At 44.2% G+C, this 576,716-nt stretch overlaps 1 protein-coding gene across 1 annotated transcript; it reads left to right on the top strand.

Annotated features, from left to right (window-relative positions):
- The first annotated feature begins 135,421 nt into the window (after positions 1–135,421).
- On the top strand, positions 135,422–529,848 carry MDGA2 (MAM domain containing glycosylphosphatidylinositol anchor 2). Its single transcript, XM_055717155.1, has 17 exons — positions 135,422–136,122; positions 277,010–277,149; positions 306,105–306,279; positions 342,958–343,154; positions 346,840–346,972; positions 364,074–364,343; positions 384,951–385,280; positions 398,627–398,920; positions 443,402–443,671; positions 473,816–473,964; positions 496,810–496,987; positions 505,476–505,496; positions 510,480–510,635; positions 511,748–511,906; positions 518,435–518,565; positions 523,929–524,034; positions 524,779–529,848. The coding sequence occupies exons 1-17, from the start codon at positions 136,050–136,052 to the stop codon at positions 524,865–524,867; spliced, it is 2,871 nt and encodes a 956-aa protein (XP_055573130.1). The 5' UTR covers positions 135,422–136,049; the 3' UTR covers positions 524,868–529,848.
- Positions 529,849–576,716: the final 46,868 nt, after the last annotated feature.

Raw genomic sequence — 576,716 nt, 5'->3', positions numbered from 1 at the left:
GCTCCAGTGGCAGCACAGCTCGCTCATGCACTGCAGACTTCTTACTGCTGGTGTTGCAATCAGCAATTACTGAACCATTTTTTGCAGAGTCACCAGGGAGGTTGTTCATCTGCATGTATTAACTGAAGGGCAATCCAATATACTGGGGAGTCAGACTTTCCCCAGGAAAGCTGTGTAAATATAACTCCAAAGGATTCACAGCCATGCTGGGAAGTTTCCTTTGGGCCAAACAATATTTTTAATTCGTTGATAGCATTTTAATTTTCTCATGATGAAGAACCTCTAAAGGCAACCACACTGGAGAGTGAGAAAGGGTCAAGAGGCAATTAAGAAAGGAAGATCTTGCCTTTCACTGCTAGGAAAAGCAGTTAATTAGATGAAACAAGTGAAAAAGACAGAGAAAAGAGCTGAAGTGTAATTTGGAAAATTTAAAAAGCTTTCTATCAAATAAATTGATTAGCAGACTAATCATAATCAGGACTCTTGGATTAGCAGTTAATTTGTGGAATCAATTGATAGTGGTATTTTTCAAATCACAGTTTCCTTCAGAGCACAGGGAATTCATTGCAGCATGTTTTTAGAGATAACAGATGCTGGATTAGGGCTGTGGAATGATTCCCTGTCAATATAACAGCTCTGTTGTACTGCTTTCAGGATTTTTATTTTTAGGGGGTTTTGTGTGTGAATGGGTGTTGGCTAAGTTGTTTTAATTCCTTTCTTGTTGCTTCTGCACTTACTCAATTTTTTACATTAAAGTACAAATTATTCTTCCAATAACTTTTTAGTGCTCTCTGCTCGGTTTGAGGGTGCGTGTAATAGCCTCCTCTCTCGAGGTTGAACAGCAATTTCCTGTGCTATGAAATAACCGAAAACGTAAAGAAAACTTAGTGGGACTTTGCTGTCCTCGTGCTTTAAGGCAGCTGGGGCTGTGGGTGCTACAGGAGCTGAACACTGGGAATCTGGGACTTTCCACTGACTTATAGAATCATGGAATGGTTTGGGTGGGAAGGGACCTTAAAGACTATCTCGTTCCACCGCCCTGTCACAGGCAGGGCCCCCTCCCCCCAGCCCAGGCTGCTCCCAGCCCCATCCAGCCTGGCCTTGGGCACTGCCAGGGATGGGGCACCCACAGCTTCACTTCAACTGTCCCTGGGGCTACCCCTGTCCTAGTCACTGTGCTGGATTTAATGGGAAGATAAAAAATGGTGGTCAGATCCAGGGGCCATAGGTAGTCCACTCCATGCAGAATAACTGCATGCTGCTGCCTATTAATTAACAGCATGCATCATACCACATAATTACATGAAGTTAAACTAAAGCTAAAATGTAATTTGGCAGTAATTCTGTGACAGTTTGACAATTGCTGCCACAGCTAAAAAATCCTGAAATTCTCAAAGGCTATGATAGGTCCAGATGGTTCTTGAGACCACAGTTGATCAATGCAGTATCTGTGGTGCCTCCTGCAGTGTCAGCGGCTTGTTTTGAGCTACAAGTCCATGGGAGAGTTCACAAACTGCTTATGTGAGGACTGTGAGTCTTAGACCCCACTCAGCCCTTTTATTTACTGTGTCTTCTGACTCCTGTTGTTGAAAACAGTGATTTAGCAGAAAACTTTGCAGAAAAACGAGAGGAAGATGGATGAGTTCAGCAGTCCCTGTGCTCCCTGGGGTACCTGTGCCTGCAGCTGCAGGGGTCAGCAGTGGGCTTAGCAGGGAAACCAGCCAAATTTCCAAATTTTTGGTGCCTGATCAGTCAGTGGGCTGCCCTAACAGATATGCCAGCCTGGGCAGCAGGTCCTCCAGCTCACGGGTTTCCATCTCTTGTTCTCGACGAGGGAGGCAGTGACTGATCAGCAGTGAGAGCTGAGGGCAAACCCATCTCGCCTTTCTCTGTGGGGGTCACTTCCTCAATGATGATGTTTCTTTAATACAGACATCAACAAATTGTTAAATCAACTTATTTCAGCTAAGAGGAAGATCTCCTCCCTGGCTGTCCTGCAGAACATTGGACTGCAGGCAACTCCATGAACGTCCACCTCAAGCAACTGAGAAGATGCAAAGATTTGGAAGGCCACAATGACTTCAACAACTAACTTAAAACCAACCATTATCTTTATCATCATTTCAATAGAGATAAGTGTCTGGCGCTCAGTTCTTAACAGGACCTGAGGTGTGGGCGGTCATGGGCTCTTTAGGGAGTCCCAACACAAAGGTTTTTCTGGTTAGGGTGATCAGAAGCCTTTTGCTCTACTTCTATTATCCCTCTGTTACTAGGAGTTATGATCTCTGAGTCTGTTGTTCAGTGGTAGAAGTCCAAACTGTTATAAAAATTAACTAAATCCAAAGTATTTTAAGTCATATGTAAAACTCAAAATTGCATCGTTTAGTCAGAGAATAGAAAGGCGGTAGACACAGACAGATCCAAGTTGAATCCCACTTTGAAACTATTGCTTAATGAGTTCCCCAGCATGGCATTTCTTGCAATGCTTCAATCCTGACAAAGAGAAAAGGCAGCAACAAGATATTTTAGGAAGTTCCAGACTAAACCAAAACTAAATATGGCTGTTTCTCAAAATACTGTCTCACAACTCTCATTTTATAGTTGTCTAGTTCAAATTGCTTTTTCCATCCATGGTGCAGAAGGAGTTTTACTGTGCAAGCTGTTCATTCTCATATGCCTTCTTTTTTTTCTAGTGATAAACCACCCCTACTGGAGTATCCAGTGTATAGAAACCCACTGCAAAATATTTGTTAAAGTAAAGATGATAGTTTATCTAGCATCTGTATAATTATTTAGAGAAAATGTATGTCTGTCATTACACATCTGCCAGCTCCTGTTACTAACAGTTTCTTATCTCATGAGTGCACTAGAAATGCTTTGAAAATGTTCATTAAAATTGATTTTTCTGTCCAATTTTATAAACAATGAAAATACATGAATTATCTATCTCCTTTGAGTAGCCTTTTGTTTCCCCCACAGCAGAATGCCTGCATAGTGTGACCTGTAATAAAAGCAGCACACTGAAATGAGAAGCAATAGCAAACTTCTTGTGTGACACTGAAAATAATGGAATGGAAGGCATTGTATGAAGGAAGTTCAGGAGAGTTATGACATTTTTATATCCGCTTCAAAAATTGTGGTTTAGGATTTTACATGGCGAAATCATAGGTGATATAGCAGATGTGATAGAAGAGGTGATATGGTACATTTTGGTCTATAACTTTTTTTTCACTGTTGTGAGAGGAAGTGTGTGTACTAAGGAAGAGGCAGAATCATTTATAATTAAGCCTGCCTGTATAATTCTACCCACATACACTTTGTATCGTCACTGATATCTATAGAAATCCCAGCTTTTGAGACAATCTTCCTAAACTTGGTGTTCTGCACATCTTGGGATGGACAGAAATATTTACTTCAAAATGTTTTGTTGAAAATATGACCCCATTCCCTCTCCTCAAAAAAATTGTGAGTGGCTGCAGTATTGATGTGCTGGGTGGGAAAGACTATGTGGAGCACTAACTGTTTTGTCCTTCCCAAAGGATGCTGTGCCCACTTTACCACTAAAAAGAGTAAGTACAGGTGGCTTGAGAGCATCTGAGCAAAGACTCCTGTTGATGTGATTTTAGCTCACTCCTTAACTCAGTTTAACGGTTTAATTGACACAGACTCCTGCATTAACACTCACTTTAGGCCAGATTATGAATAATTAATTATGCCAATATAGTCATTTAAACTATTCTTAAATTAATGATGCATTTGACTAGAGAACTTCACAGATCAGGGCTGCAGAAGGATTATGAATCTCATTTCGCTGGGAGAAAAGGCTGCACCTGAGTCAGGAGGGTCAGCAATCGGTTACTGATTGCCCACACCAAAAAGCCGGGTTGTTTACTCATTCTGTGTACAATGTGAGGCTCTTATCCTAATTAAGTAGCCACTGTTTCTCTTTAATTTGCCTTAATGGCTCGTTTAAACCAAAGGCAAACAACATGCTGTTTCACTGTGATGTATTGGTCTTGATAAATGTTATCATGTTATTTATTCAGAAGACGAATGCCAACTTCTAGCAGTTTTCTTCTGATTTCATGGATTTATGGCTGCAGAGCCTGCCTCGTCAGGCAGCCCAGTTTCCTGCATGAGAGGGGATCAGGATCCCTCTGGCAGCTTCTCCCTGAACCCTCATAATTTTGAGGTGAACTCAGAATTTTTATAAATCAGAAATTCTTTCTGGATTAAAAGCTATTGAACACCACAGCCCACCACATTTGTTCTAAAAAGTAATTATTTACATAATCAAAAGTGTGTCTATTATATGTCATTTAAGTATGTCTAGTGTTAGTTTACAAAATAATAAAAAAAAGATTTTGTATTTTACTCATTTTACTCTTGTTGAATGAGCCCACTATGGTGTTAGATATCCATGCTCTTAAAACATTACAAATGGGATAAAAATATGACACTTGCAGTAATAAACAAGGTGAAACTATATCGCCCACTCAATGCCTACCCCTACAGTCTGGGGTAAAAAAAAGGGCGTAAAGTACTGAGTATTTGGAAACAGAGTCACCTGGAAGGAAAAAGCAGTTGTGCAGAGTAGGCATGAAGTCTCCTCGTTGTAAAAACCTGTCTGTGTTTCCAGGGATTCAGGCTGGTGGGGCTGGTTGAGGTGGTCAAGGTGATGGTCGTGGTCGCTCCTGCACCCTTGGTGGGTCTCAGGAGCTGCCATGGTTTAGCAGAGCTGCCAGGCTCCTGGTGCCCCAGCGCAGTCCAGCTGATGGCTGTGTAAGCTTATCGCAACCGAGCCCAGGTGAACGTCCTTCACACCAAACACCTCTTGTCTTCGCATCTCCAGGCTCACCCGTATCATACTCTAAACCTGTTTGGTGTTTGCAGGCGAGCTGGACCAGGGCTTTGTATTCATTATTCATCCAGTCCGGCAGGTTTTTGGTCCATTTGTACCCATCCTGTGCTCAATGTGACTTTTTTTCTACTGCTACTAGTGTATGAAATGAAATAATAATAATAATAATAATATATAGTATGAATGCGATTGCTATTATTATATATTACATTACTGACGTGCGGAATTAGACTCTATAACTCGAAAGTTATAAAGTAGGCATGTTTATTGCGCGCAGATGCACGGGGGATCGCTCCTCCACAAGCGTGCATACCCGAAGCGACGAACCATCTCACATTTATACAATAAAACAAATGAATATTCAATTAACGCCTATACATATTCGTTACCTAAACCCCGCTTCGTATGTTAATTAGCTGATCAGTCCTTTGCCTGGAATGTGGTGGTCTTGCAGGTTTGTAGGTGATTCATGTTCTTGTGACCGTCCGATCTTCTTCAGCAAGGAAAGGTGATTCATGTCCTTGTGACCATCCGATCTTCTCCAGCAAGGAGACTTAGCACTCCCTACCTCTAGATAGCATTTGAATGTCTCTCATCTTTTTCTCATTCTCTTTTAAATAGCCCCTTTGTTAGAGAAAGAAGGGCAGGCGTCTCCCCGTCTCCCCTTTGTTAGAGGAGGAGGGGCAGGCGGAGGAGGGGCAGGCGTCTCCTCAAAACTGTAGTTGTCTCCTCAGAGCTGTGTGCCTATGTGACCAGACACCGCACCCATGACCAGTCACCATACCCACATTCCTGAGCAGACATATACAATCACAATCGATGTCCATTGTCCCCATTTCACACTATTTCTCCATATCATTACATTAATGATAATAACAGTGTTAACAGTAACATTAACAACAAATTCTCAGAAGATACTGAAATGTGTCAAACTGACACCCTTAAGTTTTATGGATCCTTTCGCCTGGGAGGCTAATTTCCAGCACTGTATTTTCTGTAAATCACATGGTGGCTGCCTCTCCGGCCCTCCCAAAGGGCTCTCTGTGTGGGACATACATAACAATCCCCTAACAATTAATGTTCCTCCTCCATTATACCGCCTGGACCTGGTCATTTCTTTTAATTTTCACTGTAGCTGTTGACTCAGTAAGCTTCTCAGGACTGTTTTGTAACACTATCCATGTGAACTAACTGCACAGAAATACACTTTTGTACTGGGAACAAGTAGTGGAGGAAACCTGGGCTTTTGTTTCAGACCTGTGTGGGAACACGTAATGTATTCAGCTCTCCCTATTTAATCATTATTTCTGAATTTTGCCCCAAGCCAAATTAATTCCCAAATAGAATATTCTTCAAAGTTTCCCGTGTCGTGTCAGCAGCTCTTTAAATGCACATATTTTTTATATATGCATGTTTCCTCATTATGAAAAAATGATATTAAATATGTAATGAAGTATTTATGCAGTATGACTTTAAAACTAAGAATATTAGATGACGAGATCTCTCTCATTGAAATAGTCTTTGTGTGTAGCTGGAGTCTAATTTAAACTCTGCCTAGCCTAGTTAAAACAACATACAGATGACATCTTATCTGCATTGCTTTTCAAATACAAGTGATTGTAATATTATTAATTCTTTATTACACAGAAAATCAAATAAACCATTTCCATTAAATTAATATTGCCATCCAGGTGACTCGATTATTTGTAGATTTTTATAATGTGATAAATAAAATGCACGTGTATGCACACACGTACAGTCATATACAGTATATACATACTAGTATCAAGGCCAACATTTAATGAGATGCTTCAACAGATGCTTAGAATTAAGCCTTTGAATTAGTGCCTGGTTTTAGCTGTGTTCCCAGTCCCATTATGGTCCATTTGGCTCTTTTGGAGCCAGCTTGACGCCACTCACTTATCTAGGTACTTTGGCCAGTCTCTAGTCCTTAAGCTGCTGATGTAATAGTTACAGAACAAATACACCAGATTGTTCCAAAAACTTCTCGAGTCTGGAAACCGTTATTTTATCTCTCTGAGATTAAAGCATTAAAAATTATAGCACTTGATTTCCTCATAAGATTATTATAAAACATAGTTCTTCTTTCATCCACTACAAAAACATTAACTGTTTAAGCTTTGTAATACCCTCTTGACAGATGTCCTATACACATCTATTTGCCTATATAACAAAGAAACCAAAACAAAGAAACCAAAATGCAGACTTTCTGAAATAGACTGAGATTTTATCACAGTAATCCCCGAACTTGTGTTCCTGTATTCTTTGACTATGCATAAATTATGTTCTAGGACAATGTAAAAGCAAGACTAAAGAAATGGATGCACCTATTCTGTCTAGGAATTTTTGTTTTCTTAACATGACATGGATTCCAGTGTCTTTACCTGTCAGAGAAGGCAGATAAAGAAAAAGGGGCAGTGATTAACAGCAGGAAGGAAAACCAACAACATTGGAAAGAGTAAAAGTAGCTGCTAGCAAACAGTCCTAAGATGCTCATTTGTGATTATGTAACATGGGGGTTTTATTAAAAAAATTCTCAGTGTCCACATACCTTACAGCCCCTACAGGTGTGAGCCACCTGTCTATATATTAAAACGAAGGCAAAATGAAAAAGCCTATCTGCCTGGGAAGTTCCTCCACAGAATTATAATTTTTAAAAAATCATGACCTTGCAGTAGAGGCATCCTCTGGGGCTTGCAGCATCTAGGCTGGTCTCAGGGTGGGATTCAAAGCCCAGAACTGCTGGAAAACAGCCGCTGAGACAGCCGGTGCCACCCGTTTGTCCAGGAGAACAAATCAATAAAATCTTCCAGAAGATTTGATGGATGACGTTTCTCACCCTGTTTCTTTACGCATATAGGACCGGTTCTTCCATAAACATAAATCAGAGCAGATCCATTATCTGCAAAGAAGTGACAATGATTTACACTAAGACTAAAGCTGCCCAAAATGCCTTGGGCACATCAACCAAAGGAAAACCATCGGTAGGATTAAAAGCAACCCACTGACTGCAGCCCCTTCCTCTGCCTCCCCATCACCGGCTACTTTACATCCCGTGTGCGCTGGCACGGTGCCATTTAACTGCTCAGACAAGTAAGAGGTGTGCTTAGGGTGGGATTCACTTGTAAATGTGGATGCTGGCTGGCATCCTGAGCTAATTATCAAGGCTCCTTTCATCATCTACAGAGAGAAACAGGCATTTTTGGTGGAGTCCCTTCATCCAAAAGCATGATGGATTGCTCCCAGGGCACCTATTTCACTCTGCTGAAGAAGAGGAGAGCTGAGAGAGAGTGCCACGGAGATGTGCGGTGGGGGGTGAAGGGTCCTGTTACAGCTGCCTGGGAACCCTCCGCTGAAACCCACGTTGTAGCAGGCCTATTTCACCTCCTGAGTAATGCATTCTGATAGTAGAGCACGATCGTCGGATGTTTGGGAATGAATACCTGCTCCAGCTGGCATCAAAAACTGTGAGGCAATGTAGCCTTTGAGAAAAAAAAACCACTAAATAAAGCAATGTTTTCGGGGGGGAAAAAAATTAAAAGGATGAGCACTCCACAAAGATGAGTTATGGTCTCCGGTGACACCCGCAGCGGATGAGCAGAGTGATAGCATTGTTCAAACAGGAGCACACAACACACAAAATCACCGGATCTGAAATACAGTTCTGTATTTCCACGGCTGAGCACAATGAAGGAAGCCCAGTGACAACGTTTCTGTTAATAACAGAGGAGTTGTAAGCAGCAATCAGGGAGTTTTATCAGCTCCTTGTCAAAGCAAAAAGCAATTGGAATACGTGCCCCAGGGGCTCGAGCAGCAGGGTCGGTGTCAGTGCATGCAAGGGCTCCCCTGGAATCGCTACAGGCACTGAGAGGTGTTTTGAAAATGTGCCTTCTAAGGTCTCCAGGCTTTCCAGCTCATTCTGGGAACAATATGGGGTGGCAGGTTTGGCTTAAGAAATGTGAACGATGAAATTTTTCTGTTTTGATCAAAGGGAGGCAATTTCGTTTTCAGCTCAGACAGAAACTGCTTTCAAAAGTCTTAAAGGTCCCAAATCATGCTTAAAGGCTGAAGATTTAAGGAAAATCTCCAGATGAATCAGCAAAGATGAACGCAGAGTCCCATGATCTTCTGGTTTTGTCCTGTATCACAACACTGAATGGAAACCTTGTAATCCGTGCCTGTAGTTCAAGAAAGGACCATAGATAACACTTTTCTGACAGATACACATCTAACTTGCGCTCCAAGACTTCCAGTACAGAGATGTGACTGCCTCCACTTCTCTCTTCTACCACTCTGTTACCCTTCACACCAGGAAGTTTTTTCCCAATGCCTAGCCCAAATCTTCCTTTCAGCAAGTGAAAACTATTTATTCTTGTTAAAGCCTTCTTGGGAATGAAGAAATGGTTATTTCCTGTTGTTTTTTTCTTAAATCTATTTGAAAATTTCCTCTGAACTCAACAACCACCAGCCACCATCCATCCGCTTTTGTAAACTACTAGGCATGAGTTTCTTAACGATTGGGGTTTTTTAAGGGTTCATTGTTGTACCTCCATGTTGTGAGTCATCCCTTCATTACTTTGAGGAATCATAGCTGAGAGCTGAAACCTTCCCTGGCACCAGAACAGACTGCTGGAAATAAAGTTTGCTACTCCAGACTTGATTGCTTCTTGTTAAATATTCCCAAGATATATAGGCTTCTGGAGCTTAATCAGAACACCTATGAACTAAAAATAGCAACAACTGGAGCATTTCACAGCTCTCCTTTAACAAAACCAAACCTTTTTTTACTGACTCAGTGCTTAAAGCCTTTTAGAAGGTGATCCTCATGGGCTTTGCTCCATTGCTGAACATTCCTTAACAAAACTGTCCTCAACAGCAACTGAGCCAGCATGGAGTTCTGCATTTCTGACCTGGGTGAAACATCATTGAACCAAATCTCCTAATTACAGTACCACAAAAACAGAGGCATGGGTGGTTTAACCAGAAGACCAGGGAGCAGGGGCTCAGTTGGCTGTCATGGAGACACCCTGGTGTTTAATCAGCTTGAACCCTGGCCTGTGGATCTCTGGTAATGGTGTGTGTTGGAGTTATATGTGCCCACGGGTGGTCACCACCATGCCCTCCTCTGCAGATTATTGCCTGGCACATCAGTAAATTGACTTCCATTAGAATAGCAAGGCATGGTGCAACAACTCACAGAGAGAAGAACTTGGCAATTATGAGCTCTGCCTGCTCCCAAGCAAGTCCCTCGTCACTTCTGATGGCATTTCACTTATTGAGACACATTTGCACTCAATTGTGTAATTCAGGAAATGAAAGCTAGCAATGACTGAATTATCTTTGGCTAAATAAGGACATTGGCCAGAAGAAAATAATCCAACTTCAAAAGGAAGAAAAAAAAAAATATATCCCACTAAATTTTAAAAAAATACAACCACTCACCAGAAACAAGTAGATTGGGAATCTGAAAGATCTTTTGATCTTTTCTTGTTCAAATAGCCCATATTAGGAGCAGCAGTATTTTCTTATAAATGGCACTTATTCACATCTTTATTGTGACCTTATTCTTAAGAAAATTTCTGAGATGAAATGTGTTCTACGTGTGTCCTGGTTTCAGCTGGGATGAAGTTAATTTTCTTCTTAGTAGCTAGTAAGGTGCTGTGTTTTGGCTTTGATGTGAGAACAATGTTGATAACCACACTGATGTTTTTAGTTGTTGCTGGGTGATGTTTATACCAAGTCAGGGACTTTTCGGTTCCTTGGGCCCTGCCAGGGAGGGGGGCACGGGACACTGGGAGGGGACACAGCCAGGGCAGGTGACCCAAACTAGCCAGAGAGGTATTCCATACCATGGGACGTCATGCTAAGTGTAAAAACTGGGGGAAGAAGAAGGAAGGTGGGGACATTTGGCATTATGGTGTCTGTCTTCCTGAGTATCCGTCACACATGATGGAGCTCCGCTGTCCTGGGGATGGCTGAGCACCTGCCTGCCCTGGGGAGCGGTGTGTGAATTCCTGGGTTTGCTTTGCTTGCGTGCATGGCTTTTTCTTTACCAATTAAATTGTTCTTATCTCAACTCTGGAGTTTTACATTCCTTTCTGATCCTCTTTCCCATCCCTCTGGCTGGGTGGGAGTGAGCAAGTGGCTGCTTGGTACTCGGTTACCAGCTGGTGTTAAACCACGACAACATGGTTCAGTTACCAAACCTCATGATCAACTCAGAGCTCAGAATAGAAAAGTAAAAGCACTTAGTATTGTCTACAACCATCTGTTTCTTTAAGTAAGTGGTTTGGGCTTATCTTCCAAAGCTGGACTTGCTGTCTCTGACAGATTCAAGGAACCAGTGTGGTAGATGGGAACTGTAAACACACAGGTGTTTCCAAAGGTGTTCTCATCACTAAGTAAGGGTGTTGGAAGGAAAATGTAAAATTTGCACTTCTCAGAAACCTCATTTAACATTTATTTCCTTTGCAAGCTTTTGCCAATATGCTTCATGAAATATGCAACTTTCACATTGATTAGGATGAAACACGTATCCTTAAAAGCAGCACCTGTTTAAAGCAGAGCTAAGATTTTCCTGGGATAAGGTTCCACAGTGATGTGTCAGATTTGCCCCTGACTGCCGATGTGATTGAGATGACGAGATGTTGAGCCTTCTGAGACTGCCCTCCTGGGCTTCTTGCAGTGCTGTGAGAGGGCACAAGGTCTTCCCTGGGCTGAGTGCCCTGCTCCAGGGGGAAGCTCAGCTGTGAGCTGCTGGTCCTGTCCACACTGTGTTGCACCAGCTGCTGCCTCCTCTTCCAGCAAGCAGCTGCAACAGAAACCACTCACCTTTGAGGAGCAAAGTGGAGGCAAACACCCAGCTCATTGCACTATAATTTTGCTTTCACAGAAATAAGCAGACTTTGATTTGTTATAGCTCTTTGATTTGTTGTAGCTACAAAGGCACTCCTACTTTTCCTGGCTGTGCAAGTGAGCAGGTATTTAACAAAATGCATTGACTCAAAGGACACTGTGTGTTACTGGGAGTCAGCCAAGCAATCCTGAGGCTTCCCCTCCTGTGACGAATTAGCTCCTCTCCAAAGGGAGAACACAGTGCTCAGGTGTGTCATTGCCTATGCCCCATCACTCCGTGCCAGTGCATGAACGGGCTCTGTAGCCTGTGTGCTCCCACCAAACCCAGCCACAGCACCAGTGCTAAGGGTAGAGAATCTGCAGCTTCAGAAGTTGGCAGAACTGTTGCCTTCCAAGTCTTGGTATGGCCTTCTTATCAGGGAAACAGCCTTGCCATATAGACCAAGCAGGGTCTTGTTACTGCTTGTTTGTGGGTTGTTTTTTTTTTTTTTGTAGTTCAGTGGCAGGTACAGGGTTGAACACAGAGCTGTTCCCACCAGTGCTACCAACTGTATGAATAACCCAGCAGTGCCGTCCTAATCGACAACTCAGACCCATGGAAGAGATGTAGGGATTAATGTCACCTCCATTTGCTAACAGGTGTTGAAGACAGAGAGAAAACAACTTCTCAGAGGTCACGCAGGTGGAAAACCTATTGCACTTGCTGGACTCCTTGGGTGTCTGTTCAGTGCTGTAGCACAAGCCTGTTCTTTGAGTAAAAACTTGGTTTTCCTTCTTAGCTGGTGTAAGTGCAGGATTCAATGCAGCATAAGAAGTCTCCCTTCTACTTAGGCTCTGTCTGACCATGTAATAAATCACAGTGACTTGGAAGACACTGAGAAAAAAGGTGTTAAAAGGGCTATCAGATGTACAGGCTTCCTCTGGTGCCACCAAGGGTGTCACAGACCCTGCAGGCAAGACCGTGTATCAGCTACCCTCAGTTATTTTCCAGGCGCTTGAAAACATACAGAACAGACTTCTTTTAACTCTTTTGGAAAGCACAGAAAAGAGGAATTTTTGGCCTTTGCTTGAAGATAAATACCAGTTTCTAAACATAGCCCCTACAAAGATTTTCATTCAGCATTCAGTAGTTACATCAGGTTTTGTGAAGCTCTCTCTTAAATTGGTAAATGAAAGAATTCATAGCTATTTTTACAGGCTTAAAGAGTATGGATCAGAGATATGGGATATGTGCATAACATATTAGTGTGCTTTGGTATTCTTATCTTCCTGCTTTTTAAATATTTAGGCATTGTTTGCTCCTACACTTGCTGTAGGATATTGAATCATCTATTCCACATTAACTTTTATGTAGCGATACTCCTGAAGCACAGAAGGCTTTAATCTACTGAAAAAAAATTTATATCGATAACTAAGCTTCTTTTCGTAAGTTATATTAAATCAAGGCATTTGGTGATAGCATTAATGATTGTGCATAGCCCAGATTAGGTGAGCATTATAGCAAATCCAGCTATTCATATTGTCAGATGTGAAAATTTACTTGCCCTCCTTAGAGGCTCCTTCTTAAAAACAAAGGAAAACAATGATCCCCAAGCCTGTAAATTCCACCTCCGGAAAAAAGTTAAAAAGTACTTTGCAACAGGTCCATCATAGACCAAAGTATCATCTGAAGAGAGCTGCTGGGGAGCTCCAAAGCTTCAAATAGTGACACATTGTTTTGATACCTGTAAAGAGGAGGGTGTACAGCCTTCTATCAATTCTGCTTATTTTTAGACTAGGGTATCTCAACTACCTGTGTACATGCCAGTTGGTTTAGGGCTAGTTTTCACATGTTTGATTCAAATAGCACCATATTTTTTTGTCAAGGGGATTATTTACAAAGTAGCATATTTTCCAGTCCAGGAAAATCCTTTTCCCGGTAAAAACCCCCAGGTTTCTGACTTGGCATTTTGGTTTGGGTTTGTTTCTTGCTTTTGGGGGGTTATTTGGGGGAGAACTACTCATCCAGGTTAATAAATAACAATAATAATAATAATAATAACAATAAAGATCTGCATTTTTAAAAGTAGTGTCCTTGTGGGGTCTGTGATTGCATTAATGCATGATGCTAGTGGCCTCAAAGGCAGCCTTCCATGATGTGCAGCTGCTCATCTCGGAGAGGAGCACACTGCAGCAGGGCTTTCCGCTTAAATGTTGCGTATGAGCTGCACATGCCTCATGTAAATGTATCTGAATCAAAGTATTTCATTCAAGTGTGTGCTGCACCCAGGGCACATGGCCCTCTCCAGCTGCTGCACTCAGACCCCCGTGCACACACATGTGCACAGACTAGAGGGTCCCTCACCCGGGATGAGAGTTTGGAGTTCCATGGTTTGTGATAAGAAGGCAGGACAGGCTATGCTGGCCAGATGTAGGGCATGGCCGGACCAGCACACTGACCAGCCAACATGCAACTGGCCTTTTCTATCCCCTTATGCCTCTATTTTCTCATGCTTCTTCCTCACCAAATCACCTAAATCCATCCCTTCCCCTACCCTTTGATCCTCCCCTGAACATCCCATAATCAGCCCTGTGCGATCCCCAAATGCACTTCCCCTGCACTCCCTAACATGTCCCACACCCCTGGGCAGTGACCTCTCAGTTCCAAAGATGCTCCAGCATTGACTGCTCCTCAGGGATGTCACCTCTGGCCCCGTGGGGCTGAGGATGCCCTGGGTCTGCCCAGGGAGGGTCTGGACATGGTAGATCATCTCCAGCACTCAGCCTTAATTCCTCACCTGCCTTTGCTCTCTGGTGGTCCTCTCAGCTTGTGGAGATGGGCCTGGACGGTTGACAGCTCCTGGCATGGACCTGGGGGCAGCTAGCTTACCTGCCCCCCCCGCCCCCCACCATTGCTCCCCCTGCTTCTATGAGGGTGCACAGAGGAGCTTTTTATCGTATGACCTAACAAAATAGATCATCCTTCCTAATTTTTATGACTAGTTGATTTCTTTTTTTTTTTATTGTTAATACTGCCTGTGTGTTTGGCACCTAATTTATGGAAATCAATCTAGTGCAGAATAAATTACAAGGAAAGACTTATTCTGCCCCAAAGTGTTTATAGTGTAGGAAGTCTATATTCTTTTGCTAGAAGAGGGTCATGATGGAGGTATAAAGCTCAGTGTGCCGATTTGACGAAGGAAGGGTAAGCTGCACTGGCGAAGGGTTGCTAATGTGAAGGGAGTGAACATTTTTCTTGGATGAAACATCTTTGTTGGAGACTTTTCTATGCTGCAGTATGGATTGAGCAGCTCTGATCACGGTAGTACAGAACCGTCTAAGCTCAGCCTAGGGCGCTGCTACACAAGCCAGTCAAGCTTGTCTACTTAGTCCCCGATACTACATTTCCATCCAGCAAAGAATCTCCCACTGCTGCAGTGCCAATATTCAAAGCCATTGCTCTTCCACATGAGTGGTCACTGTCCCTGCGGAGGTGATGTTCTGGACTTCCCTCTCTAGCAAGAGCACAAGGAGAGGCACACAAGGCTGCTCACCTCTCTGTTGGCCATAACAGGGAGGAGGACATCTTTTCAATGGTGCTAGTGGGTGATACAAGAGTGGAACAGACACACTTTGTCCTGGGCACCTGAAGTCTTCATTTTCATCTACCTGGGACATATTCTGTCGCTGGTGCTGCTGAAACCCACAAAAGACATTTAGCTCCTTGACCTTCTTGTGCTGGGTGCTAGCTGCGGGTCCTCAGCAGATGGGTCTCTCGCTGTGGTGGCTTGTGTTGGTGCAGGCTCATGAGCCTAGTACAGAGGACTGGGAAGAGCCGAGTGGGTGCAAGGACCCTTTTGAGGACTGCATAAGGTCCCTTGAAGTCCCAGGTGGTGAGCCATTGAGATCATAAATTGACCACACTGCATTTCAAAGGTGCTTTGATTTTGGTCTCACTGGTGGTGTCACTGGGAAGCTCTTCAAGGGTCTTGCTGCTCCTGGTGTTACAAAACTCTTTGTGGTCTGCAGCCTGAGTTTATTCATAGCCTGTTTAAGCCATGAGGAAGTCGTGTATCTTGCTGTGACATTGCAGTTTCCTAACCACTGTCAACCTGAGACTTTTAAAGGGAAAACAGAGTGCTCTGCAAATGATATCTCACCAGCTATCTCTTCTGGGACATATCTCTGCAGATGCAGCTGTTTGCATCTTTCCATGATTGATCTCATTTGAGTATGGATGACTCCCTGTGCTTCTCAGTGTCACTTATGCATGGCAGAAACTTCCTGCGTCTTTCAGATCTTCCTGCAGAAGTCCTCTCTGCTCTGACAACCACAGTCCTCCCCACCAGGAACCAGCAGGAGTCCAGGGCTGCTGTCACAGACTCCAGTGAGTCACCTGGGGAATTATGTGGTCATGACTATCACAGCTGCCATCCAGCTGGTGTTTTGAAGACTTTACACATAGTGTGAAAAAGCCTTGGCATCAGAGGCTCTGATTAGTCCTGGCTTCACAGCAGGAGTGTCAACACACCGATGAAAGCAGTAGCCTGTATGATGTGGTCATGATATGGGATCATGAAATACTACCAGCATAGGATGGAGATCACAGTCCTTGCTGGGCCACCCAGCTTCATTCACACTACAGAAAAGCACTCCCTCTACAAAAGGCCAAATCTACAGAGAATGCACAAGTCATCAAACAGAAGAGGAGCACGTGATTTTTTTTTTATTTTTTTTTTTAATGTAAGAAACCTCAATGTGCTTGGATAAGCTATCAAGCCACCTGGAGTAGCTGCTGTTAAACATTAGTAATTTTCCTCTGATATCTCCAGTATTCAGGAAACAGTTCCCTGCCAGTTTCCTTCTTCTCCTTTAGCTCCATGGCAATACTGGTGTTGCAAAAGAGCATACATACCTCTTGGTCATCAGGGCAGCTGTGAAAGGGAAAGCCACTGTCAGTCCTTACAGCAGCAGGTTTGGGTACCTGGAGTAGGGCTCACCCCTCCAGTAGGCATAATTACTTGACATTTTGCAGGGACTGGAGCCTAAGACCAATGCCATCTGACTCGTGATTATTGCTCATTTACCAATCCAATGGCAATGACCAATGGCAATTACACGGCGATGACCGTGAGGAGCCCACTAAGGCTCCTACAATGTGTTTCAGTGTAGGTAGTACTGAGCACCTATCACTCGCTTTCAAATTCATCACTTCTTGGAACACTTCCAGTTCTCTTTCAGCATGAAGGTGCTTTCTGTGGCAGCAACAACTTCTTTGCCTTCTTTTTCCTAGCTCCCCATCCCCAGCGTTTGGAAAAGCAGCTTTAAAACGTTTAACTTCCTATCCTGACTATACACTTGAACTCATTTAAGAAAGTTGATCAGAAAGGAGACTTGCCCCATTGTGGAAAAGTTCCTGATCAGAAATTCAAATGAAGATATATTTATTCATTCAGATACTCAGGCATGGAAATCTCTGCACTTTGAGTACAAACACAAAGATGTTTTTATTTTAATCTCAGTTTTGCAAATTAACATAGTCATATAGTTTTCAAAATTAAAAACTCAAAGGATTAAACCCAACTGGCAAACATGGCTTGGAAATCATTTTGTGTCCCAAATATTAAGATTACTAAATGTAGATGAAAGAGGCAATTCCAGAAGAAATTTCTGTTCCTTCATGACTAAAGAAGATAAGCCTTAACTATATGTGCATGCAAAAATGTAACATGATTTATTTTCCAACAGGCGAAACTACTGTATATTGCTGTAGGTCACAGAGCAGCGTGAGTGGAGTATAAATAAAACTCCAGGGGCTCACATGCTGACGATGGCTGTAATTATTGATTAATTCTGCTTTAGAAAGCTTGAAAACAAGTCTGTCTTGAAATGGACCACAACATAATGCCTCTTACATTGCATGAAACCAAAATGCACCCCTCATTAGAACTGCCTGAGGTTTTCCGACTTGCCAAGGGATAAATGTCATATCTGGCAGGGGGGAAATGAAATTAATACCTCCAACTTTTTGGAGAGAATTTTAATAAGGATTAAACTAGGCTGTTGGGGGTGGGGTGGGGAATAACCCAACCAAAAAAAACAAAACCCAAACCGTAAGCAGGTTTTCAAACCTGAACAGATAGGAGGTTGTTGTGTTTTTTAGAGAAAAACAGGCTCCTTTCCCACACATCTCACTGAAGTGATTACCATTTCATCCTTGTATATTAATAGCACCTGGAGGCAAGTACCCAGCTGTGTTTAGCACAATGCAGACATGCAGGCAGGGCTGGTCCCCTTCCCATACACTCTTCAATCCCCAATTAAGATAAGAGGCATCTGACTTTTTCAGGTCCTTTTCACTCCAATTCTAACCACTTCACCCTGGTAAAAACTCTGTCATGTTGTGGATCACATCACCTCCTTTGACTGAATGGATCTATTTCAATGAGGAATCCTGTCCTTTTGCTTTTAGAAAGCATCAGTCAATGTATCCATGCTGGGAATATGGCATACCCATGTGAACTATGCTACAATGGCTTGAGAAAGGCAGCCTTTTAACTGTTATTATAGGCAGAAGATACATCCTAGAAGGAAAACACCCCTGGATGCATGTATTGCCAAGAATGGAGTCTTTGTGTTGGTCAGTTTGCAAACAGGAGGGGGAGGACTGCAGGAAAAAACCTAAGGCTGGTCAGCTGGGGGGGGGGATTCCTCGTGCCTGCTTCACCTTAGCAAAGGGCTGGACACATGTGGGGCCAGGCATGGCAGCTGGGCCAGGTGGCTGAATACGGGGGGGCTTCCCCTGTGAAGGGGGCTGGGAAATGCCTGCACCTTCACACGTCTCCGTGGTGCAAACACAGACTGCTTGCTGCCATGCAGGGGATGCTTAATATCTCAGAAGAAGGACTGTGGCGTGCATGGGCATGACACTTGCCTTCATCTATAACAGAGGACACAATAAGCCTGCCAAGACATCTCCTGGGAGAAGGTTGCCCCACCAGTGTTTAAATCTCCATTTGACTGGCATTTGAGCTCTGGGTTCATCATGGTTAGGGGCTTTTGGGCCATGCTTTGGCATCAGTTAAGTTTCACCTCTCTTATTCTCTCATGAAGTCTGGAGAGGTGTGCATGGGTATCTTTCAAATCTTTGACCTGTGGGGTCACACGGTTGAAGAAAAAGAGTGCTCCACATAGAGACAGCATGCACACACTGAGTTCTTGTTTGCACCCAGAATCACCACAATTAGCTGGTGGATGTGAGTTTGGTATGTGGGATATCGCTGAAATGTAAGGTCTGAGTATAACATCCTGACATTCATTGCCTTGAGAATTATAAACGTTTCAGAAATTCGTGTTGTTCTTTATTCCCGATGAGTGAGTGAGCTGACTTGACAAGGATGTTAGCCGGATGAACAGATGGGTAGGATCATAGTTTGGGATATCAACCTTAAACTGACTGCGTATGAATGGTCTGCTGTTGTGACCTTGCACACTTTGCTCATCCACCACCATCTTCAATCCTGTCACCTCCTAACCTGCAGGCAGTAGCAGTGGTAGGTGATTTTTCATTAATGGGAAAAAAATCCCGCCACCCAACCAATAACTAGCTAATCTTATACTTTATCAGGTAATGACTAAATATTTTCCCTTCCAACTACATTTCAGCAGTAGCTAGTCTATTAAAAACTGAGAGGATAGTGATCTGAACGTGGAGCCAGCCCGCTTGGTAAACTTTATAGCTATCCTGGTTTCAGCTGGGATGGAGTTAATTTTGCTCTGAGCAGCTGGAGCAGCGCTGTGGTGTGGATGTGGTGTGAGAGCAATGCTGACAGCACACGGAGGGTTTGGTTGTTGCTGGGTGATGTTTGTACTAAATCAAGGGGGTTTTGGTTTCTCAGGCCCTGCCAGCGAGAGGGTGGGAGAGGCACAAGAATCTGGGAGGGGACAGAGCCAGGACAGCTGACCCGAACTAGCCAGGGGCATGTCCCAGACCATGGGACAGCATGCTGAGGATATCAATGGGGAGTTGGCCAGGGCCAGCTAGTCCCTGCTCAGGGGCTGGCTGGGCATCGGTCAGCAGGTAGTCAGCAGCTGTATTGTGCATCACTTGGGTTTTTTCTTCCTTCTCTTTGGATTTTATTCCTCTCCCCTTCCTTTTCATTAGAATTGTTGTTACTGTCATCATTATTATTATATTGGGTTCCCCCCCCCCCCATTTTGTTTTAATTATTAAATAATATATTGTTCTGATATGGAGAAATAGTGTGAAATGGGGACAATGGACACCGACTGTGATTGTATATGTCTGCTCAGGAATGTGGGTATGGTGACTAGTCATGGGTGCGGTGTCTGGTCACATAGGCACACAGCTCTGAGGAGACAACTACAGTTTTGAGGAGACGCCTGCCCCTCCTCCGCCTGCCCCTCCTCCTCTAACAAAGGGGAGACGGGGAGACGCCTGCCCTTCTTCCTCTAACAAAGGGGCTATTTAAAAGAGAATGAGAAAAGGATGAGAGACGTTCAAATGCTATCTAGAGGGAGGGAGTGCTAAGTCTCCTTGCTGGAGAAGATCGGATGGTCACAAGGACATGAATCACCTTTCCTTGCTGAAGAAGATCGGACGGTCACAAGAACATGAATCACCTACAAACCTGCAAGACCACCACATTCCAGGCAAAGGACTGATCAGCTAATTAACATACGAAGCGGGGTTTAGGTAACGAATATGTATAGGCGTTAATTGGATATTCATTTGTTTTATTGTATAAATGTGAGATGGTTCGTCGCTTCGGGTACGCACGCTTGTGGAGGAGCGATCCCCTACTTTATAACTTTCGAGTTATAGAGTCTAATTCCGCACGTCAGTTCTTGTATCAGCCCTTGAGTTTTACATGCCTTCCTGATTCTCGTTTCCATGCCTGGGGGGTGGGGGGTGCGGTTGTGTGGGGACAGTGAATAAGCAGCTGGGTGGTACTTAGTTACTGACTGGGGTTAAACCATGACAATAGCTTCTCTTGTTACCTTGCTAGAAATATCTGAGCTAGCTGATGTTCATACAACTGCTTATATTGATGTATCCTTAGATTTTCATGAAGCATTTTGTACCACCTGACCTTCAGAGCAGTGGCTAGGATGCTGCGTGGCAGTTACCATGTGGATTAAAGCCCTTCTAGCTATCAGGGAGTTATTATCTAGCTGATATCTTTAATATTACATCTTAAATAAGTTGCTATTTGAAACAATAACAAGAAGTTATCACTAATTAAGATTGCAGATGACATTAATTAGGAGAGTAGTAAATTACAAAGAGAACAGGGTGCTAATGAGTAGCTTTTGCAATGATGGTTAAAAAACAGGTAAAAACAAACACTGAATGACTTAACACACCCTAATAAAGTCTCAGACACTGAGGAACAAAGAATGTATGCCAGCCCTTCATGTGGGATATTTCTTGAATTTCTGCAGGAGAGTTGGTCTGTTTATTCCAATAGCTAGAATATGAAAAAGGCAGTTTTAGAAATACGGAAGAACTTTTAAGCAGTGATGCAATTAATCCTGCAACAATTTCATTAGAGTTTTGTCAGATTCCCCATCACTGCAAATTTCTAAAATGAGACTACAGTCTTTACTGAATAATCCACTGTATTCCCATAGGAAATAAAGAGAGGAAGACCAAATGTGTGTGTTATTCATGAAGTCAGACAATTACAACATATTGTACTTTGTGGGGTTTTTCTTTTTTTCAGTTGTAGACTGGTGTCAATACCACGGGGATGTGTCTTGGGCTATTCCTGTGAGGTAAGAATCCATCCACATTGGTGAAGTCCTAACACAGAGGAAGCTATTTAAGGGCCTGGATAGGTTTGGAGATAATGCCCTAACTGTGACGTGACTTGTATTCCTTGAAACTCCTGATGAATGCCAGAGCAGAAACTGATATAAGATCTCCTGTGAATATCGGTATCCTTGCTGAGCATGTTCAAAGTATCATGCATGTACCATGCAAAGTATCAAAGGTTTGGAAAAGAGATTTGTGGAAACCAGAAAATTGACATGTTCTTTTCTTCTTAAGTACTTCTACTTCTTAAGTACTATCTGCAAGAAATAAGAACCTGATGGGATGCAAGTAGTACACTAGAATATGTCCATCGTCTTGACATTGTTAGTCCTTCTCTTTGCACACAAGAATGTATGGAAAGCAAAGAAAAACCCCTTTGAGCAAAGGTCCAAAAAGACCCCTCTTGCCTCTTGACCATACAAATGCAAACAGAGTTTTGCATTTCTCTGCCATTTCTGTAATTATCCCAGTTTTCCATCACCACACGGACTTCTCACAGGGGTCTTTTCTTGAACATGGATCGCTCTGATTTCTTTTTGTTGCATGTTGGAATTAATTATTCAAGGAGACTTTTCTTGTTAAGCTTCATATTTTCATCATCTCAGCTACTGACTGCTCCGAAGGTTTTGCCTTGATGTACTATTTTAGGTATGAGAGGTTTGCATCGTCACTTAGATCACTGCTAGGCAAGACACTAAGATTTTAAAAGTAACTGCAGAAGGAAACATGAATAAATATTTAAAAATATTTATAACATTTTGCTTTGTATACAAGGGATCCAGACACAGAAAGTGTGAAATAAATTTGGAAAGACAGTGAGGAGCTAAAAGCACAATTGAAAGGAACAGAGTGATCTTAGTCTATCACTTTTCCCACAGAACATGGCAAAACCAATCATTTCCCCTTGGAATGTGTTTTAGAGGAGGAAGCTGCTACAACCAACTGTATCATCTCTACCTTGTACATGATGGATAAGCCATGACCTTCAATGTGTCACTCAAGAAAACAATTTCCTGTAAGACAAACAACGCTGTAGCTCGCACATTTGTGCTCAGCCTTAGAATATGAATGGTAAATAATTGACCTGTTGTGCCCATGGGCAGGAGCAACGCATTCCTGCATTCCTCCCGCTAAACTGCTTCATTTCTTAGTCTCCCAGACACTCTGCTCTGCGCTTCAGTGTGGCTGGCAAGGCCATCAGACAGGGAGAGGATGAAGCACCCCATCCAGCCATCTGCCAGGATTCATTTCTGCCTGGCCTCATCTTTGCAAGCAGATGCCCGGGCCCGTCTGGTCCCCGTGCGGCAGCAGTGCCTGCATGCTCATATGCCGTTGGCTGACATTTCCTCTCCCGCTCTCTTCACGGGACAGTGGGAGCATTATTTCTGTCCTTCTCCAAAGACATCCAATGCAACAGATTGACTCATCAGCATGTAGCACAGCTATCTGAAGGCTAAGTTCCTGGGATCTGTATAAAATCATGGGCTTGGAGGAAATGTCAGGCTTTTATCTGTATTTTGGAATGAGATGTGAGCACTTATAGGCGGCAGATCCCTGCTTTGCATAGTCCTGGTTGTCAGTCTTATGGAAGGTGTAATAACTATCTTTTTCTTGAGACTGGGTACATGATGGCACGCCTGTCCGACAGTCGCTTGGTTGACGCTGTTGAATGATGACTGGTGGGGACCGCCAAGAACATCACTGCCCAACAGCCCCCTCCTCTCCTGCTAAACGAACATCAGCACAGCTGCAGCCACGTGAAATGATTCTTATTGGAGAAGGCTGGTTAAGGCTCCAGAAATGCCTGTTTCTAAGCTCTGAGTCCTGCCATGGCAATCGCTTCCCTTCAGTAACCTGGAGAGCAAATGCTAATGCAGGTCTTAGCAAGACCAAAGCATGAGTGAGTCCAGGACTCCTTCAGCATGCTGGAGGTGGCACTGCTGCTGCTCTCTGTAGTCTTAGAGCAGAGCCAATTTCCAGGTGCTACTTTGTGTGGTGTTATATGAGGCTCCAGCACACTATAAGCATTTGGTATTACGCTTATCCCTTCCACATTCAGATTTGTTTCATCTCTTCTGTAGTTGAAGATCTTTTCTTGCATTATCAATGGCATATTCCAATAATACCTGATGAGGAGTGAACACAATGAACTACTTTTCCCCTTTTTCAGAGCTTTTCAATCTGGCTATTATTAGCTATTATTATTCAGAGTGCTCTGAAGTGTGCCTGGATCCACCCAGGGATACAAAGCTCTGGAGAAAATACCATTGAAGTCAAAAGGAATCATTGTAGTACATTAGCACAAGCTTTGGAGGACACTTACATCTATTCTCAATTTATTAATATTGTTAATGACCTGTCTTTTCCTTTTCCCACCCTTTCTTGGTATATCCTCTTGCTCTCTTGTGTTTTACATTAAGATCATAAGAAATACAGGACAAGAGCTGTATTTTTCTACTGCTTTTAGAGGAATAATAATAAAATAGGACCATAATCACTAATAACAATAATAGGCATCATGGTCATCATCATCATTTATGAGCAGGAAGATTTCTAATGGCTGATTAACTGTACAACTATTCCAATGAAATAGTGATCCAATATCTCGTATTCCCTGTAAGACCAGTGAGAAAAAACAGCCTGATGATTAGCCTGAAGCAGGTTGACACTGATCAGCCAGTTCCTATGTGTCTCCTTCCCCAGGTGGTTGTTCCCAGGTAAATTCCCAGGGGAGAAATCACACAATTTCTAAAAATATGTAATGATTCTGCCTCTGTTTTCCAGGTGTGTTTATTGACATAAGTCTTTCTACCTGATCTCTAAATTTCAAGCAAATATAAAGACACAGATCACCCTTGAGATGCCTCCTTCTAAAAAGTGTCTGCATTTGGCCAACGGATCCAAAAGCACCACATCAAGTGTTACCATGCAAATCACAGTGTTGGTGGCATGATGATGCTTGTCAATCAAGTCTGAAATTCGGGGGGCTCTGCATACCTTACTGCCAGAGGTGTCTCTGAAAATCTTCCTCTCGGGGACATATTTTTCAGTGTGAATTGTTTTAGAAGGAAGAAGCTAGCCCTTCATTAGGAGGGAAGTAGGTTGACTACAGTGAGGATTGGCATGGTTATTTCCGGTTATGCATAGAAGAAATAGGGATTTTAACAGAGATGGCCAAACCTTCTTGTTTCCCATCCTACGCACAATACTTGGAGCTACCCAGGTCTGTTGTCCAGGCAGGACTGGTGAGTCGGAAGGGACGTGTAAGAGAAAACCCATATTAAGCAGCAGCAACAAAAGTCCAGAGCTCGAGGCCCTCATTCCAGCATTGCTTTTAATTTGTGTTTCAGAGCATGCCATTATCTTTGTCCTGTGAAAAGTTCAGGACACTGATCTTCCTCGGTATCAAGTTGGTGGAGAGTGAAGCAGAGGTTCCCCTGCGGGGTCCTGCGTCCCAAGGGCGCCTGCACCTCAGCCTTTTGGGGCAAAGAAGGTGCAGTTTCCTATGCACGGGGGTTTGGTAATTTTGTTTTAAATAAGCCCTGAAAATCACAGCAGGAACCTGGTTCGATATTGTTTAAGGCATTTTTTTCCATGACTCAAGCAAAAGGCTTTAGGAAGTTGCTCCTATTAACAATCGCTCTGCTCTCTGCTCCCTGCAAGGACTAAATTATAGAAATTATAATACATGAAAAACCATGGTAATAAAAACAAGGGGCTGAAATGTGCAGTCCTGATATCCATCAGCCACCGGAGCCTGACTGCCAGCAGCAGTTTGCATGCCTGCTGCGGCAAGGCTGACCATCCCGCAGAGCAGCTCTGTGTTCAGCTCCAGAGCACAAACCTCATCTCCTTAGTGCAGCTGGATGTTTTTTTATTTCCTCATTTATCATTTAATCTCAGAGAAGAATGCAATCATGGAGTGGCCAAAGCTATTTGCCAATTCAGGCTGAATTCAGCAGATCGCGTCTGCTGGTCTCTTCTCCCAAGTCACAAGTGACAGGACAAGAGGAAACGGCCTCAAGTTGAACCAGGGGATGTTTAGGTTGGATACAAGGAAAAATTTCTTCACAGAAAGGGTGGCCAGGCATTGGAACAGGCTGCCCAGAGAAGTGGTGGAGTCACCATCCCAGGAGGTATTTGAAGGACACATAAACATGGTGCTTAGGGACATGGTTCAGTGGTGGGCTTGGCAGTGCTGGGACTCAATGACCTTAAAGGCCTTTTCCAACCCAAATGATTCTATGATTGTATGATTCTGTGCAAAACACGAACATGAATCCTGGGCATGAGAATGTAATGCAGTTTGTAATTTCTAGCATAACTATTTCAATTATTTGTACAACTTTTGAACAATCATTTTGGCATAATTCATCACATGGTAGGAGAGTTCTTCACCCTTCGTAGTCCAAGGAGATGAGCAATGAGAAACAAATTGAATTTCTCTCTTCAGACTGTTCTGATTTGCCTGTTGCAAGGGAGCATTTGAAGGGCTTCACCAGCTAGGTGTATGGTGAGCATCACTCCTTGGGCACTCACCGGGGAGCTGGGAAGAGGAACACTTGAGCGCAGCTGGGCAGGGATTAAGGTCCTTTCCCAAAAGAGAAAAAATTTGTCTTCAGAAGTCCTGCCCTGAAGATTGGGCTGCGGGTGCCCCTGTTGTTGGGCCAGCTTGGTCTTACCCTGAGTAAGTTGTATGGCCTTTACCCATTGCATTTGAAGTCTCACGCAAACACACACCCATGCAGAAAAATTGCAGAGAAGCTGGAGCAAGGGAAATTGTTGCCTGTATTCACGTATTTCAGTGCCTAAGGGCTGATCTGATCTCCTTGAAGGCTTCTCCCACCTGAGATGCTACAGAGCTGTGCCAGAGGCTGAAAATACCTTTCTTTCATTAAGCCTGTGTGCAGGGGGACTTTTCCTTAATGCCTGGAGGTGACTCTGGGCTTGGGAGCAGAAGCTGTGCCATGGGCATCGCTGGTGCTTCCCTCTGGCAGAGGTGGGTTGCAGCAGATTCCCGGTGTTGATGGCTGTGGTGGCTATGAGAGGGTTGGGCATACTTCTCAGAGGCTTGTTCTCTGGCTGGTTAACCTATCCTTCCTCCATGCTGCGGGTAAAATGTCTTTACATGAGCGACTTGTTTTACAGACAAGCCTTGTATGAACAGTAAAAGACCCTGGAGACTTACGCTATACACACAGGCTGCTGGTTTAATTTTCACCTGCCAAGCAGGAGGACAGACAGGTAAATATTTACACACAGCAAAATTCTCTTGCACTGAACTATTCCAGGAATTCAAAGCCCAGGAGAGCACCGCTGCCAGCAGAGTCAATGCTCTTTACCTCTTAACCAGGGCATTAAGCTGCAGTTAGCAATCCTCAGCGATCAATGCAAGAGAAAGACGGAGAGGAGAGGCACGGAGAGCAGGCTTTGCCAATAGCCTTATGTTGGGCTTGCCTTGTGCTCAAGCACATCCATCCTCCTTTATGGCCCTCTACATATCTTTATGCCATCAGGGTAGAAGGAAATCTCTTACAGAAGCATGGAAGAGAATGTTTCTTTCCCTTTGCACCAGAGCAAATGACGTCAGTAATATTACTCAGATTTGTACCTGGATGAAACTTTGGAGGCATTTAGCTTTAGAGTCAAAGCTCTTCCTTGTGCAAAGGACCCAGGCTGGGATCGTTCACCAGCTCTGTCTGGTGTAAATCCTTAAATCCAATTTGAATTTGTGCCAGGTGAATCTTACAGCTCTCAGCCTGATACATCCCCAAATGTTATTAACCTTCCTGTGAATAGCACGCTGGCACTAAGCCCTTCTGCCTAGCTTGCGTTCACAAGTTACCAGGAGTCTCCTGGGAAGTAAAAGGATGTCTTTCTTCCTCAGAGCTCTCTTTTGGAGTCACATTATTGCCTGAGCCTCTGCTTTTGGATAGAGAAAAGTTTGCAAATGGAAACTGTATTTGTCACAAGTAGAATGAGACAGATAAAAGGGAATAAATTTTGTGGGGTTTTTTTGTTAAATCTCTTTAGCTTTACACCAGTTTACAGGTTTTAGGGGGAGGGAATGCATGCTCCCCAAGTATGTAGTGTTTTCTGCAAGAAATGTTTCCTCTGATATTTGGCTGCTCAAAACCAGACACTTGACTGCTGAAAGGAGAGCATTAACCATCATCCCTGGGTGGTGTGAACATTGGGGAGTACCAGCATCACTGTGGGACACCGGTCTGGAGGAGAGGAGCAAAAAACCCCAGCCATGGCCTCAGTTGTAGCTCCACTCCAGAAAGGAACAGGGGCCTCAGTTTTACAGCATAATCTCCTTATCTCAATGGGTTAAACCCTCGGGAGGCAGCCAGGAATCAGAGACACAGGCACACTGAGAGGTGATGGATGTTCATGCTCCTAGCATGACTGCCTGCAAAGCACTGAGGCTGCCCCACACGGCTGAAGACCTTGCAGATCGGAGCTTTTCTCCATTCAGTTCAGCAGAAAGATTTAAGTAAAACAAGAGACCATTGCCTCAAATACCTTAAGATAACAATTCTCTATGACAAAGTGTTAAATATATTCCGTTTGTGCTTTACATTGCCATTAATAGACATGCGAGACTAAGGAAATGTGCTTGCTAGTGAGGAGCAGCCTGGTCAGTGTATGCTTAAGCAGCATCCACACATGGAAGTGCTACATCAAAGCACAGTTACTTTATCTTCACGTGCAAGTGGGAATTTTATGTGCACAGATAAAAGTGAAATAAAATTTGGGAAACTATTCACACCCCTTGTGGAAGAATTTAACTGTGAAAAAGCTACGTGCAATGAATCCCTTTCACCCTCTGAGCAGAGCACCAAACCACATGGACCTTCACTGGAGAGCAGAAGGTCAGGGAAGGCTGCAATCGCAGCTCCGTGTGGGCAGGGTTGTGCAGTCATAGGCTCAGAAAACTACTTGTTCCCCTGAAATACTCTCACTTTAGCAGGTATTTGAGCCCAAGAAGGAGCCTATGTGAAACTGATGAAGGAAAAACGAAAACACTTGAAAACGCTATTTTGAGGCTTACGGAACTTGAGTAAATGAGCATATTAACTATTCAATTATCTGTGGCATTTTGAATTATTTTATCAGTCAGCTAACTTCTTCCTCTTTGCTATGACAGCATCCCTTTGCAGGAGCTGAGTGATCTTTTGGAAATATGCTGAAGTCCTTGTCTCCAGGCTGCACTTCCCAGGCACTTCGATGAACTCCCAGATGCAATGCCCAGGCAGCAGCTAAATGAAGGTGGTCATACTTTTCTTTGAGTTGCCTTCAGAATTTTATATCCTATGATTGCTTTAATGTCTATTTTTCTAGTTTCCAGTATCTATTGCCTTTTCTTTTTTTGTGATCTGTGGGCTGGAAAGAACTGTGCACTTTAGTTTGTTTTAGTGGTAGGTACAGGTGGCTGAGTTCTGCCAAAAAGTTATCATGGGTTATAGAAAGTTACAGGTTTCTTCAGTTCAGTTTTAAGACAGATCCTCATCTTTAAAGATCTCCTGCTCCTATATTAAAGTGTGTTCCTATCAAGGAAAATTTTCAGAAGATTTACGGTATCAAAGCACCACTATTAAGCACAAGGTTTGGGATTCATCTGATCAAAAGGAGATGCCTGCATATATGCATATATCATATCAAATATATATATATATACACGCACACCATACCTTGGTGCCCAGATTTCCATTAGAATCAGTAGAATGAGTAATCCCATCACAAAATACTTCTCATCCCAATGCAGGCACAGGAAGCAGAAAAACCACCTTAAACATGATTTCTTTCCACTGACTGAAGAGAGAATGGATGCTACCAGGATGACTCTTCTGAGGACAACGTTACACTAGATTTATTTGTAGCATCTTCAGCCACAAGAGGAAATAAAAAAAAGCTGCCTTCAGAAAGAGTTAATTAGCACCTGTATTAAAGCCATCCCCTCATCAGCTGTTGGCCAAAGCCCACAGGAGGTGGGGTGAAGCAGCTATAATGCCTTGTTATGTGGCTTTGGGGGAGCCTGTTTTGCAGGTTGGTGGAGATGGGTGCTGTTTCTTCTCAATGGGAGCAGCTATTCCTAGCAAGCAGAACTGCTAAGCTACAGGGTTGCCCTGGGAGATGTTGTAGTCACTTTGGAAGTTTATTTTAGCTGTCTCTAAATCCACTTTGAAGATGTAAAAGCAGCTGGTGACATGACATCTATAGGGATTTCTGACGGTGGAAATAAGTTGGGTGTCCATTTCTATCTGGGCTTTTCTGAGGAGTCCCCAGCTGTGCTTGCAGCCTGTGCCAGCCCAGGTGCTGGGCTGGTGGTGGTACTGGGCATGGGGATGGTGACTTGTTACCCTCCTTCATCCATGTTTGTCCTTAGCAAGTAGAGCAAAAGCTGGGGAGTATTTATGCTGAAACAACAGCTGTCGTGATTTTCCTCCCTTTGCTCTGATTACCTCCAGAAATTTGTAGACCAAACCTAGAGAAGCTGCTGTCCTCCTGTGTTTTCAATCTCCTTCTCTTTCAGTCATCCCTGGAGCTATCTAGAAAGATGTATAGATGTGATGCTTAGGGGCACGGTTTAGCGGTGGGCTTGGCAGTGCTGGGTTAGCACTTGGACTCTGATCTTAAAGGTCTTTTCCAACCTAAATGGCTCTATGATTACTTGAGGTTTTTCTAGTGCTGCTAGTGCTATCTTTAGTTTGGACTGTGAGAGCAACTGTAAAATAATCTGTAATTGTCTTTGGGATCAAACATCTCTTCTTTTAAGTTAGGCAGCCTGAGAATGCTTAGGATGGCTCTCTGTTATTCAGCAGAGCTCTTTAGCTATTGCAAGTGCTGCTGGTGTTCTCCTGATGCCACATTCTCTGTGCGGTGAAGATACCTTAGGAAGAGGTGCTGTAGATTGTCACCGAGCAGGCATCTTCCCCAGCCATGCTTAAAACATAGAGCTTTAATGAGCTGCACGTTCTCCCTTGCTCAAAGTGAGCCCCAATGTCCTTGTTCCCCTAACATCTACTTTGAGTTCATTCATTTTCCAAGCATTTGCATAAGGGATGATTGAAGAATTAGAGTAAGTTTATGAATATAGCTATGAATAGTAAATGCTGTTCCTATTAGAATGGATAGTTAGTAAACCAGTTCTATTATTTTATGCTTGTATCCTATTTTCAAATAAAGCAATGAAAAGCAATTAGACAAACAAATACTTTTCAAATAGGAAAATACTGTTCAACCCCTAATGAAAAGAGATGTGATGAAGTGGCTATTATATCGGTGATAGTGGAAGCGTTCAAGTCAAAGTGAAAACAAGATCAAAATTGGGAAATAATATCCCAATTCATTTTTGGTAGAATGCTTTAATTACCAAAAGCAGGAGCAAAAGCTTTGAGAAGTATATGTAAGTGAATTTGTTAGTTAAATTACCATACATCCAGTAAAAGGTGAGGACAAAATGGAACAAGAGGTAATTAAAGGTGCAACATGCATTTTCTAAGCAAAAGCAACACTGGAGGTGGCACAGAAGTCATGTGTATGGGAGATAACCACAGCTCTCAGCTATCCTGAGAAAAATTCAATTCTCACTTATTGTTTGTTTGCAAGTAATTTCATCCCACAGACCTCAGATAGACACTTTAAATTATCTTCACCTGTAAGGAAATCTGTGTTTAAAAACAAGAATTACAGTTGTCATGAGCTCATGAGGCAAAAAAAAATTAATAAAAAAAATCTGTAAGTTTATTTAAATAGCGAGGGGTGAGCAAGTCACTAAAACTGCAAAGCTTTTGTTTCTGAAAGCCACAGACAAAAAGAATGTATTTAAATTGGTATTTTTATCTCCCAAGAGCCAGTTCCAAAGATCATTAGCATGAAAGTAAAGGATAATTCAGGATATTGCTAGACTACAATGATGAACACTAAATACTGACCTTCAAGCAGACATCATAAGGCAGAGCAGCATGAAAGAAGATGTTAGATCAGGGGAGCTGATAATGTGGGAGAGTTTTATCTAGTAGTGTCTGGATCTCTAGCTGCAATGCACGTGGTCTGAGCAGTAGATGGAGGTACTAATGGGTGTTGCATAAACTCTGTGAACCCTATTTGTCGTTGTAAGCTAGTTCCTACTGAACAAGGGTTGGCCTTGACTGTAACTGGCAAATGTTAGTTAATGGGTGTTTGATGCTGAAAGGCACTCTGCCCTCGGGGTATGAGGCTGTTGGTGCGCATCAGTGGACATGGATCAAATCCAGGCAAAACCACCCAAGCATGGGTGCAAGGAAGCCCACTGCTGCAAACACACTGAGCAGCAGCCTTCTTGATGAAGAGGTGTAAGAAGCTTTCACCTTGGTTGTGGCATTGTTCTTTGATCCCACGATATGATGGATACTATAATAAAGATAAATACTCTCTATATACTATATAATACTATAAAAGACAGTCTGGCGCAGTGATGTCTTCTCTGGGATTTGCAAGCATTTCCCTCTTACCTTTGGGATGCCTTGCAGATGCAAAAAATCCTGTCCTTTGGGAGCAGCTCCCTGAAATACTCAGCACCTAGAAAAGATCACAGCTGCTTGGAGCGGGCTGGGGGCTAAGGCTCCATCCCACCTGCTAATGAGCTCTGCGATTTCAACCAAAGGGCAAAAGTGATCAGCTGGGGAGGAATGTTTGCTCCTCCCCACAGTGAGCCATGGTACATGAGTGCTGTGACTTTGGGGAGCAATGAGGGAACAAAAAGTTTTGTTCCACAGCGCTAGAGCTGTGGAGAAGATGACTGCAGACAGCTTCCAGAAGCTCATAGGAAAATGAGCCATGAAAAGGCAATGCTGAGTCGGTGACTGCACTTGGGCACTGCAGCACCCAGGGGGGCAATGCAGGCAGCTCTTCTGCTGGTGCTGTTGAGCAAACCTCACGCGGAGTTGCACAAAGCACCGCACTTCAACAGCAGGCTGTGGGAGGATGTTCCTTGGTAGGATGAGTCCTGACTGAAGTAAGCAGTGGAAAAACCGTAAATGTTGACGTTAAGGTCACTGTTGTGTCTCAAACTAGTGTGATTTCTAGTGACTTAAATGATGCAGGAACTCTGCTGACTGTCAAGAACTGCAAAGAAGAATGAAAAAAAACCCAACAAACAAACAACCCACCCCCTGGTGATATATGTCAAACCTCAGCTTCAAGGCAGGAGTAAGCTGTTACGTCCTGTAACACTGTTAATTCTTTTGTATACCTTAATCTTTTTCAAATGTTCTTGGATTCCAGCCAGCCCAGAGTACATGTTGTAAATCACTGGAATTTATGGTATACAACTCTCAGTATATTTCACTTGTCAGATTTAAAGTCTGTTTTGGGAAACAGTCTGAGAATTACCTTCTCTAGAAAGTCTTCTTTACAGAGTACACTGAAAAAAATGGAAATGGGTCTGTGTGAAATACTTGGTATAGATGCACGAGCAGCCTTGGAACGTAGCGAAGGTCCTGTATCTTGGAGTCGTTGCTTGACACCGCAGGATCTGGGGTGAGACGGGGTTGAGCAGCAGGTCAGAAAAAGGCAGGTGTGATGCCAAAGGGGATCTCCTGGAGATTTCTGCAGGATTTGGAAGCTTCCAGGCAATCTCCAGTGGCTGGCTCTGCTTGGCTGGCACTGGCAAACAGCTGTTTTTCAGAGGCTCGCATACCTTTTCTTTACCCTATTGTTGCCCTTTTTGGCCCCAACGCTGAAACTCTCATTTACAGAAAATCAAGGGACAGTTCAGCAGAGCTGCCTTTGCAGAGTTCAAAGGCTTGTGGTCCAGCTTGACCTCACCTGCTCATTGCCCTGGGAAGCTCCAACACAGAAAGGTGCTGTAGCCAGCTTTGCATTCATCTGCTTTTTCACCTACTCCTTAAACTTTTGAAGACTACTGTTCCTGAATCAGACTTCTTTTTAATCAAGGTCACCAGTTCCAGTTTTCTTGCTGGACTCAATGCTGCTGTGGCAGCCACTTTGGCCAATGAGTTCCCTTTGGGTCTGAAATCCCTCATGGGGCATAATTGCTTCTGAGCTTAGGACTGCAGCTGCTTGGTCTCCAAACCCCAAAACAGAGCCCAGTGCATGCAGAAATACTTGCAGGACTAGATCTTCAGGTGATAGCTGCTATTCTTTCCAATGCATTTACTTGAACAGATCCTGGCATAATCTTAGTGAAAGTTTCGGGAAATAAGTACAATATTAATTCCAAACTGCCTTCAGCACAAAGTTTTGGATGGGTAGCAGTGAACAAGAAAAAGAAACATAGTCCTAACACTGTCAGAGTAACAAAGGAATCCTAAAAATATTCTCAGATGCTATTATCATCCTAGATAATATTAAAAACTGAGAGGCCAAAGGAAATTACAACACACACGGGAGATTAAGCAAGCTGTCTCCCAGCTGACTGTGCTGTCTTCTTCACCACACTCAGCTATCATTCATTACACTGTGAGGTAAATATTTGTTGCATAGCAAAGGCAGCAGTATTCATGGAAGACTCGCAGAGTGTGCAAACTGTCACTTCATACGTAACCTTGTTAGTAATGACGTCTATTTAGGTTACCTGCTTGGCTGGCCCAAATCGGGCTGTAAGAGCAGGAGATGAAGTTTACCACCCTGAAATCTGCAAGCCCTGCAAGTCCCGCACAGGGACAGAGTGACAGCCTGCCTGGAAACAGCATCTGGGTCTTACTGCAATGCTGCTCTCGGAAGAGTCAGAGCGGTTACAATAGCCACATGTAAAACCCTTCCTTGTGGCAACTGACTCTGTGCATACTGATGCCCTTGTTTGCTGTATCTGGAGCCTTGGTACATATGAATCAGTAATCCTGTCTTTGAGGGCATCTGAAGGGAGAGCAGCACAGACAGGAGACCAGGAATCACACAGTCAAAATGTCATTTCTGTGCAATGTGTCTTCCACTCTGACAGGCCACCTGTTTTAGGTTTAAGCAGTGGCCCATCAACTGCCTGGCTGTGCAAAGGTGATGGTGGCGGCGGGGGATGGCTCTTAGATCCCTCTTGAAAATTCACCAGCCTATACCCAATTCTGCAGAGCCCGTTAGTGTGAAGCAAGGAATCGCTGTGTGCTATGGGCTGCTGCTCAGATTAAGTGAGCAGCTGGTCCTAAAAGACCAAAGACTAACACAGCCGAAGGATTTACTCCCCAGGCATGGAAAATACTGGGTTGGGAATGAACAGCTGTTCAAACTCCAGCAGGTTTATTATGAAATAGTCGTCTTGGCCAGAGAAGTGAAGATCAACTTCCAGGAAAATGTGAGGGTCCTCATTTTAATTTCAAATTCTGTTTAACTACAGTGCTAATTACCATTTAAAGCCAAAGGCTTCTGTTCACATTTGAGAATTTTGCAAGCAGGGTTTTTAAAGCCTTTATGATTCACCTTTAAGTAGCTGGCAGTCATCATCGTCACATCAAAGTTTAATTTGCTCTGCTCCAGTACAAAGTCCTCGCTATTTGGTTGGCAAGGCTGCTTGGGTTAATTACTGTCTACCAGGAAAAGGACAAATTAAATGTAAATAGCCAACAGGTCCAACTAAATAATGAAAGAATTGCCTGTTGCAACGAACACTGGGCTTTGCATTTATTTAAGCTTAGTGTATCCATGTATAATGACATCATTTATGGTTTTTCTTCTTTAAATGTATTTGCAATGTCTGCAGAAGAAACAAGACGGAGGTTCTACTAACAAAGCCCAAATGTACATTTGCTTCAATGTAATCCAAAGTAGCAATCGTTTTAGCTGTGGCATCCCTGAAGTTGACCTGGGAAAGGAGTGGTCACCTCTCCCTGATACATCTGATGTACCGAAGCCGCTGCTGTATGGGGTGGATGCTCCTTACCTAAGGACAAGTGAAGCTTGCAGAGTTGGGATGGTGACCAGTGGGTCAAGAGGGAAATCATTTTGGTTGGTAGATTTGGTCCTTTGTGTGTCTCCCATTTGTCAAGCATGCAGATAAAACAGTGACATTCTAAATTTTCTACACCCATGCAAGCAAATACCATCGTGCTGTCTTCTTCAAAATACTGTGCTATTCCTGCCTTCCACTTTTTCCTTTTAAACAGTCTTTTCCAATTTTTTGTGCCTTACTCTGCTTCTGGCACTGAGTTAAGTCTCTCCTGCTCCATGCAAGAAGCTCCGAGAACTGCTGCAGCTCTAGGGATGGAGGTCTCTTTACTTAAATTTCCAGTTTCATTGTGGCCTCCTAAGTTCAAGAAAGACAAATCTGAACACCAGTGGGAAAAAAAAAAAAAAAATTAACAGAATTAGTGTCTGGGACAGACTTGCCTGAAAAATGTGGAAACAGAACTTTGCAAAATAAACAGTTTACTAATGTGGAAGAAAAACCTAGAGAAAGCTGCTCCTCACAGCATTTTTGTAAGACATCAGAAGGAATTTTCAAAGTACTTCATAATGTGAAAGAAAAAAGAATATGTAACAGCTGTTATGTTTGAATGTGTTTTATTTATGCCCAAACACTAGTCTCCCCCCTCCACATTCACTAGAACTTCTATATGCTGAAAGGACACATTGAGCACCTACAAAATATGCTGTAACTACATAGGCATTTCATTTGGAAAACGACTACAATTCCTTCTTTTGACACAATTCATATAAGAATCAGGGAAATCATATTCCACTCATTTGGAAAGCACTTAAAAATTACCATATATCTCTGTATTACTTGAGAAGTTAAAAAAATAAGCATAAACTGCACAGAGATACAGTGGAAAGGTCGCCTTGATACTTGTTCATGGTGCACAAAGCAGAGGTTGAAATGTGTCATGGAGAAGGGTGAACCAGGCAAAGTATCAAAAACTTTTGGGCTTAATATTGGTGAGACTCATCTGGAATGCACCTGGCATGGCTCATGGCAGATGGAAAATGCAAAATCAGCAGGAATTTAAGGAAAGCAGGTAAAAAAAGATTCTAGCTTGGCAAGAACAGATTTGGTGAGCAAAGGCTGAAAAAATGAGGGCTGATTACCTGGAAAAAGAGACGAGTGACATGGGAATATCGGCATTTAGCAGGTAACAAAATGCCTGGAGAAGGTAGCTTGGAAAACTCTGCCTCCCCCCTCTCAACATGAAGACATCAAAAGAAATCAAAAAGAAAAACATTTTTATATGCAAAACAGTGATTTCCCCATGGAAATCACCACTTCAGTGAGTCAACGAAATGAAGAACATGGCAAGACCTAGAATTAGTGGCAAGGATGAATATTTGGAATATCCAGAGTGGCTGCAATTAGTCATAACAAAAATACTCTGGAAGAGATGAAAATTCACGTTTTACCACTCAAAGCAATCCCTAGCTATAAAGTTAAAACCTCATTTGTGGAGTGGATTATTCCTCATCTGTTTATTTCAGGCTCTAGCCTCCCTTTGAGGCATCTATTATAAGTACTTGTCATCAGAAACAGTACTTCTTCATGTGAACACTGAGACTAGTTCTGTGAGTTTGAGGTTTTTAAGCTTAAAAAGTGCATCTTAACATGAAAAATACCTGCAAAGTAACTCTCAGAATGTGTGAGTTACAGGGAACATTTACTTTTTTCTTTTCATGACTGAAATGAATCTGCACCTTATTTGTATAAGTAATTTTTTTTTTTTTGGTAGCCAAGCCGTATGAAATAAGTTTGCAATTTTGCACTATATGCTAAGGTTGCAGTCCACAAATTCAAACCATAACTATCGTCAGAGCTACATGGGTAGGCTGGAAGTTTATTTTATTGTAAGCCCCGCACACATTACGTCCAGTTTCAGTTGTGCACGAGGACTCATTTCTAAGCCAAGTGGAAGCCATGGTAAGATGGATTTCTCTCCCACGACAGCCAATTTAACTGATTTAATATTTTGCCTTTCTCATCAGCTGAGAACCAGAAACTTCAGTTCAGTTGTGTGTTGATTTTTCCCACGCTATGTGAAATGAGTTTTCTGTAGGCTGGAAAATTAAAATTATAACAATTTTCAGTATTCTTGTGAAAGATTTCCACTCAGAAAAGACTGTTTGCTTGGGCAGCTTTGCAAAGGCAATTATAGTATTTTCTTTTTCTTTTTTTTATTTCCCCAGAAAGGTAGTTTCAAACTTCAAATCTTCCGTTCCTTGCACTTTCCCTCCTCTTTCTGTCATTTGTGTTTTAACAAAAAGAGAAGGGAAACAAAGTTAAGGAAGAAACTGAGCTACTTCGTATACCCAAGCTGCACCCCCCCCCCCCCGCCAGCTGCAGTCGCCTTTGCAGCTTTTCAGGCGCATTGATTCTGGCCTGATTCCAGCGCAGATGATTCAGGCTCCCAGTAGGAATGAGCAGCCGAGAGCAGACGTGGGACATCCCCACCCCAGTAAAGCTGTTCAGCAGCGCGGGGGTCCCATGGGAGCTGAGGGGCATCATCACGGTGGGGTTTGCAGAGGGAGGACGAGGCACCGTCAGTGCCCAGTGCAGTGCTCCTCACTGGCTGGGTGCTTTGCCACCTTCTGCTCACCATAAATAGAATTTTTTCCCTATAATGTCTTTCCTCCACAGTCCATGTGGAGCGGGATGGCAGTATGTAATTTCCTTATCTTTCCTAGGTGTGCGGTTCCTAGCTTTATCTTGTAATATTCCCAGCACTGTTTTGAACATTTCCAGATTCTTGCTAATAGTTTTCCTTCAGTTCTTGCTCCCAATTAACCTTTCATACTTCCTTTAATCCAGTAAACTGCACTTTCCACCATTTACATTTTTTATCTTACTAATTGAGTTTTTTCATCTCCATCTTTTGATTTCAAATCTAATTATATTGTTATTGCTGGTGTAAAACCAGTTGGTTATTGATAACTTCTGTTCATTACTAAATTAAACTCTGACTTATCATTGTTCATTTCTTGGCACTCTGATGTGGAAATGAACCTTCGCTCAGCTCTCCAATCCTTTCCGCTGCTTCCCAAGGCTTGATTTACTAAATATCTCGTGTTAAATCATTCTGCCCAGCCTTCTTCAATAACAAAATTCAGCTGTGGCTTTGTTCAGACTTTATTAAAAATACATGACAAGCAGCAAGAGATTAGCCTATCACTGTGAAAGGTTCAAGTGTTCCTAAGCAAAACTGCAGGTATATTATGAGGAAATAGAAGAAACGTTTCTCCAAGAACTTTCACAATCTTAGAATAAATACAAAATTTCTTTAGTGCTTGTGGCCCAAACATCCTTCAAACACATTCACGTGTACATTACCTTTTGTGTCACAGAGTAAGAAATTTTTAGCATATTATATATTCTTGTGCCTACAAAATCCGAAAGCTGTTGCATATTCCTTCCCCAATTTGTGCTTTAGATGAATAAACTGAATGCTAATTTGCATGTTGGCAGAGACGACTCTGTGAAAACAAATAATTGGGTGGGTTTTTTTACTATAAGCCTGAGTCAACCACAAGATTTTTTCATAAAATTGTAAAATATATATTCTGACTAGCATGGACTAGTAAATGCTATATATAAGAAAGGGTTCTTTCCAGGGGAGAAAAGAAAAACAGAACCATCAGCAGAAACCTGAGACTGGACACAACTCGCTGAAGGTGCACGCCAGTGTTTGACTCTATTTAGGTGATCAGAAGACTATTGAATACAGGAAATCCCAGCCGTGTGTACTGGCTGTCAGTGAATTTTCCCATGCAGACAGATTGGTGTAAGGTGATTTCTGTCATCATCTTTTCTCTTTCCACTCAGATTTCAGTAAAGGCATTTGAGGGGTGAATTTCCTTCAAAGCTTACAGGATAGGTAACTATTTCACTGCACCATAGAGTAAAGTTTTTTCTCTAGAACTGAAATGTTGCCTTTTCCGTATTCTCCTTGTAGTCTACCAAGCTTCCAAGCCAACAAATCACCATCATCCAATGACCATAAATACCATATTTCTAGACACCCTTAGTCACCAAGTAATAAACTGAATTGAATTAAATTAAAAACTTTCTTGGAAATCCAGCTCAGGCAATTTCTAATCAGAGCGATATTGCAAAGGCTACACCAGCTGACCTGACAAATCTTTCTTCTCCAGTGATTAACTCATCCCAGATTGCATATAGTTAGCTTTTGCTGCAAGAGACAAAGTCCCTTGTTCAGAACGAGTGCAAATCATGTGTGGAAAGCACTCCAGTGGAGAAGTGAGGGTCATCTCACTTCTACAGCACAAAAGAGAAGAATTTTAAAAAATTTAGAGATATTCAATTACTAATGGTAGGGGGCCATAGAAGTTCATAGAGAGCTCTGAAGGGCAACATGGTACGGAATGAGAAATAATGTTAGATATCAGCTGCATAGGAATGAAATTGAACTGGACATTCACGTTATAGAAGAAGAAAATGACTAATGGCATGATCAGACGAAGAGATCAAAAGCAAGGAGGGCAACTGCCAGAGAATTATTTCCAGCAATTACTGGACAAGATGGGACTGAAGCTTTCTCATGACAGTAGGATAAAGCCAGGGTCTTGCTAATCTTTCAGAGAAGAATATTTAGAAGATAAGATGGGCCAATGTCAAATTTAGTGTAATTTTGCTGAAATCACTTGAGAAACTGAAGAGATTGATGTAGTCCTAGGAATTCAAAGTTATACAAAGGCTGAAATCCTTTGCAAGGTGACAATGATCTGGAAACAAAGTATGGAGCTTTACCAGCTGCAACAGCCATTTCACCTTGGTCACTAATTAATGATACTGAGTTTTACGGACAATTCATATAGTATCTTGGCTTAATGTTGTGACACTACAAAATGTTGCCCCTTCTATAAGATTGCAGAAAAAGTTTACAACTCCTTCCCCTGCCTAGCATAGACATCAAGTCTTTATCCTTCCTGAATGTTTAACCAAGCCCAAACAGTTAAAAAACCTGCTTTGCTTGTTCCCAGACAGAACAAGATTTTATATCGTGCCTTTCCCTTTCTCCTTTATTCCTTGCAACAAAAGGAAAGTTCGGGTTTGTTTGTTTTGTTGTTTTTTTAATTATATTTTTACACTTCCTTCGTGCTTCCCTGAGGACTGATAGATGCTTTGCAAGTGAGATACACAAATGAAACAGGAGAGTCCCTTGTGCTTTCCCATGTAAGCTGCAGTGCAAAGACACAGGCTGAGCCTCTTCTCCATCTTTAGAAAACAGAGAGGAAGAGCTGCTGCCCAGATGGACCTGAGTGATTCTGTCCTGGGTCTAACAGTTACATGATTTTTTATTTTTATTTTTATTTTTTTTTAAGAGCAGTGGATATTAAGGAGCGGAATATACAGCACAAGTAAAGCTAATGAATAGTCCCTGGTCTTTAGTAAAATACAATCTAGATCCTCTGCTGGAATGAACTCAGGGACATCTCAGACTTCAGGGGAGTTTTTCCCATTCACACCTGCTTAGCTTCTGTGGCTTAAAAACTGCTAAGTCCTTTGCTACCATGAGGCTTCTTTTGGGAACAGTCAAGGTGTGTTGCTATTTAAAGGAGCGCCATCACGCATAATTTTCACCTTCTTTAAATTCCGTGATGCTCTGCTATAATAGAAATGAATGTCTGAATACACTTGTGGAGTATTCTGTTTTCTTAAGATAATTCAGAGCTCATGTACCTAAATGTAATGCATTTGTATGTGATTTGTTATTCCTTGTACTATGCATACACTGCAGGATATGCAACAGTATGGTAAAACCTTTAAATCCTATTCTTGATTGACTGAAATCAATATTCATCCCGCTAATTTAATGTGAATTCTGATATTTACTGCTTAGCAGCTCAAGTCTTCCATTTGATAACGCCCTGTTTGACAGCAAAGACCAAGGACTGTTTCTCTGTCCCTGAAACCTGGGTAGAATCCTTCAACTTCATTAATCAGCATCTCTCTCTTACCTCGGATGTCCTTTGCCTGTCCTGGGAGCCCTAAACTCTCCCAGAGCCGGAGGGTGTAGGTCGATTAAGCATGGTTCGCTGAGCCTGAAATGAGTGCAGTAATTCAAGCCCCAAGAGCTTCAGGAGCATGTGGTTTTGCACAGGGATGGAAATGGCTCCCTAACTCTTCTGAAGATGCTCCAGGGAACAACTCCTCCCCGCTCATCCAGGTCTGATCTTCAACATCCCTCTCTACCTTTCATCCCTGATGATGAGAACAGGTAGAGACCAACATCTGGGAAACACACGTCAGACCAGGCTGACAGATTATATTTAACATCTTTTCCTTTTATACAGATGCATCAGCACCTGTGAAATGAGGGGAAGAAAATCTGAACAAAGGATAGACGTCTGGGAGGCACAAGAAGGACTTACATGATATTTTCTGATAATATTTTCTGGTTTATGCACAGGTGTCCATGTACCTCCTGCAGTTTTTTATTATATGACTTACAGATCACTCCACTGCCTTTGGTGCATGCATGGAATTCAATAGTATTGGCTTATGGGGCTCGTGAACACTCCCTGCTTGCACCTCCTTCTTGGCCAGGTGGGACACTTCCAAAAATCAACAGACTTCAGCCATGTTAGAGGTCCTGCAACATGCATCACCCAGCACTGGACCTGCTCAGAGAAGACCTGGCTCCCAGCCGGCCTTGGGACCCAATTTTCCTTTACGTTTAAACAGGGACATTTGGGAAAGGAGGATGCCCGGATGTGCTATTGCTCCACCATGGAGGCAGGACACAGTGGGTGCACTGCACTTGCAATTGAGCTTAAAACCACTCCTGAGTCCTCCTTTATTTCTAACTGGGGACAGGTCCCATGTGGGCAGGGGTGTCCCCTAGGACTGCACCTGGAGACCTGAAGGCAGAGCAAGGCTGTCCCGTGACAAGCCCTGGAGGAGTAATGAATGGTGGCCTCTGCAGAGCAAGCAGCTGAGTGGGAGGAAGGAAATATCACCTGGTTTATCCTGGGGTGTGCAAGCTCGAAGATGATGTCCATGAGTCAACAGAAAACTAACATAGACTGCTTTCCCCAGTGAAACCTCAGGAGCAAAGCGTGGTGGAAAGGACTGAAAAAATGGGATATAAGCCCTTTTTTGGTACCTATTTTGGTACCTTCCTCTGTTCCAGCTTCCCTAACAGACTCAACTCTGCATTTCCAGAAATATAGAGTTTACTGGTCTTATTCTGTCCTTTGTCATAAGGCAATGGAGTTTGTTTCTGTTCTTCTCTTGAGGTAGGATTTTTCAAAATTTTTTTTTTTTTTGGACACCTGTGAAAAAAAGCCTACATGTTACCACGGCTACAAGAGGAGGGAAGAAAAGCATTTGCTTTTCACGCATGCCGTATAGCGCAGAAAATTTACGATGCTATTGCAAATGAAAGTCAGACTTTGTGACAAATGAGTCATTATTAGCCTGCGAAAACTATCACTCAGTTTAGTTAGCTAGGGCATTATTAAGCCGAGAAGGACGTGATGGGACATTTACAGGAACAGACAAATGGTTATCCATCGCGCCCACCTGTATTGTTTATGACATGCACTTTGCTCGGTTTGGCAGAGTGCCACGTGGGCTGTGTTAATTTTAGCAGCAAGGGCACTAAAGAATGCAGCCATGGTTAATAATGTATGCTGTTGGGGTCCTCTATTGTCTCTGCTTTTCTTGTCGCAGTCCTCTGTGTGTTCACTGTGAGACAAGGGAGGGAGGAAGCCAGTCAATAAAGAAGAGAAAAAAGAAAAGACCCCCAAATACCCAGTACTTGTCCTCATAGAAGGGTACAGGGCCATATTCCCCAACTGTGTAAACAGGCAAGACCCTGATGAAATCAATGATTTTTTTAAGGACAAGCCTGTTGAGAAACTGGCCCCAGTTCTGAGCCTACCCATTGCCTGCAGGCATCCCTGTCTTATTTTAGAGATGCTGAGTACCTCCAGTTTCCACGGAGGTCAGGGGGTTGACAGACGTTTCTGTGATGTGTAACTGGAAAATGGAGCAAGAGTTTCCAGCTGTAGTTGTCTGTGGTGCCTGTTAACACCACTTAGCAGTGTCTCTGCACCTTCCTGCTTCAAATTCACCATTTCTAGTGAGAAGCAACTCCACACCGCTGCTGCTGCTGCTGCCCCTGGCCTCACCTGCGCACCTGCCTCCCTCCCAAAGAGCCACAGCCTGAGCTCCCCCTTCCACTCCAAATGGAAGCAAGCACAGTGTTTCCCTGCAGGTTAAGGATAATTCCCCTGTGGTTTCTTTCCCCCTGTTCCCACATTCTGGGTGCTCTTGGCTGCAAACTCTGATAGAGAGGACTTATCTCTCTTCATGTATCTGAAATGAGTTTGTCTGCTATCGCAAACAAGCCACAATGGAGAAAGCACCAAGGCTAATGTAGATATTAGTAAGAGGGATTTAGTTTTTAACGTACTTATTATGACTGATTAATTAAATGTCTCATAAATACAGGGAAGACAGCTGCAATTCCAGTTTCTGAGCAAAATAAGTCCACCTACTGTAATAAATCTGTTTTTAAAGCTTTATGGATCCTCTAACCTTTGAATTAGCATTGCCTTTTTTGTTACTGTCTCCAGCAATGAATCAATTGTCATGCCATTTTCCAGCAAATGTCATAACCCAGTCATTCACAAACTCCTGTTGCAAATCCGCCTTCCTGCAAACTCTTATTTGTTAATGCAACAACCTTCAGAATCATCCATTTTAAGAACAGCAGAGTGGGATCAAATTTTTGAGCATAATGACAATGTCAGTGTAGTTTATGAAACCATAACAATGTAAGAAATGACATCTGGTAAGCCCATCATGCATGTAATGTATGGTTAGCTTCAATGATTCCTCAGAGTTTTGCTCTCTCTGTAATGTATGGGTGGCAGTGTGCCACTCAAAGAAAGGAGAATCACTCAGCTGCCTTGAATATAAAGTGGAGAATATACTATGCTTCAGCAGGCAGGCTGGTGGCACAGGAATGTTGATGCAGACGCCCTGCGGAAATGCCGCACTGATAAACAATGTTAGAGGAACAACCTTGCAGGTCCGTAAAGGAAGAACTAGTCTGGGGAGATGCATTTACAATTATACTGAAGGATCCTGGCTACCCAGAGGCTGGCCAGTGAGGTCCACTCAGTCGAGCGAGATCTCTCGGTTTTAGGTACAAATGAACCCCACACGGTCTGTGCAACCATCTCATTCTCGTTTATTTAAGGCTTCTTTTGCACGTGGGCAGAAAGCCCCCGATTAAGTTCTTGAGGTCAATGATGGAGCAAACGGAGCAGAGCATGGGGTGAAGGTCGCTGAGCTGTTGCTGCCACCAGCACATGTTCATGAGGATGGTTCCAAAAGAAGTGGTGTTTCCCACAGCGACGGGGGTTTTCTAGAAGAAATAGGAATGGAAAAAAATGCTGGCTTTGACATGACCCACCCTTTAACCCAACCTACCTTTCAGTGGTAGTTACAGATACCGATTAATATAAAATATGGAGACATCCCAGTCTTTAATGTATTTATCATCACGCCCCTTTGAGACAGGGCGGCGCAGCGGACGGAAAAAGGTGAGTGATTTTGAATCACCTCAGCATCCAAGGGATTTAACAGCCAGGGATTTAGGCTCAATGATCAACCACGGCTTCACCCATAGATATAAAGTAGAACAAAAGGCCCTTTCAGAGGGTAATTCATCCTTCCTGTCCTAGACCCCCTTCCTCAGAGGTCTTTGAGGTCGTGGCCCTCAAGCATGCCTACTGACACACTGAAAATCCCCGAGTCTGAGACAACGGCACAAAATCCCACTGAAAGCAGCACAGGAATTGAACCCCAAGTCCTGCATCTCCATTAATACCCCAACCAGCTCCTGCATCACTCACGTCTGGAGTCATCACAGAGAATCCCTTTCCGAAGTCAGGCTCTTCAGTTTCCATACTGTTGCGACGGAGGGAAGAAACAGTCACTCAATATGAGTGATCAGCAGACTTCGTTTATTGTCCCTTACAGTCACCTTTTATGCCTTGTTATAATTAGCTCATACATATTACAAAAGTTAAGCTCATTATTGGTTAGTTGCCTAAATACCAAGCCCGCCCCTAGTTTCTTTTCTGTAGTTATCTGTTCCCACCTGCAACATTCTTTTCCCACCAAAATCTTCCTGTTATTGTGTAACAAGGACAGCCAAAGACAGTGTATTTTTGCTTTACTTCAGATAAGCTGAGAGCGATGTGCATTTTTGTCCAGCCAGCTGGACTATGTCTATGTGACCCTTTTCAGCTAGCCAGTTATCCACACCGTACAACAGCACATAAAGTTGGTACCTTTATTTGCACAGATTTTCGTCGGCTTGGCATCATGACCCTGCTCCAGCATCGAAGTGACATTTAAAGCATCAGCAGAAGGATGATGAGAAAGAGCTGCAGGTACATGTAGCCCTGGAAACACCTCTTCATGGCATGGGGAAATGCACAGATCACTGTGGAGGGGCTTAAAAGGTGGTGATTCCCAGATGTATTTTTAAGGGAATGGTGTAAAATGAGAGGCAAATGTGAGGGGAACTCTTCTGAGACATTTCTGCTAAGCATCTACGGTGAATGTGAATGTGATTTAGGTCTTCAGGCAACAATTATGCAATATTTTAGAAATACCAAGTATTGTAAACGAAACATCTCTTCCTTCTTTCTGTGTATGCCCTTTTTTTGAAACTAGCCAAATGTCATTGTTTGTGCCTTCCAGGATTACAATATTAAATTTGCTATAACTGTAGAATACTTCCAACAGCAAAGTGGGTTTTGTTAGCAATTGTAACTTTCAAATACATCAAGATCACTTCCAAGTCTCCAGTATTTTACTAAAATTATTTTTTGTTAATGGTGTCACAGGCTCATAACTGAGGAATGCAAGTAACTAACAAAATTAATTCCTTTCAGGCATTCCCATGGCTTATTTTTATTTATTTATTTAATTCTAATATATGATGGTGGGAAACCATCTTATATTAAATTATGGGTAGCAAAACACAGCCTAGCTCTCAAAGCAAGGTCTCACTGGTAGAGGGAACTCATTAATGTCATTCAAATAAATTGGTGTGAAATATGATCATCCCAAGCAGTACATTTATTTACACTTGCAAATCAGAAATAATACAGTTAAGATATATGAGGCAACAATTAGGGAATATGTCTGCAGGTATTCAAGGAAATACCATTCAGCTTCTGCTGCAAAAAAATGAATATTTTATTGCCAGCGTATCTGTCTAATTGAATAATGAGGATACTAACACTCTTTTACAGGTACAGCAGCAATGAAAATTGTAACTACATATAGAACTAATTCCCCCGCACTAGACCTGGTATAAGAAGAGGCTTTGTGCCCACTCCACACAGAAACTTTCTTTCACTTTATTTGCAAAGCCCTAGTGATGCCCAGTGGGCTGCCCCATTGGATGCCCTAACCCATACGGGGTGCACCCCAATATGCCGTACCTTCCAAAATGTGGTGTTTGAAATGTCTGGAGTGGAACAGGAGGCAGTGATGGCAGAGAGTGGGCAGGACAGAAGGTCTGGCAGTGAGTCTTGCAGGGGCCCTTTTGGAACCACCAAGGTTATTCCTTCCAATCTGAAGAAGGTATTATTAACAAGGGGAGACTGGAAAGAAATTTGTTGTGGAGAGGAGTGGTCTAATGTAAATGTTTTCATGCATGCACTACCCTGACTCCTCCTTTTACCCTCTCCCCAGGGTGAAGAAGATGGCACAGCCCAGGGTAGGGCAGATGCTTCCATGCTCCTAGGAAGCGCCACCTCTGAAGCCATCACCCACTGATGTCCAGAGGAGCATTCTGGCTGACTTCGTTCTTGAGCTGGGGTCATTCAGAGCAACAGGAGCAAGAGGGTGGCAGCTCTGTGCCACCCAAAGAGGCTGAGCACAGTGACTGCTCTTGCTCCTGTCGCACCTTTGGGCTTTGCTCTGACTTTATGACAGTTCTTCAGCACACACAGAGAGTTTGGAGAGAGCAACTGCGACATCTCAGGTTTGCTGAGGCCCCCAGGCCATGTAAGAGTATACTTCAGCAATGTGCTCAGCTCACTTCGAAAGTAAATGCCTTTGCCCTGCATTTACCTACCAGTGGTAAAGGCTGCTACTGCTGCTCTTGCAGGGTCTTATTCTATTAACATTATTGCTTAATTTTACTGTAAAGCCCCATGGTGATACTTTGAACATCAATACCCACTAGTGTAGTTTCATAGCACAGTGTAGTGTGAGTCTACTGTGTTTAAAAAAAACCCACAAACCAACAAGCTTTTAGCAAGTTTATAATCAGTACAATACAGTAAATTATTTTTAGGTTCCTGGAATCAGCTGAAGCATCATGATGAGGGCTACATCTGGGGGATAAAAAAGTACAACTGTGTTAGGAGGTTATGATTACTACACATGTCATTGTCGTATCAGTCATTTAGCCATCATATCCCAATAAACTGCTGTGAAATTTGTCATTTCAAAGTCAGATTAATGCAGATTCATATAATAAAGTCATCACATCACACAGCTAAGTAATTATGTTCAAGCTTTGTCACTGCAATGAATGTCTATCTGCCTAAGTACTGAGGGTGACTTTTTTTTGGCTGCTGTTTTCTTATTGATGAATTAGCGAAACAGGCTCTTTAATAACTTTCCTCTGGAAAGGTATTTTAATGAGAACCCAGAAAGACAGAGAGGGAGGAAAAAATCACCTTATTTTAATAATATAATAACTACTGGATTCTCCGTGCTGTTCTTTGGGAACCTGTGGATTCATGGCACTCATTACAGATCAAAGAACCTAATTCATCTGTATATCCTTGTTTGTGCACTGAAATACAGAATAAGTTAGAGAGTCAGCATATGTTAGAGTGAGCAGCAATCTGTTATGGTAGTAATTTCACTGCTTGCTGTACTACAGGGGGTTGTGCTATAACATGGTTCATTATAATGGATGTACTTTATTTTGTTCAACCAGTCATGGTAAAAATATTTGGCTAATGTTTTCATTGCCTGCCATCTGTGTGGTCAGCAAGGTTGTCCAACAACATCCGAAATGTCACTGCTAAGGGCTTAATTGAAATTTAATCAGACAGATCTTTTCTATTAATTAAATACCAGCTGATTAATGCAATGTATTTTGATATGAAATAACTGTGGCCCAGATTCGGCTGTGCTTGTGCACAGTGCGCGTTGCTCCCTCTCCCCGAGGGCAGCCGTTCACTGCGGCACAGCTCCGCTGGTGCAAGCGGCAGTATGAGGGCTGACTCTGTCCCAAAAAAGCCGTTTAAATGCTGCCAAGCCAAATATCAGAAAATGCCATAACTAAAGTTGCAAGCACAGGCTGGATCCAGCCCTTCCATTGTGGATGTTGGGATCACATGTGCATTTGTTTTCCCTCTGGCCCGGCTCAGCGTTTGGAGAAAGAGTCGCAGTATTTCCTGGCACTGCCATGGTGCACCTCGTGTGCCACTTGTCCTCTCTCCAGAACCATGTGGCTTCACAGATTTATCTTTACCCTTTGAAGCTTTTGTAGAACAACTCCCAGTGTTGTCTTAGTCTTTTCATGTATGTTAAGGGATTTGCAACCCTGCTCCAAGATGAGGGATAGTATGCTTTCCCTATTATAAATCACAAGGTGAGGCACATTTGCAACAGGCCGTGCAGAAGAGTGTCCACTGGTATTTTTTTTAATCCCAAATCACTCAAGTGAATTACTCAAATATGAATTAATATGACCAGTAGCTTTCTACCATAGCTACTACCAAACCTTTAGTCTGTGACAGCACCACTCTGAGCGTTGCAGTGCTGTTTTTAAGACAATAAATCATCGGTCCATGGCTGGTGGAAGTCCTGTCCTTGCCCTGACTCAGAAATTGTGTTGAACACATTTGCTTCCCTGTGTGAAGTGGGAAAGGCAGGGTGGACACCCAAACCTTCTGCCACATGGAGTCAGGATGAGACTGGGAAGTACATTCAGACATGGGAACCTGGGAAGGACATGTGGCTTCTACAGGTTCAGACCAAAGTATTGCCCCCAGTCACAAGTCCTGACACAGGAGATGACCGTTTAAAAAGGGTCTGAAGTCCCACTGCAGACACATTTTATTTTACGAACCTTGTCAGGAGACAAAAAAAAAAAAAAGTATTCACAAAATGGAAAGACAAAGAATTTTAATAAATAGCATCATTAGGGCAAAAGCAATCATGCTGCACGTTTCTTGGCCACCTCTTGAAATATGAAAGAGAACCTGATGGAAAAAAGCTGCAGTTCTGATTAGTGTCATTCTTAAAACATCTGAACATAGGGAAATGCACCAGTAACTAGCAGCAATGTTCCCAGGGCTGCCCTAAGGGTGACATTGAGGAACAAGGTGCCAGGATGGTGTCATCAATCTAAAGAGTAATTTACATTTATCATGAGAAATAAACCCTGGAAACAAATGGCAGCTTGCTACAGTAATTCACTCAACTGATATAAAACTAAGGAGTACACGTAGCAATTAACTTATACCAATCAAGGTGCTATATTCTCTATGAAAAAGAGACATAAAAGGAGCATCAGGCTGTAGCCGTCCTATGGCTTTCTTTGAAATATTCATTGCATGTTTTCATTCAAAACTGCCAAAGAAAAAAAAATCAAGCTGTTAATAAAAAATGATAGTCTGCTAGCAATTCTTTATTAAATTTATTTAAATGCAGATCCTAGTACTACTGAAGAACCGTGATATTGTTGTGCATGTGAGGATGAAAGGTCTAATTGGTATCTGGGTTCATTTCTTCCAGAGTTCACTAAAAGAGCCTCAAGCAAGAAATGGATTTCAGTACCGTTCCCCAAGCCCTACACACAGCCGGGAGCAGGCAGCACCCCGCCAGAACAGGTAGATGTTCAAGAGCACTAGAAAACCTGCAACACAGGACTAAAGTAATGAACCCCTCTCTGATGTGAATCTCTCTTCACCCATATTTGCTCACTGACCACCCGCATATTGCTGACAGTTTAACAGCAATACTGCTAAAATCTGCCTTCCTACTTGGCCTTGGATCTAATTTAGGACAGTAATTTCAATCTGCAGCTGGAGCCGTTATAAATATTCAGTTAATTCTTTTTTTCCTTAAAGAATCTTTTTTTTCTGAGAACATTGAAACTTTCAGAATTTTATTTCCTGCACGGAGGTTTCCTTCTTAAAAAGTTCCTGTAAGAGACATAGGCTGTAAGTTATGCTTCATCATCCTCTGAAGTCATAGAAACAGGCATCCAGAAGTAATTGCAATTTCCCCCTCCAGCTTAGAGGACACAGTTTTCATTGCCCTTATTCTTCTGACAAGGCTTGTGCTCAGAGGTTGTGTTGGTCGGTAATCCAACTAGCAGCCCAACACATCAGCTAAGAAGAACACAACATTGCTCCTTGGGGCACTGGTGCTGGTCCTGTCTCTCCCTGGGTGCTAAGGGATTTACGGACCCTTTGGTGACCCTTGGCCAGGGGCTCTCCATATGGTCTTCTGTCTTTGCATGCATCTTTGAGACCACCCCCACCAAGCAAGCAAAAAATAGGCACATTCTTACAGCCATCCAATCTTGCTTTAGGGTAACAGGCAATCTAGGGTCATGTGGGTTTGGACCAGAGCCAGCTCTACCCCAGTGTCTTGTTCTTGACCTGGCCAGTAGTAATTTTTTTGGGTAAGGTCAGGACAGTGTGAGCTTTCCAGCTCCCTAGACCTAGCAGGTTGATGGCTGTCTGTGCTGGAGGCTCTGTCCTGACTGGTGCTAGTAAATGCAACATCCACACATCTGCAAACCCCTTCTCCACTCGCTAATGCTTTTTGGCCTCCACCACATCCTTCAGCTACTAAAAATCTCTGTGTATTATCTCCGTAAAGTCAGTGGTGGGAGCCCTGTGGACAACATCTGATGTCAGGGACCTGCTGAATTATATGATCTGTGCAAAGGAAGGAAAGCAAATGTCCTGACATGTAACATGCTGGCTGAGGAGAGGCGTTGTGGAGGAGTGACTGGGTCATTACCTGTCTTACAGCACAAGGAACACAGACTTTATGTCTTGACCTGGGTCACAGGGAGCTATGGCAGAGCCAGGAACACAAATGCATCTCCTAAATGTTAGTATTGTTCCATTCCAGAAAATCTTTTTGGTTTACAACATTTAATAAAATAGGTTATTTTATCACAATGTTTTTGGAGGTCAGCTGCCTCTTCTGATCTCATTTCTCCATGTTTGTAATTAAGTTACTGTGAATTCCATCAGATTCCAAAGGCAGGGCTCAAGAAAATTTGCTTTCATGATCTAGTTAATGCCTGTAAATATCGGCTGTCACCCAATTCCCGCTATGAAGGGATATGTGGAAGGAGGAAGACACCATAAAATATGTTTACTTAAAGGCAAGAAACATTAAATGATCTCTATGTCCTTTGAAACCTGAGTGGCTTTTCCTAAGGCTGTAAATTTCTTTTTAAGACCCAGCAGATGTACCAATGTACCCATTTCACCGGTTCATCATTATTTTTTTTTTTTTTTAATGCTAGGTGTTTGGTGGATTTTTGTTTGGTCCTTGGACATCTTCATGCTTGCAGAGCAGGTTTGCCCGCTGAGCAAGAGAACTCTGAGTGGTCAAAAAGTTCTGAAAGTCTTTCCCGTGCCACCTCCAGGCAAGGATGTCCAAAGGACACTACATGGGACACAACGCTGGCTCTGGGCACACCAGAGCGTGTCCAGCTCTGCAAAATGCCCTTACTGGCCTCAGCACTGCCGAGCAGCACTGCCTTGAACAGTTTTATCAGCAAATCGATATAAAGTTTTTTATATAAGGGAGGGCATTCAACAGAAACTAACTTTTTTGAGACAGAAGGAGAAGACCTTTAATGACTGAGATTATTTTATGAAGAACTAAGGAAATACCCGAAAATGTGTATCTATGCTGACACTTGCAGGTTATTAGTTTCCCTGGAAAGACCCAGTGGGTAAAATTCAAAAGTTGGGTAACTCACATCAGATGTGATTATTTACACCAACAAGTTCGTAACTATTTACACTATCAAAATTAGACCTACTAATTTTTTTTAGATTAATTAGTCATATAAATTATCTCTGTTACATATCACCCTAATTAATTTCCCCTTATGGTTTACTCATAATTTGTGAGCTATTTATGAAAAGAACCTGAACTTTTGCACCTTTTCTCTCAAGTTATTGCATAGTTCAATCTGACAGGAAAAAAACCCACATGGGATCTGGTCTGTTCAGTGCAGGGATGTATGGAAGTGGATGGATAGACAGAAATGGGAAACTGCTGCTGCAGTGCACACAAATTTTCGCTCCAAGGGCATCAGGATCAGATTTAGAGAATGGGACTAGAACTTAAGGAATTCAGAGGAACTTAGTTGTTTTCCTGTGTTTTTTTAAACTTTGTTAGTGTATGAAAATGTGGACTCAACACCGTTGGAGGTGTTCCACTCCCAGCAAAACACAGCAAATACACTAAGTGCTGTGTGTAAACTGGCCTCAGCCTGGCTGCTGCCTGACTGTACATGAGCTGCACTTTCAGAGCACCCTGAGGAGTTCCTTGTCACCAAATAATCTGCTGCTTTCACCCTCTGCTCCTGTGTTATCGCACCAGTATCACAGCTCTGGGAGATTCTGACCCAGCTACAATGTCCCCATTTTCTCTTTTTTGGGAAAAAGTAAAACTGCTCAGAAGCTAAATTAATATCTTAAAACATAATTGGCAAGGTTTTGTATTAAGATAATTTTCAGAGTTTTACCTTGATTTTTTGTAAAAAATCTTTGCTCCACATTGCTTTGTGAATCAGAAGTGGTAGATACTTCTGAAAGAAGGTAACGCAGATCCATTATTGTTTCCAATACTGAGCACCAAAATACTACTTTGTAATACTTTTGATCAGTTTGATACTCATAACTACCATAAATATACCTAAGTGAGGGGACGGACCTCATCCTTTTCATCATTAGTAGAGTAGTTATGAAGTACTCCCACTATCTTGATAAATGTTCTTAGTCCATAAATGAATGAAGCCTGGACCAGCTGAGGATCATCTTAACAGCAGAAGAGATACAAATGAATAGGATATCTTAAGTCAGCAGCATCAGAATTCCTTTGTCTTCCTTCCAGGGAGTCTGAGAGGTGTTGGCTAAATCAAAAAATATTTACAATATGAAAGAGAAAGCATCCCGTATTTTAGCTGTAGGGATACCAGCTGGAAATGGAGGACAAGCCCATAGAATACAAGTAATCCATTTATCATTGTGAGATGCATGTTGTGTTCTGATTTACATGGTATGCAATGTAACACAAGTTGCAAAAATGTGTAGGAATAAGTTAATGTAGGATATTTACTCTATTTTTCCCCCAGCTTTAAATAACTTACAAATGCAGTCTAACAGTCACAGAGCTCTTCTTAAAAACAGTCCAGCTTTTTGAATAAATAACAAATACTATAAACATGTCTGCAAAAGGGATTTACAAAATGGAAAAGTCCAGGGCACAACATATCTCCTCATTTTCTGGTAGAATATTCTGCTGGTTTTATAACATTGACCAGGAAACACAGTAATACCCTAAATATATGTAAACTTAGTAATACATTGGAGTTGATAGCCATCCCAGCATGGCAGATGAATAATATACGTTTCACCAGTCTATGTCATGCATCAATCTCAAGACACTGGATAGTAGTAAAATCGTAGTACTCTTAATGCAAAACTAAAGAAAACAAAACAGGGACAAAATGCAGGCTAAAATGCATTTTGGAAATCAGGTTAAATGAAGATCATTTTGAGCTCTTGATGAGAAGAAATGGTTATATGGGCAGTAAATGGTAAATAGCATCAGATATTCCTTCTTCCCTCACCTGGACACACTGACAGCTGTCTGCCCTAGACTGGTCTTGCTTGTCTGACGCAAACTGCAGCAAACCAACTAGTTATGGGAATTAGGTATGGGATGTAGGACTACAAAAAGCTTAAGCATACACTTATTTAGTCCCGTGCATAAGGAAGACTCTCTGAATTGATCTTATGTGGTACTTTGTCTTCCTTTGACACAAAACCTTTTATTTATCCCTGTTTATTAACTCGAGGAACTTTGCAGAGGCCGTTGAGAAGTGTTGGGGATAAACCTGGAAAGGAGCATTTCTGTAGGAGTCTTGCAGCCAAGTGACCTGGGGGCTGGACAGACGCTGCCTGAAGGCTGTACCTGTATTCAAAATGTGCAGCTGGGACAAATGCCTTCTATCTATATTGACTGAAATAAAAATAAAAAGCCAGAGACAAAAGCATGTGGAAAAATGTTAGTTGATAAGGTCTAATCAGCTTGCTTTATGCAATACCTCAAAACTGTTAGAAGCATTAAGAGATGACCAGATGAAGGAGCACCAGCCTGACTATGACAGCTGTGGTCCACCTCCACACAGAGGCTGTTAGCGGATCTGCAGAGCCAGGTGAGGAGGGGAGTGTTGCTATGGGTCAAAAATCCAGTTTCACACTGAAGCTTCCTCCAGGTTGACTCTGGTTTGGCTAGAGATGTGAGAAGGGCTGTGAGCAACTCAGGCAGCAATGCTGGAGGAGCTAGTGTTCTTACTTCTGGACCTCATTAACAGCATCATGTTCTTGACATGCTGAAAATGAAACACATACTAAATGAGAACAGAAGGCTGTCCAGGGAAGTGGTTGAGTCACCATCCCTGGAGGTAATTAAAAGACATGTAGATGTGGCACTTAGGGACATGGTTTGGTGGTGGACTTGGCAGTGCTGGGTTAGTGCTTGGACTCGATGATCTTAAAGGTCTTTTCTAATCTAAACAATTCTATGATTCTATGAATCCAGAGCACCCAACACCATCACTATAAGAACAAGGGACTATAATACACAAGCGAAAGGAGACACTTTCTGAAGCAGCCAGAGCTATGTGGCTATACATCCAGGCACCCCTTGGCAGGCAGATAACCCAGAGCTGACAGTCCTGCTCTCCATATTGACTGCTGCCATAAAGCAGGTAGCAGAATAAGTTAATAGTTTGGTTTAACATGGTGATTCTTCTGCACACTCTCCTTAAATGCAAGTTTTCAGTGTGGTGCAGCAGCAAAACCATTGCAATCACTCCAGAGTACCTTGGAGCAGGACAGGAACCCTCTCCCTCAAGGCAGCTTTGGTTTCATGGCACAAAGAGTCTGGTTTCCATTGCTGCACAATGTGTTACTTGAGAGACGTTAACCAAATGTAAGAGCAACAGAGAACAAGAATCAACAGAAAAGCAACAGAAATCAAGATCATGTTGCTGGATGAAAAGAAAAAGATTGGTATAGCTTAAGCTTTCCTTTAGGAGAATTTGGGAGAGCTTTAGCTCTCCTGCTGTCTCCAGGGAGGGGATAACAGACTGTGGGTGTCACTTAAGTGTTACCATGAGTGTAATTTCATTGATGCCTTAAGGTAGAACCAGGAACAATGAGATTAAATGAAAGAAACATGTTATAAAATACTGGAAAGAAAATCTTCATAGCAACAGGAATTAACATATTTGTCCTCTAATTTCTGTTCTGTTAAACAATTGGAATGCCTTTTGAGTTTGGATCCATGTAACATGACTCAGCTGTGAGTGTTTTGTTTGATTTGTGTTCCAGGTGTATTACTCTAGGGCAGTAGGCATTGCTTTGTACAGGGTAGAGCTGCATACTCTGGAACTGTAAACAGGAGAGATTCACCTCCTGGAGCTTTATCAAGAGTCAAATCAAATTAGTTTGTGAGCCACTGATGTGATACAAGATTAGCCAAAAGAAGCCATTGCCTTTGCAAACTCCCATTGTTTTTCCTGACAGCTCTTCAGTTTTTCTTTGTAATCTACATGAAGGAGCAGGAAAAGCAAAGATCTCACTTGGAAATGCTAGTGGAAATGAAAGTGCATGCATTTGCTTAAGCTATATTATCTTTTATTTTAATCTGGTAACTTGCTATGAATAGCCTCATTCACTATGAAATCAGCTCTTTCATTCATTAAATAAAATTAAAACCCTTTGAGAACTGCTTTTACCTTCTAAATCTAATAGCATGGGCAGACACAAAAATTATTGGAAACCAAAGGTCTTTGGGAAATGACCTGCTAATCATGTCACCGCTCCCTGCAGGTCAGAGTTGTCAGTCTGGGGACAAAAGCAATCTTTCAGTCTCATTAGGATGACTCAGGGACAGGATGGCATTGCTGGGAAGGTGCCTCTGCAGAGAGCAGCACAGGGGAAGCGAAGGCTCTGCAAAGCGAGGTTTTGGAAAGCAATGTGCTTTGCTTGGTGGTTGGACTCTCAAGTCAGGTTACAGCTGGATGTTCAAAGTCAAGTGTAACATAACAGAGTGAAAGTAAGAGTTCAACAGCTGCCAAGCATCACAGGTGAACAAATACATCCACAAAACTGATTTAAGCACCAAAGCGTTAAAAGATGGTAGAGCTAAAGATGTCAGCTGACTTTAGAAGAATATTTGAGTTAGGCTTCAAAATGACAAATTCAGGAGAATAAGTTTACATTAGTCTATAAAACTGATTCTATCTCCCTGTGTGTGCCTATACCGAGGTGCTTTTACAGTTCTAACTCTAGTTAAAGCAAGCAGTGTATTAAAGCTGTGCTATAACTTTTGATAAACCAGTTATATGTGCACAGTATTTGCTGTGGGAGCTCTGAAGCCTTCCCAATGTTAACAGTGATGAGATTTTCTTTCCAAGTAGTGAAAGGGCTGTTTAATCCTCTTTTAAAAATTATTAATGACATTTGGGAAAAAAAAAAAAATCAGACCTTTTACCACCTCTACTCACAATGCTCATTCTGCCTTATCTTCTATTCTGACATAATTATTTGGAGTGATATTTCAAAAACTTGAATAGATATTTCTCAAAGGACATTCTGCCCCTCTCATCACCCAGGCTTTTCCTGCCCTGCCTTTCCCTGTACCTTTTGCTGACTTTCTGCTACAGGCTTAGCAAAGCAGAACTGAAGTTCTCACCATTCCCTTAGTGATGGTGTTATCAGAAATGGCAGATGAGGGGTTGCTTTACACAAGAAATTAGTGGTTAGAACTGATTATTGCTTACGCAGCAGATACTCGTCTGATTCAGATTTCAGACCAATTTTACAGTGATGTTACTCTAGTGAGATTGATGGAGCTGCTTCTGATTTATCCTGAGGTCCATCCCTTTAATAGAAATGAATTGACTAGCAGAAATATGGTCAGATTAAAAAACAGACAATGTGATTTATCAGCTACTTTTTTCATAGACCCTGTTTTTGAAATTTCTCCTTTGATGTTCCATCTTGTCTAGAATTTCATTTGTGGCCCTCTTCTTGAGTGGTCTCTGTATTGACCTAACGATTTTCCTCGTTGGGACATTAATCAGACATTTCCCACAGCCTACTTTAGCAGCATTCCTTCCATCTGAACAACTTCTCTTGCTTTGCAAAAAAGGCCTCATTCCACAAAGTTCTCAGCAAAAACATTAATAGATGTTGCGACTTTCAGCACTTATTCTTTACGTCTAATCTAGTTATACAAGTCTTTTCATTACAACCTAATGAATGACCTAGTGATAACAGAAGAATCCCCAAGGAAATTTAGAAACAGCTTGACAGATATTTTGGGAAGCTTACGTGATACTGAGAGCATCATCTTCATAACTAGTTTAATGCCAGTGTATGGACACAACGCAGTGCCTGCTAGCTGAATTTCCATTATTTTTTGCAGTGGGATAGTGATGGAAAATGAGGTTTTTGTTCCCAGTGCCTATGAGATGATTGACAGGAACTTAAGGAAATGAGGTGGAAAGGGTGCAGAAGATGCTGTATTGGCTTATTGCCAGGATGACAGAGAATATGACACCAGAATGTGTTATGATGGAAAAGAAGCTCCTAGCTTAAATGTAAAGAATTATAATTGAAATTATTACTGAAAAGAGGATTGGTGCTTGGCTCTAAAATTAAAAGCAGAGATGATCAAATGACCAGCAACATTCTGAAAATTTTAACTGAAAAAGTAGGATCAATTATTCAAAGAGGAATTTCTCCCTTTTCTTCTGTCACTAAGTAACACTGCAAAGTGCCCAAAAGAGCACAGTTTTGCAGAGAAAAGTGTTATTGTCAATCATGCTGACCTTCTGGTCTTTGTCTGTAATTTAATGCAACATTTCCTATAGCCAATTCTCATTTTGTGTTGGAGCTAAGGTATCTCTTTAGAGAAATAATTCACTTCTATTAAATAAGGATGTTAAAAATGGAGTGTTCTTGACCAAACTATAGGATTTAGGTACTTTAAACACACTTGTAGTCCTCTTCTGAAAAAATTCTCACACTTCCTAGAAACATTTCTTTATAAACTTCTGATTTCAATGCAACTATACACTTCAGTAGATTAAACACATGAACACAGTTTTGCACGGAGTATGAGCCTTTGTCCCTGTCTCACAAAGAGGTTTGGGACTTGATGCTTCTTCTTTACTACAGTATAAACCAGAGACAAACTTCCTGAAAGCAGGGGACTTAAATCGGTATAAAAATGATACAAGCTAAAGTGCATACCCCGTCCTAAGAGGACAGACAACCTGAAGAAGTGACCTTACAGGGTTACATGTTCATTTATTTCTATATGTAGATAAACCTCGATCTCATAACAATCAAGGAATGCCCAGCCAGTGCTATGATTTTTCCGTTTTCCTCTTGCTGTATGAAAGTTTCAGATGTAAAGTAAAAAGCCCTGCTTGGTCTGACAACCCCAAATAATGTTCTAGCACAGACTTTGCCAGGCACCTTCAGTCCCTGCTGTGATTGAGAAGGACATTTCTTTGCTGCTGGCTTTGCTGTGTAGCAAGCTCTGTCAAGCGCTGCACATATTCTTCCTGCAAGAGAGCACAAGCCTTTCACCCTAATACTCTTCCTTGTTTCTCAGTGACCTGTTAATTTGACTTCTAGATTTCCTTTAGTTTTTTTCCTCATATATTTCCAACATGAGAACTACTCCTCTAAAGCTGGGGCTTTTTTCTTAATCATATTGTTAACATGTGGCTCTTTCTACTGAGGTTTATTTCCTTCCTTTACCTGAGATTCAGGGAGATACTCTTTATTTCTTCCAGCTTCTGCCTTCCCGAGCAGATCAAGAGCATTTAAGCATGCAAATCATGAAGAGGAAGAGATGTGGGAGTTACGAGCTACAAGCTGGAGCCCAAGGACCAGGTGGGGCAGCTGGGGCAATGGAGCTCTCTGTGGAGCTTGGAGTCCGCAGCAGGGAGCGTGCTGGAAAGGTTTGGCCAGGTGACAATGAAGATGCAGAGACAGAAATAATATATCAGTGTGCTTTATTTCACTGATGAAATGAAGCTCCTGAGAGTCATCACACACCTGATGCTCATGCTGCTGCTAAGGAGGGAGAACTGCAAGGACACTATTGATCCCTTTCTGGACTGACGCATCCTATGGGACTTCAGGGACCAGAGATGTGGACTGGAGTGCACTGGAGGTGTCAGTGTCTGTACTGTAGAATCCCAACAGCTTCAGACTCCTTTTATCATCCACTGTCTGATAATAGAGAGGACTAAAATACTCCAGAAGAGTCACGCTCCAGAAATTCCTACTTTTCTCCCCTGAGTGAGGATTGTTTCTGCAGCTGGTTCAAATGCAGATGTCTGTAACAGAGACAGCTACTGGTGAGTAGAATGACTCTTATCTTGATTATAGAAACTATAACAGCTTTCCTGAGTACAAGTGGTTTCTGATTTTCTTGGTGTGAGTGCTGGCGATCCATAGATCCATAGATGAGCTAGGTGCTGTACAGTTCTGTGTAACAGAGGAAAAATAGACTCTTTTTGGTTTATCTTATTCTCCACTGACTTACTACCTGCAAGTACTCTTAATTCACAGCAGTTATTTTAGGGATGTTTGTGTTTCTAAACCCTGAAATCATAGAATCATAGAATCACAGGACGGCTTGGGATTTCAAGACCACCTCATTCCCACCCCCCTGCCATGGGACACCCCCTCCCCCCAGCCCAAGCTGCCCCCAGCCCCATCCAGCCTGGCCTTGGGCACTGTCAGGGATGGGGCACCCACAGCTGCTCTGGGCAACCTGTGCCAGCATCTCACAATCTTCACTGTAAAAAAAATTCTTCCTTATATCCTATCTAAATCCACTTTCTTTCACTTTAGAATTGTTGTCCCCTGTCCTGTCACTACAGGCCTTTGTAAAAGGTCTCCCTTTACATATTAAAAGGCTGCTATAAGGTCTCCCTGGAGCCTTTTCTTCTCCTGGCTGAACAATGTCAGCTCTCTGAGCCTTTCTTCAGAGGAAAGGTGTTCCACCCCTCTGACCATTTTCACAGCCCTCCTCTGGACCTGCTCTAACAGGTCAGTGTCCTTCTTGTACTGTAAAAACAGTAGTTTTTTTTAAAAAAAAGATTGATCACGCATTTTACTATATTTGATTCTCTTTTTCATGAGCCAAAACATTCCCCAGTAGCTGAAAACAGCTAATTTGTAACTAGAAATAAGATTTGGGGAAAAAAATATATCTAATTTTGAAGAGTACTTCCGAAGCCCTACTACACCACTCTAAAAATACAAAGGGTTTTAAAATTCAGGGACAGAGGAAGACCCAGAGGAATTAATGACCTCAGGGTAAACGCAAATAAAGCCCTCTGTGTTGTTAATGTTGTGGGTTTGAGGGTTCTCTTTACTTGAGAACTTTAAAAGACTTCTTGAAAGCTGCCACTGGTAACCTGTTGGCCGCCTTCTCCTCCTAACAATGTTCACAACATTAATCGAGCCATTTCAATTCTCACTTTGTGTGAGGCAGGTCGGCTCACACTGCTCTGGGTCTACAGGTCTTTCAAGACTCAGGTGCGAAGAACATTTTCCAAAAATAAAGCAAAACCCAGCACCAATCAACACTCCAAAGTGTGTCTTGGCAGAATTACAACAGGGAGAAGCAGGAAACTGTCTCCCAGATAGACCATGGTCAAAAAAGTCCTACAACTGCAGAGATGATTCCCCCAAACTAGAGTAGCCTTTGGGAATTTAAGCCATTCCCTTCTTTATTTATTTTTTTTTTTAGCTGTTTCAAGGCAGTGGATTTGAGCCCAGTTCCCAAAAGATCATTAGAAACAACCCCCACCCCATGCTCCAAGTGACGGGTCAATAGTTGACCCTTGCCCGGTCCAAAGCAGGAAGATGCTGGTGGCAGGGGGCTGACATTGATCATGGTCTCATGACTCTCTTTGGGCAGCGTTTGCTTCTCTGCGCTGTCTGTTTCATGTCTTCATTGTGATTTTGTCAACCCCACATTCATGTCTGGTCTTGAGGCTTTCAAAGTGCATCATGTTTGTCTGAAGAAGCTCGCTGTGAATGAAGTGGGTTGTTTCACTTCTGTATGTCTCTTGTATCCCAGCCAACAAGTCAGTTTATAAAATATTCATAGCATAAATGATGAGCCAGAAAATCAGCTCACATTGGCATTTCCACATCCTAGCCTACAAGTGCCAGGAGGATTCTTAGGTTCATAAATGTTGTGTCCAGGAGGGATCACCAGGATGGGCAGCTCTGATCAGCAGCTAGCGGAGAAATTGCTGCTGTGACCTCTATGGACTGCTCTGCTGTGCATTCGGGGCTGAGCTCTGCTCTGGAAGGTTTTCTGTGCTTGGTTTATGAGGCTGTGGTTACATCCCTTCCTGAGCTGTCCCAAAATCATCATTAAAAAAAAAAAAAAAAAAAGAATGGAATAACTAGTACCTTTTCTACCAGTGCAGCTATGCTGGCTTTTATTTATAGTCATTGGATTCAGTGTCCTGAATAAAAGAGCTGCTCAGGAAGAGGAATGTTTTTGCTCTTTCATGGATCCTTTATACACTGTGCTCAAGCTAACTCTTAACTTTCTTTTTTTTCAGCAACTGAATGCATTTAGTGTCTCTCTGTAAAGAACCCTCTGATAGCAGCTCTGTGCAGACATTTCAATTTATCAATCTCCTTTCAGAGCGCAGATGCCAAAACTGGACCCACTATTACAGTGATGGTCTCAGTAATGCTATATACAGAGTGAATATTGTTTCCTGCATTCCTATTGCCCTAGTCATGCACATGAAGACCATGCTGCTCCTTCTTCTTTCTCCTGTCCTTGCACAGCATATTTGGTTTTATACAAGCAGTGTTTCCTATGGCCACTGAAGACCGCACTTGGAGTGGTCTAGCACGTGCAGCTATAGACTTTCCCTTTAGCTATCTGGTCTCTGCTTTTCACTGCTTTAAAACATTGTTTAATATTAGATAGCTTTTCCAGGAAATCCAGCTGACTTTGATTTAGTGGTCTCTTCTCATCACTGTCTCATGTCGAGAAGGCAGTCGTAGTTCTCGGAAATGGGACAGCTTCCTCTATCCAACCTGACCTCCTTCAGAGGAAGGGGAAAAGCCAACGTCGTTACCTCGAAGCTTTCATCTTGAAATATGGTCATTAGGATTTGCAGTGCTACTAGAAACATATTTGAGTAGTCATGTTTCTTTCTTAAAATAATGATTATTCCTGCATCTTTTACAGGTGCCTCCTGCATAGCTTTCAGGGAAAGCACAGGTCTGGCTTCCACATCTTTCAAAATATTCATTATTTTTGCCCTTTTCAGCATCACCTCATAAAAATAAATTATAGGAATTAAAATTGGGAAGGTGATGGTTTAATTTCTCAAAAGTGAAATAATCACTCTGGCTTATATTGGAAATTGGGTTGTCCAAAAGGAAATGGGCAATACAAAATGCAAATGTCACGTGGTCGGTAGGAGGTCATGGTGCCAGGAGGTTCAGGGGCTTTCCCCCCCAGCACAGAACCTACCAACCCTAAACCCAACACTGATGATGAGTGTCACATTTCCATCATGATGTGCTGCTGAACCACTTACCTCAAAAATAGGACTTCAAAAGTCGTGGCAAAGAAAAACCATCTCATCTCCAGGAGGACCCTCAGAGTGCCCCCCTAGGAAATCAGGTGGCTTTTGCACTGCAGGGGCAGATCCTCCGAGGGTGAAAATCAGTGTGGCTCCAGTGTGGCCAGGGCAGCTCCACAGGTTTGCACCTGCAGAGTATGTGGCTGTTGGCAAAGGACGTTCAAATCCTTATCTTGTTCTGCCTGTTCCTGAATGGAATTGACTTGATTATTCATGAAACAAAAGCCATCGGTAATGGATGAGATTTATGCACCACACATTTTGCTGCCTAATAATAATAATGGCTTAAAAAATTAAAATTGACTTAGCCTGTGAAGGACGTGTTGTCACTGGGATGCTTTTCCTTGCAAAATTCCCCCTTTGATGCTGAATGTGAAATCTCATATTAGATGGAAACATATGAGATGCTCACGGCAGACTCTTTGTCATCCTTGTCAGGAGCGGAGAGCTGAACTCTGGGTTCTCAGAGGTGGTTTGAAATGTGCAGCTCCTTTTCTTCAGCAAGTCGTTCAATATGCAAAACTAAGTTTGACAAAAATGTGCCAAGAAATATTATGTTGAGATGTTTTCAAGGGAAAAAGGAAGGAGGTTGGGGGGGAAATCCATATTGTAAAATAGCTAGTTACCAGAATATAAAATACTGCATCATTAAAAGAAGAACACAGCCCATCTCCCCTGCTTTCTTTTAGGTCCCAATTCATCAGACAATTCCTCTTGAGTAAAGCACGTGCCAAACTTTATGCATGTGCTTATGTGCCTGGCTGAATACAGATGGACTTAATCATGTGTTTGTACGCTTTGCTCAGCAGGTTTCTTAATTAGAGAAGTTGTTTAAAAAAAAGTCCTGTGGTGATGGCTTTTCCATTCTTTCTTTAGGAGCCAATGTCTTTAAAGCTAGTGATATGCAATTGCATCTCAGCGTGTTACAAAATATTAATTAAAGCCACACTCATGCAAACAATCCCTCTTTACCAATGAGCCCAAGGGGAAAGAAATCCAGGCACCATCAGACCACTTGTTTACCTGAGCACAGGTTCTTTTATAAAACATCTGAAAACCAGTGGCATGATCATGAGATAAATGCCACGATAAATTAACTGGCCTATTGCCTTTTTCCTGTGGCACTTATCAACACTAGCTCCAAAAAGTATGCCTGACTTTCCTAGCTGAAACAGCAGGAAAAAAAATTGCTGCAACCGGCCAATCTCCATTTACTGGGGGAAAAACCATGATGAAAATGCCACCCTGCATCCACTGCAGCCCAGTCAGAAAATATCAAGAGAAATAACCTGATCCTGCAATGTCTTTGCACCTGGTTTTTCTACCGTTTTTAGAGGCTGGAAGCATGCACCAAATTTTAGGCCTTGTGATGTTGCACGCTCAGAAACTGCCAATGCGGTAGCAGCAAAGGCAGGAGATTCAACGGGATCAGTGTGCGCAGGGCTGCTTGGGTGAATATTTTGGTTTTATGAATGATTAAAGATGCTATTCAGTCAAGTGCCTAATGCTAAGCAAAGACATGAATTCATCATCACACATAAGCATATAATATACTTATTATAGCATTTTTTAAGATTCAGGTTTACATTTAAGTGCTTCACTGCTTGTTTTCCTTTTATTAATAGGGCTTTCTGTGCATATGCATGCACATGCATATATTTTGGTAGTACCCAAACTCAAGCTATGGATGTATTGAAACTAGTGGTTTTACTGACTTAAGCCTATGCTTAAATTAAGGGTATTTCTTCAAAATTTCTCTCTAAATTAAACCTAAAGACTATAATCTTTCTTTGCCCTTGTTACCACTGACAACCCTTCAGCTCCTTCTCCAAAGAGAAAAGAAAGCCTAGGTACCACTGAGGGACCACTGAAGCTCAAAATCAGACCACTTTCCCAGAAAGATGGCAAACAGCAGGGCATTTGCTGCAAAACAGTGGATGAAATTTACTTCTGAAATCTAAATACAGGGGAAAAAATAATAGCATTTTGTTGAACATTTATTTTTAGAACACCAGCAGCTTAGATTTGATTCAGTTACTGAAAAAATTCCTACTGTCTTTGCCTAGTCTATATAGATACATAGGCAGGGCTCTTGTTATAGCAGCCAGGAGGTAAAGAAAGGAATCCATTTTAATAATCTGTTGAGCTTTTTTCAGATGAAATTTTAGAGGCAAGAAAGGGCTGACCCCATGCACATATGTTGGATTTTGTTTGCTGTGCAGGCAGGGAGAGAAGCATAAATAGGGTCTGGGCTGCCTCGTGGACAGGGTTGAAGTAGGCACCATTGCTGCAGCCAAACAGGTGTGCAGACCGAGTTTCCATTCACATTGAAGCAGTTATTGTGGCCACGGCAGCCCTGGGTGAGCCTTTCCTCCGTGCAGATGGTGAGGCTGCAGCCCTGCCCTCAGCAAGGAGATGGAGCGTTTTGAGAGCCCCCCTGCACAAGGAGCAAGGACAGCTGGAGCAAGAAGTCTTATCAAGATCTCAACCTAGATGCTAGGAATTCTTTTTCCAATTAAATACAGGGGCAGCACTGTTTCATTTTCTGGCAGTCATCATGAATTTACACTGCTAACCCATGTACACCTGATGTTTGGTCTCCAAAAAGTCCAGATTTCTTGACTGCTCCATACCCTTGGCTCCTGCTCTCTACATGGTCTGAACTCTGGGATGCTGGAGGATTCAGTCAGCAAAAGGGAGCACACAGTAAACTACCGAAAACCACATTCTTTTTAAAGAGAATTTTTATATACATTTGGGTTTCTCAAATGATCTGTGGAATGCTCTGATGTGAGGACAAGAAAAAGAGGAACATGTTAGAGGTTGGTAAAAAAAAATAGGCAAAAGGCACGCAATAATAAATCTGCATTTATCCTTGTTAGGAGAATCAAAATATTTTTCAGCTTTATCCAAAGGAATGTTTTGGAGATTATCAAAACATTTCACTATTATTAACACACTTTAGCTTTATCAAAATGAGGGAGCTGAAATGATTCATTTCAATGCCTTTCTTTAGAAAACGGTGTCAGAACTGACATGTTCCCACAAAACATTTTGATCTTTAGTGAACAATACAGTTTAGTACAAAAAACTCTCAGGGGAAAACAGTTTATCCAGCTTTCCCTGAAATATAAACTCCTGGGTTTTCCACCCCCTGGGCTGTTTCTGCCAAACACACTGCAAGGGTTAAGGATCTGGAAACAGAGGCTGGTTGGTACCTACTGCAGAGCACTGTCCAGGTGTACTCCATCTCCTTCTGTCTCCGAAACTGCATGAAAGCAGTAGGTTGCTTGTGTTAATACCATGGTTGCCTTCCCATCCAGGCTAACCACTGTGGTGATAACACACCAGTGTGGCTGGTATGTTTCCACTGCTGCCCAGTGATGATCTGGACAAGCCCAAAGGATGCTTGTTTCCCAGAGATCCATGGCCAACCTGATGGTTATTTTAGATCTGGCAACTGATTCAACACCCTTGATCACCACATTTTTCTCACACCATGAGGGTTTCTTGCACTAATAGACAGACTTGCAATGGTGTTTTTCTAAAGGATCCCTCAGCTAAGCAGGGTGAGGGGCCATGGGACAGTACAGGATCCCTGTGCAGCACCCACATCCATGTTTGACTGCCCATGGGGATGCCCACGGGGATGCTCAGGTGTTCACCACTCTGGCTGTGCAATCCCACCCCAGACAGACCTGAGGTGCAACAGCTGCTGTTCTCCTCATTGCAGAAGCTCCCAGGTTTCTCCTCAAATGAAGCTCTTCAACAGGTGAGCAACATTTTGAGGAGCAGGGTGAATTTCCTACTCAAGGGGGAACCGTTAAGCTGTTTCAGAGAGCAAACCCCAAGGTGAGATCAGTTTATGCTCATCTCTGTCCTGGAGGCTGTTGGGGGCATGCTTGCCTGAAAGAAGAAGTGTTAGGAGATGCTGGAAGTTAAAAAAAATACACCCCCCCAAAACAGGCTGCAACACGTCCTGCTCCTATGAGGGATATTCATTGCTTTTCTCCATGCTCCCTCTGCTACCACAGCTTAGAGAAGGATCCTCTCCTGGATTTGAGTAGCACCCACTTAATTCTTGTGCCACAGTGAAAGAAGTATGAAAGATGAACAAAAGATGAGTGGGGTCTTGAAACACGACCTGTTTATCACATTCCCATTCCTACCCCTTAATTTTGCTGATTTCCTTGGCATCTGGTGGCAGCAAGATGTAACTATTTCCGTTCTATATGACTGGTACCAATGGGGACAAGGGAAGGTATATGTAGCAGAAAGTAATAAGGCTTCTCTTTTGTTCCCCAAAATAGCAAAGGTCTATCATGAACCAGTCAAAAACCCTCTGCAATTTCTCTGTTGTCAGACAGAGAAACCCATCATCTGATGAATCGCTTTGCATGCCTGACCTGAATTCCTTGTGAAAGTGCTGGATGTTCTTTCTTTTTAAGCTGTTCCCTGTAAAACAAGGAAAGAAACATATTCATTCACCAATCTGCCTTCTCTTTCATGGCATGAATTAAAAAGGTGCTTCTAGACATTGAGAACATCAGTTCCATGGGAGTGAGACACAACTGCATGTCCCTCAGGACCAAAAGAAACACCCCCAGCCCCCGACCCCCCCTTTTTGTGTCACTTAGGCTATCCTAAGTGACACATCAGCATTATCAGGCTTATGCAGCTCTTTAAAAACTTCTGCACAACTGGGGTGGAAGTTAAGAATAGTTTGCTACTATTTTTTGGCCAGCTGTTTTCCAGCCTCCATCTGACCCTGAATTCATAAGAAGATTATCTTTGGAGCCTGGGACGAGTTAGGGAAAAAGATCCTATTGATAATTATGTTCAATTTTATAACCTTGAAATGAGGTTGAAACTAAAACTATCCTAGATGCTTTCTTGTGAAATAGTATGTGTGTCGTCAAGTCAGACAATGTTCTTGGTGAGAGGTGCAGGGAAATTGTCACCATCAATGTCCTGGGCGGGGGGGGGAAGGAGTTGGAGGAAACGGGGTTTTACAGCTGTGAGGAGTCCAGTGTTGCCAACCCTTTCCTGCTTTTCAGCGAGACAACCAGTGGAGATGCTAAAGCCTTACAGGGTGCAGGGCTCCCACGAGAGCCGGCAGCAGCTTGGTCTCCCTGTGACAAGAGCAAGTCAAGTCCAAGTTTTCAGGATGAATCAGGTCAAGCAGAAACTTGAAAATGTGTTTCCTGTATATCGACGAATGCGTCAGCTGCCAGGCTAACGCCTGCCCTCGCCTCACACCTGGAACTTGTCAAAACTCATATGTTCCTGGAAAAGGCTCTGGTTTTGGCAGATACTATCCGCTGAAAGAGATGCTTTTGAAAACTCCCGTTGAGCCCTATTTATAATCCAAACCTGCTTGCGTGAAGGTTGAGCTCCACTGATAATGCATGGATTCAAATGAAAAATCACCAGGTTAGCATTTAGGGCTGTAATTTTTTTATCTCTCAAAAAGTGCTTCTTCTTCAGTTCTGCAGCTCATTTTTGTCAGGTTCAAAGAGGAAGAGAGCTTTATCATTTAGAAAAGGCCAGAAAAATCTAGGCATCTTTTTTTCTTTGAATGTTAGTAACCACATACTTTCTTCTCTACCAATTGCAACACAACAGATGTCAATTAGTGCATGTCCATTGACTAAAATCTGTGCCATTATTCGCTGTTTTCAACAAAAATTACTTTTTTAAAAAATTTTGTTTTGGATGTTCAAAAGGCTCAGCAGCCACCTGGCTCTTGAAGCAATGTGTGTTGCAGAGTGAGTTAGCTCCCAGCACCCCAGGAGACAAGGCTTGTGTCAGGAATGACGAATTACCTTTTCCCTCTTTGAAAGAGCAAGGAGAGGGCATGGCCAGTGCATCATTACTGGCACTATGTGTCTAGAAAATGAGCCAGCTTCAGAGATCCAAAGCGCAGGACCTGGGGAGACCCAGGTCTGCCCCACACCCAAGGGTCTGCCTTGGCCAAGGAGCCAAGCAACGAGGGGGGGAGCAGCAGGACCTGAGAGTGACTGATCAAAGCTGTCCTCATCCACCTGAAATGGTGCTCTGGAGAGGGAGATGAGCATGATGGAGTAGGAGAAGGGGGAGAATAGCTCTGCATGTCCTTCAGGTTGGAATATTTTAATTTGAGGTCATTATTTCACCAGTGAAACTCCTGTTAAAGTGAGAAGTTGACTCTGCTAAAGGGTTTGAGACTGAAACCAAGAACTCAGGGACTCCATATTGTGAACAATCAAACCCTAACACAAATATTTTTTCATTATAAATTTTTAACAAGAAACATCATTAGTATAGTTGTACAGCTAATGCCAAGAGATTTTGGGGAGTTTTTTGCAGTGGCTTCAAATTAACAGTGCCTGAGCTGAAGAAGATGACATTCACCATCACAGTCTGCCTGCTGTTTCACTGGTTGTCTTGATTCCTTTTTTATTTTTCCCCCCAAAAATGCCCTGCAGAGATCAGTGTGTAATTTTATGGCCAGGTATAAGCAATCTATCAGGGAAAATCACCAGGTTCAGAATTAGAAAGTTTTCTGTGGCTACCTATTTCCACACGGCTGTGAAAGGGCATGCTGAGATTGTGCTTCAATAGCAAAGAAGCCAATACTGCCAGGCCAAGCTCAATCTTCCATAAAAAAGAAGTCTAATAAAGTCCAACAATGACCTTCTTCTACTTGCTTCTACAGTAATAGCTAATCCCTCTCCTACAGTAAACTCAGTCCCCTGTTCTGAAATTAAAGATTACTTGCAGCTGCTGGGACAACACGGTCAGAGCTAGATGTTTATTTGGCTCCTCAAATGGAAGTGGATTCCTTTGGAAGGCTCACCTGGCCCATGAGTTGCTGGACAGCCTTGAAGGTCCAGGTCTAAACCTCTTCATGGCAAATGCGTGGACAGCATTGTGCAGAAAAGCTCATTTCACGGAGGTCCTTGGGGTTTGTGCTCCTGGGAGGTTAATAAGCTGCATGAACACGGCAATGAAGGAATATGGCGAGATGATGTTTAACCATTTTTCCCATCCACGGCCCAGATCCCCCAGATCTGGGACATGCATTTTCGTTTGTACCACTACAGGAAATGTACATATTTTGAAGTGCATTTTTGGGCAGGCAATATTTGCAGGACCCATGGTATTTTGCAAAACAGGGCCCCAGTCACCACCAGCAGCACTCTCTACCTGTTTTCAGGAGAACACTACTCCAGTGCTTGGTGAGATAGTATCATCCTTCCTCTTTTCAAACTGATTCCACAAGGAGAATTATGGAAGTCTTCTACTGCTGGGGGGACTGAGACGTAGAGAGATTCACTGACCGTACAGTCCAGGGGAATTATGAATTTACATCTCATGTGCGACCTTTATAATGCACATCTTGGAAAGGCTTCACCTATTCTTGCACTAACCAGGAGCTGTGGGATTCCCTTTCTGTTGTAGGCTAAGCCAGAAGGTCTAAAGAGTAAGTGATGCTCAGCTCCCCTGGTCCTAATGCATGAGCAGGTACCCTGTGGGTACTCCTGCAATGCTTTGACATTCGTCTTCATGAAGGCATGTACCTTGCAACCTGCTCTCCAATTATGTTTATTTGTCCAAACACCTTGTAGATGCTTCAGGCCACAACAGTGAGTCCTTTAGTGAAAACTGTAGACAGGAAAGAAAGAGGAAGAAACACCAATTTGGTTTTCAGGTGGCATTTTAACCAGACCCTCTTTACCTGCGAGCCCTTCGTGTGGCGCCTCATGCTCCACAAACACATCTGTCTCCATAGTTTTTCAGTAGGTTTTCAGAAACATGAGTGTTACTTTCAATCACAGGCTTGAGGTATCCTGAGCGTGGCAGATGAGAATCAGATTTGCTGCTTGGTTTATGTGCTCTTTGAGAGCTGATGGTTTTGGACAGAGAGGGCAGGTTTGGAAATGGTTATGTCCTCTCCTTGAAGCTTCCCCAAAGCACATTGTGAAGCAGATGGGACTGTGAGGTGCATCTTCTACAAAGATATAAACAACAGACAAAAAGCTCCTTATACTCAGGACAGCAGAAACACAGCGAATACCCTTTTGCTTGCACACCAGAGCAAATTTGTTGCTGCCCCATGCCTACTGCATTCACATATTGCTTTCCTCCTTGGCTTTGCCATGCTAGTGGCAGGTCCCCTCCCCCAGGAGCAAGGTCTCCCACATGCCACCTCCAACGCTTTCAAACAGAAGTGGCAGAGAGCCTGAAAGCCAAGAGATTAGCGCATGTGGGAGGTAAAAACCCTCCTGAAGAGCATGCTTGTTATGTTAAACACTATCCACTCCCTGTTTTGAATAACAATTTGATTACTTAGCTGCATTCGGAAAAGAAGAATGCTTCTAATCCTGTTTAACCCTCTTTGGTTTTTGAATTAGTTTCCCAAGCTTTTAGGATAATGAGAAGGCATTACTGTCATCTGGCACCATTTCCTTCCTACTACCTTGCAGCCCCCCAGCCCAGGTGGCCTGTGATGCTGCGGAGCATCCCCTGTAACGCTGGAGACCCCGGGAATCTGCACGGTGGTAGGTGCTGCTTGCCCAGGACAAAGGCAATCCCTTCCCTCCACTTTGAGCTGTTATTGCCATGAACTTTGTGACCCTGTGTGGCTTTCAGCTAAATTCAATGAAATAAAACCCACCGACTCAACACCAAACCAACCAAAACCATACAAAAACCCAGCACTGGTATTTGGAAGATTTTCCCGCTCCCAGTTTTTTCTAGGATTTGGTGTTCACAGTTCCTCGGTCCTTGTGAGCTGCTTTCCTATGTCTGTTTTGCTTAAGCAGGGTGGGAAAATATGTGTGTACAAATGTATATATGTGTGTGCATAACTGGCCAGGCTTCTCTGGGATATTTCAATGCTGAAAGAACCCGGTCTTCCTCTCCTGGCTGGGGACAGCGTTTGTGCTTGGCTTGACAGCAGAGCTTCCCAGCCTGCCTGGGTGTCCTGGGAATGCTTTGCCAAGACACTGAATTTCAAGCTAAGCTCTTGTGTTTTTCTTTTTTTGTAAGTGGTTCATCACTGGAATCCGCTGTTGTGCTGTTTCCTTCTCCTTGAGGCTGCCCGGTAGCGTTGTGCTTTCCCTCTTCCCCAAGGAAACTTAAAAACCAGTTGAAATCAAAGACTGTGTGAGTTTCCTTCTAGCCACCGTGGCCGAGTAAATAATTTACTTTGTCAGCAGGAGACACCATTGTGCCCCCAATCAATATAGATGACAAAGACGAGCATCCCTTCTTATTAAATGCTCCTCATCTGCTGAATTTGAGTCACAACTCTGTTTTACAAACACACATCATATATATGGATACATTAACAGTCAATACCTTTCCCCTGTTGTTTGTTAGGTAGATTGGGAGACACTGGGGAGTTTTCAATTTTATTCCCAGCCAGGGAGGGATTTTAATGTCATTACTCACACTGAGATCTTCTCCACTCTACAAATAGGCCATTGATTTTAATGGGGCAACTTGTAGCGTGAAGCATTATTTAGTGTGATTAAGAGTATTATAATTTGATGACTTCTGTTCGTTACCATAATGGGATGTGCAGATAGTGACAGGATAACTGGTCGCTGGTTTCCTGCTGAAACAAAGTAAGTGTATGTGATATGGGAAGTGCAATCTGTACTCCAGCTCTGGGAGGTGTAATGGAAATGAAAGAAAAGATGGTGAAGATGGCATTTGCCTCTATTGCTGTTTCTGATTGTGAGTCAATGTTTGCCATTTCCAGAGTTTTGGAAATTGCTGAACTTTCCCCATAATTCTCTCTCCTGCAGGATGTTTCAAACAAAATGGACCAATTTTGCTCATTCCCTGTTCAGCCATAGTCCCCAGGGCTTTTGGGCTCTTGGGGTATAATAAACCTCTCCCAGCTTTAAATGACTAAAATGCACATGTCCCCAGGGTTTTCTCAGTAGGGACCTCTCATACAGCCATGCTGTTTGGCCAGAGGCTGCGAGGAGACCTGTCATCCTGAAAGCCCCTTCATACCCCAAGCACCACGGAGCAGAGGGGAATTGATGTTCCCTGTCCTGGATGGAGAGCAACCTCTTGCCCAGGGATATCATGTTTGGGCTCTACTTCAAGTCGCCCAAGCACAGGGGACCAGCAGAGGCACTCGAACCTCCTCTTTCACCCCCACGATGCCTCCAGAACATCTGGGGACATTAGGAAATACATATTTTATTTTGGTAGGTTAAAAGTAATGTTTTGGATCAGGTTTGTTTCATCCACAGCATCATCATTCCCTGCACCGAGGAAAGCCAGCAGCATGGGTGAGCTGGGAAAGACACAAATAACTTTTTCATTGGCAGTTTTTGATGCAATTGCCCTGTGCCTACAGGTCAAAATCCATGGAAAGGATTAGCATTGCAGCAGCAAGTGGGCTACTCCATTAGAAGAAGCTTTTCTTCTAATAGGGAGAATGGGCAAATCTGTCTTTCTACATAAATCTGAGAGATTTACACAGTTGCTTGACAAGTTCAATTCATTTATCTGTGTCTTAATCAACTGTTAAACATACAGGTGTTGAGGGTAATATCTATGGGCAACTTCATTTGTTTTCTCAAAGTGAGTTTTATTTTGAAGTGTTTTGCCTAATCCTCTTGCCTTTTATTGCCTTTGTACTGGCTAAGGTTTCTGATTTTGGGGAGAGCACTCATAGTGAATATTTTTACAGAAAAAGCTAAAATGAGTCATTAACTCCATCCACACAAATGATGGAGAAAAAAATGGAACTTTCAGGGACTAATTACATAGAGGTTTTTAAATCAAGGCTTCCAAATAGTATGTAATAACTCATGTGGCTGCTAATATGACAAAAAAAATCTGCTAGATAAAGAACAAAATGGAAGGACTGGGAATATTTAGGATCGTTTAATGATGAATTAAGGAATTATCATTGTTCTTCCTGGGGATTTTAATTTGAAGCGAAGAACATTAAATGCCCCTGTTTCTTGCTTCATTTAACACTACCAGGGGTAGTCTGCTCACTTGTTTTCTGGACGTATTCCCTGCAGTACAACCTATCATGTTAATTGTATTCTCACATTATTATTACATTCCTTCCCCCTTCCCCAGGACAAAAAAAAATGTCTTCTTTGGACACACCAGATGCTCTCCCCTGAGACATGTTCTTCCCAGCAAAGCTCTCATTGCAGAATGGCCATCACCTGGCTGCTGGGCTCCCCCAGGGTAACCTCCCCAAAGAAGACACAAAGGGAAGAAATAATCCCCAGTGAAAACTGTTTCCCCGAAACCAAAGTGTCAGCAGCCAGTGCTGCCTATCTGTCTGTGTTTAGAGTCATACATGTTGTAACTTGCTGTATGGTCCATAGTTAAAGCCAGGGAGGGCCAGCCTAGCAAGTGCACCCATCCTCTCCAGGCAGTAGGATTTGCAGCAGCTGCTGGGTTGGGCATTATTTTTTTTTTTTTTTAATCTTTTATCTCATCCCTGTTACCAGCCCAGTGTGTCTACCCTGGCGTCGCACGGATGCGATGACGTTTTGGCACCTGCAGGACTGGCTCCTTGCATGCTGGCACACATCCTCCACCCAGTGCCCACACAGCATCTGAAGGACTGGAGACAATGGGGCCATTTCCATGCAGTTGCTAATAAGCAGTAAAAGCCGGCAGTGCCCTTCATGCCTCCCCAGGTTTGCTATCAGATTTGGAAGGTGTTACTAATTTTACTGCTAGCCTATACATCAGCCTGTGTTCTCTCAAACACTTCTTGATGGGCTTGGCTTGAATTTCTAATCCATAATGAAGTCTGGAGCTGAGCTAATTAAACATGAGCTGTGGTTTCATTTCAAATCTGTGCACAGGTTGTCCTCAGATGAACTACTGTGAAGGCCCAGATTCAACACAACACTCAAACACATGTCTTGAAGGACCAAACTCGGTGTTCACGAACATACCCACAGAGGCACCAGCTCTGCAGGGCAGAAGGAGCCATCACTGTGAGCATCAGCTTTTTATGCAACAGCATTTTTGATGGACTGACAGATTTGGTCTGATCCTGCACAATTTGCTGGGGTTTTCAAGGTTCTTCCTTGAATAAAGGGCAGCAAGATCAAAACAGCTCCTCAAAGCCTTCTTGCATCCTGGCTGCTTCTTGCCACTGAAGAGCAGGATTTCACTCACTAATTAAGGAGATAAGAGCATGCCCTTTTTCTCCTCTGAGGAATCAGGCTCTGTGCGGGCTGCAAGGGGGTCAGCAGTGTGCTGGAGGACACACGGTGGGTGTGGAGCTTTACATTCCTGCACAGCAAACCCTTGCTCGCTGCCCTCCTCTCTGGGTGGAGGAGACCTTTGCTGTTGAGTGTTTCACCCCTCGGTACCACCAACAGAGGGATGTACAGGGCAGCTGTGGACCTTCTCCCCAGAGCCGCTATTTGCACAGCTGGGGCTACTGCAAAGCTCTTGCAACGAACCCAACCCAAGCAGGCAATTGCATCTCAATGCAATTATAAAGAAATACAGTGCTTTCAGGTGTAGAGAAAGTGAAAAATGTTGTTCTGTTACTTGGTCTTCTCATTTCTGAAGCTCCAGTCTGACTTGATTTACTCTGGCTACCTTGTGGCTTTTCTGTGTTTACAGAAACTAACTCCTTTTTAAAGTACTGTTTTAAAAGATGTTTTCATCTTTCTTGTCTAGATTGAATTGATATCACAGCTTGCTTGTCCCTGACACTGGTAAACAAACAAATGCATTCTTCTGTTGTTAAATATTAAAAGAGTACCAAGTACAAAACAGATGATTAATGACTTGGGTGCTTCCACCTGGCAAACCAAATCACTGAGAATATTGGACAGCACCAACTTCATAATAAATTGATTATTCCATCCCTGCTTAACTGTAGGGTAGAAGGAAAGCAAAACCAGATGACTGGTGAATGAACCACTCATGCATGGACTCAGAACCTGAAACTTCCCTTAGATCATTTTATCGACCTACTTGTAAAGCTCTGAATATTTCACTAGTGCCAAGTGTTGGAGGCAGGAATGGTTGGTGCGTAGTTGAGCCCTGGTGCAGGCAGGTCCTGCAACAGATTGGATGAGCCTCATTCCTACATAAAGCTGGGAATTAAATTCCCCTTTATTTCAGCAAGACTAGTACTAGATTTTGACACTTCCTATGCAAGCACCTAATCGGATGCCTTGTCATGCACTAGCCCCTGTTGTGCACAGATAAATCCCTTATTTTAACTGCTAACAAAACTCTCTCCTTGTTAAAGATGGGGGATAGTCTTTTTGCAAACTCTTTTTCTGAAGTGCTGATGAAACACCGCCAGCAGACTTTGCAAACCTAGCTCACATTTAGCTTTATTTTGGCATTTTGGAATAGAGCTGAGACCTTTCTGAAGCAGTCAAGGTGAACCACTCCAGCCTCTGAGCAGGCACACGTTCAGCCTGATGTACATGTAGTTTTGTGTGAGCTTTTGCTATTTCTAAATGTTGAACATTGAGATAACACCTACTAAGGGAATACCAGGTTTTCCCCACACGTCTGGTTTGCAAAAACTTCCAGAAACGTTTTCTTTTTTTAATTTCAAAATGAGTCAGAAAGAAATTTCAGAATGACTTTTTAATTTGCTGCTCAGCCTCCTGCCCACACAGATGGACTCTTTTCGTGACAAAAAAAAAAAAAAAAAAAAAAAAGTTTCTCATTGCTGTTTGTCTTCTATTTACCAGCTACAAAAAGGGCTGGAGAGGACAGGTTTCATCCCTGTCCACATCTGATGGTGGGACTGTGGGAGTGGGGCAGCTCTGGGCACCACACACAGAAATGCAGGAGTGATGGAAAACTGGCTGTGTTGCTTTTCCAACATTGCTCTTCCACTGTTGCTCCTGAGAGTCCCTTCCCCCAGTACCTGGCACCCTCATATCTGCTATGAGCTCTATATGACCAAAGGTTTGGGTTTTTTTTTCCAGAAACACAGCACCTCCTGCTGTTTTCTTCCTCCAAGAGGCAGGTTTCAAATAGACACGCAGAGAGGTGGTGAATCCCAGTTTACAGGTCTTTATTTTTCAAGCAGATGAGTTATTTCTGTATTTTGGCAATTAATTCATCCGCATTAACAGCAGGCTTAGCTGCCTGTAACCAACCTACCCGTAGCATGGGAGATCTAATGGGGTTACAAGGCACTTACAGATGAAGATCTAAACGACAGAAAGAGAAAACCAAACTTTTTGTTCTGCTTAAAGGAAAGATTATTCAGAAAAAAAAAAGAAAGGCTTTAAAAAATACTATTTCTCTTTTTCCTTCCCTCAAAAATGAAGTTTTTATTGCTTTTTGTGGTTAAGCCTAAGGCAGGTTTTGCTATTTGAAAACAAACTGCCATCAGCCTCCAGCAAAGACAACTTGCAATCTCTGGTTTCTTAAAGCCAGCTCTGATTTTCTTGCCTTCGTAAATATTTATTTCCCCTAACCAAGCAAGAAATCCAGTAGGATTCATTTGATTAACCATACATTTTTGTGCAATCCACTGCAGAAAGTCAAGGAGAATTTGTAACCAGACACATGACGGAAGAAGGACTCAGATCACTCAGAGAAGTGAGGCTGGTGGGATTTTATCCCGTCTCACCTTGGGTTGTCATGTGTGGGTACCTTTAAAAATCCTTAGGGTAGTGAAGCTTCTGTCCCTTTGGGACTGTAAATGACATTTCATATTTATCATACATGCAGGAGGCTGCTCTGTGTCTTTCCCAAAAGCTTTCTCTAGGTAGTGAGGTTTGACTCCACTGTCAAAGTGAATGTTTGAAAGCTCCCTAGTGCTGAGAAGCAGAGCCAGGTATCTTGGAAAGCATTAAGTACCAGGCAAGAGCAAGGGGAAGATGCAGGCAGGATGGCAGGAAAAGGATATGCTTTTAAATGTGGCTCGTTAAATCCATTGCTCCACAGAAATTATAAATGTGGAATTTCAGTGGGGTGGATGAGGTTTATTCCATTAAACGTTCCATGGTTAGGGTTAATTTGTCCTCGTAGACCCCAGGACAGCACCCAGCCATGTCAGGTCTTGCAAGCACACATCTGTGCATCAGGGCTCTCCCCAGGCACAGGTCTGGACCTTCTTCTCCCTGTGCAACTCTGCAGGCTGCGCACACAGCCCATGTTCAGAGACACTCTGACTTCCGCCAGCACTGGATCAGGCCCCAGTGCAATGCCAGGGGAACCTGTGAGCAGTGGCCAGTCCCTCCTGTGGGCACTCACATGAATGCAGAGGAGGGGCAGGTGCACCCAGCATCCCAAGAGCCAGCAGTGCAGAGTCATCTCCAACAGTTAGAGGTCAGGTTGTGCCAAGAAAAGGTGTTATCTCTCCTCTTCTTTGCGGATTCATAAGAGTTCCTGCCCATAGCAGCTGATTTCTGTGAGAAGCCAGTTAAGTGGTGTGTCAGCTACAACCACACAAGCCTGCCAGACATGCTGGCTTGACCAGTGACCCTGGCTCCATCTGAGCCTGGCAGTGTGCTGCTCATTTTGGCTGATGTCCAGGCACCGTGCTGGAGTTTCACAAAGAACTACCACCGCTATCCTGCCGTACCCATCCAGATGGCAGATGGATAGGAAGGTGGAGAGAGTTCCTATCTCCTACTGCTGCTGTAGACCAAAATGCCTTCTCCTTAGCATGTGGACATTGACATACCAAGGAGCAACTCTGGATAGAGGCAAAAGGCACAACACACTTCCCCAAACACATGAGCCAGTTTGGAAATGGTTTGCAAATATTCAAAAAGGAGCGAGTGTAACCCACTGGTGAGCTTCTGCCTTACACCCTCTTGTCCCTGATTCCTGGGAACACACTGAGTGCTAGAGAGGTACCCAAGCCAGTGGGGACCTCGGGCAGTAGGCGTGCGTGCCTCCAGACACTTGGACCCACGTTGACTCCATCCATCAGCTAGCATCTCACATCACGCTCTCCTAGTTTGACTTCTGACATTATCCTGGTCAGGTTATGTCACAGGCAGATCAGCTCAAGCTTACCAAAACAATTTTTGGTTCAACAGTTCAGGGTAACTACTTTGCCACTTGGGCAAAATAATGCCCCGGTTTTGCGATGCATTGAAACAGCCCCTTAGGCACACTCTGTTGAATGGTTCTGGCCAGCTGTTCTAAGACAAAAATGCAACCTTTAAAGAAGATAGGCCCAACATAAGGTCTCAGAAATGTGTTCTTTTAAGATCTTCAGACTCTTCTGAAAGCTATGCTGAATGTAAACAAACAAGGAAATATTAAGAACAAGAAATGTGCAGCATGCTTTGTAAGTCAACAAGATTGCTGCAAGTTAGCACTTCTGAACCACAGGCCTTGCGCATCTGCTCTGCTTTCCCCGAAGACACACTTTGTGCATCCTCCATCAGCTGAGCAAGCACAATCTTTTTTATAGCACCTCTGACACCCTCCGTTCTGCTCCAGCTACTCCTGGTGCTACGTTTGTTCCACCACTTGCTTCATTAATGATTTTACCCCAATTACTATGGCACACTGTACTCCTGGCAACTTTTCCCATAGCTTTCTGTTCACAGTGGCTGTGGACTTGCGAAACACAGTGTCTGTGGACCTGCTGGAGGTGAGGCACAGCAAAGGGAGAGCAGGGGACTGAAGCAAACTCTTTCATTCTGTAAATCGAAATCTAATAAAAATGAACAAAATCGTTAACCGCGTTTTGCACAGGCTTTTTTTTTTCTGTGACCATAGTCAATAGTATGACAATAAAGCTGATCCCAAAATAAACCTGGATTATCACATATGTTTGATTTCTTTGATAAATGAATCATCAACCCCATGATAATCCCAGCAGTATACTTAGATTTGTGCAGTACTGCAAACAAAATGGGAAGTTCAATACTTATTTGGATAAATGCCCATTATTTTTTTTTTCCTTTTCTCCCCCTTCAAAGACTTCTCAAGCCAGCTCTTAGCAAATCAAAGCACCTTCTTCTTTTTTTTTCCTTCATACACAGTTCAACGCATTCGCTAATATATGGCTGCTAGAGCCGAGTTAATTTTAAACTGAAAGCACTGTAACGATGTAGGTCAATCGGTCACCCACAAAGATCATCTCCACTGGCTCAGCTACACATTGTACATGCTGATGAGAGCTCCAGATCACGTACTGGCTGAGATCCTCTGGCACCACACAGCTCTGAGACAGCAAAGGGGCCCCACTCTTTGGCTTCATTAGTAATTAAAGGGAGTGTATGTGTTTGAGGCCAGGAGAAAGGCACTCCAGCCTGCACCAAGCAGTCGTTATGGCTTGGTGCAACATGACCCAAAATGCTGGGTGCAAGGGCTTTGAGGTTGGGGACAGAGGTGGAGGGAGGCTTGGGCAGGGTGCCCAGGGCAGGAAGCAGGAGGGAATTGCAATTGCCAGTGCTGCAGGCATCAGTGAGATGCACAAAGCCTTGCTCGGTCTCTGCAAGGGAAACCAGGACAGCTACAGCCACGTCTGAGACACCTCATTTCTGATGCAGAGAGGCCAAGCCATTGCCCTGTCTACATTGTCTGTCAAATGTAGCTAATTCTCCTGAAGCAGCAAAACTCAGAGAAGAAAAGACCCCAGTGGGCTCATTTGCAGTTGCAACCAATTGCAAAGGCTGAGGGAGAATTTGGGGGCCTTAGATGCTCTTTTCCCCCTCGCTGCACACCAGGCTGTAGCCTTGCAACAAACACTATCTGCCCAAAACAGAAGCACAGATGACTGCTGTGAGATTCTTTGAAGGGAAGAAGAGTTAAGATAATTATATTTTTTTTCGCAGCCTTTCAACAGTACCTCTGTAATCATGGGAATTGCTTAACCACACACTGACTAGCTTTGTGAATGTATCGCTGCTATCTGACACCCCTGAAGGCTGTTACAGCAGTGTTCAAGGGGGCAGGCAAAACATTTCAAGCTGGTGGCTGAGCACAGCTCCCTGATGTGGGGACGCTGAGCCACCACAACACCGGAGCCAGTGGGAGGGAGACAGGGAGAGAGCCTGGGTCCAGCCATGCTCTTGCAGAGGTCCTCCCTGCAGACCCTGGGGCAGCGCTGTGCACCCACTGTGATAGGAGGACATGTGGACCAAAGATGTGTCATCTGTCATCCCATGGGTCAAAAGGCAGAAGTCCCTTCTGCCTTCCATGGCCACCACCCTGCGATGGCACCAGCAAAGCCTGGGAAAGCTCCCTTGAGGAAAAGAAAGGACTAAAGAGCCTCAGGAAAATAAAGGATGAATGTACCCGCTGTACCGAAGGCTTTTATCTTTACCAAGGAACACAAGTGTTTCTCAGTAGCTTCTGCAGTAGTTGCAACGGTTTCTGAAATACTTTCTGCAGTAGTCCCACTAGTTTGTGCAGTAGTGGCAGCAGTGAAGCAGGGCAGGGGAGCAGCTGAAAGAAGCATCTACTTTGCGCTCACATCCCGACAGGAGAAGCACAGGCAGGTTTGCTGTGTAGCTTCCCCACTCAAAATCCCTTTATATGATGCCTCAGAGGCTCATCAGTCCTGTAATGACCCCAGAGCACCAGCTTCAGCTTGGCTGGGCTCTGCCATCCTGCCTCAAAAGGGCCAGCTGATCTCAGTGCCCTCGTACAGCTTTACCTTGGCCCCTGCCTCACTCTGCAGATGGTCCCCTGGAAGTGGACAACCCAGATCTCCAGGGGAAGCTGAAGGGTTGTCTCCTGTCCCGTGTTGCACAACATACAGGTACGTGGCTGGAGGAATGTAAAGGTGCCTGGAGGATGACTGGCCATCCCATCATGACAGAGGGATGCCCTGCCCTCAGATGACTCCCATGAGGGAGGAACCGTTTCCACCTTTTTACTTCGTTCCTTAAGCAATTGCCCATTTGGAAGCGAATATTTCAGTCTGCGTCTTCTTGTAATGGAATTGAATTTGCAGTTTGATGGCAGCTATAGATCAATACATACTTTCCCTTAAAGCAGCAAGAGATTGCTTGTGAAAGGTAACGAGTTTAGTTAAGAAGTTAAATACCATTACATCTGGAATTGCGGCAAATCGTTTGTGCCATGGTCTCTTGATTAGCCTTATTACTCAAACTGCCACAATCCATAGCTGAGTACTCATTGCATCATCTATTATGGCAGGTCTTCCTCCGACAGCACAGCGGGACTGTCCTCCCTCTTGGCTCTGCCCTGAGAGAGTCTACCAAGAGGCTGTTGTGTCTACTCCACTTTGTGAGCTGAGGAAATGTGCTCTCCATGGCTTTACTCCTGCCCTGATGGTACACAATGCTCTTCTAGATGGGTTCAGGCCAGTTTGTGGTCCATGTGGAGTTTCTTCCACCAGTGATAGTGACTATGCCAAAGCGTTCTTTTACTAGCACTGTCGCCAGGTTTTGTTTGAACTGAGCTTGTTCTTTCAACCATTCCTCCTACCGTTAAGAAATAAAGCAGATAAAAAGGGTAAAGGGAATGCCATGCTGACCCCATGGCTCCTGAAGTCAATACAAGTAATCCCATCAGCTTCCCTGGGCTCTCCAGCTTTCCCAAAAGTTACGCTGAAATATCTTTTAGGTGATTTAGGAACCTAAATCCTTCTGTTCAAGTAGCAGACAGTGAGAAACCTGCATCTCACTGGGTTTGGTGGTACTTTAGTGGTGTCTGTAGTCTTTTTGGAACGTGTGATATGGACTGTTTAAACACATTCCCATATGGGGCAACTTTTCCCTGGCTCTTCCCTTGTTGTCTCCCTCCGTTTTCTCTGCTGTTTCCCAACAGCAGTTGGGTTTGTATTTTTCAGCCAAAAAAACTGTGTGCTGCCCAGCAGACAGCTGGCAGGGGGGCCGGTCACCTTGCTGCAGCTGCCCAGCAGCCAGCTCGTCTTAGCCGCGATCATCAGCGGTTCTGACCCAGGGATCTGTCCCCCCACAGAAAGGCAGAGGCACTTCTGGCTTACAGCCCACGATGAGCAGCTTTGTCCATTATAAACCACTCGAGGGGCCTGTGAGCGGGCTGGCAGGGCAACGAGACAGCATGATGGATAACCGAGCGGCAGCGAGATCACACCATTAGTGATCTCAGGCTCTTTTGACACGGTGAGCTGACATCCCCATAAATATTGCTGGGCTGGTGCCCAGGGCTTGGTGTTCCTCCGAGCTGGCTAGCTGTTCAAGTATTCATCTGCTTCTCTTCCCACACACAGGAACCAGACCTGCAAGTGCTTTTAGGCTAAAGTCATTGCATGCATGTGGGTTTGCTGGAGCCCTTGAGTTCTGCCTAAAATTTCACTGGTCAATAAATGGAAGCTCTGAGAGAAGTCAAGTTAAAAAAGAAAAAAACCCCACACCCAAACCCCAAACAAAATCAATGCCAGTTACTCAAGAGCTGCTTCTGTTGCATAGCTGTGATGTGCAACTGGTACATGGGATGCTGAGAAATACAAATCCCCACCTTGTAGAGGATAAAAAAAAAAAAAAAAGGAGGTGGCTTTGGGGATTGATGTTGCCAGGTGGCTCTGGAGTCTGGGATGAGATTCGGCTTCTTAGGATGGCTGGCAATCCCCTGTTCCAGGTACTCAAGCTAATTTTCTGAGGTCTCTGGTTCACTGTTTATATTAGCAGGTTTAGGATACTGCACAGAACCAGCAATCTGGCCCAGGAGGCAGTTTTTATTTCATTCTGTTCTGAAAAATCAAATCTATGTTTTTTGCCCAAAACTGACTATTTGAGGCTGTGCTGCTCTGATGTTATATAAAATAATTGTAAACCTGTTTCCTGTTACACCAATAGCACTGAAGTGAAATGCTTCTCTGCTGCCGAACCAAACGCTTCCTTGCTCACAGAAAAGCTCGGCAGTTGATGCAATCCCACGTTCAGTTTAGCTTTTGAGAGCTCACAAGAGGAGGGCCAACGTTCAGGGAGAGACGTGGGACCACGACTGCCTGAGCTGAGCCAGGCGATGCAATAATGGGCAAATTGCATCCATCAGAGCAAGGACAGCTCCTGGTGACACTTCACAAGCTTCCCAAAAGTTACAGACATGAAACTCATGCTAAAGCTCATGACATCTTAAGTTTTTGAAAATAACCTGAAAAAAAAATATCCAAATACACACCAGAAAAACTCCCAGCCACTTTTTACACCTGTTTTGGGCCATCTGTGTAACAACCTACTTTTGACATGCGCCATCAGTGACATTCCCCACCAACTTCAGAGTGAGCTGGAGCTGATTGGTGGCTTCAGTATTCAGATATTTAATGAGATGCCCAATTAAGCTGAACCATAGCCATTTGTGCTGCCTTTTATTACAGAAACCCAAAGGAGTTAAGTGACTGACTCATTAGCATTTCAACATATAGATCTTTAGTGGTTTTAAAAAATAAAGAGAAAACTGATTTTCTTTGCACAGTTCTGATGGAGCACACAGGATTAAAAAGGGTAGAACAGGAAGGCAGAGTGTACTGTAGCATGTCATGCAGAGCAAAGGAGGTGAGGTAGGGACTGTTCCACAGACGGGGACAGACAAGACGTGTGAAAATTTTGGCCTCTGCAATTTGCATCTCCCCAGACAGAGCCAGATGCCTTTTCAAATTTGAAAGAAAAGTTAACAGGATCAAAACTCGCTTCGCTAAACCTCAGCTGGTTCAGAAATGTGCCTACGAATTTGAAAGCAAGCTGGTGTCACAGGGACTCATGCTGTGCAGTGAGAGTTTTGCATAGCTACAGCAAATGCAGTGCTGGGTCGGAAACACGGTGGCTTTGCCCTGTTTTGGGGGGGCAGCAATAAATGCTGAACGCGGTTGGACTGCACGGTCCTTTCTGCCCACTGCAATTTCACATAGGTTAGCAAACAAAGTAGAAGTTAGCTGAGGGACAATACGTATTATGTATCAATATCTGTATCTTGGCTGCTGTTTCATGCCCTGGGCAGTGGGAGGGGAGGACAGCCCCCAGCTTTGCTCGCTGGCACTGTCCCCCTGCTGCCACTGCATTAGGGATGTTTAGGGCATGACATGCTGTGCAGATGAAGGTTTCAGCTCTCACCTCATAAATCAAAGCTGCTTCTTGGCACTTGCACCAAAATAACTCCACTGATGGGAGAGTGTGATCTAACAACATTGAGAAAGACCACTAGCTGGATTGTCTTGCAAGGTTGCTTTTGGGTGTGCAAGGTACCAGACCAGGCTATGCAAGTTGCATCTCTTTTGTGATTGTCTAGTTATTCATGTTTTTATTTCACATCTTGATTTTTTCCTATTTTTCCTTTTTTCTCTGTTCTGGAGCAAAGCCGAGACCTTTTAGTGGGTTTGCCTTTTTTTTTTTTTTTTTTTTTTAGGTGAAGTGATAAACATTTTCTGTAAAATTACATATCTGGGTTAAGAGAACAGTTGTTTCGAATGCAGCAGCAGCTAAGGAAGTAAAATGATGTTCCAAGACATTTCTGATGAACAGGGACTGTACTGATGTGCCATATGTACCCTGCCAGGTTCACTGCTGAGTCTATGAGAACAAATGCTCATAGGGGCACTGAGGAAGGAAGATCAAGAAGAAAGGTTGATATGACTTTAGCCCTCCAACCAAAGCTTCAAACCCTGCAGACTGTGAAATTTAACTGCAAATTCTGCTGTGCAGGTCTATATCACAGTGTACGTTTTACCATGCTTTCATGGGTGTCATGTGAGCACCACCAATTTCATGTGTGATTGGTTTTTGGAAATGTGTTGAACAGAATCCACTTTCAGAGCTCATTTATTCATGATGAGGTTCATGTCACAAAATGCCAATAATCTGTTTTGAATTATAAAAGCTAAATCTCCCAGTACACTTGTTACTCCAGGTGGAAAAGACCTCCGTGAGAGCATCTCGCTGAGCTTTTTTCCTCCCAGACATTGTTCTCCTCCCTCCTAACCCAGTAAATCATCTGTTGTGATCTTAAACCACTTCCTGGACTTAGAGTTATAATCTTTTATTGACTGGGGCACTACTAATAGTTCTTAGGACAGTAATAAATATGTGCTTTCTGGATTGGCTCTAATTTATTGCAGAAATTATAAACCTCAGGTCACCAACAAAATCTCAGATCTGTGTGCAGTTATTGGGTTTTTTTTATGTTAATACTTGAAAATATTAATGTGAGAAGGCTATGGTTGTGGGAACAGAAATTACTTCTGTTCAATTACAAGTAAAAACACATTTTAAAATGTTCAATGTTATAATACAATTAAATTATTAGTATTTAAATATAATTCAAAGTCCAGCTGTGTGCGTTCAGGCTATCATGGTGCCAGTGCTCGTAGCTGGCTCCTTTGCAGGTGGCTGCTCAGAACGATGCAGTCCACCTCACTTCCCCACAGTTGTATTGACACTGTATCTTAAATAGTCTAAATGGTTAAATACTCTAAGTCTAAATTAAGTAATCAGTTTAAAATAATCTAAAATTAACTATTTATACCTATTGTACTTAGACTAATAAGAGTTAAAAAAATATTTAAAAACCCAGAAACTTAACTATGGAAAAAGTGAGAGGTCCATTTCAGCACATACATGCAATGTTTCCTGCCCTCCTGCCCGCTATGGCTAAGCAAAGCAGCGGCAGTAAAATTAATCATTATATATATTTCAAGAAGTTTGATTAGGAGAGTGAGAAAAGCTCAGGAATTTATTTACAGCTACGCATGTTACACACATGGTAATGCTGGTTCAAGCTTTTTGATTTCTTTCTCAGCATCAGCTCCAAACATCAGTTCACTCAAAGCCATTTCTATCTGCAAAGACCAAAGTGAGAAGTTCCCCCTCTTCATGTACACACACACACTATGTTGTGTGTGTGTGTACATGCAGGCACACCTTCAAAACTGCATCATTGCCCCAGGATCTCTACAGTCTCTGCAGATGATGCAGAACATATTCCAGAGGTCCCTAAGCACGGTCAGATCTCCCCAAGCAGCAGCGTGGGGGCAGTTTTATCAGACCAATGGGTCAGATGCCTCTGGGGAAGGAAGGAAGAAACCCCTTGAGGAATACTGATGGAATAAGTGCCCCACAGCTGGGGTTTTTTCCTTTGTTGTTCTTGTTGTTCTCATTCTTTTCAGGCTGTCTCATAACGACATCATGCAGCCCCACCTGGAAATTGTTCCTGACATGGACAATGTGGCTGCTGGAGAAGGTCTCCTGCTGTTGTGCTCTCCTGCTGCTGGCAGGAGTGAGTGATGTGGCATTATTTCCCCATCTTCTGAAAAATACATTCATCTCTGGGCAGAAGCACAGATATGAGTCCTGTCTTCTCAGGGCATTTCAGAAGGCATCAAACAACATTAAACCTCAAGGCTATTTAAGCAAATAACAGAGAAATAATTGCTGGCAATTCCCTGACAGCTTGCAGCAAGCTTCCCATGAAGTTCTGCAGTAAAACAAACATCTGATGCACAAAAAACATGACAAAAAACCTGTATTTATGATGCCAACTTTTTTCTCTTCATTGCTCTTACTTATATTTAAATGATGTGAATAAATGGATTTAAATAAGATTTCCACTGTAACACATGCCTGTCTCAGCTTATTTCCTTTTTTTATTTTACCATGAACCTTCTGTAAAGGTAAGGTTGCCTGCTCCTGCCAGGAACGGGGAAAAAATATGTCTCAGCTCTTTCCAAACCTTATCAACAAATAGTCTGAGATGTTTCCAGCTGGGGACACGTCTGTGGGTTGGAAAAGTCTGCTGTTCATGAGACTAAAATCCAGCACAGAATGAGGGCTGGGACTGCAATCAACCAGAGTGCATTTGTTGCATAGGAAAACATGGTAATAAATCTAATAATAAAATATTTTCAAGAGCAGCCAGTAGGCAGCCTTGTCCCCCAAAATCCTCCCACTCCACGGCCTGGAGAACAGCTGGGCTCTGGCCACACCACTTTCTTGTTCCAGCTGTAGCAGCACTAAAATGAGCTTTGCAATAAACTCTGCTCCATCCGGGAATTCAAGTGTTATTCACGCAGTGCTCTGATCCTCATGCACGCCTGAGCTCTCTGTCTAGCAGGGATTCAGTTATTTAGATAAAACTGGCGGTATCCACCTGTGTGGCAATATTTACTTACAAATGTCACTAGCAACTTGTTAAGAGTTTTTAGGGTTTTTACGTGGGAAACAGCAGTGGCTTTGTCAAGTCTCTATGGCACAGCTCAAGAATAAAATCCACGTTCAACTGAAACATGGAATATGAAAACCTAGAAGAAAGCAGCATCATTTTCTCTGAAGCCCACAAAAGAGTTTGCATTATCCTCCTTACCAGGAGGACCCCAAATGGGTCCTGTAGATGAACTTCAGTCCAGAAGCTTGCACATTCACACCCTGGCACTCAAACAGAAGCAGCCTGAAGCGAAGGGCAGCTCTGGCAGGACAGGGAGCTCCCTGACTGCCGTGTTACACACAATACATGGAAACATCACTTTTCTGCATAAAGAGATGCCTATGGGGATACAAAAAGTAATTATGATATTATTCTCTGATTAGTAAGAAAGCTACTAACACTGCTGTCAGAAGGAACATCAGAAGCACAGAAGCAGATGTAAAGGTGTATGCTCAGCACTACTGGGGAAGATGACTGCTTTTTTTAAAAAAAGAATCTGAAACTGAGAATCAAAAGGAGGAAAACCACATCCATTTGAGAGATGAGAGCTTGGTGTCTCAGAGAAGGGACACAATTATAGGCACAGTTATGACTTTAGTGGATGCAAAACTGTATCCCATAGCTGTAATTTAAAAGGAGCCCCAAAAAGGCACACCAGGGCTGGAGGCCTCTCCAGAGCAGCTCTGCTTCTCTTTGCTGCAAGACTGGGATTTTCCCTCCCATGAGAGAAAACTTTTTGAACCCTGGATCATGCCCCACATCATCCCCAGACTGCCCCTGGCAGTGTTCCTTGGATGTGCTCCCCACCAGCACAGGGATGCAGCCCCATGCTCTGGACTGCCACGGACCCACCTCCGTCTGGCTTTGCATTTCCAACACCCTCCCTCCCTTTTTCAGTGCAAATTGAGTGTTGGGGCTTTGCATGGAGCAGCAACATCTACTATTCAACTGTCATCTGGGGTTTTCCTTCCCATCGCACCTCACATGCAGCAGGGAGGCCGGCTGTACCAGCTGCCAGCTCTAGGGTTAGATTGCTGTGCAGGAAAAGGGAAGAGTACTGATGGGACAGTAAATTGCCTTTTTATGTTAAAAATGATGGTGCTATCTTCCCTTCTGTCTTATAATTTATAGTGTGCTTACATTTTAAATTTTTCTTTTCCGGTCTGGCCACGCTTGTTGTGTTTTGTATCATCACAACCACCCGCTGGACTACAGACTTGTGGTTTGTGAGACATCACTGTGCTCCTGCAGAGACATCCTGTTGTGCTTAACCGGTGCAGGTGGACAGAGCCATCAGGTGCTTAGACCAAAGACACATCCACCCTTCTTCTTCTTCACCAGTTTTAGGTTTTACTGCATTACATGCTAATTTGGAAATCACGTTGGAGGCACCTCCAAGACTGCACAGGCAGTTATAATGTGAAACCTCTGGTGAAACCCCTCCATAGATGGTTTCCTGTGCAAAGGACAATGTCAGTCAAAGGGCAGTGGAGCCTGTGCATCTTCCAGCACACAGTACGTGGAAGAAGTAGATGCTAGTGAAGCCCCAGTGCTGTAACCCATGGTTCAAGTGAAATGCATTTTTGGTTAATTAGGGTATGTCTGGAAGGAAGCATTGCTCATTGATTTCTCCAGGAGGGAGCTGGCAATTTTAAACCTCTTCTTTCTTCTTTTTGAAGTGTCAGGCAACATTTTTGGCTGGTCCCAATGTGTAACCAGGGTAGGAAAAGTTTTATCAGCTGTTCCCTTTATTTCTCATAGTGTGGCTCCAAAATCCCCAGCTAGCAACTGATATCTAAAGCACAACAATGATCTGCTGCTTTCAAGCCGCGCTGGGGAGATGAAAGTGCAAAAGTATCTAGGCTCTATCAACTGCCTAAGGAAAGACAAAGGGGCCGTCTCAGGGCTTAAGCAATACATATATTTCCTTTCATTATGAATTGCATCAGAGTGCACCAGGAGCCTTTATGATGCAGAAAGTCACTTCTGTACTTCTTTCATTCTGAGAAGAAAAGCTCCAGCTTCACAGCTGCCTTGTCAGGAGGGTGTGAACGAGCATGGGGGATGTGTCCCACCAAGCCCTCCACACCAGGAAAAATGGAGGGATGCTTTTGTTACTACTTCTCAGTCACCATGATAGCAATTTAACTGAGCTCACCCAGCTCACCCAGGAGTGGTTAAGTATGTGCCTAGTGTTTGACCTGGCAAGCTTGGACAGAGGCAGGCACTACTGCTGTTGTGTTGCCTTCCCGCCATCCCCCCCCTCCTTAATTATTTGTTTTTGTTCTGTCTTCCAGACCTGAAAAAAAATCCACAAAATGATATTTCAATATGCACTTCCAAAACTCCCCAGCAGCCAGAGCTGGCAAGAAGCTCATCACGCCGTGTGAAGTGAGGGAGAGGTGCTGTCACAGCACCCAGAGCAAAAACCGCTCAGCGATGGAAAATAATTCCATCAGTGCAGAGCTGGTGACCACTTTACCACTTTCAATTGCAGCTTGCGACATACGGGATCCTAATGTCTCTCAGATGCAGCACAACAAAAATGTCTATTATAATCTCTTTCTAGGAATAAAAATATCTGCTCATCCTCACTTGTCATCCCTAGATTTAGGAAAGCAAAATAAAGCAAACATGTTTTAAACAAATAAACAAATTTATACACCCACTAACCTGAGTTTGATCTGGAAAATTGCTGTTCTGGGATCTGAAGCAGAATTAAGGCAAAACACAGGAACCTTTAGATGAGAGGACTTTAAAAGGTCATCTCTCAGAAGCAGGACTGCAGATTTGGATCCAGCTGCCAGGAGGACAGAGAAATAGTCCCATTGGTATGTACAGGCTTATTATAATCACATTCTGAAGAGCAGGTAAAGCAAAAACAGAAGCAAAGATTATTAAAAAAAAAAACAAAACAGGAAAGCAGGCGCACAAAATAAATGGTCAGCTGGGATAGCTGGTTTGGGATAACCATCCCCAGCAGTGGAAACTTGCACCATCTTCCGACATCTGCTCTATTGCGTGCTTGGTTCCAGGCTAAGAGCTGAAGCTACCCTCCTCAATATTTAAGAGCTGCTTATTGATATTTTAAAAGCTCCTAAAAGAACAGGTAATGAAATTTAATCCTGACCTTTCCTTATTTTTTGGTGATCCTAACATCTTAGAGAAGAAAAGAAAGAAACAAGCCAGGCATGCACATTTGCATGTGCAATTATGCCCCCTAATTTGCTGCTGTAATTATGATGAGAGCACATTAAAATCATGTAATTGCATGTGTAATGGATAATTAGGCATGTGTGTGGATACAATCTGATAGCTTGCACATTTAACTGTGGCAGTAGTGTCAATATTTTGCACAAAAGTTTTCAGAGGTTTAACTAGTTTTGCTAGTGCAAGTGTCCTTGGTGTCCTACATGACACCAATGTACAGATGGCAGCTATTGCACATATATTCCTTCACAAGGAAGCAAAGTGCTGCATTTTCCCCATGCCAAAGCCTGACTCTGTGGAAGGAAGGCCAATAATTTTGTCTCTTCCTGGAAACAGTGTGGCTAAAGTGAATTATGGTGGATCTGTTCACTCAGCTGTGGGCAGTACAGGGCAATCTCTGGCCGTTGCCATTGCATCGAGGTAAGTGCTAGCTAATAACAGTATTAAAAGGTCATTTACCCGCATGAAAAATTTTCTGTAGAGCCTGATTCTCCTGTTTATTTATTCTGGAGGATTATCAAGTCCACATTATCTGTTGTTTATCTGTAATTAGGCCAAAGCAAAGTTTCCTTCATTCATGTTCTTGTTCCACCCATTTTTCAAAGTGTCACCTTAATCTTCTGTAATTATTGAGTACTTCACAGAACAAGTCAGTTTTGAAACCCATTAAAAATCCAATTAAGACAAAACTTGAGAATTCCTCTCTTGCTGTGGGACTGCCTCAAGCCGTAGCTTTGCCTGCATGTGAAGTGTTTTTGCCTTTGACTTCATGTACTGCAAGGATCACTTGTTTATTGAACAGCTCGTCAGCTCCTGCTGCATAACTGTGATACTAATTGGTTGCTTGAATTTCATGAGCTTCCTAAGCAAAGATGTGGGATGTTCTAGTTCAGCCAAGTTTGATAAACTTAGTTCACATCTGTCTGCTTCTGTCTCTGGCACCACGCTGCCAAGCGAGGTCTCCAGTGGCCGTACGCTCTGGCCTGGATCAATTGCTTTGCTCACAGAGAGCCGTGGTCCCAGTGAAACTCATCTTCCCACTTCAGCCTGGTCATGGCTGTTGGCTGCTACCTACCCGAAGGCCCCAGGTACTCTTTCTCACAGTGCTAAGCAAAGCGAATGTGGTGCTTACTGACCAGCTGGTGCTCATGGTCTGGGAGCTGGCTCCTCTCTGACCTCTTCAGGAGCAGCAAACTCACGTGATCCCCTCTCGCCAGCTATGTCCAACCTTCACTCCTTTCTTGGCCACCACCTCGAAACACAATAATTCCATTGTCCCTACCTCTCCAGAAAGTTTAGCCCTTGAGTCTGGTCAAAACTCTGAGGCTTGCAGCCAACTTATTTCCAGGAGGCCACAAGCAGCAGGGTTCAAAATAAAGAGCTGGTCCCTCCTAACCCTTGGTACCATCCCCTCCCACTCTTGCTCCCCAGATGAAGGGGAATTTTGAAGGGAAATGTGGTTTCTCACCTGTTCGGTCTGACCCTGCTCAGAGAAGCGTGTGGATGGGTTTTCTCTGCAGTAAAGAGAAACACCACCTTTGATGCACTTGGTAGACATTATAGGGAACATCTTCATAGCCAGGCTGAGCAGGCATTGTACCCTTAGCTGCAACTGAGCTGTCTTTACTCATCAGAGTAAGGCAACAAATAGCTTGGGGAAGTATTAGTCTCTTCTTGCAGCCAGGCTGAGGGCAAAGCCAAGTAGCCCTTAGAGGAATGACTTAATCTGAACATGCTCATTAGCATTGTCATTGTCACGGACAGAGCAGGTCACAGCACTGTTAGGGTGGGCTGATCCCCCCCTCACTGCCCCATGAGCTCCCAGGGACCAGATGAGTAGGTTACTGCACCCTGAGGTGTGGCACAATAGCTTGTCTCAATTTTCTAACCAAACTTCGCTGAGTGCAAAGATTTGGAGGGAAATAAAATGTCTTCAAACAGAAGACACAATGAAAAGACAGAATTATGAAGGCTGTAGAAAGAGCTGCTTAATCACTTGGTATTGCTGTGATTTTTGTAATGCCATCTATAGCAAGTAATTTTGTCATTACACTTATCATCATCACTTTAGTCTACTTGATAGAACAATGAGATTAATTAATCCCATTAGTTCAGATTTGCTAGAAGAATCTAATGAATTTTCATCTAGGATTTATGTCTTCCTTGTCCTAAAAGCCAGTGAAAGGATTGGGAATACAGGAAATTTCCTTGGTGGGCACTTGGTTCCCTTCTTTCCTGGCAGTAAGTGGTTTTTCTGTGAAAAAGGACAGGTCTGTTATTCCCAAGGGGGGTCTCAGTCCCTGCGCTCATGTCCAAGAGTTGTGATAATTTTTGTGCCACTTTGAAGGTGAATGGGACCAATTTGTATCAGAGGTTCAGAAGTAGTGAGAAACCATGAGAAGCCTCTGAGAGAAGACCATCTGGTCCATGAGGCAGGAGAAGAAATGACAGAAGTGAGCAGAGAGGAGCATAGAGGACCATCAGGGGTTCCTCCAACCTCTACATGTACGTGGCACCACCTTCCTGCTGGAAGCACAACTGCAACAACCTGTGATGACACCATCTCTGAGGTGAGGTTACCAAAACAGGTCTGCATCTCCAACGCCTGCCAGCAGCCTTCCCTCATGGGATCCTGACCCTGCCTGCGGCACTGCACAGCCTTCTGCTGTGGGAGGTTGCATCCCAGCCACTGCATCCCGTTGGACTTCCCTGCGCCTGCCAGCACCGTGCCAGCCAGCTACAGGGTGTGCTGCTTCACAGCACCTGGATCCAGAGTGAAGGGCTTGCAAAACTGCAGCAAAAATGAGTGAAGTCCCTTTGGGATGGAACAGGCAGATGGGAAAAAGCGGCAGAAAAAACTCTGAGCATCTGGCTGTGGCTTTGCTTCTCTCATGGGAGGTTTGTTACCTTTCAGAGACACACATCTTGAACAGTTTTCCATAGGACTCATCAGGTCCCTTTCAGTTAATGCAGCAATTGGTGCCCAGGTCTTGGCACCTCACATTTATTTTGTGACGTTTCCTTGTATTCGAGCAGCGCTGGAACAAGCAGCATCACAGAGGTTCCACGTATCGGGGCACCGTCTAAAGGGCAGCCATTATTGCACATAAATATTCCAAAGGATTCTATATTTACAGAACAAAGGAAGAAGAAAGCACAGTCTCCTTGCAGAATTTGCTGGAGTTAGCACATCTGTTTAAGCAAAGCTTCGTTTACTGGTATTGAATTAAAGCATCTCTTTAGAAGCCTCAGCAAAGGAGTTTCTTTCCTTGTGCTCTGTGACTGGCATCACAGTCTATTTAATGTTTGCATTTTCTTATTTAGCTTTGTACCTCTGAACGACCCCAGCCCATAGAGGTGAACATTGCAGTCAACCTTGGGTGAAGGCGAGCAAATTAGAGTGGAGGGAGAAGTGAGAAGCTTTGAGGGGAAATAGTTAGACCTCCCAGGTCTGATTATCACTTTACCTGGGATCAGACATTGTCAATTTGTCAAGAACTAGGAAGTTAACAATAGTGAATTGATCCCTCAGAGGATTAGTTTAATCCCACTGTGATAATCAATATAATAAGCACTTATTACCTTTTTTCCCAAGCTGATGCTTCTCTCCAGAAAAGCACACAGATCTTAAATACCAAAGGACCATGCTGATCTCCACCACCAGCAGCAGGTGCTGGTAGAGGAGGAGGACAGCAGGACGCATGAGGAAGGGAGCTCACCAGCAGCACACAGAAGGACTCATTCTGTTCTGCAACCCTGACCTGCCCCCAGAAAAGGTTTTATTTCAGGAGGAGGGAGGAAGTCACACATAGGCACACATGCCCCACCACACACACACCTCCACCCCCAAAAACAAGTATAAAGAACGTATTTCTAGAAGAAACATGGTTTTTTAAAATTGCTTAGACTATGTTGTCTTGGGTCAGGTCCATGTGTTTTTTGTCACAGCAAAGTTACTGAACTGGCTTGTGCTCACAGCCTCTCTGCTGAGGTCCTGATCGATAAAAATCCTTTACTCATTTCATCCTATTTCCTCCTGTTCAGCTTTTCCCAGGGCTTTAGTCCTACAGCTGTAAATAAACTTTCCACCGATGTCTCTACGCAAAGAGACACTGAAAGGCTGGCGAGGAAGATTTTGTCCTGGTTTCAGCTGGGATGGAGTTAATTTTGCTCTGAGCAGCTGGAGCAGCGCTGTGGTGTGGATGTGGTGTGAGAGCAATGCTGACAGCACACGGTGGGTTTGGTTGTTGCTGGTGATGTCTGTACTAAGTCAAGGGGGTTTCAGTTTCTCAGGCCCTGGCAGCAAGAGGGCTGGGGGGGACAAGGAACTGGGAGGGGACCCAGCCAGGACAGCTGACCCGAAGTACCCAAAGGATGTCCCACACTATAGTATGTCATATTGAGGGTATCAGCTGGGGAAGCAGAAGGAAGGGGGGGTGCTGGCAGGGATGGCGTTTGTCTGCCCAAGCCCCCGTCACCGTGATGGAGCCCGGCTGCCCTGGGGATGGCTGAGCACCTGCCTGCCCTGGGCAGCGGTGGGGGAACTCCTGGGTTTGCTTTGCTGCTGTGCGCGGCTTCTGCTTTGCCTCTTCAAGTGTCTTTGTCTCAGCCCGGGAGTTTTCTCACTTTGACCCTCTGGTTGTCTCCCCATGCCGCTGTGGGGGGAGTGAGCGAGGGGCTGCCTGGGGCTTAGTCACCAGCTGGGGTTAAACCACTATGAATTTCTTTCCTTATTCTCGGCACTCAGCAGTATCAGCCCAAATTCACTCTTGGACCACAGCCTGGGGTTGGGTTGCAGTGGATTTGTGATGAGGTTTGTATACGTGGGCTCAGAAAACGTATCTTCCTTCTTTCCCTGTCAGCTACACCTGAACAGCTTTAAAAACTACGCTATTTCAAAGGAAAGCCATGCATGTTATTTTTTGTGATGCAAAAGGATAAAGTCCTGGAGTATAAAATTGGAAATACAGTTTCACTGAGAAAGTATAAAAATGAGTGAATGCAAACTTAAACTATTCCTGACACAAGCCTAGCTTTTAAAAGTCACTTAATGTCCTCCTGGGGCAGTCTCTTAATCACAGTAGGCTAATGGGCAGCACAGAAATAGGTCCCATCACAGATGTTGCTTTTCAGAAGAGTCCTAGTTTTCAGGTCCTCCCCGCCCATAGTTTATACCAGAAGGATGCACACAGGTTTTCAGAGCAGCACTCAAGACCCAGCACTCAATGCAGTGAACTAATTAATTTAATCAGAGCTCTCACCTTCTTTTCACCTTACTTAGTAATTTCAGTGAAACATATTGCTTCTTTTAGAGGTTTGTGAGAATATAAATAAAACATTGCTTTAGACTGTTTACGCCTGTCTTGCCTTTTGAAATGCGCCAGTCCAGTGATATGTTGATTTTTCTCACTAGACTCATTCCTCATCTGGAGAGTTAATTGAATTGCCATTTTATCTGATTTCATCCTTCCCAGAAAGCATGCCTTGCACTGTTACAATTTTCATGGCTTCATTACAACTTACGCGTTTATGAGCGTGGAAAGTATTAGCAACTCCTTTTTTTATACCCATACTATTCAGGCTATGAAGAGGAGTTTACATTCTCTGCTGCAGAGCAATGATATTGGTGACTGCCAGCACCTAAAGCATCTCCCCCTCCTTTTTGTCCCAGTTGCTTGTTGTATCTTGAATAAGCTGGGAAACTCTACAGACAGCTCGGGTCTAACATTATCTCCTTGTAGAGTACCAAGCCCAGAATCATCTCAGGGTACCAATGTAAAATAAATAATAAATGCCAATAAAATCCAGCCTGCTCACAGATCGGGACCCCCATGGCTCTGTTGTGGCAGGACTGTCCTTTCCCTCTACATTATTCAAGGCAACAGTCACGCTTAGCACAGCTGTGTCTATGGACCAAAAAGTACCACTCTTTGCAGGGCCAAGCCATTGCAGATGGGTGCCAAGAAGTGGGGTTTGTAGAGCCCCCAGGGTTCTCCTGACTGTACACATGAAACGTCCATTGCAACAGAGGGAAGTGCTGTGAGGAAGGTTTTGGTTCAGGAAAGCTGAAGGATGATGAAAAAGTTCTTAACTTAGGAACTAGGAGATGAAAAATGGAAACGGAAGATTCAGGTTTAATTAACAGAAAAGATTTTCAAAGGCTCTCAAATAGACCACCTTTCAAAAGAAAGGCAGTGGAGATCACATTATTTGGGATGCTCTCAGTCGTGGTGACCTTATAAACATCTACTGTGCAAACGATTTAATGCACCTGAACTGTCTATTGGGAAACTAATATCACTCCCATGTGCATAAGTGGTTGTGGAAAACCAGACCTTAGTACTGTTGACATGATCCATGAAATGAGGATGAGCTTGCTGGATTGACCTTGGCTGGACACCAGCTGTCCACCAAGCCTGTCTATCACTCCCCTCCCCATCAGGATGGGGGAGTGGCAGCAGGAAGAAAATAAATCAGAAAAAAACTCGTGGGTCAAGGTAAAGCCAGTTTAATAAAGCGAAAGCAAAGGCTGAACATGGAAGCAAAGGCAAACAAAAGACGTTATTCTCCCCTTCCCACCGGCAGGCAATGTTCAGCCACCTCCCGCGAAGCAGGGCTGCAGTGTGTAGTGGTGGCTCTGGAAGACAAATGTCATAATAATGAATGCCCGCCCATTCCTCCTCCTTTCTCTTAGCTTTTATATCCGAGAACTGTCATGTGCTATGGGATATGCCTTCGGTCAGCTTGGGTCAGCTGTCCTGCCTGTGTCCCCTCGCAAGATCTTCTGCTGCGGGGCGATGTTGGACAGACACCCCGATGCTGTGCAGTGCTGCTCAGCAGCAGCCAAAGCACTGGTGTGTTATCAGCGCCTTTCCAGCCCCTGCTACAAGCCCAGCATTTTGAAGGCTGCTAGAGGAAAATCAGCTCCATCTCAGCCAGACCCAACACACACACGGAGACAGGGCATACTCTAAAAAGATGGAGAGAGATTAGAGGGAGGGTGATGCTCTCTGCCCAGCCTGATTAGGACATGTCGCTGAATCTAAGTACTGCTGGGCTCTGAAAGGGACTGAATGATGCTGACAGAGCAACCTGAAAATCCTTCTAGCTTTATTTTCCTCTGATGAGACTAAGTATCACAGAGTATAAGTACAAGTGTGTTGGAAAAAAGACCATTTCAGCTGATTTCCAGGATGGAGAGTTGCGTAACTACCATGTTGTTGTATCCCAAAGGTGTACAGTGAATTAAACAGATTGCAATCGGTCCAAAATACTTCACCTGGAAATGGCATATAAGTTGGCATTATCAGCAACAGTGCTATATTCTTTAGTGTGGGGCTCGAGATCTTTTTCAGGTGTTCTGGCAAGTAAAAAAGAGCTTTAGAACACAATTGTATTGGAGCCCTGCTCACACAAAAAATGTTTTTGAGGAATTAGACTGGAAAGATACATCTGTACCTAAGCAGGGCTTTTAACTGAGCATCAAGTGGTCAGGCTGTGGCCAGCAGGGTTGTGGCCTAAGACAGATGGAAAGGCTGAAATACACATTGCAGGGGGGGCCAGGCAGAGCCTTAGCCCTAATCTGTGTAGTTGTTCCAGGTCCTTCCCAGTCTATGATGCTCATATAAGCTGAAGGCAGTGTAAGCATGCAGGGCAGCTCAAAGATAAAGAGACTCTCTCTACCCATAGCTACATATAGGATCGCTTATGAGTGCCTGAAGCAGCTGTGAACATTACCACGAGAGATATCACTCATGCTGGTAATGTATGAGTCTGGCTGCTCTAAGGATATGCTGTCCTATCATTCAGAACAGATCCCTCAACCTTCTTCATCATGCTGTTTGAGCATTTGGTTGTTACTAAGTGCAGTTCACCACGCCAAGCAGGGCACATCCTTCCCCGTGCTGCCCACATCCCCCAGCCTGCATGGCAAGCAGTGTCCCAGGCGCTGCCTGCACACAGGACTGGAGGCGAGTAGGGTGAAGCATCCTTGTGGCCTTGTGCCAGCTTCAGGGATGGTGTTTTATCAAACCTCACAGAGTTACATGCCTGCCCTTCATAATAAACCATGAAGGCCAAATCCTGATCCCCGTGCACTATACAGACCTTGAAATGCTCACTGCTTTCCTGCAGTCACTGCAAACCCTTAATCCTATGGTTGCCCAGGGACTCGTTTGGCCCCAGTGCAAGCTGTGACAGCCTCCGTACTGCTCCAGGTAGAAGCAGCTGGAAGGGTCCTGCGGGAGCGCAGCGTGCCTGTGAGCGACTCTTTACAGCTCCTGGCAAGACTTTCTCATGCTTCCCACCCAAAACCAGCTTGGAACAGCATGCAAGGAGAACAAGTGCCCCACCTGGGATTGGTGCATAAATGCAATTTTCAACTGCCTCTAAGCAGGCTGTTGATCCCTTTTGCCAACATTTAAGGCTTCATGTCAGTCCCAGGCAGCTGCTGGGCTCCTCTATCTGCATCACAAGTAGAAAGCAATTTTGAAGCAGACTAACGAAAAAAGCTTCCAGGGAGCTTGAATTGGACATAGCCTCAGCCTCCGTCACCACATGTGTGTGGGATTTCCCAGGAGCTGAGAAGTGTGCTTTGTGTTCTATATGGGCAGCTATAGGCGACCCACTCCTGGGAAGCTGAGATTTTACCAGGCTTGTACCACTTCTCATGCAGGAGGTCCCAGTGCACCCCAGGCATGTGCCACACACACACTTGGGAGTGCAACTGCAGGGTGAAGATGTTCACTCACTGACACAGCTGAAGCTACAGGATAATCAGAAAATGAGGACAAACACCTAGATGTTGGGGCTCTTGCTGTATTGAATGATTATACTGAACTCTGAAGCAAGTGGAAAAATACTGAAGAAATAAGACGAGGTTACGGCCAGAACAGTGGGATGAAGAAAAAGGAGCAAATTGCAGATGTTTGCTCAAAAGCAAGGCCAACGGGACGTGATAAGAGGAGCTGGGAAACCGCAGAAAGGAGCCTACGTGCCAGAGAAAGCAGAAACAGAAATCTTCCCAGTAAACAATTGTTAACCAATCATATTATTATACGCTTGCAAAATAGCCAACCACATTATTGCACGCTTATAGAATGCCTTATAAAAGTCTACCTGGTTTGTACAATAAACGGATCAGATCTTGAACTCTGTGAGTATTTGAATCTGACTCCCGCTCGCCCGAAATGCCCGCAGCACCTAGAGCTCTCCATGGCACCTGGGCAAGACTTCTGGTAGGAAAAAGAGATCAAACCTTGGAAAACCTGCTCACACGGATGTCAGCTGCAGCTATTTTGCTGTAGCTGCAGGGGTCAACAGCATGATGCAGAGGGAATTACATGGCCCCTAACATTGTCTCGCTGTGTGTGGCTGAATAATTCATTGCTGTTCATTACTGGTCCTCTCCTCCTCTTCTCTCTTCCCCCAGCCCTCAGTTTCTTAACGAGGTTACCCTTATTCAGCCCTTTACTCTGTGCCCATCACAGAGGGCACTCCAAGTACTCAGGAGCTGTGAACCAAAGCTTCATCTTTCACAAGATAAATTTTCATCTGATGCTCACAGTGACCCAATCCAGAGCCAGGCTCTAGTCCTCATGCATTATTCTGTATTTTCGGTTGTTCCTCAGAGGGAAGTGGTGTGTTACAGGATCAGCACCATCCTTGAGTGTGTATGGCTGCGAGACGTGCGGAGCTGTGGGTTAGCCAAGCACCATCACTCAGCAGAAGCAGCTGCTCTGTCCATCTCAATCTGAAGGAAGAGCTGAGACTAAGTTGTGTAGCCCTGTGCTGATCCACCACATCATCTTGTAGCTTTCTTCCCATCTTAAATGTCCACAGGTCTTCTAAGGTTGAGATTTCTCCTGGTCCTCAACAGAAGAGGGATGCACGTGCCTCAAGGGAATGTGTATGTTTTGCCTTTGCAACAACACAGTTTTTTCTGCTAATGGAAACAGAGACTTTCTGCAATAGGACCATGGGGATGGTATCCAAAAGACACTCTCAATTAACACCTGCACCCAGTGCACAGCCAACCAAGATCTGCAACCATGGTATGTTCTCATAGGATGGACACTGATTTGTTATGTTCAGTAAGCAACACAAAAATAATATAAGCTGTTTGAACCCCGCCTGCACACATCCTTTCAAACTGGAGTGAGCCCTGGCACAGCAGCCTCCAAACCCAGTCTCTCGTGGCTCTTGGACATCACATCCTGGACAACAGCATTGCATTGAGGCAGTGCTCAGCACCTTCCCGAGCTGACACAAGAGGTGCTTGGGGTGAGAAGGATGTGTGCCCCAAGTACAAGGGCTTCTCAGAAAACCCACTGCAGAACGACCTGGTATCAGAATGACTTACTGATTTTTAAGGTCAGTAGAAACTGCTCTGATCACATAGTCTTGCCTGTTACCTCTATCAAACATATCCTTTACTACGTGTTTGCACAGCTAAAATCCTAACCTGTGGCTCAGCCGTATGATGTCTTTCAGAGGTGGTACCTAAACACCAAGTAAACATTTGAAAACCTTATGATTTACCATGATTCTAGGAGAACTGCTCCAGTGGCTGATTCCCTCTTTAAAATCTGTGCCCTGTTTTTAGCCTGAGTTTCTTTGTCAAGCTTCAGCTTCCAGCCATAGATGGGTGCTTTTTCCTCTGCCTTTTTTTCTTTTTTTTTGGCAGAATTTAAGGCGACACAATAATCTTTCAGTGCAGGAATCTCTGGACTGTGTTCAAGTCAACTCTTAACCTTTCTTTTGTTGAGCTGAACAGACTGAGCTGCTGTGGACTCTCACTGCAAGGCTAGCTGCAGCGAAGCATTAGGACATGATTATTTTGAGGTTTCTGTAAATAAGTGTCTTTTGGGATTAAGGAGTGGGCATGAGGCATACAGAGGGTCTGAAGCGACACCTTTCTGGCTCAACCTTAATTTCTGCAGCGAGTGATTAGGCATACTGCCAGCATTTAAAGCACCGTCTGTTTAAGGAAAATAACATTAATGGAGGAGGTGTTCGCCACAGGAATGACATGATTACTTGACTGCTGTTAATGAGGGCTGAGGAGCAAACTGCAGCCAGAGACTGGATGGAAATGTTGCTGCTCCCTGAGGCTGAGGCAGGGAGCTCTCAGATCAAGCTCAGACAGCTCACAGAGGCTCTCCTCTCTGTGGCATGAAAACACCAGAGCTGGAAAACTTTAGGATGCTTTCAGAAGGCCATGGGCTTGAACCCTAAATAAAACCCATCAAAGACCATCAACGTCTTTAGTTGACTTCAGACACTCAGTGACAGGAGACACAAGATACCTGTCTGGAGAACAGACTGTGCTCCAGGTCTGCTTTTCCCATGTCGGGATGAGAATAAAGCCATGGAGCATGTAGAGGGACCATCCTTCAGCCCACTGCTCAGAGCAAGGAGGAATGGAACTGCTGTCTGAGGTGAAACTCTAGGTTTTGCCCCAGAGTTTTAAAGATGCAGTACTTTGGCTAAAGCAAACATATTCCTGGATAAATAAGAAGGCACGTGAAAGACAAAGAATTTAACACTTTGCAATTCCAGAGTTATCCTTATACAACATCTTAGTATGAGGTTGTATGTGGAAGACAAACAATTTTAAAGAAACATTTTCAGTTCCTATTATTTAATCTGAAACCCATACATTGCTTCCATGAAAAAGAAATGTGATGTTGAAAGGTGTCCCCTGATGCCACCTGTGGCCCCAGACAGTGAAGACAGGGAAGGTGGCAGAACCCCAAGGGCAAAGTCAGCACCATCCACCTGGAGCCACCAGCCATGGACCTGGTGTGCTGAGGCTGGAGCATGCAGCTGCGTTATGAGATGTCCCTTCACTCCCTGCTGTGGAGAACTTACAGCCTCCAGCAGAAAGTAACGTAAATACATCGGATCGATTTCCTTGAACTAGCATAAATCTATGAAGTCAGCAAAGCCACACTGATTTACTTCCTGTGAGGAAATGGCCAATAAAGATGATGTTTAATCACTGTCTCTCTCCTTCTGCGTGACACACGAATCATTCTCTGTTGCCCTCATACTGCAACCAACAGCTTGGTCTTGTCCGCAGACCCTTGCAGGAGCCCAGACATGAGAAATGTCAGCGTCGCCCACACCGCTGCTGAGCTGCTTCGTAGGGCAGCTTCCCTTGGGGTGGGTCTCATTCTGCACTGTAACTTGGCTTTAACCTCCCACCCATTCCCACTGCACTTTCTGCTGCGTCAAACACTTTTCTAACCCAAAGCCAGGAACCCAGGGCCGTTCGCAGCATGGCTGAAACAGGGGCCGCGGGTGAAAGATCCACTTCATATAAAGGGAAAAGCAGAGTGAGATGCTGAACCCTCGGGGCAGTCCAGTTGCTGGAGCCCCATGGCTGTCCCCATCTTCTCCCACATCTCCATCCATGCAGGGAGGCTCTCGGCACAGCCCAGTCACTGGGCTACAGGGGCCCTCCGAGGGCTTTTCCTCCCCCTCATCATTGAGCCTCTGTCATCACCTGCACTGGGGCTGGGGCAGGTGAGCTCCTACTTCAGTGGCTGGGACACCCCCACCCGTCCTCGTCCTCCTGGGGTTTTGTGCGCAGAACCAGGTCCTTCCCAAGGCTCCCAGTGTTTGCCTAAGAGGGAGCAGAGCCTGTCCTGGAGAGGAGAGGAGAGGAGAGGAGAGGAGAGGAGAGGAGAGGAGAGGAGAGGGGAGGGGAGGAAAAGGAATCAGCACAAGTTCCTGAAATCCCACAGAAACCTTATTCCATGACTGTTTCTCTCTCTCTCTCTCTCTCTCTCTCTCTCTCAAACACAAACCCCTCTGTTTTCTGGTCTTTTTAGGAGTTTGGTGTCATCCTCTGACTCTGGAGTTTCCATGTGCATATCCTTAATTTCACCTGGTTTAACATGCATTATTAAAGAGAGCTAATTAACCTACAAAAAAAAAATCTTAGTGAAAACAAAGCTCTACCTAGTTTTCAGAGGAAGCTACCAAGGAGCAGATTACACCTGTGTTAAACCAGTGGGCAAGTTTAGAATAATTTCCTTTTTATGAAGTGACATCTTAAACCATACAGTGGAAAGTTGCACTCCTGAACACCACAGAGTTTTGACAACATAACCTTTTCTAAATGAGAGATAAAATGCATTGGTTTAGCACTCCTCCAGGGCCCGTACCTTCTTAGGGCACCAAACACAGTCATGTTCGATCAAGAGTCCGTAGTCTCAGCCCACTTTTTTTAATATCTTCATGAAGTAGGGTATTTCCATTAATAGACACTATTCCCCTAGCTATAGCCTTGACCAGCTACATGGCAGTAATACATACGGACCCGTGTCTTACCTGTATTTCATGATAGGATAGATAATGCCTGATGAAGGCTTGTCTCTTTTGGACTGTGTGAAAATGCCTTGTCTTCACTGGAGTGTTAACTGGGGTAAAGTCAAGAGCACATCTGTTATATTCATAGTAAAGACAAGTCCTTCATCATCTGCTTGTAGCATGGTACTTACAACATCAAGAGGTAACAGCATTGGAAATTGGTGCAATCAGTTCCCAGAACGCAATCCTTAACACAGTAAAGGGAAATAACATAACACAAAAATAAATTGCTACCGTTACAACTGTTTTATTTCTTTCATATTGGTAGAAATTTAATATCCCACTAGAGCTATTTAGTTGTTTGTTTTAAAGTTAACTTTGTCCTTTAGGAAAGAAATTGGGAAGAAACTGTGTAGATCTGTCCAATATCAGAGAAACACAAATCTTCCCTATTTAAACAGACAGTCAACGGTCCCTGCTTCTCCTGCAGCCAGCATGGGATCTGTCCTGAAGAGAATTACTGGTGCCACCTCATGTCCTATACTTAAAGCAAAAAAACCCCAACCCTTTTATGGGAAAACTGTCCCATGTGCAATGCTGTTCTCCAATGTACAAAACAAGAACCAGACGTTGGGATGCTGGTAGTCCTGCCTGCAGGATGAGGAGCACTGAGGTGTGGTGGAACAGAGCTGTACAGTTTGGGCACCCCAGGTACCCCACCAGAGACTCTGCAGGACACACATCATGCTGGGAACAGCAGCTATTCTCAGACCAAAGGTCCAGCTAATCCAGTGTCCCGGCCCTCATGGTGGCCAAAAATGGATGTCCAGGGAAGAGTATAAACACAAGGAAAATGCACGCTATTCTTGCCTGGCTACTCCATCCTCCAGCCATTTGCAACTCAAGAACTGAACAAGGGGTACTATTTGTGTAGCTAGTGACTCTCACTGAATTTCTGCTCCATTAATTAGTCCAGTTTCCCCCTGAAGCTGTGTAGTCTCCTTCTGGAGTTGCAAACACTGGCAGAAACCCATTTCTTTTGTTGGCTTTTCCAGAAAACCTGTCTCTCCTTGGTAGGCCTCCAGCATGACCCAAAGAAGGTTGGACTCTGTGCTTCAGACAAGCGCATTTAAGGGAAGAAAAGAATGTAAATTCTATCATACGGAGAAAATCAGCATTATGGAAAAAATACCCGGTGGAAGACAGTCTGACTGGCTCCCACGTGCAGGTGCCCTTTATTTTCACATGAGCTTGGGGTACTGATCCTTACAGCGAATTCTTCCTGCCATTTGGTACTGCATTAGGCGGAACCTGACCAAATTGCACCTGCTGCCTGAAACAGATCAAGGTCTTCAGAGGCTGGCAGGCCTGATGGGAAAGCTTTGGACAAAGACTCGGGCTCTGTTGCTGGCTGTGCTTGTTGGCAAGTGACTTCACTTCTGTGCCTTTCTGTCCCTTGCTTGCCTTGGTTCATCTTGTGTGTCCTGAAAGTGAGCACTCATGGCAGGGTAGCCTCTCACTGAGGACTTGCCCTTGGATCATCTCTGTCCCATATTTGTGGGTTTAGAGGAGTCTGTAAACCTCAAGGTCCCCTGTTCCCACCTCCCCTCCACTTTGCTCATTCCCAAACACTGTGAGAAGAAAATGATGCTGTGCTGCAGTACAGCATCAGATCCCAACGAGGATTCGGGTCTGTCTTTAGCTTTGTAGAAATACTTTCAAGAACAAGTAGGCAGAACTTCTACAGCTACAATTCACTGCTGTAAGCAACATTTGTAAAATGAGAGACCATGTTCTGCAAAGCACTAACCTGAAAAGATGCCACTGAGCACCTGCCGCAGCGCCAAGCAGCCTGGAGGGGACCACAACCACCGAGCAGCCAAGGAGGAGATTAGCGCTAATAGGGACACGATGTCACATTTGCACCAGCATTAACAACATCATTGTCACTGAGTAGATACAATTTTGGTGTCTAGCCTGAAAATATCATGGGCGTCAGGAGCACACGAGTCCTGGAAAAGCTACTTGTAATGAGACTCGAGATGAGTCTGTTTAGAGAAAGCATAGAGGTGACTTGCTCATCATTTACAAGTACCTACATGTGACACATTTTCTGATGAGAGAGGGCTCTTTCATCCAGCAGGAAAAGGAATAATTAAGGATAATATTTAGCACCTGGACCTGGGAAAACTCAGTCTTGAGATGAGGTGAACAAGAAGGTAGGTTAACAAGAAGAGTAGTTAGCCATTCAAACAATTTATTTAGTGGCTCTGACACCACTTGAAGGCCTTAAATCAAGTTTGAATGTGGCTGTGAGAGCTCTGGCGCTGGCAAAAGCTGCAGGATTGATGCAGGTATTTTGGGCAAGGGTATCTGACAAGGGAGGGAGATAACCCACATCATAAGCCAGCTCAGTTTAAGCTGAAAGTTTTCAAGTAGTGACTTCTCTGATCCCTCAAATAGCAAATTAACAACTTTAAACAAGAGGAAGTTTTACACAATACTATAAATATTTTAAAACAAAGACCTGCAATGCATCCAAGGAGCTTGGGTTTTGAAGGAAAAAAAATTGAATATTTTTCTAGGGTTTCAGCTCTTTAACAATACCCAAGACTAGAGCAATGTATTTGCTGGAAAGTTCAGCTTCTGGTTAAATGTCACTATATTGGCAAATTTTCTAAAGGTCTTGGCCAGCTGGCTGCACTCAAAGTTTGTGATCCTTCCACCTTCAACCCTTTGGGTTATTCCCACAATTTCTTTGTTAAAAATAACTATCATAGATTTGCAGGAGTTAAACACCTGACTCCTGTTTTTGCCTTGTTTCTCTATGCAGTTGCACATACTGTAATGTTACTTAAAATCAAAATTTTACACTCACTGATGTGTAGCAGGCACGTACCATTAAAGGATTTTTACCAGGAAAGATTATCCATCATTTTAAATAGGTCATGCATACACTTAGCATATGTTACATTAATTCTTTTACATGCAGCCAATCACACTGGCTAATTGAAAATTTCTGTAGTCACAACCAAAGGAAGTCATTTCTCTGATGATTAATAAGCAGGGAGTCTGGGAAAAGAGGAGAAAAAAGAAGCAAGGGCATAAAAGAGGAATTAGCCTTGGTGGGAAGTTCAAGAAGAGTTGCATCCTACAATGTACCCTCCAGTTGCAGGTGTAACTTATATTTAAAAATAAAGGTGGCATCTCCATCTCCACCCTGTACTTGGCAGCCCTGAGCAGGGAGGGACCCCTCAGCATCTTCTCCCAAGTGCTGCCGTTTCCTTGGGAACACGAGTGCCGAGGATCAGACCCGTTCCAAAGTTTAACACCTCCCAGGGCCCATGCGAGGAGTGGAGGGCAGCACTGCGATGCCATTGTTGCGGACGTGGTTAATGCACTGCTTAGCATGAATTCAGCTAAGAGATTTAGTTTTTCTTATCATGCCAATGGGTTTCTTTCTTCAGCTGAGTTAAACTCCTTTTTAATGCCAGGTATTTTTAACCACTGCCCTTTGCAAACGCTGCACCAATGATGTTGTTTATCGTATTTCAGGTCAGAACAAGTTTTGCTGAATTCTTAAAAATGACAGAGCAAATGGCTTTAGCCTTGCCTGCTGACATACCACCACATCACATGTCTGCTTCCTTTCTGAAATATAGGAAGCGTCCCCCAGTCGCAATGGCAGAAATGGGAGACGAATCCATTCCTCTGCATTTGTTCCCAGGCACCTGTAGTCGACTGTCAGGATTCGGCTCAGTCCTTCAAGAATTGATTAAGTCCCTTCCTGGCAATTACACTCATGCACACACTTCCAACCCCACCATCCCAGACTGTAGGCAATGCCTAGTTCGGTGCCAGCAGCTCTGCACTGACTCTGAGCACTCCTCCACCGTTACCTTCCCTTCAGACTCTGAACTGAAATGCTGCAATGATTTGCAGGGCAGCTCAGTGTGGCAATATTTTTTTAAGACACACTGTAATACCAGTTAAGGACAGATGGTCTTTCAGGGAAGGGCTGAGCTTGTTGTTGATGTTTGCAAACATCCTGGGCATTCTGTTGCTTGTGGCTTGCTATGCAGTGGGTTTAAAAGCTGGAAACCCCTGTGCCTGGCTGTGTGCACCGCTCTGGGAGCCTGCGGGGAGGTGGTGGACCCGTGCCAGGGGGTGGCCTTAGGGACCTGCCTTCCTCTGCATCTGAGCAAGGTCCTGTGCTCTGGGGCTGGCTTGACCCTGGTGGGAACACCAGCACCCCTGCAGTCTCTGCAGGAGATGCTCAGGCAGGGCAAAGGTGACCAAAAAGCAGTAAATGGGAGCCATCAAGGGAAACTGCTTTAGGTGTCCTTGCAGGAGCACGGGCTAGCGGTGCCGGTGACCCAGCAATCAAATCACAGCTCCAAACTGTGAGTTTCCCTTTAATAACCACAAACTCAAATGAAATGAAGCTCATAAACACATTCACTTCCTACCAGAGCATCTCCCAGAAAGGTAAAACCCAGTTTGCATTTAAATCATGCTCATTTCATGGAAATTCCCCCAAGAAGCCCCCGGCAGTGAGTAACTGTTTCCACCCACTAGATTCGCAAGCATCGCGTTGCTCCGGCATCTCCCAGCACACGGCACTTTTAGTAGGCTGTGCTGGTTTCCCCTGTAATGAGTACCAGGTCTAAATGAATCAAGTTTATTTTGAGATGCTTTCACGAGCTGCTGCTTTGCATTTCCATTGCCCGCCGCTCCCTGCGAAGCTTGCCTTGCTTCAGCAATAATGTCATTTGGATATTAATTCATCCAGTGCCTACCTAGTGTCTCTCTTCATTAGCCGAGTACATCATTCATGGCAAGACTTTAATTAATGAATCCAGAATTGCCCTTTGCTATGTTTTTTTCATTTCCTTGGGCCAAGCGAGGTAGTGCCCAGCTTGCTTTGTGCTTGGAGACATCTCTGTTAACTTCACGGAGAGCTTTGGCTGTGTTGGTACAAGGAACTATCTGAGAGGACTGAATCCAGGATGGGATGTCTCAGCTGGAGTAGCTGTAAGAGGGGGATGGGGGTGCAGAGAGAGGTTCTGGGCTGAGGGCAATGCTCATTGATGGCAGCTGTTACATACCTCCTTAACCAGGTCCACAGATCTGAACGGCTCTGTGACAGCCACTATAATAGACCATCAAAGGACAGCTTCATCGTGACACTCATTCCTCTCCACTGTTAGTGATCTCCTATGCTCTTCTTTGGCAGGCACAGCTCCCAGAGTGCCCCAAACAAAAGCGGTATTTGCATTTTCGCAGACACGAAGATCAGCCCCTGAGAAGCATGCTGCAGCCCACTCCCCAGCTGTGCTCCGAACACCTGCGTCTGCCTGCCAGGAGCACGCTGCCGGAGGAGGGCACTGCCTCCTTTGCAAGAGCTCAGTGTTGTTCACAGCAAAGCAGAAGACCTTGAATCGTCATCTCAAGCAAAATTCATGCCAGAGCCTCTTTTCATCTGTGCGGCATTTTCTCCTCCCACCAGCTCTAGCACAGCTCCAGCTCTTGCCTCTCTGCTGGGAACACAGCACTCCCAACACCGCTGAAGTCATGCAGCTGTCAGTGCAAAGTGTCACACACCACCACCTCACAGCTTCCCCTGTTCAGTGGAGCCCATCAACAGGCTGCCTGGAGCGGAGCCGGGCCACCCCCGCCCTGCTCTAGAGCCTTTCCTGGGTGCAGATGCTTGGACACCCACACCCCAGCCCACCTCCCTTCTCCACCAGCCTCACGCTGATACCTCTTCATGCTCCATCCAAAGCCCTGGAGCTTGCTTACATCCTGCTTATGGAGCTCAGTGGCTTCTGCACATGGGCTGGGGTGCTGGAGCGATGCTGAGACAGGCTGTAAGATATTCCCACGCACAGGGCTTGCGACCCATCGTCATTATTTGGGTTATAAAGAGGCATGGAGGCCAAGCCAAAGCTGGAGTAACGTGGTGATGGATGGCCTTGAACAAGCCTGAGGACGGGCCACAGAGCAGAGCCTGGTGGGAATGGAGTTGGCCAGTGCTGCTGCCGTGCCAGCCAGGAACATTGCTGGTCCAGGAGAATTAACAGGGAGTCCCCTGTGTCGTGCCACACAGTTTCATTTTATATGATTGCTCTATCTGACTGAGCCATTCTGCGCTGAACGAGGCTCTTGCTTTCTGCTGCTTTCAAGTGGTGCAGATTTAAAGCTATAAAATAATAACTGCATTATGGTAGGTCCAGGGTGGTAAGTATTAAAGCTCTTTAGCCTTTCCCCTTTTAGGGGATTGTTTAACAAGAGCAGTCCCACTCACCACTTCACTCCATCTTTTTACTAAAGGGTACCAGTAGACCAGAAAATTGTTTCAGATTTCAAAGGAGCTTCATTTTTGGAAGGTACCTCTGAGTTTTCTCATCCATAACCACAGAGAAGGAAGGTTTCTGAATGGCAATAACAATCTGTTGCTGCATTCACTTCCAGAGAGATATAATACAGTGAAAGACATCCTTCTGACAAGACTTGCTGAGGAATAGCATGCTGAAAGCATTCAAGGCAACTGGGGAAGAAATGTGAGCCAGTATTTCAACCAGGTTCCTAAATCATGGCATTTTGGCAGGAGCATCAGCGACACAAAATGAAGAGAAAACACAGAAACCTGAAATCTGTGGCAGCTTTAGGTCACTGCTAATGCTTTAAATGCCGCCTTTCTTCCACAGTTCCAGCTATTTATGCAAGTTGGTATTGCTTAACTTCACAGTTCATCACAGCTTGCTATTCGTGGTTGCATTTTCCTTACCCCTTCCCAAAGGAGGGGAGCACAGCTGAGGCAGGGGCTGGAGCGTTTCCCTGACCCCAGCTCCTGGGCGAGCAGCACGGCCAGCTAGGAAGCATTCACCTAAGTAAGCTTGATTTTGCAAGCCATGGGAGCAAGCTAGTTTTTTGGCAGAATCATGGTTGGTTTCAACTGCTAATTGCTCAAGAATTTGGTGGCTTTGATGCCTATTTAATTTCAGTATAATGAACATCACTTTTACCATTTAACCTTCTTGTATTCTGCAGTAGATTTAATGTTGCAAAGCACAATTCATCAGTCCTGGAGGAGCGTAATATGCCTGAATGCTGTTATAAATGGTAGTAGAAGGGCCATGTTCTGGCACAGCCCCTCTAATTTATTTAGGTACTTACATGGCCTTCATCACCATAGTTACCTGAGTGCTATCATTAATGAATTCATTAACGTTAATGTGCTTTGTGTGATTTTACCTTGGGAGGGGAAGAAGTATTGTGTCTGGTTTGCTGAGAGAACTGAGGCAGAAGGCAGAGGAACATGTTCGGTGTCACACAGAAAGTCTTTATCAGGAGCCAGAAGCAAAGTGAGCTCATACGAGCCCCAGTGCAGGGCCACAACGGCACAAACACGTTTCTCTTCCACTTCAGAGAATTGATGATCAGCATAAGTAAAACATAATTAACGGTAGTTCTCTTCCCTGGGATGATGATTGCACCAAAAACCTACACATGCATTACAACTCTTACGAAGCAACTTTCATATTCACATTTCCAATGCAGAAAAAATGTTGTATTTTCATGTGTATTGGGTTTGTGTGGCAAGCTTTTGGTGATTTGGGGGCTGCAGGGGTGGCTCCTGTGAGAAGCTGCTGGGTTTGGTTTTATGTATCATTACCCTACTATGATCTGATTGGCCATAATTAAGTTAATTTCCCCAAGTCATATCTGTTTTGCCTATGATGGTTACTGTGAGTGATCTCTCTGTCCTTATTTTGACCCATGAGCCTTTTGTTATATTTTTCTCTCCCCTGCCCAGCTGAGGAGGGGACCGATAGAGCAGCTTGGTGGGCACCTGCATCTAGCCAAGGCCAACCCACTACATCGTGTTATGTCTGTACCTTCACAACTGGCTTTTAACTATTGTAATTTGCACTTCTGCAGAAATCTCTGGCTGACCACTGCAGCATGGTTTGTCTAACCCCGCCTGGCAAGATGCTCTGGTCCCCTCAGCTCTGTGTGCCCTGTCCCAGCTGGAGGGATTCCATGAGCTTTCGCAGTATTTCACGTCACCTTCAACTGTGGGCACGGGATGTTCTAGTCAGTTTTCTGGGTGTGAAACTTCACTTCCTAGAGAATGAATTCTGACTCTGGCCGAAAGAAAACAATTATGACGGATGAACAATAACTATTTTGATTGCCATTTTTACCTCTCAAAACTCTTGGTGGAGAAGCAGTCACCATCTCCACACCCTGTTGAAGCCAGCTCTGACTTTATGTTTCCAGTGGTTTTGGGGCTTTTTGTTTGAAGATCAAGAGAGCTTAGTGAGTGTGAATGATGTCCTGGCTCCTTGGGAAAACTGTGCAAACAGATGAATCAAGCAAAAGTTTCTAGAAGTACAAATATGTGAATTTGACCTGAGTGTAAGAAGAAGGGAACCCTGTCCTTGGAGATACTCAGAAGTAAACTGGCCCAAGCTCTGAGCTACCTCATTTAATTTTGCATCTAGCCTGCTTTGAGGATGTTGGGCCAAGTGACCTCCAGAAGTCCTTTCCAACCTAAATTACCCCCAGATTCCATTAATTTAATATCTGGTTAAATAGCACTGACTGTAAAATCATAATAAAGCTACTTCATTATGGTTTTAAGAAATATTAAGTTAATCTGATAAGGAAGTAATTAATCATTTCCAAGTCCCGTCTAGCAGAGTGAGGAGTACTTGCACCAAGCTGAATAAGCCAGGTGGGTGAGCAACATGGGCTGTTTCAGTTCAGTGCTAACAAGTGCAAAATCATTAGGACCCCTGCAAAAAACCTGCCTCACCTTAGGCTGGTCAAACCTACCCTCTCAGACTGACCTCTGCTAAACATCTTGCTTTTCAAATCATCTCACTCCTTTACAAGAAACTGATCCTTTTTGGTGCTAGGAATACCTCTCACCATGGAATCACAGAATCCCAGACTGGTGGGGGCTGGAAAGGACCTCTGGAGACCACCCAAGCCCACCCCCCTGCTCAAGCAGGGTCTCCCAGAGCGGGCTGCACAGAGATGTGTCCAGGCGGGTTTGGATGTCTCCAGAGCAGGAGACCCCACCGCCTCTCTGGGCAGCCCGTCCCAGCGCTCCGGCACCCTCACGGTAAAGACGTTTCTCCTCACGTTCAGGTGGAACTCCCCGTGTTGCAGCGTGTGCCCGTTGCCCCTTGTCCTGTTGCTGGGCACCGCTGAAAAGAGCCTGGCCCTGTCCTCTTGGCACCTGCCCTTAAGGTATTTGTAGGCATTGATAAGATCCCTCTCAGCCTTCTCCAGGCTGTACTGCCCCAGGCTCTCAGCCTGCCCTCAGGAGGGAGATGCTCCAGGAAACTTCCTTGTGGTTCATCAGCAGGCATCTCGGGGAGGTACCTGTGCCATTTATCCAAGCCTTCTCCTAGTCCACAGGTCTGCAGCAGGTTGGCCTCTCTCCAGGGCACTCCACTTATTCCTACGGCTGCTTCTTCCCATAGGCCCCATATGGAGCCAAACTCCTTAGCACAAGTGCCTAAGTTAGATACCCCATATTTCTGCATCTACTACTGATCTGTAGTTCTTTCTCTGATGTCATTACTTCCCATATTAAATAGGACCTGTCAAATTACTTGCAGTAATCTCTAGCAGTCACCTCTCTCTGTCTGAGGACACCCCTGCTCAACACACAGAGGCACCTTCCCTTTGGCCAGCTCCCTTACCAGCTGGCAATAGAGGAATTAATCACCAGCGTCTCTACCTTCAGTAATAATTTCCTGTGGGGAACAAAGTCAAATGCTTCACTTAAATTAGACAGCCTGGATCTGCTGCATTTCCCTTATCTAAGAAACTGTTTTCATATATATACATAGAAAAAAGATATGCAATGTCTCTGTTATAATTATACATTGATAAAACCATGATGTAACTTATCCTGTCTACCCTTTGCGTTCACATCCTTAATTACTCTTTCCTTCGGAATGTGTTTGGAGACTGAGCAGAATATTGAGTTCAAATCATCAAGGCTGGAGCTCCCCAGGTCCCTTCACAGATACAGGGGTTTTGGTATAGTACATGCTAAAACCACAAAGACTCTCAAGCTCTCAGTTCTTTGGCTAGCCCTGCTATTGATAGTGACAGTTTGTGGCTGTTTTGTTTGGGTTTTTTTCCACTACTAAAGGGAGAGGGTAGGCCCTTGGCTTGTTCACATGCAGCATTCAGAGGTTTTCTTGCCTTTTGTATTTTGTAATTTCTGCTGCATCATTTCCATTTCTCTAAATTAGACGGTGGGTTCAGACTCCTGAACACCTTCTCCTTAGAGAAAATAAAGGCAAATTCATTCAACATTTAGCCTTTTCTCAATTATCTCTAATCTTCATGCCATTTAGCCCTTTTTACATGTACAATCACAGAACTTGTTGTAAGAGGCTGTTGGCCATTATTATTTTCTTTGCATATTTTCTGACCTCTGAGGCAAAATTTACTGTTCCAGAATCCCCTGTTCTGCTTGCTGGGAAGTCTCTGCTCATTCTCAGTATCTTCCCTGAGATTCCTCTATGACCAGGAAAGTCTGTGGCTTTACCCAGCTGGTGTCGGTGCATTTTATTTCTTGGTGGGAATATGGAGCTGGCAGTACCTCTTGCCTCTTCCACATTTGCATAACTGAGCTCTCTTGATGCCCCCCAGTTTCTCTGTTAACTGTGCCAGTTGTGGAAACGATAACAGGGTTCACACAGGGTATAACACTGTTTAACGTGAGAGTAACAGCAAGTAAAACCACTGGACTACACATAGGAAATAATAAAGACAAAATTTGCAAGCCAGCGTGTGACTTGTCTATTTACAGTATCTATTATTTTACACAAAGGAGGAATCATTGCAGAAAAATTTCACCAAGAAAGAATGAAAACTTTGTAAACTTCCCCTGTTCGCAGTTAAGTTGCTTTTCCTGACGCTGGAGACAAACAGCAGTGAGCATAATAAGTCTATGCAAACTAATGAGCAATCTACAGAGGGCAGTGCTGGGAGCCCTCCTCTCCCTGTGCTGCGCTGCGGGATGAGGGTCAGCTCATGGACACGAAAAGGTAGAGGATTCTACATTGATACAAGCGCTTAGCACAGAATTAGACTGTCTAATTAACTGTTGATAAATGTTATGGAAACGGGAAAGAATTAACAGGATTCAAGAAAGGATTGGGAGCCGATATAAACATTACGGGAGCAGAGCACAATTAAATCATGTGCTCGTGAATGTCTGTATGTTTTTATGTGTATTCAGTGGATATGCATGTCGATGTGTGTTTATATACATACACAGATTGGCTCACCTCTGCTTTGTAGACATAAATATATACGCATATAAATACATAAATGGTGTATCAAGACTATAAATCAATATTAAGGAACAACCAGGGCTAACACAGAACTGCCTTCTGGCTGGCATTTAGATATTCTTCACCATATGTTCTTGGACACAAAAAGGGCTCCAAACGGAGCTGCAAATGGGGCTTCTTGTGCCCGTTGGCTGCTGTTACCACTGAGGACCTTCCAACTTCCAAAGCATAAATGGCCTTAAAAAGCTATTGATTTTCTATCCAAAGCCCATCAAAGGGAGTGGAAGGACACCCACCAGCCAGGCATTGGATTCCACCCACAGGATGTTTCTGCTTCTCAGTGCGAGGTAGCTAGCTGCAGCTAGCTGCAAGGGAGAAGTGGCTGAAAACATCAAACACGTGAGACATCTGTTTTGCTCTCACCAAATATCACCGTGCTGCAGATGTCCCCTCATGTACACAAAGGGTTATTTTCTCTCTTTTTCTGTTCCATAAAGAAAAAAGGAAGAAAACTGTAGAGCTGCAATCCTTGAATAGGCACAGAGTTTGCTTTTCATGAGGAAATGCACAAGTTCAGTCATTCTGGCATCTCCAAATGTCGCTGGTGCTGGAGAGGCTCAGCAAGACCTGCTGGTTTCCGAGCTGTCCACCATCAGTGTAGGGACACCTCCACATCAGTCAGCTGCATCAGTGGATTCCCAACATCCAACACCAGCCCTACAACAAGCTTCTCTCTTTTAAAAATGCTGGGTAAGCTCATTCCAGGGCCATTTAGTGGATATAAGACATCTTGGGCAGCGTGGTGACACTCCCACCGTTCCCATTGAAGGGGCTGACTGTATATATAGTGCTGAAAAGACCCAAGAAAAATGATTATGCTTAGATAAGGACTAAGCAAATGGGTCTGAGAAGGAGAGGAAAGCAAGTGCTCAACTGCTGTTCCAGGACCAGGGGTCTCATCTGCTCTTTTGAAGGCTCAGCAGTGCTGTGAAGCTTTCTCCAAACACACCACCTGACTATGGGTTTAATTCTAATAATTAAATATAAACTCTGATTAAACCAAAGAAATTCCACAGAGATGATTTCATATTTCAAGATAAATATCATCTCAGCTTATGAGCATACTGTCCATGGTAATTAGGAAAGCTACTTGTTTCTGTAATTTGAAATTATATTCAGTATGACCACCTAAGCTGATGCCATTATATTCATGACAATTTATCACAATGAATTTCACTTTGCCTAGTTAAAGTGTTTTGTTGTTTGGTTTTTTTAAAGAGGAAAATTTTAAATGAAAAAATTAACTAAGTCTAAAAGTATGATCCTGAACCTCTGTTTGCCTGATTCCCTGCTCTGGAATCTTTTAGCTCCTTCATTCCTGGTAGTCCTAAAGGTCTTCCATGCATAAAGATCTTCTCCTGACCACGTACAGAGGTATCTCCATTCTGAACAAGGCAGAGCAGATGCTCATGCCTAAGATATGTCCTTGTTGAGACAAGTCCTATAAACACTGGCCACCTCCCAGTGGGATTTCTCTCACGGCGCACAGTAAGGACACTTATGCACATGCAGTTGGTTTCTGCTTGCCCATCTCTGTGCACCACGGCATGTCCCCAGCCACAATGACCTGCCTGCCTGCTCCCTGCCATTGCCAGCTGTGTCCCACTGTGCCTATCTCAGGTTTGCACCCACTGTCCAAGCCAGCCTCATGAGGTCTGTGGTTCCACACTGATATATATGGTTAAATGCTTCAGATTGCTTTAAAACAGCAATTGAAAAGCAAACTCTGGCTTGGGTTTATTAAACATATAGCCTGTTTTCTAAGGCTTGAGGATATTCTCGTTTTGGATATAGTCATGTAGCTGCCTGAGGCCAATCAAAGGTGTAACTTCTGGTAAACTGTTTAATGTTCTGAGCTTCTTCCTTCTCCCTGTTGGGAAAAAGGAGAACAAACGCCTCTTATCATATTTGTATAATTAAAGCAAAAGAAAATCACAGCCTCCACCCTCAGTCACAACAGGGAATTCACAAGTGCGGAATGCAGTCAAATACAATTATTTATCAGTCTTAGCCTGAGAATAGCTTTTATGAAAATCCTTTATTATCCTTTCAATCAAAGACAGACATGGCAAAACTATCCTATGGCTAAGTCATTCTGTCCTTCAATACCTCTCTTACTATTTTATCCTTATATGTATTTTCACGAATGTATTTTGCCCGGTTTTCAGGACATGAGTGGCTGAGGTTATTTTTTGTTTTGCTTCCAAGCATTTTGACTTAGGTGTGAATGAGGGCACTCAGCCTTGGCTCTGCTCACACAGCTGAAACTGTGGGACCTGTTTTTCCATCTTGTGGATGGTAAGATGGTGCTGTCAAATTAGATGTGGACTACAAGGTCCAATTCTTCATTGCATAAAGCAAACCATTCCCATTGCATTTTTTCTTCATCAAGAAAGACCCAACCAGCAGTAACACAAGAGAACTTGTATACTCTATACGTTGTCTCTGCATGACACGTTCATTTGATATTTTGGTTTTAGTAGAAGATGCTGTGATACAGCGCTGCTATTATCACCCACTGGAGACCTGCATATTACCCAGAAGAGAGAAATGTAGAGATTTATATTAATTTCTGTGAGAGTCAAACCGCAACCTTTTTAAGTGCCTCTCATTGTGAGCCTTCCCACATGGTGTAGCACTAAAAGCGGTACCTGAACTAATCCCACACTTTGCTGTTGATTTGCTTTTCAAAATACGGATGTGCTAGTCTAAAGGAACAAGAAAGACATTTGTTGGAAGAGGTGATACTCCAGCTTTGAAAATGTGTTTGTACTGAAGACTTCACTATGTTTCCTGCCTGTACCCATCAAACAATTAAAAGTGCTACCTCTCTGTGCAGGCTTGACCTCACTAGTGTATATAAAGTCTGAGAAGGAATATTCTGAAATAACAGCAAAAGTTGAATAATGAAATAAGGAATAGCAAGCTATGAGCCATTTTTCTCTGAAAGATGGCTGAAAGCCTATATTAAGACTTTTCACCCCAGAAACTGGTTTAAAACTCCTAGTTCAAACTGAAAATAGTCAAAACCATCTTCTGAGGAATGGAGAGTTGACCCCTCTAAAATCTGATCTACAGTGCGTATCTTTAAAAGTTTCAGTAATCCTCATATAACTATTGCATAGTAGACGTTTTCTTCTTTCTACTCCCACATGTGCACTTCAGTAAAAAAACACTCTTTATTTTTCTGTCTTATGAATAATACAGAAATACATAAATAATAGATATGTTATTAATAAAACGGGCAAATATGTATTCCCCTCAAAATGCATGAGTTTGAATGGAATGTCAAACAGATTGCTGGATGAATATTTGATATTTTAATTTATTGGGCAATTTCTTACAAGAATAGCTGGTCCTCGATGAGACTTCATACCCCTGGTCCTCCATCACATCTGCCACCAAGTCATGCCATGTTCCTTCCACTGCTATGAACCTGCTCTCAAGAAAGACTGAGGGTTGCAAGAGCAGTCAAAAACTACCTTCATGCTGACACTGAGACTGTCAGTTATGGGCTGTCCTTCAGCGCAGATCAAAACAGTCTTTGGGATGCTCTGACTTGCCCCAGGACCTGCTGGCAGCAGGGCCATAGCTCAGCCATCTGGGATGGTGGGAACCTGCTGGAGCCTTGGTCCTGCCTCCTTGCTTAGCTGAAATAACGGGGCTCCTCCTCTGAGGGAAGGCGATGCAAACGGTACTGCAGTGCTGCTGTATGAACAAAAGGCTCGTGTTCACCTCGGGTCCCCTCTTTGTTGCTGCTCCTGCATACCCAAGGACCAGTCAAAAAGCAGAACAAGTCCTGGAAACCTCACAGCAATTATTAAAGACACAGGGGAAACATGCATGTGGAAAGAAATTGAATACAGTAATGCTCCTGAGCTGCCTAAAATTTTATTTCATTGATTTCTCAATCATATGGAGAATGGTGCACATTTTTTTCACAGCCATGACATTCTGACTTTTCAAAAAAATGAAAAATAAATTTGACTTGAGCAGAAGATAAACAGCAGCCACCAGGGTTTCTGCAGGGGATATATCCCCACTCCTGTCACCAGCTTTCTGCTCTTCCCACTGGGGATGCAGTAAAATAAGGCAAAAGGATGCTGCAAATGGAGCAACGTCATGGCACTTCCAAGCTGAACTGAAATAGGTTTGTGGTTCAGCTCAGATCACTTCCATTTTTCAGTGCACCTTGCTAAGCAGTTTGCAAAGATGAAAAAGAGACATTAGAAAATAAAAGAAGGGGAAGAAAAGTCTGACTCACCTGAAACAGGAATACAAAAGCATCTTTGTTGAAAAGAGATGGAAAAGGAGTAATTCTTGTTGTGAATTCACCTGCAAAACTCATTGCTGTAAGCTATTATTGAGGTGAACAGCCTCTTACTGTTAAAATTATTATACAGCTGTGTGAAGTACCTAATAAACTAGATATAAATTAAAAGATGGATTTTTCAGAAGAAGTTAGTGCACATTAGACAATTACAACCCTTTTTAAAAGCTAGGAGACATCCCCATTGACTTCACCTAGACTGCACCTCTAAAAGCATCTGGTCCCAAATTTCACTCTATTTTAGTCTCAAATTACTTTTGTTAGCCTGTATCAGGGAAAATAATAAGATTCACAATGCACGAGAGTTTTGCAATGTCTGACACCGGTTCCTGTTGAACAAGAGCCTGTCCAGGAGCTGTCCATCACCCCCACTCACTGCAGCATTTCCTGTGCATACAGGAAAAAGCTTGTAGGTGCAGGGATGTTATGTTTTCAAAAGCACTTTGGCCACCAAGTGCAGCAGTTGCATTTATTGCACATTAGGAGGTGTAACACAACCCAGGCAGACATTTGCAAGGAGCTCCACCTCAAGGCCTGGGCTGGGGCAGATGGATAAGTTGCTCCCATCTACTCCAGGCTGGCACAGACCATTGCCTGTTCATAACTTTTCAACAAACCCCGCTACTCCAGACACAGCACATTAACCCTACCATTTACAGCAAGGGGTTTAAAGGTCTTGAAAATCAGCCAGTGTCCTCCGTCACTTGTGTCCAGGAACGCCTGGCTTCTCTCAGCACTCTGGATTCAGCTGAATGGGCTAACAAGGGAAAGGGTTTTCATCACTACATTTTGGAAAGAACTGAAACGCTGCCTAAAATTGCTTTCCGAAGCAGAGCGAATTTCAGACTGTGCGGTCCTCCACATGGCCCTCCTTGGGCCAGCGGCAACAGCTTTCGGCTGCTCAGAGGCACAGCACAGCACTGCATGCCGAGCATCGCTGCCCTTGTCTGCCAAGGTGAGGGCCATGTGTGGTGTCAAGAGCGGTGCCATGGTAGCCAGTTCTGTGTAATGTCTGTCAGTGATCTGGACGAGGGGGTGGGGTGCACCCCCAGTCAGTTTGCAGATGACACCAGGCTGGGCAGTGCTGCCCTGCTGGGGGGCAGGGGGCTCTGCAGGGGGGCTGGGCAGGCTGGGCTGATGGGCTGAGGCCAGGTGTGTGAGGTTCAACACGGCTCAGTGCCGGGTCCTGCCCGTGGGTCACACCAGCCCCAGGCAGCGCTGCGGGCTGGGGCAGGGGGCTGGGAACTGCCCGGCGGGGAAGGGCCCGGGGGGCTGCTCAATGGCCGGCTGAACACTAGCCAGCAGGGTGCCCAGGTGGCCAAGGAGGCCAACACACCCTGGCTGGTGCCAGGAACAGTGTGGCCAGCAGGGCCAGGGCAGTGCCCGTCCCCTGTGCTGGGCACTGGTGCGGCCGCCCCTCGAACCCTGTGTGCAGCTCTGGGCCCCTCACGCCAAGAGGGACGCTGAGGGGCTGGAGCGTGTCCAGAGCCGGGCAGGGGCTGGGGAAGGGGCTGGGGCACAAGGCTGATGGGGGGCGGCTGGGGCAGCTGGGGGGTCAGCCTGGAGAGGAGGAGGCTCGTGGGGGGGATCTTATCTCTCACTACATGCAAGGAGGCTGCAGTCAGTTGGGGTTGGTCGCTTCCCCCCAGTAACAAGCACAGGACAAGAGGAAACAGCCTCAATTTGCACCAGGGGAGGTTAGATTGGATACTAGGACAAATTTCTTCACTGAAAGTGTTGTCAAACACTGGCACAAACTGTCCAGGAAAGCAGTGGAGTCACCATCCCTGGAGGTGTTTGAAAGACATGTAGATGTGGCGCTTAGGACAGGGTTTAGTAGTAGACCTGGCAGTTCTAGGTTAATGCTTGGACTCAGTGTCCTTAAAGATCTTTTCCAGCCTAAATGACTGTGATTCCAAGAGTGATGGTGAGACCTCTGGCAGGCTGTTGACAAAGCTGCCCCATGGAGTAGTCACCCAGAAAGCACACATTTATCCACTGCCACTACCATGCAGTGGATTCAGACCGTGAAACAAAGGGGTTTCTTCCACTGTGTAGGTGTCTGTAAAGGGGTTTTCTAGTCTGTGGAGTACCCACCACTGTGAAGAAGTCACCCTTTGGGCTAACAAAAGGGAATTGCTCCAACCTGTCCCCACTGTTATGCTCTTCTAAGCGTAACAATGATCAGAAGGTCACAGTCAGTAAAGCTGTCACCCTGTGGGACAATACCCAGTCTAAATTTTCCCTGGCTCCTATGCTACTCCCAACAAGCCTTTGGGATCATACCCTTATCCCTCTGTTGGTGCCATGAGTCCACGGACACCATGGACTTAAAGGTGACTTGATAGAAAACCAGCAAGACCCAACTGGAAGTCTTTCTCTGCAGCTCTGGTGAAGGTGCTCCTTGGACTTGTCCCATGGCAGGAGGGGGTCTGGCAGGTCCTGGAGCCAGTTTTGGGCTCCTCAAAGCTAACAGCCTTGGCATCACTTGCAGCCACCCTGATCTGACCTCTCCTACAGAGAAACAACCTTTAGAGCACCTGATGATGAAGACAGCTGCGGTGAGTGTTTGGGCACTGGCTCAGTGATGGCCGGCATGAAAATGGAGTAGACTTCACACAGGTGCCTCTGTCAGGTTTTTTTAATGTACTATGTGCAAGGTCTAGGCTGGATGAATAATTAAGATGAAGAAGTTGAACCCTGAATGTATCGCTTGAAGCCCCATGAAAGTCTTTGTGGCAGTTTCTGGCAACAGCTAGGGGCTGGCCGTGGCAAGATATGAACGGTGATGACAAAAGAGCATTTGTCAGTTCACTAGTGAGAGCTTTTGGTGACCGTCACTCTCCAGAAGGGAACTATCTCCATTTATCAACATTTAGAAGAGGTTAATAGCTCCTCTTACTGGGTGGGGATGCAAGCAAGCTCATTTCAGGGATCAGAGAATGAGAAGGCATCCAGTTTCTCCCAAGATGTGCTCTAAGGTGAGAAACCACCTTTCCCCTGCAGTTGTGCAGCCCCTAGCAAACGGGAGCAGTGGTCCAGGACAAGCTCCTGCTTCACAGTAAACATGGCCTCTTGCTCTCCAGCTCTCCTGGCCATCCTCAGTTGGCATCCACATATGGCTGGGAAAGAAAGTCATTTAAAGTCATTGCATCTCCTAGGCTTTTTTCTCCTTTCAATCTTGTCATGCTAATTTCTAGCCTCATGTGCCATCCACGAATCTTAGCTTAAAATCAAAGCATTTCCAAGCAGACTTTCTCAGGAGAGCCTCTGACAGAGGTGTAGCCATGTTTGCAACCAGAAGGAGATTTCTCAGGCAACTAAGTGCATCGCACAATTGTTGAAAGCCTGTTTCTCTGGGGTTTCTTCACATTAATCAAGGCAGGCATGGGTGTTCGTTTGAGAGTCAAAAAAAAAAAAAAAAAAAGACATGAAAATCCACAAGATGACAGAGTTCAAGGAGGGGCAGGTAATCAGGGACACACAAAGCAAAGTCCAGAGCAGCAATACTTAAAAAAAAAAATTAAAATCAATATAAAGCTTGAAGAGGAGGTCTCAGTTTGATTGCTGTTCTTTTACATGAATAGCAATTACTGGGCCTGAGATCTGCAAAGTATCTCCTGTTATTACATTGCTACACTGCTGCCTGATGGGAGCTATCAAAAGTTGGGCATCCACACTTCTGAAAACATTTTTTTCCCCTTTAAGAACACTCTATTTGTCCTAAGCAATTTCAACACACTTGTTCATGTCCAGCTGACAGTGGAGAGCAGCTGCAAATCTCTTGTTATTTGGAAGAGATGGCAAAGCATCACAGCCCCCACCTGGGGAGGGTGCAGGAGCTCGTGGGTCAGCGGTGTAATGGAGAGGCTGCCAGAGGTGGTGGTCAGACTGGGTGTTTGTCCTTACGTGCAGGGTTTTCTGGCCTAAATTTCTTTTGCTTTGGTCAGTAACAGCACCAAGGGAGAACCACAACAAAAAAAGAATTATTAAAAAAAAAAAAGTTTCTCATGGAGGGCGTCGCACAAGAGAAAACAGGAGACACAACGCAATGACCACTACAAACACATTATCCTTGGGGCCATACAGTGTTGTGCTCACAGCTTGCATGGTGGTTGTCCACATGCTGCATCAGAAGGAGACAAGCTGGAGCAGTCCAGCTGCAGGAGCACCGTGAGGTGTAGCACAGCTCCACGGCTGGAGCTTCACCCCCAGAAACAAATGCTGTGCACAGTACATATGTCCTCTGGGTACCTCCAATACACAGCTGGTACAAAACATAAAGCCGTTGTAACCTCTGCAACTCACCTCTCCAACACAATCTACTCAACACCCTCTGGAAGAAAAGCAGAAAGGAACAAAGGCCACACAGCAGCCCCAACCATGCACACCTAACCTCGCTCCTGCCAGCAGTATAACCCTGCGGGGGTAGCTGCTTTTCAGGTGTAAATGATAACACACTGATTTGCACCAGCTGGCTGGCTGGTTCCTTCAGCTGAAAATCTTCCAAACTCTAATGCAGTTACACCGTGTTCATGCTGCTGAAATTTTATTAACACTTTCTCCAGACACCTCTAAGCTCCCTGTCCATGGCCGTGAATCATCAGCGACGCTTGCAGTGTAATAGCCCAGCAAAAAATTAATTTGTTCATCTCCAGGTTTCTGGGAAGTGTGAGACTCGCAGAGCTGATCCCTTAGCACTTTCCCAGCAGGTTTCATCCCACACGGTCCAGGAGCACGGCATACCAAGGAAAACTGCCTGCACCCTGGAAGCAATGCCCAGCATCCCATCAGCTCCCCTCCAAGCCTCTAAATGGAATTAAAATAAGTATATTCTTCTTCATCCTTATCCACAGTGGGTTAAAAACCGCAGCAGGTTTCTCCAGAAGGCAAACTGCCTTCCTGCAAGGGCTTGGGGTGAGAAGGCAAAGCAGGAGCTGATGGTGCTTCATCCCCTGGCCCATGGCCAGCGCAGTGCACTCAAAAAACATCCTCTGCTCATGTGAACCTCTCCTGCTAATAAAATCCATCCTGTGTTTAATATGTAGTGGGTGGAGTGAGGAGCTACTGAAACTTAATTGTTTCCCCCTGCATTATGAAGAAGAATAGAGACACTCCAATGGGATCTCATTTTATTCATGGAAATAAACTCAGTCTGATTGTGTTATTTTAAATAATTCCCAGGATTCATTTCCATAGTGCAACAGGGGCAACTTCACCAGCAGGAGTGTTGTGTATTAATATTTCCCTTTAACTTAACAAGAATTCACTTTTTTTTTCCTGCTGATAATGCACAAGATGCTCATTATTTTTTGAATGTCAGCCTTATTGGAGTTATCTTTGTGCACTACTTGTTTGTAAAATAGCCAGCCTATGGTAAGGACTGCATTTTTAGTATTTTGTTTATTTTTGCCAGGTTCTCCAACTTCTCCTGTTGCCCATAATTTGAAGCTTGTGGCTACAATGTAGCCTATGCATTGAGCAGCCCCATTTGTCACTGGTTAATTAAATGTGACCCACTTCTTTCACACTGTCCTTCCTTTCCACTCCGGGGAATCACTGTTCACATGCCAGTCAGTGTTAGCACAGCAGGGCAGAATATTATTTTGATTATTTGACACAACAGTGCTGCATTTTGCAGCCAAAACCATGTGTGTGCATACGCACAAACAACATAACACACATCTTGCCGGTGCAACAATATCGCCATTGTAGGAAGCCAAAACCAGACAGTGGATGTGTCTGAATGCAGCAGGGTTAAGCTAACTCAGCTGGCCCGTCCCTCCAGACGTGATGCGTTGGTGTGGTGGATGGGACTGCAGAGTTTCTGAGGATCTGAGAGGACCTTTTCCCTTCCTCCAGGTCCAAGGAGATGGGGACTTAGAGGTGACTCACAGGTTAACTATGTGCAAGCAATGAAAGCTGCCTTTGAGCAGTGGCACTGTGGCAGTGAGCTGCGTGTGTCCACCTGTCTCCTCTGAAATGTCCCTTTTGGGCACCCCATGGGCACTGTTGGACCTGCTGCAAGGTTTGCAGCTCTGGGGACAGCGAGCATCTTCTTGGCTGGCAGGTGGACCCAGAGACAGGCAGGCGTAGTGTCTCACAGTCAAGCTTATATTTTTCTGCCAGTTTAACACAGGCCCTTCAGGAGGATGAAGGAAAACTAGTGGACCAAAGCAGGGCATGATTCAGCCACTCACAGGGAAAGGACCTGGAGGGTATTTTTTTTCCACGTTACAGCTGGCATGCCTGGTGCTCGCTGCAGGGCACAGCCCTGCTCCTCTGCAAGCCCTAGCTCTCCTGTCCTGCCTATGACCACAAGCCACAGCTCCTCATAGAAACACTATGGGGAGATGAAGCTTGTCAGCAAAGCAAGCATTTTGTTAAGGGCTCATGATACAAGATACAGGTGGGGGTGGAATATGGGTGAGAGCAGCAAATGAAGGCAGGGGCTGCTTAAAGGGTGCCCCTTTGGTGTGAGCAGAAACACCAATAGATGTGAGCATGCGAGCTTCCTACAAAGCCCAGTGAGTCCTAGCAAGCATCCTAGCAAGGTTTTGTAAGAATGGGGCAAAAAGGTTGTAGCTCTGGCCACCAGCCTGTTACTCACTCATAGCAGATGGCATGTATGTAGGCACTCAATAATTCGCTCCACCTCTACGCACCTCCAGAGACACAGAGATGGCTCTAACTGGAGCACCCACATCACCAACATGCAGCCATATCTGAATGAAATGGCTGCTGGCCCTAGAGCCCCAAACAGAGACCTGCCTCTTCACAAAGACAATGAAGAGCTTATGGACATACAGCAAACTGAGTTATCCAGGAAACAAATGCACAAAAAGCACCATATTTTAGTTGCATAGAATTGCTGTTGCAGGTGTTTCCTGCTGCCCTCTGACTCAGAGCCCAGGAAGGCTTGTGCATGGTGTAGATGTTACTATTGTGTTTCTATACTCTTACAGCTTGATGCACATGAAAGCTTTAACTGTGCATCAAAGTGGGAGAACCCTGTTCTCATGGCAGGTATTAACCGTTTCATTTGCAGTCTCTATTACTTTATTTCTGAAACAGAGCAAGTGATACATTACAGAAAGAATGAAAGACCAGAGGGTTGTTACACGGATTTGAACTCTTTGTCCCAGGAGGGTAAACCTGAATCTGCTCTGACAAGACATCCCCCCTCAGGGTGGTGTAAAACAAGCTGCACGCTTGTGTACAGAGATGTCTCCAGTCAATGAGACAGACAAACACATACCTACAGATCACTGCTTCTCTTTTCCTGAATCACAGAATGGATGTTTGGAAATTTTCCCTCTAATCCAAACTATAAGTATATTCATTGTAAAATGACAGCTTGTTTGAAGAAAAAAAGCCACCAAACCCACCTCACCCCCTGAGAGTGCTGTGGCTTCTTACTGTTGCCTCCCTCAGGGTACCAGGAGGAGGAGAGGGGTCCCTTCTGCCTGCCTGACTCAATCAGTTTGCTTCTTTCCACTTCTTTATGGGATGAAGCCTTTTACTGAAAACCAGTGGGAAGCAATATTTTGCCTGGTTGCTTGTGCTGGACTATGGTCCTGGAGAAGATGGATCTTATTCTAGATTCTACTGGGCAGTGCCCAGTGGTTGGGCTCCCTCTGTGTAAGACTGAGGGTTAGGAGGGCTGCAGCCGCTGCCATGGCACTTACCACAGAGTTACTTTTTCCAGAGGACCCAGAGCAATAACCCAGACAAAAAACGTCAGCCATGAAGCATCACACAGGCCATCAACTGTCATTATTCTGGGGTGCATGGATACCAAAAACGACAGCATTTTGATCTGAACAAATGAGAAACCCACCAGAGAGATTCAGCCCAGTTCACACAATAACATTAGACAAGTGTCTCTCCCACCAGTGACCCAAATTGTTTCATCCATGTAAATTCTTAGATGCCAGGAGGATTCTTCTCAATTCACACCATTCCTGGAGAGCAGACCTAGCCTGAAATTAGGTAGTTTGATGTAATTTATAATAGTTCTGAGACTTAAACTGCACCACTGAAGATAACAGGTGTGTCTAAAGGGTCCGTCACACTTAGTTATTTATCTAATAATTCCATCCCTTGGAGGTTCGGTCCTAAACATTGTTAAATGAGCCTGTTTCAATTTTCAGAACAAACTACATCTTATCAAGAGAGTGTGAAAAGGCACAAGGCAGATGCTGCCGAAACCTTTGGAGGATCTGGGCCATCACTTCAAACAGGTCTTTGGTGGGTATTTGCATTTCCAGCGCCGACACAAAGAAGGGAAAACCTCGCTGGCACGGCAGCTGAAACCCAAGGGCCAAGAGCAAAGCTGGGAAGAGCCTGTGCTGTCCAAAAGGAGAGTATTTGGTGTTTGTGCTCTTAACTTGCCCCTCTGCGGGTACAAGAGGTAGACGTTGTGTATGTGTTTGTGTGTGCCTGAGAGAAAATTAAAAATTACATAAAAAACGGAGGAACTCTCATTATGCTGCAACCACAGAAACTGGAGTTTTAACAAAAATACTGTACGCTGCAACACACAAGCAGAGCTGATGGTTGGCTCTTACCTGGCTATGGAGAAGAGCAACATTTTCACAGCAAGAAATGCTCCAATTTTTGTGCCGTTTCTAACGGTTAAGACTGGCATTCCACCCCTGCTTGCACCTCCACCAGAGCACAGCTGGTCATGGTCAGCTGATGTAAACACTTTCTCAGGCACAGCTCGCACCGGTGCAGCCCATCCCATGCGATACACGCAGGGACCAGACTGGCCTTACGCCTTGGGCAGGAAGGTGGGTAAGGGCGATGCTCCCACTGACTCTGCAAATGCTTCTTGTTGGGCCATCCTGTGCTGGACCTGATGATCTCCAGAGGTCTCTTCCAACCCTGGCTATTCTGTGGTTCTGTGATTCTGTAGGCTTGCCCACAATACCTCCATGTGCAAAGGTTGTCCCTCTGGGAATCAGTCTGCTCCCTGGCTCACAGAGAGCACTGTTAATGCAGATAGAAAGGCTGGGAAATGCAGTATCTGGCTTTGATGGAGTTATGCAATTCCTGTCTGGGTCACCTTAGAAGGATGAGCACTGTCCCATCATGGGGATTCCTGCTACACCTTTATAAGAATTCAAGTGGTAAATGATCCTGGCTTGAATCCAGCACCTAACAAATACCTGCCACTTTTTTAGATACTCATTCTAGGATGGTTTGCCAATTATTTATAAGCTGTTCACACACTAAACACGCCTCACATGATGCGTGCAGTCCCCAAATTCAGCAAAATTATGAGACCAAGTTAAATTATTTGGTTTTGCTGTAGTTTTGTTGGATGCTGGAAAAATCAGGCCAGTGTGGCTGATAAAGAGGGACTAGAGTAACTTGCAGAACTCACCGACACCACCAAATTACTCAGAATCTTAACGCTACTTAATGGTCTCCTTTAGTCAAAACTCAATTATTTGTAGACTTGCTCCCAACAACAAGAGAGAAAATAATTTGCTTCTGTCTGGTGCTGGATGAAATGAAAAAGCTGCCAAGAAAAGAGCTTCTGAAATAAATGGCTGCTGGAGTGTGGGAAGCATTAGAGGCCCAGAACTTTTGTTATTCAAGCAGTTAGCCTAATTCAGTTTGATAGATTTTATTTTATTTACCTCACTCCCTCCTGCAAGAGAGGGGTCTATAGCACACACTTGGTGCTACATACCACTGTACAATCCTCTTGATACTGAGATTAACCAGCCCACCGTGATGTGCTTCACCACTGGCCCCTTATTTCTGCGGGCAGAAGAGTACGGTCAGCTTTACTTAAATGGGAATATTTTGTATAAAGCGGTTCAGCTGTATTGCTAGCAAGACAGCATTGCTCACACAGCGTTGCTCACACGGGGTGGTTAATGCCAAGGCCAGAATGATGCCCTGTGTCCAGCTGCAGACCTGTGTTGGGCGCTGAGGGACCAACACTGCCGTTACCTCCCACAGGAAAGTGCTGCAGTTCATTTGCTTGGGTTCTGATGCCTTTTTACGATCGATATTCTGATAGACTAAATCATTGCAGCCCCAGCTGTGATAACCTACTGCACAGTTCCTTGAAGTGTGAGGGCTGGCTAAAATTAACCTAACGAGCAGTGAAAAACCTACCCCAGTGTCTGCTACAAGGCTATTTGCATTTTTCCCGTTAATAAAAGAGCAACCTGATGCTTGCAGATGCCTTACAGGGTGGACAACACAATGTAAACTTTTACTGGGAGCTGGGACTGTGCTCTGCCCATGACCTGCTGAGTTCAGCAAAGCCCTGGCTGTGTGCAGACGTGCTCTGCAATGTGTGGGTCCCAAAGCTCCCTGTTTCCTCCAAGGGACCCCAAGCACAGGTCCAGGAGGTTGTGCTGGGCACTGCACGCACAGCCAGGGACTGCTGGCTGCTGGTTCGACCTTCATGTCCTCCTGATGTCCTTCTGCTCTCCCAGCTCTTAACTCCATGGCTGCATCACTCGTCTGACACATGGTCTCCTCGGGCAGCCTCTGGATACAATTTGCCAGCGCTGGTGGGTCACTCTGCATCGTCTGAGCAAGAGGAGGGCCTTCATGCTTTTGGGAGAAGGGGATGGTACTGAAATAGGAACTTGTTTTGGGGTTAAAAGCAACAGATGAGCCTTGTGAGCCTTCCCAATGATAAATGAAAGCTATAAAATGAACCTGAGGGGATCTGCAGGCTGAAGGGGCGTATGCAATAGTCTGTGGGGACCTTCTTCATGACATGTTTTCCCTCCCAGAGCAAACCGCAAGTGCTGGAGCTGATGGAGCCCAGCCACAAATCCCAGTCCTATCCCTGGGAACATCCGGACGAGAACAGCTGAATTTCACAAGCCCCACATCAATTCCCAACTAACTTCAGTGGGGAGCAAATCCATTGCTATTTAGTGTCATAATGGAGAGTGATTTGGGAAACTCAGCAAACTCGGGTAGCTGTCAGCTTTGACTTGGTGAGTTATTTTAATTCTTCCCCTCTCCTTTGGTAAACTACTATCTAGTGAGATGGTTGGGTTTATGTTCACAACTTAATGTCGTCAAGCAGATCTTAGCAGTAGCTGTAATGTTTAAATATTTAACAACAAGGTACTCTAAAAAAAGGCATGTCAGATGATACTATTCAGTGGAAAACATTCCAGCACTTATCCCACAGAGATTTATGCACCTGCTTAATTTCAGACCCTGAGTTATTTTCACAAATTTAAAGTGCAGTGCTTTTATGGTAAGGTTTACTAGGTGCCTTCGCCTCTGCAGCGCCAAAGCCTGAACTTGCAGGAGAGTGTGCCAATGGTGTGCTAACAAAATGCTGCATCCCTTCTAATGGCTGTTCCACAGGGTAGAGCAGCAGCCAGTTAATGATTTCAGCCTTCAGGATCAAAAAAAGGTCTATCTGTGCTGTGAGGATCTTGGGTTTACCTGTGTGAAGTCTGGAAACAGGGTGAGAAAGGATCAGCCCTTTAGGGGTTATTGGCATGCAACCTACAAAGCAGACAATGAGGTAACGCCCCTCCTCCTTCCACCTCTGCTTGAAGTATCTCCAGCAAGGGGCAGGGATGGGACCTGGGCTTCTGCTGCCACGGCCTGCCATGGATGGGGCTTTACAGGTGAAGAAAAAGACACACTGTCCTCATAAGGTTAAAAAAGCTTTTGGAATATGTCCACATTCCATGGTGTAGGGTTGTTGGCCGTAAGACTAAGAGACTAGGGTGAAGAATAGTTGCGGGGGGACCAGAGCCCTGGGTACAAGTCTGGGATGGGCTGACCATAGCCCAGAAGATGTGGCACAGCTGTTGCTTTGAGGGCCAGTTTGTCACATGTGTGGCAGGACGGAGAGGCTGAAGGGAGAGAAAAGACTAAAGTCAACTGGAGCCTGAATGTAACCTATTGAAGACCATGCGGCAAGTGCAACCTCGGACAATCTGCTGAGGCAGATTACTCCAAATTCTCCTTGCAACTGAAAGATGGGTAAAAAGGAGCATCAGATGGACCCAGACATGCAATCTAGGACTCTCTTCAAATAGGCAGGCCAACCCAGTGAAGGTGATGAGATGCATTCGGTTGGTTTCATGGAAGAGCATAGCTTTGGTAGGCTCTCAGCAGTGCAATGGCAGCTGAGGACCTCCCCTTCCATCTTCCAGCAGTGCCCATAGCTTCCAGATGGTTCGGTCTACTGAGCTGAACCTCCCTGGGACTTGCTGTGCGGGAGGGAGCTACAGGCCTCCATCCCCCCTCACCCCTAGATGTTCCATCACCAAATGAGACATGTCCACAACTTGGGAGTCCTTCACCTCCTCTGGATAAGCAGCTCCATGACAACTGGAAGGCTTTTTGCACATGAAGCGGAAGGAAACCTGCATTAAATGTCCACCGTGCTGCCACACCCTACGCTCAAATATGAAGCTGCTTGGCAAGAGTCTGTCATTTGCTCCCGCACACTGCTGTGAGCGAGGAAGCGACCCTGCTGCCCCACACAGCAACCTGTGCTGACACCCACCCAGGGGCCACACATGATCTGTCCCGAGAAGCTGGAGCAGCTGGAGGAACTACCCCAGCTTTGCTAGTGTCACTGTCTGCTTTAACAAGGAAGCAACAACCGTGTGGATTTTGGCGTGCATCTATGTACCAGCATGAAACTCTGCAAGGCTTCCCAGCCTTCAACCTGCAGAGAAAACCTTCCTGAATTCCCCACTGACCTGGTTTCTTATGGGAAGAGGAAACGGTTGCACACAGGGTCAGCTCTGTGAACACGTCAAACCCTCACTGCAGCCAGAGGCAGCGAGAGTATCTGGAACGGCAAAGAACAGCGTGTCTCTTGAGGGGGACACAATATTTTGGAGCGCAGTCACAGTGCAATTTCAGTGCCATCCTCACAGGCTCCAGCTGGCAGCGGGTCGGCGACGGGCTCCAGCCCGTGCCGAGAGCCAGCCTACGATCTGTGGGCACAGGGCTCACGCAGAGAATGGCTGCACCTGTCCCTCCTTCCACCTCCCGCTTTCTTACCGGGTTGGGAAGAGGGAGCAGCCCCAGCAAAAAATGAATCCGGCCCCTTGCATCCACCAGTGTATTTCCAAATGATGGATTGGATGTCTTTGAGCCCCTTGGGGATGGAAGCTCAACAGAGCAATGCATTGGATCATCTCAGAAGGCAGCACTGAGGAACTCAGCCCCTGTCACCAGTGGCCAGGAGAGCACTCAACAGCGCTAGGAAAGTCCAAGCCTTGTTAACAGCATCCTGGCTCCTGCCAGTGGGGTCACAAGAAACCCTGACAGCGCAATTGCTTCTCTTCTGGAGCACATCACTTTGCCCTGGCCTCGAGTACTAATCCTTAATTGATGGAGGCAGTGGAGGAAGCTGAATGTAACTGCGTCCAAGGTGCCCATGGTTTTGGTGGAACCCTTGCAGGAGCCAAGCAAAAAGGGGAGAGGACAGGGGGCAGTCACTTCCTAACAAGTGCTTGGTTGGCTCTGCTAAAATGGAGGCAAAAGACGTTCAGCAGCACAAGTCCCATGGGACCCCAACATGTACGGCCATCAGGCGGCCTGAGTGCAGCCTGGGAAGGTGCTGGGACCCAGCGAGGTATCTCGGGTATCTGATGGAGACCAAACACCACTGAAGTGGGGAATGATCAGGTGGAACTCCAGCAGTGGGGAGCGCTGGGGTGTGCTCAGCTGCACCGCTGTCTGCCAGCGGAGCAGCTGGTCCCCTTTGTGCCCCCTCCGTGTGCCACCTCTCCTCAGGACAGGGAGTGGGCGCACCCCGGCTGCTGGCTGTCCTTAGCCCCGTGCCCTGGGGCACTCAGCCTTCAGCCAGCCCAGGGTGTTTAGCCGGTGGAGGCTGGGGACAGCGGCGCGGCCGCCCCTCGGCACCCCACGCACGCGTGTCACTAGCGGTGCTGAGCAGGGCCGGGAGCAGGTGTGAGCCCTGGGGTGCCCCTCGGCACCGGGGGAGCGGGGTGGAACGCGGGGGCAGCGAGGGGAGTGCAGGCTCAGGGCGCAGCCCGGGCCGGGCTTTGCCGGGACCGGCGGGAAATGCGCGGACGCCCGCGGCCGGGCCAGCCCCCCCCCAGCCCCGCAGCGGGGAGCGGAGCGCGCAGCCAGCGCGGGCGCAGGGCGCCCCTCACCGTTCGCACAGCACGGGAGCACCGGGCCGCACCGCGCATCCCGGGGCAGAGCTGAACGAGCCGCACCGCGCATCGGGGGGCGGAGAGAGTCACCCCGCACCGCGCATCCCGGGGGAGAGCGGGTCGCCCCGCACCGCGCATCCCGGGGGAGAGCGAGTCACTGCGCTCCGCGCGTCCCGGGGCGGAGAGAGTCACCCCGCGTCCCGGGGAAGCGCGGGTCACCCCGCACCGCGCATCCCGGGGCGGAGCGGGTGGCACCGCGCATCCAGCGGAGCGCGGCGTCCCGGCTCGGCACCGCCCGCGGCCCTGCGCGCCCGGCGGCGGCGGCGGCGCCGCGGGGACACGGGGAGGCGGCGGCGCGGCGGCGGCGGAGGAGGCGGAGGAAGGCGCGCAGCAGCGAGCCACGCAGCTTTGACGTCGCCGGGCTGCGGCTCCCCGGCCGCGGCTGCCAGCACGTATAGCACAACGTGACGGCACCCGCCACTCGCACTGACACGCGCCCTCGCACACGCAGCGCACCCGCACCCGCCGCACGGCAGAGGGACCCCCCCGCTATGGGCCCGGCCGCCGCTCCGCACGCGCGGTGAGGGCTGCTCCGGCGCGCGACAGCAGGACACGCCCCCGCGGCCCCGCGCCCCCCGACGCCCCCCTCCGCGCGCGCGGCGGGCCCCGCGCACCATGCGTGGGCCGCGGCGCTGCGATGGCATCTGATGGCCGCGGGGCGCAGGCGGCTGCGGCGGCCCCGCGCGGCGCTCGGCGGCCCCGGGAGGCGGCGGCGGCGGCGGCCGGCGCCCTGAGGGGGCTGCCGCTCTGAGGGGGGGCTCGCCCCGCGCCGCGCCGCTCCGCTCCGCGCCGCTCCGCGCCGCCCGCTGCGCAGGAGGAGGAGGCGGAGGCGGAGGAGGAGGAGGAGGAGGAGGGAGGACCGGAGCGGTGCCCGCCGCCTGCCCCCCGCCGCCCTGCCTGCGCGGGCGTGCGCGGCTCGGCCGCAGCGGAGCGCGGGGCTCCGGCGGGCGCTGCGCTGCCTCCCCCCGCCCCCCCCCTCCCGCCGGGCTGGATATGTGGATGCTCACGTGAAGATGGATGTAGCGATCGGGCTGCTGGGGCTGCTGACGGTTCTGCTGGAGGGCAGCTCCGGGCAAGGGGTGTACGGTGAGTGCGGGGCGCGGCGTGACCTTGTCGCGACTGTCGCTGGGGGTGGTGGTGGTGGGGGTGTCCCCCACCCTGCGGCCGCGGGGGCGGCGGGGCCCCCGCTGCGCGCCGCGGGAGCCGGCGGAGGCAGAGCGGAGGCAGTGCCGTTGCCATGAGACGCTGACATTTCACGGAGAAAAACGGGTCGGGGGGGTGGGGTGTCTGGCCGGTCCCGGAACGGGGCGGGTGGGCACCGCCGCCGTGGGGCTTTCTCCGCGCCCGCGGAGCGTGGCGGGGCCGCCCGGGGCCGCTGCACTTGTTAGCAGCGGCGCTGCCGTCCGCCCGCGGCCGCAGAGCGAGGGGCGGGGGCGAACCGCAAACTTCCCGCTGCTCCGCCGGGGGCGCGCAGTCCCCGCGGCCGAGCGCGCAAGGGAGCGCCCCGCGGCCCCGCTCCCCCCGGCCTCCCCCTGGCAGTGACTTGCAAATCGCCGCCGCGAAGCGGGACGCGGGGGGCTCCGCCGGGGGGGCGGGGGGGGCCGAGCCGGCGGCAGCCCCGAGCCCGCTTTCAGCACCCGGGGCTCGGGCGGCTGCGTGGGGTCAGGCGCTGGGGCCGCGGGGCTTGTTGCTCCACCCCCTCCCCCCCCGCCCGCCCCCCAAGTTGGCGCCGTTTCGGCGAAGCCCGGCGCCGAGCAGCGCGGAGAGCCCCGGGCCCGCCGGATCGCGGGGCTGCGCGGCGGGGACGCCGCCCGGTGCGCTGGCTCCGGCCCCGGCACGATGATGCCCCGGTCCTGGTGATGCCCCACCGCTGCCCCGTCCCGGTGGTGCCCCATCCCCGGTGATGCCCCGTCCTGGCGATGCGCCAGCCTCGGGGCTGCCCCATCCCGGTGATGCCCCGTCCTGCTGCTGCTCTGGCCCCGGTGATGCCCTGGCCCCGGCGCTGCCCCAGCCTGGTGATGCCTTGGTCCGGGTGATGCCATGGCCCTGTGATGCCCCTGTCCCAGTGATGCCCATCCCAGTGATGCCATGGTCCTGGTGATGGCCCATCCCAGTGATGCCCCTGTCCCGGTGATGCCCCTGTCCCGGTGATGCCGGTCCCGGTGGCGGCCGGCCCGGCGGTGGGGGTTATGTAAGCGGCGCGGCGGGGCTCGGCAGCGGTGCGGTGCCGCTGGGAGCCTCCGCTCTGGCACTCGGTGTTGAGGAGACTTCATGAATTTGCTAGTAAATGCTTCATTTGACATCCGCTTCTTTGAGCCCGCGTGCTTGTTTTGGCACTAAAATGTTCGCTTCCCATCAGCAAAGAAGCCCCAGCTAGAGATTCACTCCTCCCCCCCCCCCCTTTTTTTTTTCTTTAATTTTACAAAATTTCAGTGTAATTGAAAATATCTGAGGGGTTCTGCTCACAGCGGCTGGATTACTAACATGCAGATCTCGGCACCGGCACCTCCGGGTCTCCCTGCCTTCCCCGACACACAGGCACATATTGTTGGATGCGCTGGAATAGCAACTGCTGTTGTGAATAGGAGAGGGCTTGTTCGGGCAGAGCGTGTTTTGGGGGGGGGCTACAGGAAAGGGAGCCCTTGCCCTAGACTGAATGCCAGCATCGATGCACGGGCGATATCACATGCAGATTTGTAGTAAGACTTTTGTTTGGCAATGATGCATTCCCATCCTGTAAAATGTAACGCCTTATTTTGCTTAAGGACGATGGGTAAAGGGCTGGTGAGAGTGTCGGGGGGGAGTAGTGTGAAGTCAGTCATATGTGGCTGCACTGTATTTGGAACCTGTTTCATGTGAATTTGTGTTTCTCCATTGACTCCCGAAGGTTGGTTTGAGAAAGTGGACAGGGCTCTGCCAAAAAAAGCCAAGCCCCCCATATGCCTCCCGGCAGCCTGGAGCGCCTTGGGGAGCCTGCTCTGCGCTAGGGCCATTTTGAGACAGGAGGGTTTGAAGGTAGTGCCCTGAGTTACATTAGGAACAGTGAGCCCCAAACTGGGCGAGTTATTCCTTGTTGCTTTGGAAGAATAGGCTTGTGGGATCTGGACAACTTTTTTGTCCCTTATTGAAGACTTCAAGATCCCCCCAGCTCTGCTTCCAAGTGTGGTGCGGTTAGGAAGATGTCTTGCTGAATTAACCCACTGGTTCCCTGCTTTTGTGCCAATAACGTGGAACGCCGGCGTCCCTTCTGTGAATGGGCAGAGCCCCAGCAGCGTCCCCTGTAAGGAAGGCTTGGGGTGTTGCTCTGCTTTGCGAGGCAAAGGAGCGTGCTGCGGTGCCTGGCCATCCTCCCCAAGCCCTGCTGCTCTCTGCAGTCCTGCCCAGAGAGCTTGCTGCTCTGCAGGTCACTCAGACCCATCATTCAGGTGCTCTCTTCCACTCCAGCTTCTCTCCCGTTCCTCCTGTTTGAGGTTGTGTCTCATCTGTAGGAGGACCTGTGTCCCTGGGATGGGGTCTCACTCGTGATGTGCACTGCCCAAGCTCCACCTGGCTGCTTTCTGTTTTGGTGCCTCTAAATGCCAAATAAATGAACCCCACTTGCTTATTCCTTGTTCATAGAAAAAAAGCAAATTAATGTCGCATGATATCTGGCTGTACATCTCACCGTTAACTTTACTCTGTTGCTTCCGAATAGTAAGGCTGTGATTAAAAAGCTGGTTGCTCGTACAGCTGAACCTAAGGGGGAGCTGAGGCACTGACACTGGGAACAGTTTCCCAAGGTTGAAGAGTGGGTCAGTGATGGACCACCGTCCCCTGCTCTGTGCCACACGCTGCTTCTTCAGGGGATGGGGAGAGAGCAGAGCTGCTAAAATCCCCGGCAAGACGTACGATGCCTCTGCTCTGTTTTGCCCAGCTTGTTTTCTTGGCAAAATAATCTAGAAAAACTCAAGTGCTGTGTGCACTTTTCCTCCCCTTTAAATTATGCATGGCTTGCACTGTTCATAAAGCAGAAAACGTAGGTATTCAGAACATGATGGTTATCCTTTCACCGAACTTCAAGTTACAAGAGAAGAAATGGCTAAATGAGAAGGCCGACGTGGGCATGGAGCGTTTTTAAGCAGATAAGCGGCAGCTCATCAAAATGTGGGAGTTTCATGAGAGTGGAGAGCAGATTTCTTTGTCTGTTTCCCTGGTGCTGAACTGCCCTGGCTGGGGGGGGTTTGCTGGGGACAGGGGGTTCAGGTGCTGAGATGCGCGGTGTCCCCAGGGTCCCACCTTGTTCCCTGTGGAGCGAGAGCAGCGTAGTGAATGCCTGGAAATGAGCCTGAAGAGTCTGAGCGCTGCTGCTGCCTCCTGGGTGGGGGCCGGAGGGATGCCCAGGGAGCAGGAGGGACCCTGCCAGCACCGCCGGAATGACGGCTCGGCAGTGGGAGGACTGTGGGGAGCTATTGCTCCGGTGTCAGAGCCGACACTGACTCTGGGAAGCTGTTTCCAAAACACACAGGTGGCCACAGTGACTGGGAGCAGCCGTGGTACATGCTGGGCGAGGTGATGCTGCACCCACAGGAGTGTTGCATGTGGGGGGGTGCAGTCCCCTCAGCACACGGAGCAGTTCCTGGCCTCTCCGGGGCTACTGAGGCATGTTTTACCCACTCCTTGCATAGCTTTTAGTTATTTTCCCGTGCCTTCAGCTGGAAATAAGCAGGGCAGCTACTGAGGGCAAGTTTTTTCTGTATGTAAACACTAGTTATGTCATAGGGAAAAGTGCATGTGTGCAACAGTCACCCTTCTGTGCACCCCCACACTGTGTTTTATATCAACTCCTATAATGAAAAGTGCTGAACGTCCCACCTGTGGATGCTGATAACGTTAGGATGGGTATAAATGCCTCCTGAAAGCAAGGGATCACAGATGTAACAGGTATCCACTGTGCTCAGCCACGTCAGCCTCTGCACCAAATCAGGGTGTGGGACTTGGCATGCAAAGTGTTGGGAGAAGTAACCATGGCCAAGGGAACCACCAGGCTTTTTGTTGCTAGTGCAAAGTAACGTGGCAGCATGGGTATTTATTGCATTGAATGTCAGAGAAATTGTCCTTGTTCCTCATGCCAAGCATGAAGTGTTTTCCAACGGACTTAATTTTTATTGCAGGTGTATGTTTTAGAACAAAGCAGGTTTGGAAACGGGTAACGCAAAACCCAGAGCTGCACCTTCCAGCCCAGATGGCAGCTTGATTGGGGTCTGATGAAGTGCTTTGTGTCCCAGGGAAGGTGGAGCAGGGTCACACAGTGTCGGGAAAGATCTTCTGTTACTTCCACCTGCCTCTTTATAATGATGATGATTATTTTGTGGTACGTGCAGCTCCCCGGGGGGGTTAATGACTGCTGGCTTGGGAGCTGGGAGTGTCTGCGGTGCCACTGCTGACCCTGGCCTTTCTCTAACACTTACCCTGTTCGAACAAGTGGATTGGAAGGATGAAAGAAGAGAGGGAGGGGAGAATAAAGGCTCGCTGAGCAAGACCCTTTTCCCCATTGGAAAGGCCGGTTGCCCATTTCTGCCGGTGAGGGCAGCCTCTGGATCACTGGCCCCAGATGTCACCACGGCGGTGCAGGGATGGAGGGTATTTCCGTGGCACTGCTGGCCTCGGCGGTGTGTGAATGTGGGTGTTGTGTGGGTCGATGTAACCCTGCACAATTTGGGACATTGTGCGAGGGAAGCACGGCAGCCCCAGGAACAGGGGAGGAATTATGCAGTGCCGCAGGGGCCGACATTTCTGAGCAGCTGTGTGCTTCTCTGCCGCCTGCTCCAGGAGGTTTTGCAGGAGCCAACTGATCACTGAGAGCTTTAACTCTTAACTGAGCCCTGGAGAGGGATCTCCTTCTCCCTCGCATGCCGCAGATGTTTACACTGGGATTTCAGCAGCGGTTTGAGATGAACTTCAGCTTCAGCAGCTAAACCTGGGAGCACGCAGAGGTGTGGAAGCGGCCATCGTGCCTCTTATGGACAGCCAAGAGATTGGGATCGACTCTACTCCCATGGTTCTTAGTTGTGCCATAGGTAAGGGGATGTGTGGCACCTGGCATCACGGGAGCAAGGGGGTCTGATGTCCGGGCGTGCTGGTCGGTGCATTCAGGGGGATGTTTTGGCCCTGGGGTGCAGTGGTTTGGGGTTGAGGGGTGCAAATGCATAGAGTTAAATTGTAACAGTGCTTGACAGTAAACGTGTGGGAGAAGACCAGAAATGGAGATTAAACCTGATTCCAGATCTGCTGAATCAATGCCGAAACTTCCATCAGCTTCTGCGTGTCCCAGGATGTGTGCAACAGCTCAAAGCTGGTGTGCGGTGAGTTGCCTCTGTGCTGGGCTGGATGGTGTCGCAGCACATCTCATCCTCCCAGGAGCAGCTGATGCTCTTTGCATCTCTGGTCAAAATGTTGCTTTTGACTCCGCGTGAGGGAGATTTGGAGGAAATCTGGTGGCAAGGAAACGGTCTTTAAACAAATAAGACAAAAGATCTCCTGGCTCAGAAGAGCAAAATCCAGTTTAATTACAATTGGTCAGATGTAGTGCTGGAGAGGAAGGAAACAGATGAATGATTAAAGCTCAGTTCTGTCTTCTACCCTCCCCAGATTTTTTCTGGGACCTCCTTCGGTGAAGTGATGATCTGCTTCTTGCACGCCTTGCAGTGCGAGCCTATATATGCATGTATATATAGGTATACTTTTGTAGGGCACTGGGTCTTCTGCAGTATGTCCCCTTCTGCCAGCAGAAAAAACCCTTTCAGATGGGCAGCACCCAACCACGGGCCATGCGGGAAGCAAATGCAAGTGGGGAGGATGCTCCCTGCCTCCCCCTGCCAGTGCCAGGATGCTGTCACTGTCCCTGACTTGGATGGGCTCAGCGCCATAAGCTGTTTCTTAAACGATGTTTCTTAAACCTGGAAAAGACTTTTTTTTTCTTTTTGAGAAACGGGTTTTTGAGAGCGGCTGTCTGAGGGAAGGCAGCTCCATTGGTCCCCACAACCTGGGTCTGACCCAGTGCATGCGTTCAGCGTTTGCAACGCTGCTGCTCCTCACTGCTGGAAGAGCCCTCCCTCGTAGCCATGCTGAGCCCCCATGCTGGCTCCCCATTAGGTCCTTTGTTTTATCTTTTTATAGACCCTCTTTCAATTTCGAGTTATGTCTGGATCTGGCTGAATTATTCCTTGCCATCTCCATAAATAATGGCCTTGCTAAATATAGATGAAAATGGAGGGAAGTCAGTTTGCTATTCTTAGACAGATTTTGAAGCGTGGCTCTTCTGGAAGGAGGACTCTCTTTCAAGACATGGTGGCTGCCCAGGGCCAGGCTGGTGGCCCAGCCTGGGAGATACCTCTTTCTGTGGGTGTTTCTTGCATCCATGAAAGTTTGAAGGACCAAGCAGTTGCCTTGAACATCCTTACAGGCCCACATTGCTCTTGGCAGCATTTAGCTTGATTTTGATGTCTGTGTGTGCCCCGATTGCTTGTTGGCAGCATATTTGGTAGCAGGGGAGGTTGTGATCTGGAAAACGGGCTTTGTGAGGAGGCACTAGAGGAGCTCCATGCGTAAGGTGGTTAACACTGATGGAGGTAGTTAAAGAAAGAGATAAACATATGTTATAATTACCTCAGGAAGGAAGAGGCAGGCAGTGGTGAAGAGCTAGCTCCAGCCAACCACCTAAGGTGTTAGAAGAGCCAACAGCAATCATTTCAAGTTATCAAGGCCCACAGTGGAAATAAAGATGAGTTTTTTTAACAGCTGAGGTAACTAGCTGTTGGAGCGGCTCATCAAGAGACGTGCTGGACTCCCTGTTGTTGAACATTTTTGATCTACAATTGCTTGTTGCTTCTTAAATTGGCGAGCTTGATACAGGTAGGGATTGCTAAGAGAAATCTCTGGCTCGTGGGTATGTGGGAGGTCAACTCAGATGAGACTCACTGTCTCTCCTGACCTCAAACTCTATGAAGCAGTTAATCTATTTTTAATATATCAAAGCAGTGATCAGAGTAATATATGTTACTTACGGAATGCTCTGGACTTTATGTTATTAATACATGACATGATTAAAACACTGTGTATCCTTCAGAGTGCAGCATATGGAATGTATCAGTAGGTAGCTCTCGGCGTGGGAAGGGAGGAGATGGTGGGATCAAGGGCCCGAAAGGTCCCTTCCACTCCTGTGCATGTGCAGCACCTGCAGTGTCGCTTTCCATGGGCTTTCTGGTATTCCAGCCGTGGTAGGCATCGCTTGGGACCTCGCAGCCAGGTTTTTGACAGGTGGCTTATGAGTGCACAGGTGCCATTGGCTTCAAAGTGACAGCGGTGCCCAGGTACCCGGGGAACGGGGCTCTGTGGGGGGCTCTGGGGGCACTGGGGCTGAGGGCTGCCATGCTCAGAAATCTGGTGGCTGGGCCGAGGCTCACCAAGCGCTGCCTGCTGTGCCAGAGCCATGTCATCGGGCTTCATGGCAGCAGCCTGAGCATCATTTTGTAACTTGGAAATGTGTTTTTGTGACTGGATGAAGTAGCTGGTTGTCCCTCACATGCAGTAAGACTGCCCTGGAAGATGCTGTCTCTGCAGAGCAGACAAATGTTGGTGTCTTGAAGCTGGGGAGCTGAAAGATGAGCAGGGCTCAGAGCATGATGAGGTGGCTGGAGGGGGTGCAGGACTCCCCGTGCCAGGAGCGTACAGGCACTGCAGGGTGATGCAGCCCTTGGTGAGCAGGCACCTTCTTGCCTTCCTGCAGAATGCTTGCTCTGACCCTCATCATCACCAGCCTGATTTTTGCTGAAGATATGGGAGTGGTGCTGGATGGAAGCCACCTGGAAGGTGGGGTGGAAGAGGAAGACCAACACCGGAGCAAGCCTGGGACCATGCTGGGGGCTGTCCATGGCTGGACTCGGGGGGGGGGAAGCAGGCACTGGGAGCTGGGGAGGCCGTGTCCTCTCTTAATCGCATTGCCCGGGGGCAGCAGCGGGGTGGGAGAAGCTTCCTCTGGTGCCACTAAAGCTCTTCAGAGGCATGTCACGTGGCATGGCCATGGCTTTGGCTTAGGGAAGAGCCACATCCCTTCCTTAGCCTCTTTTATTCTCTGGACCTTTTCACATTTCATCCAAGGTTGATTTCAAGTATGAAAAAAAAATTATTCAAAAAACCCAAACCAACAACCACCCAAGGCTGGAATTGCTAGGCAAGTGAGAACAAGCTGTGTTTCAACATGCGCTTCTCTCCTTAGCCTGTTAGCAGTACAGATCCACGCTAGCAGTAATGTTTTCTCATGTTTAACAGGAGCAGTAAATGCCAGTGGGGGAGCAAAGGGAAACGGGGGTGGGAATGGTGGAGCGAGGGGGGCAATGCGGGGGTGGGAAGGATGCAATGTGATGTGATCCTCCAGCCCCTGCGCTGCTCCCCTGGCTTTTGCCAGGGTGCTGGGTGGCACCCAGCAATTTTTCATGACGGAGTAATTGAGGAAGAGAGTTATAATTTTAGGGTGAAGACAACACCCTGTTGCTGCCTTTATTGGGCTCTTTTGATCACCTCTAGTCCTTGCAGTGCTCGCCAAGGAGCCAGTGATGAAGAGCCTCCTTCCCACCACCCGCCCCATGGGAGGCTTCCCCAAAAGTTCCCCAGGACTGCCTGGCACCCAGCACCGGTACCTTGGGGTGTTCCTGGGCTGGAGACAGAGTGTCTAGCTGTGGGCTCATAAAATGCTAGTATTTTGAGTTGAAATAAAAACACCCCTCACATACAGGTATGAGCCTCCTCGGCTCCTGCCAAAGCCTCGCCTGTGTCCTGCTTGCTGTGGGATGCTGCTGGAACTCGTACATCCCACCCTGTGGATTGGCACAGGCACCCCAAACATCCAAGCATCCTGTATCAGGACACGGTAATGGGCTCTTGAGGGCCGTTTGAATGACAAGGGACACCTTGGTGCGCCTCACTGATGGCACAGTTTGGATTTTGTCACATGTTGGGCTGGTAGTTGTTCGCAGGACTGTAGGGCATTTGCAATGATTTTCAGCTCATCACGTACTTCCTCATTAACAAATGGATGTGGCTGCACAATACTTCAGCATTTGAATGTTTAGGGAAGAAGAGCAGGTCTTTAAATGGTGTTGAGATGCCTCTGTTGAGCACCTTGTTCTTCTCACAGGACCTGTACCTGACATGTACCCCAACATGCTACAGCATCACGTATCCATACAAGCAGTTGGTCTCTTAAGTCATCCTGCTTTTCCCCAGTCAAGGATGGTTGCTGGAGCTTGTAAGGTGGTAAGGATGCTGCAATAAGCACCCAGAAAGTTGAACGGCAGTTGCTATGAGCTCACCCATGGCCGTGGGTGTAGGTGTGAGCTGCCTGTGGCTGTGGCGTGGCCGTACACAGGCTGTGTAGCAAATGTAGGAGCCTGGAGCGGCTGTATCCTGACTGTCAGTGTGTGGTTGCACAAAGCTTGGTGTCACTGTTGCTGTCCCACTGAAACGTGGACTTTTTACAAGGGGATTTTTTACATCTCACTGGGACTTTTCACAAGGGCATGGAGTGATAGGATGAGGGGGAATGGTTTTTAAGCTGAAAGAGGGTAGATTTAGATTTGGATATTGGGAATAAATTCTTCCCCATGAGGGCGGCGAGGCGCTGGCCCAGGCTGCCCAGAGCAGCTGTGGGTGCCCCATCCCTGGCAGTGCCCAAGGCCAGGCTGGATGGGGCTGGGGGCAGCCTGGGCTGGGGGGCCTAGGGGGGGGTGTCCCTGCCCATGGCAGGGGGGTGGGACTAGATGATCTTTAAGGTCCCTTCCCACCCAAACCATTCTGTGATTCTGTGATAAATGGGGCCCATTAGAAATTGGCCTGGGGCTTTGGTGAGGTGTCGGTGAGCTCCTGGCTGCAGGCTGGAGTTGGTTCACACATGGCTGCTGCAGCTAGTTGATGCCTTGCTTTGCATGTCTGTACTGCATAGAAATAACTTCGGCAATGTAGTTAAATTATTGAGTCTCTAGTTTCCTAGAAAAGTGCAGTTTCCATTAAAAATTATTAAAATGACCAGTTTTCTTTATGAGTGATGATTTTTTAAATGATTTGTTTTCACCAAATTTGAGAAAAATGGTTTTGTGGATTATACCCACCAGGTGGGAATCAGAGAGTGACTGGGACCACCAGAAAGACTGGAGGAGAGGGCAGTATTTTGCATGCTGATTGTCAGGGCTGTAATTGTATGCTAAATGGTACTTGTGGCCAGTGAGACTTTTGCTTTCCATAGTGGTTGGGAGGACTTTGGAAAGGCGAGAGGAGCTTTGGTGGTGTGCTGGTTAGCAGAACTGGGAGCCTGCCCACTGCCACCAACCAACGTTGGTGCTTTGTCACCGGCAGAGGTGCCTTGCAAGGACAGGTGGATATGTGCCGTCTGTGTGCTGCTTACTGAGAGCCTCTTACGGCTTTTAGCATCTCTGTCATCTTCCCTGGGCACTGGGAGAGATGGGAGAGGTGGGAGAGTCTGGGTCCAGCAACCTCACGCCGAGGGACCTGTTATGCAGCACTGGTGTCTGTTTTAAAGCGACCCTTTCTCGTTTGGTGATGGTGAAAGCTAGCTGTCCTTGGTGTACTAATCCAGGAGCCTACAGTCCTCGGGAGACAGGCAGAAAAGCTGCTCCATCGTTTTGAATGTGAAACTGCTAGGACTTCTATTCCTTGCATCATTTCACTGACTAATTCTGGCTGGTGGTCTACGGATTTGCAAGATAGGGATCAAAGCAGCAGGGAGATAAAAGCCTTACACCGAGCCGACTGAGGAGCCACCATCCTCCCATTTCAGCGGGGTGTGCTGTGATGCTTCGCTCCAGTTGAGGAGTCAGTAGGAGCTGTGCCTGCTCCATCTGCCTGTGGGGCAAGGTGTGTTCGTACCACAGCACGGCTCTCCACGGCTTCCTCACAGGTACGCACAGCCGCTGTTGCTGTTAATACTGGGCTTGATATTCTGGGTTCCTGTCTCATTTCTCAAACTGGAGTTAAACCCTGTCGGGGCAGTTCTTGTTTTATAGTATCTTGAGCCCTGGGGAAGTTTCTAACGCTGAACTTGAGAGTATTTTCTATACTAGAGAGGTGATGTGCCATGAGATGTTACTAGAGCTACTGTGCTTTGCAGTGCTTCTCAAGCAGTTTGGGAGGAAGCTTATAAAATGACATTGATTTCAGGTACCTCTTATTTGTGTAGTGCTTTGAGAAGTTACTTCTACTGCCTCCGTGTCACTAGGGTCTGCACCTCCACAGGCGTTAAATAGCTTCCTTCCATCCACCAGAAAAGCTTGACCCCACTGGGATGGGGACCTGGATTTCCACGTTGGGTAGCTTCTTCCACTAGTCTGTGCCTGCTTTCTGGAAATCTTTTTGGTCTAATGGGAGCCTGACAGGCTTCCAGGTAAATCCTGCTGACCGTCTCACTATTTTGAGCTGCTGTGATTAGATCATCACAGATTTGTACTCTTGTTAGTTTTCTTCCTTTCCCAAAGTCATCCCTTGCTGTTTTGCTGGTGATGGTTTGTGGAGCTACCTTGACACAGTTGTACAATAACCTACTTCTGGGGAATAAAAATTCAGCTCCAGTGTTCCTTCTGCAGCGTCGTGTGGTCACTGCCTTTATTACAGGGATTAAGATTATATGTTCACTGAGCACAGTTGCAGTCATTTGGCAGTCAAAGTCATTCTTTTCAGTTGCTTAATGATTTACACATTAATTTGCTCCTGCTCAAACTCTTTGGAAACACTGGCCTTCACATTTCATTGGCATCGTGTTATACAGTAGCTGGTGTGCACAGGGGGCGTGTACTTTAAAGTATTGCACCATGAGAGCATCATTTAGGGTGGAAAGGGGCTTGTGAGCTCTCTGGTCCAGCCCCTCCTCAAACCAGGGCCAACTCCACCATTGGGATGGGTTGCTTAGGGCCTTGCCTACTCCAGTCTTGAACATGTCTGCAGGTGTTCACCCACACCACTCTTGAGTCTGAGTCCCGACTTTTGACTAAACCCCTTGTGAAAATGTTGTGCCTTGTACCCAATCACAAGTTCCCTTCCTGTCTCTTGTGCCTGTTGCTTCTTGTCATTTTGCTGCGCAGACACCTCCACGCAGACACTGGCTCCATCTTCTCTATGACCATCCACTTGGTGTGTGATGATAGCAATTAGTGTCTTCACCTTCTCTTCTCCAGGCTGGATGTCACTCGACTTGCTGCCTGTGCTTTTGCTGATACAGCCCAGGATACAGCTGGCTCTCATCCCTGCAGGAGTGCACCAAAACCTTTTCTGTAGAGACACCTTCTCAGCCTGTCCTGCCACTTGGAGTTGTTGCCTCGCAGCTGCAGGACTTTCTATTTGTCCATACTGAAATTCAGAATTTTTTTGTCAGCCCATTTCTCCAGCCTGTCCTGCTCTTTGGCTTTCCCCACCCATTCTCTGTGCTTCTGGGCCACGTCTCTACATGGTCCCTTTCCTCAGAGTGGCACAGTGCGCCAAGCATCTCCCATAAGAAAAGGAGACCCTCCTCTGGGCACGGGGGAACATGAGCAGCTAGGGCAGACTGATGCCTTGATTCTTGCCCCATGCTTGGAGAGAAGACGTCTGTTTTGTGTCCCCTGCTCACCATGCTGGGGCTGATTGAGCTGGGATGATAACTGCTCATGGATCTGATGGAGATGGCACATCTCAGAGCAGCTCAGAGGGGTCCTGCAGGGAGGAGGTCCTTGCCTTGTGTGAATGAGGGGTGTGCACTGGTATTTTGAGTGCAGGTTTTGCCTTTGAATATCTGGCGTCTTAGTGTACCGCTGTGAAGCTGAAAATCCTTGTGAATATGCTTGCTACATGATGGGTGCTGGAACAAGTGCTGGCTGTTGAAATGTGCTTGGTGGGAGTAACGTGGTGGAGAGAACTGGGGTGATTTGCATTCTGTAATTAGACTAACCCAACCGTTTGGAGAAGGATGAGCCTATCTGAAGAACTGATTAAATAAAAAGTCATCGAGATAATGTTTGTGACTACAATGCACACACTTCATCCAGCCTCTCCTGCCTTATTAGCCCTTTATCTTATAAATGTGACTCCTTTTCTAAGAAAATTATTTGCACTTTTAACAATAGGATTTGATAAAAATGTCGCTGGGTACCTGAGAAACTCAAGGATTTCCCCAAGAGTCACAAAAAAAGAGGATCCTTACCATCCCAGCTGTGCAATCTGCCTGCTCTTGGTGGCTCTTTGTGCTGGAAAGGGGAGAAACGTGTGACTGAGGGGCAGGAGAAAGGCAAGAGGAGAGGAAAGATTGTGGTCGTTCCCACCTGTGCCCCCACCGCATCCCTGTGCCGCACCCTGTCCTCCATCAAACCATCTGCTTCATGTTGCTGCCCATCCTGGCCATGCCACCAGAGGCTTCCAGCTTCACCCTGAGCTGAAAAATTGGACGTCATTACAGTTTAGGGCCCAGGGGCATGGATTATGAATTAGCAAATAAATGAATATTTCCTGGTGGAAAGAGCTGAAGGAATTGGACGCTGCATTAGGCTGCCCACCTGATTAATAGCTGTTTTTCCTGAAGGCGGAGTTATCTGCTCTTCTGGGTGTTGGATTGCTTGCTTTTTTTTTTTTTTTTCTCTCCTTTTTGCTTAGCATTGTATTGATGGACTATAAAGCAATAAAGCCGGCTTGGCAGCATTATGCTGCAAGGGTCAAAGCAATGAGGGAGCATTGCCACAGTAGCTGTTTTAGCCCAAGTTTTACCCTAGCATTCCATCTCCTCACACTGTGGGGCGAAGTCCTCCTTTCCTTGCAAGCCTCGTGCTGTACCTCTTCTGGCAGAGGGGTAAGATGCAGATATGAGAGAAACATCACGATTTTGTGCAGCTGACAGCATCCCATACACGCAGCTGCCTTTTAGACAGCTTGCTACTTCAGTTGCCAGCCAGGGCTGCTCCCCACTACCCAGCCCCCCCCCCCCCCCCCTTTTTTTTTTTTCCGATTCCCTTTTGCCCACATCACTGCCAAACACTGCAAAAGAGAACTTTGTAAACCAGCCACTTTCCTGCAACCTTCCCCAAAACTGTAGCTCAGCGTCACTTTTTTTCTCTGCACGTAAGCAAGGCTGCTAATACAAAGCCAATTGCAGAGCTGTTTACAAGCAGCACATCTGCAGCCCCACAGCTGGAATTAATTCTGATCCTTACTTAAAGCAAGGACAGGCTAGCAGCTTGCTTGTTTTCTCGTAGGGGCTGTGAGCAGCCTTGGAGTGAGTTGGCAGAGCTGGGGTGCTCTAGTTACTCTGCTTTTCCAAATGTGAGTGTTTTTTCTCTTCTTTCATTAAATGACTCATTCGGGGGGTGAAAGGTGTGTGGGGGAAGCCGGTGCTTTCTTATATGTGCTTTATAAATAAATTAAAATGTGGTCAGTTAGGGAGGTGGCTGCTTTGTTGTGGTGCTCAGTTTTCCTGGGGGCTCTTGTGTAAGAGTCACAGCAGGGCTCTGTGGTAGGTCTGTGGGCAGCCCTAGTCCTAGCACCACGTTTTTGCCTCTGGGGCTGCCCTGCCAGGGGGCTCTCCAGGTTATTGTGTGCAGTGTTGGACTGAATCCCAGTGAGGAACAGAGAAAAATGATGCTTTAAAGTGAGGTTGGTCTCTGGGATGTGCCTGGTTGAAGTTCCCTGAGGTCGGACCCGGGGCAAGGGGGAGTATATGTTTTTTTGGATTAATAGTAACTTCCAAGACTTGCAGGAGTTATCCCAGGTGATCAGAGTGCTTCAACAAAGTGATGATTTGCTGGAAGTTATTCTGTTTTGGGCAGTGTTGGGTTTTTTTTGGTTGGGTTTTTTGTTTGTTTGGTTTTACCTGTGCGAGTGCTTTAATATAAAACAGAAGAGAAATTTCAAACAGGTATTGCAAAATTAAAAATTGACCTGTTTCACTTAGAAAATTCTAAAGCATTTAAATGTTTTCCAGTTATTCAAGAATGCAGTCAGGAGTTCATGGAATGTGTCAGGCTTTTTTTTTATTTAAGAAAAATTTACCATTTTTCTTGCTGTTGGAATCAAGTTTTGTGGGAGGAGAGGGCTGAAATGTCTCACACGAGCTTGCATAGCAGTAAGCCACATCTGGTGTGCTGTGTCCCAAGTTCTTAGGTCAGTGAGAAATGAGCTGATCTCCAATCATGGACAAGAAGACTTGTCCTCTTTCAGTAAATTCTGCTTTTATAATATGATTGTACATGCGCTATCAGCTTCCTTTGTGCTGACATTTGGAGTGATCTGTTTTAAATGAGCAAGGCTGTTGTCACTACTTGGCTTTCTTTGTGGCTGGAGGTCAGATGAGCTCGTGATGCCAGCTGGGTTTTGTCTAGCTTATTGTGTCCTGTTGTATTGTGACACCAATTAATTGGTCATGAGTTAATCCATTGTACATGACTGTAAATGCTAATGGAGATGGGGGTGAGCAATTGTTTGAGGTGTCCCTTCCCATGCAGAAGCTGGGGTGCCTCTGTCGGCAGAAAATAGGACTGAAATGATTGATGTGTACAAATGAGCCTTTTCCATGGGGTGTGACTTAATTGGTGTTGGTATCAATGCCTTCCTGGGCTGCTGTGGATGTTCAGACAGTGCCTGCTCTTAGCTAAGTGCCTGTTTCCATACAAACAGAAGACATCTGTAATCTGTGGTCAACCAGGCTGAAGAGCTTTTCACTAATAAGCTATGAGAGTGCTCATCTGAGGCAAAGTTCTCACATTTGCTAGTTAGTTTAATTAATGTATATAACTTGCTCTATAGGAAAGATTAACTTCACCTCAGGCACAAAAAAAAAAAAATTACTGTTGCTGCTAAATATAAAGAGAACACTTCATTGCCCACAGCTACTCTATATTCAAACCAGGGGCTTTTAGAAGTGTAATACCAATACCCTGCAACTAAACACCCATCCAGCAAAATCTGATGGGATTTCACTAATGGGCTTTCCCACCCTCCCAGTGCTCACGTAGGAGCTCACTGGGAGCCCTCTCCTTGGGCGGTGTGATGAGTCAGAGAAGGGAGTGGAATTCCTGGGTGGTATGTGTTTTTTTTATTAAGGATTATGGTAAGTTGTAGGAGTGATGCATAGATTTAGGGCAAGCATTGGAAATTGTGTTTAAGTAAAAAATAGGTGTGAGTCCTTTCGTTCAGTGTTTACCAGCAAAGCTCTGAACTCCTTCACTCTTTAGTTCTTGGTTTCCTTTTGCAGCTGATCTGGAGAAACTGGTGCCACGTGCTCTGCCTGAGCTGTTCAGGTAATAGTAGATATGGATGGGGAAACCAGAAAACTGGGTACTCTGCTACCTACGGGCTGTGTCGTCTCAGCAGTGTGAGATAAGCTGTCTGGTGAACCCTGGAACAGATCTGGTGGACACCAAGAGTGGAAACACAACAGGGCAATATTTAGATGTGGGTATTGCTGTTTCTGAAGACCTTCCTCCTCTTGATTGATTGATGTTGATGAGAAATACTTGAAGCTCAGTTGGCCAGTTCCTTCATTACTCATTCGCTATGGGCTGGTAGCCAGATTGGTTGCACTGGAGATGGGCATGGCAGATTGATCCATGAGGGCAACTGTGGTCTTGTTCACCAACCCAGGTGAACCAACCAAAGGCAGGGCAGACCCAGTGTTCACGTGGCAAACAGGATTTGAGTTTAAGGTGCTTTTCGCTGTGACCTCTCGAGCTTTTGTGTGGTCATATTACTGCAAAAATGTTCATGTCCCCTGTCTGCAGGAAAACTCCTCGTAGCTGGGAATAAGGAAGATGCATAGTGGCCTTCTCTTCCCAGAACTGTTTCCCACTGCTGCCTGTGATACTCTTCTAGATGGGACCGAAGCTCATCTGCTCCCTGATGCAGTGGCACGTCTGCATGGTGTTCAGCTGGTCCAGCTGGGGCGGGTTTTACTGGAAAACATTGCCATGAAATGGCTGAATTGGTGTTCAGAGACTCTTAAGCTACTCTGGAGGCAGTAAGCCCTGGTTGCTTGCATCCCATGGGGGGCCTGGGTTTTGTCGCTGCAGAAGAGAGTACAGAGAGGAAACCTTGAAGCTACCCAAGTCAGTGCAGCGAGTCAGCCAGGAGGAGGGTGGGAGAGGGCTGAGACCTCTGGGCACTGCAGTTGTGCATCAGGTGGATGATACTTTTGAGTGGCTGCAGATCTGCTGTAAGCAAAATCATGGTCTTGCCTTTGTATAATTCTCTTTATTAAGTCTTGAGTTGAAGCAGCTGGATGGAGCGTGTGTGGGCAGTGCAGAGCTGCCATGCTGAGTGCCATGACCAGCACTCCTGGCATCTTCCATGGCTGATGGATGTTCAGAGCTCTGGGCTTGGCTGGTTTCTCTTCTCGTTTCTCTAACTGCTGGCTGAAAATGTATGCATAGTGCATGGGAGGACACGTTGCTCTGACCCCAAAGGCTCTGCAGTACCAATGTGATGGAGGAGTTCTCACCTCTGTTTTTATTGGCGTGGAAGCACCCTCTTGATCGGAGGTGACAGTGGATGTGGAGGAGCTCAGCCTGGGCTGCGAACCCACTGTGGGAGCTGGCAACGCTGGCAGTTGTATTTTTAGACAACATCTCTCCTCCGAGGCAGGAGCCCAGGCTTCCTTTTCCACTCTGGGTGTGAAGCACAACTGTGCTGGCACGGTGGATGGTGGCTTTGGTGAAGGTGTTGGGGAGCAGCTGTGCTGGAAACACAACTGGTGTGCATGGAAGTGGGAAGTACCTTCGCAGTGGGGCTGTGATTCAGCCCTTGCACTGATTTATGTAACCTTTACTAAGCTACTGATACTGCCCCGCAGGCTTGAGTGGTCTTAATGTGCCTGTATCTTGATGTCTTGGTGGTCTGTAGTCTTTGAATGGTCCAAGTGCATCAAACCTGCTGTTGGCCATCCCCAGCTTGTGTCAGCGTGCTTGGCTGCAGGGTACTGGCTCGGAGCAGTGCTGACATTTGGTCGGTTTCTTGGTTTCTGCTGCTGGGGGTGAATAAACAGGCAGAAATAAAACAGATGGGAGTGTGCAGTAATGAGGACAGCTGAAGATTAATCTGTGGGTCAGTAGTGCTTCACCAGTGAGAGTTGCACAGCTGTAGCTAATACAGGAATAAATTAAATTGCAACAGTAGTTAGGATTGGTGTTGAAAACTTAAACCTGCTCCACAAATTGATTGCACAGAGAAATATGTCCAGAGAGGAACTTGTCTACCATTGTCCCTATTTAAAGCCTGGTTTGTTTTTAGGGTCTTGTGTTTAAGACAGGAGTTAAAACCACTTTAACTACGCCAGTGCCAGCAAGGGGGGAGAATTCAGCACAGAAAAGCCCTTTTACAGGTTGCTTGGAGAGGTTGGGTTACCTCCATCCTTGGAGATGCTCAGAAGCTGTCTGGACATGGTCCGGGGCAACTGGCTTTGGGTGGCCCTGCTTGGGCAGGTGGGTCACACCAGATGACCTCCAGTTTCCTTCCAACCTCAGCTGCTCTGTGATTCTCCATGAGTGTTGACCCAAAAGGAACTGCAGACCTTACAAGGACGGTCCTGCTTTTCCTTTTTCTTCACTCTTGTTTCCCCTAAGGCTAGCACATATAGGTAATGTCCACATTGCTGTTGGAAGATCAAGAAAAAGAAATGGAAGAACAGGTACTGGCATGTTTTCTACTGTGGTACAGGATGACAAGAACTGGAAAATGCTCCTTTTTCTTACACTGTCAAAACATGATGGCTAAAATTGCCCTGGCAAACTAATTTTAACCACGTGCTGTTATGTATTTTTGAGTAAGAACTGTAAAGCGAGCCTTGAAGCGAGCATGCTTTGTGGCTGTGCCCTGCCTCAAGAAAACGCTGCTGTGGGGCCATGGGGGATGTGGTGGTTGAGGGACATTGTCACTGCCCAGCCCACCCAGGTGGGTGGGTGCTGGTGGGGGGCCTGTGGCTCCTGCTGCTGCCAGGCTGCCGATTGTATTGGCAGTCCTGTGTGATGGGTGGCCATAGGCTGGGGAAGAAAAAAAGGTTAGAAAGATAGGTCATGCCCGTGGTGGGGAAGGTGAGCCAGCCTGGTGGAGAAATCCATAAAAGCAGAGTAAATCGTACTGGTGTGATGAGTGGGAAAGTGCTCTGCTTTACACTGGTGCTCAGCAAATTGGCATTCTGCTGTTCAAGTCACACATTTCTAGATTTATTTCATTATTTCTCCATTATAGCAGAATTATTTTATGCTTTTTCCTTAATGTGTGAAATCCATGACTGCTTGGCTTTGCTATCGCAAGGCTTTGTAATGCAGCTCTGTAATACAGATGGCTCTGTCAAACCAAAAATCGGCACATTGCGTGTGCCCAGATGTGCTGATAGTGTTAATCCCACGGAGTCTGTCATGCAGGAGGTCAGGCTGATAGCCCCCTCCTTGTGCAGGGCTCTGCCTCTGCCATTCCTGTGAAGGGTAATAGGAGCCAAGGGTGCACATTAAGGAATCAATTCTACAATCATAATTTGAGCAAAACCCACCGGGTGTTTTGCTTGCACATTTGGCTTCTTAGCCAAGATGGTCTCTATTTCATAAGCCTGTAATGACTCACCAGTGGTTTTGCTCTTGCAAGGAATGAGTATGTGCTCCTTCCTTCCTCGCATCCTTCAGATAGTGAATGTACAGCACTTGGCTGCTTGTTCTGCAGTTATTATCTTATAAAGCACCATATGGAAGAATATTAAATAAAGCACTGGCTCTTTGAGTTCTGAGTGATGTTAGCTGATAGCACTAGTCCTTCTGAGGATGGCAGTTGTGCATTTCTGGCTGTCTCCCTACTGTCTGCTGCAGACTGTGTGCTGTGTCCCTCTCAGAAGGGCTGATGCAGGTAAGAGCCAGTCAGCACAAGAAGGACCTGGGGTCGATAAAACAGAATCAGATGTAGAACATGTTCCCAAATTGAGGAGCTCTCTGCAAGGCTCGTGCTGGCTGACTGCACTGTGTGTGCCTTGGTGGTGAGGGCTGTTCCCCCTCGGTGTGGCACTGTACTCCTCGGTGTAGCAGAGCTTTTGGGTCACTGCCTTCCAGAAATGCATCTCTGGCTTTGGATGTACCCTTTCCTTGCCCAAAGTCTCTAGTTACATATGTAGCAGTAATGGTCACAAAAATCAGGTGTGCATGAGAATATGTGCCTGGTTCAGTCATGTTAAAAGTATGTAACTTTGCTGGTGGAGCAAATCAGATGTGTAATAGGTGGATGGTGGAGAGGATCTTGTGGAGCTTTTAGAAGCAATTTATTACAGCTTTTGAACTTTCAGTGCTGGCTCCCTGATGTTGTTAAATATAAGATGTTGACTAGAAAAGCTGTTGTACTTACTGCGTTGTGCACTGGAACATAAGGTTTACCCTGGCTAATCCTTATATGTGTGTCTCACCCATTTTTGATTAGGTTATTGAGGAGGCAGCTGTGCATCGCAGAGGAAGTGTGCAGTGTCTGTCAGCTGTGCAGCAGTGGTGCTCAGCTCTGGGTTTCATGCTGAGCCCAGGCAGAACTCAGTGCTGATGTGATAAGGATAAGGTGAGCCTGGAGACATCTGCAGTCGTGGTCCCCAATGCTATTTTAGCAAGACCTTACTCCTGTGACTGTGGCATCTTTGCCTTCTCTCTCTCAAATCCCATCTTTGACCAACTACTCAGGATCTTTCCCATGTGCTTTGTGCCAGTGGTTTAACCTCTGTAGCCTGTAGTGTTTGCTGCTTGCCTGACCACACATGCATGCAGGGAGCCTGAATGCTACTCCCAAACTGTGCAAGGTGCATAAAATATCCCCAGAGGATCAAATCTCTTGCATTGCTGAGAGATGCTGTTGGGTGTCTGTTGTGCTAGAAAAGTTTCTAGTTTTAACTAGTTTGAGATCACTGTGAAGTAAGAACAAGCTCATGTGTGGAATTAAGATCCCCTTAGGGTTGATTTTTTTTCTCAATTAAAATTTCAAGTTTACAGCTGCTCACTTAAAGCAGGAAATGCATTTTACCACTTAAGAGTATGGCTGCGTCATTAACTTCATAATTGTAAGACTGTGTTATTGCACATTAAAACATCAGTAAAACTTACCTAAAGCATGGGGGTTTAAAGCAAAACTGACAAGCTGTACAAACCTGGTGTTTTAACTAGCTAAACTATTTTGTCTGTGTATGGTCCTTAATTCAGGACTTTCTGTGGATGCTCCCTCAGAGGTGCCTACTTCCAGGTATCCCTGTGCCAGGGAAACACAAGGTTCCTGAATTATTAAAGCTCTGAAGGTCTGGAAAGAGGAGGCTGGTTTCCCAATTTAAAACCCATTTGGAGGGTGTGATGCAAAGGTCACTGGGGGACTATGTATGCTGGGAAGTTAGGGAGAGAGAGGGAAATGAAGGGAGAGAAGTGTGCCAAGGAAACAAAGAACTGTAGCAGGGGGCAGAAAAATAGAGCTGTGGTTTTGTTTTCCTTTTTTTTTTTTTTGAGACAAATTTACTTGGCCTGAAAAGCCTTTAGGGTGGGACTGTGCTGTGTTTGTGCATCACCTGTCACAGTGGGATCATAGCTTCTGGCAGAATTTCCAAGGATGTATTGCAATGTAAGTAATAATAATTAGCCTGTCCTTAGGAAGCAGTCACGGTAGTATTTAGTTGGGGGGGGGGGAATAGAAAACAAAAGGGGAAGCATTATTAATTCCTTTAATACTACTTACAGTATCATTTGCCTTTCACAAAGGCATGGTGAGTGTAGGAGATGTGATACCAGGAGCCCATTTTAGTATGAATCCCATCAGCTCTTCTGCGCTGGCCCCATCCCTGCAGCTGCTGAGAAGGACAGGGATGGAGCAGGGCGAGCCCCAGATGTGGGTGAGATGTAAGATGTTGCCCAACTTCAGGATAATTTCTACAAGGTCCTGTGGAACACTTCCTATTTTTATGCATTTCAAAGAAGTTGAAAAGTAAAGAAAAATATAGCAGGCTCTGCAAGACTTGACAGCTTGTTACCTTTTTAAACAGGAAGGTGAAAATGAGGTTTATGGAGAAATGAAGTGGGAATCAAAGGAAGGGTGGTGATGGCTTCCTAAATTGTCTCAGAGTACCTCCTAGGTGCATCAAAGAAATACGGAGCAAATCCTCCCAAAGTTGAGCAGAGCGAGAAGTGGGAAATGAGGAAGCAGCCTGGGCATCTGATTCGGGTCACGGGGGGGTTAGTGCTAAGTACATGCTCTAATTAGCTGACTGAAAGACTTTCTCATGCCCTTCTAGGGAAAAAGCTGCTATTGATGTGCTGATACTGTAATTCAACAGAGTCTATTCTTTGCCTGGGGAAAAAAACCCAAACCTTTTTCAACTTTGCATCATCTGAGCACCCCTGTTGTAATGCTGTATATGTGACTAGAAGAGTCTCGTGCCTCAGTGACACAATGTCATAAATTGGTACAGTCTGGTCAGAGCATTGTGTAGGATAAGGAAAGCAGCCCAGAAACAGCAACACTTAAGCTTTTAGGCATTTGAAGAGTTACAAAATGATGAAACAGAAATAATCCCAACAGTAAAGCTATCTTATTGCACACTGAGCTATTGTGATGTCTGTTCTCCAGGGGTAAGTACATGGTATCTCTTTTCTTATCCCTGCAATAGTGAGAGCTAAAATAAGTCTAGGAGATCTGTTCAGAAAATAACCATCTTCAGGGTGTGCTTGCATGTTTTCATTTTAAGATGAATCTTGAAGTTTGTGTCCCTTCCTTAGTCCCTGAGCTTGCTCTGCCGTCTTGACGCAGGCTTAAACCTCTGTGCCATGCGTGACAAAACCGTCCCATGGACCTCTCGCCTCTGCAGAAAGGAGCTCTGTCCCAGCAAAACCAGTGACATGTGACAGGGAAGCAACCCTTGAATTCTTACTACTTTTGGACTATGTGTTTCTTTTGATGGATTTTTGGGAGAAAATGATGTGGAGCCTGCAAAAGGTGGAGTATGTAATGGCAGAGCAGCTGTATTTGGACAAAATGGCTCTGAAAAATGGGAGATGTTTTGAAGCAGCTTGCTTTGAGGGCATCTCGGATGCAATAGGAAGCTTTTGCCTTAGACTTCCTGGAAAAAAAGGGATTTAATGTTTCTTCTAAGATACTACAAGATACCTTTTATTATCACATGTGGATGGTGAGGATGCTAACCCACAGCCTGGACAGGTTGTATTTTAAAGGTAAGGGAGGGATAAAATGTCCAAGGGACACCTCAAATTAGCTGAGGTGCAGACTGCTCGCCAGAAGTGCATGGAGCTGCTTTATACTGAAAATGTGGAGAATGGAATATAGTCCCCAGTGAAGCATCCAGACTTGAAACAGGCATGCTGTTGCCATGCCATAAACAGGGTTTCTTCCTGAATGGGTGCCTGTGGCCATATCATCCAGGTTGTTGGACTGAAGACATCCAGTAGCCTTCTAATTTTGAAAAGGGTGTTTGGGCAAAGCAATGTGCTGGAGGGTGGGTGGCATATCTGTGTCTAGGTCTGTCTGCATGGGTTTGAGTCCTCTTGAGGTGGTGGCCGTGGCTCTTGGGTCAGAGGTGGTCACTTGTATGTGTGCATACATGGAGCAGGACAGCTCCATGGGAATGGTATTTCACGAAAGAGGTGACAGGACAGCCCCAAGGGTGGGCTTGAACCCCGCCATGAGTCAGGGGCGCAATGCAGAAAGCACTGTGGGGAACAGCACCATGCTGCTGGCTGCTGGAGGTTTTTGAAAGGCCCTTCTAGAGCAGGGAGAGGGTGTGGGAGCAACAGCAGGACCTGGGTGGCATTTAATGGAACCTGGAAACTTCTGGTTCAGCCCTCTGACTTCTAAGGGAAGACACAGGGGTTTTTGTTTCCCTTCTTGGTGTAGAGTTGCCAAAGAAAGAGTTTTCAAGGCTGAAATCTTTCTCTTAACAACCCATCTGGTTGTAGCAATCTTGTGGACCTTGAGAGCATCATTCTCCTTGGGAATGTGAAAGGAGGCACAAACCAAGGCAATGCTTACGTATGGGTAAAAAGCAATACTCTGCGTTTATAACGTGGCTGTGGCCAAGTGATTTATTGGCTCACTGTCCTGGGAAAATGAGGCTTACTCAGCCATGCTGTCTGAGTGTCTGTTCCTCACCGCTGGCTCTCAGAGCTGGAGAGCACTCCTACTCATCTGAGGGTGTGTTCCAAGGGCACAAAACCCAAAATGCTTGGTGCCCTCCTGCCCTGTGCCCTTATTCCTGTACATGTGGCTGGTTCAACCCTTACTGGATAGATTTTTTTAAAAACAAAACCCAAACAGTTTAAACTCAGTCATTGTGCTGAGGAATGGGGTTCATGGGAGCTCTGGGAGAAGTCACAGGATGCTTCTGTTTGAAGCGATGTTACGGTAGTTCCAGTTACAGCTGATTTCACTAAAAGTTGCGTTCTTTGTGCTGAATTACAGTATGCTCTTAAACTAATATCCCCACCTGTATAAAGGGATACATTATTGTATCTGCATTATTTCTAGAAGATGGATTATACTTCTAGCAAGAGTTGCTACATTTTGTGCAAAACTCTTAAAATCCCAAACAACTTTTAACCAAACGCAGCTAATTACAGATACTGCATTAAAAAGTTGCCAGCAGTTTCTGTGTTTCAGTATTGCTGGTGAGGGTCCTATTCTGTTAAAAGTAAAGAGTTTCTCATGGCTCAGCTGTGTTTTCTGCCCTCTCAGCTGTCCTGAAATCCCTTGGGTTTTGCCTTTTCCCTGGGTGTGTTCAGCGACCTTGTTTATAGTGGATCTGCACAAACAGCTGTCCTGGCTGAACCCAGGAGAGCCAAACTGCAGAGCAGGAGTGAGAATGTAGGTGGAAGCACCCTAAATTGGGTCCCCACCATAATCCTTTCCAAAATTATGTAGCTACACCCCAAGTTACTACATTATTTCCCTGAGAGTAAGGAGATGTGTTGATATGGCACTTGACCTTCTCATACCGCTCCTGAGGTGGGTATAACTAAGCAGTTCACGTGCTGAGGACTGCACTCAGCATCACAAGCAGGTTTTGCTCGCTGTGCTGATCCCCATGCCAGTGTGTGGGTGTTACTGATATTTCTGGCTTTGGTAGCTTGCTCAGTATGTTTATGCTCTTGCTGTACCTGTGGAGCTGGGGGGTCGTGGTTAACGTGTGATGCTGATTTTTGGCAGCGTCCTCTCCTTGCAGAGCCTGCTGCAGCCCCCCAGGAAGGGGGATCACCACTGACCTGTGCAAAGACCCTATGCAATGCAATAACGTGGCAAATGGTGCTGGGGAAGCTGGAGCTGTTAATTTTGCTGCGTAGGCACAGTTGGTAGTCCCTTCTCATGAAGGGGGAGAAAGTATTTTATGGCCTGTTTGAAGAGAGATTTAAGTGTAGGCCTGATTTGAAGGCTGAGGCTAAGTACCCTTGTGAAAACAGAAAGAAGGGTGTTAACTTCTTTTGGAAAGCACTTGGAGATTTGCAGATGTGAAGTACTGAGAGCTCTGCATCTCTGAGGATTGTTATTAATTAGGGCGGTTGCAGTGAAGAGCTTCAGGCTATGGAGGAAGCTGTGCCATGGGCTCACCCCAGGCGTACACACGAGATTTGGATGTGGTCATGGCCCATGTGTAGGCATTGGGGTCAGTCCAGAACCACGTCCTGCAAGGAGCTGGTAGAGCAGGTCTCCCAGGAACAAGTATTTTGCCTGAGGAGTGGTGCTTCAAGCTTCCTTCCTTCCTATAGAATTGTTTAGGTTGGAAAAGACCTTTAAGATCATAAAGTCTGTTAACCCAACACTGCCAAATTAACCACCAAACCATGTCCCCAAGTGCCACGTCTAAACATCTTTAACCTAAGATGAAGGCATTTTCTATGCTGTTGCCACAAGTGCTGCATGACTGCAGAAATAAGTTTATTTCATAGCCTTCAGATGATTCCTCTGCAGGTATGATTTTTGTAGGCCAGGGTTGTAGTTTGTTTAAGAACTAATAAGGTTAGTCTAAACATGAGGTTTTACTTTGGCTCGGCATGCCTCATGCTCATGTCCTGCTCGGGTTATTTATCTGGGTGACTTGTAAAGTCACACTGACTAACTCAGTGGAGGTCTGTACTGTGTGCCTTTGGGCAGGTCTCCCCTTGCAGTTAAACCTGGTGTTGCCTAGAGGCAGCCATCGACACAGGCAGTGCAGGCATCCAGCCAGGCTGCTCATCCCTGCCACCCCTGTGTCCCCTGTCCCCTGCAGCGGTGCTCTGCAGTTTCAGGGCTGTGCTTGGGAAAAGCCTGTACCTGCCTCAAGGGAACATGGGGTTTTGAAGCACTTGAGCTCTGCTTCCTTGGAGAGCAGGTTGGTGCTGGCTATGGGTGTGCTGTGCTTTAGCCCCAGCCAGAAACTAAGTACCAGGCAGCCACTCTCTCACTCCCCCCCATCCCCCATGGTGGGATGGGGAGAATTGGGTGGGGGGGAGAGTAAGCCCTGTGAGATAATAATAATTGTAATGAAGAGGAAAGGGAGAGAGAAAGAAAACCCAAGGGGTAAAAAACAAACCTCCAAGTGATGCACAATATCACTGCTGACCCCCGGCTGACCAACACCCAGACAGTCCCCAAGCAGCAATCACCTGGCTCTGGCCAACCCCCTCCCCCAGCTTATATATTGAGCGTGACATTCTATGGTATAGAATATCCCTTTTGCTAGTTTGGGTCAGCTGTCCTGGCTCTGTCCCCTCCCAGCTTCTTGTGCACATCCTCGCTGGTGGAGCATGGGAAACTGAAAAGTCTTTGATTTAGAGTAAGCATGACTGAGCAACGACTAAACCATCAGTGTGTTACCAACACTGTTCTCATCAAAAATTCAAAACACAGCACTGCACCACCTAATAAGAAGAAAATTAATTCTAGCCCAGCCGAAACCTGGACAGGGTGTCTTGGTTTTTGTATTTTTTAAAAAATGTTAATTTTTTAACAAAACTTTTACAATATTGCATTGTAAAAAGCAATATTAGAGATGCAGAGAAGTCAAGTGGCCAAATGTGCAGAGGCCACTGGTTACAGATGTACATAGTGTCTGTTGTGCAACTTGTTCCTTTGGAGATCTTAATTTTATGTGGGCTGCGCTTTGAGCCCTGTGCAGTCCCAGATGCACAGTTACCAGTTCATCTTTTTCTATACAGTGCAGACAGCTAGGAATTCATATAGGGATGCAGTTGCTGCAAGAATAGAAATCCCTGTCTCTGGGTTACTGCAGGGCTGAGCCTGCTTTCCCATTGTTGGGCCCATGGCAGCGAGTGACTGCAAGTGTCCCATCATTTAGCATGTTAGCGTTACACACGTGCGTGCTTTCCTGGCTGTGTACGCCACCAGGGATTACCAAAGCAGACCAGCGTGATGGATGATGGTCTTTGTGCAAGGCCAGGCTGGATGGGGCTTGAAGCAATCTGGGCTGGTGGAAGGTGTCTCTGCCCATGGCAGGGGGTTGGAATGAGGTGGTCTTTAAAGTCCCTTCCACCCCAAACCATTCTGTGATTCTATGAAAATGAAGGTATCTTTGAATTTCCTTTTCCTCCTCTCCTTGCTGCCTTATAAGTGGAAAAGAAAGTTACAGCGGGGGGAAAAAAAAAGTATGTTTTTTTACTTCTGTGAAGTTCGCAGCAGAATCAAAACCTAAGCTTTCTCAGACTGACTTGCCAGCAGCAGCACAGGGTGCGCAGAGCAGAGCTCTATGCTGTGGCACGGAGGTGGTGGATGTGCACCTGGAGATGGGCTGTGAAATCACATTAAACACGTAGAGACTGTTGGCAAAGGAGCTGAATGAGTTCTCCCTGCTTGTCTGAGCTGTGGTCCAAGGCTTGGCACCTCTGCCTCTCCATCTGCTGAATCTGAGGCAGTCTGAATGAGTTCGGGAGGATGAGGGATGGGCTCTGGGTCCTGCACAGAGCCCTGCAGCTGTGGACCTTCATTACCATTAGCAACACTCCATGTTCAGAGTCGGGGGAATGCCTGCTCCCATTTGTCATTCAAATGATTATTTTTTTTTGTGCGAGTCTATGCCCATAGGTACAACTGATTGCAGTGTTAGAAATGTCTTGGCATGAGATGCTGTAGTCCTTTTTTGTAGTGTATCCTTGAAGACCTAGAGCAGGGAGAGCTACCCAGCCTGTTGCCACGTGGGGCCCTTTTGTATGTAGATCCTCTTATTTGCTAATGGGATTTAGACTTCCATCTAACTAACCTGAATGCTTGCCCGAAGGTAAAGCAGTCTTTTATACCTTGCAAAAGCAGTACGTTAAATGAAGTGGCAAGCAGGTGGAGGCTTTACATACCACGTTAAATGAAGTGGCAAGCAGGTGGAGGCTTTACATACCACGTTGTCTGTACTGTCAATGCAGAGTACTACAAAAAATTGCATGTAGCCCTGTGGCGGGTGCCAGGTTCCCCTTGAAAGGCTTCACTTAATCCAGTGGCACTGAAAAATGTGCTCTGCTCTCCTGCAGCTGCTTTTGTCAAAGCAGGAAACAGAGTAAAGTGAGGAGTGTGTGGGATGGTGCAGGGGCAACACTTGCTGAGCAGCTGGGATGTGCTGTGACATGCACTAACAGTGTCATGGAAGATGTCCTGCCTTCAAACTTGAGGTCAGATGGTCCGCTCCAGTTCTTACTTCAAGAACTGAGGTGCAGGAGAGAAGCTATATAGTTTCTAAAGAGTAGCAATACTGCTAGGAAGGGTGCTGGCTTTTCTTTATGGTTTGCTTAGCTGTGTGTGTGTCTAGGAGGCTTGATTATTTCCAAAATGTTGGCAGGTGAACAAGTGGTGCTTCAAAGTCCATCGACTTATGGATATTGAGTTAAAAGTTGTCATGCAATAGGAGAGAACTGTGGGATAAGGTTAACATATATGAATGTCTACATATATAACAACTCATATATAAAACTGTCCTGTATTTACAGGATTGTGGTATCAAATGTTGGCTTGGAGAAGATGCATCAGGAAGTCAATCACGTCCCCACTTGGGCACCAGATGAAGCTCACGTAGACTGAGCCTGGGGGAGCAGCTTCTTTCAGGGCTTCCCATGTATCCACCAAGATGTGATTCCTTCATGGGCTGGTTCAGAGCTGCCGTGCTGCCCCATGGAGGAACTGGCCCCTTTCTGAGCAAAGGAGATGTCAGTGTGGCTTTTCCAGGGATGTTATGTTTGCTTTCAGCTGTGCACATCTGGCAGAATTGCCTCACCTAAGCTCCTGACTCCAAGCTTTGCATGGAGACCTCTGAAAAAACCTTCTTCTACCCTCTGTGGGACCCAAACTTCCCTTCGTTCCTTTGAACCCATCCTTACGCACTTCCTGGCCATGCTGATCTCCTGCTCCCTCCCACGCTGTGGTGTCCCCTGAAGATTCTGGGGCGGTCTGGAGAGAGACCCACTCCAGTCTGCTGCTTTGAGGAATCTGCGGTGGAAGTACAGGAGTATTTGGGGGCTCTTTGTAGGTCCAAGGCTTTAAGGTAGCGTCAGGATGGCAGGATTGAGCTCCTGCTGAGTTTATTCCTTTGCTCACAGCAGCGGCAGACGGAGCCACAGCTCAGTGAGGTATGTGGTGTGAGCAGTTATGGGCTGGTCTTGCCTCCTGCCCTTCTACTGCTAAAAATACCCCTATTGGCCTTGGCTGCACTGAAGTTTCTTGTGAGGACTTCTACTTTCTCAAATAAGCAGTGAAGGGGTAGAAATTTATTTTGCAGTGGAATTTCCCTTCCCCTACAGCCAAAGTTGTGGAGGGGGGGCAGTACCCAGGGGCGCAGAGTACAGCTGAACCTGCTGACTGCAAAAAACATACTTGATATTTCATTTTTTAAAAATCTTTTTATAGCAACCCCTTGGCTACAAGGGCTGTGCAGTGATGTGCCAGCCCGCATCTGCTGCGTGTGTGTGATGGTGACGGCAAGGAAGAGTGAGTGACGCTTATGTGTGAGGACTCTTCACAAGTGTAGCAGAGCTCCTTGCATTATAGAAATTACATAGGTCTATTGCCATAATGATCTGAGCTGGACAGGTTAGGAGGTTTTCCAGTTGGGATGGAGTTCTGTGTAGAGCTATAGATAGGGGAAGGAGGGCTGGAAACCTTTTGGCTTGTTTTCTATTTTCTGTGCAGGGTGTGAAAGACTTATGAGCGATCCAGCATTGTAAATGTCTTTATGCAATGTCTCTTTTTCCACTTGCTCAGGGTCTGAGGCGTTGGAGGAGCTTTGCAGCTCTGTGCTTTTCATGTGTCAAGTCAGTACCGTGAGAGAGAATCTCGTTTAGGGTGCATCATTTAGTGCTTCATCACAATGTAGCATGGTAGAAGTGTTAGAGCTACATAAACACGTTGTTTTTCTCTGTATTCCTGGCCATGGTAGGTAGGTCTTGTGGAATTATGTTTGTGTGACATGTTCCTTTATCACAGGGAAATAGCTTTCATTTTGTGTGAATTGAATAAAAATGTGCAGAATGACATCATGCTGCTTAAGCAAATGGCAACAGCAAAAGTTGAACTAGTTCAGCATGTTGGCTTTTTATAGCACATGAATGAAATTGCTCACTAGAGCAGCTGTGAGTTGAAGAGTTCTTAACCATACATATTTCAGGTAAATCAGTTCTGAAAAGTCCTTTTTAAAGTCTCCAGGGGGAGAGAGAGCAAGGAAAAAGAAGTCAAATTGAAGATTATTTTAAGGCACATTGTTTCTTGCTATGGAGAACAGTGCAGGGCTATGAAGCTCGGGAGACTGAACATCAAAATTACCATCCTGTTACATAAGTGCTAAATAAAGAATATAATCAAGACTTTGCAAGAAAATAGTTCAGATCATCAGATGGAATGCAAGAGTTACTTTGAATTTCCACAGACACTTGACTGTCTACAAACACAGCACGGTTATCCTCCATGCATGTGCCTTGGGCACCCATGATCCTTGCAGGAGAGCCACCTCTTCCTCTTGCCAGGCTCCTTCAGGAGCTGTTCCAGCTTTTTCCAGCCAACAGCTTGCCTCTGGATGTGAAGCAGTTATGCATGTGGTGGTTGTGCAGCAAGCTTTAATTCCCTTGGCCACGCTTGTGTTGGCAGGGTGTTTTTTTGGCCATGGGAGGTGTGAATCCATGGAAAAGCTTGGGTAGGATTGCAAGTTTTTATGGATCAGCACTCTCAACCCTTCAAGGTCATCCTGAATTCCAGGCTCTCGGGCCTGGATCTGTTGCGGTACCCAGATGAGCTCACCTCTCGTGGTGACATCTTGACTTGTTAACACTGCTTTGCCCCCCTGGCTTGTGGCCCGGGCAGGCTGGGAGGAGGGTTGGATGGCTAGTGTGGCTGAGGAGTGAGCATCACCTCCTGGTGCTGGGGTTGAACAGCTTTAAACTGTTTTTTTAATGGTTGTTGCTCGTATGTATTTACAGGAAACATCACACCTGTACAAGGGGGTCTCTTCCACGCTAATGTGCAACAGGGAGAGCAGAAGTTGTGACTTAGCCCTAAACAAGGGCATGAGCATGACCTCCCTAGGTCAGACTGTCCAGTGTCTTCCCTTCACAGCAACCTGTGGCAGATGATTCCAGAGTATAAGGACCCTTCTGGAAACTGTGCTTCGCCCATGTGCCCTCCTGACTTCTGCCACCTCTGCAGGATTTCCTGAAGTGGAGGTTGCACACCTATCTGTGCATTTAAGCATCTCGAATGAGCCTTTCCTTCTTCACTTCTCTGCACTGCTTTTGAAACACTTCCTATTTTGGTCTTCAAAATATTCTCTGAGTGAGCTACACAATTTCCTTGCATGGTGTGAAGCAGCAGACCCACAATTTCATTGCTGCCTCCCAGTTCTTGTGTTACGAAAAACAATGCAGGTTCACTCTGCCACCTTCTCGTGATATTAATGATTTTGAGAGACTGCAGCACCAGATGAGGCTGGATGGAAGAAGGATGGCTGCTGCCATTTCCCTTTGCAGGGCACAAATGACAGACTGATGCTGGCTCTTCCAGCAGATGACAGAAGTGCTCATGCACCACACTGGATAGCGTGGAACTGAGGGCATTTGAATGGGACTGCATTTTTTGGCAAATGTCCATATTCTGGCAAAAAAAAATAGATTCCTGGACCTTAAAGTTTGAAGCAACCTGTGAAATCATCTGATTTATTTCTGACGTAACATGAAGGCCTTTAAAGATTCATATGTGTTTCTAAGGGGTGATCCTATAGTCAGAGATGGAATACCCATACGGAGCAGAGTGATGCTTTCAGAGTTTTGCTTGGTTGGTTTGTTTTTTTAGTACTTTGCACACTTCTGTTCTGGTTTTGAATGATCCAAAAGGTTCTTTTTCAATTAGTTGTGTTGCAGTTTTATTAAATGACAGAGGGATAGAGGAAGACTCCTAACTGCACACAGGCTTCATGTCTATGTGCATGTCCCACCTCCTGAACACAAGTTCTGAAGTTGCTGATATTCTTTGCAAAGTGCTTTGGAGCCTGGGCAGGAAAGATGAGTGTGAGTAGTTATTGCTGGTGATAACTTCGAGGAATTTATTGAAGGACTAACAGAATTTTTTCCTCTTCTCCTCAAGACCCTGTCAGCTCCATTTGAAAGGCTTAGGATGGTGGCACAGATAGCATCTGAACTTTCAGTTGCTTTTAAAGGAAATTTATGGTTCTCATGATAGTATGGAAGAGTTTGACAATGTGACTCTTATGGGTTTGAAAAGCAGTAACTTTGAATTTACTTCTAAGAACTCTTGATGTACTGGCCGTTCCCGTGGGTTGAGTATTGTCCAGGAACTGCAGTATATCACATGCCCCAAAACACATCAAATCAGATTTAATGGAGCTGGTGAGTGCTTGAGGTCAAAGGAAATAGCTGGGAAAAAGCTGAAAATCAACATGACGGGAGGAGCGAGGAACAGAATCCAAAGACTGCAGCAGAGACCCTGCTCTGGCAGAGTGGGGTTGCTTGAATCCTCCTTGGGGGTAAATGGGTTTCAGAAAGGACAGTGCAAGTGAGGAAACGAATTGAAGCTTCCGAAATGTCAACAGCAGCAGAGTGAGCCAGAGAGCTGCTGGCTATGGTGAACAAAATGGAGGTTCCCAACACAAGTGAGGTGTAAAAAGCCATCTGTAGTGGACGGACTAGAAGTTAAAGCATCCCAGCACTGTGGTGTACCTGGAGGAGATGAGCACAGTGGGGAGCAGGTGGGCAAAGCTCAAAGCAAATGCATGACCCCAGCTCAGGTGCTTGGATCCTTCATGAGAGCATCTGGACCCCATAAAATCCTGTCTCCAGTTTGGCTGGTCTCTTGGTTTCCAGTCTGTGTCATCTTCAGTTAAACTCGGTGTGCTCAGGAGTGCCCACCTGGCATGGAGCAGTGTGGTTAAACACACAAACCTCTGCTCAACCTCCACAGGAGGGGTGGGCATGTGTGGCACTGCCTGTTGGCTCAGGCCCCCAGCTCCTGGGGATGCCGGAGCTGTGCCCAGGTAGCTAGGAGAGCACTGCTCAGCCTGGGCCAAATCACTTTGTGGATCATTCAAACAGCTCATCTGTAGAGGTGACCTACCAGGGATGTCCCCTGGTGCTGCTTCACTCCCTGGGGTTGGGCGCATCTGTTGAGCCTTGTGCCCAAATCCTCAAGCACCACCATGCTTGAACTCAGCATGGTCTGTAACCTGCAGGCCAGCTGTCCTGCTTTAGAGAGCTGGGCAGAGGAGAATGCTGTTTTAGGGTATTGCATGCTTTTTCTTTTTTTTTTTTTTTTTTTTGTTTGGCATGGAAATAATCGTGCAATAAGAGAGCAAGAACGCTCTGGCAGCTTTGTGTGGTTCCTCTCTAACTCTAGTATTGAAGACCAATTAATCAACGTAAAAAGTAATTATGACATTAAACGACCAATGACAGAACTTATGTTTTCCCACCCACAAGCTTCCGTGATTTTCCAAAGCTGCTCTTCTCCTGAATATTGCAGTGTGGTGGGAGATCTGATGCTGTTTTCCAGCATCCTGTCTTCACTTTTTGAATCATTTCTGTAACTTTCAGCAGGGCAGTCACTTGCCTCCTGGCATATGGAATAACTGGAGACATTTTGGTAATCATGAGGGGGGGAATTATTTTCTTGAAATAGAAGTGTTGACATCTGCTTCAGAAAATAACAAATGTTCAACCAAATAAACTCATTAAATACCCCTTGAGTGCCATGGCAAAACTATAATTGTGCATCCTGAGCTTGCATGCAAGGATCGCTAATTATTCTGCAGTTTTCACTCTTAGATGAGTGTCACAATAATGAATATTTATCAAAAGGTTCCCAGTGGTTTGTTTCTGAGGGGTTTGATCATGACAGTCTCACACTGCTGGTATGTGAAACAAATACCCAGTATATTTATGGAAATGCTGGTAATCGCCCTAGCAGTAAAATGGAATAGTTATGCTGTCTGTTGTACGATGGCCATCCTTAAAGGTACTAGTTGAGACTGGGGCTCCAGCAATTCTAACAATACTTAAATAAGGACCTCCTTTACATAGGTATATGTTTTATATATATATATATTTTGTATATCTCATGTAGTCTATGTATTAAAAATACAGAGTTGATATACCTAAAATCATTACAGCAAATTAGACAGAAGGTTCAGAAAACTTCCCTGCCTTTGGAGCTGGCCATCAGGGCAGAGTTCAGCTCTCATTTTTTTTTTTTTTTTCATGAATAATTTATTCACATGAAAATAGCTCTTGGATATAGCTGCATGTGAGAAATGGGGAAAGAACCTGGAGAACTGCAAGGGTTCCCTTTAGCTGATGTCTTATTAAAACGTTTTTGTTGTGTCCCAATATTTTTATTTGGAGTTTTTTATATTTAATGAAGAGATTAAAGCAGAGCACAACAACATAAATATTTTGGGTTTGAGTAAGAGGATCAAAAGTGGTGATGTGTCAAGAAAATCAAAACCCCAGTGGTGGTAACAAATTCCATTTCTGTTCAGCTTAGCCTAAATATATATATTATTCCCCCCCCCCCCCCCCAGTTTGGTGAGTAAACAAAAACAATCAATATTTTCCCAGCTCCAGAACTGGGTCAAAAGGAGATTAAATTATTTCTCTGACATACAGTTAGTGGCAGCATTAGGAGCTGAACATACGTGCTGAGTGCACCCACCTCCTCCTGAATAACTAAACACTTGTTTATATTACGTATCTAGAATTGAGGGCTGCGGTAGTGGAAGGGGAGATTCATATTTACTTTTCGCTTTACAGATACGTTAAAAAAGTAAGGCTGGCCAAGGCGTGTGGCTGTGGGTCAGAACAAGCTGCCCCGACCCAGCGCTGTCGGTACCTGGCACCAATGGCTGGTTTGTCTTTGCTAGTTGTCTCCGTAATCTCATTTGGTCACTTCCATAGCTGTAACGCTTCAAATGCAAGGCAATCTATGTGAATAACTTTCAGATTAAACATCTGAATATTGCCTATTCCAAATAACAGGTTTTGCAGCCTGGAAATGTGCAAACCTGTCTTTGCTTTGGTATGGGAAGCAGCACTGAGGCATCGGGCGGTTAAATGCCTCCTCTCTGTTTAAGGCAGAGATGAGCATGGGGGGGTGGTGGGGGGTGCTGCTGTGTGTCCAGGGGCTGCGCTTTGTAGGGAGCAGGAGGTGGCAGTTAAAAACAAAGTTTTTATATGTAGTGAGTGCACAGGATGAAGGTTTGCCTGCATTTTGGGGCTGACACAGTCATTGATTTGCTCAAAGCTTTCACTGTTTCTTTCAGATAAGACGTAACACAAATGGGGCTATCTGAAGAAATAGGAAGGCTTTACTGGGATGACATCTTCCGTGTCTAGGATTTATAAATGGGCAGTTTTTTTCTTCAGGAAAAATAATTGTATCTTTTCTGTGTATTTTATGTATTTATTTTGCATTGAGTGGTTATGGCTGACTTGTGACAACAAAAGGAAAAAACCCAAACTGTCATTCAGCTTTCTGGATACCATAGATATACATGTCCACTTGGCAGATTGCATCCTCATCCTTGATTTCTCCGTGACAGGGCCCTTGCACTTCAGAACTGAACCCAGTTATCTTTGCTGGGATCCCAGAAATGTTTGAACAGTCACAGATGCAGACTGGAGTGCTGCAAATGACGATGAATCCAGCAGTAACCCTTCAAGTGGGACTGGTGGAGCCTTATCCTTGCTTAGAAAGGTGCCTTTGTATCCATGCTGGGAGAAGAACAGATCTACTGTTTCATCGTGGGTGTTGCTGGCCTTGGCAACCTCTGTTTGACAGGGAAGGGTCCACAAGTATGTGGTTGTACTTAAAATCATCAGTGTAGCTTCAGCCTCATCTGCGGTGATTGTGGGACTGGGCAGCACTCTGGAATCATGGATTTTAAAAGTGGGGAAAGAAATTTCTTCCTTGTATGTGCTTGTGTGTATGGCTTTCTCTTTTGCAGTGGAGGACTTCCATGCCTGGAAGAAAATACAACTAAAACAATTGCTACCCTTTAAGCTGAGCTGGTGACTTGGTTATATGCTGCGGGTAAGGCAAATATTGGGGAACAGCCATACTCTGCTCCAGTGCTGCCAGATCTCAAAGTAGGCAGTGCTTTATTTATTCATGAGTAATTAAGGCCGCAGCTGCTGAGGTCCCTTCACCATGTGAACAGACCCACTTTTTTGATTGCTGCTAGAGGAACGTGTTAGGCTGGGCTGGGAGTGTGGCGGAGGTGGCACTGGTCTTCCATGGTGTAGAAGGTTTTTTAGGTTTTTTTACCTAATTGCATCTCTGCAATGTGAGATAGCATGTGTGACCTTACCCACTCCCAGCGTGTGAAGCTTCCTGCAGTCCCGGCCAGCTGTATAGCTGGAGATGAAAGTTGGGGCAGGAGGGTTGTTTAAGCAGCCTTGGATCAGGCCCTCTGGCTTCATGTTACTGTAGTCTTTAATTAGATAAGTGTGAATTGCTTTCTCAAGATCACCAGTCATCAGCACAGAACAGGAACCTTGTTTGAGATATTCTTCTCTCCTCATTCCGTGGTGTTTTCTTTCTTATTATTTTAAACCTGAACAGAAAATGAAAACGGTGCTTGATCTGGGTTGTGTCCTCAGTCGCATTGTTAGTAGCACAATAAATAAATTGGGATGGCATAGGAGTCGTTGTTGGGCAGGAACCCAGCCAGCCTCATAGCTGCAGGTGCCCCTCACTATCCAGAGACACCACAGGACCATGCTGCTGCTCAGAATATATGGCTGCGAATTTCTGCATCTTATCACTGTAGGATCCAGCTGCTCATTAATGACTTGTGGAGGAGGAAAAAACCCAGCAACCTCTCAAGAGCTGCATCTGCACTTCTGGTTCTGCTTAACTTCCCCATGTAACACCTTGTGCCTCTCTTCTGGTGTTTTGGAGGCACTAGGTTGTCACCACTGCTGGTGACAGCCATGAACCAGTCCATCAGCAGACAGCACTGCAGGGTGGTAATGTTATTCCCCAGAACAACAAATAAATAAAAACTAATACCAGGCGAGCAACTGCTAATTTAGGATGTGTGAACGTTCATCAGAAGCAGCTGGCATCACTATTTTTTTTTAATGCTTGTATTAATGGTATCAGAATGGCTGTGAGGTCCTCCTGGGGAGACAGTGGGGAGGTTGCATGCCTGTTAGCAGGTCCAGGCAGTACAGGATCACCAGGGCTGAGCATGGTGATGGGGTGCTGGTGTGTATTTCTGCATGTCCCTGTGTACTGGGAACGTGAGGGGCTCAGCCAGGTCCTACTGACTTCTGTGTGTTGGGTTGGATGTTCTGCAGGTGGTTCTGAAGCCTACTAAGAAGTTGCAGGCTACTATGGCTGTTTGCTTCTTGGGTTGACTTGGCAGACTCCAGCAATGGCAATGCTTGTTTAGTGTTCAGTGCCCAATTAGAGGTCAGAGTCCTTGCATTTAAAGATGCTGGGGTTTTAAGATTCCTATTTTATTTTTCATGGTGATAACAAGTTGCTAAATATTACTCCTGCAACTTACATGTCTGTGAGACATAAATTCTCAGTATACATAGCAAGCCACAAATACACATGCAGCAAAAGACTTTTTTTACACTTTTGGAGGTCACATACCTTGTATCTAAGCTAACAGCAGTCCGTACGGAAACACAGGCTTTGACTACAGTCTAAGCAAGTGATATTGGTTTAATGTTTGAATGGGTAAACGCTCCCAAGTCCCCTTAGGTTATCTCTGTGCATCTGCAGCCGCTCCTTGTAATCTCATCTAATCTCTGTGTATGCGGAATGGTATAAATTGAAATGATTGTCCTGCCTGTCAAGCATTTTCTGTTTCCTCTAGAAACAAGAAATAATTTTTATGGATTTTATGGTTTGTGGCTAAAACTGGCTCCAGCCCCTCATGAAAGTGCCAGAAATAAGTTTTAAATCTCTGAAATCAGCTTTTCCATAGACTCTTTTCTGCTTCTAGGTAAGGTTGAGGTGTTAAACGCCGCTAGAGGTAGCTTCAGTAGATAATGTGTCCCCAGCCTGTGCTCTGGCAGGGTGACACTGATGGTTCCCTGAGAAACTTGGTTTTTTTCCGAGGCAGGATTTTGGTAGTTCTTTTTTTGTTTCACGTGGTGGAAAGAAGATGCCATCTCACTTGCCATTCTCGTGAATGCAGTGGCCTTTCTGGCCATGTACTTTGCCAGTGCTGACAGCTCTGTGAGCAGGTTTGCTGATCTCCCAGAACATCTCCCTAGGGACGGGGGAGCTGCAAAATCTCCACTTCAAAAGCATTAAGCCCAATCCAAAGGAACAAGAAAACCAATGTGCACATGTTGGCAAATGGCTCCCAGCCTCATCAGGATAACTAAACCACTTGCATTTCCACCACAATATATTGTGGGATTAATGAGTGGGGTTTACAATTCTAAATGCAGGCATAATGCTATTTTTTGCGGTGTACAATTTTTTCAGGTAGTGGTTAGGTGGGCAGAGTGGTCTTCTGGTCCATAAATTGTTTATGGCTGGGATAATGATGGGAGGTTCAGAGTAATCACTGGTACTTGTTATGACACCACCTCTTTCTGCTTTTTCTGAGCCCTGATGTGGTTTGGTAGCTGCTGTTTGGGTGTCTGAGGTGGGGAGCAGGGCTGTCCCATGAAGTTGTGTCCATGAAGTGTTGCATCCTTGGTACTGCTGAGCTTGTCCCAGCCACGAAGGTCTCAGGGTGTGTCAGTGTTGGTAAGGCTGTGGAAATGAGTTTCATAATTACAAATTGGATTTTAATTGGAAGCCTGAATGGTGTAATGGAAATGGGAAGTGGGTAAGGGATGCTGCGAAATTCCTGGACTTGTAACGGCCAGAAGTGGTTGGCGTGAAAACTGTTACTGGATGGGGTTGTTGATAGGATGAGGGCTGGGGGCTCGCTGGGTCTGGTGTGCCAGAGTCTTGGCCGGGTTCTTTCTGACACAGAATCACAAAATCTGTAATTAATCATGAGCCCAAGCACACAGTGAAATAAATAATCATGATTTTTAAAAAAGCAGAAAAAGCAATGCATGGTTTAGAATAAAAGTCCGAACTGTAACTTGGACACAAGTGAGAGCAGCTACTTCATGATCTTCCTTGAGCGAGCTCTAGAATGGCAACATAACTGCAGCCAGTAAGTGAGGAAAAATCCCAAAAGAACCTGCTAGTGCAATCTGCCCTTCTGCCCTCCTTTTCCCCAAGGCACAGAGTAATTTTACTCCAAACAATGGCTTTCACCCGAAGCTTACGTTGGCTACTACTTATGTCTGCAGTAAGGACAACTTTAAAAGACAATACTAAAAACCAAACAGGGCTGAAAGTGGGAGGAGGTGAGGAGTGTCTTGGGGGGACAGAGGTCCATCCATCCCTGCTAAATGCAGAGGAGGATGCTGGAGTGCTGACAAATATTCCCAAGCAACTGTGTGTAGCGTACTAAGCGCTGACAGAGGGTTAGCGGTGCTGCAGGGGCTGTTCATTGCACGTGAGCACTTTGATTCAATGTACAGCTGCGTCTTTCCAGGTGGTGACTGTGTGTGTCTGAAGGTTGGGGATTGTTCATCTCTGCTAGATTTCTGTGGTCCAGCAGGAATGTGATAGTGATGAAAAAAATATGGAAAAAAGTTACTAGTTTTTTTTTAATAAAGTTTTTTCCCCACTACTGTCATTCTTGAAAAGAGCAGACTGTTTTTATTCAAATTTCTTGAAAATGAAATTAAACTGGAGCTAGGAGAGAGACTGAATAAAAATGACTCATGTGGATGCATGCCATTGAAATCATGTATATTTGTAAGTGATAATTCTAAATTAAAAACCCCTTTATTGGTTATAAGCTATGTTTTGCATGTATCTGTACACCCAGCCCTTTACGCAACCTTTATGGAGCACCTAATCAGTGAAACGGGGAGAAAATGGAGGTACAAACAAGACCTTACGTACCTCTATATGCGAACTCACCACATCATTTATTCCTGTATTTGTGTACACATAAAAATATACTATCAAAGTTTCAGGATGCTCTATGAGAGCCTCTGTAACACTTGTTTATCTCTTGCCTCTTTTAAATGCAATTTGCATAGCTCAGCCTCATGATTTAAATTGCAAATGGCAGATACAGAAGCAAAACCTGAGCTCTGTAATAGTGTGAGGGGTACGTTTCAAAGGCATCGGTTGAATCGTATACCCTCCCTGTTGCGTTGAACTCGAGTTGCCTGCGTGTCCCCTGCCTGCCATCCTTGATAGCCTTCTGCACGTTGTCCTCTGCACGGCCGCTTTCCAGCTGAACGCTGTGCTTCTGTCCATTGCTTTTGCACAGGCAATATGTTGAAAAGTGAAGGTTACCCTCCTGAGACTCCCTCTCCTGAAATTTATGGAGTAGCGAAGCTGGATTCGACATGAGCCATAACTCTCTGGCACGGGACGGATGGATCGGCTCCAGTGTAAACTAAGGCTGGTTTAGTCAAATCAGCCATCTGCCTATGATGAATTTATGTACTCATGTGGCACGTTGCCGTGCAGTGGCTGAGCACTTGCCTGGCTCAGAGATGTCCGTGAGGAGGACACCTTCCTCCAAATCAAGTTTTCCTCTGTATTTTGGTAATTTTTTCTGTTGTTGACTTTATTCTCTAATTCGCTCTGGTGATGGTGCTTTGGGCGCAGTCTCTGCCCCAAGAAGCTCACAGTCTGCTGCATGAGGGCAGCCAGGACAATCCCCTTTTCCTTCATGGTGGGGTGGCTTTAGGGATGCTTGCGGAGCACCAGAGCTCGCTCTGCAGCATGTGCAGGGGAAGGCATGTTTCCTCGGGGATGCTGAGCTCCCCAGCGGGGTGTGTAGTGCCCGTGGGTGGCTGCCTGTGTCTCATCTGCTGGTGCTGAGCTGCCTCCTCCACTGCTGGCAGCAGGAAGGCTGCAGCACTGAACCCAACCACGTCTTCGTTCTTCCCTGAGCACATGTTCGCAGCTCCCAGGCTGGCTGGTGGCATCTATTCATCTGTGGCATCACTGCAGCCCTCTGCGCAGATGGCTTTGGATTAATGAGCACTGGTGGGGATGGAAGGGGGAGAGGATCCTTCTTGCTGAGGTGGTTCAAGGCTCCCTTGTCCTTGGCTTGTCTGCATAGCTTGAATGAGAAAGCCTGGAGATGTGTAAGAGGAAAAAGCATCCCTGAAAGGAGTGTTTCCATACTTCTATGGTAGGAAGAGGATCAGAGGAACCTCATGCTGTCTTGAGCTACAGCAGCAGGTCTGCTGTAGTTGTTGCACCCTCAGCCTGTGAGCAGCCCTCTTCCCGCTGTGGGCTGTCAGCTGCAAATTGCATTGAAAGCTCATTTGCATTGCACCTCTGGCAAAGGAAAGGCTAGAGAAAATAACCCTGTTACCTCGAGCAGGAGGGGTGACTTTATGCAGAGTTTTATTGGGTCATCGTAAATTATTTCTAGCCTTATGTTCATTTTTTCCAGGTAAGATGTGTTCTGCTGTCACTTCAGCCTTGCGAGCATCATTGGTGGTACCCCTTGGGCATTGGTTTTGGAGACCAGAACTGGCAGAGTCACTATCTGTGGTCACCCTCCTGCCTTGGGCATTGAGCCCACAGGCTGATGATGCGATGGGTGTTATAACCCTGGAAAGGTCTGTGGGGAGAACCGTGAGACACACTGTGCCACTCAGCTTGCAAGGGATGATTGTGGCTTCCTGTGCTAGAGCTGCTGGTCTGCCAAAGGGTGAGGGGTGGGGTATCTTTGATTTACGAGTTTGAGGACTTTTTCATGGATGGATCAGGCTGAGGGTGTGTTTCATGTCCAGCCATGTGAACAACACCAGAAAGCTGGCACACACGTATGATTGAGGTGAAGCAGGTGCTGTTGTGTGACAAGCTCTGAGATGGTGCTGGATGTCAATGTGTCTCCTTAGGAGACCTGCACAGTCCTCCACTGAGGTGTCCTGAGGTAGTACCCAGAGCCAGTTGGTCATCATGGTATTTGAGAAATAGTAGAGGAAAAGACAGATAAACTATATGGACCTGGTGTTTGCAAGAAGGAAAGAGATGGCTGCCAGAAAATGTATTAGCACGGGGGCTGCTGAAGCTGGTAATCACGGTGCATGTCACGGGCTTGGCCAGGGAACTGGTGTGAGAGCTCTCGAATGAGTGACTGTGGGTGCAGAGGCTCAACACCAGCCTGAGTGTCCTAGGACCTTCTGTTTCATCTCCCTCAGAGAGGACAAGAGGGTACAATGGTGTCTTTCACGCAGTAAGTGGGGAAAAATATTTGCTTTGGAGAGATCATTTCAGTACCTTCCTGATCAATGGCAGATGTGCTGCTGGCAAACTGAACCTGTCTCCTCTGAGCTTCTCGCCTAAATCCAATGGCTAATTTCCTCTGGCTTTGTCAGCATGCTGACAACTGCTGATACAGGGCGCAAATACCTTTTACTAGTCTCCAAATACAGAATTTCTGTTGGGAGAAGCTGTGGCAGGTTCATCCCCTTAGTTGGCAGTACCATGCAACCCAGGTAATAGGTGCTTTTCCAGGAGCATAACTTAAGTGGAGGGTCCCAATGACTCATTCTTGCTGTTTGGTTCCCATGTATATTCAGGATATTAACTATTCTATACTGTCACCATTCCTCTCAACTTGTGTTATATAATTATTTTAGCTATAAAAATGCTTTCTGTATGTTGCAGTGTTTGTAAACCTTCAATCACATCTTCTAATAAACCAGGCTTAAAGCTTTGCACGTACTTTGGTTTGAAATGATAATAACATGTTTCTTCCCAAATATGCTTTGTATAACAAAGTTAGTGAAGTAGATATTTTTCATTTGCAAGTACTATTTTCTGCTGGAGAGAGGGGGAAAAAAACACTGGACTGCTGCATTTTTTTCTTAATCTGTCCTCGACTTGTGCTGGTGCTGGCCGGGCTGGAGTGACTGCTGGTCCCGGCGCCCGCGTGGGGCTGGCTGGGGTCTGTGCTGGGAACAGCGCTGAGCACACAGGGCTGTTCCAGTCGCTGCTGAGCGGGGCTTGCCCAGAGCCAAGGGCTTTGCTGCGCCTCAGCCCACCCCACCAGCGAGCAGGCTGGGGGGCACCAGGAGCTGGCAGGGGACACGGCCGGGACAGCTGACCCCAGCTGGCCCCAGGGACGGCCCCGACCATACGGCGTCACGCTCAGCATGTAAAGCTGGGGAAGCAGAAGGAAGGGGGGGCGCTGGCAGGGATGGCGTTTGTCTGCCCAAGCCCCCGTCACCCTGATGGAGCCCGGCTGCCCTGGGGATGGCTGAGCACCTGCCTGCCCTGGGCAGCGGTGGGGGAACTCCTGGGTTTGCTTTGCTGCTGTGCGCGGCTTCTGCTTTGCCTCTTCAAGTGTCTTTGTCTCAGCCCGGGAGTTTTCTCACTTTGACCCTCTGGTTCTCTCCCCATGCCGCTGTGGGGGGAGTGAGTGAGGGGCTGAGCTGCTGGTGGGGTTAAACGCCAACAGTCCTTTTTGGTGCCCAACTTGGGGCTCAAAGGGTTTGAGGTAACGACAAAAGTTTGATTGGAATGTGCTAGATTGAATTTATAACTGTTTTTGCTGTTCATCTGTTAATTGGCAGTCTCCTGCACTTACCGTGGCACTTGCTTGCCTCGCTGTATATTAGAGTCTAGTGCTCTTTAGTGGCTGCTTTTTGCTTTTGCTGCTTGCTGCACTGCTTATCCTCTGACTCTGCTGTGCCTGGGAACATTTTGATAAGAGCAATGGCCACGTGCCTGGGCTGGCAGAGGCCAGGGCATCGCTGCTGTGTCTGTGCTGCTGGCCTGGACAGGCTGGAGCTCCGGTGTGAACTCGAGTGGAAGGGACTGTGACTTGTGGATGAGTCCCTGTGGGAGCAGGACACCCCAGAGCATCTGTGGCCGTGGATAAGTCCACACCAGGGCAGGTATATCTCATAGTGTTTGTGGCTGTGATTGTGGCCGTGCCACAGCAGGTGTACTTCCAAAGAGGTTGTGGCCCGGGGATAAGCCCATGCTGGAGAAGGTACACCTCGAAGCATCTGTGGCTGTGGATAAGTCCGTGCTGCAGCAGCAGGTACACCTAGAAGCCTCAGTGGCTGTGCAGGAGGTCACGCCGGAGCACCTCAAAGCATGCAGCCATGGATAAGCCCATGACAGAGCAGGTACTGCCCTGGAGGGACTGCAGCCAGGGATAAGGCCATGCAGGAGCACGTTTACTTCTGAAGGGACTGTGCTTGTGGGTAAAGCCATGCTGGAGCAGGTATGTCTCTGGAGCGTTGTGGCCCATGGATAAGGCCGTGCTGGAACCAGTGCACCTCAAAGCAACCTTGGCTGTGGATGAGTGAGTGCTGCAGCAGGTAATAGCCCTGGAGAGACTGTGGCTCATAGGTAAGGCTCCACTTGGAGCAGGTACACCTCTAAGGGACTGCAGTCTGTGGGTACGTCCAAACTGGAGTAGGGGCAAGGGGAGGAGTTCATTGCACTGTTAAACCAAATTGTCTGTTCCAAAGGGGCCGGGGTGGGAATTGTGGTGGAAATACTTTTAGATTGTTGTAACCCATGATTGGGGTTGCACTTTATGGGAATTACTATAGCAGGAACCGCTGAACCCACGGAGGACAAGCCTTACAAGAAGCAGTGCAAGTGGTGCGGTGACCCGACCTGAGCTGGCTTTAATGCCCGATAACCTCATACAATACACCGCCTCTCCTCTCCTGAGTGACCACCGTAACAGGTGGAGTCCAAAGTCATGGACTAAATGAATTCAGTGGACGTTTATGGACACTTTATAGACATTTTACAGGGGTGGTCCATAGACTAAGGGCGTGATATCTGTGTATTATATCAAGGATGGGAAGTGGGGGGTGGGGGTGGGGGGTGGGTAATGAGGATGTATCGGGTAGTCTGGTACCTGAACATGACTTAAATGGTATGGAATAAAGAGTGGAGAATGTGCTGGTTGTGGCTGATATACAGTTTATTTTCGTCAGTGTAGCTGGTATGGGGCTATGTTTTGGATTTGTGCTGAAAACAGTGTTGATCACACAGGGATGTTTCATTATTGCTGAAAAATTGAAAAAATATACTGGAAAACATTGTCAGTTCCACCATAGGTGGATTGTTTCCAGGGAAGTAAATGTTTCAGTGATGGCATTGTGGTCCCATTTGATACACCTCTCTGTTTGTAAGTTGCTGAAGGAAGAAATGGTGGCACCTGTTTCATTTCCAAAGCAAAGCCTGTTTCTAATGTGACGGGCTGTATTATGAGGCTGGGGATGTGTCTCTGTTCTGATCAGGTACTAAAACCTTGATGTGACCGGGCTGTTGGCTGTGATGTCAGTACAAGCAAAAGCAAGATGGGTGGTTCATTAGGTGGTTCCCTCAAACCTGCACATCAGCACCTCCCAAGTGGGGGATACAGACCTAGAGGGCTTTTCTCACTTTCTGCCTCGGTTAACCTGCAACTTCATTGACATTGCTGCCAAAAAAAAAAAAAAAGGAGTATTTAGCGTGCTGATCTTGGAAAAAGCCAAAATTTTTTCTTCATCTGAATCAGCACTTTCTTTGTGCTCAGTTTAGACCCAGTGGCGTTGCTGATGCAACGAGGTTTTCACTGCGCCTCTGTGCTGCTTACCAAAGCTGGTGGTGGCTTTCCTAGCAGCTTGGGCTGTTTGGGAAGCCTCTTTTGGAGCTGTCCTACTTCTGGGGTGGCTGCTGAGCTCTGTAGGAGGGGCAGAAATCTCTGCTCCAGGCTAGGTAGGTTCTACAGGGTTGCAGGAAAGAGAAAACACATCCTTGTGGGTAGGCTGCGTACCTTTGCTGTGATTGTTAGAGCACATTTATTATAAATACGAAGGTACTCTGTGGAGCAGGCCTTCATGAGATTGATGCCCATCCAGAGTTTACTGCAGTAATCCTCCAGGATTTCTGTGTGCTTGAATATTTCAGCTTAATCTGTCCCATCTAACTTGAGATATCTACATTGGAGCTGTCATGGTCAGCTGAGAAAACAGAAGGGCCGACCCCAACTGACCAGCTAAGCTCTTCACCTTCAGCTGGTGTAGTCACCATCCCTGTGAGGGGATGCCTCTGAAAGCCACCGCTCTCTAATGAGGTTTTTCACCTGGAGACCCTTTTAAGAGGCACTTCTCCCTCTCTTCATTGCCAAGCCAAGGAACCTGGGTGCTTATGTTTGCAATAATGCTTCATTAGCCACTGAAAATTTAATTGCAAGTTAAGTGCAGGTTGAACACCATCCATTTTACTCTGGCCTGGAAGATCAGTTTGCTGTTCTCACTTGTGGGACCAGATGGCAATTTAGAAATGCGCTGGGGTCACTTCTAGTAATTTGGCCAAAATCCAGCTTGGACCATTATATTCTGCCTACCTAAAATCTTCCTGCTGCTTTGTTTAACTTTAGTTGGCAGCCAAACTGTTCATCCTTGGCAGATAAAAAGGATGCCTCAGTGTTTAAAAGAGAAATGCTGAAGTTTTAATCGTTTAATGTTCTGTTGAATAAAGTCAGTAGAAGATGATTAATGAATGTTGGAGATTCAAACTGGGACTTGCTGCTTTTTTAGCAAAAGGATAAAAGAAGCGCCAGTGGGCTAGTGGGATGTGTGTGCATCCTCTCTGTGCGTGTGTGTCTGTCTTTAGAAATCCCTGTTCTTCTTTACTAAAGCAACAGTATAATGTAGCACAGTTTGATTTACTCTAACAGAGAATTAGTTAATGATCCAAGTTTTTATTTTGTTTCTTTTTAATTTGGTGGAGTGCTAATCAATCATAATTCATGAGGGCATGTGCCCTTTCAAATGCCCTAGTCCTGGTCTGCTTCAAGCAAATAATCCTGGGTGTGCTGATGAAGTCAGCTTTGGCCCAGAGTGGGTACAGAATGTGCTACAGCGCCTTGATATTATTGCAAAAAGTAATAAATTTCATAATCTAAAGAGTATTTTTAATTGCCTCCCCGCTATCCCTTTCAAGTGATGGCTACTGTCCGTTTGATTTGAAATGGGTAGTGCTTTGCTGAGGCAGGAGCAAACGCCTTTGTGTGTCCTGGCAGCTGACAAGGGACACAAAGTGCTTGGAAGCACGGTTCCTATTAGCCAGTTGCCACCTGAGATTACTTATAGGTAACTTTTAATGTGTAAAGATGCCTTTTTTTGAACTACACATGAAGGTGGAAGATAGAGTGAGAGCAATTACTGTGCATAAGGAGCAAAACCAGCTATCCCAAACCATGCCACTTGGCTGCATCCATCATCCCCAGAACACGCCTGACCTTTGGCTAGCTACATACGGGTTTTATCCTTGGGATGCTGCTGTGAGGTTGGATTTATTCATTTTGCTGAGGCATGGGGCAGCAGGAAGGGAAGGAGAGCCAGATTTGGGGCAGTTTCAGCCACGACTGGGTTCACTGTGGTTTCCCTGCTCATGGGAGGAATCTACTTCTTGTCTGTGTGTTGCTGAACTGTCCTTGCAAGGGATGATTTGCACCTGATTACATCATAAACATACCTCTGAAGAGCAAACATTTTGTCACTGAAATAGTTCATGCAGCTCGCGGATGGAAGGCGTTCTGTGAATCCTCCTGGGAGGGGGTGGGGGGGAGGGCAGGGTGTAGCCTTTGCCTGTGCTGCACCTCCTGGATGTGGCTCTGCAAGTGCAACGGGGTGGTGGCACCGTTGGCTGGAGGAGCAACATGTGCCATGAGGATGGCAGTTTGGGGCTCTTAGAGCTGCGAAGGAAACTTCAGCAATGTCTTTCTGGCTGCTGCAAATATTTTGGGTATGGAAGGGGCAGCCAAAGGCAATGCGAAGGGGATGCATGTGCTGTGTGCAGAGCAAGCAGGCAAAGTGTTTCTCCTGAGGCTGGCCATACCTCTGCGATATTTCTGTCCTTTAAAGTGCAGCAGGTGAAGCTCTGACCCCAGCCAGGCGCATAGGAACGATGCCACCACCACCAGCAGAGCCAGGATCATGCCAAAGAGCTTGTGCGTCTATCCCCTGCTGGGTCTGCTGTGCCACAGTGTTCGTTCCTCCACAGCATGTTGGGGTGGCTTTCTGGGCTCTTTTTATTTCTTTTTCAGTAACTTTTCCTTGGCTCAGAATGGGGTTGTGAGTCAGGCGTGACCCCCCGGGCAGGGATGTCGCCTGCACACCATGCTGCTTTGGCTGCCTTTCAGTCCTGCCCCACCTCTCCGACTCGGCTGAGGTCTTAATTTAAACTCTGCTATTGATTGGGGATTGTTTGCTTGGATGCACTCCTGCTTATTTTAATGGAGCTGTTAATAAAATGTCAACTATCGTGTGTGCTCTGCTCTGCTGTTGGCTGCTCAGCCGTAGCCTGACTGGGGAGGGTAAAGGGAAACCTGTGCCGATGCTACACTGCTGGGAGGCTGTTTGTGTGCTATTGTTTTTAATTACCCATATAAATACAAATACACTTTAAAAGCACATGGGTTTATGTATACCTGTAATAGAATCATAGAATTATTGAGGTTGGAGAAGACATTAAAGATCATCAAGTCTAACTGTAAACCTAGCAATGCCAAGTCCATCACTAAACTATGTCCCTAAGTGTTGTAATTAAACTCTTTTGTTGCAGAAGCAGAGAGATTAAATGGGGTTTTATAAGGTGTTTCAGCAGAACAGTGAAGGATCTTTTTTAGGCCTAGGAGTCAGGAGGGAGTTTTTGGTGGCGTTTTTTGTGTGGGTTTTTTAATTATTTTTTTTAGCCCTTTGTTCCCTGGTCCAGTGTGTCTTAATAATGAAATTTTCTGCAGGTATTTTTTTGATAAAGTTTGGTAGAGTAGCTGTTCCCAGGTTTCTGTTTGCAGTGAGTTTGAGCCTTGAGCTAACACTGGAGACAGCCAAAGTGGGGAGTGATCCATCGCAGGATGCAGTGTGGAGGTTGCCTCTTCACAGAAGCGTTTGGTATTTGAGGTGAGCAAGGCTGAACATGCTTGTTCTAGAGACCAGTCCATACTTACGGCTGTGGGAACCAAGGCTCAGGTCTGTCTGACACCTGAAATGCCATCTCATCCTAAAAAATGAGAAGCGTTTCAGGAATGGCATCCTTTCAGTGCGTGATAAATACAGCGGTATTGTGGTACTGTAGTATGATTAGTCTGCATACATCAAAATGTTTTATGGAGGAAATTCAGAGTAATTTCCACTGCTTGACGGAGTGGAGGCACATGTCTGGGGCTGTGACAGCAGGTCAGGGCTGAGGCTGGTACTGAGGTTGCGTTGCTGCCAGCCAAGGCTGTCTCTAAAGCATGTAAAAATTGGTTATATCTCAGCCTGGCATAGGCATCTTACCAAATTAGGAGCTACAGCTCATTGAGTGGCTGCTTTATTTTTTTAGGTAATTTTTATTTTTGCTGAATTTTTTTCTAGAAATCTATCTTTTTACATTTTTGGACTTTCCTAGCCTCATCAAGGGGGCAGATTGCTTGAACTTATTCAGCGTTTTCCAGCTCATGAAACATGGCAAACTTCATTTATGCCTGGCAGAACTTTAATGACTTGGTCATGAGGAAGGCTCGTGCCCACCAAACGCCTAGAAGTTTGAGGTCAAAGGATGGTTGTATACTGTTCTTTTGGTTTTTACTCTAAAATATTAAAAAAAGGATATTTAGTGAAGCTGCTATGATAATTGTTCTGGGAAAAATGCATTTTTGGAGAGTGTTTGAGTAAGTGTGAAGATATTTCAACAGAGAATATTTTTTGCTGGTGGTCTCAAATGCATTGTGTGGTGAAGGCATGAAACAAGCCTCAGCTGAAGAGCCCTTTGGTTAGGTCTCAGATTTAAGAAATCTGTTTACTCTTTTGCACACTCCCACAGCAAGACCAATGCTGAAAAATTGCATTTTCAACTTCATAACGCGATTTGATTACGTTGTATTAATTTAGTGGTTTGATGATTTAGAGCTACTTAAACTTAGTACTTCAAGTCTCAGTTATGAACCACAATTTGATCATCGTTCTGTTCTATCTTGAATTAGCTTGTAAATGTGCTTGCTTAGTGCATATTTGCTTGCTCATCCTTTCTTAAATAAAATCTATTAAAAGGAAATAGAGCAGGCTATTCTGTTAAATTGCAGTTTGGGTTGCAACCTCTAAAGGCACAGGTGACCTCAGCTGATGGGCAAGGAAGACATTCAGCTCTGCTTCCCAACTAATGCCACTGGGATTATGTCTGTTGTCATATTTTTGATGACCCCAGACTCTCTTCTTCAAGTAACCCAGGTGGTAACTAGCTCTGACTTAGAGGCAATTTAATGGGGGTGATGGTGGTGTGGGTGTAGGTCCTTGCTGAAGAAGTGCCAACAGTGCCTGTGGAACTCCCAGTTGGTGCCCAGCTTGTGCTGGTGAACCATGGGTATGGGAGATGTTCCTAGAGTGCCTCACGGAAGATCCCACTAAATCTTCTCTCCCGAAGTTTTAAATAAAGCATTCAGCACTTGGGGAAGATCACAAAATATAAAGTAGTGGCTCTCCATTTCCTGAAGGCAGATTTGCAGCATTCCTGGTGAAACCATAGCTCAGCTGAATTCAACAACAAAACTTCCCAACGGAAAGACTCACCAGGGCTGGGTTTTCACGGCAGACTTTTGGTCAACAGAGAAAGCATATGAGGCGGCTGAGAGCAGATGCAAAAGATGGGAGGACCATCCTCTGCCCATAGAATGGAAGGGGTGGGCATTGTTTCAGTTGGTGGTTTCTGTAGCATCATAATACAGCATCCTCTGCAGCTGGCCCTAGGTACCACAAGGGGAACACTTGCTACAAACGTTAGTTTGGATACAGCGATGAAAAACTCCTGTAATGTCAACAGATTAAGATTTTAATTTTCATGCAAAGGCCATGCATAGCAATGGATATTTTGGGCTGTGAGTTATCTGGAGAGAAGGCTGTGTGCTAGGTACATAAAGGTAGTTGGATGATTTTATGGTTATTATTCGGTGTAATGTTCTACTCTGTTATTAGCATGAGTGAAGCACGCTTGTGCTGCTTGCTGATCTTCTTATTACATCTCCACAAATGCACCCTCTAAAATTAGCAAGTAGTCCAGCCCAGCTATTTTTAGTTAAAAGGTTTTATTTCTGACACAATTGGTCAAGGAAAATGAATAGGGTTTTCCAAGAAACTCTTGAGGAAAGCAAGGGAGCAACTCCTCTAGAAACCTGAAAACTGTTTGTGTCCCCAGCAGTTCCTGGGAGCTGAGACTATTTGAGCCTTGCCCACCATGGCATGTAAGCACCTAACTCCCACTAAATTAATCAAATCAATAGGTTTTAGACCCTTTCACTTCAAAATTGTAGGTCTTGGATATGTTGTGCAGGCAGCAGCTAGCACATTGCTAATGGGACTGGGAAGAAAGCAATACTGTGATAATTGCTGATGGTGATTGTGTGTGGTGGTGTTGGATTTTTTTTTTTTTTTTATAATTGAGTGTGTACTCAGACATCCCCATAGAGCATATGCTTTGGAGAAAAAATTGTTTGAATGAAATATAAAAAAGTGGTTTAATTGCAGTGATAATGTGTGTCTCGTTTGTGGAGTTGATTGGAAAAAATGTCATAAAGATATCAGTAGCCCATAATAGCACTTTTCCCCTGAGCTCCTCAGTTATATTTTCTTTGTCGCTTTGGATTGCTTTTCTTCTTCTCTCGTGTTTGGGGATTATATATGGGGCTAAAAATGCACACGATGACTGTCTGCATTTTTACCTGCAACAATTTCACCCATAGTCATCATCTGAGGGATGTGTTTCCATGTTGTAATTTCCCTACACATCTGCCAGGTGTTTTTTTTACTTGACTCCTCTTGATTTTAATGGCTGTTTGACTTCCACATTTCAGTCAGTTTCTGTTATCTGTAAAATGCAGCTGCAGGCACGTTTTCAGCAGGCACACTTTTTAAAATATAGATATTATATATATATATATATACAGGCGCATGCAAACACACACACACACATATACACCCTTTCTAGACTTTTTCAATATGTACTCTAAGTCCTGTTCCAAATGAATTGCAACTGAGCTTTGATGTTTTCTCAGTCTGACAAGTAGTCACCAGACTCACACTAGGAAAATATTTGTTGATGCTTGAAGATTATTCGCTGATATCTGAGCTGTGCTGATGGATTGTGAGTGCCCTGGTTGTGAATTTACTCTGCTCAGGGTCCTCGTGTTGATTTTCCCCTTATGGTAAATGACATCAGGATCTTTTTTTTTTTTCCTGAGGAGAGTGGGAATGAGGATGTATTGTTGGATTGGCAGAGTGTGAGAAACCTTTTAGAGCACTTTGTGGTTTATTTCAGCTGGAATATACCAGAATGGCAAGAGAGGTTGAAAGATGGAGACTCGTGTCTCATGGAGTTCTGCATTGTCCTAGATATGTACTAGGTGTTAAGTATTAATATGATGTAAATATCAAAGGTTTTAGATTTCCACTGGTAACCTTCAGATGTAAAAGTCCAGCATGCTGTAATGTAACTCCAGGAGAAGCAAATCTACCCAATGGTGGTAGTCATTGATATATTTTTGGTCAGTGTTTGCGGGAGGAATGGCATATGGGCAATCAATGTCCTTCCCTTAGCCCTGCAGCGTAATAGAAAGAGGCACTGGGAAGAGTAGAAGACACACATGCTCACATGGATCAAATCAGGTTGCTTGTGCCTTACTCTACTCAGAGGTGCAGGTCAGGCTGAGGTGGCCCCAGTGTCATGTGGGATGGCTGGGGAGGGGAAAGGAGTGGGTTCTTCTTGTCTGTAGTATTTTCTGCAGGTGCAACTCCTAAAGGAGTCCACGTCCTCTCTACAAATACAGCAATACCTGGGAGGGTTGTAATCATAAGCTGTTATTGAAGCTATTATAGAGGTGCAGTGTTGCTAAATGAATAATTGGCTTTACTTGAAGTCCCCAGAAAGAAAGAGGGAACAGTGTGTCCCCTTTTCAAAGGGCAGACAGAAGGAGAAACAGCAATAAGCCAAACCTGTGTGGCTCCTGACTCTTACGTGGCAAAACACAAAGGTCTGGATCAGAGGCAGGGAAAGCAAGCTGAACATCTTTAATCTCGTATTTCATCTATGGACACGGAGCTGAGTTTGCATGTTGGATTAGACTCATTTCTGTAGTTAACACATTTGGTTTAGATGCAGCAATATCATTTCCTTACCTGAAACTGATGTAATAGGAATTGGATAGGCCATTCTTCCCCTTTCTTATAACATCACAGGACAGTGGGAGCTGGGAAGTCTCAAGTTTGTGGCCATCACCTCTCCCAGGCAGAGCTTTGTGTTAATGGCATCTGTTAGTGCTCCCAGCAGCTATTCTGCTCTGAGCTGGGTAGTGCTGCGTGTGGCGTGTGTACACTGGTGAGCAAGATGCTTGGGACGTAAATGAAAGAAAACATATTTTGTTGCAGCTCTGGTAAGGGCTGTTTTCTTTGCTAAATGCCTTCTACTTAAGACAGCCTGGGACCCATTCATTCCTGATTATGTTCCTCAGTTACCCTTGAAATAGCTCTGCTTTAGTCATCGGAAATGTAAGTTACTGTTAGATTTTTTTCATTGGCTTTGCTGTAAAAAAGATTGCCCTTTCAAGTCTTGACTTAATATGCAAATGTGTGCAGCTTGGGGGTAAAGAAATTGGAACGTGTTAAAAAAAGTGTGGTGAAACATATTCTACTTTCTTTCTTTGGCCAGCTCAAAGATGGCCACTCCTTCATGTTTGGCAAGATAGAATCATAGAATCGTTTAGGAAAATGGGAAAGACTTTTAAGACTGAGTCCAACTGTTAACCCAGCACTGCCAAGCCCTGGCCCCAAGCGCCATATCTACAGGTCTTTTAAACACCTCCAGGGATGTTGTCACAGCCACCTCCCTGGGCAGCCTGTGCCAGGGCTTGGCCACCCTTTCAGTGAAGACATTTGTCCTAATCCCCAATCTAAACCTGCCCTGGTGCAAATTGAGGCCGTTTCCTCTTGTCCTGTCACGTGTTACTGGGGAGAAGAGACCGACCCCCCCTCTGCCTACAGCCCCCTGTCAGGCAGCTGTAGGGAGCAATAAGGTCCCCCCCGAGCCTCCTCCTCTCCAGGCTGACCCCCCAGCTGCCCCAGCCACCCCCCATCAGCCTTGTGCCCCAGCCCCTTCCCCAGCCCCTGCCCGGCTCTGGACACGCTCCAGCCCCTCAGCGTCCCTCTTGGCGTGAGGGGCCCAGAGCTGCACACAGGGTTCGAGGGGCGGCCGCACCAGTGCCCAGCACAGGGGACGGGCTCTGCCCTGGCCCTGCTGGCCACACTGTTCCTGGCACCAGCCAGGGTGTGTTGGCCTCCTTGGCCACCTGGGCACCCTGCTGGCTAGTGTTCAGCCGGCCATTGAGCAGCCCCCCGGGCCCTTCCCCGCCGGGCAGTTCCCAGCCCCCTGCCCCAGCCCGCAGCGCTGCCTGGGGCTGGTGTGACCCACGGGCAGGACCCGGCACTGAGCCGTGTTGAACCTCACACACCTGGCCTCAGCCCATCAGCCCAGCCTGCCCAGCCCCCCTGCAGAGCCCCCTGCCCCCCAGCAGGGCAGCACTGCCCAGCCTGGTGTCATCTGCAAACTGACTGGGGGTGCACCCCATCCCCTCGTCCAGATCACTGATAAAGATATTAAACAGGTCTGGCCTCAGCACTGAGCCGTGGGGAACACCGTTTGTGACTGGCCACCAGCTGGACTGAACTCCATCCACCACCACTCTTTGAGCTTGGCCACCTAGACAGCTTTTTACGCAGTGAGAAGTACAGCCATCCAAGCTGTGAGCAGCCAGTTTCTCCAGGAGAATGAGGTGGGAAATGGTGTCAAAGGCGCTACTGAAGGCTAGATAGTAGCGTCCACAGTCTTTCCCTCATCTACTAAGCAGGTCACCTCATCACAGGGGATCAGGTTAGTCAAGCAGGACCTGCCTTTCACACACCCACGCTGGCCAGGCCTGATCCTCGGGCTACTCCATACGTGCTGTGTGATGGCACTTGGGATGATCTGCTCCATAACCTTCCCTGGCACCAGGGTCAGGCTGACGGGCCTCTAGTGCCCTGGATCCTCCTTCAAGCCCTTCTTGTAGACAGGCATGACATGACATGTACGTTATGCTGCTGATGGGGAATCTCCTGTACCAGAAACAGATACCAATAATTTCAACATTACTTGGTCATCTCTTGAGGGAACCACTGAACTATAGATTTGAATCAGCATTTTCAGTTGAAGCAAACATAGGCCACTGTATGGATGGACATGGGTTTGCTGTGTCCGAGAGGGATGCAACTCTTCATAAGTCTCTTGTATCAAAGGCAGAGATCATTTCAGTAAGTAAAACAGTTGGTTTAATTCATCTTCTAGTTCCTTTCATGCCTCAGTATTAGACTGCACATGGCCACGTGGGCAGGGTTTGTCTCTAACAATTAGCAAGGTTTGTGCTTACTGTGCTGCAGCCCCCAAACCCCACTGTGCCCTTCCCAAGACTCTTCGTGCTGGCAGAAGCCCCCAGCTTCCCCAGCGGGTGGGCAGCTGTTGAAGTTAGCCATGAAAACACCTCCCTGTCCTCTAGGCAAAAGTATTGAGCCTTTTGTTTGAAGCCAAGCAGTGAGCAGGTCATGGGTGCACCATGTGCAGGCACCAAAGCAGTGGCTTGGCCAACGGGGCAAGTGGCTTTCCTCAGCAATGCTTTACTCTTCGTAGCTCTGAGTGTGAACAATGTCTCCTTGGGGCTGTAGTGTGGCAGCTGTGGAGGAGGGTGTTAGTTTCCAGATGAGGACGGTGAGTGTCCTTTGCTGTCGGTGCTTGGTTGTGTTCTATCACGCGGGTACATGACCCTTCTTAGGTACCCCTCACCATGGTATAAGCTTTAACTGGAAAGACTTGGTTTATTTTTTTGTGGACATGGCTTTGTTATAATTTCTTATTTCCCACAATGGCAAGATATTTTTTTTCTTCCTCATCCTCACAATCATCAGTACTAAGGTGCTGTTTTGATGTGCTCCTCATGCTCTGAAGGAAGAACCAGCTGAAGAAGCTCCCTGGTGCTGCCCCTGTGTCTGGGGCTGGCCCTGCCTTTCCCCAGCCTGGGCTCAAGGTTCTCCTTCACCTTTTGGATGATATTTTAATGAAATCAGATAAGAATCCGGTTGCAGCATGCTATTTATGTGTGTAGCTTTAAGCAAGTCAAGAGTAGGGTGAAGTGCAATATTTCAATCAATGTCCTTTGAATTATTTAAGAATTCATCCTGAACTCCTCAGCTGATTTAAAAAAATAACCCTGAAAAAGGAAACCTATTTTATGGATTATTCCATTCTGACATTTCCTAATGGAAACTTTTTGACTTTGCCACTTTGAAATGAGGTTTTACTTCTGCTTCTGCCTCTGTTTAGTATCTAAAAATGCAGAAAACCCAACACATTTGCAAACAAAGCCTCTTTTTGTCCAATTTATCTTCCTTTTTTTCTTTCTCCTCTGGAAACTCTGAAGCTTCTCCATTTTTTCATTGGCAGAATGTGTTTGTTCAGCTGGTGAGCCAAAACCCCAGGTCCTGACTCACGATCCATCTTCCAGCACTGGTCCCTGCTGCTGTTTGCTGGCCATGTAGCTCTGTATAACCAGCACTGTCATTATTTCAGGGGGGGAATAAGTTTCATTTTGAATCTTTGCAAGTGCAAAAAATTTGTGTGGGTCTCTCATTTGTTGTCTGTTGGTATGAGAGTGGAAGGGTTCCTCTCCACCCCCTCCACGTGCCAAGTCCCACTTTGGTGGAGGAGCCAGTGACAACTGCAGTTGGGGTCTGGGTTGTTACGTTGACAGCAAGTGCTCCTGAATGCTAGAGAGAAGAGAAAATGCCATACGTACCTTGCCCTTCTCTCTGTTTTTCTGACAGCTGCCCAAAGAAAAATCCTTACTCTTTATTTATTTATTTTTATTTTGCCAAGCTTTTTCTCATGGGTGGAAGGCAAATAAGTCTCCTGAAGGCGTAAGTCGAGAAAAAGGGTTGGAAGGAAGGTGACTCTGTAAACTGACTGAACAAGGCCACTTCATATGTATTAGTGTTAGAAAAGACCTTTTGGTAAGAGTGCTGCTGAAGGTGTTGATGGCGTGGACCTTACAGGGCTGTGCTATAATGTAGCCTTATTATTAGAAAAAATGGGGAACCTGGATGGTTTTTGGCGAGCCTTTCTCCCTGGGGGTGCAGGCTCCAGCGTGCTTGCTCTTGCTAGCCACATCCAAATGCAGACATAGCAAGCTCTGCAAGCTGTAGGGATGTTATTGTGGGAGTTTGTCACGGATGGAATGATGCTCTTCACTCGTAAGAGAGAAGCATGTGGTGAGTTTAACAGGGTTCGATGGCAAGGTGCACTTGATTATTTACTAATGCACAGAGGACAGGCTCAGGCAAAGCTGGCCAGGTGACCCTCCTGCTGAGTTATGAGGTTCAGAAAGGACCCCCTTGTGTTCTGAACTCCTCAGAGGGGGGTTTAGGTGCAGCTGGATCCAGATTTAGTCTCAAACTTGGTTAATGGCTTATATCTAAAGGATTACATGTGCACATTCAATCCTTTTAAGATGTCAGTTTAGCATGCTATTAATCGCTTACCGAGAATCTGTTGTGGCAAGGAACCCCTCAGCCCCCAGGAGCCCCCCAGGAGGTGTCCCTGCTCCAGGGGAGGTCCTGGCGTGCAGCCGCTGCCCTGCAGGAGAGCTCAGCGGGCCCTGGGCTGCCCACTGCTTATGGAGGAAGGTGATTGACTCAGCCACGTTTGCATATTGGCTACGGAAGTTGGTTTCTTTCAAACTTGGCTTGAGTTGGACCTTGACCAGCACCAGGGGGAGGTGGGCACATTGTTCAAATTAGCCCCTGGCTGTCGTGTGTACCTGTCTCCCCTGAGTCCGCTCTGAGACAGATACAGCCATCACGACCAGAGGCATCCCTTAGGACCCTCACTGGTGGTTGCTGCCTGAGCATTACTACAGAAATAAAGGTCAGGATGGGGATGGGGGGAGCACACTGCCACAGAACTTGTGTACCAAAAAGGGGAAAATAAACAGTTTGTGACACTCAGGAGCAGAAGAGTGCAGAACTATGAAATCAACATCAAAATGATGTTGTGGGGCTAACTAAACTGGGCAAAAGCAAAGAAACCCAGAGGGAACTGTGCTGTACTTTGTTCAGCTTCTGCCTCCAGCATTTGGATGCTGCTGAGCAGGTGATTTAGGGGCAGAAGAGCAACCTTGAACCTGAGATGCCCTGCTTTTGTCAATGCAGCTAAAACCCTAACAAGACTGTAATAGGTTTTTGTATTTAACTTCCTTTCTTTGCTGGTGAAAACTATCAGTCTGTGTGACAGCAGTCATTCTGAGGCCTGACTGGACACGGAGAAGCTGCAACTCACCAAAAAACTCAGATGTCAAAGGTATTTGTTTTGTACTGTTTTGTATGTGTGGTATTAACAAACAGTGACACTCCCTGATATCCAAGAAAACTGCTGTTCTCTTGCATCCTAATCTGTTTTTTTCCAGTATGTGCACTTTACCGTAGACACTGATGCTACGAAATGTCAATTGACACAGCAGACAGGGCTACAGCTAATGAAATAGTCGCCAGTGCCTTGTCTGTCCAGCTCCTGACGGTCCTGCATGTCAGTAGATTTGATTTTTGTTGCTTGAGCGTAGGGAAAGAGTTTTCAAAACTCTTCCAACTCTTCTTTGATCTACTTCAGCTCTGAGCATCTGTGGAGACCTGGCTTCATCATGGGATGCCTGCAGGGGAATAGAGTGCTTTCCAAAAACTGGATCCTCTACCCATGAAGCTACATAGAAATTTGTTATCGTTGATGTTGAGGACCCCTACATGGCCAGTTTGTGTTTGAGCTGGGAAGGAGAAAAGCTGTGTTTAATCTTGGACAGAAATCCTCATGCCTTTGGAGGCCATCTGATGGAGGAGCAATGAAAGCAAAGCTTTAATTTGCAGGTCACAAGTTTGCAACTCCATGCCTTGTCCTGCCCTGACTGTGTTTTAACTGGGATGCTCAGCTGAGCACCCCAGGGGGCAGCTGTAGGCATGTTTTACACCACACAGAGTTGCCATATCACTAGCAAAGCGTGGAGAAGTACCAAGAGGAGCCACTTGGCTCTTGGTCAGCACCAGGATGGTGATAGGAGCTGGAGGTGGGTGTCTGGGGTGTGCAGAAGCTGCTTGGGAGCATTGTGCACTGGCAGCATCCATCTGGTGATGGCAGCTGCTGGTCAATAGTGCAGAAGTTCAATGGGTGCTTGGTTGCCAGCCGGGGTTAAACCATGACAAAGTGTGATGAAACTGAAGCCATGGTCTTTGCACAAAATCACTCGGATACCTGTGTCTTGCACATCTCTGCTGGGTGAGGAAGCAACAGCAGAGTTGTGCAAAGCCTGTGACCTCTGGTGTTGCACCTCTAAACCTGACAAGAGGAGAAGGTAAAATCTGATGCGGCAAGCTGAAGTGGTAGTGAGAAACTTCTTGTGCACTGAGGGGGCAGTTTGTTTATGAGCTGAGTAACTAATCTTTCCATTTAGTGTGATTTGATTAATGTCAAGCAAGTCTTCAGGATTGCAAATAGGCCTAATCAGGGAGATGGGCAAATCTGAAGTGCAATCTTTACATAATAAGGGCCCAGTAAATGTTTGTTTTTCTCCTTTTTTTTCCTTTTCTCATGATTGTCCAATATTGGCCTCTCTGTGTGTTTCTGTACTTCAGTTCTTTTATAAGATGCTCATAAGAGAGAAGGTTGTAGGTGCTTTTTCCCAATGACCGTCAGCAAAACTTGCTTTTTCTTTTATTTTGGCCATTAAGACCTTGTCAATGATTTCTCATAAACCTCTTTGATATAAAGATTCATCTAAAATTTGTGCAAATCATGTGTATTTTGAGTGGATTAGTCCAGTCCTGACTGCAGGACAAAAATCTGTGTGTATTCTAGCATCCAGAGCAGCAGTTCTGTGGATTCACCCTGTTCTGGCCAGGTGAAGCCTGATGTGATGAGCAGAAAAGTTTGTGAAACCATAAAACTCAGCTCAGTGCTTCATTTTTATTCATATGTTCACCATGTTTTTATGGCTTTTTCTGGTTTTTTTTTTTTCTTTTTTTCCCCTGGTTTTGTTTTTCTTGCTGTTTTTCCTTTTTTTTTCTTTTTTCCCCTCCCTGTTTTTGTTTCTTAGTGGTAGAACAGCATCTGATGATTTTGGTTGTTTTTTTTTTTATGGATTGACTTTGTTTATATTGCTTTACAACTATTGCTACCATTCCCTGCCCTGGTATCTCTCTAAATCCTCACTGTCCACCTGATGGTTTGCAGAGGCAATTCTGCTGTGGCTGAGGACGTGTGGTACGGCTGTGCCTGTGTGTTGGCAGGATCAGGCTGCAGATAGATCCTGTCCTGCTGGAGGAGAAAAAGATTTTAGCTAGCAACTGTTTAGACTTCTGTTCTGGAAGTTTTAACTGTTAGATTAAGAAAATTTACGTGTGTTTTTTGGAGAGTGAGGTTCTTCCTGGATGGTTGCTTGTGCTTTTAGGGAGGAGAGGTGAAGCTCTGGGTCTCCAGCTACACAGCATGGGAAACAGGGTAGGGAGTCCTGGTCTGTCCCATGGGCAGAGCCTGGAGAATGCAGTTTTCCTTGGAAAGTGGTTTGGAGAGGAAGGGGAAGGTGCAGTCCTTGGAGGAGCCTTCTGGAATGGAGCAGCTGAGCAGGTTTTAGCTCTTGATGTTTCAAAATCTGAATTGGAGAGAGGGTGGCTATAGGCAGATTCAGTTCTGCCAAACATGGATGGGGAAGAATTACTCCAAAATACACAGCAAACCCAACTGGAAGGATTTTGCATGATGTCATTCCATGAGCCATCTTTCTTTTTGTTGGGTCTTGGTTGAACAGAGATGGAGTTCAGTCTTGTCTTTTCTTTCTCCCCTTACAGCAAAGCGATTACATACAGCAACATTTAAAGGGTTCTTCAGGTTCCCTGATGAACCACAACTGCACCAGTTGGTGTACGGCTGGCAAAAGAATAAAAACTGTAATTGTCAGCAATTTGACCTCAAATTCCAAACAATTATTTAATTCTAACAGAACTTTCCAAGGCGCAAGCAAATTCTGCTTTGCTCTGTTCTGGTACAAATCATGTATGTTTTAGTGGTAGCTGAGCTATTCTTTGAAATGAACTATTTCCTGTAAGGAGCTTTCACAATGAGAAGCAAATAGAATTACTCGCACATTCAGATTACTTTCAGCAAACAGCCAGCCAAAGCTAATAACATAGCAATTAAAAGTGAATTTTGTTTCTGTTTCAGAAGGGAACACATTAATTTTTCATGTCAAAATGAGCTTTTATTTTTAAAGCAGTCCCAGGAATGAAAACAAAACAGAGATTCAGTCTGGGGCTGCTGAGAACTTCATTTTGCCCGAAACTGTTTTTACCACAGTTTTCTGTTTTGCTAGAGAAAACCAAATCAGCTTTTGATTGCTTCTCCAGTTCCTGTGCGCGACAGTAAACTGAAGCCAGCCCCAGCTATTCTGGTAGCTCGTTAAGGCAACAGATGAGGAATCTTGCTATCAAATGTCATCTCTTCTGCTGTTACAGGGTCTTCCTATTGTTTTCTCCTTTGCTTTCACAGCCTATTTGTGTTTTCCTTTTAATTTTCTTTCCTGTTTCCACACACTTGAAGACGACTCTTGCATTGAGTTGGAAGAGGGCTTGCACTTTTCCCTTGCTGTGTTTAACTTCTGTGTGTTTGCACCAGGGTTGGGGGATCATAGTGCCTTTTCTAAATCCAAAAGGTGCTTTTATATCTTTGGGAGATTGGTAATGAAGCCAGAATCTCCTTGGAAGTGGGAGAGGCCTTCTTGCATTTGTTTTGGTAGGGTTTTTTGTTTGCAAAGTCATTGCAGAGGCAGTTTTCCGTGCCAGGCTGTGGCTAGTTTGAGACTGAGCCAAGAAGGGCATCCAAGAATCAGGCTTGCTCCAAAATACTCGAGGAGATGTAAAAACATCCAATTATTTTATTCCAGCGATTAGTAACCTGGTGCTGTGCCAGTCTGCCACTGGGTCAGCTTGCACCCAACTGAACAGTTCAATACATGTTCTCAGTTACTTGTAATAAATGGCATTGTTTTTCCTTTTAATTTCAGATTAAATTTTGCTTCATGACAGTGGACTTTTCGTTGTGCTAAATCATGTTCTAGGAAACATCTGTTAAACTTTAAAGATATCTTTATTGGTTTATTGGTTTTTGGTTTTTTTTCTGATCTGTGGGCTGATGATATTTCTTGAGAATATGGCCTGCCAGAAATTGGTTTGTCTTGTAAACACAAAGGAGTGTGTTTTTAGGCATTGGTTTAAAAAATAAAATAATAATTAAAAAAACCCAGAAATTCCTCAAAGATCTTGCTTTAAGATATATAGGAACACAAGATGCAGTGTGTTAATTCTTGATGTTTAAAAACACAGACCTAAGTAAACCCTTAGGTACCTAACCATATAATGAAATTCTCCAAGGTTACAACAAGCATTTTGGGCTGGGATATTTCACTTTTGGTCCCTTTCTGTGCTACAGGTTTATGGTAAGATCTGGGTGCTTGGGATAAACTACTCCAACCCTGTGCTCCAGGGTGGGAATGGTAACGTTCACCAGGCAGGGAGTGGAGCTGCACCGTGAGGACAAGTCCATTAATCCCTCAGAGCGATGCAGTAGAGATGAGTGAGGAAGAATGAAATAAGAATTAAACTGAACAGTCACAACACATTTGTAATAGTGTCTTTTATAAGTATTATCTGGGTTTTCACTGTAAGCTGTTAAAAAAAAATAATAATAATAAAAAAAAAACCAAAAGGAAAAGACTTGCAAATAAGCCAATGTGGAAGAAGTGTCGTGTGTGATAGCCTGACGGTACCGATAGTCAACAGGTCACTTTGCTGTAGCTGCAGGAACACCCTGCGAGCCGGGATGTGACACCAAGCACGATGTGCAAGAATGACAGGCAGGAATTCTTCCTTTTTTATAAAGTTAATATTTTACATTGACTACAATCGTATGTATTTCACAAATTATGGAACAGTAAGAAGGAGGAGAATTAGACAGTTGGTTTTCTTTCTCCCAAGACTTTGTAAGAGTTTGATTTCTGAAGCGTGCTCTTTGGGGATGGGGTCTTTGTTTTCTTTTAAAGCTTTTCCCTGCAATTGCGAGTGTCGGGGTTAGCTCTGTACAAGCTGGCTGGAATTTATTTGTGGATTTATGTCGCATTCTCTCTTCCTTGGTGACTTACAAGGGAACTCACCAAAACCGCGAGCGTAGCTGAGACCCAGGCATGGCCAGGCTAATGAGGGAATCGCCCCACGGTCCTGCGGGGGCTTGTGTCAGTACTGAAAGTATGAACCCTGCAATGTGTTGTGGAGCTGCACAGAGCAGGGAGGGCTTGCTCGGCTGTGTGCATCTACCCTTGGGTTGGCCTCAGCAAGCTCCTAGTGTGCAGCACAAAGAAATCCTTTATTGAGCAAAGAAAACCGCAAATGCCTATTCACTTCAAATTTGCAAGTGTATTAGTAATACTCGAATGCTTAAAACTGTGCATCCAAAAAAAGACTATTTCAGTTCAGCATACAGAGCTTGTACGTTAATTTTATTCCTTAGTATGATGCCAAAAACTTGTTTTTCTGTGCCTGACTTTTTTACAGATTAACATGTCATTAGTTCTTCACACAAAACCATCGGCTTGCTAAATTACCTTAAAGTGATGACATGTGGATGACACCAGCGTGATTGCATACATTAGTTGTGAGAGGCTTTTGCCAACCCAGCACTTAATTTCACCCAGGTAAATGTTTTGGAAACAAACACAGGAGAAAGATGAGTTTTAAACAGCAGAGTTTGGCCAAGATTTCTGAAATGGGGGATGCTCCTATGGAGAGGGCCCCTGACATGACCTCCCTTATGTGTTAAAACATTTTCTACACTGATGCAAAATGTTGGGCTTTATAAAAGGCTTTATAGATCTTGGGTATCACAGTAAGAGTCACAGCAGGGTGTTTGAGCCCTTGTAACTTAGGGGTTGTGGGAACCTCTCCTGATACACATGAAGTAACCTGTTAGTTCTAATGTAGGCTTTTAAGAAGAAGTGGACTCCAAAGTCTGAAGATGTCTCCCTGCACCTCTGGGAGTGGAGGAGTGGGAACAGGCACCTCCAGGGTGGCTGTGGGTGGGAAGCAGTAGGAGATGCTGCAGTGGCAGGGTGACTGGGGAGGCCTCATACTGGCAGTATGGCACTGGGGAGAGGTGGTGCACCCCAAGGACATCTTCAGCCTGGAGCAGAGTATCAGCTTTGCTCCAGTGACCACAGAGGGGTGCAGCTATTTCTCCCTCAGCATAGTGGAGACTTCTCTCTGCGCCTGTGGAGAGATCTTGACCCACCATCTGCATAAAGAGCATGTTGTCGGTGTAAGTGCTAATGCTATATGGGGAGTATGGTCATGTATATATAGTAATGAGCTTGTTTGTGGTGCTTTCCTACCTGTTTTTTCTTTCCAGAGCCGTGGCCCAGCAGATGGAGCCTATATTAAGCCACTGCTTCTCTATTGCCTGGCTCAGAGGCAGTGAGGCAGTTGGCCCATTCTCCATGCATCTGCCTGTCTTCTTGCCATCCTGCTTGAGCAAAAATTTTTGAACCCAGAGACTGGTGTTAACCACCAGAAGAAATCATCTCAGGGATAATGAATGCTTCTGGGATGATGAACTGCTGTATAGAGGGGTGGGTGGGTGGTGGGGGAAAGTGCCGTTTGTGTCTCTGGGAAAAGCATTATATGTGTTTTGGAAGCAACCAGATGATGTGCATATCTCAGGGCCATTGTGGCATAAATAGAGCAGCAAGATAGGAGACACCGTGCTGGGGAGGAGGGTTAAAAAAGGCAGCTATGGTAGGTTTGGAGCCTTTTGGTCAAATTGTCTCAGGTATTCATCCATCCTGTGGCTAAGAGAGATGTAACAGGTCCCTGTCAGTGAGTGTGCTCCAACAGAATTTTTTTTTGGGGGGTGGGGAGGGGGGAAGGAAGAAAAGGAAACTTTAGTGCTGTACTAAGTAGTAAAAACTGAGCATGGGCTTCTGCAGAGCCGTGCTGGTATCCCTGCAGCATGCTGATGGCTTATCTTCCCCAGCCGTGTGCTGCGGTGATTTGGAGGCTGTTGTCTGCCTTGCAGGTGAGGGCAGAATAATCTCAAGGGAAACCTCTGTTAACCTGAAAGACCGTTTCAACTGACATCATATGGGACAGATTGTGATCACTTCTGATATGCTCCATATCTGAAAACAAACAGCAAATTGCATTGGCCTTCCAGGGTGGTTTGGAGTCCTTGAGACACAGTGTGAAATACTAAAAGAAACTGCTCTGCTTTTAATCCAGTGTGAACAGCATTGGGAGTTCTTGACTTGGCCCTGCTCTCTTGCCTGCCTGGTTTTTCCTTACAGGTTTCTAAGCTGGTCTTTAAATGCAAAAAAAAAAAAAAAAAAAAAAAAAAAAAAAAAAAAAAAAAAAAAAAAAAAAGCATAATCTTGCCACAATCCTACTTTGTGTGTTGAAAGCATGGTGGCATAATTTTGCCGTGCAGGTAGAGCAAGCTGTTCCTGGGATAGCAGGACTTGGAAACATTGGGGCAGAACCCAAATGAAGACGTGGTTATTTACAGGAGAGTATGTTGTCTTCTGCACAGAGTTGTGGGGCAGAGAAAGGATGCGTGATGTACTTCATTAGTCCCAGCTGGAGTCACCCTGATGTTCTCGGTCAGCTGTGTCAGGGCCAGGAGCTTGGGTCACAAGCATGCTCTGCTTGCTGGGAAGCATGGTATGAGGCATGGAGACCCCATGCTGTACAGCGTATAAAAACACAATGCCTGTTCATAAGCCTCGGTGCTGGGGCTGGTCCTGTCCTCTGGCCTGGTATGTGCTGCATGTGTGCTCATGGGTGGAGAGTTAGGTAAGAAAAATAATTTATTGGGATCTTGGTATAGGGTAACGCTGGAGTGGGGAATCAGTCTCTTGACCAGGATGGGCAGTTGCTGTTAGGGGAGTGGTAGGAGGCTCTTTACAGTGGCTGGAGCATTGTGAGGCTTCCTGAATCGTTGTTCTGCTCAGTTCTTGCACCCACCCATGGTCCTGTTCCAGCATCTGTGATCCACTGCTGTCGTTATCATAACTGTGCACAAAACACCTCACAGCTGTCTTGACTGTGTACAGACCCACTGTCCTATATAGCCACTTCTGCATCTGCAGGAACAACTTCTATTGACTATTAACAAGTGTCTTACCTCTGTACAGTTGGATCAATTTTCCTGCAAACTGCCTGGGAGTCTCTGGAGCAACCAGATTATCCTGCCAGGCTGTTTACGAAGACATTCGTAGAATGGCTACTCATCATTAAGTATTTTTAAGGTCTCAGAGAAGCAACTTTGTCCATAAGCAGGGTACAGAACACCTTAAATATTATTTGTTGAACCTGTTTTACAACATGTCTCCAAATAGGCCTTGCATTAGTACAAGATGTGCAAGGTGAGCAGATTTTAACAACAGAAACAATTTTCTGAAACACCAGAAAAGTATTTCTCTATGAGCTGTTCTTCCAGCTTCATTTTAATTCGTATGTTGGTTGTAAAACACATCTGTCAGAAGGGCAACTGGTCTGGGGTTAGAAAGAGATCCCGAACTGGAGGCTGAACAAGCTGCCCTGCTCTGGCTATGAAGGCATGCAAAACCAAGCAGGTTCCCCATGGCACAGCAACGGCTAGCAGGTGCTTCAATGAGGGAAAGCAGAGGTTCAGGTATCTGAGGGCTTTGCCTCCCCCTGCTTCCAAGAGAGTGATTAATTTGGTTAAATAATTACAAATTACCACTGATGGCCGTGATAAAATGGAAAATGGAGGCAGATGAGTAAGGGGAATATTTTTGAAGGGCTTGCCAGAGTGCTTTACTGAATCACTATGAAGGAAGCAGAAGCTCTTCTAACAAAAACAAACAAACAAAAAACCCCCAAAACCCACCCCCAACTCCCCCCCCCCCCCCCCCCCAACCACCAACTCCCCCCCCCCTCAACCCCAAACCCTATAAAAAGATCAAAGAACCATCCTCTGAGCTGTCTTCATAGGATTTACTCAGGTGTGAAAATGGCATTACCAAAGTGGGGGAAAAAACATACTCCAACCAAGCCCAGTGAAGATGTAAAGGGAATTGTGTGCAAAAATTTCCCCCAAAATAAAGAAGAGTTTTCTATCAGAGAAGGCAGAATAAAATCTAGACCACAGCAAGAGTTGCATTAAGCGAGATCTGTGTGGTAGTAGGCAAGGCAATGAATTGCACCACCAGCCTGAATGAAGACTGGGGTCATGGTTTGCACAGCAAAACATGCATTGGGGAGGTGACACCACTTGCCTTTGTGGTGTGTGTCTGTGGACTGGGATGAAATCAGCAGTTAATCCCTGCCTGTTGCAAAGGTGCTTGCAGAGTGTCTGTCATGCCAGGCAGGAGTCAAGTGCTGAAGGAAGGAGGGCTGGGGGGGTCAGGTGTGAGATGAGGGGCAGGCATCATGAGCTGGGATCCAGGGCCAGGCAGTACAGATGCTCACAGTCTTCCTCTCCATCCCGTCCTTGCTCTACGTCATGGCAGTTGCAGCACAGTGCAGCAATTGTGGAAATGAACAAGCAAGCCATGAGGCAGTCCTGTCAGCCCTCTCAAAATACGATACACCATTTGTGGTTTATACTCTATAAATTTAGTTGTGGGTCTGTCTTTGCTTTTTTCCTCTGAATCTTGCAGCAATTGAGCGTTGCACAGTGGCTGCTGCTGGGTCCGAGGCTTCAAGGCTCTACCTGATGGCACAGCTGCTGTATCACCGACTTTTCGCCTCTCATTGCCCAGCTGGTTTTGGCTTTTGTAAGGGATGCGCCTGTGCAAGGCTTCTGTTATGGTAAGGCTGAGTGACACTAGGTAGAGACAGGTTTTCCTCTCTTTTAGCTGGTGGCACAGATACGGCATTGTAGGGGACTGCTGCCATAGAGTCACAGAATGGGAAGGGACCAAAAAGACCATCTAGTTTCACTCCTCTCCCCGGGCAGGGACCACCCCCCCACCCCCCGCCCAGGCTGCTCCCAGCCCCGTCCAGCCTGGCCTTGGGCACTGCCAGGGATGGGGCACCCGCAGCTGCTCTGGGCAGCCTGGGCCGGGGTCTAAACCACCCTCCCAGTAAGGAATTTCTTTCTCATTTCTAATTGAAGTCTGCCTGCTTTTGGTTCAAACCCATTCCTTCTTGTTTTGTCACTACAGGCCCTCCTAAAAAGTGCAGTTAAGTGCTCCTGATCCTGAGCAAGCAATAGGAAAAGTTTGTCTGATGCTGTGTTTCGAACAGACTTGAGCCTGGATTGAGCAGGTTTCAGGAAGCCATCAGAGTGGCCTTGAGATGGTTTAACTTGCTTCTTAGTGAAGATCTAAAGGTTTAAAAGTTTTAGAATAGTTTGCTGGGGGGGTTGTGTTGTTTTTTGTGTTTGTTTTTTTTAAAATATATATTTAATTATCTAAAAAGCCAGCAGGTTGTGCGTTTTGCTTTGTGGACAGCCTTGTGCATGTTTCAGTAGAAATTAGAAAGCTCTTGATTCCAACCACCAGTGATTTTGAAGAGGACCAATTATTTCCTTTCCTCTCAACATCTTTGCTCTGCACCCTTGTTTCAGCAGCTCAGAGATGTTCCCAAAGGAAATCCCTCTTAGTACCCTGGAGAAGGTTCCTAACTGCTGTGGCACCAGGCGATGCAGAAGCAGACCCTGCAAGCTGCGTCCACCCCAGCTCTCCCCCCACAGCATTCTGTGCAAGAAGGGTTTAGTAAACGTTGGCCAGATTTTCCTGGGGATGGGAAAAGCCAAAGAAGTGAGATGTGACATTAGTTGGCTGAAGCTGCAGCAATGTATCCTGCAGGTCTGGATGCTGGACAGGCACCAGAGCTCATGTCCTTTATTTTTATCTACCTGATTCAGCAGAGATTATCATGGGCTGGCTGGTCTGTCTCTCCATCCCACAGACTGTCTGACCAGTGACCGCTTGGCAGCAAGACCCTGTGTATGCAGTTGTGCACATGCACGCAGAGCATGTCTTTTCTAAGACTTTTAAGATCATCCTACCTATGTTATCACTCTGGAAATGGCTTGGGTCAACCTTTGATTTCAGGCTTTGACAGACCATGCCTGGGTGGAGCACCTAGCTCCTGCCAGTGGCAGCGGGGTGATTTGTCACCTCCAGCCTGAGTCTTTGGGGCTGTTGACAGCAAAGGAAGGAGGATTTTCTTTTGTGACATCTTTATTTATTTTTATTTTCTGCACTGTGTGGCTCCCTGTAATGCCAGGGAAACAAACGGCCTGGAAAATAAGCCATCTGGTTTAGCACCAGAGTGGTTCCCAGAAAGAATAATCAATACCATTGCCCCTACCACCTGTCATCTGTCCTGCTACAATAATGGAATAAATAGCGCTACATCAGGAATATGTTTCACCTAGTTGATAACAAGAGTTTAATTAAGTGCAGCCCAGGATAAGCAATAGATACTTGCTTTGTACCTTTGAGCTGGAGAAGGTGTGAGGGTGAAGAGCAGCTCTGGAGGTGGCAAGCAAGCGAGGGGGTTGCTGGAGTGGGTATTTTTATTCCTGACACCTCAGCCTAGGTGTCTGGGAAAAATATGTTTTGGGTTAAATTTGTCAAGCCTCAGCAAATAACTCATTTCACTCAACCCTGAAACAGGGCAAGTGTTTGAGGTGAGATGATTGTCTGAGAGTGCCCTTTCAGGTGAAGCTTTTCAGTGCTGCCTGGTTGAAGATTGGCACCCCACTGCTTCCCTATTGAAATTCAATCGGGAAAGCCACAGGATGCCAGCACTTCTGTTCTCGAAGGTGTCACCAGGCTGCCTTCTTTGCTTTGGATTTGTTGCGATGTTAGTGGTCTCCTCTTGGAAGCTATGGCAGAAAACTACTCTTAGGACTTTGCCTCCTTTGCAAGTGGCTCAGAAATTCTGGGGGCTGTGCAAGAGCATGCAGGTGTGTGTGGCTGCAAGAGGAGCAGAGTATGTTCCAGCTCCCTGGAAGCCACCAAGGGCTCTGCTGAAGAGAACCCAGCGGGAGCTGATCCTAGATCACAGCTGGGAATAAGGTCCGATGTTGTGTTTACTCTTGAAGTTAGGAACTAAAACAGGAGCTAAGTAAGCAGTGTTGTGTCTCCACACGTGTGCCTTTATGCCACTGCTATCAATGCTGCGCACCCAAAGGTTTGCGTCCTATGTGTTTAAGCATGATCTAAAGTCCTGCAAGTCCAAGAAGGTATGGGGCAGTGCCTTGAGGGATCTCAGCTGCTTTTCTAACTGATCCCTCCACTGGAGGGGCTACCTGTATGATTCCTTCTCCTTAGGCGCGTTATAGTTAAGGGGACTTCTTAAATGAGAGCGGGTCATAGTGTAGAAGCCATGGATGTGTGTTCAGTCCCAGCTCTTCAGCCTGCAGCATCCCTGTAGTCCCAGAATGCATGTGAAATAGTTTGCCTTTTTTCGTGAGAAGTGATTACAGCAGTTCAGGTATGTGCTCTGCTGTAGGAGTTGCAGAGGAAAGGAGGGTTCAGGTGAGGGCTGACGAGCAGTTTTGTGCTTTAAAGTACTCCAGCACATGCGATGTCTGTAAGTGCATGGCAGAGCTGCTGCTGCTGCCTACTTGAGTATTGGCCAGGTGTTGCATGTTGGGAGGCAAATGGGTGAATCTCCGTAGACCCTGCTCCGTTGCAGTCGTCGGCTCTGCACACAAGTGCTGCCTTATGGGAAGCACCAAAGCTCTCAGCAGCTTCGTCCGCTGCTCCCTGTCCTGAGGAGGGGATGCCTCATGCATGGGGCAGCTTATCTCCTGCACTCAGGACTTAATTTTGGGTGAGAAATAAATGTTGGTCTTCTGGATTTTTGCCCCTTTTCAGGACAGTTTGTTACAGACATTTATAGTGATACCATCATTTGAGTACCTAAATGGATAATTGCTTATCTGGCTGTTGCTGACTTCTACTTTTATTAGTAGAAAGGAGCCTTTTGCTAGCTCAACAATGTAGGTTACTGGCCTTCTATCAGACTAACTACGCTGTAGTGAGTCTTTGTAGTAGTGTAGCTGTGTTCCCAGTGGTGGCAATGAGAAGCAGGGCAGATGGCTTGAATTGATGCGATATTCTCGTGCACCGTCAACCTGCCATGTGCGCCTTCTGCGTGACCTTCCTCAGCTTGGTCTTCTGAGCTTGGGTCCTCTGTAAATGCAGGTAGTTGTTCAAGAGCTTCTCTGTGCAAGGAAACTTGGAAATAAAAGATGCCAGTCAATGCAGAGGACCCCGCATGTCCCTGCCTGCTGGTTTTTAGCTGGTATTCTTGTGGCAAGACTCATTGCAAGATAATTGGAATTACCTGACTGGTCTTAAGGGTGTAAATCACTTGATCGTTCTGCAAGTTGCAGGAGTTTCTTTGGTAAATGTCCTTCCAGCTTCAGCCTTTTGAAAGCCACATTAGTAGCTGTGGACTCTGTGAACTTCAGCCTTGCCTGTCACATCACCTCCCTGCTGGATGGGGTTTGCAGAAACTATAGCCCTCAGGCACTGCTCTGGTAGATCCAGTTTGGATGTTTTAGTCCTGTCAACTGCAGGGCTTGGATTAAGTGCAAATTCATCGTGTTTAAAGTTAGAAATTGAGGATTGAACTTTTTTACCCACCCCCATCACCCCCCCCCATCCTGAGAAAGGATTAGTAATCATCTGAAATCTGTTCTTTCGGTAAATGTAGATTAGTTCATTATTTTTAGCCCATGGAGGCTTTTAAAGTTAATCTGTAGTTGACACAGTTTCTGTTTTAATGCAATTATTAAATGAAAGAAGCTGCTAGTTATGTGTTAAAGAAGCTGTATGCCAAGGTTAATAGTTAATAACAAACTTCAATAACTAAACAGCCAGTTATGGCTATATCAAAACAAATATTAATTATGCATGGACATACTGCTGCTTGACCTTTATGATCCACTTTTGAAAATGTGATTGATTATAAAAGCAGTATGTTATGTGTTCAATAATTTGCACCACAAAGCCTGGGACCTGGCATCTCCATTGGAAAATTGCTTCTTTCCTGGACCAATTAATAACTTACCACCCCTGAATTTATCATAGTGGCCCGGGATGTATTTGCAAAACATGAATTACCTTAGCAACTGCAATGTCTCAGTAATTTGAGCCATGATGCTTCTGTACAGAAGAATGTAACATAGATGGTCATATACAACTAAGTTTACTTTAAAATCATTTTGAGGTTGAGATGATGCTATATTAACAAACAAATATTCTGCTGCTTACATTATATTCGTGTAGTCCAGACCTTTCAATTTGCTTTTCATTGCCATTCTTTCAGTGTTTATCTGGTATCCGGTCTGGTGCTTTCCTAGACCTGGGTGGCCCATGGCAGGATAGTCTCTAACGTTTTCTTTGGCCCCCAGAAAGTCAGATGTGAGTTGGGTGCTTCCAGAGAGTGAGTTACTGTTGGTGTGGTGTGGCAGAAAGTGCTTGAACAGGTTCAAGGGACCTATGAAACGCCCTGCACTGAGACCTGGTGAGCTGCTGGTCCATGAGCTGGAACTGCTTTCACCGTGGGCTTGAGGGACTTAGGACACCTGGGGTGTTTTTGCCAGACCTTGAAAATGAATGTAGGCTTCAGCCATCTTTCCCGGTGCTGCAGAACAGGGCTGGGGGAAGCAAGGTGGATCTGGGAGGTGGCTGTGGGATGGGATTGTAGGCTTCCTTGGGAGAGCTGGTCCCCATAGCTTGCCTCCTCTCTGCATGGGAAAACACCCTGTTAACTTGTCTCCCTGACCATACCAGGCATTTTAGGTTTTTCTTGAGCACTGTGGAGCAGGGGGTGAAGCTCCTGCATGCCTGTGGCAGGGTTGGGTAGTGGGACCTTGCAGCCCTCGACCCCCTTTTTAGGTGCATTGTTTTGTAATACCACATCGGAGAGCACTTGTTTCTGTATGGTAGCAAGAATTATTGTCATTTAGACTCATTAGCACCAAGAATATGGCTCCTGAAGTCACTGTGTGCCCAGGGGAGCGATGGTTGGTACCCCGATGCTGAAGCATCCTTGATTGCACTGTGCCATGGGTCAGCCCAGCCAGGACCAGCGCCTGCCTGGCACCCACAGGTGGAGGAGAGGGGTGGGATCCTGTGTGAAGGTGGCAGTGAGGCTTATGCTGATGGAGCAGAGTCAACAGCACCCTTTGAAAGGTAAGTGCTTAATTTTATGTCCTTGAGGAGGAGTGGGGGAAGATAAAGCCTACTTGTAGTGGTGACTAGCCTGAGGTGCAGCACGAAACCCAGCAACAGCGGAGCAGACACAAGCTAGACGGGAATATGGCTGTTGTGTCACCACTGAAACCAGCCTTGAGCACCTTCCTGGGGAGGAGGAGGGTTGGGGGGAGGGCAGCGGCAATTAGGGAGGCCAGAACAGAAGAGGTTCGTTAGTGAAGTCAGGGCAGAGACACCCTTTTACCCATGTGGGTGTTGAGGAAGTTAGAAATGGGATGTGGATGCAGAATGGTCATTGCAGACTGCTCAACTTGCAGCTTTGGCTGAGCACTTGTAAGTAGTGTAAGCTAATAATTAAATAGAAGGAACTTTATGAGAAACAGTTTCTGGGTAGGACAAACAGAATACTCAGCTTGGTTCTCATCAGTATTGCTGTTGGTACCTGAGTGGAGAAGGGGCGTTTAAAGGCGAGTAATAACTTCTTAATGCCTTTTTTTAAAAAAAAAAAAAAAAAGAGAACTTGGGGACAATGGAGAACAGAGCTGAACATGGAAGCACCACCAGGTCATAAGGGAAATGCTGAGTAGGTGGGACTGTGTGCAGGAGATCTGCTTTCACTGGGATGCAGTGGCCCTGCCAAATTGTCTTCCGTTTTGCAGAGAAGTTGCTGTTTTGCCTGGTAGATAAATCCACTAAATCTGTGTGTGTTCCTATATAACCTCCTCTGAAAACAATTAACAAGGTCTTGATCTGATGTACATGCTCTTAAGTTGAACACAATATGTGAGCATCTGGAGGCCCTGAGGTGTGTGGTTCTGGTTGTGTAAGGCTTAGACACTAAAGCCTCGAAATCTTCTAGGTATGGAGACTGTGGTGATGAATCTATGTTGCTTTTAACTCTGAAAAGCCAAATCATGTTTTTCTGGAGTAGGCACTGTTAAAGGGCAGGTTGCCAGGCTGAGCTGAATGATGCAGGCGCTTGCAGAGACATTTCCTCTAGCAGGGTAAAATGGTTCAAAAGCAGCATCCTGCAGGATGGCAATGCTGCTGGGGAGGTTTTCCACCATTGCATTAATCTTTTCACCACCCCAGACCATGGGGGTCTTGTTATCAGTGCTGTCTGTGTGGTCGGCTCAGGCTGCCAGTGCCTTGGCCAGTGCAGTGTGCTGCGGAAGCATCTTCTTCCACACATGAGGACCAAGAGACATCTGCTCTCCATGTCTAAGGATGTGAGGCTGCATTTTTAACTGATTTATTAAGTATCATTTGGGATCAGATTAATTTTGGCCTAAGCTGCCATGCTTCATCAAGATCAGAGTGGCAAGGGTGTTCGTAAATCTTTTCCTGAAGAGGCCTCAGAAAGAAAAAACTACTTACTCCTCTCAGCTCTGATTGAGAGCTTTCTGGCACATAAGGACAAATAACTGCTGTCACCCAGGCTTGGGTGACAGGGTGAAGGGCACGGGAAAAATTCTGCCTGCCCCAAACCTCCCAGTTGTGTTCGCTCTTCCCATCAAGGCGTGAATTGTTTCCTCTCTTCTGTTCCTTCTTGTTGCATCCTCTCTTGGCAGTCTGCACTGAAAAAAAGTTTAAGTTGTTAAAACCCATTTCCTGTGGGGAAAAAAAAAAAAGCACAAAGTTTTGGGTTTCATTGAGTGGTGTTGCAAGGGCCAAGTTCTCTACATTAAGTGGGTGTCGTTATATACCACCAGAAATTTGAAGTTGCCATCAAACCCAATGCAATATTTTGGCAGTGGTCTGCACATGCAGACGGCAAGGGGATGGGAAGAAAGAACAATAAGCTTTTTGTGCTCTGCATGTCTGTCTGCGTGAAACCATTCCTGTGAATGCAGGGATGCCGTCTGAGGTACCCAAGGCAACACCTTTATGCACACTATAACCAGCAAATACATCATCCAGAGCATCTGTGGGTGGGTGCCCCATCCCTGACAGTGTTCAAGGCCAGGCTGGACAGGGCTGGAAGCAACCTGGGCTGGTGGCAGATGTCCCTGCCCCGGTGGAACTGGGTCATCTTTCCTACCCAAACCGTTCTATGAGCCGATGATACGTGTTTTTTTGTTGTTGTGTGCTGAAAACCCCAAACAGCTGCACCTGCAACAACAAGCATTCGGATAAGAACAGTTGGCATGAAGAGTGGTTGGTGCTGGGCGGTGTTCAGGCAGGATCATGGTGTAACCATGTCCAACAACACCATGTGCAGGTGTTGGTGGGGGATGAATGTAGCAACAGCCTGTGGGAGCCATGTGCTCCCCATCAACCTGCCAGCGGAGCTGTGCACCCTCATCCCCATCTTCCTGGTGGACACAAAGTTAGAAATATTTCAACAGAGGATAAAGGGGTATGTTTTTCATCCCCTTAAAGGTTCCCATTTTACTTTGCTCTGCAGATATAGTGAATAACTGTATCAATATTTGATGCTTTGCCCCTTGTCTGTGTTATTTGCTCTCTGTACTTTGGGGTGTCAGCAAGAGCTGAGCTGCCAGCCTGGGCCGTCCCTGGGAACCTCCTCACCTCACTGCACATCGTGTGGAGCTGAACTTACAACTTCCTGATGGCTGAAACTCCACTTGGAGAAAACATGGAGCAAAAGAACATTTTCTGATTAATCTTTCAGGTTCTCCTTCCTCCGGGTCACTCTAAGTAAGGATGGTCTTTGCTGGAGTTAGTTATGTTCACAAGAGACTGTTTTCAGGACAGCAGTGTTGAAAGTGCTGCTATTTTTAGATCACTTAAAGCTGTAAAATCCAGCTTTCTTCAACTATTGATATTTTAGTGATTTTTTTTTTTCTTTTTATTGGTATGAGACTGTATTCTCTGCTTCTGTAGCAATTGCTTGCAAAATACGATCTGACAAAATCGCTGGCTTTGAAAGGCAATGATGCCATTTTGACCGCACGAGGAGTGTGCTGCTGTTACTGAACAGTGCTGAGACCTTTATTTTGAACGCTTCTGCTGTCACCCTGGTTTTATGACTTACTATGGTAAAATCTACACTTGGCAGGCTGTGCAGAGGGACCTGAATGCTTTTGCAGCCTGGAGTCTGCTGGGGAGGGAGCAAGAGCAGCAGGAGGCCCTTTACCTCAGATACCACATGCAATTGAAATTGCTGCAGTTCTTCCTAATGCTGATTACAAGGCTTATTTCAGCTTTTGGATCTATTTCCGGATTCCAGTCTTCTATTTTAAAGGAACTTGTAAGCTTCTTGCTGTTTTGTTTTTTTGTTGTTCTGTTTTGTTTCAGCGTTGACCTGGCAGCCAGAGTGACTGTACTGATTTATCTGCTTCTCTGCTCTCCCACTTCTTGCCATTCAAGATGCAGTTGTTAAAGATGTCCTCCGCTATCTGAGCAGACTAATAACTTTCCTCCGCTGCCGTGGGGCTGAGCAGCAGCTTCCTGCTCTGCTCTGGTCCTGGTGCAGCAGACGTGCATCTGGGGCAGGAGTGAGTCTGCTTGCTCCAAAAGCGCCCGTGTCTACATCTCCTTTTAGCTGCAGCTGTTCCTTCCCTGCAAAATGTGTAATCGGAACGCTGCCCCCCACCCCCCTCATAATATTCAAATGAGTGTAAGGAGCATTCAGATGTCCATGAGTAATCCCAATCCCAGCTCTCTGGTCGGAATAAAACACCGCTTTCTTGTGCTGTTTGCGTCGCAGTTTGCTTGAGCTACTGTGCTGCTTTTGTGAGCCTGGAGCAGAGCCTGGGCGCCGGGAGCAGATCGGAGCCACTTCTGCTGCCTTTCAGGCCCTGCACAATTGGCACATTCACTGCTGATGGCCCTGGCGTGAAGGTCGGTCCTACGGCGTGGAGGTCCAGGTCTGCTGTGGGGAGAGCTGGGGCTGCCTCAGGGAAAGGTGTCGGAGGGAGCACAGCCATTATCGTGGGGTACCGTGCTCTCCTGTCACTGTTAAAACACTCTTTCTTCTCCTTGTTCCACATATACTGTAGCAGAATAACACCTAAACAGGGGTTTCTCCTCCTCAGTGTCCTCCTTTCTGTCGTTCGCAGAATATTCTTAAATCCTGAAATAATTAGCTACAAGAAACACACAGCCATATTTGCTCCCTAATGTCAATTATTCCAACAGCAGCATCCCCGTGGCTTTGCTATTATTTATGACATACACAGACTTCTGGTTGTGCCAGGCATGTTACTTTTAATATGTCTGTGTGATTTGCTTGTATAGGCAGAAAAGAAATCTTGGTTCCTAATGCTAAGAGTGGAAAACAGAACAAAACAAAAAATTGCAATTTAAACTTAGGATCAACTAGAAAAGGACAAGGGAGCTCACTCACAAGATAAGGAAAAAAAAAAGTAAATGATGATGTGAAGAAGAAACATAAAATACAAATATACTAAATAACATTGCAGAAACATCATAAATACTTTGGATGGCAAAGTAAATTGTTTTCTGCACTAAGAGAACAATTCCTGTTCTTGGTTCTATCACAGTAAATCCCACAAAGATCAGTAAAATCGATAACGTGGCACTCGTAGGAAGCAACAACGTTTCTGTGATAAATAGTGCTGCATCTGGGTAAGGAAGATGTAAAACAGGTCAGGAGTCTGGTTTTTCCAAAGCCACCATGGTGCAAGCTTGTTTGGAAAGGTGTGAGGCTTTTTGTAGCCATCCCCGCAGGTCATTTACCCCAGTTTGCAGATGGGAGTACAGGAAGGCTGAACCAAAGTTGATTGAGGGTTTTTTTTTTTTTGGTAGAAAGCTTTGGTGGTGCATTAGGCAAAGAGAAACATCCAATCACCCAGTGAAATCATGCAAAGTCTATGTAAAGTGAGACCTGACCATGTTTCTCTGCAGGTATGGTACAGAGGATATTATCTAGAGGTCCTTAATTAGTCCTCACAACCAAGAATTCTCCTTGAGTCTCCAGGATTAAGAGTATCTTGCATTAAGTGTGCCTCTGAAAGGAAGGGAAGGGGAGCGTTACTTACCGTGTATGAGGAAACTCCTAGATTCACAGCTAATCCCATCAGTATCAGATTAGGTGATTTCTGATGGGAAACAGGTTTTAGATGCCGGGGGCTTCGTTGGCTGCGGCATCCCTGCCTGTCAGGCATGCCTGCCTGCCTGCCTGCCTGCCTGCTAGGGGGTGGGAAGCGCTGGGAGAAATGCCATCCTAACCCGGCACTGTTGCAGAAGTCAGGGCTGTGTGTTAGCTTGCCTTGTCTTCCATTTGTTTGTGTCACAAAGCACTGTTCAAAGAGCGTGATCTTTCATTTTGTGCACAATCCCCAGATGAAGACCTTTGTTGGTTGTGTCTGGTATGAATACATGCTGCAGGACGATAATGTTGCTGGTTGAGTACAAAGGAAAGTCTGTCTGAACACAGAATTTAACCCTTTGCTCAGTGAGATACAAGGCAGGCAGGAGCAGAAAAGGCTGCTTGGATGAGGAACAAGGAGGTGTGGCATAGGATGGGTCCTTTTGCCTGTGTACTCCAAATCAGATTTTAAGGCCTTGTACATCCCATCCTCCTCCCTGGCATCCACGGTCCTACTCACACATCCAGGGCTCTAGGTTGTTTCAGGTTTTGCTAGTCTGCAATGGGATAGTCTGCTCGGCAGCCTGGCTCACGAGCCTGGGTTTGCTGGTGATTGCAGGTGAAGTGATGAGGACTGTCCATATATCATGAACCAGGTGGGAGTTGTTCATATTCCACCAGGATCTCAGACCTCCTTCTGTTCACTTAGTCACTTGGTGGATGATTGATGGATCAATGTGCTAATGATTAGTGAAACTGAGTTTCTCATCCCCTTGAAGGAAGATATTTTTGACCAAAGGGACATGTTTTTTTTCCTGGGTGACTTGTTGGCAATGAGTGTGGTGCAACAACTCGGTAGGGGCTGGTAGTACCTGGGTAGAAGCTGTTGGTGGGAGAAAAGCTGCAGTATTGAGAAATGGGACAAGCAGCACTCTAGAGGAAATTAGAAGAGCTCATGAAAGTGATGAGGGGGTGAAGCTCCTACTTTGGAGGTGTTCTTAGAGGCAGGGTGTGCTACTAAAGTAGAAACATAACTGTTAAAAATGGAGAACAGACTTGTTTGCAGTCACGCTGAGATTTCAATGTGCCATCCCAGTCCCCCTGCGTCTGGCACTTTAGCAGAAGCTGGATCAGGTCGTTGCTGGCCTCGCAGGACTGCCAGAAGAAGCTGTGCATCTCGAGGTCTCAGTGCTTCTTGATTAGCATCCCACATGTTTCCACTTAAACACGGCAGCATATGCAAAGAATGTTTTCCCATAGAAATGGGTCAAATCTATCTTGTAGTCTGCTTGGGTATCTAATGAATGTGCGACGCTTGATCAAAATGGACAGTTTTGTAGACTCCTATAAGAACCTGGAGTCTGGACCTGTCTAACTAGAAGGTCACTCCGAGCACAACTGATAAGGCACTGGCTCCAGCTTTACTACCTGGATTAGCCAGGAGGACTGCAGTGGTCTTGGCACACTGTTGGTGTTGTATCTTCAGACACTCAAGCTGGTAAGCCAGAAGAAAGGGAATCTTCAGTGGAAGATAAATGAGATTGCATTGAGATCTAAATGAAAACAGTTTTGGCAAAAGACATCCCTGAATCCCTCAATTTAATGTGCAGCTCTCAGACATGGAAGTCAATTTATTCTGAAAATATGGGAGTATAAAAAGTACATTCAAGCTGAAAAATAAATAAATAAAGGTTATCATAAAGCATCAAATATTTGCTAGGAGAAAAATGAAAAAAAATGGAAAGAAAACATTTGTTAGAAGCTTCATTGCAGGTAATGCTACGTAAACAGATAACAGCTTTCAGTAAGTGATACTAAGATCTTTAAGAAATGAGCTCTTTGCACTTCTGGGCAACAAATTTTAATGGATCCAAGGAAACCCAGCAGCATAAGAGCATATTACTGAACTCCACCCATGGGTTCTTCTTCTGTCCCTGAAAACCATATACAAATAAGATATAGATACATAGATATGAAACATTCCTGTGCAGGCACTCCAAACTTTACTTCAGAACACTTAACGTTATCTGATATACCTTTGTACCAAAGGAAAGAGGCAAGTTATCCATGGGGACATAAAAACAGCTATAAGAAGCAGCCATGGACGAAAAAAAAAAAGTTCTATAGAGAAATTACTTCCTTTTTTTGCAGAGAATAATTGAGTGCTGCTTTGCTGGAGACAGAGGAGGTTTGTCTACTTAAAAGAAGATGAAAAGCTGGGGTTGGGGGTTGGTGCTAATGCTTCTGTTTCATGCTTGGTAACCTAACACATGGTTGTGGCTGACATTCAGATCTGTTGGGATTGCATAATTTAAAGAAGCAAAACAGGGAACATCTCCCTGACCTGTGGGAGGAGGTTGTGGAACGGATCGTTTTCTTCCTGGATCAGTAAGTTCACTAGATAGTTGTTCTTCCATTAGAAAAGAGTTTATAAATGCCTGAGAAGGAAAAATGCAAGCTGCTTCTCAATGACAAGCAAAAAAAGGTGTTTAAAAGGATTCAGAACTGGCAGGACGTGGGGGATGGAGATCAGGTCTAAAGAAGGAATAGCTGGGATCTCAATGCAGAGATTTGTATCAGCCACTCTGTACCATACTTACAGTGACAAAAACGTGTAGATATTTGACTCTGGAGAAACCTGGTTAGCACAGGGTGACCGAGTTGGCACCTTTGTCCCCTCTGTCATGTCATGGGTGCAGCCTGGGCTGAAAAGACGGGGCCAGCTGTGGTTCTTCTGCAGATCATGTCTTATTTTTCCTTTATTTTGTTCTTGTTGCAGCAACTAAGTCATTTAATTCTCTTTAGCTGGGCTCATACCTCTCTTGAGCATCATCCTGTATTTAATTTGCCAGTAAGATTTCCATTGTCTCCAACTAAGTTTGGTGCGTGCCCAGGACTGAACGGTAATGCCTTTACTGTAATTTTCAGTTGCAGAGAACATACTGGTTTGACTACACTGACAGAGGAAACTGGGCACGTATTTGGATATATTTGGGAACTTGGGAAGTGTGTGATCAGCTGGTGCTTCCCTTACTCATTGGTTACTCTTTGTCTTGTTAACTGGAGAAGGCAAGCTTCAAGTACAAGTACTGGGCCAAAGTTACTCTTCGTTCGAGATGAAGCATTGTGGAGGGATTGGGTCCTTAATATGAAGGAAACAAAGTCAAGTTAGCAGAAGGTTTGCTCATAAATGAGGGAAGAGCCAATTTGCCATGTTTGTGCTGAACAAAACGTAAGGGAAGGTTTTTGGAGAGAGCTGCCGGGCTGGGCTCATTCTGCCTAATGTTCCCCTGGCATGTGCTGCCATTTCATCTGTCTTTGGAATCCAACCTTAACAGTGGAGTGACACTTTAAAACAGGTGGGATGAACCATCCCCCGGCATTGCTGATCTTTCTGTGCTGGTTATAGGAGTAGGTACCTAGCTGGGTTAGATGGCACATTTTGGATGGGTAAAATTAAGTGGGATGAGTCCCACACAGATTCTTTTTAGCATCCCTTGCCATCTTTGATAACATCTGCTGCAAACTGAGTTTTCCCACCAGCTGACATCAAGAGTCCAAAGATGACTGAGAATCTCTCAGAAACAACATCTATGCTTTTTGCTCAAACACATCGTATGTAACTTGCCTGGACAGCTGTGTCCAAGGGGGACAGGGCTAATCCATGCTGGGAACAGGGTGTGCAGCACTTAACACTAAGACACTTACTGCAATAATACCCTGTGGCAAAAGTCTTGCAGAGACCAACAACAGGAATTGCAACAAGCGCCAAACAGCCTGATGTGGTCGAGAAAACATCTGTAGGAAACTCTTGTGAGAACAAGATGGGAGGTTGAAATTGGAGGATGTGAAGTGGTACTTGCTGCTGGAAAGCCAATGAAAAATGGCATAGGCAGCTTTGGCCAGCAGTTTCGTAAGCTAATGGGTCACTGTCTTACTGGTTGTTTTCACCTGAGTTATTTTTACCTGGTGATTTACCTGTTGATCTATGAATAAGTTGTGGAATAATCAGACATGCACATCATCCCAGGACAAGGGTGAAGTGCAACAGGTGTGCGTAGAAATGCCATATTCTTTACAAAATGTTGTGTGCTGTTTTCTGGAAACCGTCCATAAATACAGTCAGTGAGATAATGTGATGGATGTTTTCTTGTTCTCCACTTGACCATCAGTCAAAGTCTGAATTCCATTTGTGGTTTCAAAATATTCTCAAAAGATGTTCCTGATTGTGTGAAGAGTGAAGACTATTCCTTACTCAAGGTGCCAAAGTCTGAGTGAGGTAGGATTTGTCAGAAGTCACAGAGTCCATGTTTGTCTTTATGAGGGGACACCTCAGGACAGGCAAGTTACTGTACTGACATAGTAGCTGGGTGCATTGTGTGAGACTGGGAACTTTCCAGCAACTCTCTGCAGGATGATACTTTTGATGATTTTGTGGTACTGGTGGATTACTATCACCCCCCCCCCCCCCCCCCCTTAAATTCTTCTCTGTGTCAGAGTGGTACTGTAAGTAAAAACAATCTTTGTCTGCTTGAAGAGGATGGCAAATGGGAACCTGAAAACTGGAGCTGCCAAAATTACGTAGGTGGAAAAACATGCAGCTTCGGGTCAAATCCTTAAAGCATTCTTGAAGTAAATAAGGAATAGCTTCACTGAAAACAGTGGGCTGACAGGTACATTGGAATAATTCCAGATAATATGCACCAAAAATACACGGTCTCTTGAGACACTGCAGCCTAAGCATGTTCCCTTAGAATCATAAATTCATAGAATCGTTTAGGTTGTAAAAGACCAGTATCACTTCAGCTGAGCATTGCTTTTGGTTCAGTTTATTCAGTCTTCATGGCTGACCTAACTGATGCTGTATAGGTTGATGGACTATATTTTCATTTGACTCTCCAAGCTAAGAACCATTTTCATGACCAGACCTTTCCTGCTCTGTAGTGGCAGAGCTCCAGTGTAGTGGATCTTCATTGTGTTAAACCAAACGGGGAATTACCTTTGTTGCAGATAAAACATAGTAAATGGAGAGACCTTATAGCGACGTTTCAATACTTAAAGGGGGCTTGTAAGAAAGCTGGAGGGAGACTTTTTACAAGGGTATGTAGCAATAAGACTAGGGGAAATGGCTTTAACCTAAATGAGGGGAGATGTAGATGAGATATTGGGAAGAAATTGTTCCCCGTGAGGGCGGCGAGGCGCTGGCCCAGGCTGCCCAGAGCAGCTGTGGGTGCCCCATCCCTGGCAGTGCCCAAGGCCAGGCTGGATGGGGCTGGGAGCAGCCTGGGCTGGGGGGGGGGGCCCTGGCCATGGCAGGGGGTGGGACTGGGTGGTCTTTAAGGTCCCTTCCAACCCAAACCATTCTGTGATTCTATGTGCACAAACACGCAGGACTCTCCTATCATGCCTACTTCTTCCTGTGGTGTGCTTCCAGGCAGCTTGGATGTGCTGTTGGCGACAATTCTGTCTGGTCTGGCCAGTCTGGGATTTATAATGAATTACTGCGATAGTTGGTGAGAGGGATGTTTTTACCAGTGTTTGGAGTAAAGTATCTAAATGTGCTTAATAATTTTTGATCTGGGTCGGAACAGGTTTATAAAAGCTAGGTATTATCACTGGGGAGCTGTGCTGAAGCTGGACCCAGAAATCCAGTCACTTCATTAAGTGCCTGAAGGTTTTAGGACTTCGGTATTGGAAGGTCCCAAGCTGCCTGTCTGTAATCACATCCTCAGGGCAGAGCTATATCCTGTTTGTCTTCTCTTCTCCCTTCTATTTGTCATGTACCTTCCTACTGCAGGACTAAGAAATTGAATTCCTTTTTCTGACTCATTACTTCGCTGTTCCTATTTTGTTTGTCACTGTTATAGCCACCTACAAGAAACCGCTCTGGCTCTGAAAGCCTTTCCTCTACACTTTCCTGCCTTACCTCCCCCTCTCTCAGGTATTATCCTGGTGAAGCATCAGGCTTATATCTTAATAGAAACTAAAAAGTAATTATAGTTATGTAGTTTGCAATGCCATTAAGTCAAATGACAGAGGCGAAGGATTTCATAGCAAAAATGTCAAGGGAGAAAAACCTGTCAGCTGCATTTCTTAAACTGCCTTATTTGATGTCACACTGTTGTTATTTATTATTTATGTAGCACCAGAGCTGTGCCTGGCACTTTAAACATGAATGAAAAGACACAAGTTAGATTTGACATAAAATAGGCTGGCAGGACATGGCTAGGCAGCAGGCTATAGAGGAAAAAAATAAATGATGTTTTTCCTGAGGTGGGAGAAGGGAAATATGGACACATTTTGGGACTTTTTTTTGTTTGTTTTAAGACAGACTCATCAGCAGACTATTATGAAGGCTTTGGTTCTGTTTGTGGACCTTTAGACTAGGGCTTGCAAAGTGGGAGAGGAGAATTTTCTGAATTAGAGGCTGTGATGATCAGGCTGTGTGTGATGTCTGTGCTGTGGGAATATGTGGCAGGAAAAAGAGCAATTTAGGCAAAAGGTTAGAACTGTAAATGTGCAAATGGACAAAACTGGCCATAGATAAGGTTATGTTGAGACCTTTAGAGGTGATGCCCAACCGTCTCAACCACAGGCTCTGGAAAAATGCACTGGTGGGTTTTACAAGGCCCAAACCACCAAGTAATGTTTAGGTGTCATGTGGAACCTACATGTGACATGGCTGAAGGTCTCCAGTCCTTCCCAGCGTGGCTGGTATTGCTGCTGCATGCAATAGGCTGATCCACTACAGCTCAGAAGTGGAATCTGTTGTGAGGAGCAGTGTCCCTAGCAACATCTCATGAGCAGGTTATTAATAAACAGGAGCAAATGCTGCAAAACAAATCCTGAGAGAAGAGGCCTGCAGTGCTGAGATACCCTTGGTGCCTTTTTTTTGTGTTTCTCTTTGCACTTTTGTCCCTTGTCCATTACTTCTACTGCACGTTTGACACAGGAGAAGAAACTCCACCCTTTTCTCTTGGGGTAGGGCCTCCCTTACTCAGGATGGATTTGGTCTCTTTTGAGTCTGGTTTTGGGCCTCGTGCAGGAGCTCTCCAGGGAAGATAGTTTAGCTTTGCCTGCATGTCATGGGTTTGCATGCGTGTCGTTGTTCTCCAGCACATCAGCATGGAGGGAGATATGGATGCCTGGGGAGATAACTGCTGCACAATACGGTCATGTTCTGTAGTTTGTTTTAAGATTGAGGTTCAAAATCCCTTTCTTTCTCAAAGAAAAGTCCCACACGTAACCCTTGTCCAATCGGTATCAGATCAATGGAGGAAACGCTAAAAGGAAAGCAAGACAAAGAAGCTATTGACATAGCTAATGGAGTTCCTTCAATACAGAGAGCCCTCAAGATCAATGCTATCGTCATCTTGCGGGAACTAGCCATTTTGTACAATCACTAAAATATGCTCTTACTTTGTAACAGTCTCCACTGTGGAAATAAGTGCTATAAGGTGAGCGGCATTACGGTGTGGGTTTGCATTCAGATATGAAAGCTGTGGAGTATTGCAAAGCAGAAATGTAGTAAAACATATGAAGGTGTGTCCTTGGGAGCTAGTAACGCCAAGGTCACCAGACCTGGGTCACTGGTGCAACACCAATAAACGATTTTCAGTCACTTCACAAAATGACAAGCTTCACCGTGATATATCCTGTGGTAGGAACAGGCAGGCTCAGGGGCAAGGGGAGGCACAAGCCATTTATCAGAAGCCACCAGGGATCCTGTGCCAGAGCTCCCATAATAGGAATCTCAAGCATTAGGGTGAGTGGAGAGCAAATAGCAGAGGTGTCCCACCCCACTCTGTCCTGCACCTGTAGCACAGATCAGGCAAAGGCCAAAGCCTGTGGCATCCTCTGCTACTCTTAATGATGGAATACTCCATCTTTCTAAAGTTATCCCCCCCAAAAAGCGGGGGGGGGGGGGGGGGGAGGGGGAGGAGGAGAAAATTCCAATCTGCCCTTGTCTTTGAAATAACTTTTCTCCCTTCTTCATTAATCAGGAAAGCTGTTACAGCTCTTGACAGCACTCTGGAGCAAAACAAAAGGGCCTAATTCACTAATAGGACCTAATGCATAGTTAAATTCTGCAGTGAGTCAGTCTATTTATCAAGACAGTTCAACTTGAAAATTAGTCATGTAGAAAGATTTTGTTGGTGTGTGTGGAGTGGGCATATTTTCCTGAAAAAGGGGCATACGTACTGTGAAGGCTTTGAGAACAGAAGCTTCATGCTTCTTGGATGTGATTAATTTATTTGAAAGTCAGACCACATTTCTCTGCCCAAATAGTTGAGACAATCAAGGTGCAAAGTGTCTGCTGATACAATGGTGCAAATACATTCTTCTCTGGCCCAAGGGAAGAAAAAGGCTTTCACGGTGCCTAGGCAGTCTGTGGCATCACTCTAGCTCTCCCTGCAGTGTCCTTTCCCTTCTTAGCTCAGGATCTGGGAGGCTTTGCTATCATTGCTGTATAAAAAAAATTAAAAAATACAGAAAGTGTGCTTTAGATATACCATCTTTGTGTGTCCAAGCCTGGACTTCATGCTTTCTATATAGTTGATGGAGAGAAGAAAAAAATGTAAACCCTTAAGTTACATGTGCATTGAGTGCTGTAGGTCCATACGAGGTGTGTACCTGCTAGCAGTGATGTGGAGAGCCTGGAAGCACTGGGCTTCATGTGCAGGCACCTAAACCAGGTGATGGGCTCCATGTGTGTGGGTCTCCCCTGCACTCTTGCAAGAAGAATGAAACACCCAAGAATGGAAAAATGCGAGCTCTGCCTTGCCCTGCAGGGAGCTTTCCTGACATGGATTCCTATTCCCGTGTGCCTCCAGAAGGCAGGTCCTACACACATTTGTATAAAAATGGCTGGGTTTGTATCTGCCCTGTGAATGGACCCTGTGTCAGCTGGTGACAGTTGAACACAGAAACCCAAATGCTTGTGCCAGTGTGATGTACAAGGCTGTATTGAGGTCTGCGTGAGTGTGCTTGGGAGCCAGCTAAGTGGGCTTCATAAAGAGGATGGTGTGCATCATCTGGACTTAGCAGGGCAGCTAGGAGTCTGATATATAGTCACCATCCTGGAGCGTACTGTTTGTTAAGACCCAGATATAGGCTTTCAGGAAGGCATTACCTGTAGATCAAGGACACTTCTGGGAAAAAAGCCGATGGCTGCTATTTTAAAGTATAATGTATTGTGACTGCTCGTGTGGCAGATGGATACAAAAACCACGCAGATGACCTTATGTTTTATCTTTATGTGTATGTGGAAAAATGACAGTTCAGATTTAATGAAGATATCTGCCAGGTGAATGAAATGCTGTTATACACAGTGATCCAGCTGAGATTTCTGTTTTTTGGCTCCCAGACTGCTCAGCAGGATAAACCAGAGTGGTTCCACTGAAACTGCACCATAATGGACTGGAGGAGTCATCTCCAGGCTGATTGCTTGACTTGTTTATAATGACTTAGGTGGCTGAGTTTGCCTGATACATCCCGTTGTAACATCTGAGTTTTGGTAGTGTGTAACTGAGCGACATTTTCAACTCTTCAGGCTTCAATTTTCCCTTTAGAGAGCCCTTCTAGGTCTCAGGTTTTCAGGAATATTGCGGCTAATACGTTTCTGCCATTTGACAAAGTGAGAGTAAGGAAAATGACGTCGTTTTGCTCATCTTAAAAAGCTTAGAGCCATTTCCCTGAGACAGCTCTGGTACCTTCATACCATAGGGTAATGTCTTGGTAGTTAATGGAGGCGTATGCTTTTCTTGTAAAAGATGCTCATATTTGACCAGGTTACAAGCACTTGAAAATCTAAATGTGTGATCAATGGAGACTTATGGGAGCTTTTTCTAATTTAAAACCGGAGAGAGTAAGTGTTGTAAAAGTCACGTTCAATGCATAGAGGAGGGAAGAGTAGGGTGGGGTGACCTGAGAAGAAGCCAGGAGGGGTTAGAGGATGAGGACTAGCTGATAAGGCACAGAGCATTGTCTTGAGCAGCTACTCGCCAAGGGTGCTGGTTTTTGTAGCCCCACATAGACACCCTCGCACTCCTCTCTGTATTTTTCCAGAGTGAAGGCATTTGGAGGAAGGTTCCAGATTTCTATGGATCAGGTACTGCAAAAAGCATGAATTTCTGGATTTGGGCCCAAAGCAGATGCACAGAAGAGATTTTCAGAAGTGTTTAGTTGTCCAGTCTTGTATCGATTTCAGTGTACAAATAGTTACTTGGACACAACTAGATAAACGTTTGCACCTTTATATACCTCTAAAATTTCAGCTTTAATCAACTGCAGTGAGACCATCTTAGGGAAAAAATGCCCAAAAGGTTATGAGCATCTCTGTGTAGTGTGGAATGTGGGCATGGAGTGGGAAAAGCAGCTCAGGTGCACGAAGAGGACATGGACAGATCCTGAGTAAGTTCACATTTGCTGAATGAGAGCGAGTGCTCGTGGAAGAGCAGCACACGGGCATGTCATTGAAGATTGTGGCAGTCACCCACATCAACCAGGAAAACTTAGCTCTTGCATAATGCACAGCATGGAACACTTATAATGTGCTTGTTTTGGAATAAGAAGTTATTTCTTAAAATGAATAAGGGTGTTATTTTTGCTCACTTCTGTGGGATGAATCTGAGAAAATACTGACCAACACTCAGATGTGAATTCAGTCTGTGAGTAAGCAAGCCTTGGGACAGCATTGTAAATAAGCCTTGTTGGCTGTGTTACTGTGGCTTAACAAGTCCCTGCCAAGCCTAGAAGAAGAGGTTTTGATGTGATGGATCGGCTCGCATGTGGCAGCTCCTTATGAATGATAACTGGTTGTGTTGGAGCTTGAGATGTCTCTGAGCTGCTCCAGCCCAGCTCTGGGTGTGCTGACCCCCCACTTCAGATGGATAAATGATCAACTGAATGCTGAAAGGGATGGATCAGGGACCTGACACACCAGGCTGCTTCTTGGAAGCTTTTGGGATTACTGTGGTCTACTCAGAGGTTGCCTCTTCAATAGGCTTTGTTTGTGTCAGCTCCAGCGCTTTCTATTATAAATTTCTGTTCTGGTTGTGTTTCTCATCAGGGGTTAGGGCTGCTGGAGACATGGCAAAGAAGATGGTCTGTAGGTCTAAGAGGCCCTACATGACGTGCCACGCACAGCCAAGCAACGCAGTGCAGAAGCGGTGGGCTTCCTGCGTGGGCTAGCACACACCAGAGGCTGGTGGGACCAGTGGAGGTCTCTGCACACAGTTTTCCTGCCCAGTGCCTGCGCTCTGCCCATCTCAAATTTGTCTAATTACATATTCCAGGTACTTTTCTACTTTGCTTTTAATTACTGTTTCTACCAAGACTTCAAGTACTTGGACCTAAAGAATAATTACATAGCAGCTCACTAACTAACACTCCTGCACTTGAAACACTATGAAAACTGCAATGTATCTGCTTCTTACCTGCAAGAGCATTCATTCTTTAATTAATGTCTCTGGAAGACCATTACAAATCTATTTGTTCCTCCTCTCCCTTTTTTCTTTCATCGCTGCTCTTGTTCCTCATTTTTCATTAGTGTGGTTTTCTCTCTCAAAATGAATTTGTAATTGATGATCTAAGTAATGTTTTGATAAACTTTACAGGAGGATGGTGTGCGGCGCTGCCTTGGGGCGCAGAGCCAGCTGTCTCCTCCTGCAGATGCAAAGTGTGCTCCTGCACCTTGTTGCCTTAGGCTGACCGTTACCCACAGCTAATAATGAGAAAATAAATCTGAAAAAAAACCCGGTCCCCACTGCTTATCATTCCTTCCTCTACTCCTGTAGAATTTATGTGTTTTTACCTGTATCTGTGTGCTGCTGTGGTTTTATAATGGATAAGAATATAAGAATATCCCATCACTGCATTATTTGAGTGCCTGGTCAAGCTGTGATTTTTCTCTCCCAGAACATGGAAGAGTCCTTCAGCTGCCTGCCCTGCCCTGCCCAGCCGTACAAAGCCTGCTGGCTCTGACAAGCCTGGCTATTGCATTTACAAGTGAGCAGTTAAATGCAGGCATACGTATTCAGACATCCTCAGCAGGGCAACCTGTGATTTAATTTGTTTGGAGGAGGTATAAAACTTCTTAGAAAAGCTTTGTTAATAGAAACGTGCAATTATATCTCTAAAGGAAACACTTCTCCAAATATCAATGCAATTGATCTCCCTTTCAGTTTTAATTAAGCCATATCTTCCTTCATGATAGCACACCAAATTGCTTTGCTGCTTGTGGCAGGCATGAGGGTTTAGCCAAAACCCTTCTATTGCTGCTGGAAAATGGGAAGACTTCCATTCAGTGTGCGCTGGAGGAGTAAGAGGCAGGAAGGTGTTTCCACAGGTTGTTTGGTTTTTGTTATTTTTAAATGAGTGCAGTTGCTTACGGAAACAATATGCTGACACTCCAAAGCATAATGGCTTCGGCCAAAGCTGGGAAACTGGACTGAACTGTTTTCCTCTTGCAAAGCAATCGATTGACTAGAACAACCTCTCCTTGAGTGCTGGCTACTCACATGGAGCCGTCGTTGTGAGGGCACTGGCACGTGGTTTGCCTCCAGTGCAGAAGCCAAGAGAGTGCACTTTCAGGGAAAATCTAGCAAGACTAGCAATTATAATATGAATCATACATTATTACGAATTTTTTAAAGATGCATTTCCAAGAGTCTTTGGCAAGTTTGATAGCAAATTCTAGAGTACTGCTTGATGAGCAGGTACAGTCTACCTGTCCTCCGAGGCTCACTGAAGGCTATAGAGAGGCTGACTGCTACCACATTTTGTTTAGCAGTAAAGCAAGTGCTATGTTGGACAGAGGTCTTCTGCTCTGTGGCGGAAAGACTTCTGGGCTGTAAACCGTGGTGGTGGCACAAGTTTAAACAAATGCTTGCAATCTGAGTGCTTGCATAGGAAGGAGATACTCAAATTCAGCATGCGCTACAGCGAGTGTAAGTTTCTGGGAGAAATATTTGCAACAATTGTTCCAGTTTCTTTGGCTTATTGCAAAATACACGTAGGCCATTTCAATAGAAGTTAGTTTTCAATTTAAGGAAGCTATTTGCAGTAAATAGCCGTAATACCTGTTTTCCTGTAGGCACAATTGCTGCTGTCAGTAGCTTGGTTCATCCTTAGCCAGTGCCATTAATAGAGGGGGGATAACCAGTACTTCCCATCACACTCCAGTTAGTGGTGTGATCCTGGTAGTTGCAGTGAACCAGTAGTGCTGAGGAAATGGTACTAACTTCTGTTCAGTGGGTTACCTGGTACTCTGACAGATGAAGCAATATTTCTCTTGAGAATTTATGCATTTGAGTAGCTTGTGATTGCCAGGTTGTTGTAAGTGCTCAGGAATATCTCATCTCTTAAACTGTGCATAGGAGTGCTGCCTGTCAAAAGGTATGTGGTTATTTAATATGTAAATCCTTGTGTGTGAAACAAGAGGCATGACAGTGGAAACCATTTGTGTATATCTTTCTTGTACTTTTCTGGTCTATATTTCACAAAAAAATTTGAAAGCTTGCACTTAACCTGGCAGGAAAACCACCACAATTGGAGCAGCATGTCTGTTTTATATATTTACGTTTATTTCAAAGTACAAAAATGCTTTTCAGATGAAAAAGTAGAATAGCTGGTGTTCTGAAGGAAAAAATCCAATATGAAACAGCCACTAAAGTAGGTCAGTTTTTAAATCTAACAACTTGTCAGTGCGTTTTAAAAATAGGAACAGTCAGGTATCCAGGATTTCTGTCTGCCTCCAGGATTTCTGTCTGAGTTCTGGCAAATTCAGGACCCAGATAGTACGATTACTGAATTGACATCCAAGTGGTGTTTAGCGTGCTTCAGCTTCATGTTGCCACATTCAGGACCCAGATACCTGCTTTTGCTGAGCAAGCCTGAGTATGCCCAAAGCCAGGAGGGGTTTCTGGGGAGCCCAGAGATCCAGACCTTGAGCCCAGGTCTGAGCCAACTGGACAGTAGCCTCCACCTGTGTCCCATCTTATGAGCAAGTTGCAGCCATGTTGTCACTTCCAGAGTCACGGCAGGTGGTCAGAGTACAAGAGACTGGTGGAAAGACCTCAGCCCAGGAGCATCTGGGTTTCCAAAGCACCAGTTGGGACCTCTGGGCAGCCTCATCCTCATGGATGGTGTTGATGCAGGTCTTGATATGAGGGGAATGGGGGTGAAGGGAAGATTGAGTGATGAATAAGTAAGGTAAATTAAGGACAAAATTCTTAAAGTAATGTGGGTGGGTAACACGGTGGGGTTTTTTAGGAGCAAAAGTATGAGAGTGCAGCTGAATGTGAATTTCTGCCCAAGACCTGAGGGATAGGCAAGGCTATACAGCATCTCTGCGGGAAGCTGTGTGGATGGCTTGTATATCTGCAGCTATCCCTACAACAATGCCATCACTGTCAGACGCCATGTTATATATAATTCATTGCAGTGACATAGCTATGGGAAAGAAAAATAATTAAAACTTGGCCTAAAACACTATTAGGTTGGGTTAGCAGAGGCATTACCCGCTGGGGGAATCTAACGAACAGTTAAAGTTAAGAGCTAAGACTCTTGGTGAGCTGCTGTCTCTCTGCATCCCCCTCCATGGTCTCTGTTCTTTGAACTGGGGAAGGCAGACAGGCCACACAGACCTGAGGGCAGGACTGTCACTTCAGGGGGGTTCGGCTGAGGACAGCAGCAGGTTGCTCTGCTTGGCTCTATGGCTGGAGAAGAGTGTGTCTGGCTGGGTGCTGAGTGATGGGGGGGCAGGTGCTGTCACAGACGATGGGCCTGGAGGTGCGATAAGCGTGATGAGGGTGGGATTGCCCCAGAAATGCAGCGCTGGTGGGGGGTGCAGAGGGGGACCTGACAGAGCCAGCCTGCTAACACTGCCTATGTGTGAGGAGCACAGGTAGGAGCCACCACCGTCATTCGTCAAGCAGTGACTTCGTGGTGATGGACCCCCGGAGCAGGTGCTGAGTGACGTGGTGTGAACCCCTCCTGCTGTCTGTCAGCATTTGGCTGCAAAGCTGCAGATGGGAAGGCCTGGAATTACCTAGTAACGCTGTCTCTGTAATCAGTTTTTCAATGAAAGCTTCTGTGCTGCAGCCCCAATTGCATCCCAACAGCCCAGATGTCTGAAAAATCTCTGAATCTATTTTTTCCTCAGTAAAAACGCCGGTGCCCTTTCTTTGCTCCTCTCTAAATTAGATACTGCTCTGGAGGAAACAACAGAGCAATGTAGCGTATCGGTAATATACAGTGTGAATCCCATTCTGCGCTGCTTCCTTACAGGCACAAAAGGGTATTTATTAGAGACAGAAATCTCAGCCTTGGAGTGTTGTTTCTTCGTAAAATGTGCTTTTGTCTTCTGAAAAATAGGTGTTTGGTGACACGAAGATGAAGGACTGCAACCTAGATGTGGCTGCTGTGACACCTGGGAAGTTAAAGCTGTAGAAAAATTTGGCATTCAAGGCTGAGGTCTGTGGAGGATTGGAGGTGACACTGTCATTTACATCCTTGTCCCCTGAAAAGTGAACAAAGCTATAGTCTTGCATTGCAAACATACTGGGGGGGAAAATGAAACCATCTATTTGTTATTCATAGCAGGGTTAGAGCTTTCTGTGCTTGTTTAAGTCTCCTGTTTTACTGTGGAGCGAGCTAATGCATGTGCTAATGTAGGAATCTGCTGAAGCTCCTAACAGCATGAAAAAGGACACACTCAATGAAAAGCTTATCAGTCATTATTAAAGTTTGCCAATGTGGGGAACAGTGTGATCATCACAGATACCTCTCTTTATCATATACCTGCTGGCAATCTTCCGGAAAGGAGATTGCCATCCTGGCGTTTGCTGGGATGGGTGAAATGCAGATAGCTGGCTCTGAGCCCCTTTGCTGCCTGCAGAGGCAGCTCATGCAGTGGTGGGCACACAAGGATGACTGGGATGCCTCGTGGCTGCCCAGTGTTACCTGATGACTTGTAGACTGGTGGAAGATTGGGCCCAGTCTTCCCTGTTTTCTCTCCAAGTGTTTTTGGGTTTTTTGGTGGTTTTTTGTTCTTGTTTATTTTTTCTTCTTCTTTTAAGTTGCTTATGAAAAAAATGCTTGGGCTGATCAAGCAGCATCATGATGTCATCCAAGCCCACGTGGCTCTGAAGGTTCACCACTCAGCAGTCAGTGCCACAGGCATGTGAGAAGAAGACACACTACCTTGTTTTTGTATCTGTGCCCAACTGACCTGCATATATTTACATCAGATTTGACTAAGGATAGTCTCTGGTATGAACTCAGCCACCAGATTTCTGCCTCTAGGTCCAAGGTGGAACCCCTCACCCTTTTTGACCCTGGTCTCAGGTGTGCTGCCTGAGGAGGTGGTGGTCAGTGTTTGCTGCCTGAGCCCCATGCAGCTACCAATGTGTGGAGATGCTCAGCTGTTTGAGCTGGATGTGCCCCACTGTGTCTCTGCAGATCAGCTTATCTCACAGCAAGGGTACAACCATTCCCACAGGACTTCTTGTAGAAGGCCGTGCATCTCTCTGTGCATGCACAGCCTTTCTTTTTATATGTTTCTGTGCTAATGCATCACAAAACACTTGAATATCCATAACTTGCCAGTCACACTTACCTGCACTAATACTGTCTGGTCATATTTCTGCATCTTAGGTAACTGCATAAAGTCCTAGATCCTGCAGATCACTTTCTACTAACTTACTTCTACTGACCTACAGTATTCCTAATGAGTCTTCCATTTCGTTCTCCAGCCTGAATGCACCAAACCTACTTGTACTGGGAAACCTTTGAGTGCATTGAACGTGTTTTAGCCAATGGTAGGGCCACCGACAGTGAGATGTATCTAGTCTTCCACCTACACATTTGAACTAACATCTTCCCTTGCCCAGTGCTGAAAGGGAATTGTGCTTCTGCTGAGAAAGAAGGGTGACTGGGAAGAGCCAGGAGCTGGAAAGCCTTTCTGTCCTGTGGGTTTGGCTTCTACAGCTTGGCGAATTGCAAGCTGCGAGGGGATCCAGTGCTCTTAGCACAAAAGGCAAAAGTGGTTGTTTAGCTATTTAAACCAAAGAAGAGCAATTGCGCAAGAGCAAATCAATATAGAACAAAGCAAGAAGACATTTGGGACTCCAATTAAGAAGGATATTTACAATCGTGGGGATAGCGAGGCTCTACGACAACTTTAAAGTAGCAGCAGTGAGGTGATAACCAGCTCTGGACTGTCGAGGTAGATAGTTCATAGAAGGGGCTATGTGTTGGAGGTACCTGTAATGTTAAGAGTCAGAGCCCAGGACGGTGAGGCTCCAGCACCTTTTATTCCTATTGCCTTTATATTTGGATACTTGCTCTTGAATTTATCTTGTATACATGGTGTGGCTCAGGGTGAATGTAGGCATCTGCTCCCTCCAGCTCCAAGGTTTCCATCCAGAAGGCCCTAAATTGTCCTACATGAAGCCACCCAGCCTGAAAAGTTGTGTGTCAGGATTTCTTTCCCCAGGAAGGGGATGCTGTGCTACTCTTTGTACGTTTGAATGTAAATAATAATTCTGTCCCTATTATATACCCTTAGTTTCTGTTTAGCTGGAAAGCTTGTCTGGATTCCCATTTATCAATATGTGACTGTAGTTTTTATACCCAAGTCTTTCTTGGGAAAACTTAATGTTCCACAGGCATGAAATGAAACAAATACAACAGTGAAAGAGGATGCATATAATATTTTTTAATGAGAACCGGCTTATTCCTGTGAGGAAAGGGTTTACTTGACTGGAGAAAATGAGACTGCATTTCCAGAGCCTCCCATGCAAGTCAGTTAATGAAAACCTGACCTCCAAGAGGTACATCTATACCTCCCAGTTACCCACTGCTAATACACAGCTCAGAGTCCATTACGTTTGAAAAAGCATCTTCTGGCATTAGCTTTAATCTCTGCTGTAGGGTAGGTTTACTTCTGTTTGTACCTTTTACGCAGCCTGCTCCAGCCCTGCCTGCTCCTCTGCTTGAATTAGCCCCTAAATCAGTCTCGTTCTCCTGTCCCTGGGAATAGGATATTGAAGTGAGGAGGAGATGGGCATTTTGCCTCCTGTGTTATTAGCTGGCCATAGCAACAGGCTTGTGATCACCTGCTCGCTTCTACACCAGAAAGTAGCTGTGACGCTGCTGCTTCACAAACTGTGGCATCTGCTGGCATCTGTGAAGAAGCCGCATACAGCAAATGATGGGTGGTGGTGCCAGGTGCCTGACCAGCATCCTTGCCTCTCCCCAGCTGAGCTGGCCCCTGGAAGCATCACGAGCGTGCAGCAGGTTGGTGTGGTGGCTGTCAGCCCACCGGCACTAGCTCAAGGTGCGGTTAGCTAACTAGAAAGCATTGCAGATATTTTTCCTAGAACACCAATTGCTCCCTGCTGTGCTGTTCCTTTGCTTGCGGCAATTTCCAGGCTGCTGCTGCTTTTTGACAACACCATTCCAAACGCTCTCAGGACTCCTGCTTTATTTGCAGTAGAGGTCATTTCAGCTTAAGTTGCCTGGAGGTTTTGGGGCAACGCTAATAAAGCCTCATGGGAGGTGGTCTCATTTTTACATAGTGCATTGGTTATTGGAGCTCTGTGGAAAAAAACACAAGATATCTGGTGTGCCCATGGAGATAAAAATGAATTGAAAGGTCAACACGAGCCTTTGGGTTCCCACTTTTGCCTGTAGAGATTTTTCTCAGAGAGGAAAGGCTGTGGTCTATAATTTATTGGTTTGAGAAAGTGCTGAGAGGGCTGTACTAGAAACATCATAGAGAAAATATGATTATACATGCACACATGCATGCTGGCAACTCAGAAAAGGAAGGACAGGAGACAGTTCACCATGCCAGATCAGGTCTTGGCTATTTGTGCGCATCACTTAAGGTGACCGGAGGGTTTGTGGCTTTTGTAGAGGTTTGTATATCTTCTTGTGTTCAAAGTAAGATGAAGTGGAGCTTGTAGCTGCTTTGCTCAAGACCTTTGGAGAAGCTGAGGGGTATGGTGAGGGAGTGTGGAATGGTAATTGCAGCAGCTAGGAACTCTATGGAGCTAATGACGAGTCCCGAGTTCTCCTGTATAGCTGAATGTGGGGGTTTTTTGCACAGTATGACTCTGTCTTCTATGTAGAATGTGTGCAATCCTTGCATCTCCCCCACTATGCTTGTCTTTTCCTCCTGAGGAGGGTGAAAATGTAAAAAATCAGTTTTCAGAGAAGCCCTGATTGAAGTCAGTGGGACTGACTTCCATGTACTTTGCACCTCTGGTCATCTGACTTCTCATTTTCCCACTGTCTTATGCTTTTGCAGATTTACAAATTCCTTGATGAGCTTAGGGTTGTTCGTAGGATTGCAATAAACTGCTTGGACTGAGCACTGTAGTTTCCTCTGGAGACTCTTACGTGGGCTTAAACCTGTAGCCAACAGCAGTTTCCCTAGATTACTCATGCTAGAGCAGACAGGTCAGCAACCTGTTCTCCACAGCTGACAAGCGTGTCAGCCATGCTGTGGGTCCTCTTCTTTTGCCTCAGTCTGTTTTCATGCTGATGTGTACTATTCCCTTGGGAACATGGACCTGCAGTACTCTGAGAGATGGACCTCACCATATTCCTACTGCATCTTGTGTGGGACCACTAAGATGGTACGGACCTGAGCTGGAAATGCTGAACAAGAACGTGGCCACTAACTTTTCGTATTTAAACTGACTGAAAATACACAGCTGATGCAGCAGCCTCTGAGTGATGATCCTAGTGATGAGTTCCTCACCTTTTTCCACCTGACCAGAAACCTCTTATACCGAGAGGACTCACTGCCCCTTCTACGTGCCCCTTTATTATGACTTATTTATGTATGAGGGCATCATAAAGCACCAAATGACCGCAAATTGAAGGGACATTGTAATTCTGTGGCTTTGAGGCTACTTTACTAGTCACATGGAATAAAATACAGACCAAATACCTCAGCTACATATGGCTGGCATTTCAGCACGAGTGTAAATTGAATCTGAGCTAGGCTGCATAAGGCAGGATGCATGTTTGTGACAGAAATGAGCTAAGTGAATCTTAAAAATAAAAATGAAAAAAAAATATCATAGGCATACTGTATTTGGATGACCGGCTAAAGCAAAAAGAGGGTCACCAGGAAAATAGAGATGATTGCGTTATTCTGTCACCGAAAAAGACCTTCCTGAGAAAGCATTTCCACTCAGGAAAATATCAGCTGGTAGAGTTTGCTTATTAGTTTTCCCTGTGGCTTTACAGACCTTTTAGTGGAAACAGAAGTAGCTGAGTGATGTTGAAGTGTGGCTCCAGAAGGTCAGTGGTGTAGGTGGTTGTGTTCTTGTGGTATATTGTAGACACAGGTAGTTCAGATTGTTTTTGTGAGCCGTGAGCCTGTAGGTTGAGAGAACATGTGGACTTCGGGGTGGGAAGACCATTATTAGCTGGGATGCCAGAAACCTTCTGTGTTCCTGTCAAAACAGGTTGCCCAGAGAGAGAATTCATCCCTGGGGACAGTCAAAACCTGACTGTTCCCTGGAGTGACCTGCTCTAGCTGGCCTGCTTGGAACAGTGGTGTTGGACCAGATGGTCTTAGAGGTGCCTCCAATCTCGACCGTTCTGTGAGCCAAAGGTTTATCCACACTTCAGTAGAAAGGAAATGATTGGAGTTATGTAGTCCCCTTTATTTCCGTCTACCTTCTTGGCTTTCTTCCATCCTAGTACATATACTGCCACCCAAGCTGGGAAGCACTTTCATTATATTTTGGAACACGTCCCACTGAGAGACTCTACTGGAATAACTGTCACAAAGAAGATATCAGCATATAGAAACAAAAGCATGTATTCATGCCAAATGAGTTGCCAAAGCTGCATGCACACGAAAAATGAGTAGTTTAAAAAACAAAAACAGAAATCTTGGATAGTGGTAGAAATTAAATTAGGAGATGGAAATAAGCAATTAAAAGTGGATGAAAACATGTATACTACATGCCAGCAAGTAAAATAATTTGTAAAAAAAAAAAAAAAAAAAAGTTGTGTGATTTCAAGCCCCTTGGAAAGTGTGAAACTGTTAAATCTTGGGTAGTTGATCATTTGATTTGCCTTGTAAGAAAACAGAAGGAAGAGTAATTACGCTGCAGCTCTGACGTTTTCCCCACCATTTAAAAGGCACTGTCAGTGCTGGGATGACAGAGCAGTACTACGGCTGCAGTACTGCTACGGCAGGGTGGGGGTCTGCACTAGGACCATTTTTTTTCCCCAAGAGCAGAAGAACAAAGTCTTCCTTTGGCTTAGGGCTTGGTGGTGGTAAAACGCTCATCACTGCAGCTCCTTGCATCTCAGCACAGAATTACAGCGTGCCCTGAAGTCCCCAATGTTTTATGATCTCTGTCTGGTTCTTAATAAGTCTTTCAAGTAATTGCAGGTGTAATACCAGTCTGCTTTAGTGTGCAGTGTAAACCAGTTAAAGGTAGCTGGTAGTCTGTGCCAGATACAAGTCTTCAGATCTAGGAGAAGAAAGTGAGAATGTTGTCCTCAATTTTGTTTCAGCTCAGTCTCCTCTCAGCGCCGTTTCCTCCCCTCTTTCCCCAGCAAAGCGCCGCTAAAATACCTCTTGGTTTGCAGGGAGCTCTGCTCAGTGGTGGTTTCTGGTTTGAGACAGGTTATGAGCTCAACATTTTCTGGTTTTCTGTTTGGCAAAGCTGATTATTCTGGAGATATTTGAATTTGAAAGCAAAGCTAACAATTGGCTTCAGTGTGCCCAGTGAGAAAGAAATTACCTGGCATTGTGGATGAAGCCAAGCTGTAAGGAGAAAGGAGGAGTGTAACACAATAGAGGAACACATCAGCGTTACACCGTCAAAATAGTTCATGTCCATGTTGTGTAAAGTGCTCTAGCTCATATAAAAATAGCTCAAAATGTGGGATCTCCTTTAATTTTTTTTTTGTGAAAGAATTTGAAAGGAATGTCTAAGTAGAGCAGTTCCTGTAGAAACTATGTGGTTAAAAATTTGTGATCAGTCTTGTGACAGGTGATGGAGCCAGGGTGCCACGTCTTAGACCACTTAATGCAACCCTGAATAAACAGGAAGGCAGAATCCCAGATTTCGCCCTGCAGTGGAGTGGAGCGATCTCATGTTCAGCACTTTGGCATCTCCCCTGGGCTTGGGCACTGTTCCTGGTAGGATTAGTTGGGAGATTAAGCTGCTTCCTGAGTTTTGGCGTGCAAGTAAGAATACCCTGGATGCATTGCTCTCTGGAGATCAGAAGATTACCTTAATGCAGTACACAGATAGCAGACATTGGTCTGTATCCAGCAAGAAATAGGTATTACAAGTCAACCCCAGAGCCACACTGGCATTTTACTAAGCAATGGCCTGCAACTACTCATATATTTGTGTAAGTATGCATGGCACTTGTATCAATATATGTACTATATCATGACACAGAATAAATAAAGCCTACCTGAATAGTTTATTTTTTATATATAGTCGTACAGCTGCATCATCTGCTGCTTTCCCTTCACCTTTTTCCATTTTTTTCTTTCTTTCAATCAATTGCTGCTCTTGTATTACTAATTTTTTCAAGCTTTCCATTTCTGTTCTCAAGCTTTTTCTTGCTCCCTAGTATTCCCATTTATATTCCCTCCCAAGCTTAGTCCCTATTCCCTATGTTTTCTACGTCCTGCATATTCTCTTTGAGAAACTCTAGCATGCTCCGAGACCAGAAGAAGTACAGATATTTGCTCAAAGTTTGCACAAAACCTACTATGCAGGCTTAACTCAGCACACATGGAGTCTCATCCAGGGGTTTTGATGTCCTCTTTCTTCTCTAGCTTGCCCTTCTGAATGCTCCAAGGCAGGCTTGGTAGCAAGGGGCAGCATCAGAAGGGTGTTAGCAGTGACTGCAGCTAAAATGACTCTCTGAGCTTTCTGCAGCTCTAAGCACACGGGAAGAGAAGCAGAGATTGAGACACAGACTTGAAATAAACCTCTCTGTGGCAGCCGTTCGGAGATGTGAGAAGTGACAGGTGGAGCAGTGAAGCAGAGGCTTCTTCACGTGTCAGGAGATTGCTCGCAGTTCCTCGCAGGTTGTATTTGGGCACCGTTGGGGAAGGACTTTATTGCGTTCAAGGCTTATTTGTTCATAAGGTGGGGTTTTTCTTAGGATCAATATAGTTTGACTTATCGCAGGATAATCCTGTACTCCAGTGCTCAGGTAAATTTGTTCTCTGTATCCAGTATCCTGTAATGCCAAATAATGTCAACTCTTCTCCTTGAAGATGTGCTATAAATTTTGGGGGCTTAGGTCAGAAATTTCAGCTTTCCATGTTAACACAGCCCCCCACCCCTCACCCCCTGACCCTGCAATCAGGCACATGTCTTTATGGCCTTCTACAGGCACATGATCTTTGGAATCTGCAGGACTACTTGTTTGTCTCAAAAACCTTGAGTTGTCAACCCCAAAGTTACTTTTTATTGAAAACTGGGGGTGACTGTTCTCCCAGAGTACACTTGGGGAGCTTTCTCAGGGTGCTGTGCAGCCAGGTGCTGGGTCCCCTGCCCACAGTCTCAGCTGGGGTGGGACGTGTCACCCCTGAGCAGGACAAGGTGCAGCTGGGGGGTCACCCTGAGACTGTAGCGCAGCCGCCAGCCAGCCTGGGGAATGGGCAGGGTAAGCCCATATGTTCCGGAAAAAGCCATTTATTTTAAATTGATGTGAATAATTGTGGCATCTTCAAGATACACAGTGTGTAAGCTGACTTTCAGCAAAATCCATGTGGAAAATTTCACTACAAGGAGGGCTGGCATACATTTCACTGTGTGAAAACCACAGAAAGGTTTAGCTTGGAAGGGACCTTAAAGACCACCTAGCTCCAACCCCTGCCCTGGGCAGGGACCCCCCCCCTCCCAGCCCAGGCTGCTCCCAGCCCCATCCAGCCTGGCCTTGGGCACTGCCAGGGATGGGGCACCCACAGCTGCTCTGGGCAGCCTGGGCCAGCGCCTCGCCGCCCTCATGGGGAACAATTTCTTCCCAATATCTCATCTACATCTCCCCTCTTTCAGTTTAAAGCCATTCCTCCTTGTTCTATCACTCCATGCCCCTGTAAGAAGCCGCCCCCAGCTTCCCTGTCGGCCCCTTTGGGCACTGGCAGGTGCTGTCAGGTTCCCCCGCAGCCTTCTCTTCTCCAGGCTGAACAGCCCCAGCTCTCCCAGCCTGTCTCCACAGCAGAGGGGCTCCTGCCCAGTGTCAGAGCAAGCAGCACTGTCCCACAGCAGCAATGACTTTTTGTCAGTTTATGTGCATTGAAATTTAACGGTATTTTGAGAACAAGGTCCATAAATAAAGTGTTATGTAAGCTCTTAATGATGTTATCTTTTCCGCTTATCTTTTGGCTTTACTCAGCATCTGGTTTATTGCATCTGTGATGCTGCTGGGTTTTTAATATGTCCATGTTAATTTAAGTCAGAGCTGAACTTAATAAAAATATAATAATGGCCAAATGTTTAAAGGCACATGTGTGAAGCGCACAATTAACCATGGCTTAAGTGAAGTAATTAAAAATCATTTCTGAAATGTAGGAGAGCTCCACATGGTATTGTGATTCTCCCAAACCGCTGTTGTCTAGTGTCCATTTTATTCCTTAATTATTTTCTCACTTAATTCTTTCCTATCAATGCAGAACCTTGTGTTTTTACAGGAAAATAGTAACTTGTGTGGGTTTTCAGTGTTTAGTGCTGCTTGTCAAAGGAGGTCTGACTTTGAGGGTACATGATCAGGACTGCCTAAAATCAGGCCACAAAACGAGCCACCCTAATTAAATACCTAAAGTTGTAGATAGGTCTGATGGACTGGCAGCCAGTCCTGAAGGTCTCTAGATATGGTATTGCAGCTTGGTCCTGAAAGGTTGCTAACAAAGCCTTCTGAGACCCAGCTCAGCCAGAGCTGTCCTCTGAAGACCCTGCAGTGTCCATCTTCTTGAGTGGTCTTTTCAGCTTCTTGCTGAAGACTTTAATTTCCATGGAGCTCCTATTCTCTTGCTTTTGGGGTTTTGTGACGTCCACTGAGAATTTTGGAGATGGTAAATAATCTCACAATTCGTGAACGTTTATGCTTGTACTTGAATGATTAGAAAGTTTCACCCCAAATTTGTTAGTCAAGAGACTAACTTGTCCCCAGCAGAGGCTGATGGGCTTTCTGCTTCTGAAGTCAAATAGGTGTTTTCCTTTTTATTCCAGGAAAGCAAAGCCAAAGTTGAGCCAGAGTTGCAGTGCTGATCTCAAAGCACTGGTGTAGAGAGTTGCTGTAAAAATATCTTTTCGAAGCTAAGAGCTGGATTTGTAAACTGTTTTCAGGATATGTGCACTGCCAACAAATGCAGTGGCATGAAATGGCGCAAGAGTTACAGTATCATTAAAACTTTCCTACCAGCAAATGAAATTGCTGAAATGCTATAAGGAGATAATGCTTCATTATGTTTGAAATTAATTAGGGTCTTTAAGGAGACCTATATTTTAGTCGTCTGAATCTGAAAGGGTGACTTGAACAGTAAAGTCTCTCTGCTTTTTTTTTTTGTTTGTGACCTCAGCTGTGCTGTCTGTCTGCTTAAATGCTGCCTTAGAGGGAAAAAAGGACCTGCTTTTCATATGTACTTCTCCTCATCAGAGGCATTTGAAGTGAAATAATAAGTTCTGAGATAAGTGCCCTGCAGGCCCTTTGGGGTGTCACGGTGCATAAGTCTTCCTGGAAACCATACCTGCAGAGCAGAGCTAAAAATAGGGAAAGTCGTGTGCTGCTTTTCATTACTTTTTCGATGAGATGAGGGTAGAAAACAGGCATTGACTTTTCGTCATTGTTGTGTGTTATTCACACAGGTCTGAGCAGCTTTAGTTCTGTTTATTGAAAAAGGAAAAGGTATATATAAAAAAAATCTTAACGGGAAATTTTTGTGTTTGGAGAATTACATAGTGAAGGAGAAGTAGGGGATGTGGAAGGAAATTCAGGAGCATTGCTGAAGCAGTAAGAAAAGAAAAAGTCTTGGTGCATTATTCAGGGTTAGGACAAGGTGCAGGAACAAATCATGAGCAGATGTTTCAGCCTGATGCAGTAGCCTGGTTTTCTCTCTGATAGTTAGATGACCTTTTGGGAGACGCTAGACATAGATGTCACGCCTAACAGCCAAACCTTGCTTAGAAGAGTGAATGCAGTTGAGGTGTCATCCAGGTCCGTAGCTCCAAGAGGATGATCCATAATGGTGACGTGCGGAATTAGACTCTATAACTCGAAAGTTATAAAGTAGGCATGTTTATTGCGCGCAGATGCACGGGGGATCGCTCCTCCACAAGCGTGCATACCCGAAGCGACGAACCATCTCACATTTATACAATAAAACAAATGAATATTCAATTAACGCCTATACATATTCGTTACCTAAACCCCGCTTCGTATGTTAATTAGCTGATCAGTCCTTTGCCTGGAATGTGGTGGTCTTGCAGGTTTGTAGGTGATTCATGTTCTTGTGACCGTCCGATCCTCTTCAGCAAGGAAAGGTGATTCATGTCCTTGTGACCATCCGATCTTCTCCAGCAAGGAGACTTAGCACTCCCTACCTCTAGATAGCATTTGAATGTCTCTCATCCTTTTCTCATTCTCTTTTAAATAGCCCCTTTGTTAGAGAAAGAGGGGCAGGCGTCTCCCCGTCTCCCCTTTGTTAGAGGAGGAGGGGCAGGCGGAGGAGGGGCAGGCGTCTCCTCAAAACTGTAGTTGTCTCCTCAGAGCTGTGTGCCTATGTGACCAGACACCGCACCCATGACTAGTCACCATACCCACATTCCTGAGCAGACATATACAATCACAGTCGGTGTCCATTGTCCCCATTTCACACTATTTCTCCATATCAATGGCCTCATCTAGGTACCGAGCGGCCAGGAGCTGGAGGGTGGCTCTTTTCCCATCAGTCCATCTCTACTGCCTTTCTGGGCATCCCTGGGCTATCAGTCCTGCATCTCCCTGGGATTCCCACACCCCACCCCTGCCTCCTCCAGTACCTCCCTGCAAATGCATAGTTGCCTTGCTGCCCTCCTCCAGCTCCTTTCCCAAAAATATCTTGTGCAGGTGTCCACCAAAAGTTTTGATTCCCAGAGGATTTCCCCGATCACTGCAAACAAGACTAAGTATGCTACTGTCTGCAATGGATCGGCGTGAGGACCTTAAGTTCAGTGGGGTGGCTTGCTGGGAGGTCTTACAGCTGCTTCAACTTCCAAAGTAAAAAATATTACCTATGTCTAAAATCTTTTCCTAAGTCTGAGAGTCTTAAACCATCCTTCCTACTGTGATGCTACTACAGAAGAAAAACACACAAAAGGAGAATAAAATCAGATTTGGCTGTGATGCAGTAGCTGATGGCAGGCTGAGAATCAGGGTGATATGCTGACTGTTACGGCATCATGGTTTGCTTTTGTGGTGCATTCTCTCTCCCTGCATCTGTTTACTTAAAAGCTCCCACTTCTCTGGAAGTGATAAGCGCTTTGAGCAGAATTGTCCCCAGGGGTGTTTGCGGAGTGCTCATCATAGGGCATGGTAATGGTGGTCCTGAGCTGCATCCTGGACTCCCAATGGAAACAAACCATCTTGTTGATGAGTTTATGCCAAAGGCTTCCTGTAGCTGTTGGCTCAGTGAGTGATAACCAGGAGATAAGGTTGCTGTGGGACACCTTTTTTTTCTTCTTTGTTAATACGATTTGCATATTTAAGTAACTTTTCCATAGGTGTACGGACCAGGAGGTTTCTCAGCAGTGACAGGTGTGTGTAGTCTGTGTTCCTCCTCAGCGGTTCCCACTCGATGAATTCCCAGACTGTAAGCGATACAGCGATGGGGACAGCAGGACCCTTAGCTTTGTTTCCCTGGTTTTCCTCTTGCGAGGAGCAGATTTATGCAGTGCCAGCGGAGGAGAGTGTTGCTCTGGGGATGCCTCTTTGTGTATTAGAAGGAGGAAAGAGTTCCTTGCCTTCACAGAAGGGAGAAAAAGAAAACTAAATATTTTTTCAGCCAGTGAATTTTCAAATAGCGTTTACTGATGCTGTTCAAGGCTTCTGAGTATTAAGATGAATCTTTATTTATCACCCGGGGCAGGGTGGTGCAGGGAAACCGTGGCATGTGGTGGGCTGCCAAGGCTGGGTCAGGAGCTGGCCTCGGAGCATCGCTCAACGGGCAGGGATGTCGGTCAGGGAGATGAGGGTCAGGAAATGATGGGGCAAGCCAAGACGCCATGGGGATGTAGAGCAGAGGACACTGCTGAAGGCGAAGGGCTGAGAGCAGCCACTGAGCCCTCACGGAGTGGCCACAGTGGTCTTCCCTGAAAGCAGCCCCTGGTGAGGGATGCTCCAGGGCCAACTCACTCCAAGGAGTAGTGATTGATTACAAGAAGCCTCTGGCAATTAACTCTTGAGGCACGTAGGATGTTTAATTGGCACAGAATTCAGCAATTTATTGTGTCAGTGTGTACTTAATCGTGCACATCTGGGGTGATCTGCTCCATAGCTCCGTGGTGGGCTCATAGGATTTAAGGAATAGAGAGATCCCAGATTTGACTAGAAAAGGTTATGAAATCCAGCGCAATTGCATGTTTTTCTCTTCTGTACAGTCTCTGCCTCTTTCCTGTGTAGGAGTGCTAACCCCAATGCTGTAGAAGCTGGAGACAAGCTGTGAAATAAATTATTTTTCCTCTCCAAGCCAAGTCTCTAGGATCATCTGAAATACCAGGCTGATAATTTTCTACGATTATTAATCTACTGAGAAAGAGCATTAATAGTTGAAATCTCTAAATGTTTTGTTTACCCTTCAGTTTCTTATGAATGATGATTAGAAAAGATGGTTTTTATGGATGTTTTAGAGAAAATAATTTTCCAGTGCTGCTAATTTAATCCACAGATTAAATTTGACCCACTTCTCTGTGTCATTATTTCACCTCAGGTATTTATAATCTAAAGTCCTTCCTCTATTGTACTGTGCTTCAAATCCTAGGAGGATTATGTGTAATTATGCGACAGACGCATGGGATGGGAAAAGATAAAAATGTATGCATTTTTTTTACCTGCTGAGAGTTTTGCCTTTTCTCATTAAGAGACACGATGAGGAAGGGAGGTTCTCTCTGCCATCAGCACACCAGATGGGAATGTTTATTGTTGTGCAGCTATCTTATGTTCTCATGCAACACTTGGCATGTGTGATAACGCTGTCAGGCTCTGGGGTTGATGTTAAAACTGATGAGCGAACCTTTGCCGGGCTCCAAGCATCACGAAATTTTGAGGCAGGCAGCCTACTAGACTTCCGTGGGCAGCATGCTCTTTACAGGATATGTGTAGTCTGCAAATAGTATGTGCATTATGGAAAATGCATAGGAAACAGTTAATGGATCTCAATGGGAGAATTAAAAGAAACAGCGTCTCAGTTCGTTTTTAGGTAGCAAGTACTTGAAAAAGCAGCAGCAAGGAGAATATGAGCAATATCTTCCTGGTATGCTATTTTTGCCATAGTATCAAGAGTTTTATAAAGAACATGGCTTAGCAAAAAATAAAATAAATTTAAATTAATTTTACAAAAAATTTTGCTCACTGTGAAATTACAAGTTTGGAATCCAAGCATCCTATATCGGTTAGACATGATCTTTTCAAAAAGTACCATGAGCTTCCATTTAATGTCTTCAGCCATCAAGTAGCTGTCAGTAGTAACGTGCTAAGAACAACATACTTAAGTTTAATCCTATAAATCTTGCTAAAAGCCTCACACACCACACCCCCACCCCCCCCACCCCCCATATTTTTTGCTGTAAACTACAGGGTGTGTATAGAGCGTGGCTTCAAGAGTATTAGCAAGATATTTGATATTACGGCCATTTGAATGATGACATGAAGGTGCATGCATGGTTTTTTCCCATGGGATTTTTGCAATATTTATTTTTTTAATTTTAAGGAAATGAGCAATTTCAGAAAGCATCATATTTAAGGTATCAATCCATGTCACTCCCTGTGGAGAGAGTGGACAGTACTTTTGGCTTTGTCCTGAACATCATTAGGTTTAAACTGGCTCACAGTTTTTGTTGGAAATGGCATGGTTTTGAAAAATGTTTTCTAATGGTGTGTAACCATTAAAATAGTCAAGTTTCCTGGCTGTGAGCATATCTATAAATACACAGGTATTTATTATTTATATATAAAATAGAGCATGAGCTCATATCTGTGCACAAATACAAAAATACTTTTTGAGCTGCTGTTTCGAGAACTGGTGGTTTTTGGGTATTTTTTTGTTTTTCATTCTTTGAAGTGGGACAGGTAAGATTTTTGAGGAGTTTTTGAATCTGAATGCTATGCCTCCAAGCTAAGAAAAGTAATACCTACTGCTCAAAGCGCTGGCGGAAAATACAGGTAAGGTTTTTGCTCCTTCCACAGAGACAGAGCAGCTCTCTCGTGTGCACCTGCCTGGCAGGCTGCCTCTGATGCGGCCACTGCTGGAAGAGCGCTTGCAATGACCGGGAGGTCGCCCGGTTTCATTCGCCGCTGTTCCCCCCGTGTAGCTTTTCAGCCGTGCTGTATTATTTTAGGCTTCTGTCCCTTTATTTGTGTGTGATGTGGAATGCGCTGCTTTTTCCTCCAGCACGCTAGCCGTTTTAGCGTTGCGCAGTTGTTTGTCATGCTGTGCCACTTGTGTGTTTGGTGTTAATCTCAGCCATGCTCTTGTTTTTATGGACTTTATTCAATTAACTGTTTGGGTTTTTTTTCTGACAACTTAGCAGCCTGTTTTTCCAAAGCTGTGCTCAGGCTTCTCTGTAGATTTGTTTGAACCTACACAAACACAAATACTCTCCATCCCAACTTGCCCTCTGGCTTATTGTGAAGTCTGTCACAGCCTCTGTGGCACGTTCATCAGAAGAATGACAGCTGATGGCCACCACTCGAGCAGAGCTGAGTCCTCTGCTACAGCAGCAGGGATCGCTGCTCTGGCCACTGCTAACAGCTTGGGGTAGAACTAGGGTATGTGGCTTTAGCAATGAAAATATTTAAAACAGAAAAAGAATAATATGTATTTAAATGAATCTTCTAATAATGAAACTTTTCATGTAAAAATCCTAACAATTCCTGCTGCAGAGCCATAAGCAGGCCTGTGCAAAAGTGAACATCTTTGCATTATTTAGCTTGACATTTAGCACAGAACAAAAGTATTTCCATAAATCCATAGTTTGGAACAGCACTATAATTACTCTGTTTTCTCTAAATGGACCTGTTTTTTGCTTTGCTCTTATTGTACAGATATTTCTTACTAAACATTGCTAGCAACTTCTGCATAAAATTTGGTGTTTTCTGGAAAATGCTAATTTTTGAAGATGAAATCAAATTTTGTCTGCATACGCCGGTTTAGCATGACACTCCGTCAGTGAAGATGAACAGGTTAGAAGCATTATCCATGGCATTTACCTGGCCGTGGAAAAGTGGTCTTGTCACACAGACCTAATTTCCTTCTCTCACCAGGTTACAAGTTTAAATGGCAAAGCTAAATTCACTGAGACGCTGAACTTATTGGAAGCCATTTGACCTAGAACTAAATATCACTCTAATTAAAAAGTGATCCCTGCAGCCTGTCAAAACCTGACATACAGAAGGGCTTACGGACTGGCGGCTCTCGTGAGCAGGAGCAGTTCATGGGGAATCCTTGCTGGTGGGAATTAGTGCTAATGAGGTGACAGAGGCTGCAGGTGACTGAATTCACCCATTACCATGGCCATATGACGACCTGGAAACAAATTTCAGTATGTGCTGATGAAGTGAGGCTACTTGCATACGGTGGTCTGGAAAGTTTGGGGAAATGGGTTTTTTAAAAATGGAAAATTGGCATAGAGATGATGAGTGCAGGCCCTGCAAAGGGGAGGTGGGTCCTGGGGTCATGTTATAGTCCTGGGGGAGGTCTGGGAGAGAGACACCTCTTGCAGAGATGGGGGTTTCATAGCAAGGGGCTGGCTGAAGGTGAGCTGCCAGTGCTACACTGCAGCACTGTGGGGAGGCTTGGGGTGCTGGTGGCACGTGCCGGTGCTTCAGTGGTGAGGATACACCAGTCAGGTCATCTCCACATGGTTCTGGCTGTTTGCATTTTGAAAAATGGGTTTTGATGCAGTAGAGAGCTAAATGGGTGGTTGAATGTAGGAAATGCTCCGTGTATGTACCTTTTAGAGTTTCAAAGCAGTGATTGTCTCCTCAGCATGGCCGTGCTGGGTTGGGGAGAAGAGAACCAAGTCACCCCAGCCGTGGGGGCTTGCCGAAGGGAGCTGACTCTTTAGCTGTGGTTAGTAGGTGCTGTTGTTGCTCTGCCCATGCTTGATGGTTAAAACTGGCTGGTAAGCTGCAGTGTGAGACCAAAAGTGGCGGGCATGCAAAATACTTTTAAGGGAAGCAATTCAAAATCTTGGTGTTCATTGATCTGGAAACGGATGTCCTGATTAGGCTTTGTTTTAAGTAATTATTTTGTGTCACAAACTGGGCTTTAGAGAATAAGCTGATTTTTTTTCCTGAAGATCTCAAGAAAAGTAAATGAGAAGCAGTGCATTTCCCCTAATGTTTCCATTTTCAGCTGTATCTGTACTCTCTTCCTTCAAAATAATGATGGTACCCGTCGGTTTGAATACAGGCTTATTACATACTAGTATTTTGACCTGAATATGGACTTCACAAACAGGCATCCCATTACCTACAGAGCTGTTGTTTCTTCACCATTTCTTAGACCAGCATATTTAAAAGGCTTTCTGTATTCTTCTAGCAGAAGGCAAACACATTACCGACAAGGTAGCTGGTATTTGTTTAGCGTACAGTAAACAAGGCCAGCTCTGGATGAGGGGATTTTTTTCAAACCCAGCAGAAGAAATGGAAGAAGCCACCATTGAAGGTGCTTTTTTCCTCAAGGCTTCCCCTTCCTTCACCTGGCCATGGGGTTTGTGGATGTAACCAGGGTCACCTTCGTACCCCTGAGGAACAGATGTGTCTCCTGGACCCCCTTTCACCCTGCTGTCATCAATCTCTCCTTGCAGCTTCCTGAAGTGATGGAGAGACTCCTCAGAGGAACAGGGACCTCCTTATTAAGCTGTTTCTGGTGGATCATCGGAAACAGTCTTCTCTTTATTTCCTTTTGCTCAGATTTTCCCACTGTCACATGTTTTCGTGGCGCCAGCCCAAGACCTTTCCTGCATTGCAAAGATGGGTGAGCAGCTGCCTCTCCAGCCAACATCAATGGCTTGCCTGAGGAGGTTGCACAGATAATTTGTTCATTGTGGCTGCACAAAAGCAAAGCCATTCCTTCCTTCCTCCATCACTTCCCTGCCCTGTGAAGCCCTCGCCGAGCCCTCGAGTGACTCGGCATGTGAGTAATGGCAGGAGTAGTAAGGGAGTGTTACACCACCGTGGTGGATCTTCTCCACTGTTCACTGCCTACCCTTGATGCTTAATGGGGAAATCTGTAGCATGAACGTGAACAAGCACAGCCCTGACTTTGGGATGAAAGGATGAGCTAGCATCACTACCATTAGAAGAAGGGATCAGACCAGCATGTTGTGTGCCAGCTTTGCGTCCTCCTGCTCTCTGCAGAAACTGGGTGACAGCTTTGGCTCTCCAGACACTGCAATTGCTGAAGGAGCAAGTGATGTGTTCTAACTGGACCCATGAAATGAGATAATATGCATACAGATTTTTGACTTGGGGCAAAAAAGCACAGAGGATTACTTTATCACAGATTTGCCTTGCCCAGTGGTTAGTCATTAGAGTGTTAACATTTTTATTTATCTTAATATATTTAAACGCTTATATTTTAATGTTTTTTTGTATATATATATATATATAAATGCCAACCCTGAAGTTCAGTTCACATAACATTTTCTTCACTGCAGACTATGCTGGTTTTAAGTAGTTTTATAGGTTACATATTAGATAGGATTCTCACATTTGTCAGCTGTTACAAGAATTCAGGATGGAGAATTGGGTTAGTCCTTTTTATCCCATCTGCTATGTGCTGTGGTGTCTGTAAAATAACTGGGTGATTATTGCATTTAAGTACGTGGTAGTGAGGTGAGGATCTTGGCCTTTTTGTTGATGGCACCCAGAGCACAACAGGCAGGCATGCAGAGCACCTGGGGGGTTAGGCAGGAGGGCAGGGGTCAGCATCCAAGGCTGTTTTAAGAATAAATTATTTTGGCAAAAATGAACGTGATGAGCAGGACTGGATGGAGCTCTGTAGAAGAGGATAGCACTTTGGGGAGCAAACGAGGGGAAAACCCTCGAAGTGAGCATCAGAAGTGGGCATCAAGCAAACATCATCATAAAAAATATATATTAATTGGTGCTTTAGTTCATGGGAGATGGAAAAAGTCCATTTGTCTGGAGTTGCCTGTGCGTACCCACAATAACACTAAGTTCTTCTGACACATTATTATTAGCTGCTGTTTTGGGGCCAGGAATCTTGCCATCCTGCAGGGACATGTCACAATGGGCAACACGGGGATGCCAGCGTGAGCACCAGGTATCCGGGATGGAGTGGGATGGTCTTGGCAAGGGAGGGAGCAGCAGCAGTGACTTTGGCAGGAGCTCGTTTCCTGGATGGCCATGGGGACCAGTGGGAGCCCTCTGTCCTGGTGCCTGCATGCTCTCCTGGCCCTGCAGGCAATGTGATTGCTCTGGCACTGCACATGTTCAGCTTTAAACATGAGGAAACAAGCATCCTACTATATTGGAGAGCAAAAAGTGTTTTCACTGGCTGTTGAGGGAAAGGGTGGGGAATGCTTACAAATACTGCTTGAAAGGATCAGTCACCCACGGGGCTGGAACAGCATGGAATAGCCTTTTTCATGTTGCATCCTGCAGGAAGGCTTCCAGTAGCTGGAAGTGCTTTCAAACAAAACAAGCAAAACAAAACAAATCAGATCCATAGTTTAATTAGATCAAACAACCTCCCATTGACTTCAGCCCCCGAATGTTTAACATGCATGTGCTTCAGCCAAGTAATCTTATGTGGAAACAGCAAAAGCAGGCCATCTCTGATAAACCTCAGCTATTTAAACACCTTGGGCAGATGTTGGGGGAGCTCTTTAAAAATAAGCAAAATATTCATTTTCAGTCATGTTTGCTTTAAACCGTTCAGCGTGAGAAATGTCTTAGGTTAAGCTGATCCTTTGGAAGTTGCTCCGTTGTCAATAGTATTTTATAATTATTCCTTGTTCTTTGAAATGGGCTGAGCTGGATAATCCCATTAGAAGTGGGACCTTTTCAGTGCAGTGCTATTTAAATGGGAGCAGTGCCCCCTTTCGAGGCTGGAGGTGGTGGCAGAGCAATGCAGCAAGTCCACAGAGTAGGAATTTGCAGCTTTTTCTAAATTTATGCTGGCAGTTTTCCCTAGCAGGCTGCAGAGTAAATGGAGGTTGCATCCCAGTGGGCTGGGAGCTCAGCGGTGTCTGGATATGCTACCAGCAGAGCATTTCTGTGTGCCACTGGGCAGGAGCTGGCACTCGGGAGTATTGCTAGCTAATGCTGAGGGTTGTCTCAGGCAGAAGTCTGATCTTTGGGATTGCATTATTGCATGTGTAGAGATATATATATATATATTATCTGTTGAAAGTAATCATTTTTACTCTCTAAGTCATCCTCCAGATGCTACAAACAAATCTAATTCCAGGCGTTTATCAAATTTCCCTCCATGACGTGATCCCAGACCCTGCTGTGGTGGTGGGCCACCAATGCGGCAAGTAGCCAACAGCCCATGGTAAAGCTGCTGTCATCAGAGCACAGCAAGGTCTCCTGCTGCAGTCTGGAGATGCGGAGCCCTTGCTGGGTTCCTTGGTGAGATTACTGGTCCAGGAACCTTGGAGGCACTGACATGACCAGGGACTGTTGCTGTTTTGAAGAGACACAGAAAAGGAGGCAAAAAAAAGACAAAGCGGGGCAGGCAGGCAGGGATGCTTGCTGGGTGTCATCTGCCAGCTCCTACAAACCTTCAGTGCAGAGCCTCCCCACGTCAGGGTGACACCTTTGTGTTTTAATAGGATGCCCTCAATGGCGTTTTCTTCCATTGATTTGATGCTACATGAGAAGACATTCATTAAAAAATAATAATTCATCTATTAAATCACAAAACCACCATGAGAAACAGTAGTGCTCGAATGACTAATTGTTCCAGTTCCTACCCTGTGATGGTAAAGTGCTACGTTAAAAATGGGTAACTGCAACCTCAAATCTTGATTGTGTACCTCTATAGTAAAAGAAAGATTGTGTCTAATACCAATGTGTAAGTAAAAGTAGCCTCACATTACGCAGAGAGTAGACTATAAGTCAATGTAATTGCTCTTGATTTATAATGAGAGAGCCTGGCTCAGTAATTCTTAAAAATAAATTAATTGTATATGACATGCTTAAGCATACAAACAAACATCTCTGTGATTAATTTGTGTTTATGCTTCAGTAATATATTGGGAACATTCTCATCTTTTTTCATGAAGGATCACCAGGATAAATTATTTCCCAGGTTTCTGGATGCACGTTGACATATTTTGTTTGGATTATGTCGAGAAGTGGGATTAAACTCTGTTAAGTAATTGCCCAGTGGGGTACAGATCTGGTATTGGAGTGAAAGTTGCACTTTGAAAATGAAGGTTTATGTAGGGGGGGGAGGGGAATAGGAAATGACAGTTTATAAAAGTCAAAACAGTGTTTCTCTTCTATCCTGCCAACTGAATGTAATCAGCCATCTTAGGTGGTTTTTCCTTTTATTCCTTTACTTCTTTAAAGAGATGTAAATTTTGCTGTTGAAAAAGAATTGCCTTTGGAAGGGCGACAAAATACATTTCAGCTTGCCATGATGGATAATAAGACCATTAGAGCAACAACAGAAAATCTGATTTAGGGTAACCTGGAGGCGCGCTGGGAGAGACTCCAAAGCAGCGTGAGCCAAGCTGCCCAAGTCAGTGCCAGGCAGGAGAATGAATCCTTCAGGAAACCCGTCAGTCCCTGGCAGGTCTTTGTGTGCACGCTGGGGAGGAATGAGCAGCCTGGAAAGCCGCTTTGCAGGACACACTGTGGTCAATAATTTATAACCTGGGGAGAAACGGGACCACAGTGGTTCTTCTGAATTACCACGTTCTGTGAGTTGTTACCACAGGCAGCTATCACATATAATTAACTTCATAAACTGATCAAACTTCAACCTGAACGCTATGCTTCTCTCCTGTGCCCATTCCCATCATTGCCACGATATTCCAGGACCTTCTGTGGTGAGTAGAAGTAATTAGAGTGTTATTCTCAAAAAAAGTAAACGTTGCCATTTACATCCTAAGGTTATTTCCAACCAATTGGTTATAGTTTGTTCTTACGCAGTAGAGGGAATTCCTTTCAGTATACATCTCCTGCATGGATTTGTAGCCAGAAATAATATCCCTGCCTGACTGTTGCTTTGGTCGCTTACCAAACTAAAGGAGTCAGACCTTTAAGATTGGCTGTCCCTTTTTCTGAGCATCCAACTGAAGACATCACATTTGGACCAAGGTTGCAACTGCTTGTCAGCAGCAGGGAAGTCTGCTGGTCACACCGTACTGTCTCAATTTGCTTTATCACCATATATGTATTTAGAACCTGTTTTATAGCCTTATAGGTCATTCTGGATTCCAAGGTGTTTATCCTGAAGGGGAAGGGTAAGCACATGTCCTTGTTGACTTCTGATAGGCACTGTGGGTTTTCTATGGCTATATTTTCTGCACACAATGGAAACTCCTAAATGGGTCATTACATTGTTAAAGGGACCAAAAAATTCACAGCAATTGGGTTAAAATCCCTCTCTCTATCAATATCTTACGACACTTGTGTTAGCTTTAGGATTATTGAAACCAGGCAACCAGACCTGAAATAAATTGAGCCAAAGTGGAACATGTTTCAGAAAATGTATTGCAGAAACAAACAGGATAGGGTATTACTGACTGGGGGTGGTGGTCTGAGTATTGCACGAGTGAATCTACCTCCCCTGCGAGGAGGGTAAGCAAATAATGGTGTATATGGTAATGCTTCAAAGCATACAGCACCTTGTGCTGTCTTTGAGCAATTACGTTGCCATAAAGAAAATACTGAGATATGTCAGTAATTCTGCATGGTTTGGCAGAATTTTCTCCACCCCATGCCAGTTTCTCCAGCACGTATACCAATGTAGAGCTGTATGGCAAATAAATAATATTATTTGACTTTGAAATTTTGATGAGGTGACTTTGCCCTTTCCAAATTGATTCTGTTTGTTCTTTTGGGAAAAAGTATTTTTGAGTCAAGATATTCCTATTTGCTTCAAAAGAAATTTCCTAATGTCAAGAAACGTTATCATTTGTAACCTTTGATTACACGTCAACTTTTTGTTGTGGAAGAACCCCAACATTTAACTTTCTTTTGGAGTAATGTGTTTCTCTGAAAAAATGATTTTGCATATTGTTTTGTTGGTGGGGTTCCCTCATTGCTGGTGTGATGTAAGGATGATGTCTCCTGGGTGAGCAAAACAGCATTTCTGCGCACAGGTCCCCATGGATAGGTGAATGAAGGGGCTCGTGCTGGTGCCTTCAGGAGAGCAAGGCTGGCTGAGGGCTCTGCACCTCCATTTTCTCATTTTGCTTAAACTCTGACAAATGAAATTAAGAGGAAGAAAGCTCAGTTAGATCTGTATTCCTCAGCCTCATTTTAGCTGTTATTGGCTAATAAACTCCAACTGAGCTGTCATTCAGAGATGTCACTTTCTGCCTCCGATGGCAGGTGGTTTGTCTATGGAGCACGCTTTGCGACATTTTTAACAGGAAAGACTAAAGGCTCCATTCATTTTTGCTTACACTCTTCAATACAAAGTGGATTCCTTTTTTTTTTTTTTAAAAAAAAATTACCCTAACTCTCTGGATGCAAATCACAGCAGGTATAGTACAATTCTTGGTTTGACTGGAGTACCTGAAGCCAAGCCTGGCAGGGCCTCCCTAGTGGGGCTGGGTATAACGGAGTGTGGTTTGAGTGCTGCCTCGTGGATGGAAAATGCTTGAAGGGATCAAGGCAGCTTATGGCAGCGATCAGCCATCTGCTTTGTGGTGCTGCAAGAAGAAGGGCTGATGAAGCTGTTGGAGGCACTGGGAGGTCCTGTTGTAACTCCCACCCTTCTAATGATCGCTAAGAGAGGGTTGTCAGTGTGTTGTCTAAAAGCGTAAATTCGGTTGGGTGAATAACTCTTTCAGTTAACTTTGTAATAACCAGCTCATTCACAGGACCTGATCTAGAGCCTATTGAAGTTAATGAGAGCTGTTCTGCTTGCTCTTCTTTTTTCTGATTGCTAATTGTGTGTAAACAGCTTTCGGTCATCACAAGTTTGTTTATTTGAAATTATTTGCAGATTAATTTTGGTAATTCATTTCTCCTTGAGCTTGCAGGGTGTTCAGCGTTTGAAGTAGATGATTTCAGTCATTCACATTTGCAGCTCCCGCCTGCGCTCTGTTCCTGTATCCTGACTGAATGGAGTTGCGAGCATCCTCAATCACTTATTCAAAACTTGCTTTTCCATGCATTTATGGTCAAGTTCACAGGAATTTCTGACCTGCTGTGCTGAGTCTGGTCAAATCTCAGTCCTGCCCAGTGTGTATCTTGATAATGGTTGTGTTATGGATGCTTAAATAATGAGCACACAGAGCGATTGTTGGGTTTATATTCCTAATGAACTGTAACATTACCAATGACTAATAATTATCTTCCTTGCAACTTTATGCAATGAGCATTGCAGCGTAGAGTGTGAGGCTCCCAAGCCATGTAATATGAGTGTGGAGCAGGCAATCTAGTTCAAGGTTTGTCTTTTAACTTTCTAAAGAATTCAAATATATATCGATACGCATGTCTGCATTATTTTAACATTATTCTGATCCCAAACTGTTTTTTGCTTTCCTTTTTCATGCTCAGAGTGACACAGAATAAGCAAGTGACACTGGGGCTTCTGGTTTCTTCTATTTTAGTAAATATTCCGTGGGCCTCAGTCACTTGAAGATGAGCAAGCGCTCAAGTATTGATGCTGCATTAAAAGGAGGAAGGGAAGTGTGAGCCACTGGGTCAAAATCCCTGTAGCACAGAGCAGAGCATGGCACGCTTCTCATGCTGTGTGAGGTGGAGCCCAGCTGGCTGGCCCACACGGTCTCATGGGGGATCTGGAGGACCCCTGAAGACCCACACGTGGAATTACCCCTTGCACAATCATGCTCTTCAGCTAAAGCACATGCCTTGTGGCTCTGGGCTGTGTGAGTGCTTTGGCTTGAAGAACTGTGAGGACTGGTGATACGGAAAGGGAAATTCTGCCGTTGACTTTGTAGTCAAAGCTGGTGGAGATTGTAGCTGACAGCCAGATGGCAGTTTGCCTGTGGATGCAGGAAGTTCTCTCTTGAAAGTTTGCTTAACTCATCCTCAAAGACAGTAATGGTCTAAAGTTATGCAGCTCAAAGGAATTTTGTGCCATTTGGCTTCAGCCCATACCAAAGTATCTGGGCAGAAAGCCTTCTAGGCTGATCTTGCCTATATAAAGATGTATATCTTAATGCGTCATCTTATAAAATATGTATTTGCTGGCACTTTCACTGTTCAGATTTTTGGAGCTCTGTTTCTAAGGAGGTTAAGTTCAGTAGCTTTCAACAGTGACTATAAACATTTAGGTGTCTGAGCTGGCAGGGAAGATGGGGCACAAGCAGGTTCCAGATATGCAGAATTGGTTCATAAATAGCTCTTGTTTTACTAAGGTTGTCAGAAGAAAGAGCTTCAGCACCTGACATTCAGTAGCAGTTACGGGGGCTGAAATACTACAGGGAAGCACAAAAGTGTATGCCTGGATGAACTGTGTAAGGTGAAGAGCGGAGGCACTGGAAAACAGGGTCAGCCAGAGAGCAGGCTCTGCACGGTGGCATCGCAGGGTGAGGGATGAGAGGACATAAAACATCAGTGAAGTGCTCTGGGAAAGAGAATGGACTCAAACGAATACATGCTTGGTTATTTTAACAAAAAAAGAGAAAGTGCAGAGTTCTGCTGTCAAGATGTATAAACAGAAATGCTGGGTTTGAGGATCTCAAGCGTTTTCTGTATTAACACCTAATATTTATGATTCCAGTCCTTAAGGGCTCTATGCTTGTATTTTATGTCATGTATTGTAAATTGTTCTTTGGCCTCAATGCACCCAGAGAAATAGAAAGAAGAAAGGCAGGAGTGGGAGAGCATCACAACATAAGAACAGGCTGTAGGTTGACACCCTGTTTGCACATTTGTGCAGCATGGGAACTAAACTGTGCTGTGAAAAACTGTGTCTTGCTCTGGCTGAAGTCATGAGCCACTTCTGCATAAGAGCAGGATCCAGCTCTGAACACACTGTGATGCTTGAGGGAAAATAACCCACAAAACCCCCAAGTAAACCATGTAGATGTAGCTTCTCGCTTCTGCAAAGCTTTGGTCCTGTGGCTGCTGGAAGGACGGAAAGACTGTTATGTCTCTGCTAGCGTTTTCTCAAGTCCTCCATCTTCTGGGTTCATGGGCAGGTATGTGGGTGGGCAGAGGGAAGAGCACCCTTTGGAGAGGGCCTGTCCGTGTCCTCTTGGTGCTGAGGTGCTCCTTGGGATGGGTCTTATCTTGTATTTGTGCAGTTGTGTGCAGTGAGGTTTAGGTGTACCATCCATGCGGCAGCTGGGGACCCTGTCCTTGCCTTCCTCAGCAGGGCCAGGCTGAGAGCCGGCACCTTGGGAGTTTGGATGGGCAGTTTGGAGTGGTCAAGAAGCCCAAACGTGCTCATGAAATCATGTCACGGTAAGGCTGGAGCCACCATGTCCTCATCCAGCTTTGCATAGTTTCTTGTGACGTGTGGGGGACAGCCATAGGTGAATGGAGAAGACCCTGTTGGGTGGTGGGTGAGCATGCACCACCACAGCCAGCATCTGGTGGGCTGTGCAGTGGCCCAGGGCCCAGAAGGCCTTGTTTTGCTGGTGATAGGGGTGGGATGGGATGAGAGTTTCTGTGTCAGAAGTGTGTCTTTCTGAATTTGAGTTGCTTTCTTCAACAGCAAATGTTGACTTCCCACCCCCCCACCCCCCTCCAGTTTAAGAATAACTCTATTTGGTTTAGCTTAATTGATTCAGAACTGATTTCAGATACACTGTTTCAGTGTGGTTGTAACTGCAGAGATGCTTGATGCAGCTTAAGAGTCACCATCTCTTCCCTCACCACCTCCTTCCTTCCACCTGCTTCCTGGTCTTAGAATGCGGAATGTTTTCCCAAGCTTTTACAGAAGTTTCAGAAAAGCTGTGAGCCATAAGTCACAGAGTGGAAGTGAAGCCCTTTTCCATTTCAGTTTGGGCAGGGTTTTAGATATGTTTGCACCCTCCCTCATCTCCTCCTGTCTCAACACATCACAAGTGAGCGGTTCCTGGGTGACCCCAGGCTGTGATGCAGAGTAGGACCATGCTGTGGCATCAACCATCATCCTGTTCTACCCTCAACGCCTTGGGTTTCAAGTTGCTGCTGTCTTCTAGTCACTGGAGAACTTTGCTGCCACCTCTTGCGAGGACCCCTGGGCTGCTCTACGGTGGTGTGTGTGGAAATGGGGGTACCTGTGTCCTCCGAATGCCCAGTGGGATCGGGGGGGGGGGGGGGGGGGCAGGGATTTCTGCAGGAGTAGGTGTGGAAAGGAAGGCTTGGGAGGGAGAGATCAGGATCTTTGTGCATCTCTCAGGTGGCATGTCCCAGTCAGGACTCTGGAACGTGCTTTAGCGAAAGCCAAGAGCAAGGATCTGGTCTATTAAGTCTCAACGGAATACAAGCAAGAAGTATCACTTTGCTGTGCAATTTCTAATCTTAAGTCAACCTGTGAGGGCCCAAAGAGGGGTGGCAGGAGGTGGAGAAAGCCAAGAGTCCTCATCCTGTGGCTGTAAGCTGAGACCTTACAGAAATCTGATGGAAACACACGTGTGAAGGTAAAGGGAGAATTTATCCTGACAGTTATACTACATATACAAGGCTGTATTTTCTTCCTGTTTATGCCAGTTTTACTCCATTGGCATTTATTCCTATTGTAAATCACAAAAGAGCAAGTCCTTTTATTACCAGGTATTTTAAAATAGCTTATATTATATTGTCTGATCCTTACAGTAATTCTAAACTATTCCTTTGTGCCCTGCCATCTGTGTGAAAATAAAATGGTCAAAAGAACGTTTTCCTTAAGAAAAAAAAAATGTAGGTGGCTTGATTTTTTGCTATTAATGTTGGAAAATTTTTCTAAATCAAATACTTTCGGTGCAAATTTCATTTAAATCAAACCAAAAAGGCACTTTTTTTCTTTTTTTTTCTGAGGGGGAAGTGTCTCAGCCTCTTTGTCAGAAGAGCATTTTCATCTTCTGTGTTTACATCAGCGAGTTCAGAATCAGTTTGATGTTGGAAAGGAGCAAAAGTTGCTCATGTCAGTCTGCTGCCCTTAGCCCAGACCGGCACTGTTGCGCCTCCATCAGCATGTGACACGGGGTGGGGTGAAGTCCATCGAGGTGGACAAACGGTGCGTGTGGGCAGTGCACTTGAGTCAAGCAGACAGGGCAACCTGCTACTTTTTCCTTCCCTGCTGGTTCATTTCCATTTTGGGTTGAGTTAATGAAGAACCATCTGCTGAATATTTAGGATTTAGAGCCGTGCAGTGAGTACAGAAGTCTGGTTTTGCCAAGCTCTGGCAGAAGAATGGAGAAAAATATCTTGTTTTCCTGGGTTTCCTTGGGTGTTGAGTGGAGGCACCCAGACTGGCTGTGCAAGAACGTCTTGGCTCCTAAAGAAGAGTTGGGATGTGGAGTCCTTGTTTTTATTGAATACCATTCCTGTAGTCTGCACCCACAAGCTACCTCAGCCCTTCCGTCCTCAGAGAGATGCTTGGCGTTGCTCCAGAGGGGAAAAATCTCAGCAGAATAAACCCTCTCATGGTGCTTTTCTCCTCTGTGTGGCTCTTTCATGCAAGGAGCAACCCAGCCCAGGGGTGCTGCAAGCCTGCAGCCTCGGGGCAGGTGTCCATGTGCGGGTGGCCACCTTGGCCTGACTAAGGTAGCCCTGGTGCTGCAGCACAAGCACAGGGGTCCCAGGATGTCCCCCACAGTGCCACCAGTTTAGCAGCTCACACAGAGGCGAATTACTGCTGCCTTTGATGTATTATTTTTCACTGCAGTTTAGTATCGTTTGATCAAAGCCTTCGATGTTCCTTGAGCAATAGCTTGAGCCTTTTTTTTGTGCCTACATCCTCCTCTGTGTAGATTGGGTGCTCATTTGTAGATGTGGTGAGATGTTAAGTCTTTTGGATCTTGTTTTTAATATTAAACAGACCCTTAGGAAATCAGCTATAATTTAAAACTATCAAACACTTGGGTGACTTACGAGTACCTAGATAATAAGGAAGATATTAGGTAGCCGTATTCTGATTTTTAGAGGTAGAATGTACAAGAACAATGTATTCAATCATTATTTTTACTACAAATGTTTTAAAGCATATGTGGGTATTTTCATTATTGAGTGCTATCTTTAGCTCTTCCAATTAATTTCAAATTCCAGGAGTCCAAATAATCTGACAGAGTTTGCTGTGCCGAGAAATGTATTAAGGACAGTTTATGATACACTAATTAGAAGTGCATTTAAAGAGCCAATAATGTAATAGTTTTGAAGAAATCTGCTTACGCTTTTTTTCCATTCTCATCTGTTACTTCTTAAGCATTTTGTTTTCTGTGATCACAGCAGCAGTATAAGGGCAGGGTTGTGATCTGCTGGAAATCAGAGTTCTGCTAGTGAAGTTGCTTAGATGCTGCCGAAGGACTCCAGCTGAGGATACGGTCCCCAAAGCTCAGCCCTCAAGAATTCATCTGCTGTGGCTTCGTATTTCTTGTGTGAAGTTCTTCCGTCGCCTGAGCACTGAAGGCAGTTCTGCAACCAGAAGTTTATTGCATTGCCTGGGGAAATATGCAAAAAGAATTACTAAACTTTTCAGGTCAAGGCCTTGTTCGCATGAAAGTACACTTCGTGATATATGTAAGGAGAGGAATGTGCTTGGAAGTACCTTGACTGTCACCAGAATCTGTTTCACATGGAAATGACTGGAGATTATTTTGTGGTAGTAATACCTGTGTTGATATGGAAATACAGAGGGATATCTTCTGTATTTTGATGGGAAGACTGGTGGCCAGGACTGAGATCTGAAAAGACCCTCTGAATCTTATTTCCCCTGTGGCTATTGCAGTGCTGGGACCTGCTCTGTCAGTGCATCTCTGTGCCTCAGTGTCTGCACAGGAATCCAGGCAGGCAGATGCTACTTACTCATTATTTATCCATTACAAATGTTTTAAGTTCCAATTAAGAAATGAAAAACATTTTTATGGAATTCCTGAAGGGAAAGAAAAAAATAAATCAGTAATTGACAAAGTGTAGTGTTAATCAGCATGTTTTGGATTTAAAAGTCAATTCAAAATTTCTTTTTTGATGAAGAAAGAAAATTTTAGAAAGTTGTTTTGGGTTCTTCTCCCCCTCTGCTGTTCCTTTTGTTTCTCGGTGCTCTTGAATGGGCTTGCTCCCAGGAGGGGAGTTGTGATCTTAGATGACCAAGCCCCAGTGGTTGAGTCAAGGAAGCAGTGGGGAAAAGCTGAGCTGCTAGGGGTGGTGGTCCACAGGCGGCCAGACAAGATTACAGGAGAATCCCCCTTCTCGTCTTCATCCTCTGCCTTAGCAACTTCTTAGGAATTGAGCCACGTGGAGTAGCTTCTGGCTGTGATTTCTTGAGTGGTAAATTCTGTCTCTGGGTTAGCCTGTCCTCAGAAACCCTTTGGTGACCAAAGTCCTGCATCTCTCTCTGTTCTTGGGCATTCTGCACCTAAACTTGTCGTCAGAGCAACTGCAAAGATTTGAAAACAGCATGAACAGGACTAGGACTGCACACTGACTGGCTGGACATACATAGCACATACATAGCAGCTTTTTTTTTTTTTTTTTTTTTTTTTTTTAAACAAAACACCAACAAATCCACACCTGGAAGATGTGGATAGGTGACTGCGTCACTCTGCTTGGGCTGCAGCTATCGGACATCCAATACTATGAGCAGACAACCTCATGACAGGAGTTGAGAATTATTGTCTTTTTGCATCTGAATTGAAATGATAATAGGGAGCAGACTGCTTGCAGGATTTGCAAATTAATCCTGCAGCGATGGCTGATGGTGGCTTCCCTCTCTCTGTTCATAAATAATGTGCTTTTGCCTTGTGCTGCTGAGCAGAGCTCAGCTGTAAGAGGAGCTTTTAAACTTTTTGGCTTTGTTCATTAAGCGTGGGAATGGGCAAAGCCAAATATCAAGAGTTGACAATGGGGGAAGTGTTTGACTTTGCCATGGTGTTTTATTAAATAACAAAAAGTTTAAAAAAGTAACTCTTTCTAGTAATTTTTGTAAGATTTTTTCCCCTTTTTTTTTTTCTCTCTCAAATGCCTTTTGCAAGCGATTCAAATAATTTTTGGGCCAAGGCCTTCAGTGACATCAACTCCTGCATCAGCACCAGGGCGGCAGGTTTTGTGTGCCGAATACAGCGCGAAGGGCTGTCGCAGAGACAGCCATGCCAACAGGGGTCAGATCAGCAGGTCAGCGTGTCTGACTGGCACGTGCTCCCAGCATTTTGCCTTTGCACTGCTGAGATCTCTAGGATCGTTTTACAGTAGAATAGAAGGTGGAAGAAATTGAGACACAGATTGTGTTGAAGTGTGTTACGCACAGGAAAGCCACATATCCAGCATGCTGGAGGGTATTACTGACAATAGAGAAGCTGCAAGGGATATACTCATCTTTTCCCTTATCTCCCTGTTTTTATTCTTAAAGCCTGAGCCCGATGCTGTGCTTTATCATTGCACTGAGCCCGGTGACTAAAGCAGAGCAGAGCTCTTCTGCTTGATAACGTTTTGCTTGCATTCATCTGCAAATAGCCAAACAGCGTATCAATGGCTGGGGGCTCCTATCTGCCGGTCCCAACCCCTGGGAAGCTGCTGCTGATTGACTGTAACTGGGATCAGATGTGGCCCCGCTCCAGTGCGTCCTGCTGCTGAACTTGAGGGTTGCATGGTGTACTGGAAAGCTTAGCACCAGTGATTAATTTTGGCTAGGAGAAATGAGATATGTTTCCCACTCTAAACACTTTTTTTAACAGGCTCACGCAGATTTTGCACGTAAGGAGCAATTCTGTAATGAAACTTAATGGCTAATTGCACCCTTAATAAAATTTGAGATGTCATCAGCCACTGAAAAGGGACTGGTAAATCATATAACAAAAACAATACACGACCTATTGTTGCCTGAGTATCAAGGTGGGAGTTTAATGATTTTCATTGTTAGTTTTTACTGATTTGTTGATCATTCATTGACGCTTATTCAAATAAGTCGTGGAAATGCTGGTAGCTAACTTACCTCTAAAGGCAAATTATGTATTCAACAGCACATCGATGGTGTGGCTTCCCAAGGAAATGAAATCTATGAGGGCTCGATTTCTCTTTCTGCTGGTTTGTCTCTCAATCCAACTCCCAATCAATATTGAAAGGATTGGGCCAGTCTGAAGCACACTTGATGGTGGAGCCTCAAAGTCTGCTCACCTGCTGGGTCTCATGGAACTATTTCCATTCGCAATGGTTGAACACAAAGGAGTGTCCTAAACAGTACTTATTCCAGGAGAAAAATTGCGGTGTGAGCTCATCTCCTAGTAGACATCAGTGAATCGCAAAGGTGAGAGGGCAGGGACTGACTGACAGAGAGATTTGAACTTGGCCCATACAGAACATCTCCCTGGAGGATGAGCCACTGGAAATTGGGCTCTTTTAAACATATCCTCCTTAACTCCCGGTAGCTGTTCCAAGCAGGCTGGGTGGTGGGTCTTGACAGTCCTGTGCTGCTGGCAGCTGGCACAGAAAATCATGGAAGCATCAAACGGCATTTGAAGATCTGTCCCCTCCATTTTCAGTGCTCCTCTGCAGCTCCCTTCTGTACCAGCACAGCCTGTGATTTACTGGAGGGGAGGAAAAAACCCAGGCATTCTCTTGCTTCTGCTTATCTGGCCTCATGGCATGCTCTGGCCAAAATTTGGAAATTGATTGGTTTATGCTATGAGCAGGCAGGATTTTCCCTGGGCTGCCTGTGAAGGCTCCCAAGCAGTCACAGCTCTGTGCTGCAGAGTGCCTTTCACCGGAGGAAAAGGCTCAGGGCTGGCAGAGCCCCGCTTCTGCTCCCCAGCCCAGCGCCTGGAGGAAACTGGTGTGTTCAGGGCAAATCAGTTTGTCCCTTGCCAAGGGATTGGAATGGGTGTTACCAGCTTTCTCAATGCTCGATGTGGTTGTCACTGCATAGCTGAACTGATAAAGCACATTTGGAGCTGAGGTGGTTGGGGGTGGGGTGCTGTGCTTGGTGGGTCCTGGTAAGCTGCTGCACTATCCCTTGACCCAAGTGGAGGCACCTGGCCAGCTGATCTGCTCTCCCCAGAGTGATGCTGGCTCTCTGTAGAACCACCATAGGTTAAACCTGCTTTTCCCCTGGCTCAGACCTTGCGGGGTATCTCACTTTGAGCCTGTTTTCCAAGAAAGATCAGAAGATGAAGGCTGTATGAGCTCTTACTGGAGAAACTGTGCTAATGGCTGATACAAGGCAGGCATGAAAAGCGCAAGGTGATGCACATCTACAATTCCTTTTTCATTTCTGTCCCCAGTTTTAGATAGCGTTTGGAGATTATTCTGCCTATGAGGACTGCAGCACCTGGCTCACCTGCTGAATTCCTCCTCTCCCTCACGCATGTTCTCATACTTTCTCCCACCTGCTCCCATTCTGTATCCCCTGTAAGCACTTTAATCCTGCTCCTGCTGTCAGGTTTTGTTATTCTGCCCTGGGGAAACTCAGTCCCTGTATTCACCCTCTCCCAGGAAAGCTGGAAGTATAGGTTGGTCAAGAATAAGATTATGCTTTTGTTCTCTCCAGGTAAAATCAGTGCTGGTGCTTATAGTCTCTTGAGATCAGCCTGCTCCTGGATAGACCCAGCTCCTGCGGTTCGGTAGCACAATGGGCATGAATCAGTTCAGAGCAAACAAAGCACGCAGGCGGTCTGTGAAGTGGAGCAGGGGCTGGTAAGGTTCATGTGTGCAGCTCCTCCAGAAATTACGATGATTATAAAAACAAGTGGTTTTGCTTGGTATAATCATATATCAGCAAGAGAGAGAACAAACAGCGATACTTTGTTTATGTTCACTTTGGAGAGTGAAAATGGAAATAACCTGATCGTTGTTAGTGGTACAGTTGAGGGTCTGGGGCAGAATCACAGTCATGGGTGTGTTGGGTGGAACTGGCGATTTGATTTGGTCAGGCCAGCCATAGCATCATCTGCCAAGGCTTCAACCTCCAAGGACGGAATTTCTGTAACTGGTCTGGATCCTCTTCCTAGGGGACATGCTACTTCTGTGTATGTGAAAAGAGCTTGTACGCCATCATCACTATCGCTGCCTTTTTGCTAGTGTTAAGGGACCTTTTAAAAACAAATCAGGGGTGAGCACTTTCTGTCTGACGATAAGTTCTTAACAAGAAACTCAGCTTTAAAAGGCTCAGTAATAGAAAATACTGTTGGGGATATCCCCTCCCAGACCATTTTTCAGAGCTGGTGGGCTTGGCGGGGATTGGTGATGGTCAGGTTGCATTGGGAGCTGCTGGACCTGCACTCTTGGGCAATGGAGAGCTCCTTCTTGGTGACCACTGGTACTGGTGGGTTGTGTGCGATGCTTCTCCTCTCCTTGGGCAATGCTTCTGTCCTGAAAGCCTGGTTCCTCTCTCCTCATGGAGTATCAAGAGAGCTCCACTCCTCCAGGGAGTGAGAGCATTGGGCTTGGTCACAAGAACCTGACAACCTCTTGTCCCAGTAAACTGAAAGTTTGTTATTTAATTCAGGCAGTTGCTTCAAAAAACTCCTTTCCCATAAATAAGTTTTGGTGGTGGTTTTTTTTTTCCCCCCCCTTTCAGTTTTTAGGGCTGAGCTAAGAGAGGTCACAAGCTGTAAGAACGTGCTTGGTGAATCCTGCTTAGCCTGGGCAGCCCTGGGCAGGCTGATTCTCAGCCACAGCTGCTGGGCACCACTGCAGCCTGGGAGGTGGTCTCCCTCCCACCCCAGTGTGCCCATGGCTGGGGTGTGCACGCTGGCTGAGCCTGCAAAACTATCAAAATCCTCGAGTACGGGAGCTAAAAGAAAAATGAGACCTTGTCTTCGTTCTTCTGCTCTCTGAGTTTTTTCATGGTTTTTTTGTTTGTTTGATTTTTAACTGTGTTACTCTTTCCCTACTGAAGCTAAAGGGAATTACACAAGTTTTGATAGAGCCTGGAATATATAAAATCTGGTGTAATAGGTTTCTAGGTTTATATAATGGAACACATTCCAGTCATTCAGCAATTACTCCTACACCCAGTGTTTCAAAACAAAGATGCGAAAACTAGGTGTGAGACACTGAAGTACAGGAAACACAATTTCAATTGGCGAAATAATTTTTCTTCCTGAAAGGAGGTTTGTTTTCTTGATAGTCCCTGCTCACTGGGACAGATTTGTGCTATCTCACACGAAATGCAAATTGTTGTTTAAAAAGCTGTTTATTCTTGCTTAACACTATAAAGCAGCATTTTTTTCCATTTGCATTTGTGTAAGGGTATGTATTTTAAAATTCCTCTTTAATATTAAACTGTTTTTTCAATTAGAAAACTAAAAAAGAAACCCTTTCTCAGGCCTGTACAGCATTAGTGAAACTTTCATTGCTGAGTCAAATAAGAACAGGCTCTTTTCAGGACAGCGTGATCCCTGTTGCTGGCAGTCGCGTGGGTTTTGTAGCACTTAGAGCACTTCCTCCTGCTTCAGAACACCCTCATAAACTGTATTTTTATTACTTTTGCCTAAGCTGATGAGGAGTTAAATATTGCACCTGGCTTTCAGAGGAGGCAGGGGGCTGTGCATGTGTTTGAAGTCTGATTGTGGCGGTGCTCTGAGGTGAGGCTGACTTTTTCTGCATCTGCAAGCCATGTTGGGCCACAAGTCCCATCCACTCCATGTGCCTGCATTGGCAAGGGAAGGAGGGCCTCTGGGAGTAGTCCTCAAGCTCTCTGTAGGCAGCGTTGGGCTCAGCACTGGAACAGGCTGCCCCGGGAAGTGGTTGAGTCACCAGCCCTGGAGGTGTTTAAAAGGTGTATAAGCATGGCATTTAGGGATGTGGTTTTGTGGTGGACTTAGTAATGTTAGGTTAATGGTTGGACTTGATAATCTTAAGGGGTTTTTCCAACCTAAATGATCTATGATTCCTTTTAGACAACCCTTCTGGGCTGTCTTTTCTCCTACAGCTGGTGGTTCAGGCACCTGGCAGCTCCCGTGCAAGCATGGTCCAATTTCTTTGAGTTTAAGCGGTGCTCTGCACCATTAAAATATTTCCATCCTTACCCTAATAAGATGTTCATGGCCCATCTGCAGGTGGTGGAACACAAATATGGTCCTCCTGGTGAGGTGCCCGGGCTGGGCATACATTGTTGGATATCACTCTTCCATGTGTGGACACTGCCAAGATGTGCTTCCAAGCCGTGGTGGGCTGGGCTCCAATGGCTTAGGTAGCTCCAGGGAAGCTGGAGTGGAGCTTTTTCACCTAAACCAGCTGACCCTACTGTGGATCCAGGAGGTACCCACAGGATCTGTGGAGCAGACAATGGGTTTTGGTTCGCTATGTCCCAGCATTACAACATAAAGCATGAGTCTGGGGAAAGGCATTTTAATATTCTTATTTCATGCTAGCTCCAACCTTGTTCTGCTTGGTTGCACTCCGTTGGTTCATCAGTAAGTGCCCCATTATGGATGTGCTGTGCTGTGGACCTCAGCACGGCTTTGAGCAAGGTGTAGTGAAATTGTGGCGTTATCAAATTAATAGGTCCAGGTGTCTCCGCACCTCGGGGTGACTCTCAATGGATCTTGTTTCATTTGCTGCTGTGCTTGGCTGCAGGGGGCACAGGAGGTGCAGGCAAGCTAATTCACTACCAGCTTCTACTAGCAGCAAATGTAGCTTCAATTGTTACGGTGGGACAGGGGAAACTGCATGGACCGTAAGAAGAAGGTCCAGAGTTGGCCTACTCTGAACATTCTTGGTCCTGGGTGAGGTCTGGGGCTCACCTAGAGCTCCTGCTGTGTATCTGGATTCCCTCCTGCCTGCATCTGTGATTCATCATAGTCTCAACTTAATGAAACTTCAGGTTTCTGAAGAGGGACACGAACTTTGCCATGTTCTTTCCCGTGTTGTTTTGCGACCTGTGGCTAATTTCTGTAGCATTATATATACGTGTGTGTGTGCGCAGTTTAGGGGCTGAATCTATCTCCTTGGTGCTGCTTCTCATTAAGTGGGTTACCAGAGTTAAAAATACATTTCTGAAAGATGTTTAGTCAAAATGGGCAAATGGGAGAAATGGTTAAGAATTCAGGATTTGTTTTGAAGAGGTGGTTTTTAATGTGTTTGATTTTCATGTGCCTCTGCCATTTTAGGTGGGGGAAAGTCAATATATTACTGTACGCTCAGAACAGCCAAATAAGTAAGATGTGTTTACTGTTAGACTATAATACTGTTGAAACAGGTCTGGCAACATCATCTGTTTTGTGATGCCAGGAACAACAAAGTGTTGCTTCAATTAAGCCCGTCACTTGTAGATGATTTCTTTTCTTATTTTAGAAGATTCATCGAACCCACTGCCTGCAATCTGTAGGTTGCAAACTCCTCAAAGAGCAGTTCAGGGAGGAAGGTGTAGTGTGGGAAGGTTTCCCTCTACACTTGTCTTTACAATTCCCCCCAGATCAGGGCCGTCCTGGAAAGATGCCATATTTATTGTGTGCAGAGGATATATCAACCTGGCATGTTGTGAACTAACCAAGAAATCATGACAGTGTCATTCTCTGAGCATGCTGGAATAAGAGGCTGGGAAATTTAGAAGTACCAATTGCAGGGGCCACTATTTTAGTGCAGAAAGTATGGAATACACACTTGGAATACTTGCTCTAGGTGAACCTGCTTTAGCAGGCGATTGGTCTAGATGATCTCCAGAGGTTTCTTCCAACCCTGACTGATTCTGTGGCGTAAGAAAACATGACTACTGTGCTAAGCTTTAATTGCCAATTTAAGGGTGTCAAGCGGAAGCAAGACTTGCAAGACAATGTGTCTATGACTTTTTACTTGCAGCCAGGACTCAGTTTAAAAACAAAACGAAACAAAAAAAAAAAACCCAAAACCTCCTTCTCAGTAACCCTGTCAGGAAATCCCATACCAGAGGGATGTTTTCTCAGTGCTGAGACTCAAGCAGTTCAATTTTTATGTCCAAGGTCAAGAGAGAGACTGTTGCTCTGAGTATGTCCCATGTGTGGTGCTAGTTGAAGTGGAGGTACCCGTGTTGTCCTCAGGTTCCTTTTGGAGAGTAACTTGGCAGCCCAAACCTGTGAATCTTACCAAGACATGTGCACGCTGGCAGTCCTACACCATGGAGAAGAGCAGTCTGTCCCCTTGAATTCAATTAGCTGACCTTTTGGTGGGTGAAAAAAAGAGCAAGATGTAAGCCTGGAGATAAATTCTTGCAAGAGCGTAGAGGAAATGTTTCTTAATTCTTTGCCTTGGCAGGGACACATGATTGTGACCCAGCAATGGCAGCTGCAGTGGTAGCCCTTTGCTCCTGTGGAAACAGCAGCAGGGATGGTGTTGCAGTGAGGTCTCTGTGATAGCTCAGCTGAGGTAGAAAGAGGCAGACTCAGTGTAAGAAATGTTTATGCATTAGGAAAAGGGTTTTCTCTGCTGTGTGATGGTATCTCTGATATTCCAGGACAATCCACAAAAGTCCTTAAAAGAAATAAAAATGCACTAACATCAGTTAATTCCACATACAGAAGAGGGAGCTTGTCTTACAGCCATACGTACAGGAATATGTGGTGGTTGGGATCTTACAGAAGTCTTTCAAAGCTGGGCTCTCCCACCAGGGTGGGCATGGTGGTTGTCCTGGTAGACTGAGCAGAGAACAGACTGAGATGTCGACAGGGTTGCTCTGGGTCTTCCCTGGCTGGTTTGGGTCTTTTCAGTCCCTCAATGAAGAGTGCTCTTTGCTTGCCAACTGCTATGTGCTGCTAAACAAAAATAAAAGTTTTAGGACAGAAAAACACTGATGTAAAATAATTACTGAGTTGTTGAATGGTTAGGGCTAACTAGAAACCAAATTCCTGTGCTTTTAGGAGCTATTTCTTTGAGTTCATAGAAAACTGACCTGAAAAGAGCTTTTTGCAAAGGATGCTCTGTATTTGTGCATCCATAATTAACTGGAGGCTGAAGTCATCTGCTTTGGGGGTGCTGCCAGGCATGGAGAACCTCAGTGTTACAGTCCCTCCCAAATGCCATTAGATGGAGAGGGACTTTTTTAAAAGGGCATGTAGAAATAGGACAAGGGGGAATGGCTAATTTAGATGAGATATGAAGAAGTCATATGAAGAAGCCAGAGGTGCTGGCCCAGGCTGCCCAGAGCAGCTGTGGGTGCCCCATCCCTGGCAGTGCCCAAGGCCAGGCTGGATGGGGCTGGGGGCAGCCTGGGCTGGCAGGGGGGTGTCCCTGCCCGGGGAAGGAGGGTGGGACTGGGTGGTCTTTATGGTGCATTCCAACCCAAAGCGTTCCATGATTCTATGATACAATTCTGTCATCTCTGGCCGCAGTTATTTGCTGGTGAAAAGTTCCACTTACACACACAGAGGTTTGGTGAAGACCTTGTTGGAAAACAATGGTGAGAGGATTAAACTCAACAATGTCAGAACTTGGGTTCTGTAATTATTTCCTTTAATCTGAGCAATGATAAGATCTTTGTGATTTCTGGAACTTGTAGGATTACTGAAAATGTAATTAAAAATGAGGTACATAGGTGAAATAGATGACCCATAATGATTCTGCTGGAAGATGTAGAATGTATTTGTCATTAATAAAATGCTTCTCCTTTTCTGATTGCCTTCCATGGCTGCAGCCCTGGGCTTCCCGCTGTGGGGAGCAGTGTTGGGGCTGGAGTGGGGTACGTCTGCATGCTCAGCCTCTGCCTCTCCACGACAGGGCATCAGCTGGGGATGTACGTGGGCACCTTTGCTTGTTGTTTCTGTTGTGATACTCTGCTGCTTGGCATCAGGAGCCTTTCCATGTAAAACAAATCAGCAAGAGTGAAGCCCCCAGTGAATTTCATGCAGTTCTGCAGCATAACAAGGAGGGAATAACATACATATATATGTATATATATATTTTAGAAAGGGAAGATTTAAAGTTATTGCAAATGTGTTTGCAACTCTCAGAATTAAGTTTTTCCATACTCATATCAGCTCTTAATTCAGCTAATTGAAATGAAGTAATCAGGAATCTCAGTGGTATTGCCATGAGAAGTGCACTGCCCTATGGCAATAATTCTCATCAATGCATTGTTTAGAGTATTTATGCTGCAGGCAACGTGGGATTTGTGATGTCTTTTTCCAACTGGAGGTTAGGCTCCGTCCGTTAATAAATTTATTATTGGCCCGACTTTTTTTTTTTTTTTTTTTTCTTCTTTCCAACTGTAATGTTCTTTGGGGGAAGGCGGGGAATGGGAAATGTTAAACAATTAGGTTTTATTAAATAAATATTTAGGGTATTGATTATATTCTTCATTTTGGATCCCAGCGAGACAAATGCCACGTAGCTAATACAGGAAACCTTCAGCCAGAGGCTGTGTGATGCTGAGCTGCGCAAGGGGCTTGCCCTAGTAAGGGCCACTTGAAATCAGTTGTGACATTCCTGGTTCAATCCATAATGTGCAAAGTGCTGCTGAGCAAGCACAGGTCTTCTTGTGGAAATTTTTGAAATTACTACAGTTGGTTAAAACTCTTAAATAGATTATTTCTCTCTTTTTTCTTCCTTTCTTTGTTCTCTCTCTTTTTTTTTTTTTAATAGCATTATTGCTATATGTTACTTTTCAGTAGCCTTAGTGATAAGTGATAGCAGGAGAACGTCCACAGTTTAAAAGGCTCCTATGTATCAGTACTAAATATTTCCTACCTACTTTCTTTCACTTTATGCACACGATAACATCTGTGGTGTACTCTCTTCTCCTGAGCTGGTCTTACTCACCAAACCAGCAAGAGAAGGATGAAGTCAGCTTCTTTTCCTCTTTGACTGGGCTGATTTTTGCCACATTGCTTAATATTCACCCATCTTCTGTGACTGAAACTGCGTTTCTGGAGCTCAGGAAGCCTGCTTGATTGATAGCACTAACATAAGAAGGCACCGAGCTAATTAAATCACGCTGCCGCTTCCCAACACCACTGTCACAGGCTGACCTAATTTTGACATTGCAAAGCTTATCGGCAGAGTATCTATTGAGTTAGGGGAACAATAATGCTGTTTCTAGGAGCAGATAGATTTATATCCCCCCTCCTTACATCTCATTACACTGCTGTTTATTGTTCCTCCTGCTGAGCAAGTATTAAAAACTTACGATCTATGGCTTATGATCTCTGTCTGTCGGTATCTGGTTCTGGAATGGTAGGTACGCTCCGGTTCAGAGAGGGGTGGGGGAAAGGCCATGATAACTCTTCAGGGATGAATGTGACCTGAGGTCCTCGTCTTTTTTGAGGACTTCTTTCTTATTTAAAATTTGGGATAGTGAAGTGGTCGCTGTTACATCTGATGAGCATGGCTGCTCTGCCCTCCTGCTAATTGCAGTGAGCTGCTGGGGGCTGGATGAAGCTGGCAGGGACCTCGTTTTGTGGTGGTGAAGCATGAGACCAAACTCCTGCGAAGGTTTTGTTTGTTTTCTTTGTTGTTCTTTGTCTGATGCATGCAAGTCCAGGCATATAAATCCAGGATGGGTTAATACGTAGCTGAAGAGGTGGCTGGGGACATGTGGAAAAGGGGGAGGAGAAAGGCTTCAACTTCCAGCTGTCACTGGAGGTATTTAAAAGATGTGTAGATGTGGCACTGGGGGACATGGTTTAGGTATGGATTTGCAGTGCTGGATTAATGGTTGGACTCGATGATCTTAAAGTTCTTTTCCAACCTAAACGATTTTATGATTCTATGAAGACTGAGAAGCTGAGGATGCTTTCTGTGGAAGTTACACCCTCTTATAAAAAATCCGTTTAAGCTTTGGTCTGTTTTTAATTTGACAGTGTCATAAAGTGACACAAACAAATATCTCATGCCCTAGACACTTTTGAGATTAACTTAGAAATTGTGAATAAATACTTTTGAGATTCTGAATGTCTTCCATTTTGAGCAGTTAGGAAACAGTGCAATTGCAATCACATAGACTAAAACTTATTTTGCAATAGGAGCTGAAATGGTCATTTATTAATAAGATTACAGCAGTTGAGCTTTCCTTAGAAAAATACCAATTATTGTAAACATTGTGATTGAGGTCAAGACAATTACCTGCACTTCGAATAGGCAGACTGGAGCACTTCAGTTGTCCAAGGTCTCTTATTTGCAACAGCTCCACAAATGTATTGTAAGTCATGAAGCATCTCCTTTCTGAGCACTGTACTAACTCTCACTTGTTTGTTTGCTTTTTCTGTTTGACCAGCCTGGTTTGATAAAAACTCTTTTCTACTTAATCCTGCACTGCTTTCGAAAATTTTTATTCTGCACATTTCCCTTTGAAGTTAGCTAGCATTCTTCACAGCATCTGCTTTGTCCTTTGTCTTTTTTTTATTAAGTGTGCATACCTTCATAATAGGTACCTGCATACATATTCAGCTTTGGAAATTTCTTATTTTACAATTTCACAGAAGTTGTTGCGACTTCCCCCCCCCGCCAGGTCTGTACTGTCTGGGGAACTTGTTGCAAGTTGAAACCAAATCACTTGTGTAGGCGTGCATGTGCGTGCAAGAGACATATAAGGGAAATAAATTGAAATTGCTGGAAAAGAGCAGCCAATGAAGGGGAACTATGTAACGTCAATATATAAAGAGACATGGTGAAAGGTCAGGCTGGCACCATTTTTCATCCGAGAGAAGAAATCTCATGGCGCCACACAACTTCTTTGCAGCAGAAGCTAGGCAGGGTTGTGCTTGGTTTTGTTGTTATGGCTTTCCCTCCTGACCTGACACTTAGCTTCCCTTGCATTGTGTGTGCATGTTGCCAGGAACAGCACCATGATGGATTCTTTCATGCAATATTTACTGTGTATAATCACAAGACAAATTCTTCTAAAATGCCACAAACAAAATAAATGCCAAGTATATATTACTTTAATGTCTTATCTGGTATTAAGTCCTTGGAGGCATATTTCAAAAGTAGCTGTAATGAATATTCCTCCAGTGGACAGGGAGGTGACATTTCATAATTATGCAACGTCTTCTGAACCATAAGACTTTAAAACTTAAAGAAGTAAGATTATTTTTTATTTTCCTTTATTCGTTTGATCTCCTCTTAAAGCAGATATTTTTCTGCCATAATAATACACAGGGGGTTATTTTTTCTTTTCTGTATTGCCTTCCCAAGTCTAATGGAAATGGAGCAGTGGCATTAGAGACTGAAATAAAGGACACTTCAAATGTAATTTGAAGTTATATGAATATAATATGAATGAAAATGTAATATTAATGCAATACGGATTCAAAAGGCAGCAGGATGTTGGCGTAATGTTGCTGACTCTTCTAATTTTATAAGAAGTCTTATGATCTATGCTGAACCTTGTTTTACCTTTCTGCTCCGTGGTTCTTGCTTTAGCATTTCAGTATTTTGTACTTGTTTTGTGGGACACTGTAAAAGCCCCAGGCGTGGTCCAGAGCCATGCTGTACAGCGGCTGTGCGTGGCAGGACAAGGAGGATACTCCGTGGCCCAGGACATTGAACTCTTCAGGTGTGTGGAGGTGGAGCAGCACTCCTAGCACAGGGAAAGCCACAGTACAAGCATTAGTGCTGCTATTCTATTTAAGAAATAATAACAATAATAAAGAATTAACAGATTCTTTTAAGGTCAGAGTTTGACACATGGGGCTGACTCCTAAGCAAGGACATCTCTGTCCATGCAGGACAAACAGTGAGCTCCATGGGAAGAGCAGCCTGGATCTGTGGTACAAAGAGATGGATAGGTTTGATTTGTTTCTTCTAAGCAGTAAATAGCATCTTTAGCCTTGCAAAGCGACAGCTGTGTAATCACACAGGGAGTGTGCTGAGGCTGCAGAACAGTTCTACTGAGCAGTGGGAAAGCAGAGCTGAGGCAGCTCCTGTGTAGGGATATACTTGTCTGACTAAATGTGACTATGGGCTGAGCATTGTGTCAGTCATTGTGTTGTACCTGGAAATAACTGATGCTAGGGAGCAATTTTTTCTGGCCTCATGCTGGGGTTTAACCCCGGCCGGCAGCTCAGCCCCACGCAGCCCCTCGCTCACTCCCCCCACAGCGGGATGGGGAGAGAACCCGAGGGTCAAAGTGAGAAAACTCCCGGGCTGAGGCAAAGACACTTGAAGAGGCAAAGCAGAAGCCGCGCACAGCAGCAAAGCAAACCCAGGAGTTCCCCCACCGCTGCCCAGGGCAGGCAGGTGCTCAGCCATCCCCAGGGCAGCCGGGCTCCATCAGGGTGACGGGGGCTTGGGCAGACAAACGCCATCCCTGCCAGCGCCCCCCCTTCCTTCTGCTTCCCCAGCTTTACATGCTGAGCGTGACGCCGTATGGTCGGGGCCGTCCCTGGGGCCAGCTGGGGTCAGCTGTCCCGGCCGTGTCCCCTGCCAGCTCCTGGTGCCCCCCAGCCTGCTCGCTGGTGGGGTGGGCTGAGGCGCAGCAAAGCCCTTGGCTCTGGGCAAGCCCCGCTCAGCAGCGACTGGAACAGCCCTGTGTGCTCAGCGCTGTTCCCAGCACAGACCCCAGCCAGCCCCACGCGGGCGCCGGGACCAGCAGTCACTCCAGCGCACTCAGTTACCGGATTCTCGAGGAACCAGAATGCTTTATTTCAGACTATTGCCATGAGCAGGGATGCGTTGGTCTTTAACCTGTACTCCCCTTTGCTGGCCGGGGGCTGCCTGCAGAAGGGTGGAGAGGGTGAGCTGAGGGGTCTTTGAAACTCGGTGCCTGGTGGCTCAAGGGGCAGAACTTGCTGGAAGCTTTGCTGGAGCGCTCTGCTGCTGTTGGACCTTTAGCTGCTGGGCCACACCTGCACGATGGGAGGCTGTCAGCGTGGGGTGGCAAGGCTTTTTGCTTTTGTGCTCGCTTGTTAGTCTTGAGTGGCTCCACCGAGCTGTTGTCTCTGCTGATCTAGTGGTCTTCCAGACCTGTGCCATCTCGTACCGTTAGACTTGTGAGCACACCAGTAACACAGGAAACATTCTTTCCCTGCACGAGCTCTTCTGCCTGTGCTGTTGCTCTGCAGAGAGGCTTTGCTGAGGACACATTTCTTAAACACTTGTTGAAGAGGTTAACCTAGACAGGCAGATTGAAAAATGATCTAAATATAGTAGGCTGAGATGGATGGGGGCAGTGCAAGGTAGCTGGGAATATCAGGCTTAGTCATTACAGCCTGAAATAATTACTCTCTTCCTGTTCATTTAGTTGACCTAACACTGTCATGTTCAGGGTCCTTTGCTTGAGTCTCATTTTCTTCAGCCTCTGGAGATCAAAGGTTAGAAATCTGAATTATTACCAGGCTGGTATGACTTGTAGGTGTTGTGCAGCAGTTGATAACAGAATGAGCAGTGTCAACTGGGGGCCATGCGCAGGTTGGACCAGTAAGGGCATAGTGATGGTGCGGGGGGCAGAGCGATGCACCTCAGGAATCCCATGTGCGCTTGATGTGGATGTTAGCTGAGCAATTGCAAGTTGGTCGAAGAACCAGTAGACTGGTGCCAGAAGAGGTGATGTGCAGCCCAGAGCCCTGAAAACAGAGCTGCATTTTTGGGGAGGGGGAGTACAGCTGTTGCAAGGGTCTTGGGGAGAACACATGGATGTTATCGCAGCAGCACAGGCCTCTTGCCCATGGGAAACAGGTCCAGGAGGCTTCAGGTCTTGTTGGTCTCAGCAGCAATTGCCCTCCTTGCTCGTTGTGATTGAAGACTTCAGTTAGGACTTCACGGTGTAGCCACTTCTACCGAACGGGAGCAGCCCAGTGACAAGCAGAGGGCAAAATACTGGGTCTTTAAAACTCACTAGAATTAAATTTTGTCTCTTCTGCTGTTTAGTTTATGTTACTTTATTTGGTAGTAGGAATGTAACTCAACTTTCTTATCCTATCGATCCGTGCTCTGGAAGTTTTAGTACTCGTGAATTTCATGGTTCAGAAATAAAGAAAATCCTAGCACCAGGAATGTGCTCTGGAAACCTGCCAAAACAGGGTTGTAATTTTTACCTGCTGTATTAGCAACGACATTGCCGTTTTCCTACAGGTACTACATGTAAAACAGGGTAACTTCCCGAGTTCAGGTTGCATATACAAGAAAATTAAAGTAAAGGTTCTGCTTGAACTTAACCTCCACCCCAAAGCCTGATCCCTCTGACAGCAATGGGATTTTTGGTATCGACTTTGAAAGGAAGCAGCATCAGTCCCTCTCTTTCTTCTGCTTAATTTTAGTGGTTTAATTAAGGCTTCTCATTAACATTATGAGTGCGATAATACATTTAGAGAGATATATAATAAAAAAGAGCAATAATGCAGAGTTCATTTGGAATTTGAAACAAAAATAACTGGAATGTAAATGAGTCTGTGAAGGTTTCATTCAGGGGATTGCTAGGTATTCATAAATACCGTGGGAACCTCTTCTGCTGCCGAATACGTGTGTGCTGAGTAAGCAAAAGAGTTTTTTCCACAGTGAAAATGCTCAGCTCCAGCCTCGGTCCTCCCAGTTAGGGGGAGGCAGGGGTCCCATGCTGCTGCAGTGGAAATGGCTCTGAGCAAGTCCCGGGGTGCAGGCGATGATGCTCACCTGGTTTCTCTCTCTGGGTCTTGCAGCCCCCCCCACCGTGCGGATCGTGCACTCGGGCTTGGCGTGCAACATCGAGGAGGAGCGCTACTCGGAGAGGGTCTACACCATCCGTGAGGGTGAGACGCTGGAGCTGACCTGCCTGGTCACCGGCCATCCTCGGCCACAGGTGAGCCCCCCGCTGTGCCCGGTGGCAGCCTGCCTCTGGTCACTGCACCTTTCCTCAGCTCTGTCTCTGAGCCTGTGCAAGCTGTTTTCATCTTCCACTAAGGTCTAGAATGGTGCAGGGTGGTAGGAAGTAGAAATCAATGCGACAGGACCTGGAGATGGGGGATTTGCCCAGGCTGATGGTTTGTATTACCAAGTTGCAGAAGAAACAACAGCAGGAAAGTTTTTAACTTCTTTTGAATGACTGGCTAGAACTTGGTATTAAAATCACCAAGTCTATAACCAACTTTAACACGTGGTCCTGATGTGAGTGTTTGAGATCCGTGAAAGCTGGTAGAAGGAAAGGAAAAACAAATATGAGGACAGGGATGACTGAAGGTAGACAGTAAGCACGAGAGTGAACAGCTGGAGAGGGGGCACAGGAAAGCTCGGGGGAGTCTTGCTGTGTGCCTGAGTCTTGGACATCATTGGAACCTCAGCACCGCAGCCCCATAGAAGACAAAAGTTAAACAGAAATAAATTACCTTTTTCAAGACCTTAACTCTATTTTATAGCATCCCATTCAAAGCCAAAGAGTCTTGTCAGTTTGTGCTACAGCTGCCCTGGTGTGTGTGTGTCCCACTCCCCCTTTGCCCAGGGTACCCCATTAATAGGTTATTTTAGATCAGGGCCTCTTAAGACCCGTGCAGGTGTAATGCTTTATTCCCTATCTGTTCTGTTTTTCCATTTCCACCTTTTCGTTTGCTCTTTGAACCAAACCCGCTCTCTGTTCCCTTAATGTGGACATTGCCACTTTCACTTCTGCTGTGTCCCCTCACCTTGCTCTGCTGGTAAACAAGCTGAGTACGAGAGCTGAGAATGCACCTGCAATTAGCTGAGATTACCACGTTTCACAGTGCATGCGTTTGTATGTGATTTTGAACGCTACAATACCTAGTAAGGATTTTCTTTGCAAGGTGGTGAATGAGTCACCTCTCTCCTGCAATCATGTGGGACAGGTGGGACCTGTGAAGTGCAGCTGGGGAAGGGAGGTTCACTGGGAGACCTCAAGTCTGCAGATGAGTGATGTTCCTCCAGGAAAGAGAGATGTGCCATTTATTCCATAGCGGTTTCCAATTTAATGAGAAGATTTTAAAATAAAGGAGTTGAAGTTTATCCTGTGCTGGTGCCAGGGAAGGTGTAGGTCAGGCCATCTCTTAGAAAACTCTACTGTAACTGCACGTAGTTGCACTCTTCCAGCTGCAGTCACAGTTTAAAGCCATGTTGTAGAACAAGCCATTTTTCTTAGATTAAATGGTTGCTAGATTAAGTGATCTCTATCTAACCTTTGCCAGGTGAAGGGTAACAATAAAGAGGGTCTAAAAAACCCCAGACTGGGTGAAGTATCCGGATTTGATTTGTTTTGATAACACCCCATAAGAACAGTGATGTTTTAAAATCAGGTTGGTACTCTGAAGTTTAATATTCAGTGCCTCACAAGGTATGAAAAGTATTTATTGCCCTGCTATTGTATCCTCCCCCATTGCTGATTGTCCTCTATGCTCCGATGGTGCTCATGCGATGGGGGATCGGTGGCTTGTCGAATGTTGTCAGGGGAGATGCTGGGAAAATGCTGGCGGCTGCTGGTTGGAAGAGCCGAAAGAGAGACCTGCATGGATAACACACCTCGTTCGCAGAAAGCTGATAATAACATTTTAATGAAAGCAGAAAGGGAGCACGTCCCACCTTGAGGACATGCTGCTGCTTGCTAGGGGGTTTGTTATGGCAGAAGGTGCTCTTCAGCGGGGGGCGATGGGATCTGCCCCAGGCTGGCTGCCTCTCTGAAACAAGTCCATGTCTCTTGGTGTCTGTTAGTGACGTTGGATTCATTCTGCCTTCCCAAACTTTTCTTCTCCAGGCTTATTTAACCTCTTTTTAAGATCCAAAGCAACTGGCTCTGGATGTGCAGCCTTTTTGGCATGCTGTCTGTTTGGGTGGAGGCAAATAGCACGTTCATGCGCAGGCAGAAAAGAGCAGGATAAAGGTAGACTGACACTTCCAGTGAGCTTCCTTGAAGATGTTTCTTTCTTGGACCATCTCCATCTGCTCCAGCAAAGCTGACCAGCAGCCTGCGAGGTTTGTGCAGCTGAAATCGAAGGTCCCTCTCAAACCTGCCTGAGAGGCAGCTTCAGAGCAAGTGGGGCTGTTACCTGTCAGGCAATGCTTTGGACCAGTTAGGAAAGGCGCCGTCTCAAGCAGTAACAAAGCTTATGATGCTGCTGAATCAAAAAAAACCCCAAAGCTGTTCAACAAAAATGTCTTACAAGAAAGCAACCATGCTGCTGCTTTTTTCATAAAAATCTCGATTTTCTCATCTGGGATTCAGGATGGAAAATTGATTTATCTTCGTTTTACCTGTTTATAGATTTTCTTTGTCAGGCAGCACCTGGGTCTGCTCTCTCTCTCTCACGTTACAGCTCTCTGAGACTCGCAATATTTTTTGCAGATTAATTGCCTGAGAGCAGGGGGATAGTTTTGGTAGTCTCAGATGGGTGATTCTGCAGTGAAATACAGGAGGCTTGGCAGGGCTGCATTTGAACATTAGCCTTTTTATGACCTTCTTATTAAATTTCCATTCAATTTTAGTGCTCCAGAAAGGAAAAAAAAAATAAAAAAAAAATGGCCGCGGGGGGGTGGGGGCGGGGGCTTAAGACGCCGTAGCTTTTTGCATTGCCGTACTTAAACTTCAGCATGCAGCGCTGTGGGAGCTGCAGCCCCTTGGACTGGTTCCCGTGAAATTTGGTTTCTCTCTAACAGGACTGCCATGAATCTCACCAGTGTTTGTGTTGCTTTTGTCAGCGGGGCTGCTGGGGAAAAGCAGCGATTGAGGTCAGGCAGGAGATCAGGGTGGATGTAAAATCCACAAGCGGGTGCTCACCCTTTCCAGCTGTCAGAGAACTACTCTTGCCTGCCAATAATTGCTCTTGGGTATTTTAAATACAGATAGCCCAAGATTTTTATTTATTTTGCTTGTGGAATACATTCTGCTTTAAGGTCTTGGTTCTTTAGGGGGAGGTCTGCAGTATGTTTCTGTTGTGACGAGGAGGCAATGGCTGGCATAAGGGGAGATAAGGCATTTATTTTTAAGCCTTCCTTTTTTATATGTGCAGAATTTATATATGAAACTGGACAATATATTACTGTTGGATTCTCATGTTCAGACAGCCTTCATATGAGATGGGTTTGAGAGGAAGTATCTGGCAAGATGCTTCCTATTCTTGCAGATGAAAGTGTTGAAAATATATTTTTATTTTATCTTTTTCTGCACGAGACTTCCATCCACATTTTGTTGTAATTGCCAGTATTTTCAGTACTTCAATTTTTCACTGATTTTTGCACAGAAGGTTATCATATTCAGTTTGCAAATTGTATTGAAATTATTTTCAAAATGTTATTTTATCAGACCCTGGGAAGTGAGTTTAGAAAATACGTAATTATGTATCTATTTTACAAATACTTTTCAACTTACATGTGTTTCTCAAACTTTTTCCATTATATTGATATACATAGAAACCCCTTTTGTTTTAAACACTGTAAGAAGTAAGCAACCCTGGACTAGGCATTTATAAAATCCCCCGTCTATGTTCATCCCCCTTACAAAGGGATAACCCTTTGGCTAGTTCGGGTCAGCTGTCCTGGCTCTGTCCCTTCCCAGTTCCTTGTGCCTCCCCAGCCCTCTCACCGGCAGGGCCTGAGAAACCAAAACCCCCTTGATTTAGTACAGACATCACCCAGCAACAACCAAACCCACCGTGTGCTGTCAGCCTTGCTCTCACACCACATCCACACCACAGCGCTGCTCCAGCTGCTCGGAGCTAAATTAACTCCATCCCAGCTGAAACCAGGACACAGGGTTTTACCAGGTGATTTGGATTAATGAATTGCCATAGCCTGTTTTATTATTCTTCTTTAAAGTGTGAGCCTGGGATATACGTGCATCCCCTGTTTCTTGCAGTAAACTCAGGTCTTGGCCAGCCACTGTCCTGTGCCACTCCTTACACTTCAGCAAGCAACTGGACAAGGGACTATTAGGAATTAAGTTCCTAAATAAATAAAGGCTGCTGGAAGTATTTTGGAGCAGAAGTGCCACACTAGGGTGGCAGTGGCTGATGCAGGGGGTGAGGATGTTAGCAGGGAAGTGGTGCACCTCTGCAGGGATACCAACAGCAAGTTGCTCTTTGCATGTGCTGTTCTCTTGCCTGGTTTCTCTGCTAATTGCCTTTGCTTTGGCCATCGCAGGTGATGGCATTACAGTGAAGCAGAGGTTGCCAGGTTCCACCCATAAACATGTGTGGTCCCCCTGCATGGAGGCAAGAGGTAAGCATGGGCTTCAGTCTTCTCAAATGTGCTGCTTCAGTAACGGAGCATTTGCTTCTGTTCGTGCTCAGTGAAGTAGGGAAGCTGGGCAGCAGTGCTCAAGTAAAAAGATCATTCAATATGTAAGGCTAGCGTGAGTAACGAGTTTTATTTCGTGTCCTTAAAGCGAAACTGTGGAAGTACCTTCTGCAAGCCTTCAGTTTTGGGAACAGCATTTAAGAGCATTGAATGTTAAAGCAGAAAGTTCGTCTCGTCATTTGCAAGCTGAGTTTGGTAATTGAGTGCCTGAATAGCTGGGGTTTGGAGCTACAGGTAATTACATCTACAAAATTAAAATCTCTTTAAAATCATGCACTCAAGAAAGAATTTTTTTCTTGGTTTTGGGGCTAATTAGCTGCATTTACCTGCTCTCCTAAGCTCACAGTAGGTCTCCACAGCTATTGAGAGGCAGTTTGGAAGCCAAGTATCTAATGGTTAGTCCAAGAAAATCTCCTGACGTTTCCTCCTCTGAGTCCTCTGAAGGCTTCAGCCAGGTGGCAGATAGGCATGTGTCAGACCTGGCGATGGGCTGGAGGAGATGCCAGCACTACAGGATGGGTCAGTTTAAGAAGCTGAGCCTAGAGGAGGACCCAGCTGAGCCCTCTGGCTGGCTGTAGAAGACATCAGGTCTTCTTGTCTGATGTTTGTCCAGTCGTTGCCTTCCTGTCAGCCTTAAAAATGCCCAGTGACTCTGGCTGAGAGGTGCCTGTGAGTCCGCCTCAAACCGCTGCTCAGAGAGTAGAGATGGTCCTCGGGGAGTCTCCAAAGGCTCTTCTGTGTGCTCTGCCACGCCAAGCACCTTTCTCCTCAACCTTCTGCATCCCATGGGCCATCGCCAAGGAGAGGAGACCTTGCTGATGCTCTGTCGCAGCCTCCTGTGCTGTAGGACTGTTGTTACCAGCACAGTGTCTGTCTGGTTTTCCTTTCTACCACATTAAAAGTTCCCCTGGGATATAAAGAGAGGAAAAACAGTCTCTGCAGATCTATCTTTCTCCTCTGGTTTGCAAGGTGTCTCCTGAATATCCAGGTTTTGTAGCTAGGACACATTTACATGTAAGTGTGCCTAGACATTAATGCCTGCCAGGGCGTGCTTCTAGCTCTGAAAACTCCGTGGGGAAGAGGACAGGGCTTGAGACCCCTGGAGCGAGTGCGCCTTTCTGCGTGAGAGGGCTTTCACCTTGCCCTGGGCAAGCCCCTTCTGCTTGTGCCACGGGCCTGCTATGGTTTGGTGTTACCATATTCATTATTATTGTTATTATTATCCCCATTGGCATGAGGGAGTGTAGCAGGAGGACTGTAGCAGTGGGGAATCAGACCACGCTAGGTGGGACCTGTGTTTTCTTCTCCTTCTTTCACAGATTGGAAAAGGCAAAGAGAAAGTGATGCTCATGGGGCTCCTCTCCTAAGGGGACACTGATGGCTGTAAGGAAACGAAGCCGGTGGGGCTGGTGTGGGTGTGCATGCTGTGGTGCCAGGCCATTTGCTGCCTCCTTAGGCTTCTCGTGACACCCTGCATGACTTGAGGCTGCCCACAGTAGATATCTGCTGCCAGTGGAAGTCTGGGAGAGGGAGTGAATGTTTCCTTTTTTTTTTCTCTTTATCATGTCAGTGCTCCTGCGTGCTTTACCAAAGTGCACATTTATGCCTTTTTGTCTTTCCAGGCATTGCTTTTAACTTTGCGATCAATTGATGTAGTTCTGTAACAGGCTGATGACTTGCATGTGCCTCTTTGTGATCTGCTCCAAGTCATGCTGAAATGATGCTGCTCTATAGGGGCCTCTCTTTGAAAACGTGTCTTCAGATTTTCTCTTACTGGCTTCCCACCACGTGCCACAAAATTCTCCCTACAGTTAGTTACAGGCAGGTAGAGGTAGGGAAACCCCAGGTATTCAGAGTGGTGGTTGCACTCGCAAGCTGAAAACTGGTTTGAAACTTGTTCAAAAATGTGTTGGGGTCTAATCGATGTCAATAAGGCCTTCGGGGAGAATAACGGAAGGCTACGGTAATTATTGCCAGGGAAGAGAATTACAAACACTTGCACACTGTTGTTCCCCAAAACTTAGCCTCACTCCTAATTATACAGAAAGCTCTGAGCACCCCAACACATGATTGCAAGTCTACTTGTAGCCCGTGGAGTGATTGTGTAGCACTTGATATATCGCTGCTGTTCATAATTTGCAGCATTCTTATACACAGCACTCATCACTTGATCTATTAAATGTGCCATTAGTTGCCATAGAAACTAATTTTCCTTGATTAAGTTTTTAAAATGCCACATCCATACTCAGGTGAGGCTAATGGTGGGTGGGCAAATGCAGCCCTTTTTTCATAAATTACTGCTTTCAGGATTTTGCCCAGAGGTTGGTTTGGATTTTTGAACAAAATTCTGTGAAGCCCCTTGCTGTTTGGGGGTGAGGGCTGCGTGACGAGTCCTTCTCTGTCTCTGGTGGTCCATGTTGGATCGCTGGGGCTGGCTGCCAGTCCATCAGGGCAAGGGGCTGCAGTGTCACCCTTCAGACCCATCCATTTTCCAGACCCCAGCCCAGGAACCAACTGTTGTGCTGTACCTGCCTGTCGGCTCAACAAGAGATGTCTAAGGATGTACTTATCCCTGTGACACAAGTCAGTCATTTGCTGCTTTATGTAGCTGATAGGTGACGTTTTATTTGCAGTCGTGAGGCTCTCCTGCACAGCCTACAGAGGGATGCAGCTTACCCTTGGCAGCTCCAGTCTGTGCTGGGGGGGGGGCATCCAGCCCATGGCAGCAACGACTGTGGCTGTACCAAGGTGACGACCTTGGTTTGGACCAATGTTTGGACCATGGGGACAGAGGAAGCAGCATCTTCTGAAAGAGCAGGGACTGGCTGGGATTTTGTATTCCTGGTTGTCCGCCAAAGGCCTTGTTTGTCCTGCATTATTTTTTTTTTGTTGTTTTGTTTTTGCTTTTTTTATCTGGGTGTTTTTTTCCCTGTGTCTTTCGCTTCTGTGTGCGGTCACACCTTGGGTGATGTTATCCTGTCACGAACGTTCTGAGATGCAAAATATGCTGAATGGAGGGAGGGTGATGCCCAAGTCCTTGTCCAGTTGCTTCACTGTGGCTGTAGGCTGGCAAGGGGCCAGCTGTGGGAGTGTTCTCTGTCCCCACCAGCATGGGCCGATGCTGGTGATGTGGTCCCCACATTTGCCCCCCTGCCCTGACCAAGCTCCAGGAGACTACACATGTAGTCTAGCCATCTGAGAGTTGTGTGCCCTCTGCCCTCAGCAAGCTCTGGGGTTGTGACTATTTTGGGGTTGCAACATGCCCTTGTGAACAACGAGGCTTTTTCTTTTTTTTGCAGAACCATAGCAGATTCCACCTCCTCACATCCTCCTGACATCCTTCTCCTCTGCAGCGCTATCGGACTATATTATTTTATCCCCTTGAAATCAAGGGGCTAAGATGTGCACTTACTGTTGGTTGTGTGTGAAGAGAGTGGCAGATAGCTTGGCTCTCCCAGGAAGTAATGCATGGGAGGATCTGCTTTTGGAAGACCCAAAATTTTCTCCCTGCCTCTGTTTTGCTGTTTTCTTTCCACTTGTAGGAGTGGAGTGCTGTGCTGATGGCCACTCTGTCAACAAGTAGCTAGTCCCCTTGCAGCTGAGAGCCTGCTAGGAGATCCCTTCTGCTTCCCAGGCTTGGTGGTTGCACACCCTGAGCGGAGCCAGGACTGCTGCTCCTCTGGGATGTGTGTGGCCCTGGGGACCTGCAGCCCGCCTGCTGGCAGTTTGGGTGGCCAGCGGGGGTGGTCCAAGTGGCACAGATGTTCTCCCATGGCAGGGGGGCACTGTCGGGGATGCTGAGCTGACTCACGCTGTGTGCCAGCTTGGTCAGAGTAGCGAGGTGCTGGGCACAGCGCCTGCCCTGCAGAAACGGAGGTGGTGGCTGGCAGGAGATGTTCTCAGCATAGGGTTGGTGCTTTAGTCCCCAGAGGTGCCTGGGCTGACCTGGGCAAGCCACATTGGGTCCAGCCAGAGTTAGCAGGGCTGACCCATTTTGCACCTGCGTTGTTGCAGCTATTGTCCACAGTGTGTGGCACAGGGTTTGTATTGCAGATTTATACTGTAGAAGAAGGAATTCGTTGATTTTAATTATCACATAGTGCTGAGTGATACAATGGGGCTTGAATGGGCAGTGAAAGAAGCAATAGGCAAGGCAGGAAAGCAGTGATAGCACAGTGGGGGAAAGCCTCATGGTGCCTTGCATTTAATTTGTTGGGATTGTTTTTTTTCCTTCCAAAGCAAGCATGCTGAACCTAATAGTAAGAATTAGGTGAGATGGATGAGTCCCCTGCTGAGACATTGGCCAGCACCTTCCTGTGTGATGGGGTGTCTGTGTTCCCCAAACAAATGCAGAGCCTTTCTGGAGAAGCAGAAAGGAGCAAAGCTTTCAAATTTGGGAGGAGGATCAACAGGAAGAACATACGGGTAGATAAAGGACTAGCACATTTGCCCTTATCAGGGCAAACCCCTGGTGCTGAGACCCAGAGGTCAGTGTAGCCCAGGTCATCAGCAGCTTTTGCTCAGTATTCTAAGTTTGCATTCAGAAGCAACAGCAGGGAAGGAAACAAAAAGTTGAGTAAGACCATTCCTTGCTTATTGGAATTCCACCCACCCCCCATCTCATATGAGTGGCAGAAGTAAACCAAACTTCTAGAAGTAAATAGGCTTTTGGTGGGTCCCAGCATGTCTGTGGGGTCTTTACACAAAGCAACATGGGTTAGAGTGTGTCATACGCTCAGTTTGTGATGTTCTGGGATACACAAGGGTCTCAGTCCCAAGAAGCCTGGTGTAACTCCAGGAGTGACTTACTGGCTTGTCTTTCAGTGCTGTCCCTGGCTGTGGGTGCTGTGATTTCTGTCCCAGACTTTTTTCACATTTAACACTTACTTCACTTGTCAAACAGAGCAGAGGAGGCTTGTAGTGGGCACTGAATGTATCTGCAGTGCTCTACAGAAGGTGTGAGTTCAGATGCCTGTACTTTAGGAAGAAAACATCAAATAAACTGTTCATAGCCTCAACAGCAAAAATGGCATGTGAAGTTTAATTGCTTATTACTTTTAATGCTGAAAAACAATGAAGACACATGCCCTTCATAGCTAAATGTGGGCTTTATTGACTCAAACGTTTATGAGGTTTTTTTCAGCATAAAATGCAGGCTAATTTAGTCGTGAGTCAGGCTGGATTTTGTCAGGTGTTCACTGAACATTTGTAAAGTCTTCCCATGAACTGAGGAGTGTCATATGAAATCATCATCAATTTGCCTAACGAGTACAATTACTGTAATAAGGATATGCAGAATGCAATAGGAAAACAGCTGTTCCAGTGTAAGTAACCCCCCTCCCCACAAATTGCGTTCTTTGACCACATCAGCAGTTAATAAGAATTCCTATCAATTAAAATAGAAAATGTAGCATCCACTTTACCTCAGAGGAGCCTTTTATGTTTCACTTGCAGCTGATCAAAGAGGCTATCACGTGGGGTTTTTGTTTTGTTTTTCTGAAATGCTGCTTTTTATATTTCAATGGCTGGAGTGCCAGAAAATGTTAATTCTTTCTTTGCGTGCGCGCTAATAAGGTGAAGATAGGATTCTGTTCTGAAGCGTTAGAGGAGGCTACATTAATCACACTGAGTAATTAAGATGGTATGCAATGTAAATAGTGAAGGTGTGCCTATAATGTGCCACAGTTACATGTGTCTGATGATGGAGGTACCTGGCTGCTTGGCAAGGAGCGTGCTTTACGGAGCTGGAAGGAGAGGTGAAGTGCAGCTCAGTGTGGTGCGCGTCAGCTCCAAACACTCACAGACGGGCTTTTGCCATGGTCTGTGATATCCCGATGTACCACGGGTGTTTGAAAAGTTACCTTTGCGTGCTTCTAAACTTCATTTATTGATATTGTCGACAAATATATTTTTGTCTCAATGCTTCTGTATAATGTGTCAATGCTAAATCTTAGGTAGCCTCAGCCGTGGGAGGGAAGCTTTCCCGAGGATGACTCTGGGAGCGTTGAAGTAAGAGCAAGCAGAGATGGTGAAACAAGTGAGGAAGGAGACAGGTCCAGAGTTGCTGAGACCCAGAAATTTGTGTTGAACATGGCATTGATGGTGAAGGTTATAAGAATTTAGGCTTCCCAAAAAGCAACCCAGGAGAAAACACAAACCCCTAAGGAAGACATTTTTCCCCTAAAATCTCTTTTGGACCTGAAGTCCTTGCCTAATAGCAATCTAATGGTAAAAACTCAGAGTTAAGTTGTAATTAATATGAGGACTTGGTGGAGTTGTCTTTGTCAGGTGGCAGTTACATAGCCTCTTCTCCCCCCTGCTGTGGAGCACAGGACTTGTAGGGAAGCAGGGGTGAGGAAGGGCCAGCGTCCTTGCTGGTCTGTCTGCCCCTGGGGCACACAGGCTTTCACTGGGACCCTGAGCTGGGTGCTGTGGTCAGCATGAGGACAGCTGGTGCCCTTCCTTGCTGGGGTCCCCTGAGCACTTCCATCTTCAGGATGGCAACAATCTTGTTCCCTCTGTAACTATTAAAATGTAATCTTGTCTTGAACAACATCATTTTGATATGGTAACTCAGCCGTACACTGCACGGAGCATGTAGTCCCACTGAATATTTTGTGAATGTGCCACAGAAAGGAATGTAAAGCCATTCACCCTATCATCTGCAGGAAGCTGGATTAAAAGACACGTGGTTTGCAAGCTGATAAAGAAATTCCTTGCTTGTTTTATTCCGAATAATTTGACCAGTTGTATCTTGGTGATTCTCCTGGTTCCAGGTGGCTGCTGTCTCTCGACAAGAAATATGTTGCAGGTTTCTAAATAGGGCTTGGAAGTGGTGGGGGAAAGAGGTCAGCTTAAATCAAGATAAATGCAGCATCACGGCAAGTGAAGTGTATATTTCAGTCGCACTCTCTTAGTTGAGCATATTGAGCCCAGGCTTGTTAAAGCATCAGCAATCACCGAAATGAGACTATCAGAGAATCACGTGCAGTTGGAAATGACATCCAGATTGGTGATTTTTACCATACCAGTTTCATATTGATGCTTGTGGAAGCTTAAAAGCTGCCTGAAATCCCCTGCAGAAAGTTTCCAATGAACACAGAACACGATCGGTAAAAAGCAAAATTGTCTGGTTTTGCTGAAATGTGGACACTTGTCCTCTGAAGGGATTGCATCTGTCTTCTCCCCTTCCTCTGGATCTTCCCCCCAAACTGTGCTCTGCAGTCTTTAGTTTCTCCCTGATATTGTCAGCTTTTGTCTTCCTTTTCCTTGACGGCACTTTAAAGGTAGGCTGTGGGCTGAAAGGAGGGAGCGGCGGCTCTGGGATGCTGCAGAAGTAGCTGGTTTTCCGTGACTGTTGAACATACCAGTCTCATAAGCAAAAATGAGGTGGGTGGCTTTGGAATGAGGTCTGTTGCTATGAGGTCTTTCTCGCTGACAAAGAATGTCTTTGGTGAGTAAAGAGATAATTTAGTAACCCAGGGAAACTAGCAGCACATGCAGATCTGCTGTGGCTGAAGCAGCAGTACATTCTGGTACCTGGTCTGCAAAAAGATATCTCCTAAAGAAACACTTGAAGATGGTTTTTGTGGAGTAAAATAGGAATCGTTCCCATTGCTGTGGACATAGTGAAGGACATGTTCTCCTACATCTGCAAGTAAAACCTCAGGGCAGTGAGCTCCTCGTATGTATTCCCCTAGCAGCAAGAAGTGTTTGTGGCTAGAAAACACTTTGGGTTTGCAGCCCATTTGAGTTCTTCTCTAAAAATGAGATACGTCAGATCCCAAAGTCCAACCGTATGTTAGTGCCTCTGAGGATGTGTGATAGGACTACAAACTTGATGCTGGTGTCTCCTACGCTTGATTCCAGAGTTTGTCTCTAATGCTGATGCCCATCAAGGGGAGATTTATTTAACACCAGTGTGTACTTCCATGACTGGCAGTTCAGTCGTTGAACATTAATGCTTGGCTGTACTTCAGAGCCTTTTTCTTACATCCCACTAAATGCAGGGAGCGGAGGGAAGATGGTTCTGTTAACATACTGTGGTTCTGTGTGCAGTGACCTTGGTATCTTGTTTTCCACATATCTGCATATGGTTGGGAAGACAGCACTGTCACAGCAGTAGCTTGGTGGCACCTGAGGACCAGGAACTATCCCCTGCACTGTCTGTGGCGTGGATTGAGGGCAGCTTCAGCAAGCTTGCCAGTGCCACCAGGCCGCGTGGTGCGGTTGACACGCTGGAGGGAAGGGGTGCGTCCAGAGGGACCCCGACAGGTGGGCTGTGCACACCTCATGGCGTTCAGCAAGGCCAAGTGCCAGGCCCTGCACGTGGGTTGGGGCAATCCGGAGCACAAGCACAGGCTGGGCAGGGAACGGATTGAGAGCAGCCCTGAGGAGAAGGACTTGGTGGGGCTGCTTGACAAGAAGCCCAGTGATGTGTGCTGGCCACCCAGAAAGCCAAGCGTACCCTGGGCTGCAGCACCAGCCGCGTGGCCAGCAGGTGAGGGAGGGGGCTCTGCCCCTCTGCTCTGCTCTGGTGAGACCCCCGGGCAGCGCTGCATCCAGCTCTGGGGCCTCCAGCATAAGAGGTGTTTGAAAAGTTACCTTTGTGTGCTTCTAAACGTCATTTATTTTTATCAATGAATATTTGTTTTATTCTGAATAATTTGACTAGTTGTATCTTGGTGATTCTCCTGGTTCCAGGTGGCTGTTGGAGTGAGCCCAGAGGAGGCCACGAGGATGCTCAGGGGGCTGGAGCCCCTCTGCTGTGGAGACAGGCTGGGAGAGCTGGGGCTGTTCAGCCTGGAGAAGAGAAGGCTGCGGGGGGACCTGACAGCACCTGCCAGTGCCCAAAGGGGCCGACAGGGAAGCTGGGGGGGGCTTCTTACAGGGCCATGGAGTGACAGGACAAGGGGGAACGGCTTTAAACTGAAAGAGGGGAGATGTAGATGAGATATTGGGAAGAAATTGTTCCCCGTGAGGGCGGCGAGGCGCTGGCCCAGGCTGCCCAGAGCAGCTGTGGGTGCCCCATCCCTGGCAGTGCCCAAGGCCAGGCTGGATGGGGCTGGGAGCAGCCTGGGCTGGGGGGGGATGTCCCATGGCAGGGGGTGGGAACTGGGTGATCTTTATGGTCTCTTCCAACCCAAACCTTTCTGTGATTCTGTGAATTACTGAGGCAGGCTCTTGAGATTGTTGCTTTTGAAATTTAAAGAAAGGAATGCTGCTTACAAAACCTTATCCACCTGAGGTGTCTGATATTGATAGAGTCTGACCAAATTAGGTTGTTTCTGGTATGATCGTTAAACAGCCCCTCTATGTTCCTTTCTGCGTGGTTTTTATCCTCTGCACTGCTGTTCTTGTAGATAGTGATATCCTAGGCTGAGCTCTCCTGCACCTCGGGCAGTTGGCAGGGGCTGTTTTGGGAAGTACTGGGTTTATTTGTGCTGTCATCCACCTGTGCACTGGTATCTGGATGCTCTGCAGAGCACGAGTGGAGCTTATCAGGCTGGAAAAACCATATGCCTTCTGCTGAAGGATGCTCTGTAATTGAGGCTTACTCCCAAGTGGTGCTGAAGAGCTCTTGTTATGTCAGTTGTGTTAGGCTTCCCCCTTCACCCCCCCAGCCCCAACTTTTGGAGTCAGCGTAGGCAAATGTGGGGATTTTTTTGTTTGGTTTTGGTTTTTTTTTTTGATAGGCTGTTCTGTATGTTAGTGAAGGCAAGAAAACTGAACCTGAAGAGGAGAAGTTGAACTTTAAATGAGCTTAACTATTTAATCTGTGTGTAAATGTTTGCCTTCCCAGCCAAAAGCAATTAAAAAGGAGACTCGGCTATCGCTGTCCTAATTCATGTGGTACGCGCAAGGTATTTGCTCTGGTACTGTAGTACAAGTTGCACAGCACAGCTGCTGAAATAAAGCTAAACAGAACTGAGAAATGTTGCTGTCCTGATAAGTGTGGCTAAGCTGGTTGTCTTAGAGGTAGCTAAAAATTACAAGCAGCTTTATAATCCTTTCCTAGGGTACAGCAGCATCTTCCATCAGAACAAACAGGAACAACTTGTGTGAGTTCCTCCCCCCCCCCCCCCTTTTTTTTTTGTAGGCTGTTATTCTTTTTAAAGTCAAGAGCATAACTAGACACTAAACAATAAGTATTTTGAGATTATTCTTATTAGTGTGTTTTTACAGAAAAATCTTGCTGCACTGGGTGACTCTGCTCCTTAGTTTTGAGTGCTTTGACTTGTTCTACCTCTGCTTGAAAGGTATAACCTTGGTATAGTCTTGATAGGTCCTTATAAATAATTACAGCAACATTATAGGCTGAATCCTCTTACTCTTGCAGATTTCATGATCCACGAGATAAAAATAACAAGTGAGATTTTTTTTTCTTCCTCATATGTCTATCAATCAAAATGATAAAGATATTTATGACTTGCACGTTTTAATGGTGTAATTAGATATAATTACATGTTCAAATGATTACACATATGAACACTAATTACATAATTGAGGACAATTATGCTAACTAGGTAAATACATAATTAACTAAAAATCTCTCGTAAAATCAAGGAAATTTGCACAACAGCCAAAGAAAGTAAAATCACAATAAAAAAATAAATAAGCCTTTCTGTCTGAGAACTCTAATGCTGTATGTTTGTGGAGAAGACCTGGCCATTTAACTTCTAGTGGGCTGAATTTAGTTCAGCTGCCTCTTCTATTTTTAGCCTCCCTGTAAAAGCAAGATGAACGTTAAAGCAAAAAGCTGTGCTGTAGTTGTGTTTGCTTTGGTCTCTGACGATGATTTTCTGACCTCTGTCAGGCTGGATTTTAGTGGTTCATTCAAGTGTGGTTTTTTTTTTTTTTTTTTTTTTTTTTTTTTCATTGGGGAGGGAATTATTTTGTCTTTATAATTGTGAATTTTTAATATAGAAGGGAGCATAAGCTCAAAGCCAGTTAGGTTTTTTGTCTGTTTTAACGCAACAGTGCAACTTCAACACAGCGAGAACGGGCTCGCAGTGGCAGTGCTGCCCTGCTGAGGCTGCAGGATGGAGGTTCCTTAAAGCCTCATCACCAGCCCCTGCAATGCCCTTTCTCCTGACACACCAGCTTGCCTTGCACCTCCTTCCAAACTGCAAAAAGTGGGTAAAGCTCATGCAGTAGAGATGTAGTGAGATATCCACAGCCTCGGTAAACTCCCCAGTGCAGAAGTGCGTTTGGGGATGGATCATTGCTGCATATCAGGCAGCGATGAATCAGTGGCTGTGGCCCTCTTCCCTCTGCTATTAACTTTTCCAGTTTTAAATATACCCTGATTTGAAGCTATTATTATCTTTGTTTCCCTTTGGATATCATCTCAGTTCATCGTTGCTTAATGTTGTGATGATTTCCTTAGCCTTCGCTCTACAGGTCCTTAATCCTGTCCCTTAATCCTGTCATTTTATTTCTAGTTGCAAGCTGAACCAGGTTTTTTTCTTTTTGCTTTTTTCTGAAAGTCTATTTGCAATTCTCTTGATATGTGGGAACTGTTCCCAGATCCCTTTCCTTGGCATTCGTGGGAGTCATTTAAAGGTATGCCAAGAAAGCTCAATAAGATATGAATGATGCTATTCGTGATTACTGGATTTTTCATAAATTTTCTTCTCATTGGATTCTGAATTGGAAATAAGCTAAAATCTCAGAGTCAGTAGGATTCAAACACACACTGTTTCTTTTTCCTGAATAAAGGTCTTGCCAGCGTCGTTCTCAACTGTGCCAGGTGCAGGGCAGAAGAGACTCAGTCATTTTCCAGTGTTGCTTGACATTGTTGTATAGTTTTTCACCATCTGAATTTTCACCAATTCTTCATCCTCTGAAACAAAGGGGGAAAAACCCCTGTACACAGAAGCAAAAACATGGCAACAGGGGTGTTTTTTGGTGTCTGTCACAGGCACTTTTAAGCAGAAACCTGGGAACTTCCATCCTGACTGAGCCTGGATGTCCCATGTCCTGTCTCCTGGCCAGCACCTGGAGTGTATAGGTAGGATGTGCTTAACCTCGAAGCCTCTGCATGTCCGGTGTTTTGGAATCACCTGATCAAAAGGTTGTATCTCATGTCTGTGGTAACTAGGTATGGATAGATTTAATTCCCATGGATGAATCAGTTTAGAGCCCTGGACTTCATGTCATCATGGTAGTTAATAATTCGTGACTATTGGTTATACAACACAACTATATGTTATAATTTGAAAGAAAATAAGTGTTATTTTAAAAAACCAAATAATCAAACGTTGCTGTTTGATAATTTCAGTCAAAGCCTCTGATTTCTCATGTTACAAGAAAACATGGGCTTGATGCGGTATCGGTGACTTGTGCTCAGTGGCTGTTGATCTTTTCTGGCCTTAAGTTCTGTTGATAGCATTTCATACCAAGCTGCCTTCTCAGCTGAGCTGCCAACTCTCTCTTGTCAAGATTTCTTATCTTTTCCCTTTTCTCCCAGCTAACCCCCTTCCCAGTTCTCCCACCTTTTAAGCAAAATAAAATGTCATCTCCTTTCTTTGTCATCACAGCTAAAACAAGCTAAATCTCAGGATCTCACTCTCATTTTTAGCTCAATGAGATTGTAAGGCGTAATTCAGCAAGCAGGAGTGTTGGCTGCTTTGGAATGAAGATGCAGCACAGCTAATGTTACTGGATCACTGAGATTTAGGGTTTAATTCAGAAAGATGTCTGGAAATCAGGCAGGTGTGCATCTTTAGTCTCAGAGGGATGCAAGGCAGGGTGTTCTGTAGGAAGTGCTGATACGGTCCAATGCGAACATAAAGACAGAGCCAGTGCTCATCAGTTTTCAATATTTAGAGGGGATTTTTCTCAGAGTCTCTTTGTGCACCAAGTCTGCTATCAGTGGTGTTTGAAATACAGCATGATTTTTCTGGATTACGTTTTATGAAGTTTTTAAAATGGGAACTAGTTTAAGTAAACACACTGATATTGCATTGCAGGAAATCAATAACCTCGGTGCTATTTGCAGAAGAAAATGTAGTGGAAAAAGAGCCATTTAAACCCAGCATTTTATGATGTTCAGTTAAGTGGATTTAATTTGTTCAAGCAAAGGTGGGCCAAAAACGTGTCTGGGTTACTGTCGGAGTGCACGGCGCGGTGTGGGTCTGCTGCCTCTGCAGACTTGAGCTTTGCTGGAGGAGGGGAAGCAATGCCAGGCATGCTGCTGCAGGAGCAGGGAATTAATGATCCACAAAACTTTGCACTGGAGCCCTTGGAGGTACAGGCATGTTCTGGAAACAAAGTTGGTTTTTTTTTTAGTTTGTGCACAAAAGGAAAACAAGTGCATTTTTCTTTACAGTTGTTGGCTTATCCATAGTAAGAGTATGTAGGTCTCTGCCTTGTAGCATTCACCATCTGCACAGAAATAGCTTTCTGTTGCAATTCTATTTTCACCACGCGTGCAGCCGTGCTGGCGTCAGCGGCTGCTGCTTCTGTTTTCTCATTTAGAGATATGTGTATTTGTGACACTTGCCAGTCAGTTTAAAGGCTGCATGTCTGCCCCAAAATATCTCCCCTAATGACTGTTGGAGGAAGTAGCCAAGATTTGTATTGCTGAGAAGCCAGAAGAGAAACGTTTCCTTCTGGCTTTATCAGTTTACTTGTAAGTCTCTGATAGCATTTTGGGTGTGCTCTGTAAAGCTGTTTCTCTTGAACGCTGGTTCTCCCTGGGGTCTTGCAGAGGAGTGAAATGGGTGGAAATGGAGAGAACAAAAAGCAGAAGTAATACCTGCAAGGATTGTTATAAAAGGAAAAAAAAAAGCATCAATTTTAAACTGCCTGGGTTTCAAGATGGCTTTGTCACTTTGAAACGTTATTCTATTATGAAGAGTGTATTTAAAGCAGAAAAATCCTGTTTAGCAGTCACTTTTCCCTCTCACTGTTTAGACTCCAGTCTTCTGAGCTTAATGACAGAAACACATTTTTATGCCTTTTTGCTCTTGAGGGAGACATATAGTTCTGGGAGCGGGGGAGCTGATGGCTTCTGGTTTCCCACTGCTGCTTGTGCTGTGGTTGAATAGCAGCTCCTCAGACCTTCGTCCTTCTCTTCACACCCTGCCACATTCCTGTCCCCAAACTGGGCGAAGGCATCACCTCTGGGTGCCAGGAGGTGGGGTTGGTACCGCTCCGGCGTTCTGTTGTAACGAATCTGGGCAAAACAGGGCTCTGAAGGGTTGTGCAGAGAAGACCACCAGCCATGTAAGGCATTTTGCTTTCAAAACCAGGCTCAGAAGAGTTATTTCGGGTAAGGTTGGGTTTTTATGGCTTTGGATGCTGTGAGGACAATGCATTGGTTGTGGTTGTGCGGAAGTGCTGTGTGGTGGACATCCACTACCAGGTGATGGTTTGTGCTGCAGAGCTGGTGCCTGCTGGGGAGCACAAGGAGGAGGTTTCACATCCCTGGATCTGTGCTGGAACCACCAGCACCCCCGGCAAAGTCCTTTGGCACTGCTGACTTTGATTTAGTGAAATGTCTTGGTAGGTAGGGGCGGGCGTGTGTGTGGTGGTGGGGATTTTGTTTTGCACAAACATCTTGGGCTGAGCAATTGGAAAATGATTTTTAATCCATTTTATTACTGCCTTAACTTTGCCTTTTATGTTGAAAATTGATCTGCTATCAAATTTCAGTCCCCCATGTGTGTCTTAAAGATGTTGATTGCTTTTGCCTGATTTTTTATTTGATACTGCAAATTTGCTGAGTTTATCACTTGCATTCTTGAGCATGTTTCTCTTATTTTAATGAGTACTGTGGCTTTTCTCTATACCCTTGCCCGTTCTTAAATATCTTCCTGGGTTTATAACCCTCAGAGTAGGAATGTCGCCTTAGATTTTATTCCAAGAGCAATTTTAGGAGCTTCAGGTAGAGACAATGTAAAAGCGCTCATGTATCTGATTATTTTCTGCTTTATACAACCAAAAAAATCTCTCGGCTTTTGGGTTCGTTGGTAATTCAGAGGAGTGGTGGGACGGCGTGGAGCACATGGTTAGCTGTGGTACCCATATCTCCAGACCTTTTTAGCAACCACAGCTTCTGAGAAGCACGCAGATGGTGCCTTACTAGGGAGTAACCTTTGCAGAGCATCACTGGAGACACTTTGTCCTTGGACCCAGTTCTCTTCCCAGGACTGGCCTCCAGGTCATCAGCTCTGTTAATGTAGCATTGCTTTCCTAAATCATGTGAGTTTGATTATCCCAGCCTTTCTTTTTTAAAAGTGTAAGGATTTTAGGTATTTACTGTACCTGTATGGCAACAATAACAATTTATTCTGTCACTGGGGAAAAAAAAGAAAGAGTAGTATTATTTAGATTGTCCCGGAGGAGAAATAAGAGTCTAGATGTGAATTTCACAGAGTTCTCTGATGGTCTTGTCACCAAGCTGAGTTCTCTGCTAGTGGTAGTAGCTACAAGTTACAAAATGTCTTGTATTTCCCTTTAAACCAGAACTATAGTGAATGAATTTCCAAGCATTTAAGTTATGAACATGTGTTTATGGTATACCAACATCAGAAGGCCACCATAAACATTAATAACCAAGAATTCAAATGGTGCTTTGTCTACTTCATTCTGCCCTTAGATTATGTTCTTTATTATGAAGGTGAAAAGTTGTATTTCGTTTTGAAGCAAATTAATGCTGCTGCCTAAAAAAAGCTGAGAGAATAATAAAAATACAACATTCACAAATGTTGGATTGTTTCCTGAAACTCCTTGAATAATTTAGTTGTTGGACAGTAAAAAATTTCCCATCAGGAAAGTATAACGGTGCAAGACCTTTGAAGTACTATAGCTATTGACAATTTGAAAATGATACTGAACTCAGTAGAAACAAGGCTTCGTGAAATTCATTGAACTCAGTCCTTCCCAGTTAATGCTGGGGAAGGTATTTTCCTGCCATGCAGAATGAAAAAAACTTCATCCTTCAGTGAGATATTTATAGTAAAATGTGTATTGATTATTCAGTATAAAAGTGCTAATTTTTGCAGCAGTGAAACACATCTTAAAGTCATAAGGAAAAACATTATAGTCAAACTAGAATAAATTGCTGCAATTAATCATTTAACAGGTTACTCAAAGATGTTTTGAGAAAGTACGTATCGATGTTTCCCCAGACACTACCTCTTCGTAAAGAAACACAGACTAATTCAACTAAGCAAGGTGCTGTAAGGAAGATCTAAAGAAAAATTGTTTTACCAATTTACCTAATGACTGCAATATTCCTGTCTTCAGGATCCATTCATTAATTTCCTCTTAAATTGTTCAGTGATCACTAAAAATTTCTTCACCTACATCCACCTAATCTTTAGGGTTTCAGACTCTGACTGTAAGAAATTGTTCCTCTGCGCTTTGAAAGCCAAATTCTTATTTTTTGGTGTTCATATGTCTTAGACCAGCGTGGCACCTAATTTTCAAGAGTTTTGATGATGACACGTATGTTTCTGGGTGGAACAACTGAGACATGAGCCTTCTAAATTTGAGAACAGTGAAGTGACCTTGCTGCCTTGAAATTGTAGCACCAGAGAAATTGTTTTTAAAAACACAATTTTTGTTGAGGAAAACCTCTCTGAAAGTCAAATGGACAAATAACATGAAAGACCAAAACAACAACAACAACAACAAAAAGTATATATTTTTTGGGGGGCATGTCCTTACCTAAAGCACACCCTTCCCTTACCAGACTCCACCATGCTGGTGGGTTCTGTGATTCTGTGCAGGTCTGGACTACCCCATCCCTGTGCCGGCTGCCTGGTGGCACGCCTGGGATGGATGCTGCTCCATCAGCTCCATGGGTGCTGAGCTGTGGTGTGCCAAAGTTCCACAAATACCTTTGCAGCATGTATATATAAATCAATATATATATATATATATGTATGTAAAAATCAGTGCCAGCTCTGAGAAGGAGTTTGTGGCACGTGTAGGACTTAGATTTGTTGCCATCTTTGGTCTTTTTTTGGGTGGCTATTCTGTTCATTCACATCTGGGAGATTTCTATTAGTGCTAATAGGAATTAAAACAAATTTGGACTGCTTAAGGTGTATGTACCCTATTATTGCTACATAATAACCTGATTTCTGTCTTCAGACCTAAAACTGGAATTCAGGCCTGCTGTTTTCTTTAGCGGCAGTACGTGATCAACGTGTCATGTTGTACATGGCATGCAGGTTGATTGGCCTGAGGTGATGGGGGGATACGATGATGTTTCACATGATTGCTATAAAAGTTGCCTGACACAAGGAGCTGGATGTGCTGTGCTGTGCTGTTTGGAGGAGCTGTGTTTTGCTCAGAGTAGCCATGAGATGTGTCATATGTGTGCATAGGGTGTCAGTTCATACAAACCTCCTGCCTTTGGGGTACTACATTACCCCAAAGGTGCTACGGTGGGGTTTGGGTACCATTGGGTAACTTGGGGTTAGGTATAAATCATCTGTCTTGCAGAAGTGCAGGAAGTTCAGAGATGAAGGAATAGCCAGCTTAGATATAGTTTTTATCACATTATCAGATGCTGAAGTCTTCGGTTACTCTTCTTGACCCTTTCATTTATTGCAGCAAAACCATTTTGGAGGCACAAGATTACGGTTTTCATCCATAGACTCCAGCCACAGCGCTCTGTGACTGCTATGTTTTGAGCTAAAGTGTACTATGAACAAAGTTCTTCTGTAGAACTTAATTGCTTAAACTGTGTGGTTTTAATGCTGATTTTCTCTGTAATTAATAACCACAGTTTTTCCTCTGCTGGAGAATAAAAGAAGTCTTTTTTTTTTTCCTATGTGTTAAAGCAATCAAGCTGGAAAGTAACAATTTCTCTGTGATCTCTGGCACTGCATCAGAGCTGATCATGTCCTGCATGCTAACAGTTACTGTCATAGACTGCTTTTAGTTAGATGAGTAATAAATTGTGCTTTTGCATGCCAGCCTGTTGAAGCATTACTGCTTGTGTAAACATAAGCACACAAGTCGTCCCATGAAGGCAGACAGCATCAGTTGCACGCCTGGCCTGGGGACGGTGCTGTTTTCTTTCTTGTGTTTCTGTGAAGTTTGAGCGGTCCAAGTGTGGAGCAATGAAACCCAGTCTTCCGAGGTGCATGCATCCTAGCTATTGCAAACTTTAAGAAGTACATTTGGAAACCAAAGACTCTCCAGTCCTGCATTTGGTTTCACACTGATGAGAACTTTCTTGCCCTGCCCAAGATAGAGAGTCATCATTTTTTCACAGTAAGCAGGGCTGGCTTCGAGATGGCTGTTTTGCCACTCTAATATTCCACGTAAGAAGTTTTGAACAATGAACAATACTTTTACCTGAAGCCAGTTTCAAGCCCAGTATTTCAGACATGATCATGTGAAATAAATAGGAAGAGAATTTTTTCATACCACTGTTGCATATTCAGAGCCTGTAGCACTATCTATTCCAGTAACGACAAACGTTTTGTAACCTTTCTCTCACCGGGCATGCTGCATCATGCTGCCTCTGGTTTGCTAAAAATCAAAATACAGCATCCCCCTCCCGTTTCATTTAGGTACAGGGGTAGCTAATCCCATAATTTAGACATGTGTATGCTTTCCTTTCATGTATGGTGATAATGACCTGGTGAAAGTGTGCAAGATTTCCTTGAGTAAACATGTCCTTGCAAAAGTAAGTGCAAGGTGGTGTGCTCATGCTGTATCTCCTGGCTTGTGGGCATGATTGCAGGAATAGCTGTGACTTGTTTTAGGTGACCGAGGCAAGAATATTTAGAAATCCTTGGAGGTGTACCTTTGATTTGACTGTCCCTTGAGTCATCAAAAGGCCCTGGAGAAGTGTTTGTCTGGGCACAAGTGAGAGGGCACCTGTTCAGACAAGGAGCTGTTCAATCCAGCTGGTGATGGTCCAGTACCTAAAGGGAATGACAGGGAAGCTGGGGAGGGACTTTTTACAAGGGCATGGAATGACAGGACAAGGAGGAATGGCTTTAAACTGAAAGAGGGGAGATGTAGATGAGATATTAGGAAGAAATTGTTCCCCATGAGGGTGGCAAGGCGCTGGCCCAGGCTGCCCAGAGCAGCTGTGGGTGCCCCATCCCTGGCAGTGCCCAAGGCCAGGCTGGATGGGGCTGGGAGCAGCCTGGGTGGGGGGAGGGGGCTCTGCCCATGGCAGGGAGGTGGGAAATAGGTGGTCTTTATGGTCTCTTCCAACCCAAACCATTCTATGATTTGTGCCAAGGGTGTTGAGCAGTTCTGTGCAGAAACCTTGGAGGTGAATTACTTGCTCTCCACTGTGAACCTGGGCCTGTATACGTCTGGAACAAAATCCCTCCCTGCCACTCCTGCAGTGGTGGTTTACATCTGCCCTGCTGTCATTGGGCTGTGTGACTTGCAGGAAGAGAAGGGGGAGCTCACTGAAAAAAAAGGCGGTTTGGGGTCAAAGCATGTTCCACTTGTATTATCGCACGTAGGTACGAATGGCCTCCCCTGGAGTCAGGCAATGCAAACTTGGATCCAGTGCACTCTCCTGGAGTTTTCTTAGTTTCTTTTTGTGTGTGTTCTATAGAGTATTTTTTTTTTGTTGTTTTGTTCATTGTCCAACAGAGCAGCATATGACACTCTCTACAGGGCTGTGGTAGACCCTGGGCTGCCCCATTTCAGACGAGCTTGGGTACACCGCACAGGGCACTGAGGTCTGCAGCGTGGTGATGTCCCCACTGTAGAGAAGTAGGAGGTCAGGGAGGATGCTTATGTTCAAAACTGCTCCCGGTAGTTTCCTTAACTAAAGGAGCAGAAATCACTTTCGCTTTCATGGCCCCAAAAAAACCGTCTGCTGTGTACTGTGTTCTTGGTGTTGATTGTGAAGGTGGCAAGGGCTTCTTGCCTTCAGTAGCTGCTGCCCCAGTCATTGCTCTCCTAAGAACAAAAATAATAATGGAAAAATAAATTAAGGGTTTTTTTTCCCTTTTTTTGGAGGAGAGGTGGTGGGTATGTTTAAGATGGCTTTTTCCAAAGGCTCTGTTTGCATACAAAGGAGGACTTTAATCTGAGGCAGGGATCTGGGGATTATAACAGTGATCGGGAGGTTCTCCTCATCCATGTTTCCTTACTGATGTCAGAAGGCAGTGACTGCAGTCAGTGGCAGCGGGATGCAATACCAACCCCCAATGCGAGCACCGACTGTGTTTTAAGGAATGTATTTACTTACAGTTGCTCCGTTAGGCAGATTTTGGTGTTGTGTATAAGAAAAAGATTCTCAAAACCTCGTTTTCCACCATTTCCATGGGAAAAAGAAAAGTTACCATTGCAAAATTGTTTTTTTTTGGGTTATTCTGGGGGGTGGTTGGTGGTGGTTGCTGTTTTGAACCAAGGAAAATGTTTTCAGAGTAAAGTTATTTTAATATTTATTGTTTTTGATGAAGACAGTATGTAAAACAGAAGTGTTTCATTTTTGTAATGTCAGAATTAAATATTTTACTTATTCTGCTGCTTATTTTTTGGGCATGATTACTTTGTTGAAGCTGAAAAAAGTTAGGCAAAATATTCCCAGAGATTGTTATTTTAATCTGTGGTTTTTTAAAATGTAAAGTCTACAACTCCTACTGAAGTTGCAGGAAAGCTCACTGAGAAAACTGAAGCTGTAGGGTGAAATATGACTGTGCCTCTTAGGACATGTGCTTAAGCCAATAATACACTGTCAAAGATATTGATGGTTCGGGAACTTATGGGCATATACAAGTCACACAAGTACATCTGTCGTGATAGGGCAAGATGGGTCATAATTTCCTAATTTGTAAAAGTTGAAAAATTTTTAATTGAATTGTTCATAAATAATTTTTTTTCACTCCTGCATGTTTTGCAAGAAAGAAAGAAAAGGAAAGGAAAAAAAATATAAATTTGTAAATGAAGACCATAGTCATATGGCAGAGCAATGACAATGCATGGGTGGGATTCCCAAGCGTGCATTCGAGTAACAGTGAGTAATCTGGGAAATTGCATCCTTAGAAACTAGCAAGTGAGTATCTGCATAATGGATTAACATTTATTAGTCCAATTTGTGTATGCCATGATGTGCAGACGTCACTTTTTAATTAAAAATGCATTACAAGCAAGAATGGCTTTGAGTTCTTGGTGGAACAGTATTTATTTACTTCTTATGCTATCCACACTATCTGAGTAGACACACAGAGCACACAGTGCTGCTTCTGCACTAGGAACTGTGAGATTTCAAACAGGAGCAGATTATGAATTGCAAACACCAATAAAGTGCATCTGGGTGAGCCATTGTTTTGTGCCAAGTTATTTGAAAATACTCTATCTGAACTGTGTGAATGTAGAATCCAATGCATTTTTTTTCTTTTCTCCTTTTTTTTCTTTAAGCTAGTCATCTAGAGGCTTTCTGAATCCTCTGCCATAAAGAATCGTGGATGATGCTTTGGGATTTGTGGCTGATACCTGCCACAATGTCCCACAAGCCCACAGTCCCCCTTTGCCACTGGTTCTCACTTTGAAAATGGGACAATGTCAGTGCTGTGGCAGCATCTGCTCTGAAGGTCACAGTGTTAAGCAGTGATGGGGGCTTGGACACTCGAGCCGTGAGGTGCTCCACCTCTGAGGATTGATTTGGTGGTTTCAGTCTTTTAAAAGTCGTTGGATGTCACCCCAAAGCATGAACTGCAGCTTGCAGTGAGTGAAAGCACTGAGGACCTCTCTGAAGGGGTGTTTGGTCTCAGACACCTGGCTTTCCTATGCCCAGTTTTTGATTGCTGCGTTAGCGTGGGGTTTGAGAGTCATCTTTCTTCACAGTGCATTCAATAAATCACAATGCAATATTGATCAGCGTGCTTTTGTGTGTATGTTGAGGTAAAGCTAAGGTAAATAATGAACTGAAGTTAAAGCAGAGGACATTCCTGGAGGATATCTTTTAAGAGAGAATCGAGTTGAGGTATTCCTTTTATTCTTCAGGGGTCTCTATATAAAGTACAAAATTAGTTAATTTAAATAAATTGCTCCCTTTTCCTCTAAAACATACCTGTATACATCAATTTTTTAAAGCTGAAATCTCTACTTTTGTTAATGGGAAAACAGCATCCTGTTAAAATTCCTTATAATAAAGAGATCAATACATCAATGTTAAGATGTAGTGGAGGTGGAAGGCTTTTGCATTGATAAAAATGATAAATCTCTGACAGTATCAAAAAAAAGCTGTGTAAGTTATGTAACATTACCAGTTCCATAGATGCTGATAATACTTCTAACACATTATTTAAGTTAAATGTTCTTTTGATAGGGCAGACTGCCTTCCACTGGAAACTTTCTGTGAGAGAGGAAGGGGAGGGAAAGAGAAGTCATAATATTAATTTTTTTCCAGTTAAAAATCAAGCTGTTTTTACAATTCTGATTACATAAAGGAAATAAAACACACAAGAGATTTAACGAACATCTTAGAAACGGTTTTAAAATACTTTAAATGTATTTAAGATACCGCTTATATATATATATATATATATATATATATATGATGAAATTGTATTCTGCAGCATGCAGAAGCTGAGTGTGTGTTCCAAAATTATCCTGCAGCACATTTATATGGATGATTTAAAAAGCCCCGAAGCCAAGAGTTTAGAATAGAAGTACAGACAGATTGAGACTGGTAAATATAGCAGTGCTAATAGCGTCTCTCTCACATGCAGACCAAATGTTGTAGATGTGGAGTTCAGGCATATTTGCTTTATCCCAGAGCAGCACAACCATGTGAGAGTTATGCAGGTCACCGAGCAAGAGGGCAAAGCCAGTCGGGCTTATGAATTTAACAAGCCAGGAAGATAATGAAAAGTTTTTTTGAGGAATTGTTTGCTGTAATTTCAGCCTCTGAAGCCCACGCCTGCTCTTATTTCAAGGGGAGAGAATTTACATGTGTTACAGCTGGTCATGAGTTTTTCAGTTAAGAGCCTTTTGTAGAAGATCCGTCCTCTCCAGGTGGAGTTCCCGATAAGAGGAAGACTGACCCCTGACCACCTTGTGCTTTTCGGCAGGTGACTAGGATCCAGAACCTGGTCCTGGGTCAGGACTGAGAGTGGTGGAACTCAATTGTCTCTGCACCCTGGGGGAATGATCTCCCTCCAGCCAAGGTGACACGGCCACCTCGGTGCCCACCAAGGGCCACGTGGCTCAGCCATGGGACCTTCATTCACATGGGAGAGGGCTGGAAGCACAGCGTGCCCAGTGGGCACAGAGATGGGCACTTGCTACCGGTGGCAGGCATGCACTGCCTGCGCTGCCAAGGATGCGACGTCTGGTCCAGCTCAAGGCTGCTTGTAGACAGCCTGCCTAGCAGATCCCAATGGATCAGTGTGTAAATGCCGTTCTTTAAATCATGGCTGTACTCACTACTTTTGGACAATCTTTGGAGACTGTAGCTTGGGAACTAGGAGCCAAATATTTATTATCTTGTCTTGTGTCAATCTCATTTTATCAGTGACTACAGAATTGTTGGTCTTCATACTGGCATAGAATTAGTGGATAGGGTTGAGAAGAGACAGCTTTGGAAGCTTCAGAAGAAATATAAACGCCTGTTCATGCAAGCATCCCACTTGTGGCCTCTATAGGCAAGAAAAATGTACTATTTAAAAAAGCTGTTTTGGTCTGGAACTGAATGTTGCTTGTCCTGGTCATTGAATTAGTGTGAAATGAAAGAGGAGGAGGTAGCTGGGGAGTCTCTGGAGGTCTGGTGCATTTGATGAGACAGCTTAGCCCACTGAGTCATGCAGGCAAGGACTGGGGTCATCAAGCTTTGGGGTTAGCAATGGGCATATCCACCTCTGTGCACCTCTTGGTTGTAGTGGGCTGTTACTGGCATTTTTATGGCTTTGCAATTAAAATATTCTCTTTAAAAAGTCTTCACTTTTGGAAAATAATTACCAGAGTAAAGAAATCTGTAAATGCTATGAATGACATTTAAAAAAGCAAACCACCTATTTGAATAAATACATGCAAGAAGTTTGTTGCAGTTCCAAGCAACTGATCGTTTGATTCCTTAAAATTGGATTGTACTAAAAGATAATCCATCAGTTGTTTTGAAGGTGCTTTCCAATGTGCCCTCATCTTTCATGAATACGATTTCAGTGAAAACTACCCACGTTTGGTGCCCAAGTACAGCCACCTTTTCTGGTGAGCTCTGCTTGTCGCTGTTCACAGGGAATTGTTCTGCAGCCGTTCCAGTTGTGTGTCACTGATGGTGGCATAGAGTTGTTCTCTGTGTCTCTGCTAGTGGCATTGATTTTTTATAGAGTGTTTCCATGAAAAGTAATCAGTTATTTCTAAGAGAGGGTGATAAATACAAGATTACTATTCAGGGGCTCTTGGGTGAAGTGTTTGGGTGAAAGCGTGAGCTATTCAGTTTGCTGGAGAAGTTCCACGAGTCCTCCAACACAAAATCCTGACTGCCGCACATGCGGTTCTCGATTTTGTGAAGAGATCTGGACTTTGCTGACTTTTACAGACTTAAAGTAACAATCTTTTTTGGTGCTTGCTCAGATCAGGTGGACCAAAACAGCAGGAAGTGCCTCTGACAGATTTCAAGATTCAAGTGTCTTCAATGAAACTCTGAGGATATCCAACATTCAGCGGCACCAAGGAGGACGCTACTACTGCAAGGCTGAGAACGGCTTGGGTTCGCCAGCCATAAAGTCTATAAGAGTGGATGTGTACTGTAAGTAAACTGCTTGGGAAGTTCTTACTATGTTTTTTATTATCTTATAATATCTGGCGTTACAAAGAAGTGACCAGGTCTTTGTGAGTTCCGGTTTTAAGCAGCACTGTAGGGTGGATTCTGTTTCTTTTGGGAGTATTTATGGTCAAAAGACCTGTGGCTGCTTCCAGGGAAGTCAGGTGGGGCTGCTCACATATGGAGATACCTTTAAACAAAATCACAATGCTTCTGTAAGAAAGATGAAGCTCAGGTACGACTCAGCATTCTTAGATATCAGAGGAAGATTTGTCTGCAGCTTCCACAGGGTGAAGGTCTGGTACCTCACACAGCCTTTAATCTCTTGTACATTTGGTTGCATTTGCCCTCGAAACTGAGATGGGAGCAAATACAGATGTTATTTGCTATTCTGCTTTAATTGCTGTGGAACAGTTTTTTGTCTTGGTTTGGGTTTTTCTGCTTTTTGTTTCGGTGGTGGTGTGTGTTTTTGTTGTTGTTGTTGTTGGGTTTTTTTTGTAATGTCAATCTCTTCATCTTCCTGTGAACCAGTTTGAAAAGCTGCACTTGAAATGTTGGCCAGTGAAAAATACTGAGTATTGGGATTACGATGGATTTGGCTACCAAAGCCAACAGAATAAGAGGAAACAATTGAAAACATCATACTGCAATAAATGCACAAAATGGAATAATAATAATAAAAATTAATAAAGCCCAGTCTGACTTGCACAGACTGCAGTGTCAGTGAGTGGGCTGGTCAGACAAAGTGTGGCTCTCGCTTGTACCAGGTAGTTGATTGCTGTAGGTTTAGTGGTAACCTTTGCGTCTGAGTCTGTAAATTGTGTGACTGGACTCAGCTGCTGGCAAGTGAGAAGACTGGAATGCCTCAAACAACTGTGGGTTTGTGTACACTTCAGATGAAGAAAAACTGTTCAAAATCTGTCTGAAATACTCCAAAGAGAGAAAGTCTTTGCAATGTACATTTGGAGACTCTTCTAATGCAAGTAGTATCGTGTAAACAGATATGTGTACATGCCACATAAATAGTTAAACGAATAACTAGAACCTGAAGTTAACCCTTTAGTCTCTCAAGTCCTATGACTACACCGGCATTGGGCTTGTGTTTCCTCAAAAGTGCCCTCTCTCTGTCAGATGTATCTCAGGATCTATGTTAATTTAGAGACCCAAGTGGTGAAACGTTGTTGTGGATTAGTTATGGGATTGATTGATGGAGGGGGGCAACTGCCTTTTGGGGGATTTTCTTACCTAGTGTGCATTTAGCCTAGTGCTTAACAAGCTATAACATACCAGTGCCAAATTTCTCAATCCTTTATGAACAATAACTGAATTAGGAAGTGACTGCTCATTATCTTGTTGGAGTGAAATAAGTGAACAGGCAACTGCAACAACTGAACACAAGCACACCACGCACAGCATTCCTTGTCACGGGGCTGGCGCGAGGTTTGTGGTGAGGAGCGCGCAGGATGCCTGGTCCAGGCAGCACTCAGCGGTGCCGACTGTGGTCTCGGCACTGCTGCCCCTCTGAGCCCTCACGCACACACGGCTGCTGAAGGCACTTCGTTCAGCCCTCTGTAGTTGTTCAATACAAACCCCAAGAGCAAACATTTAAGCCTCTTCTTTTGGATGCCGTTAAGGCATTTCTCTCTTAGCCCAGCACCCATGTGTTAAATTCTCCTTACTTCTTAATCTTAAGCATGGCTGTGAAACTGATGTTGGCAGGAAAAGCAGTCTCATGACTGGAATACTACGTGGTCTGAACAGGAAAGGCTGAGAGAGATTGGGTTTTGAGATCTGTATTTTTCTTGAATTTCATTCAGACTTCCTCCTGGAATATGGCTTTTTCTTGTAGCATATTTTGTTTAGCCATTAATATGTGGTTTTGGATTTGCTGTCTTGGATTTATTACAGGTTTAATTTTGTTTTTTACATCACATGCTACTTGTTAATATACCTCAAATACAGATGATCTTTAATTTTGGTTTTTACATCATATGCTGATTGCTAATATACCTCAAATACAGGTGATGTATTTCTGAAACATGACAAACTTAAGGTCCCAGCTATGATCAAATCCTAGGTGATTTGCCTTTGTATGCAGACTCATATTTCACTGGGTATTTTCTTCTGTTAATGGCCAAATATTTGCAGACACACAGTATTGCTGCAGGAAGCTTAAGGTGCCAGTGAAGATTGGATCTAGCTGTGAAAAAGATAGAAAAAAAGCCCTGTACACTACAGAAAAGCTCATAAGAAATCAAAGTATTGGAAATTGAAATGTTCATGTCAACATTTCCAAGTAGCTTAAAATACTTTTGTCTTCTCTTAGTTGAAATTTTCTGGGTTGATTTTCTCTTTGTTGGGTATTTACTTTATAGATCGCATGTTGTGTGTGCCATGTCAAGAGCTCTGGCCAGTACTGACGAGGAGTGTCGGGATGGGTGTGTTTTCCTGAATTGCCCATGAGACACCTTTGCTCAGAGACCCCCAAACGAGCCATAAGGATCACAAATACATAGCCAACATTTTCTATTCAAAATGGGTGGTTTTATTAGTGAACACATATTTAGTAAAATTACATAGAGAAAGACAGTTTATTTTCAGATTTAGGTAACTGTCAAAAACAACCCTGTGGAAACCAGATGATGCTCCTTTTCGAAAGCAAAACTTCATCATTAAAGCAAGAAAGGTTTTTAATTTTTCAATGAAAGCCCCAAAAGAGTTTAACAAAACAAGTAAAATGTTTGTATTTCTTAAAAACTGTGTAGCTGAAAAAAATGACATTGGAAGCATCTTGGCTTGTACAGCTAAAGAGAGAAAACAGTATTAAAGTTGTGTTCCACATTAGTTTTGGATCAGGAATGCTTCCTAAGGGCTAATTTAAGTCTTCAGCCTCTAATTTAAAATCTGAAAAGGCACTATATCTGTGTAGTTTGAAAATGCATTGCTCAAAAAATATCCACAGAAGATCTTTGTTTCCTCATTCATCTCCATTATTGACTTGCTGGCTGGTTGGGAACTTGCGATATCAACATTTGGATGTGAAGGCTCAGTCTCCCGTAATTTCCTGTTTTTCATTTTCCAGTTAGCTCTGGCGTTCAGCAGCACTTGGACCCACATTTGCCGCTACTGCAGTAATTAATTGTACAGATATAAGTGGTGAATGAGCCAGAGTGTTGGGCTGTGTGAGAGGAGAGGGGGTGGTTACATTATTTTTATGGACTGCAGTCTGGAAAAATGCTTTTAGTTTTGTTTTTGCAGGAAGGCTCCATCAGAATTTGCCACATGTTTTGCGTGTTGCTGCACGTGCCAGGCGGCTTGTCTGTTAAGGAAGTCTCAGAATACCATTATCAGTTACTCATGATCTCAGATGACTCTGACCAAGTCTTCTGACTGCATGCTCCGAGGTGTTCAAGAGGCTCTTGATGTGTCTTCTGTAAAGAAGATCTAAAGTAAAGCTCTTGGGTAGCTGCAGAGCATTTACAGAAACCTGGCTGTGGTAGGACACCTGTGCTTGTGCTTGGCCTGATAGAATCCCAGAATCCCAGAGAGGCTGGGGTTAGAAGGGACCTCAGGAGACTACCTACTCCAACCCCCTACTAAGGCAGGTCCTCCTGGAGCAGGTTATAGCTGTAGTTTGGGTCTTGCCCAAGATGTGGTTGGGAAAGTAGAGAGTGAACTGCGCTCCTGTGAATATCTCCATCCCTGTCTCTGTTTGGGACAATCTGCAAGGAGTGGGGGCAGGGTCTCAGTTGACACATTGCATAGCAGGGTCCAGATGGAACCTTCATTCGGTATTTGGAAGTAAATAATATTAGTGTTCACAGATAGATGTGTCTTATTCCTTGATCTCTGCAAGTTCAATACAGGCCTAAAGGTTTACTTGGTATCATTTTCATGTACCCTGTAATTATGATTAACCACTTTGTAAAAACTATCTGGCTGTTATCCCAATTACACGTTGCTTGAGGGCGTAGTATCTTTTTCTGCTCTAAGAAGTTAAACCTCCAAACAGTTTATAACTACTTTCGTGGCTGAGGAGCACAGTTAAGGAGTTAAACTAAACTCATGCAATTATTTCAAAAATAGCCAGGGGTGTAAATCCTCTGCCGGACTGAAGGGAAAAAAGTGCTTCACAAAGAACTGCCTACAGTCAGATCTGTAACTGTGTGTTCTCATGGGCTGGTCTTGTTTGACATTAGCCTGCTAGATGACTAAATCTCTGAGAGCTCAAGGAAAGCCCTTCAGTGCAGCACTCCCATCAAGTTCCATTTAGTCGTGACACTGGTTTTAGTGGTGCCCCGTGGAGGAAAGGGAGTTTTGCTGGCATTTCCGCGGGTGGCGGTACCATACCTACTTGTAGTTAAAGCTGTCATGGATTATGATAAACTAGGCTGCAACCTCTTCTGTTCCTTTAACATACGCATATCTAAGTCAAACCTTGGAAAACGAGCAGTCCCTTTTGGTCTGGTGTCAAAATACTTGAATGTTACAAAGGTGAAGGCGGAGGGTGGGTGGGGGGGGGTGGGTGCGGGAAGGGTGGTTTAGTGTTGCCAAAGTTCTCCCTTCATCTATAGCTACTCCTGGAAAGAGAGGAGTCCGTGCCTGTTCCTGGGCAGGCACAGAGTCTCCTTCCAACACTTCACGACACATCTTCTTGATTTTCTTTGCTAGTTTTTTCCAGGAAGATCTCCTTTTTGCTGTCTGGGGGAATGGGGCTGTGCTAAATAGGCAAGGAACAATCTCTTCTTTAGAAGACAACTTTCTGTCCTTACTTTAAGTGTCTAAGAAAATAGGCTTTTGCTCTCCCAGCTCTGGCTGAAGAGCCTGGTTTCTCACATCAGATTAAAACAAACGCACTCGGTCCCCTTGGCGGTGTATTCTCAGGAGGGAGGTTTCCATTCTCATTGAGCTACCAGGAGAAGAAACTGCTTCATATATCCAAGCTGTATTCATCCTAGACTTGAACTCTTTTTCTTCTTTTTCTGGAAGTATCTCTTTAAAGTACATCTCATCTTCCCTCTTTGAAGAAAAAGCTTTTGTACTTGACTCCTAGGAAAATTTTTGCTTGACTTATGGAGGACACTTTCTCCTTTTATAAGGAAGGAAACTTATGGTATAAATTATTTTTATTCAAAGAAGCAGAGCTCCTACAAGAAAACTTTTCTGCTTATTTCTGAAGGACAATTTGTAGAGGAATTATAGCGGAATGAAGGCAGGTTAATTAACATTGATAATATACAGCTGTGGGCTGGCTTCAGGGGCGGTGGGTTGGCTGATGTGGATAAGGTGCAGCTGTGGCTGGTTCCTGCTAAGGAGTTAAATAGCTCTAAGGGGTAAGAAAGAGATGGACTGGATGAAGAGAGAGTGCCCCAGATGTAGGAGAGATCCTGGGGGGAGAAGAAGGGGGCCTGGATGAGGAGAGGATGGCTGGGATAGGCGTCTAAAGAAGGATAAAGCCAGATGCGGCAGAGGCAAGAAGTAGAGGGTCTGGCCTTTCAAAAAGGATGAAGAAACAGCACAGACAGTAGATGAACTCTTGAAACCTTGTGGGGCACCGGTGACTGTGCCGGGGCAAGGTGCGGGAACTAGTTATTGAAGTTAACTTGGTATGGGATGGTAAGAGCCTTGTTGCGGCCAGCTGGTTTTGGTAGTGCTGCAACCAGATTTTAAATTAAAAGAAGTACTGATTGCTTCACTGAAGATGTATTTTTGTATTCCTTTTGCTTCATGTATTCTTTTGGACACAAGGGCAGGCGGCACAGCTTGAGTAAAAGAAGGTGGAGTAAAAGGTGAGGTTTACATTTAAAAAATTCTGAAATCCATTTGGTAGTCAAGACGAAAAATGTTTATCAAACAATCAAACAGATATAGTGCACAGATAGGTTAAGCTTTTATCGCATGGTAGAAGAGAGACATGCATTATGCAGAAAGCATTGCTTGTTGTGAAAATCTGTAATTCCAGGACTAAAAGGTGGGTTTGGGGGAAATGACCATTTCTTTTGTTGTGAGATTCGCATAAATCTTTGCTTGCAGCTCTCTTTCCAGAATCTGTCCCTTTACACAAGATTAGTTAGATCCAGCACAGGGTATTTCTGTTCACATGAAATAAGTGGAGTCCGTCCACCATCAACCACTTCCGTGTGCGCTGGATTTTGGCTGCTTTTCCACCGCAATAACATTGCGGCAACTGATGCAGCTTATTTGCAGCACTCGGTTTCTCCTGTGGTGGGAATATGCCCTGGACTAATTCCACTGCCCTGTGTAACCCAAGTGCAGTAGGAGGGGGAAGGTTCCTGTAGCCCCCTCAGGTAGTTCCTCCCAAATACCTGCTGGTGTGCATGCGTATTTGTGGAGTCGTAGTTGTCTTAGATCTCTGCTTACCACCTGTGAGATTTCCCTAACTCTTTCGTTTCCAGGTTCAAATCTCTCATTTCATTTTTTTATTGGTTATTGGATGGTTTCGGCTTCTCTGATGGGTCTCATGGTGTGTGGCTGCAGCTGTTTTTTGCTGTCTGTTGCCTCTTTTGCCACAAGGAAGTTTGTGTTGTTGACAACTAAAGCATTTGCCCTGGGATAGCTGTGAACATCATCGGGAAGCATCAGGACTTTGAAGTCAGAAAGAGATGAAAGCAGGTCCTAGCTTTGGTCTCAGTTCCAAACCCTGTCTTGATGCCTCACATGTTACGGACCATTTTATTCTGAAGGCTACCCTTTTCATAGGTGTCATGCATGAAAGCTCATCAATTCCTGTCTCAGAATGGAGACTCTGATAAAATACCTCCTGTGGTTGTACCTGTCTTTCGGGCATTTTGATGCAACTCAGCCCTGGAGTCAGGAGGGATGGGACCTCCCAGCTTCAGCGTTCATGATGTGGGATTGACTGAAACATGTTCAGTGCTGACAGATTATTTTAGCAAACAAAGAGCATCGCAGCTTTCCTAGCTTGGGATGACACAAAATGCTGCCGATAATACGTGTCAAACGACAAAAATATCAAACTGCTAATCTTCGGTGTTCGAGTGTGTCGCCTAGTAGCATGTGCAATCACGAGTCTGCAAGAGAAGTGTTATTCAGAGGCAACACAGGGTCTGTAATTTAGAAACTGTGATGCTAATTTCCCTTATCAATCTGGTAAAGGATGTTGCAGGGAAATGTTGAGTGTAGTGCAGGGGGATTTCGTTGTGCTGCTCTCCATCTCTGCCATCACTGAATGGCAGTCATACCGCTCCATCCCCACACCCAGCGGTCCAAATTCACCCCTAATTTTCTGCCCGCTGCACAAATCCTATTGTTAGGTTGCAGAATCAAATGCGATGTTGATAATTATTTCACTCCCAATAATTGCTCTGTTGGGCCACTGCAGAAGTACTCTGCATCATGCCCAACCTCTGCTGCGATGCAGTGCCAGAGGGCTCAGACGTGCCTGTCAGGAAGCCACAGCTTTGCTTTATCTTTTCATAAATGGCGTATACACACGTGCACACACAACTAGTATGGTACGCTCACTTAGGTAGAGGAAAATAGATGTGATAATGAAGATGCAGTACTGGGAATGGGAATTAGCTGAAGCTAACAGCTACTCCGCGCATTGCTCCATGTCCTTCTCAGCCCTCCCTGGTTCACCGCAGTCCTAAGGAGCCAGAGAAGCTGGGTTTAAACTTTTGCTGGGATGAGGAGGGGGTGGTGCTTTCTCCTGGAGTGCTGTTTTTGTCTGGATGAGATAATTGTCTGTTCTTCTTGAATGATAAGGCTGCCCTCCGATTCTCTCACCACACTGTCAGTACGTGGCCAAGTCTGCCTGACACTGAGAAGGAAAGAGCATGGGGAGTTTTATATGGAAAAGTATTTAAAAATGAGCTTTAACACTAATTCTACTGAAGCAATTAATGCGTAAGTTCACATGGAGGATTTATAACTGTGGGCTATCTATTTTATACATGCAACTTTGGTGATAAAATGGTGCTTTCTGGTGACTCTGGAAGTACCTCCTTAGGTAATTGCCATGTTTTGGTCTTTCAGCATCCCATGTTTTCTAGTTTTCATTCAACAAGAGTTGTAAAGAAATCTCTTTCCACTCACTCAGCTTTCTCTGTCCTAAATAGCCTCTGGATTTTAAAATATAGGCACTGTCAGCTTCCACTTCTGTAGATTCACATGTTATTGTTGCTGCTAGAATGGTTTTGAAGAGAGTGAATGATGCATGCATGGGAGTGGGAGCTCTGTCCTGACCACTATTGTATTCCTTGTTTATTTTCTTTTATTTCTGAGTAACACAGATGTAGCTGTTGGACTATTAATATTAGTATAATACCTGAGTAGCAGCTTAGTCCTTTTTTGCTCTGGGGTTCACAGGGGGAGAATCTGTTGTGATGTTGATGCTTTGGTACCTTCTGAGTGCGCTCAGAGCGCTGCTTGGGTGCTGAAGCACTGGGCTCCATGCTGTCTGTGATGGAGCAGCGTTGGTGCAAGGGGCTGGTTGCAGATGTGCATAGCACACATTCGGCTCCTGTTGTGCTTTGCAGTGGGGATAGTTCCTGCTTGGGCTTGGGTGGCATCTTAATCCCAAGCATTCATGGCACATATTTTCTGCACGCTTCCCTGCAGATGTTTATATCGGTCTCCTGGCCACAGCAATTAAGATGTAATTCAGGGATTGAAAATATACTTCAGCTGCTTCATTATTTTCTCTGCTGTCTATTTGACTTGTGTTCGCCTTGTACTGCCTGCAGTGAATCATGCGTTCTTACTGCAATGACATTTTTAATTTCCATCTCTGGTATATACCAATATTCATTGATATGTTACTTGATCTTCTTTTTTGGCCTTTCATTCATTAGAAGCCCAGTGACACGCTTAAATCCTCATTCACACAGTTGGATGAAAGACCAGAAATAATCAATGCAATTTTTTTTTTAAAGAGGAAAATTAATATAAAGCAATAGCATAAGTATTGGCATATAAGGAAAGCAAATATATTCATCTTTCATCACTTTTTCTTTCATGATACAATAAAAGAAGACACTTTGAAATGAAATATTATGCAGATGGAAAGCATTTAAAACCTTTCCAATATTGATAATTGTAATCTTTCAACATGAGAGAAATATAAAGTTAATTTGTGTGTTTCCAGTTATTCCCCCTCTGAGGCCAAATTTGTGCACTGCAACATTAAAGCCTCTGAAAACAGCTGTGCTTGGTGGTTACTGGAAGAGGACCAGTAACCACCAGTCTTCTGGTGGACCAGAGGACCTGCAGATCTCTCTGCAGCACGCAGCCTGGTGGGGAGAGGTTAGGCTGGCTGAGGTGGGCAGCTCCGGCAGCGCTGTGCCTTGGTCTGCACTGGACCAGCACAGGACTGACAGCAGCTGAGGTGTCTGATGATGTCAGAGTCTTCATCAGACCCTCGTTCATTTCTTAATTCGCAAAACCACAAAGGTTTGGGTTCAATCCAGACTAAGTATAGGGGCTTTGGAGCTGAAAATGTGTTTGGAAAGTGAAAGTTTTGCTGTGGGAAGAGGAGAGGGGTGCAAGCAGCCGCTTTAGAGATGCCACGCTTGCATGCACGAGGCTTTGCTGTGGGAGCATCAGAGATGCTGCAGAAAGCTGGATATTGGTGTGGCCGGGTTGGTACTAAGCCGTATTATCATGGCTTCTTGCACTGTTGGGTTTGGGCAGGTCTGTTGTGACTGTGTCCCTACAGCTCACCTGCATTAGCATCACTCTTGTCCTTGGGCAGTGAGCAGGCACCCTTTGCTCCATGGCTGGCTTGTAGCCACAGTGGGATTTTTGGGTGGTCAGCAGCCTAGGTGAGCCAGAAACAACAGGTGAAGCTATGGGCAGATGTACGAATGCCCAAACTCACCACACGCTATTTTTGGATCCATTTGTTTTTATTTCCAGCACCACTTTGAAACTCTCTTCTGCTCAGAAAGAAGGGTGTGTGTAGCGTTCTGGGGGTCACTGGAACAGCAGCCAGGGGTGTGCTCACCAGCAGTACCCATGCCTTGTGTAGGCTGGCCACCACGCGACTGCAGCTTTGCTGCGAGCACAGTGAGAAGGTGATGGAGGAGGAAAACAACTGACCCCCAGTGCTGTCAAAGGAGATTTAAAACCCTCCACTCGGCACAGTGTCAGGTGGTGGCTGAGGGGACTCAAGCCCCTGCCTGAGAATTTCTGCAATGGCTGAAGCAACAGAGCAGTAAAAGAGGTAAACGTCTGGAAGAAATTGTGTCTTTCATTAAAAGAAATGTGAAAGGGCCAGATTTCCTCTCCCTATCATCGCTTTGGCTGTTACTTGCTCCTGCCTCTTCCATTATCCTGGGAGAACCTGCTTATCCTTCACGGTCTTTCTAATGAATCATTTGGCTGGACAGTTGGATCGTAAAAAATTATTCTGCCTAACGTTCGCCTGAGGAGTTGCAAGATTGCAGTGGAGGATGCATTTAGGAAGATGCATTTAGGAAGCTGAAGGGCAAATGATGGAATCTCACAAATAGATCAGAGGCTTCTTAGCAGCAGTTGGGTGAAATTAGGTTCCTGCTATGCATATACACATCTTCCATGAAAGTAAGGGAAAACGCCCAGACAAGGGTGGGAGTGTTGCAGAATTTCAGAGGGCAATGAAAAATCAGTGAGCTACCCTTTATTGTCCAAAAAGATGTTTGCCTCAGGCATACAGGCAGAAATGCCTTTTGTAAAGATTTGTCTTTGGTTTTCATGTGTGGTTTGGGTTTTTTTTGTGTGTGTTTTTTTTTTTTTTAAATTATTTTGGGGCTTGTTTTGTTTTGTTTTTTTAATTTCAGTGCATGTATATATTTCATGAAGTTTTCTGTAACTTTTCAGCCTTTTTCCTTTTTTTATGGAAAAGTATTTATCTGAAGATTGAAGACTATACTTTTCACTGCACAAGACCTGGTTTATTCCTGCTTTTTATACAGTTGTGACACGTTAGTGTATAGAGGTTTCTGCTTCCCCTGACTGGGGAAATGTCATGTTCCTTGGAGTGTGTTGGTGCTGGTTTCAAGTTGAGGTTTTGCTCCCTGATGTGGGAGAGCAGAGTGAGTGCTCTGCCACATCCAAGCTCTCGTGGAGTTGTTGCAAAAGGAGGTCTCACTGTACATTTGCGTGTACGTTTCACCATTCATGTGAAAGCCACCAAAGTTGAACCAAACATTCCCCTTAAAAAAGTGGAAATCTAAATGATGTACACCTATTTTGCAGGAGCCTCTGACATCAGAGCTGTCCTGTTTCCATGTAGATTTGGATTTTTATTCTTGCTATCTTATATGTCTAATTTGGAAATTGGATATCAAATGCCTGGGAATCTTGTTCTTATGATTTGACCGAGGAGATGAGCAAGTTTGTGGTAGGTGACTGACAGTGGATTGTGGATTAAGACAATTTCATGAATGTTTTTGTTTTGCAGGCAACAGCAGAGCTGGTAAGATGGGGTTGGTGGAGGCATTAATTACTGTGATTGTACTTTGCCTGGAAGTCTTGTGAAACAGGGTGCTGGTGGTGTCTCTGAGGCTATCCTTGGTGGTGGTGCTCGTCATGGCGGCCTGGAGACTGTTTTAGCTAGTACTGGTAGAAATCGCTTGCACCTCTGCTGTTCATCCTAGATGTTTTCCTGACATACGTGGTGAAGAGCTGAGAGCGAGCATGTTGAAGAGGGTGAAGCAAAGCCTAGCACAGTGCACATGGACATTATTCGCTGCAGTGGTCCATGGCAACAGTGTGAAAAAAGTAAGGAAAGATGTAGCTGTATACTGTGGAACAAGTGAGGTAGCTCTACCATAAAATATTAATGCAAATGTGGAGCGCTTACAGTAATTTCAATACCTTTTACTCCCCCAGCAGACACACTATTCAGACTGAATTAAATAGCTTTGCAGTAACTGTTAAATGTTATCAGTTCCTTACTAGCTTGTGTGCATTTTTATTTTCTACAACAAAAATCTTTATACAAGCGAAAGAAAAAAAAACCAAACCCACAAAACAACCAAAAAACCTGAATTTGTTTGTGCTTAATGCTTGTAAAACAACGAAATACTTGTATGTTCAGAATTGAACCAGAATGATGAAATGATTTGCTGGCTTCATGAGCTGCAAAATTCCTGGTTTGTGGTACGCTTTCAAATCCAGTTTTTCATGGTCACCTTTATTGGTTTAATTCAGCTCAGAAAGGTCTGCTGGGCTGGAGAAGAGTTTTGTATGTGGAGGGGATGGGTGGGGGTGCTGGGAGCAGCTGGGTTCTCCTTTGGGAGACCAGGTCATTCTGGTCTGAACGCTGGGTGCCTGCATGGTGCAGCACAGAGCATCTCTGGTAGGCTGCAAGGAAGGGGGACTGCTGGCTGGCTGTGGGTTTTGTCTTTTTTAAAAAAATATTGTTTTATTTATTTATTTACATGTAATTTAATGTAATTTAATTTTATTTTTTTTTAACTTCCATAACGGCACATCTGATTTTCAGCTCTGTGTGAAACCCCCTGAGCTGACCAGCCATACAGAGGACTCTGAAAATGTACGTGTCCTTCTCCTAAACTGCATTTTAGCCCCTTGTTGCTACTGTTATGCCTTGCCAGGCAGCTTTGCATGCTGGTCTGTAGTGACTTACTGATCATAACAAAAAGGTCTATCTTTAAAACCTATTGAGAAATGGATATGCCGGGAAATGACCCTGAGCTGTGCCTGCTGCCCCAGGCACCACACCCGATTCCTTGCAGGTGTGTTTGAATTCAACCCCAAAGAGAAAAGGAAGATGATGATGTTTTGCCCCATGTGGCTGCCTTCACCTTCCCTCAGCTTCTGCAGAATTGGGCTTCTTTTCTAAAAGTCTTTCACTTTAGGGAGCTTGATGGAACGTCAAGTTAAGCATACTGACAGAAGACCTTGTTGTCCAAAATAAGGGCATCATTTAGACAGTGTGCCAGGTCTGCATGTCTGTTTTTATAATGCAAACCATTTGCATACCTGCTCTTCCCTGGTTGAAACACACAACTGAAAATGCAAACCTTAAATGATGTTGGCTGGTGTTGAGAATTCCAGCAGCATGTTAATCTGAATCCTGGATGCTCCCAAGCAATGAAATGTATTGTGAACACCTAACGCTGACAGCGGGGAGAGGGCACGGCGGGGTTGCATAAACGCCTGTGCACTTAGCATGGGGCTGTTCGTATTTGATGTCTCGTTGCCCTGGTCAGCTGTTCCTGATCCCGTTGGGAGTAGGGTACGGCGTCTGTGTGCTGCTCTGCAGGGACGACAAACCTTGTTAGTGGAAGTGGAGAGAAAATGGTTACGAAGGGGAGGAGCCGCCTCAAACTTCTGAGACAGGAAAGAGGATGAGTAATATAGCCCAGGAATAGGGTGATACAAGCCCAGCTTACCATAAGCCACTGAGTCTACATGTGTGATTTGCTGTATTCATAATGTTTCCAGGATGGTTTGGTTTGCAGTAATTTTTCATCAGTCTCATGCCTTATGTCTTTGCTAATGTTTTAAGTGCTAGAGAGTCGAAGGGCTAGAGAGTTAAGGAACAAGAGCTGAAAGTCAGAAGCACTGGTAATGTGGCAGCCATTGCCTGCATCATATTTTAATAACAAACCCCCAAATTTCCTGGGTGTTGGTAACACAGAACAAGGAAGAACAATTCTTGTGTCTGCTGCATTGGGCTGCAGCTGTGTGACTAAGCACCCCTGTGAACGACTGCTCTTCCAGACATTGTGGGGAGACGGTGGGATTACTATCGGTTTATCTGTTTTCCAGCACTTTTATTGCCAGGCATACTTGGGGTGAGGCTTGCATTTCCCATCACCTGCTTGCTTAGCAAACAAAAGAGCCAGAAGAATGTGAAACCCTGGCAGATGCTGTGAGGGGTCTGGTAGAAGACGGTCTGGTGGAAGACGAGGGAGGTGTGAGGATTTGGCAGATGAGTGAGACTTCAGGGAGGAGATCTGAAAAGCAGTGTTTCAGCAGGCTCTTGGAGCACAGCCTCCTGATTTCCCTGCATTTTTACACCAAGGTGTGTTTCAGGTGCTAATTGCAGCCCCATCAGGTGGGGACCACCGCAAGGTTTTTAGATACCCCTCCAATGCCAGCATGCCTGGCAGCTTCGTTCCAGCTCACCTTTTGCAGGCCAAGTGCTGGGTTTCATCAAAGCTGAATTTCCCGCTTCTCTTGTTTAAATATAATTTTAAATGCAGCTACTATTTTAAGACTTGGCAACCTGCTGACGGCATGATCTGAAATGATGTTGGTTTGCCTAATAGCTTGGGATTTTTATGCAGTAGGTATGGGGACTGCAGAGTCCCTAATAGCATAGTTTAGAGTTCTGATGGATTTTTAAATAGCCTTCCAGCATTAAGGCAGGCTTTCCTGTAATCTGCATTTTCCAGTAAAATAAGAGCCTGGTTACCTACTGATCTGCAGTTTTCAGGAAATCTATTTGTGCTCCTTCCCTCCCTTTTCACTCTCCCCTGGTTTTTGCCTTCATCATGCCATCGAGCTCCACACACAAGGTTGGTAGCATGACCTGTGGTGCTTAAGTGATACATTACAGGCAGCATCCCTGTGGCAAGGCCAGCGAGGAGGAGGAGGAGGAGCAGGAGGGTTATAGGGGCATTACATCTGGAAACCTTAGTCCATGCAGTTCCTTACAGATAATTGAAACTGCAAGCTAATGCATACCCTCCTTCCTTCTAAATAGCCTGTGCTGACAGTAACCCCTGTCAAAATGTACTTTGTTTGGGGGAAAAAAAAATAATCTTCATAAAATCCTCTCCTTGAAATAAAGGAGAATCAGGCCCAGAGAGCAGTGGTGGGTACATAAATGTCCCATGTATTTTATGCTTTGCTACTTACTGACAGGATTTTGGGGGGATTTTCTTTTTCCACAGTTATCTCTCAGTTTACACATACAAATACCTGGTAGGTCACAGGGATAGAACATACCCAAACTTGGAATGCATGCAGATTTTCCAAAGAAATTTCCTGTGTTCTCCACATTTACTTTCCTTCTGTAGAAGTATCAGTGTTGCCTGCGCTTAGGAAAACTACAGTTAAAGTTGTAACACACCCTCCTGTGATGCCCTAATACTGTGAGTTGGGAATTTGGAGCAACCCGTAACTAATGGGCTATAAGAGCATGTGTAGTGTCAAAATTTAACATGTCCCATTGTATCTTGCCCCAGTGTGTGGGAAGCACTGCTCATAAATTAAACAGCCAGTGATTAGTGAAAAACTGAAACGTTGCACAGCCAGGCTTTGAACCAGCTGATGTCTCACGTGGCTTTTTGTTAAAGAAGTGAGGTGACACCAAGCTGAGAAGGACTGCAAGGGGGCAGCTTTGACCTCAGAAACAGGTTGAACAGCTTTGAAAAGTGATGTGTGAAATGTGTTTTGGTAAGAAGGTGGCAGGACCTAGGTCCTTAGCTTCTGCAAAAGAAAATAGCTAGCAGGGAGGGACTGAGTTGTGGTGAGTCTGAATGTGCTGGAATTGTGCTGTACGGTTCTGGAAAGCAGAAATATTGCACTGGGAGGTGAGGGGATATTCCTGTAAGGAATTGAAGTAACCCTTCTGCTGGCGTGTCTCCTGGTCTGGGGAGTGCTGCATCATACCTCGGGGAAGGTGTGACTCAATGGAAAAGGTCAGAGGAGTGATGGATGAGCAGGAGAGGTTTCTGATGCAGGAGTAAAATGATTCACGTGGATTGTTCACAGCAAAGAGAAGGCCAAGGGAGGGTGCAGTAAATAAAAGCTTTCAGATGGGCAAAAGAAAGAAGGAGATTTTGTTTTTTCCCCCCCCGAAGATCCCCAAGAATAAGACAGATAGTAAATAGCCAAAATTGCAGTGAGACATTTAGGTTAGACACAAGAAAAGCTGTTTGATGGTGGAGATGGGCAGATCCTGACACAGGAGCTCCTGGGGACAGGGAGCTCCTCAGGGACAGGCTGGAGGAGCGTTCCTCAGTGCGGGCAGTGCCGGAGCCAGTCCTGCCTCTAGGTACAGGGAAGGATGAGCCAGAGCCTACAAGAGCTTTTCTTGCCCTTTTTTCCATGATTTTGTTCCCAGCGTCAGTCCTGACCAGGGCTGTGATGCGGTTTCCTCACAAGACCATCACAGGCTGAGATGGCATTTCTGCAAGGGTGAATGCAGACGATCCATTGGAACATGCAGAGATGAGGTAATTGAATAATTGAACTGGGAAAAAAAACCCAACCCCTCCCTTCCCCCCAAATACTCCAAACCCCCCAAACATAAGCATATATCGTATCGGATTATATTAAGTAATATGTTTTATGAAAATACAGCTCAAGAGAGTTGCAGAGAGGCTGCTGGTGTGGTTGTGGGATTTTTTTTTTTTGAGTGTGTGTGTGTATGTGAAATAATAATTAGTCTCTTTTGAAAGCAGAAAATGCAAACCAGCCCTGAGGCCATTATTTACTTTATCTTTGCATAAATTTGTCAATGATGAGAGGAATCTGTACATGTTATTGAAGCTTTGGACTTGAATTCCCATGTACTTAAGCTGCTCATTTGCTGATTATATTACTGCTGGATCGAGGAGATCTACTGAAATAAATTAAAAGAGTTGGGCCCACTGCGTTTATGAAATGGCACAGCCCAACACCAGTGCAGTCTGCAAGACTGTGAATGGCATGGGCTGATTTTAAATTAAACAGATGAACATGGAATGTGTTAAAATATCCCAGCAGAGAGCTTATTTGCCAGCTGTTTGATTGTTTTCCTCTGGCATTATCTGCAAAGCAATTACGCATGAATAAAAACTTCTCGAGATGCTTTCAAGGAAATATTGACCGCTAACATTTTAATTAAGGCACATTGAAGTAGAAACATTTGAATCAACAATAAGGACAATAGCAAAGCAGGTTGGGTTTCAAAAAAGGAGGCTTGTTTACCATTCTCCTAATAACACATCCAGTCTGTATCCTTGACTGAAGTGTCAGTTTAAACGAGCTATATGCATCCATTTCCCGCCACTTTGTCTTAAAAATAATAATAAAAAATTGAAGGACAGGCAATTTTAAAATAAGCTTAGCCCATCATTTGCATCGATAAACAAAACATATGTGTGCATTGGACTGTAAGTGCTCGTGGAGTGGTATGGGATGGCCCTCTTGAGTACACCCATCTCTTCACTGCTGGCAAGGTCATTCTGCGGGGCTGGAGGATCACTGGCGTTGCTTTACACCGCAGCATTTCTCCATCATTCCTGCTAAGATGAGAAGGAAGCATACACTGAGCAGTTGTCTCAGGAGCTCGTCCTGGGGGTTACCTTATGCAGGTTTGTGCCCTTGCTTCAGTTTGGCCACAGACCAGTAAAGCTGACACGGTGGGTTTGGGTCTGGTAACTGTGCTGAAGAGTTAATGGGAAAATCACACCTTTCCTTTGCAAGGAGAGGGATGGTTTGACTGATGAGTAGTCCAGTATCCCCCCCCCCCCCCCCCCCCCCCCAAAAAAAAAAACAACCAACAAAAACCAGCCCCGAACAACCAGCTGCTTCAAGCGCTGGCCTTGCACCTGGGGAAGATCATTGCCCCTAGATATTTACATGTGTTCCCCACATGGTAATTACCAGCAAAAAAAGAAATACACAATTTCCAGAAAGTCTTTAGAAAATTTCCTGCCCCATTTTTTTTCTCCCCTCCCCCAGCCCGAGGTATGTTCAGATACTGTGATGGGGAAAAGATAAAAAGCCTGCATGCCTTCAGTCCTCCCTCTGGCTTAAGCTGAGCCTTGTGCATCACATTGTGCCATTTATGTTGTACCCTGGCGCTTTTCTGAAGGTTCTTGTCCAGTGCAGTCATGTTTGGGGGACCATGATTCCAGCAAATCCTTGTCTTCCTCCCCCTGCAGGCACATCCTCCCTTTCAAAAGGGAGATGCCCTCGTTTCAGCATTTTATCCAGTGATTTAATGGCATAAACTGTGTGAGCAGCCTTAGCACAGGAACAGGGAGGGACACAGACCTTCCTCTTCCAAAGGAGCTGGCTAAACGCTGAGCTACAGCCTCATGACGTTATTTTCTGGAAGGTGAAATCATTTTGGGAGAGTGCTGCTTGCCAGAACCACCCAGGGGCAGGGCAGGCTCCTGGGAAGGGGAGGTGTAGATCTGAAACAGGAGGAGGCTCCTTTATTGTGATCCCACTTTTTGAGTAATTACTTCAAGCAATGGGTGTTAGATAACTGATTTATTGCTTTTGGTACCGTGTCCTGCAGGGGTTTCCAGGAGCTGGGCACTGGTAACACTGGTATTAGGAGATCCAGCCTAGAAGGGCTTCCCAAACTACGTGTGGCCCCCGCCGAGCCCTCTTGTTGAGTTGCCTCGTGGGCTTTAAGCATTTAGTAGAGAAGCCAGGTATTTGCGTCTGGGTTCTGGACTCCACAAGCCAGGAGGATGTAAGTGAAGCAAGTCTCAGATCAAGTATTTAGGCCTTAATTAAATGGAACAAAATGCTCTTTGAAGGCATGGTAGCATTTAACTTCTCAGGTCACAGAGGAACTTTTGAAAATTACCTGTGATGAATATAGATATTTATAAAAGAAATCTGAAAGAGAGTTTGGGAAGACTGCTGGTCACGCGCGCTGTTTTTCTTTCATCAATAGGATCATGATGGGAAACAGTTTTCTTGGGAGCTACCATACCTGATCCATTTGTATGTGGTGGGATACGGGTGCCCACATGTAAATGTCTTTGTCTGAGCCAGTTATTTACATTCTTTTTATTTTTTCCTTCCTTCCTTCTATTTTTAGCACTGGGTAGAAAGGGATGGGCACTTGGAGAGTGCAAGTAATGAATCCTGATGCAGGCAGGTATTGTGTTTAGATGAGACTCACTCAACTGCCTTTTCCTTCTCTTTGCCCTCACCTCTATTTCCCTGCAAGTAATGTCAGCATCGCCTAGAAAAATCTCGGTACAGCATCTCTTAGTGTCAGTGGCAGCTTAACGTATAGTGAATGGCATCTCCTTTTTTAATAAGGCTGCAGTAGCTCTTGAACTAAACAGACAGACACCTGGATGTAAGAGGAGGAGTAATTCATCGTGCTTATATTTCTGTGACGTATTTAGAAGCAAAACAGCTGTTCATAGGCAATCTGCACAACTACTGCTACTTTGCGTGGCTCACGCACTCCAGCAGTTCGAGTCAAGGAGCATCACTTCAGTTTAACACTGCTGTGATGCTGGAGAGATGATGGTGCAGGATTGTTTCTGGAGAAGTTACTGGGAATTAAGGAAAATGAAGTTTATTAACAGCACGTGGAGACCACCTTCATGCTGTGTAACTTACTTGGTTAAGGAAATAGAGTTGCCCCTTGAGGGTGGCACTGGCACAGCACAAACCCATGCCAGCGTTCCTGGGCAGGAGCAGTGCTGGATGGACGAGCCTAGGGATGGATGCTTTGTTGAAGCATTTGTTTTCTAGTTCTGGAAGTTTGGGGTTACCTTTTTGGTTAGCAGCTTGCCAGAACTGAAAAAACTTACACCAGAGCAGAAGAATCTCGCAGCCCCGGTGCCTCATTGAAATTTATGCTGAAAATGTGAATGCACTTTGGGAAACACTGAGTAGAAGGCAACAAATATCCACCCTAACATGTAAAGATTCACAGGAAATCAATTACTAGGAAAAGGATGGGGATTTTTTTCTTCTGTTTTTGAAAGAATAAAAAAAAAAGACAAAAAAAGACAGCTCTGGGCCTGTGAGAATACTACCCCTTTAAATAAGGAAATCACAAAGTGCATCCTAAAGATGCTTTACTGGGTACCATTTGAAATTCAGCCTACGTTCTCCCCATCCCTCCCTTCCACACTGTAAGCCATTATTCACAGTATCTTCTTCCTTACTTGAGGAAATCCTCCAGTGGATCAGTCATCGTTGGATGGCAAATGTTGAGCTTTCAGGGGCTTGGAGTCCTATCAAAAGTGTTCAGCCACATCTAAATCTCATCTGTTTTTGACATGGGTGATTTGGTGATGACCTGATTTTTACAAGTATGGTCATTATTTTCTGAACTAGAGCAGGACTGGATTTAGCTTTTTAAATGAGCTGTTATGCATTAGTTGTGGACAGTGCAGGGGGTAGCAGAAGCTGAAAGTGATGATGTGTTTAATCAGTTAACTAAGATCTTCTGGAACCAAGCTGTGACCTTCTTAATGGCTTTTTTTAATGGGTTTTTTGGATGGGGAACACAAGAAAAACACATATGCCATCTTAAAAAAACCCTTTACTTCTTCAGAAGACTGATCTAGAATACTAAGGACAGTAGACTATCAATGTTTTAAAGGGAAGACTGGCTTTGTTTGCATGATTTTGGCCTCTGACTTCACTAAAAAGAAAAAGCCAAACCAAAAAGCCCTAAACGTTCCCCCCGCCCCCCCCCCCCAAAAAAAATTCCAACAAACCACACACAAAAAACCAACAAACAAAGAAACAAACAGAAACATAATATTTTATCAACATTTCTAACTTCGTTAAAATGATATATATGAAAAATACTAGCCACGTGCTTGGAACTATGATTGTATTTATTTCCATAACTTAATTATGAACTCAGTGAAAGCAGTCACCTTGAAGAAAGTCAATACTAGTGAAAAATAGTCTATTTTCACAGGGTTGCTTTTTTAATCCCTGTAAGTCAATGAAATCAGTATTTTGAAAGGAAACTTTGGAGCAATTAAACTGGCTAAGCATTTGAATTAACCTCTTATTTAAATGCATCAAGGGGCATATGGCTCTTAGTGCTGCTTCTTCATCCTTTCTGCTAACTACTCTGTCAACTCCCTCACCTCCCATTCTTGAAGTTTTCTTAGTGACTATGCTACTGCTTCCCCTTTCTCCTTTTACTTGGAAAATGCTGAACAAAGAATAAAATTCCATTAAAACAGTGCCATAACTTCATGAAGGTTGCAGTGCAGCCCATTAGTGTTTGCTGGCCATTTTAAAAATTATTCATTATTATCTAAGAATTTATTAAGCATTATTTAATCATATATAATTATTTTAAAACAAATTATGAGAATCAAATATTAACCTATCGCATGATTAATTTCATGTTAGACTAGGGCAGAGTATTTCAGTTGGAAGTGACCTACAAGGATCATCTAGTCCAACTGCCTGACCACTGCACTTGCTGTTAAAGCAAGTTGTTAAGGGCATCGTCCAAATGCCTCCTCAACACTGACAGGCTTGGGGCAGCAGCCACCTCTCTGGGAAGCCTGTTCTAGTGTTTGACCACCCTCTCGGTAAAGAAATGCTTCCTAAAGTCCAGTCGAAACCACCCTGGGTGTAGATTTGAACCATTCCCATGAGTCCTATTACTCGATACCATTCATAGTGTAAAGATGCAGTAAGATAAGAGGATCCATCATTCAAGAGCGTATGTGGATCCAAGTGTGTTTTTGTTTTTCAAGGACCTCTTGGAGATGGATTCTTGGGAAAACTTGGACATGGTACTGAGCAATGTGCTTCTAGTTTACCTGGTTTTGAGCAGGAAGGGTAGACAGGACAATCACCAGAGGTCTCTTCCACCTCGACTATTTGGTTATTCTGTAAAGTCTTGTAATTACTGAATTACTGCAGAATGTATAGTGCGCTTTAAACTGGATTAATTTGTAGATTAAAAAAAAAAACAATGAACAGTTTTAGGAGATTTTAAGATGCCACATATGAAGATTTTTTTTGTTGATGGTTTTATATATATACACTTATATATATGCTTTCCCATATCTGTATCTTCACTGATTACTCAGATTTCTCCAATTTTCTTGAATGAGAGGAAAGCAAAATGGCTGTGATACAGGGAGGATTAGAGAAACAATGAAATCCAAACTCCATTTACAATGTATGAGTTCTCAAAAAAAAATAAAATACTCCTATTCACAGTAGACCAAAGACGTTTATATGTTACCTCCTCTCTTACATGCTTTGCATGTAGTAGCATCAGTGGATCATATCTTAAGGGGCTGATGAACTAGATTCCCTGATACTTTGCACAGCATCAAAGAGAATCAATCTTGCAACCTGAAAGGCTTGTGCATGTGTGTGAAATGTGCTGTTTAGCGTGAGAGACCTTCTCTTGGAGTCAGCTGTGGAAGTAAGAGGAATTGACATCATGACTTTCCATCTTCCCGGATGTGTAATCGTGCAGTGTGCCCATCATCTGTGATGGCTCTTAGCCCATGTCAGTGGAATGGGTGGAAAAAATAACTTTAAAATGTACACGTACCCCTCCCTTATTCTGAGCAGACAGATATTGAGCATCCTGATTGAAATTTTTGTTGACTTTGATTTGAAAGCAAATGAATGGGAGTTGACAAACTCTACATATAAACCTCTTCCATTTACCATCTCTTTCTGGGAGGCAAGTTTACAAGCCAGAGCCTGTAAAGTAGGGGCTCCTTCCTGGCATGCACACTGCCAGGGGTTGTGTAAGCCTGGCCAAAGTCATGTGAAAAAACCTCAAGCACCCTAATAAATATGCAGTTTGCTATTTTCTTACCCAAATAAGGTGTAGAAGAGCAGGAAACTTCATTCTAGGTCTGTGTGGCCCAGCAGAGCTGAGAGTTGCTGCCGTTGCTGTCACTGTATAACTAAAAATCCCTGCTAGGGCGGTGACACAGAGGATGCTATAGGACTTAGCAGGATCCTTCTTGGCTTCCTTTGCAGAAGTTTTGTACAGCACCTATGTCATACAAAGGTGCCTGTATAGGTCTTTGGAGGCTCCCAGCTGCTGTCCTGGGTGTTGGAGGGGTTTGCCACAGCTGGTTTGCTAACGTTTCCCCCCTTTCCAGAGGTACAGCTGTAACTGTTCCTGTGATTTGGGGAGCTATTAGGGTAAGGGTGGCTGAACTGAAATGAGAACAAAGTGGACAACTTCTTGCATCTTGGGACAGTTGTCAGACGTAAGAGGAGTCTCTCTGTAGCAAATGCTAAGAGACTGCCAGAGCTCTTGTGGGGAAGTCGGTCATTCAGTTCTGTGTATATCAACTGATACCCAACAGTGGCATTAGTGACAATAATATCTATAAGGAGAGCATGAATAAAAATCTTAATTTTCTTCAGCCTCAGCGGCGTCATTTGTCAGCTTCAGTGTCATTCACTTTAGTATCAAAACGCTTGCAAGGAAAAGCTCAATTTAATTTTCTGAAGGATCTTCTTTGGCTAAGTAGCATTAATTTGGTAACCGTGTGTAACACAGTGTACATAGTGCTGCTGATGCCTGAGTTTGGTCTTGCTGCATGCTTTTCGGCTCTCTTTGACAAGAGGAAATATAAATACACTTTCAAAGGTTTCTCATTCTTGGGAAAATATTTGGCAGATATTTCTAGTTGTTAAAAATTGAGAAAGAATGGTAAACCTCAAATTTGCCAACCTTCTTCCAGTAAAACAGTCAAATAGCTCAGAGTAAGGTAGTGAATACTGATTGGACTATGTGTTTTTCTTTAATTCTTCATCCTCTGGTCTAATTTGCTTTACATGTGTCCATTCCCAAGGGACATTTCAGTGTTCTGTGGCAGTTTCATAACAAGGAACCAGCTAACTTAGCCTGCCTTTGAAATTCTAGAAGAATCAGGAGAAAATTACAGAAGGTCTGTAGAGAACAAGTGAAGAGCTCAAAAGAGCTCTCTTTGAACCAGCGTTAGTTTGGTAGGGCATCCCCAAAAATCCCTTCCAAAAACTCGTAAGGAAGCGATAGTGCTGCTTTTGATTGAGCCTCAGCTGCTGCTATGGATTTGCATTGCACAGCAGGAACCTTCCTGCTCGTTTCCCTTTTCTCCTGCAGCTTTAGAGTTTTATTCTAGTACGTCCAGGCAAATATAAATCTGACTGCAAGGGAGGCATCTTTCAGGCTGTTGATTTTTGGGTTTGTTTTTTCTTTTTTTTTCCTGCAAATCATAATTGCATCATTGAATAGTGTAGGAAATATCTCTATTTTCTTTCTCTCTCTCTCTCTCTTTTCTTTTTTTCCCCAGAATGATTCAGCTTGGGTTTATAGGAGATTTTTTTTAATTCTTCAGGTGAGTCTTAGTCTGTCCTGTAATATCTGCACTGCATCTTTTGCAATCCGTTTAACTCTTGGTTAGTGACAGAACGGCTGAGATCCAAAGCCTCTTATGCCTCCCCTTATCTAATAATAATAAGAATTAAATTAAATTAAAATATCTAAAAATAATAATTTATAATAATAATTATTAAAAAACGCTTTTTATAACACAGCCATCATCCAGGGATGGAGCAGTGAAGTTGTGATTTTCTTCATTAGTTTAAACAACCCTGGAATAACTGCAAGGCTGCTGACATGGCGTCACTTCAGGATAGTTATGCACATATTTCCTGAAAGAGAGGAGATTCATTCCACCCTGTACGACTGCTGTGATATTTCGGTGCTTTCCAGGACTGGCTAAGCGATGTGACTTGCATCCGTCAAGTGCAGTTTGTCTGTTGATTACTTACCCCAAATAACTTGTCTATAATCCAGGGCTTGTTCTACCATGCTTTCATTTGCAATCATTCCACTTACAAGAAGTCTCTGATTTGACTTGACCATTGACCTTGACAATACATATGCTGCACTTCTTGAATCCACAGTTTACTTTCCTGAAATATCACCAGAACACAGTGGTGCTCATTATCTGGGATTATAAAAGGTTTCTTTTGTGTGTGCTTGTTTCTTATGAAGTGGTGGATATCAGGAAGACACAGAAGGCACAAACCAGCAGTAAGAACAGACATTCAAAACCATTAGATTTTTTTTTTTCTTAAATTACAGCAATTTCAATAAAAGCATGTCATGAATAAAGCAAATTCAAGATCGAGCCTCTGGCTCCAAAAAAGGGGTTTCAAACTCTCATATTACTATTTTTTGTCAGTCTTTTTTGTGTTCCAGTGTGTTCCTGACACTCATCATTTTCTGGAGAGAGGGGGAAAACCCCCACTTTATTATGGTCTATTTGTAAGTGTAGGACCGGTGCCGGTTGTTTGCAGAAATTCAAAGAAACCTCACCAAAAAAAAAAAAAAAAAAGTAATTAGAAGGTGGTTCAATGGTAGGACAAAGGTTTTTGGTTTCTGGAAGCTCCCTGGGCAGCCTGCAGAGGCAGCTCCAGCATGGTAGGACAGTGCGGGGCTGTGTCAGGAGCAATGCTTCTTTGCATCCATCGTCAGGAACATGAGCTGATCCTGGGGTTTAGTGGAGACCCAAGTGCTGTTGTGGGTTTGCAGCCTGTCGAGCTCCCCCTCACTGAGAAAGCAACATGTTACAATCCCTTCCCGGTTAAAAGAGTCTTCTTAAAGTGTTATCAAAAGACAATGGCAGATGCGGCGAAGTCAGTAGGCACCCATTAGTGGTTCTGGCCTTTGCTTATATCAGGAGGAGTTAACTAGTACATGGAGTTGCATATATAAAAAAATAAATAAAATAGTGCCTTATGTGGCTATAAAGATGTCTGTCTGATTTGGCAACTGAAGGAGGAGTGCTTGTTCTGATTAAGAATGCCAGGGTTAAACCCCTCAAGGTTTCTGGGGACGAGGAGATCCTGCATTCCATAGGTGAAAATGTGAGCTTGAGAGCCTGGCATCGCGCTGACTGAACTCCCCAGGAGCCCTGGGCGTTCATCTGAGTGCAAAATTTGAAGCAGGCCGGTAAAAGTAGTATGAACTTGTTTGCTGATTTAAAAAACCTATGCCATCATTGGGGTTCATTGGCCCCAAACCCTAGCATCCCCCAAGCCCTCTGTACAGCTCCCTGTGACCACCTGTGGAGGTGCAGGCAGCTCAGGCTGGTGTAAGCCATGCCTAGCTCGGGTCATCTGCCTGCACACCAGCACCCACCAGAACTGGCCCTGCCTGATGCGAACCGTGTTAGCCTGTGTTTGCCGTTGGGTAATTTAACTAAACCCAACTGTTTAGAATTAATTAGTGGAGGCTGAAAATGCAGCAGTGTAGCTGAAGTTGGGGACCACTTTCTCAGGTTGTTGCCTGTGCCTTTCCATCGCTTACATTCACTGTTTCGGGGCTATTTCGTGGAGTTTGGGGCTTCTGGAGGTTTAGATTGCACTGTTGCCATTTGCCTGCCTGTGCTGACACTGCTCCTCCAGCAGCAGGGCAGGTGGGAAGACCTCTGCTTTGCTTTGGAGCAGGAGCCCGAAGCACCGGCTTACCCAGCAGGCAGGGGAGTGCCGGTGGGAGCACCCATCCTGATGTGCCAGGGATGAGTGTGCAAAACCAGCTTTGGAGAGACTTGCAAAGGCCCAAATGTGTGTCTGGTAGCCCATTGCCATTGGGGTGCAGAGGTGTTTGCCCTCCCAATGTCTCCCCTAGACACCCGGGCTGAAATGCACAGTTCTCGCACGCTCTGATTTCTTGTGGTTTCAGAAAAGAGGACGACTCGCTGCTCTGTCTGGGTTGCATTTGTCATGTGCTGTCATTTGCAATGTGACTCGGAGACAGAGCACCGGGGAGAGACCCTGACTTGGGCTATCACCCACTGTCATCCCGCCTGAGAGGGATGCTCCAAGTCTGGCCGATGAGAGCAGGGGTTTGGCTGTGGCTGCATCTGCTCACTGCTGGCATTGAGATACGCTTTTCTGTCTGCAATTCTGTTAAAGGTGTTACTGGGTTAGGGATGCTGTGAAAGGGGCAGTTTTTAAAAGATTCAAAGCTAGGATTATTTTTCCATTTGGTTTAAATATGTGTATGTTATTGTGTCAGTTATGGGTGAATTTTGTCATAAGAATAATACCCATATGGTACTACAGCTATGGCACTGGGGGGATGTATTAACAAGAACACTGACAGACACAGTTTGCATAAAAAAAGAGATAATGGATAGAAGAAGAATACAAGGAATCACAGGAATGGTGCTGGTCAGCAGGAGTAAGAGCAGCCACAGCACACCCACGCACCTGGCTGTTTCTGGGTGTCCAAAGACACAGACCTTTTACAGTAAACACGCTAAAATAACTGACTGATACATACTGACAACCTTGCTGGTTAAAATTAAGAAGTGAAGATTAAATATGCATGCATGCAGGAATGGAAATGCAAAATTTCTATTAGGATCAGCCAAGGAAGATTTTTATTTTCATGTTGAGCTCATTTCAATGATGTTTAATTAGCTCTGAATAGCAACTGAGGAAGTACCTTACAGATTTTATTCAATATAATACTCCTGACATCAGTATTTTTTTAACTCAAGAAAAAAGCTTATGATTAATTACAGAGTATTAATTCCATAATATTACTTGGCTGTGTATGCAGATTTTATTTTCCTCTTTGAAAAAACATATCTAGTAAGAGTGCTATAAGGTTATTTGAATGCCTTTTATGCTATTCCTTTTCTAAATTAAAACTGTCTCTAACACATGATAATAGCTGTAGCTAGATCAGTCTGAGATGAGTACATGTCAGATGAGGTTTAAGATAATTGATGCTGTAAATATCCCTCGAGTGGAAAGATAGACCGTATTAATGGCTTGAAAATTCAGTCTGTTTATAGGAATCTGATTTGAGCCGTAATAGAAACAGGCCTAGATTATATAAAGCACCGAGTTTATGGCTTAGGATGTCTTTCAAATTTGCTATTGCTAACTGGAATACCCCCCTTCTGCCACCCGCATGTATCTGAGAACTTCCCTGGCATATGTTTGTTTTGTAGGCAGCTTCTCTGGGAGATGTGCTTTTGCTGCTATTCTGAAGAGATGTAGTGTGGGTGGTCTGGTTACAACCAGAAGTGCACCCCTTCCCTTGGTAACACTTCTCTGAGGAGCAGAAGGTGCAGGGACAGGCTCAGCCCTGGGACCTGGCATGTGCAGGGCTACCAGGAGGGCTGCAGGAGGCATCCAGCCAAAATGCTCAAGGTCCTTCACCTGCATAACTACATGTTATATTTTTGAGAGTAGCAGAATTAATAAAACTTAGATTCTTACATATGTGTGTCCTTTCTCCCCGCACCTCCAGCTCCCTTCCCTGTCCCTAAAGCTCGCTGTTCCACGTGGTGTCCCCAGTGGCTCTGTGATGACAGGCTTTGCGGAGGGCACCCATGGGTGCTGGGTCTCAGGGTGCTCGCTGTGTGCCTGCTGACCACCGTGAGCTGACAGTGCAGTGTTTCTCTCAGCTAATCTAAGCCTTGCTCCAGTGCCCACTTCTCCCCGCGTGCATACACCAATTTTATATAATGTGCTGAAGGTTAATTACCTTTGGGATCTGAATCCCCATTTGGAATTTTGCTAAAAAAAGCTAAAAAGGTTTTGGGGAAGGGAGGTTTGGCAGATAGGCAGTCAAATGCAATTACCTGGGGAAGCAAATCTTAGCTGCTTTTTGGGATTCAGCTGCATTTACATGCTATAATAATGTTTTGGTTTGAATTTTTGCTGTTAATGCAAAATTGATGGGCACCATCAGTATGGAGAGAAGCAAGATGTGGACTAGATGACCACCTAAGGGTCCCTTCCAAGGTGGATGGGATTTTAGCCTGGGTTTCTGAAATGGACTGGCTGCGGAATTTCTTTCAAGTTAGCAGAAAGACTTCACTTGTCCGAGTTCAGGTGCAGGCACTAAATATTCTGGACAGGTTCATTTTCCTCTTCCTTTTTGCTATGGTTTTGTTTGATTTGTCATCTTCATTTGCCTCTGAGGAGATTCTTACATGCCCTCCTTTTTTCATCATCGACTTACCATTATTTATTTCCTCTAGTCCTGGCTTTCTTTTTATTTCTCTCCCCCTAAAATGTGTGTTTTGTATTCTGTTCAAGTAAAACTGGGAAAAAATACAGTCTTCTTTAAGAGCAGAGATTGTGAGAAAGTATGCAGAGCACTGTTGAGATTTCTATGCTGACATTTTTAATGGTAAAGAGTTTAAGGCTGGAAAATAAATTTGAATCTTGGAAGAGCAGAACGTATACGGAGTGGGGAGGAGGAAACCTGACACTTCCTGTTATATAGCAATGGACTATCAAATACATATTTTTTTTCTGTAGTAAAATGGTTTTGTGCTCATTTCAAAACATATGAAGTCTAGCAGAAGGCAATAGGAGAGCAATGGGTGTTATGAGGAGCCCCTGCTCTCCGTGGGACCGCTATTTGCGCTCGATATTTTCAGAATATAGTTTTTAACAGGGAGGAGTCTTTGTGAACTTTGTGAGGAGTCTCTGAAGGAATTTTGTGGTCTAGTACTAGACTTTCTTAATGCAGTTTGATCTTCCTTACCTCCACAAAATTAAGTTTCTTTTGTTTAAAAAATGAAGGAGTGAGCATTAATTAGGTTTGGGATTATGCAACCAATAATTACTTACTTAACATATTAAAAAATCCTATTTGTAATGATTATTCCTAGTAATGTATCATGCATATCAGGTGGCCTTTAGTATTAGTGCCAGTTTCTCCTGGCTTGGTTGCTAAATCCTTTCATTCTTTTGTAATGTAATCTTCCATTCTGCTTCTTTACAGGTACAAAGAAAATTAAAAAACAAGGTTACTTTAAACAAAAACCCAACTCAAAATAATAACCAGGCAGACTTTTTTTTATTGCAGACTTTTTCCTCAAGCAATTGTATATATTAGGATAAGAATTTGTGTTGCTTGAAGACTGTCCATCTCCCGCGTGCTTCTATCTGAATCTCAGTTCATAAGAGGAAGATAAATCACTGGAAAGTGAAAATCCTGTAGCGGAGTCATACGTCATGACTGCTTTTTTTAAACTGCTGTCCTGATACCCAGCTTTCCTTTCAACGCCTGCAGTGTGAGAGTGCCCTTAATGCTTTTTTCTTACATGCTTTGTTTGGGGGTAGTCATGGTTCATCAACATTTTTCAGAGCCATGTCTGGCAGGGTGGGGAACCAAAGTGTCCTGACACTCCAGTACGGTCTAGTGCAAGTGGAATTAAAAGACAATTTAAATAACTCAATTTTGTTATTCAAGTGTACTTGATTTAATGATAATGATCTGGAATTCTTTAATCTACTCTAATTACATTTTTTCCCCATAAAATTTAATACTAGAATTGATCACGACATCAGTGTAACTTCACCTCTTATCTTACACTGCTATCTGGGGTTTTTTTGTTGGTTTTAGTTTGGTTTTTTTTCCCCCCTGTTGTTCTTACACTGGATGTAGTAATATGCCCAGGTAGTCTGTTCCTCTGTTCATCTGCTTTATCTTCAAAAAAATAAGTCTGATTCTTTCCAGTACTGAATTTGGCTTCCTTCAGGTTCCAATTATTGTTGCTTGTTGTATGTATTACCAGTAGCCAAAAGAGCTCTTTTGTACCTGCTGTTTTCCCACCACGGGGTACTTACATCCTATGGTAAAGTTACCATTAAGTCTTCTTTTCTGAGAAATTAAATGCGTCTCACTCTTTACATCTTTTACTGCAAGCAAAAGTCATAAGTAGTTTCTCCAGTGCGTAAGGACATTTCTGTTGCTCTTTTCTTTGCCCTTTAATTTCTTAATGTTGCTTAACAGTGGCTGACACCACATTACGATCCTGTACTCAGGTCACCAATTCCATATATGAAAGAAAATTATATCCTCGCTCTTACTGCATGCAGTGATCCCAGCAGTCCCATCTCTTTCAGGACTATGCTGAGAGGTCTTTGCTGGTGTCTTTTTCAGACCATGCCAGGGTACGGTCTTGCGCTCTTAACCTCTGTCCTGAGTTCATAGGTGTGCATTGCCCTGTGCAAGTGACCCACTCTTCGTTATTTGGAAAATCCACTGGTCTTTGTGTACGCACATGCACATACATATAGAAATTCAGTATCATATTTTCTGCTGTTAGTGCTGTAAAGGCAAACCCCTCGGTGCCAGCGTATCTACTGTCCAGGGACTCCACTGCTCATTCAGTCTCCTAGATAATGGGTGTTGGCTCCGTTTGGTGTCCTTGGATAAACCAAACGGTTGCTGCCCTCTTGCAGGGCTGTATGCCCTGTGCCATCCTCCTGATGTCATTAGGATATGATTGTACCAACAGTTTATGCAAGTTTCAATCAAGTATATTTATAACCTCATTAAAAGAATAAAGAAAACATTTTCTCTGTAAAACTACATCACCGAGTGTTTGTTACAGTGCTCCTCTTGGATCCCTTGTTGATGACTCCAACCCTCGATAAAGCACGGCAGGCAGAAATGGTCTCGAGCTGCGTAGAGTATTGTTGATTACTAAGGTCATTCTGTTTGTCCTTTTGTGTTTGAGCATGTTAACAGCCTTCTAGCATGTGTTTGATCTTCCCAAAATGGTACTGGAAATCCATATGAGCTCATTGGGGGTCTCGGAGGGTCACACTCTTAGCCTTGTGGGAGCAAGGAAGGAAGGCTTGCTTTCTTACAGTATATGGCCTTGTAAATGATGCTTGCTTTCTACTGTGGTATCTGTACTGCACATGCAATACAGCACTGCAGATGCATAATAAATCTGTTTTAAAGGGCTGTAGACAGAAAAATACCTTTTTTGGAGCTCCAGGTAACTTGACTTCCCTGTTTCCAGCTTGTTTGGAGCCCTTTTGTCTCCACACTGCAGGTAGTAGTGGTTGGCACACAAGACAGCTCATTGTCCTTTCCACAAGTATTGCAAGAAATACATATTTGTTGAATTTGTGCACATTTTATGAATCATGTGTAACTGCTTTATATCATGCAGTACCACAAAGCAGTCCTTTATTAAAAAAAACCAAACAAAACAAAAAACAAAAAACCAAAAAGCAAACAAACAAAAAAACCCAAACCTGCGTAATTAATGATAGCTTGTGCCAGGTCAAGGAGGCTATAGTAAGGAAAATAGCATGAAAAACATTGTACGTTTATATTTAAGAACAACTTACGAGTTAGGCAGGCTAAATATATGCGTCATTGCTGTCTCCTTTCTGGGTGTCTTGATGAAGCACTTTCAATCAGTTTACCAGATGCGTGTTTTGTTATTATCCTGACTTCCAAGCATCGCTTGCTTTGAACATCTGAAGACAAAGGCAGCTAATTAACAAATGAAATCAGCAAGCTGTGTAGTCCCAGCAGCTGAAAAAAGATTTTATAGCAAATATAGTCTGTGATCCTGCTCTTCTGTTTGTCTGTGTGAAAGTCTCCCGGAGCCCAGGTGAGGGTTGCAGGAGATGGCCCGTGTTTCCTGCTCTCAGTGTGATGCCTCCAGTGCTTTGCGATTCAGCATCGCAAGGATATTAACAGCATCAGCCACACTTCTGTGCACCTTCCACACCAACATCCCTGACCCTCGTGGTGCAATTCATGGGGCATTGAGATTAGACCCATTTTGAACATCTTATGTTCAAAAACAGGGTTTTCTGTTTGTTTCAGAGCTTAGGGATGTGTGAAGGGAATTCTTCCAATACAGTGTTTAGCATGCCTGTGCCATCTGGGTTTTGGAAACTGTTTGGTTCAATTCAAAGATTAAAGACTGAAAAATTGAACCTAATGGTGGCATAAACCTCTCTGGAAAACATACTTCTGTAATTATTTTCATTTTGATTAATAGACTAACTATATAGCAATACCCATGATTTCAGTTTAATTTAAAGAATGATTAGTCAGTTAACTCTTCATAATTTGATCAACCCAAAATATAAAAAATTAGGTTTTTTTTTTATTTAGCTCTTGTAAAGCACTTCAGAAATTCATCTTGATGAGCTTCCTAATGCTAAATCTTTCTCCACTACAGTAAGGTCTCCCTGTCTCTTCAGTGATTTCCTCTCTTTCCTCATCCCAGGTTAATTTCTGTGCAGTATCTGAAGTCCAGGGCTTCCCTCCCAGACGGCTGAGTCCCCAACTATTCCAGTGCTGCTAGGGAAGAGCAAACACCCACAGATACTTACATGTATGCATAGAGCTTTAAGGAGTTTTTTTAAAGTCTATTTGGAAATTTGAATATTGATTAGTAACAATTCAATTAGACATTGAAACCGGACTTCTGGAGAGCTTTCATGAGTGGTCATGAATGCCATGGAGATCAGGTGTCTTTAAAACAGTTTTCCTAAGGGCAATGCATTTGGCAGTTGCATGCCTCCATCGTAATAACTCTGCAGAAGACCTCGGCAGTATTCTAAAAAGACGCATACTTTGTATTATGTTTGCAGCTCTTGTGCTGCCTGGGCAAAATGCAGCCTTACATAACAATCCAGTAAAATATTTCTCTGACCCTGCCCAGTAGCGGGGCAGGCAGTTGAGCCTTCAGTGAAGTCTCACAATTGCAAGCATTATTTTGTCTCCTATTAGCGCTGCTTCTTTTGCTTTGATGCAGCTGTCGAGATCTTTCCAGCACTGCCGATGGAAACATCAGTCAAGTTCTGCAGCGCAAGTTTTCTACTATTTGACCATTATGAAATGCTTTGGCAGAGGGCTTGCTGCATTTGCATTCCCGACTTAAATTTCTTTGAGGTTTCCTTATATTCTTAGCAAAATCCACCCTGGGTCATAGTTCAGCGCCGTGCAGAAAGAGAGTGCCTGGTTCTACCTGTTGTAGAGGAGCACCGGTGTCAGAGGGGTGCTGCATGGGCCTGCTGCGAGGTGGCAGAGAGCACAAACGAGTGACGGCGTCACAGCACGTGGTATCACGGAATAATTTAGGTCAGAAAGGACCTCTTGTCCAGCCCCCTGCTCAAACTGGGGCCAGCTTCACCAAAAAGGTCAGATTGCTCACGGCTGTGTCCAGTCAGGCTTTGAATGTCTCCGAGGGTGACAGCCCGTGGCCTCTCTCAGCACTTGTCCCATTGCACGGGGACATTTGTTTTCACTTGTAATGAGGAGGAATTTCTCTTGGTGCAAGTTATACCTGTCGGCTCTTGGTCTTTTCCTGTGCACTTTGAAGAGTTTGCCTTCATCTTCTCTGTAACTTCCTGGTAGTCGGTTGAAGGTAGAGATTAGGTCTTCCTTTCATCTTACCTTCTCCAGGCTAGCCAAACACAGCTTGCCCAGCCTCTGCCTGTACGGCACCTGCTCCATCCCTCCAGTCATCTCGGTGGCCTCCTCTGCATTTGCTCCAGTATGTCCGTGGCTTGACCTGACAGATTGCTCAGGATGCTGTCTTACAGATATGGGGCAGAGGAGAAGGACCGTTTCCCTGGACCTGCTGGCCATACTCTTGCTGTTGCAGCCTGAGATGTGTTGGCCACCTCCTTTTCAGCTTCATCACCAGGACCTCCAAGGCTTCTTCTGCAAAGCTGTTTTCTGGCCAGTCAGCCTCAGCCTACCTCATGTCAGGGTGTTAATTGCCACTGTACCCTGGCAGCAGGCCTCACAGTTGCCTTAACTGCTGGGTTTAGGCTTTAAATGTTTTATTGTGTCTAGTTTTGAGTAAATTCAAAGCATCAAAATGAAGCTAAGTCAAAACTTGGACTTATTGCGTATTTCACCTGAGAGGATACAAGAGGATGCACCTTCATCTAAGGGTGGGAGATTTGGTGAGTGGTCCCTGGCTCAGTGTTGGAGGCTCTTGGCTGCCAGTCATCCTCGTTTGTGGTCTGGGGATGTGCTTTAATAAGCAGACCCTGGAAAGCATTCATGTGTGAAATGTTCCGTTTTTCATCAAAATACAGAGAACAGGTGTTTTGCCCTAGAAATTGAAGCAAGCTAATTTCCTCCTTTTTATTTTCTAGTGCATGAGTAGAAGATGTAACGTTTTGGCAATCTCATCCCTTTTCAAATGCTACTGCGATTTAAAATAACCTTTGAAACAAAAATGAAACCTCATTAGAAAATGCCATCCTAATTTGGAGCAACGGTTTCATAATTTGTTTCTGTGATATTAAATTAAATGTTTTGTAGAGTAGAACGAAGGTAACATTTACGTTAAATCCATGCACCATTACAAGGTATTATTGCTTGCATTATTCCAAATTTTAGAACATGTTTTGTTTCTAATTAATCCAGAGACTCTCAGACTTTACCCTTGTTATACAAATCAAAACGTAAGCATCTACAGAATATTTTTTTAAGTGCAAACTGCTTTTCAATGTGGATGTTTCTATTCAGTTTGTTAATGAGGGGCTTGCTTCAATAATCGCACATGCCTCTGCCTCACCTTCATTTTTTAAACACTGTCAAACCCCTGGATTGTTCAAGAACTGCTGCGCTGATGGTCCCTTTCACACATTATGCTGTGGTGGTTGCAGTGGTGTTTGAGTGGTACTTGGGGAAGGGACATAGCAGTAAAATGCAGGGGATGCTTTCCCCAAACCAGCTGTCCTTGTCTCCAACACCTTTGAAAAGGGACTAAAGCGTGTGGGCGCCTTGGAGTGTGACGGCGTTCCCTTTGACACCAGTAGGCATGCTAAGATTTGAGCACCTCATTCTGCATTTCTCTGAATCATGGCTCAAATACATCTGATCGATTGCCACTTGGGTAGTTACTTACACAAGGCTTTGCAAAAATAGGGTTAAATTTGTGGATGAGCAGTTAATTAAGCACTACTTATCTATATTTTGTTTTTAAGGAAGAAGCACTGCTGATAAGGTTCTGAAATTATTTCAGTCGAGGCTGAGTTGCGCGTGGGAATGTGGTGTTGCTGGGTGCTTGCAGATCAGATCGGTACATGTTTAATTAGGCAAATTGTTCCTGCTCTCTGTGGGTAACTTTTGGAGCCAAACCTGGACGTACCTTTGAAATGTAGGGGCTGGATTTAAAGAAGCAAACTCCCCTTGGCTGCCAGCCCTCCAGGCAGCGCAACTTCTCCCTGAAGTTCACCAGCAAATTCCTTACCAGTCATTTGGAAGCTGAGTGTCTTACTAAGTGTACTTACTAAGCACATACTTGCACTTAGTAAACATAGCCATTGTTTTTCTTGTTTTGTTTCTTCCCCCCCCCCCCCCCCCTTTCTTTGATGTACTTGTTCCTTTAGAGAAAGCTCATAATAAACAATAGTAAGAGCCTGCAAACAGGAATCTACTTGTTCCTGATGGAATAAAGCCCAAATAAATTAGTTAGGTGTACTTATATTCCAAAGGCTATCATTATTTCTTCCTTATGTAAGATGAGTGAATTCTGTTGTGGGGGTCTATTTTTCTTTGAGCTGATGCACTGGGAGTAATTATACAATATCTGTATTTTAATCAAGAGAAGTGTGTTCTAAAGCCTGTGATAAATTTACCTGCCTGAAGTTAAATGCATGTAACTAAAATAAGGGAATATGCATTAAGTTACTGTATTAAATTGCTGCTTTAAAGGAAAACAGCTACAATCACGTGATCTGTGTTCTAGTGGATCCTACCATTAGAATGCAAATTAGTCGGTCTATTTATTTCCAAAGCTTTATAAACTATTTTGTCTAAAAGACATTTAAATTAAAATCACAGATAAGAAGGAAGCAGTAAAGATGAAAACGAAATGAAACCTAAGTATTAGTTGAAACGTAACAGAAATGTGATTGTCATGATCATACATGACAACATATGTATTGATTGTTACATCCAGAAGCCTGAGTTGTAAATGAAGAGCCAGTTTTGGTAGGTGCTGTGCAAATGAAAACAAACTCTAAAACTGGTTTTTGCTTCAAAAGACATAAAATGCACGTTTGTGGTTTTTAAAGCTGTATTGCCTGTATTTTGCTGTTGACTTGTGTGCAGGGCAATGCTTGTGCTTCCCAGCGCAGAACTGCCATAGAGTCGGCTGAAGCCTGACTTTATCTCAGTTGTTCTTTCTGTTTTTCCAGATCTGGATGATCCAATAGTAACAGTCCACCAGAGCATCGGGGAAGCAAAAGAGCAGTTTTACTATGAGAGAACGGTGTTTCTCAGGTGCGTCGCCAACTCCAACCCGCCTGTTCGGTACAGCTGGCGGCGCGGCCAAGAGGTGCTGCTGCAAGGGTCTGATAAAGGAGTGGAGATCTATGAGCCCTTCTTTACCCAGGTAGGAATGAAAGAACAGTATTTTGGTCCTTCCTTAGGCCACTTGCACCAGATTGTTTGTAACTGGATCTGCCTGCATTTATCCCCGCTGAGTTTGTGGTGTGGGTGAGTGGGCATGCCCTCCAGATAACGACACCCTGCCACAAATGCCCCTGTGTGTTATTATGAAACTTTCTAATATAAAATAATGTCTTTTTTTTTTGTTTTGTTTTTTTTGTAAAGTTATGAAATAGGAAATTATGGGAAGATGCACAGTGAGTGCTATCTATCTGCAGGATCCCGTCTGAAGTCCTTTTGCTTGGGCACTGCAAGCCCATACCTCTGATTTGACTGCTATTTCCTAATCTTCGCCAATACAATACAAAGTGATTCTGCACAGGAGTTACAGCCTAAAAAGCTTTTCAAGAAGGCTAAACTCTATGGCAACTCCGTGTGTTGTGGTTTTTTATGTGATTTTTTTTTTTTTGTTATTATTCTGCCTTTCATTTCTTTGAATATAAGTTTTTGTTACAGAATTACACACTTAAAAGATGAGGGTGGCAAAAATGGAAAGGAATGCTTTTTTAAGTCTTCTGACTCTTGCTCACAGCCATGAAGGCAGACTGGGCCATCAAAAGAGTCTGTCAGATTAGATTAGATTAATTTATTGTTGGGACATTTTACAGTCTCAGAGTAAAAAAGTTGACATATCCTATTGTCTATGAACAAAAATGTGTGATGGTGTCTGCCAAAAAAAAAAAAAAAAAAAAAAAAGAAAGGAAAAAGGAGAAAAAATTGGTTTGGCAAATCTCAAGCAATAATGAGTAAAGACAGAAGTGCAAACTGCCTGGTAATTTGGTCTTCGTAGCAGAAAGCAACCTGCAACTTTCATAAATAATTTTCAGCTAATGGTTTGAGAGCACCTTCAATTTTTCTTTTTATTGTACTTGACAGCTTTATATTGCTACCATGGCTTGGTATTTTACTGAGAAACATGTAGCCCGGAACCTTGCAGAGATGAGAATTAGATTACATAGTCAAGTCATTGGTCTTCTAAATGTGATGAGATTATTTTTAATTTAACATGTACGGACACAGTTTAGCAAATCTGTGGCTTGTTTCCTTGGACTCAAGTGTGTAAACTGAATTTTTTAGATTTTTTAATTAAAAAGTGAGAGACTTTCTTGATGTGGGACTTTTTGATTTATATTTCTATATGGAAATGTGGATGATTACCTTCCCTATCATCTAATAAGAATATATCTAACAAAATGTGTCACATGAAAGTAGATTCAATATTTATATATATATATAAAAAATTTTTTTTCTAGGTTACTAGGAGCATTCTTCCTAGAATGTCAGTCTGGGCTGAGTTAATGAATAAATCAGGTTGTTATGTTGATAGTTGAAAGCTTATCCATAACCTTTTTACATTTATTGGAGGTCAACTTGAATTAGTGTATCTTGTCTGTGTGCCTACAAGATCTGATATGTGTTTATAAGAGAAGATACAATTGAAGGTTCAAAAGTCATAAACACCTACTGCAGATCTCTGAATAATTGGTTCAGTTCATGATAAGATAACAAACAGTAGGAGCTGATGTGAAGAGGGATAGAGGGGATTTGATTTCAGAGCATCAAGAGATACAAATTTAAGGTGGCATTTTTTTGTTCAGTGCTTCGAAGGCAGGTTATCAATCTGAAAATGACATGAAATCTAAATGAAAACAAGTCGTAACACAATTAAATTTTGTCACGTGTTTTACCCCCCAAAAAGTTTTTCTTACCAGTGTTTTTCTTGTTTTATTAAATCATAAAGGCACCTGGGAAACTGGGCATATCCAGCTAAATTCTTGAACTTTGAACAGGTTTTTTCAATGAATACGGTAAAGTCAGTTACTTATTTTAGGTGCCTTGGGGAAAGAAATTTAACAAGCGTACACATTCTCATCTGTTGGGAGTGTTTGAAATACTAAACTTTTCAAAACAAAAATCTTGATGCAGAATTTTTTTCCTAAGAGTTGCATCATCCTCATTGCACATTGTAATTGCACAGCCTGAGTACAAGATTAAATATACCGTATTTACAATAATTACACAATTAGGCACAATTAGACTAATTATCCAAACCAATGAAGAAAATATATCAATTTTTACAAATCTTTGCATTCTGGGGGCATGATCCAGAATTCCCATTGTGAGTTTAACTTGGAGTCCAGCGCTGACGATTGAATTCATAGGATGTAGCTGCTCTGTGTTCCCAGAACTCAGTGACTTTGGTCGCTGTGTTCTTGCTAACTTGGATCGGGCATTTCTGTAGCCCAGATAAACCTCTTCTGAAAGGAGGGTGTTTAGCTTTGGGAGCAGCCTTTCAAAGGCTTGGTCTTGCAAACACTAAATCAGCATGTGCTTCATTTTAATCACATCGTTTCTGTGGGACTGATTACACATACAAAGCACTTCAGTTCCAATACTCCAAACGTCTACCAAGCTTGATTTCAACGACTATTTCTTTTCTTGTCTGGCGAGCCATTATCTTTTTTTTTTTTTTTTTGCTAGTTCTGTACATGCATTTTCACCGAGTACCATGTTTTTGCTTATATCAGCCTGGGCAGTTGGTGCACATGATATTGTTAAAAAAAAGAACAAAAAAGAAGATACGTTGCTCAAGCTGTGGTAATGTTAAAAGTCGTTCAACTTTAACTGGACACTGATAATGGATGTTTTCCAAAGTTTGCTCTTGTGATGCTTTGTGCGCCTGTTCAGAGTGCCTGCCTCACTGGGCTGGGCTTCTGCCTTAGCCTTGTCTAAGCATAATGCATTTTTAGCTTATCACCGTCAACACAGGCAAAGACTTAAAAGCAAGCAGCTGGAGGAGGAGATTGAAAGCCCGAGGAAGTTTGTTATTTTAATGCCAGAACGAATAATGTGCAGGCTTTAGTACATATAGATTTATTTGATGTTTTTGCAGCCCTCCACGCTGTTGCGTCCTCCTGCCTGACACCCCGCTGTGTTTTGCTGTGCTCCCCATGCTTTCTTCCTCCCTGCACTGCCCCATGACATCTCTGCCTGCTCAGGATTTTGCGTTTAACTCGCCTTTCGGCTTTTTGTTACTTTTGTTCCTAGCAAGGCTGTAAGGTTTTACATTCATATTTCAGCAACTTACTTTTTCTCCTGAGCATCTGGTTCTGCGGTGCCCATTTCACATAGTACTGCAGCAGAAATCTCACATTTGTGAGTTTTCTTTTGATTGTGTTTGAAGGAACTCCTTCATTTCATACCCTGTTCAGGTCCCTGCTCCATCATTTACACTGCTGGCTAAAAATAAAATCCATCAGCAGCTCATTTTCAAAGGAAAACAGCAGGATTTCTGTACCTTGTGATTTTTTTCATCATGTAGATTGTACCTTAAGATATATTATCCTGAATAATGCTGTGGCTTGCAAGACTCTGTCAAACCAATTTCTCCCTTACTGCTCTTTTCTTTTACCTTTAATATATGTGTGGCTATGGTTTTAGGTTGTGCCAGCTGCCTTTCTTTCAGGTAATTAAGTAAAAGATGTTTTCTGGACAGCTTCAACATCTGCTTCTAATGAGCCACCTCTGCGTCTTGCCTTTGCCTCTTGAAAGCCAGTCTCAGTGTTTCCTGCATCCCTGCTTGTTCCTCTGCCTCGGTCCCTTCCTAACACTCTCTCTTGCACGCGCAGGGAGAAACAAAGATCCTGAAGCTGAAGAACCTCCGACCTCAGGACTACGCGAATTACAGCTGCATCGCCTCGGTGAGGAATGTCTGCAGCATCCCTGACAAGATGGTGTCCTTCCGACTCTCTAATAAAACAGGTGGGCTTCCAGCAGCGACCCTCCACAGCCGTTGGATGTCCCCACGGTCATTCATGTTTCGGTGGTTTCTCTTGCTTGAAGCGTTTGCATACAGCAGTAAGAGCTGTTCAGGAGCCAGTCGGAGGAGACATTTTCAGGTGCTTTCTTTTTTCTCACCAAAGTTAGGATTTGAAGAGTTGTGATTTGTTGCTCTCAATTTATCGCTCTCTAGGGTTTGTATCAAGTTTCACATTTCCCCCCAGTGTCAGGGAGGTTCATTGTTACAGGTAAACTTCAGAGAAGATACTGCAGTGAGGTAAGAGGAAGGGGCACATCAGTCAAGGCTGGGCATAAAGTAAAACCAAATACTCAAATACATCAATTACATCTCTCAAGGCTTTGTTGAAAGCTAATTATTTTTGGGCAACATCATATTTTAGGAAAAAAACCCAACCTTTTCATATTCTTATATTGATTTCAATGATTGATTGTATATGATTGATTTCATGTATTCTTACATTGATTTAAACATCATTTCTTACATTGATTTATACAAAAATGTTTTCTTTCAGATTTAATTGGTTCAAATGAAAATATTCAAGCAGCTGTGTTGAATGCTTTGCAGGAGGATAACGAGCCATTTAGCCATAGTCTCTGACCAACCTGTCTCCACGTTATGGCATTTTCTGTGCATTTGCTCTTCTGGTTGGATTTGCCCCTGACCAAGCTAACAGTCAGTTGTATATCTCCCTCTCTTTGTGGCTGTATCACTGCTCTTTATTTTGAGAGCCTCTTGCCAGTGGTTGATCACAAGAAGTGGAATTGGGAGTGCTGGTTTCCAGGAGGATGGAAATTACAGATTTAAATTCTCCTAAAGGCTCTGTGTCCAGGATGTGCAGAGGAGGTGTCTGAAACGGTTTATAAACCTGATGCCAAAGAGTAAAGTTCTCAGCTTAGATTTCTAAATAATTAGAAATTTCAGAGAAGTGTTTTCTGGAGAGCAGTTCTGCAACAAATTTTGTAACAATTGAAGACTTCAGGTTAGATTACATTGGGTTATGCCTTAATAGCACATGCCTCAGGGCACTGAAAGCAGATTGCAAGTGAACAAAACAGTTGAGTCATTAATGTGCTGAGGTTGGCTAAAATGAACTATGAATTGTATTTGCACTTGCACATTTCACGCTATTTCTGTCCACACAGCTTTATTCCAAGGAGTTGCCTTCAGCTTTTTCTGAATTTCTGATTTGACAGCAGGGACTTAAGAACTGTGGTGTGTACCATTACTGTACACAACCAACTGCAAAGGAAATTCAGACCTCAGGTTTAAAGCTGCCACTGGCAGTAGAAGAATTACAGTCAGTTCCGAAAGTTATCTGGCAAAATTATTTGGAAGCCCTTAATTTACTCCCTCATTAATTTTGGCAGGAAAAGAAATATCATAATGTCAAGTTTGTCCCTCATTAGTTGCTCTGATTTCATACCAGAAGAGATACAAAAGCCTGTCGCCCACGGAGGGATGTAGCTGATAGTTGGGAGCATCTTTCCTCTCAGCACCGGTAATAACTCATCCACCTTTGTCCATGAGAGCAGAGTATGAGAGTTGTTACTGCCCCCATTTGTCAGCGTGATCGTTCTGCTGTGGGAGCCAGGACGGTCTCTGTTCATGTGGGACCTCGTCTGCAACAGAACTTTATTTGCATTACAGTAACGGGGGAACATCTAATGGCATAAATATTCTGAACTGAGGACAGGTGATTGTGATCTAATTTTGCAAAAAGAACAAATTATTCCCACCTTATGAATGTCATCTTTATTTTGGGAGAAGGGTGTCTTGCTACATAAGGAGGAATTGCTCTTCTGGAGTAATTTCCAAAGTAAAGAAGCCTGAAGAATTGCAGGGATTGACACTGTCTCATGAAGAGCTGGTTGTGACCATCATCAAGGGCAAGATTAGATGATTAAATATGTAATTACTGCAGCCATTCATTACAGACAATGACTGATGTGTTGGTGACTCTGAGGCAGAAGTTTTCTCATTTGCTGTCACATCATCTGATAAAGAAGCTCTTCTGTGGGACTTCAGCTGGTGTAACTTCATAGAAGTTGTACAAATTGTAAATCCAGAATAATCCAGCATAAATCCCAAGTAATGAAAATCAGAGCCTGAACTTGATACTCCGTTTCAGTATAGAGCACTCCTAGCCTGTCCACCTATTTTTAATTTAAAGCTGGAGACATATACTGAAGATACCTACCTAATGGAAATAAAGGGGAGACAAACAGAAGTGTCTGTAAGGTGACAAACATGCACGATATTTACTGTAATTAGTGTGGCTACAACTGAGTTTAAATTCAGCTGTAGATTGTGTGATCATAATGAAAAATTGCTTGCAGCTTGGCTATTCTGCATTTACCAGGTCTGTTAAGCATAACTGGTGTGAGAAGTTTTTGCTGAACTTGACTGTCACTGGTGAGAGCTGACCAAGGAGAATAGCTGAGGCTTTCAGCAGCTGTGGGTTTCCATCTCATTCCAGCAGCGGTTTGGCTGCCTGGGTTCAGGCTTTTCTTGCAGGATACAGGGACCGTTGCATGATTTGTCAGGCTGCCTTTGATTGATTGACTTGTGGGCAAAGTCAGGAAGGTTTTTGACTGCTGTGGATGTGCACTCCAGCTTGGGTTGCTCAGGGACATCAGCTGTCCCAGCAGCCAGATGGGGTTTGTGAGGGTTTGCGGACCATCTGCGTGGGGGGGGTTGCCATTCACCTTGGTTGATGGACACGGTGCGTGCACGGCGGCTGGGAAGCTGCTGTGCTGCAGGGAGCACCTTGGCTCCCTGCTGGCCCTGATTGATCGCCACCGCACACTGATGCGCAGCAGGACTGTGCATGCTGTAACGAGCATTTGTCACATGTAAGGAGCATTGGCAGATTGTGCTCGAGGAACTGTGCTCAGCAGATGTGGAAAAAAACCCCAATGTCACTATTCCTGTATGCCTGGAAATCCCTCCTGCTCTGACTGTATCTTGCTACCATCCAGGGCCACCGAGGTTCTCACGTATGATAGTCAAGTCACCCGTTGAACGTCTGCTTGACGATCTTCCAATATTGTTAGAGGGTACTGCGACAGAGGTGCGTGAACGCTCGTTTTTGACTATTTCTCCCAAGCACTCTCAAATCTCCCTGCCTTCCCTCACCGAGTGCTGTAGGTGGCTTGGGCACGAATGTAGACGCTTGTTCCAAGGAGAGCATTGCAGGTCCAGGTGCTCTGCTGCTGCTGTTCGTGCCATGGAGTCTTTCATACATCTTTATTCCTTGGTACACACCTGGGTTGAGAGGCTAATTTGAGGAACACCAGGTGTGTCTTCGGATGAGTCGTTCAGGTTTCTGTTCAGTGCTGCCTGCCAGCTTGTCCCTGTGACCTTTTTGTTTTCTGTGCTCACTCTGTCTTGCTGATTATTTGGCTGTGTGTCGTGGCATCGCCAAAGTAACGGTCCATTGCAGTGATAGAACCAATCCAAAGGCGTGCTTCTCCTTGAATAATTAGAGGTGATTAAGCTGATGCCATCAGATGAACATGTATTCATCAGTATACTTTGGGCATGGTGCAGGTTTGAAGTGTTACACATAGGTGTAATTAGGAATGCTCACACCCCCTTCATTCAACAGCAGTGCATAAATTACATCTATTCTGCGTGGGTCTGAAGTTTGGACACACCGTGGTCTATCTGTAGGTACTGCGGGAGTCAGAGTGCTTTGCATCGTTTTTCAGACACACGGATTTCTTTGTTCCAGTGCAGACTAATTTAAAATACAAAAACCAGAGTGGATTTTGTAATGAGAGAAACTGAGAGCATCTCAGAAGCACGTGACTGTGCATATGCTGAAGCCCAAGATGACAATTAGCAGTAATATTGTACAGCAGCAGGTAGAGGCACTTGTTGAGCACAGACCCACTTTGTTTCTAAAGACAGCTATTACTCTGCAAATTTATTATCTAAATAGATGATAAGTTTGAAGGGAAGCAGAAACACTGTGAAGTGATTCACCTGCTGGCAGATTTCTAGTGAGTGGCAGGAGCAGAAATAGAAGTCAAGATGTGAGGAAGAACAGCGACTAATTTTGCAACTCTAATTTGTTTTTAGTAGACCGAGTCCCCTTAAAATCAGCACATAGATGTTAATTTGGGTAAGTTGATGAAAGCGGGAGTTGTAAAACTGAATGCAGCTGCTTTGCAACAAAATCAAGGGGATATTTTGACAAAGGGGAAGAATCCTGACAACTTTTTCAGTGTGTGTGCTTGAATCCATGCTGTTGGAAGAGGAGCAGCTGTGAGGATGGGTGTCACACTGAGTCGTGACCTCCGTACTTTCTGTCTGCACTGCCCACTTTTGTTGTCTCACTATGTCCGTGCTGTACTCAAGAAGAAATCAGACTGATCTGATTCTGGCTCCTACTCTACCCGTTGGGCTTTTCTTGGGGTTGCTACTGTCCTCTTTCTTCCCCAAGGCCTCGGAGAGATCGTGCATGGCACTTACACGTGTCTGTTCCCCGTTGATGTTTTTCACCCTCTTAGAGCTCTTAGTGTATTTATATTCCTGAAATCAGTGAAATTTTTCCTCCAATCCTCACAGTTCAGAACTGCAAGAAGCACAGAAGACAGCTGGTAGCAAAGGCAGCTGCTGGGGTGGGGGAGCACAGTGGTACAGGTTGTGTCTTCTCATGGGTATAGCTCCCCGACAACTTTCTCATCTGTTTCCACTTACAAGTGTTTTGGAATCACCACCTTGATTCCTCTATTACACCTTCTCATCCTTTTGCCTTGTCTTTAGTAAGACCTTTGATATGACCTCCTATAATTTCCTTATAGCCAAACTTGTGAGATGCTAATGATTAGTGGGAAATTGACTGGACCTTTGGGCTTGAAGGGTGGCGTGATGGAGAACCGGTGGTCACTTGCTCATGTCATCCACTGGGGATCAAAACCAGGAACAATACTGTACAATGTCATTATTAACACCAAAACCATGGAACCCAGTGCACTTTTGGCGAGTTCCTAGATACCAGACTGGGAGCAGTGGTCAATACAGGGGTCTTGACAGGCTGGAGAGAAGGGCAGACAGGAGTGTTGTGAAATTAGCTGAGGGAAGTGCCATGTTCTGCCCCTGTGGAGAAGCAACCACCCAATGTACCAGTGCATGTTGGGGACAACTGGCTAGAAAGCAGCTTTGCAGAAAGGGAGCTGGGTTGCCCTGAAGACAAGCTGAAGATGACCCAGCAATGTGCCCATGCCAAAAAGGCCAACAGCAAGCAGGGCTGTACTGGCAGGACTGCAGCCAGCAGGTGCAGGGCAGTGATCTGTCTCCTCTCTTCAGTGCTTGTGAGACTGCACTGGACTGCACTGTCCAGTTTGGGACTCCCTAGTGCAAGAAAGACATGGATGGACCAGAGCAAGACCAGTGGAGGCCACAAAGATGATCTGGAGCTAGAGCAAGTGACGTGTGGGAGGAGGCTGAAGGAGCTGGGTTTGCTCACCTTGGGGGCGATGCTCAAACTTTGACTGGATGAAGCCTGAGCAATCTGATCTAATCAGCATTGCTTCAAGCAGGGCTCTGACCAAAGGCCTTCAGAGATCCCTGCCGATGGAGATCATTCTACAGCTCTGTGATTCATTAGAAGGCAAAACACTGGTGTGGAAGTGGTTGTTTGAATTCAGTAACGTCTTCTCTCCCCAGCATGTCATTGTCTATGTAAGAGCTGATGAAAGCCCTGAAGACCTATCGCCCTTGCCTTGGCCTGGACCTTACGTTGGTCAGGAGATGCTTCTTTTTGAAGATGCTTAGCAGGAACAAGCGCAGTCTCCTTTAGAAATACAGTGGTTATGGTATTTCAAGCATAATTCTGCTCTGTGTCAAACATTAATTGTTGACAGATGATATCAAAATCTGTCACCAGTTTGCATGTGACTCACCATTTAACCTTTAGAGCTGGGAACGGTAACTTTAGATACAACTAACTCTGAATCGCACATCTGAGTGCCCAGATCTAATAATAACAACATGAATGGATCCTTTTAAGTTTGTTGTTTCAAAGCATCAGAGAAAAGGCATTATATTTACCCGTAAAGCCACTGAAATTCTGGGCTTCCTATAATATTTCTTCTAGTATAATTGAGTAAAAGCAAATAAAACTTTTATCTTGATCTACAGAGCATTTTTAATGGCACAGATTAATCTGAAAATGTATATTAGCAGCCAGTTCAGACTGCTTAGTGTGGGTGATTATTAATATGTAATATTGAGGATGGGTTTTGGCAGCTTCCAACACAGAAATAATCCACAACAGTAACTTCTACCAAGAAAGATGAGTATTTCAATACGTGACTTTTCAGCTGCATGACATAGTTCATTCAGATCACAGCTGAAGCTGGCATTCTGTCTGGGGCATGTGGTGGGAAACAAATTGAAAGAGGCTTAATTCACTTTTAATCCCTCCATTATGCATTAGTCTGTCACGATAAACTTGCTTTGTTTCCCTTCATTTAGACAATACAGTGTTAATAGAATTATCTCATTTCGAAAAAAAATATTTCTCTTAGCATCCCCTGGCATTCTCAGAGGGTGCGACAGCAAGATGTGATCCTGCATTAAAGAGGCTTGAAATCCTCTTACAAGAAATACAGGCAGCTGTATACTCAGAGCCGAGTACTGAAGGTAGATGGTTTTAATGCTATAGCATAAGGCAATATTAGAAAATAAAGCTAGGAAGGACCCCAGGAGGTTGTCTACCCCATTCTGCATGGCAGACTGCACTAGATCTAAACCTTGTCCCACCAATGTCCCTTTAACCTGGCTGCCATCAGCAGAGGTGCCCCATGGTTGGCAGGCAGTCTGGCCCATCGCTCTGGTCCTGTCCACCACGGCATGAAGAAATTATCCTCTTCCCCTTTGTGGCAACATTTTCTGTATTTGTGGATGGTTACCTTGTCCCATCTCTTCTGCTGGATGACTTGCCTAGCTCCTTAATTTTTGCCTGTGAGTCATACCATCTCCACCTCAGCTGTTCCTGTTGACCTCCTCTGTCCACCTTCTCGGTGAGGTTCAGTGCTTCAGGGCATGTCGAGTACTCCACAGCACCCGACCTCATAACCACGGGGTTCAATGCAGGGCTTGTTCCATACGTTTCCCAACTAAGTTCTTGTTTATGCATCACTGTATGATAACTCCCTTTTACCCAGCAGATATTGCTAATGTTGGCTTTGTGTCCAGATTGCCATCCACCATCCCTGAGGGTCCTTTCTGCACAGCTCCTCGTTAGCCAGTCATTCCTAATCCACTAATGGTGTGGGCGATTGTTGCTGTTGCAAGACAGGATTTGCCTCACCTAACTAGCGGTCTGAAAGCTTAGGTGTCTGTAGTACACCGCTTGTTCAGGGAGCATTGCACTCGGTGGAGAGAGGGAGAGAGATGGCTCTGAAGAGAAATTAATCCCGTCTATTTTTGGAGAGCAGGAATTGTGCTTTAGGGGTGCTTATATCTCATTGAGATACATGACCTCGGATTGCATGCCTGACTTTCGGGTGGTTGAAATTAGCTGAGATGTTTTTAAACCTACATGTACAACCGTGCATCTAAACATAGTGATGAAGGGGACAGTTCCATGATTGGGTTAAGCTGATTTAACACTGCTCTGCTGCTAAAGGGAGGATCCTGCTTTCCCTTCATACCCTCTTGATAAAATGTCCACAGAATGAATAGTTCATACAGTGTGGGAGCTGTGAGCTATTGTAGTCATCTCCAGAGCGTAACCACCGAGGAAGTGCTCTGAATAGCAAACGTATCCGCCTCCCTTCCTCCCTGTTGGAGCTATCAATGCCACATCTGTGCGTGAACGGCAACACGAGCAAAGTGCGAGTCATCAAAGTGCTGCTGCTGCTGGATGAAAAGCAGCCAGGCAAATCGGGAATAAAGAGATGAGTCATCAAAGCTGCATCCCCATTGGTTAAAAAAAAGAGGATTTCAGAAAAAGTTGGAGGAAGAAGAATAAAAAAAAAAAGGCTATTGAGAATGGAGAGAGAGCACCGGGAGTGAGCTAAGGGTACCTGGGCTGGTGCTCCAAGCCAGCTCGTTCACGTATACGTGAACATATAAAGACCGAGTCCAGGTGAAAATGGAACTTGTTAAATACAATCTTATACTTTGCTTTATTTCTTTCCTCTAACTCCCCTCTCTGCTTCCCCTGAAGCCTCATAATTGTCCAGTTTTGATTGTATGCCCAGACAAAATGTTCCTGCACATTACTCAACTTTTAAGCCTCTCTATTTTGGTGGCAGGCTCAGGGGAAACTGGAAAATATGAGGATTTTTTAATCTCTGACCAGGTAGCATAATCAGAATGAGCAGTTCCTGCTGCTACATGGGGGACACCCCCCCCCCAGTCTGAGGTTACAGCACTAATGGGTGGCTCTGGCAATGGTGGGGGGCTGCCCTGGGTGGGGGGAGCCACCCCTTTGTGTTAGAACAGGTCTGGGTGCTTTTGCAAAGGTGAGAATTCACCCTGTGTGTCAGCATAAAGCTGAGCATATATTACTTCAGAAATGCCATGTATGAAGTCAAAAAGGGACACGTGCTTGAAAGAATGGGGATTTGAGAACTCTGCTTTTTCCTGTGCCCCTGGAAGCACTGGAATTTTAAAGACAATGAAAATTATATGGGAAAAAGAATACGTTAAAAAATATTAAAAAAATGGTTAAGCTATATGGCAAACTTATCTGGTTTCTGTATGTAAACACAACATTTTTTAGAACTGGAAGTCGTTACAGCTGGAGTATTTTGGTGCTCTTCTCCACATGGATTGCATGTGGCACCTGAACAAGATACCACTGAAGTTAAGAGCTCCACGTGACCCGTCACTGCTTGACAGTGACTTTACAAAGACATGTTTTTACAGTGATTTTACAATGATTGAGCACTGGCAAAGGCTGTCCAGAGAGGTGGAGTCTCCATCCTCAGAGACAGTCAAAAAACATCTGGACACAGCCCTGGGCAACGTGCAGTAGGGGACCCTGCTTGAGCAGCTGGTTGGACAGATGCCCTCTGGAAGTGCCTTCAACCTCAACCATCCTGCGATTCTGTGATGAATTCTGCTCCTAAGCCTGCAAAGAGCTCATGTTTAACTGTCTCTGCATAATTTTTCTCCCTTGGCTTTTTTGCCAACTCATTGCCAAGACAAAAAGTGAACTGCCCTGGGAAGCATTGCCCCTTTCCAGCAGAGTCCGCAGCTAAGTTTGCATGTCCTGAGAGAACAGATGAACTGCTGGCACATGTAGGTGCATGTTTGCTTGATAATTTGGCCCACCTGATTATTTTATCCTGACTGGTTCAGTATGTGCTGGCATTTCTGCCTAGAAGAGTTTCTTTTGTCAGATCAACAAGTAGGACTGTCAGATAACAGTCAGAAGATTAAGCTTTCTCAGTAGCAGCAGGGGGGGTAAAGCAGAGAGGATGGGTGTATAAAAATAATTTCCATTGGTATATTCAGTTTTGGGGTTTTTTTTTTGGTGTGCTTTTTTGTTGTTGTGGGTTTTGGGTTTGGAGGCTTTTTTTGGGGGTGGTGGGTGGTGGTGGTGGTGGTTTGGTTTTTTTAAGGACTATTGATGAAAAGAAAGGATCAACCATATTGCAGCATGCTGTGGCTGTGTGATCAATTTTTTATTTTTAACCTCTAATTCAAAATCTGGACCTCAGCTGGGAATTATAACCTATTCTTTCTTGAACTTTACTGAGTAAATAAGTACAGAAATGATACTTCCAGCCTAGCAGGGACCTCAAATGTTCTCTGGTTTTGCTCTGACTTGAAAGGGACTATTCATAATGTGTATAGCTTGGAGTACATGCATTGTATTCCTGCAAGAAATCACGGTTGTAAATGAAACAGATGCATACACACAGCGAGACGTATATATGAAAGTATAATTCAATTATGTTCTGTCACTTCAGTTCTGCATATAAAATAATTCACAAAACAGGAGGAAATAATGTCCTTTCATTTTTATTCATCATAGATGAGTGAGCTGTCAAGGACATGACTTTCTGCCTCTACTTCGATATTGCTATTAAAGTACTAGTTTTCTTTTGCATTTCCAGTAATCCCTAAAGCCAATTGTGACATGTTCTCAATACCATATACCCAGTCTAAATACATATATTTGTCTCACTGTAATTATAACACACGTTGGCATCAGATTTTTTCTGTATGCTACAGCAATGACAGATATCTTTTTCCTTCCACAACGGTATCTGTCTCAAATACGCATCCCAGGCAGCAGTACAGACTCTGCTCCTTTCAACTTCAGTGAACATCTGTATCGGATCATTGATTAGAAGATGTTTCCAGCCTCCCTGCCAATGATGCTGTGGCACCTCTGTTTCATCTAGAAGCATTTTATTGTGGAGCCGGGTTGTTATGTCGAAGGTGCTTGGTGAAGTGGCATTGTTAAGCATGTATCTTAGAGTGTTAATGATAACTTAATGACTGCTGGCTTTGTGCTGGCTCTGAGAAACTTTTGCCCCAGTTGTTAATCAAAACCAGTGTGGCTTTGCATGCTATTTTATTACTCCGTGAGGATTGGTATATGTTGTAGCCGCATTTTATAGTTAACCTCCATCTGTATGGCATCAGTGTCTAACTTGGGTGCACATGTTAGTACTAGGTAAAAAAAAAATAAATATGGATGCAGTTCTGATTTAAATTCTCTGCAGTGGCTTGCCTCGCAGGGCTGTGTGTGGTGACCCGGTGTGCTTCCAATAGCACTTTGTCGTACGCACTATTGGGTTCACAGCCAGGCTCTACGGGCCTAGGAAATACATTGGATGCAGAAGCAATACTTGCACACGAAAACTTCTGAATTGAAGTCCCTTTAAAAAGGATGCAGCTGCAATATGAATGGGGACCTGAACAGTTTCCCTCGTCATGAGTAGTGCCTTGTTCTTTGCGGGGAAGAGCTCGCAGTGGCACTGCGGCTGTCTTTGTCCCCTGGCAAACCAACCATGACTTTGAAATGTGGGGCTGGCGCTCAGGAACCCCTACTTCTAAAAGGCAGTAAAGAAGCAGAGCTCTTTTGAACACTGAGCCATTCTCATTACGATATCTAAATACGATGTTTGGAAAGCTTGTTCCATGCACTCACCCATGGAAATATTTACCAAAGCTTGCTATTATTTGATAATGAATTTTATTATTCCTATCAGAGAGTTGAGAGAAAGTTTCCACTGGGCAGGTTGCCTGGCTGAGTCTCTGCCAGTGCCCGGGTGAAGGTTCTGGCTGGGAGATGCTTTGCTTGCCAAACCTGCGTGGCCCAGCATTTGTCTAGTTGATCCTAATGGCTGGTGGTCATCTCAGAGAGACCTCAGCCAGGGTGAAGCTTTGGAAGTGGCTTTGGGGGTGGTGATACACTCCATTTAGTACTGACTCCTTTTGACAGGGATATTTTTGTTGCATTAGGAGTTCTGTATAAATTTATCAGATTTCATACATGAGCAGCTCCTGCATCTCCATCAGTTCTGGTATTGTGCAGCTGTGTTGGCTCTGATGCTTAATTTTCCAAACTGGTACTGAACTTAAAACCATAAAATGTCTTCCACTCTATGTGAAATTGAGGATATCGGTCCTGTATCCACGTCTGTGTGTCAGCGTGTCTCCGTGACCCAAACCACCGTGACCCAGGGTTTCATGGTATGAATAGGTGGAGCTCTGGGGCTAAACACTGAAAACCTGCAGACTGTTTTCCTTAAAAAATTCAGCCTGTTAAGGAGAGGAGATGAATAAGAAGGAAGGCAGCAAAAATACACAAATGACATAATGCGAGATTAGACCAAATGCAGAAGAATACAGCAGCAGAAAATAATAAAATGTATCTCTGAATTAACCCCTTCTGTTGAATTTTGTGGGATTCTCTTCAAGATTTAAGCAGAAACTGAGGAGCTTGTTCTTATGCCAGGAAGCAGCTGCTTAGCAGAGGAAAATTCTGGGCTGGTGTAGTTGTGCATCTTTTCTTTCAATTGCTCAGCTACCTGCTAAGTTCTGGGGGCCTTGGAGCACCTTGCTTTTGAAGTGACTTTCATACAAGAAGATTCCTGTGTGAAAGCGGTGACCAGCAAAGTACCTTGCTTGGTGAAACCAGATTTTGTAAAACTTAAATCATAAAATCAAGATTGGAGGCAAAACTTGGCTTGGCTTACTGTCACTACGATATGTGTCTTTTTGAATGACCTCGGTTGGGACCATGTGGAGGCTTGTTTGTAAGGATGTGAGGGTCTTCACGAGCCTCAGAGAGCTTAGGTTACCTTTCTGTGCTTTTTGAAAAATGAACAAGCAGAATGTCAGCACTGGCTCCAGCCTTGTTTCAGGAGAGCAAGCTGGGCTGTAGAAGTGGACGGGAGCTCGGCTCACACTTTGATGCCTGCTCCCACAGTTGGTGAGGGGAGCCGTTGGGTGAAACCATTTGTACCTTGGAGGCTGAAACCTGACTCCCCAAAGCAATATACATAGAAAAGGCAAACCCAGTGTATTCCAAACTTGCACCAGGAACACACAATTGCGTGTAGCAGCTTTTACAATAGTGTCATTTTAATAAGAGTTAGATCTTTTGGACAAGTCTTTATCTCCTCTTCTTTCTGACTCAGTTCTGTGATTTCCTGCTGTCTAAAAAATATCACAGCTTGAGATGCTGGGACCGCATTGTGGTCTCATAGCTGGGGTTCAGTCATGCTTGGCTGCTTTGCAAATGCAAAGGATGTATAAACACATGCGTGTCCTTTTGAATCAGATCCTGTCTGTCTTGAACAAGAACCAGCAGGAGACATTTCAAAAAAGTGCATAAAAAGTGTGCAGTAGACAGATATGTGATAGTCTGCCCTCCCATTCCAGAAAAGGATACATTTTATACCCTGAAGCATGAGTTTTAATAATCCTTCAACAATATTTTGATATAATCATCCACTATTATAATTGCTCTGGATCATCTTGTCATCTTTATAAATGCCTACTCCATTTTTTAATCATGCTAGACCAAAAAAAAAAAAAAAGTGTGGTGATGAATTACACAGTTCAGATTTATTCTGTATGTGTTTTGCCCCAAAAGTTTATAAATAAATAGAAGAAATCCATTTTAAAGTGAGCATTAGGTCAAAGCTTCAGTTTTCTGAAAGTGCAAGGATGTAAGTGGGTTTGAGAAACACTGAGATCAATGTAAGGTTGGCATGTGTGTTGTTAAAAACGGCACTTTCTGCCTCTTCCCATCTATAGGCTCCTGATGAATTTGTAAATCCTCATCCTAAAGGTAGGATTGATGTCACCCAGTCACCCATCTTCTGCCATCCAAATCTTACCTGTCTAGATTAAACTAATCTTTGGGCTCTGCCTGGAGTCTGCAGAGGGATGGATACCACAGGGGAAGATTCTTGCTGGAAGATAGTTCAAGGTAGATAAGAGGAATCGCCTTTTGGCAGTACCTCTTGCTGTCATCGAAACTAGAACAGGGGGAGATCTCATGCGACAGTGAGCTCCATTTCCCTGGCTCAAAGAGGAGCTAGTCCTAAACCTTTTGTCTTAACAGCTGTTTTCACAGAAAATCTAGAGAAATTCTCCAGCAGCACCGACCATCCCAGTCCAGGGCTTACTGTCCCTACTGTTAGATGGGGTTTTGTCATTGTGCCTTCATTGCTCCTTTCTGTGCTACAGCTTTGCATTCCCAGTCTGTGTGGAGAGGCAGCTGTTTGCAGCTGCATTGCTGCAGCATGCTGTGGGGACCAGTTAGAGGTGTGCCTCCAGTTTGGGAAGGGGAAGCATTTCTGGATGGAATCAAACAGGGGAGCTATCCAGTAAAGCAGACCAGCAGAAGACCTACATGCTTTTAATTAACCCAAGTCAATTAATACAGGTCTTCCAGCAGATGACTAAACTTGTGATTTAGCTCCATTTGTTTCCACATTTAGGTCCAGGTTGATGTAGAGAAGTGAACACAAGCACTCTCTAAATTAAAGCTAAAGCTTCTGCCACACCACCATGTCTGAGAACATTGCTGGGGTTGTCGACCATTTTGGATTTTTTGCCATTTGCCTCCTTCATTCCCTGTCTAACTCTCCCTGCTTCTCTCTTTCTGTCTCCCCGTTCCTTACTGAAACAGCCAGTCCGAGCTGTGATGAGAAACCACGGGTCTCCAGCTTGTGTTTGGCACATGAGCAGGTGGGTGTTGACCACCACCTTTCTCCATCCCTGGCTGGAAGGAGGACGGGTCAATGTTGATTGCATAGCGAGTGGAGGTTGCGCTGTCAGTGTGGGGCTGGTGGTGGGGCTGAGCATGCTTCAGCGGTAGAAGAACGAAGTCCAAGTGACCACCAGGAAAATTCAATTCTTTCCATTCCAAGGCCAGAATCTGGCAATGTGCATGTTGTATATGCCGATAATATACATATTTTACATATTACACATGTAAAATAAATACACATAATAATGTGTATGACAATAAATCAGCCAAACAGTGCAGTAGACCCAATTCTATCCTCATTTGCACCATAAAGCTGAAAATAAGAGGTTCTGTGTTATTAGTGTGTTGTGATATGTTGTGGATTATGTAAAGGATTTCAAGCTAAGAAATACCAAAACCATGGCTTGTTGTTGCTGTGGATTAATTTTCTATTCATAGTAGGTATTTGACCCTTTATATACTACACTGACTTTCATTTGCTGAAAACTATTAACAACCCTTCTGAATTTCTTAATATTCTTTGGTGTAAATCAGGCTTCTAACAGTAGCAGCTGAGAGTACTGCTGAATTTTTGTTTCTGTTTGTCTAGGGGGTAGGCTGTAGTTAAGTGAAATGTGTGCTGTAAGTAAAGAGCTATTGCTGTATGCAAACCGTAATTTTCGTGTACTTATTGTTTCGAATGCTGTGATGAAAGGGATGTATCACAGTATTTTTATCACATCAGCTGCTACCTTTGTCTCTCTACCTGAAGGGTGGCAAAGGGCCCCCTTTCATCCGGAGGATTACGAGGCCATTATGCTAAACAGCACCACCAGGCTGGGTTGACATTGTTGGAGCTTTCATCTTTTGTTCTAAGTTTTGAAGCATTATTTGTTTTTCTCTTGTTCCCCGCATCATGACTTGATGTTTAGTGAGAGCAGAGAGCAGCTCCTTGGCAGAATGGTTTAGGAAAAATCATTAAACTTGGGAGGGAGGGAGGGACGGAAGGAGAAAGAGGGGCCAGCTGAGTGCTACCCTGTGGCTGGCAATGACCCTACGGGTCTGGAGCTCAGTTCTAGCTGCACAGCAGGTACCTGGATCCCTGCTTCTGCCACCTTCACCCCAGCAAAATCTACTGAAGCATGAAGCATGACATACTGCCCAGTTTCATACCTCTAATCCCAAACCAGGGATTCATCAGCTGATGGATAAGAGGTCAGAGGATGTGAGCAAGGAGGCACTGACAGAGTTAGTGTGCAGTGCTGACTTGTTTTCTGTATTTTTAGCCACGCACCCAGTTTCTTCACCTTTAAGTTGGTCACGTGAACCCAGGAATTCATGCTGGGAAGTTTCTGCAGGGTTCACAAGGTGAGAGGAGCTGGAAGAAGGGGCCTTGCTTGTAAACCTCTGCTCTCCTGCCCTCTTAGAAGCGTTTCCCTGGCAGGGAACGGGTTGTCTGTTCTCTGTGTATTAGGACAGGTATAAATGATCTGTTTCCCATTTCTGTGCTTTGGCTTCTGAATGCAGAGAAAGCTAATTCCTCTTGGGTGAACTACAAATAAAGAAAACTCTTATTTTATAGTTGACTTTTGTATTTGCGTTCAGTGATTAGTGTGTATTCCTTTAATATTGAAATAAGATTCATAGATAAAGCAGAACACACAAGAATATATCTCTGTAATAATGAAGATAGTGATAAGATTTTTGGATGTAACATTTTTATTCCCTTTCATTTTTCATTGTCACGATTTCTGGCATTCTTTGCCCAGAATTTCAATCCTTCAACTTTATGTCTGTGTTTAGTATTGCTGGTTTTTCTGTACCAGCAGTATGTATTTACGTATTGGCGTATGTCTTCTGCAGTTTAGAGTATGCCTTCAAGCAAAGCCTGAATCCAGCAAGGGTGGATTCCTCAACGCAAATGACAGGGGATGTCACAGCTCAGATTGTGATTTTAAATTCCAGCATCTAAAATGAATTGCCCTGCTCTGTCCCTTCACACCGAGCATTTCTGTTTCTCTTCTTGCATTATATGCAAATATTTAATGGAAGAGGCAAGAAGAGAGAGTGAAATTTAATCACTTGTTTCTCCTTTCTGAGAGTAGCATCATCTTTCTGTTAGCCTGTGCTGCGATGTAGCTCAGCTGGTTTGGTGGTCCTGCCCAAACAAAGCCTCAGCAGCTGGTCATGGGATACTGGATGGAAATTAGTAGGGACCCAGGTCTGTACCTCTCGGGCATGTCTGTGAGGAGATGGAGCTGTGGCCACACTGTCTCTGGTGCTGAGCTGCAGGTTGCACAGCTTATAAGGGAAAGAAAAGCAGCTGTGCTGGATTCTTCAGTTTCTCTGTGTGCCAGGAGATGTTGTTGCAGGGGAGATGGCTCTTCCTGATTCAACAGACCCAACTCAAACTCTACAAATTCACCTCAGTTGGCAGCCAGGTCACAAGGGAGGGGGGTGGCTTAAGAGGGCTGGGTTTCAGTGGGTTGGATCTAATTTGAAGTGAACAACATGCTTTCCGTCCCAAATAAGAAGATTGTTACTAATTCCTTTCTTCCAGGGTTTAAAATCTGGTGTGCTGGCACCAGCCCCATACATTACCCCTTACTTCCCAAGCACAGCCACAGGGGCATTCATACATCCATCCTTGTCTGTGGTTTGACAGCAAGGAAGACGATGGCTGAGCAGGATGTGGTTTCGGGGTGGGGGTGGGGCATCAGGACAGGGGGCACCCTCCTCAGGGGGCACAGAGTTGTGTGAAGAGCGCTGTAGCTGACATGCCTTTGCTGATCTCCCTTGGCTTGAGCGTCCTTGTCAGGACAGAGCCACACCACAGACATCACCCTGCTACACCTTTCTCTTCTGCTTGTGTTTTGCAGCATCTCCTTCAATTAAGCTTCTTGTGGATGACCCGATAGTGGTGAACCCTGGAGAAGCGATCACCTTAGTCTGTGTGACGACAGGAGGGGAGCCAGCCCCGAGCCTGACGTGGGTGAGGTCTGCCGGCATCCTTCCCGAGAAGACAGTCCTGAATGGTGGCACTTTAACGATACCTGCCATCACGTCAGAAGATGCCGGCACGTACAGTTGCATCGCCAACAACAATGTTGGAAATCCTGCTAAAAAGTCCACCAACATCATTGTAAGAGGTAAGTCGAGCTGGCAAACTACTGACCTTTATCTTGGAAGATTAATTGAATCCGGATCTGACAGGATAGCAATAGTGGTGTCCTGTAGGTATTCCAGATGTGTTTCTGGTCATTTCTACTGATGTGTGAGATGAATTAGTGCTGGCCTCAAATAGCCAGTGGCTCTCACACTGGGCTCAAACCCCTGAGCTGGAACAAGGGTGGCGTGGTGCTGCTTCGAGTTGTGAAGATGCAGCAGCTCTCCCATCCAGACTGGAGACAAACAATCGCCGAAGGACACCGTGTCTTGTGGGCATTACCTGTGCTGACCCCCTGCACGCACTGTCTTGGCAGTGAATGCATCCTGAGCTCCTGGAGATGTCATTACCTACTTCGCCCTTTTCTTCCTCCTCATCAGCTTGAACGTGTTATTGAAATTAAGGTTGTTATGCATGCTGTGAATCTGCTGCCATCAGACGACTGCTCCCTGGGTAGGAGCTTTAGATTAGTACCTATGCTTTAATTACACTAAATAGCAGGATAAATGTCTGTCTTGGATAAAAGTAAGAGAAGAGTGCTTGCAGAACAATTACTGCCAGGTGGAGAGAAGCTCTCCCTGGTTGTTTATCGCCTTCTGGATAACCCCAGGGAGCTGGGCAGTTGGTTTGAAGAAGGAGTTCGATTGGCTGATAGGCATCATCAAAGTGGATTAATCTACCTGAACCAAACAGTTCATCTGAAACTAATTTTCTATAATCTAATCTCTGAATGGTAGTGAAACATAAACTCCCACACTATAGGAACTTTAAATAATAGCATGTGATTAATCATACTCAGGAGAAACTGCTGTGTAAAGTGCCAGTGGTGTGAATATTTTATGAGAGCCATAACCCCTGTTCCCTTCTTATTGCCCAACATATCATGCTCTTCAGCAGGACGAGGGATTGGAAGCTATTTCTGTTCTGGGGGTCAGGCAGAGAGCATTGCATCAGCCTAGGTCTGCAGGAGTTTTATCAGGAGATGTCCACAGATTTATTTGAAGTATTGTATTTCCATTTGAATTTTTGACATTTAGCTTAGGGGTTTTGTTGTCAAGAGGCAAAAGCAGTCTTGTTTCAGGAACATAGCATCAACATTAATTTGCTGTGATTTACAATGATGATGAGGTTGTGAAGGGGAGACGCGAGTGAAACACACACTTGGAATAAGCCAAGGGAGAGGAGAGGCTTTGTGTGAAAAGAAATCTCAATATTTTAATTGACCCAGCAGACAGCACCGGAGAGCCCAGAGGAAAAGCCAAAGCCCCTAGCTCCCCGCAGACACAAATTTCATGAGTCATAGCATAATAATAATGTGCCCTCACATTTTTATTTATAGAAGACCATGCCTATGAGATGCCTAGGAGCTACAAGATGTTGAACAAAATATCATTAAAGCATTTGAGGTGATGCTTTTCTTTTTTCCTCTCTGCTGTGCGGCACTGCTAATTCTGAGAAGGGACCACAACGAGGAACAACCCATTAAGTAAATGAAGCACAGCTCCCTTCTAGCTCCAACATACTGCTACCTGCTATTATTTCCCCCTTATTATTTCTGTTAAAGGGGCAGAACTGTCTTTTAGGAAAAAAAACCACAACAACTTTGTTCCAGACTTGGTTGATTTATCTTTTCTAAAAGTGATGTTGAGTTCAGGAGTGAAGTATGAAAAAAATTTGTATCAGAGTTTTGATTTTACTCAGTGTATATATTTCTTAGTATTTTGTCTGTAGATTATTGCTTCTCTCTATTTAATTTTTTTGTTGTTGTTGTTGTGTATCAGGATTTTCCACAGAGAAGCTGAGGAGAAGAGAGTATTTATTTGAAATAGCATCTAAGCCTTGCAGGAGAAGCATTTAGTAAATGGAATTCGCGTCTCCTGTTAGGTGGACTACCAATCTCAGGATTAGACAATAATCCCCTAATCTTGCCCAGAAAGAAATGCAGCATTGTCTCAGATCATCATCAGGGCTCAGATGAATTTTTTTCCCTTTAAAATTCACTAAATTTCACTGTGTGTTTATCTGAACTTGCCTTTATTTTAAATGCTTCATTCCATGGATGCTACCTTACCTTCAGCAGCTCTTGATTATTTTTCTGGCTATTTTTGTGGGTGACTACCCAAGTCTGTGACTACCTACCACACCTGACTTCCAACCCATTGTGAATGATATCATATGACCGTCACACATTGAATAAGATTAAAAAAAAATCTAAACCCAGAGAGAATCCTTCAAAAAGAAACAAATAAAAGTAAATAAGAGTAACAAAACTAATTTATCCTTTTTTAAAGTCAGAAATTATGTGATCAGTAAGCAATAGAGGCAACAGGTGATGCGGTGTTTCAAGAGTGGATTCAGGCACTGAGGTGGTGACGTTGCACCGAGGTGTATTTAGGTCAGCTCTGTGCTCCTCCATCAATCTTTTTAGAGACCCTTAAAAAGTGGGGATAAATATAGTGAAATGGCAAAATGACCAGATATGATGGCTTGGCAGAATATATATCACCTGATAGATGGTGCAAAATGTGCCCACGTGGAAGTGCTGTGTAATGTGTTCTCTGTTTCTCCAGGGTGTAAATAACTCGTAATGTGTGTTCTCTGCTTCTGCAGGTTGTAAATAACTAAGTTTCTGCAGTTGCTGTGTGCTGCTGAAGGAGTGCTGGGATAGCAGGTGCCACTAATGATCTCAGTGCATTGCTTTTCATTTGTTAGCTCCCAGAATTTATCTGGAAGCCTCCTAATATGCATAAACATTTAATGTTCTCTGTTTTCCCACTGTTACTTGATTTCCTCCCCTTCCAGTGAGCTTTGGCACAGAAGGAGATGTTTGTTCTTAGAATAAAGAACAGACTAAAGCTGCCATTGTGGCGAGGAACCCATTTAGTCATAACTCTCTTGGGATTATTGTGGTTTTAAATTTTTTTTCTTCCCTTTTGACCTTATAACTTAAAAGGAATTGTAAATCCTTCCAACAAAATCATGCTGGGTGCTTGCTCCTCAGTTTGGATGAACACAGATCCCTTGCAAAACAACTGGCATTGCACACAGCGGCTGAGGGAAGAGACTCTCATACGCTGCCTACTTAAGCAGTTAAATTAATAATTTCAGATAAAACAATGTCCTTGTTTTAAGGGTGCTCCTTTCTTAAGCAAGTCAGAAGCCGCAAGCTCTGCTCCCTTTTTCTCCATTCTGCTGAGCCGTTGTGTTATGCCTTTCCCTTTCAGCCGTCAGATAATGTTAATGAAGGTTTTACTGAGATGATAAAGAGAAATTGAGTACCACAGTGCCGTTCCCTAAGAGGTACAGACATAGTGCAACAGCTTTCATTTCCTCCATTTGCTTTGAACAGGAGCTCAGCAGAGGCAAATCAGTGACTGTGTGCTGTTTACCTGCTGGAATCTTAGTGAGGAAGCCTGTGAAATGCAGCTGTTTTAAAGAACGCAGTTATCAGCTTAACTGTACCCAAAGTTATTGCAACATATTTCATTCCATCAAAGGCATTGTCATCCATCAAAGTGTCATGGGTCAAACCAGAGAAAGAAGAAATGCTCCCTCATTTTAGCAAAGCTGGCTGCTCACCAATCCTAATTACAAAAGTTTCTTTCTAAGTATTTTCTTTAGATTAATGAGTTCTTTAAATGATTGTAAGTCTGCTAGCATTTGAGTATTGGTGGGTGTTCTCATCAGTGGCATCTTTACATCCTGCTCTCAGACTGATGATTAGAATAGTTTCCTGTAACATATTTCTAGGCAAAACCATTAGAAAGCAGAGGAAGCTCCATGGGAATCTTGGCTCCTGTCATTCTAGTGAAATTTGATGGTTTTAATCCTTCTCTTGAAAAAAAAAAATAATAGAAGAGGTGTCTCAAGTAGCAAATCTAACACACCCCTTGGATAAACAAAGTTCTCAAAAACCTCCATGCCTGATGTGTGTGGTTTTTGCTGTGCTCGCTTGGAGGATGTTCTGTTTTTCTGACTTTTCCATGGCAGAGTGAAAAAGTGTTATTCTGATGCAATGGAAATCATTTGTCATAAAGGCTAACATGGGGAAAGGCTGTTGCACTTCTTTCAGAGTTCTTTCCCACCCAAAATATTTCTGTTGATTTGCTTTCATTATGAATGTGTCTCTGTATGCTCCTGTTGGTCTCAAGTAGAGGTAAATGATGATCAGTCTTCCTATGGATATTTTGTTTAATTCAAATGAGGAAAGACACACACACATTTGCGTTAAAATCAAACGCAAAACCTTGCTGACTCACGGCCCTTAAGCCAGCACACATGGTGCTGTGGATATTTCTGCGTGTCCCAGGCATGCACAGCTGGGCAGACAGGGCATCCCATTATTGCCAGGAGCTTGGTATTTGGAGACCTCCCCTGGGACGTGCCCCCAGGCTCAGTTCTTTGCCCTGATCTACCATGGGAAGTTGTTCATCCAGCTTATCCCATGTCCCAGGAAACACCTCTAGCCTGAGGATCTTTTAGATGTTGCTGTTGGAGGTTGTTTTATTCCTTTAAAATTCTCTTTTCAATGCATATTTGGGGAGGGAAGCAAAAGGCATTAGAGCAATGGTAGTATTGGCCTTGTAATCCTTAAGATACTACATAAAAGCATGATCATCACAATACCATACAGATTTCGGGTGACAGTTGGAAGTGTCAAAAGAGGCAGGAATCAAAATAATCAAATGTCTACAGCTTCTGGAAAATTATACATTTTCAACATGACTCAGACTGGGTACTCAGAATTGCGAGAGCATGGAAGAACAAATAATCCAAAGACACTGCAAAGGAGAAAATGAAAAGAAAAACTCTCTGTAGGTACCGGTCTGTCAATGAAGAGTTAAAAGCTTTTGATGATGAAGAACGTAAGGTGGCTCCTCCATCCAGTAAGAAAGCAAAAATGCTGGGTAGCATCTTTGAGGGAGACCTGTGCATCAGATTGGGAAGCGGGTAGAGCCAGAGAAATGTTTCACAGGTCTTAAAGTGTAGAGCACTGAAATGAACTGGCAGGGTGTCAGTGTGCACCAACTTGGATATGTTGCCTCATCAGCAACTTTCCTCATCATCTTCTTTAAATAGATCACTTCATCTCTTGCATTGTAGCTCCAAAATTTTTTTAGTGCCATTTGATTCTGACTGTGTCACTTTTCTCTTCTGTGAAGCAGAAACATAGTGTTGGGCTTTAATTTTTCAAAGGGGTGGTATTCCCTGTCAGTTTAAATATAAAATAATGACCTGTGCTCAACATTAGCACAAAAGTTTTTCTGAATAAAAAGCACTCTGGGGAAATGCATTTTAAGGCCAAGATTACTGGAAGTACCTATTCCATTACGACTTTAAAAACTGTATGTGAACTGTGTAGTAGTGACTGCTAAAAAGAAGGCGGGGGGGGGGGGGGAAATAGAAAAGGCACAGATTGTGAAATGAATGAAAATTTTGTTGCTTTTGTAGTAGATTTAAAAAAAAAGATTAAAAGTCCTGTAATCTGGTATTACTGATGTCTATTCTCGCAAACCTGCTTACCCTTCTGCTTTCTTGCAACAGCTCTGTTTATCCCAGAGCTTTTTTTTCTTAGGAATTTCCCATGTTGGTTGAGAGCAGTTGCATGAAGTAGAGGATAAAAATAAGTCTGTCTGGTTACACATCAGCACCTCTGCTGTCACCCCCGCAAAGATTCCCAAATGCTGTTAATTGAAATGTGAGCAGAGCTCCCAGGGGCTGATGCCGAGTGCCAGAACAGAGGCAAGTCTCACAAGTTCCATCCAAAAAGGTGGAAATAGGGTTTTGGCAGCATCCGTGACAGTCATCACCCGGCGGGTCACCCTGGCATCTGTGCAGCTGCTGGATGCTGGCCAGCGGCCCAGCCATGTGTCCGTCTGACATGCATGATCCGTAGCTGGCATCATCTGTGATCGTGGGAGCGCTGGTCAGGGATGCTGGCTCCAGCGTGCCAAGTCTAAAATGTTGGGTTTTCTGTGCAGCTAGCACAAGGACCTTTTCCCCACCCCCACCCCCTCCTTCTTTTCCCTCTCTGTATTCTGGGAAGGTCTCACAGCAGACTGATTATACTAGTGCTTATTTCATGGCTGGAGAAAGACGAAGGTCTTGGCAAATATCCATACACATAAAACGGGCACTGCTACACCACGCAGGGGTGGCGACCGCTGCTGACTTCCTAAGGAGGCATTGCGCAGGGGTCGTGCGTGCTGCTGCGCGGCCGTGGGTGCTGCGGCCTGCGGGAGGCTGGCAGGGCTGAGCTCCCCGGGGTGCTTCTGTCGGGTGGAAATCTAGCAGCCCCTGCGCTGGCTTTCGGTAGACATTGATGGTTTTGGTTTCCTTGGGGCAGAGTAGAAAGCAAGGTGGATTTCACAAAAGTGCCAAGGTTTTGGAGTTGGTATTCTGGAATAGAACTGGAAGGGCCCTCCTGGGTCATCAAGTCCAGCTGTCTTTATCTCAGGCATCTACTTCTACTCATCTCACCTCCTGTATAATCTTTTTATTGTAAACTGACCAACACCACCTGCGATTTCGATAGCTTGCTTCCAGCACCCTCCCAGCTCTTCCCAGGAATCTCTTCCCATATGTCACTGCTCTGACATGGAGATCCTCTCTCATTCCCATCAGAACATGCCTGTGGTGGGTTTGCCATCCCTTGAAAGCAGCTTTGCTGTGGAGTGGCATCAGACAAGCTCTGTGCAGCCTGCTCTGGGAGAATCTGCTTTAGCAGGAGGTTGAACTAGATGGTCTCCAGAGGTCCCTTCCATCCCTGACCATGCTGTGATGCTGTGAATGCCGTGCTGGGATGGAGGGCTGGGCTTTGCCTTTGCTCAAGCACTGTGGCAGCTGGGCACCTTCACCCTGCCAGGGGCTCTCCCTGTCCTCTCTCTTGCATTACACCAATGTGTATATTTTTTTTATCATAATCATAAGCAATTTACTTAACTCTTTGTTGAAGCAGCACTTACCACCTTGCTTAGTGTCTGCTGTGTCTTGTTGGACAGAACAAACTAACTTCTTCCAGTGTGGGATTTAAATGGACCTTTCAAAAATGTTTGCAAATGTGCTTTGGGAGAGACCCATGCACTGGATGAGGATGAAAAATTCTCTGTAAATGGGAGGCTGGGCACTGGCCTGATCTCCCACCCCATGCCAGCCCTCCTGGCCCACCTGTGGGAGCTGCAGGCATCTCCCTGGGACGTCTTCCAGCTTTTAAAGACGAGTACAGTTTAGTAAAAAGAAAAAAAAAAAAAAAAAAGAAAAGGAAAAGCCAGCCAATTCTGATTCTTCCATCGAGATGCACCCTGTGAATGGGATTTCAATGTGGAGATTTCAGCCTAGAAAACCTGATCTTACAGCACATCCAGCGTGTTGCTACAGTCATAAGTTACCAGTACTTTGTCCTAAAAGTTTACAACTCTGAGAATGAATGTGTAAAAAAGTTGAGCTTCAGAGTTTAATAAGTCCATTTATTTTTATTATCTGCAATAGCAGTCTCAGTCATGTGCTCTCTCTCCCAGGCTGGAGTGTATCACAGACAAGTTCATAAAACAGTTCCATATAAAAATGTAGATGGTTTATTGATTCTTCTGCCCTTTCATTAGGACTTCCCAGAATTATTTTTTTTTGTGCAGAAATTTTATTTTTAAATATGTTTTCTGCTCTGCAAAACATCATGTGGTGCCTGTTGGGCACCACATATCTATAAAGATGTATCAGAAGAGATTGCAAGCGGTTTCATTTCATCTCTCTCCTTCTGACCTTTGCATTGTGCCTGCTTCAGGTAGCCACGTTCTTTCTTCTCTGGGGGCAAGGAAAAAAATGAACCTTACTGTTGGTTGGCTAAAAATTATTAACTACTAACGCATGATGAATTATTTTGTCAGGGGTGTGGTGTCATAGTTTAATATTGTACTAGATCTTGGCTGATTAATACGTGATGAGATCTGTGTAGTCTTAACATCATTTTGGCAGAGAAAAATGAGGGTTTTTTTGAATTTTTGTCTCATCTTGAAGGGAGAGGAAGAGAAGAGAAAAAAAAAATACAGTGCACAATGTTTTGTTCTGATGTTACCAAGATGTTTTGGTGACCTTGAAATGTCTTTTTAGGTACTTACTTGTATTACATCAGGCAACTGTGAATGAGATTGGTAGGTCTCTGCCCAGTCTGACAAGTCATTTTGGGGAGTTTTATGGGTTCCCAATTAATTTTTGAGGCATTGAACTGCAGAATAAAAACAAACTGTGGCAAGGAAATGCATCCCATGTTGGAATAAAGCCAGGCTCTAATGAAATCCTGCAGTCTAATAAAGCTCTTGAGCCACACAAGAAGCAGGAGATGGGAACAATCCAGTGTGGAAGCCTTGGAAACTGGGGGTTTCCTCTAGGTTTTAGAAGAAAAGCAAGTACTATGTGCTGAGTTTCACTGGCAGTGTGTGGGCAAAGAGAAGAGGGAAGTTTTGTAATACATTACTTTGGGGCATCCAGGAAAACTCAGCAAGTCTTTTTTTTTTTTTTTTTTTTTTACAGCCTTGGCACAATAATTAATCTTTATAAAGGCATTGGCCCTGGAAAACACCCAGCTGTAATGTTCAGAGGATTTATAATTTGTTTGGCAAGTGCACAGCCCGCTGGGGATTGTGTCAACCTCTCTGGATTGTCTAATTTATATCCCAAATCTTGTCTGGCTTGTGATGAGACTTGTGAAGGTCCTGTTTGCCTGTGAGATGGGCAGTCTGTGGGATGGGGCAGCCCCGAGCCCACAGGTCTGGCCAGGATTGCATGCAGTATCTTGTTGTGGCAAGCTATAACAGTGTGGGGTTTTGTAGCATAGGAAATATTTTGGGGTTTTTCCCCTTTCTTCTGCTTAGGGTTTCAAAAAGTACTAAATGCCAGCTGCCAATTTACGCCACTGCTTATTGACCAGGTTTGGTTTTTTTTGTTTTGTTTTTTTTTTTTTTTTGCTATTTCACCTTCGTGTACCCCCCTCCTTGATGTGTTTCAGTCATTATCTGCATCTGCTTAAAATCAGAGATGTCCTTGGTAGGACATCACAGTTTCTGTCCCCAGATCAGCTTTATACTGGTGTGAGCCCACTGGGGTGACTCCTGGTTTTCACAAGCAGGGGACCACAGGCAGAAGGTTGTGCAGTCTCCATCTCTGGAGGTTTCTAAGCCCTGAACACCCTGGTCTGAGCTCACATCTGGCCCTGCTTTGAGCAGCAGGTTGGGCTAGAAACCTCCTGAGCTCCCTTCCCACCTGAATATTTCTACCTATCTATATGTCTTTGCTCTTCTAATGATGCTTATTTCTCTTAAATATTTACTTCTAAAAGCAGTTAAAAAGATAAACCACGCTGTGTTTTGCATACTTTGATCAGTGCTTCATCCCCTTATTGGATCATATACTGAATAACTTGCAAACTGAAATCTTCTTCATTATGAAGAGGTATACACCTCCCCTTCCTTCAAAAGAAAAGCAGTGGAAGAAATAGGAGCTAATTAACTAGAGCACACGTAAAAAACACACCTGCCAAATGGCATCTCCAGAATAATAAATTCTTTTCTTTTAAAAATTAGAAGCATTTATAAAAATAGAGACAAAACCTGAAATCTTTCCATAGTATTTGCATTTAAATTGAAAATGTGAATGCATCTGGTCTTGTAAGTGCCAAATAATTACTTGATATTAAAAAGTTTGGAGATGCTCTAGTAGAAGATGCTTGACAACTTAATTGTTCTGATAGCTACAGAAAGTTAAGGTTTTAAAAAAAACTTTAAGCTAAAACCATGTTGACAGAAGCAAAATGAACTGTTGGTAAAATGCTGAGAATATGTGCCTTTTTTTAGCAAGGCTTCAAGTCTGACTATGGATAGAAAGGTGGCTGTAGGGAATGTTTAGGCAGCATAATTTTGTCACAATTATCTTGCAGACTCCTAAAGACCATATTTAAGAAATGTCAGTGTTGGTGCATTCTCCCTAAAAGCTCTGTGAATGTTTATGTAGTTATGCCATTTTTTTAATGTTCACCCTATGACCCCACCAAGGTGTACCCGTTCTGGTCGCTTGGCAGATGTATTTTCTGCTGGAGAGAGTTCACTTATATGAAAACATCAAATAGCATTATCTGCTGCTAATGCAGGTGAAACTAGCTCTGTGCAGAGCTTATGAGTGTGTTTATTTGATGTTAGACTGACTTCTAAATTCTGAGCAAAACATGCAGACCTCCTTTCAGAATAAGAAAGTTCCCGTATCTCAGCAGTGGACCAAGCAGTTATGGGGTTATAGAGATGAGCCATAAGGTAAGAGCGTTCCCTGCTAGAGAAGAAATAAAGCGACAGTATGATGCTGACCTTGGCACAGACCTGATGGGCACCCATCAGCCAAGAATGAGTCTGAGTAACAGAGTACAAAACGGATGCAACTGCTCTGCTGGCAAGCTGACAAGACTTTGAGTATCTAATTTAAAAAATGCCGTGGGCTGGGGCTGTGCAGAAGATGTTGAGGGTTCTGTCCCATCCGCCTTCTTGTCACCCAGTTTGGTGTTTCTGTAAGAGAAGAAAGTGAAGCCCATGGCTGGGCACAGGGTGGTCAATCTAGCAGTTTCGAGCTCCTATGAACTGGATGGAAGACAAAGCACATGGTGGCGCATTTCCACAATTTTGTTTTTTTTTGGGGGGGTTATCTCTTTGTTTGGTTTCAAGAATGACTAAGGAGGGTGACATTTCTTACCAAAAGACATTGAAATGTGTGCTGATTTGGTCTGTATGGTGAATCTCTTGCAGACCCTTCCAGGCCACATCTACCATGACTTATTGACTGAGACCCAGTTTAAACATGCCAGGGAAAGAACGGCTTCTTGTGATCTGTGGTGCGGGATGGTTTTCCAGATGGTTCAGAGACAAAAAGCGAAAGCTGGTTAGCAAGAGGGATCTGTTGCCTTGCAATCACTCTTTGATTAAGAAAACTAACAACCACAAAACACTGTGGTTATAGTAGCTGAGTGTTAAAATAGCACAAAAAAATACCAAAGGTGAATAGTGGATGGAAGAAACAGAAGGACTTGCAGAAACCTCAGCATATCCAAAGGGAAGACCTCGGGCACCCAAGGCTGCTACTTAGGCAGCTCAGCTTGCGGCTGCTGTGCTGTCTAATTACAAGTGCTCAGTGTGCAGCAGCAGTGTGGAACTGCAGATGGAATTGTGAACTGCAGCTTTTCTGTTCTCTATCCATTATTGTAATTGGTCACCAGCAGATGTATGAGCCTTTAATCATATATTTTAGCCTTTCCTAAATGCATCTTTAAGAAATGCTGAATTTGGACATGCTTTTCCCCCCTCTGTTTATATTATTCCCCCAAATCCATTAACCTCATTTCCCTTACTGTTTGGAAAATTGACTTCTTGAAGCACCAGCTGGACACAGAGGTTTTATCCAATAAATTCACCATTTCAACAGCTGCATCCTGGTAGTAAAGCTTCCTATTCTTTATTGTCCAAGAGTCACACCATGCTCCAAACTCAAAACCACCAAGACATCATGAGGTCCAGTTTCACTAAAGAAAAGTTTTCTACCCCTGACCTAGGTACAGGTCGCTTCATTGAAGTATAACGTGAAGCTTGTGCCCAGGCTAGATCTTAGGTACGTTTGGACTTGAGGCTAAGCTGAGACATTAATTTGCATCATGTGGCAACGTGGCTGTGATGTTCACAGCAGAGTAGTGTGGCCTTAAAAAGCATCCAGTTTTTAAATGCATCCTCCTGTTTATTATCAAAATTTTCCGTACATGGTTGCATATCCATAGCAGCGCTGAGTATGACGGACGATAGTCATTCATCAGAAAGGAACAGAAGTCATTATCTACAGGACACTTCAGAGCAGGCTCGTCTGTGTCCAAAATTGATGTGCAGAATGTCCAGATGTTACAATCCAGATAAACTTCCGTTATGGAGAGCTGTGATATCTGCAAACTTTGTAACGTGGAGTGTGATTTTCCTCTTCCATTTTCGAATTAGGCTAGAAGACTGTAACACTGAATGCTTATTTTTTGTTATTTTCCTTTCAAATGTTTTGTTGGTTGGAAAAAGCAAATTTGAGTTTTCAGTGTTTCTTATACACACAAAAAAATGTCAAAACATATTGTGTTGTAACAGAATGAAGTAAACCAGACTACACTGTGGTTTCACCAGTGAGAAAGATATTTTGGACAGTTGTTAAATTGTCTCTACTCAACTTAGCCATTTGATAATGTAGTTTAAGGCTGTATCCTGCAGAATACTGAAGACAGTGCAGCTTTGTTGCCCATGGCCAAAATAAGCAGAGACTTTGTATTTCTTTGGTGTTTATGATAGGAACTTTTATTTTTACTTCTATTGATTTGATAGAGGTAGACATGTTAATGAAGAAAGAAACATCAGAGAAGGATCGCCATGAGTCTTTCTTCTGTGGGAATGACTTTTTTTATTTAGGGCAGAGATCCATTTGTGCTGGACTTTCACATAAAAAAAATAATAAATAGATCAGACAATATGGACTGCATTGCAGTTTCCAAGGTGTGGTACTGGGGCAGATTGTTTTGTGCATTCATTCATTTAATCATTCAGACAAACAAATCTGAAACCCAGCCCAATTGTGTAGATGTTGGAGGGTAGCTTTGACAGACAGTGTCTAAATTAATATTTGGTTTGTCATTTGCCTGTGTTGCAAGGGAATGTGGTAGGATACTCCCTGTCTCGTAGGAAAACAGTGTTAAAGACTCCTGGTCAGCTGGTGGTCCACGATCCCACAACTTAAACACGGATCTTTTTTCACTTCACAGAAAAGATATGAATATTAGGCCAAGTTTGTGACTGCTTTGCAATTAGTTACGGGTATCAATGTAGTACAGCAAAGCTCAAGTCACAGGAATGATGCATCACAGCAATGACATAAGCTGAAATATGCCTTTCTCTGTGGTGTTTGAGGTTGGAAACAGATTATAGCAGGGGAACATAATTCAGAATTCTTGCAGTAAAACATCACTTGATGTACCACATACACTTTTGTGTGCCTTTAATGACAGTGAGCCAAGTAATTTTATTTTTTCCTTATTTCTCAGTGATGGGATACTTATGATTCAATAGAGATCATGTCTTAGCTGTGGAATCCACCAAACCAGATTCAGGTGCTTACACCACATGTATTAAATACATCCGTTCTGTATGTTGAACTTGTGTATTTGACCGACTGCTGTATTTATTTGTTGCTGAAATTCTATATTACAAAGCTGGTGCCTTAAACCTGGACAGGCACAGGTAAGCTGTGTCTGATGCCTCCACAGCTGCAAGTAAAGTCAGTGAATTGCTCCTTGAAGGGAAGGAGGTTGAGTTTTTATTTTCCGCTGCAAAACCTGGGAGCCTAGCAAAGACTGCAAGTGTGAGCAACAGCATGCAGTGAGAAGAGTTCGCTTCTCAAGATGTCTTGACAAATTAGGAAAAGGGTTTAGGTTTATGAATACACTTTACAAGTCTTTTAGGGACTATCTAAAATCTTTGTTGTAAGGCTGTGAATCTTTTGAATTGCAGTTGTGTGAAAGCAGGATTGCTTTTCCCATCTGTCAGGCTCTAAGGAGATGAGGGACCTGGGGTGATTGAAGCAGGAGCTGGTGATAAGAGTTGACTTTCTTTACCCGCCACCTGCCTTATATCTTTCTCTCAAGAACCAATGAATCATCCCAGTAATCATCTTTTGGTACAGAGATCACAGCAGTAATGTGGAGAGTTGCTTCTCAGTCTTTTAAAGTAGGCAGCCTATGTCTGGATTAACAGGACGGAGTTTCTAGAGAATGAAGCTTGGGTTTGCAGCTCGCTTTCCAAGCAAGCTCTTTCCACAGTGCTTTTTTTCTTTCGATATGAAACAAAAGTCATGGCAAAGGGCTCAAGCCGAAGCACACACAAGGGCTATCATTCACTGCGGTGAACTTTGGATCAGATCTTTGGTCTTTTCCTTGCTGTTTATCTGCAGGCCATTGGCCTTAAAAATGAAGTCAACAGTCTTCCTAATTACCACAAACTCTTTTTCATGCATGCGTGAAGGAAACATCAAGGGGTCAGTAACATGTAAAGGACGGGGAAAGGATTGCTGCCTTGCCTGACCCAGGGGATACAGTTGAAACACAGAACCCACAGTGTTTTTGGCGGATCATGGAAGTGAGCTGGATCTGGAGGTGAAGGTATTGGCACTTACATGATAAAATGCCAGTGCTGGGTGCTCAGAAACAAGTGGCATTCTGGATGCGGGGTTCACCAAAACCCTAAAATTTACTTGTGGTGCTCCAGGACATATGCCAAGTCTTTACATCTGCTGGGCAGTTTTTCAGGCGACATTGTCCTCTTGTTCACTGGGAACAGGTTAAAACAAAATCACTCACGAGCCTTAACAAACTGTGAACAATCAAAATCAGTCAAAGACACTTCTGGTGAGTGCACGGAGGACGGACCTCATGTGGCATCCGACTGCTCAGTCAAGTTTAAAATCAGTAATTTGCACAGTTTGGCTACTTAATATTGCTGTTGCCGTGGGCTGCATGCAGACACAAACATCAGCAAACACCAAGCCAAGCGTTCCCCAATGTCTGCATCAGTTTAGGAAGCAGCCAGTGGCCAATAGTTACTACATCAAAGACTACAAATCATGCAGCAACTAGTATATTCAATTATGGTCTTTGGTGCTATTCACATCGTGAAATGTGTGTTGATGAGATACAAACATTTTGATACACTAAAAGAGCGTTTTGGGTTGATCATGGTGTTGGTGGTAAGGTATGACTTAACCTGATGAATACAAATAGACCGTAGTTGAGATACTGAAATGCATTTTATTACTTTGAAATGTGATTAATGAGGGGTGTGTGTGGCAAAAACAGTTTTCTGAGGAGTTTGAGGACAAAAATAGTTTCATCTTTATTTGATCACATCATAGTTCTTTGGAGAAAGACTGGCACTTTCCTGAGTCTTAAAGTACAGTTACAGACTTGTTTGCACATTTACTGCTATTTTGTATCCCTGTGTGTTGATGATGTTCTGAAGTCTCTGCAGGGCAGCAGCTGTGGTTAGCATATCTGCAGCACCATCTCCCACATTTTGCTGGTTAACCTTGTGTCTCATTTATTTGCTTTATCTAACGCCATGGAAACCTTCCCCTAGTGCCTCAAACGTAACATAATACAGTGAAAAGCCAGAGTCAGAATCCATTGCATGTTTCAATATACTTGGCATTATATAGGGGGATGCCTGTAAATTATGGTCCAAGAACCTACACGTGAAGATAATCAAAACCACTGTTTTATGGGGATTGACCACGGATGCAAACTTGTATGCAGAATACGTAGGAGAATCACTTTTCCATTGCCTGGTGGATTTGTACCAGGATGAGCTCAGGTCTTTCCAAGAGGTCAGTATATGACACAGAATGTAAATCAGTTGGATCCGAAGTCGTTTTGGAGACCACATCTAGCATATGCCTATCTAAGGTTCTACACATTCTTGCCTGCAAGGATCAGCTTTGTATTCCCATGATTTGGAAGGCACAGTCACTCTGGAGTGGTCTCCTGACCTCATGTCATTTTTCTAAGGGCAACCCTGTTAATTCTGGGTCTGAGACTAGCTTAACAGGGCCCTTCGTTGCGGTAATATTTTTTTTCAAAGATCTGAGCAGGTTTACCCCAGCCCCTCTTGTGTCTGCTGGTCAAGAGTTCCCTGAACTCTGACTTACATAGTCATCTTCTCCATCTCAGTGTAACTGGAGAGAGGTTCATCTTCTCAGAAGGGTTTGTGACCTGGTGGGTCAGGAAATTTCCAGTATGTGAAATGATTTGGAGACTCATCAGTCTGGAGTGAGAGATCTAGGCTCTATTTCCCCTTCTCACAAAGGGCTCTGGCTCCTCAGATCCTGTAGCACTGTTAGCTGCTACTGACATTTTCAGGATTTGGGGAAGGGAGGTTGATTACTGCCTAGGGGTGGTGGCAGTACTGCATCTTGTGGTGCTTTCCATCACTGAAAACATTCAAGCCCACCAGGAACTTAAATGAGATGCGCTCTAGTTTTTGGGCTGCTTCTGAGCCAAATATTGAGCAACTTGGCACTATCACATCTGGAACCTTTCTGGCCATAGTCCCAGGTCCTAGGTCAGAGGGAAGCATGTCTGCCCATCATGGCCCCATGCTGCTGCCTGCTTCCACTGCCCTCCAGCTCCACTTGCCTGCAACTATCCAGCGTCTTTGGGTACCTGTGGTTGGTTTCTTGGGTACCTCTTCCAGGTATGGATGGTGATTTTCATGTGCTTTAGTGGCACATCAGAAATTCCAAGATACATGGGTTAACTGTAAACATCGCTGTGTTTGTTCTGGTGGCAAGTGAGATTAGGTATTCACAGATACGGATTGTTTAATGATCTTACTTAATTCTGAAAAGGCGTTGTATTTTAAAGTAAATTTCTGCTGATTTCGTTGGCGACAGAAGATAATGCTGATAGCTGCATGGTTTGTGGAGTCTTGGAGAATGGGGTTATAAAACCAGTACATTGACTTTCAACCATAGGTTGTAGTTACACAGTTGTTGGACCATTTGATGTGGGGATTTCATGGCTGTTACTGATTAATATAGTGTGTACGTTTACATGGCTTAAGAGACATTAAAAGGAAGATGCTCAGGGGGCTGGAGCCCCTCTGCTGTGGAGACAGGCTGGGAGAGCTGGGGCTGTTCAGCCTGGAGAAGAGAAGGCTGCGGGGGGACCTGACAGCACCTGCCAGTGCCCAAAGGGGCCGACAGGGAACTGGGGGGGGGGGCCTTCTTACAGGGGCATGGAGTGACAGGACAAGGGGGGAAGGCTTTAAGCTGAAAGAGGGGAGATGTAGATGAGATATTGGGAAGAAATTGTTCCCCGTGAGGGCGGCGAGGCGCTGGCCCAGGCTGCCCAGAGCAGCTGTGGGTGCCCCATCCCTGGCAGTGCCCAAGGCCAGGCTGGACTGGGCTGGGGGGCGGGGGGGGGGGGGCGGGGCGGGCAGGTCCCATGGCAGGGGGTTGGAACAAGATGGATTTTGAGGGCCCTTCCAACCCAAACCACTCTGTGAATCTATGGTTTGGGAGAAGGGAGGAGGAGGAGGAAAAGGAATAGAGCAAAGGGACTTTTCACTTCACTTCAGAATTTCTAGAAATTCCCTGAACTTTTTCCATGCAGGGCACTGAGTCACAGCCCCCATGAGCTCCTCGTATTTGGAGGTATGGAAAAATACTTAGCTCGAGTGTATGCTCTGCACAGGGTTGGAGTTTGCTGTGGCAGATCAGGACAGAGGATGATCCAGTCCGCTTATTTCTTGTACCCAGCACTCAGCCTGCATTGAACCAAACCGACAAGCACCAGCCACAAACCTTGCTTGGTTTTGTAGTTTGGTCCATGAGCCAGAGAGCCTTTCCTGGCCCACGGAGTAAGTGGCTTAGGGCCCACAGTTTGAGGTTCCGTACCCCTTACCTTAGCTTGTAGGCGGTATTGTAGCACGAGGCATCACAGAGGACACGTGAAAGTGAATGTGACTTCCCTATTAGACCTTGTCATTCCTTTATAGGAGTGAGAAACTGGTGAAATGGTCTGTGTGAGCACTTGAAACAAAGGAGAAAAAATCAGAAATAAAAATAGTTTATTGAGGTTATTATCAACTAATTTTGGTTGAAATGTGCTGCTCATCATGCGTATTGAGTTATTTTTAATTTTTTCCCTGTCTGAAGAATATTTGCATGATATATTTGCTGGTTTTTGTGTATGTAAGCATTGTTTGTTCTTCCATTTTGAAACAAAAAAGTTCGTCTTGTCTTTCATAGTTACTTGCTCTGGCATTTTTGAGCTGTCATACAATTTATGGTTCATCCTCTTGAACCAAAGCATGTGTTCATTCTCCTTCCTGGGGAACTGGCTGCATCTTTTAAAAGGGTTCGAGAGATGCTCAGTAGAGACTAGTGCATTTTGGTGCAAAAATTGAATCTTGATAAAAGTCACGAAACTTTCTTAAATAGATGCAATAATAATAAATTCTTAAAAAACACATCCAGCACTTGGATTCGTGAACACACATTTGCAACTAAATAGCAGCGTCCAGACAAACACTTTTTGAGCCATACCTGATCAGCACAGCAAATGTAACGGTGTTTTCATTCTCTGATTAAAAGGTCTGCCTTCCTCAGTGGAAGAAATTTCTCACCCCGTGTGTGAGGGGGCATCCACAAGTAGCCAGATTTATGCTGCTTTTCCCACATTGAAAAAAAACCCTGATTATTAATTAAACGTTAATTCCTTTCAAAGTTGTGAAAGTGCTAATTCAGCATGGCATTTGCAAGCTCCAAATAGTTGTTTTGTTCAAGGAGCTACTGAGCTAACAAAACTGAGTCTGAATTAGCATTTTCAACCTTGCAGAGATGTAAGGAGATGATGCACCGTGCTTTCTTAGCATGCTTGATGCCTCATCCATTCATTTCCATTTGGTGTTGTTACGCTTTCTGTACGCAGCAAGTGAAAAGTACATATTACACAAAGTATGGGATCCAGGGAAATTTTTAGCTTATAGCCTTTGCTGTTTGTGACAACGACACACTCCATTGGCTGTAAGCATGCAGATACATGAGGGCAGAGAGTGCTGCAAATCGGTTCTTTACTCAAATGTTCCACACGTGGAGCACTGTGCATGGATGGGGTGGCAAAGGGAATAGGGCAGCCTGGAAACTTCTCAAAGAAGTCAGCAGGATGACAAGAAATGACAGATTTAAATATTTGTCTTCCAGTCCTTGCATTCAGCCTGGGTATTTGCTTGTAATGTTTTCAGCTGGTATTTTCATTCTGGGACTTTCCAATTGGAGATAGCATATATAAACATACATACATACTTAGGCGCACATACATAGGGGGAGAGGGATCTTGGGATTGTATAAGTAGCATTTTATATTCACTACATCAAAATATATGTGTATTTGAAAGACTTAATGGATGATCCTGAAGCACTCTTCCAAAAATAAGTATCATACTGACAGTGCTTTAGAGCAATCACTTTATTGATGTAAATGGTGATAGTTTCTGGATAGTTTTATGCTCATTTAGAGTGATAAGAAAAATCAGATAACTGAGTTGCAGTATTATTTTGCTCTTGTGCAGCAGATTGATGAGAGAATGCTAGTAAAAGGTGCTGGTCTCACTGGCAAGATGGTGGGAAATACCATTTTCCAGAGCTGCTGTGTCCCTGCATGGGTGTAGGGTGCTTCTGAAGCACCGAGCCTGCCTTTAAGATGGCCTCAAAAACCTCATTTGCCTTGGGGTTCCCATCTGAAACGATGAGACTACCTTATCTGCTTTGCTGTGGGTTAGAGAATTAATTGCATTTGTATTGCAGGCTTGAATAGTCTTGGATGCAGATAGAGATCCCTGGGATGCTCTGTGCCTCTCTAAATGATAACGTTCTCTGTGTGCAGCCTTCAGCCTCGGGTTTCTCCTGCACGTACAGGATGGGTTTTCCTCATCTGACAAGACGCAGCCAGGGAACTGCAACCACTTGATGATGATGGGCTCTCCTGCACGGTTACATCTCAGAAGAGCATCTCTTTTGCCTTTTCCCATTGAGCGTTGCCTTTCATCCCCCTTTACCTTTTAGAGCTGGCAGCAGTTTCCCCGCCGCTGCTTTGCGGTTTGGTGGGGTAAGGCAGCCTGCCTCCAGGCAGCTGCGGGGACAGAGGCAGCCCTCCAGGCTGCCATGAGGAAGAAGCAGGGTGTGTAAAATCAGGGCAGGCTGTAGCCTCAGGCATGTGCTTACCTATTCTTATTTAACCAGCTGGCACAAAGATACTTTGCATGGCCATGTTTGTTTCCAGATAGATTGGAGATGACACTGCTGGTTGTATTAGTGATGTTTGGTTGATATCTCTATTTTCTCTTCTCTCAGTGCACTGATAGCATGGAGGTGAGGAAGGGCTTGTAAATACCTCCCGAGACAGATAATAAACATTGAAGGCTCATGAATTATTTTGGTTACTCTTCAGTTGTCAGCAGCTCAGTCTAATTTAGTTGCTGGGACTTCCTATTTTTCATTTTGGAAATTACAAGTACTTTAGCAGTGTATACTTTATGATGAAATTTGTTTAGAATTTGATCCTACGAAAAGTTAACCCCGTGCTAAATGTGTGCATTGGAAGCTTCAGTGACTTGCTGAGCATCATAGAATCATAAAATAGTTTGAGTTGGAAGGGAGCTTGAAAGGCCATCTCGTCCAACCCTCCTGAAATGAACGGGGACATCTTCAACTCCATCAGGCTGCTCTGAGCCCCATCCGACCTGGCCTTGGATGTTTCCAGGGATGGGGCATCCACCACCTCTCTGGGCAACCTGTGCCAGTGTCTCACCACCCTCACTGTAATAAATTTCTCCCTTGTATGTAGTCTGAAACCATTGCCCCTTGTCCTATTGCTACAGGCTCTGTTAAAATCATATGTAGGCATAAAGTGAAGCATAAGTCTCTGGAAAGTCTGAATATGCAAAATTTGTGCTTTATTATAGTAAACTTATTTTTTTGGCATATTTCAGCCTTAAAAAAAGGACGCTTTTGGATCACCCCTGACCCGTACCACAAAGATGACAACATCCAGATTGGGCGAGAGGTGAAAATCTCCTGTCAGGTGGAAGCCATCCCTTCTGAAGAGCTTACATTCAGCTGGTTTAAAAATGGACGTCCCTTGCGAAGCTCTGAAAGGATGGTCATCACACAGACTGACCCCGATGTTTCACCCGGCACCACAAACCTGGACATCATTGACTTGAAATTCACTGACTTTGGGACGTATACATGTGTTGCATCTCTGAAGGGAGGTGGCATATCGGATATCAGCATTGATGTCAACATCTCCAGCAGTACGGGTAAGGAGGCTTTCTTTGATATCAGTTTTACTTTGATAAAGCCAAGCTATGGCTTTCCTTTACTCTGGGAAAAAGGGTGTATACACAGAGCACTTCTCACCACAAGGATATCCAAGCAGATATCCCTAGGTCAGGGGCTGAGTTGTTTTCATTAAAAGACAGAAACCTGAATAAGTGGCATGTGGTGCACTCTCCCAAGGAGACACTACTACCTGATTTACCCAGAGTTGTCTCTTTTACTGTCAGAAAAGTTATTGGCTCTGTAAAAAGACTTTGGCCTCTATTTAGGACTTCAGGGCATCCAGAGTAGGAAAAAACAGCTAGCAGGAAATTACAAGGAGAAACAGGAGGATATTATGTTAACCAAACTGAATTCATCCAGCTACTCCACTCTAACAGCAAGTGCCAAGTACGGAGGAAGGAGCTCTTTTTTCTTGAAGACTACGTGCTGCATGTTGGTGAATCATGCTATTCCCAAAAGGCAAAAAGTTGAAGGTACCTATTACATGTATTTCCAGATCAGTGATTGAAACGTCTGTCTCTGATGAGCTAGACCCTTGGCTATTACTTTGACTGATAGTAAGTATCTTGAACTATGAAGTAGGAATATGTAACACAATAGTAATAGCCTGCTTTTCTTCATCTTATTGCTAATAGCTGGTTTGTAACCAACAGATTTCATAGATTTCTCCGAGTAGTTTACTTTAATAACTTAAGGTAGTCCATGTTAATAAAATGAACTAGAAAACATTCTGAAGGCAGAATTATTTTTTTTTCTGCCAAAAATTAGCTACAAGGAAAAAAAAACAAAAAACAAAAAAGTTGTTGCTGTGTGATTTCTACAGAGAAGCATAAAAAAAGCATTTCTTGTTTCAGAAGACTATTTTATGTTTAAATGCGGAGCCAAATAGTGTCAGTCTTATATCTACTGTCCTTCCTGTCTTTTATATGAAGCGTTGTTGTGCTTTTCCTCTGATTGTGCTTGTTATTCACTGGGATAAGGTACATGGTGCATGCTATTTAGAAGTAAGACAGCAAAGAACACAGTGGGAAACATTTTTATAGCATGGAAGGAAAATGTTTAATAGACATCATCTGACCCCTTTTTACCATACACGTTCAAGTATATGTTTGCTACTTTTTCAGAGAGATTAAATGAACACTTTTGCCTCAGGGAATATAACCACAGTTCTGTTCTCCAAATTTTACAACATCAGTCATAATTTGCAAGTACACGTCATGTCTAAACAATCTTTCTTGCAGCTTTCATGATAAATTATTTTTTATATTTTAATACATGAACCTGCCCTCCATCTTCAGTATGATCCTGGTGCCATGGATCCTTCCTGAGCACCACAGTGTTTCTGACATGGGTCTGGAAGGTTTGCCCACTTAAAGGGTTTAATGAAGAGTAATGTGTACAACAGAGGCGTGAGACAGGATGGACCTGTGGTTTGGATAGGAGCCTGGGAAGCAAAGCCATGTGAGTGAGTTAGGGGCCACTCGAGCAAAATAGAGCTATAAGCCCGTGGGACTGGATGGGATGTATCTAAGGGAACTGACCGGTGTTACTTCAGGGCCACTTTGTTACCTTTGCGAAGTCATGGTTGACCTAAGCAGATTCAAAAAAGTCTGGGAAAACTGAAATTTTAGGCCATCTTCCAAGAAGGCAAGAAGGAGGAGCAGGGGAGGACAGGCCAGTCATCCTCAGCTCAGTCCTGCGGAGCTCACAGAGCGTGTTCCTCTAGAAGCCATATCAATCCACGTGAAGGACCAGGAGGTGACTGGAAACAACCAGCATGGATTATCAGAAGTGAACTGTGCCTGACCCAGCCTGGTTGTCTGCTGTGATAAAAAGACTGTCTTTGTGGCCAAGGAGAGGGAGAGGAAAGCTGCTCGCCTTGACCTTAGTGAAGTCTTCAGCGCAGTCTTTTGTAGCATCTTAATAGCCAAAGTGCTGAAGCATAGTGTGGAGAAGTGCCCCGGGCATAAGATGTGTTTGGAAAATGAGATACAGAGAGTTTTGTTCACTAACAGATAGTCAAAACTTGTGTGTACAGAAGTGAACAAGCAGTCAGCATTTGCACAGTTCACCCTTGTGTGTCCCACCCTGAAACATAATGCACGCATACACAAATCTTGAGGGACAGGAGGAAAACACTAATTTTATTTACTTTAGTTAGGTCTTATTTTATTTACTATTTGTTTTCTTTCATGTTAGTGTTCAGGGATACTTGAGTATTTTGCTTCTTTTTGCTATATTTTGTAAGTATAAACAAGAAGTGTTTATTTTTACTGTTGGATAAATCTTGACATGATTTTGCACAGTTTTATGGACTTTTAGTTAACTTCAGAACGATTATGCTGGAGCAATGCAAGCATCTTGGGGAGCTAGTTGTGGAGGGCTGTTCCCTTGCAGTGGAACAGGCTGGGGCTGCCTGGCCAGGGGACAGCTCTGCGGGGTCCCTGTAGGCAGCAGGTGAACATGACCAGCAGTGTGCCCTGGCAGCGATGGAAGACAATAGATACCAAATCCAGTTTGGGATCGCCAGTGCAGGAGAGGTTTCAACAAACTGGTGAGTCCAGAAGAGGCTGTGAAGATGGTCAGGAGCAGCTGGGGGAAGGGGGCTTGTACCCCTTGGAGAAGAGACAGCCCTGGGCCACCTAACAGCAGCCGTCCCCTGCCTGTACTGGGAAGGTGAGAGGCAACGGGAATGAGCTGAAATGAGAAGTTCAGACTGGATATAAGGAGCAAGTTTTTCCCCATGATGATACCCGAGTGGGAAACAGAGTCATTATGGGTTCTCCAACCTGGGAGGTTTTGAAGACCTGATAAAGCCCTGAGCAGCCTGGCCTGACCTCTCCTCCAGCCATGCTTTGAGTTGGGGCTTGACCTAGAGACCTCCTGAGCTCCCTTCCTACAGCAGTTATCCCATGAAGTCTGTAGGGATAGCAACACTAACCAACAGATCCATGGACAAGGGAACAGCCTGTCTGTTGGCCCAAAGAAACATCTTCTTCAAGATTATTAATGCACATCTTACTAACAGGTAAAAACCTGAAAGGATTATTATACGGTAAGAGCCACATTCGGCGTGATGGATGGCAGTTGCATGGGAACTTTGTTACCTGCTTGCCACGGCGCAGCGGACAGTGACATTTGTGCAGTCATGCATTGCCCACAAACTTTGTTACCTGCTTGCCAGGATGAAGTGGACAGTGACATTTGTGCAGTCATGCATTGCCCATCTGGCAGACAGTAACCACAATATTATCTGTACTTGCTGGAGAATCATTTGGGAAATTGATAGGATTGATTGGAAACATCCATTAGGTCGTTGTACCTATAAAGCTCATCACAGTTTCTGCAGGCAGTGATGGATTATGTCAGCTCTTAAATTTACTATCCTATAGCACTCAAGAAAATCAGAAAGGGGGAAGAAAAACTAGTGTTTGGGATCAGCCTGATTTAGCATCTTAAAAAGAAATTCTGCCTGTTTGTGTTACTTGATTAAGTGGAAGCTGAAATAGTTTCAGTGTGTTTTTGAAGGTCATTATTGATTCATGAAGATTCATTACTGCTCTGGTAATTATGAACATAAGGCCTAGGCACAAACACATTTTCCAAATGCCAGGACTTGCACAGATATATTAATATCGTGCTGTGTCTGTTTGCTGGGTTTGGGGAGAATTCTGTCTTCGTGATGTGCACGAGGTTCCTCCTGGAGCAACCAAGTGAGGTCAGAGGGGCTGTGTCACCTCGTAAGGAAGGAGGGAGATGCTTAGGTCACCTCTGTCCCTCCAGCAGACTGGAAGGGGACATGTGGCAGTGCAACCCTCTTGACATTGCACTTGTTTAGCAGGAATATTTTTTCCCTTGACATTTTGAACTTTCAGCAGGAAAGGCAGAGATTTGTGTCCCGAGTATCTTATATAAATGGACCTGAAGTAATCCCCTAGCAGCCTCCCCCCATCCCTATCTCCATAAAGTAGGTCACTGAATAGTGTGAATGAAGACTCAAATGTTGAATACTTGCCCTTAAAAAGCCCTGTCATCCATAAAACCAACCTTGGGCAAATGTTACTGAAAGACAGGATGGCTCTTCTGTGCGCATGTGCACATCATGGGGGATGTTAAAACAGCAACAAAAAACCCCCAACCCAGTAAAATACGCTTATGGTAAGCAAAAAAGAGGGGTGGATCAGGAGAGTGTGTTTTCCTTTGTAAGCAAGCTTTTTCTTTTTATATTGTATTCAAAGCAGGAAGAGTAAGGTTTTAGGTGATGGATGGCCTGCTCTGTTCAGTATGGGTTCTTATGCTATCTTTATCCCCCTAAAATCAGTGTCAATGCAGTAAGAGACGTAACATCTGTCACTTCTGGCTTATTCTCTCTTCATTTTCCCCCTGGAGGTAGCATTGTGCACTGAAGTGAGCTGTTATTTCGGGGAGGGGGGGTGGGTATTTTACTTTAACCTCTGGTTGCACTGTTCTGAATTGCTTTTCGAAGGGCTGGATGGAGGAGTTGACTGACACCCTTGGGCTGCAGGTGGTGGTCACCCCCTCTTTTCCTAAGGGAGTCCTTTTAACTGTTTCACTCCCACCCAGTGTGGGCACAAATACATGTCCTACATGGAAAGTACGTCAACCAAATTCTTCATCTCTAGGTGAACCTGAAGATGCGCTGAGCGTGTACCACCCCTGGTACCTTGGGGTAGGTACATCCCGGAGGGGGACATGGACTTTGCACATGAACACAGGGCAGGCTGGTGGGCTCCAGGTCTCCTGTTCCACCTTGGAGGCTAGCCATGTTGACAGATAGATTCAGTTTTACGTAAGTGCTACCAGAAACAGGCAAAGAAGTTCTCGAGGAACTGATATATATGAAGCTGTGTATCCTCCCTGCAGTATAAGAGTGTTTCCCTGTTGAGCTAATAAGCTATCTATTAAATAATCAATTATTTAAACATCCAGGCTGATGTGTAAGGACATGTGGCCTTGATCTGTTTGTGAAGTATGTGTCCTCTGGTCATCTTACTCCTCCTCTGACGATACATAAAAGAGACATTTGTTTTTGTTCTGAATGTTTATTAAAATCATGGTACTACCTCTTTTTTGCATAGTGAAAAAATGTTTTTTGTGAAATAATTAGTTGCCTAATTAAGATATTTGTAAACCTTACGCACTGTCCAGAGTGATCGTTCACGGGCAACCCTAAGACACACCAGAAAATAGACAGAGGTTTCATTATTACAGTAAATTGATTATTTTTCTAAGCCATTATCTTAGGAGTTTATCTTTGAAAGGAATAGGTGAACAGAAGGGACAGATAAATGCTGGATTTTGTTAAAAAGCTTTTCTTTTATAGTTCTATTTTAGTACCTAATGTGCAGAGATTTTTCTTTTTAATTCGATCCCTGGGAGCTGCCGTCCCTTCCCATCACACAGTGCAGCATGGCTGGCCAGGCTGCTCGGCTGCCGGCTTGTGCAGGGAGGAGCGTGAGGACAGACCATCTCCTGCTCTGCAGCCCCTTCTCTCCTCAGCACCTGGTTCCCCCTGGAAATCCGACTTCTCTGGGAGGTGTTCATTCACCGCAGATGGACTTCGGCTGGGGTTCCGGGAGCAGACACCCTCTTTAGCAGCCACGTATTGCGGAGTCTCTTTATTCTTCTCTGGAGGGCTGTGAAGCTGGCTCATCATCTCGCGTTGCATATGGCTCATGGAGCTCCTCAGCATGAGTCCTGCGAGATCACTGAAAGCTAATTTGGCTAATTTGCTGCGGGCTGTGTATGTTCTGCGTTTAAAATGTTTCTCTTCAGAGTCTGACTGCAGATAAGGTGGTGTTTTAAGGTATTAGAAGTAGTTGAGCTATGAGTAATGATTCTGGAATTATTTTAATGCCTAAGCAGATGTCTTGTCCAAGCCCCCACCGTGAAATCCATGGTTGATGGTCATGTCTTCACTTGCAATTAGAGGTGGCTTGTGCCCAAGAAAACATGGGCTGTGGTGCTTTTTCTCCCCTCCTTTGCGGATGGGCAGGACAGCACACAGGCAACCAGAGCAATGAGAAGAGAAAGCGACCATGAAATCAAGACGTAATTTCCTTACAGGTCGCTCGATTTACCTTCCACATGAGTAACCAGGTAGATCCTCTTTCGTGGTGATGAAAGACCACGGAAAAGTTAAAGTAAATTCTCTTGACTTCAGCTGCTTTTCCAATCTTTTGCCTGGATCAGCCAGTCTCCCCCAGGGCTCTTCTTTTCTCACCTCTGGAGACCCTTTTAGTATATGCTCCCCAGTATACCCCAACACTTCTAAAATAAATGCATTTTAAGGGCACGCTGAGCAGTTCTAGTCTCTGTTTACAGAGATGTCTAGAGAACATGGATAATTGTCACTTGTGGCCCTTCAAAGGCTAAGTGATCTTGCTCAAATACGTTTTGTCTAGCAGCTTGCCTTCCTACACCACAGCTCAGTCTGCTCTGTCTTAGCAAAACCCTCCGTCACATAAGGAGTATGAATCGTGAACAGGGACCGAAATGCCTGTCTCAGGCAGAGGATGATTAATACTAGAGATTCAGACCTTCAAATTCATAAATATTGGAGAAGGAGGATAGGCAAATAACTTCACCTTTATCTCCTAGCCAGTACAGTGTGGATTCTTCAACATTCCTTACCCAGGCTGGTTTTAAATTACTTGAGCAACGTGACTTCCAACACTTCTTTTGGGAGATTATCTCTGAGTAATCTCCGGTACAGATTATTTCTTGATATGCAGCTCAAACACTCCTTTGCTCTGCTTGATCCTATAATTACTAGTTATTGCCATTAGTCCATTTTAAGCAGCCTGATCACAGTAGCCCACAACTCCTCCCAGCCCACAACCTCCCCATCACTGCTTAGACTGGTAGTCATTGCTTTAGGGCTAGAGCTTTCTTCTCTGTCTGTTTAAGGCTCCCAAGGAAATACAGAAGTGACAGTAGCCCCTGCCTCACCTCTGCTGTCTGTAACCCCCAGTAGAAAGCTCAGGGGTCGTGCTGCCTCCCCCAAGCCTACCATGGGGTCACCACTTCTAGGGGCTCCTTGTCCTTCTCACACTGGTCGTCTTAGAATGATAGAATCATAGAACAGTTTGAGTTGGAGTGGACCTTTAAAGGTCATCTACTGCAGCCCTCCTGCAGTGAGCAGGGACATCTTCAAGTAGATTAGGTTGCTCGGAGCCCTTTCTGCCCCTTTGAATGATTTCTCTGTAAGCAGATACTTGCCACTGCCATTGCGTCTTTGATAATTAAGCAAGCAAGGGGAGGTTTAAAATAGGGACAGTAACCTGACCCATCAGGACTTCAAAGATCTAGAGCAGACTAGAACTAGGTTGTGTCTACCCAGAATACACGGTGAATAAACATGTTAGGCATTTTGGATTTTTCTTTGAATTAGCTACTTTGGTCCTGTCCCCATTCTGCTATAGAAACAGTGACTATTCTGCATCAAGGATCCTATGGAATCGCAGTAGAACCACCACAGGAGATCAGATGGAAGGGTCTAGTCTGGTTTCCTGTCTCTGGTAACAGCCAGACATGTCTGCTTAGGGAGAAGTTTAACAAAATAAAGAATAGGATAAGAATACAATGATACCTTCTGCCATCTGACCTTCTGGTGAGTCAGCGACTTTGGGAGGCAAAGGTTGTCTCAGATCATTTTATTTGGGAGCCAGGAGTGGACATATATCAACAGTAGCCCTCTTATGCATGTGCCACTGGCAATTTCAAAGGATAATAGTATGTGGTTTTAAAGTAGATGCTACTAGTAACACTAGTAGTGTTACTAATGCTTTTGTTTTGCAGGTGATAACCCTCTACTTTTGGAAACAGATTTAACTGCTAAGAGTATTAACTTATTTTTTAAGCCACTTGCTGCATGAATAAGGTAATGTTTGTTGTTTCAAATACAGGATTTAGCTAATTTATTATTCTGCACAAGCAGGAACAGAACTGACCTTTATCTGCAGCAGGCTCTGTAGCTGGTGCTGCAGGAGACATGCTGATGCACCGGGGAGGAGGGCTGAGCCCCTCCGAGGCTCTTCTTTGTGCCACAGCAGCACCTGTCGGGAGAGGGAGCCTGGCACAGCTGAGGGCACCCTGCTCACCTGCTTGGCACTTTGGATTGCTTGGCTAGCACCCCCCTCGGCTCACACCACTGTCAGCACCTTTGCTAGCACACCCTTGTTCATGCACCTTTGCTCTTGCACCTTTGCTCACACCCTTTAGCATGTGCCCCCTTGTTCACCTGCCTTGGCTCATTCATCTTTGCTTGTGCACCCTTGCTCCAGCATCTTTGCTTCTAGCGACAAGTGATAGTATGAGAGGAAACAGCCTCAAATTGTTCCAGGGGATGTTTAGGTTGGATCTTAGGAAATATTTCTTCACTGCAAGGGTGGTCAAGCACTGGAACAGGCTGCCCAGGGAGGTGGTGGAAGCACCATCCCTGAAGGTATTTAAAAGACGTGTGGGTGTGGGGCTTAGGGGCTTAGGGACATGGTTTAGTGGTGGACTTGGAAATGATAGGTTTAGGGTTAGACTCAATGATCTTTTCCAACCTGAATTATCCTATGAATCTATGTTTCTGCACCCTTGCTTGGGCAGACTTGCTGGGCCCTCCTCCACAGCAGGCTCAGCCACCTGGTCCCTGGTCCTGGGGCTTCCCTACATCATGGGTTGTAGTAAAGCAAGAAAAACTTCAAATTATTATTTTCTCCTCAGTTCTCTAGCTTTCCCCCTCTCCCCACCTGACACGCCTTCTCCTCCCATTTTCCTGATTTCTTTGAGGGCATTGCACTGATTTGAGTTTCTTTTGCAGCTTTTCTTAGCTTTATTGCTTATGAAAACAAGTCATACACGATCAGGCTGCCAGTGCCTGTCAGTTGCTGTGTCGCAATCCCACACACCCCCTGATATTTTTTGACCCTGTAGCTAATTTAAGCCAAATTTGACAGCAGAATAGACATCTCAGAGATAATTAAGTACCTGTGAGTCTGTGAAAATAAATAGATGGGTATAAAAAAGGAAAGCCTACCAAAACCCTTCCCTGAGCAAGGATTCAGTGCTGTCCTTCTTCCTAATTAGACAGTAGAGAATCAGCATCTGAGCTAAGGGGGACCCGTAGCCCTAACGGCTGTGATGGGGGCAGAGAAATAGTTTGTGGGAGCTCACTGTCTTGGGCACTGTCAGTCAAATGTGATCTATGAAAATTGCAGCCAGGTGGCATTTATGACATTGCCCATGAAATGATTTGCTTTAATAGATGGCCTTGTCCCTCCTCTCTCCTTCTCTGTTTCCAGAAACAAGAACATTAATTCATATAGTAAACCATAATAATATTTTGGCTCACTTATAATGTGACAGATACTGGTTGTGTTGCAAAATGCCACAGGAGAAGATGAGTCAGAGTATTTTAAGGTATCTTTCCATCTGGGATACTGATACAGCCTATCTTATCAGCCTGCCTGCAGACCTCAGAGTCCATGGTCCTTATCTTGGCAGCGTGCAATTTTTGCAGTACCGTTATCTTTATTTTTTCAGAAAGAAAACTGAGTTAAAGAGAGGGTAAATTACTTGCTCACAGTTGCTCAGGACCTTTTTGGCATGCATCTTCCCCTCCGCCCCCACCGCTGATGCATGTCCTATGCCATTCACTCTTCTTCCTCTCAAATGCCTCTAGAAACTACATGTGACTATAAGCAGGGTGTATTCTTTCCTGGTTTCTTCCTGACGTGATTCATACTTTGCTCTGAGTGTACAGATTTCTGAATTTCCCCTGCCTCTCGGTCTGAGATGCTGTTTCTTGCAGCTGGCAGGCTCCCACATCTGGAGCTCAGGGCTGGTGCCTTCCTGCATCCCCATGGTGCTGTGTGGGAAACAAGTCTTCATCAACCCCCAGTTGCACTTGGACATCTCTGCCCCCCTTCCTCTCTAGGTCCACCTCATGGGACACACTAAATTTGCCTGATTACTCCTCCTGTGACAAACTTAGTGAAGGAGAACGGGCATGTTGTGGGGAACAGCTCCTCAGTTTATTGTGTCCCATCCCTGTTTCAAGTGCAGGGTTGGGTCAGGTTCTGCACGTGAAGTTGGCTTTGCTGCCTCCTCTTTCATTTTTTATCTCTTTTCGTCATGCCTTGCCTTCACAGGCAGCATCTGCACAGGACCCCTTGCTGTGCTGAAGACAAGTTTTGCTTCTGGCTCAGTGCTTCAGATGAGAAGTTACAGCCCTTGCCCCAGCCAGAAAGTGGATGATTTCTGAGGTGAAGACAGGGTGTGATTTTGTAGTCCAGACCTGTTGCTCTGATGGCAGTGTGAAACCAGCAGCCAGCAGAGCCTGTCCAGAAATAGGTCTACACAGAGAGACACCAAAGGGAAAACTCAAGTCCTGGACCCATCTGCACCATGGGGTTGCAGGCACAACTGTAGATTTCACTGTAGGCTGGTACATAGCAGATGGCAGACCTTTTCCCTCTTGATAACAGGTATTTTGTCTTGAGAGCTTTGTCCCCATGGTCTTGGCCTCACGGTTCTCACGGTCAGTGAATCCTTGAGATGGGAAGAGGTTGCACTGCCCCAGGACAGCTGGAGGTGCCAGAGGGGCAGGGAGAGGGGAGCTACCAAGGAACCTGCAGCATCCACACCAACTGGGACATGCTTTGATCAAAGGGCATTCACAGCAGGGAGCAGATCTACTGCCCGGGGGAAACAGGCAAAGTAAATATTTTTTTCACTGATCCAGACAGGGCTGCATATTGTTTGCACTAAGTAGAGAAGCCACAAGCCAGGTGAGCTGGAAAAAGTGTTCAGAAGGCAGGCACTGCACAGTGTGCTTTCAAACCTTTCTCTTTAAACTGTATTTTCCTTCCTGGAACAATACCTTTTCCTCAGTTTGGTCTGTGTTTCCATAGAGCATTGCTTTAGGAAGTGGTTGTTCTGTATATATATTTGATGTGCTTGCTTTCAGTGAAGAAGGTAGAGGAGTGCCACCACCAGCACCTGGCTGATGCAGGTCCAGAACAAGTACGGTGTACTTCACGGCAAACGTGTGGGGTGTAGGGAGAGGGTAGAGCACAGGCTTGTGGAGAAGTGCAGTCAGAATATCTCAGAGAACAACAGAGCGGTGCTCATCTGCTCCTTCCGTCTCGTCCCTTGCTGCCTTCAGCACCCTTTTCCCTCTGTATTTTTTCTCTGAGCTCTGGTGGAGCGATCACAGGGCTGCTCTCATGCCTTTGTACCACCCTCCTTTCGCTGGGGTGGGTCACGTGTCCTGCAGCCCTTCCTCACCAGGGGCTTTTGGGCATCTTCGTGGGGGAGTTTTCCTCTGGTCTCCTTCCAAGCAATCCAGATCTCCTGGGCACTAGGCTGTGCTCAGGACTTGCTATGGCATAAGTTAAAAAGAAGAATGTTTCACTAATACTGGGAATGTTTTATTAAGCAGGTTTTCTCTTTTTTCTTGTTTCTTTTTTTCTCCACCCCACCCTCTTTTTTTTTTTAAATATAAAATAATTTTTCCTTTACTTTCCTGTAGAGAAAGTTATTTCCACTTTTGCGTGTCCCATCAGATTCAGAAGGAGCTATTAAAGCCTTCAAAACAGCTGACAGGTATTTTGGGACCTATGAAAGCCCCTGATTTAAACCCTGATTCCTAGCAGGCTTGTCAGGTCTGTAGACATGAGCTAGATCCCAGGGGAAAACTGGAACTGTTTCTCACCAGTACAAGTCTGTTCTTTCTGTCTCTGGGGGCCTGAAAATAGCCTTTGATTATTTTTTCCTGCGGACAGGAGTTATGGCACAGGCTGTATTTTGTCGGTGCTGGCATTCAGACAAAATAGTTGAGGGCAGGACAGCGTGGAGAGGTAACGCTCCTTGGAGGGACTGTTTTAAAACAGAAAGCATCTCTACATGATTCAGAACAGAAGACCCATAAGGCAGCTGAGTTTTCAGAAGGCATGGAAGGAAGGAGAGAGCAGGCAGTGTTTAAATCAGGCTTTTCCATACCTTCACCCACCGCACAGCAGCCCGTGCCCTCCTACGCAAGGGTCCACAGTGCTGAAGGCACCATGTGTGATGTGGAGATCACAGGCAGCTTCAGAAACGGTGCTTTTATCTGTGTTGTGCTAGGAGGGGAGTAAGAAATTGGCTATAAACCCAATATAGGTGTGATGAGGTGGGAATGATAATTGACATGGCAAAGCCATTCTTGTCAGTCTGGCGGAGCTTGCAGTGCTTTGTAATTATCCAGTGCTGTCATCTAAGGACTGAGGTAGAGGGGTTGCCTCTGATGGGACTGATGGTGGAAGCTCACTGGGATGCCCATCATGCAAACACCGATGCCTTTGCCAGGGCACCATGCCATTTCTGTCCTGATCAAACACCTTGCACAGCAGCGTCTCTTCCGTGGTGAGTGAGCTCTTCTCCTCACTGCCAAGGACTGGTGATTCAGAGCTGTGGCAGATAATTAGAAGAGGCACTGGGGGCAATTAGAAAGTCTCACTCTTGCAAGACTGCAGAGAGGAGGAGGGATGGGTCCTTGGGCATCGTCAGCTACTCCTGCTCCAAGGGGCTGTCTAACTGCAGCTGGAAACAGTTGTTCGCATATCCCTTCTGGATTTGTTAATGCAAATCTCTATAAAAAAATTCCACTTTGATAACCTCCTGTGGTAGAAAGACACCAACTGCATTTTGGTTTCAGGTCTTGAATTCTGAGCTGATTTCTGAATTGGCGTGATTCTTCCTCATTGTGTGGCCATTACGAGCTGGATAAAATCAGCAGCCAGTCTGCTATTAAAAAAAAAAAAAAAGTTTTTAGTGCCAAACACCCATAAAGAGGAAAGCTGTAACTTGCAGTGATAAAGTGCGGGCTGCAACCAGTGGTCTGAATGCAGTGATGTACACTGGTACGGTGTGTTGGTGTGTCAGGGACACACAGGGAGGCAACTAAGTGTTGTAGTTGGGGCTGTTAAAACTTATTTTAATCGCTTCAAGCAGCTGAGGACCTGGTCTCCTAAGTACAGTAGCATTGCACGGTCATCCCTGGCAGTGCTCAAGTGCTAGATGGGGCTCAGAGCAACCTGGTCTAGTGGAAGGTGTCCCTGCTCATGGCAGGGGGGTGGGAACTAGGTGATCTTCAAGGTCCCTTCCAACTCAAACCATTCTCTGATTCTGTGATTCCAATATTTGTAGTCAATATGCATTGCTGTCTGTGTATAAATTACTTCTTGATATACAATTAGAACTGTAACAAGCAAGAAAGCCACCTGATGTCTATAATGCTAACTGTTGAATCATCTCTTTTTCTCCTTTGAAGTCCCTCCCAATTTGACTGTCCCTCAAGAAAAGTCACCGCTGGTCACCCGGGAAGGGGACACGATCGAGCTGCAGTGCCAGGTGACAGGGAAGCCCAAGCCCATCATTCTCTGGTCCCGAGCAGACAAGGAGGTCGCAATGCCAGATGGGGGAATGCAGACAGAGAGCTACGATGGGATCCTGAGGATAGTGAACGTGTCCAGGGAGATGACGGGAACCTACAGGTGCCAGACCAGCCAGTACAATGGGTTTAATGTGAAACCCAGAGAAGCTTTGGTACAGCTCATTGTACAGTGTAAGTAGACCATTATTTTCTTTCCGTGTGGTTTTGCTGAGAAAAAGAAGTTATTTCTCCCCTAAATACACAGCAGCAAGAGTTTTATGTTTGTTACATTTTTGGTGCTGTGTTGTTTTGCTCTGTAGTTCCTCAAGTCCATGATTTTAATGTGAATATGGAAGTAAAAATTACATAGGAGTCCCATTTATATATTTTTTTTTAAAAAAAGTGTGAGACAATCATTGTTTCCCAATGCACAGCTTCAAATTTCTTGACAAAGGAACAAGTGCAGGAGACAGGCGGGCATATTTCTATAAATGCAGATCTGATACTGATCTCATTTGTTGATACTGTGTAAAATGACAAAAAAACCCGAGAGAAAGCTGTTCGATCTTAGCTGATCTGCATGCAGATCTGCATAGCCTGCTCTGTCTCTGCAAACCAGCAGCACCAGGAGTGGGAAGGAAAACATAAGGGGAAATCAATTATTTTGGAACGGTCAGTGTTTATTATTGGAAAATAAAAAGTCTGGTTTGATACGGTTTATGGGGAATAATGAGCCATTCTTTGTTGCTGTGTATGATAAAGATGTTCACTAAGTGACTTTCATGTGTCTGTTGTATTGTTGGTACTTACTTTCACTTTTTAATAAACTGACTTGTGCAGCCCTCATTTATTCCAGTTTCAGATGCCCAAATACTATGGCAGATTTGCTTTCTAACAGCATTCTGTGCTCAGCACAACTGACCTCTTTTGGGGCCTCCAGGGATGAGATTCTGCAATATACATAGTTATTACTAATAATCAACTGATTTGTTTTTTCTGAGGTCTGTTGTATAACAAATTATTTATGCACTTGATTACATGTTGTGGTATCTGCAGTGCTTTCATCAGAGCTATTTACTGATGTGCTGGTACAGATTTTTATCAAAGCGTGCTCCTGTCCCAGCCAGCAGTCACGTGGATTAATGACACCAAGAGCCTCCTGAGAGAGAGCAGGCAAGCTGGAGCCTTCGCGCTTGGGTTTCTCCTGGTGGTGGGTTTGACTGCATTAGGACGGTTTTCTGAAGATTAGGACCGTATCTAGACTGGGAGTAGAGATGTCTCTGGCTCCCTCTCTAGAGATTGCAGAAAATTACTTGGATCTGAGATCATCCTCTGGAGAGGTCAGTCTTTCCCTACAGAGCATAAAAGGACCACGGGGGGATTAGTCTCTTCCTGATGCACTTTCAAAGCAGATGGATTTTAGTAGGGAAGACTGGCTCCTGTACAAATGGGCTGGACGAGCCTGCACAAGCTGCCTTAATTAAGAGCTGTGGGAGCACTGGGGAGCCTGTGCTGACACAAGAATTTTTACTCATGTCATTGGTACTAGGATCATGGTTATTCTGATGGTGGCTTTTGTGGGTATCATCACTTGGACTACTCCTGATGACACACAGTTTCTCTTAAGATCTCCTATAACAAGCCATCATCATTATAGGTGTTTAATTTTAGCTGCGCAGAAAAGGTGATTTGCAGAAGGTAAATGTCATGAGAAGGTCGAATATGAAAGACATAGAAGGGCAGAATATAGGATACATGCAAGAAGCCCCAAGTCTGTCCGGCAAAATGGACATGTCACCAGGGCACAGGTAATTGTCAGGGCTGATAGAGCTGGTGGAACTGTGTCCTGGGCCCTCACAGCTTGAACGGTGTGAGAGGAGAGGGGTGGGTGCTGGGGAAAATGCAGAGAGCAGCAACAAAAAGACATTGTGGGGGTTTTCAGTTGCTGCAGTTTATCGGGTGTGTGCACAGAGGCTGGATGTGGTATATTTTGGCTGCCATGGTTTTGCTGGAACGTGTCTTTGCCATCTATTGCAAGTATTTAAAATGCAAGAAAAGATTACTCAATATCATTGTATATTAAAGAAAATCAAGGTTGTGAAAACTTGCAGTGATGCTTCCCAGCCTGTTGCTCTTGGGACATTGTCGGACATCTTGGGAGGACAGCAGCAGCATGGCTGGTAGAAATGGTTGACTAAGACTAGTTCCTCTGAGAGCAACAGTGATGAGTGAGAAAGGTGACAAGGTGCAAGATTTTTGGGTAGCCTGGACACAAGAGTGGCCTGTGTGGTGACTGCAGGCCTTGATGATCTTGAATGGCAGAGAGGAAACGTGAATAATAAACTCAGTAAGTGCTGATTTGCAGAGTCCCCTGTCAACAAGTATCACTCTGCAAACAGTGGAGCAATGGTCCTCATGAATAGGAACGTGGCTTCTTTCCCCTTTTCTATCACTGATTTGTTGTGAGAAGTAGAAAAGATTTTATTTTCTGTCCACTTGGATCCTCCATCTTAGCCATTTAGCTTATATTCTCTTTTTTGATCAGTGTACATCATCTTTTCCATATGTCTGTGCAGAATCCAGCATGGTTATAACATCCTGGTGTGGCTTGGTTGTGATGATGTGTGGAGGATGGACACATGCATGATTGACGTGTGGATGCTGGAGGCTTCTTCAAGTCATTCAGTGCATGTACAAGTACACATGTGGAGGGTATTCCTGGTAAAGCAAGAGGCTCAGCGGGAAAGCTCTGGAGGTAAATCCACTCCAGTAACTGCAAACAAACAGCAAACCCACAAAGTAATGGCTGAGGCAAGCTGGTCGTCCCAACCCCTGTGTCAAGAATTTCTCATCTCAGCTCCTGGGAGCTTTATGAGCTCAGAGGAGCCCTGTTTCGTGTGGTTTTAGGTAATAAAATAAAACCCCATTTTCAGCCTTTTATGGTTTTCTTGGGTTTGGGGTTTTTTCAATCCTCAGAAGCTCAGTTCACTGGGGGATACTGGAAGAACAAGTACTCAGAAGCACTCTTGACATGGCTCTGTATAACAGCTGTGATATGTCCTACATTTTGCCATTTTGCACTGGAAGAATTTATTTCAAGTCTTTCACATCATAGAAACTCTTCTATTTACCCAGTGAGCTCTGCATTGTTTATCCTGGTCTCTGTGTCAAAGTTTTTAAGCAGATGCTGTTATTTTCTTCAGCAGGGAGGTAATCATGCGTTTCGTGTTAGAGGAGGGGATGGGTTGAGCCTGGGTCTTGGGGAATGCTTCGCAGGATGTGGATGAGGACTTCCCACCAGCTGCACTTCTTCAGGACCTGAGCCAGTCCTCAGTGGACCCAGCGGGATGACTCCTGCTGAATTCCAAAGGCTGGTGGATGCATTGCTTGGATTGCTATTATTTTACAATATTTTGTTTGCGGAAAAAAAACCAAACCCACCCTCTGTTTCTATGTATTTTTAGAGCTGCATTATCTGCAGCATTTCACATATTCTGAAAGAGATTAGAAGCAGCTGGAAAACAGTTATAATAAGCAGAAGTGTAACAGGTACTTACAGGAGATTTTTCTTTAATCTGTTCTTGTTTAAATTTCTACTCACTTTATTCCGACCCTAGCAAGTGACAATTTGGAGATGACTGGACAAAGCAGATATTATGCAATGCTTTGATTATTTTTCTTGTGGGAGGAAAGTATGTGTGTTCACAGCAACTTCAGTATCATTTCCATAACTAGCATAGCATTCATTCAGTTGTCATAAAAATCTGTTCTTTTCAGTAATTTTGTAATATTTATTTTAAATGCTTCTATCAGCTATAAACAGGGAAAGATACTTAATGAAACATTTATATAACAACTCATTGATTTAACTCTGTATATGGTGTGTGGTATATCACCAGGTATGTTCGTGGACATTGGTAGGTGGGTTCTCTGGGGTGCCGGAAGAGTTTCTGCTTGTGAGAGTAGTACTTTCTGTCTCACCGAAGTGGTGTGTTACTCTGTTTTGCTCCACAGAGCAAATCTTTCAGTGGAACTACTGCTCTAGGTCATACCTGCTGGCTCAAACTGAGGAAAAATTAAAGATAAATTCAAATATAAAGTTGTTTTTTTTTTTTAATATGGCCCACTCTCAGTTCATCTGATGATTTTTAACAGAGTTTTTCTTTCCCTCTGCCATCGCTTTAACCCCATGCTCAGTGATGTGAGGATCCCAGGCTGTGAATTCTCTAGGAAAGTGGCTGGTTTCTGTGCTTTGTCACAGTTTGGCCTCAAGTTGTGGTTTAAGATATTTGATTTTACCTGTGTACCATCACATTCTGAAAACTGTAATAGGAAAATGAAAATGTGTGATGGGAAACCAAAGGCAGTTTGTAAAAGAAAACTCATCTCTCCTAGCCCTGGTCTGTTGGCCAAGACATGGTCAGTGTGCTTTTCAGTACACTTTGAGCCATGCAAACCTTGTAATGTCCTGAAGTGATTGCTCAACAGTAGAATAGAGCAAAGAAGATCCTTGTTTTGAGGTCTAATTGAATAGGTCTTAGGAATTTAACTGAAATTTTATCCATCTGAATGTTAGGTATCTGTGCTCCCTGTGTGGCTATGGAGAGCGAAGCATCAACAGAAAGCAGCAGAGCCTGTCAGAAGGAAAGTGTCTGGGATGTTTTCCTTTGTCCCAGTTCCCTACCTGTAAAATAGAGACAACAGTTCCTACCCTAGAGGTTTTGGAGATGAGATTCTGAGGATGCTGCAGTAATGAAAGACATGCAATATCTGATTTGATCAATACACCTCATATCCTTTGCTTATTGCTGTTATTATCCTGAAGTGTTTTCTCTTAGGTGTGTTGGCACTCGTCACAAGCTATGAGCTTTATGGACTTTGATCTTTATTGTTTGGCAGATTTTGTGAGCGCTGCTAGCTTTTCTCTGAGAGATTAATTAGGATCATGGAAATACAGCACCAACAGCAACAAGAGCCAAACATTTCGGTGGGACTTGTCGCTGTTGTTACTGTGGTGTCCAGCTCCTGTGGGAGATTGGAGAAGACCTCCGGGTGAAGAACAAGAGTAAAAGGCCACTCAGTTCCTTTGTTGCTCTTCTTTTCCTTTCCCTGCAGAATGAAAGAAGGAGAAAACTAATTGTGATGCTAGGGACAGAGCTGAGGGAGGTCTGTCATCAAAGGTGACATCAGCATCAGCCTGGTCTGTGAAGTCCTGCTGGTGCCAGCAGAGATAGCATTTGGAGAGCAGAGATCTTCCCAGGACTCATGGCTGTTATCTTGGGGTCTCAGCCCTGGAGAGGAGCAGGCTGCACCAAACAGCCTGGTTTGCTATGCAGCCAGCTCCCCTTTGCAGGGACTTTCTGCCTGATTTTTACCCAAGACCAGGCTCTTTTGAATGTGCTCTCATCTATAGTACGGTCAACACGTGAGCCCTTCAGAGAATGGCATTTATCCTGTATCCTCCTTACAGATTTTGGGGAGCTTTTTGCATGGGGAAGGCCATCTTCTGGGTCCAGGGGGATCCCTTCAGCAGGTTTAAATGACAGGAGCAGTCTACTGGGAAGGCTGGGCTAACCGTGCAAAACCAGCCTTGCAAAGCAGCAGTGTCAGTGTTTAACTAGTTCGTCTCCCAAGTGTGGTTTGCTGCATGCCTGCGAGTGGGAAGGGGATGCTGAGTAGGGCAGAGGAGGCACCTATGTGACTGTCAGAGACCTGTGCTGGCTCACGGTGACTCAAAGCGCTTGTGCAACGGTGCTGTTGATATTGTTGGTTTGGTGCCGCAATCCACACTGCTCATTTCCTCCAAAACTGGTGCTCAAAGATCAAAGGTGCTGGTCCAGATGGAGCCCCAGCTCCTTCTGAAGCTTGTGCCTGCCCTTGGGGGCCCATCAGAAGCCCTACTGGCCATGAACCCTCCTGCCGTGAGCCCAGGAAGGTCTCTAGGATGTGGCTTCCTTGCTCCAAGTTGAGAGGGTGGCATCTGAAAAGGAAGGACGGTCCCAGACATGCTCCTAAAGGTGGCTTGTCCCAATTCAGTTCCAGAAGGGCACTGAGACAGAAAGTGGAAAGTGGGAATTACGTGCCATGACAGTGCTCAGAGCCCAGCACCCGCTTGGAGTGCTGGCAAATTTGGCTAAATAAAAGTTAAAAAAATCTAATAAATAAACACCTGCTGTTGGCAGACAGAATTCAATCCAGTAATAATTTAAATGCACCAGTTTTATTGCTGGAAGAGAATGCTCGGGAAATAAAAATGCCGTCAGGTACAATATAATCAAATGTTTACATCGTGTACCTTATCAAGTGATGATAGCAGGAAGGACAGAATCATTTTTCACAGTGGACATTGCTGCGTGTTGGGCTTGCGTTTTATATGCTCCAGTTTTACTTTGGTGCTACATAAAATACTGTTTATAATATAAAGTGTTTTCCAAATGCATTGGTCTCCAAGTACTTGTAAAGCCTCTTAAAACATCAAAGATATTTCATGGTAACCTGGTTGGCAGAGCAGTTGGCCGCATTGTGGTGCTCTGAATTTTCCTTTCAGGTTGAGTCCCAGTTTATGTATGTCATTCCTATTCGGTAATAAATTCTAAACAACTAATGAAATCACACTGAAGGGGAACGTTCTTCAGGGATTATATTTGAAATGGAACAGAGCTAATTAGTAAGAAATATGAGGCTGAATTACAATCTCAGGTGTATCATTGCAAATCTGGAGTGTATCAGTGGGGCATAAATTAGTTGTTCGGGTTTTACATTGGCAGGAGAGTTCAGAACTGGGTCCACTTTGCTTTAGATGATGACGTTATTTGCAGCTGAGGACGGTAAAAAATAATCTTTTATGCTTTCGACAGGCAATTTGGCAGCTCAGAAAAATTGCTGTATCTATCCTGTGACTGTCTAAATATGTGCCTGATGAAATATTTATATGTAAATATTGTATAAATAATGAAAATAATGAAATAAAAGGTAGTTGCAGAAGACAGGAATGAAGAGTTCTCCGTCCAAAGTAGAACTAGAATTAATGAGCTTAAAACTCATGGAGATTTAGGAAAGTAATTATGAGAAACTTTGTAACAGGTGGGGTGGTTAATCCCTGCAGTAATGTGCGAGGAGATTTACAGATGCCGGTCCGTGGATGGGGATTTTTTTGAAGCTGGGTGGACAAAACCCTTCAAGGAGTGGGGGTGGGGACCAGGATCGCTGCTCTAGTTTGGAGATGGTCACAGTGACTTTCAGCTCCGGACAAATGTGTCCTATAATTCCCATGGCCGTGACAACAGCTCATTCCTTGGGAAGAATTTTGCACTCCCCGTTTTTCATTCATACTGCTGGGCAGAGCTGGGCGAGTTAAAGTTACTGTTTTATGAGTGGGGATCAGCAGTGAGAGTAAAACTCCCAGAGAGTGAAACCTTCTAGATTTTCAAATCTGCTTATAAGATTTTAACTACGAGAATTCATTAAAGAGGGAATCTCCATAGGTGAGAAGAGTAATTGAAGGGGGAAAATGTCTTTATTTTCAAATAATCATTGAAATCTGTTTTTAGGAGGGTTGAAATGATAAAGGAAATCAGTATTTACATTTTACATCCATATGATTTACAACACAGTTACAGTTTTTTCTCTTTTTTTATGATTGAAGATTTGAGTGGAAGAAGCTGGTGAGTATTCAGGACAAGTGTTGCATAACCCGACACATTCCCAGACAGTTTGGCTTATTACTTTATGAACACCTTCCTCCTCTATAGGTAGGATTTGTGTTTGATTTTGGCTCTTTGTGGTGGGAGAGAGGGCAGGCTAAAAGAGGGTTAGAACTGGGCCATGCTGTTTTTATATGTGTGCCATTTTTCATGTCTTTTTGGAGTATGGGAATTAATAAATGATCTTAACTGCAAAACTTCAAAATAGATGTTGCTCCCAGCTGCCTTCATCATTTTGGTTTGCTTTCTGAAGTTGCTTTCTCCATCCTGGTGTGTTGTGTCAGAGGAACCCCAAATCCCTGGGGTGCAAGTTTTTCCCAGGGTTGCTGCCATGTGGCACGGGTACATGCTGCCTGCCTGACCCTAAAGATTCAGCCAGCCCTATGGTTGATATGTATTTGGCCACTCCAGGTATTGATATCACCACCCTTGTGTTTAACCAATGGGTTGTTCCCAGCTCCTTAGTTCTTAGAGTAGAAATTTTCCAGAAAACTCTTTTAGTGCTTTTATGTTTTAAAACAATGGTCAAAATCTCTTCTACAAAACCCTCAGTGAAAGCTGATAGAGAAATATTTCAGTGTAGTGCATGAGCAATTACGGTTTTCTGTGTAATTTATCTGAACAGAGCAAGGGATGAAAAATTTATGGAAATAATTGATGGCTTGATCAGCAAAGCAAAATTCTGTGAGCTTTTTCACATTTAGCAAGGTCAAAGGCAATGTGTGTCAAGTGACCTGGAGAGGTAATGAATATGCAAACACTGGCAACATGGAAAATTGTAAATGAAATGAGATAATTTGAATTTTTTTTCTTATTTAATGTTAAAACTCTAGTCACTGCGAGATCCTCCTGAGATGTTTCTTTTTCTTGCTAGAACTTCCAAAAGACAGCATAGCAGCAAGTACCCCAGAACCTGAAGCATAAACACAGATGTTATTAGAAAAAAATGAATTATTCATGGCGGTTTATTTTTGACAATTAGTCGTGTAGAAGATAGTCTTACACTACAGAGCAGTTCACAGCAGGGTCTGAGGGCAAGACCAAAGACAGTCTTCTAGACAAAAAGGTTTTTGTTTTTTTAAGAAGTGAGAACTAGAGGAGGAATGGGAGTAGAGGTAAATGTTTGCATCTCTGTATTTTAAATATGAAGAATTAGAATAGGGTGTCTTTGAATGCTCTGCTTCTCCTGGAGATGGCATCAAGGATCTGAGTAAGTCAAACCAATAATCTTGGGAGAACACCACGTTTTAATACGTCAGTATTTCTTTCAGGTTTGTTCACAGAACTTTGCTCTCTCCTACCCATGGTAGCTTTTTGCTGACGCTGGCATATCGGTGCTTCCAGCTGTTTCAAGTTAGCTCCAGGAAGCTAGGCCATCCCCTTGAAACTCAAGATACAGAGGATCAGACTGAAGCAAAGAGCATCTGTGCTCTGTTAAAAATCTTCGGTGCACATAAACAACAGGTTGAAATGTGGTAGAGTTTGGGTTTGTTCCATGATGCAAGGAGAAAACTGCCCCCCCCTGCCCAGAGCACATGGATGCTCTGATCCTGAATGCCACCAAGCTGGACAAGAAGCCTCCAGTACCAATGTAACCCTCTGAAAGTCAGGAAGGTCTTGTACGTGCATCTCTCCCCTGTTGTACAGCGAGTGAGACCAGCACCTTCCCACAATGTTTCACTCTGCTTCTTCCCAACACGGGTTTTAGGTTGCGATAAATAGCCTTTGGTTGATGCCTTTTCTGATAGTTTTATGACTAATGCAGGCGGGTGGAAAGGTTTTGGAAACTTGTGGGGAATTGGATGGAGGCAGCACCACAGAAGCTGTGGAGGAGAGTGTCTGCAAACACTGCTAAATAAGCTCCCTGGCCTTTTGCAGATTTGGTATCCCTGAAGGTCTGGGACACCAAGGGACTTCCGTCTGACTCATGCTTAGGGCTTTTTGGGGGTTAGGATGAGGAGTTTCCAGGGTCACAGCGATGCCCCCTCCCACTTCAAGTGCTGCAGAGCTGCAACAGCTCGTGCTGCTCTTGGTTGTATGACACTAATGTCATGATTTCTAGGAGGTTACACTGGCGTGGGAGCCTTCTTCCTAATCTGTAGCAGTGAGGGGAGGGGAGGTACTGGGGAGATATGGTGTTAGTCCCTTCACTTGCCAACAGGCAACTCCTCCTCCTGACGGTGCTGTTCTTGTAGAGGGACCTTGTCAGAGGTAACACAAGGGGAGGAAAAGCTGGTAGGACCCATGTTCATTAGCATGTCAGCTTGCACAGCTGCAAGATATGTGGCAGCTCCTGGCAGAAACCAGAAAAACCTGGTTGTTTCCTGGAAGGGGTTTCATGGGCTTTTGAGAGTGGATGGGGATGTCTGCATGGACAGTGGCATGTCCATGGAGCTTTATTTCCTACATATGGTATCTTCAAGAGCAAAGGTTTTCTTCTGGTTTTCTATTGTATGTTAAGCCATGTTTGATTTTATAGGAAGTGTGCTGTGATATGATAGCAGGGCCTGTAGTGACAGGGGCAAGGGGGAACGGCTTTAAGCTGAAAGAGGGGAGATGTAGATGAGATATGAGGAAGAAATTGTTCCCCGTGAGGGCGGCGAGGCGCTGGTCCAGGCTGCCCAGAGCAGCTGTGGGTGCCCCATCCCTGGCAGTGCCCAAGGCCAGGCTGGATGGGGCTGGGAGCAGCCTGGGCTGGGGGCGGGGGGGGGTGTCCCTGCCCAGGGCAGGGGGGTGGGACTGGGTGGTCTTTAAGGTCCCTTTCAAACCATTCTGGGATTCTATAAAAGACAGACCAGCTTTGCAATTAATAACTAGTTAAGAGATAGCAATCAGAGGGCAAATGTACACAGTGAGACTCTTTACTGGGGCTTGTGATGTTCAGTTAAATCTCCGGAAATTATTGTGAGAAGGTAAATAGCAGGATAAGAGGGAATGAAGGTAAACAGCAGAATAAGAAGGAATATCCCAGTTAGGGAAAACAAAGAAACAAACAAACCAAAACAAACCAAAAAAACGCACAAAGGTCAGCAAACATCACAGAGTAGCTCCAGCAGCTCTGCTGGAGAGGGCTGACAGTGGCTCTGGAGCTCCGAAAGCGGTGGCTGGGGAGGGTGTTCTGAGGTGCTGTGGCCACGGCCAGCCTGAGCAGGGAAATGCCCTTCTTGTAGGACAAGAACTGAGAGTAGCGAGGTCAACAACCAACCAACTCATGGAAGGATGAATTGGAATGATTAAGTTGGCCATTTGTCTATTTTTTTGCCATTGGCCATTTTAACTGAAGAAGGTGCTAAGTAAATACATTTCTTTTTTGTTGTCTTATATTACTTAGGAGACTTATTCCCATAATTACAAAAACAGGCATTTTAATGAAAACTATGGTTGTGAAGTGAAGCATTAAAACTTTTAAGATTATTTGGATTGGCATAGGCGCATAACTAATCCTGTCCGTGAATGCTGCTGTGTTACATCATGTACTTGGTTACATGCTTATTTATTTCGCTCTATAAATCACTGTCTTCCCGTTTAACTTGCAAATGCTGAACTTTGTGGCTATAAGCACCTCATAAAATAGAGTCTTTTAAGGCAGCATTCATATTTAAAGAAAGGTTGCCAGTTTCTCTGCACTCCCTCATGGCAGATTTTATTTATTTTTGTAAAAAATTCTTTATCTATTTTTATCTGCTTACTTATATTCTTTATTTATTTATTAACTTTATTTTTTTATATTATTGTAATTTTTATTTATTATTCAGGCATATTGTCCACTGCTGTTAGCATGAAGTTTTGCAGATGATTTTACTTGTAGGCAAAAAAATGGTGTCAGCAGGCACATTCCTTTCACTCAGCAGCAGGAATGGAATTAGACCTTGATTGTGCTGGTACATAATCAGGTTTTTCTAATGGAGCTAGTCCAGAAGACGCTGGGCTCATTACAGCCATCGCTGCGATGCTGTGAAAGCTAGGAGGATCTTCTGTCGCTGCAGAGAAGCGATCCTTTTTTTGTAGAACCTCATTCTTTGGGTCACTCCCATCAGACTGGAAAAAATCGTGTTGGCCATGTTGCATGAGATCCTCTCGTACTCTTCTCCTCCCAGCAGGGAAATCACGTTATGAGTTAAATCACTGAAGGCAATAGGAGTCTTGCCAGCAGCATCAGCAGAGGAAGGGTTTCAAAGAGCACAGGACATGTAGGTTGGATATCTGTGTCAACGTCTTGGTAGGGTATGGGTTTTACCCTCCTGCTCCCTGCACATTGCCTTGCTGTCCAGCTCCACTACCTGCTGGGGAGCATCATTCTGCTTGGTGCTCAGTCATGCCTGTTGTTATCAAGCAGCAATACTGCACACCGCTCTGACCTCAATTTCTTGCTGTGGGGACCACAGCCATCTGCTGCGGAGGGTCTTTGCGGGCCGGTGACAGCGTTAGTAAGCTGCATAAGTGGCTTTCTTGAGGAAAGTTTATGATAGAAAATACCACGTAACAGGATTTCTCACGCCCTCTTCCTTATACTCAGAAGCTTTCCTTGTAATGAAAGGGAAATTTCACACCTTTCATTTATTATTTGGTCAGTAAATAAAATTCTGGAGAATAAACAAAGAGAAGGCATATCCTACATTTTTATTAAAGGAAATGTTATTTCTATGTAGTTCAGGCCCTTGAAAATATATTCAAGCCGTTCGCAATTGATACATATTTCTCACTTTTCCAGGCTCCTTTGTAGTTACCATGCCCATTAATACGTATTCTTATCAATAAAGCCATTATTATCCCTGTTTTAATCGACTGTTTCCCTCAAGGTGTAGCGGCTTATTCAGATTTATTTTATCATTCAGATTTATTATCGGTACAATTTCTCCTTTTTACTCTGTTTGTAACAAGTAATAGACTGTATCTATCCTCATTTCCCTGATTGTGGCAGGACTGGCTTGCAAACAGAGGGGGAGGGGCACAAGAGATGCCCGCTCCTCGTTAGCATGAAACAACAGGGGACTGACCTCAGCAACGAGGGATGGTTATTTTTCCTCTTGGAGGTCCCAGTTTGCACTGGAAAGGCCAACAGATGCAGTTTCTTCTGTAACTCGTTTTGTAAGGGTAATTACGATGTGTTCTGGATTGCAGCATAAAATCATGCCAAGCACTTTCATCGGTCAAGAAGCCCGTTATTTACTGAATTATCTCATTAGATGTGTGGTCCCTGCATTGTCTTTGGTACCCTCAACACACACTATTGTACTTTGAGAGCTATGGAGGAAAAACATAGGCATCGCTACGAATCTCCTCCATTGAAATCTTTGGTGGTACAAAAAGAGAGGCAGTTGGGTTTTATTATCCTTTTACAGCTAAGCTCTGTAGCTCTAAACCTGGAAAACCAGACGTCTCGCTGTAGTGGAGGGAGTTGAAATTGTAAAGCTATATTACCAGAAAAGACAATCTTCTCCATGTGTGCATGCATAGGGCTTTCTGAAATTGCCAGTGTCACGGCTGTGGTGCACTGGTGGAAGCTGCCCTAAAACAGCCCTGCAAGGCATCGGTGGAAACTACTAATGTTCTTCACCTTCCACATGCCCTCTGTCTAGCCCTGCAGCTCTTTATCATTCACACCCCCACGTGGAACTGTTTAGGCCCCTTCCTCTTCGTCCAAGCCTCAGTGGGTATGGAGAGCAGTTGTTCCTCTTTTGGTGGCTCCTTGCCTAGTTAGACTGTTGTCTTGCCAGCCTTCGGATTTCTGTACGATGTAAATGGTCCCATTTCCTGCAATTTTGCCTTATACGCCAAGTTGCTTAGATGTGATCACTGCTTCTACTTTCATCCATGCTCCCTGAGGTTGGCCACCATCCTCCTCAAGTGCAGCTCCAAGGCTGGGCACAGCTGTGCCCTGTTCTGGCTGTGGCTGCTGGGCAGAGGAGATGTGCAGCGGTGGAATGTAGTCCCATTCCTCCATCGCAGACTGATGCACAGCAGCATGACACTGCTCATTCCTGTTCAGCTGTGATCTGCTGTGCAGCCAAGGTGTTGTTTTGCAGACCCCCTTCCCACCTGATGGTTCTCCCTGCTGTCTTTATCCAGCTTTTTTTTCTTTGTCCAAGTAACTGGCTTGGATAGAGCTGGACCCCAGGGCTTTGGACCTGGCCAAAGGTCAGGGACCTCTGGCAAGGGCTGTGTCAGCATGGCTGTCTGAGGAGTTTTACACCACCCTGTGCTCAAGTTTTCCCACCATACCAGGCCACAATTGTGTGGCTAGCTTATGGCAATGTCAGGGCAAACGGCACCAGACACCTGGCTCAGGTGAAGGTGCAGGATATCATCGATTTCTCCCCAGCCACCTGTCTCTGTTACACTCTCAAAGAAGGAAATCAGATTATTTTGACATGATTTGCTGTTGACAAATCCCTAGTGACAGTGACTCATTTTAGTTTTAACTTCCAAGCGCTCACAAATTATTGGAGTGTTTGTTGCAGAATGTTTCTGGGAACTGGAGTTAAGGAGCTCTCCAGCTCCTCCTCCCACCCCACCCCACTCCCGTTTTCAAGGTAGGCACTGAGTTTGTCACTGGATCACTTTCGTGTCCCTCACTGTTTCCCCACCAGTTTTCTCTACAGATTTCAGTGGTTAGTTTAGGTCAATGCTTGTCCAGCCCCTGCACTGTGAATATGTGTGTACTCTTTACATTCTTATAAGCTCATTTCTTCCTACAGGTGTGAATTATTTTTAACACCTGAGGAAGGTCAGCTCTTTTAGAAAATCCTACTGCACCAAAGCAATGAAAGAGCTTGCCTCTTCTGTGCCAAATATTATTTGTGTGGTGTGGCTTTAAAACTGGGCAAAAACGTATCATCTTTCCGATTAACTGCAAAGAAATTGCTGGTATTTTATAGTGCCACCAGGGAAAATAGAGTAACCACAAGTCGTTCACATGTGCTACGTATGTTTTTGTTCATACCCTTTGTGCAGACCTAGGTTGGCTTTTTGCTCTCCAGGTAGAGGTCAGAGCCTCTGATTTACACTCTTCTGTTTTTCTTCTCGAAAAAGATAGTTGACTGCAATGTCAGTGTCAATTCACTTGCAAGTCCTCTCTGTCCTATTCACCACCTCTGCCTCAGCCTGATTTGAAGTGGTCCTAGCTTTTTTGTCTTTAATCACATAGAAATTAAAATTCATTCCAGGCTTTCATGGAGCCTGGAAGGCTCCAAATTTGTGACTCCTCAGGCACTGACTCTTAAACAACCATGTCATCAGGTCTTGACGTTCCAGTTCCTGGAGGTGCTAATCATGGAAGTTCCCACCATCTCCCTCCGTGGTTCCATCTCTCCTTTTTGTTAGGCTCCTTGCAGGGTTGTAGTGCCCAAGTGTGAAGTTCAGCCCATGCATGTGCCCAGTTAGCTGTGCTTTTTGCCACTTCAGTCTTTAGCATCTGACTGCCTGAGCTGGGAATTCTGAACCAAAGTGTTGTGTTAGAGCTTGAAGTCCACACTACAGTTTGCCAACTCATTTCTTTTCCTGATTACTCATGTCACAAGCCTTTTTGAAGCAAGCTACTGATTTTATTCACAGTTATCTTGTATGCTTTTGCTGTGTTTTGAGTACCAAAGCTCAAGATGAAAAAAGCCGCACTGGTGAGTTTTATTTTTTGTATATTTACTGTTTTCAGCTTCGTTAGGGGAGCAAACTGTCTCTTGTCTGTAATAGATTAGAGGTGAAAGAAGACAAAAAGACCTTATAATAAGCTCAGATAACCACAGAGGCCTCCTATAGTTTGGACATATCTAATTTTAAATTTGTCCCTGAATTTCTTTAGTGTGGCCATCATTTAGTGCATCCACAATTGTACTCACATTTTATTTGGACCAAAAGATTTATCTCTCAAAAGAACGAAGGGAAATAAATCTTGGCTTGAATAAACATCCTATTTCATTTAATATCACCAGCCTAGAATGAGTTTATTTTAAGTCCTTGTCTACTATACTGGTATATAACTTTAAGATACAAAAGCTGTGTCTCCTAGTAGTGAACATGGAGATAGCTCCAGTGATTTTTGTATTTTGTTCATATAAGCCAGAAGGGAATTTTGTCCCAGAGGTCAACAGTTGAATTAATATTTGCCTGGGAGAAAATTAATTCAAATCTTTGCTGGACTTCTGACTCGGATGCTAATTAGTCCAGGTGTTATCAGGTCTGTGACTCTCTTTAAAGTATTATCTGGCTTGCTAATTTCTGATCTCATGACCTCGGACGGGGCAGCCCATTTGCTGTCAGTTCGACATTTGACCACACTGAATTTGTTGGTCAAAACAAATGAAGAAGTTGAACCAGTAACAAAAACAGCCTGGTCTTCTCTTGGCTGTGCTTTTTGTCACAAGGTCACGTCAGTGACGAGAAGAAAAGTTCTAGAAAGATTGTTGACCCTTGCAGTGATTCTTCTGGATACACCTAGTAATAATTACTGGACCATACAGAGCTATAAGCCCATGAGCCTTTAATACTAATATTCTTAGCATCTCGTCGAGGCACTTGGTCTAACCCATGAGAGTTTGATCCTGGATCAAAACATCAATGTGATGCAGTGTGTAGGTGGCATGTAGACATGCTGATGGTGAAAAGGCAAACTAGAATAGGAACACTGATGTTAAATGATCTACAGAAACAAATGAGAAACATCTCCCCTGGGTTGTGCGATCTGTGCCAGGTTGGATACTCACACAGAACAGATCGGTACATATCCAGCCATATTTCACTAATCAACTAATCACATTCCTTCACAGGAGCTCATACAGCTTTGTTACAAAAATTGGTAATTAGCAGCTTATTCCTCTTAGACGTATTATGCAGGGTGATTGCTGTGAACCATCTCAAAACTTTGTGCCCCTTCAGATATCGCTTAGTCTGGGACCAGTCCCTCATAAAGCCTTCTTGAAAAGAATTTGATAGTTGCATTTTTTTTTCTTTTGCAAAAGGAGAAATTTAGCAGTTTATGCCTACTTATAAGGGCGACCTTGATTTTCTTTGCAAATCAAGAAGCGTTTCTGAGAGAAAAAAAATCCTTGTCTGATATATAATCAGTGCCTGTCAGACTGAAATTCAGCAACGTATACTTGCTGATTGCTTGTAGCTAAAAAACACTCCCAGTTCCCAACTCCCTCAGCTAGCTCCGTGTGCTGATATGTATATGTTGTTATTGCACGTGTATGTACAGTAGTATCATCTTCATCACTTGACATACATGAGGACATACCTGCATGCACTCCCATGGGTGCTGTGCCACACGGCATGATTTGCATGCTGAGCATGTATAGGGAGACTGAGGTTGCAGGTTTGAAGTTACAGCTTAATCTTGCTGGACGAGGCTTGTTCTGTGGGGAGGAGAGTGTGTTCGCTGCTCTTTGCTGTGTTTGCTGTGGGGGAGCAAGCAACCTTTTCAAGCCAGCATCCACTTTCTGTACATACCGCATCTCCATCCAGTTTCTGATTAATCTGTGGAAGTATTCTGTACTTCAGGTGTCCAAAGACAGTATTTCCCCATTAGTTGCAGCTACATTAGGATTTTTCCAAGTGTGTTGTCACTGGCATTATTGGAAAGAGGAGAATTGTGGCCTGACTGATCTTTCTAATTCTGGTATACAGTTTTTAGTGAGTTATTACTAGTGATGGAGAGCTAAAAAGCTCAAGCACACATGTTGTATTAAAATAGGTGGTGGTACAGAATACAGAGGCTTTATTTGTTTCTTCATTTCAAAATCATTGCAGAAGCCACATTGGGCACCAGAGAATTGACACAGAAAAGAAGGTAAGAAAGTGCAAGAGAAACAGGGTTCATTACTTCTGCTCTTCATGCAGTGACTTGCTTCATCAGGGGATTATTTTTAGGCTTATGTTGAGTTCTCATGGGGTGTGGAGGAGCTTAGCCCTTCTATTGTAATGCAAAAGTGCTGACTTTATGGTGGTGGTGGTGCTGTGCCTCCCTGTTTCCATTGTGTAGCCTCGAATAATTGTGTTTCAACTGAAATTCCTCTGAATTTTAGTTATTAGAGTTCTTAGGTGGGCTGGCTGCCAATCCGGTAGTAGGACTTAAAGTATGATTGGAAGGGATTCGCACCACAAGTGGGACTACGGCTGCTTTAAGACAGCTTTGGCTCATGGAAACAGTTTATAGAGGAGGTTCAGGAAAGTAAGTTATGTCAGATGTTCAAAAGTGCTGGGATGAGGAAAGAGTGCCCAGGGTCTGCTTTGGAGTTGGGCCTTGCATAGGGTAAGAAAACATGGGACTCAAAGGGTCTTCATTTCTGCACATACTGGATTGGTGGAAGAAGCATCCAGATAACAAGGGTGAGATATAGCTCAGAATCACCTAAGCATGTCTGAAAATAAGTCAATACTTGGAAATGTTCTTCAGTGTTGGATGGCACTGTCTCAAGAAGAAAAAATAGGATGAATGACGTAAGTAAGAATGTGAAAGGAGAAATTACCAGAGTAAGACTCATGAAGCGTTACTTTTGAGTTAAATTTTGCTTGGATGAGGCATTCGGGGTGTCCATATTTTCACAAGAGCTGATTCAGGTCTCATGTCCTGCCGCGAAGTTTCCTAACTAGTGTTTGAGTCAGATGCAGTGAATGGCACAGATAGTCCCTGTATTAGAGATGAAGTAAAATAAATACAATCCAAGCAATAACAGGCCTGATCTCAAGCTTCTGCAAAACTGTCAAAGGAAAACGTAACTTCAGTGAAGAAGTTAAAGTAGCATTGACTGTAATGTTGGCTTGACAAAGATCAATAATATAAGAAGAACTGGTCATTTTAGACTGATAACTTTGAGGCAAGGGAGATGCAGAATATCCATTCATATTAACTCTACAAAACGGTGTTTTAAATGTATTTTGGTAGAAACAGTGAGTTTAGGTGTACCTAACAAGTGACTGAAAGGTCTGGCTCAGGGAGATGCAGCAACAGATGGTTTTTGAAAGAGAAATGATACTCTGAAAGGAGGAGTTCCTCAAAAAGCAGTCCTGGGGACAGTTATGGTTAGTCTCTTGGTGATGGCACAACATATAGGCATGTTTTGATGGAAGCTGCTGATGCCATATCGTAAGGTCCACATGCCCCAGGGCAGTTCCAGTTACTCACTGAAGTCGTGGGGTAGCCAGAAGCAACTTTACGCTATTCCTGCACTTTGTCCAGGCTTTTACTTCTGATTCTCAAAAGTAAAATTAATCAAAGCCTAGCAGCAGACAGATGCTGAGCCTCCATCATTCTGCTTGAACAGAAAACTCTGTGGGCAGTATTGCTCATGTAGAGGGAGGCAGAGTTCTCGTACAGAAAGGACCTCGGTGATTTCACAAATGCAAAGGTTGAAATGAAAGCTGCTGTTCTTTGGAGACCAAGGCGAATGTACTTCTTATGTGGGTTGGTTGTTAGTGTTTGGAACAGATGTAGAGAAGGGTCTGCTTGACTGCAGTAGTTGGTCTGGGGATCACTGAGGCATGGCTGGAAGGAAAGCCTGATCCTGTGGTGCACCAGCAGGCGTATGTTATGCCCAGTGCAGACAAGTATCCCTCTAAGCTGCTCTGTACGGCAGCATTGAGACGTCCTTGGTGCGTTTGAGTACATGTTCTTGACGGCTGGACACAAAACAGAACACGTGCAAGGCAGGGTTTGATATTACAGGAGGAGACCATAGTAATTTGCCATGTTTCGTCTTCCTGAGGAAAGACTAGGAGATCAGTTTGTACTCTGAATGTACACCATGGGGCTGATAGAAGGAAAATAACACTTCAGAGCTCTAAAAGCTTAAAGCATTGATGTGGGAATACGTAGATACAAACTGGCCATAAATACATGCAGATTTTTAATTATGATAGCAGTGAGATTTATGGGGTGGTTTGTAACCTAGTTGACTACAGTAGCCGGCCAGTGGCTCGGTCACACAGTGTATTCTTCAAACTTATGTTCTTGTGATCCTGTGGGCAGGACCTATTTTAGAGGAGAAGCTTGTGAAACACTTGTAAATAAGACAAGATTTTACAGTTGGAAATGCTGCAAGAAACTGGGAGTTTTCTACAGAAATGATCAGGAATATCAAAGATGTGGTTCCTCCCTGTGTCTGCAGGTGTGCAACATGTCTGCAAAATCCATATAAAACGCTGGTCCCTTCCTGGGAAGCTGTTATACTTCTAATTCCAGTGGTGGAGAATCAAATGCTGTGGGCTAACCTCATGTCTCAATTGATTGGTAAGGTTTGTTTGTAGTATTTGAGTAAGATGAAGATGTGTGATAAAAGTCCATTCTTATCTTACGATCAAGAAAGGTTATGCTAGCCAAGAGGTTTTGAGAAAAGTATCCTAAGGCACATGTTGTGATGTAATTAATATCTGCTACATTTTCAAATTCACTGAAATTATGCAGTATCAGATCTTTCATAGGGATATGAAGCATATCAGCATTGAAATGCTGATTTCAATCAGGATTAAAGTGAGATGTTTTCCAGTTACAAATCCTGGAAGGTAGTTGGTATTTGTGTAATGGGCCTGTGGTTTGGCTGGTGCATGTCTAGTGGAAAAGAGAGTTAAGATTGGTGGAGTAGAATGGTGGGAAAAGCAAAGAAAACACAGGGGATTCAGGAAGGATGTGCCAGTATATTTTTCATAGCAATGAGGTAGAATGAACCCAGCAATACCACTAAGTATGCAGAGCTCCAAAATACATCCAACACAGGCCTTGGTGGAGTTCAGAAAGGAAATGAAAATAGAGAAAAACATATTTCTTCAATAACCTTGAAAATTCAATTTTTGAGATAAAACAGAGCCTGATAAAATTGGTTGAGAGGGTAGATGAACTAGAACGGCAGAGGAAACGGCTGGAAGAAAGAGAATAGCAATATATAGATTTACTGAAAACAAAGAGGCAATTATGTGTAAAACATTGGGAAAAAAAAACCCCATACTTAGAAGAAATAACATAAAATTTTATGGAATCCTGTGGGAGAAGGAAAACAATTAAATGTTGGGCTTTATTCCCTTCAGCATAAAAATTGCTGGACACAGAAGACAAATCTGTCTGTCCAAAAAACAGCCCCAGAAACAGAAGCTATAGTCTTTATTTACGCATTTATTTATTTATTTGTAAATTTATTTATTTATTTATTTCAAATTGCGTCTGAATAAAAATCCGGGCCCAAGTTTCACAAGTAGAGCCTGTTTTCACTTGAAAAGCAGTGTCTTATTAGCAGTCTTCTGAATGAGGATTAAATTATTCACAGCAATCAGCACTAGGAAAATACAAATGAACTCAAAAATAGGTTCTCTTCTGTTGTGTGGTGGCAGATCGACTCACAGGAGTTTCATTTCAGAGCAAGTGTCTGGTTTAACGCTAGCCATTAAAGTGCAGTCGTTTGGCCTCAGCCACATTTAAGACGTGGGATATTGTGTGCTTCATTCTTTTTAGGTGCTCATAACTCTTTCTGTCCCTGTGGCCACTTGCCTTGCTGCCCCATGGCTGAGGTTTGGGGCTCGTCGCTCACACAGGGCTGGCTCTGGGGTCGCTGGCAGGTTCTGCTGCCTTCTACCTTGGGGGCTTGGGGTGATGCTCTGCTTTGGTAGGATCACAGCAACTGCATCCCTTTTGGGGTCCCCATGGAGGGCGTGAAGCACCAAGGTGTGAGACGCGGCTGTTTTGGGGAGGTGCCGGTGTAGCGGGGTGGCTGACTCGTACCTGCCTGGCTGCACGTTGGAATATTTGGGTTCAAATGGCGTTGCTGTTGTTTCTACGTGGCATCTGGTGGTTTTCCCCCCCCCCCCCCCCCCCCCCGGATATTCATAGTTCAGTATCCCCAAGATCTACAGACAGGTGGAAAGCAGGAATCTCCTTTCTCCCTGTGTTGTGGTGGCCTATTTGCTGGCCAGGCTGGAGGCAACTCAGAGAAGGGAATGCTGAAAGAGCCAGCACCCAGCAAACACTGTGGCCTTCATTTTGTGCAAGGGCATTTTTCCTCATAAGGAACAACTGAACAAACAGACTTGAAGAGCTCATCCCACCATCACCAAAACAATAAAGAAAATTCCAGTGGCAAATGCCTCCCAGCATTTGCAGATGAGCAGAAGTATGATGGAAGTGGGAGCCATGGGCAATGGAGACAAGGGGCTGCCTTGTCTCTCACAGGAGGGAAAGCTGAGCTGTTGTTTGACTGATTGCTGCTAACAGCTCTGCCTCCTTGAGGGTGCAGATTGAGGCAAATGTTTTTTAAAATAAATCTGCAGAATTGTTTGAAGTCAGTTTTTCAATCTCAGTGTTTGAACCGGGGACTCAGCAGGCACTGACATACAGAAATCGTAGCCTACAAGACTGACAGAGCTGGGTTTCTCTGTTTCTGCGCCTTGTTATCTCAGACCTGGTAGACCCAGGTTTGTGTGTGAGGGGCCTGAGATGGTTCTTCTGCGCCCATTTGGGGGGCTGGGGACAGCTGGGTAGGTGCTTCACACACCAGCGCTGGTGGCTGTTTGCTGCATCCCAGTCCAGGATCTCAGATTTCCCTCTGCGAGGACTGTTTTGGCCCATTGCTGTCCCCACTGTCATTTCCTACCTCCCATCGCTGGAGCTTTCTGTCAGTGTTTCTTGTGTTAAAATAATTTACTCCCATTTGAATCTCTCAGGTAAGGGAAGAAAGTGGTTTGGGGAGGTTTTCTTGTTGTGTTCCTGCTTTCTCTAGTGTCTGTTCTTTCCAAAACATATGTTCTGGTCAGCAAAAATGACCCAAATCCAGCAACTGGTTGGTTGTCGGGCAGACCTGTTGTATACCGGTCAGGACTGACTTGTTTTCCTCTTGGTGGTAAAGATTGTTAATGGATACTGCAGTTCTGCATTCTAGCCGATGTATGTATTGTGATTGCATTTGCTTTGTTTTATTTTTAGGGAGCCTCACATTTCATTAGAGAGGGCAGCCGATACATTTTCTGCAGTGCGTGTTTTGTTTTGTTTTTCAATTGAATTATGGTATGTTCAAAATCACAAGCAGAGCTGTCATAGCCCCCAGCTCATTAGATGATCTAATACGATGTTTTCAGCGAGATATCTTGTCAAAGCAAAGACTGGCGGTGGATTAAAGTGTCACAAAAGCTTCAGAAACTGATTTTTGGGTTGGCTTTTCTTGGTTTTGTTTTGTTGCAGCTTTTTTTTATTTTGCTTTTTTTCCCCCCCCAATACTGTTGAAGAAGGACTCACACCAAAGCACAGGGTCGTGGTTAGGACATTTGCATGCAGTGTTAGAGACTAGTATTTTTAAGTCCATGCTTTACCTGATTTAAAGGGAGGGTTTGATCTCACACAGAAATCCACATTACTGGGCACCTTTTCTGAATGGTGTAATTAGTAAGTATGTATACAAGCTAGAGCAACAGCTTCTAATTCAATGCCTAGATCCAGCAGCAAGTTGAATCTGGGCTTTTACGATCTTGATGTGCACACTTAAAGGCAGTGCCAGAGCCAAGGTAGTTGTTTTAAGAGCCTTTCAAAACCGAAAAGAGCTATTTGAACTTGAATTGCTGGAGGTAGAAACAAGTGACTGAAATCTTCTAAAGCCAGATTTTCAGAAATAGATACCTGGGTTTTACTCTGAATACAGATACCGAAACATCCTCATAGCTTTGGGGGTCAAAGTTGTTTTGTTTGTTTGGCATGAGTGTTATAATCTCTAAAGTGTTAAGAGGCCACCATTTTCCATCATTTTTCATCCTGACATAGAGCAAATGCCAGCCTCAAAACACAGCATATTTTTCTGGGAAGGGAGCTGTTGTCTTCTGGGCAGGCCCATTAATTAGGTCCTATCTCTGAGTTACAGCAGCCTTTAACACAGCCTCTCTGAAAGCTGGCTAAGTGGCATCACAAAGTTTTCTTTGTCCTTAAGAAAATGCAATTACATTAAGAAATTGCTTTGAGGAGTTAAACAGCGGTGAAATCTCGAGGTGATCATTTCCTGCCTTTCAGTAAACACCACAGTGGTAAAAAATTAATTAGTGGGGACATTCCAGGAGTATGGAGATAGTTGAACTGTTCCATGCATCCAGACATCCAGATCTAACCCTGGGGGAGAGGAACAGGGACAGGATGGGGACAGGGTTCACTCTGTTTTTCTGTCGCTGTAGCTGGTACAGGACTAAGGAGCTGTCCTTAGGAAATGGAGGCTCAGGACAGCAAAAGAAGGGAAAGCTGGGATGTGAGGGATGTAGGATGCTTCCTTTGCATTCATCTCCAGCTTATATTTTATTTAATAAATGTGCTTCCCAGCTATAGATGTGCTTACAGCATGGTGTTGAGTCCACTGCTGTGCCATCTGTGTTCTCGTGTGGCTAATAAAGCCAAGCTTGTGCTTCAGTCTTCCCATCAGTGAGGACATTAATAAGGTCTTGATTCTTTCTCCAGCAACTTTTTTTTTTTTTTTTTTTTTCTCGTGAGAAGTGTATGAACTAAATATCTTTGAAGCAGCTTGCTTTCTGCCCTGCTTACTTGATACCGGCCAGTGAATTGGGCACTGGCAGCTGGCCTTATCCCTCTCACAAGCTCTCATGATCACCATTGCCTATTTGATGCAGTTATCGATTGCAGCCTGTCCTGGAGCAGTAACCTGGTTTACCGGAGCATTTATCCACATGCTTTGAAAGAAACTCATAGATTAGTATAATTTGAAGCACTTGCTATAAGAACTGGACAAGACTAGAAGTTGATTTTTAAAGTTCGTTCTTCCATGCTGCCTGAAAGAAGAACATTTCTCCTTCAGCTAGGTACCTCTGCCCCCTGGCATGCCACTTAGAGTCACAGAATAATTTAGGCTGGAAGAGACCCTTAAGGTCATTGAGTCCATTTCACAGACACCGAGCCATGCTGAACTGTTCTGTATCTTCCAGATCAAATGAAAACAGGAAAGAGGGTGGGCTTAACTGTAAAAGTGGTGTAGCCTCTACCAATCTGATATTCAATCCATTTATGATACTAAATAATAAAATGATAAATGATACTAATTTCATGGAGCCCTTAGAAGAGGCAAGAACTGGCAGGAAGATGCAAGATGCGATGTGTAGGGGGACAACAGCATCCGTTCCCCTTTCAGGCCAGGGGACTACTTCAGCCCATCTTGTCCCTGATGATTAATCTTTTCTCAGCACATTGACATTCTGGGCTGTTAGTAAGCCACTGGTGAGCCACACTGACATTCTGTGGCTACTGCCAGGCTGTACAGCCGTGGGAGAGGGAGCCATCACATGAACTGTCAGTTTTGCTGGGTTAAGGAGGGACCCTGCAGTTTAGAGGATAGGTTTTTGCACCAATGCATGAGTCTGCAATTAGAAACATCTGCTGTGCTTGCACTTGCTGCAGGAGTTGCCCCTGGTTGCTCCCATCTGGGGACCTCCATCATGCCCTCATGTGCTGCCATTTCCCACAGCCTTCACAGTTTGCAGGACCTGCTTTGTCCTGAGGTCACCCCGGCACCCCCCATAAGACCCTTCAGGTCATGCCCTGCAAATCCCGGTCGCAGGCAAGTGCTGCCCTTAGCCTTCTCAGACCTGTTTATTTTTCAGTTGCTTGTCTGGAAAGTTCAACTTGTGAAGCTGGAGCGGCCTAGGCAGCAGTTATCCAGATATTCCTGAGTGAAAGGCTTGAGTGGGGTAGGCAGAGATTTAGCTGCGTCTGGAAAAAAATTGCACTGGTACTCCCGTGAGGCTGGGTCTAGAAATGAATCTGAAATTTCCAGTGAATGTACCAAACGGTTTTGGCCAAGATTTGGGGAGGAGGAGAAAAAAAAAAAAAAAAAAAGAAATTCAGACTAAATCCACATGTCTGTGAGAGGAAGTGATTTTCCTTTTCATCCTATAAAAACAAGCCTTCATTTGCACTGCCCTTCTCTCTCTTCTGCCCAAGGATTTCCACCCATTGTGCACCTTGAAGAGCAAGTATGATCAGCAAAGCACGTGGCATCTGGGGTGTTTTGGCAGGATTGAAAGGATTTTTCTATCTCTTCTTCTGAAGTGCTTGACTGAGGGTGTCCAGGGTGTCCATGACCAGTTCTCAAGGAATTTTGGCATGGACAAGTAATTAATTCCCCTTGTCCTAAGATTTACTGCTGCAGTTCAATATCTTCAGTGTTCAGCAGTGTAATTCCTGCAGCAGGATAGCAGAGAGCAGATTTAAGCATCTCTCCCATGAGCTATAGGCACCAAACACATGATTTCTCCACCTCTTCCCATTCGTGTGCCACCATTTAAGATTTGCTAAACATAGGGCAACTAATTCAAACTGGGTAAACGCACCCAAAAGCGGTCACTCTGCCTCAGCTGAGGACACTTCGTCCAGCTCTTGCTGCTCGGGAGGCACTGAGGAATGGTCCAGGGAGAAGTGGCTATCTGGGCTGAGAATAGGCTTGCTTTAATAAATTCCCATTTTCTCCCTGTCCTAGTGTGTCTCTGAGCTGCTCTCTTCTGGCATTAATTATTTTCTTTCTATTTGCTTTTAAACTTACCAGACATTGTCTTTGTAACCTGCAAGACAATTTGCCCTCCAGCTTGGATCTATTCCCTCTCATTTTCCATGGCTATAACAGAGTCCCAGGCTAAGCCATCTCCAGGGTTTAAATCCCTGACCTCTGAATTTAAAAACATTGACTTTGGCTGCTAAAAAAATAGGGCCAGTTCAGGCAGCTTCAGTGAGACTGTAGTCTCTGATGTTTTTTATGTGTCCCAGCCTCTAAAGGGGATGGAAACCTAACCTGGCCCGAAGGTACAAGCATAATGTATCTTAATGCTATGACTCGTGCACACAAAATGGCCCGAAGTCTCCCAAGGACAGAGTCATCCTTGACAGAGAAAGAAATAAATTTGTTTTCTTATTGGTAATTCTTTGCTACAGATCAACAAAAGAAAACCCCATTTGGTTATAAAGTGACCTTGTCCACAAGAGAAATTAAGTACGTAGGTGAATAAACTGATACCTGTTTCAAGCCAAATAAAGATTGCTGCAAACACCATCCAGAGCAGCAGTAAATATTCTTTTTCTTGATTGTTTCTAAGTCCATACACCTGTTTTATGTTCACATTTCTATATTCTCTGCTCTCCTCAGACCACCTATTTGCCACCCCTGTCCAGGTAAAAAATGCTTCTTATTGCAAAACATTGTGCAGAAATCTCCCCTAGGTGTTTCCAGGTGTGCTGTGCTCTTTGCTCAGCATGTCTCTACTCTGCCTCCTCACTTTGCCTGTTTTTTCAGATTTATCCCTGTTGCGTTTTGTACCTGAAGCGGTAGCATCCTTCTCCATCACCTCCTGGGCAGTGCTGTGCAGCCAGGGCATGGCTGCAATGCGATGACCCTGGCAAGGCAGTGGCAGCATCACTGGGAGCCCATGCTCCCACCATTTCTGGGGGATGAAGGTCACCCAGGGATGGCTGAGCTGCACTAGCGCTGGATGTGACTAGTGGCATGTCTCTAGTTATGGGATGACCAAGGCTGCTGGCTGCTCTGCCGGGCTGCTGCTCCTCTGCCTCACGCTGGAAAACTGCAAATTGCTCTGGGAGCGGTTGCAGAAATGAGGCGTTGTGTTTAAAATGCATGGTTAAATCATTTAGTCAGGGTTCCTGTATACTGCTGACCTAGGTGTCACTGACTGCATCAGTAACATGTCAATAGCTCAGCCTGGTGATAACGACAACCAGTGAATCCATTGCATGCTTTGAGGTTTTAACAGCCTTACTGTTAAAAGTCTCTGTCTTATGTCTACCCTGAATTTGCCCACACACATATCTCACCTGATCTTTCCTGTCTTACCTACAGTTCCTACATATTGGAGTGCCCTTGTAGGGCACAGCATTTTCATGGTGTGGACATCCAGTCACATCTTTATCCCTGCTTTGAGAACTTAAATAGATCAAACTCTTTGTTTTTCTGCTTCTGCTAAGCCGAGTTGTCTCGCCATCAGATCGGTTTCCTGGCTGTTCCTTAGACTCTCCCCTAGCAACCTTTGAAACGTCGACAGTAGGAGTGTTTGCAAGCAGGTGTCGCTGGTGTTGCCCACAGAGTTATGTCTCCTTCCTTTCCCCCTCTGTCAGCTTCCACAGTGCTCAATGCTGCACCAGGAGCTCGTGGTGAAAGGCTTGTGCGCAGTGATGTCTCCGTTGCCTTTGCAGTCTCCATTCTGTAGGTACGGCCAGCACTTTTCAGAGACACTGGAGCATCTCTACCACCGATGCTACACCAGAGGAGCCATGACTTCTTCAGCCAAGTTTTGAAACCTCCATGAACGGGGACTGCACAACCTCCATGGGTGCCTGTCCCAGTGCTGCGCTGTCCTCCTCATGAAAAGGTCTTTTGCAATGCCTCTCCCAGCCCAGAACAGACCCGAGGGTGGCAGCGGTGCAGAGCCTGGGCTGCTTGCACCATGCTCTGTTGCTCTCCAGCAGGTGCTAGAGTAAAATTTTGCAGTTCTGCTTTTGGCTGGAAACTTGCAATTTGGTTGAACAAGTCCAGCTTGCCAGTTAACTTAGCTCTGGGTATGACTGCATTGTCTGCTTTGTTATTTAATATTCATGTATTCTTTGTGTTGTGTGTCCTCTTTCCCAATTCAAGGTTCCTGCATTCTTCCTGGTCGTTGATTGAACCACTCAGGCTGTAATATTAATACTCATGGAATATAATTGAAATCACCCTGTGTACTGCTTCCCCAGTGGCATCCCTCCTCAGGCCATGTGTGTCCATCAGCTATCTGGTGTAGTGTTAACATATGCAGCATTATGGCATATATCCAGCGAGGGATCTGGGTTTTTTGTTCAAGAGCTAGAACTGCCTTGACGTGGGTGACTGGAAAAAGCTAATTCTGTTTAATTTATTCAAGAAAATAAAATGCATGAGTAGATTGTACTCTCTATATATAACTTTTTGAATATAGTTTCTGAAAGTAACTGGAGGAAGATCCAGAAACAAAACTTATTTTTTGAATCACTTAACAACCAAAATATGGTTGTGGAGTCATGTTCATTGTCTTTACGTTGAGCTAGGATGTCTTCTGCAAAAAATCTGTATCTTCCAGCCTAGAGTCAAATTATGGCTCTGACATAAAAATACTGAGTTAACTTCTCGAGGCATGGGGCCACAGCAGCTACTTGCACTTGTCCCTTCTGTTGTTGGAACCCTTGGATCTTGGAACATGTCTAGATAGTTTGTAGGCTCAAGGATCTCAGCATGTTTCATGCATCTAAATATTTCAGCTACAAATTAAAAATCAATATGACAAATTAAGGATTTATTTCTGGAGGATTTATTAACCACCAGGTGACTCAGAAGTCGCCACCACCATGGTTGGTGATGTGAGTTCAGCAGGACTCTCATTCAGCAGTCACGCAGGTGAGCCGGATCCAGCGCTATGAGTGATGTTATGCTAAGCCACCCAAAGTAGTTAATATGCACTCTATTCTAGTGATTCTGGGTGTAGATGCCTCTATCATTCATTTCCTCTTTGTCAATATTAACTGATGTGTTAGTGATTAAGTTCAGCCAAGGCATTATTGTGTCGTCATTAATCATGCCTACATCTGTCATAGAAGTCATTAGAAAGAACCCGTTGCAGCTATTTTTATAACCCATTTAATTTTCATGCAGGCATTGCATTTTAATTCTTGTAATGTATCTTCAGAATGATAAAAATTTGCATATCTGCATTCACTGAAGAGGATCTATTAGCCAAAGCACAAATAAAATGCTATTGCTGCCATGGGGGTTTCTGTAGGAATTGGATTCCAATGACCGTGTATTTATGCCTACATACATGTACTGCATTAAAAGGAATCGCTTTGCAGGTAGAATTACTACCCTGGACAATTCTAATTTGTTGGAAATTAAACATAAGTGGTTGATTCTGGCTGTTACATGACATAAATTACTAGCAAATTGCTCTGTAAGATTTCATTATAAAGTACATGCTGCTGTGAATGATTTGCTGCTTTAGTCCTGAACTTTGTTTGTGCCAGCACTTGAAGGACAATCGCAGAACTTAACTTTTGTTTTAAAGTCCCACAAATCTAGAATTGATGCTATTTACTTGTCTTATTTGGCTTTTCAAATCTTCTTTCATTTACTATTATCCAAAAGCCAAGCACAAAAGGCACTTGTTGAAATATGTTAGGATCTTATATCAATGCCACACAGTATTTTTAGTAAATGCAAAGCGACGTTAGGTTCATGAAAGCTTTTCCTGTGCTGGTGTAAAGCACAGTAGCACTACTGGCTTTAGCTGAGCAATAACAATGCTTAAATTTAGCTCCTGTGAGAATAATCGCCCTGAAATGTGATGATAGTTCCAAGGGGAAGACTTTATATTCATGGATTGTTAAGGCTGAAAAAAACTTCAGCACCATCTGCATAAAAGTTCTCTTGGCAAACCTAGTTTTAAACATTATTCCACTATGCACCATCAAATCATTCTGTGGCTAGTGAGTTGCACTAAAATTTGAAGGCTTTGGCCATTATCCTAACTTCAGTGAGAAGCAGCCATCCTTCCAGTATGAGTGCAGAATAGCTCAGGTACCTCTCACGGGCAACTTGATATTTTGGGGACTTTACCAAGATGCAGGAATCATTTTTCCTACTCCATAGCCTGTTTCTTGGCTGTTTCTTTTTTGGCCTAGGGTGGTAAAGAGGAACTCAAGGGAGAAAGAGAGCCACAAGTCATCTGTCTGCTGAGATGGCCAGAGATATGAATGTAATGGATCTGGCACCACTTCTCTGCTTGGAGCTGTAGGAGGTATTTAATCACTGAGGACAAGTAGAAATAACCCAGTGCTACACTTTTCCTTATCTAGGATGGTGCCTTTGCATCACACCCTTGTGCTATGTTGGCCTCAAATCCAGTCCTGTGGCTCTTCCAGCAGCTTCCCTAGTTGTTTGCCCACCGTAGGCACCCTGAACAGTCTTGTGCTCTTGGGAAGAGCTTGAGCTGGCTGCTGCTCCTTGCTCTGAGCAGCTCCCTTGATTTCAGGCCTTTAGTGGATACAGTCAACAAGGTCAAGGACTCACTCAGCAAGCAACAGGCTGGCGACACTGGAAAGAAAATGCAGCTTTTCAGGGATGCGTGCAAGAGAAAAAAAAAAAAAAGAAATAAGGGCGCCCATGTTGGAAGAGCTGGCATAGCAACCCATGCCACCGGTCATTCATGCTACAGCAGCATCGGGGAGGTCTGCGCACCGACTAGTGACCATGGTATGAAATGCTATGATATCGTGGTAATGCTGTGAAAAAAAGTGTTTCCGAAGATTGTGGGATCTGACAGAAGAGGATGGGTTTCTTACAAGAGCTAGAAGATCATTATTCTTTCATGAAAGACTTAACCATCAGGAGATGGCCCTTGTTTTGTAGCTTGAATTTTCTACTGAAATATCTAATATTTCCAAAGAACTTTAACTAAAAATGCAAAAGCGTAGAGCAGGAAGACCTATAATAGTCAAAACATGCTGGTGCTTCTCTGACCAAAATAAAGGAAATCGTATATATTGACAGAGCTTCCTGTCACTGAAAGACCAGACGGTGACCAGAAAAGTAATTTATTAAAAAACATATTGATTCAATATGAGTATTGGTGATGGTAGTTCTAAAGCCTGCCTTTGTCCTAAATGGATTTGCGTATGTGCTGAACTCGGGATGCAGGTGTGGGGCACAGCCAAAGTTTCATGGTTGGCACAGCGCCGCACGTTGTTGCTCCTTTGCAGCTCCCTGTTGGCACGTTGCTCCTTTGCAGCGTGCATATGTGTGATGTGTGCCACAGCTCCCCTGATTCGCACTGTTTCGTCGTGTTTGCATTTCAGAGGGGTGGTTTGGGCAGGGCACCCTCCTCTCTACTCTGTACAGGTTCAGTATCGTAGGGCCTCCTCCTGCAAATGAAGTGCTTATTGTGTGACTGAGTAGCCTAAAAAAGTGATTTTGCTGCTAAATATTTCAAGGGAACTGGTATGAGTCACTTCAGGAGAGAGCGAGGGTGTATCATACCTGTCTGGATCACCGAGGGAGGAGAGCTGAGCGCCCTGGTTCAAATGCACCCGGCAAGGGAAGGTCTTTTACAATATTTACTATTAGGCTTTTAAGATAGTTGCTCGGTACAGCAGATAGCAAATACTAAGTGAATATTAGCTGCTACTTGAGTATGTAAGTGCTAAAATGTGTTAAAATCTTCTTTAACCTTTCATGTGGTAGTTTGATTTAACGACTGTGAAGGTTAGTCCTTGCAATTAAATACTAGGGACTTTTGATTGAGGCAATATAATATTTAATAGTGAAATATTGAAACTTGTAGTTATTTTCCAGGTGACTTTTAAAGAGACAAATAATATGTGTGAATTAGGGGTCTCTTTATTTAAAAAATCACATTTGTACATAGACCACCTGGATGTTTATGTAATTATCTCTTAGAAAAGCATAGAGGAATTAATAGGAGTTAAACCAATGTGGTTTAGGAAACATTACTGCTATTTACATTAGTTCTTTTACATTTATGTGTTTGCTTTGCCTGTTTTTCAGTTTTTATTTTAACCTACCTAAAAAAAGATGCGGAAGAGAGATATTAAACTATATTCAACAGTACAAAAGAAATATTTTTAAAAGTCACACTTTTTTGCAACACTTAGTAGACTTTTCCTGCAAGGACTTCTGAAAATATACTTCTGAAATATTATGATGGATTGGCCAGAGAAGGAGAAGCAGAGCCCTTTCTGGTCTTTGCAAGGCAGCAGGGTCTGGGGTTTGGGGGTGGGATCTGAGGAGAGAGTTCCTCCTAATAGCTGGAAGGGCACATCTCGTAGAGCAGGAAAAATAAGCAAATCGAGCATAGGGAAAGGGAGAGAGACAGCAAGTCTCATACCAAAATAATAACAGTTCTCATGTCTAATCAGGTAGTTATGTTGCCAGTTTCTTTCAAGTCACATTGAATCTTGAGTTCCTCCCTAGCCCAGGAGCTTGTATTCACTGATTAAATATCCAGGAGTCCTGTGAAGAGATTTGAATAGTGGAAACAATATAGTTTTAACAGCAGGGAAGGGGATGATTTGATCAACAGCAGTTTGGGTAAGGCTGGTCTGGAGGAATGAGATGTGACGAGACCGAGATGCAGCAGAAAGCCAGCTCTGGTAGCCCTACTTTAAGATGTTGCTTTGAGTTGATCTCCACGTAGGTCAGCCCTTTGGTAACCGCGGGAAGTCTGCTCCAGGGAGAACAAGTAAGACAGATATGGAAGTCTTTCCCCATACCTGAATTTAAAACAAGCTTCCTGGGGTTTGACAGATCCCCAGTGCCGTTTTTTTCACAACTTGTTCATCCACTTCCGAAACAAATGCCCTGTTTCGTGATCATCAGTTGCTGGTGGGGAGCAGCTTTGAGCAGAGGCAACTCCCGTGGCTTACAGCCACGCACAGCACAGTGGCTGCGCGGAACGGGGACACGCGGCGTTTGTTTTGCATCACGACATTGTTGTGGGATTGCAATCTTTGATGGGTCCCTAAAACACTCTGAGACCAAACGTGCGGCTAGCAAAACGAAGTACAACTCAGACCTACCGGCAAAGGTGGCAGGTGATGTTTGTGTGCCGTATCTCCTCAGCTGGAAAAGGCTTTGAAGTAATTGCAGAGGTTTTCCTAGCTAGCTCTCGGCAAAGCATGCAGGGTGCACGGGTGTCACCAGTGGTCCCTGCTTCTCCAGAGATGTTTTTTGATCCTGGGGAGAGACAAATGTGGGTGCCATGACTCACCTGTGCAGCGGGAGGGACACCTGTTAAGGGTTGAGGCACTGCTTCCTTCCTGATTTCTTGTAAGGTAAAAAGTGTTGCCACAATTTTCTTCAAGATTTATATTTTCAGACATTACCATTTTCATTTCGCAAAATACAAGGAATAGCAGCACAGCCCACAGAAGGTCATCAAAAGAGTAGACGCTATTGAAAGACTGTGGATTATACCTACTTCATGGCTTTTTAAAGAAACTCATCATTATTCAACAATCACATTCTCGCTACAGCTAGTCAAATAAAGCAAATAATGATTTGCAGATATGTGGGAAAATTGATGCTGCAGCTTTGCTCCTAAGTTATTTCTTGTTTGTTTACTCATTTGAATATTTTTCACTTGCAAAAGTTTCACATGTTTTATAACAAATATTTAATCTTCTGAAATTCAGAGCTGCTGTGTGATGCTTGCTGCTTGTTCATTATTTTCAGAAAATTTATTGTCCTGTCAAGAAGCCAAACCAGGACAGAGGCATCAGCCAGGAATATCCCAGCAAATTTTCTGCAGCCAGCAGGTGCAACTTGAACCACAAAATCAAAGTTATCATATTCTTCAGAGTGGTGACTAGGGTTCTGTGACTGTAAATCCTTCTGCAAACTATGCACTAACCATGTGCTGTTGAAGCCAATAAAAAAAAAAAAAAATTGCACTGAAATCTATGTAACTCAAAATCCACCTGACTTAACATTTAGACCTTGTTAGGTCTGAAATTTAGATTAGCTGGAAAACCTTAGACGCCACTGAAAGCCCAGTCTGGCGCATGCTGTCCCTTGCCTGGATGAAGTGTGAGAGTCAATCTCAGTCCTGTGGATAAGGCGATGCTTTGTGTGCCAGGAATAAAACCCGAGTTGTGTCAAGTCTTTTAACTTCTTTGTTCGGGTGTTGTTTGTGTCTAGAAAAAGACATCACCTTCTCCCTGCACTAAATGGAGTTAACCAAAATTACCCACTGGCATGTCTCTGTAATAATGGCCCTGAACGGTGACCCATGGTTTTGACTCGCAGCTCCATTGGGAGCATTCCCTGGTGCTCTGCAGGGGTCACAGCTCATTCTTATCTGAAACTCTGCTCTGCCAGACGTCCCTGGTGAGATACCTCCTTCTCTGGCTGGCTGGAAGTCAGAACAAGAGCGATAAATTTAAGAGATGTCCTTTTTCTTGCTGATTTTGCCCTGTTACATCCTCTTGGGTGTCAGACAGGTTTCACGTGACATAGTGGCGTCAGTGCAGCTTCCCCACCAGGCTGCTGTTACTTCAGTTTTAGTCTATTAAAGGGAGTAGGAAAAGCACCTAAAAAGGCACCTGCTTGCGATTTCTGCCTCGTGTGACCTTTTGCTGCTGTGAGCTCAAGCCTCCTCTTTCACCTTTCCAGCTCTCAGTGAATGCCCTCCCCACGTGCCTTGACTAATTCAAACTGTTAATCATCCTGGAGCAGAAAATGTCGAGTGTTTTGCTGTGAGAATCTGTTGTTAGACCCGCTCCACAGGAGTGTTCCAGCTTTCAGTAACAAAGAAAACCACTATTGGTTTTAACCAAAACCATCTGAAAACTTCTGATGAGCTTCAGCTGATCCTGGCTTTCTAAGCAGCAGTTTGATGAAAAAGAAAATTATTTAGGGAAAGTCAATTTTCTACTGAGATGTTGTTAAGACAGCTCTTGTTGACCACTACCAATGAAAACTGCTATTAAACATTAATTTTACAATGGGAAGGAAAAATAAAAAAAGTGTAGTTAATATCTGCACCATCGTGTTTCTTTGGAAGGAGTTAGACTCAGGAGCTTGCCCATTTTCATATACCATTTCCCCCATACAATTCTCCAGAACTGGCACCCTGTAGGAACCTATTTGATGCTCACTGCATCACCATTAAATTACACCTTGGGCAAAGCGTTGCCCATCCCTGACGCCGTTCACATGAGGACATGTGTGAATGTGCTCCCTGCACTTTTGGGGTGAGAGTTAAACAGTCCTCTCTGCCTCTGGCATTGCTGGAAGGGCATTTGCTCAAAAGCTTAACTTATCTGTCAATTAAAGCATCCTCTGCGAGTGTCAGAAAGCATTCTCTTTCTCTGCAACTCTGCAGAAGTCCAGCTTCATTAGGAGAAAAAGCTATTTTAATTTTTTTTTTTTTAAGCTAGAGAATAAAAGCAGATTTTTATTTGTCTGACCTTTTGTACACAGGTAGAGCTGATAAATTTACCGCTATAACCTAAAATAAATTGATCCAATTACCTGAGCGGCTGCAATATAATCCTCAGCATCCTCCTCCTGGCTTGCAGAGATCCGTGCGTGCTAAGGCAATGCCCCTCTCTTGTTTTCCTTTTTTCCAGAGTAATTACTGCTTATACACTGAATTTGGCAACACAGAGTATTGCTAGGCTCAGAGGAAAATATTTTTGTACTTGTTAGTGCCGTCATATTTTATTTCTTAGCATGTTATCAGATAGTTGTAATCACTGTTGTGGCGGTGTCATGCTGTGTGGATGACAGGCTTGTTGCTCTGTAAAATGGGTCCTGCTCCAAAGGGTTCAAAATGGGAATGAACCAAGGGAGAGAAACATGGATGGATGTTGGTGCCCGGAGAGACGGACCTGACAGCAAACCAGAGGTGCTGGCACAGCCAGCGCAGGGCTCAGCATGCTCACTGTCAAGGTTGTGGGATTCAAGTTATCTATTCAGTTTTCTAGTTTTCTTTCTAGGTTGTTTGGGGTTTTGTTAAGTTTAAATGTGTGTCATTTCCTTATTTGAAAATACAACTTTTTTAATATTAATCAGATATTTATATTTTTTGGTGAAAATATACCTGAAATAGTTCTACCACAGGCAATGAACTATCTTCCCTTTTTCTTTTGTTTCTAAATAAAGATTTGAAAAATATTTTTCAGTAGTCTTACAACAAGAAAAGGATCTCTGAAAGCCACTTGATGAGGAATTCTGGGGTAGATGCTCAGCTGGCATCCGTAGTTGTATCTCTAATGAAACCCAAAGCGCCCTGGCTATTTGTGCCAGCTGGGCACCTGCCCCGAGTACTGAGGTGTTTCCTGCGTAAGAGATGTTTTCCAAGGACTGATGGGAATACAGTAATTTATGGTAAGATGGATTTTTAAAAACTGCCTGTTAGGATGTTTTTCAAGTGCCAGTGGTATAGTGCAATGATCGATAAACACTGTAAAGAGGGTGTTGGTCTGGGTGCTGCCTATCCTAATTAGCTCTTATCAAAGGTGTGCTTCAGAAACACAGCTCATTGCCTACCATTCTGCATGACAGTGATGGTCCCATAGGTAGCCAGGAGCAGCAGAGGTCCCCAGCAGGGTGTCCCTCCCTGCCCCTGGCACTGCTCCTTCCTGACCACACCAAGGAGAAATACTGAGGCTTCATTGTTGTCCCTTGGTCAGAGAATCATTTCGGTTGGAAAAGACCTTTAAGATCATCAAGTCCAACTGTTAACCCAGCCCTGCCAAGCCCACCACTAAACCATGTCCCTGCGCGCCACGTCTACATTTCTTTTAAACACCCCCAGGGACAGTACCTTCACCATCTCCCTGGGCAGCCTGTACCGGTGCTTGGTCTGCTTGTTTGATCCGTCCTGGATTGTGTACATCCTGGGGCTGGTGCTTCAGGCTGGCCAGAATTACAGAAAACTTTGGTGCTGTCACATCCGGAAAGTGAATTTCCATGCAAATAGGGATTCCCCTTGACATGCCGCGGATCGTTTTCTGCACATAAGGCTGGTTTGTGAATACATGGTTCCAGGTCGATTTTGCAGTTCTATTTTAATTTACGAGTAGATGTGCAAATGATTTTTTTTCTATTTCTGGACATAATGTTTTCATTTCACTGAAATAAATCCATTACCCAAGGTTGTAATATCTGTATCCAAGCTTTGGCTGGAAAATTAATGTTGTCATTTTCATGGGGATCACCACAATCATTATGTACTTGAATTCCCTAAAGCTCTCTGGCCATCTCGTTTGGTCTTCTCTGTGTCCTGGCTTTCAGGTTTCACTCAGTCACATTCGCATCCAACTCAGCAGCTAAGTAAAACTGCAATTTTGACTACAGTAGAGATTCCAGAAATGTATGACCTGATACTTTCACAATCTGGTCAAATTCCTTTGAATTTTCTGTCTAGTTATAAGACCAAGCAAGATCTATGAGCCCAGCACCGTAGGAGGATTCTTACTGCATCAGAAGAGTATCTTCATGAATCTTTTCTGCCAAATTCTTCAGCATTATTATGAACTCTCAATTTTTTTTCACAAAATAAAGACTACTTTATTTTTTTCATTTATTTAAGTATATATGCTTTTGCTTTCTGCAGGCCTCTGTGGGAACCAAGGGAATATTGTGTCCCATAATCTCAGTTTTGCCACCAAACCTCTTGTTAGTTATCTTTAAGCCGTAATGCTATTTATAGTTTATGGCACTTACTGTTATCTTTTTCAATTGTGTACATATTAGATTTTTATTTATCTAGAAGAATATAGTGTTTGTTTAGCTTTAAAAAGATACAGACAGACTGCAGTTGAGAAGCTCGGTTACCCACCTACTTCTGGAAATTGTTGGAGGCATTTTCTTGGAGATCATGCCCTACCTATACACAGGGATAAGAATAGCTGTAAATCACTTTTAAGAGTTGTAATGACTAAATAATTTACCTGTCCAGACTTGCATAGCGCTTCCATTGTTCCCATTTCTGGGTGTTCTTATATGGCACCAAGAAAAGACTGACTCATCGAGTCTTCGCAGGGTGCAAAGCAAGGGTGGCTCTGCAGCAGCTCCTAACAGAGCAGACAGGCAGGCAAAGGTGCTCCTCTGTCCCCTGCCTCCCCAGGCAAAGGGTCCTGGGGTCTGGGGGGGGGCGGAGGGGGGGGCTTTGGTGGGTCTCATCATTGGAGAAGCACGGTGGAGGAGGGCTGGCAGGGTGGCTGCTGCAGGCAGAGCTGCCGTCTGCTCCCAGCCACACTGCCTGGCACGTCCTTTGCCATCAGAAGGTTTTTAGTGGGTAGTTTGTTTTAGCGGCGCTGGGTCAAGAGCAGTTTAGTGGTCCCAGTTGAGTATTTATACAAATCCCTTGGAAGTGATCACTGTTGAAACGGGAATGCTCTCCAGCCCTTGGCGTCAGTCTGGCTGCTTCTCTGCAGTAGCCAGGAAGCTGATTTGAATTTACCTTTTGGTGTTGTTTTTTACTGCATTAAATAAAATGAAGTCAGGACCTGGAAAGCTTAAAGTGCCATTTCATTTTAGTTTTCAACTGTGTATGAAAATAATCCTCAGAATAACTGCAGGCACCCAGAAAGAACAGGTGGAGGATGGAGAGACATGGGAAAAACGACTGCGTAGGGCTGGAAATCGTGTAAGGCTTTGCCAGCATCGTAATGAGTCCTGCAGTGCAGATGAATAGAGTGATCTTTCCCCCGCATGTTTCAGCATCCAGTGATCTGCTGGAGGCTGTATTCCCACCACCGGTTTTAACTGCCACTCGTAGGCGTATCGTGCCCGGCCAGGTCTGACTCTGCTCTGACTTTAACCTCCAGAACAAAAAACCACAACGAGTTGTCCAAATGGCTGCAGCACTTTGTCTAAAGGAATAGTTCCTGACCTTTGCCTTAAACCTGCTGCACGACATCCTCACTGGATCTCTTCCTTTCGGTTAGCTCTGGACATCACCGTCTGTTTGCACCATTAATGAACACTGAGCTGTTCTCAGAGAATTATCCTGAGAAGCTCCAAGGTCTCCTTCTTGAAAGACACCACATGATTAGGCTCCAATAGCTTGGACTTCATTAAGAACTGGGATTTCCTTTGCAACTGATGAATCCGTTACGTGCATGGGGTTTATTACAGATTTACTCGGTACTCAGTATTCTTCCGCAGCTGCTCTGAGCCACATTCAGATTTAAATCCCCAATGATGCCCCCAGCATTGCAGTCCACTGTATGGCCTGTGAAGGTGAGCAGCACATGTCTTGGGGAGCCCACACCAACATCTGATTAACAGCTCAGGTACTGTGAACTCAGCAGCTCTTCTTTCCCTGTATCACCTGTCTTCAAACCCTTTAATAACACACAGTATGACCCCCATCCACCAGTGCACCCTAATCCATGGGAGCTTGGGTTGTTGTGTTTTTGGGGTTTTTTTAAGAGGTTTCTCTAAGGGACCTTGTTACAAAAAGAAAAGAAAAAAAAAAAAAGAAAAAAAAAAAAGAAAAAAAAAAAAAAAGAGGAAAAACGGAGCTTTACTGTCAAGTCTACTGCCTGCCTGCTATAGGGACTCCAGTAATGTGGCTTCTCTGAGCAGCTTTGCCAAGGAAGTCTGCAGAGTTGTATATCAAACAAAAACGCACAGACTTCCTTAAGTTTTAGGTTCAGAACAAATGGTATTGGAGGAAGGTAAAACTCATTAAAACACTTGAGTAGACATTAGATGTGTTATACTGGCTGTATTGATCTATACAAGCACAGATCAGACAGCAGACTTCCATGCATCTAATTCTGGTTTATTTACACATACATATTAATGAATATTTTTTTTTGTTATAAAAGCACACAAAACCCATCACCAACAATGTAATATGTAATACCTACTTTGTAACCTATAAAATACTCACTGATGTGCCCTGGGAGACAAAGTGCTGCCTCTGCTGGAAGTTGAAGAAATGCCGCACATTTTTCTTGAGAGTAATCTTCAGAGCCTGGGCATGTTATATCAGAGGCACAGGCATAGACACAAAATAAAAAAAAATAAAATAAAATTGACTGCCTAGCCCAAGCCTTCATTACCAGGCAGGATACAAATCCTAGCAAGTGACTCTGTAACTTTAAAAAAAAAAAATAATCGAAGGAGAGAAGAAAGGCTGCCTTTTTAAGCTAGAATGACTCTGACTTTCCACTGCACATCCCTCAGGCAATAAAATAATTTACAGTATGTTTCAATCAGATATTGGAAACAGCGCTTGCTCAAATTGTCTCAGCTTCACTGGCATTTTAAATACATGGTGGTTTAGCACTGTTCCCCAGCTGGGAGGGTGTGAGTCCCACCTCCCGCATGGCTCGGTCCATCACGGGCTGGTCTGCAAGGTAGCAGTGTGGTCCCCTGCCAAACTAGACCCTCAGGCCTTGGGTAAAAGGGTGTCACAGACCTGATTTATCATTTATTGGTCTTGTTTTCTGTGGTACAAATCCTACCCCAAGAGTATTTAAAGGTTACTCCTTCTCTGTAGCTGACACATATAGTTGCTAGAATAGCATTCCTGTTGGGTGGATCAAAGAAAAAGTGGCCGTGAATACAATAGAAACGGAAGCAGAGGCATCAGGTTTTCGTATTTATTCTTGTTGCTGAAGCTGGGAGAGAGAAACTAATTAATTAGTTTAGCCTAGAATGCAAATTGAAGAAACCAAATCAGCAGGTGAAGTCTGTGCTCAAGGCCACACAGTCAAAATAAATTCAGTGGATGGTATGTTTTCTCCTTAACAAATCTTAGAGTAAAGTCCATGATACGATCCTCACCATGAAGAGCAGCTGCCTAGTTTAAAACAAGCAAGCATCCTTGCTGTCATTTCTCTTGATAGCTAGGAAGCCTTTATTTTCTATTTTATAATCCTTGAGACAAGAATGTACTTAGGCTAAAAAAATCATTAAACATTAATATAAAGCCTTTTTTAACTTCAGACTGTTTGCTTTCCAAAGATAATTGTTTAGGAGAATGAACTGTACTCCCTTTGTGGCTTTTCCATGTATTTTTCAAAAACTAATACTAGAATTATGAAAGGTAGGAATAAGTACAGCAAAGTAAATTAAATCAAATTGGTAAAGCCTTAGGGAAGAGCTAATGCAAATGAATTAAAGACATGTAAGTTCCAAAAAACTACAGAGTAAGTTTCCTTCTGAGCATCATTACTCTCAGAACATGCCCAAGACACTAGCACCTTCCCTAGCTGTGAAGGCACTATCTTGTAAAAACAAAAAACAGAAAAATAAAGTGTTAGCTCTGGCTACTATCATATATTGTAGCATTTATCATCCTTTTCCTTTTCCATTAACCTTATTACCTCAAAAAGTGTAACTCTGAAATGAGCAAGCAAAGTTAATTTTCTTTTTCTGTCACTGGGTATCATCTGTTCATGGATAGATGGAAATTCTGTATTTTAAAGACTATTTTGACCTTAAAGGCAGGGAAACTTTCATTTAAAAGCTGTTTATAAGGTTAAAGCATCTTACAAGTAAATAAGCCAGGGGAACAAGAAAGAGGGGATGGAGTACCAATATAAGTTAAAAGTCATTAAAGCAGAACTGCCATGGAGAAGTGAACAGATAAATATTCTTCGCTGAATATGGTGCATCAAATAGAAACAGCAAAACAAAAGGGGATGTTATTACAAATTGTGGACACGTCTTGGGTATTCAAACAGTAAATGAGCTTGTAAGTAACGGGAGAAAATGATGGCCAAATCATCCATTAAAGGCTATTTACACATCACATAGCTTTCAGAAAGTTCCTGTCCCAGAGCTGTCCAGTGCCCTCTGCACTCTCCCTGGCCCCCAGGCGCTCAGGACCGGTGGAGGATTCCGGGCCAGGTGGGTCTTCGGTTAGATGCTGTTTGAGCATCCTTATGTTGTATTATTTTATAAGGTAATCTGCGTCCTGCTCAAAGCTGGTGATAATTTCACCTGGATTTAAAAGTGTATTTTGGTGCTGGCTATGAGGGTAAAGGCAGTAGGGTGGAAGAGGTTGGGGATATGGCAGCATCACAGCTGAAATGGAAAGAAAACCAGGAGAGCTTCTCAGGGTGGAGAAATGCCTGGGCAACAGCCAATATTAGTAAATTTGATTAGTAATTTATCTGATATCCACTATATGTCATGATTTAGAGGGTATTTGGAAAGTATGAACAATTGTAAAACAGGGCGGTTAGAGGAAGATATGATAATCTGTGAAAGGTAGGTCAGGCTTCACTAGCTGAACAGCTCTCCCTTCGAAGAAAGCTGAGATCTGACACATTTTCTTTCCCTAGAATAACTTTTATCTTTAAGCCAACAATTCCCTGCAAAGCTGCTGCCTTGGGATGCTATTAGTGAAGCAGAATAAGGTGGAGAAACTGTACAGTGAGGGCAGATGAAGATGCTATTGAGTTGTGTTGAAAGGGCAAACATCAGGTTGGAGAGAGAGAGACTGGTGGAATTTCTTACGGATTTATCTTCTTTTGTATTTTGTATTCTGTACCTGGGTGCAAAGAATAGTTGTACCGTAATGAAATTTTCTGATGACACAAAATTGGGGGGTATTATCAATGGAAAGAAGGCATGTGGTATTGAAGATTTAGGATTTCTGGCCTTTTATTTGCAGTTATTTGTGGCTGTACTGCAGTCCATGGACCAGTTAGGAATCTGGCTTCAAGATTATACAGAGCTATATGGTATTTAATCTACGAAAAAGAAAGGTCAGGCTTGGATCGATGGAGTTTTGAATCAGTAGTTTCCACATCATCTCTTCTTCATCAGTCATTTTTGGGGGAATCTCAGTCAGGAGCAATTGTCCTCAAAGTTAATATCTGCCATTACATCACCCTGTACCACTGAGCCCTGTATCCCACCTCTGATGCTATCCACCACTGCTGCCTCTCTGCTCACCTTGCTGCTGAATTGTGGTTGTCTCCCAGTAATTCCAAACTTGGATCGTGATACAAGGCAAATGGTGATTATTGCAATGAGCTACAAATGCAATAGCTGGACGTCATGAGCTCTAAACATGTTGTCTTAATGTGACAGTCTTCAGCATTTACCTTAATTTCAAGTACTCTGTGTTTAGCTGGATTCTTGTCTAAGCAGGAGGTGGGGACCAGCGGTACATGTGCAAGTACAGCTCCTAATTTAGTGGAGCTGAGGGCATCTGTTCACAGTTTCCATTACGTCGGGAATTCAATATCAGGAGCCTGAAGGTTATTGCTATCTGTGATGGGGAAGCCAACGAATGAAGAACCTGAGGACAAGATGCCATTGGAGAGAGAATGGTGAAAGAGAGCTCCTTCTGAAAGGAGCACAACAATGACTCTGTGAAGTTTGTTCTCTTGTCAGGGCTTTTATATTTTTATGTTTTATGTCTGTGAGACAGCTCTTTTAATATGGATGCGGAGATTTCATGTATCTTAGTGGCACAGGAGGCTTTCAAGGTTTCTTCTTTCTCATGGGCTAAAAAATGAGCTGTTTTGTTTGGGTTTTTTTAAGGGGCAGAATGTCTTACTACTCACTGTTTTGGATACAAGTGCAAACACATGCACGTTTTTCACGTATGCTACTTGATCTAAATAACTCTGCTGACAAGAATTAAGTGCCAGCATTATTCTGTCCAGGTTACCCTTATACTTCTGCAATGATTGAAGTTATCAAACGGCAAACGGGAGAGTGAAGTTAGGTTTTTGCATACACTGTATGTTGGCTATATTTTATTTATTTTGTATTTTGCTGGAATCAAAAGTCTGTCAGTTTGTAGCTGCAAATCTGAATTATTTAAAATGCAGTTTAATTCAAGTTATGGGAAAACGGCCCATTCTGTGCTTACTGTAATGTCAAAACTACCACCTGAGTGGATAGAAAAGATTAATATATGATTATGTGTTTGTTGAAGCCTGAAGGTAGCTGCTGGGATGGGATGTGGAGGGGTATCTGTGCTGCTTCATCAGTCCATCATCTGCCACTGCAAAGTCAGGTCCCCCACTGAACACAGAATCGCTGCCTCGAGTCTGTGCCACAGTCATTGCTGCCTTGTGCACTTCATCTGAACCAAGCCAGGGCTTTCATCTCTTTTGCTCCCCCTTCCTCTTTCAGAAAGTCCCATGTCTTGCAGTCTGTGGCTCCCCTGTGAGGTCTGGGAGGGCTGAACCTCCCGGGCTGCATGGGCACAGGACCTCTCGATGCATCTCGAGTGATAACATCAGCAAAGCAGCACGATGTCGTTAAGTACTCATCAGAAAACATCAATAAGCAGGATGCAATGCTTTGGATGTGTACATTTCTGTTACTAGCTGATTGGTATCTATTGAGATTGTGTACTTATTGTTATTGAGCTCTCCTCTCGTGGATGCCGGGTGATGCTGCGGTGCTCGAGCCTTTCAGCAGTGGCTGGTTAACTCTGTCTTTCATGCTAATTTGCTTACGAATCTCCTGCTCTCCCTCCTTGTCTCCCACAGACCCCCCAGCCGTGGAGCCCACCTTCCTGGAGATTCGTCAAGGTCAAGGCCGGAGCATCACCATGAGCTGCCGGGTCCTGAGGGCATATCCCACCCGGGTCCTCACCTACGAGTGGCGCCTGGGCAGCAAGCTCCTGCGTACTGGCCAGTTCGACATGCAGGACTCCACCGAGTACACCGTCAGCAGCCTCTCCCGCGACAGCTACGGCATCTACAACTGCAACATCATCAACGAGGCGGGTGCTGGCCGGTGCAGCTTCCTCGTGACAGGTAGGCTCGGCCAAGTTTTGGTGCGCTGAGATGGTGGACAGCGAGCTTCAGGCTTGTGTGTCGTTGGGTAATGTTACTCCTGCTTCAGCTAGGGAATTACTAAAGAGATGCATCCTTCAAAGTAGAGTCATGGCTGAAGGCATCTGGTTTGGATTCTGGAGAGGTTGGTAACAAAATAGGAGACTTAGCTTGTTTCACTGGTTAAAGATAAAGGATAAAGATTTTTATGTGCAAAATGTAAATATCCCTGCTCTGCAGGCATCTGTTGGTCTGCTTTTGAGAGAGGCCTGGGAGAGTCATCAGGCAGCAGATGTCTTTAGTTGAAATTTGAAATAAGGCCTGAATTTTCCTTTTCTTTCGGTACATTCAGCAAGCTTGGAGACTGGAGTGGGCAGACCACAGTCTCAAGCAGATTTGAGCTGCCCGAGTACAGAGGGGTGGTGAGCTTTGTTCCTTTTCTTAAAAAGCAAAGGACGGTGTGAAGTTAGAACACGAGATCACAGACTCAGGGAGGGTGTGCACCCCCTGCCATGTTCTGCCTGTGCTGTATAATTAATGCTCTGGATTTTGTGAAACTTTATATGTATTTTACCTTTAGTGTCTGGGATCTGAATGTTAAACTGAGTGTTTAGACAGGCAAGTCTTGATTCTTCTTTAGTTACCATGACTGGAAGACTCAGCTGCCTGATCCTGCAACACTCCGTGCCTGCAGCATGTGTGGTGCCCAAGCTGAGGTCCTCTGGTCCCTGGAATCCCATCAGCTGTAGGTCCCCATCTGCCTAGTCTGGTTGTCCAGGCACTAATTTAAATCACCGGAGGTAAAAAGCATCTCTATTAAAAGAACCCTCTCCTCCCAAGGTCTGCGGTGGGTCAGGAGCCCCCTGTTCCTCTGCACCAGCTGTGAGGGGTGTCCAACCACCTGCTTTGTGTGGGCTGTCTCCAGCAGTCTGCATGAGCAGCCCCAGCCCCCCTAGGGATGTCAGAGCAGTAGCCCCATTTCATCTCAAAATCCCTCCTGTCAGCTGCTTGAAAAGGAGTGATGGGAAAAGAAACCAACAAGAAATTCAGAATATCTGGAGGAGAACTGTCTTAGAAGGAACCATCCCCCATTGTAGTTGAGATTTTATTCTCGTTAACCGACTTGCTCCGTCTACAACCAGATCTAAAAGAGGTTTTGCTTTTGGGGTTGCTGGAAGCTCCCTGAACCCTGGCAGCGTTTAGGAAAATGGGCGTTATTATCAGCTTCACTGCTACCAGCATAAGGGGCATGGATTTAATGGAAGAGCTGCAGAGCACCGCTTAGGGACCCTGTTCTGCACAAGTCCTGGGGACCAGGGTAGACCCTCTGTACACACCTGTTCTGGAAATAAAGGAAATAATTTGACTCAAACATCCAGTGTTTGCCAGTAAAATTTGGGTTTATAGGAAAAAAACGTGGGCCTGCTTTCATGTGGATACTTTTTTTTTTTTTTTTTCCCTTTTGAACCAAGTTGAACGGCATCTTGCTGGCAGGCATTTCATCGGGCCAGCGGCGCATGGCACAAAGGTGGTGGGAACACAGCGAGCACTCCAGTGACCGATGGCTCTGCTTCTTTCACAATGTAATCAAGCCTTTGGCTGAATTATCATTCAGAGCCTGCATGGAGGTATTTTCGCAACCACCAACTTCTCCAAATCATTGGAGTTTATTCCAAAAGGTGGCTCCAAAGGAAAGCAATGAAACAGTCTTTTTCCTCAAATGAGTAAATGCAGTTCAATTTGCTGTTCATCATGCTTTGGACCCGAGACTGTGGAAACCTATTCTAAGGCAATTATTTTGCCAAGACTGAGGCAATCTGAGTGGCTTTCTGTGATTTATTACCATGCCAAAGCAAGCCACATAACTGAAAATTAGTACTAAAATGGTTTTATTATATACTCTGCCTTGCGTCCCTCCGTGTGCCTTGCTCATTTTCAGTTTATACCATTATGCGAATTTATGCGGTATGGTTGGGTTGAGGATGCTGAAAGTAACATTTGGACTTTCACGCTTTCCTCAGTCCTTTAAGGTTAAAACTGACGTATTCAGTAAATATATTCTTTGACACGTGGAGTGGAAACTGCTCTCAGGAAAGTGCAGCAGCTGTATTCTTGTCCCAAGTCTCATCAGGACAGATGAAGTTAAAGCACTGGGGAACTTGAAATGTGTAGAAGAAAAATGACAAAGTGGTTAAAAAAGAGGCTTACATTTCACCGGGAATGTGAATATTGAAAAGAAATGGGTTACTTCTTAGACACACGCACAGAGAAAAAAGCCAAATAAATAACCCGGTGGCAGGAATCTGGCGATAGCGGAGAGCTTTTCTTTTGGTTGGAATAATGGGAGTTGTTGTAGCCCATTTTTTAGTCAGTTTTATTTCCAGATTTTCATGTGGTAGTGGTGTGCTGCAATGCTCACATTGCAGGGGCTGTGGAGAAGCATTGGTATGCTAAGAGAAAGGTTTTCAGTACAGTATTAAAAGCAGCCTGGATGAAAAGATTTCTACTGGCCCTAGAGTTTGCAAAACCTGTTTTTACTGCATTTGTATTTTGAGCCAGATTTGAGAAGATGAAAGGAAAATAAATCATATGTGGAAAAGGGGGTTAATTTATATCAGGTGGGCCAATCTGAGGCAGATTTAACCTGCTACTGTCTTAACAATAAATAAGAACACACAAGCAAAATTGTATTTGTGGGAAAGCAAAGCTGAATTTATGCTACTCACAGCTTCACTATCTGTATGTTTTATTCAGTGGCTGATAGCACGTATCATAGCCAAAGAGCAACACGGCAGTGTGTTGTTAAAACCCTGCCAAGGCTGGAAGCAAAGAGAGGAAAAAAATAAAAATGTAGAGGATGTCATGAATGGCAGTCACTCTTGAAGCCTCCATGCAGGTGGAGGAAGGATCTGAGGGCTGGAGAAAGAGGCTGGGTAAGCACGGGGAGGGTCCCGCTCCCCAGGGAGGCTGCTGGTGGGGGGTGGTCCTTGAGGGGCAGACCTGAGCCCTCCCTGGGTCACATCCTGGCTCCTGCCAGCCCAGACTGCCTTGGGGACACCCTTTTCACAGTACTTGAGCTTCCTCAAACTCAAGCTTGTTTTCCTTGTGTTTCCCAAGTTTCCAACATGCATGGGATTGGTGAAGCAAGCCCTCGCGTTGCTGTCGGGAGGGCTGGTGCTACAGTGGGGTTTGTTTAGCAATACTCGGCACACCTGGGGAGCTGCTCGGGATTAAGATTACCCGTAATTGAGATTACCTGGCAAGTCTTGGCATTACACTTCTGTCTTCGGGTCTGGGAATTTTGGCAATCTTTAACCACTTGCGCTGAAATTTGCTATGCTGGTTGCTGCCGCAGGCTGTTCACAAAAGCTGCTGTCCAAAGATATTTTTTTATGTAAGGGAAACAATATTTTTTTTCATCCAGGTTAGGTTCTTGCAGCTGTTTAATCAGCATGTTTACAGGGGCCAGATACACATCCTTGCATGGTTCCTTAAGTTGCATTGTGAAATCTATCACATTCTTGGGTGCTGGCTTGACGACGCTACTTATAATTTGTGAGATCCTATTTAAATTAGTAATCATAACACTGGGTAGTACCTAACAAAGCTACTAATGGCATTAATTTGACATAGTTATTTTTACCAACTAACTTCTGATCCCAGCATTGAGTGAAGAACGTTTTGAAAATTGATTCTGGTTTTTTTCTGTTCTGTGGATTTATTTTTTTTTGCCACAAAATATTGCATTAATTAATGAGCCAATCTTTAATTATTTACTTACCCAGTCTTGTGTCACACTTTCCGTGCTTCTAGCCAAGAGCAACATCAAGCCAATCAGCTCATAATTATGTAGGTTATAATTGTTAACTACCAGCATGATCACAGCTTTCCCTTTTCGTTGGAGCTTCACTGGTGTTGCTGAATTAAAGACAGAGCAGAGCAAACCTGGGGGCATGTGCATACCCACCCGTGTCCGCAGTCTAGCTGGGAGTGTCTGCTCAGTCTGCCTGAGGTTCTCCCACCCTCTGCCTTCCTTTCCCCCATGCTTTAGGAAATTGGAATCTGAGGAGCTGGGCACTGAATCATCCCTTCCGTATGATCCCAGCATCCATACCCAGTAGGAGCTGTGTGATTCCTCACGCAGCCTTGTGGGAGCATCCTTGCTGGAAACGTGTTCAGAAATTCCTGGCTCGGTGTTTCTTCTTTGCCCTTGGCACCATACGTGGTAGCACTGTGGTCTGTGTAACAGCGAGCTGAAATCACATGGGATTTGCCATCCAGCCTTTTGTGAAAGCCGGGATGCTTTTGCCACAGGGCATCGTCTTAAAATAAATTGCAGACACTTGAAATTGCAGGGTGTCGGGTTCTTCTCCATGGCCCTGTTAGCTGAGTTAAACAGTCTCCTGCCATTTAAAGTTTTATAGCTTCATTGATCTTTTTTTTATTAGGGGAAGGACTTTTGCACTGAACTGAGGACAGAAGTGTATGTTGTTTGTAGCTTTCCATTGTGTTTTTTTTCCTCTACAATCTCTATGTGATTCACATAAAACAACAACCAAAAATCCTATTTTAGAAATCTTATGTGAAAGCAGATTCATTGTACTCTTTTTTTTCCCCTGCACAATCCCAAAGTGTCAGGATTTTGCCAGTGAACTGTTTTCACTCTACCATTTTTTTTTTTTTAATCAGTGTGAAGGCAGCATCCCAAGCAAGTAACACAGTGCAATTGTCACAAGCTGAACTGGATGTGCGTTGGCTGGAAGTGAATTTCAGTGAATGTTTTCATTAACCTAGTATGCTTTAAAGCTGTAAGAGACCATCTTATCTTCCCGGTAGCACCAGCTGGTCACACACACTTGGTTTAGGGGAGCTGTCTAGGCAACTCATTTAATCGTAACTTAGTGGCAAGCCCAGGTCCTTAGCAGAAACACCAAAAAGTAGGATTTTGACCCATTTGATGTGTGTGCCAATTCATTTTGTGCTCATTTCTAAACAAAACTTTTAACCCAGAGTGGAAGCAAGTGTGGCCTGACTATTCCTCCTAACACTGCCACGTCCTCCAGTTAGCCCTGTGACGCTGCTCTCCTCCCCCCACCGAGAGGACAGATTCTGCAAAGTGAACTGTGAGCCTCAAACATGTGCAAGTAGCGGGTAATAATATGATTTTATGCTCTAATTGTTTGTCTGGAGAACCTCCCGGTAATCATGCTGTTATTTTACCCAGGGTATGAACCTTGCTAGCCGATAGCCTCTGGCTGGTGGTCAAAACCTTTCCTACGCCTGTTCGAGGCTGGGGGCTGTGCTCCTGAAGTCCAGGCTCTGCTGGCAGCTACTGCAGGCGAGCTCCATGCCTCTTTTCTCAAGAGAATTTGGAGGAAATTATGTCGACCTGTCCATGTGAAAAGGTTTAGTGTTGCCAAATGGGCTTCGTAGCTTCCTGAGCTGGGAGGTGACAGGATTCCTGCTCTGTTCCCTGCATCCTCCAGGATGGATGCACCTGCCCATGCTGAAAATACCCAGCCACTGAAACCATCAGCCTCTGCCTGGTTCTGACTTAAAGGAAGGCATCTACTCAAGTCTAAACAGATTCAAGAACCAGATTACAATAATTTCATATATTGAGTCCTGTCTCTCACCCTGGCTTATTAATAGGAACATTTCCAGTTAATATTTTTCAGACTTAAAGCTGTGTTTTTCTCTCTCCTGCTAATATCCTCAATAAATATACCAGGACACTGACTGCATAGCTGGCTGTCCTGGGTTGATTAACACAAGGTGCCAATGAAAAATGAGATCTGGAAAAATATTTTCCAGTTTTTCTCTTCTACACTGTAAAGTGCTTCTAGATTAGCACTATATAGTGCTAATATTAGCATTTCTATATTAGCATTAAAAACCTGTTTGGTTGGGACAAAATGTGTGTGGTTCAGCTGGGAGTGCCCCTTTAATCTGAAAAATCAGAGGGGAATGGTAAATGGGAGTCACAGGTGTGTTACTGGGACAAGCCTGGGACAGTTCTTGGTCTTTTAGTAAGCTTATATGGAAAAGGCAAGTGCTGTGCTGGAAATACAGACATTTCCTTTTCTCAGAATAAATCAAATATTCTTCTCGGTAGACACACTTCTGTTTCTCTTATACACATTTCCCTCAGTGGGAATTAAGGAATTATATTTGCTTTGTTCTTTTAAATATTTATCTTTTTATTTTAATATGTGACATTTTTCCTCCAAACCGTTTACTGTCGATATTTTTGGCAGGGTAAAACCCTGGTTCAACTGAAGTCTAAAGAAAACTGATCCACTTTGGTGAATTCAAAATTTGTCATGTAAAGCCAGCACCAGAGGGCTTGAGGGTTTGTGGTTTGGGTTTTTTTAAATCAAAATGTTCCCTGTTTATGCTCTCTGCTCCTCTAATACTGTGATATCTCCCCAGTGCCTTCTTGCATCCCTTCTCTGTGTCCTCTCTGTTCGGGCAAGTCCACACACAGGTGTGCAGGAGCCCTGCAGCAACGTGCTAGTGCCCGTTAGCCAGCTGCCATTAATTTTTAATGTAAAGATCCTCTCTTCAGTGTTATTATTCATGTTTGTGTATTTTGGCTTTTTTTTTTTCCCTACTGAGTTTGGTTTGTCATTTTATCATCTTAATGCAGAGCAGGGCTTGTCTTTGCAGCTGGCTGCCCCAGGGGCTGCTGCTGCAGGGCAGCACAGAGCGGGTCTTCGCCAGCGTTCTGCTGCGTTACGAGAAAATTCAATTTAGCCATTTTCCCCCTCAGAGTATTAGTTAGGCACTTGATCTCATTTCCCTCCAGCTGGAGTCAAATTTAGTGCTCAAACAAAGGGAGAGGCAGGAGGGTGAAGAGGGGAGGGTGACTGGAGGGAGGTCGCCCTCTTCTCTCCCCGCTCTCACCCGTCTCGTCCTCTCACTTCTCCACTCTATTCTCCCCACGTGGCCCACGCTGGTTTCAGAGCATGGAAAACAAAGTCACATGAGGTCAAAGAAGGTCGGCACAAATATACCAACAACATACACACAAATCTCTTTTAAAATAGCTGACTTGCACTGTCAGGTACTTGGATGCTCCTGTCCTTCTGTATTCTTCCATTGCAGTTCTCTGCTCCATCTGCTCCCTGGCCCCAAATCCTCTATTTTACTTTCTTTGAGTGTTAGAAAAATTATCGATTTTTCTAATTCATTATCCTGTCGTAAAGATTTCTTTAAATAAAACAATTTAGTATTACTCTTTAGCATCCAAATAGTCTTGGAGCGTGTACGCAATTGTCTGAGGACATCTCTGAAATCAAAGTGCTGCTTGGACTCTGCCTGTGTTTGTACAGGTCATTTGTGACTGGCTGCTGGCTCTGGACCATGGAGCACTAACCTACTTACTGCTTTTAGATACTTCATCTGCCTCGAGATTAGCCATGACATTTTCCCGAACCGCTGAGATACTCGTGGTAGTTTGGCCCTGGGTCGTTCAGTGGTGCGTTCCCGTCTGTCAGCAGGCACTCAGATACTTTGCTTTAATGGCCAATTTTCTGACGGTTATCCTCTTGAAATCTGCTGGAGTGCAAGGCTGAGACTGAGGTCCAATTCCCTTTGCTCTTTATCTTCTTCTCTTGGGTAGTGTTATTGAGAGCCTCGGATTGAATTTTCATCTCCTTACTGCTGATTTACAGCCTGTACCAAGATGCTATCGCAGTGATGTCTGTTTTGGAAAATTGCTTTAAAACCATGCAAAAGTGGAGAAGAGTACATTTTCCCCGCCCCCCTCCCCCCCCCCCCCCCTTTTTTTTTTTTTTTTTTTAAGAATTCAATGCTGGCAAGACTAGCTGTCTTATTTTCATGGTTGTCAGCAAGTGCAGAGCCTGTTGACTTCAGTGGGATGTGTAAGTTGCCAGCAGCACGGAGATGTGAACCCATCCAGCGATGCCAGAGCGTACAGCCCAGCTCTCCTTCCTGAACAGGACACCCTGGAAGAACCTGGTGCATCACCAGGTTGGAGATACCCATGCACTATTTTGTGCCTTGGGCTGAGCTGTGGGGATTCATGGAAGGGATTATGTTGCTGCCCGTGTCTTGTGTTCAGGTGAGGATCCCACTGAAACGATCATGTTTGATTATCAGCTTGGATTTGGATGCATCTGTTCCCCAGAAAGTAAGAACATTTTAAATAATACCGTAGTGACAGACGGATGATTCCTTCCATGTGCTTTACTGAAGAGGAGAGTCCTGGCCATGGTCAAACCATGCCTGCAAGTTGGTGGTCTATCTGAGCTGTCTCTGGTACAGCCAGGACAGGTAATGGCAGCAGTGATGAAGGCACGGTCTCTCCACCCAGGCTCAACCCAAGCACTTGTACCGTGCTCTGTTCAATTTGATTGCTATTTAAATGGTTAAATTCCAGGTGCAAATACAAATATTTGGGTACTGGCAGGTGCCTTTGCCCATGTGTGCTTGTTCTTGAGAAAGTCAGGTCCCAGCACGCGGCAGAAATTTGGTGTCTCTCACTGCAATGTCACCAACCCCATGACCTCCTCACTGTGTGGTGTGGGAAAATGATGTCTGATGTCTCTGAGCTCCTGAAAACGGGGCAAGTTTAGAGATAGGTTAGATAAAAGGTTCAGGGCTAGGTGCGGTGTTATTTAGCAGCCCCAGACTGGTGTACTGGCATTTCCAGGTCCCAAGGTGTAGCAGCTAGATTTTCAGGCATGACAATGTCCCAGATTTTCTTCCCTATTTTCTTACAGTGTCACATTTGTATTTTGAAAACAGTTAAGTGCCAACGTTGCTTTGTTTTAATGTTTGAATGCATGACAGTGAGGAGAGCTTTTCTGAAAGCTCACCCAGAAAACACAATTTAACCATCAAATATGATTTCAAACAAACAAACAAACAACCCCCCCAAATAAGTAAAAAAACTCTATGCCAGTTTTCTGGAGAAAATGCTGTTGGTATAAGTAGAGAATTTTGCCTTCTTCTTCTTCTTTGAGGGATAAATGTAAATGAGTGTGTTGTCAAGAACCTACTTCATGGCTGATATGTTAAACACATTAATTAGGTCAATAACTTCAAGTAGTCTTCAAATGCCAAATAAAAAGGAAGAATATCAGGCAGAGCATGGTCCCTTCTCCATGACACAGACCAAGGCAAAGTCCTTTTCTCCGCCTCGCTGGGCTGCTTTGCTGAAGGACCAAAAATTATGTTTAAATGGTATAGGCTATACAGAGGGTGGGAGGCTTTTGTAGGTGAACAACAGGAATATTTTTTCCGTGATATTTATTTTCCAGAGCTTGCACAGATTTCTGGAGGAAAAGGCTTTCAGATTTTAGATTCAAAAAGAACTGCCACCTTTGGTCATGATGCAGTTTATGTCTTGACCAAAATCTGCTGTTGTTTACTCCGGTTTATTGTTCTGTGTGGGGTAGTATCTGCTTTGTGTTAAGCATTTCACACTTGAACAAGAAGGAATATTTACTGCACTGAAAAAACTTAAAACTTTAATAAAGAGAAACTTTTCTTATATATATATATGTATTTTTTAATAAAGCAAAGAAATCTTTATAAGGCACACAACAGAAAGCTTTTTAACCAAATTAGGAAGAAATTGAGGCCTTCAAAGATTAAGTCAAAGAGGTTAAACCTGGTAAAATGTAGTATGTTTTTTTTTAAAAATTGAGTTCAAAGAAAATGTAATCAAACATCAAAACAGCTTAGTGCAGTAAAAGTTTTTTTCCTCAACTGCAGAATTCATATTTGTGCTAATCTAAATAATTTATATGAATCCAGAAATGAAGTCCCATTAAATCTTTTCAAACAAGGTTATTTTTTCCCTCAATCAAATCTGTGGCTAGTAAGAATACAGGTGTACTCTGGGAGGAGCCCTCTGGATGCAGGAATGTTTCCTTATGGAGCAGAGGGTTTGGTGAACGGCATAGTTATTTGTTAAATCCGCCTGAAATGCAGAAATATTGAGGATAAAAAAAGCCTAAATAAACCAATGAACTAGATCCAGGACAATTCAAAAGGTTCATGCCTTCATTTTAGGAAGGATGTGGCCATGGAGTGCATCCCCCGTGGGAAGCACAACAGTGACAGAGGGAGGCCCTAACATCTCTGTCGTACTAGAAGTACCATATACAAAGGAGAAACAAAAACAGCAGGAGAGCATGAAAGTTCCTCTGTCCTCATCCTACCTTCTCCCCAAACAAACGCAACACACATCATGACATGAGAATTCACTCATTGCAGAGCTCAGATAAAGAGAGAAGGGGTTCGGCTGGGAAAGAGGAAGCAGCAGCATCTTTCCCCATCATCAACACTTCCCTCACTTCCAGGTTGAGTGTTTGGGACCTTGTCCTTTGGATCTTGTCTTCAACGCTGAATTGTTTCAGGAATCAGTTTTTAAGAGAAAAAGCAGAGGGAAACATCAATTTTTGCTTTATTTCAGTCAAAATTTGATTTGCATTTTCAGTTAAAATGCAAATCAGCAGTAAGTTATTCACTTAATCCTGATAATACGTGGAATCATAGAGTGGTTTGGATTGAAAGGATTTAAAGACCATCCAGTCCTACCTCCCTTGCCCTGGGCAGGGCCCCCTCCCCCCAGCCCAGGCTGCCCCCAGCCCCATCCAGCCTGGCCTTGGGCACTGCCAGGGATGGGGCACCCACAGCTGCTCTGGGCAGCCTGGGCCAGCGCCTCACCACCCTCACAGGGAACAATTTCTTCCCAATATCTCATCTACATCTCCCCTCTTTCAGTTTAAAGCTGTTCCCCCTTGTCCTATCGCTCCATGCCCCTGTAAGAAGCCCCCCCCAGCTTCCCTGTCGGCCCCTTTGGGCACTGGCAGGTGCTGTCAGGTCCCCCCGCAGCCTTCTCTTCTCCAGGCTGAACAGCCCCAGCTCTCCCAGCCTGTCTCCACAGCAGAGGGGCTCCAGCCCCCTGAGCATCTTTGATTTCTCCTCTGGGAGAGCCATTAATGTTATGCACAAACTACTTAAGTAGTTAACATTAACTACTTAACATTAACTTTGGTGCTCAAATTAACTTTGTGCACCTCTTTTCAATATGCCAGTTTCTTTATTGCATCTTTTATTACAGTTCAACTCCACTGTTGGCTTCTGTTTGCTGGTATCAAGGTAGGTAGATTAGTGTGCCGACTGCCCAGACCCCTCAGAGGTGCGTTGTCCCCAGAACTAGCAGCACTATGTCAGCTGGCCATGTCTGCCTGTTCCTGGCCCTGCTGGGTGTGCTCTGGTAGGCTTCCCAAAGTGGATTGCATCAGTCTTCCACCGTGGTTTTCATCTCAGGGCTGTGATAGTTTTCTCCATGCAGGAAAACTCCTAGCTCTTTTTGAGGAGCATCATTGACTCTCAGGTCAAGCATCACTGACTCTCAGGCATCAAGGGGAGCCCGACGCACCAGCAGTACCTGGCACACCACTCGAGGGTTGTGCTGGGATGGTTCCCTGCTGCCTCTCCAACAGCTTTTACCTCCCTGCAACTTTATAGGCCAAAAAAGACCCCCAGCCCTCCCACAAGGAGGTTCCTGAGAAGCAGCCTGGGACTGATCTTATTATCCCTGTCCCTCCAACAAGGCAGGCAGTGGTGGTGGTACAACAAGTCCCCTCCTGGGTGCATGAACAGCTGTTAGTAGCATCCTCTGGTGTTTTAAAATCTCCCTCTCCTCTCCATACATTTAAAAAAAAATAATAAAACAAATCACACACAAAAAAAGAAACCAAAACCTCAAATGAACAGACTGATGGCAGTAGGATGTTAAATAAGTGCATGGGGCTCAGCTGTACCCTGACTCAGTCATAATTTAGCAGAACAGCAAACCAAGATGCCAGATCTTGTTGTTCCCAAAGCCCTGCACAATGTTGGGGGCATTTGCTTCTCTTGCCCATCCCCCCATTTTTCTGTTTCATCTCAAATTGGAGGTCATGGTATGCAGATTTCTAGAGGCAGCTTTCAGTGCTGCTGGGATTTTTTTGATACCAAAAAGTAGTGTGAAGATACTGGATGTATGCTGAAGACTTTTTGCTTTTTTTACTCCAGCATAACAAAATCATGTAAGACAATTCCAAGCCTCTGGCAGATACAGTAAATCAATGTAAGAAATTATCTCAATAGTGAGGAACCTTTTTGGCACTAAGATATTACTGACAAAACTCCTTCAGACCTTAGCATGTCCCAGTATAGACAAGTCATAAGGCATAAACCATGGACTATTAATAAGACTATTTTCTGACCAAAGAAAAGGTTTATGTCTTTTCCTAAACTGTCTTTAGTGTATTTTTTTGCAGTTAGAAATTGAGACTTAGTTAAAAAAATGCATTTATGTATGACTATGCAGCAGGATTGGCTAGAGGAGCAGTGCTGTTTTTCAAGGCACCTACTGCCAAAAGTGAGTGAACCACTTCAGAGTCTGGGCAACTCAAACACAATTTTATGTACTTGAAGCAGGAACGGTACAGAATGAAACAGAAATGTGGCAAGAATGAGAGGTAATAGGGGAAAAATGTGTAAAGGGGAGTAAGCTGGAGATTCATAACCTAAAATCCTGTTTGAAACCACACCTCACCCTTGGAGAGCATACTGTATTTTTCTTAAATAGTGCAGCCAAACGCTTGAGCATTGCTACAAGTCTGATGTTTTGATGGAATAACAGTCAGTTTAAATTAATTAAACTCCTCTGAAACCTTTTCTCCACACTGTATCATTGGCTTCTTCGCTATACAAAGACTAAGACCACTTTCGCAGTTGCGTGTTTTATTGAGTTATGAGCTCTGATCTCAGGGATACACTCCTGCCCAGAATCCAGAGCACAAAACAACTCTACCCCTTCTCTAGTTGCTTGTGTTTGATGAGGAAAATTATCCAACAAGCTCTGGCATTTAGAAGAGCAACTAAAGACTGAAGACACTTTTTTGTGACATGACTCCTGTCTTGTAGACTGTGTTTTTGAGTAGTTGGTGGATATGGTTACCTTGCTGGGAGACAGACTTTGAGCATAGCTTATCCTCAGAAGAGTCAAGAGCACAGATGGAAGCCAGCAATTTGGATTTAAATTATCTGTGCATACAAAAATCTTTAAGTAGCATACTTTCTTTTTTTTTTTTTCCCCTGGTTCTTAAGTTGCCTAGCCATTTTGAGAAATCATCAGCTTGTGATACATTACAGCAGGTTATCCTCAACTCTGAGCATGAACTACCTTTTTTTGGAGTCCTGTTCCCTGGGTGCAGGATTTCTGATGCCCAGCCCCCGCTTTCACTTGCCCACAGGCAAAAGCAGGGGTTTAGCTGAAGAAGAAACTAGTATATGAGAATCTAGGCTTCTTGAGGGCAAACTGGCATCTAGCCATGGACCAAAGCCTGCCACACACAGAGGTCTACTTGAAGCCTATTCAGGGACACAGAAGCAACGTGTTCTTATTCCAGTAAGGTTCATTCTCCTAAATGGGATGCAGTACTCGCAGAAAGGGTTTGAAAGGATGGAGATCTTCACCTGTGACTGTGACTAGATAGGGACCAACCCGTCCTTGTGCTTCCCTCCTTACTGTCTTGAGGACCAGGCTGCAACATGCCCATGTGCTACATCCTTCTGCATCAGCGAGGATGCATCTCCAGGTGCTGTCTGTCTGCTAAAGCTGGTATTCAATGCTGTCTAGCTCATGTGTGCCGTATCTACAGATCTGGCTGCTGCGAGGGAGGACTCTTTTGCCTGCCCTCTAAGTTTCTTTGATGGTCCCTTTGACCTCACTTCCCTATGAACGAGCCTTGTGAACGCACACTGTGTGCAAGGCTGATGCAAAATAACATAGACATTTTATGTTGTCTTGCAAGTTCACCTCTGTTCCATTTTGCCCACAAAACAGGAAAATTTTCTGTGGAAGGACAATGCAAAATGAAATGAAGAAACACTAGTATGATTATATTTGCTTCTGCACTAATTATGTGGTATGATATGTCTAATATAACAGTTACATCCAGCAAGTTAAACTCTGGGTCTCAGAAAGTCCCACTGAATATACTGAAGAGTTGTGGGTGGACACTTACCTGTTTCGTTTGCTATCTGGTCTGTGAGGTTGTAAATCTAACATTGCCTTTTGTGTTTAGCTGTTCCTTGCTCAGGTTCATCTGGTACTGCTTGCCTCTGTGTGACTCTCCAGGTTGAACTCTACCTTGTAGTTCACTTCCTAGCTGACTTGTCCTACCATTTTTCAATAGCATGGTAGTTCTAGCCAAGTTTTTCCTTAAAGTTATCTGAAAATGATGCAATGTTTTAAAATGGAGAAAATGGGTTGAAACTGTGTTTTAAAAACCCCATTGCAAGCACACATATCAGTTTACAATCCCATTTCTGAGCCAGATCCTGGGCAGTGCTATGTGGTGGATCACACCTGATCCCATGCAAAAGTGCCCAAATGGCCAACACAGGCTGCCTGGTGACACCAGTGCTGGTGGCTGATGCCTGCGTGCCTTTCCTGCTCCCCAACACACTGGAGACCTCTCAGCATTTCAGGTAGGGTTTGGAGATGGTCCCAGCACTGTGTTGGTGTGATTTTATTCTGTACTGCAGAACTAGCTTGCTGGTGCTGTCACTGGGATCTGGATGACATCCCTCTGCCGTCACCGACAGACCTGCCCTGACAGTCTTTGCTACTGGCTGCTCTCGCGAGAAATTCCCAAAAGTGTACACCTCCACTGCATCGCCTCACTGCACATTGGTGGGGACACATCCTGACATGTGCCCTGGACTGGACTGTTTCTTCCCAATACTTCCTCCTTAGAAGGAATTCAGATTACACATGCAAGCATTTTACATTATTTACATTTTTGTCTCTTTTTAATGCCACTGTGTGCAGACGTGTTCATAACTGCTGTTCTACTTAGGGGTTTTGCCTGCATGCAGATGGCTTATAATTTGCTGGGAAAACTCCCATTAAAGATCTGGATGCCTGGATAAAGCAGAAGTGCACGGAGCAGCAGCAAGTAAGGACAGAGCCAGTGTTGGAAGCAAGCGAAATCCTTGATTTCTGTAGACAAGTTTCTGAGCACAGCTAGGATAGCTGATCCCTGTCAGACCTGTTTCTTCTGTTGTTTGTTTTTTTTTTTTTAATTTTGTTTTTTTTTTCTTCTATTGGTTGTTTTGTTAGAATGGGCACAAGTACTCGCATGGTGCCTGTGGAGTTTGCTGTGTTTACAAGAGATGTCCCAGTCACTCTGCAGGACGTGGATGCTTTGCAAGTCTGGTTGCATTGGGAGTATCAGTGTCTTGTTTGACGGTGGTGGAAAACTGTCATGGGGAAGCTGAGGGAAGAAATGACCAGGTGTTTAATATCACTGATAGCTCAGTATGTTGTTTTCCCTTTTCTCGGTACAAATATATCTCACGTGCTGGGTCCTTCCAGCCTGGTGGAAAAAGCTCTCTGTTTTGGTGGGAAACTGAGTCTGAGGTAGGGCCTTGAGAGCCCATATGGAGCTGAGGCTCCTCTAGCACCCATGGACTGTTTGATTTAAATATGGAGAGACCCGGCAGAGTGTGTTATTTGAATTATTGCAAGAATTAATGTGTTTCTTTATGAAGACACCCATACAAACTACCTGTAAATCCTTGCTGTCTCTAGCACTGTTTCTCTAAGAAAGATTTGGTTACAAGCTGGCTATAAGTTATTAGCTATAAGTTATTAGCTTTCCAGTAAGTCTAAATGAATGTTACAGGCTATAAAATGACTATATAAATTACAGTCTCTCATGTAAAGCTTAATGATGGTTGTAGTAACATTTATATCTTTCCCAAGGATAAGAGAAAATTTCTTACTGTGTTACTGATTACAATAATCTCATATCCCAGTTTCATGTCTTGAGTCAAACTCGCAGTGTGTTATTTTATTTCCACCCCCCTGCAAAAAATGTCTTTGGTCTGAAACTTGAAGTGCTTTCCCATGCATATTGTTCCCTTGCGAGCATCACCTTGCAGTAGCACTGCTTCCCAAGGAAAATGCGTTGTGGAGCTGGAGTTGGGCATGGACCATCTCTTTCTCCAGGAGAAGCAGCACGTGTCCTCTTCAGGTTTGTTTTTTGTCTCTTGCTGCACTGTTTGCTTCTCATGAGTGGGACACATCTGTCCTCTGCATCTGTGTCTTACGCCAGTTTGGGAGCCTCAGCCTTCCGTAGTCCAGCCACAGCTTTCCCAGCTGCAGCAAGAGCTCTGCTGTATTTTCAGACTTCAGGAATAAGAAGTTGGGCTCTGTTTAGTTAAATATTAACTAGTCAGTGCTTACCTTAATTCAGAAACACATGCAAAAATGTCAGAATTTGTAATTTATCTCCTCACTTGTATATATTTCTCAAGTTTGCCAACCTAGGGACAGTCATGGATGGATGGGAACTCTAGGAAGTGGAAAAAATAGTCAAATACCATATGTCACCTATGTTCTCACTGTGTGGTCTTTAGAATGTCTCCTGGAGTATCACTACCATTTAAAAAAAACCTATTTTTCATTCATCTGCTAGGCACAGTAGGTATTTGGTTTTAATTAAAGACCTTGGAGGCTGTGGAGATTATAACAGTGCTACTGAGCCCGGAGTGTCTTCTAAAAATGTACAACAGCAAAGACCATTTCCGAAACACGCAGAGTATTGATGTTGTTTTGTTTCCCGCTGAACTCGCTCCTGCTGGTGGAGAATCTGAATTAAGAGGAGCTTTGCCAGCCCCCTCAGAAGCAGATTGCTGCCCTACCCCACACGCTTGACCAGGGCAGTTTAAACTGCAGGTGGTCAAATATGAAAGACAGTTCTTACTGTGTTAACAGGTTTTTTTCACCAACCTGCTGGTCCAAAGCCCAGTAGAGGTAGTGGACTCAGAGCCAGACACTGCCTTCTTGACAATTAATTTCCAAACTCGGCAGAGTTTGGAAATTTGGGATATTTATTTTTTGGAGTTCATCGGCAGGGCAGGCATTGCCAAATGTGACCTTTTAGCAAAGGTGACAAGGTGTTATTGCTGGATCTCAACCGTGCTTTTCCTGTCATCTAATAAGAAGAGAAAAATGAAGTTAATTAATTCCATCCTGAGGCTGAAGTATCTAATTTGAGGAGTGGAGGAAGGGGTTATCTGAGGTTCTCACGGTGCTTCAACCTTACTCGTTTTTAATGCAAGTCTGCCCTAGGAGAAGGAAAATAAAGTTAGTTCACCCAAAAAAGGAAAGGATTGTGAATGCAGCAGCTGATCGCACCACTTGAGAAGCTACTGCTTGCAGGTGCTGTCCGGGTTTAGTTGTGTTTCTGTGCGGTCAGGCCTGAAAGCCAAGCAAGGACCGGGTAAGCCTGGCCTGGTTCTCCTTTTGCAGTGCGATGCAGCTGATAGGAGGGAAATGACAGCATGAAGCTGGGTCATAGGCACAGCTTTTCAGCAGTGACCAGCCCCACACGCTCAGCATGAGCTGGAGCCCAGCACAGAGGCACTGCCATCTCCTGCTTCCTGGCCTGATGGCAAGCCGCACTGTAGGTGGCTACCGAGTTGCCATGCCAGGGCGATGGGAAAAGAGTTTCTCAGGCACTGGTGGATGTGGGCTCCAGGAATGTGTCTAAATGTCTGATGTCCTTTTGGTCTCCATGGTTTGCAGTGTTTCAGGATACTAGATTGTGGTCCCAGGTGAGGGAGGCGAGTTGCAGCCAGACATCCCCAAGCACAGCATCACTGCTGCCTCTCTGCTTCGCCACCACGTCCCAGGCTGTTTCAAAGGAGCCTCCAGAGACTGAATTAAGAATAAACACATTCCTTCTTGTTGACCACAGGATGCTTTGTGGAATAATAAAGATGAATGGTGCAGGTTTTGGAGTAGAAGGTTCTTGGTAGCTGAGCTATAGGGTATAGGTCTATATCTGGGGGCCAAACGAGTGACCCCAAGAGCTAGAGAACACAGAGCTGCCTCCCTGGATGATGTAAGTACTTGTGTGTGATGCTCTGGGCTGCTGATAGTTATTTTATGTTGGATAAACAGAACTGAAAAAACCCCACCAAGAATAAAAGGCATCTCTTCCATGGGCTGGCTGCTCTGCTGCTGGAGCAGATGCACCCTAGAGGTGTATTTTTGGAGAGCCTGGAACATGGGAGTGAAGAACATACTCCAGTTTATGTTGGAGCTGAACCAGACCCTCCCCATCCTGACTGCTGTGGTTGCTGCAAATAATTTCAGGAGCGGTTCAAGCCCACAGGGCCTGAAGAAACTTTACTATTTATCAGGGAGCCCTAGAGCATCGCCACTGCAGAGCTGACCCAGGGAGTGCCCAGGGAGGAGTAAAAGTCTGCATTTCAGTATTGCCTGTGGGAAGCAGGAGCACTTCAGTTACTGGCTGGCATTTTGATTAGTTTCTTCCTCCAAAATGATTGATCGCTTGTCTGATTTGAAGCTATTGTGTGTTGGTTCCGGAGTGGATTGAAAAAAGCTGCAAGATAAAAGCTGCAAGTTTTATTTACCAGGAACTGGGGAGCCCATGGTAGGGAAGGGATGGGGGCGAGGCAGCTGCGTGCCTCCGAGTGACAAGAGGGGAGAGCTTGCCCCTGCCTAGGAAGTCCTGACAAGCTTAGGAAGTATCAGGTGAGCCTGGGTGAGGAGCAGGGCTTGAGCTGGGACCGATGGACAGAGCCATGCAGCATGGCCGTGGGGCAGGTGCAGACCTGCAGTACCCAGCAGCAAGGGGGGCTGCTCGGGAGTGGCATGCAGCGACAGCTCCAGTCTCACCCACAGGCTGGGGGGGCACCGTGGCAGCGGGATGGAGATGGTCCAGTGGCTGCTGCCTGTTCCTTGCATTGCTCCCAAAAGACTGCACAGAGCCATGTAGTCTCCCAATTGCAAATGTTTCTTCTGTGACTCAGTATTGCGTTCTGATCCTGAGATACGTGTTTTGCCAGGCACTGTCAGAGCTTGCCCCCCTTGTCAGAGGCCACCATTTTCTTTATGTGCGTGTAGTGACACGTTACTATTTACGATTTAATGACAGCCTCCTGCTCTCTGTATGACACCCCTTTCCTTACCCTACTCATCCTTCATTTATCAGGTCTTTAGCACTTACTGGCAAGTGACATGCTTTCCCCTTACACGCCTGCAATTCCTGGGGGATTTCTGTAGAGTTCACTTCAGCAACAGGTAAATTACCGCCTCCACCCTGAGCAGAGGCTTCGCTTTCTTTTCTGTTGAGCTGTATTTCACCTTGCTTCGGTAACTGCTTTCCAGTCAGGCACTGACACGTGTCCGCAAACATGCATGCATGGATGCATATATGTAAGGTATATGCAAGTGGGTGCATATGTGGCTACAAAAATTATTACAAGAAATTATGGGATGTCCCTATACACACGTGAGCTTGCAGAAAGCTCTCCGATAAAAAGGGGGCTGTGTGTGTGAATCAGCCAGCTTCAGAGACTGTTCTAAACTGGATTTATTTGTCACCCAAAATGTCATCACACAGGTCACGCCTTGTCATGCCCTGTTTGAAAGGAAATCCAGATACATTGTACCGTGTTATAAACCTAATTTCAAATTGTATTGAAGCTTTTTGTCAACAAACATGGACATCTTAGGCCCAAGTGAATTGAAATGAAACTCTGCAACACGTTGTGTTTAGTTCCTGGTGAGATCTGGTCTCAGTGGAAAAAGGAATGATGCTTTTTACTGCGAATGCCGTGTCGGAAGGCGGAGGAACTGCAGAGAGCAATGCGAGCTCTTCCACGGCACAGCCAGCAGATGTCACGTTATTGTTGGTTATTGCTGGCGAGACATTTAATCACAGCGCTGTGGTCCTGGCTGCAAGTGGGAGGCTGGGGATCCCTGCGGGAGAACTGGGGGGAATGGGGAAGGAATCACTAAGGGCACATGGAGAAGGCGTTTCATGGATGAAATGTGTAGTATACTCCATGGCATAAACTTGTATTAGTTTAAGTGTTAACTGGGATGTGGGTTTACTGGTTCAAAGCAGACCATTCTGTCGCTGGAATGGGAACCTCTCAAATCATTTGAGATGGACAGAGTACACATACATTTAATTTTGTGCTCCAGTTAGGCATTTGAAAGTTCTGCTTGATTCCTAAATCGCTCCCTTCCTGCAAGTTGCAATATATTAGTAAATCTGTATACCTCTTGGGAAGAAACTTTTACTGGAAAGTGTGGGAAAGTGTCATTCCCATGTTCACGATGCTGGGAGCAGCAGGTACATGGTCATCTCTTCCTGCAGCAAAAGACTCCCTAGAAGAGCAGCCCCATAGACTTACTTTGTGGGGGTTATTTATTATTAATGCTTGCACTTGATTAGCTTTAGTACTACCATGCACTTAAATGCCTCTTCAGCTGCTCAGCCAAACTGTTCTGTTATGGCTTAGGCTGTCCTTTTCTGGAAACCAAAGCCCAAAGACCTTCCTGTGGGCAAACTGGTTTTGGTAGGGCAGGGGCCCCAGCTTATGGTCTGGTGTTCTGGGCTCTAGTTCAGGCTTTTCTTTGCAGCCTGCTCTGCCTTGTTCCTCTCTGACCAGCAAGTATCAGCATCAACTTTCTTATTCAAGCTACAGGTGCGGACTGTAGAACTGCAACTCTCAGGCTCTGCATTGAACTCCAAACAGTACCAGTCCCTGGAAGTCACTGTTTAGGGGGAATAAGGGAAGGAAGGCCATGTTTGCACTATTTGCTGTCAAACCTCAAGTTTTGGCCAAGCGATACCTTAGCAATGCTGTGCAGATGAAACCTGCAGCGTAATAGTGTGAACGGAAAGATCTGAGGCTCTACAGAAAATTCTGGATGAAATGTATCATCCAAAAGTAAGTGATGTGAGGCTGGTGGTGGTTGCAAGCAGGGGAAGAGGGGATCTGTGTCTGTGTGGCTGGAGAAGGGAATAAGGCAAGCTTTTAATTTGGTTAGGGCTAGACTGCTATGGAAGAAAAAGCACTGCTAATGTCCAGCGTGAAGCTGGTAGCATGTGAAATACAGAATATTGAAGAGGGCTGTAGGTGGAGCCTCTAAGTGGTGTAACAGGGCAGAGGACACTAGAAAGCCACAGGGGGGACTAATCTGCGAAGCACAATGAGGTTTCAATAAGGAGAAACCTTGCTTTACTAACACTGTTATGGAAACTGGGGAGAACAAGGGTGTGCGGGTGGTTCTGGCACCTGACCAGTTGAAGTTTCCAAAAGGACTGAGGCTATATGAAGATGGACGTTCCCAAAAAATCGTAGGGAGAGCCTTGTGCAAATGTTGAAATGCATTCCTTTCTGCTGTTCATCCTGAACTGCTTGTGTATCAGCCACCTTCCAGCCTGGAGTGGGGCTGGGTGGGCACAGGGTCGGTGACGGGGGGAAGTCCAAAACAGGGGTGTGGAGAGCTGGAAGGTGTGGGAATATAGGGAGGCTGGAGGTGACGGGGATGATTCGGCTGCAGGATTGGGACCACGTTGGGAGGAGGAGCAGATCTAGGAGAAGACGTATGTTTCCTTTCGTATATGCAAATAAAGAACAAAGTATTTTCTCTTTCTTATTGAAAATCCTTCATAAAATATATATCCTGTAATAAAAGAGAGCACAGTAATGGGCAGCATTTTTCATAAACTCTGCGTCTCCCAGTATTTTACGCAGTTAAATATATTGTTTTGTTTAGGATTTATACTCTTCATGCATTTTAAAGATAGAAGGGTCTGGAGCTGTATTTGCCAAAAGGGGAAGCATTTCTAAATCTCTGTTTCTCTTTTATTTTTCCCTAAACATTTATAGCTTCTGTTATAAAGTGCAAGACACCCTGATCATCGCTTACACTGAACTCCTTGTCATGATAAGCTAAAGTGCATACGTGCTACCGATATGGAACAGAGGTGGCAAAGATGCTGCATTTGCAAACCATCTAACACCAAGCAAATTAGCAGGAATAGATACGGAGATAAGGGGAACATAAACAGACATCACAAGGAGATGATTCCTTTAGTGCTCTGTCTGCGTGTCTGCTAAAGCTGTCACTGTTACTGGTGCTGTGCCTGCACAGTTACTACTGTTTGTTTCTGCATGACAAGCCAGTATAAACACTAACCTGGTACTCTGAAACTCCATCTGGGGTATGTAGTCAGCTGCTATAATTAGGGAGAGAATGTCGTTGTTCAGTTTATTGCCATTGCTTGAAATCAGTGGGTTGTGTTTGCACTCATTACAATTTAAATTTGCAGTGCATGTTCCTGATCTCTTACGTTACTTTGGAAACCATGTACTGGCAACTGAAAACGAAAGGAATTTTTTAGATTATTTTCCTGAGTTTCTAAGGGATAAAAGACTGAGTGATCTGAAAAGAACCATAGGAAGATCTCCTGTGCCTGGTCAAGGATCTCTAATAGGTACCAATTCAGGACCCATTTGAGTAAGTGCATCAACCCACTTCTGTTCAGGACAGTACTTCAGCATTTGCTGAGATCCCAGTGGTGCCACGGGATGCAGCACAAGTTTAGCAGTAAGCACTTGAAGTGGCTTTTCTGTTTGTTTTCTGTGAATCAGTTCCATATTGTGTTTCATACCATTTTTGACCTTACACTAGTAGAGAGTCGGGAGATAATATTTGAACGTGCTGCCTGGAGGAATTCAAATGCTGCACAACAGATGCTAATGACTGCAAAAGGGCTCTGTGAGTGAGAAAGTCTGTTACTGGGGAAGAGCACTGCATTTGTTCTGCCACGCTGGGACCAGTGAACGATTATGTTTGTTCCTCTTCCTGATCCAGTCTCAGATTCATTATGAAATAAGTAATTAGGAAGACTAGGCTTGTAACTTGATGACTCTTAGCCATCAGAAAATGATGATGCTTTAATACTGTCTGCTATAGTATGCTCTTTAATACGGATGAGCTGCCATCACTTCATCTATACATCAGAAAAACATGCATGTCTGCTTATGGTTTGGTCAGCTGTTGCACATTAAATAAAAGAATGATTGTTGTTTAGAAACATGTACAAAGGCATCGTATCAGTTATATTCAAATAAGCTTTTCCTTCTTGTGCGTTAGCAAGTGCCTGAGGAGGCCCTGCTGTAACCCATGCCATGCTGGCAAGTATTTCTGTAAATCAAAAGCAGGAGTGATGAGGGCTCAGAGGCAGTGATGGTACCAGAGCTGTGCAGGCAGTTTTGCAGACTGTTCTCTTACTAAACTTGGGGATTGTAGAATCATGGAATGGTTTGGGCTGGAAGGGAGCTTACAGGTCATCTCGTTCCAAGCCCCCGCCCCGGGCAGGGCCCCCTCCCCCCAGCCCAGGCTGCCCCCAGCCCCATCCAGCCTGGCCTTGGGCACTGCCAGGGATGGGGCACCCACAGCTGCTCTGGGCAGCCTGGGCCAGCGCCTCGCCGCCCTCATGGGGAACAATTTCTTCCCAATATCTCATCTAAATCTCCCTTCTTTCAGCTGAAAGCCGTTCCCCCTTGTCCTATCACTCCATGCCATTGTAAGGAGCAACCACCACCACCACCACCACCCCAGCTTCCAACGGGATATTGCTGTTTGTCATGGGGAGTCTTCAAGCTAGAAAGGAAGAAATAGGCAGCGCACCTTGGCTACCTCGTTCATGAGTTGGTTGCAATGCCATAGCTGTGGCAGAGCTTCTCGTCCTTGAGAAGTGTCCCCAGCCAGCTCTGAGCCATTTCAGAGAGTCCCATCCCTGGGCTGGCTTTGCTCAGAGGAGGTTTGCCTGGCAGGAGAAGGTGTTCCCACTGTCCCCAGGGGAAATGGCATCCTCCTTTGCCTCTGCAGAGTTCACTGCATTCCTCTTCTCCCAAATCCCACTGTTTCCATGAAACCTTCAGCCAGGGATCATCTCCTTCCTGGCAGGCCAGGGTGCATTTCAGTGGGGTTTAGGCTGAGCGGTGCAGCCCATCCCCGTGGCACACACGTTTGAACAGAGCTTCTGCTTGTACAGTGGCAAGCAGTGCTGGTACATCTGTTACTGAAGGGAGTGCACCTAGAACAAATGCAACCAGTCAACAGAAAAACAATACACAGACTTCACATAAAACACCTCTATAGACATATTTTCCCAATTCAACATTGTTAAGTATTTTTTTCCATGGGTTTTCTCCACGTTGCTATACAATGACGAGTTTCTTCCTCATATCAATAGCTGTACAATGCCCTACTTACTGCTTGTCTGCAGGTGCCTGGTGCCAAATAGCAGAGCAGTGCTGGCACGTCCTTGTTGGTGCTTGTTCCTAAGATGCTGAGACCCAATGGTGAGCGCAGGGAAATGCTCCACTGGACCACCGCAGCCTCCACGCTCTGCTTGCGTTCAGAACTGATTTGCCAGCCACCACGTTGGTTTCTTCTGCCTGTGCACATCAGCAAAGCAGCCATGCTGCTTTTGGCACAGATGCTGTGTCATTTGAAGCTGGCTCAGATAACTGCTACTGCCTGCAGACAATAAGCCTTTTTTTTTTTTTTTTCCCCCCTAGGAATATACCTAGTTAAGTTGTCCCTAGCTGGCTATCCACTAGTTGAAGTACTTTTCAACTGAGTAAGTCCTCACACTCAATACATCTTAGAAGCAGCTATATTCTTGTCCCACCCAGAAGACACATTAGTGTTTGGGAACTGCTACTCAGAAAGGACCTTGGGACATGTATTGCTTTGTGCCATGTTAATTAATCACAGTCATGTCCTCAGATCAATATTTCTTGAGATCTGATATCACATCTCCCTGAAGTCATATTTCAGACTTCCATAGAAATTAATATGAAGCAAATTTTAACTCCAGTGATAGAGGAAGGAGAGAGGGACTCTCTTATGAAGCCTGTGGCTGCTGCTCTGGAAGAGGGTTTCTGGGCAGGATATTCCCCTGGCTGCTGATCTGCTGGGCATTAAGTAGAGATGCAGAAAAAGCATCAATAATGCCCAAGAAAAAAAGCTGTTTGGCCTCTTGAAATTAAAGACATAGGAAGGAAAAACTGCTGCTCACTGCGAATAATTACAGTCTTCTGCAGCATTTGTACAACTCGGGAGCTTCAGCCAGGCTGGAACATGCTTGTGAATTCCCATGAATGGGAGTGGAGAATTGGGTGCTGGGGTTTTTTTCTTCCCCCTGTGCTAAACTGAGGAGGGAGATAGCTAAAATCGTGAACAACCTCTGTGTGCCCAGAAGCACAGTTAGCCATAATTGATAATCGTAGGCTTCATATGCAGATGCATTCAGGTTGATGGAACAACAGCGACAAGTGCACAGGATGTGTCATTGTGCTGGTCACGCTGGGTGGCCTCCACAAGCGTGCTGGGGAGGAATTCACACTGTATTTTAGCAGTGTAATCTTCAAACATTCGGTCTGTGTATTTATGCATTTTTGTCTTGTACAGGGGCCAACCCAGATGAGCAAAACTGCATTCAGTATTACCTCTCCTTACCTGGCTCCCACACTCCCTGCATGCACAATCCCAACCTTCTTTATTTTGCACCTGCTATATATTCAGAAGGGGGGCGGGGGGGAGGGGGAACATGTTTTGTTAGTGATAGAAAGGAAAACAAACAATATACTCCACATCAAACTGTGTCATGTACCCTTTCCCTGGCAGAGCCCCAAGCATCACTGTTACTTGGATTCCAGCAGCGCGAGCACAGAGGGAGGGATTAATTAAGACTAGTACATGTTAATGGAGCTCTAAACCCAAGTTCAGATTGCCTTAACAGACACAAAAAATATCATGGCATTAAACTCACCTCCCTCGGGACCTGCTGGAGCATGTCAGTGAGAGGCTGCCCTTTCCAGGGATGCAGCATTCCTGGATCCGTAGAAACTGCCTGCAGAAGCTGCCCTGCCTTTGCCCCTTGACTGATGGCCACAGCATGCTGCTGCTCTTGCCAGCCCTCTCCTGAGAACCGAGGAGAGTTTCTCCATTTCCCCCTATGTATCTGAACTGGCACAGACCTGGGGTCCCTCCCAGTGCACCAAAATCCCGTTCCATGGGCCACAGCAGAGTGGTCAGCTGGTCACCGCTACCTCCAGTTAGCTGAAGCCTTGCAAGGTTTGGTCCCAGGGGCAGACTGAACTCCGCCTGCCTGTCCTGAAACGTTTCAATAAATATTTGTATGCTGCAAAAGCTACAGGGAGTGAGGGGAAGACCCTTTTTGTAGCCCGTGCTTAAAAAGGGCAAATGATGTGAGCCAGGGAAATATCGGAACAAAAGAAGAGGTTTTGCCTTTGAAAGGTGAGGGCGACATGGCTGCAGGAAGAAAGGCAGGTCGATGTAGAGCTGGCAGCCCCAAGGGATGCCCCATTGGGGTATGAAGAACAACAGCCCTGTGCTCTGTGTGCTTGAGACATCTTTGCAGGTGGGGAATGTGTGATAACCTCTTCCAAGCATGGCCAGGGCTTGAAGCTGGCTGCTGAGCTGACCTGCTGCAGGTGCTTTCCTCCAAGCAAGCTGCTGCCTCCCCACAGTCAAGCTGTGCCAAGCCAAGGGCTATGGCTAGGTCTGTTACACCCTTCATCATCTCCTCATTTCTCTAGTGGAGGATAATCTCGGATGAACAGCATTGCCTTTGGAAGCGGCACGGTTGGGTGGTGGCAAGCTCAGGCTGTTTGTCCAGAGTGAGAGCAGACAGTTATGATGACGGGGGACACCTGCCAAGCCCAGGCAGACTGCCCACGTGTCTCATAGCTCCTGTGCTTCCAAAGGCGACGTGTGCTCTTTGTGTACTCTAAAACACTGCCCAGCTTTCTCATACTTCTGAAGTTAAGGTCTTAATGTTGTGTTGTTAGATTTTGAGCGTCTCCATTCACACCAGAAAGCTCTTCTGTTTGGAGGGATTTAGAGTAATGCAGCTCTTCATGGGTCCTCATTATTTCTCAAAAGGTGACTGTGTTGTTCAAGTGCACATATTGTGACAAGCATCTAATTATGGATCCTTTCTATAGACCCCCAGAGATGCCATTATGTCCCTCTGCAGTAGAAGGAGGAACATTATAATTTGCATGCAGCATGAGCTTTTCTCCATTATTTCCACTGCACATAAATAAGGAAAACAAATCTTACCGACCACTGGTCCTCATTGCATTTATCTTACATTTCGTTTTTCAAAACAGCAGTTTTGCTTTGCTTCTTTTCCTTGGATTATTGTTGTTTGCCACTTCAGCACTAGCATATCTGCTCTAGTCCAGTCTAATTGACGGGGCACATTCACAGTGCAATTTGCAAAAATATCTTGGCTAAAAGGGCTTTTCATCTTTTGAAAAGAAAAGCTTGGCTGGAGGAGATGATACACCTGCAGATAAAAGCTTGATCAATAACTACAAGATTGGTGTATATTCATATTATTTTTCCTTTGCACCTATTCTTTTTAATTTTTAATTTTGAATTTTAATGCACTTTTCCCCTCTTCTCACTACCTTTTCTGATGACTGAAATTGTCAGACTTCTAGGTCAACGTGCCTTCCCGTCCATCTCTATTTACATCTGTAGATTAAAATAGTTTTGAGGAGAAAATACCTAAATACAGTGTGTATTTTGGCACAAGCTCCTAATATCTGAATTAAAGGAGGTGTGTAATGAATGCATACCCATCTCATAGGTCGGCATGAGCAGGCAGACCACATCTTCCCGTGAGACTGTCCTGTGTTTTTCATTGCATTTCATAATACTCCCACTGACAAAATCCCTGCAGAAATTGGATAAGGACAGAGGTTTAAGCTTTGGGAGGTGGAAAGACCTCATTCTGCTTCTGTTTTTCTCTAACGGCAAGTCTCTTTTAGACCTTCACAGGAGGGTAACTTCTGCAAATGTTTCGGTTTCCCATGTTTTTTTCTCTTTTTTACATAATCCAAGTGATAAAATGTAGCATTTAATGCAGCAGAGCCTGGTTTGTGTTTGCCCCCGTCCTGTTTCTAATAGCATTAAGCTCAAAAGATAGAGACTCCAGAGAAAGGAGGCAGAGCCAGTCAGGGCAGGGATGGACCTGTTCCATGAAAGCTCATAGAATCATAGAATGGTTTGGATCAGAAGGGACCTTTACAGCCCATCTAGTCCAACACCCTGCAGTGAGCAGGGACATCTTCAGCTCCCTCAGGCTGCTCAGAGCCGCGTCCAGCCTGCCCTTGAATGTTTCCAGGGATGGAGCATCCACCACCTCTCTGGGCAATCATGCCAATTTGCTGTGCTTCACCGCCCTCATCATAAAAACCGTCTTCTTTATACCTTGTCTGAATCCACCCTCTTTTACTTTAACACCATTAACCCTTATCCTAGCACAACAGGCCCGACTAAAAAGCCTGTCCCCATCTTTCTTGTAAGTCCCCTTTAGGTACTGAAAGACTGCAATGAGGTCTCCTCAGAGTCTTCTTTTCTCCAGGCTAAGCAAACCCAGCTCAGACCTTACCTCACAGGAGAGGTGCTCCAGCCCTCTGAGTATCTTCCTGGCCCTCCTCTGGACCTGCACCAAAAGGTCCATGTCTTTGCTGTGCTGAGGACCCCAGAGCTGGATGCAGTAGAGTGGAGTAGAGGGGGCAGAATCACCTCCCCTCGACCTGCTGGCCATGCTTCTTTTGATGCAGACCAGGATATGCTTGACTTTCTGGGCTGCAAGCACACATCGTTGGCTCACATACACTTTTCATCCACCAGTACCCCCAAGTCCTTCTCCACAAGGATGCACTCTTTTTTTTTTTCCTTTTTTTTTGGTCAGTCTTTGACTTGGGGTTTTATTCCCGTTGTATCAATCGGGGCAAAACCTGGTGGTTAACAATGCTTCCTACGAATCCAGCTGTTAAAACTTGTTTCAAGTCAATCCAACCCTTTTTGTTTTAAGAAACAGAAGCAATGCTGCTTTGTTAGTATGACGCGCTAAAAAAAGTTCACTGCAAAATAACTTAAAAATAGAAAACAGATCTATGTCTCTTTGGCACATGCTGGTGTGTGCTCTAACGTTGTTTGACTTTCCTTTAGGACAAATCTACTGAGACTTTTTTGGGTATATTGGAATTGCATATTCCAGTAGAGTAAGGTTCCCTCAAAGGTTTTTGCAGACACCCCTGCCCCTGCCATATTGTAACCTTCATGGACTCAACTCATTTGCCTGTACAGAGGTGCCCTGTGGTATATGAGATGCTCTAGGATGGTACAGGCAGCTCCAGCTATGGCTCTAGCAGTTCCTGGGTCTCTTTAGCTCTTGTGTCATATCTTCTACCTGGTCTAGATGGCTCAGCTACCCTACTGCTTCTCAGATGCCACTGTGTGCCCACAGTGAGGCAAACAGATTGGGCACCGTGTCATTTTTGCTGTTAGAGACAAATTACTCATTGTGGGATACTCTAGAGGTGCAAAGGTAATTTGCACGTAAAAGTGCTACTAGTATTCATGGGTTTAAGTCAAAGGGAACTCAAATTTAGTGAAATCAAGCTGTGCTTTGTCATGTGTTCAGGCAATCATCCTTAGGTTTTTCACATTTATAAAGCATGAAGGCTATAATATTCTAGTGAAACACTTGTGTACCCAACATGCACTGTGAGATGTCAGTTCCCTCTGTTGTGCAAATCGGTATCTTCAGCTAAATAATGTACTGTAACAGCGTGCACATCTGTGGTGTTATGAAGGACGGCTTATGTGCATTTTCACTTGGGAATTTGGAGGGAAGATGTGATGAAGGCAGCAGTCGTTGGCATTATCCATCTTGTATCTCCAGCTCACAGATGTCATTTTGTATTATTTGTGCCAGGTACAGCAGCTGTCACTGAGTCTTCCTCTGCTCAGTGTAGTGCAGATTGTTTCAATATCTCTGTTTTAGTCAGCTGGGCCATGAAAAATTAGTGCAGAGGCATGTTACATCGCTCCAGCTTGCCTCAGCTAGGAGTTCACTTAATTTTTCCCCTCCCATGCCCACACCTGGGCCACAGATGCCACTGAGGAGTGAGTTAAGGATAAAGGCAAACCATTACCATGAACCCTTTTAAGACATGGATGGAGGCAAATAACTCCAAAACATGTTTCTGGAAGAAGATGGTTAACAAAATGACTCGAAACACAGGGGGAGAGGGTGGTTTGCAGGCTGGGCCTCAACAGTTAGCTCCACAACTGGCTGCCTGATCATTTTCTGGTTTCTTTGTTTTCCCCATTTTTGTTTCCGTCTCCTACAGGCAAAGCCTACGCTCCCGAGTTCTACTACGACACCTACAACCCCCTGTGGCAGAACAGACCCCGCGTGTACTCCTACAGCCTCCAGTGGACCCAGATGAACCCCGATGCTGTGGACCGCATCCTTGCCTATCGCTTAGGGATTAGGCAGGTGAGGAATGACATTTGTTTGTGCAGGATGTGTCTTTTAAGTCTGCTGACTACTGGGCCTTTATTTTATTTTATTTTTTAAAATTTATTCTCATTTGATTTTACTTTTTATTTTATTAACTTTTAAACTGGTTTTACTTTATTTTTTTTCCTCCTGCTTTCCATCTTCTGTGAGTCAGGGTTGTTTCTTCTTCTGGAAGGTTTGCTGCCACCTTGCAGAAGTAGTCCTCCACCGCTTGCAGATCCTGGAAACTAATTTGCACATCTGCAGTGTGAAACGAAGAGACTAAAGAGCTGTTCCTCAGAGGGTTTTCAGACGCTGTGGCTCAAGATATGCTAGAAAGATTACATGAAAGAAACTTGTGGTGAAATTAAACTTTTTATCTCCCTCTATGTGTCTTATATCTTTTATTAGATCTTCCATATGTAAATAGGTAAATATAGGGATAGCTGGAGCTTCCTATGGAAACACGTGGTGATCCTTGAGAACCGAGACATCTTTCTTGACCAAATTAAAGCCGATCACAGGTGTCTTCATAGATTCACTATGAACTTTGCAATGGGAATTGAGACTCTTAAGAAAGCGTGGGACCAACCCACTTACAGAGGAATTGTTAACTTTACGTAGCCATCTCGATTAATTTTCTCTTTAACAGTTTTAAAAGAAGAATATCATCTGCCTTCTTTGAAGGTTATTGCTACAGAGCTTGAGTTTTTAATGGTCAAAGTGAGAGAACCGATCTGTGTGTTGCTTAAACTCCCATTAAATGGCAACACGTCTGCTCACTCCCCTTTGCCGGGCAAAGTCGTCTTTGTTTGCGCTTGCACTTCCCTACAGCAAGGCCCATACAAAAATCTCAGGTTTTTGTTCTAAGAAAACTGTTGTGCCATGACACTTCTTCACGATCCTGTCCAGAGTCCGTCCATGCCAAACAGTACAGGCGTGCCAGAAATTGACACTGACAGCTTTGGTTTTGGCATCGCTAGGCTTTCTTAAGGAAAAACATATCGTTTGGAAACAACGTGCCTTGCTGTGAACACCTCCTGGGCCACCACGTCCACCTCCGAGTCACATTTTAGCAGCTGGGCTGCCAGCCCTGGTCTGGCTGAGGCATGAGGCCGTGCTGTGGTGCTGTGCCGGTCGGGGTCGCAGGCCTCCCACCACCACTGGGACCACTGGGCATCCCCCCCCAGCTCCTGCTCCCAACCTGGACCTGCTATAGTTGAATGAAGACATTTTGCTGCTTAGTCACAAAAATCTATCTGATACTGTTTTGGTCTTGTTCTACACTCTGCCACAGAGCTTGATATTCTTTTAATAATACCATAATTGATCGATTTAGAAAGTATATATTTGGTTATTCCATGTCTGAAATAATGGTTTGTGCAGCGAGAAAGAGATCAGGGATTAAGACAGATTCTGAGAGACATGTATTTTTGAAAATGTGAGTGCAGGAAGTATTTTGTTATCCTGCAGATCTCCTACAGGGATGAGCTTTGTAAGCTGCAAAATAAATACGCAATCTGAGCATGTTATTTATGCCGAGTGGATGGGGTTTCGCTTGTGTAACTTCTGTGGCAGTTAAGTTGACTGGGACACGTCCAGGGAAAGGCTTTGATACCTGGAGGGTGCTGGCTCTCCTGAACTGGGAGTTTGTCTCTGCCTGAATCTAACTGATTTGAAATGAAAATTGGTGGCTTTTAATACATGTTTATGCAGCTGTTTGCATCACTGAGCAGAAACCAGTTGTGTTATTCCCAGTACCTGAGAGGAATTATTAAATTAAAAAAATAATTTGCTGAAGTAAAAGAATATATAATGAAAATAATTGCGTTAGGATTTTTAGTTTCTTTTTTTTCCATTTAATTTTAATTTACTTTTAATTATCTATTTATCTATAGTTACTTGACTCTAATTACCTTGACAACACTCTGTCAAGCTAATCAAAATATTTTCCTTTTGTCTTTCTGAAGCCACATTTTAAACATGGGTGATTTAGAAGCTAGTGAGCGGTCCAGGCACACACATCCAGTGTTGCAGTAATTCCCCCTGAAACAAGGGTGGTAATTAATTTATTTTTATTTATTTATTTATTTTTACACCTACCTGTACCAGCTACCAGCAGATTGCCTTCTGAGCTGTTTGTGGCTAGATAGTTTGACTTAGCAATGCATTTTATGCTGGATGTTGCTATGGGTTTTATTTAACAACAAAAGCTGGGATGAGCATCCTTTGAGAGTGGCAAGAAGCACCGCTCGTGGCTGTGCAAAGTTCATCGCAGAAGCAGGGTGGGAGGGTTTCTTAAGTCGAAGTGAGGGCCTGGGCTAGAAAGCAGCCTGCAGCCCAGCGTGGTGCTGTTGTAAAAAGTGCTCTTAATCTCTGTTTTAATCTTCTAATGCATTGCAAAACACTGCCAGCGGGCTGTGTAGTGGGTCAGTGTGTTGGTATCTGCTTCTGATTCGATTAAGACCATTACCTTTATCTGATCAGTAAATTGTTTTTGTATTAAGGATGCTGCAATCAGAGTGCAAGCTCTCTTCCTCTTCACCTGACCTGTACCTGGCTGCTTCCCTTGAGACAGGCTCTAGGAAGTATTTTGGGAATGTTTAGTTGGTAGCCAGTTTAGGCTTGCTGAATTTTCTGTGGAATTGTTGAAGGCTGTAATATTAACGATGTTTTTAATGCCATTTTATAAAAACAAGAGCTTCTTATGAGAGCGGTTTAGCACCGTTTCTATATTTGCCAGGTTGTTGTAGGAAGCAACACAAAGGATGTGCTTAATAATGAAACTTTTAAAGGGCAAAGGAGCCTGATAATAGAATGTGACAGGCTAGAGATTTTCCTTAAAGACAAATTGTTCTGCTAGCGGTAAGTAGATTATACAGTACTATAACAACAGGAAAGAGTCTCCAGTGGCTGGCATACAGGGAGATTGTAGAGCTGGAGACGCCTCTGCCTTGACCAGCTCAGGCAAGCAGAGTTGTGAAAAGTTTCTGGCGACAGAAACTACTGGAAAGAAAAGTCCTGTGCCAGAGGTATAATGCAGGCAGAAAGCAGGTGGAACAGAGAGCCTGAAGCAAAGGAGCCGTGCCGTGCTGAGGGGGGTGTATGCACTGAAAATGATTCAGTTCTCCTTACGAAGAAGTACGAGCAGGAGGTAGGACCTCTTTCACCACAGATGCCAGAAGCAGTTGTTCTGCTGCTGGCACCTTCAGGGTTCTGTGGTTGCTCTGTAACATCAACAATAATTGTTTTAAGAACAAAACTAATCAATTTAAGAAGCAAATTGAAAATCTGTAAGAATCACTGCATTTATGTTTTGTGTATGTCTGTCATTAAGATAATTTTGTAGCTCTACCCCTCCCCCTTTATTTGAAGCTACGACCTGTGCGTGTGGCAGTGATGGTGAGCACAAATCTGTTCAGTGGAGTTTGTCCTGCTGGCATGGTAGTGTGTGACAGGTGCTCTGTCCTGGGAGGATCAGGGAGGAACAGGAATTATTTAGAGCTCTTTGCTTTCTGCTTAAGCCCAGACACTCCTGTTGTTGCGTTTGGGGGATTCGTTCCGTGCTTAATATTATTTTTTTAACAAACACAGGCTCTCTGTGTTTCTCGTTGATGCAGCACGTGGACAGTGGATTCCCGGTGCTGGGGTTTAATCTGCTTTGAGGATGCTGAGCTGCAGCATCTGCCAAGCCTGCTGTGACAGAGCACCTAGCCCCAGGGAGCGGGCATGGCTGTGCTCCTCTCTACCTGAGCAGTGAGAAATAACTGAAAAAACAAGGCACTAACTACATGGCCGTAGAGTTTACTTGTTGAATGACTGTAAGAGCTGCTGTTCATGCGCTGATAGTGCTCAGAGCCCTCAATCATGTCTTGAGGAGACGGCAGAGTTCTGCATTATGCATCCAGGCCCTGTCCCTCCAAGGAGTTATTATGGATGTGGTCTTCTTCTCATGGAAATTTCTGGCTTGGTTCACTTAGGAAAAAAAACCAAAACAAAACACACTTTAGTTGATGAAAGAGAACAGCAAGGAACCTGGTCTGATCTGCCATTCTTGTAAGACCAGTCTAGACAATTTTTGCAGGGTAAGGGACTTGAAGTGGCCAATCTGATTCCTGAAAGGAGGAAAGCCCTTGTGAGTTCAATGGATTCAGTCTATGGCCAGTTCTGCCACCAGCCTTCGGCAGAGAGATTTGGAAGGTCGCAGAGAAAGACCACAATGTATATAATACCTACTTCTCTTTGGCTACTGGCACCAAAAGAAGCAGAGATTAAAGTATTCCTTCCACATGTGTTCTCCTGCAGGTTGCCCAAATTTAGAGTGCATAAAGGTGGTGAACAACCATCTTGGTACATCTGGGGGCATGTGCAAGCACATCTGCCACCTGAGTTCCATGTGCCAAAGAAGGGAAAGAAAGAATTGAGCACATCCATTCTCCCACCCCCCAGGTTTTCAGGAGCTTTTTCCAGGCTGGAAATGAGAGAAGGACACACTCCTCATCCAAGAGCAGCACATTCTAGTACCTGAGAGTATCAGTAGCAGTTTCCCACGGCTGAAGGGAAAATCTCAATACAGATCTGAGCAGGAAAAAAAAAAAAAAAGTGCTGCATCTAGCCTAAACAAAGGTTCATTTGAGATGCTCATTTAGGACTACCACAGTCTTGTGTGGCAGAGTAAGTTGGAAATTAGGGATACAGCTAGAGCAGGGTATAGTCAAGAGCAATAGATAAGATGTATGGTAGCTTGTTGGCAGAGAATGGGGACAATAACGTGTCATGCTTGAAGATACAGATCTGAAAGCAGAGGAAGAACAAATGAAGGTAATTAATCTCAGCAATTCCAGCCTTCCAGCCTAGTCACGGGGAGGGTGGAGGGGGTGTGTGTTCTCCAGCTTCTTCTGCAGGACCATGTCCATACAGCAAGTACACAGCCTTTACCCAGCAGAGCAACTCCAGTTACCTCCTAGACCCTAAAGGGCCCACATTGTCTGTTGCAGTGACCAAAAGGGACAGTGTTATATTAAAAACACAAGGACTTTGACGTGTCTGTGTTCTGTGAATACAGTCTCAGACACACGGGCATGTGTTTGTACTGAATTAGGGCCCAGATTCCACCTTCTTGGTGGTGCTCAATAACCCAGTCCATTGCATGGCCCATTGCCTCTGTGGGACCATCTCTCTCTCCAGGCCACTTTCTCTGGGGCTTGCTTTAATTTTCTTAATATTCCTGGAGCAGCGCTGACAGATTCCACCCTGTATGAACCACCGGAACAGTGTTACACCGTTTCTGTCAGATCCTGCTTCTTGTCACTAGAGTTAAAATAAAGTCATGTCTCAGGCATAAGAGGATAATTTAATGGTGGGGAAGCAGGACACAGGAGAAAATTATTTGGCATTTTAAGCATTGATTAAAAAGAAGTTGAGAGAAAATGCCAGAGCAAATGCTAGAGAAGTTATTTGAGAAAAAAAGCAGCGCTTGTTTTAACGATATATCAGGAAGCCAAGAAAGTGAAAAAGGGAAAGGGAAAGTCGTGACAAGTAAAGGAGTCATGAGAACAGAGAAGTGTCATTTTTCTGCCTACAGAGTAAAAATGGAAATAGATGAATGGAAATCATTATTTACTGAAGTATTTAGAATGAAAGTCACTTACGAGAAATTTGTTTTATTTTAGCACACTCAAGGCCCCCACCTGATGGGTAGTAGTAATTCTCCAGATGTTCCTTCTGTCAGGATCATGGTGCTGTCATGACACATTCTACTGCAAAGGGAAAGATGTTTGCAAGCTGGTATTTTCATTTGGCTTGCTGGAGAACCTGTAAAATAGCTATACATCAAAATGTGTACAAAAATTCTATTCAGAACCATTCAAAAATAATTACATCTGTAGTAATTAATTTCAGGGGAGGAAGTGAGAGAGTTGAAAATTCACATATATATTGGAATATTTCTGATGTTGTTCTCGTTAAATATTCTAAGTCTTCTTCTACAGAGGCATATAAGCTGTCCGGAAAATTTCACAGCTTGGATTTCTTTTTGGAAGTCTAAACAAGGCTTTGCTTTTTTCCTGTTGTTTCTGCACTTGAGAAATGAGACTGAGAGTTTGGCAAAAAAAATGAGTGCAACATGCAAAGGCACGTTTCTTATTGATTTTCTTGTGTTTGGTAAATTGAATTAGAGAAGCAATGGTTCTGTTTTACAATTTTCAGTTTGCAATACTGGTACCTCCTATGCTTATTTTTCACAAGACTGAGGCTTGATTTTGAAAATAGCAAGCTGAGGGCTGTCATTTGAGATTTGTACCAAAGTCTTTTAATTGCTATTTAGAAAAGGTTACATCTCCCAGTCTGCAGATATATTAGGCAAACACTTACGTATAACTCTGAAAAAAAATTCTACTGATTCCTTCTTAAGGAATTCAGAGGAAAAATTTTACATGTAAATACATCTTTTTCTGTCACGTCCTGATGCTCTGACTTTGATTCCTAAGATGCTCCTGACCGTAACGGCTCTCCCTGGCCCGGGATCTGAGCTGTGTGCATCCAGAGTAGCTTGCTCTGGAGGCTGTGGGCTGTGTTTTCTACAGAGGCAAAGACAAAACATCCCAGGCAGAGCTGTGCCCGTTCACGTTACCACAAAATTTGGACCGTAAAACTAAACTCCCTTTCTTCACAGAAATTTACAGGCAAAACCTAACATATTCATTAAATGCAAGCAATTACTGCCTGCTGGGACTGCCTTGGCTCGATTTTTGTTATATAAGTATAAACTCCTGCTGTTTCATTGCTGATTTTAATACCTAATTCATATTAATGCTTTAGTCTGGTTTCTTAAGGAAACAAGATGCACCAGAATGTTGTAAACTTACTGCCTGTGATTTCTAAACCCAGGTCTTCATTTTGGTCACATCTGATAAGGAAGAGAAGTGCAGCAGGCAAGGAGAGTCCCACCAGTGGTTTGAAAGCATGGGGACCAGTCAAAGCGAAAAACGTAATTACAGAAAAAAAATGGAAGGGTATGATCATATTATTCAAAAAGAATAAAACGTGGACCTGCGGCAGGTTGTATGAATTCCCTAGCTTCATAGCCAGCTCTGTGGAACCCACTCCTGGGCTACTTTACATTTTCGGGCAATATCTAATCCTTCACTTCAGGGTATCTCAAGAATATCTATACATTTCTCTTTGTATATTTTATACATTGCAGGAACCAGAGTTCTCTGTTGCCAAGTCACCTTGACTTCTGCCAACAATGGCAATGTGGTAATTCCCTAAAGTCCAAATCCCACACAGAGAAGAGCTCTTGTGCCTGAAGCCGTGATGTTGACATAACTTGAGGTTTTTGTTGCACGTTTCACTTCAGTGAAAAACATACTTATTTGTACTCAGGTGCATATGCTCTCGCCCAAAATTGCCAAAATCAAGCCTCACACTCTGACCTCAACCTGTGCGCAGTGATCACACTCAACTTTATTTTGTCTCAGCAGAAAAATCTGCAATATGAATTGATTACTGATGAGAAATATAGCATATCAGTCAGACTTTGGGAAAGATGCAGGAGAAAATGGAGTGAACTGAAGAGCAATTTAGTGAGAGAAATTACTCAAGCTGGAGGAATTTGGTTTATTATATAAGCTATTTGCTGTTCACTATTTAAACTCTTGTGGTAGGGCTGAATCTCCTCTTCCTGCTCTCCCTGTGCACGTGCTGAAGCACGGCGCTGGCTTTGTGTGCTGCAGCCAGAGCATCAGGAGGAGCAGTTAAGTTCATAGAATCACAGAATGGTTTGGGCTGAAAGGGACCTTAAAGACCATCTTGTTCCAACCCCTCTGCCATGGGCAGCGACAACTTCCACGAGACCGGGTTGCTCAAAACCCCATCCAGCCTGGCCCTGAGCACTGCATCGCACAAATCATCCACACCACCCAAACGAGGATGTGTTTTTCTTTAAAGTGTTGAGCCACCCCTCCAGCAGAAGCTGGGCCCTTGATCAGAACGTGCTCCACTTACAGCAGAAACAGCAGAAGAGCGGGCAAGGCGGGATGTGAGTTGTCATGACTGCTTTTTCACCCTGCTGCCATGCCCAGTGAATGCAAACAGTGGGCAGTCAGGAGTTCAATGCTGATCAGATCCAGGTTTAAAACTAAAAGTATGCCTTTGCCTAGAAATATCTTTAATTACTCTGTCATTATCTTTATATAAATTTCCATAATGTGAGACTGTTTAAAAATAATCTGTGAATGACAGCAATGGTTTTCTTGTTAGTATTGATTTCCTATGATGCCATAGAGTTGTTCAGATATATTAAAGGATTTTCAAAAATGAAAACTAACAGAGAAACAAAGCAAGGAAACTTTGAATATTGAAAATTTATATAAAACTTATGGCATATGCCCTTAGGCAAATGCATGATGAATAAGAGAGTGTCTGGCATGCAGCAGGCTTTCGGTCATAGCAAAATGTAGCATAGATAAATATTTGAAAAGGCCTTTGAGCGTTACAGAAACTTCATTCTGATGAAGGAGGCATGATTTTAGTGAAGATAGTTTCAGAGCAGCATCGATGCCTAAGAATCATAAATTGCATAGTATATTCCAGGTATCCCGTTAAAATATGTTAGGATGTCAGGATAAAACTTGGCAATAGTTGCACTTGCTCAAGGTGTAGGTCTGTTATCCCAGGTGTTTATCAGCACCCCAGATGAGCCATGGGCACTGAAGGAGAGGTGCAGCCCAAAGGGGAATGCAGGTGGCTAAGTGTCTGAGGCAAAGCTTGTTCCTCAGCTGTTACATTTTGTGGCCCCTCACGTACCATTCTTCCCTGAACTGATTGAGTTTCCTTGAGACTATTTGCACTTTTGATCTTTGTATCATCCCATGTCAGTGAGTTCACTGCTGCCTCTGCCCCTTGCATGGAGAGCGAGCATCTCCCCTAGCATGCAGCCTTCATGCACACAGGAGTAGCTTGAAGTACGCTATTCCTGACACTATAAAGTGTCCCAAAATCAAATAATGCCAGAATAGAGCTGTTTTCACCCACTGAATAAATACTGTTCACTGAATGAGCTTCACCTCTTTCCCTCTGACTGTTCCATAAGTGTCCTTATGTCTTCTTTGTTCTCTCATGTTCAAGACCTATTCTAAAGATAGATTCGCTGCGTTCTTCCTGTGTCGGCAGGATACACCCGTGCTTTATTTCATGGGCTGTGATGAACTTCTGTTCACAGCATTCCTCTGAGATAATTTTATCAACCTGAAACTTAGAGAAAGTTCAGAAATATTCACTGCTAGTAGGAATCTCTTTGGGAGAGGGATTTTGCCTCTGTGTATTTGAAGGCAGCATCAAGATTCACCCTCAGAGACACTTCACCTGAAATCTGGACATCTGGTGTCACTGAGAACAGATGCTGTCACCCTCATGCTAGACTTTTTTGTGCAGTGCTTCTCCTCACCACCCTCCTGAGGCATGTCTCAGTGTCCATAGACTTTACGTTTGGTCTCTTGGGCAAGTTATCCTCAAGTTCAGCGCTGTGGCCAGGGGACAGGAGGGTACCATCAGCTCTTGGCAGAATTACAGAGCATAGCCAAAGAGCTTAGATTCCAAGGGCTACGAAACTCAAACATGGAGTTTTGCTGCACAATACTTCACAGCAACAGAAGTCCTGTTGATGTTTTTTCTGTCAGCAGGGTATTGAGTATTTGCTGTATTTCTGGTCTTTGTTAACAAATGGAAGTGTTCTTGCGTAGCAAAGGCGGCTGTCACATTCCTTAGCATCTCCCTTCTGCACTGGGATGAGCAATTCTGACAACCTGTAAAGGGAATATTTATCTTCTGAGCTTTCTGATCTGTTTCTAAGGCCGCTCAGGTTGAATAAGTATCTGCACGTCTAGATGGTGTATGAACCGAAACTATTAAATTTGTTCGAGGTCTGCCTGGGTTTTCCCTAGCATTGTTAATGAGTGCATTTCCAAAATGAACACTGCAGATCATTAGACGTAAAAAAAAAATAAAAAAATGAGGTGAATTGACTACTTACCAGTGACCAAAGCTGAGGCTTCACCAATGTTAGCCCCTGTAAACAGCCTTAATGACTGTATGAGGGGCAACTGACAGACCCCAGTACTAGGAACTCTGCAGATCAGGGCTTCTTGCTGGGATGCCCCCTTGTCTTCTACCCTCAGGTTTCTGCAAAACCAGCTCTTACCTTTATGTAGTCTTACCTTTGTATTGGTCTTAAGCTAATAGATAAGGAATCCTAGATGTCTGCTAAAGACCTGGATATTTTTTTACTGGGCATAGTCTCACTGTCTGTCACCATAAATTCTGTCCTTACTGAAAGAGGTATATGTAATTTAGGGGAAAAAATAATTGAAAAAAATACGTTTTGCCAATAAAACCAAGAAAGAAGTGCTACTATGAAATGCAATCTGATTCTGCTCCACAGTGATGTACTGTCTGTGTTCACCTGAGACCAGGAAGGATTTCTTTGTTTTTAAAAGTCCTGTGGAAATCTTAGTTGCAGTTTGGAGAGAAGAGATGGTAAATGAGATTATCCTTTTCTTAATAATGCGTTTATGTTGGCAGTTCCTTAAACACAGGTGTTGCTTGCTCCTAGGCGAGGGATGCTTGCAGCTAAATCAGAAAATACTAGCCAATGTACTAAGTACAGGCTTTCACCAAATAACGTGCATTACAAAAATTGTAAATTGTTGGGGTGAGAGTGATTTGTTCCTACAGACAACTGCTCCATCCATTCTTTTGTTGTTAAGCGTGTTCTTTATTCTCTGAAACATACGTATGTTTAAATTGAATACAAACCATATTGCCTTTCAATAAGCAAATGAACATCCTACTGCAATACATCTGTGTTTCTGAGCTGATTTAAAACATCACATTTACATTTTGAGGACTTCGTTAAACATGTAGTGGCTATCTCCTTTCCTCTGGTGCAGCAGTTGTCTTAAGCATTTAAGAAATGGTTTGTTGAAACATTCATATCTGACAGTTGAGCACTTATTTATGGGCAAACATTCATTCTTACTTAAAAAGTTAAGCAAAATCAGTATGTTCACATTCCTTAGAAATGCACTTTGGCATCATGCACTTGTCTTATCACGTTATTACTCCTTGATCTATTTATGCACAGACTCATGTAAGTTGCTTAAAATGCAGCCCTGTTTTTCCAGTTCATTTACCAAGACAACCTCGCTTGTTCATAGTATTGACTAAGCAGCAAAGCGCCAGCGTGCCGTACTTTCAGAGGGTTGGGTTGGTCGCCTTGATTGCAGCTACAGTCATTAATTTGCCACAATGTAATTATTTTGCATGAAAAAAACATGGTCATTTGTGAACAGCTTTTAGACATAACAAGAAAATGAGTTAGTTCATCTGTTGTTTGAGATCCATCTGGAGAAGGTTGTAGCGTTGTGGGATACTAAGTTGTCCCCGCTGAAATATGAAATGTGTCTTGGGATAGATAGGTTCTTGATCACGGAAATCTAGTCGTTCATATAAACATGAAATATTTAATTTAAACTTAGGAACTTAATCTTGATGCCACTTGGATAATTATACCTCTTGTTGCCCTAATAAAAATAATGGTCTGCCTATTGCAGATAAACCTGCAGCTTAATACGCAAACCCATGTCTGTGCTGCTGGCAGTAGCGTTGCTGGCAGTGCCCGTCTCACCCGTGATGCAGTTGTGCCACATGCTTTGAAGTGTGAGAGTCAGCACCAGCCCAGTTTCCCAATACATGAACTTCAAATTTGGTGTCACTGAGGAGGGATGAGGAAACTTGCTCTGAAAACTAACCTTAATGTGGGTTAATAATTAACCGACCTCTTGTGAATGCCCAACAAAACAGGGATTAAAAATTGAAAAAACTCTTTTGGTAGATGTCTAGCGGTAGAAAAAGAGCAGGGCAGCCTGCTCTGCTGGGGCTGAGAACAGTGCAGCTCCTGCTTGATCCTGGAGATTTTAGTGAATTCATCTGTGAGGCAGCCAATTTTTACATCTTAAAAAATGGATTCTCTTGGTTTATTTCACATTTTAGCCTTTAAGGAGGGTAAAAAAATAAATAAAAAATACATTAACCTGAAGGCAGTGTCATCACATTCAATGTTTTGACTGATTTGAGTCCACCACATTAGAGAAGCGCAAACTGTGACCCTTACCAAGGGCAAAATCATGCTGCCTGCTTTCAGTCGAGGGGAGTTTCCACCATTCCCATTAAAATGCAAGCAGAGAGGGTACATCTCCTGTGGGTCAGGCCAAACGTGGCATGGTGGAACCTAACAGGGTTAGCACTTCATGAGTGATGGTAGCAATGAAGATACTCACTCATTGTGCTGTGATCAGGGCCACATATTACAGCCCTGAATGCATTTATATTACTGAGTTCCACAAGAAGAAAGATAATTATTTTTTAAAAAGTTTTTTATACTTGGCTTCTTAGGAGCATTCACATTTTTATTCAAACTGTAGATAACTGTGTTTCAAGAAGAGTTCCAAAACCATACAGAAAGCAATAGCACAGGCAGTTGATATTAGACACCAATATGATAATCAGGAAACACCAACTTGTCGTACTGCTCAGGTGAGCTTTGATCCTGGAGCAGAATAGACCTCAGCCACAGAGAAGGGAAGTGGCACTGGGGGTGCTATGGCAAGGTCTGGGAGCAAGCAATTGCCAGTCCTGAAGTGCCGAGGGGAATACTAGGATCTTTAAGGTCCCTTCCAACCCAAATCATTCCATTATTTTTATGATAACGCGGTCAGCATGAGGTGCAGCCTCTTTTCTGTGCAACCCTTTGGGCCCTGTGAGTAAAGTTATCTGATGGGTGCAACACCTCTGTCATTAATAGCTGACTGGTATTTGCTTTTTTGATTTAAATCCTGGAGTGAGGTTGCATTCAAACTAATCAGCAATAAAACTGGTGTGTGTGACGCCATCAGAACACCTGTTCTGTATCACAGTGTAACTCAGGAGACTATAAATCCTCCTGCATGTAGCATTTATGGAAAAAGCAGTGCAGAGTACAGGAAGTTTCCATTTCTCAGGGTCACCATTGCACACAGCCTTTCATTTTTAACTATCCTGCTCAGCACTCGAAATGAAGGATGAGGACAACCTCGTATGTCTTTCATCATGGTGAACTGCATAGGTTTGGTCACCCTCTAGTTGTTTCTGAAGGTGCTGAGGTCTGCCAAGACGTCGTCTGCACATAAGGAACTTTTTTCTGTCTCAGTAATAGCTCTCTGAAGAATATTATGACATTAATGTATTTCAGCTTTGGTTGTGGCTTTGGAATTAGTGACCCAGATTCTTCCAATTTTTTGTATTTCAAAGCATCCTTATACGTGTCCCCTGGTCAGCCCGTGGAGATGGCCAGGACTCCAATAGCTGCTTTCGTTAAATGGTCAATGATAAAGTGGAATTCAGTCATGGGAGGAGCCTGAAACTCATGAAATAAACTAGCAAATACATATAGCATAGCATGCATCAGATTAGGACCATAGGCAAAATCAGAAGTTTGTGGTAAAAGGCTGTGAAACTTCACATGTTGAATTGCCTTGACATTTTCTTGTGTGTTTTCAAAGTGCATACAAAAATGCTCCCCAACGTGGCTTTTTGTTTCTGTACTCCTGCAAGTTTATCCACCCAGAACAAATGCACTTTTGGACCTTACCTTCAAGCTCTTGCTTCACTGAGCACATGTTCCATTTTGCTTGAGCAGCTGTGAGGATCTGTGCTTTTCCGTACCAGCTCCCTAAGTGGGTGCCAGCAGTGGCTTCACCTGCAGCTGCTCAGAACGGTTCTGTTGCCATCTGGGTGTCAGGCAGAGGTGCTCCCTTTCCATAGCTTGTCTTTCACCAAAGAGGGATTCAGGTGGGTTTTGTATAAATGATACCAGTTAGTGCACCCCGAGTTGCACAAGCATTCAAGCAGTGATGAGCGAGTGCTTCCAGCTCTCTGATATTTACTGTCAGCAGGATGAAAGCAAATGAAACAAGTGAGCCTTTCCCAGAGCAGACACAAAGGGTATGTAGCTCTGATCTCCACGGTGGCTGCTCTGCTCCTCAGCAGGCAATAGACACGTTCCCTGCACCGCCGGCAGTGATGCAGCCACAGTGACCTAGAAAATGAACAGCTCTGCTTTAAAGAAGTAATAAAAAGTCAACCGGTACCTGTAAACCAGAGAGTAACTTGTTCAGGCTTGTTATTTGAAAGATTAAAGTTCCTGCCTTTCCTTTATTTTCCGTCTACAGATGTCTGCGGTCCCAGTCAGTTGATAATGAGAAAGTCTCTTCAAGCAGCCCGGAGCAGGTCACTTCTCCGTACGCTTCCTCCTGGTCACCGTTTGGCTTTATTGTGGTTTTAACTTCTGTTTTCATTCAGCAGCATACAGGGTCAGACATATTCAAATATATATTATGTGCTCGTGAAAGGGATTTCTGTGAAGGTTGCATGGTCACTGGCTGCAAACTGGAGTCTATAATTTCCTGCCTGTGCCGTAGCACAGTTCTCATACCCGTGCCTGTACAGGTATGCATCAAGTTTGCCACAAAGGAAAAAGTGAACAGGGATAAATTATATTGCCTTTCTGATTAAAGAAAGTCATACCTATTACAAATCCAGAGTTTACTCCTTTTCCCTGTGCGCAAGATCGTTCAAAACAAAGAAACAGCAACAGCCTTCCAGCTATGAAAAATCCTAGATTGTTTTCCTTAGCGAATGGACTGAAGTGTCCTAATTCCTATCTTAAAAGATGGTTTTGTTATCGTTCATTTGTATGGCGAAACAGAAGGCAGTGTATTTTAACTCCAAATAAGAAGTTGCTAGCAGATATTTGTGCCGTATTTTGATTTTCCTCTGATAAAAATGACCTCTCTTTTCTCCTGGGTTACGATTCTCCACCCTGCTGTTAAAACCTGAGCTGTAATACATATTTAATGAGGACTTAACTGTTGGATCATCTAGCTTCCAGCTTTCACATACCAGCTTTCTTTAAATTGTTCCTTTCTCTTCCTTTTTCAAATATCAGGCCCTAAATTTGGATCATGGACAGATGTTTCTGACTTCTGAACCACTCATCCATCAACTTGTAGCCCATAAAACCTGCGTCTATAACATTCTGCATCTTTGGACTCCCAGCTCCTAATTACTAAAGACCCGGGGACTTTTAGGTTCTTGAAAAAGAAAGAAAGAGAGAATTCTTTTTTTTTTTTTTTTTTTTTTTTTAATGCTTTTATGCGTACCACATAAAACTAATTACACAACGTGGTAAACACAAAATAAGTAAAATGAATGGTTAGGAGCAAATACAGAATGAGTGTTAATATAATCCTGCAAGCAGAAAGTTGATTACATGCCTGTGATTGTTCTTACGGATTAGAAGTTGGCTAATTGCAAAAGATTGTGCCCACTGTTAAATGTGCTTCAGATACTCCGTTCTCCAGGCAGAAAAGAGGGGAACAGGAGGTTTATCGTGTCGTGGCCATTCCTGTATGCCCAGACTCCTGATGAAGGTAGGCTGAGCGCTGGGTGCTGGTGACAGCACTCAGCACAGGTCCTGCCCACGGAGAGGTGGCCCTGCGTTCCTCCAGCCCCATGACGGTGCCCAGCCTCGCTCAGGGCGCTTTGGCATGTCTGTGTCCCTGGCTCCAGCAAGCAGACCTGCTGGAGTGCTCACTCTGGGCTCAAACCTCTTGGTCCCTGTTGCCTCAAGAGCAGCTGGTGTCCGCGTTTGCAGGAGAGCAGGGAGCAGGTACCAGCTCAGCACAGAAACAAGCGTGAGGTATTGGCAGCTCCACTTATGGCATGTGAGAATATTAGAAAATAAAAGAGGAGTCAACAAGAGCAGTGTTACATGATGCACAGTGGAAAATAAACTGATGAGGAGCATGGCAGAACATGCTTTGCAGCTGACCTTGTTGTTTTTGCCCAATTTACAGATATTTCTCACTGTGAGTCATTTCAGGGCTGTAACTATCCTTTGAAATGAAGATGACACAGGAGCCACCTACCTCATAAGGTTTATGTTCAAAACCAGATAGCTCTGATTATATTGCTGGGCAAAATTGTTAAAGAAGAGCAGCCACTGGATTTCCGTGGCAGAAATAAGCTAAACACGAAATGGGAGCTTTCCCTCTGCGATGCGTAGATGGAACTATTTGCCCCTGAACTGAACAGCACTATTTTATATATATAACTGCTAAAGAAAACTCTTTTTTTTATTAAGGAAAATCAATTGTTGTTGTTGTTATAAATTGTAAAGAAATTACCATAAAGACTGCTACAGTTCTTAATAGGAGTATACAGTAGATTAATTTACATTATATTCAGTTATCATTAATTAAAGAGATGCTTCTCTGACTTTTAGAGTCAATGAAGAAATTTATAGTTGAAATCAATAGGCCAAGTACAATGGACGAAGGATGTGTTTATTTTTTATAAACATAACTGTGCATATAAGCAATCAATATTTAATCATCCCATAGGATTAATTTCTTCAAGAAATCTATATGTTCAAGTCATTTAGAGAATATAGTGTTTCTCAACAACAGGCACAGAATAAATACCCTTTCATTGACAGCACAGAGGAGATGTTTTCAGCCTGCTGCAATAAAACACTGTCACACTTTTACAGTCTTCTTTCTCTGAGGTCAGGGAAACACATTTTGCTTTTCTGTTAGCTTTAGGGAACAAAGATTTCTGAATACTCAAAGGTAACTTAAGAAAAAAGGAGTCTCTGTGAAGCCTTCTGTGCTCTGGATTGACTAAATGTAGGTATGCTTTGCTAAAGGTAAGGCACATGATAATGCTGATAAATGCTCCAGGACTAATGTGATTTCTCCTTAGTGCTTTACAAATATCCACAAACCATTGAAAAGCTGTTGTTTCAGCTTGGTCAAAGTAAATTTCCCAAAATGTATTTTCTCCTTATCTTTGTAAGGCAAAGGGCTTTGATTATAAGAATTTTTCTCCTTCAAAAATTCTTTTTCAAGCAAATCCTGATTCTTACTAATTCTAAAGCTCTGGACACATGAATTGACATGCAGGCAGAGGTGTTATGGTTGTGTGTTTGCTTGTGTGTTCTCTCTTTGAAGCATCAGTCTTGACTTTTTAATGTGAAAAAGCACAGGTGTGCACCATACAGGTGATTTCAAGGAAGCAGCTGATGGGGATTTTCTCCTTCCCATCCAAGGGAGCTGAGAGAGATGCTCGGATCTCTGGAGGCCAGCAGAGAGTGCTGCAGGAGCAAGGGCAGGGGCCTGGGGTGTTCTTGGTGCTTTAATGTCAACCAGCGAGTGGCCAAGAGCTTTGTGTGCCTCCCACGTGCAGGGCTTTGCAGAGCCTCTCCAGTTCCGTGCTAGGAGCCTCAACTGCCCCAGGGCATTGTAGGAACCTAAATCCTATTTTTAGGGTGTCTTGGATGTTTCAGGGTTGGTGTTAGGTGCCTCATCATCACGCAGACCTCTAAAAATATTCTATTAGAGACCCCTTGTTTCTCCACCTGGTTGCATGGCTTTCTGACTCCGTACAGATCCGACCTCCATTTTTTTTCAACTTCTGTACCAGCAAGTAAAAAGCTCGACTGCTACGCTTATTTTCAACAGTTTCAGTATTCGTCAGCCAAAGGTGCCGTTGCTGTTTCACACCAGGTTCAGGAAGAGGCTCCGCAGCGGTGCCCAGGCTGCTAGCAGGGATGGGGCAGGGATGTCCCAGGCTCCAGGAGTGATGCCCCACTTCCCTTCTACTGCAACCGTGGGGTTTATTTTCCTGGTGGAAAGAGAAGGTTGAAAGCCGAATGTGGCAAAAGCCGTGCAGATACTGGTTTTCTTTATGTATTTGCTCAACAGCAGAGCTGAAAAATCAAGCAAGGGGGATATTTTGTGTCAAACCTAGTGACAATTTTGAGATTATTTTTTTTTTTTCTGGTTTCCATGGTGAAAGTAAGAATTAGGACAGCACTGGTGTTGATTGCAAGGCAAAAAGATATGTGTTGCTTCCTATGGAGAAATACCAATATCCAGCACTGGCTTAAAATGCATAATACTGAAATGAAAAATCAAATTGTTTTGCTTTCAGAATGAATAAAATAATGGAGCTTCTTTATTGCTTTTGTTTGGGTGGTGGTAGAAAAGAGTGATGCTCTAAAGCAGCAACTAAATTTGATAGAAATTCATGACTAGTTTTGGTAATTGTAAACTTTAAACATGAAGTATTAATTATTAAAATTATTTGCTGAAGTCTCAGTTTCAGAATTTCCTTATCCAAAGACAAGGTGTAATAGGGAATATTTTTGCAGTAGGAATCAGAAGCATCTCTAAAGCAAGGGCTAGCTCACTTCAAACAACCGCTAGAAAGTCAGTAGTAGCTCACACATCTGGAAGCTCTGTTTTGTTAATACAGTACCCACAAATTTAATTGGCAGCCAACATGACAGCATAAAACATGTAGCTTAAGAAAACACTGATGTCTATTTCAAAAAAAGTGGGTTGGTTTTTTTTAGTGTTGAAATTTAGGAAATTTTCTCCAGAATTTTTTGTTTCTCTGATTCTTGATCTTTGTGAAAGGGACAGACACAGGCATGATATTATGTTTGGTAGTATACCGCTCACTTCTGGAGCATAGTCAATAGTTTTAATCTTCCTTGTGAAGATTACTTGTATTCACCTTGAAAGTTTGATTTAATTAAAAAAAAAGTAATCAATTGGAATCTATTGTAATGGAAGTAACATCAGGGAATTTTCCTTTAGGAGGAGCAGTAGCCTTTGTGAGGTCTGCAGAGCAGTGCATCACTCAACTTTTTTTGGGAGCTGTTTAGGCAAAACAAAATAATAATAATAATAAAAAAATAGACCTTAGGTTTCCATTTGTGGGCTGAAATAGTTGCGTATAAATTTGTTCCCAATTTGTGAATTCTATAAGTTACTGCTTATCATTTTCATTTTAAAATCAGCTATGTATTTCAGATAAAATATTCAGTCTTCATGATAAAGCTTTTGAGAAATTGTGCCAGGAACTGCACTAAGTGCCTTGCTGTAATCACTGGCTATAAAAATATAGTGAATTCAGCTCCTACCACAGTTTGGTAAGGCTAGAAATAATGGGTAGAATGGAGTTTTTCAGGATTTCTTTTTCTTTTTTTTTTTTTTCAGTATGGCAGCCGGGGTGTGTGAATGAAAAGGTTTCACTTTGAGAAAAAAGTTCTCATCTACCTTGGCCATTTTTGCATTTTTTGATATACTTGAAGGACATTTTAAAAATAGCCATGTTGGGTTTAGAAAATGTAAAAGTTATGTTTAAGAAATAAAAACCCCCAAATACTTGCACATTTAAAATATCAGCTCATTTTACTTGACTGGCTAGGTAACTTGGTAAATACACAAGCATTCACAAAGGCTCATTTGCAGCTTCTCCCCTGAGGGTAGCAGCTTTGCTGTGGGACGGCTTTCCAGTTTGACCATGCTAGGCAAGGCGAGCGTCTGTCCACAGGGCTCCAGCGAGAAGATCCATATGGGCAAATTCCCCATGCACTGCTTTAAAAATACAGCCTAAATCTTCCTGTAATTATCCTTAGTAACTTCTGTGCAGCACACTCATCACTTTGCTCTCAAGGACAACAGTCTACTCAAGACAAGGCTTATCCGTTACTGAGAGGGCTCCCTGACAGCTCGTGAAGGTGCACGGTGCCTTATGCATTATTCAACATATATGAAAGGTCCCGGTGTCCCCTCTGTTTGTGTCTGCAATGTTTTAAATGATCTGTGCATCTCTGTTGTGAGCATTTAGTGCAGATCAGAATTCAATTGCTGTTCTACCTGGCAGGCATAAGAAGCAGAAACACGTCCTTGCACCTTCACAGACTTCTCCACCCATATTGTCAACCACGTGCAGCATTTGTCACTCTGCTCCTGAGCGCCCGGGTTGCAGCCATGCCAGGAAGGTTTCCATGAGGTGGGAGCGGGAGAGGTGCATGTAGCATAAAAACAAGGCTGCTGGTAGGCAGAGCAGGGAACGGGAGGAACCGTTGCCCTGATGTGTTGTGAGCTGTGGGATGTCAAAATAACACGTTGTAAAATGTGAGTGAAGCAGGTTCAGTGGCATGTTCTTATTCATGGGTATCTAGAGATAAGGAGCAAAGACTTTTGTTACACAGCCTGTACCTTGTGTTTCATCCTCTGCTGGTCTCAGTACTTAGGTACAAAGACCTGTGAAAGTTGGTATCTAACTAAATCTGTCGAATTGAAGTTTTTCATAAGCTCCACTGTGATGATCCTTTAAAGATACAATATAAATGCACATCTTTTCAGTATCTCTATTACCTTTAATAACTCTGTTGTTGCTTAGTGGCCTTGGGAGACCATTAACAGAGGAATGCTCCACAGTCCAGGCTGTCTACAGAGCTGTGGTGGACATTTCATTTGTATCATGAAGTGGGTCATTTTAATGTTTGCCACAGGGGAAGGGTGATGCGGTTGGGGCAGACACTCGGGTGATGCTGGTGATGCTGCTCAGGGCACACGCTGCAGACTGCTGAGCTGCAGCATCTCTGGGCTCAGGAGCTCGCAGCTCCCAGCCTGTGCTGGTGTGCCCAGGCCCCTCAGCAATGCACTTAACTCTTGTCCCACTCTACACCCACAAATCTATCCAAAAGCTTTCTGGTGGGAGGGCTGGGGTGCAAAGGCAGGCGGCTGCTTTGTGCACGTGCAGGGTTTGTATTAACCAGCATACCCCTGCCTTGCACATCGGGCAGGCGGCAATATGGTTTTTCCTTATGGTAACCTGTTTTTACATTTTTAACCAAATCTGGGGGGTGGGGGGAGTGGGGGGAGGGGTTATAACGTTTCTCCTATGCATGACTTAACCCCCGAGTGCCCAGCCCTGAAGAGCCACTTGAGCCTAAGGCATGTGCAAGAGCAGAAAACTTGAAATAACATCTCAGATGTGCTCAGCATTGGTCTAACTCAAGCTCTGCAAATGCTCAAAGTGCAGGAAAACACACACTGACTTTGGGGGTAGCAAAGCAAAGCTGGTGTCTAGAGCTGTTCCATCATCCCAGCTTTCTTAAGAACTTCTCTTGCTTTGCAGTCTGAGTTTTATTTAATGGGCATATAGCTGTACTTGTGTAACATGCTTTAATGATAAAAGTATTGACATCTCTGTCCCACTGCTATGAATTTGAAGGTTGGAGTCTATTAATATTGCTGCAGATTTAGTTTATGTGGATGAAGCGTGGTAGATTTAGTACTAGCTTTCAGTGATTTCAGTGTACATGTTTATTGCATCAGCAAATTAAAGTTTTGGAATAAAAGGTTTTCTGTCCTTAATAAGCTCTGTGTTGGTGAACATGTAATGGGTAAGAACTTGAGCACACTGACAGGTGTAGTGAGCTTAGTAGAACATCTCATTTTAGCATCAGTGCACCTGTACAGTTGTCTTGGGACGTGTGGTAAATATTTAATGATTTTTCCTTTGTTTTCCACAGATAGTGTCTGTAATAAGGCAGAGTATTGGCAAGTAATGTTGCAATATCAAGTCATTCTGCTGCCCAAAATGTGTATGATTTCTGCTTATCTATAAACTAGTTAATGTTAGAGGCAATGTGGCACTTTTTTCTTGTGGCTCTGCCTTCGTAATTAGATTTCTTTTTCCTTTTCATTTCTTGGTAAAGCATTTGAATAAAAGACACTGGATTTTGATGCTGAAAACACTGTACAGTCTATAAAGCACAGAAATCTTTGCTTCTTTTTTTTTATAAAATGGTCTCTTGTTTGCTCATACTGACTTTCATTGTTCTCTGCAATCCATCCATCTTTGAGACTATAAGGATGGCTGATAATTATGCACTAAGGCCATTAATGGCTAAACTGTTTCTTTCTCACTCATCAACAGAAGTGGTAAGTGCTTGGAAATGAAACCGCATTTCAGCTTTTCAATGTGCTCTTATTCGCTTCAAATGATGCCTCAAATGATAGCTGTGAAACCTCGTTGCTCTAACGAGGAGGCAGCACCCAACTCGTGGAGCCGTGGCTGTCTTACCCTGGTGTGCACAGTGGCAGAAAACACGTCTGCCACTATGGTTCGCCAGTATTTTTTAAAAATCATGGAGGGAATGGGGCTACTAGACAGGAGAAGCCAATTTACCGGGTTGGGTTTGAAGGCCTAGCGTTTGAGAGCTAGTAAATTCAGCATCACTAAGCTGACTAAACAAACAGAACAGCATTTGACTTTAAAGAAGAGAAGCGTTATTTAACATTTTGACAAGTAGGTTTTAAACAGAGGAGCAGATACGCAAAGAAATTTAGTCTCCTGTAGATGGAAGAATTCAGTGGGATTTTGAAAACTGCTACAGCACCTGCTTGGATGCTTGGGCGCTTGCATGCCACCACACAGCGAGTGCTTAGTCCTGTGTGAGTGTGCTCACAAACCAGGTGCTGGAGTCTGTGATGAGCATCAGAAATCCTCCTGAACTGACTTAACGCCATACTTTTCCTGCATGCCCCAAATGGTGCTGTATGCTGCCTGCAGCCCTTGCTTGGGTCCGAGGTTTGGTGTGGGACCAGCATGGGCAGAAACAGGCAGATGGCAGACAGGCCTCTTGGTAAAACGGGTTTGCAATCTGTGATCTCCTCTGTTCGTTACAGAAATGCTCAGTAGTGGGTTATTTCAGGGAGGTTCGTGGTCTTGCTGTGTCTCTTAATTCTCCTGGGTCATTTGAAGGTTCAAGGAAGCACCAAGGGATGCACAGGTTGGCGTGTGCTCCTGTTCATTTCTAAGGTGAAGACAATTTCTGTCCCAAAAGCTCTGACATTTGCGTTCTTCTTTTGATTTTAGGCTGGACAACAGCGTTGGTGGGAACAGGAAATTACAGTGAATGGAAATATTCAAAAGGGAGAATTAATTACCTACAACCTAACTGAGCTGATCAAGCCAGAGGCATATGAAGTCCGTCTAACGCCCATCACCAGATTTGGGGAGGGGGACTCAACTATTCGGGTCATCAAGTATAGTGGTAAGCGGACCTTTGAGTATAAGCAAATAAGTTGCAATGCATTTTGCACCATTCAATCTGCAGTGCAGGGTATGGCCGCACTGGGTTGCACTGTGTGAACTGGTTACCAGTCCTGCAAATAATGCTGCATGGGACGAGGGTCGGCTTCCAAGAAGGAGAGTTGCAAGTAAAACTGGGTAGAAATGAAAGTCTCCACCTCTGGGAAGACTCACAATCACAAAAAATAAAATTTGTAAAAAAATTCTGAACAGCCAAAATGCAAAATCATGTCAAAGTTTTTGTGAAATAATGGAAAAAATAGCAGAAATTAATGTTAGCTTTGTGAAATAGCTCAGTTCAAAACTCTGTCCTTACTTTGAACACTTTGAAGGGCGATGAGTTTTGAAGAAAAATCTGCAAAAGCAGTATTCTGACAGTGTCAAATCAGTGTCATGTTATCATCAAAATACTTTTTTTTTTTTTTTCCCCCATACGGAGCACTTTCCGAGAAGTTTTTATTTGAATGTGAATGATTTGGAAAAAAAAAAAAATGACCATTGCTACTCCTACACAAGTGGATAAGGGCATTATACATTTTCCTCTAGAAGGTCATGACATGTCAAAGATTTGTCCACTTTAACAAGAAAAACACAGTATTCATGCATCCTTCTATTCAGTCTTCCAGCATTACCAGGAGTTAATTCCTAGACCTCTGAAAAATCCATCAAAATACCTTTCTTAGGGTATTTATTTAATGAAAGGTGAATCGCTTTCTTGTTTTTCTTCTGCAAAAAATTAAAATTACTGGCCAAGAGGTACCTTAGAGTGAAAGTGGCTCTGCTAAAGGTACCATTGTGCAGTTTGCAACGGGAATCTGATGTGCTGAGCAGGAAGGGTTTATAATCGAAAAAGGGAAGTGTGTGGTGGGGGGAGGGGTGGGGAAGGGATATCTGTAAACATGGAATCATGAAATGAATTTACCGTCTGGGGACAGAATTTTGTAGTAGGGTCTGTTGTGGTAGGTCTTTAAGGGGTAACGGTTTTAAATTGAAAGAGGGTTGATTCAGACTAGATATAGGAGAAATTTTTTACGCTGAGGGTGACAAGGCACTGGCACAGGTTGCCCAGAGAGGTGGTGGATGCTCCATCGCTGGAAACATTCAAGGCCAGGTTGGACAGGGCTCTGAGCCACCCGATGGAGTTGAAGATGTCCCTTCTGGGGGGTTGGACTAGATGGCCTTTAAAGGTCCCTTCCAACCTAAGCCATCCTGTGATTCTATCTATGATTCTGTCACGCAGAACCTTGATAATCCCACAGAACAAAAGCCAGTGACACACACATCAAGTCACAGCTAGGTCCAATTGCTGCAGGAGCTGGATCCAACAGTAATTAGTGCTATGCAGATGCCTAAAAGAGCCCAAAGCTGGGAACTGACAGTCAGCGGAAGGGCAAAAGCAACGTACAGATCGAGAATTAAAGAATCATTATCAAATAATTTAATGTTGTGAACAAATCTGAAAAAAAATTAAATGTCTTGTGCATCATATGTGCAATTCTTCATGATCAGTGATTAGCTCAGCTCTACTCAATCTCATCATAAATTATTTTTATCACTGTATTAATATCAAGGGGAAAATTACATTAAGCAATCTCAAATATCAATTCTAAAGAAGGTAATGGCACATTTCACTAAATGCCAGATCTGCTAATGATGGTGATGGATGAGGTTGCGCCTGTTACAGGAAAATGTTTGCAAAGTCTGCATTTCCCAAAGCTCATGAGAACAAATTCTCAGTCGAAGAAAGGACTCGTTTGCTAGATCTATGAACATACAAATGAGGAGAAGATGTCCACTCTGCTGCAACTCCTGTTGGACCTTGGCTTCTCACTGGACATCTTTACTCTTATAAGTTCCTGTTTCCTGACACTTAGCAGTAGATCATTCTCTTCGGGGCTCCCCACATGCACAGGGGAAAGACCCAGGGCCTTCCTGAAGGTGATCAGAAGAAGCTTCATTCAGACATTTGGGATTTCTCTGCAGCCATCCCGATCTCTGCGTGCTGCCTGCGATAAGGAGACTTGTGTCCTCACAGCCTGGTCATGCCAGGCAGCCACTGCCCTCTTCCATGGACCTCAAAATTTCTCCCATGACTTAAATACTGATCAGTGCTCCTATAAGGAGAAACTAAACAACATTTAGGTCACTCAGTCACTACTGCTCTTTCTTGTTGGTGGTTGTACTCTGCCAAGTCTCAGGAGGTTGATTGAGGTCGTGGCTCTAGCTCACAACCATGCTGAGTTGGAAGTTTTCATGAAGCGTTATGTGATTTACATTTCTAGCCCCTGGCTGGCAGAAAGAACATTCCCATGCAGCATAAAAGGCATATTTTGTCTACTGAAAAATTTTATGCTAGAATCTGCCATTAGCACAGATGTGAAGAACAGCCCATTTCAAAGGCGCTGATGAGGTGCCAATGCAAAATCCAGCCGCCAGGAGAGAGGAAGCCGTTGCCTTGTGCCCCAGATGGAGAGATGCTTTCGGAGCAGTACGCAGTGCTATTACTCCGGTGCCGACAAATTCACAGCTTCAGAAATCATGAGCCAGATGCTAATCAGTAAGATAAACCTAAAGTGACTTCCCTTTGACGAGGGATTCCAGAACCGCTGAGGGTTTGTGTGCTTAAAATACGCATTTTTATCTCAGCATTCATCCAATGACTGTTGTGTCAGCAAAGTATTACCAGGCTAATTTTAAGGATGCTATAGCTTCAACTGTAAAATAATGATATCACATACATTATTGCAGTGCAATACTTATAATCTGAAATGCTAGGATCTTATAAAAGCAGTTAATGGGCTAGCAGGATGCACAGCAGCAGGCCTGCATCAGTGTAAGAAATAATTATAAAAAATACCCAGAAAATATAAGACATAATGTGAATGTTTCTTAAAAGAGAATTTTTTACATTTTTCTCCCATTACATTTTTTTTTTTCAGTTGTAAGACCTCAGGCAAGGATAAAAACATTTGGATTTTGATATTTTCAGTAGGATTTGTGTGTTTGTGTGTGTGTGTGTGTGCGTGCACGCATGTGCTTCTGTGTGTTCATTTTCTGTCAGTACTCCAGAAGCACACTGGCCTCTGGCAGTATCAGCCATTCTTTCTCATCCCACCACTTCAGGAATACTTTTTTTGGAGGATGAGGAGTCACAACCATGTCCTTTTAGGTCTTGAATATCTCCAAGGATGGAGACTTCACAGCCTCTCTGGGCAACCTGTTTGGTGCTCCATGACCCTTAGAGTAAAGAAGTTTCTTTCCTAGGTTTAAAATGCACTGATGTATTTTTTTTATTGCTGGTGAGGATTCCGACTGCAAACATTTTTTGCCTTATTTTTTTAAACTTTAAGCAGACTAATAGGATTTCACCCCATTTTAAAGAAATGCAGCCAGTGTGAAAAGCAGATCAGACACATTGTACAGTTGCTAAAAATGGCAACGGTGTCTTTTGCCTTTAAGAAATGCATTAACTTTCATAGTTGAGTTTCATTTTTGTGCAAATAGAAGATAGAAAGGCTATGCACTACCTAGGTTTTACTTTGACAGCTAAAGCTTGTCTTCTGTAACAGGACAATCTTGGGTAGGTACCACACAGAACTGATCTCCCTAGAATAGTTATAAAGTGTGTAAGGATCAAGGTGACATTTCCATGTGTTGGTTGCATTTGCTGCCTTGCTAGAAACAAGAAGGTTTCTCCAGATTTCTTCCAGGGGTTGAATTACCCTCTGGACATGACTGTGTCTCTCCAGTGCCTTTAGAGACACTCCAATGGCACTCTTAGGTGAGGTGTCTAACCTCTAGATTGCTGAAGTTAAGCCACATTAATGCTACCTGTGAAATAATTTTTAATTAGGTTACATTCCTTTGTATGTGATGCAGAGCACATCACCTTTTGAATTAAACCCCACAACTGGAGATTAACATGGAAATTGCTAATATATGAATACAACAGCTTCCAACTTGCTAGCCTGCTGGTAGCCATCTGAAAGTCCAAAATAAGGAGACTATTACAGCAGGAAAACCTGAGCAGTGAGCTCTTTACAGTATACCCTGCCATCCCAAGTGGGAGCTGTAAATACAAAATAAAAATGCGGCAGTATCCAATCCCATGAATCAAAAAGTTACCCATGGTGCAAGCATTTCATAGGGAAATCCCTCGCCTGCCATGAATTGTTCTCTCCTCTGCATGCCGAAAGGACAAAAGAAAAGAGCAATCATCACAGTAGAAGTGACATTGATAATTACAGCCAAACATCACTTGACAAATTATTTGGTAGATACATATGTTACTCTGCTAGTGAACACAGTCTGCCGAGTAAATATAAGCAGGGCAATTTAAGTAGCACTAATGAGTGTTTTGTAGGCTAATACAAGCCAGATATGTCTCATAGTAACAGCAGATATGTCTCGTGGTAACAGTTTAAATATTATCTCCATCACTTTACATAAATCTGTGTCAGCCTATTCGATATAAACTGACTGTAAAGTCCTCCAACCACTGTAATTAAATCTTCACCACTCACTGTTTCAGACAGGCACTTGTATTTAAATATTTTTTAAGTTAACCAGTGATTAAAGAAGCAGGTTTAGCTCCCTCCTATGGAAAAAGCCCACAACTTGTTACTACCATTGACATGAGGGTCAGCCCCTTGCGACAGCAGCAGGTAGATGATGGTACCCAGTCACTTTGTAGTACAGCTTGCTTATTTTCGTATGAAGTTCAGATACTCCACATATTCTGTAGGAAAGAAGAGTATGTAATTGTGGTTATTATTTATTGCTATTATACTTATTATATTTCTAGTGACAGAAAAATAAAATTGCTACCAAATAGGGCGTAAATGATAGGATTTATAAGTTTGCACCAGCATACGTTTCCAGTGTTATACAGTGTTATAAATAAGTTAGAGTAATTGCTGTTATAAGAATGCCTTGTCCTCACAGAGTACCAATATTTACAGTGAAGATTGCTTTGTCTGTGCAAACCAAGTGCTTAGAGATATGGACCCTTGTTCTTGATTAAAGCTTTAGGGTGCTAGTTGTAATTACCACAAGTAACCAGTTCCCTGTGGTAAAAAACACAGCAGCTGATCGTCTAGCATGCTTCTGCTTACCTATGGCTTTATCCTCTGCACAGGTAGGAAAGCTTGCTTTGGAACTATTATTTTAAAAAAGAGACATGATGTTGCAGTCTTTGAAGGCCACCTCACTTGTAAGGTGCAAAAGCATCGGTGTTGGGAAGGATCTGTGGGAAATGTAACTGTCTTTGCATATATGCAGTTGCACCTAGCAGAAGAGCAAGCATTAAGAAAAAACATTCAACCCACATTTTTCAGCTGTGACCTAGACAAATACAGATCAGTGAAAAGTAAAATCAACCAATAAACTGAAATTCCAGCAGGTTTTATTCTTTGCTCACTGGAGGAATGGCAGGAAGACTCAGGGTTCATCCATCTTGGATCTAACCATGCTCAAACACTTCATGACACCTTGTTCTTCTCCTGAGATTCTCTGCAAGCAAAACCTTCCTCCCAGCACAAGCCAGGGCCAGCTGAGCAGAGCAGCAATAACCCTCTGAGGTGCACAGATTTTCCAGACATTTCAAAGTCACCCTTGGGAATTTACTCCAACAGTCATCCATTAATTTCCCCTTATAGCTAATTTAGCTTGCTACCTGTGTGTCATGCATGCAGCAACCTTCCCTTTCCACAGTGAGAGCTGGAGCCATTGCACGTTGTCTTACAGCAGCATGCTGTATTCCTCAGACGAGCGGGATTTCTGCATTTTTTTTTTCTTGGTTGTGGTGGTTGGTGTTTGGTTTTGGGTTTTTTGGGTTTTTTTTCTAGTTTATGACGTTAGATAAGTTCAGCCTAACTGCTTTAATCTGTTTTTCTGCTCTTGTCAATCCCTGTGAACTGAAGCTAGTTTGGCAAGAAGCCTTTTTTTGCGCTGCTGTGAGCAATCTGAATAGCATGACTCAGGGTTACACGCTGATGATAGTTTCCATAAAAACCCGTACGTTTAGTTACAAATCAAGCATCACTAAACGTAGTTCCCAGCAATTTCAGATAATTCTAGGTTCAATCACTCAAGGATTTCACAAAATGAATGTTTCTCAGAGAATGAAAGGTAATTTGTTGGTAAAAGCTATGAAGTTATCTAATATAATGTAATGACTTAAGTTTCTTAAGAAGATTGCACTGGGGCAAATCACGGTTCATTTGTTTCAGAGAAGGCAAGATAAAATGGCAGCATCGCTAATTTAGAGCTGTTTCGAAAACTTCAGGTTGAATCTAGAGCTATGCAGGGTCTGTGACTGGTGTCTCAAACCAGTTCATGTCTGTAAACATGGCATGAGAAGGGCAGCAAGGACACATGGAGCAATGCTCATACTGGTGTCTGGCATTACCAGATGCACCCATTATTTGGAGATAAAAATGTATGTTAAGTTTTCTTTTAATAACATGCAACTCCAACTGTGAGCTTAGCATCCTTCTGTTTCGCTCATGCATAAGGACTGATAGCAGAAGGGCCATTTCCTAAGTCATCCATCCTCAGATTTACCCTTCTGCAAAAAGGTAGCACAGAACTGCGGAGCAATTTCTCATTCAAACCCAATTTCTAGTTTTTAGCATTGTACAGGTTACTGTGGACCTAAACCTGGGTAGCCATTCTGGTGATTAAGATATCTGCAGGCACTGCTGAGGCTGGACTTCCGTTCTGTTTCAGCCTACTAAGGTGTTAATGTAGTACTTAATGTACTTAATGAATAAAGTAGATGAATCACAAAGTCACAGAATGGTTTGGGTTGGGAGAGACCTTAGAGATTGTCTCGTTCCAACCCCTGCCCCAGGCAGGACCCCCTCCCCCCCAGCCCAGGCTGCCCCCAGCCCCATCCAGCCTGGCCTTGAGCACTGCCAGGGATGGGGCACCCACAGCTGCTCTGGCACCTCACCACCCTCATCATAAATAATGTCTTCCTTATATCCAATCTAAACCTACCCTTTTCCAGTTTAAAACCATTGCCCCTTCTCCTGTTAGTACAGACTGTGGTAAAAAGTGTTTCTCCACCTTTCTTATAAGCCCCCTTTATGTTTTGAAAGGCTGTAGTAGGGTCCCCCCAGAGCCTGCTCTTCTCCAGGCTGAACAAGCCCAGCTCTCCCAGCCTGTCTCCACAGGAGCAATGGAAAAACACACTGCTTTCTAGTTTCTAGTATATAGAGAACATACTCCTTAAATGAATTTCATATGAAAATAAAGCACTGTGAATGTTGAGTGTTTTGTAATTTTGCCAAGGGTCTGTAAGATAAGAGCGCCAGTTTTCCCAAAGATTCCCAGTACCCAGCAGTCCTGCCATGTCATGCAGGGCATTGCACAGACCCATAAAAGTACAGACAGAAATAATATTTTTCAGCCAAGTAACCTCAAAGCTTTTCTGCATTGTTGGCAAAATTATTTTTGATGCCTCCCAAGGTGAGGGGTCAGCGTGGGCTCCTCCTGCCATGGGATGGGGAGTGGGCTGGGATGGGATGCAGGATGGAGGGGATTGCTGCACTGCTGCCCTCTGCCTCCCAGAGCCCGCCCCAGGAGGGCAACACCTGGGATCCAGCCATGCTGGTGGGTCCTGGTCACTGAATGTGTCCTCCAGCAGGCATGTGGGGGCGCCTGCACTGCTGGCAGCTTTTTAGGACAGCATGCTTCACCTTCCTTTGTCATCTTCTTAAACATCTTTAAAGTATATCCTCCCTAGAAGAGGGTTTCTGGGCCAGAAGACTCTCATGTTTTTTCGTGGTTGTGTCTCTTGGTCTAACGAGATCAAACTTCTTCTCTCAAACTTGCTGTGCTTATGCTTTCTGCTATTTAAAAGGAGAATTGGCAATTCTAAGAAGAATGCAAGTGCTGTCTGTTTCTTAAGACTAGTGTACAGATATCTTAAATTGAAGAATAGTATTATTCATTGAGTAGAAGGGTAATTTGTTATGTTAAGTATTCTTGAACAATGCTGAAATGAAATTTGTAGTGATGAATAAGGTCCAATGTGGAACCTCTGATTTTGATGAATTCATCCCTTCTGTAGGTTTTGTAGGATTCCTGTTCAAACGCATTACCTGGAGTTTTGCTGTACAGCAGTCCCCATTCTTACAATATCTGTGCAAATCATCTAAGTTTGATGCTTAATTACAGCATATCATTCCCCAGGCTGCAGGTACTAGGGATGGAGCGTACACATCGTGGATGGGAGAGGCTATTGTTTCTCACTGAAACTGTTGTCTTTGGGTATCCAGGGAGGCACTCGGAAAGGAAGATGCCAGTTTTGCTGGCTGTCTCAGTGTAGGAGCCATGATCAAGGTCTTGAGTGGGAGGGAACAATGGGAAATTTAGGATAATCTGCATATTGATGGATAAGAATTTCTTCCTTGTGCTAATTTTATTTTTGCTCTGTCTTCCAGCTCCAGTAAACCCACATCTACGTAAGTATTCTTCTGTTTTGTTAGCTTTTATGTGTACGAGGTACTGTCCCTGCACCCACTGTCCCTCACAGTTAAAAAGTTAATGATAAGTATTTCACTTCCAGTTGCAGCCTGTGGATTGCAGGGACCACCTTAGTTTTGTGTGCAACCTGGGCTGGTGGCTGAAGGTGTCATTCCTCTTGTTCTGCCAAGGTGCTAAAGGCAGAGGACATGGAGGAAGGAAAAATTACAGCTCCAGCTCAACTTTCTTTCTCACTGCCCCAAACAGTTCATCTAAAGGAAAATACTAATGTTCTAAAACTAACCTCCATTTCTGGGTGATGCAGCTCAGTACGTATGGGTGATGTCGTGGGAGTAGCTAAACACCTGAAAGTTCAAGTGTTGTGTAGGAGCTGTGTCTGCTCCTCAGCAGGTATGGTAAAAATATTGAAGAAGTCAGTTTATGAATTTTTCTGAATTCATTTAGCCTTGCATAAGAACTGCATTTGCAGCTCTTGAGTCATTTTGATACTTCCAAGGGTAGTCAGGAGATCATCTGCAGCTTTAAAACAAAAAGGATGTTTTATTCGTTCAGTACATAGAGGAATCATGGACTTCATTTGCACAAAGAAATGTGGAGACTAAAACTGTAACTTGGGTGTGAAAGGGTTTAGGCAAATTCACAGGAGACAGCTCCACAGGCATGACTGAAGATGCAAACTATGGCTCTGTATTTCGTGGTGTGCTGGTGCTCAGGCGCAGGGATGTTGCAGGGTAGAAAGGCTTGCTCTTACAGTGTGTTCTTACACTTTTCCATGGGCACCAAATCCCCAGAAATGCCACTGCCGGGAGCCTCGGCTGGAGCTTTAGTAAGTCCCAGTAAACCCACCCTATTCCTAACAGCCCCCACATCTATCTACTTTGTGATTTTCTTCCATGCCATAGCAAATGCACATTTTGCTGTCGCAATATATTCCACCGTTACTCTTGCCTTTAATAACATCCACTAAAATGCCTGTATAGGGGAAGGGATTCAGCCTGTATAGGGGAGGGGACGTATGTGCCTGTCTAGGGGAGGGGGTTGAGCTTGCCATTACTGCTCTGTCGTGCAGCTGTAATCAGGCAGACCAGCTTCTCTCTCTCCATCCCTCCTACACCACGGCTAAGCCTTCCTGTACATTTTAAACTTATTTGCAGATCTTGTGCAAAGCATTCATAATTAATCAGGGCTTAGTTCAAAGCTCACGGGAACTGAAGGAACCACTCCCATTGACTTAAATGAGCAGTAGATGAGACCTTTGCTAATTAATATATTAAATATGTACTCTGTGATGTTAAGAAGAAAATGCATTGCAATCCCAAGTGCTTCACACTATAGTCCTCTGTGGTTTTAAGGTCTGAAACAGTCTTGTTTTCAAAATGTCTCTATAGCTCTCATAGGCACGTGGTAGACTCCAGGTAGCTTCTGAGTGGCCCTTGCGATAGGGAGCGTGTTAGCTCAAGGGACAAGAAAGCATCTCTGGTGACCTGGCCATCCTTTCCTTCATCTGCTTTCTGGGTCCGCCTCTCTGTACTGGTGGGGATGGGAAAGTTTGCCCAGCAGAACTAGAGGGTACCCAACGTAATTTCTTTCAGATGACCAACCTGATGGTAAAATTTTGGTTTGCTTTTTTCTTCCCCAAAGCCTTTTTGAGTGAAATCCTTTGACAGGGAAGAAATCTGGGTCTGCAAAAAACTTGTAAGCAGGAGAAGAGAGATTCTGTCTGCCATAACATAGTCAACCTCATCATTGTCCGTGCTTTCTACATAAGTTCTGTTGTTTTCTAAACCTGATGGGCTGAATTCTAATTTTATTTACACCATTGTGAATGAAGAGTATGAGCTGTATTCAACTGAGCAAGATACCTGTATTGGAAACTGAAGTTGCATTCTTCCTGCTTTAAATCTGTAATAATCATATTGTATAAATCCTTCCTTTTTATGAAATTTCTGCAATACATAAGCAAGTAGTGTCAAATGACTTAAACAAGGAGATGTTGCCTCAGATCTACATTTTATTTTGTAACAGATAATATAAACCATTTAATGTAAACCCTAAGGATTTCATATCAATTAGTGCAACTAAATTTTATACCTGAATAATGGAAGATATTAGAAATTAGAGTCGTAGTGAACTTGAATTTTACAGAAATAGATGGGGAAAAAAATCACACTTCAATGAAGAGTGTTTCACCTGGAGAACAGTTTCAGATTTTGCCCTAATTTATTTAAATGCTCCTACTTCTTGCACAGGAAAAGTACTGAGGCAGTCCTGGGGAACCATTTCCCATTCTTATTCCTCTGTCATTTTAAAGAAGTGTTTAGTGCTAAGAATATTTAGCACTAACCTTTTCCAATGTTTTCCAAAAGGCATCCCACATGAAACCAGTGTTTTTCTGTTAAATAAATGGCAAACTTTTACTTGCCTTTTTCCATCTGGCCTGATTTTTTTTTTTTTTTTTAACTTGAAGAAAAATCTTTTGTTCTGCTGATTTGGAATTTCTTAATGAAGCTCTGAGGACATGGTGCGACATGCAAATGCAGCTTTTAAGGTATTGGAGGGGCAGTGTTAGAAACTGCTGAATGGCAGAAAATGCTTTCTGTTAATTCACTTTGCTGCAGGACTGGATCTGGCAGTCAGAATTTTTCTCCTTTAATTACTGTTTTTCCCTTTAATTTCATCACGCTGTGTAGAAAGAGCACCATTTTCGCTATAGGGAGGGCTTGTATAACTGGAGGTGGAAACCAGAGGCACAAAATATAGTGTATGCCGAGTGAATTTGGAGCTCAAGTCACGTAAAAGGTAATCTTGGAGATGAGAGGCACAGCTGGCATTTTGTTCAGAGTGCTTCATTCGAGTCCTTGTGTCTTTCAAGAGCTTTGTCAGGGTCTTTATGTTCTCTTCCTGGCCTGTGGGATAAAGGTGGAGATGTTGGCCTGCATCTATTCACAGGCTCCTATCTGGGAGGACTTTGGATGAAATCTGCCCATGTGTATTCCTCGTGGCCTCGTTCTTTGGTTTTCTCATCTCGCAGGAGGAACCGCAATCAGACCTCTACTTATATTTCTTCTCTGTGGTGCTCATGATGGTGCTCCTCCATTGACTGATTTTTCTATATGGCTACGTCTTCATCATTCAACGTTCAGGATTTAGAAGAGCTTGCTTCCAGATCCAAACCAAGGTGCAAGATCCTGAAACTGGCTCCCCATCATGCCGATGGTTATCAGTTATGTTTGCCAGTTAAGGAAGTGTGCTTTAGGAAATTGATTCTCCTGAAGGCTGTAATAAAGCTGATAGATTTACTGAGAAATCAAGTCATCTCCTTGAGGTGCTAATAGCCACGGAAGCTTCCATGGACCGCGTTTTTGTGATAACCTGGATTATAGAATGGTGCTTTGTGCTGGCTGTTGTCCAGAGGGTACAGTTTTGGTTGCTCTTTGGATGAAGAGAAGCAGAATGAAGAAGACTTAGAAATCACTCCTAATGCACCTTGGGGTTTGGAATGAATTTTTCAAGCCTGCTTTTTCAGTCTGCAGTAATATCTGATTTTAAATAAGCTTCAGACCAGCATCCTTGCTTAGCAGTACATATCCAAGCTAAGCTCCGGGTCTCTCTGTCTTCACTGATTTACAGTGAAGCTCCAGTGGCTTAAGTGGATTTATAGTTCAGTGCAACCCCAAACCTGCAAACATTTATATACCTTCTCAATTTAACACAGATGAATAATCCCATGACGCCTGGTGTTAGAGCCCCTCATAACAATGAATATAAATTGCACCCCTATAAAGAAGGCCATAGCTGACACAGTATGCAGACAGCTGCATTCTCCCTAGAGAAGAGGGATTTGCTTGTTTTCTCAGATAAATCAATTGACTTTGCTGGAAGAGTAAACTCAGCAGGAACTGTTTGTGTGCATAAAATTAAGCTTTTGCACATTTTACTACATGGGGCCTTATTCTCTTCTGAGATGAAAATTGAACCTTGAAATTTTAATTTATTTTGGTTCCTAAATATCTGACAGTAGGACTTTCTCATCCCATCATAACCCAGCAGGTAGGATCACTGGACTGATATGTTTCACAGACCTCTGTTTCACAAAGGAGAGGATCCCAGTAATCCTCTCTGGGGTTCTTGGCATTTTTATTCTTTAGACATGAGCTTCTAAGCTTTTAGCATTTGACCTCAAGTACATAACAGAATTCATAGTGAAAATCTAGGAGATGTCTTCAGGACATGATACAGTCACCTGTCCTGCCCATATAGGTTCAGACAGACCTAAACATTCCTCCCAGGTGTTTATCTAATTGATTATTATAATCTGGTGATGGGGATACAGTGCTCTTCCTGAGCAATTCATTCATGTTCGTCACTGTCCTGATTTTTAGAGATTTTCTTCATGTCTATGCTGAAGTTGCTTTACTCTCATTTTAACCATTACTTGTTTCCCCATCCTTAGTGAAAAGATTAGTTTTGGACATGTTGCTTGGAGAAAATGTTTTCATTTTGAAAAACTGCCATCCTCTTTTCCCTAATGGTCTTATCCCTAAACCAAAATAACCCACTTTTTATTTTTTCCCCAATGGGTCATGTTTCACAGACGTGCTGCCTGTTCTCAGCTTTTTAAAAATGCTGGCTGGGTAAGAAGAGACAGTGTCTCTAAGGGCAATTGTGTACATCTGAATATGTGGGGATGATCTGTATCATAGGATTTGAATATAATTTTAAGTAACACCAACACAGATTGATGACCATGATTTCCTTTTCATTGAGGTTACTGCAAAAAAAAACCCAAACATATGCTAAAAGCTAGAAACGGACATAAAACAAATGTATGTCTGTTTTCCAGTGTAGTTAATAAGCATAATCCCACAATGTGTTTGTTATAATTGACAAGTGCTTTGACCAACAACCATAGGATGAATAGCTTCAGCCACTAAATTTCTGCTCATTTGCTGCCTTGGCAGGAGAGTTCCACTGTGGGTTTGAGGATGGTAACATTTGCCTTTTCACTCAAGATGACACAGACAATTTCGACTGGACAAAACAAAGCACTGCCACTAGAGACACAAAATACACCCCGAACACGGGGCCGAACGCAGACCGCACTGGCTCCAAGGAAGGTAAGCTCCAGCGGTGCGCCTGGTGCCGGCACTGGGAGCTCTGCTGCTCCGTTGGGGTGAGGGACCTGTCCAGGACAGCCAGCTCAGCCAGCTATGCTATTTTTCTTGATCATACCAAGAATGGGCATACTTCAAGGACTTATAACAGAAATCGCCGGTGCTGAGGCACGTGGCTGGTCCCTAAGCACAACCCGCTAACAGTGCCATTAACCATCTTGTATTGTTTCTGTTGTGCCATTTTCAAAGCAATTGCTTTCGTGTTATAGTCTAGTGGGGAAGCATTCTGGCACATCTTGAAATATTCTTCTGTTTTATTTCTTCTAAATTCTAACTTGGGCTCCCTCAGACTGTCACAATGAGGCGGGGTTTTGCCCCATTTTTACTTTGGGTGATGCTAAAATGTGTAATTTCCAATCTGCTATCCTGGTTAACAGAAGCATGCCATCTTGACTGCAGTATATTTGCATTTGAAAAGTCAGACATATTGTGCCAAATTTATCAAGTACTGCGGTAACTCATGCTATTTCATTGTATGCATCCCGCTTGCACTACCAAAGGGGAGAAAAAAATCATACTGCATTGTATTTGCTTGGTTATATTAAGTAAATGGTATCTTTTGTTGGCACAGGCCAGGGTCAGAATAAATTAATGTTGTCTTCTTTCATGAAAGTGAGCTTTTGAACATGTGATTGGCACGGTCAGTTGAAAATGTTCGTTGAGAGGATTCCGTCAAGATATTTTCCCTTTATTTTACAAGTCCTCCCTGCTCACTCTTTATAGGAACAAACTGCACTCTTGAGACTGAAGGCTGAACCCCATCATAAAGATTTTTTTCTTTTCTTGTGAATGTACAATGTTACATCAATTTGAAGTTGTTTACAAGTACTGACCTGCTAGCCCTGATTTTACTCTTGGTAGAAAACACCTCTTTGAAGCAGTTGTGGAAAACACATGGGCTTAATGCAGAAAAAAGATGTCCCAGAAACCATGGTGATGTCAGATGAATGAAAAATGAACCAAGATGCTTGAGAGAACTGGTGTCTTCTTGCATCTGTATGTGTGTTGGATTTTGAAGACTGCAACCTAACAATTGCCATTTGGACTTCCCATAGGTTTCTACATGTACATCGAGACGTCACGCCCCAGGCTGGAAGGAGAAAAGGCCAGACTTGTTAGTCCTGTTTTCAGTGTTGCTCCCAAAAATCCTTATGGAGCTACGAACACAGCCTACTGTTTTAGCTTCTACTATCACATGTATGGACAGCACATAGGTGAGAGAAAGCCAATGACCTTGTCTTTTCACTTTGGGAAAAATAGCAGGAGAAATGTCCGCTTGTACGAAAGAAAAGCCCAGGAGGACTGCCAACACCTGCAAGGGCCAGTTGCAAGCAAAGCTAGCAAGAGAGGTGCCTGGTGGCATCCTAATTGCTGTAGAAATGTGTTTTTCACTAATCGGCACACTAGCAGGAGCCCCTGTTATAGCTGGAAAGTGGGTTTGTGTGTATGCGAGGTTTTGAGCAGGGAACTTTAGAGCCTGCAAACGGAAAAGGTGATGTTTGCAAGGACTTTGATACTAACACAGTGGTTTGAGTCACTCATCGCTAGATTCAGGCTTGAGCAATTAGCAGCAGTACTCGTGTGCTGGCGCAGCCTGTGTACAATGCAGCAGCACACGGTTCTTTTGTAAAAGTCGTGAACAGTTTGCTCACAAGCTGTGGGAGTATATATTTTCAAGATGAATCTGTAAGTCTATTTGTAGTCGTAGCTCTTTCAACGCACACACATTTAATTTCTTCATGTAGTATGAGAAAAAGGTGTGAGAAAATATAAAAGCATAAACGATAGACAGCCAATTTTTATAAATCCTCTAAATTCCTGTGGGGTGCTCGGTGCTTACCAGTGTGTCAAGAGGCTTTCAAGTACCAGGCTGACCTGACTTGATGTATTTTTATATATACTTGAAGGGCAAACACATCCTCACGGTGCATTCTGGTGCTTGCTTCAGAAAACCTTCACCTGCCTCCAGGCAGAGATCAGATTTTAAACAGAGCAGACAAGTTTGCTTGTTTTTTTGTTGGTCGTCTCTGCACTGTGAGCATGCGAATGCAGTCCCAGGTCTGAATTTTCCTGGCTCTGTGTTGCAGTGAGTGCTTGGCTGTTTATTGGAAGGAAGTGGCTGAGCCATGCCACGCTTAGTGAAATAAATATAAACTGCCCTATATAGTCATGTACCAGGCTGTTTCTGGTATGACAGTGAAGAGCAAAGTTACAAACATGAAAGGTCAAAGAGTCTTTCTGGAATATCTTAGTGTTGGGATAAAATATAAGGAAAACAGCCGCTGAGGCTGACATCTGTCCACAAAACAATCACCTCTCATTGGTGCCGTTTTGGTTTTTCCTGGGGCTACCTTTTCAGCAAGTGTCTGTGTCCTTAGTTTTTCTTGCTGAGATCACCCTTTCCTGTTTATGTGTAATTTCTTGAATTGACATGTATAATGCTGGTGGATGAAGGAGCTGATCCACAGGTGAAGATGGTATCCATGATGACTGGCGAACGTTCGTTACGATCCTTGTTACATAGGAGTTGTTCACAGCAGTGTGGACACCTAGTTGTCAAAAACCAAAATTGCTCACTATCAGTTTTGTTCCTTAATGCTGAAAAATGTAGTTACCATCATTTTAGCTAATGTTCAAATTTATCTACTTTTGAATAGCTTTGTACAAAATTACATATTATTCTGTCTTTAAAGAGCAGACTGACAGAAAAATAGTAAATAAGTAGCATCAACCATGTGTTTGAATGCACGCTCATACACATTTACTAAAATAAAAATTTTAATTCCTTATGACAGAATGTTATGAAACACATGAGAATGCAACATGCATACAGAAATAAATTATGAAATCAGAAAATATATACCATTTGATTACCCAGATGTGAACTCTGTCACTGAAATTATTCACGAGGATAATGAAGAGAAAAGAAAAACCTAATGAGTGATGAAATTCTAAGACTTCGATGATTTAAGCACATGGTTATTGTACGAATAGCCATATTGATGAAGCTACTGCTTGAATCGGTTTTTAAAGGTTTGTGCTCTTAGAAATTACTTTGGGTTAGGAAAGGTCTTATTATAACACAATGACTTGCCCAGACAAAGCAAACCTTATCATGACACAGCGTTTCAGAAGATGTGTCCTTGTGGTAAGGATGGCCACCAGCCTCCTGGGCTGCATCAGGCAGACGGAGCCAGCAGGTCCCGGGAGGGGATCCTGCCCCTCTGCTCAGCACTGGTGGGACACAGCTGGGGTGCTGGCTCTGGTGATGGGCTCCCCAGTGCAGGACAGACATGGGCTTACTGGAGAGGGTTCAGCTCAGGTCCACAAAGCTGATGAAGGAACTGGAGTATCTGTCACCTGAGGGGAGGCTGAGAGAGCTGGGACTGCTCAGCCTGGAGAGGAGAAAGCTCAGGGGGATCTCACCAATATATATGAATACTTGAAGGGAGAGTGTAAAGAAGATGGAGCTGAGAGATGCTCAGGGACAGGACAAGAGGCAATGGGCAAAACCTGAAATAGAGGCAATTCTGTTTAAACATAAGAAAAAAAAGGGGGGGGGGGGGGGGAGGGGGAGTTAACCGTGAAGGCAACCAGACACTGGCAGAGGCTGCCCAGAGAGTTTATGGTGTCTCTGACCTTGGAGATACCCAAAATACAATTGCACGTGGTCCTGGGCAACCTGCTCTAATCTACCATGCTTTGAGCAGGGGTTTTGAGGGGATGAAATCCAGAGGTGCCTCCAACATCAACGATTCCGTGGGAAATATTTAATTGGCAATGGTTTTTTTTCAGAAGAATCACATTTTATGAAGGATTAATCCCCCATGGATAATTCTAAATCTTATTGCTGAAACAGATTGACTGTTTATCACAAGCTGTTAGAAGCCTTGACCCTTCACCGCTGTTCTGGAGTTTGCAGATGACATACAGAAGATGCTTCTTATCCCCATTTGGGAGTGAGCGCTGCCAGTCGGGGCAGCTATTGGCTGTAATGTGCGCTGTCAGCTCCTTGATTTCTTCACGAGAACAGGATAGAAGCTGCTAACTGAGACTCCCTGTATGATCTCTGTGCTGTAGGATCTCTCTTTTGAATAGCTGTGAGCTGCTGATTCTTGACCTGAATTAATTGAAAGCTGGAAGTGTCTTTCAGGGGAGTTTGGCTCAAATAAATTCCAGCCTTTTCTTTCCTTGGACCTGGGGACAGTGTGTTCATACAAGAAGCGTGGTCATTAACCTTTGATTTTTCATCCAAAGTCCTGTAACTTTATTCAGCAGACTTCATTACATCTCCACTGGATTGCTTTATTCTCCCAACTTATCCATAAGATTTCCAAGCAGTATTAGGGCTATTATTCCCATGTCTCAGGGGCAGAGTACTTTGTTTCTAGAACAGTTTCGGTGCTCATCAAAATGTTTTCTGCGTTTCCAACAAGGTTTTGAAGGCTCCCTAATGAAATGGAATATCGTCCTGGCATGATGCTCTGTTGCTGATGTGGAGTGGTCTTGGAGGCTTAGGGGAAAACCTGCTTCACCCTCCAGTCTTAAAAATGAGTGACACCAGTGACATCAAATTGAGAACATGCCTGTTGCACTATATTGAAAAAAAAGCGACAGCCTGCCAGTTTATCCAGTTCAGCTTCTGCGCCTGCTGTTTGGGTCTTTGGTGTCTCTGGAGAAGAGGCCGAAAATTTTTGTAGCGATAAGGAGAAGTACTTTGGGTGTCTTTGCAGAGAACAGAGCACAGATCTGAGATTAGCACTTAGGCTACAGCACAGCTCTGATGAGATAAACAAGGACCTACATCCTATGCCAGGGCAGTTAGATTCAGGAAGATAAAGTATGTCTTTACCTGAAATAGATGGCTCTTACTTACAATTCAGATTGCAATTCCTGACAGACCACACCGAGCTAACTGCGAGAGTGCTGGCTGCCAGAGAAACTGCAGGTGCTCCACTCCACACCCTTCAAAAGCAGAAGGTAGCTTATCCCTAAAGCCTAAGAGAAATAAGTTCCCATTACTTGATTTGCAGCAAACAACAAGCCATTGTTGCGGAAGAAGAAGATGAAGAGTCACTGTCCTTATTGTGTCCCTGCATTAAGACAGAAAGAGGTTGTAGTTACATTAGAGCTGTCACCACCTTTTAAAACTGTATTTCAGAGTTCTCCATCTGCACCCCAAAATGGAGCATTTTCAATTGATGCTCCAAGAACAATGAGTTTTCTTGTCATTGGAGACCCATCACAAAACAAAAAGTGGAAGCAGAACATGCTGTCAGAGCACACTGAGGATGCTGTTTGTGTTCACACAGTGATGGTGCTCAAAATGCCACCTGTGTTGCAGCTGGTGATGTCTCCGGAGCACCCTGTGCTGTCATGGCAGAAGTAAACCTTATTCCTTAACTCACAGCTGTGACTCCTGCCTGCTGTTTTTGTCTCCTAGAGTCACTCCATTACCCAATTTGTCTGGAGTTTGGAGTAGTCAGAAATCTTTAGGTGAATCCTTGCTGGCCGTGCCTCAGTGTGAACCCTATAGCCAACCCATCCTCCCACACAGCATCAGCTTTGCAAAGGCCACATAACTTTTCCAAAAATTTTCTGGCAGAATTTCAAGGATAAGCATCTGTTGCATTAGTTAAGTTATTAGTAATCTGTATCATTAGTTAAGTTTTCAGCGATGCTTCGGGCAAGGATGTCTGCATATCTAGCGAAGAGGACCAGGCAGGAATATCCATACCAATCAACATGCTGGGCAGCGAATGAGCATACCTGGTACAGGAACGGCTATTTTGTATTTTAAGTAAGACTGATATCATTCAGCTATTAATTTGAAGAAATTTTGTGACACAGACGGTCTGAGTATGCTGCGAACAATCTTACATCCCTATAACCTCAGCAGTGATGGAATTACATGCTTTTCATACCTAAATTATTCAGTTATTCCAAACAGCCCTGTGGTATGGGTTATATCAGCCTGCAAAAACAGGTGAAACAATTAGCCAGCAATTCATTTTTTTCTTGATATGGACATTGCTTTTTGTCTTTTAGAAAAATAATGTTACATATAACTCTTATTTTATAACTTAATGTAGTCTTGTCTAAGACCCTGCCTTTATTCAGACCGTAGACCCAGCACAGTTGTTGAAAAAAGTCTTGGAGAGAAGCAGATGGGAAGGAAGGGAGAACTGTTGTAGCTGAATAAGATAAACCTTGCCCAAGAGCTGCTGGTGCCGTTTGGAAGAGGGCTGAGGCGGAGCAGCTGCTTGCTGTATTGCTGCAACGTATTGCTGGGCTGGGCTGCAGGGCTGCTGCAGGGAACCCCCCTGAGCATTTTCCTTCTTGCAAACACTTTCTGTTTCACATCTTTTTCTTTTACCCGGTAGCGTGCATGCAGGCAGACAGAACGGCCTCGTTAGAAGCCGTGTTTCCTTTATGCTCCTTCTGCACCCTCCCCTGCATTTGAGAAATAAAACGCTGCAGTAGGAGGCAGGTGGGAGACATGGTACCGCCCAGTTGCTCCAGCGAGCATCGCTGCCCCCACCTCCTTCAAAGAAGATGTATGGCCTCATTCTGGGCACCCTGGTGAAATAGCCGTGATGAGAATATTTGCTGCTCCATTACACGTTTTGCCTTATGTTTTTCAAGGCACTGAGTTTTGCTATTGCTAGAAGTAAGAACTTTTTATTAGCAGTAGCTGAGTCACTGTGCAGCTGCCTCAGATCTGAGAGGTTTCATTGCAAATATAATTTGTACAAGCTCCCCAGCTGCCATGCCTAACACCATAAAAAAACCAGTAGTCTTATGTGAACTTGACCATCTGAACTTTCTTGAATGAAGGCAAATGCAGTGATTTTCATAGTACAAAGAGACGTCACTGCCTCACACATCTGCAGATAACAGTGGTGGGCAAGAAGGAACAAAATCTCCAAAACCCATGTGAATTACTGAACTCTGCTAAATGAAGTCAATGCATTTGCTGTCTGTTGGCACACCAAGACCCTTGTTTCTGTTCATGGTCTGAGACAGTGCGATTAACCAGAGAGAAGGGCTGCTGAATGCGGACGGTCTGTTACCTGTTGCAAATAATGCCTGTGCTGGAACCAGTAACTTCATGGTCAGCGGTGGGGAAAGACCCAGGTCTATGAGGTTTTTCTCCACAGGGAGGGGCTTTACTGGGGTTATTTTGACTCGGAGGATTACGTTGTCCTTCAGAAATAGTCGTTAGCAGGCGTAAGGGCATCACATCTGTCTCTGAGATAGACTTGCAAGGCTCTACGGCACGCTTATTTAAATGGTGTACAGAGGAAGCAAAAAGCTGGACAGTCTTTATAAGCACAAGCTAAGGATAAAGCAATCCAGTTGCTTATTTATCCTTGGGTAAAGAGTTTATAAATGCCTGATTTACACTAAAGCACAGAAAAATATTTTCAACCCATCTTACCCTGGGAAGCCTCATGTCCTTCCTGAGGAGCAATGGGTGCGACCACCCAGCCCACAACGGCAGAGCACTCCCTGCGCACTGAGTTTACCTCTGCTGTGAATTCACATCACCAGTTCACAGTGTTCCCAAGATTAAAAGTTTTTGAATTTACAACAAGAAACTCGCCACATCCACTCAGCCCTAGCAGAGGCCCCTGCAAAGTAGGAAGGGGGTGTGAGTAGGGGGTTTCTGCCGTACCCAGCACAGCATCTGTGCTCCATGGGAAAGCCTAACCAATTCCAGTTCTCCACCTTTCTTCTAGGAAGCTTGAACGTGTACCTGCGTTTGAAAGGTCAGACTGCAATAGAGAACCCGTTGTGGTCTTCAAGTGGAAATAAAGGACAGCACTGGAACCAAGCCCGTGTTAATATAAACCCCCCAACTTCGTTTCAGGTAATGGCTTGTGCATCACGCACCGGGAACAGGAGCATTTGGTTTTTGGAGGGGAGGGCCTGTGTATGCTGACCCTTTCCTTCTGACACAGGATTTCACAGCTTCATTTCAGGTCTGAAAGCTGCTTTATGGATAGATAATTGCTTTCTTTGCTTTAAATAGGTGAGCACCATAGAGCTTAATAATGCACATTTTAATGACAGAACAGTAGCTGTTTGCTTGAAGGCAAAGTGTCTTTCAGTTTTCAGAAGATGCTGGTAGCCAGTACAAAACATTTTTGAATTTCAGATTAGCGACTGGAATACAGAATTACTTTCTGTGAAAGAATATTTAGGGTCCATGCTACAGTGCCTGTGTTAGAGGTCTCTTGAAATACAAGCATTTTCTGCAGAAAAAGGAATGATCTCTAAGTCTTTGCCAAAGCAGCAGTGCTGCCTGCGCAGAGCTCCTGGCACGGCAGAGCTGCACGCCTCGTTCGCTAGGTACATGCAAGTTATGACAGGTTTTCACACATTTCATTTTTGGTTTGACAGTGAGATGCTGATAGACTCTTATGGGCAGTTCTCATTCATGCTATGAGCTGTTTGTAACTGGAACGGACCCAAAAAGGCAGCTGCTGTGAGCAAGCCCTCGTGTGTTTGAGGCTGGGAGTATCGTCATGGAAGATGGGAGTCACAAGCTGTGCCCTGTGGTGCAATGTTCACCAGGCTCCTCTGTCCCCTCTCTGTAACCTCCAAGTCCCCTGGGGGAGGTAATGGCTTTGGGGGAAAATTAAAAGTCATTCGGTGCGAGTCAAAACTGCTATCTCAAACATGCAGATTGGGATTCGCTTTATGGGTAATTACTGATCCTGACCCTTTGCTTTTATTCCCGTGCATGAGAGGCAACATCAGAGGAGAAATGTTTTGGTGCACGTGATTGCAGAGGCGTTGCATGGAGGGAAATTAGAAGAAAACTGCAAGAGGGGGATATGCGAGGTATAGCATTACACGATGTTTGAGTGGAAAAAAGTGGCAGAACCGGGGAGGAAGAGTGTGGAGAAGAGGGACACGAGTATTAAAGTACACTCAGAGCATGGTGCCAAGCACAAGGGAGCTGATCAGAGTGGGTGAGTTTGCATTGGTGAAGTCAGGATAAGTCCAAGAAGTCTGAACGGTGAAGGAGAGAAAAATTATTTAGTATCTGAACATGAAAAGTGGACTGGTAAAGGGAGAGGAGAGGTGGCTGGGGCAGCTGAAACCAAAGCAATTGCAGTGTTGTCTGAGAGGGATTCCCGAGACCTGGGACAGGCGTTAGCAGAGGTAGGGGAAGGATGAGGACAGCAGCCTCAGCTGGAGAGGGGCAAGGGCTTTGGCACCAGCAATGTGGAGGGGTGGACGAAGGAGATGGGGGGCAAACCCGGGGTCACCTCATCAGCATGGAGAAGAAGGCGTGGCTTTGGGTGGAAGGGAAAGCTGGGGTGTCTGCCTTGCAGGCAGCCATCCGGCGTAAGGTACTGGCAGAGCAACCGGAGACCGCAGCGAGCAGCTCCCTGTGCCCAGGGTGGGTGCTGCTGTCAGTGTGGGTCTGAGCACCAGCCCTCACACGGGGCCCCGTTGCTTTCAGAAAAGTTACAGGAGCCACTTCTGCTACCGGTGCACCTTACTCGCATCACTTCAACACCATATTTGCTGGTGCCACTAGCTGGTACACAACATGGAAGCTCCTCTGCTCAGCTGTTTTTCACCTTTTACGTTGTTATGTTTAAAGGCTTCAGCATAAAATGAATGTAAAGTTGTGAAGCTCTGCACAAATATAGCAAATAAATGTCAGAGCAGTTGGAACCTTAAATTACTTTTTTTAGCAGCTCTTGCATCAAGCAAACTTTATTTTCCATTTAGAAGTCTAAGTAGGAAAGAATATAAAGCTCCCAGTTAAATTTAAGGAGAGTGAATTGAAGTGAATCTTTGCAGTAAAACAGTACACTGACAAAGAAATTAAAACTTTTTATAGGTTAATTTATATGGGTAAAAGTGCAGCCCAGATTTGGTTTATACCTTCCTAGTCCCTGTAATATATAACAAAGCTTCTGTCTTGAAGAACTGAGAGGACTATGGTGCTTTGAATCAGAAAAAGTATCACCTAAGAGCTATCTATCTCAGTAAGATAGTCACTTATTAAGTATTTTTAAAGAATAAACGGGGGGAAAGGGAGGGTGTGGGAGCGATACATTGCATGCTGGTGTCTAGGAGGCTGTCAGTTTTAGTTCAGATTTGAGCAGGAGTGTTGCCACTGCCTTCAGCTACGCTGCCCTTGACACCTTCTTGTGTCGAAGACATTTTTGGCAGAAGAGGGACTGGTCTGACCCTGCCAGACCACCGAGATGTTCAGCCCCGTACAGTGAGCGTAAGGGGCTTACACCCTTGCCATCACGCTGTCCGGCTGGGGACATTCATGAGTCTCCTCTGCTTCTTATTAGGAGACTGGCCAGGAAGGTAAAACCTGTCTGAAATCCTCTTGAAGAAGAACAAGCTGAATCCCCCGGGGACACTTGGGCTGGCTCTGGAGGCACTATAAGGGCTGATTTCCATTTCCCCCATTAAGAGAGCAGGGTGGCCGTTGCCCTGCGCAGAAGCCCCTGCATTCCTCTGCTAAAAGCAGTATTTTTAACAACAGCTTTGTAAAGTCACAGAGATGTAGGTAATGGGGTTTGCAGGATACTGATGGGGAATTCTGATCATCTGGCACCTCCTGCACATAGCTGTGAACTGCAGGCTGGATTGTGCTCTGTGCCTTGCCAACACTCATCTGTGGTGATTTGTTCTGAGCATGTGGCCAAGCTGGCTAATAGCAACCCGTCTCTGAGGCCCATAAAACGCACTGCCAAATGCAGATTTTAATTAAATGCTGGCCGTTGTATTTGTATAGAGTCCTTTTGTCTGGAAACAGTGTTTTTCATTATCAGGAAAGATTTGACTTTAAACTCCGTTGACTGGTTATATGCCTGCTGCCAAGGAGCAGGGGGAGAAGAGAAGACATTTTCCTCTTGAGCTGAATACTTCCCATCATCAGAGGTAGAGTTGAAAAATTGTCAGAGGGATAATGACTTGATACACTGTCTTCAGACAACAGGGTAAATTATGGAAAAACTTACTGTTTTCCCAATTACAGTTCCCTGTTGCATTAATATCCACCTTGTTATAGTAATTAACCTACAGTGTCACACTTCAATAAAATAACGACGGAGTCTCCTGCTCCAAATGCACAGCTTTCACATTTATTTAGTGCTCCCAGCACAGACCTTGCCGCCTCGCTTAGGACACAACAGACAGGCTGTAAATACACGCCTAGTATTGCCAGCTTACCGCTTCAGGGTCGGGCACCTGCTGGGGATGCTCGGCTTAGCAAAGGGGTGAGATGAGTCTGTGGCCAGGGTTGAGGGATGTGCCCTCCACGGAAAGGCAAGAGCAGAGAATTGCATGGGCAGTGCAGTGGCTGGTGGCGTCGTGCACTGTTGTGATACACTTCTTGGGTGATGCTTATCCAGCTGGACTTGTTACTGCACCCCTGTGATTTACAGGGTCATCTCCCACTGCCCTGAGTGTTTACTCATGATTTGTAATGAAGGGTATTCATTTCAGATGGGCAGCTCTGGTTGAACTGTATTAATGAGCAAAGAAATGTTGGAAGCTGCTGAAAGGTCGGATCTGCGTCCTGCTGAAATCAGTGACAACAGAGAGAGCCCATCTGAGTGCCACAGACATCTCCCTGATACAGTTAGATCATTATGAAGTGTAATTTAAATATTTTGCTGCAGGTGGAATTAATTTTTTTTTCAAATTTACTCTACCCCCAAGAGTTAATGTCTCCATTAGTGCCACAGCACATCCTTATAAAATTCATTGAATATCATGCATATATTGTTGCAGATTAAAGTTAAAGAACGCGTCATCTAAGTTAACCAAAAATATTTCAAAGGACTGAGGGGGAGAAAAAAAGGGAAAGGAGAGATAACTGTGCAAATGGTGCTGCTTGGGAAATATATTCCTTACATAATTTTTTCATCTCTTTAGAAGTGCTTTGATGTTTTCTAGTGAATAAATTTCTTGCAACACAGAATGAGTCCACTCTTCTGCAAAGCTAATTAAGCAGCAGTATGGCAGGACAGCACCACATCGGGCTTGGGGAAGGAGAGCGGCTAACTTGTTTCTTCACTACAACAGTAATCCATATCCAGCAACGAACATTACCGCAAATAACAAGCCACCCATTTCCATACAGGCACCATTTCCCTTCCCAGCTGTTGCAGTTGGGGTTCCAGGCTAGGAATATTTGACAGAAAGTGACTAATAGGACCTTGAAATCACAGGTGTCCATTTCGCGAAGATTAAAGCCTTAAAAAGGAATAAAATCTCTACCCTGAGCCCCTCTGTGATAAAACACACTGCAGTGTCCTCTGATAAATATAAAACCATTCCTAGAAGGGATCAAAGCTTCTAAACATGATGATGAGCCACTAAAAGGGCAAGAGGGGAGCGGGGATGTCATAGTCATCAATAGCTGCCACGGTTGGAGATCTGAGAGGTTAAAATCCATTGAGGTGATCATAGGAGATCACTGTGGGACCTCAAGGGATCCAAATCAAAGCTTCCTGACCCCTTGAGATAAATAAAGCTTTGTGTTATGGGTGAAATGACACAAACCTGCCTCCTGGGAGGTTTCTCCCAAGCTTTCATGGGCCATGGGAAGGTCCCCCTCCTGCTGCCTGCTGGGAAGTGCCACCAGCTGCAGGAGGGGGATCCCAGTGTGGGAGATAAAGTGGGAGGGACTGGCTGGGCCACCTTCAAGAGCTAGAAACCTCATTTTATGGTGGATTTTTTTGGCTCCTGTGTGTTTCATGAAATCTGTGCTCAAGTGGATGCTCAGTCCTTCAACATGTCGCAGATGCTGTCCTTCAAGCTGTGCCTCTGCCACTCACTTCAGGTGGCAGGAATTTCTGGGAAACACACCCCAATTCTCTTTAAAACTCTTTTTCCATTTAATCCTGCCCTTTGCTCCAGGAATTACTATATTTACCTAAGTACACACATTACAGTTAGCATAGTGGCAAAGCTGACCTGGAGACACCAGGTAGACAGCTAGGCAGATGACTAGCATCTCTGGTATTCTTCAGCTCATTTGGAGAAGTACAAGCCTCTATTGCTCACACATCCTCTATGTTCACCTTGCAAGTATGTGTGAGCTCAGTTGCAGGGTTTTTTGTATCATAGAAAGTGATTGTAAATGACTCCAAGCCCATCAACGTAGTTTAATGCCATGCAAAATGCAGCTGAACTTTTTCCATTTGTCACCCTCTGATCTGCTTCTACTTTATTTTTTTGCAGCTCATATTTGAAGGGATCCGGGGCCCCGGCATCGAAGGTGATATTGCTATTGATGATGTATCAATTGTGGAAGGAGAGTGTATGAAATCAGACCAACCAGCCAACAGTAAGTGGCTCTTCCACATGTGAGGGAGAGAATAAATTACGTCTTGTGCTTGTAAATTTGAGATAGTTTCTAAAATGGATTTTCTCCAGGAGAACAATATATCATTCGATTCAGTTGGAGAGGCTTAAAGTGAAACATTTTCCTTGGAAGCAAACTCTGGAGGCAAAATGTCTTTGTTCAGATAGGGAAATGCTGGTTTAGCACAGATGCAAGTGAGAGGCTGATGGGCATTAGGCAGAAGCGAGAGCAGTGGGCTGCGCTCCACGGTGGGGCTGGGCTGGGTGGCCGTGAGTCAACATAGGCAGACAGATAAAGCAAAAATAAAACAATGTTCAGGGGGGGAAAACAATATGAAACTAATGAATATCAGTGTTGTGATTCCCTGTGGACTTTGTTTTCATCCCTCCACCCCCACGTGTGCGTTACAATACAGACCTTAACTACGCAGCCAGATGTTTTTTTATCCCAGCGTCTCCTGCCTCATTCAGTTGGCTCTTTGCAGGAGGTGACCTTGCAGACCGTTGTCCCTACAGAGACCGGGGCTCTGCCAGGGGAGGTTGGTGGCACTCGGTGTGATGAGTGGAGACAGCCTGGGTGAGCACCCTGTTGTCCTCCCCAGCCACCTCCGCGTTGGTGTGCAGGACAGGTTGTGATGGCCGAGCCCTTTGTCTTCTAAGCCTTGTAGCAATACTGACTGTGTCTGGGCAGCTCTTTAATTCTACCTTTTTTCCCCCCTCTTTGTAGATTTACGATCAGGTGCTGTTGGGACATTAGCGCATATACGACTTACCCCAGTTATCATCCTCATGTGTGTCTTAAGTCATCAGAGGTGACCTTATCCTGGGAGAGGCTACAAAAGATTCACCAGGCACTGGCATGAAGAAAGAGTCTTTGTAAAATGGACATTTAAAAACAAACTACCAAAGATTCCTCCACTGACTGACTCAAAAGTTAAATAAATACATAAATAAATAATAATAAAAAAAAATTAAAAAGCACTGGGGACATAAAAGGCATCACGGGAGTGTAACTCACTATGAACCACGCGTGAGAACGATATCTGGCCTAAGTAAGGAAGAGACCTTCAGGTGCTTTTGTGGTCAATAATGAATACAGCATCATCTGGTTGAACTCTCGGAAAAGAGCTATAGAAACCCTTGTCAAAGCACAAAGTCATGGCTGGTTTTGTTTCAAATGAATAGTTTGCTTGTTACCATGGAAACCTAATGGCCTGCCAAAAAAAAAAAAAAAAAAAAGAGGAAGGAGAGAGAGAGGAAATAAAAACAAGAGAGAGAGAGAGAAACACCTCACTGTAAACAGGGTATGTGAAGAGCTGGCATTCATTTTCCCTTCAAGAAGGTTTTTAGTATAGAGTTAAATAAATGTAGGCCCTTTCTACTTTGGCTGTCACCTCCCCTAGAGAATAACCCTAAATCAGAGCTGTTTTAAGACATTTATGTTTCATTTCTCATGGCTATGCTTGATAACTGTATGCTGTCTCCTTTTGCATGCATTACTATCCAGGATGTGCGACCTGGGCTTACATATTACACAGGCTTATCGGAGTTTGCTTGCGGCCACTCGAACACCCCTCTCCCCTCCCCAACTAAGTCATCTGTTCTAATCAAGTGAAGAAACCAAACCACCGTCTTTTATAAATTGCCATGGAAACCAAGTGCCTTCAATGAAACAAGCCTGATTTAAAAAAAATAAAAATAAAAAAATAAAATAAAATAATAATAATAATTTCAACACAGAAGCTTGCACTGCTAAAATGTGATTTGTGCAAACTATTTTCTAAACAAACTACGGAGCCTGGGTGTGCAGACTGCAGGCAAGGAGATGAAGCCGCTTCTGGAGATGGATGGACCTAAGCTGCTGCGTAAGCCCTTCTGGATGAGATATTTGTTGTTTAACCTTCCAGACAGCCATGGCCTTTCAGCTTATTATCCATTAGAAAATAGCTTCTGTTGGTCCTGGAAATGGGAGCAGCACTTTTTTGTTGTTGTCGGGGTTTTTTTTTTTCAGGTTATCAAGTGGGTCAACCAGAGGAAAAGGTCGTTAAGATACACTTAGCGCAGAAGGTGGTAAAACACAGAAGTGATTTTCTTACTCTAACCTCCATTCGCAAGGCAGTCGGCCCCGGCGTTAGCGGGACGGGGAGGCGTGCATGGGGGATGGCAGCGCGTACCGAGACACCAAGCAAACCGCAGAGCTCTGCAAACCTGGCGCCAGCAAAGCACCGAGGGTGCCGTGCCTCCGCCCTGGAGCCAGACTCTGTGCAGATCACGAAAGATTATTTTGTTATTATAGCAAAATTAAAAAAATAAATAAATCCACTTTTACAGCAACAAAAAAGAAATAAAAAAGAAAAAGCAAGCTGTACAAATGGTTTTGAGCTACCCGAACACGTACCGTTAACCAGCCAGTTTTCCACTGTATTGTAAAGTTCCTTTACAGTTGGTTATGACAATTTGAAGACCTTTTTCCTTAAATTATCTCAGCTTTTAATTCATTTTACAAAAAAATACTTTTGTCTAAAGAATAGTATTATAATTATTATTATTATTCTGCATTCTCTCGACACCCTAGGATTAAAAAACCAACCTGATATGCAAATAATTGGAGTACAAACATGAAAACACACAAACAAACGAGTATAATATTTGCAAATACGAGTATAAAAAGCACAACAAGATGCAGTAAAACAATGACAAGGCTTGATTTTTTTTTTATTCTGTAGAGAAATGTTTGTGCAAATTCAGTAATTCAACTGAAGAGATAATTTTACAGCTATGTTCAATAAAGCCTCTTTCCAGGTAAGGTATGCCAAGTGGTATGTGTGTTTGTTGAGCAATGTGCCCATGCGCCCCGGATGGGTGCGACTGGCATGGCTTGGTTTTTCCTTGGACAAACTGGTGTTGTCTGAAGGTATAATGGTCCATACTCGTGATGCTCGGGGGCTGGAGCTTTCCGAGGACACTGTTGGCTCCATAGTTTGTAGGCAGTTTGTGGTGTCTGTAATTCCCTGTGCCACAGCGGGAAGGCTGCTGGGAAGATGGTGGGAACTCTTGAGGCTAGATGGACTGTGGGGTTTTTGAAACCCTTAAAAAAACCCAAATTTCCCACTGGCAAGCACTGGATTCTAATTGTGGACAGAGGACAGGTCGGGTATGGTGAGATCCTGGTGCAGAGTTTTGCTTAGGAAGTCGGTGTGTCTCCTAATTCAGGATTTGTGGAAACCAAACCTTCACATGTATCCTCCTGCTGATCTCTCGTGAAAACCACAGAACTGTGGGATCGTCCAAGAGGCTACTCTGTGGACGCTTTTGGCGTGGCTGTCTTTGGAGGGCCTGGCTTTTCCCGAGGCTGCTAGGGTCCCTGACAGAAGTGGATGCACAGGGTTTTTGCAGGAGACCTCCTGTTACATTTCCTATCCTGTCTCTGACCATCATGCGATCTGGGCAGCTTCTTTTTGCTCATTTTCTGGTTGGAGCAGCAGCTGCAGCAATGCTCCTGGCTGGAGCTGGGCTGGAGCTGGGCTGGAGCCGCAGTGGGCGCTGCAGGAGGTCCCCCCTGCTCAGGGGGTGGGCACGCACGCTCTGGCTTTGCCACACAAAGCTGATGACAAACCTTGTTCTGCTGTATTTTATGACACCTGATTTCATTGTCTTGATCAGATGAAATGGGGAATATGGAAAAAAAAAAAAAGAGTGGCAATCTGTCGATCATTTTGAAGTGAAGCATGAAGTATTCCATTTCCTTTAAAATATTTTCCCATTTTTCCTTCAAATTCATCCCTTCCAAAAATAGACTCGAAGTAAACTGACATTTGGATTCCCATTGATCAGCACAGGCCAGGAGAAGCATCTTCGAAGCGCCGGGCAGAGCTCCAGCCACAGCGATGACAGTGGCGGTGCGACAGGGGACTCCGCAGGAAGAGAGGATTTGGAAAGCACCCTGCAATGTCCTCTCCTGCTCAGGCAGCTGTGATGAAGACAGCCTGAAGATAATGAAGTAGAGATTGTGCTTGCTTGTTTAGATCCCAAGCTAAGACTGCAAACTCAAATCTGTATTTCCTCTTTGTATTTTGATTTTTCTTTCCCTTGGTCAAGGACCACATTGAGTATTTGATAAAGGTTTTCAATTGACAGCCAAAGACCACAGATGTCTTCTTTCAAGGCAGGATAATCTGTTTGTCCCGAAAAGCCCAGATCTTTGTGTGAAAGGAAATTTATTCCCCTATTTCACTTCTATTCTGCTTTGCTGCAGAAGAAGGTGCTAAGAAAAGCTGGTTTTCTTTCAGTTGTTGATTTAGAAGTAGTGTTATCTTCCTTTACATTCCCAATATAAGCTACCGAAAAGGCAATGGGTTTTTACTTTGTCTGGGTCACAAATAATAATTACAAACTGAGATATGTATGTACTTCCTAGTCTTGATTTTTTTTTCTTTTCCATTTCAGTTGTGAAAATTAATGTATTTGTAAAATTTTTGGACAATTTTTGGCAATCAGTCAAAGGGAGTTTGAAATGATGGCTCTTCTATGAAATGTGCTAAATCCTATAATTCAGTTCCTGGGTATCCAATCTAGTAATGTTTCTGATGTATTTTTAAATTGGACATCAAATACATAATTGTGCAAATGTGGACTTTGCAGCAACTACAGCACTTGGCTGTTGGGATTGGTGACCATCGTTTCTGTGGGGATGGCTGTGGGAGTTAGCTGGGTGGAGCCTATGATAAAATTTCCATTTTTTTTTTAATTCTTTCTCAGGATGATCTGGAAGCATAAGGACATTATTGGCATAGTCCCCTTATATTGCCTCCCACAAAGCCATGCAAGTTCATTTCTTTCACAAAGCACGTAGTCTGAACGTGAAATCCCACATACAGTTATGAAGCACTTTGATCTCACTGTGCTACCAACCCATCACTTCTGCAGCTGGCTCCAGCCAGGCTTGGATCCTGGATGAGACACAAGGGAAGATAAAAGAGCATAGACTAAAAGGGGGCAAACACATTTCAAATCGCACTACAAACGCACATTTATGGTTTGAAGGCAGGAGCAGCTACCTGAGAGTCCATCAATGTGTTGATGCCTCATGTGATGAAGGCATGGACTAGTGGAGGATAAGGTGTCTCCACTGAGCCCATCTCAGATCAGCCAGTTTTTGCAGGCTATTACATAAGGGCATGCTATTGTCAGGCCCACAGAAATCCTTGGAAATGGGAAATGTCTTCTTAATTTGGGAGAGGAGGAGCTGGTTCACCCAAAGAAGATGGAGATGCAGCTGGCAGTCCCTGAACGGCTGCAAGCCCCATGCCCAGGTACCGACCTCCACTGGTGCCAGAGCAGTTTCCTTCTTGACACCCAGCACTGGGCTATCTGCTGCGTTCACCAGTGTGAATTGCGTAATTTAGTTGGAACAGCTTTGGGGGCAATTGGGATTCCCAAACTTTAAAACCAAAGTTGATCAGTTAAAATATCAGCTTATCGTTGAAGTTTGTTCTCTCTTTTACTGCCTTGTAAGGTTAGTGAAATCCCTTTGTAGTGAGTAATTTAGTCAGAATGATCAGATTTTTTTCCACCCTTAGTGGAAGAGGCTCACATGCTTTTATTTTTGGAGGGTTTACTTGCTAGTAATTTTTTTGTCATGTATCAAAGGGTAAGTGAAACTCTCTTTCTCCCCAAGAAGAACTGTGATCCATCAGAAGAATGGCTTTATAGAGCAGTTCAATAAAAAAGATACAGTTTGGTATTATAAGCACTCTCTGCCTATATATGCTAATAAAGATATTGGGTGCCATCTGGATTAATTCTTGTATTTTCTCATAAAGCTATAAAAAGCTATAAAAAAGGTTATTATTACATTTCAAATATTTTTTTTTTCTTTGCAAAAAAAGCAACAGCACAGGAGCGTGCTCCCTCGTTTACGGCTGCCTCAACCCCGATGCCCGTGTCAGTCTCAGCAGCACAGAAGGAATTAAACCAGCACATACAAACCATTTGATTTCCCTTCATGCAAAGGAGCTTAACAACCCAGAGCTCATGCAATCCTGCAGTCATTGGACCTTTGGTCTTCAGTTGCTTTATGTCATCTTTCCCTAAGCCCCCAACTCTGGTGTCACCCCGTAGATCCCATGGGAATGCACCCTGGGACGCAGAGGTGTAGTCAGGGAAAGGTGCTCTGCGGGACTCAGGCTCGGGGGGGGCGGGGGATGTGCTGGGCACACCTGGTACCGGCGACCACCCACCATGCCCCTGCTCACAAATTAGTCAATCTTAAAACCAATTAAAAGGTAGAAGACGCAGGACACATTAGATGATTGCCCCCTACACTGCTCATAAGGCTGTTGCAAAACTTGGCTGCTGCGAGGTTTGTCACCCTCATTCTTGTCGCCAGCATAAATGTATTCATGGCTGGCTGAACATTGTTTATTCTTGTGCCAGCAACATTAAAACATATTTTCCGCCCTTTCTGGTGTTAAGCTCCTCTCTGTACCCCCAGACCACCTTCAGGTCCCCCTTTTGGCTGTTTTTGGCCAGGTTACAATATTTATATCTCTGGGTTAGCAAAGATAAATAATAAAAAATAAAAGCTATCATTAACCCAAATACAGGATACTTGGGATACTACATGTAGGTGTGACTTACTAAAACACAATGTACTTTTCCTTTGTATCTGTCAGATTAAGGAGCTTTATATTTTGGGAAGTTTGCTGTATTTTCTCCCCAAAATAAAACATCCAAAGTCTGTGAAGAAGTCATCCCACTTAGATCTGAGTGTTTCCGGATAGCAAGTCCTTCAGAGGTTTCAGTGGTGACACTAAGACTTTTATTTAATAAAATGGCATCTTACCCATACCTCTCAGAGAAATAGTTGTGTTGTGTTGAGACTACTCTAGTGAGAAGAAACTCATCAAGTCTTCAGAGAAAGCAGTGATGCTGCACGTATGGGGAGTAATTCCCTCCTCCCTCTGTGCCCCTCCTCAAATGCCCAAAACCGTCCAAAACCATCCAAGTTCACTTGGTCATTTGCAACATTTTGTAACCTGCTGAGAGCAACCCTAGTACTTTAATTAAAAAAATCTGTGTCAGACAATTGACAAGAAACTGAAACATAAGTAGGAAGATTATGTTTGCGTTCCCTCTGTATATGTTTCTGCATGCATCCTGGTAGCCTCACCTAACGGTCTCTCCTAGCTGGTTCTTTGTATGACATGGTCAGGTTGAGTGTCACCTTATTGGAACTTACCAAGGATCAATGACAGGTGACTCGCAACCAGTTTCCTTCCATTTCTATTCTCTGTAATTTATTTTTTTTTTCCATTGAGAAAGAGACTTGAATGTTGGCAAGTGCTTGGACAAATTGATATGAATGCTTTTCTCACAGCTAAAGTCATGGCTGACAACTGGAGAAATATTTCTGCCGATTCCTTGGGATCCAGGATCTTTGCATGCAACAAGTCTTTGCGTTCTACAGGCTGGAGGTTTGCAGTCCTCCACCTGTAGGGAAGAAACAGGATCACTGCAACAACTGCAACTGTAAACTATTGACTTGTTTTTGACGTATATGACCACAAAAGAGATTGAAGAAACACACATTACTGCGAGTAAGAATTATCAGCCTCAGCAACTTCTCAGGAAAGATCAGATGTGCTTCTGCTTGCACACTACCAACTGCAAAGGGAAAACCCCTGTGTGTTTGTGTTTGTAAATATTATATAAATAACTGTAATTGTATGTATTTAATGTATATATAATGATTATTACATTTTAACGATCTCAAGTATTGTATATAGCCAAAACTTGGTCTCTTATTTTACTAGCACACCCACTGTAGATTTATTTTTTGTCATTGTTGTTAATGTATTGGTTAAATTACAAACTGGTCTCACTTTTACCTCAAAAGGTACATGTTCTTTATGTACGTTTTATAAAGAAAAAAAAAAAAGTCACTCGGTATTTTTTGTTACCTTTTCAATTGCCAGCAGTATTTTCTGTCTTTTCCTCTTTGGCTGCATGCTGCTTTGCTCCTGCCCCCCAGATCCACTGAAGTGAAGAGTGGAGGGCAGTTGGGAGGGACTGGGTTTGGGGGGGCACCGTGTCTCACTCGATGTGCCTCTGCCTTCCTGAGAGATGTAAGAAAGGAGGACTCTCTCTCCCCATCCCATCCCTCCACCTCTTGATAGGTACTGAAAGATTTTGGTTAGACCACAAAGAGACCATGCCACCCCCTTCTCTACTGGGGCCTTTCCTTCCCTTGCCTGGGGCCAGCAGAGTAACAAGGCTTTACACAGCCGTGCAGACAGCTGAGGGCTGAAGTCCATCGCTTTGACTTTCCATAATGCCCACACAATCCCTGGGAAGAAATACAAGAGAAATGTGCGTGCTGTGCCAGACCAGGCTACTTCAGAGCACTCCTCCCCATGCCAGCCATGTGGGTATAGGTGTGCTGGGCCCACATAGCTCTCCAGGGTCTCTCTGCCATTGTGTAATGGTGTGGTGTGGCACAGCAACTCCAGATCCAGCCCAGACCTTACTGCAGGAGTCGTCTGGATTTGTCAAGGTCAGTGACTACGTGGTCCACTGTGGAGGTCCCATCTGGACCTCGGCAATCATGGGGTTGATCCCCGTTCTCTGCTGCGTGCAGTACCCCAGGTATTTCCATTTCTTGTCCAGCTCTTTTGTTGAGGCTGCAGGTGGGGCCAGGAGCTACTTCAAGCTCTGTGCATGTACAGCCCGGTCAGGCACACTTTTCCCAAGTACAATAAAGTGAAGAATTAGAAGAGTTATTTCTTCTTGAAGTATGGTATTAGCTCATTTAAGAACATAACGGCTCCAGGTTTTCACTGGCTAGCTACTACGTATTTTGAAAAGGCCTAAGTAGACCATTAAACTTCTCTGGTGTTGGGTGTAAATCAAGGCTAAAGTGCTGTGCTCTGATTTGGCTGTGTGTGTGTCCGTGCCATGCTGCTGGATAAAATGAATGCACAAAGAGCAAACCAGCATTGAAGAGGGAGCCCTTGCTTGTGGTTCCTTCTGCGGCTGTGTCGCGTTGGTCTCTGTGAAGGTAAACGTTTTTACAATCCTTCAAAATGAGAAGTCTATTTTTATTGTAGGTGAAATGAGACTACAATCTACATAAATAAAAGCATACTTTGTTCTTGTTTTGTTTTGTAAATGCTGATATTTCTTTGCCCTTTTCAGTTATGGTGGTTGCCTCCATTATTTTCTTGATTAGATTTATGACTGTCAACTGTCAGCTTGTAACCACATGTTCAAATTAATTCACAGGATGAAACTCTGAGTTTCCAAACAAGTCTTGCTCTCCAGTGGCCTTCACAACAGACGGTGACAAACAGCAACACGCTGAAATTCACAGCATAAAAAAAGAAACATGCTGGTCTCTTATTTTTCAGCTTAAAAAACTCCACTATCCCACTGGGTCTCACAACCAGAAACCTTTCTACATGCCCTCATCCTATCCTTAGGATATTTAGAACTCACACTGATGGGCTGAAGCACATTCTTAATTTCAGACACATTGATCTGCTTCCCCTTCCCCCCATGGTAATCATGTCTTAGCTCCACATTGGGCCAAGAAGAGATCCAAGGGCACATACCATGGAGTATAAAAGCAGCCAGTAATACATATATATTACTTTCAGGAGTATTATATATGTATGCTGTATTTATACCCCAGCTAAGTAAAGTATCCACTGTCAAAAACACCGTTAAGTCTCTTGAACAGATTTTACCTGACTTATGGTTTGTGGCAACTTTTCACTGGGATCATTTCAGAGTAAAATTAGCTAGGACTGAGTGGCAAGCCTAGCCTGTAAGACAGACTGCATGTATAGGTCAATGCTTGCTCCTAATCAGTTGCTTATTTTTGTGGAGTTGGTGTATTAGTGCTCTGGACATGAGCAGCACAGCATGTCGAGCTGCCAGTACTGTCAGATCTGTCTCCCTAGGGAATGCCTTTTATTCTTGTTGGAGACTTTTTGGCATGTTGCCTTTTTTTTTTTTTTTTTTTTTTTAATGACAGGAGGACAGGGGCGTATTTTCAAGGATTAAAGTATTACTGTAGTGGCTGTAGGCCTGTCACAATCCCTGTTATTTGCTCTAATCCCACTAGAACGCAATGCTTCTCTCATATTCCTCAATTATGGAATGAAAATTAATAAAAAATAGCTCTAAAAATGTCATTCTGATGGGGGATGTAAATCCCAGTTTATTTTGGGTGCAGCAAAAATCTGTATTTCTGGTATGTTCAGTAATACTTGACGTTTTCAGCCTAACTCCTCAGGGAACAAGTGTTAGAGTCCTGTGATTTGGTTTTTGTACCTCTGTCCTTTCATTTTAACAAGTCCTGAATTTTTTGTCCCACTTCAAATGGGCTTGAAGGGCAGCCTTCACACAATAACAATTTGTTTATTTGGAGGTAGGGATTTTTTTGTAAATGAGTCGCCAGGTAAGGATGTTCTGTTACTGCTCCCCAAGGAGTGTGAATCTGTAGTGAATGTTTTTTGTGTGGGGAAGATTTAGTGGCCAGCAAATCATCCAGCCTGGAAAAATGCATTGAAAGGTCGACAGGTTCTTGCAGAGGCTTGAAAATACCAGCAAGCGCAATCCTGCACTAGCTGAATTAAGGCAGGAAGGTACATCGAGGAAAAATGACGATGGAGAGGTGAGAACCCCTTCAGGTTTAAATATTACTTTAGTTTTTACCTTGCCCACCACCCCAATCACCTGCAGTCAGTGTAGTTACCAGCATCCAGTTCTTCCAATAGGGGCAGAGGACTGGATGCTGAGGACATGATCAGGCACTAAATATTTAGACTGCTAATTAGGTGCTAATAAGGCACCTTAATGACTCAAGCAGCCAGACTTTCAAACAGGCATGCCATGCTCCCAAGCACTGAGCCTGGGCAGGGTTTATGGTCTGGACACTTTCTGCCTTTCCCGTCTGCACAGAGAAGGGCAGAAGCAATTGTGAAAGGTCTCAGAGATGTTTCGTATGGTGAGAGACACAGTCAAGTCTCTCCAGCCTGCAAAGGAGGCATTGAGAGAGGGTATGAGAGGTCTGTTAAACCTAGCAGGGTCTGGGAAAGAGGTGGGAATGATTGTTCATGTTTGTCATAATACAAAAAGAATCACTTGGCCTTGCAGTAGCTTTTCCTCCCGAGTTTGTCTCAATGTGCAACACACAGTATGTGCCGAGACAGTGCTGTCCTGTGGTGTAGTCTGGCTGCCCTGTCCTGCAATTTCCCACCTATTTCCTAGGAGATCCCACAGGCAGGCACCTTCTGGTATGAAATATAGAATGGAACAGAACAGAATATTTTCAGTTGTAAGGCAACAGGTAATGACACTGATCATCTAGTCCAACTGCCTGACCATTTCAAGGATGATCAGAAGGTAAAGCATGTTATTAAGGACGTGGTCTAAATGCCTCTTCAACACTGACAGGTTTGGGGCATCAACCACCTTTCTAGGAAGCCTCCTCCAGTGTTTGACCAACGCCACACTAAATAAATGCTTCTTAAATTCCAGTCAAAACCACCCTGGGTGCAGCTTCGAACCATGCCCACACGTCCTGTCACTGGATATCAGTGAGAAGGGCTCAGCACCTCCTTCACCACATCCCCACCTCACAAAGCTGTAGAGAGCCATGAGGTCACTCCTCAGCCTCCTGTTTTCCAAACCAGACAAACCCAAAGTCCTGCTCCTCTTAGGACATTCCTTCCAGCCCTTCCACCAGCTTTGTTGCCCTCTGGACACGTATCCTTCGCTTTCTGGCTTTCAATGAAAAAAGGCAAACAACAGCTCTTGCAAATGGAGTCCCGGACATGGACCAGGACATTCACGCTTTGAAACCTCTTCAGGAGCTCTCCTCAGGCTGATGAACATCTGGTAACAGGGGGTTCTGCCCTGCACATCCTCCTTTTTCCTCCTCTGATTATTATCATCTCTGCCCATCCTCCTTTGATCCTGTTCTTCTGGTTCACTTGTGAAACCACACTGATGCTCTCTTGCACCTTCCCTTCATTTCATTATGCTTAGAAAGACTCTTCCAAGGGGTGAATAATGTCCTTAGACTCACTTTTCCTTACAGAAAGTGAGAAATAAGACAAATAAAAATCCTGTTTTGCTTTAGAGGACAAATGTTCAAAAACTTAGTAATAAATTGTCTTCATTGCTAATAGGTAGTAATTGCATCCTGTGTGAAGGCACTGAGAGAGACTGACTGAGGCTTAAATAGCCTCTAAACCTCTTTCTAATTGTCATTATGGGTCTGGCTGCTCACTCAGCAAGAGGCTTCTCAGTGCAAATCCATTCCCTGCTGGGTTTGAACACAGACGAATACTAATATGGAGCTAATGCAGGGGAGATTGACCACTTGAAAGAAAAGTATTTGATTTAATTAAAAAAAAATCAAGAGCTCTTTTTAATTAAAGAGACTTATTTATCAGGATAACTGGCTGAAAGTGCAGTCTGACATTTTCCATTTGATGCAGTCTAGGGAACATCTGGGACAGCATCCCTTTGCGTGGTGTGGAACATGCATCCCTGGGTATTTGTTCGATATTGGGTATAATGAGCCTGCCTGATAGGAGCACTGGATGCAAATTTGATATTAGTGCTGTTACCAGTAACAACAGCACTATAATAACAATAGCAATGCTCTGCGGGACATAGGAGCTGTCAGGAAGAGAGGCAGCAGCTGTTTGCATTAGGTTTGACTCTGGATAACATAAGACTTAATCATCTCTCACAAAATAAAGGAAAATAGGAGGATGCTGTAGTTTTTACCTGTCATTGATTCTTTGTGGATAGGGACAACTTTCTGAAGTGGGGACTGACTCTGTGGGCCTGGGTACAGTGTGGGCTGGTGGGTGGCTGCAGGTCTCGTCACTGTCCCAAAGCTACATGGCAAAGCTTGCACATCAGGAACTGGCTGTGAAGGTGCCATTTTCATCAAAAAGTGCTTTGGATGCTAGAGGACCACATGTCCCTGCATGTGTCAATGTTGAGAGAATTTGAGTGCTGGTAGTAGAGACGCCACACAGTTTAAATAGATCCAGGTATGTCTATGAGAGTTTCAATACCAGACCAAGCTCACAGCACCCGTAAGAAATTAATGCAGATGTGCCTGGGTTTGGATACTTGGATTCAGTGTCTATCAAAAAGGGGGTCCAATTTCCTGCTTAGACTCACAGGACATTAGGACAAGGAAGACAAGTGGAGAACACGAGGAAATCTTTTATTTGCTACAGCAGCCCTTTCCTAGTAAAATTAACATGTTGGCAAGAGTGATTCATCTTACAGTCTTAGTATTTTATTGGAAAACAGAGATTACTGGAGGAGGAGAACAAAGTTCTATGTGTTTCCTACCTAGAAAATAGGGCACTGCCATAAGCAAGCAGCAAGCATCAGGCTACTGAAAATCCATGGAAGTTTATTCCTATACTGCACAGGGTATCCAACCCCTTCTGGCCTCCTGTGGGACCAGCAGTGCCTCCAAAAGCCAAGAGTTGTGTTAGTTACATTAATCCTGGAAACAGGATGCAATTTGCCAGCAGTGTGTAGGTGCCAATACTGAAACAGCTTGCTGGGAGAAATGGTGAGTTTACCGCTGGTTTGGGTGTGTCAGCAAGGTTAGATTTCATCCTAAAAGATAGGCTTTATCCTGGGAACAGAAATCCAGCTACGGTCAGCCTTTGTGGTCCTCTTTGACTTTGGGGTCTGTGATCCTCCACAGCCTCCCACCCACCCTTCATGGGCAAGAGAGGAGAGAAAAGCCTGTCTTGCCCTAAGCATGCTCCAAATGTTTGAATATTGTGATTATAATCAAATCTCATGTCTCATGGCTTCAGGCAATTGCTTGCAGGTGCCAAGAAGGAATTCACCTCCAGACACAGCTGCTCACACTTGTTCTGGCTGTATTTGCTCGCTGTTAAGTTGAAGCAGCAGAGATTTGCCACAGCTGGAGATGGGCAGCGTGGTTGTGCAGGTTGTTCTTGTGACTGCTCTGTCGCAATGCCTGCCAGGCAGTTTGCATTCACATTAATAGTCTAAGTTGGGGTATTTGCAGGTCATGCAGGAGTTTTTGACCAGGTGGAACTAATGGAGATTGTTTTGTTCTTTTCTGCATGCAACAGTCTGGCATGGGTCATCTCTTCAATTCCCTGCCCATGCATCCACGACGTGTTGATCTCCTGTGGCACGGAACAGCTTATCCTTTTGCGAGGAATGAAAGATTTCCATTTACTTACTGCCATGAGAGTGGATATAGGGGCTTCCGATTAAGTTTAATGATCTGTGACATTCGGGTTATGATCCAGGTGATCTAAGAATTTTGTCTGCACTTAAACTGTGTGAATTTTTTTTTCTTACCATAGACACTAGTCTCATAGCAGAAGTATTTTTTTCAAATGAGTAATCAGGCAGGATTTTAGATTTGCTATGTGGTTAAAGGCAGAAACACCGTCAAACAATGTAAGGTGCCTTCCTGATGGTAACTCATTCTTTTATAGACCTGTAAAATGAGGCTAGCTAGCTAGAGCTCCTTCTTGCATCTAATGCCAGGATTTAAAACTCACAAATCCATCATCCTGCCCTGGGAATGGAGAGGTACACAGGACTGGTGTTTGTAGAGCAGTTGGCAGAATCTGTTTTTGGTGATAACAGTGTTTAAGTCACCTTGTGTGAAGAATTTATGGTTGCAATTCATCTGTTTCCATAAGCTGCTGTTATCTAATGACCACTATGTCTTATCATAACATGGTGAAAGCTGAGCATATGAACACTCCAAATAAATGTGGAAGTAGCTGTCAACTTTATTGGGACCAGCCCCACCACTGTGCTCCTCCTCCTCCTTCCTCCACTCTTTCCTTGGAAAATGGTTCTCTGTCTACCCATCCACCACCTCCTGCACTGCTACCACTGCCTCTCCACCTCATTGGACATTGGGAGTCATTGAGGCTTGAAGCAATTTGAGGAGGAAGGGAGCTGAAGGCACTGAGATTTTTTTGGAGCAGATGGAGGCTGTGAGATCATTTCCAACAGGACTGAGTGTTTCAGGGAAAAGTCCAGGGAGTCTGCAAGTGAGAGGTTTGGCTGATCTGGGGAAGCTGGCTGGGATGCTGGAGCTGAAGGCAAAGACAGGAGCCTGGAGATGGGAGCCAGGGCTGATACCAGGGTGTATCCCTGAAGGGAAAGAACAGGTTGGCCAGCGCCTAGGTCCTAGGATGGTATGTGGTGATCAGGCTGCGGACTGGCACTGGTGCTGGCTTGCTCCTCCTGGCTAATCCTCCTTCACTCCCTGTGAGAAATGAGCACCAGCAGCAGTGAGAGGCTGGTGGGGGCTCTGGGTGAGGTTTCCAACCTGTACCTTCAGCCAGGATAGAATGAAACTGACCACATTCGTGCTGTCAGCTTCTGCCCTGGTCCAGTGAGGGTGTTGTGGTTGGATGTTCAAGGGCTTTATCTGATAGAGATGTTTGCACAAGATCCCAAAATTGCAATGAAAATAACCTCAGCCAGATACCACTTACTCCTGGAGTTGCCTGTGCACTCTAAACCTGTCCCTACCACCACACCTTGCAGCCTTTGCACACCGTATATAATCCCTGAGCATGCCAAGAACTTTTGGAGTTTCTTCAGGTTTAGCCAGGCTTTTACCTTCAACCTGATCCTCTTCAGGGGATCTGTGGTGTGCAGCCTTAGTCCATACCAGAAATGCTGTGCTCCCTGCAAAGGCAGCTCTAGCCAATTCCTTCTAATGAATGCTTTTGTATCATACCGTATGGCTTCTCACCACAGTCTCTGCAACAGAGAGGCCAGATGAGTCCAGATGGTGGCTTTTCCCCTGATTGCATTTGGCCTGTTCAGCAAAAAATCACAAAATTTGCAGCGTTAAAGAGTGTAACTGCAAAAGGCAGCATGGCTCTGTCCCCTCGTGCATAGCAGGTTCAGCTGAGGCAGGGAGAGCTGCATGCTCCGTCCTCCTACTGCAGCCCATGAAGCAGTGCGTGGGCTTCGGTGAAAGGAGGGGGAGCAAACACTTTGGAGCTACGTGCCTCTTGCAGAGGTCCTCCTAAGCACATTTGCATGGCCCAAGCAGAGCACAGGTTCTGGCTCATTTTGCAAGATGATGGATAACATGATTCATAGGCACACTCCTTGGGACAACGATAATGTCTTCAGTGAAGGATGAAGAATTGGTACCTCAGTAAAACTTCCTTCAATTTTATTAACTGCATTGAATTCTTCCTTTGCTGATACGCAGAAGACCATGTTTTCTTGCTTTGTCATTCCTAATGAAAATCTTCTCACATCTGGGACATATATTATATACCCAGCTGGCATATTAAATGCGTTTTCTCTGTAATATGGAGCTGTTTTTTATTTAAGATGAAAAATTAATTGAACAACTAATCTTCCTGCTTCTGCTGTTGCCGTATGTAGTGAAATTTAATTTCATTACTAAAAGTACATGTTCCATTTCACTTTTTAAGTGGTATATTTATTTTTCTAATAAACTTTAATTTTAGTCCCTTGAGAAACATGATCATATTGAGATCTAGACTAAATTCTGCATTTTGCTTTGAGTTGTAGATGTTAGTCAGAATGTATTCAATTTATTGGTTCTTTCGATTAACCTTAAAGGAGACAGGACTTAATGAGTATCTCTGGAAACATTTTATTTTTCTTTATGTATGCTAATCAGTTTTTCAGGCACACCTCCATGTGCTGGCTGCGTTGCTCAGTCTTCTTTTCATCTTGGTTACTCCAATCCAATGGAGAACTCATGTCAATTCTAATTATTCTAGCTTTGGACGAGTCTTTAGAGTCCTACCAGCACCCATTATGCTTCACTTTAAACTAACTTGGAAAATGCAACTGAAGTTCTTAATCCTGTCACATTTTTGCATATGCTCGGTTTTGCTCAAGTGAATAATCCACTAGAAGGGATCATGTTCATGTATTCATGTGCTTAAATCTTTGGGACCTGGGAACTTAAGGGTATATCCATCAGGCACCATATTTCAGAGAGGTCCAAACTGCTGACCTGACCCAATGTAGATCTAGAAAACGTGGTACAGCACAACTTTATTAGAGCTTATGTCTGGATGCAGAAAAAGGCTCGTTTTCTCTCTAGTGCCCCTGAACGAACAAACCCTGCTTCTTGGCTGTGCTGGCTTTTGTTCTCAAGATCTCTGCCTCCAGCTGTGAATTCTTGCTGAGAAACTCCAGTGCCTCCATGGTTTTGCTATCCTTTCCAAAGCCATCATACACAGCACTCTGGGATATCCACCAGTTTCTTGGCTTTCCTTTCTATGTATTTAGGACCAGAAGCCAGCTGAATTTTGTAAAGCTTCATCCCCCACCCCGCCTCCCCTTCTCTTTCTTTTAAGCTGAAAGTTATTGCATATTCCTTTTCATTTAGGCAGAAATTATCTTATGTTCTTTCCAATTGCTCTATTTGAAAATTCTTTCAAATGGATTATAATTGAGATCCAAGATTTTCATTTTACATATGAGAAAAGCTAAGATTAGCTCCTGCTGGAAATCATTGACTCCAAACTTCAAACCACATTTGTGGTATGAATCACAATTTGTTATGAGAGATGCAGCCAAGGGCAGAGGGGAGAAATGGAAATACTCAGGTAAGGAGTTGTCATGGAATTCCTGGACTGAAATACTGGATTTAGCTATGTCTCAACATCTAGCTGTAAATTCTTTTATTTCCTTAGGGAAAAAAACCCACTGGGTTTAAGCTGGAGAAGAAAAGAGTCCATATGCTCTCCCTCAGCCCTGTGTCCCTTGCTGAGCAGGCAGTGTAGGAAGGTACAGTGGGAATCAGGAGAGGAATTGATGCTTATTACATTTACAATGAAATATGATTTCCCAGCAAAGCAGAGCAACTCAGAGAAAAATGCATCGACTTGCTTAGTGCAGAAAGAAACCATGATTCATCTCCTGAAAATGCTCTGGGATTGTTAGAAAAAGCAGTGTCAACACAAGATGGATGAATGGGCATATGGTGCATAAGACCAGGGACGTAACTACTGCGGTCTGCTGGGCACTGATTAACAGCGGTCTGGAAAATTGTGTCCAGCTTGGGGCATTACAGCACAGGAAATATCCAGAGAAGCTGGATACCCTACAGGGCACTGACATAAATGAAAAGGCCTTTTAACACCTGGCCTTTCTTCCAAGGAAAGGTATGAGAATTGGCTCGGTATTGCTTGGAGGAAAGATGATGGAAGGGAAGTCAGTAGGAGGTGCCAGCGGACATCGATGTGGCACACCAATGAGCAGGGTGACCTGATGATCACTTGAGTAACAGTGATAGTTGTTCTGGATTAGTAACACTGTGAATCTTGCAGCATCTGAGCACTTGTTATAAAAGGAGTCATCCTCTTTCTCTGCCTGCGTCAACTGGAAAGCATGGGGCAGAAGGACTAAGGTGAGCACTGGAGGAGAGGTTGTGCATCATGAAGCCATTCCCAGCTGTGACAGTAAAATCACCAGAATGTTACCTCTGTGGAGAGGTTTCCTTAGGAGCAGGCTAGACCTGGCATGGTCCAGAGGCCCAGGTCAAGCCTAAGTGCAAGAGCTTCAGCAGATGTGTTTGGTGGCCAACTTGAGTTACGTACCACCAGGGGAGCTTTTAGCTGGTTTGAGCTTGGTGAGGTGCATGGCCATTCCCCAAAAGTCTTTTGCAGTGACAAGGTCTAGTTAGGAGTCTTCTAAGAGATGAGCAGTCAAGGGAGAGGCCTGATGGAAAATGCTAGTAAATAGTATTGAATTATTCCATGGGCTGTATCACTTTTAACTATTTTTTAGTGAATAAGTCTATCTGGTTTCCCAGCCAGGTCCTTTAATGGGATTTTCCTGTGCCCTTCTCCAGGGCTTTGCTTAGAGCTCTTTAGGAGGCGTGGTAACAATCTTCAAACTACCACATTTTTAATGATGAGTTCAATTGCCATACCCTAGAGGATATATAGCCCGTGAATGGAAACAGTTTTTTAATTTGTGTAAATCAAGGTAGCTCTTTCTTGCGTGAAAAATTCTCCATTACTCAAAGAGGAGACAACGGGAAGCATTTTCAAGGCCAGTAAGCCACTTAGAGAGACAAGTAGGCATAGCAGCTACTAAAAGATGCCCTGGAATTTTTGCTGATCTAAAGATATTTGGAACCAGCCAGCCACATAAGCAACAATTATTTACAGAAATTGAACATCTGCTTTTCCTTCTTTCATATTTTTTTCCCCTTTTAAGAGTCATAAAGAACTAACGATGAACCAAAAGGGAAAGCCTTGTTCAAACACACCACATGTCCTGAGGGTCTGAGGAGTCACCCCAGTTCCTTCAGCTGACCACATCCAGCAGTGCCAGATTTTGTCTGGAATCGCTTCCCTTTAATTTAAATGGACAACAGAGATTATGTGTGTGTTTTTCATTTCTTTAGGGCTGAGCTTCCTGAAGAGTGAATCCTCCTTGTGTGACATTTTAATCTAAGTGGCTTAAGTTTTAAAGAGAAATATTGTAACTTGAAGCAGCAATTTGAAGGACACCAGTTTGGCAACTTGCATGTCAAAGGTCTTATATTCCTCCATTACCTTTGAATACTGCCTTACAAATTGCAATTAAGACGTCTTCCAGAAAGGCATTTAGATTTTTAAAATTTTTTAAATATTTTAATTAAAATATAAAACTCTGTTATTACAACTTCAGCTTCTTTTGGGAAACAGGGAAGGATAAAGCTTAAGAAGTCTGAAGGAAGATGAAAAGATAATGCTGTAAAAATACGTATTATCTATAAAATATTTTTTTATTTTCAGAGATTAAACCCAAACATTTTCCCTGGCAGTTGATCTTTCTAGTTGATGACTCTCACTACTAAAAAGCTGTGATTTAATTCAGTGCCTGTTTTACCAGGTTCAGGTGAGGCTATCTTTATCTCTGCTTTGTTAAAAAGATCACATCTATTGTATGGCAGGAGGTTGGAACTAGATGATCTTTAAGGTTCCTTCTGACTCAAAGCATCCTATGACTCTCTATTCTCACTTACCATACACTTGAATCTTAGTACATCTTGGGTGTCTTCCACGTAAAGATTATTTCTGAGCAAAGTAAACCATCATCTTTAAGTCTGCCACGTTAAGGTGGCTTTGGTACAGTGAAATTATTCTATCACTGAAATGCAAAGAGTCACACAGCCATAAAATCTATGCATGTGAGAGTAGGACCAAATTCTCCAGTAGGTGGATGATTTAGTAACCATGAAATACTGATGAATCTGGGAAGAATACAGTTACAACTATGTCTGCCAGCTTCCAGCCAGACAGGTAGCTTATTCACTCTATCTACTTGCAAATGAAGGCAGCATAGTTCTGAATGTCTGTATTATAAATGAGAAGAATTTAAATTATTTACAGCTCTGTGTTTAAGAAACCATTGACCAGTTAAATCTGGAGTCGTTTCCCTTGTCCTCTATCTCTCTATTTTATGGGCAGCAGCTATGGTGTTCTTTTTATCAGGTGCTGTGGCTGTAGCCCAGACCTATGCTTTTGCAGCTTAATTGTTTTGAGCTACCCAAGCTGGCTTGCTTAAAGCTAGGTGAGGGAACTTCTGCCTCTGCAGGACTGTGGATGTATGCAGATTTCTAAAGAAATTTATTGTTGACCTGCCAGACAAAGCTCTTAAGGAATTTATAGGTAACATTCCTGTATGCACTGACTAAAAAAAGAAGCAAAAATATTGTTGAAGAGCAGAGCCGCCTTCCCTACAAAAGCACATTATGAATGAGTTGGAAATGCTGCATTTAACTAATGGACAGCTAGTAACAGCTTCCTGTACTATTAAGAAGTTCCACCTTCATCAAAGCCCCATATACCATTACACCTCAAACAAGAAGCTATACATTTGTGATCCAAACATAAAACTGATAATCTATTTTATTTAAATGTAGCATTCCTGCTAGGAAATAACTGTGCGTTTTTACATGCTGGAAACCAGATTAGCGGCTTGTCTGGTTTCATATCCTGTTATAAACTGTAGGAGATATAGAAAGAAATGCATTAGAAGTAAGATAAGGTATGTACAGGCTAGGTCAAATCAGCTTAAAATAACCCCAGATATTGCTGGGATTCTTTTTCCTTCCAATTTAGTACATATATAGAATGAGAAGGATTGTCACAGCACTCTCAAAACTAGCCAGGTACAACAAAGCTTTTACCATCCCAGGTTAACGTCAGTAAACAGTTCACACGCCTTGCCCCAGCACAGCCACCAGTTCCCCACAAAGTTTCTAAGGTTCATCTATTCTTCGTGCTGTTTCTTCACACTCTTCAGGCCAGTCCCTCTGCTGCCTTCTCCTCATCTCTCCTCCATCCAGGGCACTCTCTCTCCTCCCTCTGCTTCTCCCAGGTCTCTCTTCATCAGCTGCTCCTCTTCCCTCCCCCTTAGAGCTATTTAACTCCTTAGCAGGAACCAGCCACAGCTGCACCTTATCCACATCAGCCAACCCACCGCCCCTGAAGCCAGCCCACAGCTGTATATTATCAATGGTAATTAACCTGCCTTCATTCCGCTATAATTCCTCTACAAAGGAGAATATTTTGGAAAGATAAAAATACTTAAGTAAGATATAAGTTTGAAGCTGAAATACTTTGTTTAACAAAGGAACCTCTTCCAGAGTTTTGTATCAATTCTAAACCACAATGTTTGCGTTGAATAAGCCATGAAAATCCTCCAGCTGAGAAAAAAAAAATAATTTTTAGCGATGTTTCTAAAATAGTATCATTGTCCACAGGCTAACAATGGGAGCAGTGGAAGATCAGAGACCTGATATGCAAACAGCCATCCTGTACCAACCAGGAGCAGTGCATTCCTGCTTCCCATCAGTGCCCATCACAGCCACGGGGCTGTGGGGGTTAGGGGAGAAGATGGACAGCTGGGAGAAGTCCTACCCTCTGTTATTAGGGCAGAGGAAAAGAGCACTTAAGAGCTTACTTGAGAAATAATTTGGAAGTGGTTTTGTGGAGGTTTCTGCAGTAAGACCTCAAAGAAGGGTGTTTTGGATTTTTCTTACATGGTGTTGTGTTTGTGGGCTCCACCTCCAGCCCAAAAGAACTGGTTTGGGTAACTCACAGTGCTTAAAACATTTAGTGTCCCTTTTATCAAATGGTTTGAATTGTACGGTTGCTGCTTTTAAAAGTGCCCTAGGACAGAAAGATCCTTGTTCCCTTGCAAAGTCCTGTAAGTGAATTAAATGGGTTGCAGATGCTTTGGATTGTGCCCTGCGGTCCTACAACAAAATGTTCATGATAACCAATGTGTGTGTTTGATATGTGCTGGCAACATGTGTTTTACTCACTTTTAATAGCTGAATTGCTAATGACACAGGTACACAGTTCTTGGTAATTTATGTAGTCTTACAGTTCCTGGCTGACTGCTTAAGAATACCGGATTTTTTATTTTTCTCTCCAAGGTGAAGTTGACCTAAAAAAGAATTTAGCTTAAAAGTAGTAATCTCATACTCTCCAAACTCTGAATGGTGATAACTTACATTTTGTCTCCTTCTGACTATATTGTATTTATATAACTATCTAACTTGATTTAGTTTTTTAAAATTTAACTAACACCTTGGAAAAATTATTTTTTGTGCTATAAAAATAGCCAATGGGAATAGTCTGCCCAGCGTCAGCATGCTTTAGTGTTGAAAATACACTTAAAGTACTCCATATTTTTTTGAAAACCCAAGTGTATAATTAAAAGCACAAATTATGTTAAAACCAAGATCAGTTGGTGTGATGTTCTGACTGTAAGAGGTAGAAAATAGCATTTATCTTTTCATCTTCCTTCAAACTTCTTAAGTCTCATCCTTCCCTGTTTCCCAAAAGAAGCTGAAGTTGTAATAACAGAAAGGGAATGAGCTGCAAAAATGAGGTTCTTTGTATGACTTGCCCAATTTCTCTGTTAATATGAAAGGTACAGGTACATATTCCAATATACATATAAATGCCATAGATTTTTCTTTACATAGCTTTTCCACTCCATTTTTCATTTTTGTCTTTTATCGTTGCTAGTTAGGTCTTTTTTCTGTTTTTCCTGCCTGTACATACAGAATCTAATACAACTGGCTCTAGATGCTGAATGCTATGGCAAGAAACTTTACTAATACAAATAAGCAGCATACTGAGCAAATATAGGTTGCCCTGTAATCAGGCAGTTAGTTCACCAAGTTTTTCATTGTTTTGAAGTCAGTAGGCAATGCGACAGCAGTAAGACACAAGCAATGTGATCAGCAATCCCATCCAACCTAACCAAGTTTCAGAAAAGTTTATTGTCTTGAATGTGATCGGTCTGCTTCCATGTTCTTCCCAGTCGTCAGCTCTTTCCTTGTTCTTTCCCTCTCGCCTCCACAGTGTTTTTTATACACATCTGCTAGTTTTATTTAAAGCCATTTATCTCCTGGTGTCAGACAATAATTAATTAGATTTCTTTTTTTCCTGCTGCCCAGTATTCTGGTTGACTGATAAGGGCAAAACCTTTTATTCTTTTCTTTTAAAAAGTTTTTGGTGTTACAACTTTACTTTAGCCGTACACTTCTATTTCCATGAGACAAGCAGGCAGCAGCCTCCTGGTGCATGGTCGTCAGCACTGCTGGTGATATGGTAGTGATTTAACTGTGAACTTGATGACAAATCACTGTTTCAGACAGCAAATCACTGAACTGAGAACCCCCTGGAGTTCTGGGTACAGCTCTGGGCTCCCCAGGACAGAAAAGGTGGGGTCATACTGGATGGAGTCCAGCAAAGGGTCATTAAGGTGATGAAGGGACTGGACCATCTCTCATCTGAGGAGAGGCTGAGAGAGCTGTGACTGCTCAGGCTCAGGGGCATTTATCAACGTAAATAAATACCTGGAGGAAGGGTGCAAAGAAGACTGAGCCAGGCTCTCCTCATGGTGCCCAAGGACAGGATGAGAGGCATCAGGTACTAACTGAAACAGAGGAAATTCCACTTAAACTTTTTTTACTGTGAGGGTGGCCAAGCACTGGTGTGGGTTACCCAGAGAGGTTGTGGAGCCTCTGTCCTTGGAGATACTCAAAAGCCATCAGGACACACCCTTGGCCATCCTGCTATCATTAACCCTGCTGGAGCAGTGGATTGGGCCAGACGACCTCCAAAAGTCCTTTCCGACATCAACTATTCTGTGAAACATCCTTTACGACAGAAAAACATTATTGTCAGCAATAGGGTTTGCTCTTGATATAGTGGATGTAAACTAAGGAAAGGATTAATTCCATGCAAATTCAGCTAAAAGAAAATCATCTACTTACCTAGGCCTAGGATGTCATTGGGGAATGTGAGAGGCATTGCCAAAAAGTCCATTTAATTTTCTGCTTTGGACAGCTATGGCAATGTGGAATGAGCTGCCCACAGGTGACACTTGCTCCTGTTACCTCTACTGGACTAAAGCAATGCGAGCCAAAGCCAGCCTGAGGATTTAGCTGGACTTGGTCCGAGGCATGCTCCAGTTCAAACCCCCAGCTGTGCTCATGCTCTGCCGAGTTTTGCGCTCTGCAACAGGCTCTGGAAAGCTGAAATGTCCTAGAAGCAGCTCACCCCTTATCTATTGTTAAATACATGCACCTTAATTCTTGATTAATAATGATTTAGCAGTTCAAGTACATAAATAATTTACTGAATCCTAGTTGAGTTTGTAATAGCTGCTGTGAAGCATAAAACAGACCTGTACCGGGTACCCTGTGTGAAAAATGGGTCCTTCTGGGGACCAGTCTGTACTTCAGTGAGGCTTGTCCTCTGTTCTTGTAGTACTGTCAAGGAGTTATTTATCAGTGCTTTTTGGATGCCTTTAATTGTGATTTATCAGGTTCACTGATTCCAATGTTAATGTGATAATCTCTTTTAGGGTATATTTTCTCTATTCATTCTTGAAGTCCTTTATCCTCCTTTTCTCCCCACTTTCTCTCTTTCATCATTTATTTAATGCATCGGAATATTTAGATCTTTTACACTGCAATTGTGTCAGCACAGTGCTGTCTCTTTCAGCAGAGCTGCTAAACATTAGTCAACAAAACAACTATGGAAAAACAGAGAGTCTTCTTGTTTCCAAGTATGCATCGATATGAACTGTTTTCCTAATTACTTTTTGTTATGGCTTGAATCAAGAAGACTGATATTTCATTTATAACTACTTTAAATTACTCTGGATTGAAATCATTTCATCACTGACAGTTTTCTTGGCAAGCTTGGAGCATTTAAGTAATCTGGAAAGTTTTGTAAGGACAGCTTACTAGTTAATAATAATTCAGTTCCTGTCCCAGCTAACAAATTGTCTCTGTTTTGTCAAATAGTACATGTGTACATATTGGATCTGGATTCATTCCCTATTCCCGATGGTCAGGTCAAAACCTGAAAATTGCTGTTGTTTTCATTTTCTCAAGGGGATGTAGGGTTACACTCTTGGTCTTTGGGTGTTGTGTAGAAGTGTAGCAAGCTTTCATGTGGTGTACAAAGAAATTGCAAAGTCTTCTACTTGCTCTGTGACTCTTTTCCCCCACATGTTGTTTTTGAAATGCAATGGCTCTATTAAGTGAAATGTATGAAATTAATGTGAAATTAGTGAGAAGTGAAATCCCCTGGTGATGTGCTTCAAGGTGACTGTCATCTTGAATATCCATCCTTTGCTCAACACGGAGCTTTCCTCTGCAGAAATGACTGCCTCCCTGGGTTAATTGCCATGTCCCTGGGACAGTAAATCTAGTGTTCAGGCTGCCTGGAGAAAAGGCAGAACTTCATTCATGGAATAACTGTTCACTCTGCCGTGAATTGAGTTCACTTAAGGTTAAATGTTTACCTTTTTACTAAGCCTTTAAACAACACGATCCCATATTAAAAAAAAACCAACCAAACAAAAACCCACAAAAAAAACCCCAAAAAAACCAAAAACAAAAAAACCCCAAACACTTCAGGTTTAGCTCTGCTTTTGAATGTGCTAGTATAAATGTGCAGTGATGTGGCATCGGTGACAGAAACTGCATCTCCATGCCACTTGTCAGTGCAAGAGCAGAATCGGGCCTGTATCTTGTCTTCTGCTGTATGCTATTTTGTTTTCCGTTATATTGTAGTAGGCATGTATAAATTGCTTCCATTCTAATAATTTAATAGTCTGCAGCTAAGGAGCAGGGGAAAAATAAAGAACGTGTTGAAGTGATTTCGAAAACTAAAAACATTTTGAAGCCTGTGGAAATTAACTCACCCATGGAGTTTTGACAAAGTTTGTTTAAATACTGTCTGGTGGGTAGAGGCCTTCTAGTTATCCACGGTGAAAGGCCACAGCCTTCCATTGTATGATCATTTGGATTGATTTTATTGATATTGACTGATGGCTTTCACCAGTGGGAAGTGTCTAACCTGCTGAACAAACTATATAAAGAGAATTTGATTTGGCACTGGAATATTTCACCCTTGAATGCGTCTCCTTGTGTTGCTAATGCCATGCAGGCTACAGTTGAGGTTATTTATATGTTACTGTCATACAAATCAGTGCCTTTCACTCTGTAAAAATAATGCACCCATTAAAATTAGTACACCCTTAATGTCTTTGAGGGGTGTGGCTGTATCTTCGATCACCTCAAAAATCTTGAAGTTATACCAAGCTTAAAATGATGCAGGTCTAGAATTTCAGAAATAAAAACAATAGAATACACTTCCTTTTTTCCCTCTGTTTTTTGAAGACCTGGAACAAAAAGCAAAAACGCTTCAAACATGTAAACTATATATTAGCTACAAATTAAACAGATTTTTATTTCTTCATTGCTTCTGCTGCTTTAACCATCCTTTCAGAGTTAATGTAAGAGTCAAGGTAAGAAAAAATTTTCTGTGGGAAGTGTAAGGAGTAGCACGTGGAAAATCAAACTGCTGTGGGTTTGCCACAACAGATCAAAAAGGAAGGTTGCCATCTGCCATTGCCAATGTGCCTTCAGAGGAGACTGGAAGTTACAGGAGCACTTTGGGGAATGCAACTTTGCTCTCACCCTGGACAAAAGAGACAAAGTTTTGGAATAGTTAACAACCAGGGCGGGTTCTTCTGGTGGAGTTGGGTTGCCTTGGCCCATAACGCTTTCGAAATAGCCTGGGCATCGCTATGCAGAATAGTGATGCTTTGACCTGCTTGAAGTGTTGTGTCTCTGGTCTCACTCTCCTGGAAGGCAGCATGAAATCAGATGCTGTGTCCTCTGGGAACAGCACTGGGACACAGACACCTTCATAGCCTGCAGCTCTGTTTTGACCGCAGAACACACAAAATGATTAGTAAAGGGAAAATTAATTTTTCCATTACTAATAGATTTTGTGGAAAGAAAACCACTCCCACAGCAGCAGATCCCCAAAACTAAACCCACGCCAACTGCTTTACAAGACCACAATAAAGATTTAACAGGCCTAACATGCTGTCCTCAACAGTGTCAATGAGAAATAACAAAGACAGAAATTAAAATGCGTGCGTGCTCCTGTTGCCTCAGAGTACTCCCTAGAGAGCTGTGGCTAGGAGACTCCAAGCCAGGTACCTCTCTACACTATAGCTCTCAATACTTTTCTTCTTTCGTGCATTTATCCAATTGCTCTTTGAGTCCGTGTTAACATTGGCATCCACAAGAACCTGCAGAAATGGATTTCACGGATTACCTATGTGGTGCATGAAGGAGAACCTTTTGCACCTGCTGTAACTCTGTCTCCCATCTGATGCCACTTTGCTCTTTTATTGGAAGTGACAAGAACAATTATCCCCTGCACAGTTTCTTCAGACCACTCTTGAATTTATAAGACTTCTGGCACGTGCTTCCTTCCAGGCTGAGTTTAGGCTATTTAATTATCCCCCATATGAAAGGCTCTTCATACCTTAATTCATCTCTGTTACTTTCTTTATGCATTTTGCGCTGTCCTTTTGACTTGATAGGTTGATAGAAATGAGCCTGAAATTAGGGTGTTTAAATGAGTCTGCATGTGTAAAAGTAAAGATGGTGAGCTTGGAATGGCTGATGGGTTTTGTTCTTTCAAAATTACTTAAATGAGTGTCATAGGCTTGATACCACAGAACTATTCAGCCACTTTGTACAAAGACCACCAGGACTGGTACAGGCAACAGGTTAAATTTTCATCAAGAGTGTGGCGCATTCCTGTTCCCACCCAGAGCAGCCCATCTTCCCCTGCCTGTATTCGGATCAAGTAAATAGTTTGAGAAGTGGACATTTAAATTGACATAGTCTTCATGCTGAGCACCCCAAGACTGAATTTATGCTTTTCAAAGCCGCCTTCTCAGTGTTCTAGGAGCTGCTCTGTTAGATACTCTGTCTTGGGAATGGAGAATCATTTTTGTTATTTAATGCCAGAACTTTCCGCCAATTAGGCAATTTAATTAGCTGAAAAATTTTCGATGCGCTTGAACCCTTAGTAGGCAAGTAAACAATATGGGGTTTACAGTTTCCTTGACATCTTATTCTTCATGCAAGTGATGGAGATGCTGCTTTGTTTTGCTGCTTTTCCTCTTTTACATCTTTAAGAACATCACTTTCTAATCCTAGAAAATGGATCTGAAAACTGATCAGAGAAAATGATGCTGTTTCTCTGTTGGGTCCAAGAGATACCTGTGCTGTACCACAGCAGAAGAGCATTGATGGATGTGCCAATAACACATTCTTTCTTGGAGCAGCAATAGTTATGACCATTTCCAGCAGCGTTTCTTTGGAAAGCGGGGCTGCTGAGCCCTGGTGTGACCTGTCTGCTGGTGGTACCAGAACCCAGAATACTATTGTACCAGCCCTTGCTTTCATTCACTTGCACTAACTATGCCCGAAAAAAGCCCTGTCATGTCCCTTTTTGCAGTGTTTCAAATGAAACAATAGAATTTTTCAGTTTTCCATTTTAGCAAGAAAAAAATATCACTTTTTTCCCATTATTGATGCACATATGATTCCTTCTCCCTGTTATTTTCTTATGCCTCCTCAAGAAACATAAATATTTTCATCACCCCAATCTATAGATTAGAATCTGGGGATCCAGTTTTATCTCACAGGCCATGTGAGGGTAGTAAACATCAACTTTTGACATCCCTTTATAAAAATATTCAGAGTTTTAACTGAAGCAGATTAGCAGAATTGAAAGAACTTCCAATATCATAATGCCCCACTGTATTCTTTTAAAATGTTTTATAATTGACTGGAGACAGTAGAAAACTATTAATTAAGAGTGCCAGGTATTGATTTCAGCTTCTGATGCTTCTGAGCTGCTTCAGTAGCAAAAACGTCATAGTTTCACAGAAATGATGGGAAGTTTGTAGCATGCTCAGAGCTGGGTATCAGCAGTGACACAGGTGCTGCCCGACCCATGGTCTGTGGGTCTGTGGCTCCATCTGTGGCTGCTTGGTGTCGCATGAAATACTCTACTGCATTTTATGCAGTGCAAACTCCAATGTATATGTACAGCATTATTTCCTGATCGCCTTTGCTGGCACTGGCTTTACTCACGTAGCCTTACTTAGAACAGCTTTTTAACACATTTTCTAATTTACCAAATGACAGATTTAGTGATGCGTTGTGAAGGCAATGGAAAGCAGAAGGGATCTGAGCTAATAGAGAAAAATACCTCTCCCACCGCTGCCGCCCCTCCTCCGCTATTTACAGCAGGGTGACATGTTGACCTCAGCAATCCAGGTCATGTTCCCCAAATAGTAAAATGCCATCTTTAGCTTAATTTTGTTCTTTCCTGGGGATAAGGCACCTGAGCTGGTGCTCACACACTACAGCACTGTTGGTTTTTTTTACTTCTCCCCCCCCCCAACCCCTTCCTCAAAGGGCTCCTAGAGTTTAAAAGAAAAAAAAAAAAAAAAAAGGGTTCAGGAGACTCAAAGGTGCAGTTGCAATTTCTCACCTCTTCAGTTGAGTCAGCATTGCTCATCATCCCTCCAATATATAGAAAAAAAAAACTGTAAAAGAGAATGTAGTCTGATGTTTACCAAAGGAGTGTCTACCTTGCAACTGACATAATGGAAAACAAATGCTTTTTAAAAGATTACTCAGCTTAAAAAATAATTTTATAGAATACAATATACTTCTTTCATTTTTTTTTTTAATTAAAAATATATGGTTTTGTTTGGGATTTTCATTTAAAAAACGTGTAAAAACATAAGCTGGAGTTGGATCATATACCATCTGACTTTTTTTTATTATTATTATTATTTTTATTTTTATTTTTTTCTGAGGTTTCCTTTCATTAAACGAGCTAAAAGAAAAGGATGGGTAATTTTTAGGAATATCTCAAATAGTGTTATGGAGGGGAAAGGTGTTTCATTCATTCTTAAAAAAAAACCAAAACCAACCAACTCAAAACCAGTTTGGTCAGCTCCTAGAAGAGCCATGTTTAGGGAACATCAAATATAGACTGTCCCAAACTCTGTTTATTTCTGTTCATTCCCTATTCTAACTCTTGGTATTTATAAAAATTTCCAGGCTTATGCAACCACTACTATGTCCTACTCTATTTTTGTAATAGATTTTATATGCAGTGCATTATAGGATATGAATGATACAATTAATATCAGTATGGTATGTAATGCATATATTTATTATGAAGCTACAACATATTGCAATGGAATGTAAAACAATACAATATTCTCTATTACAAGGCCTCCTTTTATGAAAGGAACTGTGTCATGCAGGAATGGCTTTTAAAGAATGCTCAGGCACCTCACATCTATTGATGTCGGGTTTGGGTCCACAAAATGGTATTTCAAAAGTAGGTCATGTCTCAAGATGCAGCAGGTTGCACGGGTGGGATCAACAATGGTCAAGAAAGGATTTCCCTTCACGACTGTTTAGTAAAACTTGCTGACCCAGCTGGATTAAACCTTTTTGCCCAGAAAGACCCAAATCCTCATACACCCTTAATGAAAAAACTCTCCAGGTCATGCATATGCCTGCAGATCTGCCTGCATCTTTCCATGCCTGAGTTTCCTAGCAAATCTGCCTGTTAGGAACTTAATCCTTGTTCTTTTCACCACTTCTGACCAGATTGAAGAGGATATGCTGGACAAGCCTGTGTCCAGCCTGTTGCCATGGGTGCTTGCTTGCACCCAAGCCCAGGGAGCTGAGGCGGGGGGTGTCTTTGTGCCAGCAGCTAAAATCACAGAGAGTGGATTTTCTCTTGATGCTTCTGAACCTGCCTTCAGCAAGGAGCTCCTCTTCAGAGGCCAGCACATCTTTCATGGTGGGTGTCAAAGCCTTTGCAGCGTGCGTGCTAACGCACTGGGATTTCGCCCCTTCTGACTGGTACTGTGTGACTGGTATATTTATTTAAAACAGTAAGATGTTGCAGCAGCTGGCACTTTATATAAATGTGTGCATTAAGAAATAAACCACCTTCTCTGTGAAGTTGCTTTTAGAAGCTCAAGATTTATGTATTTGAGTGGGATGCTTGTTACAGAGAAAGACTTTAATGTACTTCGGTAGAGCAGAGGAGCAGAATGCAAACAGAGGTCTTGCATCAAGGACGTCCTTGGAGCAGGGAACCACGAAACAAGTGTGTGCTGCTCACGAAGTAACGCAAGCAGCATGCCAATATGATTGGCATAGGCACAGGCCTATGATTAATGGCATTAGTTAGCACATTGGGAGAGGGCAACATGTCTTTCGGCTGCTTGGATACACAAATGGAAGATGCAAATGAAACCTCAGTGACGTGTTTTGGAAGTTGGGAAAAATTCATGGGTGTGAGTCGCTGGCTGCCCTCCACCAGGACTTGCTCCCAAAGGGAAGGTAAGCAGAAAACACCCCCATGTCACCAGGAAAACCCAGCTCCGTGTGGACACAGGCACCGCAGGTGTGAGCCAGCCCTGCTGTCCTGTGGGCTCTCCCTTGTGCCGGCAGGACCTGCCCTGCTGTGAAAGTGCAAGGCACGATGCATTGGGCATGCAATAACCTTCATTTCTTCTGATCAATATGGATTTCAATCTGCTTTATGTGCCAGGCATGAGGGTTTCATAATCTTTGCAAAACTCTCTAATGAAGGCTTTGCTCAAATTTTGTATCTTCACTCTTGTAACTTAAAATCTTGTTCTTCCTAACCTCATTTAGTTCTTTTTTTTCCACTGAGTCTTATCTGACAAATAATTTCTTAGGAAGACAATGCAGTTGTGCCAGAAAATTTTTTCCTTTTAGGGTAAGCTACTTTTCGGGCTAATTCAGTCTTTCCCCATCTTTTTAGGGTTCTCACAAGAGCCACAGTGAAAACCGAAGTGGCTCCCTGCCTGTTCTCCTAAACTGGTGGTTGTTCAACCTACACTATTGTAAGTAAAATGGCTCCATCACAGAGCCTGAGTTATATTTAAATATTTGGACTTCCATTAATTCACTTGCTTCACCGAATTGTTTCCTAAACAAAGCAGTAATGCCAAACAAAAAGATCCATAATTTATAGTGAAGTCTTAGAATACAAATGGTGTCTTTTCCCTTTTTCTAAATTCATTCAACATATCTATTTTCCTTTGAATTGATTTATAAGAGTTCTTAGCAGACTTATATATAATTCATAAACTATTTCTATTTTTTATATTCCTTAAGCTGGTTTGATTACTTCTTTCTTATCTTTGATTCTTTCCTCACTTTCTCTGGCAAAAGTGGTGCTAGTTGCCATGGTAACTTTTCCTTCCTCCCAGTTTTTTTGATAGTTTGTTTTTCTCCTCCCCTTCCCTCCTAGAAGAAACTTTTGGTCCATTTGCAAACTTCTTCTCTGCACCCTGCCAGCTCAGCCACACCTTCGTGCTAAGCAGAGCCTGCAGGAGACAGTCCGTAAAGAGCATTTCCCAGGCTCTCTCCCAGCTTTGCAAGCCCCAGGGACACCACCCACACCCAGGTACCACTCGCTCTTTGCTGGGGCTGCCTGCCATGCACCTCACACCATGCGGCCAGAGGGACCTGGGACGGACCCTGCAGCTACGCACCTGCCCCTATCCCCATCCCCAAACACCTTCTCTCCACCCAGGCTCATCCTCCATCACCATGCTCTCCAAAAGAAGATGGAGAAAACAAACAAATGGACAAAACCCCACAAAAGGTTAATGCTGGCACCTTTGTGTATAGCAGCTTTCCTGCGTTCCACCAGCCCAGTAGGTCCCAGCATGTTCCTGAAGAGCTGAGCCATGGAGAGGGAAGACGTGGGAGAGTGCCCAAGCTTGTAAATTCAGGACTTAGAGGTCATCCTACGGTGTGTTGCCTGATTGAGGTGGGTCGAGGAGAGCTCTGACATAGCACTGTCCTCTGGGTGCTATAGGGCTCTTCTAAGTATTCATTGCTGGGCAAGTCTCTGCTTCAGAGAGTGGCACTGGGTCTGCGCTGGGGTGCCCTGCAGCCTTGGGAGGGGGGTGGTAGGAGGGATATTTCCAGGTTCTGCTCATCCTTTGGCTCCCTCTGTCACTCTGCAGCCTGTCCTGGGCGCAGAGTGAGGATGTGGGAGGGTGAAGGGGGGATTGGCAAACCGTAGAGGGAAGGGTGATGTTTGGGTTCCTTCTGCTGGGGTCCACAGGGAGTCTGAGCCTCCAGGGATTCACCTGTGCTGGTGGCATGTGCTGCATGGGCTTTCTGCTCAAGCTGTGATGGGGTGCATGCAGGACAGGCAATGTCTCACGGTCACGTCAGAAAGACAGCAGCAGTAGGGCAGAAGTGAGCATGCTGTTTGTGTAGCTGTTTGGCTGAAATATGCATTTAAACATAAATAATTTGCAACAGCAAAGTGAGTGGAAGGAGCACATGAGATTCAGCATTTTGATTTTTTTTTAATACATAACTCTGTCATATTCCCATTACACAATGCTCCTTACACTAGGAGGTCCCACCCAAGGTGTCATTTGTTGGGAGCTTCATTTCTTTTGCTGGCTTTGCTCATGCAGTGGGAAAAATGGGAGCACTGGGAGTCCTCTGCTCTGCCTGTCTGTCACAGCTATAGTCTTCAGCTGAATTGGTATTTTTCAGACCAATGCATACAAATGACCACGGGTGCAGCCCGGGACCCTCCCCCATCCCTTTCTGCACTGACTAGAAATGACTGATCCTCTGCAGGGGAATTGCCACCACTATCCATCTGCTGCAGGGAAAAAAACACTTGGCTCACATAGTTTAAACCAAATCAGGGCTGAAGTGTTTTATTGATTTATTAACAACACTTAATTAACTGGCAATCAGTGAACGGCACATTCAGGATCACTATCGGTGATACCATAGGTAAGCCATGATGCTAGACGTTCACTAAATGGTTATAAATGCCTACAGATTTCTGAACACCGTCTTTAAGCCCAGGAAGCTGCTTTTGCACATGCGCACACACACAGAGGACGTGTGTATACAAACCCCTCCTGAATGCTGTGTGCAACATGGAGACTACTCCATGTGGCCTTGGAGAGGTCATGGTGGCATCTGGGCTGCTTCTGGTAGCATCAGACCAGTTTTTACCTCTTTCCTCTCAAGATTTTTTACCACTGTTACAAATGTTCATGCTTCTTTGCTCCCTCTTCTCAAGCTTCTTCATTTCCAAAGTCTCTTTGTGATCACCAAATTACTGTTTAACCCAGGTGATGGCTGTCTTCTTCCATAACATGGTCATCTTCGGGCCCCAGTGTGCTCCAGAACAGTGCATTTGCTCACACCCGTGTGGTCTGCACCCTTGTTGCCTTTGTGCCGAGTGTTTTGATCCACATCATTTGCCAAGGGTGGACCAGGGGAGCCCCGTCCACCCAGCCACATGCTCTTTAGGGGTGGAGGTGGACATCCAGCAATGGTGCAACTTGCTCTGCAAAGTGCTCCTGCCTCCAGGGAAAGCCAAAGGAGTAAAGCTATTCCCAGGTGAGCACTGGTTTGTTCATGGCCACATGTGTTTCTCCCCTGTCAGACAAGGTAAGAACTGACATTCCTGCTCATAAGCACCTCATGACTTTGACCCCAGAGTTTCAGGTTTGCATGTCTACACCATGGCAGAGGTCTAGGAAGCCACAGAAGGTGAGTCCATTGGCAGCTCTACCAGTCTAGTATTTTGTTTGCTACTCAAGGTACTGCTTTCAGGTGAGATGCACCTGGTGAACAAAATTGTAAACTCTGTGGAACAGAGCCAGAGTAACTTGTTTTTTATTTATTCTTGATGCAAAATTGAAGCTAGGCTTGAAACAGAAAAATTCTGCTTCAATTAAAAAGCAAAACCAAACCCAATGAAATAAAACAGAAGAAGCAAAAATCAAATAAATGTTTCCGGTATTAATTTGATCATGAAGTTCCCACGAGTCTCTGGTAGCAGCCAGTGGGGGAAAATAGGGAATGAAGTAATTTTTTTTCCCACATTATTGAATCTTAAAACAAAATGCAACATAAAATAATCACACTCCACCTTGTCATGTGTGTGAGGAATACTAAGATATTTCAGTCTGCATTACCAGCCTACGGAATTAACATATAAAGCCATTCACTACGAAACAGATAATCTGCAGCATGACCTTGCTTTTTCCTGCTTTAGGAGAGCAGACCAAGGGCCAATTTCTTTTGTGCTGTGTGCTGTTCTTTAGCATACATAAATAATGCATATTTAGAAGGAAAAGAAAAGCTATTAGCAAACACACAGGCAGCAATCGGGACCTGCAGTAAGTGCATAATATATTCCTTCCATTTTTCTCCCAAACTAAAAAAAGATAGGGTGGGGGCAATGAATTTGCTCTAATGTTCAGTTAATTACTTCAAGCATTCCAAAACATGGGCCTTACAAATATTTGTGCAATACTAATTTAACATATTTAATTTATACCCTATTTAATAAATTCCTGTTGTAGTCTCTCATGACCTGGCTAGCAAGCCAACACATGTCGGATGAGCAAAGATTCTGCTTTCTCACCTTGATGACTTAGTTTTTGGGGAATTTCTTTTAGTTGCTAAAGCAGCATCCATTGGCGTGAGTCCAGTGGTGAGAACGTCAGCTCTGTTTGTAATTGATATTATTATTTATTATTATTATTAGCAATTATTATTGATTTATTATTATTATTAGAATATTTACTATTATTATTAATTACTATTACTATTGTTACTACTTGCATTTCTGTAGTCATGGAGGCTCTGCAATGCCAGGTGCAGAATGCTGTTCTGATTAAATATTCCTGATCCAAGGAATTCACAGCCTAAAAGGGAAGATAGAAGGCAGGAGAGGACAAAGAGACAAAAAGCCATGCCCAGGGTGCCCATAGCACCTTCTATATTCAAGGGAGCGATAAACCACCAGTGCATGTATGCCTGGGGCCGTGGCTTAGGCTCGGTGATGGGAGCCACACAACGGCTGGAGGTCCCATCTGTCCCAGAGTGCCTCTTTTCCTTACAAAACAGGGCTGTTTGCTTGATCTTACCCCAGATTTCTGTGAAATCCATGAAACCAGCAAATGTAATTTGTACAGGTATAATACCGTATATCTGGATCCGTATTTCTGGGTTGCTCGAAACAGGTTTCTGTGAGTACATAATATTTAGTGTTTAAAAAGGCACAGAATCTGACACTATTTTTGAGCAAGCATGGTTTATTTTGGAACAGAAGTTTGGCGGCTGTTGTGTGACTTCACCTTCTCCAGTTCAATTAATGCAATTTTAACCTGGCTTCCTAAAGAACTAACCCCACTCTGACAGCAGTCCCCAAACTCCTTTGTGTCTCTTTAACATATTTTTCAAATTTTTAGTCAACTTCAAACAAATGAGGCCATGATGAACAGGTATCAGGCAGGTCTATATGCTGTTCATGGAAATTTGTAGCCTACTTGCTCCTCAGTATTGCTCCATTACTGAGAATGGGTTGGGGTTTTATTTCACCCAAATTTAGGCATCAGAGTGCACTTGATGCCTTACACATTCATCACATCAAGCCCAGCTTCAACAGTTTCTGGTGTTCACAGAAGTATTTTTTCTCCACACCAATGAGGTAATCCCATTCCTCGTGGAGCAGCTGGGCTGACGGGAGGTATCCCTGCCATGCAGGTAGACCCTATTGCTGGCTGTTAGGCATTTTTTTCTTTTTCTTGGCTTGACTGATGGTCAGAACTGTGTGTAGGGGCAAAATTTCATCTAGGGTGACTTGAGTAGTTCATGAGCCCTGTAGTGCTGGCTGGACCAAGCCAGGGTCTTAGACAGCGGTGCAATGGGTCTGGTGATGCACTGCGGGAGCAGGACAAAAAAGGGGTCCTGCTCTCAGATCTTGCCCAGGCACCTCATCAGTGTACCTCAGCTCCGAGCAGAACAGAATTAACGTGTCTACGGTCTCTTTGTAGGCTGATGCAGAAGAGGTAAGTTGCTTACAGTTGACAATGGTTATAGGAATCTTAATTTGTATTCCAACGAGTGCAGCGGGGACTAGCGTCATGCTGTTCTGAAAATCCCATCCACAACGCACTTACTCATTCTTGCAGCACTTTCCTTTCTTCTACATTTTGGTTTGGAAGCTGGGGGCAACTCTTTCTGCAGGAGTAGAGGTGAAAATGTTTCCCTACTAAAATCTTTCAGCTTGGCTGTTATTTCTCTTTCCTTCATTTAATTTCATACTTTCAACCTCTTGTGCTTAAAAGTTAGCGTGTATATCAGCTCATATAATTTTAAATCTTTCTTCCTCCTTCTAGACTCTGCCTGGGGACCAGCAGGTAAGTAGGTTTGCCTCATTTCCTTCCAACTAATGGAAAACAAATGAATAGCTGTATATTAGAAATAACCCATATTCTACTCATCATAGAACATGCCTGTCATAATGTGACAAAGCATACCAAGAAGCACTGGACTTTATAAAAAGCTGGCAAAAGCAAAATTATCCCAGAGCATCACATAATTCAGCAGTATCTGCAATAATGAAAATTTCAGTGTGCAGCAAAAGGCTTAGTTGCTGGACACTGCTGCTGCAGCAAAGCAAGATGTAATAGAGAATTGCAAAGGACAGGGAAATGTATGATTAACTGGTCTCAAAACCAGAACTCACCTGCTGTAGCATCAAATAATGCAGTAATTTTCCATAGACTCGGGTAGCTTGCTTTAAAGTCAATATGAGATGATTTTACGGAGGAAGGCAGGAAACAAGTAATCCATCACCTGAAAAAATATGAAACTGCTCAAAATATTTCTGTGAAAGATGGTGGGTTTTTTGGAGTTTACTGTGAATTCATATTGAATTCATTCCGTAGTAGGCTTGCCAGAATATACACCCTGGGAGGAATGTGCTGGAATCTCTTATCCACCTGCTGAAATCCACCTCTGAAAATAGGCCTAGCTGCTGGGTATGAAGACCAGTTGCTGGGTTGAAAGAGAGTGCTCTGAAAGACAGTGGAAGGACTGGTATTTCAAATAAAAGATGTATGGCTGTCTACCAGTTAGAGCTGCTTAAGCTTTTAGGGAAGATAACAACGCACAGAGGCTGTTTGTTATAAAACCAAGTGTCATGTGTTCAGGTTGTTTTGTTGTTAAGAAGTGACAGCATGTAGTTTTACAAAAGACTGCTTTCAAATGCAGTATTCACAGCTCATTGCAGGGTGCCAAGTGGAGAGCTGTAGTAAACCAGCCCAGTCTGACCTATTAAATAAGGTAACAGCAACCTTCAGGCTAGTAACAAGACGGACAGACTCTGACCTCCCTTATGGCAATCTTTGGTCCTCATTGCAGCCACCACCCACAGCACTGACCCACGGGGTGGGAAGTGCTGCCAGGAAGTGTGGAGGTTGTACTCCAGTTTTTACTGGGACCCCAGCAAGGCTGTACAGCTTCTATGGGCTGTCCCATGACAGCTTCTGCCCCCTGGCAGAAAATTGATGTGAGTTAACAGCAGGTCTTAAAATAGTGGATGGCAGTCAGGTTACGCCATCCTCCAGCTCTTCCTTCCAGGGTCGTTGCAGTTCGGATGAATCTTTCCTCTTTTACTGAATGACAAGGTCCTGAATCTTAAGCATATGACATTCTCAGAAGCATCTACAAATGGCTATTCCCTCCCCACACAACACCATCACCTTGTTCTCTGGATATAAAATCACAGAATGACTTGGGTTGGAAGGGACCTTAAAGACCCTCTCGTTATAGCCCCCCTGCCCCAGGCAGGGCCCCCTCCCCCCAGCCCAGGCTGCTCCCAGCCCTATCCAGCCTGGCCTTGGGCACTGCCAGGGATGGGGCACCCACAGCTCCTCTGGGCAGCCTGGGCCAGCGCCTCGCTGCCCTCATGGGGAACAATTTCTTCCCAATATCTCATCTACATCTCCCCTCTTTCAGTTTAAAGCCGTTCCCCCTTGTCCTGTCACTCCATGCCCCTGTAAGAAGCCCCCCCCAGCTTCCCTGTCGGCCCCTTTGGGCACTGGCAGGTGCTGTCAGGTCCCCCCGCAGCCTTCTCTTCTCCAGGCTGAACAGCCCCAGCTCTCCCAGCCTGTCTCCACAGCAGAGGGGCTCCAGCCCCCTGAGCATCCTCGTGGCCTCCTCTGGGCTTGTTCCAACAGGTCCATGTCCCCCTTATGCTGGGGGCTCCAGAGCTGGACACCGTGCTGCAGGGAGGGTCTCACTGGAGCGGACCTTAACTTCCTTTTGGTGAATATATAATTTGGTGCTTAGACTCTATGTAGCCAGGCAGCAAAGTGGTGCTGAATTCACTATTGTGCCTGTATGTCAAAAAATATGTGCATACAGAGAATTAATGGATGAAGAAGAATATTCTATTGCTTTAGGCAGGGGATTTGTGTTCTGCAGAGCTGGACTCTGCCCCAGCCTCAGCTGAAGGTCCCTCACCATCCTGGCTACTGAAGCAGTTGTGCCTTGGTGACCCAGTGCCAGAGGTACACGCTCTGACTTGTCTCTCTGAACCATGAGTACTTGAGCTGAAGCTGTCTGATACAAAGCATTTGGATAATATCTCGTACAGTGCAATACCAGCCATGGCTGGAGTTCAGTAATACAAATTCAGAATAAGAGCTTTGGGTGTCTGTAATAAGTAGTTGCTCAAGTAAAATTGTTTTCTTTGAGACCTTGTGTCTTTTTGCATGGTATGCCAATATTTTGCAGGCAAAATGCAAGGCTTAACCTCTTAAAACTGTACAGTCTGTTTTCAGAGATGCTAAGTTTCTGGACTTTCCATGGACCAGAAGGTAGAGAGGGCATGGCAGGTCTAACATCTGAAAAGCATGGCAATTCCCCAGGTGCCTAACTACATGGCTTTAAAAACCTTTGCTTTAATACCTTTCCTTCTAGCATTGCAAGAAAAACAGATCTTACAAATTTAAACTTAAATCTCATTAAGGTTTTGCATTGCTTAGGTGTTTTGAGGCATAGTTATTCATACTGGATAATGCTAGTGAGAAGTCAGTAAAAGCAAACAGTTCACAATGGCTGCTGCGGGCTGTCACTGATGCTTCAGAAAGATGTGGAAGTATGGCCTCTCCTAGATCTTCATGAAAACTTCATAGCTGACGAGAAAGGAAAATTTTGTATTTGAAAATCAGAACTATAAAAGCTGGGTTTTGTGCTTCAGTGCAAAACAGAGCATTTAAAATGAAATTAAAATTGTATGCATTTTTTGCTTAAAAACAACCCACCGTAGGTCATTCTGTGTCAGAAGTATTTTACAAGAAATCTTCTCTTGGCCATAACTCTAATACCAGCTCATGATATATAGTCCATTCTGTAATTGCACTCAAAATACACACTAATCTTAGTTACAACACAACATTTTTGCTATTTTCCCTTACAGATTACAAGAAAATAACACTGACATTTTGCACATGCCCTGATGACATTCGGCATCTCATAGGATTGGGATGAACAGTAAGTCTCAAAATCCATCCTTCATTGTTCGATTTTTATAATGCTCTTCAGCATTTTTGATTGGCATTAACAGCTTGACACTGCTAGGAGGGAGAGAGGAGCTTTCACTGTCTGTAATTATGAGACAGTAGATTTGATGCTGGATGAATCAATAATTCTATTTCAAGTGAATGCTCAAATTTGTAGCCTTTTATTCCAAGAAATATGACATATATTCAAAGAAAGCATCATTAAATAAAAGTAGTGATAATTGCCTGCCTCTTTTAAAAAAGAAAAAATAGTTGACCCTGCACATAAATTTTCCCTCAAGGAATCCATTAGTCTTTTTTATGTGTTTAGCACAGTTGGTAGTAATGATTCAAAGAATAAATGAACTAATAGCTTTATGCATGATCTGGGGTGACAGACCTGAAATGGCTGGGAAGAATTCATATAAAACCTGGTAAGTTTCATTTGCTGTCAAATGCTCTTTTGACTTTTATCATAGCATCACAGAACAGTTTGGGTTGCAAGGGACCTTAAAAATCTCCTAGTCCCACCCCCCTGCCACGGGCAGGGACCCCCCCCCCTCCCCAGCCCAGGCTGCTCCAGCCCCATCCAGCCTGGCCTTCAGCACTACCAGGGATGGGGCACCCACAGCTGCTCTGGGCAGCCTGGGCCAGAGTCTCACCACACTCAACTTACTTATATCCAATCTAAATCTACCTTCTGTCAGTTCACAACCATTGACCCTTGTTCCACAGATCTTGGTAGAAAGTCTTTCTCCATCTTATAAGCTCCATATACATTGAAAGACCACCGTAAGGTCTCCCTTCTCTTCTCCAGGGTGAACAACTCCAGCTCTCTCACCCTTTCTTCACAGGGGAGGTGTTCAAGTCCTATGGTTATTTTGGTGACTCTCCTTTGGACCTCACTACATCCGCGCCTTTATCAGTCAGCTCCTTCAAGGTCAAGATCTTGTCACGAGATGAAAGAATTCTTCAAAATAACAGCTTTGGGGAGGCATGATGCTGCCGAAATCATCTAGTTCATCAATGCATTTCTTCAGGATGTCTAACAAAGTCCCCAGGGCCATTGTCACTGCTGTGTCCCTTCTCCCCATGCTGTGCAAGCCTCTTCAAGAGTGGAAGTTGCAGACTCTTTTCACGTTCTTTTCCTAGATGTTTATCTCAAGGGAAGTTATCTGTTATAATTGGGGATATTTGGCTGTAAAAGATCCTGAGACTGCTGAATCAACTAAATTCCCTCACTTGCACCAAACTGTCCTGTCCAAATGTTGTTTGCTGTTTCTTTATCCTGGTGCTTATTTTCTTTATTCTGTACACTCATGCTCCAACTTAAACAAAGCAGAGCTGGTAACAGCTCCCAGGGGATGATAGTAGCTCCAAGGTAGATGGTCCTGGTATCATGGACCAGTTCAGGAACTGCACCTCCTATGCAGCTTGGGGCATTGCATTTTCTGCATCTGCTGCTGGTTTCATCAGCATTAAAAGGATGGGCAGACCCATGTGGAGAGAGCCTGGCTTTGTCTGTGGTAGACAGGCCAGCAGAGCAGCATGGCATTTTGCTCTGGCTGATTTTGTCTTGATACCCAGGCTAAGGAATGACTCTGCTTTCTAGCTCCAGCTGACATCTCCATATGGTTGCACTTGGTGGTGAGTGGATCAGATAAGGTCTGTGATAGTCAAGCTTTTCACAGGACTACAGGCATCAGCTTACATAGGAAGGACCTCCAGAAGCCAGTCTAAAGCACCGGAGTGCTTGTTAGAGCAGAGATTAAAAAAGGTATTTATTGTTGCTGATACCAGATAAATATACTACTATTAACTTTATTCAGCAATTGTTCTTAATTTGCATTCATGATCCCTGCATCCAAATGATGAAATCTTTCTACTACTTTTCCCTCACTAAAGTGCATGTTTCCCTTTTTCTTCTCTGATTTCTAAGCATTTAGAAATCATATTTTCCATCATTGCATGAAAATTCAAGAACTAAAAGCTTTCTTCACATCCTAAATGAGAATTGAAAACGTGATGCTAAAACACAGTCCCAGGAACCCCCATGTCTCTAACAAGGGGATCAAATATAGGTGCATTCTGGCACTGCCGGGTCTGATGGACACACTGAGGAGGGTGCTGGGCTGACATCCTGGCCACAGCCCGTGGATGTGTCCCTTGGCACAGCTTGAGCTTTATGCAGTTTTATAGATTTATCTCAGCTCCACCAACATCTCCAGGAATTCCAAGAGCACAGTAACTTCTCTGGATTGAGATGTGCCCTATTAAATACAAAAAAATAGCTGAAGGAGATTCTGAAACAAGGGTGATTGAATGATGATATTTGCAGAAGCAGAGAAGCATACGGAGGAATGAAAGCAGATCATTTGCAGATTAGCAGTAAAATTTGTACACTCGAGGAATATATCAATACTCAGTCTGTCAGAGAGCTGAATTCTCCACTAATTAAAAGTGCAATACTTAGATGAAATTCCTCTAAAACCTAGAACTCAAGGAGACTTTGCTGCAGCCTCCGCAGTAATCATGGCACTTAACCCTGCCGAGCCATTGAGAGCAGAGGGAGAGACGTCTTCTTCCCCCCTTAGATGATCGGGTTTTCAGCCCATATTTGCCCTTGGTAGCACCTTAATTTTTAATGGTTTCTGAATCTAGGTGTGCACTACAAAAAAATTCAACAGCCATCAACCCTAACCACATGACAGTAAGGGAAGGAGGAAAATGCCTCTTCGATTAAAAGAATAATGAAGTATGAAAGAATCAAGTTCTTAGAATAAGCAGTGGAAGTTCAAAATGGTATTTTGGTATGGCATAAAACACATTACATAGCTGGCTGAATCCTTAAAGAGATGAATAGCTGTGATAGAAAGAATTTTATTATTGAAACATTTTTGGCAACTGTGTCCCTTCTTAAATCTCAGAGTGAAGGGATCTTAAATCTGAAAGGCTTTTTATGCCATCAGAATGTATGAAGGAGCACTTGCCACCACTGGGGAAAGAGTGAGGGACAGATCTGAGATTGTCTGTAGAAAACTAAGTTCAGCACTGGGTTTAACACCATCTTCTTCAATATATTCACCGGTATGTTTTGGGTACGGACAGACACAAGCAGAAACATTTATATATGAAGAAACTAATCCCTGTCTCCCTCTTACTCATTCCCTCTGGAAATTAATCATATTTCAATGGGCTTAAATTTTTACATTAAAGCAGTTGTTTTAGAACACTTTAAGTCACAGTAGCAAACAACTATAAATGTCTTTCAGCTGAATTAACTATTTTCTTCCTTCAAAGTTGGATGAACACTCTGTCCTTATCTCTTGCATGGAACAAAGGGTATAATCAGAGAGGACCCTTGTCTGACCTACTGCTGATGCTTCTGCCCTCCTGCAGAGTCCCTCTTTCTCATGGCTGTTATCCTGAGATGTGTTTACATGTAAGACACGTCAGATTTGTCATGGCATACTACAGAGGGTGTAGGAATGGCCATGGTTAGAACATGATTACAGGTAATTTGAAGCAGTATTGATTGGCTGGGTATTGACAGAACAAAGGGCTAAGAATTATTAAAGAGCAGGGTGGGTTACTTTCATAACAGCACAGGTAACATCATATCTCTGGCTGTCTGGGAGATGCTGGCACCAAAGGAGAGGAGAGCAGATCCCCGAGGTGAGGAAGGTTTAGCCTGAGCACTAGGGAAAGCATGAAGTCAGATTGTGCAGTGTCCCAAAGGATCCGCTGTGTGAAAGCTGGAGAGCTTTGCAGTATTGACTCTCTTTCCCAACAAGAAAATGAATCGTTGAATATTGTTATTGAAGAGGAAATGACACCAAGTAGAAGCTCGTAACAAATAACTATCTGAATGGATTTACTGGAGCCGAAAAATTAACCACGGGAAAAAGATTTCTCAGTGCTGCAGCTTAGGCAGTGGATTCTCAGATGTGAAGGTTTTTCCTCTTTCTTTCTAGTGAGCTATGCTCAGTCATTATTCATTTCCAAGGTGTCCACATCTTCCATTCATAAATTCTTGTCAGGCTGTTTGATGCTATCTGCTGTGCTGAAAACATCCACCCTCTCCCCAGCCTCCAGCTAAAAAGAAAACTTAGTAGAGAAGAAATTTTAGTGCCAGTTGGAGGGATTTTGACCCAGACAGTTACTGCACAGGAGGGAACTATGCTGTGAGCTTACACTTATCAAAAACCTGCCCAGGGAAGGATTTTAAAAATGAACAATGCCCATGCTAATAGAGGTTGGCTTAGTAAGCTTTACAGAGTACAGTGAAGAGTTGCATTCACTTCATTATCAAATGTGTTTTTTTCTGGGGCCTATAGTACTTGTCCCACTCTTGCAAGCATAGTGCTCTTGTATTACAGTTAGAAATATGCAGATTTTCCTCCAAATTGTGTAAAATCTGAGGGACTCGCTTGCATTCCCATTACAAGTGGTCAGTGACCGAAACCAGCAGATCCTCCTCCAGCCGTAACAAGGTTCATAATCATTTCCAGACCGAAATACACCTCCAGGCTGGGGAGACGTCAGGGGGCCTGTGAGATGATGACAGACACATGCCAGTTGCCAAGGTGGCCCAGAATGGATCAGCCACAGTTTTTGTCTGGCATATTTGCAAGCTAAGCTACCTCCAAGATTTCAGCAGTAAAAAGGAGGGGTTGGGGAAAGAAAGGGACAATGAGCAAAGGGTTCTTAGAGGTTGCCTTTCAGAGCTCTCACTTGGCCAAATCTATGTTCCCCTCTAGTCTTGCTTATCTCTTCCTTTTTTTTTTTAATTTTTTTTTTCACTTTCAAGTTTGCTAAAAAAGGAAGGCAGTCAAAGGCCAAGGTGCTCATTTTTCTGTCTCCCCTATGACGAGCAGCAAAGTCATACAAATGATTGGCAGAACTGGCTTGGAGGTATTGGTGGAGAAGCCAGCCATGTATTCTGCTCAGCAAAGTTCATATGTCAAGATTTAAACAAAATGTTCATAGGAAAATAAGTTGATTCATCAGTTGCAGATAAATCTTTCAGATTTTTTTCCCTTCCCTTTTAACAGCACAAGAAAAAAAAAAAAAAAGAAAGTGTAAGAATATTTTTGTTCCTTTGGTGTATTATGAAAATAGAAGAGGGCTTTCCTCAAAGACCAGACTACTTGTCAAGAAAGATAAAAGCTATGAAAGATGAGAGAGTCATGGGGCAGAGTTGTTGATGAAAAAATATATGATACAGTTTTCTCATTTCTGTCTCTGTGACACACTGCATCCTCCATGAAATTATCTCTAGATTTGCTTCCCACTTTCCCTGGTCTGCCATTTGAAGACAAAGATTGCATTTCCCAGATTTTATCATCATGGCTGCATGGGTCTTTGTCTCCCACAAAAGGAATCTTCCCAGAGTTCAACAGCTCTTTATAATCTGTCAGGGTTCTAATTTAATATATTTACAGTTTATTTTGTAATGGCCAAGACACTCCTGGACTACTCTTCCTGCTTTTAATAAGCTTTTGTTTCTCAGCCAGATGAGTTCCCGCTGGTGTAATTCTTTCTTCCTGGGAGATGGAGGGTTAGGATGGGTACATGTTACAGCAAGGAAGATACTAACGGAAGTTTTCTATTTCATTCCTCAGTCCTTTTTGCTTCAGACACATGGTGACCAATTACTTTGATGAATTTGATTTGAGTAATCAAATCACTAACTGTATTGCAGTCCTGGAGAGGACTAGAGAGGTCCTGGAAAAGTAGAAAGCTTGTTAGTTATGTTGAACTGGAGCTCATGGCTCAACGGCAAAGAAGAATAATCATTGCTACTGGTTTGTTTGGCACAAGGCGACACAGACTGGGAGCTGAAGGGTCGTTGGAAGTTGTTAAACTTATGCTTTAGCTTGAAGTCACTGTGGTTAAGGTGGAGAGGAAGGAAACAGAGTCCTACAGTACCCAGTCCTGTGATACCTACACGGAGAGCTGGGAGAGCTGAGGTGAGGGCCACTGAGAGGAGACACAGGTGACGACACAATAGGACGGCTATCACTGTGTATTTTCAAAGACAGCTGTGAGGTTACACAGGGCAAAATCACTTTCTGAGCTTGGTGTGCAAGAGATCAGTAGAGCCACTGCTCTGAATGTATGCTTCTGTCATGCAAGGGAACAGCTAGAGGACAATGAGAGGTGAAAGCAGGGAATAGGGGATTTAAAGAGGATACGAGGAAGATTGTGGAAGGGTGGACTGTTGCAGGGTTTAGGGACCAACAGGGAAAGTAGAAGAGAAACATCAGCATCTGTGAGTGAAAGAGAGACTCACCTGGTGATGAGAATTTTGTTAGCTACAAGAAACAAAACATTCAATCCAATGCACAAAGTATTCAAATCTGGTGCACAAATCTGAGTACTTGCTAGGGGATTCCTTTCTCTTACCATTGTTCTTCCTTACCTCAAGTTAGGTCTGGAACCTTAAATAATGTCTCACAATCCACTGTGTTATTTCTTCCACTGCTACCAACAATACTACATGAGGTTGTGTGATGAGCTGCGTCATTTTGCATCCTTGGACCTCAGCTCCCAGCTTATCTCTTTGTCAAACATTTCAATTATTTTAAAAACAATCACTGTCTTTTCTGTCAGTGTGTGTTTTTGTCCCCTGCTGTGCAACCCAGCACAGCAGGTCTATGTCCTGGTAGAGACCACACAGAGAAATGCCTTTTCCATTGCAATAGTATTCTCCTCTGTTCTAGCAGATACTGTTCTTCATGTTTTATTAAGGTTGGGCTCTAATAATTTGTGAACTGCCATTGCAGCTTTGCAAAATTAATACTTGCGGCATTTTTCTTGTGGTATAAATTTGATCACTGCTTCCTTTCTACCTGCAGAGCTCTGGCCAGCAGAAGTCAGACAGCTCTTTCTATATAGAATATATATATATATATATCTCAATAGAGACCTTTCATTCGCATTGTGTCATGCCTGAGCTTGAATCATTATTGCCAGTAGCTCAGTGCCTTGGAGGTTGCTGGTTTTAAACATTTTAACGCTATTTTGTTATAACTGTCTTCTAAACCCATGCAGTATCTGTACACAGAGCAGCACACACTGAGTAAACGTCATCAGTCCTAGTAAACAGTAAAATACTTTTTCACCTACAAAGGAAGAGCACCGGTATTGCAGTCATGCTTTTTTCTTGATCTGAACTGTGAAATTTTGATGTATCCCATGTTTGCAACTTTACCACTTGGTAGCCTGTTCTGCTATGCTGCATTTGATGTTCAGATCTCTTCCACTGCTCAGTGTAGCATGCTCAGTCCTGCTAGCAGGCAGCAATCTTCCAGGAGCTCCTGAGCACAGTGAGGGGCTCAGCTGCTGCTGGGGGGTGGGATGCCCTGGGACCCACCACACCCCTTGCCCAAAGCACATCCATCATTTCTCTTCCTTGGCACCATCGCTGAGAACATGGAGGGTGCTCCAAACAGGGGGGTGGATGGGTGAAGACTTTAAATGGCACTCAGCACACTGTGAAATGCGTTACTCTCAAGGAATGAATAATTGCCCTTTGCCCTCACCGGCATGTCTAATTGTTGCCTGGAAGACTGGAATGCCATAGCCTGGCCGAATTTCAAACATGCGTTTACAAAACCAAAATATATTTTAAATACCCCAAAGGCAGCACCAGGCATGCTGCTGCAGCTTGCTGAGTTAGCATTATCCACGTGTGTAGCACTCCTTACCTTGAGAACGTACTTTTCCTTTAGTTTCACGATGTTGTATTTCTATTTTGTTTCTCTGTACAGCAGGCTTGGTCTCCACCGGTATTTACGCTGAGCCATGACTCTCTCCTCCCTCACAATCATTTTGCTTTTTGGGAGCACGGTGATCACTGTTAGCTTTGCTCTCTGCATGGACTCACTGAACTGGGATACCTTTCCAAATTCCGAGGACAGTGCCAGACTTCTGCAGCGGTGCCTGCTCAGTTACCCTTCCTCTCTCCTGCTACTACAGTTCTCTTTGTTTCTGTCTCCATCACAGCATGGACAGATGGCTTGTTTATACCCATTTATTTTTGTTCTGATGTTTGTTCTTCCTCACTGCAGTTCCCAGGTAAGATTGCTGGTAGGGAATAAACTCATGGGCTTCCTCTCTGAACTGCAGACCATGCACTTGAGCTGAAGAAATAAAGCCAGTGGTGGTGTGCATCTGTGTGAACTACTGGCAGAGGAGCACAGAAAACTTTCATGCTTTGTCATGAAGTGTATCGTCCCCCTCCAGCTGGAATGGCTCCTGCAGTTTTGGAGAGACAAAAGGTCTCACACCTGCAACTAGTGGTGCTGTGTGCAATGGGACATCCATGGTGGCTTCCCACACTGCTGTGTCATCTGCCTGTGCCGCTGCTTGCTGTGAAGCTCCAGTAATTGCTCCAGCTTTAGGCACCTTATAGCCTTACAGCCCACTCAGCGCCTACTCCTTAACATAAATGCAAATAAGTTCCTCTGAACAGAGGTAAATCAATACTGGAGCAAACTGACTCTGCAACTGGTCAGTGCAACTTGAGAAAATCACAAACCCAAATGTTAGGAAAAAGTGCCAATATTTAAAACTACTCACATCAGAAATTGTCCTATTAAAGTTGAAACAGACATAAATTGGCCTAGTGGTTTTATAGTAGCAAATTGCAACAATAAAAAAAATCATTAAAAACTTATTGGATATGTCTAGGGCCACCAGTGTGCGATTGCTTGTCTTATTAACCGCATTAATATCCTTTATATAACAACTTTCAATTTCAGCGACTGTAATTCATGTACGGCATACAAAGAACATGATTAAATACCGAAAGCAAAGTGTGGTTATTCAGAACTACTTCACTGCAGTCCCCACTGTGGCAGTGGCGGGACTCAGGCTGGACAGAGGGACAAGCTCGATGCAGTGGAGCCACTGGTCTCCCAGCCCTGCTGCCCCAGGAGCCTCTTCAGGAACAGCACAGCCTCAGCAAACGACAGGCTCCATTCTCAGGTCCCATCTAAAACACAGCCTTGGTTTCTACTGCAGTATGGATCTTTTTCACAACAACGTAACTCTGAGATACAGAGAGATTTCCTCGTAGAGGAAAGTCAGCACAGAGAAAATATAAATATATATCTAGCTGCTAATAATGTTTTAAAGTGTAGGGAATGGAATTCTAATAATTTAAAATAACAGCCTATTAATTTCTCCTCCTTTGACCTTCTTGTTCTATTATTTAACTAGTTTTAATATTTCTTCCCTCTGTTTGCTGGCTTGTTTCAGAAGTCTGCCTCATCTCTCACAGTGAATCCATCATTTTGGTTCAGGTCATTAATCTCTGCTTTTCCTTCAAAAGATAATACATGTTTAATGGCTGGGTAATGTAACAGACAGTAAGACAGAAGTATTTGACACACTTTTGAAGGACGTTAGAATAATGCTCCTCCAAATTCATTTAGATCTCTATATTTCATTTGTAAGATGTTCAATGGTCTTTCAATGATTTAATGGGTTTACATGCTCCATGGTTATTTTTGGAAGGGATATAAACCCACCTTCCTTAGGAAGTAAGTCAACAGTTTACAGAGAGGAATGAGAAAATGTGTTTTTCTTCCTAATCATTTTCCTTATTTGTTTATAGCAGGACTTCCAACTTTTTCTTCAGTACCTCTATGCAGTAGATGCATCTCAAAGCTGGCATGGTCAGAGTTCCCTCTGTGCAGCCCTTGCAGTGCAGAGGACACAGCTGGCATCCCATGGGCTACGGACAAGTGACTTGGGCAACTGGTACGCAGGAGGAATGTAGGAAGCTGGGGACACGAGGCACAGTCGGTACGTACATACTGACCATCTTCTTCAGCACCACCAAAAGAAGTGCTGAAGACTTGCTTTAAACTGAAGTAGGGAAAGAAATTTGGGTGGGGATGCCCTGTCCTCTGGGTGGTGGGTTGGAAGGTAGAAGCTGTGGCTCCTCCTTTCACTCCCCAGCATATTGCCCATGCTCTGAGCGTGCCACAGCTCCCCAGACAAAATCACCCCTGCAGGACTGACTGGGACTTTCACACAGGCCAGGACACATCTGCCTTTATTGCCCACCTCAGCTGGGTGCTAGAGGGAGCACCATGACCGTCAGGATTCAGGCTGATCTGGGAAAAAAGTAGGAGCACTATTTGTTCCTTTCATTGAAGGTGTGGCAGTCCAAAAAACAAAAAAAAAATGAGAAAACACTGGGACAGAGAATTCCTATTTCACTAGTGGCTGGCTGTCACTTGTAGAAAGAGGGAGGGGCGTTTCCTTTTCAGGGCTATCTGATATTTTAACCAAACACTACTTAAATTTCACAAAAGTAAGTGGTTGCCTCAATAAATGATTAAGGCTATGTCTGGGGTTAATAGCTAATGTGTAACTATTAATAAGTTTTCATGTCACTGTGCAGTTAAGCAGCATTTGGGGTTTTTTCCTTTCAGTTAAGGCCCATAAAATTGTACAATAGCCCCATGGCTCAGGAACATGGTAACAGTGAATCTGAGTCTTCTCTCATGGAATAGAATCTAGCTCTTGTCTGCATTAAAAAAAACAAACAAACAAACAAACAAACAAAAAAACCCAACAAAACCCAACAAAAACCCAAACCAAAAAAACCCCAGAAGAACCCAAACAAAAAATACACCAAGAAAAGCCCAAGAAAAAGGGGGAGAGGAAGACAGGAATAATTATTATGAAATAGATTACTTTTTCTATCCTTTATTTTAGAGAGAAGAAAAATGTTTCCCAGTTCTGCAAACGTACCTTGATCCCAGGTGGGGTGGTGGCAGGGGACAGCAATGTCCATGTCAAAGGTACAGAACTGAAGGCCAAAGGGTAATTAGAAATATCTTAAAAGTAATTTGGATGCTGAATTTGCTGCAAGTCCTGGGCATCTTAAGGAGAAAATATTACCATGGTTATTTCTCCTAAGGAAAACAACTGTAAAGGGATGACAGGTCATAGATGTGAGGTCTCCACTGCTACTTTGGAAAAAGCCTGTAGCTAAATCTTTACATCTGCTGCAGTTTTTTAAGCTGAAAGGCAAAACATGGCCACTATTATTGTCACTGTCTGAACAGTTTATAGCTCAGGGAAAGCAGAAATCTGTAGCACCAGCTCATTTGTGGGGAGGTCTGAGAAACAAACTATGGCCGTGGCCATATCCCTCAGAAGGACCCACTGCTGCACTTTGATCCATGCTGTCCTGGGTAATACACAGCACCATGGTCTCGTGCCTCTTCTTGCCCTGGCCCTGGAGTTTAAATGTATAAAATCTCTGTGGTTGAGTGTAGAACTGGCCCAGCAGCGCTCTCTGGCTCCTGTTACTGAGCAAGGTGATGCCAACAGCCCTGGTCCTCTCCCAGCCTTCAGGAATGGTCCCCAGCGAACTCCTCAGGGCTGGTGCTGAGCCGTCCGCCTTCTCTACTGCCCTTTCCCACAGAATTTGGCTGGCACAGGTCTCAGGACCTTTGCGCTTTGGCAACAGCTCTGCTCTTGGGGAAAGTTCAGGCTAGAGGCTGGTCCCTCACCTTACACAAACGCCGGTGCCTGCCCAGCCTGGATGAGGGCACATTCTGCACCAGCACACCTTGGAAAGAAGCATCAACCTAATTCATGCCCTCACTGCTCAAGTTTTATGTCCGGTAATATCTGTCTGCCTCTGTGTTGATAAATAAGTAAAGAATTTGGCTGGCCAGCACAGTTTTTATAGTAAAAAAGTACCTAGTAGAGAAATAGTTTTCCCCAAGTTTCTCCAGCATGTATCAACTT

Source organism: Falco cherrug, chromosome 7, assembly GCF_023634085.1.
Source record: "Falco cherrug isolate bFalChe1 chromosome 7, bFalChe1.pri, whole genome shotgun sequence".
Lineage (NCBI taxonomy): Eukaryota > Metazoa > Chordata > Aves > Falconiformes > Falconidae > Falco > Falco cherrug.
This window is presented reverse-complemented; position numbering and strand designations above follow the sequence as displayed.

Excerpts from the sequence above, each read along its gene's own strand:
- MDGA2 (XM_055717155.1), top strand. The coding sequence starts at position 136,050 with ATGGATGTAGCGATCGGGCTGCTGGGGCTGCTGACGGTTCTGCTGGAG. Across the intron at positions 136,123-277,009 it reads CTCCGGGCAAGGGGTGTACG|CCCCCCCCACCGTGCGGATC; the intron begins GTGAGTGCGGGG and ends TGGGTCTTGCAG. Across the intron at positions 277,150-306,104 it reads CCGGCCATCCTCGGCCACAG|ATCAGGTGGACCAAAACAGC; the intron begins GTGAGCCCCCCG and ends GTGCTTGCTCAG.